At 36.9% G+C, this 576,716-nt stretch overlaps 1 protein-coding gene and 2 pseudogenes across 6 annotated transcripts; 1 reads left to right on the forward strand and 2 right to left on the reverse strand.

The window, feature by feature from the left end:
- Nucleotides 1-11,110: 11,110 nt before the first annotated feature.
- Arhgap24 (Rho GTPase activating protein 24) lies at nucleotides 11,111-471,389 on the reverse strand. Of its 6 annotated transcripts, XM_090343273.1 has the most exons (11): nucleotides 471,070-471,089; nucleotides 422,688-422,868; nucleotides 375,477-375,676; nucleotides 255,383-255,470; nucleotides 78,051-78,173; nucleotides 58,377-58,584; nucleotides 37,633-37,765; nucleotides 34,161-34,234; nucleotides 31,291-31,412; nucleotides 20,518-21,592; nucleotides 11,111-12,157 (listed from the first exon to the last, which is right to left on the reverse strand). In XM_090343273.1, exons 3-11 carry the CDS (start codon nucleotides 375,654-375,656, stop codon nucleotides 11,914-11,916), a joined length of 2,247 nt encoding a protein of 748 aa, XP_090199399.1. In that variant the 5' UTR covers nucleotides 375,657-375,676; nucleotides 422,688-422,868; nucleotides 471,070-471,089; the 3' UTR covers nucleotides 11,111-11,913. The 6 variants fall into 6 exon arrangements, with proteins under 6 accessions (XP_090199399.1, XP_090199400.1, XP_090199398.1 ...); XM_090343274.1 differs by lacking the exon at nucleotides 422,688-422,868 and having other exon boundaries at nucleotides 471,070-471,389; XM_090343272.1 differs by lacking the exons at nucleotides 422,688-422,868; nucleotides 471,070-471,089 and adding an exon at nucleotides 416,119-416,396.
- Nucleotides 471,390-496,817: 25,428 nt separating this feature from the next.
- On the forward strand, nucleotides 496,818-496,927 carry LOC150055490 (small nucleolar RNA U13; annotated as a pseudogene).
- Nucleotides 496,928-519,060: 22,133 nt separating this feature from the next.
- On the reverse strand, nucleotides 519,061-519,782 carry LOC150055491 (peptidyl-prolyl cis-trans isomerase FKBP3 pseudogene; annotated as a pseudogene).
- Between the last annotated feature and the right edge of the window lie 56,934 nt (nucleotides 519,783-576,716).

The raw sequence follows: 576,716 nt of genomic DNA on the forward strand, positions 1-576,716 counted from the left end.
GTACTTAAAGCACACATGCACATGCACATACATGTTCACATACACCTTTACTGTTCAAGATCAGTCCTGGAAGCCAAAATCATGTATTTCCACTTTTTTTTGCAAGGTCTTAGAGTGAAAGTAAGCCTGTTTGATGGATAAAATACAATCTTAGTCAGTGATGGGTAGGATTAAAAATCATTCAAATCATTTCTGTGCTCTTTCTTGCCTTTCAATTCTAATTTTTTTCTCTGTGTTTAACATGTCTGTGGAACAGAGTACAAATTGGAGGAGAATTTTGGCTTCTTTTGATTCTTTGTAGGTGGATACTGAATATATTGTGATTTATGTTTCTCATGAATTATTAAAATTGGAGGAATTCCACTTCCCTTTGCATAAAACCAAATCAAAACCCAGCTTGTTGGACTTTGCCTGTTGACAATGTTTATTGTGCTCGTTGCCTTGGGTCCCATGTACAACCAGTCCCTCTAAACAGTCTCTTGTGATTTCATGTGACCCTGGTAAAAGAAACTTGTAGAATGGTCAGATGATGGAGGAGAATAAATAAGAAATAAGGGATGGTGTACTTTCTCACTATGGGTTATGAGGGTACAAACTACATGACCAAGTAGAATGTTATCTTGTCATTTGAGACTAGCATTTTCCAAAATTACCATTGTTCTGTCTCTGAATGCTAGCTGCCTAATTATAATTTGTTGATTTTGCTTTAAACAAAAGACAAGAAAGTTTCTGGAAGCATCAGGTAAGTAAAATAGGGATTAATTTCTTAAGAAACGATCCAAATTACTGATCCTTTAAATTATTATCCAAGATATTTACTAATTTTTGTAGTACTTTGCTTTGAACTGAAGACTCCATGCTTGCTGAAACTAGACCTCTTGGTCTGTTTTAGTTCTTGTTTTTTTTTATTTATTTAAAAAATAGCTTCTAGCTAGTCTAGCCAGAATTGGGATCCTCCTATTTTTACTTCCTTCCATAGCAGGATAACAGGTATGTGCTACCATTTATAGCATTTTCTGTTGAGCTGAACTGCCTTCATATTTCCTCTAAGTTTTTACCCACACCACCTCTCATTTTTTCTTTCCTCTACTCCTCTCCCCTCTCTTTTATTTTCTTGTGCTGATGCTGGGGCTTGAACTCAGGGCTTTACAGTCTCACTGACTTTTTCTCACTCATACTCTACCAGTTGAACTACACTTCAACTTCTAGCTATTTGCTGGTTAACTGCAGATATGAATCTCATGGGCTTTCCTGGTCAGGCTAGCTTTCAACTAAGATCCCCAGATCTTAACTTCTTGCACAGTTAGGGTAATAGGCGTAAGCTACCTTCCACAAGCTACCATTTGCCTTTTCTTCAGAGCCTTGCAGAGCATACCTGGAAGAAGCATGCAAGGAGTGGGACACACTGAAAGTCAGCCTTCTCCATGTTGGGAGCTAGGAGTCATGTAAATCTGTCTCTACTCCAGACTGAATTCTTCCTGCTCAATCATTTAGAACAGTATGTTCAGTTGAAGTCTTGGAATATTTGTTATCAAATTTATATTCCTTAGACACAGGAAATATGAAACATGTAGAAATGAGCCCAACACCATTTTGAAAGGTTGGACTCCCAAAGACTCTCAAAGACTGTGTGCCTTTCTATAAATATATTCTTTGCTGATATCAAATCCAGCAAAAAATAAGTTCAAAAGAGAGGATTCAAATAATTTTAACAACTTAGAGGATTCAAGTTTAAGTCTATGAAGTGAAGACTTCCATTTCATGATTTCTGAGCTTGTGGTATTGCCCTATATTTGACTTTGGAATCTTTCTGTTTACTCATTAACCCACATTGTTTTCAATGCAAAAGTAGGTACGCATTGTTTTTCATCATACAAACCTTTTACTCTCTGCCTAGGAGACTGTCACATATTAATTGCCTTCCAATAACACATTTACACTCACATGTGTAAAAATATTGTCTACAAAAATTCTACAAAAATAAATTTTTATAATGCAAATCATATTTTACATAGGCTATAAGAACCAGTAATATGAAAGGATTTCTTTCATAGAAGGAAGATATTTAAAAAGCATATTCCCTTTTTTATGTGAATGTATTGTAAACTTACATGGACACAAATTAAGTGCTACGGTTACTCTGAATATCTAATTTAATTGCTGAGCTGCATTTGAAGATACTTTACCAATTTATCCCAAAAGCAAGTACCCAACAACTCTGTATGGGGAAACAAATATCTTTATCTTCAAAAATTCTGACTTCATAAATCCATAAGTGGTTAAGACAAAGCATCTTTATTCTTTTAGTTTATTCTTTAGCAGTAACAATGTGCTCATTAGGGCTGTGACATAAACAAATCCATATTTGTTATTTGCTTAAAACAATGAAAATAATCAACTACTTTCAATGTTCTTGCTTTGTCAGTATATAGGCGCAGTTATTGAAATAGACTAAAAAAATTGGCTATTTGCTATTACATTATGGGACATGAAGTCATTCTTATAAGTTAAAAAAAAATCCCAGCATTGTGAAATGTTTGCTTTGATCCATGCTTCCTCTGGTAGTTATTGGGCTCGGCTACTGAGCTGGAGGATCCTATTGCTGCATCACAGTCTCCACATCAGCAAACAAAATCCCAGCAGTACAGGATCTCCCTTCAGTGACATTTAACAAGAAGCCAAATTTTTCTGAAATTTGTCTATTATACAGTTGATTGTTGGAATTTAAAGATTTATTATTTCAGAACATCGATGCACATCTGAAGTGGCAACTTGCCACTAGACCTCACACATTCATTCCTTGATATATGGCCCAGATATTTATTGAGCACTTCAGTTCTCTGAGTTCTAAGTACACATGACTGTGATTAATCCACACACTTCCTGAGTCATGCAGTCTACATATAATAGTAGGGGTTAGTGTAGTAAGAACTAAGAGCACTATGCAGTTTAAAATGATAGGTATGAAAAATTGAGACAAGGTGGCCAGAGTAAGCCTCTTTGTAGAAGTGGGACCTGTGCAGAGGCCTTGATGCGGTGAGGGGATACATAAGTATCTGAGGTAGGGTAATGAAGAGTAAGGAGGAAAAGCCCCAGAGAAAGAGCTTGCTAGTAAGCATACACAAAGAATAGCAAAGTGTCTTGTAGACATAAATGGAAGACACAAGGACATGTGTTACAGAAAACAAAGCTGAAATCATAGGAAAAAGTCAAAGCATAGCAAGGTCTTGAAATACTGCTCTAAATGTAAGAAGATGGTGGTTAGATTAGAGCAAGGAAATAATATAACCTAAATTTTCTTTTGGAACTGATTCTACTAGCTCCTGAGTATGATTATATTTTGGGGAAGAAAGACACAATGAGGCTTAAAGTAGAAAGTGGAGGATCTGTGAGTGCTTTGGTTAAGATATATTGTGAAGACAATATAAATTGATACTGTGTTATATGGATAAAAGGGATCACATCCATCTAGATTCTTTAAAAATGTAAGCTAAAAGGATATACACTTGATTGGGGTGGTGACGATGAACAATGAGAAACTTATTAAGGAAAAAAATAATATGTGAACTGGAGATGTTTCTTAGCTATTTAGCTAGAGTAGCAGGATTTTGTACCACACTGGAGATAAAGGAAGAAATCAATATGAAACTGGATGTAACTAACTTAAAATTGTATTAAGAACTATGAATCTGTATAAAACCATGGAGAAACTGAGTATTGCTAACGAAGAGGAGATTGAGGTGGAGATGTTTCCAACACAGGATCATTGGAAGACAGTGTGGTATTTCCAGGGCTGTCCAACGTTGCAAAAGAGCAAACCTAGCTCAGTGATATGGAAAGGATGGGTAGGACTGAGTCTGGAAATTGACTGCTAGGAACTTGGTTTTTGAGAAGTAGTGTGGTTCTCTGGGTTACGTAGGCTTCTAGACCCGTTAACTTTTCTGTAAACAAAGTAAAGATGATAATTCAAAAATGAGGTGATGAGCAACCAACTCAATAATGCAAAGAGGCTGAATAAGAGTGGGTCAGAAGATTGACCACTGATCCTGATTTTGAGAAGGTGATGAATGACTTTCTTGAGATAAGATTCTGTGGAGAAATGAGCAAGAAATATTAACTCAAATATGTTCAAGAAAACAGTGGAAGTGAAGAAGTAGCAACAGGCACACAAAAATTCAAAAAAAAAAGAAGCAGAAAAATGTTGAAGGTGGAGATAAAGGTGGAATTAAAAGAGGATTTTCACCACCAAAAGAACAAATTTGAGCATGTGAAAGAGAAAGTATATACTTGAAAGATTTGAAGGCTGGGCTCTGGAAAACAGGCAGAATTGCTCTGTTCAGAGCAGACAACTTGAAATGGGAAGCAAGAGGATGTGCACAGGACAGATGCACTGGTGTGTGAACTCATCATATATATACATATATACATATATATACATAAACACACATTTATATATTTTAATTTATATATTTAACCAGAATTGGGTTGTTAGGGTTTCTTCTTTTTATTAGTGTTGGGAGAGAAGTTAAAGGAAGTAGAGAAGGAAACAATAAAATAAGTACAAAAGGAATCATAGAAGCTAGGCTGTTTGAGGAGGGAAGCAATGACTTGAAGGACTATTAATATGTACTCATCAAGGTCAAATGCTTGGAGAAAATCTGGGGGAGTGTCTCACGTTGAAGTAATGTTTCTAAGGAAAAGATGATCAAAGTGGGATGGCAACTTGGGTGAGGGCAGAGTTATTGGTGACACAGCATATGATATAACCATAAATATGAGTATCTCAGGGAGAGGAGAGCAAATTTGTTTCAGAAGTACACAAGTTCTAGACATAACAGAAAAAGTGGGTGGCAGCCAGGTGCCGTTCATTGGCTTATGCCTATAATCCTCGCTTCCCAGGACACCGCGATATGATAATTATAGTCCAAAGCCAGTTCACAGGAAAGTCCATAAGACTCTTATCTCCAATGAATGATTTAAAATGGTGATGGAAACCAGTTAGTTGTGTCCTAAAAATATTCAGTGAATATACTAGAAGTATCAACTAAAAGCAAAGTTTAATTCTGCTTGGGATTCTCCAGCCCTGGAATCAGCACCTTACAGGTAAAGGACAAGGTGTCCAGAGGTGGTATCTTCAGGTGGTACCATAATTAGGGAAATCAACAGAAGTTGTGAGATCTAGACATATACCAGAAAGTGTCAAAGAATTAAGAGTGAATCAGAATTTGGAGCAAACATGAAGAAGAAGAAAAAAAAATGACTCAGGAGCTTGGACAACAATTGGCAGCAGGAAATCAAGAAGGAGAACATGAATGTATAATTGTGGTATCTTTAGTCCCCTTTTTGTTGCTGTAACAGAATATCTCAAACAGTAATTTGTAAAGGAAAAGGTTTATTTATGATCTTGGTTCTGACGACTTGAATCCAAGATTGGGCAGCTCATGTGGTAAGGGCTTTGTGCTGCTTCATAAAGCGGGGTAGAAGAAAGAGGCAAGTGGCAGGTGTGGAAGTGGAACACAGCCTCTCACGGTAACCAGTTCAATGCCTTGATAGGGAAACCTCTCCACACTGAGAATAAAGGCATCAGTCTTTCTTTGAAGTCTCACCTTCCTATACTGCCAATGCCAATCAAATTGTTTTTCTTTGTGGAGGGGTGGGACTAGAATCAAATCTACTCAAATCATGGCACCTGTAGAGATGATTACAAAAGTCTTGGTTGAATGTCAGAGTCAGGGAAAAGAGGCTTGGGATAGAAATGATATTTTTGCAAGCAGGTGAGATGCCCAGGGCTTTCCCACCAGGTAAGTCACTATTTTATTCAACGACAGAGGTAGTCATTTACCTCCCCATCCAAATAATTCAAGATTATCTGGACATTAATCTTAATGAATAAAGGTGACCTTGATGCATGGGCTGGTATCTGGGCTTCACCCTTGAGGGAGCGTACAGGTAGTCACTATACATCCTGTTAAGAATAGGAATATCGCAGGGTACTGTTGGCTTACTTCTATAATCCTAGCTACTCAGTCTGAGGATTGGGACTCAAAAGTCAGTCCAGGCAGAAAAGTCCTCTTATCTTCAATTAACCACTCAAAAACCAAAGTGGAGCTGTGGCTCAAAGTGGTAGAACACTAGCATTGAACAAAAGAGCTCAGGGACAGTGTCCAGGCAAGAGTTCAAGCCCTATGACAAAAAAGGGTATCAGAAATTCAGTTTTGAACCTGAACGATGAATGGTGCTATACAAAAATATACTCTGGAAAGTGGTGCTGTGGCTCAAAGAGGTAGAGTGCTAGCCTTGAGCTGAAGAACTCAGGGACAGTGCCCAGACCCAGAGTTTAAGCCCCATGGACAAAAACCAATACAAAACAAAACATGGCCTTTCGTCTACTGCTCTTTCTTATGCCAGTATGTTCTGTGGGTTTGGGCTGCCTAGGGAATTGTAAATTTTTTCATTCCCCTCATGCATAAGAGGAATATGAAGAGATTCGTGAAACAGACCTTTGAGAGCCACTCTTCCAACCTTCTTTACTGTAGTTTGTAAATTGAAACATGGCAAAATCTTCCCAGCTAAGTTGCTTTTTTTGAATAACAGGAACAAAGCCACCTGGATTGTAAGACTGTTAGTGGAACCTGTCATCTTAGCTACTCAGAAAGATGAGATTTGATGATTGTTGGTTCAAAGCCAACCTGGGCAGGAAAGTCTGTGAGACTTTCATTTCTAATTAACCACCAAAAAAGTTGGAAATGGGGCTGTGGTTTGTGCAGTGGAGATTCATTCTTAAACTCAAAAGCTCAGAGACAGGGGTTAGGTCCAGAGGACACAAAAAGACTTTCTAGATCTTATGGTGTGCTGATAAGCTGCCAGCTTGATCACACAGATTCAAAAGGCCATTTTATTTCATTGAAAGGCTGCCATTTATCTTTCAGGATCCACAGCAATGTCTTTCCATGTTCCACATTTGGGATTGCTTAAGTAAGCAATCTTTCATAATCCATAATCGAATGTACTTATTAATTACAGGCTAGGTATCCCAGCTCATCTGAGCCACAACCAGTTCACTGGTACCTTTAACACTCAGTGACATACCCAGAAGGACAGGACAGCAGTAAATTTCCTTCCATAGTATTCTTAAATGAACTGTATCATCCCAGAAAGGATATTATTTGGGTACAGATGAAATTAGGCCTCAGGAGCAGGATATGATTATACCCATTGGTGAGTATAGTACTCGCTGAATGTTCCAGTACTGAGGCCAGAACCCACATATAATGCTGGAACACCTTTTATATTAGGAGTGTTGAGGCACTAAGTATGTGAAGGCATTTAACTTACAAAAATTACCTAGCCTTCCTAATTGTCATACAGTTACAAAGTGTAGAGCTGGGATTAGAACCCATGTCTGTGGAACTGCTTGAATCAGGAAGCAACTAGGAAGCGCTGAGCACTGGGGCTGGTGTCACTCATAAATTCCACAACCACATGACTATCTCTGTAATACACACTTCCTTGTGAATGGTTAACTTCTTTGAAGGAGGCCCAATATAGTGAGTAAATAACTAAGAGTGACTTTATTTTAAATTCTTGTTGAAGTTTTTAGGACTTTCATAATACATATACAAAATCTTTTCTCATTTCCTTGATGTCATAGGCAATTCTGTTTTTAGTGCTCTCCAAAGCAAGTGTAATGAGATAGTTTGATGTCAGAGCTAAGTAAAACCAGTTCCTGGAAGAAAAATTCAATCATAAGCTTTCAAACTTATGGTTTAGAAATACTTTAATTAGCTACATGTCTCTGAAAAAGTGCAAACAGGATGTAGCACATAAATTCTTAACAGGTCATACTATGAATTCTTGCTCATTTCCAATGTCAAATTATGAGTGATATGTTATAGCCTGTTAGTTGAACTAATAGTTATGGAATCCATCAGCTAGAGATCATTGTGTTTTATTTTAATAACCAAAATTAACAACAGTAGCCCTCCTAAATTAGACTTTGATAGCAGGAAGATGATTAACTCTGTGTTTGTCATAAAATGTGAATGGGGGAGAGATTTAAGGTCAAGAAGATACAATCGTGGTCCCTTTACAAACTTCTAGTTATCAAAATACCTATCAGAAGAGCTAAGTGGATAGGTCATGAGATGGTCAGTGCATTCTTTTGGTAAACAGAACAGTCTCTGTGATTTGGGAGTTATTTCAAATTTTTTCGTGTAAGAATACAGGTTCAGAATTGTGACTTGTCCTTTGTAAGGCATGTCAGCTTGGCCCTTAGTTTCCTGCTATTCCAATTCCACCATGCTTCCTCCCCAACTGTTTCTTATTTGGTAAGAAAATAAAAAGATGTAGGAAAGAGATACATGCAGATTGGGAATGCGATAGTCAATTTGGCTGGGCACCAAGGGCTTATACCTTTAATTATAGTTACACCAGATCTGATGATTCCCATTTGAAATCAGCTCAGGCAGTAAGTAACTCTTATCTCTAGTTAATCACCAAAAAGCCAGAGGTGGAGCTGTGGCTCAAGCGGTAATACCATACCCTTTAATGTAAAAACTAAGTGACAGTGCTCAGTCTCAGTACTGGCACATACACTAAAAGCAATTTCCTTTGCTTTGAGATTGAAGCATCATGAAAAACTAATAGTACTGTACCAGGTTTCATTAATTTGTGTATAAAGTATTTGGATCATATTTTCTGCTCCCCTTACTCTCTCCAAAGTGGGGAATAGGATAAAAAAGAGTAATAAGGGGGTTCCTGGGTACCTGTAATCTTAGCTACTCAGGAGGTGGAATCTGAAGCTTACAGTTCAAAGTCAGCTCAGGAAGGAAAGTCTATGAGATTATTATCTCCAATTAAACATTGAAAAAAATGACCAAAGTGGAGCTGTGGCTCAAGGGGTAGTGTACTAGTCTTGAGCCAGAAAGCTCTGGGACAATTCCTAGACCCTGAGTTCAAGAACCAGCACACACAAAAAAATCAGCAAAACAGAAAAAGAGGCAGTGAATTTGATCAAAGTACCTTCTATTCATGTATGGAAATGCCAAAATGACACCCATTTGTGTAATTAATATACACTAACTTAAAGATAAACTATTGTTGGGCTGGTAGTCTTGCCTAGTGGTAGAGTGCTTGCCTAGCATGCATGAAGACCTAGGTTTGATACCTTGGTCCCACATACATAGAAAAAAGCCAGAAGTGGTGCCAAGGCTCAAGTGGTAAAGCTCTAGCCTTGAGAAAGCCCAAGGACAGTGCTCAGGCCCTGAGCTCAAGCCCAGGACTTACAAAAAAAATAAACAATTGTTTATCTTTAAAATAAAATTGCATCTTTTAAAATAAAAAAAGATGGAAAGTGCCAGACAGAAGAAAACAGAAAAGAAAGTCATATTGGTAGTAAGTGGGGTGCTCCCAAGACATGACAAGCCTGGCAGGTGTTATGGGAAGGGCAGAGGAGAGTGAAAGCACAGGTGGGAGCCTTTCACACAAGGTGAAAGACTTTGTCCTCAAAAGTTTCTCACAAGGACAACACATACCCAGATGGGTGATTTAGGAAAAGAAGCTGGTAGGTAATGAGAAATAGAAAACATCAGAGTGGAAGTTTCTCAGTAGAATCTTTTAATTTGGAAAAGAAATGATGAAGGAAAGCAGATTAAAAATGCAAAGACCAGTGGAAGAGACAACCTGCTGAGTGAATTGAAAGCAAACAGAGGAAGAAAAGTGAGTTGTCAGTTTTAGAACCCTTCCTCTATTCTAGTGGCTGGGTCCAGCCAAATGCACACCATCTCATGAGAAAGTCTGTGGTGTAAAATTTTTGTTATTCTAACTTCACATAAGGAAAGAATTGTGCATGGATGGCTAACTAATAGCTGGCAAAAGGTAGGAAATGTGAGCCTGGGTATCTGGACTGAGTTAGTTTATTAGATGAGCTTGAGGTTTTTTTAAAAATAATTTTTATTATTTAAGGTAAAAATGGGAGAAAGATACAAAAATAAAGAGGAAGAGTCATTAAGATCGACTCATCCTGGCCCAGGGGTTTGGCCTAGTGGTAGAGTGCTTGCCTAGTTTGCACGAAGACCCAGGTTCGATTCCTTGGCACTACATATACACAAAAAAGCCAAGAGTGGTGCTGTGTCTCAAGTGGTAGGGCTCTATCCTTGAGAAAGTCCAAGGACAGTGTTCAGGCCCTGAGCCTAAGCCCAGGACTGGCAAAAAAAAAAGAGGATCAACTCATCCTATTTTAAGTTTAAGTTAGCTACAGAATATTTAGGTGAAAGTATTTGGTTATATAACTGGAAAGAAAGATAAAAGGAAACTGTAAATAAGCCAGTTATTGCTACTAGTTGAAAGCAAAGGGCCATATAAGATTGCTCAGCAGGGAGAGAAAATCAGAAGCATGGCAGTGATTAGGGAGTGTTGTACAGACCACTAGCCTTGAAAATAAGTGAACATGCACAAACACACTATTTCCAAAAGCACAGATCTGATAAACACAAGTAATCTTTATTTCTGATTTTGTCTTTTATGACTTTGTTTTGGTGTGAGAATTTCTATCCTGGCTTCTCAAAATCACTGCCTTATTAAAATGTGCTTCACCAAAACAATAGCTCTAGAGAACCCCAGGGTTTCTAGTAAGCTAAAGTTACTAATGTTCACATATTTGTCAAAAATCTTCACATATTCATGTTTTGACTTCCTATGGGTGAGTATGTTTGCAGCTGAGAATATGGTAATGCCAAAATTAGAAGTAAAATGGGTTGCTTATTCCAAGCTTTGCTCTTATTCTTCTTGGTCCCCTTCCATTATCTTGCTGCAGCCTGATTTTGCCAGCTGTGGAAAGAAAATCCAAGCTAACAGCCTGGGTAAGATAAAGCTGTCACTGTATATGACATACTATGGTGGATTCACTAGAGGGGCGTGATGATACCATGGCACTGCTGGCATTGAAAGTACCATTATTGAGGTGGACAGGAGTGGTCTCAGTGAGGAAAGAGGTGCCAATGAAGAGCATGGATTAGCAAGTATTCTTTCCCAACTTACAAACAGTGGAAAGAATTCCTTCAGCAATAGTCAACACAGAGAGTCATTCCCAAGAACAGAGAAATACAAGGCCTGGATGGTTCAATCCCTTTATCACATTCACCCATATATGGTGCATCCTGCCTGGGAGATAACCCATCTGGGGATCTGGCAAGGTACACATGGTCTTGAAAAGGAGAATTTCTTACACAGCCCCAACATTCCTATATCATCTCTTCTCACAAAGCAAAACCAAGAAGTGCCCAAGGAAGAGCTCAAAGACCAGTAAGTAACGTACAGATACAGGTGATTCTGTTATAATTTATAAAACATTTTACATTTCTCTTTTTGGTCATGGTAAGGTCTATTGGCACAAACAGCACAACCACAAAGTATTCTTTCAATTTTAATAGCTCATTTTTATATATTTATATATATCTTTATATTTTTCTTTTCTTCATTTCATCAGCAAAAAAGGGAAATAAAAAATATTGATCTATAAAATAAGCAGATGATAACACAATGCCAAAAATAGCTTATGTTAAGTGCAAGGGTGAAGCCTGAAAGCAAGCTGAATTGCAACAACATATCGATTTAACATTTAAATACAAGACTTGCAATAAAATAATTCTTGAGATATGCTTCTTACTTTTAGTTTACTTTTTCAAAACTACTCTATATACACATATCCAGTTGTAACACTTGACAGTAGCATTATGGGGGTGATATAACTTTGGTACACACTGCAGGTATGGATAGTTAATGTTTATAAATGATACTTCTTGACCAGTTGGCACTCTGTACAGCCAGGTGACCAGCCACCTGGTCCCATGTGGGTGCCCATAAAAATCCCCAAAGTCTTTCCTAGCGCTGTCAGGGATGGCAGAGATAGTGGGCTCACTGGATCCATATTGTGTTTCCTCTGTCGGTTCTCCTAGGTTCCACTGTCAGCTCTCCAAATGTGGAGAAAAACTGCTCCATTTCCTTCTGGAGCATGTCATTCCTCTTCTCTGCATCTTCTTTTGCTCGCTCAGCATTTCGCATTTTGATTTCCACCATGGTGAACTTTTTCCTTTCTTGATCCAGTTCGTCGTGGAGGCTCATCATTTCTGTTTCCAAAGTCAAATTTCGCTGTTCTAAGCTGCAAAAGATGGGAGTGGATACAAGATGAAATGATGTATTTTTCTCGAAATCTGAAAGGTACACTCATATTCTAATATCTGCAAGACTTAAGAATCTAGACTGAACTGTTTCAAAGCAGTGAAACACAACCTAATAACCAAATGGTTTTTCTTTTGTAATATGAACTTATTACTTGTGAACACCACTTACTGGCATTTTACATAAAAGCCTCTAAAATATTTCTTGTGTTTAGTTGATAATAGAGTATGAATTCAGCAGAGAGATGCAGAGACTCCAGTCATGCCACACAGTAGGGGCAGAAACTTGCCCAGCCTGGAAAGCTTCTAGGATGTTAAATGTAAAATTAGCTTAACCAAATGACGGGGAAGAGTGGATAAAGTTCAAAGAAAAGGATGACAGTCCCACTTGCCTCCTATCAAAGGAAAAATCCTAAAAGCAACAATGCCATTGTTAGATTTAGTCTACTTCGAAAAATGGATTTTCCTGGAGCAGATAATAGTGTCTCATTTTATGTAAAAGTACCAACAGTAGCTGGCTTAAATAAGCAAGAGAAATACAGGATGAAGGTGTTATATAAGCACTGCACGTAAGCATATAAACATGAGTTCATCCCAGGAACCTGCCAGTACCAATTCTCACTGCTTTCCAAACTATCCATATTTCTTTAGGATGTCAAGATTATATAACTACATAATTTGAGAAATAAATTATTTTGGGCAACTGCAGGATTTGAGAAAACTTTAAGGAAAAGAATTTGTTTTTTTTTCTTCGTAACTACTAAGGTCTAAGATATATATAAACTTACACACACATACACACACATACAGAATATAGTCCTTATAATGTCTATTATAAGAGATGTGCTTTTGTAATAGCTGACAGTTCCAATTTCTTCTTGGAACCTATGCTCATTCAAGTTTATTAGACTACTGGAATTTGAAAGACTAATATTTTGGAAAAATGGAAATATATCATTTGTACATTTCATGCAGATAATAACAGTGCCTAAAATGATTCTGAGGGCTGGGATTTTAGCCTAGTGGTAGAATGCTTGCCTAGCATGCACAAAGACTAGGGTTCAATTCCTTGGTGCCACATACATAGAAAAAAGCCAGAAGTGGTGCTGTAGCTCAAGTGGTAGAGCTCTAGCCTTGAGAAAACCCAAGGACAGTGCTCAACCCCTGAGCCCAAGCCCAGGACTGGTAAAAAATTCTGATTCTACTCTTCTCTGTAAGCAATTAGAATTGAAATAAATAATGCTTCCTGTTCTGTTATTAGGCTTTCTCTAGGCTAGCACTCTACCACTTGAGCCACAGAACACTTCTGGCTTTTTCTGTATATGTGTTACCAAGGAATCAAACCCAGGGCTTTATACGTGCTAGGGAAGCACTCCACCACTCGGGTACACTCCTGGTCCCTGCTGAGATTATTTTAAGTACCTGGTCACAGTGACAGATAAGAATTTGTTATGCTTTTGGTTGGTGCTCAGAATTATCCAACTCATTGCTCTCTAAAGCAATGTGTAAAAGTAAAAGTGATGTAAAAGTAAAAGTGATGGAAGTAAAAGTGATGGAAGGAACCCAATGTCAAACATGAAAAAAATCTAACACAACAATGCATTAACACAGCTGTGTGAACTTCTACTTCAACTCTGGGAATCTAAAAACCTTAGTTGAAAAACAGAAGTAACATCCAAGAGACCCATCTCAGAGTCAAAGATAAAAACAAACACCAAGTGAAGAGACAGAAAAAGATCTTCCATACAAATGCACCCTACAAGAAGGCTGGAGTAGTCCTACTGCTGTCTGATAAGAGAGATGTTTCATAAGTATCAGTAGGAAGAGACAAAAAAGGTCATTATATAGCAATAAAGGGAAAGACTCATTAAGAGGAAATTCTAGTGGTCAATATCTATGCACCAAACAATGGCACACCTAAAAGTCTTAAATATTTGCAGACATAAAGAATAAGATAGACCTAAGCACAATCATAGTTGGAGATTTTAATACTCCACTCTCATGATAGGACAGATCAACCAAACAAAAGATAAACAAAGAAGCTTCTGAATTAAATGACACTATAAATCAAATGGACTACACAGACATCTACAGAGTATTCCACCCAATAACGACTCACTCATATTCTTCTCAGCAGCTCATGGAACAGTCTCCAAAATAGATCATATCATAGTTTACGCAAAGAACCTAGTTAATACAAGAGGACTGGCATAATTCCTTGCATCCTATCTAATCACAGCAAAATCAACAAAACATACTAAAGAAATCATTTGAATAGATGGAGATTAAGCAACATGCTACTGAGTAACACCTGGGTCACAGAAGAAATTAAGGAAGAAATTAGGAAGTTTTAGAAATTCAATGAAAATGAAAACATATCACAATTCAACCTCTAGTATATAGCTAAAGCATTTCTAAAGGGGAAAACTCACAGCCCTAAGTGCACATATAAAGTAAACAAAGCTCAAGTAAACAACTTCATGATGCAATTAAAACTGCTTAAAAATGGAAAGAAATAAAAAAAAGAAAGAAATCAGGAATCCAGATGCAGGAACCCCACACAGACAGGGCACAAAAGCAGTGGTGGCCGGTGCCAAGGCCAGGAAGCCCAGAACTCGAGCAAGCAGGGAATCCAGACTCAGGAACCCACACAGACCAGCACAGGCAGCACAGACAGCAGAAGAGACCAGAGGAGAGGTGAACGACCCTCCAGAACCTTGGAGCAGCTCACATCAAATCCCAAGGAGTAAGTAGTCCAGCGAGTTCCCCCAAACCCACTGGGAAAGCAGAGCTGGTGGCAAGCTACAGAACTTAACCCAGACCCCTCCCACCCCACCCAAGAAAGACTGACAAGTGCAGTGGGCAAGGAATTCACAATCTTGTCCTTTCCCCCTACAGCCCCCTTTCCCAGGCCATTGACTGGAGACTGGCAGTCGGGCAGGCGCTAAGACCCAGCACCCCACCAAAGGGGGCAGAGATGTCCCTGCTCCTACCTGCCCAACAGCCTCCTCTCCCAGGCCACTGAAACTGGAGACTGAGGGGCATTGAGACCCTGCCTTCCGACAGCATTTGGGGGTGTGTGTGAGTCTGCGAGGCAGAGGCAGTGTCTGACTGAACCAAACCTAAGCTGGGGAAGCCCTCCTGCTGGGAGTCTCCAGTAAGACAACACCAAGGGATCCCCCACAGAGTCACATAAAGACTCTCAGCCAAAGCAGCTGAAACATAGCAGGAATCTGAAGGGCAGACCAGCAGGGGCCAAGCTTGTACTGGGAGAACCAGAAATGTGAGATACACACACACACACACACACACACACACACACACACACACACACAATGGAATTCTACACAGCCAACAGACAAGATAAAATAATGGCATTTTCAGGGAAGTGGATGAATCTAGAGCAAATCATGTTAAGTGTGACAAGTCAAGACCAAAGGAACAAAAGGCGCATGGTATCCTTAATATGTCACTATTAGATCCAAACAGTACAAGAGCGAGGACTCAATAGTTGCATACCCAATGCTATGGTACTAGAACTATAAACACAACTACTTAGACATAAAAACTTATGACTCGACTTAACGTTTTATTGCATAGATTAATATGTATATATGAAATACAAACCCTCAGCCTAAATTTAATTATGTTCTAAAATCTAAGTTCCAATGATTGTATATAGAGATTCCCTTCTTAAATACTTGTTTGTTAAATACATCATTTGAAACATGATGTAAAAATCAATGTTAATAAGTTCTTAAAAAAAAGAATAAAGGGCATCAAAATTAAAAAAAAAATAGAAAGAAATCAAGTCTAAAACTACTAGCCAGAGAGAAATAGCAAAGTTTAGGGCAGAAATTAATGAACTAGAAACAAATAAAGCCTATGCATAAAATCAAAAAGCTGAGTTTCTGTTTGTTTTTAAGCTGAGTTATTTTTAACCAAACTAAAAATTATAGGATAAGTGCCAGGAGTTTAGCCTACTGGTAGAATGCTTGCCTAGCTTTCATGAAGACCCGGGTTTGATTCCTCCGTACCTACATAGGAAAAAAAAAAGCCAGAAATGGTGCTGTGATTGGTGTTCTTAATGTACTACGTTATTTCTCTTCTCTTTTTTTGCCCTTTGGTTAATCTTATATTGTTACTTGACTTTGATACCTGGTATATTGTACATACATTTATCTGAAATAGGAAAGGGAAGGGGGGAAAACAAGATGATTGGAAGGGAGTGGGGGAGGGAAATAGGGACAGAAACATAAGAAGGGGTATCAATGTGTGAGAAGTAATGCACCTACTACCTAGAGAATGTAACTGTAACCCCTCTGTACATTACTCTGACAATAAAAAATAAAAATAAATTAAAAAGGAAAAACAGCCGATAAATAAATAAGTAAGTAAATAAATAAATAAATTTACAGACCACTTGTAAGATTAACAAAAAAGAAGAGAGGAAATTCAAATCAATAAGTTCAGAGATGCAACAGGAAACATTGCAACAAACTTCTAAGTAATCCAAATGATTTTAAAGGACTGCTTTTAAAACCTATACTCACTATAAAAGGGAAACCTAGCAGAAATGGATGAATTTTCAGAAACATACAAACTGCCAAACTGAACCAAGAAGATATTACACAGCTAAACAAGCCAATAACTTGCAACAAGATAGAGGAGGTAATCAGAAGTCTTCCAACAAGGAAAAATTCAGGCCCAGATGGATTCACCTCCTAATTCTGTAAGAATTTTAAAGATGAGCTAATATCAGTACTCAAGTTTTTCCATGACTTAGAAGCAGAGGGAGCAATTTCAAACTAGTTCTATGAAGCTAAAATGACACTCATTTCAAAAGCAAGTAAGGGTCTAGCAAAAAATTATAGACCAATTTCTCTGATGACCATAGATAAAAGCTTCTCAATAAAATATTAGCCAACATAATTCAGAAATAAGAAATACGTTATGCCCAAGTAGGCTTCATCCCACAGATGCAAGGGTGATTTAATATAAGCAAATCAACAGATGTAATTAACCATGTCAATAGAGTCAAGAATGATCATGCCAATAGTTGTAGAAAATGCCTTCAACAAAATAACGCATTAAAAGCTTTGGGGAAACTAGGAATAGAAGGAACATTTCTTAAAATAATAAAAGCTATATATGATAGATCAACAGCCAACATGATATTAAATGTGGAAAACAAAAACATTTCCTTTAAAATCAGGAACAAGGAAAGAATGCTCACTTTCTCCAATCTTCTTCAAGATACTTCTGGAATTCTTAGCCAGAGCAATAGGCAAGTAAAGGACATCAAAGGGATTTGGTTAAGGAAAGAAATTAAACTTTCTGTATTTGTAAATGCCATGATCTTATACCTAAAGGACACACAAAAATCTCTTAGCTCTAAGAGCTAATTTACCACTGGCAACATATCGGGATAAAAAATTAACCCACAAAAATCAGTAGACTTTCTGTATGCCAGCCATGTGCAAGCAAAAAGGGAAATCGTGAAAGCAACACTGTTTGAAAAAGCCTTAAAGAATCTAGGAATTAACCTAATCACAGATGTAAAAGATCCTTATAGTGAAACATATAAAAATCTGGGACACCAGGAAATGGAAAGACCATCCATGTTCATGAATAGGTAGAATTAATATTGTGAAAATAGTCATATTGCAAAAAAGATATATAAATTCAATATGTAGTCTCCATTAAAATCCCAATGACTTTCTTTACTGGGATTCAGAAAATAATCTAAAAATTCATATGAAGCAACCAAAGACCTAAACAGTCAAAGCAATTCTAGGCAAACAAAAACAAAAACAAGAAACCATTGAAGCTGTTATCACACTACAGACTTCAAATAATAATACAGAGCCACAACAACAAGGCAGCTTGATGTTGGTATAAAAATAAACCTGAAGATCAGGAACAGATTGAAAGACCCAGATAAAAATGCATATATATTATCATCTAATATTAGACAAAGGAGCCAAAACATACAGTGAAAAAATCATAGCCTCTTCCACAACTGGTGTTGGAAAAACTGTTCAGCCATATGCGGAAAACTATAATGGATCCCTGCTTATCACCATATAACAACATCAATTCGAAGTAGATCACAGATCTCAGTGTCAGATCTAAACTATTGCAAGAGAGAGTAGGAGAAACATAATTTACAGATATAGGCAGGAACTTCCTGAATAGAGTCCCAGAAGCACAACAGCACTACATTAAAAATTTCCAGTTTCTATACAGCTAAGGACATAATTACTAAACTAGAAAGAGCCAATCAGTTGGGAAAAGATTTTTTTTTACCAGAAATCCATCCAACAAAGGCCTAACACCCAATGTATATAAGGAGCTCAAGAAACTAACCCCCTCTCCCAAACTTAATATACTAATTATTAAATAGGCAAGGAAATTAAGGAGAAACTTCTCAGAAGAAGAGAAAATAGGAAAGAAACACATGAGGAAATGCTCACCATGCTTGGTCATAATGGAAATGGAGATCAAAACAACCCTGAGATGCCATCTCACCCCAATTAGTCTGGCCAACAGCTCAAAATAATAACAAATGCTGGCAGGGATATGTGGGAGGGGTGGTAAGGAACCTTATTGCATCGCTGGTGGGAATGTAAACTAGTACAACCACTCTGGAAGGCAGTCTGGAGGTTCCTCAAAAAACTAAACAGATCTTCCCTAAGACCCAGCCATACCACTCCTGGGCATCTACCTCGAGCATCAGGAGTGAGGACGTGTTCATCACTGCACTGTTCACAATAGCCAAGTGATGAAAACAACCCAGATGCCCCACAATAGATGAAGAGATCCCCCAAATGCAACAGAATTTTACACATCCATTAGAAAGAATAAAATAATGTCATCTGCAGGGAAATTGATGGAACTAGAACAAGTCATGTTAAGTGAGATGAACCATGATCAGAGAGACAAAACAGTGCATATTCTTCCTGATATGTGGATGGTAAACTTAAAATGCACTAGGATATGACAAATCACACAGAATTCTAGATACTCATGTACAGTAAGAGCCAAAGAGGATAATTCTAGGAGAGAATTAAGGTGCAATACCCAAGCACCTCTTCATATGTATACAAAATATATGTTCTGAAATGAGCTCTGAAGATATGGACACAAAGGTCTTTTGGATTTCATTTGTTTGTTTGTTTTTGATGACTATATTCTTCACTTTATACATAGGGTATTTATATGCTCATCTGTGGGAGGGTTTGGGGAGGACACCAAACTCAAAGAAAACCAGAGAAAGTATAGCAGTGGAGCATCCTGGCTGCACCGTCATTGATGAAAATAAACAACTCATGGGTAGAAGAAATTGAGAAAGACAACTCATGGGTGGAAGAAACACTATGTGAAAGGAAATGTACTTAATACCTGTAGTATGAAAAGATAACACCTCTAGAATAGCATTGAAGTAAACTGGGAAAAAAAGAAATCCAAAAACAATTATTAAAAAATGACCCCATATGGCCCAGTGTCACCTTAAACCTGTCCCCTCTATGAGTCCTTTGGGCCTGAAACAGCCCAAGAGAAGACATTCTGTCAAAACTTAGTGACTGAAAGGACAATAATTTAAAATGAAATGTGTTCACTTCTTTTAACCTTATTTATTTTTTTACCCTTTGTCTTTGCTGTTGAAAATTAGCAGACTCCTTATTTTCTAATTATCTCCTCACACCTCCTCTCCTTTCAGCTCTTTAACGAAAACCCACATATTAAATAGTAATTGATGATAGTGTGTGTGTGTGTGTGTGTGTGTACATACATATGCATGCACACATGCGTGTGTGCCAGTACTGGGGCTTGAACTCAGGGTCTTTCATTCTTGTTTAGCTTTTTCTCTCAAGTTAATCCTCTATTACTGAAGCTACAGCTCCACTTCTGGATTTTTGATTAACTGGAGATAGTCTCATGGACTTTTCTGTCTAGGCAGGCTTAAAATCAGGATCCTCAGATCTCAGCCTCCAGGATAGCAAGGATTGTAGGTGTGAGCCACCAGAGCCCAGCTGGTAATAAGATTTTTGAGCACCTATCCTGTGACAAGGACAAGGTCCAATGACATTTTATATACTTTTAAGCTAAGTGCAACTTGTATTAAATTAAATTCCTTCCCCTTAGGAAGAACCAAGGCTCGCAGATATTATGCTAGCTTTAAAGCCCAAAGGCTCACAAATAGTAAACTGAATCCTTGAGGTCCCTCAGCTCTCTCTGACCTTGAACTAGGCATGTTTAATCCCTCCGTGGGATTCTGTCCTACTTGAGGAGGCTGCTGCCTGTTCTCTGGAAGATCAGAGCCCAAGATTTTCCTCACCTCTTTATCCTGGACTCGTACTCTATCTTCTGTTTGGTCATTTCCTGTTTCAGGCTGGAAACTAAACTGTGCAACGCGCTATGATTGCTGGTGTTGTTAGCCACAAAGGTCTCACTGTTGTCACTGCTACTGGTGGCACGACTGCTTCGACCTCCCACACTCCTATGGTCGCTTTTGTTTTCATAGTCCCCGGGGTGAGAAAGGTCATCCAGGACAGGCCCATCCAGCACAGGATCTTCAAAATTCCCACCGTAAAAGTCTTGCTCTGGGCAGGTGGTGGTGGAGGAGCGACAGGAGTTGGAGTTCTCAGGGAGGGAGATTTCACAGGAGGACGTGGACCAGGTAGCACTGTCCACACTCTGTTTGTCCTCCAGATTCATCATGGAGAATTGCTGGTGAACGTTGTCGTAGGTGGAGAGCCGATGGGGCTGGCTCGACTCCCCACCTTGCTCCTTCTGCTTATTTTCCCGCAAGGTGACATAGCCATTGGGCAGCCAGCTCATGGTACGGCCATTCACAGGGTTTCCGAGGGCGTCAGCGTTCAAAATACCCATGCGCACCGTTCCATTCTGCACACTGTGGGTGCCCATTTTGGTTCCAGATCCTTTCAGCGAAGAGGTTCTTCTGGCTTGTAAGCTCCCATTTGGGGTGGTCTGTGCTTTCTCGAGACCTTCTGCGTTACTGCTGCTGAACGAGCCATTGGTGACGATTCCGCTGCCCTTATTGAAGGCTGGGTTCTTTTTCACCATAAGAGGGGGGCTCCTGGAAACATCTAGCTTGTGGACACTATTCCTTGGGCTGTTGGTTTTGCTGCCTGACAAAGCTGTGGGGGATCCGTCGTCCAGGCTGCTGCGCTGGGGGGACTCAGACTTGTCCCAAGAGCACTGTCTGCCTGGACTCTCCTTATTGTTATTGTTCTCCTTGTTCTGCATCTGACTCATGGTGGCCTTCTTTTGACTTTCATTGTTGTTACTTATTCCATCCTGGGGCTTGCCTTGAATCTCTGTATCCTTGGGGAAGAGATGGTCATGTTTACTAATCATCATCGACATCAGTTGTTGGACCACCACAGTACCTGGAATGACAAAGAAAATAAAGTAGTATGAGTGAGATGGCTTTGATTGTTTCTGTTTTTGAATGCCACTCGTAGGGAATATATTTTGGAGAAATTCACCACTACTATGAAGAGTGCCAAACTATATTCTTATTAATTCTAATAGTAATAGCTTAATTTTCTTGAGCATTGACTCTATTCATAAATTCTTCCAAGAGTTGTAGTTGTGTAGTCTTAGTTGGATTTTTAAAAGGAATACATGAATATATGCTGCTATTATCACCATATTTTACAGGCTATGTAACTTGGCTAAGGCATTCAAGTTATTAAGGACTGGATTTGGGGCTTAAACTCAGACAAATCAAGTTTTAAAGATTGGGTTTTTAATCATAATACCATTTTTTTCTTGCAAGTTTAACATTTGATTATGGGAAAACTTTCTTGATCTCATGCAACAATTGTCTCAAGGCATCACTGTACTACAGCTATATCTTCAAACAAGACCTTATGTAGTCACTGTGGATATGTGGCATGTCTTTCTAGTTAAAGTCATTCTAAAGCCTTGGAACATTTTAAGTGCCATGAACTGAAATAGTATCAAACATGGATCTCCAAAAATCTAGAATCAAAACCTTCAGAATCAAATCAGAAAAAAAAAACTTTTAGAGTTCTGGAAATGAAATGAAACAATTGATGCAATCTGGGGAATATTTACCCAAGAAAGTAGGCTGATTCATACTAAGAAACATACACTTGGTGGTATTCAAAATTGCTGGATACATTCATTTCCCTCCATCTTTATGGCTTGAATGATAACATCCTACAGACACAGTGGAACTGGCTGTATGACAGGCACTGCAATAGGTAGAGTGGGAATGGAGACTTTCAAAGCCTCCATTATTTCACCTCTCCGGTGGTTCCTTGCAAATCTTCACTTATCGGCTAATCTTTATTCGGTCTGATTAGGAATTTACCATGAGGGAACAAAAAGTTTTCTGGGGTCATTGGGAAAAACAGCAAAGGACGTTTTCTTGAATATCTCAGCTACTTGACCAAGGGATCATGGTTGAGACAAACAAATGAACAAAAAGCTTAAAAAGAAAATCTTGTGAATGGTCTTTCCATAGGGGATTAAAGGATGTCTACAAGCCTCATGCACACTTGGATGATAAGGATACTCAGGAAAAAATTTGAAAAGTTTTGAAATTGAAAATTTAAAAAAGCTTGAAAATTGAAAGAGATTTTCAACTCAGGCTGACTTTAAATGTTGATAATAAGTTACAAACTGACTAGCTAAATCTTAACTTGCCTCATCATGCACATAGAACCCTGTGGTAGATTGAGAGAAACTTATTCATCCTAGGAATTTAACAAAATTTCCATTCCATCATCAGCTTCCAAGTAAGCAAACTAAGCAAAGATGTCAATGGCCATACATAACTAAAATGTAGACTTCACAGAATTAGACATTAAGCAATTAAACAGCAACACATAGAAATAATAGTTTACCTCATTTGTAATAATACCAATGATAGCAAAAATTGATATCCAGTGATTCCACATATTATTAAAAAGCTCAATTTTCAACAAAAAATTAGGAGACATGCAAAGGATAAAGCATGACTCACACAGGACATTGGAAAAAAGAACTAGCCCTAAGGAACTCCAGACATGGTATTCGATGGATAAAGAATTGTAATAAGCTATTTAATGTGCATAGGTGACTAAAGAAAACAAAACCTAGGGAGAATAAAAGAAAGTGAGAATAATATTTTTCCAAATAGGAAATCTAAAATGTAAAAATAGAAAGCATAAATAATAACTAAATATATGGTATAGAGCTGAAATCACAATAACTGATATGAAAAAAAATAGTTAATAGAAGACATCAAGAAGCAAGAATCAGGATACCTTAGAAATGCCAGTTAATATTCGCCAATCTGGAAACAGAAGAAGAAGATGAAGAAGGAGGAGGGAAGGAGGAGGAGGAGGAGGAGGAGGAGAAAAATGAATTGTACCTCAGAAACCTGTGAAACACAGATGTAAAAACACAGGTATAAAACTCTCTCTCTATATATATATTTAATCGTGCCCCCAAGGAGAAGAGAAAGAGCAAGAAACAATAACTGAAATTTTCTTAATTTGATTAAAAATAAACAAAAAACCAAAACATGTGCATACATATGCAAGCAAAAAATTCAATGAATTTCAGACACAGTAAACCTGAAGACTATATCTTAGAAATAATAGTTAAATTGTATTAGGAGGAAAGAATCTCTTGACAGAATCAGGAGAAAATAACTCCTATATAAGAGACCCTCATTAACATGAGCAGCTGATACTTCCATACTTCTGATGGCATCATTGGAAATCATTGAGACTAGAAAGCAATGCAAAGGAATTTTCAAAATTTCAAGTAGAAAGAGAAATGAAGGCAATTATCAGATACACACACACACACACACACACACACACACACACCCATACCCAAAGAATTTTCACTGCCAAGACTGTTCTGTAAGCACTATGAAAGTTTCAGAAAATTTTGTAATGAAAGAAAAGTCCTTTAAGAAAGAAAACAAGAATTTTCTTAAACAGAAGATAATACCATGATTCAAGTTGATCTTTATACTTCTCACTATATAATAATATTAAGTGAAGTAAGTCAGACCCAAAGGAGCATAGGCTCCTTGGTTCCCCTCATTTGTAATAACTAGTATGCATCTAGGATTTTCCTAGCAGAGAAATGTAATAGCTCAAAAGCTATGTGTATATGGCCATATAGGAAGAGCCTAAGTAAAATGAACTCCAAGATAGGGAAACAAGAGGTTTGTCTTTGTGTTTGCTATTTTCAATGTACAATGTAAACTTATTTCTTTACCCTTGTTTTTTTCTGTTGTTGTTATTTTTTCCGTCTTATGGTTTATCCCCTGTTGTGGCATCTGATTTTGGTACCTGGTATATACATTTATTTGTTAATTTGAATCAGGGAAGGGGAGGGGACAAACAAAGTGATGGAATAAAAGATGAACCAGTGTAACAGGACAATAAGTTGGAAATGAACTTTACAACTTGGGAGGGGATAGAGGAAGGGAAAGCAGGAGACAAACATGGGAAGGGGTAACAGTGTTCAAGAAGTAATGTACTCATTACTTTATGAATGTAACTGTAACCCTCTATACATCATCCTGACAATAAAATAAAAAAATTTAAAGGGCTGTCTTAATTAGGTACAACAAATATAATTTAGGAAAAGTTGATTTTCTTTTTTTTGTTGGTCATGGGGCTTGAACTCTGGGCCTGTGTGTCGTCCCTGAGCTCTTCAGCTTAAGGCTACCACCCTCCACCTGAGCCACAGCACCACTTCCAAAAATCAATGCTTTATTAAGAACAATAATTTAAAAAATCAGTTGTTTCTTTGGGTTCTATGGTACATCAGCTGAAATTACAAATCTACACAGGTTCCTCTTTCTTGTAGCACCTGGGCTCCACCTCCTAAGGCTAGGTAGGACAATTCAGCTTCTAGACTAGTTTCCTATGTTGGGGTCCTGAACCCTCTAAAGCTCTTGGCATTGATTTTTTTTTTGTAGGTCATGGGGCTTGAACTTTGGGCCTGGGCGCTGTACCTGAGCTCTTTAGCTCAAGGCTACGGGGCCATACCCTTTGAGCCAGAGCTCCACTTCCTGTTTTCTAATGATTAACTGGAGATAAGAGTCTCACCATCTTTATTGCCTGGGCTGGCTTTGAACCTCGATCCTCAGATCTCAGCCTCCTGAGTAGCTAGGATTACAGGTGTGAGTCACCATAGTCCAGCCTCTTAGCATTGATTTTAATCACACATTCACAATAAAGCAGAGTGGCAAACTGCACACATCCCATGTTGATTTACCTTGAAGTAAATTAGTTTGGTGTAAGTGTATTCATATAATGTTGATTAGAACTCTTAAGTGCACTCTCTGATACACAGACACAGGAAAATGGCTTAAATGTTAGTTAGTGAATATGGTTTCTATATAACACACTTGAAATATGAGGTTTGGTGAAGAACATAACAAAAGGCATTCCTGACAGTGCAAGTGCCCAGCTGCTGGGGCCGTCACACCTGTAGCCTGACCTGGGGTAAAGCAATACTTCTGTGTGAGAGTTCAAATAGTGAGTAGGAAAAATACGGAACTCATCTATCTCTTACATGAGCTTGCTGTGTTGAGTATCTCAGTGTGCCAAAGCTGCTCATAGACCAATGCTGTTCAAATTTAAATGATCATATGAATTACCTGAGAGTTTGTTACAAGGCAAATTTCAATTCAGTCCCCAATAAATAGGACATGAGATTCTGTGTTTCTGCCCAGCCTCAATATTGGTAATATCCATAATAATCTAGAAACACTGGCACCACCCGAGGGCATCAAAATTTCAGCCCCTGCCTTCAGACCTTCAGGTCAGAATTTGCAATTTCACAAAATCTCCAGGTAATTCCTATGCCTTGGTTGAAAGATGCTGTGGTAGACAGGAGTATTTCATATGTATAGTTCCAAATTAAGTTTCTTAAATGTTTCTGAGGTAGGGTATAACACTTTTAGATGAGAAAATTGAAGTTCAGAAAGGTTAAACTGTTTGCTCATGGTCATAAATGGATAAGTAATCAAGGTAAAGTTTAATACTCAGCATTTTTATTACAAATGATGCATTTTCCTTCTGTTTTCTAGCTTTTAGCATTTTCATCTATACCACCAATAAGTGGGCTCAAGGCCATTCTAAATAGGACCTAAATAAAAATCACCAACTGTCATACGTAGAGAGGAAAAAAAAACTGAATGAAATTAATTGCATTATAGACCCATCTTTCCCATCGGTAATATCTGAATTTTTTGTAGTATTTTCTATAGAGTGAATCCGATAGAAAAATTTTAGAGCTGTTAAAATGGTCATCTACACTGTTCTCAATGAAAGGCAGTCTTTGTTCATTTAACAGACACTTCCAGGGATCTGAAGCTTCCATTAAATATGAGTCTGTCCAGTATTTAGGAAAAATGAGCCTTCTTCCCATCCATCCTGGAAAATCAACATTTACTGCTTTCCTTCACAGCTATTAACTCTGTAAAGCAGTTAAGTAATTGAACAAAGACATTTCCAAAGTCTTCTTGATGAGTTTGTGAACAGCCTAAGTATATCTGCCACAATTATGGAGTGAGTGTCAAGGCCAACAGAGTTAGAACTCTCTTGTCTGTTGGGAAACTTCACCTCCATCTAGTCTCTGGGGTGACAAATGGCAGCAGTGGGATTTTATGGTCATTAAGGACAGACTAGGTGGGTATGAATAATGATGTGTGTGTACCACAATGTGCACTAACCCCGTTTCCTCTTTTCTCTCTGTCATTTTCTCTCTTAGACTGCTAATGGGGACCATTAAACTCAAATAATGAGGTCAGTAGGGCTGTAATGACAAGCCCATTATGTAGAGGCTAAGCAGATTCTGGCACCCTGGTAGGCTACATAATCCAGAAATCCCCTCTTGGCTCATGTCCTGTTATACAGGTTGAATTAAAATATCATAGGCACTGTTCTTTATGAGCATTGGCTAAGAGTTTTGTTTGCTTTAAAAGATAACTATATGCTATTATATAGTGGCAATATTATATGAATTATATCTAATAATAAATGGACAATATCTCTAATGAGTTTTTGCAAGTATATCTACTCTGGAAAGCTACCCAGTAAGGAAGCCAGGGTTGCTTTGTAGTTAACTTCTTCCTCATGAAATCAACTAATGTGATTTCTTTAACTATAATTTGCCTTTTCTAGAAATTAACATAAAAATGGTTATGTGGTGAGGTGTGGTCTTTTGTGCCTAGGCATTTTTCACTTATCATAACACTGGGTGTTTATCCAGATTGTTTTTTCATATGTTTTTATTGTAATTAATAGATGGGTTACAGTTATATTTACCAGATAGAAGGAGCACTATTTCACACACATTATACTCCTCATGTTTTTGTCTCCATTTTCCTCTCCCGCCCCATCCATATTGTTATATCTATCACTAATTCATCTTTTTAATTGCTTTTTGTTTCATTATTTTACACAGTGTTTCACTGTACAGATGTGCTAAAGATTTTTATTTATATGACACTTAAAGCATGTCTCTAGACTGTCATTTAAAATTTTTTTTTTTTTTGCCAGTCATGGGGCTTGAACTCACAGAGCCTGAACACTAACTATCCTTGGGCTTTCTCAAAGCTAGTGCTCTACTACTAGAGCCAGGGAACCACTTCCCAGTTTTTTTTCTATGTATGTGGTACCAAGGAATCAAATCCCGGTCTTCCTGCATGCTAGGCAAGCCCTCTACCACTAGGCCAAACTCCTGGCCCCCTCTAGACTGTTTTATTTTTACTATTATTTGACTACAATCTCACTTTTTTCCTGAACCATAGTCCTCCTATTTATGTTACCTCAGTCGCTGGGATAACACATGTCCACTATTGCATAGCTTTTGATTGATTGAAATGAAGCTTAACAAACTTCCCCGGGCTGGCCTTGAACCTCAGTCTTCTCAATCTCTACTTCCTGTGTAACTATGGGTGTGAGGGACTGTCTCCATTCTGGTATGAACATTTGATTATAAATCGTTATTAAACATATGTTCCTTTCTTCTCTTCGTAAATATTGTTCTGATGGAAATTATCATATATTTCATAAGAATTGTTTAGCTCTTTTTTTTTGTCAGTCCTGGGCTTGAGCTCAGGGCCTGAGCACTGCCTTTGAACTTTCTCAAAGCTAGAGCTCTACCACTTGAGCCTCAGAACCAATTCCAGCTTTTTTCTATGTATGTGGTACCAAGGAATCGAACCTGGGTCTTTGTGCATGCTAGGCAAGCGCTCTACCACTAGGCCAAACTCCCAGCCCCAATTTGTTTAGATTTTTAAAGGTCTTCAACATTTTCTTTTTCTACCAGGTAAACTTGATGCTTCAATTATAAATTTGTAGCAATATTCCATGTGTTATTTTCAATCATGCCTCGAATGACGTGTCTATTACAAAAACTTTATCCATTTATTCATTAGTCTGATGACTTTATGTAATATACACATTGGTATTATGATATTATGTTATATATACTTGAACGAAGTTCTTTAATAAAACATGTGCCTTACAAATGCATTCCCCATATCTGTGACCCATTCTTTTGCTTATAAGAATATCTTGAAAAAAGTTTCAACATAATGAAATTGAAATTATCAAACCTTTCCTAAATATTTAGGACTTTCTAAAGAGCAAATTTAATAAGTAAGACATTTAAATAATCATTAAATCAAAATTTCCATGTTTTGCAATAGAATTCACAGAAGTTGACTATAAACAGCAGAGAAGCCAAGAATGAGGAAATGATTCATTTTAGAAATCTACCAAAATGAGGGGCCGGGAGTTTGGCCTAGTGGTTAAAGTGATAGAAAAAAGCTGGAAGTGGTGCTAAGGCTCAAGTGGTAGAGCTCTAGCCCTGAGAAAGTCCAAGGACAGTGCTCAGGCCCTGAGCTCAAGCCCAAGACTGGCAAAAAAAAAAAAGAAATCTACCAAAATAAGAAAAAATACTATGAATTCATAAATACTTAAGTTTTATTTACCCTCGTGTGAAGTTTTTACTTAAGCTTGTTGAAATTACAATGAAAACATGTTGTCATTAAACGCTTCACACATACTAATCTTACTCTTAAACTAATGTGGTGTGGCATATTAGCATTGTGTGGCAAGTTATTTTAGCTCTCAGAATAGTTTACTTTGATTATAAAGCCTTATACATCAAATAGGACTAAATTATTAGTCAGTGTGCATATAAATACAAATCTAATCTTGGAACTTAAAGCAAGTTAACTAATGTCTACTGTCAATCTGATTCTTACTTGGTTTCCCAAGCTTTGCCAGATTTTCCAGTGTTATATTTCTATCAGAAAAACTATTATAACACTTTCTAGGTAGTATTGATCAAATATTCTTACATGTAGAATGGTTAGTAGGACTTTAAGAATAATGTGAGGTCTTTCTGATATTTTTCCACTTATCTTCTTCATATGCTCTGATACCATTGGCCAAATGTCTTCCACACACTGTGGTTAATCTTATTGTTAAATGTTTATGCTTCCCTCAAATTCATATGCTGAATGAGCATAATCCTGAATACAGTGCTAGTTAGAAGCAGGGAGAAGGTTACGTCATGAGGATGGAATGTTCACTATGAAATCTGAGCCCTTCTGAAGGATGCTTCTGTGAACCCCATTACTCTTATCATATGAGCATACAAGGAGAAGACAGTTGCCATTTAAACAAAAAACTGGATTCTCAGAAGATACCCAAAGTGTCTTCAGACTGGTTCTTCCAGCCTGGCAAAGTTTGAGAAATAACTTTCTGCTATTTGTAAGAAAAGCAGTCTACAGAATTCGTTACGTGTCCCTAATACACTAGCATATGCTTCTGCTTATCTGTGCCCTGACAGACTGGTTCTTTCAATGTACTTTCAACCACAAAGGTTTCTATGACTTCTAGGGAAAAAATAAACAAATAAACCTTCACACCCGTCTTTTTGTTGTCATAGACTTTGACACATCATGTATATAACACTTTTTTTTTTGGTCAGTCATGGGGCTTGAACTCTGGGCACTGTCCCTAAGCTCTTCAGCTCAAGGCTACTTACTATTTTACCATTTGAGCCACAGTCTCACTTCTAGTTTTCTAGAGGTTAATTGGATATAAGGATCTCATGGACTTTTTAGTGCCCAGGCTGCCTTTGAACACGGATCCTCAGATCTCAGCTTCCTGAGTAGCTAGGATTACAGGTGTGAACCACCACACCCAGCTATAACACTTTTAATGCTATATTATAATTAAATGTGTATATATTAAAGACTCCAACTAGACTGTAAGTTTCTTTCTACCTTAGTCTTTCTTATTTATTTATTTTTAAGTTCATTTTTTGAATTATCTTTAAGTAGTGGTACAAAGGGACTTTGTCTTGATCAATATCACCTCTTTCATAAGCCTCTCACATCTCCCTCAGCTCTAATTTTCTTTTTCTTTTTTGCTAGTCCTGGGGCTTGAACTCAGGGCCTAGGCACTGTTCTAGGCTTTCTCAAGGTGGCACTCTACCACTGGAGCCACAGCACCACTTCCAGTCTTTTCTGTGTATGTGGTACCAAGGAATCGAACCCAGAGCTTCGTTTATGCTAGACAAGCACTCCAGGCCCCAACACCTCTAATTTTCTTAAAGGCAAAATTCTTAATTAATGTTTTGTATTTCTAGGCTCATAGTAGAACAAGGAGTTATGTGCTCAGTGAATATTTATTAAGTGAATTGACATTTTAAAAGTTTGTGTTAAAAATTAAATTCTGCTATCACCACCTGATATAGCTACCCATAGGATCAAGGGAATTTCTGATGTCTTAATTAGAAAAAATAAATAGCTTCAAAGTTTGAAATATGAGCATTTAAAAGATCCACTTGTTTTTCTATGGATAGTAGGGAATCAGTTTATGAATTTATGCTCAATAACTAAAAAGAAAATGACTTTCAAAAGGTAAGATTTAGAGAATAAGTGAAATCAATAAATGGAGGAAAAACCCTGAATCTACTTGTTTTTTTAATTCACTTAGATGAGGATAGAGTCTAGCCAGATAAGAGACAGTTGTTTCCTTAGTCGATGCGGGTAAAAGGTTGTCTGTCATTCACTTACCCTCCATGATGGTCAATGGATCTTCCACCTTGGGGCGTAAGATATTAGGACCGAAGACAGTTGCCAGGTTCTGTGCACTCATTTTGTTAATGCTTGAGTAGGACTGTACTTCATCCAAGAACCTATTGATTGTAACAATACGATGGAACACAGTGAGATTCAACTTCTAAATGGAAGAAAATAGATCATTGGGAAATACAAACGGAATAGCCTTGAATATAAGACCATTCTGGAACTCAGACATCTCTGTTTTACATGCGAAGATATTATGTTTTAAATCATGAAGATTCAAAATGTAAGTACCCTATAGTCTGGTTCTGGCCTGGTTTACAGAGTCTGTACTCTTATCTGCAGAACTGTGACTTTATAAAGGGGCCTATTTTCACAGGTGTAGCCTAATGCAAAAACTAAAGTTCAAAGTTCAAACCATCACTTCTTATTTGAAATACATTAACATAGAAAATGTGCTTCCATATTTTAAGAGAAGTATTTTTATTGTGGAGATGAAAATCTCCACATTCAGACATCTCTGTTTTTAAATGCAAAGAAATTACATTTAAGGATCATATTAGATATCTATTTTGGTTGGGCTTGGCTCCCTCTGCCATTAAAGGAACATATCTGTTTGATTAATGCTACAGTGCACCAGATAGTCCCATTATACATTCACTTGGCTATAGATTAAGAAACATGGGTTAAAAGTTTTGTGTAACTGGAAGTGACGTTGTGTCTCAAGTGGTAGAGCACTAGCCTTGAGCTGAAGAGATCAGGGATGACACTTAGGCCCAGAGTTCAAGCCCCATGACAGACAAAAAAATTGATGTAATTATTAGAATGTGATAGAACCTTCCATAAGTGGAATCTTGTGGGAGAATTTGTTTATTCATTCAATGGAGTGATGTCCTTGAGAGATCTGGGCTGGCATCTTTCATGACAGCCATGATATAAATGGTTTTGCTATGTGGCCCCGCCATGATGCATAGCCTCACCACAGACTCAAAATGACAGGGTCATTCAATTATGAGACACAGAAACTCATCCAAAATGAACCTTTCCTCTCTTCATGTTGATTTTCACAGGTATTTAATTACAGGATTAGAAAGTGAATTTGCATAGTTTCCAATCCCTTAACAAAATATTATTATATTAATGTTTTATTAGTGAACCATAAGAATTATTAATTTTTGGTGGGACTAGGTGCTATCCATTTTTTAAATAGTTGAGGCATGACTTGTCCTTTTTCTGTGCTTATTTTTGAGTTACACCTTTGTTACTCAGGCAGGACTAGACTTTAGTGCTCCTATTTATGCTCCTGCATTAGTTGGGATTACAGGGACGTACCAGTAAACACAGCTTTCTGTATTGTGTCATTTTGTTAACTTCCTGTCTTGTGTGGCTTCAACCCCACTCCCTTACCAATCTCAGCTAAGTAACTGGGATTAAAGGCATGAACCATGGTATCTGGCTCTCAAACCTTATTGTAAAGAGCAGGATTCAGCCTCTTTGTGGAGGAATTTAGGAGACTCAAATTTATAGTCTATTAAAATATAGATCAAGCATTGTGGAAATGAAAAACCATGAGCCTTACTGATAAAAAAATTTGTGAGCACAAATTATTTCAATTTATTAGGTGCTAAAGAATATAACACATGAAATCACTCTTATCCCAGATAGTAGGTAAGACTGTTGCATTCTTTTGACATTTTTGTATCTCCCATCTGCTCTTCATTTCTACAAAAACTCTTTCATGGTTTACTGATATACTGATGAAATAAGATAGAAAATAATAAAAAATAAGTTTACATAGCACTCTTTTGATTCAGTCATGGTGCTAACCTTATTGAATTCTCAAAATGTGTGTCTGAAGCATATTATTACCCTCCATTTCATCAAGGAGAGACATGCAGTCAAGATGTTCAAAGATGTAGACCGTGTAAATGGCAGAGTTGGGATGTGAAACCAGGTAGTGTGACAACAGAGTCTATACTCTTATCTATAGAATTGTGATCTTATAAAGGGGCCTATCTTCACAGGTTTAGCCTAATGCAAAAACTAAAGGTAGTAATTCAAACCATCACTTTTTATTTGAAATAGTTCAACGTAAAAAAGTCTGCTTCAATATTTCAGAGGTATTTTTTATTTTACAGATTAAAATCTTTCAATAATGTTCTCAAGCAAGATTTTTTTCATTTTGATTTCTTTTAAGAAAGTGTAACCTTTTTCTTCTCACTACCATAGCTTGAATTGGGTCCTCAATCTTAAAATGGAAGCCTGACATAAGTATCTGCATCAGTGATATTATTTTTTTATTTTCTAAAGTGTGAAACCTAAGGTTTTATTTTCTTTTAAACATAATAGTCATTAGAAAAAGTTACAGTGGAAAGTTTTAGAATTCCTATATAATGACATGAACGACGAAGCCCACAGTGTCTGTTTCTCAAATACTCAGCTTTGTGAACTGTTTTCACTAGCTCTTTGTCCATTAGGACCCTGAAATTCTGAACTGCCAAGGAGAGGCCCAGGGCAGTCAATAGTAAATGCATGCTACACAGACATTTTTTATGCCAATGCAAACATGTGTTCCCGTTCTTGGCAATAAATCCTAATGGTTTATTGTCTGACAAGGTACAAATAACTTTGATGGGAATTCAAAGCAATACATCTTTAATATGTGGAGGCAAGGGAAATTTCAAAGATATCAAATAACAAACCAAGCTAATCTCTTTGAGATTAGCCTGTCAAACCTCTGAGTTTTGCAGAAAACACAAACCCAGAGAAGTTCAATAAGTTTATTCATCGTTAGGCATAAATTGCTGTCAAGTATAATATAGTCACGTCTTTCTGAATCTTGTTTTTAAGAAAGTTCTTACCTGCAAATATACTTGAGAAGGTTGTAATTAACCAGTGGCAAACTCTTCACCTGTTTTGCTAATTCCATCACACCCTGAGTATGAAGAAGAGGAGAGTAAATCTAACCATTCTGTGCATTAACCTTGGAAATAAGTAAATGGGAAATAGGCAAATGGGCTTTTGTTTTCCCATTTTTTCAATTTTACCTGTCAGCAGTAAAAGATATTATCCTGCAATTGTTCCATTGTCACATTATGTGTTGTATAAATATTTCTCAAAGATGTACAGGTATTTTAACTAAGTGTAGTGACACATTGCACCATAGTGTTCTATGACTGGCAGACAACATTTACAACAGTCATGGGTTCTATTATTTATTAGTGATGTTATCCCGGCTTGTATAGCATTCCTTTCTATCTCTGCACAATGATTGAACTGTAACATTTCTGCCTTCACTTTTCAGAGCATATGCCCTCTGGGATACAGCAGTGATGTACTAGTGCTGTTGTACTAGATTTAAGTGAAGCTCTTTTTACCATTTTTCCCCAACTGAGTGAAATTAAAGACATTCTCCTTCACTGTAGTGAGAATCCTTCCCATTTTTAGCATGTCCCAAATTGACAGATGCCATTGGCAAGTTCCTCTGGACAGGCCATGTCTATGAAATATATCATATGGGATTGGAACATAATCAGAAAAGCAGATATTCTTGGAAATTTCACAAGGGATTGACTTCTTTGGCTCTTCTCACTATAAATCTCTAACATGTAAGTGGTCACAGGAAAGTTAATGGATAAGGTATTCTTCTTGGTTTAAAGTAAATATTTTAGGCTTTCCAGGACATATGGTATCTGTCACAACTATTCAGCTATTCATCAGCCACTGACAATATTATATAACAGCAGAAAAATTGCATTTGTAAAAATATGCAGCAGTTTTTTTTATATGAATGCCAAGAATTTCCAACAAATGATGTTGAGACAACTGGATATCCACATGAAGAAAAATGAAGTTGGCTCCTTCCTCACACTGTAAACAAGAATGAACCAGAAAAGGATCATTGATCATGTGAGAGATAGTGCTATAAATATTTTAGGATTTTATATGAATCAAACTTTAGTTCTTGAATTAAAGTGTTTTTAGGCATGACACCAAATGTTCAAGCAATTATAAATAGGTAAATTAGACTTCATCAAATGAAAATCTTTTGGTAAAATGTTTCAATTGTGGGGTGCTGATGGCTCATGCCTGGAATCCTAGCTACTATAGAGGTTGAGATCTGAAGCTAGACCAGACATGAAAATCCCTGTGAGACTCTTAATCTATATTTAACCACTCAAAAACCAGAAGTGGTACTGTGGCTCAAAGTGATAGAGCACTAGCCTTGAGCACAAAGAGCTCAAGAACAGTGTCCAGGCCCTGAGTTCAGGACCTACAACCACCACCACCACCACCAAGGAAAGTTTCAAATAAAGAAGTTTTGCTAAATAAAGCCTGTGTATGACAAACCTACAGCTAGCATTATACTTAATGGTGAAAAACTAAAGCCATTTCCTATAAAATCAGGAATGAGACAAGGATGTCCACTCTCTCTACTCCTCTTTAATATACTATTAGAATTCCTAGCCAGAGCAATAAGGCAAGAAGCAAGCATAAAGGGGATCCAAATAGGGAAAGAGGAAGTGAAACTTTCCCTCTTTGTAACTGAAATGATTTTGTATTTAAAGAAGCGTAAAGACTCTACTCCCAAGTTGCTTGAGCTGATTTGAAACTTTGACAAAGTAGCAAGGTATAAAATTAACCATCAAAAGTCAACTGCTGGGGCTGGGAGTTTGGCCTAATGGTAGAGTGCTTGCTTAGCATGCACAAAGACCCAGGTTTGATTCCTTGGTACCACATACATAGCAAAAAGAAAAATCCAAAAGTGGTGCTGAGGGTTATGTGGTAGAGCTCTAGTCTTGAGAAAAAAAAACCAATGACAGTGCTCAGGCCCTGAGCTCAAGCCCAGGACTGGCCAAAAAAAAAAAGTCAACTGCTTTCCTCTATGCCAACAACGAGAGGATTGAGGCAAAAATGAGGAAAGCAAGTCTTTTTACAATAGCCTTAAAGAAAATTAAATAGGAATTAGCTTAACTAAGAATGTAGAGGACCTTTATGATGAAAACTTTAAAAACTTGAAAAAGGAAATCAAAGTAGAACTAAGGAAGTGGAAAAACCCCCATGCTCCTGGATTGGAAGAACTAACATCGTGAAAATGCCAAGGGCTATCTACAAATTCAAAGCAATACCCATCAATATCCCAATGTCATTATTTAGTGAAATTGAGGAAGCAATCCAAAAATTCATATGGAATATTAAAAGCCCCCATGTAGCAAAAACAATCCTTAGCAGAAAGAACAGTCTGACGGAAAATCAATTTGAAATTTTAGACTCTATTACAGAGCTATAGTTATCAAAACAGCTTGGTACTGGCACAAGAACAGGCCTGAGGACCAATGGAATAGAACTGAAGACCCAGAAATCAACCCACAGACCTATGGCCACCTCATCTTTGACAAAAAAATAGAATGGAAGAAAGACAACCTCTTTAACAAATGGTGCTGGCAGAATTGGTTACCTTGACACCTGTACATATTGCTGGCAGGCATGTGAAATCACAGTAAATCTTCAGAAAACAGTTCTACACAACCAGCAATTCAGAGAAAGAAAAGCATATGCCTATGAAAAGTTTAGTACATAGATGTTCATAGTAGTAGTTGATTAATAATGGAAATAAAACCCATGTTTTACTGGTGAAGGCACAAAAATGGAATCTAATTTGAGATGAATGGAAGAAAACACTGATATGTGATAGAACACAAATGGACCTTAATAAACTTGAGTGATGATAGTCATAAAAATAATACAATGAACAATTCTGCTTAAATCAGTGGCTGGGATTTTGCAAGAACGGGAGAAAGAAAAACATGTGTGGAAGATATGGGGATTGTTTTAGTAAATAAAAGAGCAGTTAATATTAACCAATTAAACTCTAGTGATGGATACATTGTATTAAATGCTATACATTTTCAATGGCTAAATGTATAGCATATAAATAAAACCTCAATGAAACTTCTCGTAACAAAACAGGTAGCAGATAGGGATTTGTTCACATTATGTCACTATATGAGGTAATTTGGAAGCACATAGGAGAAATGATTATGTAGCAAGATACTAACATTTTCCATGGAACATGTGTCCCACCGTAGAACTACAAACATCTTGGGGACTAGGAGTCAAGAAGGACATATTTTACTTGTTTAGCCAATTTTTTTGTGTGTGAACAGAGGAAAAAAATCTTATGCACAAGAAGTCCTTATATGTGTAATGTAAGTGCACAGAATAGTGGAAAACTGTCCAAAAATCAGGCAAAGGAAATTTGCAAAGTAAGACTAAAACCACTGACAAATACCCTAAATAAAAACTTGTTTGGAAATAAATGCATTCACTTACAGCTTCTTCTTCTTTGCTGAGCAGTTTGGCACATGACAGAAAGTCTTCATACTTGGCATAAGGAATAACTGGTTCTGGGAGTTCTCGGAGATAGAGTTTCAGAAGGGAAGCCACGGTGTGTACGTCAGTGTTGCTGCAGAGACAAAAGGTGAAGATATTCCTTGAAGTCAGGGGTATATCGTTTCATTCTTATTTTTCACCTACTATATGTCTAAGATTTAGAATCTGGATTCATATCAAGGTAATTGAGCCAGTCCATTGAATTTTCAGGGATCACACATTTCCATAACGCTTATTAGAGGTAACAACAGGTGGGAAGAAAAGACATATTAATATGTGCTCATTCCAACACTCTTCTTAGGTATAAAGTTGATGGTAAGAAAAATTGGAAGCACTCATTCACAATAATTAGTAGGCCTGGAGAATTTTTCTAGCAGAGGGGCACAATAGCTCAAAAGCTACATGCGTATGGCCATAGAGGAAGAGGCTGAGCTTTGGCCCAGGGGTTGTTGTTTTCAATGTACTACATAAAGGTATTATTTTACTCTTTTTTTCTTTTTCTTCTTTTCTTTCCCTTATGGTTTATCCTCTGTTGTTGCCGTATCTTCCTTTGGTACCTGGTGTATTGTATATACACTTATTTGTTTATTTGAATCAGTGAAGGGAAGGGGATAAACAAGATGATGAGGACCGGGAGCATGGCCTAGTGGTAGTGTACTTGCCTATCATGCATGAAACCCTGGGTTCAATTCCTTGGTATCACATACTCAGTAAAAGCCAGAAGTGATCTGGCTCAAGTGGTGGAAAGCTAGCCTTGTGCAGAAAGGGTCCAAGGACAGTGCCCTGGCCCTGAGTTCAAACCCCATACTGGCAAAAGAAAGAAAAAGATAAGAAAACAAAGGATGAACCAGCCATTTTCACAAGACAATATGTTGGAAATGAACTCTACTACTTGGAAGGGGGTAGAAGGAGGGAAAGTGGGGGAAAGAGATGGGAAGGTGATAACAATGTTCAAGAAGTAGTATAACTATAACCCCTGATATAAGAAAACAAATAAAAAAGAAAAATTGTGAAGCATCAAGAATGTATCAGATGTCTAAAATACCATATACAAAAAGTAGAATCTGTGTCTGTGTGAATATTCAATTTCAGAGTTAACTACTTCTGAAACACCACTGCATCTCAAAACATTAAATTCATTTTGAGTATACTTTGGAGACTGGTTACAGATACTTGAAGCATAGCATGACACATTATAACTTTAAGCATAGCTTATTTTGAAAATAATTGACTCTCAGCATGATTGCTTGGCTAATATTCTGAAATGGTGGGAAACAATTTTAACAGTCTGCTAGAAAGAGATGAGAAAAGCTATGAAAATAAACAATGAAAATTTAACATAACCTTTACCTAAATTGCATAATTTTTTATGAGTGGCAAGATAATTTATCAAAATATAAAATGTATCTTTTTCATATATTTTTATTGTAATTAATAGAATTGTAATTAATATTTGCCAGATAGAAGGTACATTAATTCATGTGTATTGATACCCTTTCTCATGTCTTGGTCCCCATATCCCTCCCCCCACCCCCACCCCTCATCTTGTTTTCCCCCCTTCCCTATACAATTTCAAATAACCAAATACAAATATATCCAATATATCAGATAACAAAGTAAGATACTGTAAAAATATGAGATAATCAAGGGATAGCAAAAGAGATAAGAGATAACATAGCAAGTTAAGGACAACAATCACTCATTATACGGCTTTTGTTTCTCTGTATTTCCTTTACCCTGCTAATTCATAAGGAAAGATAGCAGTAAAGACAGACAGTGGTTTTTGTTTGGAACTGGGGCTGGGGGCATTACGTATGTAGTCTGAGGGGAGAAGAAGGAACTTGAAATTAATTCCCAGGAGTCAGGAGCCAGGAGCAGGGGAGTGAGCACATGCAAGAACCTGGTGAGAAATGAGAACTTGCACCTCATTCCTGGGCTGGGCTACAGGAGTAGAACATTCCGCAGAAACTCTGCTCTGAGAAGTTGGAATAGAGGCACTGAAATGCCCTGCCAAGGATGGCTTCCTTTTTTTTCTTTTTTTTTTTTTTTTTTTGCCAGTCCTGGGCTTGAGCTCAGGGCCTGAGCACTGTCCTTAGACTTTCTCAAGGCTAGAGCTCTACCACTTGAGTCTCAGTACCACTTCTAATTTTCTTGTGTTTGCTGGTCCTGGAGCTTGAACACAGGGTCTCTCATTCTCCCTTGGCTTTTTCACTTAAGGCTGGCTTTCTACCACTTGAGATGCAGTTTCACTTTGCACATTAGCATCTGACTGGCTCTTTTTAACACATTTTTTATTTTTTTATTTTATTTTTTAAATATTTTTTTATTGTAATTAATAGAAGGGTTACATTATACTCACCAGATAGAAGGTGCATAACTTCACAAACATTGATACCCTTTCTCATGACATGGTCCCCATTTTCCTTCCCCCCCCCCCCCCTCCCCCCCCCCGCTTATCTTGATTTCCCCCCTTCCCTATCCAGTTTCAAATAACCAATTAAGCACATAAAATATATCAAATAATAAGGTGAAAAATTGTAACAATATGAGATAACCAAGGGATGGCAAAAGAGATGAGTGATAACATAGAACATTAAGGACAACAATCACTCATTATATGGCTTTTATTTCCTTATCCTGGAGGTCCTTACATTTAGCGTCATACTGTTTGGCCTAATGTCTCTAGATTTTGTTCTATTGTAAATCTCTGCTAGGAAAGCCAAAGGTTTCTACTGATTATGACAAATGAGGGAGACTATCGGGCCTATGTTCCTTTGAGTCTGGCTTACTTCACTTAGTATGATTTTTTTCTAAGTCTTTCCATTTCCTAACAAATGAGGCAATGTCATTCTTTCTGACAGCAGCATAGAATTCCATTGTGTATAAATACCACATCTTGTTGATCCACTCATCAATTGAGTGGCATCTGGGTTGGTTCCATATCTTTGCTATGGTAAAGAGTGCTGCAATGAATATCATTAACACATTTTTTATTATAAAGATGATACACAGTGGGGTGAGAGTCACATAAGTTAAGAAATGGGTACATTTCATTTTGAACAATTACACCCCCTCCCTTATTTTTTCCTTTTCCCTTCCTGACTCTCCTTCCCTGCACATTACATTGTTCATTTCTAACATAGTATCTAATGAATATCACTGCCGTATTTGTTGATTTATAATGATAAGACAAGCAAAGTTGCGATTACTGAAAGAGCACCATCTTGCCAATATCTAGACCCTCTCCGTTCCTCTCTCATGTAGTAAACCTCTGACCACTGAAGATGAGATCAGTCACCATCACAAAACCGTAACTTGCATGGTGGGGAGAATGACGTGCAGTGTATACACATTTTCTCTTATTAGCAATTTCTACTCTTTGATTCCACTGGAACCCAAGCTACCATCATGAGCGGCCTGAAGCAGTGTTGCCTTCTAGGGTAATGACAATTTTGTTAACGGTTCCAAGAAAACTCTGAAAACAAAACATGCATACATCTACATATACTTATATAAAATAGAGGTTAGCAAGCGTTTATAGGTAATTGAAGGGGCAGTAATGATATGGTTGAAACCTATAGTGAATGTTTTGGAACTTCATTGAAGATCGATTGCTAACTTGGAATGTTCCCTGAACACATTGTTTATAAGCTAGGTTTCTGGTGAATCATTTTGTGATCTGCTGTATTGAGAATATTGGAACACTAGGTGGCGCAATTGTGAAACTGGATTTCGGATTGGATGTGAAGGTCGTGAAAGATGAAAGGCTGCAGGCTCATTCTTCCCCTACCAGCAATTTCCTTAGCACCAAAGCTGCAGTGATATTCCAAGAACAGAAATATTAGAGCTATGAATCAAGGTAAGAGAGGTGGAGTGGGATTGCTGTTTTATTCCCGTCCTGAAGAGAGACGTTTGCTTTCTAGCATGATTGTGTACAAGCACACAGTACGTTATATCCAAATGATAAACGAAAAGAATGACTACATCTATTTCTTACTCCCTTTTTCTCAGTTAACAATGGTTATTTAACCTTTTCCTAAAGATAACTTAGAATGTCACTGTTTTCTATTTTAGGATTCATGAAATGCAGGCCACTTTGTAGGAATAGAGAATTCTGTACATTTGGGGTATTTTCATTCTTTCCCATGGAAGGGACCAAGCACTTCTAGACAGACTGCAGCCTTCTAAATCTAGTCTCCACTCCAATCTCCGATATCAAAAAGCTACCACTTTGCCTAATTGACATTCATTTACTATATGAAAGCAATTAATTAGATATGTCTTGAATGTTCCATGTTCACCAAAGAATGGATCCTTTTTTTATTTATTGCCTCAGAGAAACATACTTTAGTCCTAACCAAATGTAGCTAACCAAAATGTAGTAACTTATCGTGATAAAGAGCTGTGTGCAACACAACACACCCCAGACTCTCACTGCTGTTGCGTGAGTCCATTCTGGTCACGAAGCCCTATTGGTGATGTCTTTGATCAGGTTATGGCATTGATAGAAATTCCTTGAGATACAGAGGTAATTTTTCACAAGCTTTTCTGGTAGGTGTTGTTAACATATAACTTCTGCAGACTCAAGTTTCTTTCTCTCACCTGGTAGTAGAATCTGTTCAGAAATTAAGATACATATTCATGCACATTCTATGCAATGGTAGCCAAAATGCAGCTAGAGATAGGCTCAAAGATCCTTGGCAAAAAGCTATTAGATTAGGAGTGCAAATAATCCATCACTGATCAGAATATGCACTACATTTTTATCTTTATTGGATTTGGACTTCACTTCCAAATCTGTTTCCTCCTCCTTCTTCTTTTTTTCTTTAATGTCGATCATGGGGCTTCAACTCTAGACCTGGGTGATGTCCCTGAGCTCTTCAGCCCTTCTACTCCTGGAACCACAGCACCATTTCTGGTTTTCTAGTGGTTAATTGGATATGAGAGTCTCATAGACTTTAATGTCCAGGCTGGTTTTGAACCGTGATCTTCAGATATCAGCCTCCTCAGTAGCTAGGATTACAGGCATGAGCCACCATGCTCAGCCAAATCTGTTTCCTTCTATTTAGCACATTTATTTTTTGTCAAACTTAGCAGAAGGGTATTATTGTGGTTAACCAAATGATATATTCTCCTAGGTCACATTTGATCATTCTAGGATGCCTCACAGAATATGTCCTGAATATGTACGCTGTACACACCTCATGCTATTTGCTAGGCAAAGCAGTAACTACCAACATACATGTTTGTCTTAGACTTATGTCTAGTTGGGGTTCCACATCTTCCATATCTGACTGGCCATTAATTGATTTATGTATCAGATCACATTTTCCCTCTGTTTCTATATATTCTAATTGCTAAATGCTTGCTCGAATGTGATGTGATTTTAAAGAACATTCTCTGACCTTGGAAATTACCTGCACTACGTTTAATCCATGTACAATATAAGCCTCTTAGTAATCTAAGGATAAAGAATTCATCCTTGTCTATCCTCTAGCCCCACTCCCCCTCCCCTAATAAGCATGTCTACCCACACTGATACATCCAAATGCCACCATAATTACAAGTATAATACAATACAGACAAAACCTTTGCAATGTTTAGGCCTCAAAATTAGACACGGGGATTTTTCACTTGGGCTGCTTGGTACAGAAAGCAATAAAATCAATCCCTTACTTTAACAGAACAGAATGGCTTCCCAATGTTTACATACAGGAAGTCATTAAAGGTATTGTGAATGTCTGCAACCAACAAAATAAGAGGAGATAAAAGTTTCATTTGAATTAAGAAAATAATGGCATTATATCCACAAGACTCCAGGGATATCGCAGTAAGACCCAACACATTCTAAGACAGCACCAAAAACCAAATTGCCCCAAACTGTCTCCCTTTAGCAGCACTGTGCTCTGACACTGAGTTCATTCTCCAAGCATAAAAAATCCCATCTAAAGGTACATGCAGCTCCAAACTAAGCTAAACATTTGCTTCTAAAAAATCTGCTCTTGTATAAACTTACTTTTTTTTTCTTTGTCTGTCTAAACAGTCTCACTCTTTGGCAGTGAAGTTTGAGTCTGCTTCAAATGGCTCAGCTTATTGTACAGTTACGTAAGTGTTACTTGTGAATTATATACACAATCAAAAGACTTTCATCTCCAGACAAAGTGCTGAATTAGACTGAATTCGTGCTCATCCACTTCAGCTCTCCTGGTTTTAATGTTCCGATGGCAAAGTACTGTGTCAGGATCTCTGTCATAGACTGAACCTTGGTCTGCCACCCTACACCCCCTGACCCACACATGAAAACCCTAACTCCCTAATGTGGTATTTACAGATGGGGCCATTGGGAGGGAATTAGGGCTCAAAGAGATCAGTGCCTAGGTTAAAAAGAGACATGAGAGAGCTTGATGTCTCTCTCCCTGTTTCCTTGCACATCCTTGTCTTTTCCTTCTCTGGGTCTTAGTTTTCACTGTCATCTCCCAAGTATCAGTTCCTCTGGCTGGCCTTTAGTGCTCTTCTCCTGAACTCCGTGCATATCCCAGTATAAGTCTACGAGTTCAAATCTCACTTTTCTCCAAAGAGTACTATGTGCATAGTTCCACACCACCCCTTTCCATGGCACTGAAATGTTCTGTATGCACTTGAACTTCACATACACAAAATTGACTGAGAACAAGAAGAAATTCTCCTTTTTCAATAAAGAGCTCCGCCTGTAGCATTATTCCATGATTGATGGCACCATTCTTCACATAAACTATCAATACACCTACAAGTGAGTTCTATCATTCCTGCGAGGCTTCATCAAATTGTGATTAGTGATTCTCAGATTGAAATGTGTGTTGGCATTGCTTAAAAAGTTTAAAATCAAAATCCCAATGTCTATGGAATACATATTCTGACATTTTCCTTATGAATATATAAACTCTTTAGTCAATCTCACAGACTTTGCTGAGGTTTTTTTTATATTACTCCTATTAAAAATGCTCCTACTAAAAAACCAAGTCCTTATGCTACAAGTTTGTCCTTTAAAACCCAAATACAAACAAAATTCAAATAGGTGATCTAGTAACAAATAAATACAAATAATAAATAACATAGCTATCATGTACTACATTTAGCTATTACTTTAATATATATAGATCAATATATATTACACAGAAGAACATGCACAGCTACTTCACAGATTAGTTTTTAAAATTCTTATTCAATTTGACTTGCTATGTATGAGACGTTGACTCATTTTAAGTTTTCCAATTGTCTAAACAAGGTTTAGCTAAAAAATGAAATTGGACTCTGACTTCTTTTCTATCATAGCACCCAGCTTCTTTAATGAAAGAGGAAAGCCTAAAAAGATGAAGGTAATTATAAAGCTTGGCATAGACGATTTAGAAAAGTTTCCTCCACAGAACATTCAATTTTAAACAGGCTAACTTGGGCACACACATAAATTCAATTAAGACAATAGCAAAACATAATTGGAACTTTCAGACCTGAAATTCTGAAATAGGAGAAATCATAGAGAAAACACCTTGGTGCAGGAAGGATTCTCAGGATAGAACACCAAAATTATAAAAAACAAAAGTACAATTTGACACATGGGAAACAACATACGGAAATGGGAGAAAATACTTGCAAACTATGTATCACACATGAGATCAGTCTTCAGAATATATAAAAAAGCAAAAACTAAGCAACCCACTTAAAAAGGAGCAAATGACCTGAATAAATATTTCTTAAATAGTTATCAAGTATAGGAAATAAAAAAAATTGGCTATCATTTACATGGACATGCTAGTTAGTTAAAACTACAATAACATAGTTCCCTTTAGTTAGAATGCCAGTTACAAGGAAAATAAATAATATGCCTGTGAGGATGTAGAAAGAAATTCTTAGGCATTTTTGGTGGGAATGTAAATTAGTAACATCAACATGGGAAACAAAAATGGTAGTGCTACCATATCCTACTAGCCCACTGCCAGGCAGATATCCAAGGACACACAGTCACTGTACCAGAGCTACTTGCACATGCACGTATACTATAGCACAGTTCAGAACAGCTGTGGACTCATCTGAGCTGTTGTCCTCTGATGGGTAGGTAGACACCAGCTTAGATACTCAATGAAATATTCTGCTATTCAACCATAAAGAATGTTATTGTGTCACTAGGGCAGATTCGAAGGAGCTAGTTAGTCAAATAATCTAGACACAGAAGGACACTTATGGCATGTGCTTTTTCCCATGAGGAAATTGAGAAAAGTTAACCTCAACATAGAACTCGATGTTGGGAAGGGGTTGAGATGGCAGTGAAACAGTAGAGAAGAAGGTTTGCTGTATGTATGTGCTGAATAGCATACCAACATCACACTAAATTCCATTAATATGCACACTTAATATATGTCCATCAAAATGGAAGGATTTTTAAAATAAAAATAGTGAAGTGTTACATTCTTGCAATTATGAGGTTGTATTCAGAGAGCTATTGGAGACAATGCTGACACATGAGGTGTGTGGCTCCCACACAACTTCCTGCATTCACCAATTTTAACGTATATGCCAAGGAACGCAAAAATGATGGAGGATATTAGCACATTATGATCGATGTAGGTCACTTGTTTTCAGATTATATAAAGAAATTACACAAAGCAAGATACAAGAGAAATTTATTTATAAAAATGTTAAGGTCACACTTAGCACATAGCCCCTCATGTTTAATGGATATGGGACTGCAGTTTGAGAGAGGTGAATAAAATTCTAGTTCCTGTTTTGCTTCATATTTTCCCCAGGCATGTCTCAGAAACAAAGGTAATGTGAAAGATGATATAAAACCTCCTAGCGTAATATAATTGCACAATTAGCTAGATTATGTGAAGGATGAGCACTTATTTCTTCCTCCCTCTTGGTGTACAATGAAGGCATTCTTGCATACAGTTTACTTGACTCTAACAATTTTCAGGTCTCCACCCTGATAAAGATGAGTGCTGGAACTTCAACGCAGCCCTCACACTTCAATTGTATCCAGGATTTGAGGTTGTGATTTTAGGTCTTCAAAATTTGGCAAAAAATAATGAATTTGGTTTAATCAAAAGAGAGAGTACTATCTTTATATAGTTACAAGTTTGTTTTGCCTGCTAACATTGCTTTTCCCTTCAGTGAGCTTTGCATAAGCTTCAAGGGACAAAGGAAATTCAACCACATGAGAAATTCAGCACCTGGATGCTGCTGGCTCAATCCTGTAATCATAGCTACTCTAGAAGCTGAGATCTGAGGATCATGGTTTGAAAGCAGCCTGGGTACAAAGTCTGTGGGACTCTTAACTACAATGAGTTACCAATAAAATCCAGAAGTAGAGCAATGGCTTAAATGGTAGAGCAGTAGACTTCAGGAGAAAAGCTCAGGAATACCACCCACCCGGTCCCCCAAGGTGGAGCACCAAAAGCAGACAAACAGAAAGTGTTCATTAGTCTGTTTTATTCTAAGAGACTTCAGATTATATAATCAAGAATTTCACTGATTTTCTGGTAATGAAGTCTATTTATATTTAAGAAAGTATTTTAAAATTCCTAAATATTTAAAACATATATACATAATTTAAGCTAAATATTTTCACATAAAAGGAAACAATGGGTAAATATCACTACCAAATTTTATAGCTAGCAAGACTAAAGCACCTAGTTTCATACATATATATATATAATACATATATATCTCACATCTATTGGTGTGTATATAATATATTTGCATATTTTTTTCTTATTAATATATCCACAACACTAATGGCCTGTGGCCTATTTTCTTCCATACACAGTCTGGTAAATTTTAATAGTCTGATTCTGGAATAACAATAAAGGATGCGAAACATTTTTCAGAAAATTAATTTTCATCCAATAAAATCAACAAGGATAGAAATAAAGCTGTGGGCCTTACCACAGGAGGGGTAAGAATAAAAAACTCATTTTCCTTTGTCAAATCTCTAACTCATTGTGTTGGAAGAAGCTAAAATAAGATTTTCTGCTCTCTATATATGAGTCAACAAGTTGACACCAGAATCATGCAAGTCTCTATAAAACCTGCCCTTTCTGTCAATAAATAGTTCAATAGACTTTTACTACAGCATTAAAAAATTTCTCAATATGGGACCTAAATGATAGCATCTAGTTTAGTAATGTAACTATATAAATTGGAGGGGGAAATGAAAAGCTACAAAAAAAATCTCACTTGCTTTTCTGTTTCTTTTCTTCTTCTTTTTTTTTTTCTTTTTGCGGGTCCTGGGGACTGAACTCAGGGCTTGAGCATTATCTTTGGGCTTTCTCAAGGCTAGAACTCTACCACTTGAACCACAGCACCACTTCTGGCTTTTTCTATGTGTGTGGTACTGAGGAATTGAACCTGGGTCTTCATGCATGCTAGGCAAGCACTCTACCACTAGGCCAAACACCTGGTCTTCTCTCATTTTCTTGTTAGATGTGATTCTTTGTCACCATGCATAGAGATTGTTTTTTTTTGTCAGTCGTGGGGGTCTGGGCACTGTACCTGAGCTCTTCAGCTCAAGGCTACTGCCCTACCCCTTGAGCCACAATACCACTTCCAGTTTTCTGGTGGTTAATTGGAGATAAGAGTATCATGGACTTTGTGCCCAGGATGGCTTTGAACTGTGATCCTTAGATCCCAGCTTCCTGAGTAGCTTGGATTACAGGCTTGAGCCACTGCCTCCTGGATAGAGATTTTTCTTTTTTCTTTTTGCCTGTCTTGGGGCTTGGATTAGGGCCTGGACACTGTCCTTGGACACTTTTTGCTCAAGCTTAGTGCTCTGCCACTTGAGCTACAGCACCACTTCTGGCTTTTTTTTTTTTTTGCCAGTCCTGGGGCTTGAACTTAGGACCTGAGCACTGTCCTTGGGCTAGAACTCTACCAGTTGAGCCACAGCACCACTTCCAGCCCTTTCTATGTATGTGGTCCTGAGGAATCAAACCCACATCTTCATGCATACTAGGCAAGCCCTCTTCCACTAGGCCAAACTTCCAATCCTGAGATTTTTTTTTATGCTGATGTTTCCTACTTAGGACATTTTAAATTGTTTTAAAGTAGTTGTACAAAGGAGTTCCAATTCAACATGTTAGTTTATAAGTACAATTGTTCAAGTACGATGCATCTTCATCAATGTCACAGACACTTCCATCTTTTCCTACCATGTCTCTGAACTCTACCCTTTCCCTCACTTTTCCTACATTCATTTTCATTTGACCATTGAGTGTATTTTCCCCCTCTTCCTTTTTTTCATTTACTTACCACTTACCTTGATTTCCTTAACTTACCCCTGACAGCCAAGTTCCAACTATTTGAACACCCAACAGACCAGATGGAATAACTCATATATTTAAGAAAAGGTTACAGTAGAGGAAAGAGCAATGAAACAGATTAGATTGAGTTTGTGTGTTGTTTTACTTTGTGTTTTATTTTGCAGGGTTACTTGGTTATAAATCAAAATCTAGTTAACTTTGGTAGTCATGCCAGCTTTCAGGAGTAGGAACCAAACAAAGATACTGGACTTAAATTAGAGCAGTGGCATTCTAAAAATAGGAAATCCATTCAGAAGGCTATGGCTTTGTATACTGGCTTAGGCAGGAGTTTTGTTTTTGTTAATAAAAGTGATATTCTAATAAATTTTTTGAAGGTAAGTTGAAATACGATTTTTCAAGTTTTCTAAATTCTAATCTGTCAAAATGAATACAAAAATTTTCTGCTTTTTGAGATAGCAAAAATATTGACATTCTTTTATTCAACAAATGTACTTATAATACATTCCCTGTTCCATGTATGTATTTATTCAGGAAAACATTTACTGAGTATCTGCACTGCCAGGTATTACTTTAGTTGATACTAATGAAAGTTAGCAGAATTCACAAAATTCTCTCCTCCTCTGGTTTCCTATTCTAACTTATATGTAGGATATATATATATGTATGTGTGTGTATATATATATACTGTAAACTGATATTTAGAATATTGTTAATTCTTAAAGATTTTTATAATCATTTCTTTACTGAGAATGATTTAAAACAATCCAAAAAATAAATAATCAAACATTTTGAAACCAATGCCTTCTAAAAAGAATTTATGAATAGCTCCAATATCATATGAAAAGGTATTCACATCAGTAGTCATTAGGGAAATGAACCTTAAAAAATGAGACATCATTTCACAGGCACTAAAAATGCCAGAATAAAAAAGTGAGCCATTCAAACAGAGCTGATGGAGATATAAAGTAGTATGACATTTTGGGAAGTGGTGTATCCATACATCCATTGGTAGGTTATTTATGCTGTTTTCCATTTGGGGATTCTATGAAAACTATCTTTGTGAACATTCAGGTGCCAGCATGTGGGCATGTTTTCATTCCTCTCAGGTTTAGAACTAAATATGGATCTACAAGATCATATCTGTTCACTAGTTGAGAAATGATACAGCACTTCCCCAAATTGTATTTAATACAAATCTACTCATCAATAAAACATATACAGAATTCTATAGCATTGTGCTATCAAAAAAGCTAAATAGCAGTAAATACTGAATAATTATAGCTACATGAAATGTCCAGAAAAGGGGAAATCCACACAGAGAGAAGATAGCTAAATTGTTGCTTTTGGGAGGAAGGATAAAAGCATAATGGCAAATTGAAATAGGGGCTCTTTGGGGGGTAATGAAACTGAAACTGATGTGTGCCAATGTAAACTTGTTAAAACAAGCATCATTGAATTATACCCTTGAGACAGAGGTGAATCATAGGAAAGAAAATGTGACTTAAACATTTATTTCAAGAACATATAACTTCAAGGAAGTCACTTTTGTACAACAAAAATTTACAATCCGAATTATAAAACACAAAAACACACACTTCCTGGGCATAAAACTTTATAGGTATCTTATTTCCTTCAGTAGGAATTGCCATGGAGATTTCAAAACAGAAGTGAAGGCTTCCTGAATTTTAAAACATTGGAGAGTTTATGGCTAAGCATTAGTTTCTGTCTCACATAGATTGGGTTTTTATGACTTTTCCTTATCACATAGAATGTCAATCTTAGTTATCATTATCATCAACATGATTATACTTAGGATGGAAATAAACAGATCTCAACCATAATGCCAAGGAAAAGTACTTTCTCCATGCCAGAGCCAGTGCTAACATGACATCATTTACCTACTTCTATTACTTCTCTTTTCTCTTGGTGTGTGTGAGGGTGGGGGGATTGAGCCCAGTGACTCCAGCATGCTGGGAAAACACTCTAGCACTCAGGATATGTGTCAACCCCTTTTGTGTGTCTTTTGGTTCTGAGTTAGGCATTTGCCAAAGATGGCTTTGAACTGGAGCTCCTCATTCTTCTCTTGTGCCCCCATGCCTGACACTGTGTTTTGTCTTTCAAGTGAGTAGATGGATAATCCTGCAGGGTTTATTTCATTTCATGTGGGGAAAATAGACTATGGGAAGTAGCTAGTGTCAAATCATTAACGTGGATGGTATGTAATGGGCAGAGAATTTAGTACCATATCATTCTGTTATCAGAGCCTGGACTCTTTACTGCTGCATTTTGCCCTTGTGAATGAACAGATCAACTCCCACGGTATATATGCCAAATACTGAGAAACTTCTTGAGTATTCAATTTAACTCATAACTTTGTTGGATCCTAGTGGACGTGAGCCCAAATTCTACAGACATGAACCAAAAAAAATGAGGTCTTACCCAGATGTCCCTCAGTTGATGAGTGAATCAGCAAGATGTGGTACTTATACACAGTGGAATTCTATGCTGCTATCAGAAAGAATGACATTGCCCCATTTGTAAGGAAATGGAAAGACTTAGAAAAAAATCATACTAAGTGAAGTAAGCCAGACTCAAAGGAACATAGGCTCAATAGTCTCCCTCATTTGTCATAATCAGTAGAAACCTTGGGCTCTACTAGCAGAGATTTACAATAGAACAAAATCTAGAGACATAAGGTCATCTAGTATGACACTAAATGTAAAGACCTCCAGGATAAGGAAACAAAAGCCACATAATGAGTGATTGTTGTCCTTAATGTTCTATGTTATCTCTCATCTCTTTTGCTGTCCCTTGGTTACCTCATATTGTTACAATATTTCACCTTGTTATCTGATATATTTTATATGTGCTTAATTGGTTATTTGAAATTGGATAGGGAAGGGGGGAGATCAAGATGAGCGGGGGGGGGAGGGGGAGAGGTAAATGGGGACCATGTCATGAGAAAGGGTATCCATGTTTGTGAAGTAATGCATCTTCTATCTGGTAAATATAATGTAACCCTTCTATTAATTACAATTTAAAAAAAAGAAAAATGAGGGTCTTATTCCCAGATTCAGATGACCAGGTTTTTAGATGCATGAGCGAAAATTACAAAGAAACATGAGCCATATCTCAGTTACAAACCTATGACATATAAAGTATTTAGTACAGAATGATTCCTGTGGGTATTTTGCACGTAGATGGTAGTTTCTCTTAAGAGACATTAGTTTTTCAAAAGTAACTATGTGTATTAAATGATTTCATGGAATCCTTCTGAGGCACAACCACTGATCCAATTTGATAGGAAGCCAAGAGCTGGAGCAGATGAGGTTTGCCAGATTTACCAGTGATCTGACTGTATTTCCCACACCTGAGCCACTGCAAGTACTAACGTGTTGCATAAATAAGACATTCAAATCACACATAGAATTCTCTCCCTCCTACTAAAGAACTACCAGTCATTTAGAACAGATGTAGTAAGGTAATATCAATACGAGCCAGTCTCCATTTTCATCAAATAAACAGACAGCCTTAGGGAAAGCGCCTTGAAATCAATGGTATTCAAGGACATAACTGGATGTTTATTTTTATTTTGGAAGTACTAGAGTTTAAAACTGAGGACTCAAATGTTAGGCAGGAGACAGGTGCTCTACCACTTGAGTCTAGCCCTACTCTAGTCCCTTTTGCTTCAGTTCATTTTCAGATAGGGTCTCATATTTTAGCCTGGGGCCCACAGACCCCAACCTTCCTCTTGATTTCCCACAAAGATGACATTACAGTGGTCTATCTCACCAGGTTAGTTCTTTGAGATAATGTATTAGTAACTTCTTGCCTGGACTGGACTGAGCTGGCTACAGGTGGCTCATGCCTGTAATCCTAGCTACTCAGGAGGCTGAGATCTGACATTCACTGTTGAAAGCCAGTCCGGATATAGAAGTCCATGAGACACTTCTCTTCAGTTAGCCACCAGAAAACCAGAAGCAGCTCTGGAGAGCTGATCTTGTTCTGGACTGTAGAGAATTGCTTTCGGTGCTAAAAATAGGCATCCAATTTTCTATCCAGGCCTTCAGGGCACTTGGCTTTCCCAATCTTTTTGGATATCACTTATAAGCCTTCAAGGTATCACTTGCTTTCTTTTTATCTCCTACTCACTGGAAGATATACAGTCTCTCTCACTCCCTAGTTTGCTAATGAACTCTCTAGCACTAGAGTTTTTGTGTGGATTAAGGTACCCTGATGTACCTCACAAGCTCTCCCGTAGCTTTAGCAGATGGGAGGTTTGTATGTTACAAATCAGTTCTATTTTCTAGAAAAATAACTGATCTTTCACAGCAGTGTAAGACCACTAACCTAGTTAATATTGCAAGCAAATGAGCTGTGAGGTTATTTTCTAAGGTGTAGCATAAACTTCTATCAGTATTTCCTAGGTGAGGATTTTAGGAGCACACCTGTGAGAATAATCCTAGATTTGTTTACTACACAGATTTCTAAGCAATTCCAACCTTTTCATTAGAAAGACAGTGAATAGTGTTTGGACAACTGGAAAACCCAAAGATACTATTATAAATTGGTCTTATAGAAAATAATATTTGATCATTTTTCCTATTGAAGGTCACTTTTGATAACTCACATCAGTTAAGCCCAGAGCTATATTGCTTTCCAGGAGACTCAATTAAAATACATCTGGCTTTTCAGTCTCCTAATATGTGAGATGTTTTGATTATTTTTTTGTCCGTCATGGAGCTTGAACTCAGGGCCTGGGTGTTGTACTTGAGTTCTTCAGCTCAAGGCTTCCGCCCTATCCCTTGAGCCACAGCACCACTTCTAATGTTTTGATGTTTTATCTATTGATTGGTGGGGGAGGGGTTGGCATTTAAAAGATGTAAGTACATTATGTAATGGATTGTGAGGTACTACAGACAGCAACTGTTTTAAGGGATTCCTGGACAGAAGATGTAAAATTGTGGGCTTCAAGGAGCCGCTCCTCTTGCTCTTCAGCTGCACTGGAGGTACATTGCTGTTCTACTGTGGGGCCATTGATGGTGATGGTGGCACTCATGCAGCCACTCGTGACCCCACGTCCCCAGTGCTCCTAAAATGTATCTATAACTGGAGATGAAACAGTACTCGGTTTGCAACTTGACTTTACACTTCCTTATTTTGGTAGCTATAAAAAGATGGTTTTGGGTGCCAGTGGCTCAAACCTGGAATCTTAGCTACTTAGGAGGCTAAGATCTGATGATCACAATTCAAAGCCAGCCGAGGCACTGAGCTGAAAAGCTCAGGGACAACACCCACACCTAGAGTTCAAGCCCCACAACCAACCAACAACAAAAAAAAAACAACATGATGATAAACAGACAATTGAGATATTTTGTTTTCTCTCCTAAGCATAATGATTAAAGGCAAGAATGGCTGGGAAATAAAACTTCTTTTTCCATGCGTCATGGGGCTTGAACTCTGCCTGAGTTCTTCAGCTCAAGGCTACTGCTCTACCCTTGAGCCAAGCCCCACTTCCCATTTTCTAGAGGTTAATTGGAGATAAGAGTCTCAGGTCCTTTTGTGCCCGGCTGTTTTGAACCTTGATCCTCAGATCTCGGCCTCCTGAGTAGCTAGGATTACAGGTGTGAGCCACCCTGCCCAGCTGAAAATAAAACTTTAAAAATTTTGTTTTGTTTTTAATAGTTGACAGGAACTGATAAAATACCAATTCTTCCAGGTGAGTGAAAGCACCCTTTCTTAGGGAATTTACTTTTATCAATGAGTATTTAGGAATGTCACAGCTGTAGAAATAAAAGCCATGTATACAAAGAAGTCTCATACTTTAGCTTCAAAACTGGGAAAATGCCATCTGATATCATTAACCAAGAATAAAAGTGCTGTTTTAATGAAAATTGGTGCACATACTTGTAATCTTAAATGCAAAGAGTGCATATTCAAAATGTTTTTATAACCATCTTTCCTTTTTGCTTCCTGTAGAACAAAATACTTATTCTCGCTCAATATGAAATAACTTCCAAACTCCAAATGGATGTATAGCTTCAAAAAGCACAAGCAAATGAATGAACATGGGTTCTCTTGAGCAGAGGCATGATGGATGTAAAACAGTGAGAACAGAAAGTTAGCCTAACAAACCAATGTCCTTATATGATGAGAGTAGACTTATGAAAACTATTACTTAGTGACAGAGGAAGTGTCTATGGTATGACCTTAGGGATTATTGGCAAACTGCAAAACTTAAACGATTCCATCATTTTTAAAATACATACACATCTGTATTCTAAGATTCCTGTATTTCCTAGTCTCTGCACATTAACTGTAACTTATATACTATTTACAACAAGAGATCCCTAGATTATTGATTGTAAAATATTCATTTCTCCCTGTCTTTTTCTTCCATATTCTCAATTTTATACAATGTGTTAAAGGCTGAAATGTAATTTTAATGACATTTAAGTGTGGTGAAAAATTTCACCACACACACATTAGTTATAATTGAAAAATCTATACATGCTAATTATTATTAGAAAACTATCACCTTAAAACACCTAATTTCAGAGCAAAGGACTAGAGATTATCTTTGAAGAACAATAGGAAACTTATTTCTAAATTTCAATAAATACATTTTAACTAATAAAAATGAAAGCTTGAATCTATTTGGTTAGTATCAATAGATCCTCACTATTAGTAAAAATTACCTTTAATAAGGGGTTTCCTTTTGATCTGTTTATGTATGCATATCATATATCTTGATACGGTGCATCCCCTTACTTCCTCCCCAAATTAATTTCTACAAGCTCTTTTGTTCCGCCCATTCCCCTTCTCTATCCCCCTACCTGTACCTTGGGCGGAATTTGTTTTACATTCTTACCCCTTGCTTTCTGTAAGTGTACGTGCTAATTGTTCAAAGGGGTTTAACCATGATGTTTCACACAGTGTGTATTGTGAGCTTTATACTGACCCTCTTGCTTACTCTACCTTTCCCCACCCCACCTACCCAACAGTCAATGGCTTTCAGTGAGCTTCATTTTGTCATCTTTATACTTTACCTTCTAACATACTCTTTTCCTCTTTCACCTTCTTGTAGTACCCTCAACAAGTACCATGATTAGCATTATGTTCTATACTTCTATACATACATACAATATATATACATATATATATATATACACATCCATATGCTATACACATGTATTGTGTTTATCTTTTGGGTCATTTTTTAGCATGCCTAACAATGAAGGTTTTTGTAGTTTTCCTAATAGTCTAATGTCTATTGAAAGTATTATGCAAAATCTATTATAAACATAAGCACACACTAGCATTTGTGAAACTCACATTGGTGAAACTATTTTGAATTTAGCAATATTCCAAGCAGTTGTACTCACATAAGAAAGCTAAAATCCCATTGTGGCTTTACCATATGAAATATCAAACTCAGACAATTAACTGAAAACGGGGGTTTGGCAGAACACTGCTTGGAAAAGTTTCTCAAAATAACCTCATCATCCCTTGAGCAATTTTTCTTTTCCAACAGTATAGTTCACAATTATATTACCCCAAATATTTACTTTCTTCTTTTTATTTCACTGCTCATGGATTGAGGTATAACTTCCATCCCTAAAAAAAAATCAGCAGGAAAAAGAAATGTGCATATCTGAAAAATTAGTATCATAATGCTCTTTGGAATTATTCGTACATTCACCACTTATTAGTTATCTGTTTCCCATTACTAATGCAATCCCAGAAGAAGAGAGACATAATCTTTCTCTCTCACAAGAACAGTATCTAGGACACACACACATTCACACACACACACTACAGTTACTTGTTGAATGCATGAACAAGAAAATTCCAGAAATGACAGATACATGCCACTATTTCTATCAAGGAGTACAGTCACTTTTCGGCCCACTGTAATCTAAGTTAGCCTGTGGCATGCTTTTGCCAATAATATGCAGTGGACATGGCGCTGTGTCAGTCCCAGCCTAGTCCTTCATTGACTTCATAGCTTCTACTCTGGATGAGCTTTTTCTAATAAAAGTCACAACATATCCATTTATTTTTCTTTTCCAGTACTAGGTCTTGAACTCAAGGCCTTGCAGTTGCATGCCCTCTTGTTGACTGCTGGTACTCTATCAGTTTAGTCACAACTCCAATCTGGCATTTTGCTGGCTAATTGAGATGCTATCCCTCTAATTTAGCTTTAAATGGACAATCTTAAAGTCTCAGCTCCCTGAGCTGAGAATTACAGGTGTGAACTGCTGCTGCCCATGTATATCTTTAATAATATTATCTTAAAATAATTGTGTACAGGGGTTTTAAGTTAACATATATTTATATATACAATACCTCTTGGTCAGAATCAACCTTTCCATCATTCTTCCCTAATATATCCATATTTAGTGGCATAAATGTAGTTAAAATTCAATAAAAATATTACATTAAAAATTAATTTAAAATTACATTTTAACTCCATATTTTATATACAATTTGAAATATGGACTAACAGCATGAAAAATGAGTATTTCAAAATTTAGTAATCTAGAGGTCTCTTGCCATTAAATAGCATGCAAATTCAGTGGATTTAGAGGGACTAGGAAATAGAGCCTCAGCTGTCATGAAAACAGCCCTAATATTTGTCTGAAAGGCATGGGTGCAGGTCTGTGAAGAGAGAGTGAGAGGCTCAGCCAGACATCAGCAATTCAGGCCAGTGCATCCTCAATACTGCTGGAAGCTCTTCTGCACACCAGAGCTGCTCTGACTCACAAACAACCCAAACTAAGTGGTTTAGAGACCGAGTAAGCAGACTGGGTATTGTCAGAAAGCAAAATCTGAAAAAGTTGTTGTTTTAACCTAGAATGTTCTGAGGGTTTGCTGTAGCTTCCTGGAACAGTCATTAGTACCAGACATTGGCATCTTGGAAACAAATACCTAAAATAGAAGGTATTGATGTTTGAAGCAGGCAGTCTGGGCAGACGGGGGAAACTATCAGTGAGGGTTGGAGGATCCCTGGCCACTTCCCATTCCAGGTAGAGTTTATCCAACAGTGATGGAGAAATTAGCAAGAATAACAATTAGAGTAACTTGAAGTATAGAAAAACAACCAGTGGTATAATACATTAAAATTTATGATGAAAGAAAGAAATAAGAAATATTAAAGGTGCAGGAAAAAAAGCACATAAAGTGCGACATTTTTATCCTTAAAATAGTAACGTAATAATCACCAATGATGATGAATATTATCCGGTTACTTATAAAATTATTCTAAACTTGTGGTTAAATAACTCATCTTCTAAACAGCTACCAGATCCTTTATTTAAGCTCACTGCTTTCCTTCAGTGCAGCCTGAGTTTCTGAATAAAGGATGGCCAGTAGAACCCTGCCGTATACCTGTCAAATGATGGCTTCTCTCCACAGTCAAAGGCATCTTGGAGTTCCTTGACAAGATTAGCCTGGCCTGGAAGTCGAAAGAGACCTTCTTCTTTCAGGCCCCTCTGTCGGATGAAGTCCACACACTGCTCCACCAACATGGGGGCCAGGCGGTTCCCATATCTCTTCTCATAACGAACAGTGTCTTCTAGTTTCTGCCCAAATATGCCTGGAATAAAAATGGGGAATCACAATAAGTGTGAGAAATTTAGCTCTTCATATTCTATTTTATGTTTCTTTTGAAACTCAATGTCAAGGAAAACCAAAATTGAATCCAGTTCGGTATGTGGAATTCTTCAAGAGGAAGGGTCTACCTTGTGATGAGAGCCTCTCCTATTGTCTATATTTACCTCAAAAACAAATAGAGACACTGAATTTGAGAGATCTACTTCGAAGTAAACATCACTGTTGTAAATGTAACTGAAATTTTGACTTTCCTTCTTTTTCTTTTAGAAAAGAAAGTAGTTTAAAACCTAAATGTAGTCATATCCTGAAGACAATAGTCAAACTTTACCTCTGTTACACTTTTACATTTATGGCCAGCTTGTATTTTGTTCAAATTCTGTTCATTTCTCTTTTCTCCTTTTGTTTTCAATAATGTTGCTTCTGCCTGATATGGATATACTTTAGAAGCACTGTATTTACCCATGGATAGAGTGACAGCAGTATTTATTTCAGGGCATACATGCCCGTGATTCTGTGAACTAAGTTCGTGTGTACTTGAATATTGATTGTAGGTGACTGGACTGATTTCCTAAAGTGAATACATAAATTCCATTAGTGCCAGATTTGATACCAAGTATAGAATTATTTGTTTGTTATTATTGTTTACCTTAGCTAAAGATACTCTCTTTGACAGCAGATTTGTCTATTTGCTTTTTTTCCTTCTGTGTGAATACTGACTGGTCTTGAATTCTGGGCCTTGGCATTGCCCTTCAGCTTTTACATACCAGGCTAGGGCTCCACCACTGAAACATAGCTCCATTTACAGCTTTTCGGTGATTAATGAGAAATAAAAATCACACCGACTTTCTAGCGTGAGCTGGCTTTAAACTGCAGTCCTCAGATCTGAGCCTCCTAAACAGCTAGGATGTAGGTATGAGCCACCAATGCTCAGAAAGCAGAAGGTTTCTTACATGGAATGTGATGGTTTTGAATTACCAAATCCAAGAAGGGAAGTAAAACATCTGTCATTAGGATCATTTTTTTGATCAATGGCTGCTAAACAATTCCCCAGACATTTTAGATTCTTCCACAATTTTAGCATTTAACATTTCTCTTGCTTTGCCCTTTATAAAATTCATTACATCATTAAAGCCATTTATTTCCTTTCCTGAACTAGCTTTGAACTGCAGTGCTCAGATCTCAGCCTCCTGAGCAGCTAGGATTACAGGCATCAACCACCACACCTGGCCTACATTTGTTTTTAAACATTTGTTTTACCCCAGCCCTAATTTTCTCCTGTTGCCCTTTCTTTCCCATTTACCCAAACTGGATCCAATTCAGTATGTGGAGTTCTTCAAGAAGAAGTTTCTACCTTGTGGTGAGGGTCTCTCCTCCTCCTTATTCCTCTCCTTACCAAGTTGTAAGTTTCATAACCAACATAGTGTCAAGTGAATATCAATGTCACATTAATTTATCCTATTCCTGCTGTTTCTGTGATTCCCTTTCCCATCCATAGATCAAATAACCTTATGTGCAAGATACAAGGTGCAGAAAAGTAAGAAAAATGAAAAAAGGAATAAACCCTACATACAGGACATAATAACATAACATCTTTCCATGTATTGGAGTTCATGTTGATATGCTTCATTATACATGGTCCTGTTTACTAAACAATTGTGTGATAGAGATTCTCTGTTGAGAATAACATAGACATATTCTAGTTCTAACAAATGAGGGAAGCCACATAACCTATTTTTCTTTAAATCTGGCTTACTACACTTAAGATAGTTTTTTTCCAGGTCTTTCCATTTCCTTATGCACCACAGCCATCTTCATTGCAGCACTATTTACCAAGCTAATATATGGAACCAGCCCAGATGCTCCTCAGTACATGAATGGATCAAGAAGATGTAGATAGGAAAGAATGAAAACAGCATTTTTCTTCAGGCAATAAGGTTCATAGCAGTGTTAGGTATGGTTAGTTCAGTTTGTAGATTTCAAAGCAAGCAATGAGTGGGTAATGAGGTGGCAAACATTATTCATGATATCTACAGCCGTTTCACTCTTGCTATCTCTACTTTAGAAGCTGGAAAATTAAACACTTCCTCTTTTTTCTTGAAGCCAAGTGGCCAAAGGCCAAAGTGCTGACCAAATAACCCTATGAGGCTTTTTTTTTGCTTTTGTAAAAGGAAAGATAGCTGGGTTTTCCGATCACTCCTTTTTCCTTGATTTAAGAAAAATATAAGGAAGTGGTGCTGTGGCTCAAATGGTAGAGCTAAGGCCCACAACCACCAGAAAAAAATATGAGAGTGAAGAAATCACATCCATGGGGGGGAGAAGTCAAGTTGTAGCTATCAAGGGAAAGATTGTGGTGGCATTCACAATGGAATCTCCTCTTATCAGTGGCACTTGCTTGTCTTATAAAAGCAGGTGTTGTCCAGAGTGACTTTTAGCAATGCGGGAATTGGATCTTCTTGCTTTCCCAAGGCCAGAATCATCACTTGAATGTTTGTTTTTAAGTTAAATTCTATTTGATTAAAAAACTGTACGTATCAATGTGGTCCCAAGTCATGTTTTCAATAGATGTGTACATCTGTATGTAAACTTTACTCAAAATTAAATGTATTGATTCCATTCATTATCATTTCTTTATGAAAAATCCCTTCATTTAGATTTTTTAAATACATAGTATATTAGTGTTATCATCAACAGCTACTCAGGAGCATATCAGAACTTCTTGTTCTCATGAAACCATAAATGAGCATGCACTGATCAGTTTTCCTCCATCCCTCTTCCTCTTCCATCCCCCAAAGTCTGCTATCTACCTTTGCACACTTGTACAAAATTAATCTTTTTCAATTTACAAAATGGACAAGATAATGTGGTATTCATTTTCTTCCCCAATTAACACAAGGATCTCTAAGGCTATCCATGTGGGGCAAAGGACGGGATTCCACTTTTTTTATGGCTGAATAATATTCCATTTTTTATATGTACCACATTTTCTCCATTTATTCATTGGATACAAGGCAGTTAGTTCTTAGTTTGTATCATTAATTTTGTTTTTGTTGTTTAATTAAAAAAGAGCCCTAAACACTAAAGCTTTGCTAGGTTGTTAATGAAACATTTTTTTAAAAAGACATTCTTGATTGTTTCTCAAATTTTCTGCTTTCAGTATTACCGAGGGTTCTGTCCTTTTCTGTCTATAAATTATCTTCTCTGTATAGAGAGGATTAATTTACACTTTCTCTGATGACAGAAGCTTAGCTAGCAGGCTAAATCCTGTTGCTATCAAATTATCAATATTTTCAATGATCATTCACTCTAAGTAAATGGACAAGTCAAAATTAAAGACATCCATTTTAATGCAGAACTGCGAAACAAAGCCAGCTTCAGTGTGTCACCAGTTAAGTGTCCAAAAAATGAAAAATAAACCCTAAAATAAGTAGAAAACCTTCCCTATTGTAAACTGGGACTCAGCGATGCTCAATGATGTGTTCAAGATCAGTTGTTACACAACATCAAGACAGGAATGGAAGTCCTTGTCCAATCTTACTGTTGAAAACCTTTGCACATTCCTGAACATAAGTCTTCTTTCTTTTTAATTTTCACAATTGTTATGAGTCCTAGTTTTTACCACAGCAATCTAAAATATTAGTAAATTCTAAATGTTCATGTAACTTGTATGCTTTAAAAAGTGATAATAGCCAAGCTGCACTTGTGTATTCCAGATGTGTCAGGATCAGTTAATCTGTATGGTTCTCATTTAAAGCTCAATCACCTGTCAGGTAAGTACCATTTAGACTTGGATTTTTGTGGAAGAGAATCTCAAATCATACCCCAAAGTAATACCCTGTGGAGTATACGCAGTTGTACCACTTCACAGTCTGTGTATTCCATCAGAACACTGTGCACTTGGCACCTTGGCAGAAAGCAACACAATGGCTAAATTAGAACCTTGCCACCCACTAGTTCTTGACCTCACTTTCTCTTGCCTCTCATTGCCTGGAGGTGGGCAAGGCTATGTGGAAGACAAGCACATTAGAGGAAAAGTCAAAACAAAAAAAGGAAGGAAAAAAATCCTCTGGCATTTAAGTGAGCATGCTGCCCAAAGAAGCAATTTCCTTTATGTAAGCCAATGCCAATGCAGAAATGTAATGCAGGAGAGAGACGATGCAGTCAGGCTCCTGGGCGTCATGCCCATAATCCTAGCTATTTACAGACTGAACACTGATGAGCAAGATTGGAAGCCAGTTCAGACTGATCAGCTGGGGAGACTGTTATCTCCAATTAAATACTTAAAAAACAAAACAAAACAAAAAAGACAGAAATGGAGCTGTGACTCAAGTGGTTAAGTGCTAGCTTTGCCCAGTTAAGCTCAGGGATAGTCCTAGCACCAGCACGCATACACATGCATATGTGCACGTGCACACACACACACACACACACACTCAAGAATTAAACATATAAACGACACACAAAGATATATATGTATATATGTTTGTATATATGCATGTATATGTGTATGCATATATATGAATATATATGAATGTATATTAGGAACTTCTGTGGTATAATGATGTTTTTGTACTATAGAACTGGTCTTACTAAGAATTCATAAAGAATAAAAACAAAAACATAAACCTTACAATAGGTGTATACTACTGTTCTGTGGAAATAGAATATACTGAACATCTCTTCCTTTTAATGGTATTAGCCCTCTGCATGAGAATTTGTTTGTGGGAAATAGTTTAAAAAATAATTTTAAGACATTTTCCTTGGAGGCACCAGTAAAATTTCAAATTTTAAAAGTAACAAAAATGTACAAACAACTTTGACCCTTACCTAGCAGCCTTAGGCATGAACAGACTTGTTAGTAGATCTGACCAACCCCTGATATGTCCACTTAAGTTCCCAATGAGTTTCCATACAGCCTGATAACAAGGCCTTTTGGGGTGCCATGATGTATCATGCATACTCCTCCTGGAAGAACAGGGGTGGGGAGCTTCTCCAGAAGGTGACTTTCCCTAGGCTCTGAAAGCAAGTCAAACAGGTGCATCGCTCAGCCCTGCAGATGCTGTTTCAGCTGGACTGAGTGATGAGCTCTCCACAGCCTCGCCAGTATGTGAGTGCTAGTTTCCCACTGATAGATCCCACAGCTAGAGGCAGCCTGTCAAGCCAGGGAATGTGATCACAGGAAGGTTTTCAAATTGCACCCTTGCCACAAAACAACATAGGTACAAAGCCATGCCCTCTAGGACTTTCTCTGCTGGGTACCTGCTTACTCCGTTTGCCTTATTCAGTCACTCTATATCCACTTACAAAGTACTGACCTTGTAGTCCACTAAAATGATATTTTCTTACAGTCATTAACAACTTCATAGTTGCCAAATCATTGAGAGTCATATTTGCATTTGTGTATTACGTTATGCCTGTCTCACTCCTTTTAACCGTCTCAACAACAACAATGACAACAACATGAGTCTCAAAGCTTCTTTCTAACCTTGGCTATTTATGTGATTCTTGCCTCTGTCTGTTTCATGAAGAGGTGACCTACTAAGCCTGCTATTTTCCTAGTTTAATGGTTTTCTTTAGTCTTCTTCAGCTCTATTTTTACTTATCTTGATCTATTTTCTCTGTTGGACTCCAACTAATCTCACAGCATGTCAATTATTCCAGGATTTGCATCTCAGTTTGGGCTATTGTTACCATCCCAGCATTACATGCACCTATTAGATTTCAAAGTGGATTATCTCAAAATATTCTTAAAACCCTAATTTTTAAATTTTAATTTATTTAATGCGCTTATTTAGTTTGAGCAATACTGAGGTTTGAACTTAGACTTCCTGCTTCTACTATGCTGATAGCTTCTGCTCTGGTTATTTTTTTAAGATAAAATTCTGCTTTTTGCCCAGAGAGTTCTTCTAATTATGCTTCTACCAAAACTGAGATGGCAGGCACATATGACCATACCCATTTTTTTTTCAGTGAAATAGGGTCTTGCAAAATCTGCAACCCCCAACAAGCTTGCCTCAAACCATGATCTTCCCAAATTCTACCTCCTAAGAAGCTAAGACTATGGGTACAAGTCACAAGAGCCCAGTGTCAATAAAGCGAGATACATCATTTTTTTTTAAACCCTTTCTTGAAATCTTACCATTGGCGTGACATCTGGGCATCAGCCTAGATCCTTCCTTTTTCCAAAACTCCACTTAGCCACTACTTTGATCATCTTCACACTCCCTCTCTCTGTATGAGACAAGATATTTGAAGTTTCTTGCAGAGTTTTTTGAACAGGAGAGTTTTCAACCTGGATACACACTGCCATAGCATTCTTTGTTGTTGTTTTCAATTGCTCATGTCACCCTACAGCTTCATATCTCACAGTGGTGCCCTCCAACTTGTGTGCAACCAAATAACTTTCTACACAATTATAGGTCCTCAATCTGATCTCTACCTCTTTGTAAACCATTCAATAAAACAAATATAGAGGTAGCAACATGCCTGATCCACTCTCATTTCTGCTGCTTCCTCACAATCAACAGGGTTTTAGACTATACTAACACCAGGTTGTTTGTTAAACAGAGCCTGCCTTATCATGTCTTTGTATTTCTTACAATTGATATGTGCTGTGTTCTAAAGAGTGCTGAATCTTATCTTGCAAGGTTCAACTCAGATCTGGGTTAAGTCTGATGTTTTTTCCTTCCACTTTGTTTTGTAATTGTTCATGTAGCTGCTGATCTCTGCTGGAATTGTTCATTAGTCACTGAAAAAGAATTGCACTTTCCTCATTATACTAAGAATTATATTTATCATGATTGCCATAAAGAATATTAGATGCCAGTATTCTCTATGTGTATGTATGAGCTTCAGAGAGGTTGTGGTAAAATTCTCCCTGAGGTGCCACAGACACCAACTTTAACAAGAATTTGTTCCAGGTCTAAAAAGACTCAGGCTCACAGAGGTTAAATATCCTTTATCTGAAAGGTTGAAGGGTTTCTGGTTTTTGGAGTTTTTCATCTTTTGGCATATTTGGATGTAATGAGGTATCTTCATGGTGGCTCTCAAGTCTAAAAGCAGAATCTATGTTGTACACATAAGCTGTAGGTAATTTAATACAATAATTTTAATAATTTTGTACAAGAAACAAAAGTTCAAGGGCTGGAATTCTCTACTTCATGCCATCACGTCAAGTTTTGGATGGTCAGATTAGTAGTGTTTAATCTGTGCTCTACTCCACCAAAGGGAAATTGTACAGGGGCTTGTATTACATGAATGCAAAAAAAATAAGCAAGACCAAAATATTCTGTAAACATGTGTGGGATAAAAGCATGCATGGAGGCAAAATACTTCACCTCCCCAATTAGAGAAATGAGTAATTGCACTACAATATTCAACTCCTTTGTAGTTTTTAGGTTGTGTCATTGATTTAAATAAAAATATAACCACTAAAACATCTTTAATTTGCTAATATAAAAGAAAAAAATTTTAAAATGAACACATTCTTGGCGGTTGCTCTATTTTTCTTCTATCAGTATCACAGAGATTCCTGTCCCTTCTTGTCTATAAATCCTATGCTCAGCAAAGTAGGGCTTTGCTTTACTTTTCCTCTGCTGATGGAAGTTCTGACTGCAGGCTGAATCCTGTTGCCACCAAGATTATAAATATCTTCAGTGAACATTCACTCTTCGTAAATGGGCCAGTCCAAATTAGAGACATACAGCTTAGTACAGAACTGAGGAATACAGCCAGTCTCACCTCAGTTTGTCACCAGCTTTCTAAATTCAACAACAATGACAACCAAAAAACAACCCACCTTTTATCTAAGAGGTTAGGAGTAAGAGTAATCCTGGAAAGGTGAGTAGGAAGGACATTGATTCTTTTCATAGTCAGAATGGGGAAGGAAAGGGGGGGGAAATAGCAGCCTGAGAAAATGAAGTGCTCTAATGTGAACTGAGTGGCGTAGGTCTTAGACCAGTTGAATATTTATGGAATAACTTCAACCCATGAAACTTACCTATGTTTCCTTATTTGACATTCATAGACTTTCTTGTCTGCAAACGGAATAACAGACTTAAAGATACTGGGTAACCATTACAAGGCCACACATCTATGAAATAGCAGATGTGACTTATAGATACAAGTATTTCTGATGCTAAATTTCTTCCTCTTTCCATTAAGTTATGTTCATTTGATTTAGATGTCTTTTTTGTAGATGGTGTCTTAGGCTCATCTAGGAGAATATCTGATCTCATTGAATTTAGACAAATCAGTGACTTCCAGATGAACTTGTCAGGAGAATCCCATTCAAAGGCATCTAGAGCTTCATAAATTTTTTTCATATATTTTTATTGTAATTAATAGAAGGGTTACATGATATTTGCCAGATAGAAGGTGCATTAATTCCCATACATTGATACCCTTTCACATGTCTTGGTCCCCATTTCCCTCGTCCCCATCCCTACCCCTCATCTTGTTTTCCCCCCTTCCCTATCCAATTTCAAATAACCAAATACAAATATATCCGATATATCAGGTAACAAAGTGAGATACTGTAACAATATGAGATAACCAAGGGACAACAAAAGAGATGAAAGATAACATAGTACCTTAAGAACAACAATCATTCATTATATGGCTTTTGTTTCTATATCCTAGAGGTCCTTTCATTTAGCGTATACTAAAACTTTTATATAGTTTATTACAGCCTTTTATTACTTACTAATGTGTCTTTACTTCCAAGTTTGTAAATCCATACAACCTGTTGTGGCAAGCTGTTTTGTTTACCTTCTTATCTCAGCATCAAAGAGATTCCATAAAATGTTGGTTTATGCACCAATGAGCAACTTTTTATGATCCGATTAAAATTATATGAGGTATGAACTGCGGTAGCATGTTGTTGATTAACTGTATTATCATAAGTATAATTATAAGATAAACAACATCCAATCAATATGACCGAGAATACTGACTTTAACTATTACCATTATTGAACCATTCTATTTGAATTTTTCATTGTCTATGGATTAGCAGTAAAAGATAAAGAGTTACGCCATACTTCACCAATCTTGAATGAATGATTAAATAGACCTCTTTATACTACAAGTGTGTGTGTATGTGTGTGTGTGTGTGTGTGTGTGTGTGTGTGATATCTAGTGCAAGGTTATTGTAAAGATGGAGTGTGCAAGATACAATGTGCATTCAACCTGAAGTTTACAGAGCAATGAGCAGTATCAGTGAGCAGAGACTGCTTGGTGAAAAAATTGGGGGCCCACAATGACTTATACAGGGATAGCACAGAAGAAAGCTTCCTAGCCCAGGGAACCCTGATAGTGGGAACAGAGCCTGAGGTGTACTGAGGGTAATGTGGATGAGTGAGGGGAACGGGGCCAGGTTTTTTTCTCTTATCAGAGTTGGAATTGGTCTGCAGGCACTGATAATTATAGCACAGTAGGGGTTACTCCTATGCGTAAAAGGGAGTCGTACAGATTTTGAGCTGTGGAATGTTGCTTAGCAGTATACTGAGGGGATGCAGCTTGAGCAAAGACTTACTCAGTGAACTGTGTGTTGTCAGAGTTTGGGAAGGAAGTTGGTGGTGAACAGAGGTGAGGGTGAGGATGGTTGTCATATTGAGTGGGTGCTACTTAGGTTAATGTAAGTTGTAGGTAAGTTGCCATTAAGGCTATAGAAATGGAAAAATAAATAGGCTCCAAATAGATAAGAAAGGACAAAGCAGTGTGGGGGACCAATAAGTAGAGAGAGTATATGAAAAGTCACAAAGGAACTGAAAATTGTTTATCTACAACTCTAGGGGAGCATAAGATAAAGCCACAATTTAAAACTAGTTTTCTGGGAATCAAAGTCTTACAGAGGTGATGAAAGCTTTATTTTCCAGGTCAACAAGGTAAAAATATACTATAATCTTTCTCACCAGAACACAAATCCAAAATAACCATACCCCCCACCTCCACCACCAGCTCTCTGCCTAAAAAGTGTGTCTCAGTTCCTAGGTTTTATAAATCACTTGGCAAACATTTTCAGGGACCTTAATTAGTAGCGCACAAAGGAAGGAAGAGGAAACAGCCAGACAAGGACAGAAGAGTCTAGAAGAAAGGCCCTCTGAGAAGTGTGTCTCCGCATGCACTATGCCTCTGCCTAGATATCTGCAAACTTCTCCGCAACTACATCCTTTATTTGTGATAATCATTTCCAAAACTACTAGAAACATGCCTGATCTTTTCTTTCATTGGCCTAACCCTGACAACAGCCCATACATACATACCTACGTGTGTGTGAGTGTGTGTGTGTGTGTGTGTGTGTGTGTGGTGGGTCAAGAAAAACAGCTATGTCAGTATTTTTTCCTTCTGAATAAATTTAAGCTGATGTAGGAGTTTCTCAGAAAGCCTTAGGAAACACTTGGACGTAAGGAGATTTAGAAAGGCCAAAGAAACAGTTTTCCCAAGGTGATAGATATGCACTGGAATAAACATTCATTTTTTTTTTTCACCTCAAACCTTCAACAAACTGCAAGAATCCTGCCCTCCTTGCTGCCTGCTGCTGTAGCCATGACACATGACAGCAGCACAGAAGAGCTGGCAGCCACTGTCGCTGCCGCAGCAGCTAAACACCTTCCTTCTCAAGCCTGGGACTACACAAGGGTGGCCATATAGCTGAAACACCAGACAGACAAGAAGCTGCCTGCGTCCCTTTTCTCGTTTGCAAAGAAAGCCTAACAAGGCTTTGTAAAGAAAATATTGCTTAATTATCCTTGACTCCAAAACTAAGCAGTTTCCCAACTATAAAAGAGAGCTCTTCCACAGCTCCCAGAAGATGGTAGGTGGGAACTCTTTCCTAGCCTTCTCTGCACCTGCCAGCTTATGGGGTTTTTCTTCTGAGGTACTGGCTTCCCCTCATAATATTTAAGAGGAAAAAAAGAGGTCAGAAGAGCAGCCTATTTCTGGACATTTCTGCATGTCTATGAATATTTCCTTTTGGAGGAGGAAAAGTCTGAAAGGTTTAAAAAATGCCCCTTCTCTGGCCTCCAAAGAAATAGTAATAACTCCCTAAAATACTTTATTATTGCTAATAGGTAGAGAAAAGGGTGGGACAAAAGGGGAGGGGAATGTCTTTTAAGCAGTTAGTCCTTATGCTTCTTTCAATTTCTGTCACTATTCATTTCCCTATCAATGATGTAATCTGACAGTATCTATAATATCACCATAGAACTATAAATTATGAAATACAAAATTATGTACCTTTCACTTAATTTTCCTTGGGGTAGAGATAGAATATAAGATAATATTTAAATTCTGTGCTGCTAATATGTCACAACTGTCTTAGCTTACACTTTATTGACTCAAAGTACAATTAGTAAAGGATTTATTTTCTAAATTCGCACATATTTGTGCATTTGATTTTTCTTATCTTCTTTTGTTAGTCCAAAGTAAGAAAGGCTAACGAAGATGTGACAGATCAAGTAAAACAGAGACAGGTATGATCCTACCTACCATTCAGCTCAGCTCCTAACTAAATTATTGGCTCACTCAATGGAAGATTATGATTTAGTTTCTACTTAAACAGCCATTCCACTTGCTTATCCTTAAAGTATTAGTATACAAAAAGTATTTAAAAGTATTCCTCTACATAAACTTTTCTACCTTTCATTTTCCTTATGATGCACTCTTTAGCTTCCCCCAGAGAAGTCAAATTCAGAAATGTCTTCAGTTTCTTTTACTGAACATACATATATTTTTCTACTCCCTGTTCTTTGGAGTATACATCTTTGTACTTCCTTAAAGCCCCAATATGGTTTAGTTTTCAGTCAAGACGATTGCTGTTCTTAGTCAACATTAATAAGTAGAGCTGATATACTCCTGAGAAGGAGTCACTACAGATAATCTGATTATTAAAACATTTTCTCAGAGGCACTGTTTAAGAGCCAGAAGCAAATACAAAGTGATGGGACACAGAGCAGGGGTTTGTCAGGGAGCTTTGTCAAAGAATCAGAACACAGATAACTGGATTTGGGTCTGAGAAGGACCCAAAAGAGGTTGGCTCCTCCTTACTGAGTGGTCAACCTAGTTTGCCTAGCTCCCTTTCAGTCCTGCATGGTCTTCCAGTAACCCAGTGCTCATCTGACACCACTGTTCCTACTCATTGCCAGACACTAATAAACAGGTCAATAAACAGCGTAAAAATTCAGTATGTACAGAGACATACCCGAGTCACTAGTGAACAGCTTCCACCTCCGGCTTTCCAAACTCCCATTTAATCCAGCAGAAACAGAGTTAAATATATGTAGGTAGGCAGATATGTACACACCTACCTACATACATATATGTCTACATGCATATATGTTTATGAAAAGGATATTGGCATATCATCTACCTACCTTTCCGAAAACTAAAGCACCTTTTGATTCTTCTGTATGTAGTTTTAGGAATGAAAGGAGTTGATGCTAAGGCACCTGAGGGGCGTCCCCCAGAATTTCGATCTTCAGGCATCATACAGGCCCCAAGTTCTGACCCCAGTACAGTTCAGGGCTTCTTTAAATCCTGCCTCTGTGCAGAACTCCAGGAACACTCCTTCACATGTTTGTTTATTTGTGAGAATTGAAGTGCTGATTAGTACAACTCCAAGGTTTTAATTATCCAGGTCCTGGCTCAAGGGTAAGTTACCAATTCTCATTTTACTCCTTTCTGGGGGAAAAGAAGTTCACCTTCTTTTACTTTTCTCTAATCCACCGAGTCTTTTTTTTTAGTTATTCCTTTTTTTAAAGGTTTTTGCAGACATTTCAGAATGTCACAGAACAGTACTGCAGCAAGCAAGCTTCACCTCTCATTCGATCAGCAGGAATTGTTTAGTTTGGTTTTGTTTTATTAAGAACTATCTTCTCAGCTGGACTGAGATTCCTTTGGGGAAGTCAGCAAATAGCCCTATGCCAGGGGAGAGAGAACAATGACCAAAAGGCCCCTCTGGAAACACCTCAGGACCGTCCTTGATGGCTTCTTTCATCTGAGCAAAAGGGGAGGAAAATCTTGGCACCGTCTCTGGAAAGCATGATAGATTCCTTGCAAAAGGACTCTCCTGGCTCCTTTGACAGCAACCCTCAGCCTTTGATGGTCTCTGCGGACTTTTTTGTGCCTTCTATCTTCCAACTCCCCAGGGAATCACGTCAGAATAGTCCAGCGCCTTTTACTCCCAGGAGGTTGTGCAGGGAGGAGGCTGTGGGGTTTGCAGAGAGCCTCTCCTCCCCCTCCTCCCACGTCAGCTCTCCTTTTCTCAATGAGAGCTGGGAAGGCTGGAGCTGGCCTCACAGCTGTGGCTGCTGCTGCTGTTCTGCTGCTGCTGCTACTGCTGCTGCTGCTGCTGCTGCTGCCACCTTCCGTGTCCGCTGCTCACAAGCAGCAGGTGCAGTCACAACATAAGAGCAGGAGGGAAAGCCAGGCTGCACTGTGAGCTCCTTTCCTCTTCCATTGACTTTGCATTGACCTTGGAGCTCTAGGCTCATGCAGCACCTTTACAGTTGGCTGGCTCAGCCCTCTCCTGCCCTGCTCCCTGCCCTGAAATGACACAACATCAAACTGCTTGGGGGGGGGGGGGACTTTTCAACCTCCCCTCCATCCTCATACTTTCTCTCTTCCTACAGGAGACTGACTTTTTATTTTCTGAATATTGTGCAAATGACTCAATCCACAGTATATGCCATTTCCATGTACCTGTCCTTAAAAACACTGATATCTTGCAATATATAGGTATATATGTGTCTATAAAATAAAAAAGAAAATACATAAGAGTTTGCAGACACCATTGCAAATAAATCCATTTATGCATGTATGTATGGTTATAAATACATGTTTATTTCACTGGCCATTGTCTAATAGTCTGACATTGAGCATTTTCCCCATATTTCTTCATGCAGCTTCTCTACTACAGGTCTTCTCCCACACCCCCCTCCCCACCTCCAACCCTTTCAATCTCTCACTGAATAATTTACTCACTGGGTTAATCATTCATCCAGCAGGCTGTTCCACAGCAGATTTAGAATGCTAGATTTTTAACCCTAACTGACCTCTAAGGCCTCTCACTGTGAGGAGTGCTAAGGAGGTCCTTCCTTTCACAGCATCCTGCTCTGACCAGCAGCTAGTCACTGAATGTATCGTGGTGAGTTGTTTGTGCTCTAAGGTGCAGATATTGCCTTTCCCTGTGGTATGGCAGCTTGCTGTTAGGAAGAGGAAGTCACCAACTCTAAGCTGGCACCAACAAGACAGAGGAGATTCTCACAGAGCAGCCCACGAGCTAACTGGAAATTCACTGACCTTTATGCTTATCTGGAGGGGAGAAGGCGCACCACTGGATTTTAGAGCTGGGAAGTAAAAGCAATCTTGCCTAGTTCTCGTACCTTGTAAGAAAACTAAATGCGAGGGAAGGAAAATCATACATGCATGATCATATAGGTAGCCTGAATCGGAGGCAAAAACTAAAATCACATTGCCTCTGTGTCAAACTTGGCTTGCAGGCCAATAGTATTCATTGTGAATAGAATTTGTTATTGTCTTGCTATATCTCTGACTGGATTCTTCTCATGAAGAGAATAGAATTTTCAGAAGGAGGCTGAACATTTGTAACTATGTACTCATAGCTAATGAACAAACAATAGATTCCCACTCTTCTCAACCTGTTCTAGGTACCTCCATGAAAATTTCCTCAAAAGCAATCGGAAAGGCCAGTGAACACAATCAAATGAACAGAAGGATGAAAAAAAAATGAATCTAAGTTTCAGCAAAACTAAAAATACAAATGGTTCACATACCCAAATTTCACATTTTCTTTCTTTTCCTCTCTTTTTGTGCCACTGCTGGGCCTTGAACTCTGGCCTAGGCACTGGCCCTGAGTTTCTTTTGCTCAAGGCTAGTAGCACTTCACCACTTGAGTAAAAGCTCTGTATCTGTTGTGTGTGTGTGTGTTCAATTGGAGATAAGTGTCTCATAGCCTTTTCTACTGGGGCTGGCTTTGAACCAGAATCCTCAGATCTCAGCTTCAGAGATGTGAGGATTACAGGCTTGACAGGCACTCAGTTTCACATTTAAAAAAATTTTTCAGGTGTGTGTGTGTGTGTGTGTGTGTGTGTGTGTGTGTGTGTGTGTGTGTGTGTGTGTGTATGTCTGGAGGCCCTCAGTTTCACATTTTTTTTGTCAGTCTTGGGGCTTGAGCTCAGGGCTTGAGCCCTGTCCTTGAGCTTTCTCAAGGCTAGAGCTCTACCACTTGAGCCGCAGCACTTTTTTTCTATGTATGTGGTACTGAGGAATTGAACCCGGGTCTTTGTGCATGTTAGGCAGGCACTCTACCACTAGGCCAAACACTCAGCCCTCACATTTTTTTTAAATTTTAATTTTTGTGTTGGTCACGGGACTTGAATTTTGGGCCTGGACATTGTCCCTGAGATCTTCAGCTCAAGGCTACCAGCTACCCCTTGAGCCACTTTCCGTTTTCTGGTGGTTAATTGGAGATAAGAGTCTCACACAGACTTTAGTGCCCACTTTGGCTTTGAACCATGATCCTCAGATCTCAACATCCTGGGTAGCTAGGATTACAGGCACGAAACCACCATGTCTAGCTACACATTTTATTTTATTATTTTTTATTATTTTTATTTTTCCAGAGCTGAGGACCGAACTCAGGGCCTTGCATTTGCCAGGCAAGGGCTCTTCCACTGAGCTAAATCCCCAACAGCCCCCCCCCCCATTTTGTTTTTACAGAGACAGTGTACCTCTCAGCCTCATTCACAGGGAAATACCTGTCTACGGATATTTTTACACCAATCACAAGGTTGAGGTATATATACATCATTATAAAAGTTTGTTTTCAGACTGAATTGTTGAAAGGCAATGTCACAGTTTTACACTTCCATTGAATTTCTTACCCTATCTGAATAATTTGTTGTAAATATTTGTTGTTTTGGTAAAAAGAAAAATTGTATGTTTTATAATTTTCCCCATTACATAGTTGCTAATTTCTAGGCAGGTGAAATGCTAGGCTATTGCAATGTTCAAGGGGGGGGCATTTAACAGATATATGCAAGCTAAATGAATATGAACTTAAATGCCTACAAATTTAAGTTTATAAAAACACAAATTATACAACACCCATAGAACCTATAAGCTATGTAATAGATTTCAAATGTATCTAAATGTGGAATACTGTGCAGTTTGGAGAGGTAGGTCAGCCTCTCCTCCAAACACCTTAACAGATGCTCTTTAATCAGTAACTGAAGTCAGCTTTGAGTGGTAGGAAGGAGGATGAAAATCAAAACATTTTGGTTTGAGAATGATGTGTTCTGGGGCCCATAACTAATCCAGGAAGGGAAATATGTTATCAAATGAGAGACAATGGTGTCAGTCTGGGTACTGTAACAGTTTTATTGACATATTCATATGCCCCCAAATCCACTCATTTAAAGTATATCATTCAGTGTTTCTTAGAATAGTCACTCCGTACACAAGGAACTAGTTTTAGAACATTTCTGTCCTCTCAAAACACAATTATATATCTTTTGGCTTTCTCCTGTATTCGAATCCTGATGTTTGGAGAAGTTAATCAATTTTGTTCATTTTTTTCCCCTTGATTAAATAACAGGCAGGAGAGGTAGAAAGAGGAAAAGAAATAACATACTTGATGGAAGTAATTGCTTGACAAAAATACTTAGATCAGCAGATAGTAAGTTTCCTCCTGAACTCAGGAGGCCCAGGAATTTGATGACTAGGGGGTAGAGGGAAAGGTGAAGAAAATGAAGCTGTTTTAACAGGAAGTTTGAAAACTCACATTCTCATGTCTTTGGTGCTGAAGGTGGCTCATTCAAACTGTTCACTTTGAATAGTTCAGTAATGGCAGGGCAATCTCATGCGAAGGCACTGAAGTGGGCCTTCAGCTTGCTAGGCTTTTCAAATGTTTCACATAGTCATTTGCCATTTTTTGTTTTCAAAATAAAATGGGCATACAAATTAAAACATTGTGAGAATACAATTTACTCTTTTAGTAATTCGCCTGGTATAATACTGTACACCGGACTGTTACTCAGCCAGCTGGGATGGTTACCTTTCTCTAATTGAAGACGTTGCTCAAAAGAAGACAATTCATTAACCTAGTAAAATAGCAAAATATCTTTAATGAATGTTTATTACTTTAGTAATAAGCTAAGCTTATTTAAGATTCTTTTTTTAAAAAAAATTATTACTTTTTCTGAATTTTTGTGCTGGCACTGGTGGTTGAACTCAGGGCTTGCATGCTGTCTTTGAGCATTTTTGCTCAAGGGTAGCATTCTACCACTTGAGTCACAGCTCCATATCTACTTTTTGGTGGTTAATTGGGGATAAGAATCTCATGAACTTTCCTGTCTGGACTAGAGCCTCGAACTACAATCCTCAGATCTCAACCTCCTGAGTAGTTAGGATTATAAATATGAACCACTGGGACCTGAAACCTGGTTTTACATTTCTTTTTAAAACTTTTATTTTTGGAGGTGCTGGGGAATTCAGTATAGGATCTTACACATGTTAAGCATGTGTTCTCATGAGCTACATCATCAGCCCAATATTTATTTTTATTTTTTATTATCAGGGTAATGTATAGAGGGGTTACAGTTCCATTTGTTAGATAGTAGGTGCGTTACTTCTCACACACTGATACCCCTTCTCATGTTTTTGTCCCCATTCCCTCCCTCACCCCTCCCAATCATCTTGTTTTCCTTCCTCCCTTTCCTATTTCAAATAAACAAATATACAATATACCAGGTAACAACGTCAGATTCAGTAAAAATATGAGATTAACCACAAAAAGGGCATAAAAAGAGAAGAGAAATAATATAGTACATTGAGAACAACAACAACTCAAGATAAAGCTCTTGTTTCCATATCAATACTTTTGAAAATTTCTTATTTATTTATTCTGTGTGTGTGTGTGTGTGTGTGTGTGTGTGTGTGTGTGTGTGTGTGTTTGCTAGCACCGGGACTTAAACTAAGGGCCTGGGAGCTACCAACTTGAACTTCACTTTGTAAAGTCTGCCTAAAGGAAACTCCACACAGTTCAGGAGAAGAGGGTTTATTGCATGAGGAAAGAGCAGACTCCTGACACCCAAGATGGAGTCGGGCGAGCAAGAGAGCTTAGGGCGGGAAGTGAGAGATTATATAGGGGGAGGGGTATAGACACAGAGGAAACAGATGTGATCTCAAAGGATGGAGAAATACCTCAGTGGGGACCTCCCACTGCCCCCAGGCATGCCAGTTGCCAGGGTTACAGGTGGTGGGCAGGGATTTCCAGGGTGCAGGGGGAGAGAGCCAAGGGAAGAAGTCATTTCTTCCAGTCAGACCTAACATACTTCTAGTTTTTTGGTGATAAATTGGTAATAAGAGTCTCATGGAATTTTTTGGCTTGGAAATATGTTTCTTGGATGTCAGCCTCCCGAGTAGCCAGAATTAAAGACTTCAGCCCCTGTCACCCTGCTTCCAATATTTATTATTTTAACAATAGGAGCTTGTAATGTTTAAGTGTTCAAAATAATTCTAATATTTATTTATTTTTATTTTTATTATGAAGTTGCTATACACAGAGATTACAGTTAGGTAAGTTAGGTAAAGAGTACATTTTGGACAATGCCAATGACTTTTGCTCTCTCTGTTTTTCCCTTCTGACTACCTGCAAGTTTTATCGTTCATTTTTATGATAGTGTATAGTTTGTACCATTGTTGCATTCATTCACTTTTTGTCCCTCTATTTCAAATGATTCTGGTCAATTAGCCTGAGAATATCTGATATGTTTAAGAGCAAAAAATTCACTATGTGAATTTGAAGTATGGACAGTACACACAGAAAAAGAATATAAACAGGAGAATTCTGATTTATTAAATGTGAATGCATTTAACAGAAAAAGAATATAAACATGAGAATTCTAACTGATTTATTAAATGTGAGTGCATTTAACACAGTTTATGGTCTAATGCAGTTTATTTTGATTCAATAAAATTAGACTTCACATTCTTGCAAATACATGGTGGTTGTAGATAAATATTTGTATCCTTATTTTGAAGTTCCAGTCATTGAATTTCTAAAGTAATTTTTCTGTTTCTATTATTATATTTTATACATTTTGTTTTGTTTTATTTTACTACTCATCTTAGTTTTAGAGTATTGTTTGCTGATTTTTCAAATAGTGTACTCTTGATACTATTAGTAAGGACAATTTGTACAAGTAAATTCCAGTAAACACCAGATTCCCATTGAAAGTGGTAGTGTTATTTTTCATGTGAGCATCCGGGGTTTGGATGCCAAATCCACTAGCGGATGTTACAAATTAACACCTAGATATAGATATTATTTACTGTTTTAACAATCAGTTCTCTCAATATAGTGAGGCTAATAATAACATCAGCTTAAAGAAGGAGATGTGCTTTTCTATGATTTAAAAAACCTGCTTACCTCCTCCAAATGGTCCCCATATGACTCTGCGGATGGACTTCACCCAGTCTTCCATGTCATTCTGGGTGCTTGCCATGAGGAGGTAGCTCTCATGATTTGCTGTCATCCGATCCCGATCGCCTCCTGTAAAGCCACATTAGCACATTCAGCTGAAGGTTCATCCAGACATTCCTTATCACAGGTATCCTAGGGAATCCAAGAAACCCAGGTTGGGCCTAAGACATTCAATACTAACCAATGAATTGGAAATATGACCATAGTTTTCAAATGGGATGAGGGGAGACTGCTTCAAAATGAAAGGAGAAAGTTGGAATGCAAAGAGCATTCCACAAACAAAGCCTATTTTTCTTTTTTCCTTTCCTAGCAACAACCCAAAGAACTGAATGAACTCATAATCCAGCCTATTCACACAGAGCTGCTGACTAGGGAGGAACAGCAGAGACAAAAGGAAAGAGAGAGAAGATGGAATAGTGGTCCATGCAGCGTGGCTTTTCATTTGAAGCAAGTGCTGAACACTGTGTAGTGGCCAAACAGCCAGACATCAGGCTGTCATGAGCAAGCATGTGTATGTATGTATTCAAATAAGGGAAGATATCCACATGTACACTTGGTGTACAGTGCTATTCAGATGAAGGACGGCATCTGGGTTCCCAGATCATAGTTTCAGGAGGCATATGATAGATGGAAGGGAAAAGGAGAATGCTGACAGTACTGAAACTCTGACAATGCTTCCCTATCAAAAGTTCATGGTTTATTTAACCCTCCTCCCCCACTCAACAACCCATCTATATATATAAAATCTTCATGGTCCATAATACAAGTTTAAAGTACTAGATGTCTAAAGCAGATAATTTAATTTTATGGAATTATTTTATAGTGCTCTTAAGTTTTTCTAATAACTTAATATTCTCAAAGGGGGGAAAAAAGAAAAGAAAGAGAAAAAGGACAACCATATATTCAGATCTGAAGGGATCATGGAAGTCCTTACCCTCCTTTTGCATTTAAGTAAGTATTTCTGAACACATGTTATCAGTGACTACATGGCTTTTCAGAGTCTGAAAATGTTGCTCATGGAATGATGAAAGGAATAGAATGTTAAGTATTTTAGCAAATTCTGATGATGTATTAATATTGCTCTTTATTTTCAAGTACTCAAATGTCGATCAACATTTAATTTTCCTTCAGGGCAATAAACTTGCAGTGCTGGGTTCAAGTAATCAGTATCCACGTGTTTGGTTTAGTTAAAATATTGGAAATGGGCCAGAATACTTTTATGAGGCGTTTATAGCTTCATGGACACCAACAGCTGTCTACTTCCTTATATCTAACCATATTCCCACATGCCTCTGAAAGGTAAAGACTTGATTTTGAGAATGAAATCCCCAAAGTTCTTCTCAACAGTGTCCTTAGGTTGAAAAGCAAGTGTTCTTGCACTGATGTACATTTGTAAAATATCCAAAGGTCAAGGGATTGCAACAAATTGAAGTCATCAACTTGAGCATCTAGAATTAGTGCTTCATATTGTATAACTGCGTGTGATGAAGAGGTGCCATTAAATCAACCTTCAAATGCTGAACAAATTATTAAAAAAAAACAAAACCAGCCTTTCTACATTGTACAGAATATGCCACAATGATTATTTTATATCCCTAGCCAACCATCACTTTAAACAGCTTGAATCAGAAAAAGGCATAGATTTAGCAATAGGAGAAAACCCAGTATCAATAGCTCTATCACAAACTATGTGTTTGACTTCTTAGAAATCATTTAACTCCAGAAAATGATTCAATATCTTGAATCACATTGTGTTCTCTCCCCCTCCTCTTCCTTTTTGCCTGTCCTGGGGCTTGAACTCATGGCTTAGGTGCTATTCTTGAACTTCTTTTGCCTTAAGGTTAGAGTTCTACCACTTGAGCCACAACTCCATTTCTGGTTCATTTTTTTTCGGTGGGAAGAGTAATTTATTGGAGATAAAAGTGTCAGAGGCTTTCTTGCTTGGGCTGGAACCATGATCCTTAGATATCAGTTTCCTGACCAGCACCTGGATAATAATACTTTTCTGTATGATTAAAGTCACTTTATGGTGAGCAGTGAATGAAAATCAGTAAAAGACTAGCACTGTGTCAGACTATAATCAAAATTCTATAAGCACAATTTGCATATTATTTAGCTGTCTCCTCTTAACCAACATAAAAAAGGACATATTATATAAACTGACCTCATCAGTACTCCATGTAATACATGCTAGAGCACAGTCAATAATAACAGACATTCTTAAATGTTATTTTTTCTTAATACAATACACATAAATTGCTCTTTAAAATTATACATTTCCCAGGTATGAAAGTACACCACACATGAACATACACACGTGACTGCTGACATACCAGTGGCAGATAACGAAGTGCCCAAATGAAAAGATGTTTCTCCTGGCATAGTTTAGCTATAAGAATGTATTCTGTATTCTGATCCACGCACACCACTGAGCCAAAAAAAATACCATTTTGAAATCAGAATATTTTAATTATTGTCTTTGCCTGAAGGATGCTTAGCAATTCAGACAGCAATATCCTGCAGTGTCACTCCCAGCCCAGCAGAAACAGCCATGGTAATGAGCATGAGTGACAGCCGCTGGAGATGGTCCTGCTGAAAGCAGAGGAAAAAGAGGATGATAAGCCCAACTGCCCATTATCCCCTGACTGTTCATCTCATTCTTCATCTTTGCCAAGGGTGCTGTGTGTCTGACCCAGAATCTCATTTGAACTGCCAATCACAGATATGAAATCCCATCTGTGAACTTCACCCATGGGTAGATCTTGATTCCTCAGTGTATTAGCAAGAAAATAGATTTAGGAAAATGTTCTCAATGGGTCGCTGGAAATATGGGCTTATTAGTAAGAAGGAAATTGATACAATTATATAGGTTTAAATGATAGTATCCACAGGTTCCCTCAGGTTTTAATTATTCATGGCCAACTGAGGTATGAAATATTACAGGGAAACTACAGAAAAGAACAATTCATGTATCTTCAATAAAATTGTTCTGATAGCTATGTCCTTTGCCATACAGAAGCTTTGCAGTTTAATGCAATTCCATTTGTCTAATTTTCCTTTAATTTGTTGTGTTTCTGGGCCTTTATTAAGAAAGTTTCAACCTGTGCCAAGGAGACGTAGTGTATCTTCTATTCCTTCCTGTAAAGTTCTCAGGGCATCTGCTTTTACCTCAAGGTCTTTGATCCATTTGGAATTAATTCTGGTGCAGGGTGACATAGAAGGATCCAACTTTAGTTTTCTGCAGGTGCTTAAACAATTCTGCCAGCACCATTTGTTAAAGAGGCTGTCTTTCTTCCATCCTATTTTTGACTTCTTTATTTAAAATTAGGTAGCCACAGGTCGGTGGGTTGATTTCTGGGTTTTCAGGCCTATTCTTGTGCCAATATCAAGCTGCTTTAATTACTATAGCTCTGTAATAGAGGCTGAGGTTTGGTACTGGTATTCCTTCAACACTGTTCTTTCTGCTAAGGATTGTTTTTGCTACTAGCCATATAATAGAGAAGGGCCTCATATCTAAAGTATACCTATGGCTCAAAAAATTGGGTCTCTCCAAAACAAATATTCAAAGAAAGAACCATCCCATTAAAAGGTGGGCTAAAGACTTCAGAGAGAGACTTCTCTGAGGAGGAAATAAAAATGGTCTATAGACACATGAAGGAATGCTTGACATCTCTGACCATACAAGAAATACAAATCAAAACAACTTTGAGATTCTATCTCACTCCAGTTAAAACGGCCAGGATCAAGAAATCTAATAACAACAGATGCTGGAAGGGATGTGGCCAGGAGGGATCACTACTACACTGTTGGTGGGAGTGTAAACTTGTTCCACCATTCTGGAAAGCAATATGGCAATTCCTCAAAGACTAAACATGGAGCTCCCCTATGATCCAGCATTTACCCAAATGTCCAGAAACAAAGGCATACTAAACCTACCAGGACAATGATGTTCATTGTAAGATTATTTACCATAGATAAGATATGGAACTAACCCAGAGTAAGATGAATGGGTCAAAAGATGTGGTACTTAAATGCAATGGAATTCTATGCTGCCATCAGAACAAAATCACCTCATTTGTAAGGAAATGGAAAGACTTGGAAAAAAATTACAGTAAGTGAAGTAAGCCAGAGCCAAAGAAACTAGGCTGCATGGTTTCCCTCATTTGTAATAATTAGTACACATCCAGGATTCCCCTCGCAGAAGATCACAATAGTTCAAAAACTATGTTCATATGGTTATACAGGGTGAGACTACATGGACTAAACTCTAGGATATGGAAACAAGAACTTTATCTTTGTGATTGTTGTTTTTAATGTACTATGTGAAGTTATTTCTTTTCTCTTTTTTCCCCTTATGATTAATCTCATGTGGTTACTGTATCTGACTTTGTTACCTTGTATATTGTATATACATTTGTTTATTTGAAATAGGGAAGGGAAGGGGAAAACAAGATGATTGAGAGGAGATGGGGAGGGAAAGGGGGACAAAAACATGAGAAAGGGCATCAAAGTTTGAGAAGTAATGCACTCATTACCTGATAAATGTAACTGTAATCCCTCTATATATTATCCTGACAATAAAATACAATAAAAATTGTCTGGATAGTATATCATTACAAAAGTATTTGTTAGTATTATGAATATCTTCTGTGCCTAAGTTATAATTTTTTTTGCCAGTCCTGGGATTGAGGTCAGGGCCTGAGCACTGTCCTTGGTCTTTCTCAAAGCTAGAACTCTCCCAGTTGAGCCACAGCAACACTTCTGGCCTTTTTTTCTATGTATGTGGTACCGAGGAATCAAACCTGGGTCCTTGTGCATGCTAGGCAAGTACTCTACCAGTAGGCTAAATACCCAGCCCCTAAATTATAAAAAAAAATTGACAGGTACAAATAATATAATATTATATATTATATGATAGATGTGGAATAGAGAGAGACAGAATGACAGAGAGAGAAAGAGAGAGAGAGAGAGACTTTAGAGTATCATCTGAGGATAATGGCGGCACCTTGCTCTTATTGTTATAAACACCATAAAATACTTTGAATAGTACATAGGAACTAAGTTATCTGCCTTCTACATTAGATTTTATGGTGGGTATTTTTGATATGCTAAATATGTACTTATTTCATTGAATCCTTAAAAATGCAGGAAGGTAGCTTTTGGAGAAAAATTTCAAATACCAAGAAAAGTATTTTAATAAGAAAGCAACTAATCATTTATTTTCTCAAATAAATGTTAATTTTTGTATTGGTCAAAGTACAATTGTGATACATTTATTTCCATTAGCATAATTGTGTATGTGTGACAGAGAGACAAAGAGAGAGAGACAGAGAGGAAGTATATTCATTTTTTAAATGTATTTTTGTTGTAATTGATAGAAGGGTTACATTATATTCACCAGATAGATGGTGCATTACTTCACATACATTGATACCCTTTTTCGTGTCTTGGTCTCCATTTCCCTCCCCCCACCCCAGCCCCTCATCTTGTTTTCCTCCCTTCCCTATCCGACTTCAAATAACCAAATGGAAGTATATTCATTTTGAGATAGAGTATCTCTATGTAGGCCTTGAATTTGTGAATTTAAATACTGGAATCGCAGGCCAATATATTTGCATTTAAATGATTAAGTCAACTTAAATATTTAAATATAGTTTTTTAAAAATGAACTATATAATTTGTGGGTAGGCATGGAAGGGAGAAAATGGGGGAATATGAAGAAAGGGGTAAAAATGACCAAGAACATTTTACATATGACCTGACATGAATTTGTAACCACTTTTTACAACTCCTTAAAAATAATAATAAAAAGCAGAATTACTCTGCTAAGCACATTAGTGATAAAAACATTGTATTTTAGTATGTATTGAGTATTTGTTTCCCTTATTGCAAAGGGCCAGTGGTTTTGTAATGTAAGTCTAATATATTTTAATTTTTTATCATAGATTGATAGATTTTTACTTTTATCATAGATTCATCATCTAGGCTCTTCCTTCTAAAGTGTCCAATTAAAATTCTCCTGACTGAAACCTTTGAGAAATAAACAGCAGATCATTTTCTTGGCAGAGCTAAAGTGTAAGTTATAGATTTAGCTTAGTTAAAATTGGGAGTCCAGTGAATTCAAAATACATTCTGGGTACAAGAGCAACACAGGTAGAATAGATGTCATTTATATTCTAATCAGTGTGGCTTCAAATATTATGGAACAGAGAGAGTTTCAAGCAAAGTTGGTCCAGGGGCAGTAGCCTAAGTAGTAGTAGTTCAAGTTCAAGGCCAGTCTGGCTTCCACAGAGACACTCTATCTCCAAAATAAATACACCTCCTCTCACACATAAGAATATGCAAGTCCCTTAATATACAATGGATAAATATGAAAGTGGTGTAAAGTATTGAGGAGCAGAAGAGTTTCTAATGGACCAACAAGTTTAAATAGGAAAGTGCAAAGAATTCGTTGTAGGAACAGAAGATCTCTCATGTGGGAAGAGAAGTATTCTGGATATTACTGTGAACATTACACAGTGAACATTTTACTCCCTATACACATGGCGATAGACCCTCTGGAGCAGATTTCTCAGTGTGATGAAAACAGTAGCATACATATCCAGAATAGGAAATAGCCTCAGCAGTACCCAGGTTTTTCTTTCTTTCTTTCTTTCTTTCTTTCTTTCTTTCTTTCTTTCTTTCTTTCTTTCTTTCTTTCTTTTTTTTTTTTTTGTCTGTCATGGGGCATAAACTCTGGGCCTGGGCTGCTCTACCACTTGAGCCACAGCATCACTTCTGGTTTTCTGGTGATTAATATTAGAGATAGGAGTCTCACGAACATTTTGTGCTCAGGCTGGCTTTGAACAGGAGATCCTCAGATCTCAGCCTCCTGAGTACCTTGGATTATAGGCATGAGCCACTGGTGCCCAACAGTACCCAGGTTCTTGTTAAAAATCAGAATTGTTGGGCCCCATACTTCAGACCAAATAAATCAGTACCCAGCAATCTCTGGGATTTCTGCTAAGTGATTGTGGTGTATTATAAAGTGTGAGGACCATTTACTCTTGTGAGAGAATTTGCTGTGGTGGGTGCAGGCTATCCATGTTTGGATTTATGTATTTTAACTATGTTAGCCTGTATCCATGTCTTACTCTTTCAGTCATTTTCAGTCAGAAAGTCCTGAGCTTGAAAGTTGTGGATCATGTAACTTATCTAATTGCTTATTTGCATTGTAAATGATTAACACTGTAACTAGTTATTCAAGGACATGCTGTCCAAGTTAATATTAGTGAGCATGGCAAATTTGTAAGCTTCATGCATTAAAGATACCTTGTTTAAAACAAAAAATGAGAACAAACAGTAAGGCATTTCTTCTTGCATTTGATATAGTTTCATTATTCTTCTTTCCTTGATGTTTGAATCAGAAGAATGGTGAACTAAACAAAACACTGAATGTAGACAGACATGCCACATTTGAAGGTCTAAATTAAAATACTAAAATCCATTTTTTAAGACTCCCTACTCTTTTTATTGTTCTTTACTATGAATCTGAAAATCTAGAAATACAATCAGCTGGCTAGTACAGGATGATTTATAGTTTGTAAGTACTCTACATATCCCAAGATCTGCATAGTTATTACAATAACTCTGGGAGTTGAGACAAACATTCATCTACCAAATACATTTTATTTATGGAACACCTGTTGTTCCGCCCAACATTCTAGGTTCTGAGAACAGCCAGTGAAACAAAGTCTGGATCTCAGGAGCATGGTATCAACTTACCTGGATGTTGTGCGCAGGGAAGACCATATCTAAAATAAAGAATGTTTCACATACTGAGAGATATAGGAAAGGCTGAGTCTCAAATGTTACTGAGAGATGAAATATGACGAGGACTTCATATAGACCACTATATCAGGGCAAACAGGAATCAGTGGGTGAAACTGATATAGGCAGGCCTTGCAGAGATTATTGACAAACTTAAAAGATCTGCTTCCATCTACCAGTCCAGCACAAATAAATTGCTCTGTTTATAAAACCATGTTCCCAAAATCATAGATGGGAGAAAGCCATCTAGGCATCTGTGTTATAACAAAGCACAAAAAGAAGATAACGAAATTTGGAATAAGTTGGTTACAAGGATGCAAAATGAAAAATATTACAGAATATATGTTCATATCAAACATATAAAGGGGTGAAATTGATCATATAGCTGAGAAGGAACATTAAGACCCATGAATATTTATTTAAAGGTACAATGCTCAAAAATTTTATGTCCTCAGAACTTTTAATAAAGGTTGACCATCAATAGAATGTGTTTTTCCTCAAACGTTTGTTACTTCAAATACTATAAAACATCTAGAAGAAAATCATTGAAAGAAACAACAAACATCATTGCCCAGCTATTTCTTCATGCTTCTATGAACAAAATTAAAAAAGGGAAGGGATTAGACTTACAAGTCATTTTAAACACATCTTTTGATATTTGTCAATTTGGTTTAATTAAAACAATTTTTATTATGGACTATGCTCTTAGTTTTAATTGCCATAGATACTAATTATCCAATTTAACATAGGAACTGTTTTACAGAATATGTTTGAGCATATGTAAAATAGCTGGCAATTTAAAACAAAATATGGTTAAGTGTCACAAAATTTAATGAGTCTTATACTATGAAATATTTCTAGATCCACTATTACCAAAATAACAATGCATCATTAAAGTCTTCTTTATTTATAAAAATGACTTTTCTCAATGTTTTTTTTTTTGTTTTGCTTTGTTTTTCCGGTTCTGAGGATTGAACTTTGGGCCTGGACACTATCCTGTTTCACAAAGCTAGCATTCTACCATTTGAGGGTCTTGCTGTGATTACTTGGAAGTAAGTCTTAAGGACTTTTCCTACATGGGCTTGCTTCAAACTGGGCCTTCTGAGAGTTAGGATTAGAGGCATGAGCTACCTGCACCCTACTAACTCCTCTCAATGAATAACCAGTACTGATGTCAATAACCTACAATTAGGAAAAACCTTTGATTTCAGTTTGGTTTTTGTACTCTTATGCACCTAAAATTTTGCTTAGCAACAGAATAGCTTAGCTATTCACTATACTTTGTCTCTCCCTTTTGATTTTGTTTATCTTTCTGTCTTCTATATATCTGTCTATCTGTACTTACAGCTATCTATCTTATCTGAAAGCAAGATGTAAAATTTACAGCTTGTCTTGGATTTTGATTGGGCCATTTAAGTCAAAGTATATCACTTGGATCTAACATGGATAAGAACAGTGGGGTTTAGATCTGTCATTTCTGCTAGTCAAGACATCTAGGGTTATTTTAAAAATAATTCTTTTGATATAAACATACTATAAGATGACTATAGATTCCTGAAATGTAAGCTACTCTTACCCTAAGAAAAGTTGAAAAAGTAGCAGTGTTCAATCTGTCAAATTATTCCAATTTTTCCGTTGGAAAAATTGATACTAAATGATACAAATGCTACTAAAATCTTTCAAAAGAAGGGAAGTGGAATGGTCACTTATTTCCAGATGGACTGTAGACACATAAAAATAAAGAAGATTAATTTCTGTCTCCTGAGTCTGAAAGCTTATGAAAACTTCCTCAATATCAATAAATAAAAATGGATGGAAATCTGATATCATTCTTTAGGCCTGAGAATACCCACAGTTAGTAACTATTTTCAGGCAGTGAGACATGATCATAGTTTCTAACAAATGAAAATTAAGCAGAGAATCACCATCATAAAGCTAAACGATTTTAGGAATTCTTTCCCACATCTAAATAGTCTCAACTCATTCCAAACCCAGAGTATTTACTAACATCAAGGTTTTCAATATTTATATAAGTATCCACTTATTAACAAATATGGAAAAGCTTTTCTTTTTATTTCCTTTTGGTCTGTCCTGAGGCTTGAACTCAAGATCTGAGTGCTTTCTCTAAGCTTTTATGCTCAAGGCTAGTGCTCTATTACCTGAACCACTTTTTGCTGGCTAACACTTGAGCTGGCTTTTTTGGTGGTTAAGTGGAGATAAAAGTGTTATAGACTTTCCCTCCCTGGGCTGTCTTTGAACCATGTTTTCAGATATTAGCCCTCTGAGTAGCTAATATTATAGGTGTGAGCTATCAATATCTGACACAACAATCTTTAAAAAAAAATCATATTAAGTGAAGTAAGCCAGACCCAAAGGAACATAGGCCCAATAGTTTCCCTCATTTGTAATAATTAGTATACATCTAGGACTCTCCTAGCAGGGAATTACAATAGCTCAAAACCGAGGTACATAATAAGGTCGGATAGGATGAGACTAAATGAAATGAACTCTAGGATATGGAAACAAGAGCTTTATCTTGTGTGATTGTTGTACTTAATGTACTACGTTACTCTTCTCCTTTGTTGCCCTTTGGTTAATCTCATATTCTTACTGTATCTGACCTTGTTAGCTGGTATATTGCACATACATTTATTTGTTTATTTGAAATAGGAAAGGGAAAGGGGAAAACAAGATGATTGGGAGGGGGTTGGAGGAGAGATAGGTACAAAAATATGAGAAGGGACCTACTACCTGACAAATGTAACTGTAACCCCCCTATACATTATCCTGACAATAAAAAAAATGTCTTCAGGGTGGGGTGAGATCAAGAGAAAATGGCAGAACAATGAAGAGAAGAAGATGAGAATGTAGTCAATAATTCAATGGAAACAAGAGCTTTATAATGAGTGATTGTTGTTCTTAATGGACTGTTTTTTCTCATCTCTTTTGTTGTCCCTTGGTTATTCTCACATTGTTACAGTATCTTACCTTGTAATCTGGCATATTGTATATATTTGTTTTTTTTTAAATAGGAAAAGGAAGGGAGGAAAGCAAGATGAGGGGAGGGGTGGGGAGAGGGAATGGGGACAAAAACATGAGAAGGGGTATCAGTGTGTGTGAAGTAATGCTCCTTCTATCTGGTGAATATAACTGTAACCCTCTATTAATTACAATAAAAATATGAAAGAAAAAAGAATTCAATATACATGCTACAAAATTAATAAGAATGAGGGAGGGAGTAGGTAGAGGATGGCTGAACGAGAATGTTGAAAGAGGTAACACTGATCAAAATGCATTGTACTCAAGCTGCTTTGCCAAATGGTAACTCCTTTCTATAAGTACTTAAAGACAATAAGAAAACATACCATCCAGTTCTTATTTGAATACTGACTACCAGAATCCAAATAAGAACTACTAAACATTAAATAGAAACAAAGGCAAGACAAAAGCCCTGGGTAATGGTCCTGGAATTTCACATTGCATTCTTTTTTTTGCCACAGGTTACTGCTCCTATCCAGTACAAATAGGTATTTCTCTGAACTCCTAAAGCTCTACAAGTTTTCACACACCCACAATAAATTAGAATATGATTGTTTCTGTTGATAGATTAATTCTGTGCACCTCATAATTTTTAACTGATGAATAATCATTCAGATAAAATAAAATAAAATCCAGCATATAATTGTTAATTAACATTTGATAGATACCCATGGATATACATAGTAGAACTGAAAGATATAAGCCAGTTTGGGGTGGCTCACTGAATTTATAGGTAGTTATCAACTTAAATCTAGGTACTCTTGGAATAAAGAAAGCATTATTAAGTTAAAGAAAAGAATCTATAAAAATACTCAGATTTAGAGTATCTTCATAAATACAATCGGAGGTGACTGCTATATGTGAGCTTTTTTGATCTTTTGGAGGGAAGGTTGTGTCAATATGTTCATTTATAGTCACACAGCTCAAAAGTCATAATTTTGGTTATTAACATTGACAAAATCCAGGTCATTGAATTGCTCATCAGAAATTTCCATAAAAACATTGAAATTCGAAAACAGTAATTTAAATGACAAAAAAGTGGAACACATTCAAAGAAAATCTAAAGAAAACAGCCTATAAACATTTAACTTCAACCACAATGTAGATGTATAGTTGGATATGTCGATATTTATTTAAGATATTTCTTGAATAAATGAACAGAGAATTGGAGGATGCTGGGATCCATTGTTAAAAGTCATTTTCTTTTAAATTGTTCTATAATGAGTTACCAAATTAGACATAAAATACACTGAATAACACATGGCGAAGCCTTCTCAATGGTTGACAGCATACTGAACGTTAAAATCAGGTTATATTTCTCAAGGTCATTTATTTTTGCTTTTTATTGTTGTTAACTCAGAGGGCTTTTATTAGCCAAACACTCCTCACACTGCCTGTATTTAGCTCTCTGGTTCTCCCCTGTGTGGTCTGTAGCTGACTCAGTATATTTTTTACTTTTTCTTCTTGTTCCAAGTACTGAGGCTCATACTCAAGATTCTGGATATTATTCTTTAACTCTTTTGCACAAGGCTGAAGCTCTACCATTTGAACCACATTTCCACTCCACCTTCTTGATAATTAATTAGAGATAAGAAAGAGATTGACTGAAGGCAAGATTTTCCCATTTCCCTGCCTTTCTGTCTTAGATCTATGATCCTCAGATGCAAGCAAATTCAAGAAAGAACATAATTTACAATGATCACAGCTCATTTAATGATATATTTATGTATCTTTTACATACTTTAAGAATTTCCTGATTCTTTCTATGCATTAGGCCATTGTGATGTTATTAAAGAGTTTGTAAAGCAGGAAATGATAAAGAATGAACTAAACACAGAATCACTTAGAATACAAAGAATAAATAATATTCTTGTTAAAGAAGAAATATCACATAGTATCTCACAAAAGTGTACCATTTTATGTTTTTACTTTTATATATGTGTGTGGGGATGGTTCCTGGAATTTGAACTCAAGGCCTGGGCACTGTACCTGAACTACTTTGCTTAGGGCTAGCGCCCTTCTCCTTGAGCCACAGCTCCACTTTTGGATTTTTTTTTAGTGGTTAATTCCAGCTTTTTCTTTTTTTTTCTTTTCCAGTCCTGGGCTTGGGCTCAAGGCCTGTCCTTGGACTTTTCTCAAGGCTAAAACTCCCTTGAGCCTCAGCACCACTCCTGGCATTTTTCTACGTACGCGGTACTGAGGAATCGAACCTCTGGGTCTTTGTGCATGTTAGGCAAGCACTCTACCACTATGCCAAACTCCCAGCCTTTAGTGGTTAATTCGATATTGCATCTCATAGACTTTCCTGCCCAGCTGGCTTTTACCCATAATCCCCAGATCTCAGACTCCAGAATAACTAGGATTATAGACTTGACCCATGGTTGTCCAGCAAAATTATTTTAAAAAATCATATTGTTTTACTTTAAGACAATACTTTAAAAAAATCATATCAGGACCCTCCAGATAGCATGAAGATCCTCTGAAAGAAAGAAAGATTCAAAAGTGTTCTGGTAAATGGTCTTAAAGCCAAGATGATATCTAGGCACATGCAAGTATTTATTTATCTATCTATTTATTTATTTATTGGTGGGTCAAGGGGCTAGAACCCTGGGCCTGGGCGCAATCCCTGAGCTCTTCAGCTCAAGGCTACCATCCTACCCCTGAGCCTCAGCCCCATTACCTGTTTTCTAGTGATTAACTGGAAATAAGAGTCTCAGAGACTTAAAATAATAATAATAATAATAACAACAACAACAAGAGTCTCAGGAACTTTAGTGCCTGGACTGGCTCTGAACTGTGATTCTCAGATCTCAGCCTCCTGAGTAACTAGGATTACAGGCCTGAACCATGGGCGCCTGGCTCAAATGCGGGATTTGTGTCCCTAAAGAGTTGGCCATGTCTCCTCTGCACTATAGCTAGCTCACACTTGAGTTGGTTCCCATCTGCTTTGGATTTCTGTAAGCTCATGTCCAAATTCTAAGAGGTGTTCCCTCTGTATTTCTCCCTAAGCATTCTCTTTTGTTCCCTAACCTTCAGTTTCCCTTTGCTCTTCCTGTGCCTGGCCACTTTTCCTTAGGCTTAGTGTTCGCAAATAACTGACTCATTATTAGAGGATGCTTATACAGAGAGGGCAGCAATGAACTTCACTCTTGAGTTTGTCTTCAGCAACACCACAGGAGTCTCTTTCTCCACAGGGGATATCTTACATGGTGAACAGTCCCAAACCCTATAAACACAGTGTATATAATATCTACTATATCCATAATAAACCTCCACATTTTCCTTAGAAGGAACAATGTGTAGTTTCTCCTTAACATATCCCAATAACAGGCATTATTATTCCTGCACTTAATGGGTCAGTTAGTAAGCACAGTAGAGTTACGTGAACACAAGTGGCTGATAACTTTGGTGGCTACTAAGGGATTAACATGCAGCTATGCAGCTCCTGGAGAGAATGGAAGAGATCTAAAGTGAAACTACAGGTAAGAAGAGACCCTGTACATAGACGAAATAAATGAATAAAAAGCTCATGGTATATCCTTTGGGACATGATTATTGTTCAAAAACACTGCTGTCCAATAGCAGAATTAATAAGCAAATATATGAATCTTTAAGTCTTACCCCAATAAGATCAAGACATTCAGGGAAATACAAGGGTCATACACACAAACCCACACACACATGCACATCTTTCCTAGTAATGATATTTCAGATAGAAATTTATTTGCAAATGACCTTATCAAAAAGAGAAAATGTTGAAACCATTCAAGAAATCAACTTCAAAAAGAGAATAAATTATATGAATAAATAACAAGATAATGTTTCTTTTTTCTAGTTATGTCTACTTAGATTTTATATAGCGATTCAGGTGGGAGAAAATCACTGAAAGTTTAAATAAATGTAATGCCTCAAAAAAGATAAACTAGATTTGTGTTTTTATAGTTGATACCTATGGGGATTCTGAATGATTATGTGGCCCCAGTGAGGCTTTTCATTTTTCTTGAAATCTAGGAGCACAATAACAATAGGAACATATCAAAACGTAGTGAACTGAAAACCCAATATACTAGCTCAGAGTTCAGTCAGTTGGAATCGTTATTGTATAGCTAAGTATCCAAGAGAGCAAAATTTCATAAAAGTCAGATTTAATATTCTCCTAGTTTTGATTTTGGTAAGTATGACAAGAATCTGTTAGTCCTGTGAATAGTCACTCTACATTTTTACTTACATGTACTCTCTTGTAGGAACTTTACAGGAGAGTGTTCTTCCTTCTTTAAAATAAAAATAATTTTAAGAATTCACTGATTATAAAGAGTAGGATGAAATTAATGGGTGAGGGAATCTACTTAGATATGTAGTGTTTGTTTTTAACTACAGACAACCTCAATTCTTTTGTTCCAGAAAGGAAGGATAAACCTTCTTTTTATGAATTAGTTTTTATTGTTGCCTCCAATGATGCTGATAATTATAACTCCTAGTTTTACCAATTAAAAAGCATCACAAAAGTTCCTACTGAAGTGCTGGAGATGTGGTTCAGGCTGCAGAGGGCTTGTCTGGCAAACATGAGGCTCTAAGTTTAAATGCCATCAACACCAAATAAAAGGAAAAGTATATCTCAGGGGTAGGACACTTGCCTTTGTATATGCAGAGCTCTGGATTTAGCTCACACCAGGTACAAGATGACACCACACACTCACTCACACACACACACACACACACACACACACACACACATACACACTTAGTAATGATGGTCAGAATGATAACTATAGTTTCACTATGAGTTTTGTAGATCTTTTGGATTTTCATCATATTTCAGTTTGTAGAGCTAAGGCAAGTATGGATGGTACCAAATTTTAGAAGCATCAAAAACACTTATTCAGAAAATAAAAAAAATAATGATATGATTTAAAGATTTAACATAGAAAATCTGTGATGTACAAAATAGGAAGATAAAGAGAATCACTATTACTGATTTTTTTCCCCAACATCACTATTAAGGACCTATTAACCTAAATGTTATCTAACCCCATGAGTACTTTCTTCCTGAACTCAATTTCTGACAAATGAGCTCACTATCTCCTGCCAGATGACATGGCTGTCACCATTTATCTGACTGTAAGAAACCAGAGAGTGCTGGAAGTATCTTCCTTACATAAATGTTGGGTTCTATTATGCTTGGGAGGGAAAATCTATAATGAATCATTTGTATTCTATAGTAGTTGCCATGATTCTAAATTATTTGTAAGAGGATTTTGCTATCTTCTGCAAGGTGAATAAAATCAAAATGGAAGGCTTTGTAATTTCATCTCATTGTAAGTTTCTTGCATATAATACAGCTACTCCTCAACTCTCCTCCATGCGTTTGGCCTCTAGCAGCCGGTTAAATACAGCTTAGCAGTGATGTGGATGCCAGAATGAAATGAGCTGGTGACTTTCCTTCAGCACGTTCTTGGCAGATTTTCAAGGTCCTAATTGGCTCTCAGGTAACAGCAACATGAAACCAACCAAGGTGAACCAAAGTGACCTGTATATGTACACAATTTCACATCATCTACCCTAAGTCAGACATGTGAAGTTCTCCTATGTATTACTTTAGTAAATGAAGAGAGAAGCTGATTGATTCTCACCATCTTGATATAATTATTATTTTTCAAGAAATAATGTCTTTGTATGTGTTTAGCCAGAAAGTTGCAACCATCAACAAATGTACACTCGAGTTTTTGAAGGAGCAGATTTATGGTTAATGTAAACCAAAGTAATCCTTTTTGCACAAGAATTAATGAAAGTATAGCTCTTTATTTCCATTTTCAACCAGACTTACTGAGTGAACTGCACAGTGATATTTTTCTAAAAGGAAAGAAAGAGTAAGAACAAGAGAGGGAAGGGCAGACACAGGACAGATAGAGAAACAATGATGTAGATTCACTTTTACATAGGTTTCTACCATGTTATCTGTAGCTATCATTTATATTTCTCTTATGTGATCTCTTACATATTATAGAGTTTTAAAAAGTAATTACAACAACAAATCATATTTTGTGGGTATGTGAGGATCTGAAGAAATTCTCTTCTATTTAAATGATATATTTTTTGCTGTGTACCCACGCTCCCAACTGCCCTTTAGGACACAGAGACATTCAAACCAACACACCATTTTCCCTCCTTTTAGAAGAGGATCTTTGCTTTTCTTCCTTGAAAATACTTCCCAAAGCCATGAAACTGTTTTCTAAAGAATTAAGGTCCTGTTAGTCTTCATCCTAAGAGCTACTAATTTTCCTAATGAAAGAAAAATGCCAATTAGCTGTAATTCAAACCAGTTTGAATCTATTAAATTAAATGAAAAATCAAGGCACTCATTTTATGAAGTCTTCTGTCTGCTGAGCATAATTTTAGGTTTGTATATATAATCAAAGGCATCAGTTGAGCATTTATAATATGGTTTTTAGAAGCTGGAAAGTTATGGGAACTACAGTGTTGTGTCAATGTACTACAATAAAATGTGGACATATGAAGAACTTGGGTGAACTACATGTGAACATTTGGAAACAAAACTCTCCAAGAAAGGAAATATCCTAAATGAGACAGACCAGTGGATGACATTTGTTATCACTCTCCATGTACAGTCTGGGCATTACAGAGCTTTTAGACTTCCTTAGGGGGTCTCTGCCACGATGAAAGTATCGGATAATAATTCTGTCCTGAGAAAAAAATGTTCCATTTATGATTTGGTAGACAGATTATCAACTATATTACATATCTTTTGATTACTGAAGCTACAGTGAATATTTATTTTCTTTTTTAAAATTGTTTTTGAGTAATTGATATACAGAGGGGTTACAGTTACATAAATCAGATACAGTTAGGACAATTCCTTTTGAACCATTTTTATCCTTCTATCACTATTTCCCATGGTTTTTTCCCCATTTCCCTCCTCTATTCCCTCCCAATTATCTTGTTTCCCCCCCATTCCCTTTCCTATTTCAAATAAACAAATAAATGTATATACCATATACCAGGTAACAAAGTCAGATACAGTAACAATATGAGATTCTGTTTCTATGTAAGAAAGACAATATAAAAACAAACAAACAAAGAAACAAAAAAGAAATGTGATCTCTGCAACTGTGTGGAGGAGGCAAATTCTTGGAGCCTGAAGGAGACTCCTGAATATTGCTGCAGCCTAACCAAAGTCCCTTACTTACTAACTGACCTTGTCCCAAGGACAAGGAAGGTAAGTTTCTATTCTGCTTCTCAATGTGGTGATGTTTTTTCTCTTTGCATTCTATAAATACATTTAAATCCATCTCTGTACTGTAGATAATTCTATTTCCCCCACCCCAATTTTTTATTTACAAAGTAAGGCTTTTCAAAAGGTAAATAAAGAGAAGTTGGGCTTCACAAAGCTTACCAATGAGCTTATGCTTTAAACTTCTCCGAAGAGTTATCTAGCTAATTATTTATTCTCTTTTTTCTTGCAATTTTTTTTATTTTAAAAGTGATGTACAGAGGGGTTATAGTTATAAGTCAGGTAATGAGTACATTTCTTTTTTTTTCTTTTGTTTTGTCAGTCATGGGGCTTGAACTCTGGGCCTGGGTGCTATCCTTGAGTTCTTCAGCTCAGGGCTAGCACTCATAGTGTGACTTCTGGTTTTTTGGTGGTTAATTGGAGATAAGAATCTCATGCCTGGGCTGGCTTTGAACTGCAATCCTCAGATCTCAGACTCCTGTGTAACTAGGCTTACAGACATGAGCCACCAATGTCCAGCTATACGTACATTTTTTTGAACATTATTACCCTCTTCCTTGTTTTTTTTTCCTGTTTTTTCCTTCCCAAACCTCCTCCCACACAATTTGCAGAGTTCATTTTCAACACAGTAGCTATTGAATATCACTGCTGAATAAGTTCACCTTTTTTATGGGTCTTGGGTCTTGAACTCTGGGCCTGGGTATTATCCCTGAGCTCTTCAGCTCAAGGATACCACCCTAACCCTGAGCCACAGCCCCACTTCCCATTCTCTAGCAATTAATTTGAGATGAGTCTAATAGGCTTTAGTGCCCAGGCTGGCTTTGAACTGTGATCCTCAGATCTCAGCTTCCTGAATAGCTAGGATTATAGGCATGAATCACCTTGCCTGGCTGTAGTTCACCCTTTTATCCCATTATGTATCTGCTCTTCCTTACCCTCTCCAAATCAAATAAACTTACATACATGGCAAAAGTTACAGAAATTAAAAAAAAACAGTGACAAAGGAGAAAAAGAACAAAACAAAAAACATAACATACACACACACACACACACACACACAGACACACAAACCTTGTTTTCATTTCTTGGAGTTCATTTTGATAAGTATCATTTTATATGGCCATATGCACATAGATGTTGAGCCTTTATGATCTTAAGAATATCCTTATGTGTGAATGTTTGGAGGCTTGTTTGGAGATAAACATGCAAAGAACTGAATTCAGATTCTTATCCTTAATAGAATCAATTCCAAATGGATCAAAGACCTCAAGATAAGGCCAGAAGACAGGAAAATTTTACAGAAGGGATAAGGGAAATACTGGGGCTCCTAAGCACAGATCAAAACTACCTAAGTAAAGATCCAGAATCAAAACAAATCAAAGAAAGGATGAATAAATGGAATTACATCAAACAAGTGAGTTTCTGCCTGGAAAAGGACACAGATAACAAGATAAATAGAAAGCTCACAGAATGGCAGAAGATTTTTATTAGCTATATATCAGACAAAAGCTTCATATCTAAAATACACTTAGAGCTCAAAAAATTAAAGCACCCACAAGAAATCCCTGAAAGGAACAACAACCTAATTAAGAAATAGGCTGAAGACTTAGAGACTTCTCAGAAGAAATAAGAATGGCCAACAGACACATGAAGAAATGTTTAACATCTTTGGCCATGTAAGAAATGCCAATGAAAACAACTTTGAGATTCTACCTCACCCCAGTTAGAATGGCCACTCTCAAGAATACTTTTATTAACAGATGTTGACAGGGATGTGGCAAGAAAGGAATGATACTATACTGTTGTTCAACCACTCAGGAAAGCAGTATGAAGGTTCCTTAAAAGACTAAGCATACAGGGCTGGAAGCATGGCCTAATGATATAGTGCTTGCTTAGCATGCATGAAGCCCTGGGTTCAATTCATCAGTAACACTTGCATAGAAAAAGCCAGAAGTTGTTCTTTGGCTCAAGTGGAAGAAAACTAGCAAAAGGCAGTGCACTGCCTCAACTAAAGCCACAGTACTGGAAAAAGAAAACAAAAAGCAAAATGAAAACAACTAAACATAGATCTTCCCTATGACCCATTAATTCCACTCCTGGGCATTTGTCCAATGGACCACAAACAAGTGCACACTAAAGCTACAAGTATAGCCATATTCATTGCAGCATTAGCATTACCATAGCTAAGATATGGAACCAATCCACATGCCCCCTCTGTGGAAGAATGGATCAAGAAAATGTGAGACACACACACACACACACACACACACACACACACACACAGACACACACTGGAATTCTACACTTCCATAGAAAGAATGGTATGGCAGGATTTGGAAGAAAATAGGAAGTCTTGGAAAATATTACATTAAGCAAAGTAAGCCAGACACAAAGAAACATAGATTGCAAAGTTTGACTCATTTTCAGTAATTAGAATGTATCTATAAATGTACAAGTAAACACGATAGATGGCAAAAGGAAGGAATTATACTTGGTTAATTATTTTTAAATGTAGGATTCATCACAGTTACATGTTACATCTTTTAGTATGATTAAATACACACATAGTAAATCTCTCCACTTAGATTCGAAGAAATAATATATTTGTAGATGTTTGAATTTTCTTAGGGGAAATGGGTGCCAACAACATTCTAACTTTGCCAGCTGTTTAGCTACCCTGGTTAACTTTTGTCACATTGTGGGGTGCTGTGGCTTATGCCTGTAATCCTAGCTACACAGGAGGCTGAGATCTGAGAATCATGGTTCAAAGCCAGCCTGGGCACTAAAGTCCATGAGACTCTTATCTTCAATTAACCACTAGAAAAATGGAAGTGGCGCTGTAGTTCAAGGGGAAGGGCTACTGCCTTGAGCTGAAGAGCTCAGGGAGAGGGCCCAGGCCCAAAGTCCAAGCCCCATGACCGACAAAAAGAAAATAAGAAAATAGCCTGACATTTTTTATGTGATTTGCTGAATGCATTTTTCTTTTGTCCTTTAAACGAAGTATATACTAGACTAATTCTGTTCAGAATGGGCATCTCATCAGTTCCAGCCTTAGGCAGTCATCATAGTCTTTAACCAAGGAAGTGTGTGGTCACTTGGAAATACCTATCTGACAGTGTATGCACTCACATATGAGTAAAAGGCAGAGGAAGAAAATACTGTGGTCAAGCCAAGCAAATCAGGGCAAAGTGTCATCAGACAGTTTTGTTCCCAGTAGTCTCAGATCACATGGAAGTTGCTGAAACTGCTTAGAGCCTGCCTAGAGGTGTTTGTGCTGTTTCCCCAGGCCAGGTGGGGATAGCTCTTGTTTCTCTACTCAGACAACAGTGAAACTTGCCTTACTAATAACAAAAATAATAGTAAGTAATAAGAGCTTTCAAGGGATATAGAAGTAATTGAATTTTTGACACAGTTCATTTAGAGATCTTCTATAACTTATTTTAAAGTAGCTAACCAAAAAAAAAAAAGAAAAGAAAAAGGAAATGTAAGAAATGTATCATGTCCTTGTTCCGTCTTTGGATAGACTGATTCATTTCTCCAGTGGCACATGGATATAAAAATACATCATACTCCAAGCCCCATATAACACACATCACAAAACACCCACCACCCACTATACTTTCTACTCCAGACAGCACAAACCACACAACAAACAACACTCAGCAACAATCTGCAACACACAGCATATCCATATACCACACAACTTTCTCTTCTTATCTTGAGCACTCTTGTCTCTCTACCACATTTCTCAATTGGACTACTCACCACATTGAAAAATGAAAGATGTCAGAAAAGCAAGAAAGAAGCATTATGAAATGGGAAAACATCATAAATAAAGGGAAAGGACAATATAAAATGGAGTGGAGGATAAGAAATAAAATAGTGACTCAGTAGGGTAACATCTACAGAGAAAGTTGAGATAACTAAACTTTTCAATACTCTGAACTCTTTCTGTGTTCTCTCTTTACTCTCTTCCCAATTTCCTCTCTTTTTCCTAGTAGAGCTAGAAATGGAACTCACGACTGATATAGGTTAGGAAAGTGAGCTATACTGAGCTATACCCACAGCCTATCTCCTTTTCTTCTAGTACTTACGTTTGCCTGACTTGTGCTGAAATGGCAGTTGCTTCTTTTATTAGAGTATATGAGAGGAATTTCATGGCTACACACACACACACACACACACACACACACACACACACACACACACACACTCAGAGGTCTTCTCTGAACACGTTAGCATCCTTTAACACGAGAAACTAGTTTTGGCAAATGCAAATTTGCACAGATGGTGCCCTAAACTCTTCAGTATGAAATTCCCTATTGTGAGTTGAGGTGGCAGTAATCAGTTAATCCCTCTATATTTTGGATCCTTTGCTAGTTCTCTGATTTGTCTCTTGCTGGTTGAATGTTTTTCATATTATGTGGAGCTTGATCATCAGTATAAATTCCTAAGTGCTGTAAATTAACCCTAACTTGAAAAAGAAAAATTCCATTATTAATCAGGTACACTAGGATTGATCTATTTTTATCTTTTAAGATGCATCTGAGTCATTCTAGAGGAGAAGAGAAATACAAGCCATTTTTTCTTGGGTTCTTCTTTACTTGCTGACTAATTTTATTCTTCATTCTTTTCTTCTGGTCCGTCTTCCTCTATCTTCCCTATAAGCAATGGCCTGGTCTTGTGTAATCCTTGGTCTGAGATTCTCCAGAAAGCTTGGGCTGTTGTTTTTGGTGTCTTGGTTCTAATTTTGACATCTTGATCCACTCATCCTTCTATTAAGATGTTCAAATGTAGACTACCTCAGATAAAGATGATTTTGCTTTACCCCTGTACTCAGTTTGTCTTGCGTTTGCTAGGTTTTAATAGTTGCTCAAATATTAGTATCTTGCTCTTTAATTAACCTCTTTAACAAATTATCCCTTGTAACTAATAAGTCACTTTGCCCTGTCAGTATTATGTGCAAAATCTGTTTCTACTTTGTACCGCTTAGGAAATGATTGCAAACTGTCTTAATTCCTTTCTTGCCTGGATTACTACAGCTGTCTTTCTTTGGAGTAATTAAGATCTACTGTCTTCCTTCAACAAAGCCACTGTGGCTCCACTGGTCTATGCAGTGTGTGACATACATACCATGTAAGTAAGGATTTATTGATCCCTACTCTGCTTTATTACTAGTAAATGAATCAAAGTCTCTGTCTCAGTGATTTTATGTACTATTGGCCATGATTAAGTTTAATAACCTATCTGTTTAAAAAATGTGATAGCAATTTGTCTTTGGAGGAAAGCATCACCAGTTCTAGATGTAAAGAATCTTGACCTCACCCAGACAGTCTAGATATTATTCTTATGTTCTCTTCAGTATCTTTGCAAAGTTTTCATTGAGTCTCTAAAATCTAACTTGAAAAATCTCACCTTTTTGTGAAGTTTATCTTTTCTTCTTTCTCCTCTTTTTCTTCCTTCTCCACCTCCTCCTGCCTCCTTCCCACTTCTCCTCCTCCTCCTCCTCTTCCTCCTCTTCCTCCTCCTTCTCCTCTTCCTCCTCCTCCTCCCCCTCCTTCTCCTCTTCCTTTTTCTTTTGGTGCTAGTCCTGGGGATAGAACTCAGGGTATGGATGCTCTCATTGAGCTTTCTTGCTCGTCTACCACTCTACAGCTTGATCCACAGCTCTACTTTTGGCTTTTGGAGGTAATTAATTAGGATGATTCTCAAGGCCTAATGGACTTTCCTGCCTAGGCTGGCTTTGATCCATGATCCTCAGATCTCAGCCTCCTGCTTAGCTAGGATTATGGGCCATGGGCCATTGGTGCCTGCCTGTGAAGTTTTTCTTTATTATCCTGGTTTGACTTTGTTGATTCTTCCTGTATGGCTATTTTTGTTCATAGCCCTACCATTTCTCATACTCAAAGAATATTACAATTCTTTCCTCTCACATTTGTCTCCCCTAACAAGCTCTGAGCTCCTTACATGCAGAAAAAACAATGTTGTTGTCTTTAGCTACTGAGCTCTTCTCAAACCTTCTGCCACAATAACACTCAAAAGGAGCTTTGTAATGACTGAGGCAAAAACAAAATTAAAACAACAGAGAGGAAAGTAAAGAAAAAGACCACAAAGTCATCAGCTGCAAAGTTTGAGGTATGGAAGTGCTGGCAATAAAATAGTTAATGATCTTTATTCTACCCACAATACATGCTAAGGATTAGGTATCATTGTTTACTGACAGCTAAGAGGAAACACTCTGACTGTCCCCAACGGAGCGCACATCAGTCTGGTGATTTATTTGCTGGGGCTGGCTTTTCCTAATAGGGAATCTTTGCTTTCCTACAACCTTGACAACATGATAGAGAAGAAACTATACATACATCATTCCTTGAAAATGAAAATCCTAACCCTCCTTTGAAGCTCATAGATTTAGAAATAAAAAAAGAAGAAGGAAGAGGCAATAAAAAACAGAACAAAATGGCAATAAAAGTCTTGAAGGGTCAAGACAAGATTTTACCAGGGCACAGATGATTTATGATAGATAAGGCATTTAGGGAAGGAGTCAAAAAATGTTGTGCTGTGGCTGCTCTTGCAGCCTGTCTGCTGTAATGGATGGAAGAGCTAGGAAGGATGACATTATTTATAGAAAAGGCCATTTCAATTGCTGTGTAAACTTCAGGAAGATTCATGTGCAGGGATTTGACCAATGAGATCCTTGGGATTTTTCTCTGCATCCATTATGCTTTGTATAGATTAGCCAACAAGCAGGTAAATAGTCATAGAAAGAACATGTATGCCTGACCTACTATGTTACTAAGTCTCATGACTGGAGAATGAAAGGGATTTTGCTTTCATTAATGATGTCTTATATTTAGAAGCAAATAAAGGCACTTCTTGCTTATTAACACTTTCCTCAATATGTGCTACTTATGTAATATATATATGTATATATATATATAACAATGTGAATTGTACTTTCACTATTTGTTGAGGTTTAAACAGCTATCATTACTGCACCTAATGAGCAGATAAGAGTAAGTAAGTTCTACCTTCTCCATCTTGCACATTACCATCAATGTAAGCAAACTTTCTCAGTGGAAATGGAAATTTAAGAGCATTAGAGCATTGTAGGATGAATATGCATATTTTATACTATTTAATTAATACTCTGGCATTTTTTCAGAATGAAAAAAACTATAGGGTATTTGTCCTCTTGAAAAATACTACTCAGTAAGTTTAAACACAGATTTTTGTGTTTGACTGGTATTAATATCTGCCCAGAGCAATTCACTTCATGCAATCAAAGCACACTGGAAACTATAAAGTTTACTTTATAGATAGAACTTAAGTCAAAAAGCAAGTAAAATACAGGAAAGAAATTCAAATGAAGCCCTCAGAAGTAAAAGACCACAAAATATAAACTTAATTTCATTATATTTAAGAGAATAATTTAAAAACAAGCATCCTATATATCAGATTTTAAACTGGGCATTGAATGAGTAACTTATCAAAAATATATGAAATATTAGCTGACCTTGTGCACATATAAAAAGAAGAGGTAATGGATAGGGGAAATAGTATGTAATAGAGGAAAGAACAGAGGAAGAATAGTTCGTTTGCATGAGAAAAATATCTGGGCTCCTCTCTGGGTCCAGCATATAATTGAATAGTACAAGACTGCAGAGAAATGAAAATACATCGACAAATAAAGCATTTTTCAAATGTTTCAGGCTACATAAAACAAGGATTTACATCTGACACACATACAACAATGAGATATTATCTCATTGCAAATCACTAGCTTACAGATTCTCTACTTCTTTCTTTGGCAAAATGTAGCTAGTTAGAAAAAAGTTCAATTGCAAATAATTATTTTTAAGAATTTATACTGTATATCACAAATGACTTCATTTTTGAAAGAGAAGCACATCTCTTATTTAAGTATCTGCTTTGGAAACTAGAAATAACACTTGACAGAGGAAAAGAATACATTTATTGAAAAAATGTTTTTACATTGCTGAAGTTTAGTATCTTTATGGTCAGTGTTAAGGGGAGCAGGGAGTGTCAAGGGGAGCAGGAACTGGCGCCATAATGCCTAAGAGTTCCCCACCCCACTGTGGAAGGTCGACAATGGTACAGCCCAGCCACCTTTGCCCTTCTTGGGAGGAGCAACCTTGACCTTCTCCCCACCCCCATGAGGAGGGATATCCACTTGGGTGAAGAGGGGGCCGGCTTTGTGTGGAGACCTTCCCAATTTGCACACCAACTCCAACTACGGTGATAGGAAAATTCAAACACTGGGCTGTAACCCTATTGGCTACCTGGATGTGGCCGGAGCTGACTATGGTCCCTCTGTGTATGTGACTATCCCATTGGCCACCTGTGCAGCCAGGTTCGACTGCATGGGTTTTGCCCTTAAAAACTCAGCGTGAGAGCCGCTCAGGGTCACAGTGTCAGCTCCTGAGTCTGCACTGTGTCCCTGGCCGGTCAGTTCACCATCTACTTCCTCAATAAATTCACCTTTTTATATGAGACTGTCTCTGTGTGGTGGACTCTGGTGGGACGTGGAATCCCCACCTGGAGGGATGTGGAATCCCCTCCTCTTGACCCCGTAACAATCAGGGTTGTAAAACTTGAATTTTTTTAAATATCTATAACACTAGGGTAAAGGTTATATTGCTGTGTCAAATAAGATATTAGTGGCATCTCTTTCTAATCTCATTGTGTGTGTGTGTGTGTGTGTGTGTGTGTGTGTGTATGTGTGTGTGTGTGTGTTGGTACTGGGACTTCAATTCAGAGCCTTGGTGCTGTCCCTCAGCATTTTATTTTTTTGTTTTTGCTCAAGGTTGGTACTCTACCACTTGAGCCACCTCTACTTCTGGCTTTTTCTTGTCAATCGAAGAAGAGACTCACAAATTCCTATTTAGACTGGCTTTGAACCATGATCCTCAGGGTTTTCTCCAGTTACTTCAAAAATTTTACTCATCAAATCACATCAAGTTACTTACATAAATCCATTATTAGCACTAATACCAATTATATGGTGAAATTAAAATGACTTTTATTTGTTTACAGCGATGATGGCCTCTGAAATGACCATTCATAAACTCTACACAAAGCTTGAACATCCTCAAAGTATGGCTCACTTTGGATCTCTTATATTTAAACACACACAGGCTCTTGTCATCATGTCTATACGAAGGTAGGAACAGATGCAGGTTACGTTATTTATAAATATATTTGGAAGAGATTGGAGGTGGACTAGCCTCACCGTTTTGGTTTTTTATGACGTAACTTTGATGAATAATGGGCTCATTTATTCAAAAGCAAACTTTTTCACCAATAACATCAAAGCATCAAGCCTTAAACTATGGCTTCATTTTAGAGTGCCATTAAGGAAATAAATATCAATCTGTTTAGGTGCCTAAACTCCAGACTATTCTAGTAGTGACTCCAACAACAACTTAGAATCTGATCTACATGACAGCTGCACAATTGTTCATTTACAAGCATTCACTTCTACACCATTGGAATATTCCTCTGGAATCAGGATGAAAACAAAATGCAAGCTCTCCCATGGTCAAGTTCACTGTACAAGGACCAGGTAAGACATCTAGTTTGCAATTCCTATTTCACTTGATAAGATGCTATAGGATTACATTGTGTAGTGTATCTCATTACTGTAAATTTATTTACATTGCAGTCCATAAATTTTGCTGTCAGATAATGGGTATTGGCAATCATTACAAACATGGTTTGTTAAAAGTTATCTAGGGCCTTAGGAAAATGAGTTAATTTTGAGTTCAGCTACTGCTAAATTAAACAGAGCCTATAAAAGTGTTTTGAAATTGTTTTTTTTTGTGATTTAACATTCTTTACAGTACTCAAGTAGTGATTTGAGTTGGTACTGTTGATCTTTAATTTACTGGACAAGTGAAATGAAATTAAGACTACCCTATATTTCAAGTACCACATAATTTAGTCTTCAATTTTATTTCTGAGTCTGAAAGATAATCCACAAAATTACACCTAACATACTAACTACAACTCTAGCTTTAAATAATTATAAGGTTCATATTAAAGGAAATGACCTTTGCTAGCTGTAATAAATTTAGATTTCTGTATTCTTTTACACAACAGATATTACTAGATATTTAAAAGAATTTAGAACACTAAGAAAAGCTATTAATCACTCTACTGACCAAAGATAAGTAAAAAGATACAAATAAACATTTAAAATGTATATTATTGGTAATTATTTTATAATCACATCTATGTGGCATGTAGTTCAATAATGCCTTGATGATACTTCAAATTCTAAAATTTCAGGCAATGAATAATCATTCAAAGATAGAACTTTGAAGATGTTAATGTACATTGGTGCATTCTCTTTTTGTGCTTTTTTAAAAAAATTTATTGTGAGGGTGATCTACAGAGAGGTTACAGTTACATATGTAAGGTAGTGAGTACATTAATTCCTGAACATTGTTTTTCTCTTCCACATTTTTCTCCCACTTTCCCTTCCTCCAAGCCCCCAGGTTGTAAAGTTCAATAGAAAAATATATTCTTATTTAGATTATTAGAAAAGAAACTGTTCCTATTTGTAAGGCACAATTTAAAAAGAGTACAATAAAACATATACTTAAAAAATCTAAAGATGATTGGGATGGGTTAAGGGGGAGGGAAAGGGGGACAAAAACATGAGAAGGGGTATCAAGGTTCGAGAAGTAATGTACTCATTACGTGACAAATGTAACTGTAACCCCTCTATATGTCTTCCTGACAATAAAAAAATAAATCTGTAGATGAATATCAAGATTCCAGAAGCAAAACTGTCTGTGCAGATCTGTCTATGCAGATCGCAAAACTAAAAGTAATCTTACAATTACCAAATCTTATAAAGAAATCAAATTCTAAAATATCCTAAAATGTTTTAGCTAAGAATAAATAAATCAGAACACTGAAGAAAGGCATTTGCATAAAATTAAAAGAACTCAGGAACCCTCTTTGCTTTCTACATAAATACTTCAGATCACTCGAGCTTCTTTCTGATTCCTAACAGACACATAAAACCCAAACAGCATAAAAAAGAAAAAAAAAACATCCTTCATACCTGTGTAGAAAGTAGAAAATGCTTTAGATTATATTTATGACCACCATTTGTGGATGTCCCAGATAGTAAATTGCCAGAAGAGACTAAAGCTACGCATGTGGCTCATGCAAATATTTCTTTGAACACTCAAAAGCCCTCTCATTTCAAATTCCTTTATCAGAATGGCCCCAACATTTATACAAATAAGGGGAAAATCAGAATGGCTTTACCTTTCATATTTTTTTTAGAAGGAAGTCAAATTCCCCACCAGCTGAGTGCCCCACGTGCAATCTTCTTTTATCATAGGTGGATGTAGAAAGCAGAGAAGGCCTGGCTGGCTGTCAGCTTATGGACCCTCAGAGGAAGTTTACCACACTTCTCTACTTTATGCTTTCAGCCATCTAGCCTTTATCAGAAGGTGTGAGACCACTAACCACACATAATACTTCCCTAACCAGCCCTTAACAAATGTTTAGAAAGCTAGTCTTGACAGAAACTGATTACTGGGATAAGAATCACACGGACTTGTCCCCTCACAACAAAGGGCCTAACAATGAGAAGATTAAAAGATAAGCTTTGAAGTGCTTTACTGTCCCAGCAGTCTTTCAAGTCAAAGCAAGCAACCAACTTTTCTTTTCTTTTCTTTTTTTCCCCTTCTTCTTCTTGTCCCCTTCATTAACTTTTCAGCATCTTTTTGTTTAAGTGGATTAGAATCTTCTAAGATCAGATGGAATCTAGAAGGAATTTGCTTGAGCAAAATTTCTTTGAAAGATAGGTTATATAAAATAGATTAGAATTTGCTACTTCACTAACCAATGATTGCTGCAGGTTGAGAAATAATACTGTTTTATGTTACTAATTATCAATTACAATTTAACCTAAATGTTCTTAAACAAAATACTAGTGTTACTATTGTGTGTGTGTGTGTGTGTGTGTGTGCAAGAACAGATATTACAGATAATTTTTACCTACTTGTCTTGTAAATACCGAATCTACAAAACATTATCAAAATTCTCTCCTCCTCCCAACTCTTATAAATCTTTTCTACCAGATTTGGATTTTCTGTCTTTGGTAATTTATTTTGCAAATTTATAATAAACCTTACCAAATTATCCTTTATATACAGACTTCTAGCATTCCTCAATTCTAACAGCATGGGGGTAGCCCCCCCCGCCCCCCACTGTCCTGTCTTTTAGTATCTTTCTTTGTCCTAATGGTCTCTGCCCATCTACTTGCTAAGTATGCAGATACAGGACAGAGACTTTTGAATAACTTCCATCAGGTCTTTCTTCCCTGGCCAGAGACAGACCAGGAAATTCTCCATGCCACTGGATGGCTGCCCACAATAGGGAACATGCACTTGCTGGTCCTGAGTTGTGTTTTGTCTAACATTTAGAGTTTTACTCTACTGTGAGAAAATCTGGCTTTATTTTCTGTTTAGTTCCTGATAGAGATTCATTTTGCTACGGACCTCAGCCAAATTACTGTTAATTGGTTAGTCTCATCCTGTGCCAGGGCTTTATATTCTCTATTATTACATTCTACATATCCATGAACAATTCTTTAAATGTTTCCTGGTTCTCTGGGGCATGTGCATTCTGTACCTTGATAGACTCACTAGGCTTGTGGGCTACTATTCTAGGCCAGTTTATCTGGGCTGTGTCACTTTAATAGTGCCAGGAATTTTGCTTGCTTTCTGTTCACACGACCCTGGTGTGTTTCAGCTGCTAGATACGCCAGCCATCAAGCTTAGACCCTAACATGGACAACATCTATACAGAAAGCGCAAACCCTTTCTGTAGCATATCACAAATCTCTCATGCCAAGTTAAAATATTAAGCACACTGCTTAATCTTTCCTATGTAAGGAATCTTCCTTTAAATTTTTGGGAACCCTCACAGCTTTCAATAGAAAAGTAGGATACAGAAGAACTCTAAAGATGATTGTGTGCATGCTTCTCCAATCACAAACCATATCTAGAGAACAAGAAAGCTTAATGAACTTTCCAATGTCTTGTAGCAGGTTACCAGTACAGCTGGAAATTATACCTACTAACTTAATTATCAGGAGGGTTGAATGATAAACATAAAGTTGACAGAGCTGTAGAATGTGTGTATGTCTTTGTATATGTGTGTGTGAGAGAGAGAGAAAGAGAGAGAGAGAGAGAGAGAGACAGACAGACAGAGAGAGAGAGACAGAGAGAGAGAGAGGAGAGAACAGGAGGAAGGAAGGAAGAAAGGAAGGAAGGAAGGAAGGAAGGAAGGAAGGAAGGAAGGAAGGAAGGAAGGAAGGAAGGGAAGAGAGGGAGAGAGGGAGACATACCAAGCTCCTGGGGCAGTAGTAGAATTTGAATTTAGTTCATGTTTTCTAGGTTCTCCTCAAGTCATTTTTGCTTTAGTTGAATTTTCAGGTAGGGTGTCAGGATTTTGCCTGGGGCTAGCCTCAGACCACAATCTTCCTACTGATGACCTCCTTCAAGGCTAGAGTAGGCTAGAGTAAGCAATGCCAGTTTAAGATGGGATTTTGTACTCCTTCCCCCATCTGACTTGGAAATATGATCTTTCTGATATCTATCTTGAGCATCTGGGATTACAGGGATAAGCCAATGCTTCTGGAAAATACCTACTATTGATTACGCATTATATGTTATATCACCTGATTCTCAGAAGCACTGTATGTTACTGAGAATATTTGCACATTATAACAAGGGGAAGCTGAGGATCAGCAGACAAATAGGTCCGCTACCTAGCAAGTAGACACAGACTGATTTGCCCCGCAGATCTGTCTAGCTGCTACAGCTGGTGTTTTTCCATCCCTAGTCAAAGGAAAGAAAATCTAGTAGAAAGAATTCTCCAGCTAAATCCAAATTACAGATACAATTCCTAGAGCAGTCTCTTTTCATTTTTAATCCCTCCCATCACATTTCTAAAATTAAAATACTCCTAAGAGCATTTCTCTTTGCTAAGGCCTGAATATAGCTCAGGAATATGAAAGGCCAACAAACACAACACACACATAACCTCCGCAGATGAGCCACTGGCTTTGCTTATCCTTCTTCAGGAAGAGCACATGCTTTATTTTACTCATAGCACTGGTGCAAATTTGTTTTAAGCATTAATTAATTTTCTGTTCTCTCATCAGTCTGTAAATTCCACTAGAGAGGGGGCCAAAGGTAGCAAATGAGCTGGTGCCTAGAATTGGGTTCTGTTTGTACCAACAGCACCTCAATCACTGGCTATTGCTTCCTGGGGAAATGTGAATCAGAGCTGCAAGCAGCCCAGGATGCTCAACAGATCAAGACTATGGGCTTTTCTGTCAGGCAGCAGCTAATACATGTACGCTGGTAGTACAAAACCAGACAAGGACTCCAAAGAATGTGTGTGTGTGTGTGTGTGTGTGTGTGTGTGTGTGTGTGTGTGTGTGTTTGCTTGCTTGCACTAGAATTAAGCATGAACTCTTGTTCTTTCTTGGCTTATTTGTCCCAGGGAGATGTTCTGTGACTGGACCTGGAGCCACACCTCCACTTCTTTGCTGGTTAATTGGAGATGAATATCTTATGAACTACCTTGCCTGGGCTGGCATTGAGCTGTTATCCTCAGATCTCAGCCTTTTGAGTAGCTAGGATTACAGACATGAGCCATTTGCCCCTGGATAGCTTTTGAAAATTATGATCTGTCTGTAAAATAAAGTAAAATTGAGAAACGCTTTCCCAGAAAGTAAATCATGTAAAACACACTGGGAAAATTTATTTTCTCCCTCTCCTATGATTTCATCTATTTTTCTTTTAGTGCCATAAATAACATGATAATGTTATTCTTATAAAATAAATAAAAACTGTTAAAGAAAAGCCACTGTCCCAACAAGCCATTTAATTATTCATGCTCTTTTTGATTTTGATTAATTTCTAACATAAATACTATTTAATGTTATTTTTAAATAACTTCTACAAAAGTGAAAATAAATTCTTTTGGCCAGTCCTGGGGCTTTGACTCAGGGCCTGCGCATTGTCCTTGAGCTTTCTCGAGGCTAGTACTCTACCCTTGAGCCACGGCACCATTCTGGCTTTTTCTGTGTATATGATACCAAAGACTAGAATTCAGGGCTTTGGGCATGCTAGGCAAGTACTCTACCTTTAGGGCCACACTTTCTGCCCAGACGTAAATTTTATATTTTAAAATGTTAATTTTATTTTCCTGACTCACAGTTCACAAGATGCGAAGCCTAATTTCACATGCAGAATGACAGGACATTATTAAGAGAATAGAAATAATGGTTGTACTGGAAATTCATATTTTTAACTCAAGATCAGAAATATTTGTTAATTTCCTAATTTGGTCTATAATGTAATATTTTGATGGCTAGATGTCACTTGTATTTATATAAACAACAATGTACTTGTTATAAATCTCTAGGATACACAATAAAAATTAAAAAAAATCAATCTCTAGGATATATCATAGTAGACAATATGTTGTATGGAAGTAAATTGAATCTTAATTTAATGGAAATAAAGCCCAAAGAATAATTTGCACTGTTCACATAATAAAACTGATATGTTCATGGAACATGACATTACTGATTATATTGTCTTGAATGTATAGACTAAGAGCACAATATTAGAATTCCATCTAGAAGAGCCAGATAGGAAAGATTCAGTTCCTTTATACTTTTGCACATTTCTACAATCCCATGTGGCTCAGACTCATGGAAACTCACTGCCATTTCAGTTTTTCATCCCACATTTTTATCTAACTCCTTGATGCCTCTGCAGTTGTGACATCTTCAATCATACAGCTTGGCCAAAGGAGAGAATTTCAAGGTTGTAGAGAAAGTAGACACAATGTGATAGAAATATTAACAGAGAGGGAAGCAGCTGAAAAGTGCTGTTTTTATTAACCTCTTGAGGGATATAAGTGGGAGGGCTTCAAGAATAGTGAGTTGCTCAGTAATAAATACTTGGGACTTTTCCAGTTAACAAATGGGCTATGTAATATCAGAAACAAGACTGCATGCTATTTTCTTGCTAAGAGGCTACAAATAGGCTATCAGATGATTTTTATGTGTAGAGTTTAATGCCACTTGAAGATTGGCTAAAAATGTTATCTGAGTATGAATCAACTTTATTTATTAGTAAACAGTAATTATTATTAGGTCTTTTTAATTTTTTTAAAATTTTTATTGTAGAGGTGATATACAGGGGGTTTACAGTTACATAAGTAAGGTCATAAGTTTCTTTTTTCAACAACGGGACCTCTTTCCTTCAGTTTCTCCCACTTTCAAAAAGTTTTTCTCCTGTGTCTTTTGTTTTCTTCTTCAGTACATTGGATTTGAATTTAGCACATTGCTGGTGCTAGGCAGAAAAAGTTCTACCACTTTCCCTGGTCTTCAATGTTGTGTGCATTCCTTAGTTTCTCTCTCTCTCTCTCTCTCTCTCTCTCTCTCTCTCTCTCTCTCTCTCTCTCTCTCTCTCTCTCTCTCTCTCTCTCTCTCTCTCTCTCTCTCTCTCTCTCTCTCTCTCTCTCTCTCTCTCTCTCTCTCTCTCTCTCTCTCTCTCTCTCTCTCTCTCTCTCTCTCTCTCTCTCTCTCTCTCTCTCTCTCTCTCTTTGTGGGTCATGGGGTTTGAACTCCGCCTGGGCTTTATCCCTGAGCTCTTCAGCTCAAGGCTACCAGTGTTCCCTTGAGCCATGCCCCACTTCCCATTTTCTAGAGGTTATAAAGTCTCAGGTCCTTTTGTGCCCAGGCTGGATTTGAACCTTAATCCTCAGATCTCAGCCTCCTCAGTAGCCAGGATTACAGGCATGAGCCACTGTGCCTGGCTTGTGCATTCCTTATTTTCAAGGTAGGGTTGTGTAATAGCACCTGTAATTGGCCTCAGGTTGCAAACCTTTTTTCTTCACCTTCCATGTAGTTTGGTACACAATCATGCCAAGCTTGTATATTGAGGTGAGGTGTTACTAACTGGGCTGGCCTCAAACCAAACCATGATTCCCTTGATCTTCACCTTCTGAGAGTCAGAATAGCTGGGATTTGGGGCATGAGACATGGTGCCTGGCAGTTTTCTTCATTTTCCAAAGGATGGAACTATTATCTAATTGTAACTTTGAAAAATCAGCTAACTATGCCTTATATCATGTAAAATATATGATGTACAACTATTGTGACTATAATTATTATTGATATAGTCTTCCAGAAATCTTTATTGAAAAAATGTTTATTCCATTTAAGTACATACTGTACTCAACTCTCAACACAAAATGAGTCAAATTATTCTTTTCAAACTATCAGAACTACACATTCACATCTATCTCTAAATATGCACAACTGAAAATTAAAGAAAATAATCTCGAGTACAACAAGCACTTGAAATAACAGACATTAGATATATGGATAATTCCAGTAGATTCTTTTCTTTCATTATGAAAACATTCTCTCTCTCTCTCTCTCTTTTTTTATTGGTCACAGGGTTTGAACTCTGGGCCTGGGCACTGTCCCTGAGCTCTTCAGCTCAAGACTGCCACCCTACCCTTGAACCATCGCCTCACTTCCGGTTTTCTAGAGGTTAATTGGAGATAAGAGTGTCTCGGTATTTAGTGTCTGGCTTTGAACACTGATCCTCAGCTCTTAGCCTCCTGAGTAACTAGGATTACAGGTGTGAGCCACCATGCCCAGTGAAAACATTCCCTCTTCTACTTTAACTAAAAATAAAAAAATAGTTATTTCTTAAACCATTTGGACATTAAATTGTGGGTATAAAACCCTGAAGTATGAACTAAGTTGCCTTTTGACATTTGATATTGCAGTTATCACTTTTTGGAATTGCATATCCTACTTGTTTTCATGATTGTGTGTGTGTGTGTGTGTGTGTGTGTGTGTGTGAATTCCAGAGCTTGAATTCAGGAACCTGGACAGCTCTTTTCTTAAGTAGAACCACAAGTACATCATGCCACAGGCTTGCTATGATGTGTCAATCTAATCACAATCACAAGGCCCTACCTGAAGGAGGTAGTCTGGTCACTGTGCTGTGTGTCCCATGTACCCCATCACCTTGGGTGAGCTTCTGAACGCTGCCAATGTCCTTGAAGTTTAACTGCTCATATTTACATAGATTGTTATCATTCCTAATGTGCCACAACTTCCCATTGTTCTATTTTAGGGGGGTGATTTCAATTGTGAAAATGTAAGCCTTTGCATTTTTCTTAAGCAAGTCTATAAAATACAGTTTTTCAGGAAGTTATATGTAGTATAGTAGAAGACTTATCCATTGGTCTTAAATGGTTTTATTTTTCATAGCAATACATGATACATTAATAAAGTTACTAAACCCATACACAATTAATTATATTTACACTAGGTTGCCTGGTTCATCAACTCTTATTTTTCATCAAGTAGGAGCCTGACTGAAAATGTTGTGAAGTCATTGATCTGATGATCCTGCATACGGGTTGAAGTACAGGAGTGGGGAGACAAACCCAGATACCTCCTCATTATGGAAAATGCAAGTGGTAGAACTCACAGCAGCTCAGGTAACAGCAACAGAAGATGAATACACCGAAATAGAAATGTTGAAGTGCTGTCACCTAAAATGGGACTCTTGAAGATCAAAAGCAACAAAATAGACTTCAGTCACGTAGCATGTAAGAATGGATGGCTCAGCTCATTCTGAACATTCTGAACTCTCCCTGGCTTGTTACACTCTTGCTTATTGTTTCTGGCCTGTATCTCTATACAAGCTGCAGGGATGGAGCTCTTGGGATAGAGCACTGTGGCCTTCGTCAGTTTTCCCTACTTGGCCACTGTCCTGGTACATAGGAGATGATTCCAAGTATTTGTCAAATGTAGGACGTGATTTATGAGTGAAAATATGTGCTTCACTGGGAAGGAAATAGGAAGGAAAGCATAGAAGTGACTTGACATTTTTTTCAGGCCTCCATAATATGTTAGTAGTTAAATATCTTTTTTAGCTTTAGTTGTTTTTGTAATGTAGAATTTGAGCTATTCACTTGAAATGGACACCACTAGCAATATTCTGAGCAGAATTTGAAATGTATTGCTACCTGGGAATCTATATTACAAACCTGTTAATCTACTAGTGAGTAGTAAGGTATGTGTTGAGAGAAACTACATCTTGGAAGCTTTTTTTTTTTTTGATGAACAACAACAGTGTTAGCCATGGGACATTTTGAAGTTCAGAAAAATCAGTAGCTTCCCAATGTTGGGAGAAAAGTCAAACACTTATTATTTACTCCTTTTCTTTTCATTTCATTCTAGTACATTTCTTTTGTTTGGTTTATGTTTTAAGGATTAGAGTGATTTCTGTATTAATGTGTTGAATGATTCTGTCTCTAATATAACATATGAGATTTATGAAATTCAACTGTACTTGCTGAAGGTGAAAAGTTTTGTCAAGTTCAAGGTCAGTAGTCTCTAATCAAAACATAGTATGTTAGATATAATCAAACACTCATTCAACCTGTCTAAAGTATGAGAATAAATTATTCACAAGTTATTTCACAATTCTTCCTGCGGATACACTAGTAATTTGAACTGAATATATCCTACACACCCGACTTAGGTTAAATATTTAGTTTAAAGAGAAAATAAACATTACAAATATTGCCTCTGGTCATTATTTTTTCAATGACAACAATTTCATCCTGCCTTTAGCTTAGTAAAGTCACCCCCGTGAAGAGTCATCGAAGAGGGAATCTGGATAACATAATGTTGCTTTAGGTGTGAGGCAGGGCCAACATGCCATTATTGCTTCGGCCCTCAGAAAGGCAATAACTTTCAGTTACGTGGGCCTTTCAGTTACATGGGCTCTATCAACGTGCTCATGGGATTCCATATTTTAGTCACAGCGTATGAAATGTCTTTTTCACCTTTCAATTCACTTTCCAATAGGCTTTTCCTTTGGCACAGGTAAAAAGGATATTATAAGGATATTATACTGTGAACATATTTAGCTGTGACTTAGTGGAAATGTATGTGACTTCAGAACAGATTGAATTGGTTTTGTATTCCTTTTGTAGAAAGTGCTATTATAAAACAATAGTCAAATAAAAGAGACAAAGAGTACGCAATCCATTAAGGAAAGAAAAAAATATGGATGGCATTTTGTAGATAACAATCATTTGCATTCTCTGGATGTTTTGTTTTAGTGAGTATTCACAAATTTAAAATTTATTAAAAATTCTTTTGAATTTTTAGCTGATATTTATTCATAATCTTATGCTTTCTCCTTAACAAGATTCTCAAGAATATATAATCCATAGACTCTTTAGAAATCTCTTACCCATGGAACATAACATGAAACATTTGTAGGGGTTAAAACCCCAGTTCTGTGAAGGATTTGTACACATTCTCCCAGGTAGGAACTGTCCAATAAATCTTTATTCAAAATATAGAACAAATGGAAATAACAGTTGTAATATGATATTTACTTGATAATTCCTCCTCTTCTTTCAACCTTAACCTAGCTAGTAGGTAGAAGTATAATTGTACCACTTAGCAAAGACTATTCAGTACAAGGAAATGTCAAGTAAATTTGTGAGACAATAAATAAGCAGAGAACTGTGCCGCCTTTGCAACAATGTAGGTATTATTTCCTCCTTGCCTACTCCTGATACATCTGAAAAACATTGCCTGTGTACTTAACTACTATCAACAGAAAGTACACAAGTCCCACATTAAATGATTAAATAGTAAGTATGAATTAAATATTTAGTAATTGAGTGTATCAGTGTGTGTGTGTGTGTGTGTGTGTGTGTGTGTGTGTGTGTGTGTGTGTGTGTGTGTGCCAGTACTGGGGCTTGAAATCAGGGCCCGGGTACTTTCCTTTGAAATTTTTGCTTAAGGTATGTGCCCTACACTTAAGCCACAGCTTCACTTCTGGCTTTCTTTTAGTGGTTTAGTTAAAGATAAGAGTCTCATAAACTTTGTTGCCTCAGCTGGCTTTGAACTGTGAAATGGATTACAGGCATTCACCACAAGCACCTAGCAAAAGTAGTATTCTCAGAACACTAAGAAGACGTATAGACATCTGTCCTCACAAATGAAACTCAACAACCACTAAGCATTCATTATGTCATCAGCAAACAGGCATATTAATAGAAAAGTATGAATTAGCAAACTTTAAGGCTGAAGTCGTAGACCCATAATTTTGAGATAATATAAAAACTACCATACACAGGTAGGTACTCAAAATGAGAATCTTCATCATCATGTTAGCAAAGTCTGCTGAGTTTACATTTCTATCTAGAAAGTACAATTTCTAATTTAGGCCAGAATACTTTATAGCCATACCTAATGGATGAGTTCTACGACTTGCATTTCATCTGTGAAAGAAAATACAGATGGAACACAGGAAGAAAGCATTAACTACATAGGCAGGAAGTGGTTTCCTATTTCTAGACAATTGGCTGACAGCACTTAAGATTAGAGACAGAACAAAAAGATAAAGTATGTACAGTCTAGTCGATGGGCCAAGTGTACTGTACTGCTCCCCTGTACTACAGACTTAGTGATACGAATAGCTGACATTTACTAAGTACTTAATGTGAGTCCACATTTTCGTAAGAGCTGTGCATGCGCTGGTTTGATCCATACTAGCCAAGGAAGCTAGCGTGTTCATCCCCATTTTTTACAGGTGATGAAACGAAGCCACAGAAATGTGGAGACATTAGTCAAAGGAACATATGGTTGTCATTGCTCATTGTCCTCTTCAAAGCTGCAGCAATTCCATCGTACTTTATTTTGGGGCAGGGGGATTAGAAGTGTCTTCAAGATGCTTAGCTGATTATCATGGGCTGCTGCGTCATTGCAGTCTACTTATTTCTAGGCGGGCTACTTGTCAGGTCACAAATAGTATAACAGGGACTTTCTAAGCAGTGTGATCAAGTGATCTACTATTTGTGGGAAGATCTAGTACTGATATACTGGTGGGGTCAATTCTGTGTGTAAATCCTCACCTACAGGGACATAGGTACTGATTGGTATCCAAATGAGAACATTTATCCCTGTGCAGCGCTGAGAAGAGCAATGGAAATGAGAAGTTGCTGTCTCTGTTAAAGTGGCAGAATCACATCTGATCTGAATCTGAATGGGTTCAGATTTGTAGAGAAATTGTAAAATTGCTAGTTCTCTGCCTACAACTTGTCTCTCCTATTATATGAGCACTGGAGTAAGTTGGCACATTGGTTGTAAATAATGTCATAGATATTAACTGAAGTCCATATTTTATTCAGATTTCTTTAACATTTTCCTAGTTCTCTTTTAGGATCCTGGTGAAGCCACTGCAGGACACAGAGTCCTTTTGTCTCCTTTGGCCCCCTGGCCTGTGACAGTTTTTCAGACTTGCCTTGTTTTTGATGACAGGCTTTTGTTTGTTTGTTTGTTTGGCCAGTCCTGGCCTGCACTTGGGGCCTGAGCACTGTTCTTGGGTTTTTTCGAGGCTAAAGATCTATCACCTGGGGGCTGGGAGTTTGGCCTAGTGGTAGAGTGTTTGCCTAGCATGCACGAAGACCCAGGTTCAATTCCTCGGTACTCCACATACATAGCAAAAAGCCGGAAGTGGTGCTGAGGCTCAAGTGGTAGAGTGCTAAGCCTTGAGAAAATCCAAGGACAGTGCTCAGGCCCTGAGCTCAAGGCCAGGACTGGCAAAAAAAAAAAAAGATCTATCACTTGAGCAACAACACCACTTCTGGCTTTTTCTAATTATGTGATCCTGAAGAATCTAACCCCAGTCTTAGAGCAGCAGCTTAGGCATGCACTCTACCACTAGGCCAAGCTCTCGGCCACTCAGTAACAGTTTTGAGATGTGCTTAGTCAGATATCTTCTAGAATGTCTCTCAGGGAAGACTTTTCCAATACTTGTGTCACATTTAGTCTGGAATTGCAGGGATGGGAGAAGGCCACAGAAGGATGTGCCCTTCTTGTCAAGGTCTCTGTCACTATGGATGTTAACTTTGACCTCCTTAGTGAGGTGGGGTTTCTTTCCTCTGAGTATATTCAAAGTTCTTGGATAAAGGTTATTACAGCTACAGGATTGTCGCTTACTTATAGGCATTGTCTCTACCCTAGTTATGAGGAATTCTTATTTATATAAGCATTTACTTCTAATAGTGATTATTTATTGACAGTGGTATACAATTGAGATTAAAATATCACTTTTGTTTACATTGTTACAATCTCATCTCTTAGGAGACCATTCAGCTGGTTCTTTGATCTTTTATTTGATGGTTCTAGGATTTTAACTCAGGACCTCAGGCTTTCTTGGCAGGCCCTCTATCACCTGAGCCACATCCTAGCCAAGCCTGCTTTAGTTATGTTTTAGATAGAGTAGGGAATTTTTATCTATAGCCACCCTCAGATTTCAATATAAATGACTCAGCTAGTTGAGTCTCACTTTTTCCTGGCTGGTCTCAAACCATTAACTCTTGCTCTCTCTCTCTGTGTCCCAAGGGACTAGGATTGCAATATTATCCAGTCTTCACTCTTTTTTTTAAATAACACTGCCTAATGTTCCACAATGTGTTAATACTACATTGTACTGCAGGCTCATCTCAGTGATTTTCCTGTCCCAAGCCTAGAATCCACCAATTCTCCTAGAAGCTCTTTTTATTTCACTGAAGAGATGCTACAGGGATCAAAAATGTATGTCTTGGTTGTGGCTGACTTAAGAAGAGTCTAATTTTTTTAACCTTTCTTTTAAATGCATGTACCATTTCAACTTCGCATAATTCACATTCCTTTTCTATAAGATTCCTTTTCCTCCTCTAATATCTTAGTTTTAGTCCATCATCAAATAACAAATGCGTTATTTCCTTCTCATAATTACCAGAGAAGATATAGCTGCTTCTATGGCCTAGGTTTTCCAATGGCATGAATATTAAGATTTAGAAAAAAATCACAACAGAAAAATACATGTTTATCACCATTTCCAAGCCTGTGCAAACCTGCACGCATCCACATCAAATAAGACCTCTGGAGAGAGGCTGTTTGCTACCATATACCATTCTTTCTGGGTCTCTGTTAAGTCTGTGTGTGCGTGTGTGTGTGTGTGTGTGTGTGTGTGTGTGTGTGTGTATAAAGGATTTAATTATAGGGCTTTTAAATCATGATTGCCTGCTAATAGTAATGTGAATTAAGTGTTATATATAAAAATATGATTCTAAAAATGAATGGGAGATGAAACTTCTAGGCATGATTCTATTTTTCTTTCTCTCAAAAATAGCACTGACTAATTTGTTGAGCAAGCTAAATGGTCTCTGCTATTTTGAGGAAAAGAGGATGTCCCAGTAAAAAATAAAAAGAAAGAAAGTCCTAAATTTAGTATTGCTTATTTGCACACTCATTGCAGTACTGTCATCATCTTTTACCTCTGGATGGCTGGAAACCCAAATATTTATAACATTAGCAATCTGGCTACTAAATGCAATTCTGATCATTTCTTTAATCTGTCAATAAGCACACATTCAAGCGAATCGTGACACTGAGGTCAGGTCACATGTTAAGGAAAGAACACACAGCATTAAGTGGCCTGGCATTTGACATTTGAGAAGGAAAACAGTGCCCTTCAATCAGCACTAGCATTTTTTTTTTGTCAGTCCTTGAGCTCAGGGCCTGAGCACTGTCCTTGGATTTTCTCAAGGCTAGAGTTCTACTACTTGAGCCTCAGCACCATTTCTGGATTTTTTCTGTGTATGTGGTACTGAGGAATTGAATCTGAGTCTTCATGCATGCTAGGCAAGCACTCTACCACTAGGCCAAACTCCCGGCCCAGCACTAGCATTTTTATATGGAAAAAAAATAATTTCTAAGTGTTAGGTGCTTTATATAAATATAAATGACTCCATTTAGTCTTTCTGGATCTAGTGCTTTAGATTTCCTTTGAAAAATAAAGCTAAGTGATCGGTTGAAAGAATTATGAGTAGTATGAAGAAAGTCCATATTTAGAGATTTTTTTTTTGTTACTGTTGTTTCTCCAAGGCAGTAGCATTACTATGCTGTGTACATTAGGATCCCATTAGGTATGGGACAGTGGAAATTCCATCATCTTTCATGGAAGGCTTATGAGAGTAATCATAAAGGCCTGGGCTGGCAGTGATAAAGGGATAGAGGGTCAGAACCCTCATGATGCAGCCAGCTCTGGTGATGCAGTCTTCCTTCCCTCTTACCATGAGGATCCAAAGGAAAGACATTTGGCCCTCTACCTGATGCCTTGGCTAGGTTCTTATGTCAGAGTCTTTCAGAAGGCATGAGTAGGAGTAGAGGAGACATGAGAGTGGTCCTGAAACGTCTCCTGCCCTCCCACAGCAGAGAGTACAAAGGCCATGGTAAACAATACAGGAAAGGCATATAGAATAGCTCAGTCCACACTGAAGGTTTTCCATTTATTTGAGCAGAAAAGCAATATATAAATTTGCTAATCGTCTACTCTCTTGAAAATAGACTGGAAAACTAGCAGCAAAAGGTCTTGGCACTGAATCTTTTCTAGATGTGTAAGAATCAAAGATGAGTTTGTTCATGGGGAAAATAGCATCATGTACCAAACTGACAAAGTCATGTAGAGCTCTTGTTCTTGACAGACAGAGTAAGCCAAGGCAATGCTTGTAGTGCTTAAGGTGGGTGCGTGTGTGCGCGGGTAAATGTGCGCACTGTGTGTGTGTGTGTGTGTGTGTGTGTGTGTGTGTGTGTACACATATATATATTTCCAAGTCAGAAGTCTCAGATGAAGAAATACTTTTGGGGCAGAAGACACTATTTCAGATTTCTGAAGACTGAGTTGTGGCTCTGAGCTGAAGAGATGGATGTATTCATACAAATGACTGAATTGCTCTGTGCTGCACTTACCTTTTCTAACTCATTCACAAAACCATACGCTTAATGTTGTGTATGCATTTATTAAAGCAATAATAAATATAATTAATGGCTAATGAACCTGGATATAAGGCAAGAAAGGATTCACACTGATGCCCACAGACATGAAGAGTGAGTAAAGATATTACGTTATAAAGTACACTTTACCAAACATCTCTTTCGGGCCAGGGGTTTGGCCTAGTGGTAGAGTGCTTGCCTAGAATGTAGAAAGACCAGGGTTCAATTCTTTGGTACCACATACATAGAAAAAAGCTGGAAGTGGTTCTGAGGCTCAAGTGGTAGAGCTCTGGCCTTGAGAAAGTCCAAGGACAGTACTCAGGCCCTGAGCTCAAGCCCAGGACTGGCAAAAAAAAAAACCCCAAAACCAAAACCAAACATCTCTTTCCAACAACGTATCCATTATAACTGACTCATTGCTTTTCTCTTGACCACTTTATGGTCCAGTATAATGTCTAACACCTTTAGAGATGTGTTAAAAATATTTCGTAGATTCGTAGGGATATAAATATTTAAGCTTAAGAAGCATTCAGTCATTTGCTATCTAAAAAGGATGCAACTGGAAATTATTTTCAATATAAATAATCTTTAAAGGAATAATCTCTTTTACTCTATATACTTGGATTTCAGTATTCCGGGCTTACTTTTAAATTAATCAGATAATTATTTCCAAAACCCACAAGTAAGATGCTACAAACGTAGAACCATAACTAGTGATTTATGAAAAATGAAAAGTTGGTTTAATCTCAGTTGTCAACTCTTGAGATCTTAAGACTTACCCAGTAACTTGGAAAATCTAGGATTAGCTAAAAGAGCTTTGTATTCATAAAATAAAGTAGGATGATATTGTAAACAGATTCAATAATAAGCATTCTTCTGAAATGTACTTCAAGAGAAAAACCAATAAGAGAAGGCTGGAGGAACCAACAAAGGCCATCAAGTGTTTTAACAGCTACAAGGTACTGTAGCTGGTTGGTTGAGTGTGAGTACTGGGTGGTTAGCTATGAGTACTGGATGGTTAACTAGGGTTATTTATTCAGAGGACACCACTTCATACAAAGAAGAGGGTGGACCTAACATATGAAACTTATTCTCTCGTAGTAACAACTTTCTCATCTCCAGTGTATTCATATTCTCAACATGTAATTGCAAACTATTTATTTTGAAGGCATTTTAGAGGAAACACTCAGCGAGAGCTCTTCTGTTCCTAACACATGAAAAGGAAAATTAAACAAAGAAAATTAAGTCCCCTCTCTTTAACTCATGTGTGATTCTGGATCCTTTTTGCTTCTCTTATTCATAGAGCCATCTCTGAAAGTAAATTTCTTCTTCCTCCTATCATTTATATTTTTATCTTGGCTCCTCTCCAAAGATATATTCTGTATGGGTTCATCAGAAACAGTTTGTTTTCCTTCAGGGTCAGATAACTGCCTGGCCATCAAGATCAAGGTCAGGACATTAAGGCTTGGCCTTGAAATCTGCACAGATATCTTTGCCAAACCAGAAGAGAGTAATTTTGATTTTCTTAAAATACCCCCAATTCAACATAAATCTGTCCCAAATTCTACATGGTGAATTCAATCATCTTACATAACCATATTGTTTTCCCTGGCAGGGCTTTACTAAACTCATAGCCAGAATTCCCAGCCGTTATTCAGATTTTATTCCAGGAGTAATAAGCTATTTCCCAACCCAGATTTCCACTTCCTCCAAGCTCATTCTATAATCTTATTTTTGACAAGGCAAGATTCCCTTCTTGTTGATACTGGAATTTAGTGTCATGCTTCTTAGTCCATTTTACATTATTTATTTTTGGAATTAACTCCAATATTTTAGTCCAGGGACACTCACAATCCTATTTATATTCCTTGCATAGCTGGGAAGAAAGGTATACACAACAACATGCATCTTTGAGATTCTAACTTTTTTCCAGGCTAGTCTTAAACTCCAATTATTCTTATCTCCAGGTTTCATGAGGCTGGGATTTCAGGTGTGAGGCAATAAAAAAAGATCCTTCTGTTAAGAGCAATAACAAAATTAGTACCGAAACCCAGGTATGTGTGAAGTACTTTTCTATCACAAGAAAAAAGAAAAATATTATGAAACAAATTTACCATGACAAATCTCCAGTTCTAAAAAGTTGAGGATCTTAAATTAGTCTTCATTCATTTAATTAACACTGAACAGCTAAGTGCTAGAACTACAAAGATAAATAAGCATTCCCTACTTTGACTTCATTGGGCTTATGTTCTGTGCTAGTAACACATGATTTCCCTTTCTATAAAGATATTATGCAAGAGAGGAGATTGTCAAATAACTAGACTTTGTAGTAAATGTCATGAGGAAAACAAATGGAACCTGTTTGATTTAGTCATTAATAAAGACCAACATGACCAACGTGGTTGGAATTTATATGTCATGGGGAAAGTTGTTTGAGATTGGGTGAGATATTTTATGCTGTATCTTTTATTACATGGCCGTAAGAGTGGACAATTCCAAGCAGACATGGCTTCTTAATGGAAAAATCTGTTTCACCAAGGAGAGGAATTTTAGGAAATGATTGTAATTCTCTAAGTGATGTCGGGTTTTTAAACAACACTATTAAGCAATAAGCATGAAACATGAAAAGATCTGAGATATATTTGGAGAGCAAAACTGATCGGACCTGTGAATTAAATGTTATATGGATGGTGATACGCCCTGAGACAGGACAGGAAGCTAAGGAGATCAGTCATAACAAAGGAGTGCATAGACAATGGACCTTTAGATGATTAACCTTGAGGTGGACATTGAACAAGAATGGCATATCTGAATCCACATATCAGGGCAGAGACTGGTCAGGAACTCAGAAGAAGAGGTACGTTCAGAAAGAGAAATGAAGACTCTAGCTGATTGTTCAAGGAAGATTATGATAGAGAGAACTAGAATGGAGGAGGAAGGTAGCAAAATAATTAGCAACATTATGGAATAAGCAAGAGTTGGCCTAGGTCTAATGGGGATTTATTGTAAGGATGTATTAAGAAACAATATTAAAGAAATAAGTTAGGTCTAACTTGAGAGATTTTAGCTTTTGCTTTGGAGGTGAGTTCAAATTTAAGAAACCACCAATAGTATCTAAGCAGAAGTATGAGATGGGAAGTGTTGTATTATAATAGAGATGTATTGTATACCATGACTGTACATACCCAATTGCAGTGGGGATATTTTAAGTAATAAGGGAATTCTTAGGACTTGGGGTATGAAGGAGAAAAATAGGCTAAAGAGAAGAAAGAATATAGTAATAATAAAAAAATATTTACTATGAAGGCAAAAGGAAATACTTCATAACTCTTGATTCCCTAACTATGTACATAGGCAATGTACCTAATCTGTGAGCCCCCACCTATGTTTTGCTTCATGCTTTATTTCCTTTGGAATGACAGACAGTAATCTACAAAGCAGTAACAGTAGCCAGCAGAGGAAAAACTTAGTGATTTCCAGGCCAAGAAGTTCCAGCATAGAAATAAGGAATGTTGAAGAATAAGATAAAAATCTTCAAAGTCTGTGGTGCTTCAAGCAAGAAGTTTGCACAATGTGTTGCACAGTGCTATACAATGTGTTATGGCCTAGAACTTAATCTTTTCGCCGTTCTATCTCATGTTAGGTGTTCTCTCATAAGGGAAAAGGATAATCACTAATCTTCAAGTAGAAAAGCACAATAAATACAGAAGACATGGGAAAAGCATAATCACTGGCAAGAGCTAGATGAAGAAAACAGCAGATTAGGGGACAGTTTATACTTCATTTGAATATTTTTGTTCTTGTCATGCTATTAAAATTGTATCTGGCCTTAGGCAATCCTTTCTCTTCTGTGCCTTGGTTTTAAAATCCAGAAAATGAAATCAATAATCAAGTTAGGCAAAAGAATAGAATGTCTGACTGGGTGGGCCTGCATGTGTGTACACATAATAATAATTAATATTCTAAAAGTGACACAGATATTAATGTGGATAAAAATGAACCAAAGAGCAAGGCACATTGCACAAACCAAGATGGAGGGTTACAAAGTTAAGAACTACATAGTACATTCCATGTGAGCTATATAGTAATATGTACAATCTCGCCTCAAAATACAAAAAGAGAAAACCAATATGATATAGAATGCTGTCTTCCCAATATGTTTTATTCTCAGTATCCATAACAAATAATATAACACTATTAATAAACATTCTTCTCACCAAATATGAACAAGTAAGGAGTCATAATTCATTTTAGTAACTAATGAATAGATGGATATACTCACCATAATATCTACCTTTCTATTACTAGTGGCTGACAAGTTAGTTTATGTTGAAACCAACGGTATCATATTGAATCTACTCCTAATCATTCATCACTTTAAGGTTGTCCTGCCTTCAGAAACCTAGGCTATTTTTAGTGCCTACTTTTTTTCAGAAATTAGTGTCTTATGCAAAGTGAAGTCCTGTGAGGTTTCAAAGAGCGGCAGGCAGTAAATAGTTGTAGTCCTTCTCGACTGCTAGGATGGTGATTTGACATTACTGAATCCCACAATAATACACTGAAGGGTTTTCTCTGATGGAGAGGGCTGATAGGTTTCTTATTAAATTATAATGAAAAGATGTCACAAAAATACCATATGTATTTAATATCTGGACTTTGGAGAGGCTGTCTGTAAATTGTGGCTCCATTGTGGCATCTTTCGTGTATGCCTTTGGATATACGTCCCCTCGTGTGTTTCTTTGTTCAGCAAGTCACCCTGTATCTCCCACCTCTTTACATACTTGTCTTTTACATTCTGCATAAATAGAGCATTGCCCTGTAATTTGTTTTATATTCCCAATCCACTCCAAATTTAAGCTTCTTGGCCCTGCTTCTTCAGGGTCATAGGAAAACACTTCTCATGGCAAGCTCAAGTTTAAAAAAGAATATCAATTGTTCTGATTCCTTGGGCATGAGCTTCTGAGTGCTTTCATAATTTATAGTTGACTTTCAGGTCAATACCTGTGTGATATTGGTATTAAATATTAAAGGCTGCTGAGGGCCCCATCCTTATCAAAAAGATTTGCCTAGTTAATCTCAGGGAGAATGATATCCTTCTTCCCTGGAGAACACTTGACCTAAAAAAATCATTCTTTTTTTCATATATTTTTTATTGTAATTAATAGAAGGGTTACATTATATTCACCAGATAGAAGATGCATTAATTCACATACATTGATACCCTTTCTCATGTCTTGGTCCCCATTTCCCACCCCGCACCCCCAACCCTCATCTTGTTTTCCCCCCTTCCCTATCCATCCAATTTCAAATAACCAAATACAAATATATCCAATATATCAGATAACAAAGTGAGACACTGTAACAATATGAGATAACCAAGGGACAGCAAAAGAGATGAGAGATAACATGGTACATTAAGGACAGCAATCACTCATTATATGGCTTTTGTTTCTATAGCCTAGAGGTCCTTTCATTTAGCGTCATACTATATGGCCTTATGTACCTAGGTTTTGCTTTATTGCAAATCTCTGCTAAAAGAGCCCAAGGTTTCTACTGATTCTGACAAATGAGGGAAACCATTGAGCCTAAGTTCCTTTGAGCCTGGCTTACTTCACTTAATATGAATTTTTATAAGTCTTTCCATTTCCTAACAAATAGGGCAATGTCATTCTTTTTGACAGCAGCATAGAATTCCATTGTGTACAAATACCACATCTTGTTGATCCACTCATCAACTGAGGGATGTCTGGGTTGGTTCCATATCTTTGCTATGGTAAATAGTGCTGCAATGAACATTGTTGTGCTAGTGGATTTAGTATGTCCTTGTTTCTGGATGATTGGGTAAATGCCAAGTAGTGGAATTGCTGGGTCATAGGGGAGCTCTATGTTTAGCCTTTTGAGGAACTGCCATACTGCTTTCCATAGTGGTTGAACAAGTTTGCACTCCCACCAACAGTGTAGTAGTGATCCCTCCTGGCCACATCCCCTCCAGCATCTGTTGTTATTAGTTTTCTTGATCCTGGCCATTCTAACTGGAGTGAGGTGGGATCTTAGAGTTGTTTTGATTTGCATTTCTTTTATGACCACAGATGTTGAGCATTTCTTCATGTGTCTATAGGCCATTCTTGTTTCTTCTTCAGAGAAGACTGTCTTTAAGTCTTTGGCCCATCTTTTGATGGGATGGTTGTTTCTTTGGAGATTAGTTTTGGAGTGATTCAATTTTTTGAGTTGTTGATATATTTCAGATATGAGGCCTTTTTCCATTGTATGGTTGGTAAAGGTCTTCTCCCATTCTGTAGGCTTCTTGATTAATTTACTAGCTATGTCCTTTGCCCTACAAAAGCTCTACAGTTTAATGCAGTCCCACTTATCCAGCCTTTCTCTGATTTGTTGTGATTCTTGGTTCTTATTAAGAAAGTTTCGACCTGTGCCAAGGAGGCCTAGTGTATCTCCTATTCCATCTTGTAAAGTTTTCAGTGTGTCGGCTTTTACTTCGAGGTCTTTGATCCATTTGGAGTTAATTCTAGTGCAGGGTGACAGAGAAGGATCCAACTTTAGTTTTCTGCAGGTGCTTAACCAGCTCTGCCAGCACCATTGTTGAAGAGACTGTCTTTCTTCCATTCTATTTTTTTGGCTCCCTTGTGAAAGATTAGGTGGCCATAGGTCTGTGGGTTAAATATGGGTCCTCAGTTCTATTCCATTGGACTTCAGGCCTGTTCTTGTGCCAGTACCAAGCTGTTTTGATTATTATAGCTCTGTAATAGAGTCTAAAGTTTGGTATTGAAATTCCTCCTGTGCTGTTCTTTCTGCTAAGAAGTATTTTTGCTATACGGGGTCTTAAGAATATAAAGGACCTTTTGGATGAAAACTTTAAAGCCCTGAAAAAGGAAATCAAAGTAGAACTAAGGAAGCGGAAAAACCTCCCATGCTCCTGGATTGGAAGAATCAACATCGTGAAAAAAATCAATCTTGCCAGGGGCAATCTACAAATTCAACTCAATACCCATCAATATCCCAATGTCATTCTAAGAGGCAATCCAAAATTTCATATGAAAAAAACATAATTCTTAAAACTTGGGGTTGTCACATTAAAGTGATGATGAAGAATGAAACAGCAGGGGGAAACTCAAACATGACTAGGGTTGCTCAAACACAAAGTTTGAGTCTTATTTATCTCTTTTTTTGGATCCTGAAAACTGCATCAATAAAGGGTATAGTCCTTAAAAGGAACTGGGAGTACTTTCATTCTGCCCTCCTCAGTCTTGAAACATGAAGGAAGTTTGTGGTTCTTCACTGCCCTGTGGTCATAGGTTGCTAAGGAATAGTAATTTGACTCTGAAAACTCCTGTATCCTCTGTACCTATCATGCCTATGCACATTGGGCTAGTTTTTGAACAGCAAGCAACTTACAGTTTAATCATTACTACTTAATTAAATAATGTACGTAAAATGTTTTCAAAATGGAGAGTTCTGCATCAACTATTACCTGCATGCTTCAGGAGTGATAGGGGTGAATAGAGTTGACTGCCGGTCCCATACAGTAGGTAATATTTTTCTTCTTTCCTTTCCTTTCCTTTCCTTTCCTTTCCTTTCCTTTCCTTTCCTTTCCTTTCCTTTCCTTTGTCTTCTTCCTTCCATTCTTTCTTTTCTTTGTTTGTTGTGGGGCTTGAACTCAGGGTTTAGACACTGTCCTTGAACTTTTTTGCTCAAGACTAGAACTCTTCCACTTTGAACTATAGCTCTACTTCTGGTTTGGGGGACTAGTTATTGGAGATGAAAGTCTCAAGGACCTGTCTGCCAGGGCTGGCTTCAAGCTGCTTCCTGAGTGGCTAGTACTACATGAGTGAGCCACCAGTGCCTGGCTGGTACAACTTTCATAAAAACCAAACAAAGTTCACATAGATCCAAAACCCATAAATAGCCTGTCAGTCTTAGAACAACTTCAGAATATTACTTACCAAGTGTTATTAACTTCCCTTGGAAATGCTGTCTGTAAGGTGTCATAACGAGCCTAGTTGCATGTCTATTTCCTATATTGTGAAGTCATCTCTGAAAATACCATTGCAAGTGGGAGTACTCCAGGGATTAAGAGTACACAAGATGGCTGAGCTCATTCATTGCCTCCAACAGAGTGCCAGCTCTACTTCAGATCTGGCTTAATGTGAGAAACATAGTCATCAAGCCAGGAGGTTTGTGGGATTTCCATACTAAAGAAAGACATTGAAAGGTATAAAAAATAGCATGGATATATGAAATTGTAGAACTATCCAAAAGAAGCTTCTAAATTTAGACATAATGTTTAGTAACACTATAGGAAAGGGAAAGGCTGAACAAATACAGCAGTAGTACTCACTGGACGTTATGCTGAAAATGAACCACAGCTGGGTGCTGGTGGTTCACACCTGTAATCTTAGCTACTCAGGAGGCTGAGATCTGAGTATCACGTTTCAAAGCCTGCCTGGGCATGAATGTGAAACTCTTATCTCCAACTAACCACTGAAAATCTGGGGCAGCACTGTGGCTCAAAGTGGTAGAGTGCTAGCCTTGAGCTGAAGAGCCCAGATCCAGAGTTCAAGCCCCACAACTGTCAGAGAGATGGGGGGAGGGAGAGGGAGAGAGGAAAATGAACTATACAACTTGTAGGAGAGAGGTGGGGGAGAAAATGAACTATACAACTTGTGGGTGAGGATGGGAGGGGAAAAGCGGGGAAAGAGTGAAGGAAGGTGAATTACTGTCCAAAAAGAAAAGTACTTGTCTTTCCTTTTGTAAGGCGATGTCGTTCTTTCTGACAGCAGCATAGAATTCCATTGTACATAAATACCACATTTTCTTGATCCATTCATTACTGTGGGGCATCTGGCTTTGTTCCACATCTTAGCTATAGTAAATAGTGCTGCAGTGAACATGTGTTGGTATCTGCAGTGTGGCCTTGTTTGGAGTCATTTGGGTAAATGCCCAGGAGTGGGATTGCTGGATCATAGGGAAGCTCTTTGTTTAGTCTTTTGAGGAACTTTCATACCTGCTTTCCAGAATGGTTGGGCCAGTTTGCATTCTCACTCCAAAGAACCAGACTCCATGTTTACCCTTATTTCTAATAATTAGTATGTATCTAAGATAGGCCTACAAGAGGTTCACAATAGCTCAATAGCTATGTACACATGATTATATAAAATGATGCCAAGATATGGAAATGAACTTCAAGATATGGAAACAAGAGGAAAAGTTTTGTCGCTGATGTTGTTGCTTTGAATGTACTGTATGAAGTTCTTTCTTTCTTTTTTCCCTTTAGTTTATCCACTATTGTCCCTGCTTTTGATTTTGGGACCCTTTGTTGTGTGTGTGTGTGTGTGTGTGTGTGTGTGTGTTTATCTGATTTGGAAGAAGGGAAAGTGAATAACAAAATGAAGAAACAGGAAGGGCAAAGGGTGAAGCAATGCAACAGTGATGCTCACATTGGGTTGGAAATGAACTTTACAGCTTGAGAAGAGGGGGATAGTGGGATAAAAATGAGGTACCCCTCCTTGGCTGTGTCATCTTCCCAAACCCACCTTTCCCTACCCACTGATCTTCAATTCTGGGACAGCTTACTATGCATTTGGCCAATGAAGATTATATAAGCACCTTAATTTTGACCTGACCTGCTCCTTGCTCTAACTTTGGCTGAATCCCAGCCAAAAGGATATCATCACACTTATTCAGATGCCAGGAGAATTCCAGTATCTGAACCTTTACATCCACCACGTCCTTTTTCTGGAAAGCATTCCACGGTGGCTTCCTTAAGTCTTAGGCCATCCTACATAGAATGGAGTGGATTTTTGTTAAATGAATATAAAAAAATCAAGTAAATTTTGTATGGATTAACAAACCAGTGACACTTCAGATTGTCTTATGAAAAATCCCTCATGTATTGTTTTAAATAGTAAAACCTAAATATTGAAGAAATATAAAACTTGAATATTTTGTACCTACTCTGGAAATTATTAGTAGAAAGCTGATGTTCATTGCTTCTAAATACAGCCTAGAAAGTTCTACACCCACAAAAGTTCTCTCTTTTGCCTCTGGAAATGGCTGGCACCCAGATCTCTCTGAATGCATAAAGTCAGAATGCATGAATGAATTTTGTAACAGAATGAATTAGATGAATGAATAGAATAGAATGAGTTTCATTCTAACTGGTGTAAGAGTTTAAACATAAGCTGGCAATAAATTTGTTCTAACTTACTTTAATAATTACTATTATTAAAGGTGATCCCACAACTTAAGAGTAGCATGTTATTTAAACAAATTTTGGAAAACCAAATATGCCAATTCATTTTCTGTTGCATCTCCTAATTAAAAGGCTGAAAATAAATAATTTGTTTCTCAGATATCTATGGCATGATGGTGACAGCAGTATTGAAATCAAAGATGGCCAGGGTGCAGTAAAATGGTTATTATCCATCATGCAATATCTGAGAATTACCACACCACTAGTAGGTGAACATTAATTGACCATTTTATAGTTATTTAACTATAAATAGAAAAAACACTTTCTTAACCCTATTGATTGATAGCATGTAATTTATTTTGCACTACTTGATTTATTTTTACATCAGAAATAGGTAAGATTCTAAAATAGTTCCTCTCAACAAAAAGCATCATTAATGAAAAATCCTGACTTAGGAAGGTAACATAATAAATTTCTCCACTTCTTACTTCACTGAAGACAAAGCATATGAATCAAGGTATCTGTGAGAAGCGAAACTTTCATCTCTTAGCTATACCAATAAGTTACATCCCTCTAAAATGAAATAGAAGATTTCAGGATAATGTGATAAGGCAGTCTTCCTTAGTTTAAAAAGTATAAATACTAGTAAATTTTGACATGCTCTTAATAGTGAAATCATATTCTCTCCTTTCTTTCTATGTCTCTGTGTCTCTCTGTTTCTGTCTCTGTCTCTGCCTCTGTCTCTCTGTCTGTCTCTCTGTCTCTGTCTCTCTCTGTCTCTGCCCCTCTCTCTCTGTCTCTCTCTGTCTCTCTCTGTCTCCTTGTCTCTCTCTCTCTCTCTCTCTCTTTCTCTCTCTCTCTCTCTCTCTCTCTCTCTCTCTCTCTCTCTCTCTCTCTCTCTCTCTCTCTCTCTCTCTCTCTCTCTCTCTCTCTCTCTCTCTCTCTCTGTTTTGTGCTGCTCCTGGGGCTTGAACTCAGGGCGTGGGTACTATCCCTGAGCTCTGTGCTCAATTCAGCACACTTCCAGTTGTGCTATACCTCTATTTTAGGCATTTTGGTGGCTAATTGGAGACGAGGCTCTTGAGCTTTCTTGCCCAGGCTGGCCACAAATGACTATGCTCAGATCTCAGCCTCCTTAATAGCTAGGATTGTAGGTATGAGCCGCCAGTGCTCACATTTCTTTTTTTTCGGTATCAACTTTGGAAGTTTGCTATTTGTGGAATAATGAGTCCTAGGCTAGTCTTGAAACTATCCACTACTTGTAGCGTTTACTCTTTTACTTAAAGTGTTTTAATTCTAACATAGAACCAATCAGAATTCATTATCTGCACTGTTGCAGTTGTTACCAAAGGAGGCACTCATTACGAATATGGCTTTAGTGGACTAGGATTGTAAGCAACAGATATTGAATGAGCAAGGAAACTAGGATCACACCTGCAGTCTCAGCTACTCAGGAGGCTAAGATCTAGAGGATCCAATTTGAGATTCAACTGGGAGAAAAGTCCACTAGACTCCATTTCCAAATGAACCAGCAAAAACTAGGACTGGAGGCATACTCAAGTGGTATAATGCCAAACTCACAAGCACAAATGGAAGTCCCTCAATTCAATCCCAGTAATGTAAAAAAAGAAAGAATATAAAAGAAAATACTCAAGAAGCAAATTCATATATGTCACTTAAATTCCAAATATCTATTTAGATACATGCTGAAGTATTAAATGAATGCAGACATTGGTGTGTCTATCATTTGGAGAAAGACTACATGAGCATGCTGCTAAATCCCCATCGGTTCCAATTTTCTCTTCTTTTCCTTTTCTTTTTTAATTTTTGTGTTAGTACTAGGGCTTGAACTCTGAGTCTTTTTTTTTTTTGCCAGTCCTGGTACTTGAACTCAGTGCCTGGGCACTGTCCTTAAATTTGCTCAAAGCTAGCGCTCTACTAACTGAGCCACAGCACCATTTCTGGCCTTTTCCATGTATGTGGTACCAAGAAATCAAACCTAGGGCTTCGTGCATGCTAAGCAAGTACTCTACCACTAGGCCACACTCCAGGCCCAAACTCTGAGTCTTAAGCTTAGCTTTCTTGCTGAAGGCTAGTGGTCTACACTTGAGCTGTAGCTCCACTTCTGACATTTTGGAGGTTAATTGTAGATGTGCATACCGTGGACATTCTCATCAAACCTCTTGAGTAGCTAGAATTACAAGCATAAGCAATCAGTGTTTGTCTCAGGCTCAGTTTACTAACTTTAAAATAATAACTTATTGTTGTACATAAACTCCTTTATACACATACATCACAAAGTTAGGTTCTAATAAAAAATATATATAACAAAGTTAGTTCCTAATAACATGCATACAATATGTATAGATATAAAATCTCATAATTCTAATAACATTTTTATTTTACCCATTTGGGCAGTAATGGGAGAAAATTGACCTGGATGATAAATATAAATTATCTTAAAAAATATCTAAAAAATATTGCTTCCTTTATTGTCCGTACACTGTTCAAATCATTTGGCATGCGAAATGAGGACCAAACATTGTTCATCATGACATCTTCTTTTCCCTTGTTTCAAGGTTAAAGGAGGAATGATGAATTCATAAAGTACTAAGTAATCTAGGTAGAACTGACACCTGACTTGGATCTTGCAACCTCTTAGCCAATGCCATGCCTTGTGAAGGAGGTGTTGCCATGACAACAGGGTGGGTGAAGCGGTGCTTCATGGCCATTGGTTTCACTAGCCTTCTATCAAGCTATATTTCCCGTCCTTCATGTCAGCAATCCATTCACCTCCATAAACATCACCATAGTCACTATCATTTCTACACTTTGTACTTGAACCAAAAATGAAATTAAAAAAATAGAATGATGAAGTACATAAACTATCTGATTGTGCCAACAAAAAATATCCTAGACTGAAGCCACCAAATAAGTGGTGGTAAAAGAAAATATACCTGCTTTCAGAGACTAATATTTAAATACTCCTTTAGACAAATAAAAACTTCACATTAAGCTAGGTGCCAATGACTCACATCTGTAATCCTAGCTACTCCGGAGGCTGAGATCTGAGGATGGAGGTTCAAAGCCAGCCCCAGCATGAAAATCTGTTAGACTCTTATCTCCAATTAACCATCAGAAAAGCAGAAGTGGTGCTGTGCCTTAAGTGATAGAGCGCTAGTCTACCACACAGGGCCAAGGCCCAGAGTTCATGTCCCACAACCAACAAAACAAAAACAATAAAAAACTTCACATTATAACTTAGTAAATATTGGAATTATGGTACCTGCATTTATACAGCATTTAACTGTCAATACTATAGAACAGGAGTATTTGAAATGCTTTATTTTATTATTGTCAGGGTAATGTATAAAGGGGTTACAGTTACATTCTCCAGGTAGTAGGTGCATTATTTCTAGCACAGATACCCCTTCTCATGATTGTGTCCCCATTTCTCTCCTCACACCCCTCCCAATCATCTTCCCCTCCCTTTCCTATTTCAAATAAACAAATAAACATATATACAATACATCAGGTTAACAGTCAGATACAGTAACCACATGAGATTTACCAAAGGGCAAAACAAGAGAAATAACATAGTACATTAAGAATAACATAAGGTCATATAGGATGAGGCTAAAGGAAAGGATCTCTAGGATATGGAAATAAGAGCTTTCTTTCCTTTCTTTCTTTCTTTCTTTCTTTCTTTCTTTCTTTCTTTCTTTCTTTCTTTCTTTCTTTCTTTCTTTCTTTCCTTCTTCCTTTCTCTCTTTCTTGCCAGTCCTGCGCTTGAGCTCAGGGCCTGAGCACTGTCCTTGGATTTTCTCAAAGCTAGAGCTCTACCATTTGAGCCTCAGCACCACTTCCAGCGTTTTTCTATATATGTGGTACTGAGGAATCAAACCCAGGTCTTTGTGCATGCTAGGCAAGCAGTCTACCACTAGGCTAAACTCCCACCCCAACAAGAGCTTTACTTTGTGTGATTATTGTTCTTAATGAAATGCTTTTTAATATTACAAATTCTCCTAAAAATTGGCCTAAATTAATTTTATTTCATGGAAGAAGTTTCATATATTTGCTCCATAATTATTTATGAATGGCTTCTAGTACTCTGAGCACAGGGATGTGTGCTGAGGATGCTATGCTGAATGATTCGGAAGCAGCTGGCTTTCTACCGTCACACTCTGTCAGAGAGTCTATATTCTCTCAATATCTTGTACTAGGTTTTTCCTCTTAAGTCTTTTCCTCATATACTTCTAAATATGGCTAGCAAAATGTCCCTGTTATGTCATGATGCATAATAATAGTTAAATACTACCAGGATTAATGATAGTGATGCCAAATAAGCCAGTGGATAATTTTAGGTGAGAGCTATATACTTTATGTTTATGTACTTTGTGTTATTTCATTAAATCTGTGTGTGTGTGTGTGTGTGTGTGTGTGTGTGTGTGTTGTGTGTGGTTCTGGGGATCAAAGCAGGGACTCATTTATAGCATGTAAATCCTCTCCCACTAATCTACTATCCATAGCCTTATTGTTTTCCTGAGCAAAGTAAGCCATTGGAATGCACTTTTACACTTTCATAACTAACGGAAAAGAAAAGTCATGAGTAACTACATGTTTCTGAATTATCCATTTTCATTAGTCCATAATCATTGAAAATGCATCTAAGTGATAAAATTTTATACAGTTAGTGGTAAATTAACAAATTCTAATTTTTTGTTTATTTTTCATATGCAAGTATATGCCACAGATATTTGTTTTTATGAAATTATATTTTCACTACTTTATAATAAATGCATCTTAAGTTGATTTTACTGACTTAATTGTCATCACAAATACTATAAACTACATACATTCAGATATTTCTGAAAAGAAAAGTTACATTAAAAACACAATCTGCCTTCCAATATTCAATAAATGTGTTCAAAGATTTAAATTATAAAATTATGATTTTTCTATCATAGTTTTCTTATCTTGAGTTCCGTTTGTTTTTTATATTATTTGCATCCTGAGTTTGGGCATTAGTCCTTCATTACCTTTTAAATCACACTTAATGAAAGAACTTGGAACTGGAATGCCTGCCTCTCAACTATGATCTCATTTTTAATTCTATTAATTTATTTATGTTATTAGAAAAGGAGAGATAATAAAAGAACTGACTAATGATGTAGCATTTTAATAGCAGCATTAACCCAAATAGAAAATACTAATGTACCATCAATATAATCTTAAAAGTGTAAAGTAACCATAAAAATTCAAATGGTAACTAGCAGAGTCTACAAATAATCTCCCTATTGTGACATTTATCACTTTCCATAAGTTCAAAAAATGAATTTGTATAGTTCTATTGCAATAAATTTTAATTTTTCTTGTTTTTTATTTTTGTGGGTCATGGGACTTGAACTCGGCCTGGGCGCTGTCCCTGAGCTCTTCAGCTCAAGGCTACCCCCCTACCCTCTAGCCAAGCTCCATTTCCCATTATCTAGAGGTTAATTGGAGATAAGAGTCTCAGGTCCTTTTGTGCCTGGGCTGGCTTTGAAACCTTGTTTCTCAGATCTCAGCCTCCTGAGTAGCTAGGATTACAAGTGTGAGCCACTGCCCCAGCTAATTTTTCCATACTTCTAAAGCTTTTTATTTAACTAGATAATCTTCTCCCCTCATGTAATTTTTCTTCCTATCATCACCTTCGTAATAAGGAAGATCTATAGAAATCTTTAATGGGACAAATTAAAAATGGAAGTGTGAAACAGAAAATGTTTGGAGGTAAATTTTTCCAGGCGAAAAGGCCAGAGGCCACTTATAACTAGGATGTGTTGATTACAGAAATTTTAATTGTCTTTGCGTAAAATGGGATTATTTTTTATGTTGAGGGTTTTAGTTTGTTTGTTTTAAAAAGTTAACTCCAGCTGGTCAGAGATATCTGGAGAATTATCACTAGAGGCAGTCAATGGTACAGCCCACTGACTTTGGAGACAGAATCCTCCAGTCCTTGTGGGTTCTTGCCTGGCCATTTGAGCTCCCTTAGCCTCAGTCCTCAGTCCTCAGTCCTCAGACTGAGGGTCTGATACCACCAGCCATCAAGTGGGGAGGATCACAGGAGCAAACTTTCCTGACATGCTTGGCACATTGTAACATTTGTCAACATGAGATCCCTTCCTCTTGCCCCGATGCCAGCTGGCTGGCAGACCTCACCAGACAATAAAAGGAAGCTGTGTTCCTTTCCCAGACAGCTGGTGACCTAGACATCACAGGCATTGGACAAACAATGTTGACTAATTTTTGCCACAGCTGACATCTTTCAATGCGCCCTGCCAGGTCTTCCAACAGGCTGAATTTACTATGATAGATGCTTAGGGTTGTTTCCTTTATTGCCCTGCTTTTATGAGACCAGATTGAGGTTAAGTGGCAGTTTTATAGTGCCTTGTGCATTTCTTAGATCAGAAGGACTTCCTTACCTTCCTATAATAGCAATAATAAAAGATGTTTTGCAAGGTTCAGTCCTCGTCACAGAACGATAGCATATAAAATACCCATCCATTCAATCTGTAGATGGAGTCACTGAGAAACACAGGCTAAGCTATCTGATTATGCAGTATCACCATAGAATGTGGCAGAATCTGGATTTGAATCCAATTCTAGAGCCTATACTACAGTATCAAGGACATGAGAAAGGGAAAGAGGGAGGGTGGGAGGGAGGGAGGGAGAGAGAGAAGGGGGGGAGTGTGTATTGGGGGCCACTGAATATATACATATATTTTTTTTCCAGTCCTGGGCTTGAGCTCAGGGCCTGAGCACTGTCCTTGGGCTTTCCTCAAGGCTAGTGTTTTACCCTGAGCCACTGCACCACTTCTGGCTTTTTCTGTGTATGCGGTACCGAGGAAGCGAACGTGGGTCTTCGTGTATGCTAGGCAGGCACTCTACCACTAGGTCAAACTCCCGGCCCATATATTTTGTTTCAAAAGAAAAACTGAAATTTCCCCGTGGAGTGGTACACATGCATCCCTTTCTATCGACTATGTGCAGGAAATATAAGGATAAAAGTCTAGCATGCAATGCTTTTTTGTTATATTTAAAACATTCTTCCTGGGTGTTAGTGGCTCATGACCATAATCCTTGCTGCTAAAAGGCTGAGATCCAAGGACCTCAGTTCAAAATCAGTCCAAGTAGATAAATCCAAGAGCCTCATTAATAAACTAGTAAAAACAAAGACAACAAAAAAGCACCCCAAACCCTGCAGTAGAGAGGTGGCTCAAGTGAGAGTGCACAAATCTTGAGTGAACAAGCCAAGCAAGAGAATAAGATTCTGAGTTCATACCTCACTACTGGCATCAGAATAAAATTATTAAGATTATAAATAAATATACTATTCAAACATATACCTAGCTCAGTTTGGTCTCTTTTACCTAAGGGGAACAGACTGACAGGCTGTGATTGATTAGAACAGCGACTCTTTCAGTGGAAGCACTACGTTATTGATTATTGATATTGTTTCAATCTACAAGACTATTTGTGTTGCCTGTTAGATAACCTGCTAAAAAGCTTGATCAAACTAAAGCGCGTCAATTCTACTGAACGAAACATGCTTATGAATGTGTTTTGAATGAGATAAAATTAAATGAGGCGAAGAGAGGAGTTTCATCATTGCCTCTGCCAGATAAAATTCAGTTTTATCTGCTTTATATACATTGGATTTCTTTGTCCAATTTCATTTGAAGAAAACTTTCTACTAAAAATAAGTGAAAGGAAACAAAACACACTACTGATACAATAATGTCTAATACATGAATAGAGATTATATAAGACAAGTGCTATCTGAAGTAATTCTCACTTTTATCCCACATGGAAAATCTGATTTCCATTACAATTTTATAAATGGAGAAACTTAAATGACTTATCTAAGAACCCAGTAAATAGCAGAGCTAGAACTAGCAACAAGGTTGCTTGGCCCCTGAATCAGGGCTCTAAAGCATTATGTTATGCAGCTTCCACATAGTAAAAAAAAAAACAATTTTCTATGTAAAATGTATTTTTCCACCCTGCTCCTTAATATTGAAACACAAAATAAATTCATGTATTCTTACGTAACAATACGACCCAAAAGTCATATGCTTTAATGATTATGTAAGTAAATAAAATACAAACATACTAAGGGATTCAGAAAAAAGTATAACTATAACTGTTAAAAGCAAGTAGTCTTGCCACATTGGGACTTGATCCCACTGAGCTTTCCCATGCTTACTAAGTAAAGCTGGATTAAAGAAAGTCTCACTCAGCCTGGTTCTAAAAGGACTGAGTTGTAAGAGACTGAATATATTTGGTCTTTTATAAAGTAGTGACCTCAAATAAAAGGCTCTTTTTCCATCTGATCTTTGACCATAGCTTACATAGATAACTGCCAAAAAGTGTTAAAAATTCAAAGGTTTTAAAAGATGTTTACATCATGAAACATGCCAAGTTTTTCATAGATATATTTTACTGAACTCACAGAACTAGATTCTACTGAATAGCAATAGTCCGCTGGATCTGATTTATAACAAAAAGTGGCAAGTCTAAAGTCGAACAAAAGTAAATCTTTTATGGTTTCTCTATCATGTAGTTTCATTGCTACTTTGATGTTTCCATTTACCTGGACCAAAGTCAACATGAAGAGAATAAATGAGACACCTGAAATGATCAGCAGTTTTCAGTTAGCTAAATTGACAAGTGCTGTCTAATTGCATAACTGGCACATCTTTTCATCTGTTTGAACCCTTTATCCGTGGAATTTTGGAAAGTGGCTGCTCGGCTAACAAGAGGACAAGATTATGACAACTTAGAAGCCACAATCAATAAGCTGTATGACAATACCAAATACAATTAATTGAATTTTGAGTTATGACATCTGTGTTTCAGGGATGTTAGTTCATCACCAGTAAAGTCTTTGTCTGAAGGATTTATGATTTCTGCTCCTTGGAAGATGTGACAAGCTTCTTTTTAATACAGAGACCAAACTATGAAACTTAATAACAGATCTGGGGAGCGTGACCAGTCACGCCATGAGACAAGCTCATCAGACCTCTCTAGTCTTCTGGGCCATGTTCTCTCCCAAACACAGCTTTTCTCCATGGCTTTTATTTACACAAGCTCTGGGCTTGAGGGCAGAATTTGGAATACAACTCAGGCAAAATAATTCTTTTGTCACTTGATGAATTATGAACTCAAGAGAAGTAATTCATTTTGTCATTTGGTGAATTATGAACTCGGCACCAGTTTTCTTAAGTCACTCTTTATTCAGGTTTACTTAGGTTTATTCTGTCATGTAAATTTATTGCTGTTGGTGGTGGTGTTGTTATTCTGGTTGTTGCTCTAGTCTCTCCAACCAAACATAGGTCACTGAGTTCCTATAGAAATAGAAACTTGCCAAACTGACAAGTGTTGTCTAATTACATAATCCACACTAATTAAAATACAGTTGACTATGCTTCTATGGCACCTGCTCTGTTAACAGCATGAAACTGGGTTAATTTCAAAAGTCATAGAACTCTGGGAAGACCTACGGAAGTTTAATGTTTTATCCTCAATGGTAAGAAGTTCTGTGTGAACAAATACACTATTAACTAGGGATTTAATCTTAGATAAGCAGTGATAAAAGATTCAAAACATGTAATATTAGAAAGTTTTGGATCCTTTGATAGCAAAATTCAAATCAAAGTATATACTTGCCTCTGAAACTGTAATTAAGGTAATTTTTGCAATTACTTTTATTGCGTCATTGTTATTTTAGTTTTCAAAAGCAATTGGAGCAGCTACCACTTTTAGCTCTTTGTCTTTTATGTGTCACCATCCCTCTGGAATTAATCAGGTGCCAAGCACTTATGGGATTTCATTTAAGAAAATTAATTATTATTATTATTTTTGTGAGTCCTGGGCTTGAGCTCAGGACCTGAACACTGTCCTTGGACTTTCTCAAGGCTAAAGCTCTACCATTTGAGCCTTAGCACCACTTCCGGCTTTTTTCTATGCATGTGGCTTGCTAGGCAAGCACTCTACCACTAGGCCCAACTCTCGGCCCCAAAATTAATTATTAAAGAACATTTCGTGGACACTATCAGGTGTTGGCAAGTGACATTCAATCTTTGTAAACCAGAATAACAATAAATAATGATTGTTATTTGGCACCCAGCAGAGCAGGAGCTAGAAGCTAGGAGAAGAAGAGAAACGCTTCTAAAAGGGAAGAAGAATCATAAGGTCAGCCGGTACTTGGCTGAACTAGCAGTGGTGTGAGTTCTCAAGCAGGGGCCTTGTAAGTAGTTGACTTGGTTCATATCTGAAAGAAAATATATCGCGTATACATCACCCAAAGAAGAATATAGTTCCAGAAAAAAAATGGTTGAAATAATATCTGCAGAAATCCTTGTGCAATGAAAGAGATTTTTAAGCTCATATTTTAAAGCAGCTATTTGGACCTTTTAAAGACCTCTTGGAATGATTACATGTGTCCAGAGGGGCCAGTATCCATAATGGTGGTGTATGTAGGCTCTGGAATCAAATCCGGTGCTGCCAAGAATTGGGATTGGAATGTATTTAGTCTCTGTCTCAACTTTGTCAACTATCATTTCCTCATCACTCATTTATTGCTGCCTTGTATAGATTAAGATTGTCCAAGTCTGTGAAATATAGGAGAATAACTGGCACATTGTTATAACAAATTCCTTTCTCTCTCTCTCTCTCTCTCTCTCTCTCTCTCTCTCTCTCTCTCTCTCTCTCTCTCTCTCTCTCTCTTCCTTTCTTTCTTTTTGTTATTTGCACCCAAGCCACAGGATAAAACTCATCAAGCTTCAATCCCATGTAAGGTAATCCACATATGATATTATTCACAGCAAGGCAGTGTTACTGGGGTAAGAACGTGGCTATGTTGTGTACTTCATAAATATCCTGGATTTAAAGGGAACAGACACCAGAACATAATTTAGTTCCATGATTTTTGTGGTTAATCATGTGTCCAGCATCTCATCCCATAAGCACCATGACCTTTGTCTTCCTCTTGGGAAGCTGCATTTGTCCCTTGCTATTATAAGCATTCGCCAAAGATAACTCCAGGATAAAGTTTAACCTGGTCTCTTTTTATTTTAAACTTTTGTCATCCCTCTTGCCTTCACATAACATTGACTTTATGTCCGTAACTTCCAGTTGAATTATATTTTTAGAGGAGCTTAAGATCACAGGACAGGAGAGACAGAGTGAAGCAAGAGTTCACCACGTGTTTTCAATCTCTTAGCAGATAGTATTATAAACTAAATGCCATCTTTCCCCACTGCTGGGGAATATTTTCCCCCATTTCAGGGTTTGATTGTATGACTCAGCCAGTTGGATAGACAAAATAGCATATAAAATAAAGTAAGCTTGGGAAAATGAATTTAAGGTTCTCTGTAGATGATAGTTTTCTGGGTTCCTTACTCCAAAATGATGCAAAGAATGGGAATGAATAGCCATTAAAATTTAATTCCTAAAAATACCTCCAGAGATCATCATTGCCTTTATAAAGATACACGTAATAGTTTTGGTAAAATACTGGCCCAAATTTGCTATGGACATGTAGTTATGTGTTACTTGTTGATGGATTTCTCTTTTGTTCTTTATGACACCTCGGAGGGAGTGTCTCACCTCAGTGAGAATAGGTCTTCTTAAATTTCCATGTACAAAGGAAACACCTATGGATACAGTAAATAAATGCGCACATTATTCTGAGTCCATAGTCTAGTATGGAGCTTGAGGCTCTGCATTTCTAACTACCTGTGAGGTCATACAGACACTGTTGAACCATGGCCCACACTTTGAATAGCATGAGGTCTTCCTCTTTTACTTTCTCTTCCTACTTTTCCTGAGTCACATTATGGGTCAAATTGTACTCCCTTAAACAAAGATACGATAACTGGTGTCAGTGGCTCATGCTTGTAATCCTAGATACTCAGGAGGTTGGGATCTGAGGACTATGGTTCAAAGCCAACCCAAGCAGAAAGGCCTCTGAGATTCTTATTTCAAATTAACATCAAAAGCCCAGAGAAGGACTTGTGGCTCAAACATCAGCCTTAAGGACAAAAGCTTCAGGACAACACCCAGGCCCTGAGTAAAAGTCCCAGGAATGACAGAAATAAAAAAAATACAAAGCTCTAACATTAGCTCAGAATGAAAGCTTATGGAAAAATCTGGCTTTTATAGAAGTGGTTAAGGTAAAATGAAGCCAAAAGGCTAAAAGTATTGGTTTCCTTATAAATGGGGAAAAGATGGACAGAGACAGATATGTACAGAGGAAACATGGTAAATCAGGCAGATAGAAGATAGCCATCAGAAAGCAAAGAAATTCCCAAGATTTCCTGATGCTGAAACAAAACAAAAACAAATAAAAACCCTAAAGTAGACACTTCATTAGTGTCCTTGGAGAGAGAGCTTGATTTCAGACTTCTGGCTTTTATAATTATGAAGCAGCCAATTTCTGGCTCTAAACCACACGGTTGTGGAACTTTGTAACCTCAGTCTTGGGAAAGAAATAGATGATGATCCTAATGGCTTTTCTCTGACACCTTTTTTTATGCCTCTGACACACATAGACCTTTTTGGTACAATGATAAACTTAGTGCAATGTGAAGAATGTGAAGACAACATCTCACACTCATGTAAGATAACCACATAAACTGGTAAATCATTTCTCAGGTATGCCTAAGACTAAAGTTGGTTCTACTGAGGTCCTACTTAAGATCAACTGTCATTGGTCCATTCCTGTCAACGTAACATTTTCCCCATTGTCAGCAGAGTCTAATTTAAATTCCTTAATTATTTGTTCAACAAACCTCCACTTACATCTCTTTCCCATATCTTTGTAACTCTGCATGCTATTAGTAGACGTACCAATAGCTTTTTTTTTTTTTTGTCAGTCCCTGGGCCTTGAACTCAAGGTCTGGGCACTATCCTTCAGCTTTCTCAAGGCAAGAGCTCTACCACTTGAGCCACACCACCATTCCTGGCTTTTTGCTATGTATGTGGTACCGAGGAATCGAACCCCAGGTCTTCGTGCATGCTAGGCAAGCACTCTACTACTAGGCTAAACTCCCGGCCCCCAACTACTTTTCTTTTCAGAGACATTTTCTATACAAGAAGGGCTTATATTTTGAAGATCACATTGTGAGCGTTATTAAGTTTGTAATAAAGACAAGTAGAGAAAACAAATCCCCAGAGATTTGTTTATTAGGATGTTGGCAAGAATGAGGTAAAATAGGGCCGGGAGTTTGGCCTACTGGTAGAGTGCTTACCTAGCATGAATGAAGACCAGGGTTCGATTCCTCAGTGCCACATACATAGAAAAAAAAAGTCGGAAGTGGTGCTGAGGCTCAACTGGTAGAGCTCTAGTCTTGAGAAATTCCAAGGACGGTGCTCAGGCCCTGAGCCCAAGCCCAGGAATGGCAAAAAAAAAAAAAAGAATGAGGTAAAATAATCCCACTATAAAGTACCTAGGAATTAGCTTAACTAAGAATGTAAAGGACCTTTTTGACGAAAACTTTAAAACCCTAAAAAAGGAAATTAAAGCAGAACTAAGGAAATGGAAAAACCTCCCATGCTCCTGGATTGGAAGAATCAACATTGTGAAAATGACAATCTTGCCAAGAGCTATCTACAAATTCAATGCAATACCCATCAACATCCCAATGTCATTCTTTAAAGAAATAGAAGAGGCAATCCAAAATTTCATATGGAATAATAAAAGACCCCATATAGCAAAAACACTTCTTAGCAGAAAGAACAGCGCTGGAGGAATTTCAATTCCAAACTTTAGACTCTATTACAGAGCTATAATTATCAAAACAGCTTGGTACTGGCACAGGAACAGGCCTGAAAACCAATGGAATAGAACTGAGGACCCAGATATTAAACCACAGACCTATGGCCACCTAATCTTTGACAAGGGAGCCAAAAAAATAGAATGGAAGAAAGACAGTCTCTTCAACAATGGTGCTGGCAGAGCTGGTTAAGCACCTGCAGAAAACTAAAGTTGGATCCTTCTTTGTCACCTTGCACTAGAATTAACTCCAAATGGATCAAAGACCTGGAGGTAAAAGCTGACACACTGAAAACTCTACAGGAAGGAATAGGAGATACACTAGGCCTCCTTGGCACAGGTCGAAACTTTCTTAATAAGGACCAAGAATCACAACAAATCAGAGAAAGGCTGGATAAGTGGGACTGCATTAAACTGCAGAGCTTTTGTATGGCAAAGGACATAGCTAGTAAACTAATCAGGAAGCCTACAGAGTGGGAGAAGATCTTCACCAACCAAACAACGGACAAAGGCCTCATATCTAAAATATATCAACAACTCAAAAAATTGAATCACTCCAAAACTAACCTCCAAAGTAACAACCATCCCATTAAAAAATGGGCCAAAGACTTAAAGAGTCTTCTCTGAAGAAGAAACAAAAATGGCCTATAGACACATGAAGAAATGCTCAACATCTCTGGTCACAAAAGAAATGCAAATCAAAACAACTCTAAGATTCCACCTCACTCCAGTTAGAATGGCCAGGATCAGGAAAACGAATAACAACAGATGCTGGAGGGGATGTGGCCAGGAGGGATCACTACTACACTGTTGGTGGGAGTGCAAACTCATTCAACCACTATGGAAAGCAGTATGGCAGTGCCTCAAAAGGCTAAACATAGAACTCCCCTATGATCCAGCAATTCCACTACTTGGCATTTACCCAACCATCCAGAAACAAGGACATACTAAATTGACTAGCACAACAATGTTCATTGCAGCAGTATTCACCATAGCAAAGATATGGAACCAAACTACATATCCCTCAGTTGATGAGTGGATCAACAAGTTGTGGTATTTGTACACAATGGAATTCTATGCTGCTGTCAGAAAGAATGACATTGCCCCATTTGTTAGGAAATGGAAAGACTTAGAAAAAATCATATTAAGTGAAGTAAGCCAGACTCAAAGGAACTTAGGCTCAAAGGTTTCCCTCATTCGTCATAATCAGTAGAAACCTTGAGCTCTACTAGCAGAGATCTGCAATAGAGCAAAATCTTGATACATAAGGCCATATAATGTGAAGCTAATTGAAAGGACCTCCAGGATATTGAAACAAAAGCCATATAATGAATGATTGTTGTCCTTAATGTACTATGTTGTCTCTCATCTCCTTTGCTGTCCCTTGGTTATCTCATATTGGTATAGTATCTCACTTTGTTATCTGATATATTGAATTTATTTGTATTTGGATATTTGAAATTTGATAGGGAAGGGGGAAAACCAAGACGGGTGGGGGGTGGGGGGGAGGGAAATGGGTACCAAGACATGTGAAAGGGTATCAATGTATGTGAATTAATGCACCTTCTTTCTGGCAAATATCATGTAACCCTTTTACTAATTACAATAAAAAAATTAAAAAAAAAGAAATTAGACAGGGACCAGATGAACCTTAAAAAAAAATCTCACTAGCTAATTGATAGGTCCCTTCAAATCAGACTTATAGCAAGCATGATTCAAGCACACTCATAAAAAAAGACAAATTACTTACAACTATTACAGACCTATGCTTATACTTTAAAAGGATAAAAACACACATAAAATCCATGAATGTCAAAGTGTGAAGTTATTAGTTCTAATATTTGGCCATTAGATTTCACAACATAGTTCACACATTTTAAAAAAATATGTCAGTAGTTCTCACTTGGGGATTAGAATACTTTCTAGAGGTGTCTTGAAAGTATGGAAAAGGTTTTGATTTTTCATATAAACAGAAGAGTTATTAGGATTTAATGAGTAAGGGCTATAGAGCCAAAATATTCTTCAAAGTAATCTGAACTATGAATTTACAATCTTGCATAAAATTTTTTCTCATGAAATCTTCTGTTTTCTTTCACCATAATGGTTATTATCTCATTCTTTCCTTTATCTATCTATTCGCCAAATATAAACAATTATTTTGTGTGTATGTGCCAGTGAATTCAAGGCCAAAATGTTGTCCTTGACCATTTTTTTCTTTTTGCTCAAAGCTGGTGCTCTACCACCTGAGTCACAGATCCCCCATTTCGGGCTTCTTGCTGGTTTACTGGAAACAAGAATCTCACAGACTTTTCTGATTGGGTTGATATTGAACCATGATCCTCAAATCTCAGAGCCACCAGCACACAGTTAAACAATGACTTATTCAGCAAGCTATTAACTTGGGTCACAGCTATTAACAGGGTATCTATTTTTTATTTTATTTTATTTATTTGTATTTTTGTATTGTCGGGGTAATGTATAAAGGGGTTACAGTTACATTTGCCAGGTAGTAGGTGCATTACTTCTCACACATTAATAGGGTATCTATTTTTTTCACAATCGGATTCACCTGTTTTATCTGTTACTAATTCTTTTCCCTTAATCTCTAATAACTTTTCCCCAACTTTATCTTTCTACCTGGCCTAGAATCACTCCTTCACAAAGTTATAGTGATTCAACTTGATAAAACAGTTCCATCCACAAATTAGCTTTTTGGTAACTTCCTCTATTATAAATCTCTCTCTCTATATTATATATATATATATATCCAGTTACAACACAATTGATACTAATAGTGCAGGTTTGAACAGAGTTATAGAAAGTCTAAATAACTTTCTCATTGTCCAACAACTCATTCAAGCATTTCACAACAGGCCTGTTTCTAATACCTTTGTAATCAAAGAATATAAAATATTTCTGACAGCTAAAATCACCCTCTTGTGACTTCTCGTGAACTTTAGAAACAATCTCCTCCAAAATTTTTACATACACAGATTTCGCCTTCATGAATAAAACTTTGCCTAAATTTCTATTAATAATAAATAAAATGTTAAGCATTTCTGGACTTTTGTAGCTAAAAGCCAATCAATAAAGCAGTAACTCCTAATATAACTAGGAAGTCCTCTGTGGTTTTCCTGTGCCTGCGGGGCTTTTGAAGTACTATGGATTTGCCTTAATCTGTTGCTAGGAACATTGCACATTGTTCCAAACAGCCTGCCAGTCGGAGAATTCTGGCGTGAATGACATAAGTGTTGCCTTTATCCAGGTCAGAGGATGGTGTGGAGTGGTGTGGGAGGTCATGGGAGGAAACTGGAAGTGAAAAAGAAACAGGCTATGCAAGTACTAATAAGAAAAGTGCAAAGCAAAGCTCTTTCCCAGCGAAGCCGTTCTGCTCTCCACAATGCACATACCCCTGCACTCAGGACAAGTTCAGTCTAAGCCTGATGAATGCAGGCCCCATTGTCCAGCTCTGGCTTCTTCTTCATCATCACACCAGTGGGCATTACTGGTCAGAAACTGAACATGCTAGAGACGATAATGTCACTATGAAACTTCACCCACATGTCAGACTTAGAAATGAGGAAAGTTAAGAAAAAGAAATCAACTACCTCTGTTTTTCTTCTAACATGCATCTGGTCTAAACATAATACATAGACATAGGCTTGAAATTAAGAGAGGGAATCTGAAGCCCAGAGCTGGTAGTTCATGCTTATAATTCTTTTTTTTTTTTTTTTTGCCAGTCCTGGACTTGAGCTCAGGGCCTGAGCACTGTCCTCGGATTTTCTCAAGGCTAGAGCTCTACCACTTGAGCCTCAGCACCATTTCTGGCTTTTTTCTATGTATGTGGTACCGAGGAATCAAACCCGGGTCTTCATGCATGCTAGGCAAGCACTTTAACCACTAGGCCAAACTCCCGGCCCCTCATGCTTATAATTCTATCCATGAGGGACAAGGAAAGAATTAACTAGCAAAAAGCTGGGAAATGGAAGTATGGTTCAAGTGGTGGAGTGCCTGTCTGAAGTAAATAAAGTAATAACATAAGGCCCTGAGTTCAAGCTTCAGTGCAGACACACATATCCACACAGAAGACTAAAAGAAAGTAACCTGTAATTTACAATTATTCTAACTTTGTTTGGAGCTTGGGAACCTGGAAAGGGTAGGGAGTGGACAGTATGTGGAAAGGCCCATGATTTACCCCTTCCTTCTGCTATGGTAACTGCTATAACTGTTACCAAGCCCACCGAGCTACCTTTCTCCATCCAAGTTGCTGCTGACATAGGTATAGCATGTAGTGGGTATATGGCATGTATGGGGTATATGACATGTACTGGGTATATGACATGTACTGGGAATATGGCACTACTGCATATATCACATGTACTGGGTATATAGCATGTACTATAGATAAGTGAGCACCTGAATGCCTTCTTCAGCCATACAATCAATTTGCTATTTCACAACTTCAACTCTCTGAAATTTATTTATTTATTTACTTATTTTTGCCAGTCTTGGGCTTGAGCTCAGGGCCTGAGCACTGTCCTTGGACTTTCTCAAGGCTAGAGCTCTACCACTTGAGCCTCAGCACCACTTCTGGCTTTTTTTCTATGTATGTGGTACCGAGGAATTGAACCCAGGTCTTTGTGCATGCTAGGCAAGCACTCTACCACTAGGCCAAACTCCCGGCCCCTCTAAAATTTATTTTGATAGAAGGAATATTTTATTTTTTTTAATTGTACCAAACTTCACTACTTTTATTAACTCATTCACCCTCCTCCCATGGTTTTGAAGTTCCACATTTTTACATATTAAGTCCCTGAGGGAAATTCCAGTAACTGGAATGGAAAAACTGAACAGAATAAAAAATTCCATTTCCAAGCAAGGCACTGATGGTTTATGCCTATAATCTTAGCTATTCAGAAGACTGAGTCCAGGAAGATCATGGCTCCTAGGCAGTGCAGGCAGAAAGATCTGCAACTCTATCTCCAATTAACCATTAAAATGATGAACTTGAGGTGTGGCTTAAGTGGTAGAGTGTCATCTGTAAGCAAAAAGCCAAGCAGAAGTATAAAGTCCTCAGTTCAATCCCTAGTACAGGCACATGTGCATGCGTGTGCACACACCCACAGAAGCACACAAAATTTTATTTCCATTGAGACGCCTATATATAGTTTCTTCTCTTTAAAGTGTTTGATGAATTAAAAGAAGAAATACAGGAGAAAATCATGTTTTTCAAGGTTATCTTTGCTTAATTATATCTCTGCTTTAATTATAATTAATTCTATTCTATTGCAGTAGTTCCTTAATACATTTGGACATTTTTCATTAGTTGAGAAATGACAGTTTTACCAGTTGCACTGAAAAATGAATCACATATGTATGTCCCTTGACATATTTTATGATTGCTAGAAAGTGCATGACTGGTCCTAAATGCTTCTAAGTGATAGGAGAGTCAGCTTTTTCTTGGAGAATAGAATTCATTTAATTTCATTCTTTTGCATTTTTATGTAAATTACATTGAATGTAACAAGATATCCTTAGGGAGTCTGTAGAAAATGCTGCCAATAAGTGGCTAGTTTATTCATTTACTTGTTTAAGTAACAGTTGTTTATTAATTATTTGCCAAATGATAATTCAAGTCAAAAATGAAAGGGGAGCCTCCAAAGACATATTCCTTTAATAATTCCAGCATAATATAATGGACCATGAGAGTACTAACTTGGAAGTATTTATTGTTGGACTCAAATTAACAAATTGCAGTACAGGACAATAATAGGAAAGTTTATTTACTGAGAGTACAATTCTTTCGAGCCATTTTGTGAGTCTATAGTATTGAACGTAAAAATCAGAAATGAATGAAAAATGCTCTGGAATTTGCTCAGAAAGGTGCCTGATAGAGCACAGCCATCTAGATTATTGATGGCATGAACTTTGCAGCTGGCCAGAAGACACCACTTAGTTTGTTCTTGTTTCTGTGTGTCAGTCTGTATTAATCATACCTTTTCATTATCTTTATTTCTGATGCTTTGACAGGGTTTTGTGACTCTAGGAAATCTGTTCTTTCCAGGGTTAGTTGCTTTCTGGAAGTCATAAAAGGAAAGCTCACCTGGCAGCCTTCCTTTCAATTCAAATTGATCAGCTCTGAAGACATATTCCAACCATTAGGCTCACACTCAGCAAGCCACCATTCAACTACTTGAATGAGAATCATCCAAGCTGAGAACAACCACAGTTTCAAGTAGTAGAGACAGGTGGAAATCACAAATCCTGAGACATTTACCCTGCTAGCTTTGTTACTTTAGATGCTGTAAAAGGCTCTTACTTCAGTTTGCCTATTCTATTTGCCCCTGGCTCCTGACTCCTGATTGACCTTTTGCTTTTCTTTTGGACCCCTTCTCAAACCTTTCTGTATGAGGACTTGAGAACTATAGACTACCACTTCAAGTTTCACCATACTTGTATAACAGTATAACCTGCATTTGAAATCAGTTCTGGAATGAATTCAGGAAGAAAATGAGACACTATGAAATGAGCCATATATTGGCATGGTTCAATAAATTAAGTCAAATAACACCATTCCACAAGATAATAAGAGCTCATGGATTATCAGTATTTCAAACAAAATTGCTTATGGTAAGAGGTGAATATTTTTGAACCTTGCCTTGGTGCAAACAACTCTGAGATTTAAAAAAAACCCACAGGGGGCCAGAAGCATGGCCAAATGGTAGAGTGCTTGCCTAGCAAACACACAAAGCCCCAGGTTCAAATCCTCGGTACCACATGCACAGAAAAAAGCTGGAAATGTTGGTGTGGCTCAAGTGGTAGAGCTCTAGCCCTGAGAAAAAACCAAGGACAGTGTGTAGGCCCTGAGATCAAACCTCAGGACTGGCAAAAGAAAAGCCCAAAAAACAAAAAAAAAAAACTGATTTGGGGTTGGGAGTTTTGGCCAAGTGATAGAGCACTTGCCTAGCATGCACTAAGACCGGGTTCGAATCCTCAGTACCATATACATAGAAAAAGCCAGAAGTGGTGCTGTGGCTCAAGTGATAGAGCTCCAGCTTTGAGAAAGCCCAAGGATAGTGCCCAGGCCCTGAGTTCACGCCCTAGGACTGGCAAAAAACAAAAACAAAACAAAAAATCAACCCATAGGAATTTCACTGATAATATTTCCTAAACAGGAATTGTATTGATTATAATGCAGGATGAGTATCCTTAATCCCCAAACTCAAACTCCACATTCTCTATAACATTTTCTGAGTCTGAGATGACACCATAATGGAAAACATCATCCCTGACCTCATGTGACAGAGCAGTCAAAAACAGGTACACTAAGATTGTGTGAAATTATCTTCAGGACAGATATATAAAGTACATGTGAAACAAATAAATTTGGCTTTCAGTCTGGGTTACATTCCAAAGATATCTCACTATATTCATGTAAATATTACCAGATTTAACATATCTGAAACCTAAAACATTTTGGATGCATGAAATCTAATATATTGCTGAGATAACTATTCCTTTGTGCATATATGTGGTGGCCAAGGATAACAGGTTACCCTTCGAGGTGACCTGTTTTTTTTCGATTTTCCCAGAACATCCTTAGATTGAAGACAAATGAGGCAGAACTCTTGAGTAGACAGACAGGAAACATTTAACAATCTTTGCCTCTGATAGGGAATCAATCACCTGCCACATTGGGCTTCTACTCATTTCTAATACTTATAGACCAGGGTTCTGCTAAGAAAGTCTACAATTGTTAGGACACTGAAGCCTCACAGAGGCATGGCTGACTTTTATACACCAGAGAAACAGTTTAAAAAGAGGAACGATTCATTTTGGTTCCCAATTTCAGTCCAAGGTCTGCTATTACTGTGGGCCTTGCAGCAAGATATGCCAGTGACAGGATTGTGTGGTGGATGTTACTGGCCTGATGGTCACCAGGAAGCAGAAAGGATGGGCCAAGTCACTCTTCAAAGGCATACCTCCAGTAGCTTCATTTTCTCTCACTAGGCCATGTCTCCTAAGGTTCCACCAAGGCTCCTAATAGCACAGCCATCTTCAATACATGAGCCTAAGGGGAATATTTCATATTCAAGGCAGAGCCGATATCTATCTAATAACTTCTCAGCTATTATAGCCTACACCTTGCCCTCCATATTTCTTCTCTATAAACAATCTGGGCCTTCTAAAAGAAACTACAAGTAATCATTAAAATTTGTGAGTCCTCATTTTGTTATCTCAATCTATTTCTTTGGAAGGAGTTAGTGGGCAGAGTAGAATTTTGTTGCTAAAGAGATGAAAAGTATTGAGAGTAGTATAATCTACCCTCACAGAGTAAAAATTGCATTCCACCCCTGGTTACTGAAAGTCTGTGAAAAGAAAACTGTTAGCACATGGAAATAATTACTGTAGATTTCTAAGCCTAAGTTAGACTAGATGGATATAAAACAAGACTAGCAGAAAGGCTGGCACAATATCTACAGGCATGGCCTGTACAACAGCCAGTCTTTCCCACGAGTCACCCGCCTCCCTCAAGCAGTGGATACTCAGAGGAGGTAGGTTTTTCTTCAGTCTCAAGAAATAATGTATAACTGCTTTCGTGCTCAAAGTATAAATTGCCTAAAGAGATCGACTATAGGTGGAAAGAAAGAACATAGAGAAAATTAAGTGCTTGGTAAATGGAAAGTCTAAAATTATGTGTTAGGAAGAGAGGGTGAAAGAACCCTATATGTTAAGATGTTTAAACATTTTCTAACATTAGAAATGCTTCACAAACATGTAAGTGAGGGTTAATCTTTTCCCTTAATGAAAGGAGCTTAATTGCATAGAAGCAAAAAATCTGAACAATTTTTTGCGTCAGCATTTATAATCTATAACCCTTCTAAACCTCTTTGCCTGTGCAAGTAAGCTAGTTATCTAAAGAATAAATGCAGGCACTATCCAAGATGCTCTTGGCTGTTTACTGTATGGTTCACGCAATTCACTTAGCGTGGAGATGACACCCTCCACGAGGGCACCCTCGTGTTTACAGGACGGTGGTAAGAGGACCTCCCGCATATCCTTGTAGTTATATTAAATATTTGTTAAAAGAGTCAACTCTTAGTTTATGGTAGCACAAAAGTCAGCGTAATACAAGTTCCAATATGAAAGCAAATAGTCAATGCTTTGTATTTTTCAATTTCTGTATCTGTGAAATGAAATAGTATTTTTCTAAACTCAAGTAGAAGCCACATTCAGAGTCAGATGTTCTCTGTTAACCAGTCTGCATTGTTCTGGTAGCATCTGAAAGCAAGAAGCCTTGAGGTAAGTACCCAAGAAAATTTCAGTCTACGATATACATGTATATAGAAATAGCTGGCATTGTGGACACTCTAGAGTACTGAAACATTCTTGATCAACTGACACAATTCAAAAATAGGATTAACCATATTTGGTATTATATGTTTGTTTATTGTTTTAAATAATTTTCATATGGTTTCATACAATTATTAGTTTTCAAAGTCTATCTAAATGGATATCTACATATAGGTATTTATATATTTATATCGATATTATATATTTATAGATAAATAGATATTTATATATATTTATATATATTTGTGTGCATATGTGTGTATGCTGATAAATCAATGCCTCAAGCACTCAGCATTTTTGTATACTTCTGGTGCTCTACCACTTGAAGCATTCCTCTCTAGTATGGCTTGGCTGAAGATGGAATCTCATAGATTTTTCTGCCATGTGGGCTTTAAACTACTCATTTCTCCAAGTTTCAGTCTCCTAAGTATTCAGGATTACAGGCATGAGCTGTCAGCCCCCAGTTTAAAATTTTTTAAAAAATTAATGCAGTGTTATAGTTTTATTAATCCTGGTAAAAGAATTCAACTTAATTAAGACAGACAAGTACATTCCCACACTGATGGCATGTTTTATTAAGAATTTTTGTTCTTGGCTTCATTTCTGCTGACTCTGAATTTCTTTAAGTATGTTATTGTTCTTTCATTATACAAAAATTTTGTGGAGTTGGAGTATTTTTAGTCTTTCCTTATATTTATTTTTAATAAAAAATAATTGTTTTGCTTTTAAAAATTTTAATGGCTTTTCTAACTTTTTTGCTAGCTATAAAATAGTAGATTCCTATACTTTCCAATATAGGAATATATTCCATGAATGCAAATATTCTGTATCTGCTCAGTCACCCAAAACCGATCTCCCTTCTCTCTCTATTATATAATTTGCTTCAGTGGCTTATAAAACTGGCACCAGTAAGGTCCATATGTGAGCATGCTTTTCATTCCTATTGTATATACTTACGATGTGATCATACTGTATTTTCTCATGTGTTTTAATGAGTTCACATTGCAGCTGTATTGTCTGTCTGCATGGAATTTGAAGTACACAATTCAAATATACTGGTAATAAAAACTATGGGTTGGTTAAAGTAATTATAAGTTCATCACAGCATATTATTTCAATGTTTAGTATTATTTATAATTGTCTCCAACAGTTGTTTTAAAAGATCTCTCTCTCTCTCACACACACACACACACACACACGCACACACGCACACACACACACAGGCATGAATGACCACGTGGAAACTTTTCTTTAGACAAACAATCACACAGTATAACTTTTATCATCAGACCAGAGACTCCAAGCCATCGTATTCTCATGAAATTTACAACTATTAACAAGTTGATCAAGCAGACTACAATACGGCAAGTACTAAAAAGAAATTCAGAAAGAAAGAAAAGAAGAAGCAGCATTCTAGATTTATAGCTCAAACCATTTTCATATGCCTTCTAATTAGCACTGGGATTCTGTATATGAACAACTATACCACTTGACCTTATTAATGAAAGAAAGAATCCAAGAAAATGGCACTGACAAGATCAAATTTCAGTGCAGAAAAATCTCCTGTTGCCACAGTTTGGACTCCTCGGAGAGCCGAATGGATCATGATAGAACAGATCCTGAATTTGAACTGTTAGCCCCAAATTATCAAACACAATCAACAGCCATACCTGGCAATTTGTCTTCAAATAAAGGAAAAAGCCCCCGGCTCTCACCTTGCACAAACATACACTTCAGTGGTCAGTGAGAAATGCAGGCTGGGAGACAGCAGCTGCTCTGTCCTGAGCGGCTTAAAGCACATTTGAGCCGGGCTCAGGTCCTATTCTCTGTGCTGCCTGCAGTTCCTTCCATGACTCCATCGCCCAGGAATGGAAACCTCGGCGCTCTCCCTGTGCTAGTGGGTTTCCCAGAGCTTAGCTCAGGTGAAAATGCTGAGTCCTGCAAGGTCACCACAAGGTGAATGCACCCGAAAAGTGTGCATGGAGAAGAGGAGCAGCTGTCTGTCGAGGGAAAACCTTAAACTCCAGGCATGGACACCTTGCCTTTCAGGAGATTCTAAGCACCACAAATCAGAGCTGGGACAATGGGAGGTCAAAGAACAGTAAATCCAAGAATCTCTGATGGCACTGAGCCAAGCATCCGACTTAAGGACATTCTTTAAGCAGTAACCTCTTTTTTCTAGGCGGGCTCACACATGCACGCGTGCACTCTCTCTCTCTCTCTCTCTCTCTCTCTCTCTCTCTCTCTCTCTCTCTCTCTCTCTCTCTCTCTCTCTCACACACACACACACACATGCACGCACACACAATGACAGATGCTAGTGTAGCCATACTAATTGACCAGCCATTTTTCTCAACTCAAAAGGATTTTGCTTACATTTTCCAGGTAACAAGCTTAAACAAAAAGGATCATATAATATTATTATCATTTTCCCAAATCAAAATAATTCTAAGTGAAAAACAATTTCTGCTTCATACACTAACTCCTCTTAAATCTTTTTGAGTCATACAATCTAGTGTTTTGTGTGTATGTTAGAATTATGCAAACAACTCCTGTGTTAAGAAAATTAGCAGTCTTTTCAGAGCAGACAAGATGGATTGAAATCTTTCCTAAAAGTCTCACCATCCTTATGGCTGTTTTAACTTATGTATACAGAACTTACTTTATAGGGTTTTAAAAGGGAATTTCTTGCATAAAATGCAATCTGTCTATATTGCTTAAACAGGTACACATGTGTTTATAAGTGTTTTCCCTTTAGAATGAGTCTTTAAGTTTTTTTTTAATGAGTCTTTAAGTTTTTTACTTCTTAGATTTTGATATTCAACTCATAGGTGATGAAGCAACATTTAAAGCTTGCAACTACTTGTGAAATAGTGTTAGTTGCATATTTTTACTACTTGTCAAGTGATTATTTACAGAACCATAGGATTATCTGAATGAGAAGTTATTCTCACCCCTTAGCTAGTTTCCTTTCCTTCACATCCAACACCACTGTTCACTAGCAATTCATTTCACTGCCCCCGCACCTGTTTTACCATATACATAAGCCATAGTCTGCTCTGTCCATTTTCCTGGGTTGGGCTGGTGAGCATGAAGAAGAGCAATGAGTAGAACAACATGCTCTGTAAATATTGTAGAGCTAGAACGCGGGAGGAAATGCCCTTACTACATTTTTCTCCCTCTAACTGCCCTAATTATTTCTGGGGCCAATGAATTACCTTCTGTATTCTTTAGGAGGTCTGGGATCCACAAGAGATTGCTTGTATCAAGGGGACTATAAATAGATTTGAAGATTTTACTGAACTGCTGTCTTCTTTGTGGCACATTGTCATACATCCAGAGTTAGTTAATTATGAGCCACACAAATTCAGTCTAGGCTTTGAGGCAGAACCACACCAGTGGAAACTGAGCAGTGTTCATGTGCTGTGACCAAGTTCATAACCTAGAGTGCTGATGGAGGGGAGGGGAGAAAGGGAGAAGGGAGGGTTTGGAGAAGAGGATTAATGAAGGGGAAAGGTTGGAGATGGAATGCCAAGTTCACCACTGAGTTAATTCAGTAACAAATGCATCAGGGCATTCATGCTAATATTCCTACAATTACTGATGCATTATTTAATGGTGAGGTTGTGGGAGTGTGGAGAGCAGGGGAGGGAGACAGGTGGAGATGAGTGGAGAATCTTGCAGTGTGACTATGCTTGTGTGTTTTATGAGACATCCAGGGCTGGAATATTCAGGAATATCATTTCAGTTAATTCTCATAGTGATCCTATGAGGTAGCTGTTATTATTCTTATTTCAGAATTAAGGATAATTAGTCTGCACACTGTTAACTAGTGAGTGATGGCTTGAATTACAATTAAGGCCTACATGCCTTGAGTTTCATTTTCTGAGTAAATTAGTTACTTATAACTTCTTCAGAAAAAGAAAGAAAATAATATTTGCTTTATATAGAGAAGGCAAGAATGCAAATTAGCAACAATAATAAAATAGAAACTGTGGCAATGGCTTTTCACAAAAGAAAATGTAGGGGCAGAAGTTTGGCCTAGTGGTAGAGTGCTTGCCTTACATGCACAAAGACCTGGGTTTGATTCTTCAGTACCACATACATAGAGAAAGCTGGAGGTGGTGCTGTGGCTCTAGCCTTAAGAAAGCCCAAGGACAGTGCTCAAGCCCTTAGTTCAAGCCCTAGGACTGACAAAAAAAAAGAAAAAAAATACAGTCAAACTTTCAATTATTTCTCAATTCAAAACATACTAAAATTGGAAACAGACTTTTGAGCACTTTCTTCAAATTCTTACATTGGCCCACTAAGGTATTTTGTTTGTTAAATACTACAGCTAGTAATAGGCTAAGTATAATAGCCACAGTAGGAGACAATTGTGTATTGCTTCTTTCCTTTCTTTTTCCTAGAGCCTTCATTTGTCTCCCTTGCATGTTGAGATACTGATGTCAGAATCAAAATTCAAAAAGGAATTTGCACTGATGTTTAAAAGAATGAAGAAGCTGGGAGACTAACTGAAGATAACAATCTCCAATTAACTCCCTAAGTGCAGGAAGTGGAACTGTGCCTCAGGTGGTAGCCTTGAAAACTCAGAAATAACGACCAGGCCTTGAGTTCAAGCCCCAGGATCAGCACGCACACACAGACCTCACACATTATGAAGAAAAAAGCATTTAGAAGCATGGAGAAAGCAGTCATCTTTGAAGAGAACAAAGATGTTTTGGTTTCCTGGTTGGGTCCTTGCTGCCCCTCCTTCCTGAGTCTCCTAAAGGAGACGTCTAACTTCACAAACATACTCAAGGACATCTGGATGGAATTGCTTAGACCCTTCCCACCTAATAAACAACTACATTCAAAGCAGGATGCAATTGTTTCTCCTGAGGAAATTAATGAAAACATAAAATAAAATCAGCTGGGTACCGGTGGCTCCTACTTTTAATCCTAGCTACTCAGGAGTTTGAGATCAGAGGATCATGGTTTGAAGCCAGCATGGGCAAGAAAGTTTGTAAGACCCTTATCTCTTAACTATTCAGAAAAAAGCTGGAAGTGGCACTCTGGTTCAAGTGGTAGAGCTCTCCCCTGAGCATAAAGAGGCTCAGAGACAGCACCCAGGCCCTGAGCTGAAACCTCATGACCAGCAAAATAAAAAAGGATAGTAAAAATAAGAATAATTTTATATCACATAAAATAAAATCAGATGAGCTCTTTAGCTTTTGTCCACTCTTGTGGTCATCACATACTAGTTTCTTGTCTTCTCACATGACTTTTAGAATCAAATGGTTCCTGGGCAAGAAACAAAAAGCAAAATTGTCCCACTCTCCCAGAGAAATTGGTAACAAGTCTGGCACAACTCCTAGAGGAGACACTGGGGCAGAACCCGGTTGAGTTTGTAAGGAATTACACAAAACACCCACATATTTATGCTCTATGATGAGTCAATTTTGCTGAAAATGTCAACACTGCCCACAGACAGTTGGGCATTTTAAATTGAATTTTCTTTAGTTACCTTTAGGAATGATCTCAGTAGCAAATAAGTGAAATGTTTCGAGAAAAAGGAAAATAGAACCAACAAAAACAACAAAGTGTTAGCTGATAAGCAAATGAGTCATTTTGATGATAAAACTAATCATTCCCTGATATGGTCTTGAATATTTCTGTCCTGATTTACGTAGTCCCAAATTAGGCTAACATAGACAAGGAAAAATGGAAAGAATGTATGTCTTATCAGAAGTTTATGGTTTTTCTGACTCTTCATCACTTTTCCATTGGAACACAATTACCAGTAATAGAGCAATGACTTACTGAGTATAATTCGTTTTATTCTACAGCCACAGAAGTATGGCTTAAGGAAATTCAATGTCACTCTGTTGTAATATAAGTATTACCTAGTAAGTCTTTAGTGTTGTAACATCTTTTGCAGTCAAAACTAAAGGGGAACAGAACCTTGGATTCTGAAAGCTAGGATGGTGGAAACATCAGGTGAAGATCATGCTAAGCATACAAAGTTCGACAAAACAAAGCACCAGCTATCTGAAAGAGACCCTTACACAGGACTCAGGATTTGGGTTAAAGAGCCTACATTTTGAACCCCTAAGAAATACTGTATTATGAAAGGATTACTGTACTATTTATATTTAGTTTTTTAAAAAAATTTTTATTTTATTTATTTATTTATTATTTTTGCCAGTCCTGGGGCTTGAACTCAGGGTCCTGGATACTGTCCTTGGACATTTTTTGCTCAAGGTAGCACTCTGCCACTTGAGCCAAAGAGCCACTTCCCGTTTTTTTTCTGTGTATGTGGTTCTAGGGAATCGAACCCAGGGCTTCTTGCATGCTAAGTGAGCACGCTATCACTAGGCCATGTTCTCAGCCCTGTATCCAACTACTAATCCTGATAAAATTAATTTTATGGAAAACTTCCATTCTTCACTTGTTACTAATCTAATAAGTAATTCAATAGTTTTATAAATTTGATGTCCTCTTTTATTATAGAACATATTTCTTATTGAAGGATACTAGTAGGCAGAGAACACTGCAAAGCCACATGAAGAAAAATGAAATTATTCTCTCTCCTTACACCACATACAAAAATTAATTAAAATAAACTAAAGACTTAAAAAGCAATATCTGAAATTATAAAACACAGAAAAGCACAGGGAAAATCTTCTAGACATCAGTCTTGGAAATGATTTTGTACCCTAAAATATAGATAACAGAAGCAAAATAGACCAATGTAAAGATTAAATTCAAGAAAGAACTCCTTAGCAGAGGCAAAACATATATACTGTAAGAAAATATTTGCAAGGTGTATACCTGAGAAGACATTGATATGCAAATATGTTAGAAATTTGAATGACAGGAAGTCTTGTCAATTCTTGCTAAAATGTAAACTGGTATAACTAATACAGAAAATAATATGTACTTTCTTCCAAAAGCTGAAAATAGAAATATTATAACATTCAAAATTCCCAGTTCTGAGGATGTGTCTAAAGGATTATAAATTAGTATTTCATATAGATAGCGGCACTCTCATGTTCAGTGCAGCACTATTCAGTGTTGCCAAGACATGGACTCAACCTAAGTGCCCCCATCTATAACTGAATATAATATATAATCATATAGCCTCCACACAACGGTATATGTATATATTTTATATCATAATATTTAAATAAGAAAATACTCATTTTTTAAGAAGGAAAAAATGTCATTTATGACAACATGAATGAACCTGGAAGACCTTATGCTAAAGCACAGAATGATACTGCATGATGTCCCTTACCTATTCTGACTAATAATGCGATGCTCATGGGGCCAGGAAGAAAAAGGAAAAAAAATGAACGGTGTAGTAATTAGGGTTAATAATACTCTATGGAACACTTTTTGTTTGCTAAGAACTTAATTACACTTACTTGGGTTGGTGTATATATATATATATATATATATATATGAGTTTACTTAAATATATTTACATATACATGAGTTTACTTATATCAAAATAACAGTCCACTTCTATACTATATATATATATATATCATCAACTATTCCTTAATAAAACTGGTGAGAGAAAAAAATGGAAAATGGAAGTATTTCTTTACAACTCACCACCACCACAACAAAATCAAGGCATACCTTTCTTTGTACAGATATTTAAAATAAAATAATATTTTTAACATCTAACAAAAGCATCTAATAAACCCTCTGTCAAATTAGCATTATATTTATTCAGTTTCTCTTTAAAGAACTACAACATAACTCAGAGATATGAAAAAAACCATAGGAATTTTATAATTGAGTACACTTACATCCTCAGGCAAAATGTTCCTGAACCAGATCAAAATAATGTTCTGTATGTGAGTCAGGCTTGAGAAACAAAGTAAGATCTTGTGTTTAGCTGTTCTCATGCTGACTTCCAAAGTTTTGTCTTATGATTCATATGCAGGTAGCTGGCTCTTTTCCCCACCATCATTGCTCTAACTAATCAAGACAAAGAAATACTTGGAGAAGGAGCTGCCTCATTGCTGCATACCTCCTAAGTGAAAGTCAGGGACATGAGTTGTGCTGAAGACTTACGATTTAGTCTGCACCCGTCTATTTCCAATAATCATACTCTTCATGCAGCCTTTAAAAATTAGTTCCTACATCCTGGAATGAGCTACTTTCTTTATAATGAATATAAAACCAGAATAACTTTCTAGAAGTGTGGGGGGTATGGAGGGAACTATTTGGTAGATTTTAGACTTGAGTATAGGCTTTGAGGCCCGTGGAAGTCTTAGAAGAGTCTGTGACATGGCAGGCTTCGGTCACAGAAAGGGGGAGAAGAGCCTGTCAGGTGACTTAAGAGGTCATCCTAGGATCAGGTGGTACATTGTACCGGGATGATTCAGTTGTTTATTGTGAACCTTGAGGCATTTTGTAAGGATCCAGCCTTGTATCAGGTATTTCATTGGCTAAAATTGGAAAAGTTGTAGTGGTAAATTAGGAAAATGAGGCCCTGTCATGGTGTGGTGACGGCAAGTGTCTAATGTGAACAGATCTCTGGAAGAAAAGAATATTTCCCAGGAACTGAAGGAAGGACAGCTGGGTTTCTAGGTCTTCGTGGGAGACTGTCGAGTAACCTCCTGCATTATCTGCATTTTATATGGGAGTAGTCAACTTAAAGCTTTTTTTTTCATTTATAATACCTAAGTACTTACACAAATAACTCGCCATTTAATAATAGTTTATGATTACAAATATCTTGATCAATGTCATCCCTTTCAACATTTTCACAATAACTTCCCTAGCCACCTTTTTTTTTTTTGCTCATTCATCTTAATTTTGTCAGATATACATGGGATTTTGGCTGCATTCTTCTCTCTTCTCCTCTTCATTTGGCTACCCCTTCCCCTTTTCAATTTCACCCTATCTCTTTCAGGTATCCACTTCCTGCTTTTCTTTTCTTTCTGAATTTTTGACTTTGTCTTTCTAAGGAATTAAACTGCCTTGAATCTATGATAATTCAGTTAATATATTTGTATCCATTTGCATACCATAGAAAAATTCAGTTTGGGGTTCTAAATAGAGTATTAAATTAATCTAGATTCTGAAAAGAGTGTGAATTAGTTTCATGCTTTACTTGTAAATTAATGAATGACACAAAAACAGTTCTAGATCCAACACACTGCTCTTAGTAACTAAAATACTCATAAAGCTAGGTTTGAGAGGTATCCTAAAAGCTACAAGATTAGTTTTAATTAGCTTGGATAATTTGATAATCACATTATAAAGAAAGTACTGATAATTTTCAGAAGACATGTTTATGATCAAGGTAGAAAATACCAGTGACATCACCAGCTTTTATTTCCCCACAAATTCCCAAGGCCATGTAGAGTTGTAAAACATCTGCTAACTAGGGAAATTTTAAAATTTGCAGTGTGTAAAAGTTAATATTAAATATTGTGTAGCATGTAACATTTAACATGTTGAGACAAAGGATTGTTTTGGTTTTGTGTAGTTTGTTACTGGAGTTTAAACTCGGTCTAGCGCTGTCCCTTAGCTTTTTTGCTACATCTACCAGCTCTACCTCTGCTGTTTGTCTGGTTAATTGGAGATGACTCTCATGACTTTCTTGCTCCAGCTAGCTTTGAACCACAATCCTCAGATCTCAGCCTCTTGAGTAATGGGGATTATAGGTGTGAGCCATTGGTACCAGGAAAAGGTCAAGCTTGTTTTGGCCTGAATCTGTTGCATCTTTACAGACCATTTGAAATGCTTCCATTTTTAATACACATTAAACTGCTGAATTGATGCAGAAATGTCATAAACTCTCCATAGTAGATGCCAGTAATCATGTAGATCAAATCACTTAGTTTAGTGCTAAAAATATTGATTGGATGATTCTCCCTTGAAACTACAGTAAAGCACTACTATTGAAATAAATCTTCTAACCAGTCAGGAACATAGAAATATTTGCATAGCTACAATACGTAGCTATTTAGCCCTAATATGTAGTTATGTAGCCCTTAAACTTGTTCTGAAAAACAAAACTAATTCAACCAAGTGAAGACTGAGGATATTATGAATACATTGCTTTCATGTCATCCCCTCTGTGACAACATCCCACGTTTCTAGAAACAGTTTTAACAATATTTTTTTCATATATTTTCTATGGCAATTAATATTTGCGAGATAGAAGGTGCATTATTTCACATACATTGATACCCTTTCTCATGTCTTGGTCCCCATCCCCCCATCTTGTTTTCCCCCCTTCCCTATCCAATTTCAAATAACCAAATACAAATATATCCAATATATGAGATAATAAAGTGAGATACTGTAACAATATGAGATAACCAAGGGACAGCAAAAGAGATGAGAGATAACATAGTACATTAAGGACAACAATCACTCATTATATGGCTTTTGTTTCTATATCCTAGAGGTCCTTTCATTTAGCGTCATACTTTATGTCCTGATATATCTAGGTTTTGCTCTATTGCAAATCTCTGCTAGGAGAGCCCAAGGTTTCTACTGATTCTAACAAATGAGGGAAACCATAATTACTAAAATTTGATCATAAAATTGTGTATTTCACTGGAAAATAGAGCATCACTAAAACAGATAGGGGCAACAGAAGTTCAGTATAACAGATTTCCTTTGTACAACCCTTGGAAAGCTAAAGGATGCAACAAGTTTCCAGAAAGTCAAGGAATTAGACATAAAACAAATGACTTGCCCAAGACCCAGTTACAGCAAGTAGATTAACTGTGATTATTAAGCAGGCTGACTGGACAAAGAATCCACACTCTGATAATTCTACTATGCCATATTATGATGCCTATCAATGTGATGCTGTACTTTGTTTTAATTATGATCAAGAAGAAAACAGAGAAATAGAGGCATGATCACGTGACAGAGAACCTGCAGTTCCAAAACTGAGGTTGTGAATTTTGAGGTCCTGAGTTCATGACCCCTTCCCATCACTCACAAAAAGACACAAAATAGATAGCATTCCACTAGAATTATAGTCTTGTAGAACTCTGTTATTACTCTGGATACTATCCCTATTATTTCACATGGGAAAAATGGATTCATATAAAGGTTAAGAGCATTTTTCAAGTCATGCAGCTACTTGTGACTGAGAACTAAAGATAAATAAAATACAGTCTAAAGGAGGCTAGTAATTTAGGTTGAGTATTTAGCTTAGTGGTAAAGAACTTGGCTAGTATGGACAAGACCCTAGGTTTAATCCCCAGCATGGTTAAATAAAGAGAAAACAGTAACTCACTTATCTGAAGGATAAATTTAAAAAGTTTGAAAGGAAGCCTTAGTAAGATCTGTGATTTATTATTAGTTACAGTCCAAGAACTTTCAGTAAATTTTCATTATCTTCCCAACATTCCTGATTTTATGATTATAAAATAAAATGTTACAGATAAGAAAATTGAGCTCATATTTTTAATAGTCTCTCAGAATTACACAAAGGGCAGGTATAAATAAGGATTTGCTTCAAAAGACCAAGTGCTTTCAAATATACTTCTGGGAAGCTAATCTGAGCCTATATTCCATTTTTGCTGTATGAATAGTATGTCCTTCTGTCCTAAACCTGTGGACTGTAAAGGTGATATCTATGTTAAATTTTACTAAAATGAGAGCGAGAGAGAGAGAGAGAGAGAGAGAGAGAGAGAGAGAGAGAGAGAGAGAGAGAGAGAGGAAAGAAAGAAGGAAGAAAGAAAGAAAAAGTAGAAACTTCCTTCAATCCTGGACTTACAAAGTTCACTCTCCTTCTACATAACTTCTTTCAATCAATCTTTCTTTTGTCTTATGGCTTTTAGAAATGTAATATTATGACTCAGATGAAGAAGGATTGAAGAAAGATAGGACGTTCCTTTTACATGGTCCGGAAATTTAGCTCTTAGAGCATCCTTTCCCTGGAGAGGCTAAGGAACAGTAGACAGCTCTATTATATCTTACCTGAAGAAGCTCAAACAAAGCAGTTCTTCCTGAGATAGCAGAAGGAGATCAGAGAGAATTACACTGAGTGATTCATCTTGAATCAGAAAGGGCTAAAGGAATGGAGGAGTTAGCTGAAAGGAAGATAACTTGCAATGCTGTGCTACTGGAAGTTGAAAAGTTGGCACCTGTCCAGATACTAAGTTAGAACAACAAAGTCTGAAAATACCCATTTATCACTTTAGGATCTATCCTTGAGAATCTGGCTGACTTTATTCTGATGCTTGCTACCCAGTTTTCTCAAAAGGATCACAATGAATAAAAAAGCCTACTTTTGGACTTGGGAGAAAAACAAAAGGAATGTTGGAACATCTGGTCTCTTCCATCACTACAAGAAGCAAACAATAATGTAAAACTGTCAGAACAAGAGCATAAAAGTCCTTGTTAGTGTGCATTGGTAAGGAAAACTCATTCCCTCTCAGAAAAAATAGGTCAACATTGTATTTATCTTTATAAACACACAGGGTTACAGGGGTGGAGAGCAAGAACAGATATAAAGAGAAATATTTAGAGAGGTCAAGAGCAATGTGATTGAACTCACTCTGCCTAAGAAAATACATTCTCCATGACCAGGAAATCATGGAGGCCTAACATGATGGTACTTAAAGTCCCAAGGGAAATTACAGGACCAGGAGGAAAATTAAGTCATGTCCACAGCTGAAGCCATCCTTGAGCCCACAGCATTGAAGAGGAAAAGATGTAATTGACCAAAAGATCCCCAAAGAATGGTTAGAACAGTTGAAAGGAAGACAATTTACAGTACTGCTGGGATTTGCAAGTTTACAGCCACCCAGATACTGCGTTAGAGTGACAAGACCTGAAAATACGCAAGTGTAGGTTCAGATGAATGAGCTCTATGGCCAGGACAAGGGTCCAAAACTAGGCATGTAGGCAGGGGAGCAAGAGATATTCAGGATATTCATCAGGATGTTTTATGGCTCAGGCACATTGATCTCAGCTTAGTGCAGATTCAGCATTCTTGCTACTTGAATTTCAGAATTTACTTTTAGTAATAGGACTGTTTAGCCATGGATCGGTCACTGAGTAAAAAATTGTTATAAATGAACACATTTAGAACTACTCAAAAGCTGCCCACAAGGTGCTAGCACTAGTTGAAAACATCTTTTTTTTCCAGTCCCAGGGCTCCTATGCTCCTATGCTTTTTCTACTACCTGAAAGATGCCAGGCTTTATTTAGATTGATGTGACCATGCTTAGGACTGGGAAAATGCCATATGTGAAAAACAATGCATATTTGGGAATAGTTATGAGCTTTGTCTTAATTCACTAATATATGAATTTATATTTGTATTCTCATTTTGCAAATGGAAAATTTAAGCTAGAAATTTTCAAGTGACTTTGCGAAAGTAGTCATTTTACAAGAAATTTTGTGAAAATATCTCTTTGAACTCTTAATCTCTTAATTCCCATTTGGGATTCCCAATATAGCCCCTGACTAAAATTTAAAAACACAAAAGTCCCTGTCAGTGGGAACAACTGTTACCTGTGTAAGTATGGTGTATTAGATCTGTTCCCTAAAATCACTCTGTCTCTCAAATGCCCTCAAAAGTAGACTGTAGAATCTTTGTCCATGTAATTTATGATTGTCAAACACTATTGCTGGAACAATATATTTTCAAGGATGGCTTTTTATGCATATTGTTCTCTAGTAAACTTCAACTTCATTGACAGAAAGCATGGAGAGTCCGCAACATGTAGCTTCTCGCAGAATCCATCTCAAGTTCCTCATGCTTATACCTCAGTTACATTAGAGGAAGCCAAGACTTGCAACCTATCTAATTTATCATTCCTTCAGTGTGTAGTAAAACCACTTACCTAGAACCATTAGATTGAACAAAATTGGAATAAGGTTAAACATGAACTCCCAAGTTCACGCTTAAAATTCAAAATTTTGATTAAATAAATCATTTGAATGAGGTAAGTGGGTAAAATAAAAATGATGTAATGCTGCATATACAAAAAGACAGAAGAGAACATTTCTGAAGAAGGGATACTTAATCTATGACCCATGCCTTATCATGAGCAGCTTTGAGAGACAAGAAAGCCTCAAAATCAGGTCAAAATGAAATTGTTCTGTATCTAAGTGTACAAGTTGATTTTTCAAGTGAGACAACCCTGACTTTGCATTAATTTTTCAGATCTGTTCATTAAGAATAATCATCAAGGTTTAGAGCCTTCTATCTTCTAACTGACCTCTTCTTCTTGAAGTTCAAAACTGATCAACATAATTCTTTGTTGAGCATGAAAAGTTAATGAGTGCTAATGGGACATTAACAAAAGGCCAAAGGAAGAATCCAAAGCTCAGGAAATTTACATTTTATTGCTGTGGCCCAGTTGAGCAAAGTATTTCAAATCATAAAGCCTTGGCTCCTAATAAAGGACCCTACAACAGCAGGGGGATTATTTCTGATCAAGACAAATTTTAATAAGATCCCTAATCAGCACAGCTGAGGAGCAAAATTTACAGCTTCCTATTCCAGATGGTGCCATTTTATCAAAGTTTCGCTTCTTGGTATGTTCAGTTAATTAAAGTCCTTGTTGATTGTTAATGGCAGATTTGTGCAGTAAAAGAGACACTGGAACAGATGTCGGTAAATTTCTCGAAGCAACTGGATAATCATCCTGACTGTCCTCTGAAGGGCTATTCCATTCCCCACCCCCCACCCCCCCACACACCTTACAGGACCTGAATGCCTCATTCACCTTAACAACAAAGTAAGGCAAGAGGTACTGTGGACAGAAACAGAAAGAGAACACAGCGAATTCTTGATCCAAGTTATCTTCTTAGAAAGGGATCATCATTATGGAAGACTTTGCATTAACAATTTCAAATGCAGAAATTATCAAGATTGTGTGTGTGTGTGTGTGTGTGTGTGTGTGTGTGTGTGTGTGTGTGTGACGGCACTGCTCTTGGAGTTTGAACTCCCTGGGCTTTTGCGCTCAAGGCAGGTGCTCTCCCATCTGACTCAGCTCCACTTCTCCTTTTTGGTACTCAGGAACTTTTCCTGCCTGGGCTGGCTTTGAACTGCAATTCTTAGACCTTAGCTTTCTAAGTAGGATCGTGGGAATGAGCCACTGGCTCTAGACAACATGATATATTTTGAGTCTCCCTGTAAATCTCACCAAAACTATAATCAACTGCAATGCATGTTTGCTATCAACCTATAGCTCAGAATGACTTTGACCTCATACTTTGACCTCAGATTTTCTTAATATACATCTACAACTAAAGTAACAGCTTAGTACAAGCAGAGATTAAAAGGAAGAAAAATGATGAGAAATCATTTATCATCATCATCAACAAAAAAAAAAGCCAATTAATGCTATGGTGGCAACTTGTCTTACTTCCTAAGCTCCATGGATCTTTGAACTAAAAATTAAAGGAGGAATTTTGTGTGTAGTTGAATACTGTCTGATTTTTGACAATTACCTTGTAAGTAACTAAAGTGTGCAAGAGGAGAAAATAATCAGGAAAAATTTAGAAGACTTTCATTAGAATAAATTCTCTAGAATAAAATAAATAATTGATTATGTTAATTAAGTAAAATACTTTGAAAAACAAAGAACTGTGGCATTGTTCTTAAATAATTAATATCTTTTGGAAATTAGCTTATGATATGATATACAATATACTATACATTTTATAAAAAACAGAAGGGTCTCAAACATTAGAAAAACTTCAAAGAAAAGTAAACCCCAAGCGCAGGACAGCATGAGAATATAGATGCAAATACAGTGAGTTTAAAAAGAACTTAAAGCAAAATGAGCATGGTAAAGGAGATAAACATTCTTTTCGAAGTGTCTGAAAGTGTCATTCTGCCCATTATCTCCTCACTCAAACAATGGGTAGAATGCTCAGTAACTTGAGGCACTTTCATCTGCTAAGCATGTTAAAGGATGAACTATAAATTTACAGAACAACCATAAGGATAGACTAATGGAGTACCTGCAATGCTCTTTACTCAGGTTTTCTAGTGTTGGTATGTCCCTGAGTCTTGATGTAATTATCAGAACAAAGGGATTTCAAGGTTATTTTTCCTCAGGCTGTTATTATTTGAGAGGAGAATCCTATGCAAGCATACTGATGTTCCAGGTTAATTGGAGATAACCATCTTTCAAAATGATCTGATCCTGCTGGCCTTGAACTATGATTCTCATGGTTGCATTTTTAAAATGTCATTGCAATATTTTTGAGTTACAATATTTTTAGAATTTATCTAGAAATACAATATTAAAAACAATTTTAGAAATACAACATTTGGAGTTACACTAATTTTTAGAATGGTACAAGTACTAACTTTACTTTTATTTATATCTAAGCTAAGTATTGAAATTATTTTTATCTAAACTAATCATTGACAATTACTTTCACTCACTATGAGAAAATAAAAGCACTAAGAAGAAAAGGCTTTTAGTTTCCTAATCCTTTGCCACAAATCCCTATTAATTTGTTTTTCTTAAACTAATATTTTGGCCAACTTTTCTTTGAAGTAATTTTACTCTTGTATACAAGGTACAAAATCAGTATAAATAGTTCTTATTCACCTTTATTCAGCTCTCCATAAGGATAACATGTTTGAAATCCACAGTAAAGGCAATAAAAACTAGGAAATTAGTATTTTCAAAATCCACAAATTGCATGCCGATTGGGGATTTTGCTAATATATATATATATATACTAATTTGTACTTTGTACAAATTATATACTATTAATATGTACTGTTGCGAGGAAGATAAATGTACAGTGTTGTGAAATTTTATTTTATTGTATTGACTTATATAACCAACAGAAGAATCAGGATATAGAAATATTAAATTACCCCTACATAAACAATTTCATACTACCTCATTATAGCTTCTTACCAACTCAGAAAAGATTTTCATTCTTCAATTCTTCCATTTCAAAAATGTTACATAGTTAAAAATCCTGCAACTTCCAGGATATGGAAACAAGAGGTTTTTCTTTGTGATTGTTATTCTTAATGTACTATGTGAAGCTATATATATTTTTTCTTTTCCCCTTATGGTTTATCTCATGTTGTTACTGTATCCGAATGTGGTGCCTGGTATATTGTATATACATTTATTTGTTTATTTGAAAAAGGGAAGATAAGGGATAAACAAGATAAGTGGGAGGGTTTGGGGGAGGGAAAGTGGGACAAAAACATGGGAAGGGGTAACAATGTTCAAGAAGTAATGTACCCACTACCTGATCAATGTAATTGTAGCCCCTCTGTACATCACTCCAACAACAGCAACATAGTCTCGCACCTTGAGACATGCGTTTCATTCAGCATAATGCCTTTGCTCTCCATCCAGAGCTGTAGACCCATAGGTTAATCCTTCATGTTGCTGAGTTGTATTAGAAAACATAGGGGCTATTACTAGTAAGCAAAAATGGCTGTTATACAAATAGGGCTTCTCATTATTGAAAAAATTACATTAATAACTGTTTTAATAGAAATCCTGGTTCAAAACAAGTCCTTAAAAATAAGTTTCTCTGTTCCTCTGACTCTGTGTGTGCCTCTGCCTCTCTCTCTCTCTCTGTGTCTCTCTCTCTTTCTGTCTCTTTGTCTCTCTGTCTCTCTGTCTGTCTGTCTCTCTGTCTGTCTGTCTCTCTGTCTGTCTCTGTCTGTCTCTGTCTCTCTCTGTCTCTCTGTCTCTCTGTCTCTCTGTCTCTCTCTCTCTCTTTCTCTCTCTCTCCCCCCTCTCTCTTCCTCCCTTTTCTCCCCCTTTCCCTCTTCTCACCCATTTTGCTTGGTCTCACCCATGTTTGCTTAGCCAGTACAACGCTGCTGAGCCATGCACCCAGCTTTGGCTAATTTTTAGAACAGGATCATGTTTCCTACCCATGCGTGTAGGAGCCATGATCTCCTTATTTTAGATCCCATCATTGCTGAGGTCACAGGCATACCATCATATCCAGCTTCTCTTCCAAGGAGAAAGTATCCTGTGAAATTGTCTATCTGGTCTGGCCTGGCACAGCAGTCCTCTTAATCTGGGCCTTCCATGCAGCTCAGAATGACAGATACACACCACTGTCAGCTTGTTTTTAGTAGCTAAAGCATTCAATTAAATTCATCTTTAACTTTACCTCAAGATCTAGGACCTTGTGAAAAGGATTTTAAAATTAAAGCTCAAATAGCTGGACGGGACAATTGTAGGATACATAACATATATGTCAGTGTTGCTAATTCTACATAATTTGGCCTGCTAAAAAGCTCACTTTGATAAGACCACACTGATGGAAGGAAGAATATAAGTGTAGTATGTCAAATGAGGTAAAAGTAAACTCTTATCCCTCAGCAGAGCAATCACTGCTTTTGGGGATGTCAAGTGGCACAAGCCAGGATAATGAGAATCAATAAGACTGGATTCTCAGGTCATTGCTAACAATTGCCATGAAGAGAAATTCTCTTCTGCTACTGAACTTCATGAAAACAAAACATGGAGACAATCAGCCTTGAAAGATGCCACTTGAGAAGAAAGGAATTCTGAGAAGGGGAGGGAAGGCAAATCTTACTACACAACTCATTAGATCTGGTCACCTTTGTTTTAGATGCTCTGTAAAAACAAGCATGGTCCCTTTAAAAATATTCCCTTTTCTATTCCCAACACCATATTCAACTCCTCAACACAGGGTGAAGAAAATGGGGCCTTTCTGCTTTGTCTTGCTGTCTACTGATTTTGCTGGCTTCTGGACTACAAGCAGCTTCTCCAGTATCAGGACTCTTCTGCACAGGCACGCAGCCGGCTTCCTGCAGCACTGACCATCTGCAAGGGCAGAGCAGCTAGAATATCCCAGGAAGAGCAGCTGCCTCCCAGACCCCTGCACATCAGCTCCATTGGCACTTTTTTTTTTAACCAGTCCTGGGCTTGAGCTCAGGGCCTGAGCACTATCCTTGGACTTTCTGAAGGCTAGAGCTCTACCACTTAAGGCTCAGCATCACTTCCAGCTTTTTTCCTATGTATGTGGTACTGAGGAATCGAACCCAGGTATTTGTGCATGCTAGGCAAATGCTCTACCACTAGGCCAAACTCGTGGCCCCTCCATTGGCACTTTTGTAGCAAAGAACTACATGAATATTCCTGGCTTCTTAAGGACCTCATTTTAGGGAAGTTGCAGGAGGACTTCCAGAAAGTTCTGTGGGCAGAGTACAGATTTTGAGCTATCCGGTAATGCAAGGTGAAGCCTTCTCCACAAAGGCTTGGATCTCTGACTTGTGGCTGGGCCCTTGGTTGGGTATTCTCTCTCTCTGCCACAGAGCTATGGCTTCTCCTCTTAGTTATTTCTGTGTTCTTTCCACTTCCCATGAGCCAACCCCCTGATACTCTAATTCTGTGCTAGAGTTAACAATTTCTGATATTAACTCACCCTTTCCAAATTATTCAATGGTTTAATTTCTCCTGATTGGACCTAGATTGAGAGATACACCATGCCTAAGGGTTGAGCTTCCCTTGGACTTCTGTATTTTATAATCTAATAAATTCCTAATTCTGCTGATGTAGGCTACAGTTAGGTTTCTGGAACTGAAACAAGAAATGTTTTGATAAAACTAAGATCTATAAAATTAATTTGGGGTTACGATACAGAAAAAGTTCTTAGAAAGCCCTATAAATATTTTTTTAAAAGGCACTTGAGATTCAAACTCTATCAACACAAATTTGAACCTTAGCAAACTTTCCCTCACCTATAGAGGTTATAGTGATAACTTAGAATATGCCCTACACATACAAAGACACACACACACACACACACACACACACACACACACACACACACACACACACTAAACAGCTATGAACAAGTTTGATGACACTGATTCAAGACTATATCATAAAACTTTTATGATATAGTTCATGAATTATAGCTTACTACACACAGAAAAAGACTTTATTCCATAGAACTGGCACTGATCATTTTCTCATGGTGAATCAATATAATCATGTTATCATCAAGCCACTAAAAAGCACCTACATTGATCCGGAGATTATCAAAACTGAACTTAGGTAAATAGGTGAAGGCATATTTAATGCAAGATGCTTAAAACAAAGAAATAACAACTATTTTTAGTTTGGTTTATAGGATTTTATTATTTTATGAGTCCCAAAAGTTGATTCTGGCTTTTTATTTACTGACTAAAAATATTTCTCCTCATTTAGGAATATAGAAAAATTGTATAAATTAGAAATGAAAAACAATGAAATCTGGAATATGTACATGTTCTAAGTGAGGAACTAGGAACAATAGCAAAGACCACATATGTCGATACACATATATATTTATTTATAATTTTGCTTAACTACATATTTCCAACTAACTAAGATGACAACAAGCAGAAGTATAGAAAGAAAAAGCTGTTGACTAAAACCCACATTAGTAGTACTAACAATTAGTTCATAGAATCTGCCACCATGGTATTTATGATAATCCAGTTTTCCCTTCAGAGACAGAAAAGGGTAGTCTACTTTTTGCTGTTAAAACACGAATCTGATGTCACCAGGGTCTAGGGGTTTGCATCCAAACCTGTTTCTATAATTGCTAGAAATGGTAGAAGGCCATAATTTATGGACTAGTTAGTAACCCTCCACTTTCTTTTCCCATCTGTGATCTCTGTCAAATAGTCCACAGAATTCTAAATAGTAGATTAAAGGCCTTGTCATTGAAGCTTGAGGTAGTAATGTAGTGGATTGGAGTGTGACAGATATTTGATGCCTTTCTTCACTAAGTGTTCATTTTAAGAGGTGACCTAACTGATATCAACCACTGATTGCTGCATTTCCTAGGTATTTGGAAGGAATCTATGCATTCTTATCTTACAAACTATTTGTAATTTTTAAATTTTATATATTTATTTATTGGGGCTTGAACTTAGGGCCTGATCACCGTTCTTGGGTTTTTCTCAAGGATATAGCTCTACCACTTGAGGTACAGCACCACTTCCAACTTTTTCTATGTATATGGTACCAAGGAATCAAATCCAGGGCTTTGTGCATGTTAGGGAAGCACTCTTACCAGCAGGCAAAACTCTCAGCCCTATTTGTAATGTTTTTAATGAAAGATAAAATTGATCCTTATACTAAAATGTAGTATGTTAAAAGCTTGATCTTTATTAGAAACAGAAGAATTGTATAGTTTACTTCTTTTTTTTATTTTATTTTATTTTTGGTTGCTAGTCTTGGGCTTAGGCTCAGGACCTGAGCACTGTCCTTGGATTTTTCTCAAGGCTAGAGCTCTACCACTTGAGCCTCAGCACCACTTCTGGCTTTTTCTTTTCTTTTTTTTTTGCCAGTCCTGGGCTTGAGCTCAGGGCCTGAGCACTGTCCTTGGACTTTCTCAAGGCTAGAGCTCTACCACTTGAGCCTCAGCACCATTTCTGGCTTTTTTCTATGTATGTGGTACCAAGGAATCGAACCCGGGTCTTCATGCATGCTAGGCAAGCACTTTAACCACTAGGCCACACTCCCGGCCCTATAGTTTACTTCTTTCAGTTGGAAATATATTAACAGTGTCATATGGATAGTGATACATGGAAGAAGGATCTTTATTTTTGTTTTGTTTTTCATTGAGGTCCACTTAATCTACCAGCAATGAAATGGAAGTTTTTGAGAGTGTAAAAGAAAAAAAAAAAGGAAGTCCAGAAGGAGAACCATGTGAGACTTGTGGTCACCTAGAACATTTGGAAAGGAATCCATTTCATTTACTAGAAATGGTACACATGTTATTTCATTAGATTACACAATAGCCTTGCAACAGTGACATTATTGTTCTACGGAAAAAATAAAAACAACTTTGGGCTAAAATATTTCATGATTAGGAACCTAGCTCAAATCTTAATGTTCTTTCTAATGAGGGACATTACCTTTCAGCGTGAAAGAAAGGAAAGAAAAGGATTAAAAAAAAAGTCATTGGTTTATTGCTATATTTTCTTGTCTCTGGGTTAACAACTTTTATATGAACTTTGTATTAATTTCTACAAATACATTATTTATTCATTTATTTTCCATAGTTTTATTAGCATCACTTTTGTACTTCTGGGGAGTGTCAGGCTGACATACTGTGTATGTATGAACGCAAGGTACTTTGAGGAGACTCCCTCCATTACTCTCTCTCCTCTCCTTTCTCCTTCCTAAACCAATGTCAACCTGCTGCATGGTTTCATTTCCATACATGTATCCCCAGAACATGTTCCTCATTCCTTTCATTCATTTTTCATATTTATACTAATAGTTCAGATGCTTTTTTAGTGTGGTGTTCTACACAGGCATATATGGTACTTATAACCAACTTGACTCATTCTCACTATTACCTATTATTCAACAGCTCTCAGTAGATTTCATTTTTCTTTTCCTTCTTTTTTTGGTCAGTCATGGGGCTTGAACTCAGGGCCTGGAAGTTGTTCCTCAGCTCTTCAGCTCAAGGCTACTACCCTACCCCTGAAGTCACAACGCTACTTCTGGTTTTCTAGTGGTTGATTGGAAATAAGAGTCTGTGATCCTCAGATCTCAGCTTCAGCCTCCTGAGTAGCTGAGATTATAGGCATGATCCAGTGTGCGTGGCCGAGTGTCATTTTTCTCTCGTGTGTGTGTGTGTGTGTGTGTGTGTGTGTGTGTGTGTGTGTGTGTGTGCTGGTTCTGGGGCTTGAATTTAGGGTCTGGGTACTGTCCTTTAGCATTTTTGCTCAAGGTTGGTGCTCTTCCTCCACTTTCAGCTTTTTGCTGGTGAATGAGAGAGAAGAATCCCAGTTTGATCTGCCCAGGCCGGCAATCCTTGGATCTCAGCCTCCTGAGATCCTGTAGCTAGAATTGCAGGTGTGATGCTGTGATGCCTGTGATGCCTGGCTTGTATTTTTACATTGTCCCTCCTCTAGCAGTCTTCTTCCTCCTTCCCACCACTTCCCTCACACAGTCCCATGTTCACACATCTGAACACATCAACTCTGAGCTAGATTCTAATTTTGAAAATATTGAAGAATGTGGCTGGAGGAAATGTGATAATGAACATTCTTCTGTGTACCTAGTATGCATCCTTGTGTGTGTGGGGGTATTACCTTCCACCCTAAAAATTGACCTGTGGCACACTAAGCATTGTTCCTTTTTCATCATTGTCCACCCTAGGGTGCTGTTTGAAGGAGTTAACCCAAGACTTTTATTTTTATCCCTTGCACAGATCCTAAGTACCTCAGATGAAATAGATAGCCATGGTGATATAAGCTCCGTGTTATATGAAAGAGTATACAATTTAAATTTCTGAAGAACTGTACTAATACTTTGTAGATGCAATATATTTCAAGTATCATTTGTTACAATCATAATAGGACTGTTTTTTTCTTCCTTTAAATTTTATTGATTGACCACCAGTTTTACAATATTTCAAAAAAATGAAAGCACTAAAAACAGAGCCTGGGTGTTTGGCCTAGTGGTAGAGTGCTTGCCTAGTATGCATGAAGACCCCAGTTTGATTCCTCAGTATCATATATATAGAAAAAGCCAGAAGTGGTGCTGTGACTTGAGTTCTAGAATTCTAACCTTAAGAAAACCCAAGGACTGTGCTTAGGACTTTAGTTCAAGCCCCATGACTGGCACAAAACAAATCACCGACATGATCTTCAGTGTTATTTGGTATTTGTTTTTATTATTTTACCACTTTATTATTTCAGTGGAATTTAGATATCTTCCTGACAGATGTAAATCATATTGTAAAGGATTTAAACAGCTGTCTTCAGTAATCTCAAACACTTCTTTATTTTGTTCAGTACTGGAGGTTGAACTCGGGGTTTTATGTTGTAAAGCAGGGACTCTACCACTTGGATCTCATCCTTTTTGTGTGGGTTACTTTTTAGACAGTCTCACTTCAAGACCAGAAAAAACAAGATTATCATTCTCTTTCTTATTTGTTTGTTTATTTATTTATTTAGTGGGTCATGGGGCTTGACCTCTGGGCCTTGACGCTGTCCCTGAGCTCTTCAGCTCAAGGCTACCACTCTACCCTTGAGCCAAGCCCCACTTTCTGTTTTCTAGAGCTTAATTGGAGATAAGACTCTTATGGACTTTGGTGCCCATTCTGGCTTTGAACTGCGATCCTCAGATCTCAGCCACTTGGTGGCTAGGACTACAGGTGTGAGCCACAGCACCTGGCTTCATTCTATTTATGTGATGTGCTCAACCACTGAGTAAGATGGTGTCTCTTTAATTTGCATTCCTGAGCTTACCTTGAATCCCAATCTCCTCATCTATGCCACCCAAGAATCTAGGATTACAGACTTAAGCCACTGCACCTGAAATCAGATAACTCTTAAGAGCAATAGAAATTTTGTTGAAAACCAAACCAGAAAGGGTTGTTTCCTTCAAAATTCCCAAATATATATGGTTTTTATCTCTCTCCTCTCCCTGCTGATGTCCATTGAGTGTGGTTTAGCTATTGAACATTATTTTCATCAGGAGCATGGAAAATATTCTTTAACAAAAAGGGTATAAGATGTATGATAGAATTTCTTAGTGCCTACATCGTAGCATGAATTAAATCATGAAGGTGAAGCTTTCTCAGGTGAGGCCTCAATAAATTCTCCTTGAAATCATCTTATTTATCCCCCACCATTTCACAATTCCTTGTTCTTACAATATATATGTTTAGGATAAATTTTCACAAAAGTTTTATGTGTATGTTCCAGGCATCATTTCTGTTCCAGTGAATGGTAGGCTGCTGTCATAGAAAACACACTTAGGACTATTCATATTTCTTTTGAATATATACCCAAGTATTCTATTTTTGCAACAGGTATTATCCTAATCAAATGCCTCCTATATTTTATGTGAGATGAAAATCAAATATACAAATAAAGGATAACCATATTAAAGCTTTTAAGGACATTTAAAATGAAAATGTTTTTGAAGAATTTTCTAGACTTTACAAATATAACTAAAAGAGGTAGGGTTCTTATCCCATGAATATACTGTGGGAAAGAAAGACTTAAAATATCCACTAATCCTATTTTTATGTTTTCTCTGGGCTATGTTTTGAAGTCTTAGTAACCTTTTAGTCCTGATATTTTACCACAACTAGAAATCAAAACATGTATCTGTAGGAAAATATTTTTAGCCTCTAGAGAGAAGTTATCTACCTATCTATCTATCTATCTATCTATCTATCTATCTATCTATCTTTCTATCTATCTATCCAGTGCTGTTTGCTCAAGGATTTTTTATCACAAAAATTTACCAGGATCATTCCTGGTAACAATTTGAATTATTGCTGCAAATTTGTTTTCATCGTGGTTTTGGGCTTGGTGCTGGGGGTTGAAATCATATTCACAGCTTGCACTCTATAACAGGAGCCATGTCTCCAGTTCTGGCTTCCTACTGGTTAATGAGAGATTGGATCTCACTGAATTGTTTGCCCAGAGTTGCTGTGGACTTCTATACCCAGATTTCAGCCTGCTTGATAGTTAAGATTATAGTACATGGCACTGTAAGTTGTTGTTTTTTGTTTGTTTGGTTGGTTTTTGAAATACACATTTCAAGGATATTTTAGACTTCACTATATACATTAACTTTACTACGGATGCAAATTTAAAGCTAATAAAATCTGTACCACATCATGTTTCCACAAGCGGGAGGGTAGAGGATGCTGAATGCTGCAACATTTATGACATAGGACTAACATAGTTTCATTCCTTAAGAACTTATTAGTGGTATGTAACTGGTAGCTAATCGTGCTTCTTTCACATCTGTCAGCTCACTGTCTTCCTGTCTTTAACTTAAGATACTAAAAAAAAACATTCTTCTGTTTCAACAAGAATTATTTCAATACAAAACCAAATAATGAATGTCTTGTATTCTGTGATTTTTTTTTTGAGCTGAATTAAATAATGACAGGGAGTTTAAACAGATCCAACATTATTTGATAGGTTCAATTTGTTGATGTGCCTCACTGGTGTATGATAATGAGGTCAGATAGCTTCCAGTTTGTCATTCAAGATAAATTTGATGAGACCATGGCTTTCTAAACCAGGAACCAGACCAGCTCTTTGAAATATGACATTTTATAAGAAAATGATCTGGAGAGGAAAGACAGAAATACTTCCTAATGGATAACATTATAGAAATTTCCCAGAAATGGTTCTGAAAGCTCTCAAGGTATTATTGAAGTGCCTGCTCCATGGAGGCTATGTCAAGGAATATGGCTAATACTTTGATTTGTTTTCAATATCCGCATCATGAGGAAACAGCAACTTTCTTTCTTTCTAGTGTTCTATCACTTTGAGACACAGTGCTGCTTCCAGGTTTCTGGTGGTTAATTGGAAATAAGAGTCTCATGGATTTTAGTGCCTCAGCTAGCTTTGAGCCAGGATCTCAGCTTCCTGAGTAGCTAGGATTACAAGTGTGAGCCACCAGCACCGACTAACATTATTTTTTAAAAAATTGGTTGTTTAACATCTATTTGTTTATTTTTAAATTTGATGTTACTGTCAAGATGATGTACAGAGGGATTACAGTTGCATAGGTATTGTTATGAGTACATTTCTGGTAGAACAGAACAGTTACCCCTCCCTTGACTGTCTCCTTTTCCCTCCCCACCAGCTCTGCCCTCCCAAGTTGCACACAGGTCCTGTTGCAACAAAGACTTCTAGTTTTGACTATACCAAAAGCTGTTGAATAATAGGGAGAAAAAGGCTAGAAAGTTAAAGTAAGGAAGGGAGTCAATCTGATTAAACTACTGTATATGCCTGTGTGGAGTGATTAACATAAACTTTTTTCCCAGTCCTGGCCTTGAGCTCAGGGCCTGAGCACTGTCCTTGGACTTTCTCAAGGCCAGGGCTCTACCACTTGAGCCTCAGCACCACTTCCATCTTTTTTTTTCTTTGTATGGAATCAAACCTGGGTCTTCATGCATGCTAGGCAAACACTCTACCACTAGGCCAAACTCCTAACATAAACTTTTAAGGAAATGAATGATAGAAATATGGGAAACAATTCAAGTTTAAGATAAGAAATGAAAGAATTCTAAGTTATTGAAGTAAAATAATAATTAGAAGATACTTAGTCTTCAAAAGAGACCATTGGATTTTAAAAATAATTAAAGTTCCTGGGCCCTATTTCTTTAAGACAGTATATGATGTGGGTAGATCAAGTGTCACTGATTTATACAAATAACATTGTGAAATATACCATTTATACAGATAACATTATAAAATAATACTCCATTTTCTTTTCATGTCTTTCATTTTAGTATGTTCCTTCTATAGGCAAGGATATGCAAATATTCATATTTGTCTTTTATCAAGATACAGCTTTAAAAACTGTCAAAATTGGGCTGAGAGTTTGACCTATAGTAGAATGCTTGCCTAGCATGCACAAAGACCCGGGTTTGATTCCTTGGTCCCACATACATAGAAAAAGCCAGAAATGGTGCTGTGGATCAAGTGACAGAGAGCTTGCCTTGAGGATAAAGCCCAAGGACAGTGCTCAGGCCCTGAATTCAAGTCCCAGTACTGGCAAAAAAAAGCAAAGAACTGTTGAAATTGTCAGTTTCTTTAAATTGGAGTATGCTGGTACATCTAGGTTTTGCAAGTTTGTATTCTTATTTATAAAATTCTTTTAAATTCATTTAAAAATGTTGAAATCATTAAAGGCAAAAGAAGAGCCATCTCATTCACTCTCATTCCCTGTTTTCAGATGTGTACTATGTAAAGGAGTTTTACTCTTTATATGTAAAGGAACACCAAGTTTTCAGTATCCTTTTGTAATGCCTTTTCATTCAAGCCTAATTTCACAATGAAACTAACATGGGCAATGGTTTTCACTGGACTGACTTTGATGTTCTATCAAGTGATGTATAATGTACAATTGTACCTTAATGGTAATTCTGTGCTTACTATCTAGAAGTCAGACATACCACATCTGTCCATTTTTCATTTTCAGAGCAAGTAATGTGACCATGAGTAACTTTAAAGGCACAGGGAAATATGCTTGGAGAGGAGAACACTGAAAATACTTAATGGAGATGGTGACTATCACAGTAGTTAACATATATCATTTCTTTTCTGCAATCATTTCTCAAATCCTAATCACTTAACAGAGAGCAATATTTTATCTCAGAAGCTCCTATCCTTAGCCTTAAATGTGTCTTCCTGCTCTTACCTGAGCATGTCAGGGAAGTATAATTTCCAACAGTGAACAACCTGATGATAAGTCAGGCCCTGATTTAAAAAAAAATTGAGAGAACTCCACAGATTTTCCAAATATGGATGTTTACTTGTAAGCCTACCTTCCTTGCCAGATAATTGCCCTTCTGTATTACTTCAGACTTTCTTCCTTTCTCTGATCTGTTATTCTTCTGATGGGTTACACGCAATAGAATTTTGACCAGCACTGAATTCTAGATCTACCTACAAACTTGCTATGTGCTTCTTCCAGGCTGTAATAACACCCAATGTTTACTGGTTAATGGTTAAAAGCCTGGTATATTTATTTTTAGGCCAGGTTTTCATTTTTTCCAATGTGGCTCAAGAAGAGCAAACTCATATGTGAAATAGTCACATTATACTTGGCTGGAAACAAAAAGCTCTGACTACAGTGCCTGGAAGAATGCTTATTCACTATTCCCCAGGCTAACATTTTTCTCAGTAGAGACAAGAGTGTATACTGTAGCCATGGAAAAATCTGGAGAACGGGAGTGCTTGAAAATACCATTTCCACTACATCAAAATCAAGCCTACTCGAGCAATGTAAATCTATTCCATATGTGATGGTGTCTGCTCTCAGCTCTGCTTCCAGTTCTGAAAGAGACACCGTAAATAGCCCAAATGCTGCTTTACAACTTCAAACCAGAATCTGCAGCTGTCTTGATGCTCGAAGTTGAAAGAACTCATAAACTAGAAGGAGCAATATTTCACTTTTGGAAAGAGCGAAAAGGGTAAAAATCTTGCTCTTCAGGTCTAGATTCAAACGGTTTTTATATCTCAGAAGGGCTCTAAGTTTCAATAAAAATAAAATGCCCTTAAAATTGCAGTTACAATAAAAGTAAAGACAGCCAAGCATAACCAATTTTGAATTCTGAATTGAATCTTCAAAATCTCAATGTTCTGACAGAAGACATAGTTATAGAAACCATTTTTTTATTGCCCCCAAATCATGATATATAGTATGGAAAAGAATGATTGTGCCACTACATGAGGTAGAAGAGGTCCTCTGAAAGTAAGACCATGAACTGTCTTTAGATGTCTTCAAGAAGGGTATCTCCAAGTGTGGATCACATACTACCCAAATCATGATCACCTAGAGTTTTAGTTAAAATGCAGATTCTGGGTCCCTATGTTAGATTGACAGAATCAGATGGCTTTGGCATCAGGTCAGAAATCCACATTTTAAGTGACTACATATGAATATATGTGTGTGTGTGTGTGTGTGTGTGTGTGTGTGTGTGTGTGTGTGTCTGTGAACACGTGCCAATACCAGGGTTTGAACTTAAGGCCTGGATACTGTACCTAAACAGTTTTTGCTCAAGGCTAGAGCTCTACTGCTTGAGCAACAGCTCCACTTCTGGCTTTTTAATGGCTAATTGGAGATAAGAGTATCAAAGACGTCCCTTCTTGGGTTAGTGCTGAAATGTGATTCTCAGATCTCAGCCTATTGTGTAGCTAGGATTATAGGTCTGAGCATCAGGCACCTGGCATTAGTATAGATTTATTTAAAGAGGACAGGTGAAAAAAGATTTTCAAAACAGACCGGAAGCTTAGGCAATGAAAGAAAGAATACTTAACTAGATCTTACAGCAAGAACATGCACAAATCTAGCAGTCTTGGAAGAACATATTCTATTCTTATGGTCAAATTAGATTTCTCAGGGAAATTTTTTTATGTTCTTAACATTGCTCCTTAAGCAGAGGGCAACCATAATCTCTAGCAGCAATTTGCACAGGAAAGCATTGATAAAGCTGATACTAACTCCTCTATTCTCTTAAGGCTTCTATTAGCCTACCATGGATAACACAAGCCCCTAACACAACTAGCCCAGCTAATCACCTGATGTTCTCTGACTACCAACCAGTGCCTATCATCTGTTTCTCTCTACTAATTTCAGTTCTAATTCAACTTCCTATCTGTGCTCGAGGGACTCAGCTTTTGGGTCCTAGTATTGTAAGCTGAGTTTTAGGGTTTTACTGTCTTCATTCCTTGCTGGTAATCAATGTCCAGCATGCTTCTGGCTCACCAATATGCTTTTAAAAGTAATATCCTTGCACTTAGGCCAGTTTGCTGACTGATTATCCAGAAGACTCAACTTGTTACTTCAAACCTTTCTTGGGATCTTGCAGAGCTTCTAGAAGCCACATCAGATGATGCACATGGAAGCACCTAGAAGTATCCCCCAAAGGCTGAGAACTCTCTAAACCTCTTCTGTTTGAGGCTTAGATTAATGTTCTATTGATAGGAGTGACTGATCTCCTTAGAGGCCATTAGTGATGAACTCAATCTCAGATCCTACTCACCTTGTATTCATGACAAGATGCTGGAAGTCCCAGCTCTCACATCATGTGTTGATTCTTCTGGAGACAAGACCCATCCTGATGCTACATGGGGCTTCTCTCTACTGACATCTTATTAGCATACAAAACATACTCTTTTTTATTGCCAGTCCTGGGGCTTGAACTCAGGTCCTGAGCACTGTCCTTAGGCTTTTGTTCTCAAGGCTACCACTTGAGCCACGGCATCACTTCTGGCTTTTTTTTGTGTGTGTATGTGGTATCAAGAAATTGAACCTGGGTCTTTGGGCATGCTAGGCAAGCATTCTACCACTACACCACACTCCCAGCCCCAAAACATACTCTTATTCCAAAGATCTCCAGAGTTTTAAAAGTTGTTTGCCAAGAACCATGAGCAGAACTCAATTGCATTATGCCATAGGAAACCAGATGTGAGTTGTTTTGCCATGCTATTCTTGAGGTAGATGTTGCTTTTTAAGCAATTTAGTTTTAAAAAATTAGATTGAAATCATTCATCACCAATATAGGCTCTCTTTATAAAGAATTTTCAGCCAAGCCATCCAATTTTAATGCATTCTTGTATTACTTAAAATGTCAGGGAAAGAGAAAGATAACATGATAGATGTTTATGACCCAGAAAGAGCAGATTTTGGAGGAAATAAAAATAAAAATTTGAAGCACTATTAAGCTATCTAAAGTAAAGATTCTCTTATAAAGTTAGCTTTCTTTTCTTTTTTTCTTTTTAAAGCTACTTGGGAGGCTAATATTGAGAGAATTGAGATTTGAAGTCAGCCTGGAAGTTTGTATACTTCCTTCTCAACCAAGAGCAGGGCTTGGCAAGTGTCCACCTGTTACACTAGCAACAAAGGAACACGTGACATAGGCACCCAAGTATATTCCTGTGAAGGATTTGAGACCCACTCTGACAGCAACCAGCAAAAACCAAGGCTGGATGGATGGCTCAGTGGTAGATGCATTTGCCTGACACGTATGAGGCCCTGAGTTCAAATCCTAGTGCCGTAAAAAAGAAAACTTATTATAACCTACTATTTTGACAGCATTATTTTCTATAGTAAACTAGACTGCTAAACACAGTTGCTTACATATGAACTGGTACTATGTTAAAGGGATAGATGTAGTTCTACAAAACTAAGTACATTAAATTTGAGGTCCTTCTTCTTTTACACTGTCAGCTGACTGAAACTGTAGCTAGGGTCCCCAGTTGCATAGGCAGCACCTGAAGTAAAAAAAACATTCAGGGATCTGTGTTCTGACAGGGTGTCTGGATCAGGATCTTTATCCTGGAAACATAGGGGCATTTCTGAGTGGGTGACTTCCTTGTCTCTATCTAATCCTGGCTTATGTCTACAGATCCTGGGGCTTGGACCTCCCTGTCCTGATGTCTGGGCCCCTCTACGTCTGGCTTTCTCCCCATCCCTTCCTCTACCCTCGGGTGCTGCACTAATTGCACAGACATAGCCTGCATGGCAGTTATGAATGTGTCTGCTTAGTTTGAGTGTTGCAACCTCTCTGTCCTCTGAACCAGAAGTGATTCACAGGTCCCTTTGCTTTTTTTTAGATTGGTTTTCAGCTCTGGATCCCATGAATGTCACATAGGAAGAAAGTAGACCAAGGGATGACAGAACACTGGAGCTTTTTAGCAGAACCACTCCGCTCCTACACATGACATTAACATCTTTTCTTTTTGTTTTTTAAAGTCTTTCCCTTTGTTCTTTAAATCAATATCTGCTTTTGAGAATGTGGTAAAGAACAGTTTTATATTATTGTTATTATTGTAATTATTATCATTGTTGTTATCATTTGAACTTCCAGCCTCAAGGGCAAGGAGGTTAGTTTTTGGAGACTCTGAAGCTATTGCAAACAAAAATATCCAAAGCTCTAAAGCTGTAAACAAAATTATACAGAACTATTTTCTGAGTGATCCCTTTTCTTAAACATCAGAAAGTGAATGAGATTTGAGTGAAGTCAAGTGTAATTGGACAAATATGACTTAACAACTCAAGATTGTCTTGAAACATCAACATTGAGTTTAAGTCTTCATCATGTGGGAACAGCTGAAGTTTTGGCAAATGAGGATTCTAAGAGGATTTTCCTGCTACCTGAGTTTGAACTCTGGGCCTTTAACGTACTCAAGTTGATTGCTCTTGAGTCACACACTTAACCTTGTTTGTGGCTAGTGAATGTACCCAGGCTGGTTTTAAACCACAATCCTCTAATCTTAGCCTATTAAGTAAATAAGATTATAGGCAGAGCCACTGGACCCTGGCTATGATAAGCAACATATGTAAAAAATTAGAAGGAAAAAATACTTGACAGGTTACATATTTTATTAAGAAAACTTCAGGATATCTAATCTAAGGGAAAAAAAAACAAGCTTATGCACTTTTGATGATAACTTTCAACTTACTGAATTTTAATTGACTAACCAAGACATATCACATGAAGTTGGTTGCATCTTGATCGTGTCTTCAGGTAAAACCACCTCACATTTGATCTGGGCCCATTTAGTATTTAGCAAGACCAGAGAGATATTAGACCTCAACATTTGGGATTCATGTGCCAGCCACTTGGGCTTAGACTTTCCACACACAGATAATATATAAATCTCCTGTACTGAAAAAACTGAGCGAAGACAGTGGATGAGCCAGTCGGTGGTTGAAGCAAAGGAATGAAAATCACAGTGGATGCTCTGTGAAAGCCAAGGGAGGGAACTGGGTTATGCTGGGTGTCTCAGAGATGTAACAATTTCCAAGAGCAATCATTTAAATTAAGACAGAGATCAACAGAAGGCAGAGAGACCTAAGAGAGTAATGGGTATATGTGTTGGAGAAGGGTATGCTATGATTAAAGCACATTATTTATGTGTGTGATATGTCACAATATAATTCATTTTTATATACTAAATAGTAAAAAACAGGAGGCAAATGATAGATTTTAAAAAAGAAGGCTTTTCACATGAGAGAACATTTCCTATGAATGAAAAAGAGGATGGATTTCCAAGATACTGAATTTTAACTATTCTTGATGACACTCACCAAAAGATGAGTGGAAAAGAAAGAGAAAGCTCACATTTCTCACTGTTGTGAATTTAGGACTACGTGATTCTAATTCCAAGAAGTTTCCAGTATGAACACTGGGCTCTAAAACAGGAAACATACTGGAAACTTACTTCCGCCAGGACAGCTTTGGTTAGTTGAAATAAGTTGTCTTAATTAATGCTCTATTTTATCCCCATCTTATTATGCAAATTGCCTTGGGAGCAATTAATAAGCTGATTGAGAAAAAAGACACAAGACTCTCTCTCTTTCTCTCCGCACTTTTTTTCTTAGAATGAAAACCCCAAGGCTTCTAACAGCAGTAGTAGTAGTCTCTGGGAGAAAGTTCTAGAGAGACAATAACAGTAGCTTTCAAAAACTCATATGTGTACAAGGACAAGTTTCCCCCTCGTGAAAGACAGGTGTCATTTCAAAAAAATTCAATTAACTATAACTCCAGGATAATACAGTGCAGCAAGGTTCCTGGTATGTATCTGAAAACTTTTATTACTTTGAATTTGACTTTCAACTTAAATTTGACCATGTTACATGAACTTACAAACTCAAAGGAATAGAAGGACACAGTCCTTTGAATTTATAAATCCATGCAGTATCTACTGTTTAAAATCCTAGGACAGACTACCGCTGTCCTACTTGTTTGTTTTGTGATTAAGATTAAATCATAAAGATTTGGCAAAGAAACTTGCATGCAGCTAGCTAGCAGTGGTTTATACAATCGTAGCCACTCAAGAGAAGACTCAAAGGTGTCTGGTCTGGTGTCTGGCTAGCTAGTCAGACTCTATCTTCAGCAAAAAGCTAGGATGGAAACATGGGTCAAGTGGAAGAGTACCAGGTAAGGAAGCAAGCCAAGCAAGCGTCAGGATCTGGGTTCAAACCCCAGAACTACCAAAACACAGAGAACCTCATATTGAACAACCTCATATTGAATTGAACCTCATATTCAATTTGTATCTTGTAGTTGGTAGGAGTTAAAAAGAAGAAATACTCAGTTTTACTCTTTTTGCTCCTCTTCCTTATAAAACGATTAGTATGTGGGGAGAAGACAGATGCCGTTGTCTGGAAATAGCACATACTCTTTTAATTGTGGAAAGAACAAATTCATGAGAGGTACACTGAGTAGCATAACCATCATGTAAGCCACTATTGTTTTAGGTTAGAAAACAAGCTCAGAAAGATTCACTAACTCACATAGGACAGTGTAAATATACCACAGCTGTGCCTCAATCTTGAAATTCAATTCAACAGCCTTTCTTCTTGTACATGTTCTAAGAATTCAATGATATCTGTGTGTCTGTCTGTCTCTTTGTATCTGTCTGTCATCTGGTCTTTAAACTGACAAATCTGTGGGAGATGAGAGGAATGGAAAAGTTAGGGGGAGGAGATTAAGAAGCTCAGAAGAAATGAATTCTGAGCAAGCTGATAGCCATGTGAATGAAGATGAAAAAAGTCAAGAATATAGTCTGTATGGAAGGATCTCTAGGATATGGAAACAAGAGCTTTATCTTATATGATTGTTGTTCTTAATGTACTATGTTATTTCTCTTCTCTTTTTTTGTCCTTTGGTAAATCTCATATTGTTACTGTATCTGACTTTGTTACTTGGCATGTTGTATCTATGCTTACTTGTTTATTTGAAATAGGAACGGGATGGGGGAACAAGATGACTGGGAGGGGGTGGGGGGAAGGAAATGGGGACAAAAGTATATATATGAAGGGGTATCAGTGTATGAGAAGTAATGCACCTACTATCTGGAAAATGTAACTCTAACACCTCTATAGATTATCTCGACTCAAAAAAAAAAAAAAAGAATATCGTCTCTAAGCTTCTTTGGTACCTGGAGTGCAACAGGGAGGAAGGAGATACAGGGTGAAGGGCTGGATCCACAGTGCACAGATGTGTGAGCTTGTGAAGCAATTGACTTGAGGTTCTGCAGGCCCAGTGGGGCTGACCTCTAGCCCAGTTCCCTGCCTGGCTGGAGAGCCTGGGAGGAGATAAAGGTGTGCCTTCTAGGAAAACAAGGAGACTGTTCAGGACAGTCCAGCCAGGAAAGGCCAGGAGATTCCAATTAACCAGCTGAAAGTAAAGCCAGCTCATGTGGTGGAGGAAAAGAGCTAAGGGCCAGTGACCAGGCCTTGACTTCAAGTCCCAGTATTAACACAAAAGAAAACATTTGAAAAAGAAGATAGGACAGATGCAGAGACTTGAAGAAGGTGGGAAGGACGCAGGAACTCTGTAAAGGGAAGGAAGCTGTACCTACAGCAGACATCTAGGTCCCTTTATAAGACAAATTTCTCTGGAGAAAAGTGTGACAATGAATAGTATGAATGGACAAACACAGATGATGAAGTACAAGTTGTTGACTTGACCATCGATAGCAATCTTCCTGTGATATTACTGGTACTGCTGGGGGGAAAAAAGGACTCTAAGCTGCACAAGAGCATGGAGTCAGAAGAGGTGAGGAGCAGAGATAGAACATGGGATTTTTTTCTTGGCACCCGGAAGAGAACAATGTTGAGTGTTGGCTTGTTTAGCCAAGGCCTAAACATCAGTGGTGCCATGAAGAAAAACAAAGGTACATGTAAGAAGACATCATTCATGAAACAAATCCAGGATCTATCTTTATAAACATTTTGGTTAAAAGTTGCATAAACACCAGTGGCCCAGGAAATGCTTTAGCAAATATTCATTAACAACATGACAGCTATTTAAAAATGTTCTCATGGCTATTATGTGTTTATCAGTCCTTGGGTAGGAAGGGCTTCTGGCATGGAATCTTGCCTTCTCTCTCTAGTATGAGAACTCTTCAGTTCCCTGGGGATTTTCAGGGAACAGGGGACATGATTGACCTCTTACTCAGATACAGGAAACTATGCTATCACTTCCTGCCCAGAATGAATTTCTCACCCAGCCATTACTTCTTTGAAAGGAATATAGATATTAGACTGAAAGCTCGGAAGTCTAGTTTTTAAATGACTAATATTTTTAACTTCTCAATAAAAACTCTATGTAGTCCAGAGGTTTTTCATTTCCATCCCAACAGCTTTGAAATAAACAGAACAGGAAAGAAAGTAATGGTGTGTAGAATACTTATCCTAGTTTTACCCACAAAAGAAAAAAACAAAACTCTAAAACAATGGAGGTCCCAGCAATGGGAAAGCTGTCCCATTATGTACAGGACAGCTACAGAATAGAATAACACACAACTCTTTTTTTTTGTACTTTGAGGTGCTGCCAATTGTACAGAAAAAAATGTTATAAAATAAATGAAATTTATTTGCCTCACTACCCCTTCACTAATAGGTTTTCCACTAGTAACTCTTATTATTACATTGCCAGATATTTTTTTACCCAGCAACAAACCTGTGATGCTTTCAACAAAAAAAGCAAACAAGTGTATAAGAAAGTAGTATTCACTTCACTGTCCTCCAACTGTACACTCCACTTTTTCAGTTATGGCTATAGATTTCTGATCCCCTCCCTTTTTTTCTCAGAAATTCAGATTTTTCAGATCACTGGTTGCTAATACCACTTTTATAATTTATTAACTAGGAATGTTTTGGTATGGTTCTCATAATAAGCTAAGTAATAAATACTGCCATAGTAAAATATAAAACATAGTAGTTTGGGCACCAAGCTATTTACTAATGCCCTTAAGGTTTGACCCTTAGATTCAGTTAACGAATTAGGTTCTAGAAAATGAATCTTGGAAGCTCTAAATTAGTACCTGACAGCAGGAGAAATATATTTGGACATATACAGGTCAAATCCGGGCATCTTTTCTGAGAGATGATCATTAAAAGTGAACTAAATGTGGACTTTTATGAAGCATTGAATTGCTTCAGAAATTTCCAAAGTGCCTCTGCTCTAGGCATGTTCTCCACTGGTAATGAACCTGGGCTGCTGCAGGAACATCTGGGTCATTGAGTTCTGCAAGGTGCTGAGATCTGAGCTCCAGCCACAGTACTAGTTCTAAACTGTTACCTTAAGGAACTGTGCAAGGCAATATCATTGGGTATCAACACGCTTTCATTTATTTAACTGGCTAATTCCTTTTCCGTTGTTCAAAAGTATCTTTTTACATTGAAGTCTTTCTAAGGATGTACTCATAATGGTTTTGAATTTTCAAGATATCAAAGTTTTGGGTGTTTGGCACTCCATATATATCATTCTCAAATTTCTTATTTAACTTTAAATCTGAAAATAAAACATTGATAAATACAAAAAACTCACTCAAGAGAAAAAAGGCTTTCTAACAGTGACTTAAAACAGTATATTTGGTATTTCGAGGATGTATGTTTCAATTGAAATAATGTTTTATTTTAAAACAAGTTATTCCTCTCAACTGAAAGATGTAGGGAGCCAAAATCCACAAAGTTTCTAGACAGTTTCATAGATAAAGCTTCCAAATATATCCAGTCTTCAGAGTCTGGGTCATGGCTGAAGACAAAATTGTTACAGTGTTTAATTCATTGTTCAATAGAGCATTGTGTTTTACATACCACAAGATGCTTTAACACTCAAGAAAATGTTCTATAGTGAATATGTAGAATTTTCATTAAAAATTAGGGGTCAGGAAAGCAGTGCTGTGGCTCAATCTGGTAGAGCAGTAGCCTTGAGCTGAAGAGCTCAGAGATAGTGCCCAGGCCCAGATTTCATGCCCCATGACTGAAAAGAAAAAAAAAAAAAACAAAGAAACCACCACCAACAAAAAAGTTAGGGGTCAGATACCAGGGCTCACATCTATAATTTTAGCTACTCAAAGGGCTGAGATACAGAGTAATAAGGTTCAAGATAAAGTAGTCAGAAAGTCTTCTAGACTCCAACAATAATCAGGTGGGATGGAGGCATGGCTCAAGTTTTAGATCACTAGCAGATAAGTGAGCAAACAAGTTCAAACTTCAGCATACGCAAGAAAAAAAATTGGAGAGGTTCTAACTCACTATTTTCAATGAAGTTGTATGATCAGCAAAGAATTCTCATCAACACTGGATTCTAGTTAAAATTGTCCTAGACTCAGTTTGTAGCTTTATGTCTCAAACTAACATATCCACTTTATTGTGTCAAGTAAGTTCATACAATTCACTCCCACCATTATCAAGACCATGGAGAATCCAGTGGGTTGTTTTTCCTCTGAAAAGCTCAATATAAATACTGTAAGATAAGAAAACACATATTGTCATATATTGTACTAAATCAGTTAAAATAAGTGAAAACTGCTTTGTAAGTATTTTTTCAAAGAATTGCAAGTAAGTTAGAACACTTTTCAAAAAAAAATCATTGAGGAGATAAGTCTTGATGCATTCATTGTATTTCCTTAATGCAGGATCTCCACTTAGAAGAATTTCAAAAATGAAGAACATGTCTTACCTTTTCCTTCTGTCCTACAATGCTTTATTATGCTACTTTCCAACTGTACATTCATATGAACAGCATGTATATGAAAGGAAGTAAAATGAAGCTTCATTAATACCAGATCCTCCTCTGGGGACTCAGCTAATCACTGATTCCTGGACACACACCTCCAGGAACTTCACCAAGAGAAAGAGGAACAAACAGCACTTTCTGTATCTGTTGCAGACACATGTTACATATTCCTCAGCCACTTCCATGGCAACCTCTACCACAGAACACAACTAAGGGCTTGGGCACAAGCCAAAAATCTCCTGAGCGCCCAAAATAGATGTGCTGTGTCTATGCCCTTTTCTCATAAGAGATTCTGTTGGGCCTCAGATAAAGCCAGTGCCTCTGACTCCATCTTTACTTCTCTATAAACTTGGGGTCCCATCCCTAGTTTTAATGCTTAGAACACAAAATAAATAATGGTTTTACCATGAGTGTCTGGGACTCATTAAAGGAATGCAAACTGTGAACTTACTCATTTCTGTGATGGAGGAGAAACAAAGAAAAGAAGAAAAAAGCCCTATAAAATATGAATTAAAAAATACAGTGGTTATGTGATCTGTGAATGCAATTACTAATAGCCTCCCACACTAAAAGATGGACCCCAGACTCATCATCTCATTATAGACAAATACTATGTACAATCTGCATCAATGATCATGTCCAACAATTCAGAAAACACAAAATCACTTCCATAGAGGAATCTAAATATGTAGCAGCACTATGAAAGATGATTATCCAAAACTTGTTAAATTCTTCCAAAATCTTTGGGTATTTTCAGTGGCAAAACATACAAACTTTGCCTCCCAGGAGGATCACATATCCAGAAGATCTTAACTCCATTGCTTGTTAATAGACTCAATCTCCAATATTATATATTAGTGAGCCAGGCCCCTGGGAAAGGTCGACACCTCAATATGTTCCACAGGGTCTTCTGTCCCCTATAAGTTTAGTTAAGACTGTCTCTCATCCTTTGCTCTGGAAGCCCTTCCAGAGCTCCATGACTGGAAATCTGATTACAGATGTTATCCTTCTTAGCAATGCTTCCACTCTAAAGTGGATGAGTATAAACAAAATGTTTCTTTGCTTTGCCTCAGGAGCAAAGACAGGGTTAGAGTCTAACAATTAAACATAGATGCAAATCCCAGGGTAAAACTCTAATTAAAAAATATTTCCAGGTCATCTAAATTAAAAATAAAAATTCCAGGACATCTAAAACTACCCAGCCACAAAATGGTTACTGAGTGAGGAGTGAATCAGTGAACCTGCACAGGCTTGCTCTCTCCTGATCTTCCTCTTATCTGATTGGCTCTATATTAAGTCTATACTTCCAGTCAAAGATGCATTTGTCCCCCTCTCTCAGTTGAGAACACTGCACACCCTGTAATGTTTAAGCAGATCTCTGTTTATCCAACACAAACAATAGAAGATGCAAACTACTCAGGACAAGATGCAACAAAGCCATAAAAATCTGAACGGCAGGGCTTTAAAATCAACCAAAAAACAATTATCTAGTTCCTGATAACAAAACAAAACAATCCACATTGCTTTGATGGTCAGCCACCAAACCACACAGCTACAAAGCTAGAACGTTTTAAAAGAGTTCCTCTCAAAGTGGGCTAAGAGAAAAAAGCCAGTCAAATGTCCACAGATTTGTCCCCCCAAAACAAAGCAACCCTAAAGATTTCAATTTGTAAAAAAAAAAAAACAGTACCTTATAAGTAACTTGTCTTGTCTACTCCCAGCTGTTCTCAGTGGCGACTCTTGCTTAACTGTCTACAGCCTTCAGTTTAAAGTTAATTCTGTTGGCAAAAAAGTACAGAGCTTGTCTGGAAAATACTGTTTGGACATAAACCATTCCTTTCAAAGCAGTGGTAGCTATATTTAAGTTTTCTTGTAGACAGGGATATAAACTCTTCCTGTAGCTAATTTTCTTCCTCCTTCTTCCCCTCAGACTTAGTCAGTATCCTCCTATCCCATATATTGAAAAAGACAGAGAAGGGGAGGAAAAGCCTACAAGGAAATATACCTTAAATAACGTAGTATTTGAGCATTTAGAAAAAAATGCAATAAGAAAAATATAAAGATATCACAAAGCTCAGCAAGAGCTTCACTGCAAAAGTCCAATAGTCTTTACAGATAAAGAAACTGAAGCTCAGAAAATCTAGGATTTGTAGAAGTTCACTCACATTCCTTGTTAGTGCATCAGTTAAAAGACATCTGGCTTCACCATTCCAGGCTCTCTATGTTATGCTATCTTACCTGAGAGGAAATGATGTATCTTTTTCCTTTGGATTCTTGTATAGTACTCAAAGGAGCTGGCAGAGAGCAGTAAAATGATTGAGGCATGAGAATCATCCATCTTAAAGCAAACTCAATCCTTGGCTAAAAACTCTTAATGTTAGATGGGTGCAGTGGCACACACCTGTAATCCTAGCTATTCAGGAGACTGAGATCTGAGGGTAGAGGTTCAAAGCCAGACTGGGCACTAAAGAATGTGAGACTCTTGTCTCCAATTAATCACTAGAAAATGGAAAGTAGGGCTCTGGCTCAAGGGTTAGGGTGGTAGCCTGAAGCTGAAGATCCTGTCAGGGACAGCATCCAGGCCCAGAGTTCAAGTCCCATGACCCTCTACACACACACACACACACACACACACACACACACCCTTAAATACTGAAAAATTTCAATCTTCTTTTGCTCATCTTGCAGAATATTTTGTAGGATTCAGGAGTTGCCATTCAGTTAACTGCTGCTAGCCCTTACAGGGGACTACTTTACTGAGAGGGTGCTATGTCAAGTGTTGAGAAATCTGGTATTTCTACCTAGAAGCCTGGAGAGATAGGGATGTGGCTCTTGAACTAGGAACACATCTCAGTTTGCTAAAATGTCTTCTTCTTTACCACACACACAAGCTTATTTAGTATTATAATTCTTACTATGTTTTGTGATGCTAGAGAATGTGCCAGGGGCTTGCATATCATAGACAAGTGAGCAATATTAATAGCCCCTATTTTTAATAAATGTTTTAAATAGGTTACAAAGTAGAGTAGCACCATAGTAATTTTACGGTCTTTTATAGAATATTTCCTACCTATATATGAAGAAATTTTTTTCCTTTATCTAAAGGAGTAATATCATTAGCATAGTAATGTAATTGTTTTCATTTCTGAAATGTGCCCAAAAGTAAACTCATTAATATGATTAATATTTCTTGAATATAGGCAAAATGTATCTTACACTTCCCATATTAAATAGTAGCTAATGAGCAATAGTGTCTTTAGAATAGTGGGCAGTTTTCAAAAAAATTCAAAGGGCTTTGATAAGAAGTAAAGCTAATTCTCTACATAATTATTTTTATATTCATTCCACACTCGAAACACATGCCTCAAGTTTTTTGCAAACCATCCGCTCAGTGCCCTAATGTCAACATGTTCTGCCCAGATCAGAGCAGCCAGAATATAAAGTGGCCTAGATTGAAATCACTCTGGTCATATTAATCTTCCTATTTGATCTGGCTCCTTCAAGATTAAAGCAACATTCATTTGACCTCTAATTCAAAGACATAATGAGCAAATACTCAGATCACTCAAGACCCATTTTCAAACTGTTACTCAGTATTGATCTCTGAAACTCATTCTGGCTTTAGTATTTCTCATTTACGTTGGAGGAATCTGTTCTTTTATTGGTTTTAGGCAGAAAGTAATATACTTATGAAAAATAACTATAAAAAGCATAATACTTACAATGATTATTTAGTTTCTTGGAGTAGTTTTCCAAATAAGCAATGAAGGTACAAGACATCAATTTTCCAACCTTGACACAAAACCAACCGAATTGTTTTTAAAAGAAACTGATATTGAGAAGGAAATATTGGGAAAATATAACATGCTTTTAAACACAAGGATGAGATCCTACTTTCCATTCTCCAAACACAAGGATGTTTGATAAGCTCCATGTAAATGGAAATCTCCAAGATATTAACATAACTTTATAGTGCACACTAAAAAAATGCCTTGGACATATTACTGCATATTACTAGGACTTACTAACAAACTATCTCTCATTTTCTTTTCCTTCCTTAAGCTTCATTTTTGATGTTGGCTGTTTGACCTTGTATCTGACAGAAGGATCAGGAAGGAAGCATGAGTAAATTCTTGAAAGAAAAGTAATCTGTGAGGAGAGACTCCAAGATTTAGATCAAGTGAGTCAAGCTGACACAGGGTGATTCAGTGGCCTCGGGAAGGAAGGGATAAAGATAATCACATACAAGGAGGTGGGGAAGGGGCGGGGGAGACAAGAACAGGGAGGGTCTCAGACATAGATAATGGATTATGGGCATAGAATTCAAGAACCAATGTCTGTTAAAATAGGTTAAGTGAGACCGCCATCTAGTAATTTTGGCGACTGTAAGCAGCAGGAAGTTGTCTCTTAATAATCGGTGGCATGCTTCAGGTCCACCATTGGAAGAGAAACATGTGATATCAGTATGTAAATTCCACATAATCTCAAATAGCTCAGTGTTTCACAATGGACTTAAAAAAATCTATCTCCTAATTCTGATGCTCCATAGATACTTTGCAGTTTTCCCTATTTCTGGAAAGCTCTGGATTTCAAAATCCTAGAGTAGCTTAGATGGTAATAGTTCCTGTGTTTCAAAGGCTGGCCATGTGGTATTAACTTTCACTGATGCATGAAGAACTTGCAGCAGAGGTGAACTACAGGGCAGGCTATATTAATAGAGGAAAGCAATCAGAATTCTGTAACTCTTGATCTCTTCCTCTCAGCTTTCAGGTTTACAGTAACACTAGAAGGCATGGATGATGGAATTCCTGAGAACTCTTTGGTGATAGCAGAGAAAACCAATGACTGCATGAAGTGTAGCTGGATTGCAAAATTCAGGACATGATTTCATACATGGAAGCTTTCAATGCTCTCAAGTGATACACACAGAAATCCCAAGCATCAGTTATCATAAATCAATACACACATATACATGCCTGCCTACCTCCTCTCACAATCTGCTATTCTCACCCAGACCAAAGCATTCATTCTCTCCCTCTCCATGTCCTCTAATGCTTTTCTGTGTTTTTCCTGCTTCATATTCTCCAGTTTTTCCCCAATATTACTCCCAGGCTTTTTAATGTCCATGTTATATAATGACAGCCTGCCATTTTTTTCTGCTTCACCTCTATCATGGAACCCCACTGCCCTCAGTGTAAAGTGACATGCCTAACCATATCTTCTCAACACCCCAGGACTTAGTGCAGCTTACCATAAGTTTCTACTGAGTTTCCCAACTTACTCTGCATGTGCCTAGCATGTTCCTTGCTCTTATTTTCACAGGACTAACTCTTCTCATTACTCAGGATTCATCTCAAATGCTAGTTCATCAGCAAAAAAAAAAAAAGAGCTTTCTTGACTATTATGGCTGATTTGCCTTCTCTTCACCTTCTCAATCTCATTTTTTCCCATCTTAATTTTTCTGCCAAATCATTCACTCTAAAATTGTATTCTGTGGGTTTATTGTGACTTTCATATTCTAGTTGAAATATGCTTATTATTCAGGAATATATCAAAATAAAAATAGAAACATAATATTTAGCTTTCTAAGATCATATGATTATCTACATTGAGAAAAAATAGGTAGTTGATAACATATATAATCATATACATAGGATTTTAATGGCTTTAGTTTCTGAATTATGTTCTACACTTCAGTGAATGAATTTCTAATTTGAGTCTATAAGTAAAGAGTAGTCTAGATCCACAACACACTTCAAATTCTCCTGTAGTCAACATCTTGTAGTCACAAGAAATAAGGAAAAATGCTCCAGCTAGGCTTTGGTTAGTTGTAGCTACCAAAACCATAACATCAAGTTCTTGAATTTTATTAATGTAAGAGTAAGATAATGTTCTTGGTTTGTCAGAATATATTCTACAGATATGCAGTAGGTACTTGATTCAATATACAAGATTGCATTTTCTAGAAGGTATTCAAAGCTTATGGATATTTTCTTCTTTTCCTGCACTCATGATTACATTAAAAAATTGAAATAAAAGGTACACTGAGCAGCTCTATCCAGCACAAGTGGTGTCACCTGCTGACTTCATAAGAGCAAAAACTAAATCTTGGTGTTTTTAACATATATTTTTAAAGCAAACATGGGGGATACCAAGCAATTTTGGAGAGATGAGCTCACAGATCAATTTATTTCTGAGCTCAGCTTGGCTCCTCACTGATTTAGAGCTCACCAATGAGCTGCAAATTAAATTTCCTCTCCTGTACTGTGTCCTACTGCTTCCTAATGACTTGTTGTTGAGAGCATTTTTTTTCTAGGTTTTGGGACCCAGGCATCTTGGGAGATATGACAGACTCAGCATAGTCCAGATCCAGAGACAGCAATAAGATGGCTATTCTCTGGCAGTGCAGAGAGAATGTAAGCCTTTCTTAGGATGAGCATGACTTGCATGGTAGCAGCAGAATACATAGCACTCTGCTCAGGAACCCAAGGAAAAGAAGCTGCTAACCTTCTAAGTAAGGGAAGGGTCACCTTAAGTAGTTCCAGAGATCTAGAATATAGAATAAGAGACAAAAATCTAGATGAAATTCATGAGGGGCATTATAAGGAAAATCCCCTAAGTGTTACTATTCTTTTCAGGATGAAATTCAGCTTCTGAGTTTCAGTTCCATACAGCAGAGTTTTAAGAGGTTCTATCCATAAACAGAAGGATCCATGTTGCCTAGGAATCACCATGTTCAGATTTGAGTTCAGCTCACAAAACAACTGTATTTGCTTAGTTTCTATGGAACTCTTGTTTAGTTAGTCTGCAAAGCACAAATCCTCCATCAAATTCCTTTTTGTAATCTAATTATCTTTAAGCCTAGAAGACTTATTCACACACTATATTAGGACAGCTAGTGCAAACCAGAAAGAAAGTGAAGTTGGCAGGTAGCCTAGTTCCATCAAGTCAAATGTTGAGTCTTGAGTTACATAGAGTTTGAAGTGTAATTCCATTTCAGTGAATCTAGGAAGGCAAGAGGTAAAACCCTAAGACACAGAAAAGAGAAAGGCTTAGGCATCACTAAGTCAGGACAAAATTCTGTGACATAACATAAACTTGGAGTTGCAATATTCTTTCTCCAGCATATTTTGTACTCCTTATTGGCAGGATAATAATATACTATTCAATTGTTGACTCTCACAGGAAATGGACATACTCTTTTTCAACTTTAATGGGTTGTCTTCAGATAAAAATTAGGATGGAGAAGGAGGATAATGGAATTGGAAATACACTTCAAGGAATCATCTCAGAGAACTTACCAAATATCCAGAAGCATAATCCCATCCAAATACAAGAAGCTTTTAGAACCCCAACAGACCTGACCAGAAAAGGACATCCCACTGCAGCATTATAATCTGTATAGGATCAATAGAGATCAAGGAAAAGACCCTTAAAGTGGCCAGGGAGAAGAAAACAATCACCAATTAAAGGAAAACCAATTAGAATAACCACAGATTTCTCAGCAGAGACCATGCAAGGAAGAAGATCATGGAAGGATATATGTCATGCACTAAAGACAAATAACTACCAACCAAGAATACTGTACCCAGCTATGTTCTCATTCATAGATGAGGGAACAATAAAAATCTTCCATAACAAGGAAAAATTGAAACAGTATGTAGCAAGCAAATCAGCATTACAGAAAATTCTCAAAGATGTTCTACACATGGAAAATCAACACAAACATGTTATTGACAGAGAAATGTCACCTAAAAATCATACCAGCTAATTACAGCAAGAATCGATAAATCACAGTTTCTAACTAAATAGAAAAAATGGCAGGTCAATCCTAGACCTCAATATCAATGGATTTAACTTTCCAATGGAGTAGACTGTCTAGTTGGACCAAAAAGCAAGATCCATCATTCTGCTGTCTTCAAGAGACACATCTTGCCCCCCCCCACAATAAACGTATTTTGAGAGTGAGAGGCTAGAATAAAATCTACCAGGCCAATGATCCCCATAAACCGGTTGGAGTTGCCATGTTCATATCAGATAAAATAGACTTTAAACTAAAATTAGTGAGAAGAGACAAAGAAGGTTATTACATGCTAATAAAAGGATCTCTCCTCCAAGAGGATATAACCATCCTAAATAGCTACACACCTAATGCCAGAGCACTCAACTTCATCAAGCAAATTTTATTTACACTAAAAACACACATACATACAAACACAGTGATTGTTGGTGACTTTAACATACCACTGTCTACTTTGGATAGATCAACCAGGCAAAAACTCAACAGAGAAAAATTAATTGAACAATTGCATAGACCAACGAGACCTAACAGACATCTGCAGATTATTCCACCCAGAAATACCAGAATATGCATTTTTTTCCAGCAGCAGAGGGTACATTTTTAAAAATAGACCACATATTAGGGCATAAAGAAAACCTGTGCAGATTCAGAAACACTGAAATTATTCCCTGCATTCTCTCAGACCACAAGGGCATCAAATTGGAACTGAACATCAATCTCCACAAAGGAAAACCCTGTAACTCATGGAGATTGAACAACACATTGTTGAACCATCAGTGGATCATTAAGGAGATCAGAACAGAAATTCGACAGTTTATGAAATTTAACAGAAAGGAGCACACAAAATATCAGCTCCTATGGGACACAGCAAAAGCAGTACTTAAAGGAAAATTTATAGCTCTGAGTGCCTACATTAACAAATTGGAAAAAATCTCAAACCAACCATTTAATGGTGCACCCTAAGCTCTGGGAAAAAGAGCAAGAAGCAAATCCCAATTCGGTTAGAAAGAAACAAATTATTAAAGACAAAGCAGAATTAAATGAATTAGAGTCCAAAATAAGCATAGAAAGAATTAACAAAACAATGAGTTGGTTCTTCGAAACAAATTAACAAAATTGACAGCAACTCTTACCTAAAAAAGAAGGGAGCACACCCAAATAAACAAAATCATGGATGAGAATGGAAATAACATGACAGAAATTACCAAGATCTAGAGCATCATAAGGGAATACTTTTCAAACTTTTATGTCAACAAATTTGAGAATGTAGAAGAAGAGATAGATGAATTTTCAACCAATATTAACATACTCAAATGGAACCAAAAAGACATAAACCAACTAAACAGACCTATTTAAAGTATTAAAATAGAATATGGCAGCAAAAGACCTCCCATCCAAGAAAAGCCCAGGACCTGATGGATTCACAGCTGAATTCTATAAGGCCTTTAAAGCAGATCTCACACCAATACTCCTCAAGCTCTTCAACAAAATTAAAAGGGAAGATTCTTTGCCAAACTCATTCTACGAAGCCACCATAACCCTCATCCCAAAACCAGACAGAGACTAATCAAAGAAAGAGAACTGTAGACCCATTTCTTTGATGAATATTGATGCAAAACTTCTCAACAAAATGCTGGCCAACCATCTTCAAGAACTCATCAAAAAAGTATACACAATAATTAAACAGGATTCATCATATCAACAGGAGCAAGGACAAGAATCACATGATTTTCCCAATAGATGCAGAAAAGGCATTTGACAAGATCCAACACCCCTTTATGCTAAGAGCGCTGGAGAAACTAGAAATCCATGGGACATTCCTCAGTCTAATAAAGGCTGTGTAAGACAAACCCACAGCTAGCATTATACTTAATGGTGAAAAGCTAAAGCCATTTCTTCTAAAATCAGGAATGAGACAAGGATGCCCCTCTCTCCACTCCTCTTTAACACAGTATTAGAATTCCTAGCCAGAGCAACAAGGAAAGAAGCAAGCATAATGGAGATCCAAATAGGGAAAGAGGAAATGAAACTTTCCCTCTTTATTTAAAGAGCCCTATAGACTCCACTTGAGCTGATTTGAAACTTTGGTAAAGTAGCAGGGTATCAAATTAACCCTCAAAAATCAACTGCTATCCTGTTGGCCAACAACGAGAAGAGCAAGGCAAAAACTAGGAAAGCAACTGCTTTTGCAATGGCCTCCAAGAAAATAAAGTACTTAGGAATTAACTAAGAATGTACAGGACCTTTATGATGAAAACTTTAAAAACCTGAAAAAAAGAAATTAAAGCAGAACTGACTTTGTGCAACTCCTTAAAGCCAATAAAATAATAGTATTAAAAGCAGGACTTTATAGACAAATTAGGACATCCATCATACTATTCAGGAAATAGGCATTAAAAATGCTGGCCTTCAGATAATGATAGTATCAAGAATAAGGCTTTAGAATAACTAGCTACTAAAGTAATGTGTACATTCTTCCTTCCCAGGTCAGACAGGCAGAAGATGGGAAAGATGGGAAAGCAAATGACCCCAGATACAGGTGGTATATCAATTAAAATTAATTAGCTTTTTAGCCTTGGCTCAGTTAGGAGTTAGCTGTGTGTCTATGGACAAAACACCATACTTTGTTGAAGCTCAGTTCTCTCTTATATAAAGCAAAGGATTTAGGAAGATTACTGTGAAGGCTCTCAAATGAGAATTTTGATTATTCGCAGAAATAATTATCTCGCACACGTATACATTTGCCTAAGGTTTGTCTTGGAAGAAGGAGAGGATATGTCTTGTGTCATAAAAATTAAAACATCCAGTTATTGAAAAAAAACCATAATGATAACAATGATAATGATTTTTTTAATGCTCCCAAAAAAACAAACATGAGGGGTAGGGAGAAAATTCTTCCTTTCTATTTTATTTAGATATGAAATAGGACTATTATTATTTTCTTAAGGGAAAAAGCATCAGTCTTAAAATGGAAAAGTGGATGGTGCTTCACAATCCTTAAATCTTAAGCTTATTTAGCTCCCCAAAGGCACTGAGGATGAAGAATTCCCGAATTCATATAGAAGAAAGATTTCTCCCAGAAGTGTGACAGTGCTTCCTAGGCTTCCACTTTTCACAATGAAAAGTTGGATCGACATTTATAAGACAAAAATTTTGGAAAGGAGAATAGGAGGCATCTCTCTCATCAGTGACTCTGGACATGTTTGTCTGTGATGCATGACAAACATTGTTCAGAACAGAATGAAAACATATTGACTGGTACTGAGTTGCTAAACCAGTCATAGGACTCAAAACACGAATACTAGACTTGTACTACAGATAATTTTGTTATCTTAGTAAAGAACTAATTTACAGACGTACATGAGCATCTAAGAATTTAAAATTCAAAATTCTTCTCTTTTGAACCTCTCCAAGTTCATAAGCACTAGAAATACACAGCAGACAGTTGTGCATCCAAATTGCTTTGTCTCTCTGTCTCTCTCTCTTGATCTGTCATTTATCACTGTATCTATGTACCTACCTATCCGATTATCCAATTGTTATCTCTGTTCACATTGCATATACTTAATACTTATGCAAATATGTATAGGCAGAAATGTTTTAGTAAAAGAAGGACATACATTCTATTCTCCAGGTTTTTGCTGACATGATTATTAAATTTGTAGGATTGTAACAATAAATAAACAGCAAAGCACTAAATGTGTCTTCCTTCCCCACCACAAACTTTCTTTCCCTCATCTTTAACTCACTGAACTTATCTGTAGAGCTTATCAGCTGGCTGTGAGAAATTAATGTAATATTTGACTAGGAGTCAAGATGCTCAGCAAAAAGGATTACGTGATGAATATTTGATAACTTAAATCAATGAATGAGTCTCATGAGCTGCCCTCATTTCATCAAATGGGAGAAGCAACCAGGAAATACATGCATGTGAGCTATTTCCCACACATCCATTCCCCCCTTTTCTTGTTATCAAGGGTTGAAGAATTGAGTCTTTGAAAGTGATTTCATCGTTGATTTTGTCTGCTTCCCACAGTGCCTGCCCATCCTTATCAAATGAATGCTAATAATTTAAAAAAAGACATACACACTTTCTTCCTTCATCATAAATAAAAACTGGAGCCTGGAGTGACTATTTTAATCGAGGCATTGTGGGGGGTCTGTTAATCCCAATATCTACTGAATTTACAGTAGCTGAGATTAAGGGGCATTAATCTGTTTATTTTAAATTTAGTCCTTAGGCTCAGCAGGATATTGAAAGACAAATAGAATTCTCTTCCTCTCCTATACCAATGAGCTCAACTTTGGTTCTGTCTTTCTTTGTTTACTTGCATTTATCTGATAAACGTATTAAGGTCTTTTACAGCTTCCAATTAGTCTGCTCAACTCAGTTGTTTTCTATCCTGCTATCATTTTTATCATTGACTTGGAGCTTATATCTACTGAAATTCATGTCCCTTTAGTTCTTACATAAGGAACAGCAGTGAGTACCCTTTAGATTTTTAGATTTATACAGTTTTTTTTTCTCAGTCTTAGGTTTTGATTAAATCTCTCTTTATTAAGCCACTCTTCTTTGTTCACATCTTTCTTTCTTGTATTTTTTAAATTAAGTTGGCTTTTTTGGAGTTATATTGCTATAGGATATTTGCAAATTGACATGTCAGTTCATTTCACTTTGCTTGTGGTCAACACTGAATCCACACCTGAGACATTTATTTTCCCTTTGACCATACGGAAAAAAAATTCTTGACATTTGCCCTACCTTGAGAGAACGCCCTTTATCATTTCAGCAGAGTATAAAGGATTCTTTGTGAGTTTATTGATTATTTTCCTCAAGAAACAAAGTCATAAACAAGATTAATAATGCAAACATTGTGGTCTTCTATCAGCAATACGTGCACTGTATTTTCCAGTCTACTTATCACAAGATCATTTGTCAGATGAAATCAAGATAACATACTGTCATGATGCTAAGAGTCTCTCTCCATCTTCAAGATCATATTTCACACTTGTTAGTATCAATCAGAAAAGATTTCCCGACCTTGCCAATCTATGTGACAGGTAGATATATTTTCTTCTTCATTTCTCCCAGGTACTCAGGTTCATTGGTACAGTTGAAACTGGGACTCTTTGCTCTTTGTAGCCACTAACAGGCAAAATTTTTCATCTTTCCAGAAATCCAGTATGTCAGAGTTTTCAGGAATGTGGATTTCAGGTATGTGTTGAAAAAATAAGCACTCCCAGGTGAATCATGTGTGAGAAATGTGTGTGCATGTGTGTTAAGATGCTTGACAAATAGTGTATATTAAAGATATATGTTTGAGTCTGAAATGGTGGTACATTTCTGTAATGCCAGCATTTGAGAGTCTGAAGTAAAAAGAACTGCCAATTAGAGTTGATCCTGGACTAGAGATGGGATCCTGCCCCATTCCTAAAATGGAAATATTCACCTACCAGTGGCCAGTTGGAAAGAGCACAATCTTGAGAAATACTTAACACCAAAACATTAAATATTGTTACCTGAAGACTTGCATAAATGAAGTAAGGTACACATTAACAACTATTTGTTAACTGTTAAAACAGTGAGGAAGTTTTTGTCTGGAAAGCAGAAAAAAGCAAGTGGACCCAGGACTTTTCTATGTTCTCAAGTGAGAGTTAATGAATGACCTGAGAATTTTTTTTTTCACTAGGGGAAAGCAGTTACCCATGGAGAATTCTGTATTTCTTCTTACTTAACTTTCCTTCCAGAAGATCTTTTTCTATTCTATTACCTGCTATGTTGTATTGCTTACTCTTTTGTCTCCAAGGAACTAGTGTGCCTCCTACCAATGATAATGAGGCCACATTACCCTTAAAATAAATATGCAATTGCACATTTACTTCCTCTTTTTTTTTTTTTTTTTGCTAGTCTCAGAGCTTAACCTCTGGGCCTGAGCAGTCTTTGGACTTTCTCAAAGCTAGAGCCCTACCACTTGAGCCACAGCACCACTTCTGGCCTTTTTCTATATATATGGTACCAAGGAATCAGATCCCAGTCTTTGTACATGCTAGGCAAGCACTCTACCACTAGGCCATACTCCCAGCATAGATTTACTTCAAAATGAAGATTTTGATCATGACCCAGAGTGGAAAGGAGATTTGAGAACCTAAACTTCCCATGCTTTATTGCAGCTCAAAGGGCTATAATTTGAATAGCAATGAATGATCTAGTCACTACTGACTTTTAAAACAAAGGTTCAATTTTAAGCACCTAGAAGTATTAGATGGGTAAGGTGTGAGGAACTGTGTGTGCATGTTAGAATAATCCAAAAATTTTGTCAAATACTTTTATTGTTTTTCTCCACATATAATTATAGCCAAATCATAATATTCATGAGTAGAACATGAGTACATTATTTCAATGACTGCCTTTCCAGGGCTTTAACTGTTTTGATTTGATTTTTGTCTTACCTGGTTGAGGTAATTTTAGGCTGAAAACAGATAGTGAGTTACAAGGACATGACTCAAGGTGAAGGGCAATGGGTAAACATTTTCAGAGTTTTCACATTGTGATTCAGAAGAATGGAAATAAAATAAATTCATGCTGACAATTCCCCCACACACACAAATTTATAAGACTAATTTGAATCTCTTCTTTTCTGCATTCAAGTTTTTATTACCAAAGAACTATTATGTATATGGCATTTTGTGTTTGAAATGGCTATCACTAAGTTATGGAAAATAAACTTTGCATCTGAAAAGCTGATCTCTAGACTTATAATTTTATTTTTGGTTTCATGACCAGCCCTTTCCATTTATTCTTGCTATCTGTTCCTACTGATTTTCCTAGTTATTTTGTTTCCTTTGTTCATCTGAAACTACAAATAAGTACTCATTTGATTTGTTTCATTATATTCTTTCTTAATATATCAGAGAAGCTTGCTAACAAAGGACACTATATGCCAAGAGGTCTTTATTTAAACTACCATTCTGCTTGGAGGCATAAGGTAATGTGTAAACATTTGCTATACTTAAAGACACTTTTATCAGCCCCAAGAAATCACTTTATATCTTACTAAATATTTCCACTCATTTTTCTAGTGTTTGTTGCCAAACATTAATTATTTATTCAGAATCCATAAAAAGAGTACTAATATTCTCTAAACTTAATGTAAAAATGAATCAAAACAAAGACCATCATTGTCTTCATTCTCCATTGAGTTCACATATCACGTATGCACAAAACAAATTCTTCCGAAGTAGAGTTCACCAAATTAAGATAAAAAGCACAGAATGAAAGCAATAGCTACCATTCCTAACTCTTATTTTTCTAGCACACATAGTATATTTAACTTGAGAATTAACTTTCATTTAAACATTACCTTTCAAAAATTAAGATTTAATTTCCTGACAAGGAAAATTCTCCTGTCAAGTACTTTATTTTAAAAGTTAAACAAATGTTTGGTTTCTATTGTATGGCAGCAGACAGAGATAAATCTTCTAACTTGTGATAAGATACTTGGGTCAACAGAGAAGATCTTTGGGTCTTCTCTTTGATAATATAATACTTTCTCAGGGCAACAGATACGTGTACTGACTTGTTTAAACAGGAAAACACACAGATATAAGCATTCTCAATTGGAAGAGACTCGTGATGAATTGTATGATGAGTGATCTTTGACAACTAAAACAGCTAAGCATATAAAATGTCTGTCTCTATCCTTGAGACAAATCAAGATCCTTTCTTGCTTTCTCCTCTGAGTTCACTGATGGTTAAAATAGAAAGGAGAGGGCCAGGAGTTTGGCCTAGCAGTAGAGTGCTTGCCTAGCATGCACAAAGACCGGGGTTCAATTCCTCGGTTACCACATACTTGGAAAAACGCTGGAAATGGTGTTGAGGCTCAAGTGGTAGAACGCTAGCCTTGAGAAAGTCCAAAGAGTGCTCAGGCCCTGAGCTGAAGCCCAGGACTGGCAAAAAGGAGACAAAAGGGAGAACAGGAGAAGAGGAAAGAAGAAGATGAGAAGGGAGGGAATGGGGATTGCAGGAAGGAATTGAAAGAGGAAGGGAGGGAGGAGGAGAAGGGAAAGGAAGAGAAGGGAAGGGGGGAGAGAGGAAGGAAGGAAGGAAGGAAGGAAGGAAGGAAGGAAGGAAGAAAGGAAGGAGAGCAAGGTAGGAAAAGAAAACTAAAATGAGAAAATGAGAGGAACACACCCCCTATTTCTGGAAACAGCTCAAGGCTAACAGAACCTCAGACCTTGCTTCTCAATGACATGAGTAAAAGTTATTGCTACAAAGAATGACAAGGTCACTAATCAAATTGCAGTGACGCTACCACATTATTAATACTTGTGACGTGCTCATTGAGTGCCACAGTTTTTCTGGTAGACTGTCATCCTCTCAATGCATTGACTGTCATGGGAGATGGGCAATGAGATTTTGCCACCCCAAAATCCTGCACCATGCTCCTTAGAGAAGTAGATTCTATGTGCATCTTTTGATAATGAACTGACAATAGTAACCTGAAATAAAAGCTGAGGGAAAATGGAAGAAAGAATTTTATTTATTTTTAGACATGGGTCTGTCTCTTCAGAAGAATATCTCCTGGCATAATTCAGGTCTTCCAAATATTGGGTGCTATGGACAATGAGTGTGAAAGAGAATGAGAGAGGAAGAAGCAATAATCAGGGAAAGGCTTCATGTTGCATGATTGGAAAGAAGAGTTTCACACTGTGGTTGATTGCAAGAAAATCTCCACCAGCCCAGCCAGGAACTTCAGTGCAAATATTCCCACCAAGCACTTGAAAGATGAGTAGAAATGGAAGCTAGCTTAGTCCTTGCCATATAGTAACTTGAATCATAGTTCCCAACTTGAATCAGAAAGGAGGATTAAAAGGTGTTAGCACTCCTTAATACCTTTCTCTAATGATAGAAATGTTCTATTTATACTCTATCCTGTATGGCAGCCACAAACTACAGGCAGCCGTTAACAACTGGAACTGAAATTAGTGAGACTGAGAAGGTGGATTCTTTTCCATTTAATTAAAACTAAGTAATTTTAATGGTTAAAAAGTTTCCTCCTAGACTTCAAGTTTATAAAAAGAGACAGATTTAATATTTAAAAAATCAAGTGTCATATGACTTTGGAATTTCATGTAAATATCAATCTTATACATTGCTTCATTTGCATCTTGTAAAGACATTTAATGTGGCAGACTCCAGATCTCTTATGCGCAGTAAAAAGCCTAAATTTGTGACTGCTCAGATGGTACTTTATTAAGTACATTACAGATTTGTGAAAATTTAAAAATGGTCTTTCTAGTTTTTCAGGGAGATGAAGAAGTATGTAAAACTTATTCACCGTTTAAAATAAAGGCATGATGCATGCAGTATTAAGAGTCTTTCCACTGGGTCTTTTCTTTTCTGTTTGTTTGTTTTTTGTTTTTTTATTTTTATTTTTTCATATATTTTTATTGTAATTAATAGAAGGGTTACATGACATTTGCCAGATAGATGGTGCATTATATTCCCATACATTGATACCCTTTCACATGTCTTGGTCCCCATTTCCCTCCCCCCACCCCCACCCCTCATCTTGTTTTCCCCCATTCCCTATCCAATTTCAAATAACCAAATACAAATATATCAGGTAACGAAGTGAGATACTGTAACAATATGAGATAACCAAGGGACAGCAAAAGAGATGAGAGATAACATAGTACCTTAAGGACAACAATCATTCATTATATGGCTTTTGTTTCAGTATCCTAGAGGTCCTTTCAATTAGCTTCATACTATATGGCATTATGTATTAAGGTTTTGCTCTATTGCAAATCTCTGCTAGGAGAGCCCAAGGTTTCTACTGATTATGACAAATGAGGGAAACCATTTAGCCTAAGTTCCTTTGAGTGTGGCTTACTTCACTTAATATGATCTTTTCTAAGTCTTTCCATTTCCTAACAAATGGGGCAATGTCATTCTTTCTGACAGCAGCATAGAATTCCATTGTGTCCACTGGGTCTTTTCTTTAACCTCCACTCTCTCTCCATTCTCTTGTGTGGATGCCTGGGTGGGTGGGAGAAGCTCCCTGCCCTCGGGACCACAGCTACCCCAGTGGCAGTGAGTGGCTCTAATGTCTTCTCTGTGAGGCAAACTAACAGGCTTGATCACCTGGAAAATGCATGAAATAGCTATTTCTGTATGTGCCCCAGGCATCCTAGTTAATCATTCTTGCAAATAATACTAAATGGGATAGAAGGCTGGTTTGCTGCATTCAGTTCTTTGCCTAATATAAGACAATACTGTTAGACATCGTAGCAAATAGCCATGATTTATCACAGATGCATGCTATTTCATGTGCTTTCTCAGTTAAATAATGGCAGTCACTCATTGCACTTGGAACATTAACTTCCTGCAACTATAAAATGCAAGAATTTGGCAGGGCATATGCATTTAAAATATAGATACTGTGTTTGGAAAATGCAAAAATGGTACTTTAAAATGGTTTGCAGTATTAATAGGGAAGTTAGTGGTCCAAAAACGACAAAAAAACCTTAAGCTATTATATCATTAAATTTTAAACATGTAACTCAGAAAAAGAAAATAAAGATATTTGAAATTTTGTAACCAAGCATCTTGGATTTTGTGTTCCAGACACCAATGATTCAGGCTCAGACTCCGAGGTAGGTAGGAGGTGAACAAGAGAGAATTCTGCTTTGAGACCACAGATCATAATACGATATTAGGGCATATGCCTGCCATCCCTATCTACCTGGGACAATGGGAAGATCAAAGTGCCCTGCCAGCATGAAGAAGAGAAGTCTGCATGATCTCATCGTTACTTAGGAAGTTGGATGTGATGGTATATACCTGCAATCCTAGTAATGGCAGGAACCTAAGTAAAGTAGATGGGTCCTGGTTCATGTGTGTATCCAGGTAGGAAGAAAGATCCTATCCTAAAAATAACCAGTGAAAACAGGGCCAGGGACATGGCTCTGTGGTGTGGCAGCAGCTTAACCAGTGCTAGGCTGAATTCAAACCCCAATGCCACCAAAAAGAAAAGAAAAGAAGCATTGGTGAAGTTACTTGTTTTCACAATTATACTTGTTGAATGAATAGTACTAAGTACTTCTCTTTGTTTTAGATATGTGAAGAATCCTTACATAGTTGTAATAGAAAATTGCTTAGCTCTCTGAAGAAGACATAGGTTGTTTTTTGTTGTTGTTTTGTTTTGTTTAATTTTGTGGGTCACGGGGTTTGAAGTAGGCCTGGGTGCTGTCCCTGAGCTCTTCAGCTCAAGGCTACTACCCTACCTTTGAGCTAAGCCCCACTTCCAATTTTCTAGAGGTAATTAGAGATGAGTCTCAGGTCCTTTTGTGCCTGGGCTGGCTTTGAAACTTGATCCTCAGATCTCAGCCTCCTGAGTAGCTAGGATGATAGGCATGAGCCACTGTACCAGGCTAACGTAGTTTTGTTTTGTTTTAAATGTATTATCTTTAAGTAGTTTTACAAAGGGATTTCAATTTAGCATGTCAATATGTAGCGATGCTATATCTTTATCAATGCCATAGTTCTATTAATACTATTTGCCAATTTGTGTTCATTAGTTTTCAAAAGGAGACTGAGAAATTTTAGAAAGTTGTAAGTTGGGCCAGGAGTTTGGCCTAGTGGCAGAGTGCTCGCCTAGCATGCACAAAGACCTGGATTCAATTCCTCGGTACCACATACATAGAAAAAAGCTGGAAGTGGTGCTGAGGCTCAGGTGGTAGAGCTCTAGCCTTGAGAAAGCCCAAGGACTGGCAAAAAAAAAAAAGAAAGTTGTAAGTTGTTGATGTATTTTTTCTCATTTAGGTCCTTCTGATTTTCTTTTCTTTGTGTTATCACAGCAAAAACACTGTATGATTATTTTTGGACATGAAATAAATGCTCAAACACTTAAACAATGAGACTACTATAGTTTTTTTCATAAAAGTACAGTGAAATGGGGCAGGTCTAGGGGGAGGGGAATGGAGACCAAGACATGAGAAAGGGTATCAATGTTTGTGAAGTGATGTACCTTCTATCTGGTGAGTATAATATAACCCTTCTATTAATTACAATAAAAATATATGAAAAAAGTACAGTGAAATTTCTTAATGATTCCAATCATCATTCTGCATGATAGCCAAACATTTGGAGCCTATTTAGAGCAACTGATTTTTGTTAAACTGTGTTCTTTCTTCACACATAACCGTAGGACACTTCAATGGAAAGCTGAGATGAAGCAGAATGCCAAAAGATGTGTCCACTAACAGGACATGTTTATACTTACTGGCTGTGCAATTGTACTGTGGACACTGGCCAATTGGCTCTGTTCTTGAAAAGACAATATAAAAGTTGTGAGACATAAACAGGAACTTTGGGGAAGAAACCAAATAGTACTTGTTGATCATAATACAGGCGTAACTATGCACTCTGTCTTCCTTCGCTCTGCAAACACCTTAAAACCAATTGTTGGAATAACAAAAAAGTTATGTTCTTTCCAGGAAAAGAATAGCCAGCTCCAGAAAGTTAAAGTCTCAACAACTTGATGTTTGCTTTTTTAAAGAAATGTTGTAACCAAGCATATTGGATTTTGTGTTCTAGACACCAATGAGTCAGGCTCATACTCTTAGTTAGGTAGGAGGTGAACAAAAGAGAATTCTGCTCTGAGACCACAGACCATAATTTGGTGTTGTGGTATGTGCCTGCCATCCCTATCTACCTGGGACAAAGGGAGGATCATTGTACCCTGCCAGCCTGAAGAAGAAAAGTTTTTTATGCTTAGGATGACTATAATTCACAATAATGTATTGGATATTCCAAAATAATTATGAGGATTTTGTACACTCTTACATCAAAGAAATGTAAATGTTTAAGATAATCCATAAGCAAATAACCCAGACTTGCTCAATACCTTCATCTACACATATCAAAGCATTGTGCTATAGCATGATGCATAAGGACAATTATTTTGTCCCCAAAATAAAATAAAGTAAAAAAAATCTACCCCAAAACTATCAGTCTATTTAGATTTCCAAGCATGCCTTCCTTTGCTTTCTCTTCTATCCCCATATCTGTTTTATCTTTCCTCTTCTCTTGATTTTAACTTCTAGCTTGGAGGAACAACAGAAGTCATTGGAGCAAAAATCACTATGTGTTCTCAGCGCTGGGGGCTCACATCTCTAATCCTGGATACTCAGGATACTGAGAACCAAGAATTTCAATTTGCAGTCAGCCTGGACTGGAAAGTTGGTAAGACATGTCCAATTAACGATCAAAAGCAGGCTTGGTCTCAAATGGTAGAGCACCAGCCTTGAGTGAAGAAAATGTCAGAGACAGTGCCAGACCCTAAGTTCAAGTCCTAAGATCAGCACATAAACAAACAAAAGAATGGGACTCTTAGGAAGATGAGATATGAAATTGGGAGATGTGATCATTTGGGGTACACTTATAAGGGCTCAAAAAGAGTCATGACTAGATTTGAGGAGATTATTTCTAGATTATTTCTTGGCTGTGTTGTTAAAATTTGAATTCCTATCTCTTTAATTTTGATATAAGATACAGTAACAGGAGATACTTAAATTAGGAAGAACGACAGGTTTCTCCAAGGTATTTATGATTTGAAACATCATTTGGAGAAGTAACTGCAGCTTATATACTACCACAAAAGAAGAATAATATGTCCTTTCCATAACAATCAGAGCAATATTTTCCTCATTACCATATCTTCATTTTTCCTGTTGGCAATGTAAGGCCTGCAGAGGTCTCATTACTGTTGTTTTCCACATTTTCATTTTAAATTATTGATAAGCTCTAGGAAGGCTGTTCCATCACTGAACACAGACAGGTAACTAAGAATCATTTTTCCAGAGAGCAATTAGAATATAATTATATACATCTATTAGAATTTGAAAGCAGAAAACGTGCATGACACTGGGTTGAACTACTGCATTTGGGAGCTCTGTGGGACAAGTCAGATCACTGGTGAATCCAATGTATAAGAATGGCTAATGGGTAGGACTTGATCTTTTCCAATCTGTCATTCATAGCTCTGGGGCCTTCTCTGTGTACCTCATTATGACAACAGTTACTGTCCAAACATCATCATCTGGCCATGATTTAATTAGCTTCAAGTCTTGCTCTAGTCCTATCCCCCTACCTTTACCTTTGGAAGCACATTACTCAAACAGCAGAAATAAAGTGTCATTTCTGTTGCCATAAGGAAATTTCAGTGCTACAGTTAAAGAAAAACCCAAGTAGAAATTCAAATTTTTAAATCTGGAATGTAAAGTTCCATTGTAGTTAAAAACAGAAAAAAAGAATGGTATTTCAGGTCATTGAAAGGTTTACAAACACGTGATACAAAGTAAAACCCCATAATTGTATCCATTATAAATATTTTCAAACATCAATAATAATGTCACTCAGATCTCAGGACTATTAGCATACAGTGAGCTTGGACTGAGATTTTAGCATTCTTAAAGACTATCAAAATAATACAGACTAGAAGCAGTTAAACTTGACTTCATTTCAGTTTGTACAACTTTTTAAGTTTGGTTTCTTTTATTATTTGGTATTTAGACCAGATGTCTCTTCACTGGCTTAACACTCTGACATTTAATTTGCAACTATATGACAATATTTAAGTATTTAAATGATTAAATATGACAATATGTAATTCAGAAATCCAAATATTTGAGAAGAAACAGTTATTTTAAGGAAAGATTTGTTTTAATTGTGCTTTTGAAGCCAAAACCCTAAAAGCTATCTATAACTTATTGGGTTCTCAGCTAGCAAGACACATTGTGTCTTGTTCTAACACTATCTTTTAGTGGTCTTGAAAATAGAAATGGATTGTCCTTGACCCCATCCCTAGGGATTTAGAGCTATATGCTCAATGATTTTGAAAATAATACTTTCTCCTCATTCTAAGATTTGCTGAAGTATACTTAAAGAGTTTACATATATGTTTCCTCAGACCTGAGAAATTTCACCTGCCTCCTAACATGATTTGTCTCAAGGCTCAGTCCCAGTGCCACAACTGAGAACTTTGAACAACTTCCAGTTTTTAAGTACCATTCTGATCATAGGGTACTGTTCAGACATTTGCCAAATTGACCACAGAATACATGTCAACTCCTTCACATTCTGCATGATGGGTCCTACTTCTGTGTTAATCAGCTTCCTTTTACTGTAATAAGATTCCTGAAAAGATCAACTCAAAGAGAAGAAAGAATCATTTTGGCTCACAGTTTTGGAGGTTTTAACACATGATCAATTGGCTCTATTGCTTTGGAGCCTGTGGTGAAACAGCAAGCACCTCGTGGAAGAAAGCTGCTCGCTCATGGTAGCCAGGAATCAGGGTTAGAAAGGGAATAGATTCTTATGTTCCCATTGAGGGCCTTTCTCCCACTAGCTCCACACCTCTTAAAGGTTGGAACAGCTTCTGATAGCATGGTGGACTGGGCACCAAGCTGTTCACAATGAACTTTTAGCAATTTCCAATTCACAAACCATATGAGGTCCACAAAATCATTTGGTATTTAATGAGACAGAAATGGATGCTTCTCATCAGTGCCCTCCGCCCTTACCTATACGGATAATATAGCATGGCTCATAGTAATACAATAATTGTAATGGCATTGGAAAATACAAAGATTCCCTACCCCAGGAATAATAACAGCCTCTTTGCAAGTAGTCTAGTAATCTGTCTCTCTTCACATTAATGAGTTATTGATTAATGTTCTGTTCCCTTTCACTGGAATGTTATACCCATAAATTTCCTTGCAAAAATCCTATTTACGTTTTGAAAACCAGTCTACATGCCATTTTCTCCATTTAAATCTTTCTTGGTTCTTCTGTCAGAAAATAAATTTACCTTTCTTAATCCTCCCCTAGCATTTTCCTTATCATTTTCTTAGAGTCCTTATTCATTCCCCCCCTAAACTTATTAGTATGTAATTTTACCCTGTGTGATTCTAAAACACTTTATCAAATGACAAGAAGACAAAGTCCGAGACTGAGATTCATTCTTTTCCAGCAGCAATTGGGTTAAGCGCAAAATTCCTATAATGGTATGTCACATTTATTCTCCTTGAGTATTTGATGCTGAAATCTGGAGATTAGGTTACATTTTTTTCCCCCTTACTTGGTTGCACAGTTCATTCTGTCCTATGGATTATACCAAGGAGGTATGCTAATAAGGAAAAAGGTAATAAAATAATCCTCACGTTCAAGTCTCATGAGCAAAACTACCATGTCTTCTAAGCCTCTTTTCTGGGGGAATTTCAGGGCTCTTCAGAAGCAGCTTTTCATTGTCTTCTCTTTCTCTGGCTGCTACTGTTCACTGTGTTATGTAGTATGTGACAATTTTTCTTTTGTTCCAGCTTGTTCTTGTCACCTTCATGAAGTTATTCCTCAAACATCTCTCTCTTGTGTGCTGGCTCACTTTCTCTTATGGAGAGTCAGGGGTTAAGATCCACCTTCACAGCATCAAATAGTAAACAAGAAGTTTGCAAAACCTGGCCCAGATTTCCTTAGGAGATCATATTGGAAGACAATGTAAGTTATTCTCTCATCCTACCACATATACCTTTCGTGCCAGTGGGTAATCAGACAGACTTCATCTTAAGTCTTCACCTTTTTTCCTGCCCACTTCAATTTTCTCTTGTCAAAATTACTTAGAGGCTTGAGCTTTTTAGCAGAGCACACCAGAGGAGAGCTTGCTGAAATACCCTGACTTGCTTTCATTACACAATTATCAGTAAGGAAGAGTAAGGGATAGATTCCTTGATATAAACAAACTGCCTTCATTTCAGCAGTGAGTTGATACTTGATGTCCAACTGAATTCTTAAACTGTACACCTTCATAGATTACTGAAGTCATGCTATTTTAAACAGAATGAACAGCGAATGTACTTCTTTTAAACCATTAAGCTTTCTTGTCAAGGCTCATAGAGAGTCAAAAGTAGTTCCTTTGTCTTCTTGCTGCCCTCTAGTGAGCATCTGGTATATCCCCCAGGACTCCAATCAGTATGAAGGGAAACCAGGAGAAAGTCTTAGGTTGTTGGGCGAATTAGCAATTGAGGATTCATATAAGCTCCACTGGTCAGGGAAAAACAAAACACAAATCACAACTTTGAAGGAAAAATACCATCATCTGTAGAAACTAAAAAGGTTGATCTCATAGAAGTGGTGGAGAATGTGTTACTAGGGGCTAGGAAAGGAAAGGGCAGGTAGAGGGAAGTTGGTTAATGGTTCCAGAATGCAATCAGGAGGGAATGGGCTTGATTGTCCCACAGCACAGAAGGGTGACTGTAGCTTACATGTCTTTCATATATATTTAAAATTACTATAACTGGGAAGTTGGAGATACCCAACAGAAAGAAATGGCATTTGAAGAAATGGAATGAAAATATCCCGATTTGGTCATTTCACATTGTATTTCACGTATTGAATTACCACATCATACTTCCTATTATGTTCGATACAAAAAAGGAATTGAGATAAAAGATAACTCTGTGGGCTGGGAGTTTGGCCTAGTGGTAGAGTGCTTGCCTAGAATGCATGAAGACACGGGTTCGATTCCTCAGCATAAAAACAAAAACTGGAAGTGGTGCTATGGCTCAAGGGTAGTGCTCTAGCCTTGGGAAAAGTCCAAGGACAGTGCTCAGGCCCTGAGTTCAAGTCCCACAACTGGCAAAAAAGGAAATAACTCTGCAATAATGTTAAGATTAGCTTGCAACTCAGAATCATGCTGAAGTGAATTTATTTTTTGCCATGAGCGCGGAATCATAACCAGTTTAGCACCTGAAAACTTCCTTTAATCACACTCATTCATAACCTCTTAATCAACAGTAGGTTTTGGAATTATATTATTGTTTAGAAAATAGCTCCTGGTCAGCTAATGTCAGCCTAGACCAGAGCTAAATTCACTTGTCAGAGCAAGCAAAGGAACAAACACAAGGTCACAAAGGTATTGGCAATGTTTTATGCGTCATTTATGAGAACATCTGGCCCTTAAGCCATATAAAGCCTACAAAATCATTTAGTACATGACAAGACATGTTCACATGATTCTCATATGCTTCATGTCAGTTGCCTGAGGCCAACTTCCTGTAGTCAAAATTTTGTATGGTCCACAAATTAGACTACAAATACCCAAATAGCTCTTGTCCCAACCTCAAAAGACTTCGTGAACTCAAAAGCAGAAGTTATGGAAAACTGTCCAGTTATTGAGAAAAGATCCTAAGAAAAAGAGCTAGAAATAATTTCTCCAATCCTCTAAGTTTTTATAATGAAACAATCTTACAATTTTTAGAAATGAAGAACAGGATCCTCAAATTCTTCTCTCAATAAATGTACTGCTTATTAACTAAAAAGAGATGGAAAATTTGCTAATGAGTTAAAGTTTACACAGTGATTTATGTATCAATCATAACATTTACTTGCATAAAGTGTGTCTTTCTTAACAAAATATGCAAAACAGCTTGTATGCTACTGGTTCTTTTGCATGTGTTCGGGGTTTCAATTCTATCAAGTATTGTTAACTATTGGAAGATGGTGTCACAGGTGTGGATACACTGTCTCACCTGTTGGCTAATAGAATCTAAACACTCTTACATTGCTGGAGTCTTGCTGGAAGGAACAGTACTCAGTGAACAGTACTTAGCTTTGTGTCGCAAATCACAACTCATGTCAAATAAAAAAGTCACACTTGCTATCAAATCAAGAAAGCTTATTAGAGAACTAAATTTTGCAAACCCTATCTGTCAGTGGCTGCAGTACTAATGACTCATGAAGGAGGAAAGAGAATATGCTGCATTGTTGTTGCTGTGGAAGAAATGCTCCTCTGTGGTTATTAATGGGTCAAATGACATGCATTCCCGTACTGGTGCATTCTGTTTTGCTTTCATTTTGGCAGTACTGGGATTTGAACTTAAGGCCTTCTACTTGTTCAGCTTTGCTTGGTTGGTTGAAATTCTTCCATATGAGCCATGCTTCCAGCCCCATGGACTAACTTTGAAAGCTCACAATTGATAATAAAATCAGTTCATAGGAAGAGAAAATTTCAGCCAGGTGCCGTGGCTCATGTCTGTAATCCTAGCTACTCAAGAGGCTGAGATCTGAGGATCAAGGTTCAAAGCCAGCCTGGGCACAAAAGGACCTGAGTTTCATCTCCATTTAACCTCTGGAAAACTGGGAGTGGAAATGGGGCTTGGCTCAAGGATAGGGCAGTAGCCTTGAGTCGAAGAGCTCAGGGACAATGCCCAGGCCGAGTTCAAGCCCCAAGTCCCCAAAAGAGAAAGAGGGGGGGGAGGGAGAGGCAAGGAAAGGAGGGAGAGAGGGAGAGAGAGAGAGAGAGAGAGAGAGAGAGAGAGAGAGAGAGAGAGAGAGAGAGAGAGAGAGAGAGAGAGAGAGAGAGACAGAGAGAGAGAGACAGAGAGAGAGAGAGACAGAGAGAGACAGAGAGAGGTGGAGAGAGAGAGAGAGAATTTCCCACATAAGTATGTGGGGAGGGCAATTTTTTAAAAAGTAACTGTATCTTATGACCCTTTGAAAAATGTCAAGAAAACAGCGTCACAGAAAATTGCAGAGGCATAATTGTCTTTCCTGTGCTTTTTTCTGACCAAATTTAGGCAACATATCCATTCATTTACTTGTTCAGTATCTGAATACTGTTTGTGACTTAAAGACACAATCACCAGAATAGTGCCTTGTAAACTGTACCTGGCACCATCCCCTCTAATTTTTTGCCTGTAGTTAGGCTTGAAATCAGGGCCTGAGCACTGTCCTTGGGCTTTCTCAAGGCTGAAGCTCTACTACTTGAGCCACTGCACCACTTCCAGCTTTTATTTTTTTCTGTGTATGTGGTTACTGAGGAATTGAACCTGTGTCTTAGTGCATGCTAGGCAAGTACTCTACCACTAGACCAAACTTCTGTCCCCAACCTGCATCCCCGATTCTTAAACAGTCAACCCAGTTTCACAGACTTGTCAACATAGGAAGCAAAACATTCAGTGTCCTGCTCAGTGTCTCGTGAAACCAACATTCAGCCAGGGCTAAGTTCATTTCTTCTGATCTAATTCTTGCTCTTTTCACTATGTCTGTGGCTGCTTGCATGTGGAAGATGTTAAATCCTGCTCTGCTATCTTTGTACTCGTAAATAGTCAAGAGTCCAATTAGACATTATTTACTCATTCTTCCCTATGAACTACTGAATTCTTCATGAAGTCACAGAAGTTTTGAGTGAGAATTCACAGTATCTTTTTTTTTCTGTTTGTACTGAAGTTTGTACTCAGTGGCCTTGTGCCTGCTGGACATGCATTCTACCCTTGAACCACAACCCCAGCTCTCACATAATTGTAAAATTTTGTTGCCTGCTATATATTTTTTTCTTTCCTATGAGGGTTATTTCAACCTGTACCTTTAAGGGGACCATGCAGAGAGCTAATTATCACTAAAGTTATTTTAATCAACACAATGCAGAAGGAAATCTGCTCAGTAGGGTGAGGAAAGGTTATAATTTGACAAAGTTAAAAATAAAGAAGTACTTAATGAAAAAAGATACTGCTGAATAAACATCTTTCTAGAAAAAAAAAAAGTTACTGCTTAGAACCGAAGAACGACTGTTGAAATGAAACTAAGCCAGAAAGGGGAACATATCTCTCTTCATGACCAATTTAACAGACAAATATTTGAGAAGCCATCAGGTAGTGCATAAAGGCTCATATGTGAGGCTCATAAATTGCTCGATTGAAATGTTGGCTTCCAACCATTAATCTAAAACAGGTGTCTATTCAAAGAATAAGATGATAGGCTGGAAACAGAATAAGTACTTGTTAGCAACTGAAGTACAGGCAGGCCTTATTAGTTTGATTAGCTTACTATCTAAGAACTCTAAATATGTAATCCTTCTTAGGTTTATATCCTATGCAAAGTAGGAACATTTCTAACGACTGAGATAAAAAAGAGAAAATGAAATGCTACAATGATCAAAACAAGTTCTCACAATTAGGACATCTTTATACAACTTGAATCAACAAGGTTTGGATTTTGTTATAGGATTTCCAACTGGAATTATGATTGCAGTGTCAAAAAGACACATTATTCTCTGTAGACACTATGTTGAAAATGAACTGTCCAACTGGTGGGCAAAATTGGAGGAAAAAAACTAGAGGGGAGTGAAGGAAGACATGACAGTGTCCAAAAAGATCCCATATACATCAATTTATGAAACCCTTCTTTGCATTACCTTTATCATTTAATAATCAAAAAAATGAAAAGACATTTTTCCTCATTTACTCCAGTAAAAAGAAAGAAGTATAACATATTTCTAGAGATGAGAACAGAGAGACATTGTGCTTGTGTGATTTGGAGTCATGGAGAAACTCCATAGAAATTGGGAAGACGTGGGGCTGTGAAAGTGATGCTGCATCTCGTCTCTAGAAATATGTTATACTTTGTTATTTAATGCCAATAGATTAACCTTTAATATGAGGTCAGTCCAAATCTGACATATTATTTGAGTGTGTTAATTTAACAAGGGAATGACTCTCAAAGTGGCTCAACATATACAAATGACACTGATTAAGAAACATGCCTTTATAAAGTTGGAGCTTCTTTACAGTAATTTGCTCTGATGGTGACATTGCAAAGAAAGAGTGATCCTTCTGGGTAGAGAATGGTAAGTTGATGGCAGCAAGGAGCATCTGGACAGGTTGTAATTACTCATGGGGCCAACAATAATAGCATAGCCTAATTGGGCCTGAATTTAGGTTGTTAACAGCTATTGGATAACAGTGGTATCTCAGTGCCACTGCAGGAGAGAAATGGTCTCCAAATGCATGCTAATGCATTACAAGACTATATAGCCAAGAGAAGCATGTTCATCCCTGCCATATTTCTAGGGTTTGAAGACAGAGAGTATAGAAGGGAGGGAAGTGAAAGTAGGAAAGGCAAATGCTTTGATTTACTTATGAAAGAATGTAGTGGCAAATACTATGTCAGTGCCAGAGACATGATCTCATTTTAGACTATTTTTATTAGCATACATTAATAGTACAAGAGATAGTTTCAGACATGCATTCAAAGGCATGCTTTGAACAAGTTCATCCCTTTATTATCTCATCCCTCTTGCCTCCTTTTCAAATAATGTTTAGTGGATTTCATTATGGTTAAGGTAGCTATATTTGTGTTCTTTAGTCTAATCAAGCCAAAGAAGTTAGTCCTCTACTAGCAGAGATCTGCAATAGAGCAAAATCTTGATACATAAGGCCATATAGTATGAAGCTAATTGAAAGGACCTCCAGGATATTGAAACAAAAGCCATATAATGAATGATTGTTGTCCTTAATGTACTATGTTGTCTCTCATCTCCTTTGCTGTCCCTTGGTTATCTCATATTGTTATAGTACCTCACTTTGTTATCTGATATATTGAATTTATTTGTATTTGGTTATTTGAAATTTGATAGGGAAGGGGGGAAAACCAAGACAGGTGGGGGGTGTGGGGGGGAGGGTAATGGGTACCAAGACATGTGAAAGGGTGTCAATGTATGTGAATTAATGCACCTTCTATCTGCCAAATATCATGTAACCCTTTTACTAATTACAATAAAAAAAAGAAGTTAGTACTTTAACCAACATCATTCCAGAACTGGTCTGGAGTCCAGGTTCATATTTTCTCTTCCTTTCTGCTCTCCAATCTCATTGCTACAGTGATAAATTGGTGTCAGAAGAGTGGGGAGGGGAGGGCAGCTTCCTGGGAACATTCCTGAATGGAAGTATGAGTAGTTAATTTTTCAGTGACAGCCCCCACCACAGTTTTCTCATTTTTATCCCACAGAGCTTAGCATCCATGATATTTCCTGTCTATTTCAACTGTTGTTAGAGATTTAAAACAAACACAATCGGGCTGAGAGGCTTGGAGAGGAATTTAACATTATGTATTAGAATAAACTACCCAGAAGCAGCACCAAATGTTTTAGACTATGAACCCAAGAATTGCTTATGGGCATCTTAACATATAAACTTAATATTCAAGAACCCACATTTAATATTTGAGATAGTGTGTCAAAATTCTTTGACAAGAAGTACACTTTTGCAAGACTTAGGAGATGAAAGTAGGATTGTGAATTTGAGGCCAGCCAACACTAAGGAATAAGAGTGTCTCAAAACTATGTATGTATGTATGTATGTATGTATGTATGTATGTATGTATGTAGCTATCTATGTATCTATGTATCTATCTATCTACCTATCATATAGCTCACATTTACTGACTTGCTTGCAGTAGCACAGATTGCAAATAATCCAAATACCTAATATGAGCTTGATGAAAATTATAATTACTTTGTATTCATATTGTGGAATATTCAGAAATAATAAAAAACAATGAAGAAGCTGGGTGTTGGTAGCTCACATCTGTAATTCTAGTACTCAGGAGGCTGAGATCTGAGGATCATGGTTCAAAGCCAGACCAGGCACAAAAGTCCATGAGATGCTTATCTCCAGTTAATCACAGAAAAAGCCAAAAGTTGTGCTGTGGCTCAAGTGGTAGAACATCAGTCTTGAGTCCTTGCCTCCAGGACAGTGCCCAGGCCCAGAGTTCAAGCCCCAGAACCGGCAAAAAAATTAAACAGCACAAGATAAAGAAAACAAAAAATATATCCCTCAAATTCACAAATGAATATGTACATGTGAGTCCTATTATTTGCATAATAACCACATAAATATATTGTTAGTTGAATTTCCATATGTGTTCATAAATCAAAGCAGAGATATGAATATCTGAAGTCAATAACTCAGTTTAAAAAGGCCCTATTGTTATGAACTTTTGTAACATTTGAATTTCTTCTATTGCTTCTGCAGTATTTTTAAAAATTCTTATAAAATGTTCAGGAAAGACCTACTGAAAGCCAGAATAAATCACTTCAGCAAGGATTGAGGGGCTGGAAACTTCTGCCTCCAAAAAGGGAACATCAGTGAATGTGGAAGACTCAGCACAGGAAGGAATCAAAGGGGCCAAGATCTGCCCTGTGCTCCAGAAAGAGGACTGGCAAGAACCACTGAGGGACTGCCTCTCCCACAGGGCAAGGTGACATGTTATCCCCACCCTCAACAATCTCCCGCTTCAATAGTGCTTCCTGCACGTCTCCTTATCCTGGCTGCTGAGGTATTTGGGAGTCTCTGATCTCACTGCCCAAAGAAAGGGTGTTCCACACACACTCTCCTGATTGATTGTGTTTTATTTGTTTACTTATTCCTGCTCTAGAAACTTCAGCTATTAGCTTAAAAAAATCTCTTTAGTTCCTCTGTATGAGTGAAGGGGTGATGATGTCTGCTGAGCGGTGGGTGGCTGTATCTAGCCACACTGAGCAAGGGACAGTGAGCTGGACAAGAGAGAGCAGTGATTTATTTTGCTTGGATGATTAAGGATAAGACACTGTGAGAGTCTGAAGTCCTTGTTTATCCTTAGTAATAGGCAATAATGATAGTTTTTTTTCCCTGAGGTCTGAGAAATGACCTTAAATTCTTAAAAAATGTTAGCCCATTTTTATATTTATGCTTATCAGCACTACATTTTTTCTGATACCAGAGCCTCACACTTAATGCTGATAGTGCTCTAGCATTTGGGCCATATTTTCAGCTCTATTTTAAACCAATTATTCAGGAGATGTATCTTTTTTGTCTAGGCTCGGCCTCAGACAACAATCTTCTATATTTTAGCCTCTTGGGTGGCTGCCATGGAGTCTGGCAATTCTGTTACTTATAAATAATGATGCTAATAGTTGAGTTCACTATTGTCTGACAAAGGTAAATTTACACAAGTACCTATCTCCTAAAATTGCAATACAATAACAGCAAATGCTTATGTGGCATTTATATTGGTTCTATTTAGTTTTCACAGTGAAGATACACAGTGTTACTACATGTCCACACTTACACACACACAAGACATTGAACAGCCTTCTGACCTCACTTGGTGAAACAAGAAATACTGTTTTGCTGTCTTGTATTTGGAAGAAAGCCATTTCTTTCTCTAATTACTTTTATCTTCATGAAAATATCTTTCGCAAATTTTACATACATCATATGACTATTACTATCTCTCAAATGCATCTATGACTAAAAAAAAATACATTTTATGCAAGCACCCGCCCAAATATTTTGTCCATTATTCTAGTCAGGATCTCTACTCTTTGGTTTTTATTACCAGGCACAACTGAGTTTACTATCTTTTCTTTATGACACATAAAAAGGCATGACTTTTAAAGCCACACCTCTTTCTTTCAATTGTAAACAATTCCTCAGGTTTTATATATCAAGCTACCTCTCTGGAATATCAAGATGATGTCTTAATCCCAACATTAGTATGCATGAGAAAAGGATAAACATCTTTTAAGAACTCTCAGCATCATGCACTCACAGAACAAAGAGGATGTGAGACTCCTTTGCAGTGCACAGGAGTCATTGCATGTGGAGGTCAGGGTGGCGCAGGTTGTCTACTGGTATGACAGCTCTCATAGCTAAAACTCTCAATGTCTTCCACCTCAGACCAGAGCCCATGCCAAAACAGCCATTTACAGCTTGAAGGCAGGTGACTACCTCATTGGCAGCCTGTAGAGGGCAGTATTGCTGAGCATTTTGTCCACAGGAGTTAAGAAACTTTCTACACAGAGGAGTAAACCAGTCTCATTGTTTTGCTGCTCTTGTTTTTTCAGGGATACTTGGTTTGTTTCTCTTCATTTAAAGTCAAAAGATCCACTTTCCCTCCTCTAACATTTTTCTTCATTTATTCACAGCATATTTTTATGGATTACTTTATCCTAATATTTCATAAGTTAAAAATTATTGTTTTAGACACCAAAAATTGAGTAACAGATGTTAAGTTTTGCTCTTTGAATGTCATGCTGTATTCGGCTTAGTTTTTTTTTACTTTTGTTTTACATTTGGTTCTTCTTTTGCTCACTACAACCACACACACACACACACACACACACACACACACACACACACACACACACCTGTTAATATTGGCTTTCAATAGATATATGTAGCATTTCTACATCCTGTATTAGATCATTTTATTTATGGGAACATTGAATATTTTGCTTCTTTTTTTTGCCAGTCCTGGGGCTTGAACTCAGGGCCTGGGCACTGCCCTCTGCTACTTGAAACAGTGCCACTTCTGGCTTTTTCTATATATGTGGTACTAGGAATTGAACCCAAGGCTTCATGCATGCTAGGCGAGCACTCTACTACTAGGCCAAACTCCCAGCCAAATATTTTACCTTTTAAAAAATAATTGAGGGCCAGGAGTTTGGCCTAGTGGTAGAGTGCTTGCCTAACATGCTCGAAGACCCAGGTTCGATTCCTTGGTACCACATAGGTAGAAAAAAGCTAGAAATGGTTCTGAGGCTCACGTGGTAGAGCTCTAGCCTTGAAAAGTCCAAGGACAGTGCTCAGACTCTGAGCTCAAGCCCAAGACTGGCAAAAAATATATATATATAAAAATAAAAACACATAATTGAACCTGAAACAGATGGTGAAAGATAAAATAAATGCAAAAAGAAAAAAAAACAACTTATATTAAAAAGGAGGCCTATTCATATAGCTCTAGGAACTTTCTTAAAAGCAGAAAACATTTTTTTTTTTGCCAGTCAGGGGCTTGAACTCAGGGACCGAGCACCGTTCTTGGACTTCTTCTCAAGGCCAGAGCTCTACCACTTGAGTCACAGCACCACTTCCAGCTTTTTTTCTATGTATGGTTACCAAGGAATCGAACTCAGGCCTTTGGGCACGCTAGGCAAGCACTCTACCACTAGGCCAAACTCCTAGCCCAAGCCGAAAATATTTCTACGGCTTCTCATAATGGTTTTAACACAAGGAAACACATGACTGCTCTCATGTGTATGTGGACTAACTGGTAATGAGTTGGGTAACGCACAAATAAGAACCCTGAAGACCTATATTCTTGTTTTCTCATCAAAATAAGGCAATCGATTTTCTCCCATCTAGAATTGCCATTTCTGACACATAGAGACATAAAATATAGTCCTGTTCCTAAGGAATTCATACTCTTCTTAGAAAGTTAGAATAAAAATTTTAAATTCTCAAAAAAATGTAAATTCTCCATATGAAAAATAATAATCAAATGAAAATGTTGTCCCGGGGGAAAATGCATGTCTTCACATTGGTGGTTCAGGAGATGAGCAGTGGGCATAAATGTTGGCTCTGACTATGGAGAAGTAGAAAACGAGGCAGGCAACCCACTCACTAAGAGTTGGTGCTTTACCACTGGGGAAGGCCTGCTGAGTGTGAATTTAATACATGGATCACAAAATTGGCAATTCATAAGAAAGCAATCAATTTCCAGCTTAGCCCTTGCATTTCCAAAAAATGGGATGATTGTTTTGTTGCCATTGCTGTGTCTTGTTCTTGCTGTGTTTTTGTTTTGCTTTGTTTTGTTGTTGTTGTTGTTTTTTCTGCTCAAGGCTGGTACTCTACTCCTTTAAATTTTTTTCCTTCCTACTTGATGATAAGAATGTTACAGATTTGTCTTAATGGGCTGGCTTTGAACTGTGGTCCTCATATCTTAGACTCTAGAGAAGATAGGATTATAGGCAGGAACCACCAGAACCCAGCCATGACTCACTTTTTATCTTTCATGCCAAGTAGTATGCAAGAACATGAATAGAAATACTTGAATTTTTAAATTTCTCCCCTTTCCCTCTTTCGTGAGCATGATCTATTCACAGCTGAAAAAGATAATAATTTTAGATAAGAGCATCTTGGTTTAAACTCATATCTACATTTTAATGCATTTAGCGGAGATTGCTGAGAAGAGATTAAGGACCAGGAGCTTAGGAAAATGGAGGATATATTTCAACCTGTCTACTTGTGCAAGGGAGCTAGTCAGATGATATTCTGTACCTCATGGCTAATTCCTACTCATCCATTAAGAATTCTCACAATAGCACAGCCTAGGAAAGAAACATTATAAAACCAACAGCATTATGGTTGGAAATATTTTCAAACCAATATGAAATATGATGTAGCTGATCCATGCTCCTGTGCTTTACAAGTTGTTTCAAGGTCATTTCAGTTAGATATGGCAAAGCTGTAAGCAACTTGTAGTTTATCTTTAACTGCATATGAAGGGCGGAAGGTTTACAAGAAGTTTTAATTAGTCTGCTTCTCAGCCTCAAGAGTTCTCTCTCTCTCTCTCTCTCTCTCTCTCTCTCTCTCTCTCTCTCTCTCTCTCAAGCAGTCTCAATATTAGAATAACGTACAACAATTACTATGCTAATGACATTCCCATTCACTTATGCTCTGAGAGTATTACATATTTTTGCCTTGCTCTGCTTGATGAGTTAGCTTTTTATCTTTATGTATTTTTTAACAGCAATTAGTTCAACATGGGTGTTGCATTTTGATATGTGCACCTAATGCACTCAGTATTATCTGATTATACCCATTTCTCCATCATTTTATTAACTTTCAGTTTCCTCTTTTCTTGCACATAGAGAGAAGGATATTACTGAGATTAAAAATGAGATTGTAAAAATTCATAGATTCAGGGGCCATGGGATTCAACATAACACAAATAACCATACCAGGAAACATAAGACTCTCTGCCTCTCTAGAATTGAAGCTTACTGCCAAATACGTTTGAGTTGTACCATTATAAGTAAAGGACTCTGGGGTCTTACAAGATAAAAAGCATTTTTCAAGAAAAATGTGACTTCTATATTTCTGTGAATATTTGCATAATGCTGAATTCACATATGATAATAAAAACATAACAGAGCCATTGAAAAAGATGTATCTACAAATGAATTCATTCCTTATAGCTTGTGAGGGCTGTTGTTTAGACAATTGTGCATGAAAATTGCCTACAAAGCCACAAAGTAATAATAGTTCTTAAGATAAATGAGCAGTAAATCTTGAGACTTGAAAGCTGACAAAGCACCTAGCAGTTAAATAGTCACGTAGCTCTCAACCTTGATGTCTACTCCTGTTTTTCTATCTCGCTTGCAATTTAGTGGCTATTTCATGAAAATGAAACTGATGACATTTCTAAGAGATTTATTTTTGATCAATTTGATTTAAAGTTAGCTTTATTCGAGTTTTGGGGATGTTTTTATTAATGAGGACCAGAGAAATAAATGTGAGTCACGGTACTCTTATGTTCACTTTGTTAGTCTCAGCTAAGCTGTGTAACTTTGGTGGCATTGGGGAAACAAAAGAGCAGGGTCACTTCAGGGCAACAGTAATGCTTCTCTTCTCCACCATCTTCTTTCTTTCACCTTTTCCAAACACATACATTGAATACCTTTAGTCTTTCTTCTTAATGACAGTGCTGGTTTGGGCAGCCATTGAAGTGACAAACTGTACCTCATCTTATCTTCCTTTTGTTTCCTCTTGCTTGTCAATGAATTCAAATTTCAAGAACATTCATCAGTGCACACAGATTCAGAATGCCTCTTGTGAACTTGGCTAGGCTCTCTGATCACACAGAGTAATTTATAAAAACAATAATCATTCAGGATTTTATTCCCTAGTCTTCAAGTACAAGGTGAAGCTTACAACATCGGAAATAATGTAAATGTTCCATGTGAAACATCAATTGCATTTGACCACAAAAGGTTACATTTTATTAAATTAAAACAACACAACATAGATCACAGAAGTGATTATTTGTGGCTTATAAATGTTGCACAAAATGGCCATGAGTTAAAGTAAAACTTAAAGCATTGGATTTGCTCCTAAGATATAAACAAGCTAGCTAGTGATATAAAAACCATCCAAACCTAATAACAACAGATGCTGGCGGGGATGTGGCCAGGAGGGATCACTACTACACTGTTGGTGGGAGTGCAAACTCGTTCAACCACTATGGAGAGCAGTATGGCAGTTCTTCAAAACACTAAACATAGAGCTCCCCTATGATCCAGCAATTCCACTACTTGGCATTTACCCAATTGTCCAGAAACAAGGGCATACTAAATCCACTAACACAATGATATTCATTGCAGCAATATTTACCATAGCAAAAATATGAACCAGTCCAGATGCCCCTCAGTTGATGAGTGGATCAACAAGATGAGGTATTTGTACACAATGGAATTCTATGCAGCTGTCAGAAAGAATGACATCGCCCCATTTGTAAGGAAATGGAAAGACAGAAAAAAATCATATTTAGTGAAGTAAGCCAGACTCAAAGGAACATAGGCTCAATGCTTTCCCTCATTTGTCCTAATCAGTAGAAACCTTGGGCTCTCCTAGCAGAGATTTGCAATAGAACAAAATCTAGATACATGAGGCCATATAGCATGATGCTAAATGAAAGGACCTCTAGGATATAGAAACAAAAGCCATATAATGAGTGATTGTTGTCCTTAATATACTATGTTATCGCTCATCTCTTTTGCTATCTCTTGGTTATCTCATATTGTTACAGTATTTTACCTTGTTATCTGATATATTGTATATATGTTTATTTGGTTACTTGAAGTCGGATAGGGAAGAGAGGAAAACAACTTGCAGAAGGGGAGGGAAATGGGAATCAAGACATGAGAAAGGGTATCAATGTTTGTGAAGTAATGCACCTTCTATCTGGTGAATATAATGTAACCCTTCTATTAATTACAATAAAAATATATGAAAAAAACATTCAACAGAGAAGCACTAAAGTTTTTATTTTGAGGTCATGTAAGTCAAGGACTGAGCCTGGCCAAACCTCAGTTTCCATATCTATAAATTGAATTGGATTTTTAAAAATACCCCCAAAGCTTTACTGTGAAGAATTTAACTAGCACTTCTTTGCCTCTTTTAGATACTTAACAAGTAAGTGCAATATGCATGTACATCTATTATTTATCGATACTACATATGTATAGACAAATACATTTTTGATTCTCTGTGTGTTTATAGTAATTATCAATCTGGTTATTCTGCTTATTCAATTCAGAGATACAGGTTGAGAACTAAACTCATTCATTCAATGAGCTAAATCAATCACAAGCTTAGCTAGATAGACAGGCTAAATTGTTCAGTGTTCTCTTTCATTATTTTTCTTCTTCTAAACTTTTCTATCCTCCCTCATTTTTTTATTTCCAGGTTACATCATGAGAGAGAGAAAGAGGGAGGGAGGAAGGCAGGGAGAAAGGAAGAGAGAGAGAGAGAGAGAGAGAGAGAGAGAGAGAGAGAGAGAGAGAGAGAGAGAGAGAGAGAGAGAGAGAGAGAGAGAGAGAGAGACAGACAGACAGGCAGACAGACAGACAGAGACAGAGAGAAGGAATAAATATCTCAGATCAGTGGTTATCTATCTCTTTGAGAAAAATCAGACTTTTGGGTCAGCTGCCAGACACTGCATCCAAGCTTGAGGACAATTGCTCACTCAGTGCCCTAGTGACAAAGTCTTGCCAAGTGGTGACAGATGGTGTCTTCCCCACAGACCTCTACATGTCACAAGGCAATCAGCCTGAGTGAATCTTCTGAGCTCCTCCTGAATCGTCCATCCCCGTTCATCAGACTTTTCCATTCCCTTCCGCAGTTTGGAAAACAGAACATAAACTTTTGTTCACTGCCACTGTTTACAGGATGGTGTCATTGGGAGAAAGAAAATTTTAAAGACTAGGTCTTTCATTTGTGTTAAATTCTGAGCTGCTGAATCAGACTCTATGCGGTGGTTACAGCTGCCTTGGTGACACATAGACCATATCAAATATGCTAGGAAACCTGTGCCTGCAAAAGAAACAATTTCCTCCCAAATCCTTTCATTCTCCTATCCTCACTGAGCTGTACTTTGGTTAAAAAAAATGATCTACTGTTGTATCAGTAGACACTGAAACACATTTATTTTCCCTCTCACTTTGAAAGCAGGTTTGCCAAGGTTGTCCTGTCTATAATTCCATACAAAGAAAAAGGGCCACACCTGAGTAACTGAGGCATGCTCTCTGCCTATCACAGTCTTAACAGTGCACTGCTACATGATGGTCATGCTCATCTTTGGTAAACACATGCACATGGAGCCAAACCCAATGTAAATAATAAAAGTATAGTCACTGTTGTCAGACAGCAAGACAGTTTACACACTTAATGGTGTCCCTCTCAAATTAATGACATATAGATCTCTCCTCAAATGAAAACAAAAGTCTGAGTGTAGACAGATTCTATGCATCAGGCCATCTGCATCATCACCATCACCATGCAATTCTATTTATTTGCTTATTTTATAAAAAGCTTTTCTCTTTACTTCTGAATTATTTAATAAGATCCAGCACAGATGTTCTCCAAGATATTGTACCATTCTTCAAACAACAGCCTGCAGCAATATTTTCAGCATTATCTCCATATTGGTTTTTGTCATCTTTTTAAAAATTTTTGTTTGCATGTATTGAGACATTAATATCTAACTTTATGATGCTGAAAGGTGTGAAATATACTGATGGCATTATCTTCAGCTCACTCTGGAACAACAGCAAAACAGCCTGTGAAAGACATTCAGCCTTTTCCAATCTAATTAGTGGGTAATCTAGGGCAGGTTATCATCTGTAGAAGCATTAAGGAGTTTTTAAATGAATATATAATCTCCTATCTTATAGTATTATTAAAATTAAGAATTAAAGCATAATAGAAGATATGTTCATATATTTGCTGTGAACATTACTCATTTGTGCATAAAGAATCTGTGATTTGGGTATTGTTTAGGACTCCTGAACATTGGAAAATGTTCTATGAATTGAGAATTAGAAGGTTGGTAAACTGAGGCCTAGTCTCAAGATAAATGATAACACGGTTTAAATAAGATGCAAATAAATTCATTCTCTTTCACCTACATGATTTAGGAGAGAACAAAGAATGATATCACAAAATTCTTGCCACATTTGATTATTTTTGTTCTGTTCCTTTTTTTGCTAGTCCTGGGGTTCACACTCAGGGCCTGGCACTGTCCTTGGTCTCTACCTCTTGACCCACAGTACCACTTCTGGCTTTTTCTGTGTATGTGGTACCGAGGAATTCAATCCAGGGCATTATGCATTCTAGGCAAGCACTCTACTGCTAGGCCAAACTCCCAGCCCATTGCTTATTTTTTTTTCTTGAATATTGACTATGGGATTCCACAAGAAATGTAAATGAAATAGGTCTTAAAAGCAACTAAGTTAAATTTAGACACAAAGTTCTGTGATAGATATAAATAAGATGACTATTACAGAACATCAGACTTGAGGTCATGTTTTTTTTTCCAGTAAGATAATAGGAAAAGGCCATGGTGGAGGAAAGTAGGTCAAGGAGGAAGTTGAACATGCCAAAGACTTTCTATGCATCTGATATCACTCGAGCATTCATGATCTCTGGGACAAACCAAAGTGGCTACAAAAGAGTAGAGCAGCAGCAAAAAGCTTGGATGGCATGTTAATTATGAAGATCAGTCATTGGGTTTATACAGCCAGTGGCTTGGCTTAGTTTGATTTAGAATGATGATTCTGGAGTTTTTGTGAAAAATGAATTGCAAGAGGGCAAAGAAGAAATGCAGGAAAGAGGTGTGTGGCCCCAATGAGAATGGAGGAACAGATGATGGAGAGATGATAGAGTTTAAGCATGTTTTCAAAGACAAATCAGTATCACGGCTTGATGGATTGGATGTCAGGTGTGAGAAAGAGAGAGTATATAAAGATGGTAACATGTTCTGACAAGTCCTGAGCTTTTTATTAGATTAAAAACATACTGATCACCCCGAGGAGAAAGTAAATTAGAAGAGGACTTCAGTTACTCGAGTTATCTAGGCGGGGAATTATAAAGAGGCAGGAGAGGGGGAGAAGCAAGAGGAGAGCAAATTCTGGTGGGTACACACGCAGGCCTTCCAGCCAAAGGCAAGGGCCACCTTAAGAACACCAGTTAACAGAGCAAGTTGGTACAGAATGGCCTCCAAACACTCTGTATTTTCAAGATTTTTCAAAATAACATCAAAAGGCAATTCCTGGTGTTCCCAGCACAGAGCTTGGGTGTCTTCCCTGGGGCTAAAGTAGACAGCAAAGGCAGACAAAAGAATTATTGAAACTTAAAGAATGAGGCTTTCTGAAAACATGTCTTGTCTTGTGCTATCTGCAGATGACTCAACCAGAGTCATAACTTAGAAAATGAAGACAGTTGCAAGAAAATCAAAGGAGAACAGACATGACAATGGAATAACTGAATCACATGGAAAGGAATAAATTCTCTTTCTTTTAACACGCTCAAACACACACACACACACACACACACACACACACACACGATTCCAAATATATTCTACACTTAAATTTTAGAGCTAAACCATGAAACTCTTACAAAAATAAAACAGGGTGGTGATGGTTGAATAACTCTCTCAACACACTAAAAACAAAATTGAGCTCCATAGTGCAAATTGATCAATTGTATGTTATACCATAAATGATAATGAAGTTGTTAAAAATAAAAACAAAACTTTCTCTGATACAACAGGGGAAGAGAAGTTAATTTTTGGTATGCTTGCCCCTACGATAGTTTATAGAAAATAATACATTGACTTCTAAGCTGGGTACTCTGTCTCTATCTTAAAGTAAATATTCAAGAAACATACTCCACCATATTTCTCCAATAATAAATTAATAACAAATTGTTGGTGTAAGAAGTTGGCCCCAAATCATGCTGTTGGATAATTATGATCTCTTCCTCTTCTCTCCATGAAAGATTTTAACTTCTTTTTATTCATTTCTAGCCGTAGTTTTCCATTATGCTATTTACTGTCTTTTTTATAGTATTTTTATGTAATCTTAACGAACTGTCATAATCTTTTGCTCCAAACCGTGAATCCTGTCTACACACCAACATTGAATCACACTATGGAATCCATGGGCTAGATAAGGTAGGACAAACTTCTACCTGCCTTTGGACACAGCTATCGTCACTGCAGCATGGCTCAGTCAACAGGTGTATACACACAAGGTCCAAATATATCACACAACGTAAGTAGGAGAAGTAGGAGAGAAGATGTGGTATTTATACACAATGGAATTCTATGCTGCCACCAGAAAGAATGACATTGCCCCATTTGTAAGAAAACAGAAAGACTTGGGAAAAATTATATTAAGTGAAGTAAGTCAGATTCGAAGGAACATAGGCTCAATGGTTTCCCTCATTTGTAATAATTAGTACCAACCTTGGACTCTCCTAGCAGAGGATTACAATAGCTCAAAACCTAGATACATAAGGCCATATAGGATGAGACTAAAAGAAAGATCTCCAGGATATGGGAACAAGAGCTTTATAATGTGTGATTGTTGTTCTTAATGTACTATGTTATTTCTGTTATCCTTCGTTGCCCTTTGGTTAATCTCATATTGTTACTGTATCTGACTTTGTTACCTGGTATATTGTATATACATTTATTTGTTTATATGACATAGGTAGGAAAGGGAAGGGGGAAACAAGATGATTGGGGGGAGAGAAATGGGGACAAAAACGTAAGAAGAGTTATCAATGTATGAGAAGTAATGCTCCTATTACCTGGACAATGTAATTGTAACCCCTTATAGATTACTTGATAATAAAAAACAAACTAAGAACAAAAAGAACTAAGTAGAGGAGAATAACAGACAAGCCAATTTAAATACTATTGTTTTTGTGTCTGTTCAAAACAGCAAAAGATCAAAACTCAAAATTGTAAGTACAAGCCAGGCACAGTGGCTCACACCTGTAATCCTAGCTACTCAGTAGGCTGAGATCTGAGGATCGCAGTTCAAAGCCAGCATGGGTACTAAAGAACAAGAAACCCTTATCCCCAACTAACCACTAGAAAACTGGAAGTGGCTCTGTGGCTCAAAGTGTAGGGTGGAAGCCTTGAGCTTAAGAGCTTAGGGACAGCACCCAGACCCAGAATTCAGGCTCCATTACTGACAAAATAAATAAATTAATAAATAATAAATGAATGAATAAATAAATAAATGTATATATATAGATAGATTACAACAAATTCATATGCATTTTATATCATGGTGAACTTGCAAAATTGTAAAGCAGAAGCATTGCAATTTGGGGCCCAACTGTAAAAACATTGAACATATATTTATCAAGAAGAAAATTTCTTATGTCAAGGAGAAAAATAGATTCTTATAAATTCATGCTTAAATTTATATCAACAATTAACTACAGATATCATGTTCCAGAGGTATAATGAGACCTCACTCATGTTTTTGCTACAAAAGAATTTAACTTTAAGTTAACTTTGTTTTCTGATGATTTTCTAACTTTCATCCTAAACTTCATTCGAGACTTAAGATATTTGAGTGTGAGCTCCATGGCACATATTTAATATCTGCATGATCATAGAATACTCTTTAAAACTTTGAATCTCACTTCATCATATGAAAACAGTTAACTCACAAGAGTTCTGAAAATTAAACAAAAGGACCTAATATTGTATTCATTACATAAAGCACAGAATTGCATCTATTCGTATAATTATTAAATTGTTATTATTAAGCTGAGTGCCCATGTCTCATGTCCATTATCCTACTTACACAAGACACTGAGATCTAAGGATGGTGGTTTAAAGCCAGCCCAGACAGAAAGGTCTGACACTCTTCCCTCCAATTAACTACCAAAAACTAGATGGCTCAAATAGTAGAGCACCAGTCTTGAGTGAAAAAGCTAAGGAACAGAGACTAAGCTCTGAGTTAAAGCTCTACTACTGGCATACACACACACACACACACACACACACACACACACACACACACAAATTATTGCCACAAGTAGTCTATGGCAATAGTAGTCTTCACTTATTAACAGAAAACAAACAGAAATTGTGATACTAATATAATCATAGAAAATATGCTCAATTGGGAGTTTGGGAAATTATATGTTGAGCATGCAATCTTTGTTGAATTCAAATTCTTCCAAAATTATCTTTGGGGTTCTTTAAAAATTCCACATAATCAGGAGGAGGGACCTATTAATTTTTTCTCTATTTTATGATGTCTCTATAATCAAACTGATTTTCTGAAAGGTCATTTTTGATATAGCACTGTAGAGACATTAGAAAATCACAAAAATTTTGGTGAATATAATCTTTTAGTAGATTTTAAGCTGTGACCTAGTGAAAATAAAAGAAGCAAAAACTATCTCTGTCTCAGTTATAAGAAAAATTCAGTGCGGTACAGGCTGGAATTTGCATGGCCAAACCTCTCAAAGCCTTGAAAAGAGGGCTTGCCTAATTTTATCTGATGCAGATTCCAGATTAATAAAAATAATATGTAAGTTCTCCAATCACAGTTTTAGCCATATCTAAAATATATTCATCATTGTCGAGCAGTTGGTATTTATCATATTTGCAATATATTTGGTTCTAGATGATATATGTGACAAGTAGCAGGAAATACTAGGGCATGTCTAATTTTTAAGAGAATCAATTGTAAGTTGGTACGTATTTTGGGTTCCGTCTTTCAGAAATGAAAAATATATTGTTTATATTGTAAGTAAAACATTTATTTTCTAACAAATTATAAATTAATTGTTTTCAGCTAAAGATAAACTCTGGCTTGTATTAGGTGAATCTCAAGATCCCATTTAAAAGTAATTTTTGTTATTTATCTGGCCAAGAAATCCTAGAGTTTCACTTTGCCAAAAGGTCTGACTCTCCTAGTTAATTGCTTCAGAGATGCATTGGGGCTGCTGGAGCCCAGCTTGGCAGACAGGTTATCCACAAGGGATCAGCCTGTTACCTAATGGTAACCAAGCTGTTGAGTGCAAGCCTTCTTCCTATCACTGTAGAACCCTTTCCAGTGACCCTTTCGGTACAATTTTGTTATATTATTAGTGGGTGCCAAGATTCTTAGCTCTTCCATATTTTCAGTAAGTTACCTAAAGAATGGTATGTATGAGTCTGCAAATGCTATGAAAGTAAGAGCCTGTAAAAGCTCTGAAAAGATGCATATTATAATTCCTTGCTGCTCCTAATTATTTCCAGGGGGTAGTATTTTCAGCCACAATTCCCATACTGTGCCTGGATCTTTGTGTGTAATTAACTCACTGGCCATTAGATTGAGTGTACAATCAGTTTGCTGCCTGTGGCTTCCCAGGCGTAATTAGTTCCATCAGTAGTAGTTTCCTCAGTGATACCCTTGAGGCTTTGTGGTCCAGACGACTAATGAAATGGCACTGCTGACTGCCATAAAGTGCAGAAAGAGCCATGCGACTCACAAAGAAGCAGCAAGCTTGCTCACTAGAATCCACTGGTTAGCAGTAGGCTGAGAAAGACAGGTGATTTAATTCCGAAGGTCAGTTCACAGTGATGGAGAGCAGTGTGGTTATAGTCATTTAGTCCTCATGGTTGTACAGCCAGCATTTAGAGAAAGAATAAACAGTCATAGAGAAACTGTTTTCTGTATGCCTGTCTTGGGGTTTAACTTGGGGCCTAGACATAGTCCCCGAGACTTCTCTCTCTCTCTCTCTCTCTCTCTCTCTCTCTCTCTCTCTCTCTCTCTCTCTCTCTCTCTCTCTCTCTCTCTCTCTCTCTCTCTCTCTTTTTGCTCAAGGTTAGCACCCTACCACTAAAGCCACAGCTCAAGTTAGCTTTTTGGTTGTTAATTGAAGATAGCAATGTCATGGAATTTCAAACCATTGGACCTCAAATTTCAGACTCCTGAGTAGCTAGGGTGCAGGCACAATGCACTCACACCAGTTGAGGAATCCGTTTTTAAAAACATCAATATTTAGATCATCTCATCCCTTTTTATCACTGAGTGCTTTCACATGATTGATTTCCACATATAAACCAAGAAGAAATGATGGAGAAAGATATTGGACTAGATTTCAATTCATTAGAAATAATGAGGGAACCTTTAAAGAGAAGTGAGCTAAGACGCATGCTAGAGCACCAGTTTAGCTAAGTAACTAATTTTTCCAGATCATCATCTTCATTTTGGTGACATTACCCTATCAATATCTATCTGTGCTGTCTAATATGATATTTCCATGGAATGATGTTTGCTGTTAATGAAACAGATGCCACAATAATTAGAAAATTTGCCTAAATGATGCCACAGAAGCAAAACTCCGTTCTCTTCTTTTTGCTATCCTGTAAGTTGCCAGACTGCTCCAAAAATTGACTTAATTAATATTTCCCAGAATGGTCAGTGGAATTCTTCTAAATGATATCCATTAGGATGTTGAACAATAGCTTTTCAAGGGCAAGTACTTTGCACCTGATGTCCAACTCAGAAAATTCTTTACTACATATTTGATTGAAATCATGCTTTGAGTTTGCATTGAATAACTATAGCACTCAAACCTCGTAATGAACTATCGCATGTGAGGTAGCTTGCTCTACAAGGAAAAAACAGGATGAGGAAAACTTCATTCTAGCTGTCATGGAACTTATATTCTTGTCAGTAGACATCATTTCCATATGAGAAAAAGACAAGAACTATCGATCATTGATCTCCAAAGTGAATTGACACACATTGGAAAGGAGAATCAAATACATCATGCCCCTAGAGGAGTAACTAGTGAGGTGCTATTTAACAGTTGGAGTTATTTTATAAAATGGAAAATGATGATGGAAAAGCAACTTTAAAATGAGGAAACGGCATATGAGAAGGTTTGTTGATAGAGTATAGCACATTACTTCTGAAAAACTAAAAGGCTTAGTGTGGTTGGAATTCTGAAAGCTAGGAGAAGAATAAACACACCAGATCTTCCGTCTGTGGTATTTTTTTTTAATAGGAGGCAACTTGATCAAATCTGAATATCAAAAATACTACTGTATATATGTTCTGTAACCTAAAGCTTGTGTTAAAAGTTGATGTCATTTAAAAATATCAGTCTTGTGGCTGGGAGTTAGGCCTAGTGATAGAGTACTTGCCTAGCATGCACAAAGATTTGGTTCGATTCCTCCATACCACATCCACAGAAAAAGATGAAACTGGTGCTGTGGCTCAAGTAATAGAGTTGTAGCCTCGGGAAAGCCCAAGGACAGTGCTCAGGCCCTGAGTTCAAGCCCCAGGATTGGAAAAACAAAAAACGGCAGTCTCTCTGATGTAGCAGCTCACACCTGTAAACTCAATTCTAAGACTTGGATGCAGGGAGATTATGAGTTTAAGGCTAACTCATCGTGGCTACAGTGCTACTCTGTCTCAGAAACAGAGACAGAAGTTCAAATGGGTTGGCTGGACCACAGTGAGAACTATTAAGACAAACTAGGATATTTCAGTATTTCAGGACAAAGAAGAACAGGTAGTGAGCTCAACAGCCTTCCACCATGCAGAGGTCAAGAGAAAGAACAGAAACAAGCAGTGATGATAGAGATACTTGGACAATGAAGATCAGGAGAAAGAAAAAAAATGAGGTATGACATCCTTGACAGCAAAAAGAATGCATACTAAAGAAGAGGAAAGTGATCAATTGTGTCAAATGATTCCAACGGAGCCATTGTTATGATAATTTAATTACTGATATAGAAGAATTAGCTCTTATTGATGATACTAATAAAATATTTTGATAGGGTTTTATAATAGATCAGTTCAAAGATATGATTCAAAAAGAGCAAAGAACAATTTAAAGGAGACAGATTTCAAAAAGAAAACAACCAAACAACAACAAAAAACACACACAAAAATCTAAAATTTGAGGTGGAGTAAGAGAAGTGCGAATAAGGGAAGAGAACATTGGTTAATCCTTTCATCATACACATAAAACTATGCTTGAATGCTAGAAATAAATCTACTCTTTCAATAAAATACCAGTTCTCATGCTATATCAATAAGCCCATGAGGATAGAACAATGTGGAAATGAAAGCTATATGATGAGATAAGACAGAGCAACAATAGATTATGGATCCTGAAAACAGAAGTGAGTAGAGTTCAAATAAACAGAAGCAAGACTGAATTTAAGAAAGAAAATGAAACAAAGGGGGATATTTATAGGAGTGGATCACAAAGGCCCAATAGCTATGTTCATATGATCCTATAAAATAATATTTTTTTCAGAATGAACTCCAAGAATAGTGGAAAAGAGGGTCACATAAAAAAATACAAGAAACTTTGTATTTTTTCTCTCAGGAAATGGGAGAAATATCTGTAAAGTTATGCTAACAGTAAGGTTGTCTGGAGACTAAAATCTGATCCAAAATAAAATAACAAAACAAATAAACTAGCCAAATAATAATTGATTGGTGTTGGTTATACCCATGGTGAACTATGTTATTTATCTTTCAATCAAAGAACCCATTCTGACAAATCACAGCCCATAGATTAGACTCAATAAGCCACAAGCAGGATTTAGTTATTGTGTCTGCTAAGATTCCCGCCAACAAGTGACAAATCAGGAATAATGAGTCATGAGAAGACCATGTGATTGGTGCTGAAGAAATGAACCCTACCTCATCTATGGGCCCTGTATTAATTGTTTTCCAAAAGTCTTAATTGCCTGCCCTGATACTCCTTGCTCCTAAATGCTCTGAAAGACAAGTTGGTAATTCACCCTGGAGGGCTTGGACCTCCAGATAAGACTTATCAAAAGTCCTCTTTGTCCTTTTGTCCCTGATTAGACTGATCACTAGTAGTATTCAATGCATTTGTGTGCCACTTTAAGAAGGAGTTTTTCCCAGATAAAATTAGCCTTCACTTCAAAGAAAGAAATTTGAAGGAAAAAAAAAGCCAAAGCTAGATGTCTAGTCTACTTCCTTTAGGCTAATTTTTTTTTTTTTTAGAAAAAACAAAAACAACTAAATAAAAACCTTCTGAATAGATTTAAGGGGAATTTTAAATCCAAAGTCAATATGCAGGAAAAAGCAAGTAGACATAAATATGTGGTCTTCTAGAAGCTCCGTTTTTATTTCACACGTGCTTAGCTCATTTTCTGCTTAATTATTTAGTCTTTTCTGTCATAGATCTGAAATTCTGATGTGACTCAAGCCTGATGGAACATTTACTCTTACAAATGAGAAACTTCTAGAAGTTAGGCGTTGGCTGATTTATGTCTCTGCAAAATATGTATATTGAACTTTGAGCCCTTAGTTCCTAAGTCCTTACAACCTTAATTACCGAGTATTTAGTACCTAAGTACTTAGAAATTCTGAATTCTTAATTGTGGCGATATAAAGAGGCTCTTAGATTAAAATGAGGTCTCTAGGGTGAACCCTAACCCAATATAATTAGTGCACTCCAAAGAAGAAATTAGGACATGAGAGGTCTCTAAAGGTCTGTGAAGACACTGAGAGAATGATGCCAAATCTTGATTATGTACTTCCAGCCACCCACGTTCTAAGAAAATAAATTTCAGTGTCAGTTTGTAGTACTTGATCATGACAGCTTTAAAAACATAAGTAACACTCTGGACACTCTTTCTGCCCATTCCTTGGTTTTGTCATAGATGCAAAACATTGTTTTGAAAATAGTGCTGACCAAGTAGGAATTCACAAGGAAAGCGGAGTGGAAGCCAAGCATCCTGAAGTCATTGGTGACTGAGGACCGTCCTATAATATTGGTGAGGCACACTGGACTGATAGCTGATTGATACAATTTATATGTACTAAAGATACTGGAATTTCACATGGTTGTTCTTATGTTTAAAATACAAGCCTTTTGTTGGCATTTCATTGTGCATGTTCACAAAGTTAGCTGAGTGATGCCTACCCTTTGCAAAGATACCTAAGAATCAAGAAACGTCCCCACCCCACAAGTGGCCCTGCAAGAAGAGTAGCAAACAGACACCTCTCCTAAGACTAGGGACACACGGAGGAGTCCTCTTTTGCGTTCTTGATGCAAAGGTCCACATGTACACATTTGGTCTTATACCATGCCTTTTCTAATGTTTTCTCACCTGATTTTTTTAAATTTAATTTTATTTTGGAGATAATGTACAGAGGGGTTAGAGTTCATCAGGTAGTGGGTGCATTACTTCTTGAACATTGTTACCCCCTTCACATTTTTCTCCCACTTTCCCTCACCCACCCCTCCCACTCATCTTATTTTTCCCTTACCTTCCCATTTTCAAATACACAAATAGATGTATATACAACATACCGGGTACCAAAGTCAGATAACAGTAACAACATGATATAAACCATAAGGGGAAAAGAAGAAAAAAATAGCTTCCCATAGTACATTAAGAACAACAATCACAGAGATAGATGGGAGTTCATTTTGCTCAGCCTCATCCTATATGGATAAATGTACACAGCTTTTGAGCTATTATGATCCTCTGTTAGTAGAATCCTAAATGCATTCTAATTGTTACAAATGAGGGGAATCATGGATTGGCCTGAAATTTTTAACAGCATAGCTATCTAATCCAACTCTTGTAGTTCTTTAAATTCTAAATGTGTATTTCCTGCTTCAAATAACACTTTCTGATTGTTCCAGTCCACAGTGACCTATTTTCTTCCTCCTAAATTTCTGCTGCATTTAGAATCCCATCTAAGACCACTCAGCCTCAAGCCAGCAGTTATTTATATATGGTACATCATAGCCAATGTCTCCAAAATGTTATTTTTCAGTCAGTTAAGTAGAATGCTTGGTACTCCTCAAACTCTTCCCTCTTCCCTTCAATCTTTTGAGGGAAAGATTTTTACTTCATATTTAGCAAGAGAAAATAGTGGCAAACAGCTAACTCTAGGGAAAGCACTGGAGTTTCATCATTCCTGTCAGCCCTCTCTCCTGTTCCTACACTGCCCTGTGAGCGCCTGGAAGGCATTCCATACCTGGGGTCCTAGAAATCAAAGACAGACATGTAACAGTTTTCAGTGGTTGCCTAAAATTGTTTGCCTGTATTGACAATTTTGTACAGCCTGAAGTGATGTTCATATCTGAATGGTCCTTTACCACCCATTCGTAGATGTCTGCCTCCAAGATCAGCTTTATTGCTGCTCTTTCTCCACTTTCATTTAATTAGTGCAAACGGTTTGATATTCAGCAATGTATCTGAAACATATTCCATGGTTTTAAATCCTTGGTGGTTTTACCCTCAGTGGCCAGTTTTCTTATTTAGGTACAGGGATTTTAGTAAAAAGGAGCCAGTATCACTTGGTTCTCTGAGTTTAAACAGCTGGTGCCAGGCTTACTCTTGTTGCAAGTTAATTGCTTACCCTTACTTGTCAACAGCTATTCTATACATTTTCTTTCTTCTGATAGATTCCGTTTTGTTGTGAAGTATTGACACTATCTAGGGGTCTTGAGTCCTTTCTTTTTCTCTACAATGAAGAATTATGAAGCAAGAAATATGGGAGCATAGATTATTTGAAAGTGAGAGGAAAGTGCCAGGAAAACATTTTAGCCTGTCAAGTTGAAATAAATCCCCAGCCAAAACTCCCAGCTGAGAAGAACACCTTATGACATATGAGATCTTGTCTACTTTCTTCCTAGATAAGTAAGGAAGGAGAGAAGAATAAACTCCTTGGAGTAGAAGAGCAAGAAGGGGCTCCAGAAACTGGCAGCTTGATGGAGGCGCGTGTGGTCCACATTTAATACCCCCTTCGGCAAATCTCATTTGTTTGGCATCTGGGTGCTTCCCTGTTCACCTCCCCCCAGGGGAGGGGAGCCTGTCTGCTCCACATTCAGCCAGGACTTTGCTTCCCAGGGGCTTTTCTAGGTTGTCCAGGCTCTTTAGACAGAGGAAGGGGGTATTGCTTTTACTAGCCACTGTTTCATTATCTGCCTAGTCTTTTCCTTTTCTTTCACTAGAATGTCCTCTTTTCACTGCCACATCATTCCTAATGTACTGGTTATGCTCCCCACTGGATATAAACCTAAACACATTGTTTTTCTTAAGTCATAGCCCCAACAAACCCCTCTGCAGAAAAAAAGAACCATCTGGAGAAACTCCATTTACAATTACAGCGGCTGACATTTGTTTAGTATTTTACTGTCTTATTTCCTTAGCCTGATTCAATGGCAAAGCCTTTTTCAATATTGGGTGAAAGAGCAGGTAAACAGAAAGGCTGAGAATGCATAATTAAAATCAGGCCACAAAGAAGAATGAGGGTAGAAAATTCAATTGTTATGGCAAATAACTTGTTAATAAATAGCTTCTGTCACTGAGTTAGTAAAACACAGGTTTGGTTTTAGGATTAATGAAGGAACAAAGGTTGATGGACTGAAAGCTGCATTTTCAAGAAGGTATGAGAATTTGTTAATGAACTGCTCCAGTCTCCAGTCTCTTAACACACTGGGGAAAAACGCTGATTCAGTTAAACAATTCAGAGCCAGAATGTTTTATCTAATTTTTACTCATCCAATGCTGTCCATCATCCCACAGAGAAAAAAAATAGAATTCTTGATTACCCATAAATTCAACAAATAGCAGTAAGGAAATACTAGAGGACAGTGCTTGACTAGGTATTAGAGACAGAAAATGTCATTTCTACTTTAGGATTGTCTAAGAATACAAACCATATGAAGAATGTGTTATATTGTAGCCTCTTTTAATTTTTTGGCCAAAATTATTTCTATTACTTCTTGAATATTTAGTCTATGTGGGATCTACATGCCAAATCTATGTGTAATCTTACCACTGTAAGGGAGTTGTGGTATTGTAGGCTTAGGTGTGTACAAAGCCTGGTTTTAGCTTTTATTAGGAATGTAAATGGATACCACTGATTGTAACTACAATTAGCCATGTGAAATAAGACTTTTATATAGTGTGGTATATACTTAATGTCTCAAGGGACATTGAGAATAAATATTAAGGAGGTGTTTAACATACCAATATCAAAGGAAAACAAATGGGTTTGAGGGGAAGATGTTAATAAATGAATGACAGAGAAAAATTAACTGTCTCACTGAGATGAAGTTTGTTAATTCTGTTTGCTTTACTTACAAAACATTTCTATTTTCTGTAACATATTTACCAGTGTAAAAAAAAATGAGAGTTCAGAAGATACTTCAAGCTTATTTGATTATGCAAGCGATGCTTCTAGTTCAGAATGCTCCAAATAGTTTCTTGAACTCATGGGGACTGAAATAAGTATGGAAAAATGCTTTTCATGTATGGGCACTCAGTCTTCTATTAATGGCATGAATCATTTCAAAAGTCACATAAAAAAATTCAGCTCCTTTCAGAATGTGGTCTTCTTAATGAAGGTAAGATAGGCCATAACAGATTCTTTCAGTTTGATCACTACCATATTTTAAATTCTGATGTGCTTTTTTTTTAAGAAGAAGATATTATTTAGAGATATTTTTCCTAAACAAAAATGGCAAATCATTTTTGCATTCTGACTTTGAGACAGTGTGGCGCCCTGGAGGAGGAAGACAAGGTTGTGTCAGAGATCTAATTCTGGCTCTGGTGGCACCAGTAGGGATTAGTGAGTTTTATTAGTATCTTCAGGCTGCTTTTCATAGATTTGTTTTTTTCTTAATCTCAAGTAGAGGTCAACAATCAATCTGGCCCACTGTCTATATGGTCTTCATTTTTAAGAGGCTGAAAGAAAAAAGAGAAATGATAGTTCTTGCTATTTTGGCGAAGATAACATTTTAATCACAAATGAAATTTGATTGGAACACAGCCATACTTATTTGTTTATGTCACCAGAGCAAATCTGAATAATTATCATGAAGATATTACAACCTAAGAAGCCTATAATTTTTACTCTCTGGTCCTCTTGAGTTCTGGGAGTGTGGATAGAGGGCTTGCCTGGGTTCCATTCTGGTACTATATACACAGAAAAATCTGGAAGTGGTGCTGTAGCTCAAAATGGTGGAGTGCTAGATTTGAGAAAACTCAAGGACAGTGCCCAGGACCTGAGTTGAGCCCCAGGACTAGATAAAACAAGATGAAAAAAGATAATGTTCACTTATTTATTCCTTATCTTACATACAAGAGAACATATCACACAGATTTATCATAAGTAACCATGTGATGACACACTCAACCAGTTCATAAAAGCCTTGTATGTTTATTGGTTAAAATGGCATCCAGAATTTCAAAAGATTTAAAACATTTAAAAATGTTAAGGGGAGCAGGGACTAGTGCCATCCCAAATTTCTAAGAGTTCCCCACTCCACTGTGGAAGGTCAACAATGATAAAGCAGCCCAGCCACCTTTGCCCTTCTAGGGAGGGGCAACCTTGCTTGGGTGGAGCAGGGATATCCGCTTGGGTGGAGGGGGCCCTGCTTTGTGTGGAGACCTGCCCAATTTGCATGCCAACTCCAACTAAGGTGGTAAGTAAATTCAAACACTAGGCTATTGGCTACCTGTGTGTGGCTGGATCTGGCTATATGGCCCTTCTGTGTATGTAACAATTCCATCAGCCACCTATATCCGGCCAGGCTTGACGGCATGGCTTTTGCCCTTAAAAACCCAGTATGCGATCCGCTTGGGGTCACAGTATCAGCTCCCAAGTCTGCACTGTGTCCTTGGACGGTCAGATCAACATCTACTTCCCCAATAAATTCACCTTTTTATATGAGACTGTCTCCGTGTGGTGGACTCTGGTGGGACGTGGAATCCCCACCTGGAGGGATGTGGAATCCCCTCCTTCTGACCCCATAACAAAAATACACATTTTACCATGGTAATAGTCTCTTTCAAAGGTGTACTTTAAGGTGTTTTAAGTAGAAAGGCAACTTGGAATTGAAATCTACAGTGTTTAAAATAAAAGAATGCACAGTAGTTAAAAAATGTGTTGATTTCCACCACTGTATTTACTTCATGATTAGAAGTACTTGTGGACATTGACTATGTTTTCCTTCCATGAAGAACTCCTACTCACATTCTCTAGATCAGAACATAGGAAAACTAAGCAAAGACAAAACAAAACAACACAAAAAAACTCCAGCACTGCCTACAGTCCTAGGCAGACAAAAAAGAGATTGTCACAGTTGCTTTTAGATGACAAATATAATGGCATGGATTTTAACTTACAGTATTAACATAAAGGGAGAGGGGTAAAATCCCTAAAATAAAGGGACTATTGTAAAATTGATGCCTTAGCAGCATAATTTGCCAGTGAAATGGAAAATGACCATTTTTTTTTTGCTAAGCCACTATTAAAACTATCCCTACATTTTCATATAAAATAGATGCCAAATGCTAACTTACATTTAACATTTTTTAACATACAGTTTTAAATGACAAGTTAATGTATCCAAAAACCTTATTTGTTGAACCAGGAAGTTATAAATTCAGACATACATGGCAAACTTTTCTCTCTGATGGTACATAATTTTTTTTCAAAAACTCGAAAATTGGCCAAGCAGTTTACTTTCCCACGGACACCCATGATTATCTGTCAAAACTATTTATTTCTTTGTTGGCTTATTACATAACACAGCTGTATTGACCATCTAAGTAGGTTCATGTTTTGGCACTTAAAAATTTTTATAGCCTTCAGACACATGAATCGTTTTATTCAGGGAACATTCCTTTGTAAATACAAGGAATCTATCTACAGAGTTACATAGTCATGAGACTAAGTGAACAATTGGAACAGAGAGATGAAATTCTAACACTGACTGGTATGCTAGACAATTCCAAACCACAGAGAAAACATATGTATATATGCACGGACATAGATGAAATAAATACATTCACCCCAACACACATTTAAATATCTAAATGTCCACATAGATAGTTATATGCCTACAAACTCACTAATTGGTATTGTTAGTGTTAGCTTTTGATCAAGTAACTTTTGTTTATTTTCTTCTTTTCCTGTGGAATGGAGACACAACATCCCAAGGTAGAGTGAGGATTAAGTGAAGCAGCATACCAGAGCCCAAGGAGCAGAAATCCTGACACATCTCCAGATACTACAACAGACACTGGGTGTCTATTGTAATAGTGGCTAGACACTAGTGTTTTAGCTGTCAAAAGCAAGGAGCTCTCAAGCAAACTAATCTCTATTGAGCAGAAAATTGCTTTGCCTGAGCCTATCTGTTCTCTTTCCTCCCAGTCAAGGGCACCTTATACAAGGAAGCATAGGCTAGGCCATGTGGACTGGAGAAACACTATGAGACATTCTGACCTCAGAGATCCCTGTAGGATTTGCAATGTCCTCAACTGTGATCGGGTGGCAACCCAGCCGTGTCTTCCTAAGTGCTTTCCATACTCTCATTCATATGCTCTCTCTTCAGAATATGGACTCTAGTTAAGCGGCCTAACATAACTCCATCAAAATAAGTTTCCTGAGAACACAATTAAAAATTATACGTAGAAAATACATTTAGAATTTTTTGAATTATATTGGAATTGCTAACAAGACCCACATTCAAAGGAAAAAGTACCACAATCTCCATTGAAAAGAAAAATGGAAGTTGGGAAGTTGCTGGCTTAATGAAAGAAAGAACGGAGAAAGACCAAAAAAGAGTCAGGGGAATACATGCACACTGATTATTGCAAATTGTGAATCGTGCCATGACAACCATCCCATCAACTTGCTTTAAATGAGAGACTGCTAGTGGCCTGTGAAGCTTGACAAGCCACTGAACATGCTAAGGACTGCAGTTGATGATCCATAGCAAAAAAAGACAAGATAGAGAACACAGCACCATGGAGACACACTTTGTGTTTCCCAAATGTGGCAAGCCAGGGAACATGAATATTCGGGTAGCTGAATAAGCCCAAAGAAAGCAGCTGGCTTCAAAGCCATTTGTTGAGCTCCAACTAACTGGACCATATCCAAGGTGTAGATTGCCAATTCTAGGGATGTAGAAAAACCCACAAATATTCTCCATGAAATTGTTAGCATTATCAGAGCAATGACAAGTTGGTGTTGAAGAGCTGTATACTACTGCAACAGTGTGCGAAGATTTGCTACTTTCTTCCATTCTTCTCTTAAGTCTCATCATCACAGCGGATGATATATAGAAGAGCAAAGGCTGTGGGGAGTTCCCCAAGTCTTCACCTATAAGAGCCACAAATATTTCTTGGGAATGTCAGAGAAGGAAAGATCCTACACAACAGGAAAAAGGAAGTTCAACATAGCAAAGAAGTTTTTGTTTTATAAAATTTAGTTTTCTCTATAAACATAGCAAGTATTGCTTGACCCATGTTATGTTTTACTGGATATTTGGGATCTAGTAATAAGAAAATAGATCATGTTCTTAATTAGATGGGCTACATACATCTTTTTGTATTTTTTGCATGTCTATCTCTAATTCACTTTATCTCTGAGAGATTATTCTCTGAAGAACATTAAAGTATCATTGATTCATTTATTATTGTTTATTTTATATGTAGACAATAAAAACTTCACAAGGAAAACTCAACCAGGAGTGTTATAAAAGAGAGACCAACTGCATTTTCTTTCAAGGACTGTACATAAATGATCTACCAACATTCCTTTCTTAACCACATTTCCCCAAAGCTTAGTATTTGGCCACAAAAGTTCACTTATCTAAACTTTGGCATGCATAGCAACAGCCTTCAAATTTGCCAAATTGGCTGACATTTTTTTGAATGACAAGGAGGGAAATTGGAAAAATATTGCAGTGAAATGCTATAAATCACAGCATTATTCCAAGAGATAGTTCAGGGGATACTAAATCTGCGGGAAATTAACCCTACATTGTTATGGATTGTTTTCCCAACAGGTTTTCTCAAACAATTAAAAACATTGTGGACATAAATAAATGTAAATAAATAATATACAAAGACCCAAGATATCCAATTCTATTGAAAATACTTGACTTTTTATTATTTGTTTATGGTAAGTCCTGGATGTTTCAGAGTCAGAGGAAAACAAAACAAAAAATATCCCTATACATATGGTCAAAATATAAAGAAATAGTATACATGTAATAAAATGTACACTTAAACACAAATGCATATGCATGCATACAACACTAGAATAAACAACAGCTTCTGAATGCTTCAATTTTGTTGGAAATTGTTGTAGGACAATGAAATTAAAGGACTTAATTCTCTCCTATTCTTTCATACATCTTGAATACATTTGTCCAAAAAGAGAAGGCAAACTGAGTCTGTAAGTGTGTGTGTTAGAAGAGGTTTTTAGAAGTATCAATTGAGAAGATTCTTCACAGAAAGCCAGTACAAACTAAAGGTCTGTTATATCAGTAATCCCACAGATGCTTTATGTAAGGAAAATAATCACACTTGTGCAATCTTTCCTACCTTTTGTAAGTTCTGGCAAATCAAAAGACTGCTGTAACTCCGGAGATTACCACATTAAACTACCACACATTACACACTTAGAAAATTTTGAAAATATTACCCTGCCATTCTCATTTGCAAAGATCAATCAAATTCTAATTCTAAATAATCTTGATATTTGCAAAATCTGATAAAAAGCACACCGAGAGATCCCAATATTTTTAAACAAGTATTAAAGGTCTTGCCTGGAAATGACAACTTGATGTCAAGGTCACACCAATAAAGAACCACTGACAGAGTAATAACACAGACACTGGGGTTTTGAGTCTTTTCTTCTAAGAAGCATTTGGCACAATTCTCTTCACACTCTGTTATATGATTCAGAATTCTAAAACCCAAGTTATAAGTTACTACATATGGTATTAATTACAAAAACATAATTCTCAATGAGCTAAATTGCCTCTGTAATTACAGCATCTAGCCTGAATATCCAAAACATCTTTATGAAAGGACAACATTCAGATTCCTGTTACCTAGTATTAAACTTCTTAAACTTGATTCATCAAAAGCTATTATGTCATACACACTGTACGTGAAACACACAGGCTGGAGAGAAAGTGTTATCAATGATTTCTTGGGCTTGAAAGTATCATTCTCTCTAAAATGATTTGACAATGTCAATCTACATATTGCATAAGAACTTCACTCAAATATGAAATTTCTGTCCAGAGAGCAGACCAAAATGAGGAAGTATATCTCTAGTATTACTGGAGAGAAAATGTCAGAGCCATCAAATTAAATACCATGTGAGTTTAAAAGCCAACAGGAACTAATGTTTGAGGACAAAGAGGGAGAGAAGTTTCCTCTAATGATACTTCAAAGACTGTGCAACATCTGGAATGTGGTTCCATATGGGTATTCTACTAAGAAGTAAGAATAAAAGGATTTTAATAGGGAAAACAAGATTCAGGTTTCTTACAATACGTTCTCCCTGGAGGGAAACAAATAACACAATGCATCTGACTAACCTTTCTGCACTTCAGCTGCATTAATTAACATTTAGTCATGGATTCCACTGAGAGCCAGATGAACTCAGCATTACAGCTGTTTGCATTGGGAGGCAGAGGAGGATTCTCCTTTCAATTGCAGATTTCTAGCATTTATATATCAGCAATATTGATAAGAGTTGTATATTGTGCACCCACCTGTGATGTAAACAATATCAATATCAGGAAAATTAGTAAGTCAGAGCCATAACACACGATTGACTCCATTTTTCTTTTATCAGTGAAAGCCTGAAACACTTTGGAGGAAGTTTTGTTGTATTATTCACAGATTTAAGTGTGGATCAAGTACATTATGAGAGATGTGTGCAGATGACTAGGGAAAATGAACAGATGTTACGGAAATTTAATAGCAAAATATGATGACTTGGCAGAGATGTCCTCAATTCTCCAAGCCAAACATGTGGAAATGGTTGATTGGGAACAAAGTTGAGATGGAGAATGGCAATACTTGGTCCATCACTGAGAAGAGTTTCTTGATTTGTTTTTCATTTGTATAGCAAAGAATCACTTCAGTTGCAACTTAGTAAGGAAACATATCATTGAATCAGACAGGAAATATATTTTACCCATAACACCTTATCAAATTTATATCACGAGATCACTGCAAAAATCACAATTATTTCCAACTCTCCTTTATCAGTGCCATGTCATAACTTCCTGTCCATCTACTCTGGAGTCTCCTGGATAGATAGCAATTTACTGTCATGCGACCATGAGTCTGTGAGTGTATGCACATTCATTTGTACAACTGTACAAACCTAAAGCCATTCGGGGGCCGATAGAAAAACCAATTTTAATATGTGCCTTCTCAAATTAATATTTTCAGTTACAATTCAAGATGACTGAAACCTGTTTGACACGACATCACCTTTTCTGACATATAATCACAATAACTTGGTTAAACAACAAAAAAAATCTTACCTGGAACTACTTCAAAGAGGAATTTTCCTGGGCTCTCCTCATTGCAGGGATGCTCAAGGACTTTATTTCCAGGTAGAAAAATAGTACCCTGAAAACACAAATGTCACAGACATTAACATGGTAGCAGGTATCGCATGGCCTCAGCTTAGACTCCTTGATAGTCCTGATAATTAAATCCCATCCGTTCAATACCAAATAGGTATTTTTAAGTATCTATTTTGTATAAGATACCTTGTTGGTTTCTAGGTTCATCTGAAGTATCATTGTATTAGATGTGCTCGATATTTTACTCAGGATTCTAACAATGGTGTATTTTTATTAGAGTTTAATTGTTGGAGTAATTTTTATGAGGTATGTACTAGTTCCCCTATTTTACAGTTTTGAAGCCAAGAAGGTGGCATGAAATATCCTAGACAAAGGTGTCATTAGTATTTTCTTGGACTGTGATTGGTTATTTGTGACATTCTCCCTAGCTGGTAATTCAGACTTGACACCACTCTGTTAGGAGGGCAGCCTCATGAGAAGTAGTTAGGTTATGGTGGAATAATGGTCATTGTGAAAAGTTAGAATCTCTTGCTTTCTCTAGCCCTCTCTCTTTTCCTTTCTACCATGGCATGGCATAGTAAGGGGGTTCTTGCTAGATGCTCTTTCTTTGAACTTGAACTCCCCAACTTCTAGAACTCTAAGACAATAAATTTCTGTTTCTGTAAATTATCTTGTCATCATATCTCAAAATGGACTAAGAAAGTGCTGGGAGTTTAGTCTAGTGGTAAAGTGCTCGCCTAGCATGCACAAAGACTCAGGTTCGATTCCTCAGTACCACATACATAGAAAAAACCAGAAGTAGTGCCGTGGCTCAAGTGGTAGAGCTCTAGCCTTGAGAAAGCCCAAGGACAGTGCTCAAACCCTGACCTCAAGCCAAGGACTAGCAAAAAAAAAAATGGACTAAGACATGTTAATGATCCCTTCTCTTTTCTATCATTTTTTTTCTTTTCAGTAGATCATTCCCATGAATGCTGAGAAATATGTACACATTTCTCTAATCTATTAAATTACATAGACTCCACCTCCTCCAACTAGCATCTTATCCCCTTGTCTGACAAATATGTATCTAAATCAAACCTGTTTCTCTAAATGTATCCAATGCTGTTTGGTGTGTGAATCCCAAATTTCATGTACATGACCCTCACAAGCTGCCATTTTCAGTGTTCTTTCCTCAATCTACATTAATTCCCTGAAAACACTTGGGTACTGGCTATTAGTACTTTAAGAACTTTCATTTTTTGTTTTTGGTTTGTTGATTTTTTTTCTAGATGATTCTCTGACCTTTTTGTTGGTATAGCCTCTTTGGCTGACTGTAATTGGCCTAAAGATATTAGAGTTTTACAAAGATTTATCCAATGATTCTTTCTCTTCTATTCTTCCTCAAGCTATCCTGCCCATGCTTATAACTCAATAACCAGTTATAAACCAGCAGAATAGTAGATTACAGCATTCTATAGAACTCGCTAACATTCCGATCTTTGCATTCAGGAGCTTATTTGATATATCTACTTATTTATCTTAAAGACGTTTTAAGCTAGACAGTTAAAATATAAGTAAAAATAGTTCTCATGGTGTATTTCCTGGCTTAGTTACTGCTATTGTGCTTAATCTATATAGTCTCTGTTTGACTTTCCTCTTAGCATTCACTTGTTACTGTAACCATTATTCTCAGGTGAAATGTTTCCTATATCCTTTTATTTGGATTACACATAATCCTCTAACATTTTTAGGCTGAGTTTCTTTTAATGCTGGGGCAACTATCTTCAGATATAAAATTTGAAGCTTTCCTGCTTAAAAGTCTTTTCAATAACTTTTAGTTGTTCTAGGATAAAAGTCTCTAGGTGGTTTCATTCCCCTTACTTCTTGAAGCTAATTTTTCTACAGTTAAGCTTTCACTGCTTTTTCTGGCTTCCTGTGATACACACAACTGCTTTTCTATAAATACTATCACACACCCATCTATGTTAAAATTACATTGTTTCTCTGATTATTTGAGAGTCATGATTCAAGTTAACTCAGTCTAAACTATACTTGTATTGGTTCCCATTTTACCACCAGTGCCTGGCACTTTGCTTAGTAGATGGTTGTTGAATGAATACATTAGTATAATAAAGCATTATTCCAAACCCAGGGTGTTGGACTCAAAAGCCCATATTCTTATTCACTATGTTTTTCTCAGCCTGAAGCAATATTTAGCTCAAGTAGTATTCTCAAGTAGTGTTGATTCTTATCCTAGCTAGAAAATTACAGTCAGTGATAATTGCCCTTCTTCTGAGTTTAGGATGATAAAGCATAGTGCTCTTTCATTGAAACCTGAAGTATAGGTTAAATAAATTCCCTTTCCTTTTTCTTTTTGCTTCTAGGAACAATTTTTCTGTTTTCATTATAATTTGTTTCTGCTGACCTGTGGGTCTCAGTTTATTTACAGGCATTTAAAAATAACATAAAAAGTACTAACTTCTAGCTGGGCACCAGTTGCTTACACCAGTAATTCTAGCTATTCTGTAGGGTGAGATCTGAGGATCCAAGTTCAAAGCCAGCCCTTGCATGAAAGACTGTGAGACTCTTATCTCTAATTAAGTACTAGAAAACTGAAAGTGGCACTGTGGCTCAAAGTGGTAAAACCCTAGCCTTGAGCTGAAGAACTCAGGGACAGTTCTGAGGCCCAAAGTTCAAGCCCCATGACAAACATTTTTTTTTCACTAAGTCTGTAACTTTGAACCAATATAATCCCTTTCTCTTGGTAACTTGATATCTAAAGTACCTGCTAAGTAATGGAAAGATGACTGCCACAGTCCACTCAGGCTTTTATGACTTCTGGCATGTGGTTGGATTGGAGAGATCACAACTAACTGAAGATAGGAAAACTATGAGACAGGTAGAGATAACCTTAGTTTGCTTCCCTCTAAATCAGGCAAAAGTTTTGCCCTAGTTGCATTGGGCCACGTCTTCATCCACCAATTCCAAAGTCACAGGCTTTTTCTACCTCTAGTAGTAGGAAATGTAGTAGTGAGTTTTCACTTTGTGCTGTTATTGGCCCTCAGCTGTTTTCAATATTCATTGTTTTGTTTTGCTTATATGCCAGTAATGATTCTTGAACTCAGAGCCTCTTGCTTTTGCATAGCTTTTCCTCAAGGCTGACATTCGAACACTTAAACCATACCTCCAGTTCCGATATTCACTTGTTTTCATGAAACCTTACAATAATTTCTAAATTATTTAGTTACCACTCACTTTTTATTATGCCCTTTGATATGAAGTTACCAGTTTTCTACTGAGATCTTGAGTTACAAAACAACCACAGTAAAATCCCATGAGTTTTATAAGTAAGGACATATTCTTCCATGATGCTGTCATCACTATAAATTTGGGTGACCAGAGAGAAGAGGCTCAAATATAAAAAACAGGTGTGAGGCCTGGAGTTTGGCCTAGTGATTAAAGTGCGTGCCTAGCATGCACGAAGACCCGGGTTCGATTCCTCGGTACCACATACATACAAAAAAGCCGGAAGTGGTGCTGAGGCTCAAGTGGTAGAGCTCTAGCCTTGAGAAAGTCCAAGGACAGTGCTCAGGCCCTGAGCTCAAGCCCAGGACTGGCAAAAAAAAAAAAAAAAAAAAAAAAACGGGTGTGATCATTTTTTTTGTAGCTCTATAGCTCAGCACCGATGGTGGCAAGTGCATGGCAGCAATTCACCACAGGATGAGGGAATTACACTTATTCAGATGGGAATTATACCTATTTTTATCCCTCATAAGGGCTATTCCTTTAATAGAATAGACTTTAAAATGTCCAAGTGGGATAAAATGATAAATAAAATAGTTTATGGCAGTTCAGACTTGACCAAAGTAACATGGTTAATAACTCTACTGGTAGTTGGTTTCCAGATGAAATATTTTTAAGGCAAATCTCATCTCTAGTTAATATTAGATCACTTGGCCAAAACCACAACAGATTTGGGTAAGGTTAGATGCTGGTGAAAATACACAAAGGGACCTTATTTTGGAATTTGGATTGGAAAAATACATGCCTGGGAAATAAGTAAATGCATGCTTTGACAGGTTCATAGACACAAAAGATGAGATTTGTTTTTCCTTTGTTTTTAAACAGCATGAGCAATGATCATGAACATTATAAGAAAATAAGCCCTTTCTTGAGAATATATTTATATTTTTGATGAAGCTAAAGCTTAAAAAATTTAAAATATAATCAAGGTAAAATAAATATTATTTGATAGTTTTTATTACAGTATTATAAATTGGATTTATTTTTCTCTTTATAGCAATTAATTTCAGTAAATATACTTAATATATACTAGGGTCCATTTCAAACACAGAGAATATAATAATGACAGCCAAGGAGGTCTTTGTATTCCAGTGTCTCAGAATTATGCAAGAAGACAGTAAATTGAAAACTAGTATAGGAAAGACTGGAAATTCCATTTACAAGTGCTCTGGCTACATAATAATGCATTCATAACTAGGAGTTTCGTAGTTTAATACATGTATTTTGGAGCTCAATTGCCTAGGTTGAGTCTCTACCACAAATTAGTCTTTTTCCTCCTGTTTCTCAGCTGTTTTATCCATAGAACCTACTTCGTAACAACTCTGTGAGCTAACATGTGACAAGGTTTGTAGAAGAGCAAATAGAATTTTTAATAGGATATAATTTTCTTTTTAAAAAATCCTATTTTGGGGCTCATTTTTTGCTAATCCCCAAATAATGAATTCACTAATGTAAAGGTTTAATTTACAGTGAAGGACATATCTTGTAGTGTTATTTCCTGATTAAATAAACAAATATAGTTATAGAAAAATTGAAAGTAAGATTTTTAAATGTTCTCAAGAATAAACTAATCAAGACATGTAGACCTCTAATTAGTAAAAATAATAACAAAAGCTGGGAATTTATTTTACCAATGATGATTGCTAATATATCTTGATATTACTTAACTAAACGCATTGCGTAATATTTACATTTTCATATACCCTATGATTCTGATGCAGATATTTTTCATTATACACATGGAGAAAAAATTCCAGAAATACCAGTAAAATTGGCTCATGAAACCCTCTGTTGGTATGTTTTAAACAAAACAAACAAAGAAAAACTGAAGACATGAATGCAAGCTTCTCCCACCCCCACCTCCAATCCTGGGACTGAAATTTCAGGCCTGGCTTTTGTTCCTGAGCTTCTTTTGCTCAAGGTAAGAACTCTACCACTTGAACCACAGTGCCATTTCTGGCTTTTTTGAATCATTTATTGGAGATAACTGTCTCACAGACTTTCCTGCCCTGGCTAGGCTGGCTTTGAACCAGGATCCTCAGATCTCAGTCTCCTGAATAGCTAGGATTACAGGTGTGAGCCACCAGTGCCTAGTAAATGCAAGTTTTTAAGGATTTACTTTTCGTTAGTAATTGGGTTTATTCCTATTTCTAATCAATAACTGCTATCAAAGCAATTTGAAGATGTTTTAGAAACAGTTTTCTAGTGACTTCTCTTAGATTCTCTGCACAGATTCCTGGTAGCTACCAGGAAGATTGAAGAAGAGGAAATATTTGTAAATGGGTTCCATTTTGGACTCTATCCAAAGAATTTTGCTGTGCAAACTCTGGTGAACACTGGTTGATATAAGCATTGTTACAGATCATCTTATAGAAAAAGAGCATTGCAGGATGTGGTGGGTCATGCCGATAATCCTAGTTACGCAGGAGGCTGAGATCTGAGGATCGTGGTTCAAAGCCAGCATGGCACTAAAGTACGAGAGCCTCTTATTTCTAATTAACTGCCAGAAAGCTGGAAGTGGCGCTGTGGCTCAAGGGGTAGGGCGGTAACCTTGAGATGAAGAGCTCTGGGACAATACCTAGGCCCAAGGGAAGGGTGGTTGCCTTGAGCTGGAGGTCAAGGACAGAGCCCAGGCCTTGAGTTCACACCCCACGATGTACAAAAAAAAAAGAAAGAAAGAAAAGAAAAAGAAAAAGAACATCATAATACTAGTAACACAGTACATATTTTATATGTATAGAATATGTCCTCCACTAATAAAATGCACAAAGCAATATTTTATATCCATTATTTAACAGTTACAAACTTGATGGCAAGTCTTTTATATGTACTCATAAAAACCGTTCTTCATATACAGATGTCTCATCTTGCTGTTTTATGCTGTGAACTGAATATCTAACTCTTGAGAAGTATTGTCTTTCTGGGTTCATTTTCATTTTAAAATAGCATTTACATAATGTTATTACAGCACCAACATCCTAGGAAACTAACACAATAGCACTATGATAGAGAAAAGAGCATGCAGTGCTTTGACACAATTTATTTAAAAGCTTTTAAAACATCTTTTTAGGCACAAGGATCCTTTAACCCAAATTAACTCCCCTCTGGACAGAATAGATAATCTTGAACTTCTTCCCTCTTGGAATCCTGTGTGAAAGTTTTCCTAGAGAGGTGACATATCACCTTTCTAGTCATGGGAGTCACTTATGTTTATCAACATGTTTAGATGGGTAGAGCTAAAAAGGACATGGAGGCAAGAAGGATATGGAGGTAAGAAGGAAATGGGTAGGGGTAAGAAGGATAAGAAATGAAGCAAAAAGCTAGCATGATTCTAAACCCAAAACCTCATAATCATATACTCAAAATCAGTAGAGACTGTGTGTGTGATCCTCATTGATTTTTTTTTTTTTTTGCCAGTCCTGGGCTTGAGCTCAGGGCCTGAGCACTGTCCTTGGACTTTCTCAAGGCTAGTGCTCTACCACTTGCACCTCAGCACCACTTCCGGCTTTTTTTTTATATATGTGGTACCAAGGAATCAAACCCAGGTCTTTGTGCATGCTAGGCAAGCACTTTAACCACTAGGCCAAACTCCCGGCTCCTCATTGATTCTTAACAGTTAACATCTAGAGAAGCTTATGGTGTGCCAGTCCTGCCTATGGCACAGGTGGAAACAATTAGAGTAACATTTCTCAGGTAATCTGCACAGATTCAATTTGATGCAAAGAGTTTGAGACTCATCTCTTTAATCAGACAATAGACAACTGCTCTGTGAATTATTGATTCATTCACTTACCTATGCATCTACCAAACATGTCACATATGTCACAATATGCAGAGGATGTCAAAATGTTTACAATTGAAAATGCAGTATATATTTGGATATACTTGGTTATATTTGGATAGACAGGTTATGGATGGTTTCATTTTGTTAAGTTTTTCATTTAAGTTTTTAAAAATAGGGAACATGTATTACTAAAATGCTAAAAATGTATTTGTACATTTTCTTACATTTTCTTAAAAATACATTTTCTTAAAAAGTGACAGGAGAGGGCTGGGAGTTTAACAGGAGAGGACTGGGAGTTTGGCCTAGTGGTAGAGTGCTTGCCTAGTGTTCACAAAGACCCGGGTTCAATTTCTAGGCACCACATATATAGGAAAAGCCAGAAGTGGTGATGTGGCTCAAGTGGTAGAGCTCAAGCCTTGAGAAAGCCCAAGGACAGTGTTCAGGCCCTGAGTTCAGTATCCAGGACTGGAAAAAAATAAAGTGACAGGAGAGAAGGTAGGGTTAGAAGGGCACATTTTGGAAGCTTTATCCCCTTGCAGAAAATCCTATGGACAGTATCTATATCTAACAGAGACTCTGTTTCATGGCCATGTTAAGAAAGCTACTCCAAATCCTTGGAACCAGGAAATGTTGCTTTATCAGGGAAAAATGACTCTTTAGGCTAATAGATTACCTAGATTACTGGATGTGCCCTAAATCTAATTATATGTATTCTTAAAATAGAGGGAAAAGGAGATGAGATACCCACAGAGGAGAAGGCCATGTAGACACAGAGACAGGCAATGGAAGGGCAGAGCCCCAAAGCCAAACATAGGTGACAGCCATCAGAAATTAGAAGTCTGGCCATTCCTATCTTGACTGCAGACTTCACTCTAGAACTCTCAAGGAACACATTTACTGGACTTGAAAACTAGACTCGTTTTGAACTTCAACTGTTTGTAGACTTCCAACTTTGGGATCATTGAAAGGTTCATTTAGAAGATTTTTAGGTTCTATTAGCTTTTCTTGGTTACTGTAACAAATTATAAACTTGATAACTCAAGACAAAAGAAATTCAGAAAGACTGAGTATTAACTTTGGAAGAAACTAATAGATATATCTAGAGGATCAACATAATTGAAGATGTTGGATACAATAATCTTGCAAGTTTTTAAATAATGAAGTAAAGTTATTTTGTAGTCAACTAAATAACTTTCCATATGTTTGAACCTTTAAGGTGGAAAATGTAAGTAGGAGGAAAACTTCCTCAGCAGGAACAACAAAATTATTTCTGATGATACACTTTTAAAAACATCAATTTAATTCAAAATTTTAATGTCATTTTCACTTTGAGCTGGGTGCTAGTGGCTCAAGCCTGTAATCCTAGTTACTCATGAGGCTGAGATGTAAGGATTGCAGTTTGAAGCCAGCTCAGGGAGGAACAGGAAAAGTCGATGAGACAAAAAGCTTGAAGTGGAGCTATGGCTAAAGTAGTAGAGCACTGTTCTGGAGCACAAAAACTCCCATAAAGAGTGCCTAGGCCCAGAGTTCAAGCACCAGGAATGCAAAAAAAAAATTCACCTTGAAACCATATTTATATTTTATCTACTCATCAATATAGCTGAAAAATTGTAAAATGATTTAATACTTGCAGCTACATAGTCAAAATTCTTTAACACAGTTCGATGTTCTTTAACTATTTTCTCCAGAATTCTTATGTAGCAAGAATATTGGTTTCTTTAAAAAAGACAAAAGGAACCCTTTTGTGAAAAGCAGTTTCAATTTAATTTATATCCAATTATTTCATATCCAAGTTGCTTTGAGAAAAGAAATTGTGCATATATTTTTGAGAATAGTTTTCATTTAATTTTGGAAAGCAGCTACTCATTCAGCTGAGAAAATTTATGCTAAGGGGAAATACCAGTAACTAAAGCTTTGGATAGAGCACTTTAATATTTTTTGTCTCAGAAACACCATTGATTTCCATGATTATTCTCACACAATATCATAGGGTATGTTTGTATCTGGCTCCAGCCCCAAGCTACTCAAATACTATTGATTTCTCTTGCCTATTCTGAACATATTGTATTGACTGGGGTGATGAAGAAGCAAAGTGCTGCGCTTTCAAATTTTCATTTCTACCAAGTCTGTTGAAGGTCAGCTAGAGATAATGTGACAATCTAATTAAAGCCTACTTTCATTTAGCTGTTATTAAAATAAATATTGTAGTCCACCCGCTTCTCATATATGCTGAGTAGGAAATCTCACTTGTCTGTGTTTTGATGGCTGTTTTCACAGGTATTGATTTCCTATAGTAATGTTGCATCATGCAGCATGAATTTTCACACACTCCTCAAAGTCAGGCAGTGTTCTGAGTGATGGAGAGGCAGCAGCAGAGAGCATTAACAAGCCCCTGCTCTCATGATGCTTCCGTTTTAATTAGGGAAGAAGGGCAAACATCCATAAGGGAAAAGAAATACTGAATAATAAGAAGTAGTATACAACCCATTCAAAGAAGGTAATAACATCCATTATGTCCTACTGCCTCTATTCAAGGAAATTCTCTCTGAGCCAGTATCAATTTAACTAAAACCAAAATGCTGAGGTAAGTCCATGCAGATGAGGTAAGAACAGATAAAGATGATTCCAATGTCTGAGAGGAAACCTGGGGTATCGGCTTTAGGCATACGAGAATTATGTATACTGAGAAGCTCTGATGGGTTTTGCTCACAGTATCACATGGTTTTTATTTTAAAAGAATACTCTGGCTATTGAGTAGAAAATGGGTATGAGCTATGAGAGATCTGGGGAAGAAGGCAGGATCTCAAAGTTCAACATAAACAAGATCAGTGGCCATTAAGACAGGGAAAAAAGGGCTACATTATTTGGAACATGCTTTTGTAGGCAGCCAGGAATTGGATAAGTATTGGGTGTGAGAAAGTAAGCACAATGTCTACAATCTGAGCCCTGAAGCACATTCCACGATGGAGAAAACAGAGGGGAAGAAACAAGATTTCAGGAAAATGAAGAAGTGTGTTTAATGTAATTTAATTGATTGAGATAGTCTCCTCTCTGAAGAATGTGTAGACTCTTGTTTAAGGTAAGAGACCCAAGCACACTCTCTAAGCCATGCTTACATTTCAGAGGAACTATAGCAGAGAGGGATGGAGGCAGAAGGTAAGAAGAATGGGAAAATTAGGAAAGGTAGGCACAGTACCCTCAAGGCTACCATTAAAAGCAGCTTTAAAAGAAGTGGCAGCCGGGAGTTTGGCCTAGTGGTTAAAGTGCTTGCCTAGCATGCACGAAGACCTGGGTTCGATTCCTCGGTACCACATACATAGGAAAAAGCCGGAAATGGTGCTGAGGGTCAAGTAGTAGAGCATTAGCCTTGAGAAAAGCCCAAGGACAGAGCCCAGGCCCTGCCCCAAGATTGGCAAAAAAGAAAAAGAAAAGGCTCAGTCAAGGCTGCATGGTCAAATGAAGGCAAAATCAGAGAGTTCACAAACAGGTTTAGCCAAAAGGAAGCAATAGGAGAACTTGGAAAAAACAGTCTCAGAGCAGTGACTGACAGCCCAAGCCATCTAGGAGGCGGCAGCAGGCGACATCTTGGATGGGTAAGTGGAGACCGATTCTAGATACACCACAAAACTTGGGTGGGAAAGGGGTCAGATAAATGACCCCTGAAGGAGAACGCAGGGATCAGGGCTTTGTGTTTCCTTTTGTCTGTTTTAGGAAATGATACAAAAGAAAAGAGTATACTTGTTTTCTGTTGAGAATTATTTAGTAGAAAGGAGACACAAAATAGTACCCAAATCATTCATTGAATAGTCTATTTTTCCCAGTAGATCTTTCTGTTATCAGCCCTGCTATTACCTTACATTTTTATGAATGCCAGAATCCATTCCTAAGTTATACTGGTCTACATATCTACTCTTTTAAACATTATTTATCATTTTTAAGCTCTAGTAATGTGCTATCTATAGCATGATCAAATGTTGAATATCTGCTTATCTATTCTTTCACCAATATGGCACTGTATTAATTTTTTCTTGAGGTCTTTCACGGACTATGGGCTCAAATTCCTTCAGTAACATTGTTCTCTTGCCTTTCTTACTAATGAATTGGCATCCACAAAAAAAACCCCAAAGAAACCCAACACTACCTCATTCCTACTCATGACATGACATTGGAGTTTCCTGAATGTTTCAAGGCACTCCTAAAACTATGTTCTCCATGATATTGCCCCATTTGTAAGGAAATGGAAAGACTTAGAGAAAAAATCATATTAAGTGAAATAAGCCAGACTCAAAGGAACATAGGCTCACTGGTTTCCCTCATTTGTCATAATCAGTAGAAACCTTGGGCTCTCCTAGCAGAGATTTACAATAGAACAAAATCTAGATACATAAGGCCATACAGTATGATGCTAAATGTAAGGACCTCCAGGATATAGAAACAAAAGCCATATAATGAGTGATTGTTGCCCTTAATGTACTGTGTTATCTCTCATCTCTTTTGCTATCCCTTGGCTATCTCATATTGTTACAATATTTCACCTTGTTATCTGATATATTTTATATATGCTTAATTGGCTATTTGAAATAGGATAGGGAAGGGGGGGAATCAAGATGAGCGGGGGGGAGGGAGGGAGGGAAATGGGGACCATGACATGAGAAAGGGTATCAATATTTGTCAAGTAATGTACCTTCTATCCGGTGAATATAATGTAACCCTTCTATTAATTACAATAAAAATATATGAAAAAAATATTTCTTGCAAAGAGACTATTGTATAATTCTCAGAAGACTACGTCCACAAAAACAGGTCATGCAAGAAAGCTGAAAAAGCGAGGCCCCAGTGGCTCACAGCTATAATCCAAGCTACTAAAACCAAAAACCAAAACCAAAAACAACAACAACAACAAAATTATGTTTTCCAAGTGTATATAGGAGGAATAATTCTGGAATATAAAATACACACACATACATACATACACACATCAATGAATTCACCTAATTTTCCAGTCAATTTCATTATCTGTAAAGCAGGAGAAATCATAAAACATGCATAATTGAACTAACACAGAAGATAGATTTGGAGACTAAAATTTAATGAAGGATATGGAATTTTTAAACTGTAAAACATGGTAGAAAAGATTATTTTGTTTTCTAGTCTCTGAAGAAAATCGCTTTATTCAACTATAGTACTGAAAGGTTATATTGGATTTCTTAATTGAACTGAATTCTCATTTGCCAGATAAATTAAAAAATGATCTAGAAAGCCACTTGGAAAAGTTGTTATGAAGGAAGTTCCAACATGTGTCCTTTGACTTCCTTATCTTTAGCTTCCTTTCTACCTTAAAGGCAAAGCAATGGAAAACAGCAGAAAAGTCAGTAAAATAGTGTTCATAATAGTATGTTTAAGAAGCAGAGACAGTAAAGAGAGCAAGTGCATAGACTGGAAATTCTGATGAACTTGTTTTAAATCCTAACTTCTACCCCCTAGCTATGACTTTAGAAAGTGTTTATAGATATCATACCACAAATTCTCCATTAGTAAGAGATTTTTCAACCACAAAGCAAAAAGAGCCTCCTGTAGCAGTTTATTTTGAGGATTTGTTTTGGGGATCACTCTAGTGGAATGAAATTATCTTGCTAGGCAACTGCTTTACCACTTGAGCCAGATTCTGAGCCTTATTTAATACATTTAGGTTGCTTTTAAGTTATTTTTCAGATAAACTTTCATAATTTTTGCATGGGCTAACCTAGATCCACAATCCTCCTGACCTCTGCTTCCCAAGTAACTGAGATTTATCAATGTGAGCCAATTCACCTAGCTCTGATGAGATCTAAATACAATAATACTTCTTGAATATTTGGTGAAATATCTGATACATGATTAGGGATTAGTAAGCAGCAGTAATTATTGACAACTGTTTTCTTCTAAATCTAGCTTGGTCATTCATTCAGTATGGATCACACTTTTATTTCTCTATAAACAAATGTATTATTATTTATTATTATTACTTCTGCTCTTAGTCAAAAATTTCCATCCATATGGAAAGTGATTCCAAATATAGATATGTAACTGACTCAAAGTAACCTATGCTGAAGAATATATGAGGTCCAAGCACGATGTGTTTGGTGTGACCGTCTTTTCAGTCATCTTGTAAGGACTCTTCGCTTGGAAAATTAGGAAATTAAAAACAGCATGCCTCCCACCTAGACCGCGTTCATAATGGCAGCCTGGAGTTCAAAACAGCATCCTCGAGTTCAGAACACCAGCCTCGAGTTCAGAACAGCAGCTTCAAGTTCAGAACAGCAGCCTGGAGTTCAGAACCACAGGCTCTTCAGTCCACTCTGCTCATTATGCCATATCCACTAACCTCAAGCAGGTGGGAAGGAGGATGAAAGAAGTCAATTACTCTGTTTCCTGTCGAATAAAGAAATATAACACAACCAAATAATTTATGAAAGCAATTAGGCTTTGTGAGTACTCAGAAAACAGGATGTATAAGTTATGCTGGTTTGTTTATTCCAGGATATGAAAATCAACTTTTATTCTTGAGCCAGAATTGTCAAAGGCCTCAATTTTGGATGGGATATTAAAATTATTCTACTTTAGTCAGGTTTATTCCTTTTTTTTTCAAGGAAAATAAATTGCATCTTTCATGTTTGTCCAAGAGGTAGAAACTTTTGAATGATTATTATGTCTCATGAAAAATATAAAGCCCATTTATAGTGGTTCAAATACCAGTTTTGTTATTAATTATGTGTTTTTAAGGACTTTGTATATATATATATATGTGTGTGTGTACATATATATATATATATATCTGGTAATCATCCATTTATCAGTGTTCTACATTTATGATCAGAATCACTTTCTAACAGCACCCTTTCTTAATACCATTATTTAGGAGTTAAGATCTCAAGATTGTGGGGAGAACATTCACACAATAGAAGTGGGGCTGCCCACAGCTCAACCAAGCTGAAATAGCACTTCATTCTGTCCTGGACATTTAACAAGTTTGAGACCTCAAGGGAGCTGGAGTTTTACTTAAAATAGGTAACGTTTTTACCACTGTCCTTTCACAGTCATGTACCAGAAGTGTATGGGACTGTGAGAAGGAGAGATTCAATACACAAATATAAAACCCAAAGTCACATTAAAATAAGCAGCTGCCTACATTTTCATAATGGCAAAACCTGAGGTTCCATGTTAAAATGATACATAAATTAAACACAGATGATGTTATGAATTAAACACACATTTCAGCTTCATAGTCTAGTCATATACTGTGCAAACATCCTAATTACAGTAAATCAAACTCCTAACCCCCTCAGGCAACCAAACCAAACCACACAAACCCACACAAAACATTTCTATTTGAATGAATCATTGACAAATTGAATTACAAAAAAAATTGAAAAATGACTGATTTTTATTGCTATGAAAAACCTTTCTTAAAGTCTATAAAACAGCAATTTTATGTTAAATGAGATTGAAAGAGGTTGGTTAAAATTTATTTAAGAAATATATTTCATAAAAATAGGCGCTGATTCATTAGTAAGGGAGTGACATCTGTTTGCTATGAAGATGAGAAGAAAGTTGACACCCTTGTTTGAGGTTTAGGGTATACTAATTTTATAAAGCTAAATCTGTGCAAATAGAGCAGACATCTGTGTTTTTAGTTGAAAAAAGATAAAGATTAAAAAAAGCTTTTTCACTTCCCCATTTCTACCTTTTTACAAAAATAGATCAGAAGTTTCTCTTTTCCCTTCCTTTTAACTATACACTTGCATATAATAGTGTCATAAGAAATTTTATTACTTATGTGTATTTATTGTCTACATATGTGTTACAGCCAGAGAAATAGAACAAAAGATAAACATACACAGAGAGAGGCTAACTGGAATGGAACAGAGATGGAATAATCTTTTAGAAGGAGAACTATGTACCCTGGGATTGATGGACATTCTGGATGATTTTATTTAGGCTAAGAAACTGAGTTCAGATCTCTGATGATTTTGTTTTTTTCAGACAAGACATGAAGGAAATGTGTTCCATACACCTAACAGATGGTTTATATGCTCAGTATTCAAACAACACTTTTATTAAATCCATTTACCATATGTTTTTATTCAGCTGAAGACTCTGTACATACCTACAGTGCACACATGTCTACGTAGGTATTTGAAGTTCCTCTACAGTTTGTCAGAGTGTACTAAGTTCCTGAACATCTGTTAGGATCACACAAACAATTCTCAAGCTTATAAAAAACAAATTGCAATCAACTGAAATCTGACCAGTGAAACTATGAAATACAAGGCTAAACTTACTTTCATGACAGCTGTTCCAAATTCTTGATTTACGGATGTTACTGATTTCATAATAGGATGTAACCATGCAAGGGATAAATCTTTTTGATAGGCTCAACAAAAGCAATAGAAAGCAGCTAATGGCTATGAGGTGATGACTACTAAGAAGTGATTGCATTCAGTCTGGTGTGGTTGGGGAAAATGTATGGAAGTATCTGAGAGGGCAGGGATAACAGGAAATGATCATTATTGTAGCTTCTATAAAAGTGTTTTTTTTTTCTTACATTCTGTGATCACAATGATAGGCCAGTAAGGTTATTCATTTAATTTCTTGTAATGAATCATTTCTTCCTATTCAAGATTAAATTATTTTCCAGGGGGAAATACTCAAAGAATAGATACAAATTATTTCTGTGTTGAAAAAGTTTTGAATAATGAAGAAGAGTATTTTATCTTTGGCTTCCAAGAAGAAAGTTTTACAAAGGAAAAAAAAATTCATACCAGGTTCTTCTCAAAACAGTCAGGAGCATCTTAAAACTGGTACCATTATCTCAAATCCAGAATGACACAAGTTAACAGATGCGATATAAATTCCCATTTTCAGCTCAGATTTCTATCCTCACGTTGTCATTCACATATACTATTTCATCTGAAAATTGTCTAATAGACATGACAACTTGAAAGTGAGCACAGCAGAGGTTAATTATCTTACCTCTACCCAGTTCTATACTATTTCCTTTTCTCCCTTTAGTTCTGTTTGTCTCAGAAGATGGCATTTCTTTTTTTCATATATTTTTGATTATAATTAATAGAATGGTTACATTATATTCATCAGATAGAAGGGACATTACTTGACAAATATTGATACCATTTCTCATGTCCTGTTTCCCATTTCCCTCCCGTTCTCTCCCCTCACAACTTGATTTCCCCCCTTCCCTCTCCTATTTCAAACAAACAATTAAGCATATATAAAATTTTTTCTTTATAGAATGCAGCCAAAATCCTGATGTTAATGGTAATGGTATGAAATTGGTTGATCAAGATGTGGCTCTTTAAAAGAAGTTTAATAGATACCTGCCAGTTTGATTCTCTTCTACAGAACAAGAAAGTACTTAGAATGAAATTGTATATCTTCCTATCATCTCTGATTCAAATAATTCCCCTACCCCCTCAAAGGAACTTGCAAGAAAGGAAACAAGGAATGAATGAGATGAGGTGATCAAGAAAAATTCACTTCAAGTGAATGTGTTCCTGACAAAACCATATATTAAATTTTAGCAACTTCTGTAGTAGTTTTTGGATATAGATTTGTTAGGAAGTAGTTATTGATGAAGTCAGGAGGGTAGGGAGCTCATGACAAGAATAGTGTTCTAATACTAAAGACAACAGGACTTTCCCACAGAGCAGGAGAAAAGCCTCTTCCATTCATCTACTGAGGGGCATTTGGGTTGGTTTCCTATCTTAGCTATGGTAAATAATTTTGCAATGAACATCATTGTGCTTGTACCTTTAGTGTGGCCCTTTGGTAATCATTTGGGTAAATGTCTAGGAGTAGGATTGCTGGGTTATAGGGGAGCTCTATGTTTAGTCTTTTGAGGAACCTCTATAATGCTTTCCAGAATGGTTGAACCAGTTTACACTCCCACCAACCATGTATGAGCATTTTCCTTTGGCCACATCACTGCTAAGCATCTGTTATTATTTGTTTTCTTAATAATGGCCATTCTAACTGGGGCGAGGTGGAATCACAATGAAGTTTTGATTTGCATTTCTTGTATGGACAAAGATGTTGTATGTTTCTACATATATCTATAGAGTGCTCTTATTTTGTCTTCAGAGAAGTATCTTTTTAATTCTTTAGCCCACTTCTTAATGGGCTGATTGCTTCTTTGAGTATTTGTTTTGGGGTGATTTAATTTTTTAGCACTAAATATACCCTTGTTTGTTGTATAGTTAGTAGAAAGATTTGGAAAAAAAATCACATTAAGTGATGTAAGCCACACACAAAGAAGCAAGCTCCATGGTTTCCCTCACTTGTAATAATTAGTATATGTCTAGGACAGTCCTAGCAGAGGATCACAATATCTCAATAGCTATGTATACATGACCATATAAAATGATGCTGATCGAAATGAACTATAAGGTATGGTAAGAGAAGGGTTTTAATATATATATATATATATATATATATTGTCGATAGTGGGGCTTGAACTCTGGGCCTGAGCACTATCCCTGAGCTCTTCAGCTCAAGGCTACTGCCCTACCCCTTGAGCCACAGCAATACTTGTGATTTTCTCGTGATTAATTGGAGATAAGAGCCTCATGGACTTTAGTGCCTGGGCTGGCTCTGAACTACGATCCTCAGATCTCAGGCTCCAGAGTAGGTAGGATTACAGGCATGAATCACCGTGCCCAGCTAATATATTAAAATTTTTGTATAGTTTTTTATTGTTGGAGTGATGTATAGAGGGGTTATAGTTACATTTGTCAGGTAATAGGTACATTACTTCTTGAACACTGATATCCCTTTCCAAGTTTCTCTAATGTACTATGTAAAGTTATTTCTTTCTTTAAAAAAATTTTCTTTTAGTTTATCTCATTCTGTCACTGCTTTTGATTCTGGTACCCTGTGTCCTGTATATGTTTATCTGATTTGGGGGAGGAAGGAGAATAACAAAATGGAGATAAAAAGACAAAGGGTGAACCAGTGCAACAATGATTCTCACCAGGCACTAGTTTGGAAATGAACTTTACAGCTCAGGGAAGATAGATGTCTGGGGGGAGAGGGAAAGTGGGACAAAATGAGGGAGTTTGTAACAATATTCGGCAAGATATCTTGTGTTGTTACTCCATCTGACCTTGTTATCTCACGTATTGTATATATGTTTATTTGTTTATTTGAAATAGGGAAGTGAAGGGGGAAAACAAGATGATTGGGAGGGGATGGAGGAGGGAAACCGGGACAAAAACCTAAGAAGGAATATCAGTGTGTGTGAGAAGTCATGTACCCATGATGAATGTAACTGTAACCCCTCTATACATTATCCAAAGTAAAATAAAAAAATAAGACATGTACTCATTACCTTACTTACATAGCTGTAGCCTGTCTGTTGTAACCTTTACAATAAAATAAAATACTTGACAAAAAGGTGGAAAATATAAAGAAAAGAGGAAAAATAGAGCTTTACATCCTGACCTTGACTGTCCAGATGCTGAGAAATAAATTTTTGTTGCTTAAGCCTGTCAGTGTCAGGTATCTTCTAAAGACTTTAGAAGTAAACTGAGAGATCATTGGAGTCTTAAGTGTTGAAATATGAAAAATATGATCTATGCATCCGGGAAAGATATTTCATGGAGAAGTGTCAGGTTCAACTCACAAATGTTAAGATTAATCTCATTAAATCTTTCTCATCTGCACTCTGAAATACTTCCAGAATCTATCTAGTGTTTATTTTTAACTTTTTATATGTCTATATTTTATAGTTATCCTATTACAATAGCCTCACACTTAGTCTTCTAACTGCCTCCCTAGTTTCCTTTGGCTACTAGTCTCAGAAACCTAAGCAGTGTCTGTGTCCATCAGCTCAAATGACTGAGAATAAGACATTAATCTAAGCTCCACACTGACAGCAATACTGAAATGTTTGTCTGCTTGAAGTAATCCAACTTCCTCCCAAGTTGTACAGCTTTGTTGAGTAACTGAAAAGGCAGTTGACACTGCCCAGTTCTTCATCCCACATGTCCCTCTTAACACATACACCTCTTGTTTTATAAGTCAAATAAGAAGTAAAATAAAATACAGAAAGTTGAAAAATAAACTTGAAAAATGTACTCATCATTCCTATCAAACTTTTGTATCCTTTAACACAATATCTCCCCAGGTTGTTGAATATGTACTAAGCCTTGAGCTCAAAAGATCACTTGACTTTTGTTTTTTGCTCAAGGATGGTGCTTAACTAATTGAGCCTCACCTCCACTTCTAGTCTCCCCCACCCACCAATTCTAGCTTTATGCTGGTTAATTGGAGAGAAAAATTTCATTGACTTTCCTGTCAAGGCTGGTTTCATACCACAATCCTCCAATGTAGCTTTTTGAGTAGCTAGGTTTATAAGAATGAATCACAAGTGCTCAGCTCAGCTCATTTTAGGTATTTTCTAGCACCTCCCACCTCCTCTGGGCAAGGCACCCTTCTGACCACCTTTCATTCTTGACTCTACCCTTTACTCAACTTGAATGCATGCTATACTACCTTATGCTTCAGAAAGTTTATGCAATTTTTTTTTGTTTTTTGCTCTTTACTATTCCCTCCCTCAGAAATTGAGCTAGTTAATTCTTACTTTCTTTAATTTGTTAATTGATCTAAGAGACCATGTTTGCATATTTATATTACAATACATATATTACATATATGTATATATACACACACAAATGAGTTCATTGCCATAGTACTGTGTTGTTATTCAAGGTAATGTCCTCTGATTGTACACTTGCATGTGTTCTATACTGAACTATATGAGTTCCTTGAGTACATAAAATGGGTTATAGGATTTTCTGTAATTTCTTTAGAATTTCATATAACGTGAAGGACAAGCATTTACTTCTCTACAAATAATAGTGTAGGAAAATGTTGCTGCTAGGATAAAAGCATGTCAGTTGACATCATTAATGGGAAATGACATAAATCTGAGAGCTTTTCTTCACTTGCTGACCTCTAATCCAAGGATTCCTTGCAATGGAAGAATTTCTCCCCCATTTTCATTTGTAGCACACTCAGTGTGCTACTATGCTTTCTGCTGGTTACATTGGAGGTGGAACTTGTTGATTTTTCTGGGGCAGGCCTCAAACGGCCATCCTCCAAGTCTTAGTCTCTTGAATAAGAAGGATTACAGGCAAGAGCTTCCAGCATGATTGCATATTTTCTAACATGCATCTACCTTTTCCTTATGCTGATAGCAAGAATGTATTTCTGTCTTCTTATTTAAGGTATCAAATTGAATATCTCAATAGAGTTTAGTAAAAGCTCATCTTGCTGTAGGAAGAAATGAATATATGATATGCATGTGCTTTAAGAAAAAAATTGTGAGGTGTTTTAGAACTCATGTTAAAAAAGGAATAACTATTAATCTCTAAATTAAATTCATGATTGATAGTTTCATGTCCTAAAAGTATAATCATCCTAACATTTGTAAAAGTTATCATCAAAAACTTTACTATCTTTTTCTCTTCAAGATTAAACATAGATGCACAGGAATCAACCTATCCTCTTTTGCCTTAAAACAATTTGTAGCATTGTTAATATATTTACTGTAGAAGTATAAATTAAATTACACAACATAAGCCTGCTCCTTCTTTGGAATTCCATTTGCTTTTGGAGACATGTTAATGTTCAGGTGGAAGAGAGAGTATGGCAAACTGCATAACATATTATATCTATTAATTTCCTTTCATTCAAAACTAACTAGTTCAAAGAAATTTAAATGGTTTATTTTTATGCATATTAACTAACAGTCAATTTGAAAATAGTCATCTCTAATTTATTTGATTTTCTGTTGTTACAACTTATCCAATAGCACATGTGATTTATGTAGCTTCAAAATTTTAATATATTAATGTCCATAGTTCTGAGTCAGTGACAATCAAACCTAATACAATGACTTTGTTAAATACATTTGTTTTGAAAATTCACTGTTCAGATTGAAACAAAAGTGTGTCAGTTTGTACACTTCATATAGCACAAGAATTTGATTTTTTTCTATCTGTGCAATTGGGCATTCTGATCATCTTAAGCAAGTTTCCAATAACTCCTTCCAAGTGCATTGATCAATAAGGAAGAAGCTAGCCCTCAGCACACACGTATTATGGACACACACTTTAGACTGTCATTACTGGGCATACTACAGAGAAGTAGGTACATCATTTTACCTTCATTTTTGTTGCTTTTTTCCTGAGATAACCACTGGTTATTTTGGATAATTCGTATGAAACTACATCATTCAGTATATATCATGTGGAGTTAAAACTTCTTAAGGAGGTATATAATATTGAGAATATACTTCTAAAGTGTGTGTGTGTGTTTATAACCTGAAAGAAATGCAATTCTGATGTGCATACACACATATAATGTATATTAACATACAACAAACACAAAAGAGACGGTGAGCCTGGCACTGGTGCCTGTCTACTATAATTCTAGCTACTCAGGAGGCTGAGATCTGAGACTCGTGGTTCAAAACCAGTCTGGTTTTTGCTAAACTCATTCTACAAAGCCACTATAACCCTCATCCTAAAACCAGACAGAGATTCATCAAAGAAAGAGAACTATAGACCCATTTTTTTGATGAATATTGATGCAAAACTTCTCAACAAAATACTGGCCAACCGTCTTCAGCAACCCATCAAAAAAAATTATACACCATGATCAAACAGGATTCATCACAGAGAGGCAAAGCTGGTTCAACATATGCAAATCAATTAATATAATTTAACACATCAACAGGAGCAAGGACAAAAATAACATGATTGTCTCAATAGATGCAGAAAAGGCATTTGACAAGATCCAAAACCCCTTTATGCTAAAAGCTCTGGAGAAACTAGGAATCCATGGAACATTCCTAAGTATAATAAAGGCTGTGTGTGACAAGCCCACATCTAGCATTAAACTTAATGGTGAAAAGCTAAAGACATTCCCTCTAAATTAGGAATGAGACAAGGATGCCCACTCTCTCCACTCCTCTTTAACAGTATTAGAATTCCTAGCCAGATCAATAAGGCAAGTAGCAAGCATAAAGGGGATCCAAGTAGGGGAAGAGGAAGTGAAACCTTCCCTCTTTGCAGATGACATGATTCTGTATATAAAGAACCCTAGACTCTACTCCTTAGCTACTTGAGCTGATTCAAAACTTTGGCAAGGTAGCAGGCTATAAAATTAACCCTCAAAAATCAACTGCCTTCCTCAATGCCAACAGTGAGAGGAACGAGGCAACAACTACTTTTGCAATAGCCTCAAAAAAAATTAAGTACCTAGGAATTAACTTAACTAAGAAAGTAAAGGACCTTATTGATGAAAACTTTAAACCCCTGAAAAAGAAAATTAAAGCAGAACTGAGGAAATGGAAAAACCTCCAATGATCCTGGACTTGAAGAATTAACATCATGAAAATGGCAATCTTGCCAAGTGCTATCTACAAATCCAACGCAATACTCATCAATATCTCAATGTAATTATTTAAAGAAATAGAAGACACAATCCAAAATTTTATATGGAATAATAAAAGACCCCAAATAGTAAAAACAATCCTTGGCAGAACGAACAGCGCAGGAAAAATTTCAATACCAAACTTTAGATTTTCTTACAGAGCTATAGTGACCAAAACACCTTGGTACTGGCAAAAGAACAGGCCTGAAGACCAATGGAATAGAACTGAGGGCCCAGATATTAACCCACAGACATATGGCCACCTAATCTTTGATAAAGGAGCAAAAAAAAATAGAATGGAAGAAAGACAGCCTCTTCAACAAGCAGTGCTGGCAGAACTGGTTAAGCATCTGCGGAAAACTAAAGTTGTATCCTTCTATGTCACCCTGCACCAGGATTAACTGCAAATGCATCAAAGACATTGAGGTAAAAGCAGATAAACTGAAAACTTTACAAGAAGGAAATGGAGATACACTAGGTCTCCTAGGCACGTTTGAAACTTTCTTAATAAGACCAAGAAACACAACAAATCAGAGAAAGGCTGGATAAGTGGGACTGCATTAAACTGCAGAGCTTCTGTAGGGCAAAGGACATAGCTAGTAAACTAATCAGGAAGCCTACAGAGTGGGAGACGGTCTTCACTAACCATACAATGGACAAAGGCCTCATATCTAAAATATATCAACAACTCAAAAAATTGAATCACTCCAAAACTAATCTCCAAAGAAACAACCACCCTATTAAAAGATGGGCCAAGGACTTAAAGTGAGTCTTCTCTGAAGAAGAAACAAAAATGGCCTATAGACACATGAAGAAATGCTCCACATCTCTGGTCATAAAAGAAATGCAAATCAAAACAACTCAAAGATTCCACCTCACTCCAGTTAGAATGGCCAGGATCAAGAAAACTAATAACAAGGGATGCTGGAGGGGATGTGGCCAGGAGGGATCACTACTACACAGTTGGTGGAAGTGCAAACTCATTCAACCACTATGGAAAGCAGTATGGCATTGCCTCAAAAGGCTAAACATAGAGCTCCCCTATGATCCAGCAATTCCACTGTGTGGCATTTACCCAATCATCCAGAAACAAGGGCATACTAAATACACTAGCACAACAATGTCCATTGCAGCACTATTTACCATAGCAAAGATATGGAACCAACCTAGATGTCCCTCAGTTGATGAATGGATCAACAAGATGTGATATTTGTACACAATGGAATTCTATGCTGCGTCAGAAAGAAGGACATCGCCCCATTTGTTAGGAAATGGAAAAACTTAGAAAAAATCATATTAAGTGAAGTAAGCCAGACTCAAAGGAACTTAGGCTCAATGATTTCCCTCATTTGTCATAATCAGTAGAAACCTTGGGCTGTCCTAGCAGAGATATGCAATATAGCAAAACCTTGATACATAAGGCCATATAGTATGAAGCTAATTGAAAAGACCTCTAGGATATTGAAACAAAAGCCATATAATGAATGATTGTTGTCCTTAATGTACTATGTTATCTCTCACCTCTTTTGCTGTCCCTTGGTTACCTCATATTGTTACATTATTTCACTTTGTTATCTGATATATTGGATAAATGTCTATTTGGTTATTTGAAATTGGATAGGGAAGGGGGGGAAAACAAGATGAGGGGTGGGTGTGAGGGGGAGGGAAACGGGGACCAAGACATGTGAAAGGGTATCAATGTATGTGAATTAATGCACCTTCTATCTGGCAAATATCATGTAACCCTTCTATTAATTACAATAAAAATATATGAAAAAATCATATTAAGTGATATAAGCCAGACTCAAAGGAACATAGGCTCAGTGGTTTCCTTTATTTGTCATAATCAGTAGAAACCTTGGGCTCTCCTGCAGAGATTTACAATAGAACAAAACCTAGATACATAAGACCATATAGGATGACGCTAAATGAAAGGACTTCCAGGATATAGAAACAAAAGCCATATAATGAGTGATTGTTGTCCTTAATATACTGTTATCTCTTATCTCTTTTGCTGTCCCTTGGTTATCTGATATTGTTTACAGTATTTCACGTGGTTATCTGATATATAGTATATATGCATATTTGACTATTTGAAGTCGGATAGGGAAGGGAGAAAAACCAGATGAGGGGTGAGGGTGGGAGGAGAGAAATGGGGACCAAGACTTGAGAAAGGGTATCAATATATGTGAAGTAATGCACCTTTTATTTGGTGAATATAATGTAACCCTTCTATTAATTACAACAAAAATATATGAAAAAAATAAACAAAACCAGCCTGACTACAAAAGTCTGTGAGACTCTTTTTTTATTATTATGCTTGTATTTCATTTTTGGGGTAACATGTAAAGTGTTACCGTTACATTCATCAGGTAATGGGCACATTACTTCTTGAACACTGATTCCCCTTTTCAAGTCTGGGACAGCCCTAAGCCTAGAGATCAAGTCTCATAACTAACACACAAAAATAAGAGAAGGAATACAGGTACAATTTCTTTAGGCAAAGAGATCTTTTCAGCATGTATGAATATTCCTTTAAAGACTATCAAAATATTATTGGTATATTATTAATCTTCAATAACAGTATGAAGGTTGCATTTTATTTTCATTGAAAAGTTAGGTATCTGTAACACCACAGTAAGATAGACATGCAGATATTTAGGTAGTTTCTTACCTGCACTGCTATGAAACTGGTAGCCAATTTTCATTTCACCCAGCACCACCTAGTTGATTTCCAATCCCTGCACCCCGTGTACCAATATACAGTACAGTTTTTTTTTCCTTTGGGCAATCCTAAATTTACTTCCAGATTAAAGAACACCAAAAGCTATGCATAAACAAAAATAAATCAAGTACCATCTCAAAGGAATCTGTCCCAAATGAAATATCTTCTACAAAATATTGATACTCACTTCCTACTGAGTTCTTTAAGCAAAATGTAAATGCATTCAAATGTGTCTGTTATGTGTCTAACTACCTATCACCTTATTAGAGTTTCAGGAAAATTTCTAGCATTGATCCACTCCCAGTCCAGCAGTTCCCCATATAATATTTCCAAGGAAAGGCCAAAAAAGAAGTTAATGGAAAGATTTCTGCTCAAGGAAGAGCTCTTTCATCTACTTCATAGAAGAAACTTACAGGAAAATACAGTACTGACCATATTTGTTGGGCGAATTGTTATAGGGAAGATAAATTGACAAATATGGTACAATAATTGTGTTTACAATTCTTATATGTTCATTTTAAGTTACTTTTTTCTCTAGTAAAACCTATACTAGGAAGATATTGTTAAAAATTCTGAGAAAATATAGTGGAGGCAAAACTTGCTGAATCTAACAAGAAGCTTATTTTTAATTCCTATTTTCCCCAGACAATAAAGGATCACAGAGTGTGAAATTGTCTCAAGGCATATAGCATACCTACAACGCTGTCAAGTAGTAAATATTGCCTAAGTGCAACTGCAAGATATTTTTTTGAAACCTCAGAAAGATTTTATGTGATGTCTAGTAGGATTTCTAAAAATCCTAAAGGCATGATTCGAGCTTGTCTTCCAGTGAGGAGAGGTAATCTACAGGACTTCCCTTGCAGATTCAATCAGCTAGAAAAGACTTACGTACCTTAAAGATATTTCTCCACAGCGCCCTGACTCTCAAAGGCACTCATTTCTCACAGAGAGAAATGTGCACAGGGATTTTTAGAGGTGTACATTGTAATATTATATACTGAAGACAGAGAAATTAAATCAGGAAGAGTGACAACACAGAATACAATGAGATGTGAGATTCTCAGTCTTCTGCCTCACAAGAGTCCTGGCTTGTTGCTAGCACAGCCATATCTCATTTCAGTTTGAATGATTCACTAAGAGCAGTGGGAAGAGACTATATGGAATTTGTTCTTTACATAAATTTCAACAAGGCTGAAAACTTAACTTCAATCATGAAGGTAATGTATATCCAAAACACAATAGGATATCATACCATAACTCTTAGGATGGATATTAACACATATAGAGAAAATGACCCCCAGTACAATCAACAGTGTTGTTAAGAAATTGGAGCCTTCATGCACTGGTTATATGGTAATGTAATATAGTGAAGCTTATACAGAAAGAGTCTGGAGGTTCCTCATAAGCTAAAAACTGAACTATCGTATGATCCAGTGTTCCTACTTCTGGAGTTAGATGTATCTATCTATATCTATGATCTATCTATCTATCTATCTATCTATCTATCTATCTATCTATCTATCTATCTATGTATATATATCAACTGAATTCAGAATCTCAGATAGAAATTGGCATTGCTGGCTGGGAGTTTGGCCTAGTGGTAGAGTGCTTGCCTAGCATGCACGAAGACCCGGGTTTGATTCCTCGGTACCACATACATAGAAAAAAGCCAGAAATGGTTCTGAGGCTCAAGTGGTAGAGTTCTAGCCTTGAGAAAGTCCAAGGACAGTGCTCAGGCCCTGAGCTCAAGCCCAAGATTGGCAAAAAAAAAAGAAAGAAATTGGCAGTGCTGTATTTATTGCAGTACTATTCACAATAGCCAAAATATCCACTATATATTAGTGAATATAACAGGACATCTTCAACCTTTGAAGATAAGGCAATCCTGTTACAATATGAGTAAACCTAGACGTGGCTAAGTAAACTGAGCCATAGACAAAGAAAACATTCCGATACTAAGGTAGTCAAGGAAGCAGAAAGTAGAATGATAAAGTATGGGGAATGTGTGGTGTGTTTATAAGGAATGAGGAGTTGCTGCTCAATGGATAGATGAAGTATACAGATTGATATACATGGCTAGAAATATTTACATATCAGATATGCAACAACATATATATATAGTAAGTAATATATGACAGATTAGTATACATGGTTACAATTTTTGTAACAACATACATGTAGTTAATATTAAAGCATGCATTTACAATTTGTTCAGAGGGCAGATCTGTGTTACATGTTTTATGACAATTATATACATAATGTAGGATTTAAAATAAAAGAGGTAGCAACTTCAAATTTCATTATATAGAAATATTTTTAAATCATCCAAAGTACTTCTGTAAAGAAGCCATATTGTCACAAAATAGTTTAGATACTTTTCTAATAGGTAGGTTAATTAAGATCAGGATCTTATTTTCATTTATAAAGTAGTATATTTAAGAACATCTTTCAATAATCTTCTTGAACAAAAAGAAAATTTCCTTCAACAGCATTTGAAGTATGTTAACAGTTGGGAAGACTTCTAATGATATAATATATTATGTTTCTTGCTATGCTCCTCAAATGCAGAGACATTTCTACAGAAACTGCTTCTTTTTATTTCATCACCAAGATTTTTAATTATCACTATACAATGAGTCACCCAGGAATAATTAACATCCCTTTGCCTGATTCTCTGTCTGTCTCTCTTTCTGTCTCCCTCTCTCTCACACACAATTAAAGGAAGTAAAAATTGGGGGAAGTTGAGAGAAGAGCAATTGACTCAGTCCAGCTTAATTTAAGGATCAACACAGATATGATAGCCTGTCATTCCTTCTGATTTCTGGAATGGTCCAAATAGAGTAGTGAGAATAACCTTTTTTTTTGCAATAGAAGTCATGAGTATATATATATATATATATATATATATATATATATATATATATTACCTGTCTTTGAAAGTGTATAGTACATTGGATAAGTGTGGGGTGTACTGCTGTCTTGGTGAAAGAGAGGAATAATTTCATGGAAGTTCTCTCTATGGGATCTCCTTTACTAAAGTCCCATTCCAGGCTAGAGGCATGGTTCAGTGGTATAGTGCCTACCTTGAAAATAGAAGACCCCTGACTCTAACCCTAAGACTAGTAAATAATTGAATAAATTCAAAGAAAGAAAGAAAACGTAAAAGAAGAAAATGTAATGGTGCTATGTGGAAGTAAATATGCTCTGAAGCAAGGTCAAAGGAATCACATAAAGAGGCAGGAATATATTCTCTCAGGTTTTCAACTCTAAGCCTGTTTTTCTTCAACCCTGAATTTTCTCTCAGTGTAGCTTTTGAGGCCACAATGGTTCTTCTGCAGTTCTATAGCATCTCTTCTTGCTAGCACCAAGTTGTTGCTGTTTGTTGTGCATTGTGGCTGTAGAAGAAGGCACTAGAACTAGAAGAGTCTGGATGGTTGCTTTTACTTTCTCTCAGGTAATTCTACAGTTCTGCTTGACAAAGCCTGTTAGATTCAAGTACACCATCAAAGACAGTCCCAGCCAAAAACATTGTCCATTTTCATCTTTTCTGGTAATATGAAAACTAGCATGCTTTTTTCTAAGGAGAGTCCTCTGTTGTCATAATTATATGAACAGACAATAGAAATAATCAGGAATGCTTTCCAATCTATGTTGTCCTATTTTGAGTTCTCTAACTTTTTGTTTTTATTTTAGCTGCTATGAACTCCAGGTACTAGAGTTTGAAGGGCAAGTCCAGGTGGAATCCATCACTGTCTCCTGAGAAGATGTCCTTTTAGAGATGTGTATAATGCAATGTTTAAAAGCTCAGACTTACATCTGATTGATTCCCAACCTTGGACATATATTACACAGTGTGCAGGTTTCCTCTAGAATATAATGAGGTGGATAGCAGTACCTATTTTCTAAAAGTATTTTAAGGATATAAATTATCCTAAAGAGAATCCAACACAATTAGTACTCCATAAATCATAGCTGTGATACTTTAACCCAGTCTTTGAAAAAAAATTCTTAAATCCAAGGCATGAATAGTTGATTTAGAGGAACAGAGCTGGTTTAGAAGCTTCCCAACTTGGACAATTTCCTGATGGACATGACCTGCTCTTGATGAGCTTAGAAAATCTGAATACATTGATTCTCCTGAATCATAGCAACCCAAGTTCCATACATTTAAATGATTTGGCCTCTTTCTTTAAAAAAACTGAACACTGCTCTAGGATGGCTGGTGATTTTCCAGAAACATTTAGAGAATTGGATGTAGCTGTTATCTTCTCCTGACCAGTCAGACCTGGCTTCAACCTTACACACAGAAGGTGCCTCAGGAAGGAAAGTGCACAACGGAATGTCACATGAGTTAGCAAAGGCTTTCTAGAACTTACATCATGTTTAATTGTATCCAGGGCTGTTCATTATGTGGTTAGGTTTGTGGTGCTTCTTGGAGGAAGGAACAAGGAGAAAAATGAATGGCATCTGAAACAGAACCAGAAATGTCTGTTCATCTGGGACCTCAAATTAGACTTGAGTCATAGGATTGCTAAATTGCTCATGTTGGAGTCAGCTGGGTTGGTTGGCCTCTTATAGCATAATACACATATTCTTGCTGACTCTTACTGTCTCAGAAAAAAAGGATCAGGAAAGACAATCTCAGAAAGCTGGACTTAGCAAGAATTAAAACATGATTTTAGTTTCAAGCATCAAGATTATACTAGGGCTTTTGGTAGCAAAAACTGTTGGTTGAATAATTTTATGAAATCATTGGCATCTTCATAAAAGGAATACTCAAGATTTTTCTCTGAGCATTCCTCTCTAACAGTATTTCTCTGTCTCTGTCTCTGTCTCTCTCTGTGTCTCTTTCTGTCTCTCTCTCTGTCTCTCTCTGTCTGTCTCTGTCTGTCTGTCTGTCTCTCTCTCTCTCTCTCTCTCTCTCTCTCTCTCTCTCTCTCTCTCTCTCTCTCTCTCTCTCTCTCTCTCTCTCTCTCTCTCTTTCCTCCCACCCCCAAGTCCCAGGGTTTGACCTTAGGACCTGGTTGCTGTCCTTGAGTCTCTTTGTGCTCAAGGCTAGTTCTCTACTACATGAGCCACAACACAGCTTCCAGCTTTTTCTTCATAGTTTACTGGGAGAAAGGTGTCTCACCGGCTTTCCTGCTCAGGCTTTGAACTGTGATCCTCAGGTCTCAGTTTCCTGACTAGCTAGGATTACAGGTATAAGCCACTGGCACCTGGTAGTATTTGTCTCTGAGAAAATTGTCAAAGATGAAGGCTCATTACTGAGATGTTTTATACTTATTAAGATCTATGGGAAGCACACAAAACTCAAAATTTGCCTTCCTTTGTGATCTCTGTGGTACTACTGTGTGTGTCAAATCAGGAATCATGAACAGAAATCTATGAACACAGTCGTTACTTCTGGACATCCGTTTTCAACTCACCACTTTCATGTGATTACCCAGAAGACCCTGGGACAATCACTTAATCCATCTGAGTATCAATTTTACCCTGAAAAGTACGAACAAAAGTTTTCCTCTATTACATTGAGGAATGTTCCATGGATTCCTAGTTTCTCCAGAGCTTTTAACATACAGGGGTGTTGGATCTTGTCAAATGCCTTTTCCGCGTCTATTGAGACAATCATGTGATTTTTGTCCTTGCTCCTGTTGATGTGTTGAATTATATTAATTGATTTGCCTATGTTGAACCAGCTTTGCCTTCCTGTGATGAATCCAGTTTGATCATAGCGTATAATTTTTTTGATGAGTTGTTGGAGACGGTTGGCCAGTATTTTGTTGAGAAGTTTTGCATCGATGTTCATCAAAGATATAGGTCTATAGTTCTCTTTCTTTGATGAATCTCTATCTGGTTTGGGGATGAGGGTTATACTGGCTTCATAGAATGAGTTTGGTAAGGAACCTTCATTTTCAATTTCGTTGAAGAGCTTGAGGAGTATTGGTGTGAGCTCTGCTTTGAAGACCTTATAGAATTCAGCTGTGAATCCATCTGGCCCTGGGCTTTTCTTAGGTGGAAGTTCTCTAATTGCCATTTCTATTTCAGAGCTTGAAATAGGCCTGTTGAGTTGGCTTAGTTCTTCTTGGTTCAGTGTGGGTATGTTAATATTGGCTAGGAATTCATCCATTTCATCTAGATTCTCAAATTTGTTGGCATAAAGGTTTGAGAAGTATTCCCTCATGATATTCTGGATCTTGGTAATTTCTGTCATGATAGTACCATTTTCATCTGCGATTTTGTTTATTTCGATATGCTCTCTTCTTTTTTTGGTAAGATTTGCTAAGGGTTTGTCAATTTTGTTAATTCTTTCAAAGAACCAACTCCTTGTTTTGTTGATTCTTTCTATAGTTTTTTTGGATTCCAAATCATTTAATTCTGCTTTGATTTTAATTATTTGCTTTCTTCTACTGGGATTAGGGTTGGTTTGTTGCTCTTTTTCCAGGAGCTTAAGGTGAGACATTAACTTGTTGGTTTGCAATTTTTCCAACTTGTTGTTGTAGGCACTCAGCGCTATAAATTTTCCTCTGAGTACTGCCTTTGCTGTGTCCCAAAGGAGTTGGTAGTTTGTGTGCTCCTTACTGTTAAATTTCATAAACTGTTGGATTTCTGTTCTGATCTCTTCGATGACCCATTGGTGATTCAACAATGTGTTGTTCAGTCTCCATGAGTTACAGGGTTTTCGTTGGTGGAGATGTGTGTTCAGTTCCAGTTTGATGCCTTTGTGGTCTGAGAGTGTACATGGAATAATTTCTGTGTTTCTGAATCTGTCCAGGTTTGTTTTATGGCCTAAGATGTGATCTATTTTGGAAAACGTTCCATGTTGCTGCTGAGAAAAACGTATATTGTGTTGTTGCTGGGTGGAATATTCTGCAGATGTCTGTTAGATCTAGTTGGTCTATATAGTTGTTCAGTTCTAAGGTTTCTCTGTTGAGTTTTTGCCTTGTTGATCTGTCCATAGGTGAAAGTGGTGTGTTAAAGTCACCGACAATCACTGTATTTCGATCTCACTCGGCCACACTCCCTGTACCATGAAGGCAGGGATTTGTGTGCATATGTGTACATGTGTATGCCAGTTCTAGGGTTTGATCTCAGATCCTGAGCACTGTCCTTGGGCTTTCTCTACCACTTGAGCCTCAGCACCACCTCTGGCTTTTTTCTATGTATGTGGTACCAAGGAATCGAACCCGGGTCTTCGAGTATGTTAGGTAAGCACTCTACCACTAAGCCAAACTCCTGACCATAGACAGGGGTTTTTATACACTTTTTTCTGCTTTTCCATTTGAGCTGAATTAGATGAGTTTTCTTCTAAAAATGAGAGTTGTGAGGGGACTGTTTAAACTGATTGAGATGCCCAGTACTGGAGATTATTGTTAGTAGATATTAGAGGTGTTGATGGTGCATTTTACTTGAGCTTCTTTATTGTTTTATAACTATGCCACACTTTAGCCCTAGAAGATCACATTCATCTCCTTGAGGAGTATAAAACTTTACAATTGTACAAAAGTTCCAGAGCTTCAGATCAAGAATATGACAGTTCAAATAAACAGAACCAATATACTTCCTTGAATCTATATTTCCATTTCTCAGATTGAAAACAACCTAAACTTTGAACTGTGGTAAGGAAGGATAATTGAAGAGGAACAATAGAGGTAAACATCTCTGAGTATCTTAGAGAATGCCTCTGTGTTTAGCCCCCTCAAGTGAGTCTGTCAGTAAAGCATGTGGTATAGATTTTAATCCTCTCCCAGTATGATACAGTGCTCAGAGAGCAAGAGTCCAGGAAATAAAGAAGGAATAGTTACATCTCCACATACTGCAGGAGTCTCTAGAGGTAACCCAGAGCAGAGATAGTTTGATAGTTTAATATAATACAATAGAAAATTAATAGACTGAGGGTTTATAGACCAATAAATACAGATACATTATTGTAACTGGTACAGGTGTGCCAAGATGAGTGAATGAATGAATGACTTACATTGTACTGGTTGCTCACATGGATGGGATACTCGTGCAGATGCTATGTTGCCTTGCACTTCAAAGCTAACACCAAGCCAAGAACTGGTGGCTCATACCTGTAATCCTAGCTACTCAGGAGGCTGAGATCTGAGGACTGCAGTTCAAAGCCAGCCCAGGCACAAAAGACCTGTGAGACTCTTATCTCTAATTAACCACTAGAAACCAGAAGTGGCACTGTGGCTCAAGGGGTAGAGCAGTAGCCTTGAGCTGAATCGCTCAGGGACTATGCCCAGGCCTAACATTCAAGCCCAATGACTGACAGAAAAAAAAGGTAACACCAGTGTATGGTGACTTAGAGAATGAGAAGATCCTGTCCCTGTGAATTGAGATGGCTGGCAAAGCTTTGATTGGCATTTAGGCTGTCAGTCAGAATACAAATTTGAAATTCAGATCAACGTATAATACAGTTTCACTTAGCTTCACACTGCATTTATAGTCTGAGCAATGGATACCGACTATTGCTCTGTCAATCTTGAATGTTCAGAATGACAATCTGACAAGTTTCTTGGTATTAATTGTTCTCCAGGTGTCTTTGCTTTGTCTTATTTCATTGTTCATTTGTACGTGTCTTTCATTTTTAAAATCAGCTTTGAAAGTATGATAAGTAAAAACGAATTTGGGGGCACTAAACACATAACACTTACTGATGAAATTGAACCTTTATTTTGCTTTTTACATGGAAATAGCCCCTTTAAAACATTTTAACAAAGCATAAGCTACAAAATTGAAAGTTAATTCAAAATACCAGCATAGCCTCAGTTCAGGTTTATTTGTTGGCCTATAATGTTAGGTGCACTCCTGATTTAATCAGAAAAACAAATTGCCATGGCATCATGTGTTTTGGGCCAGAAGATCTGGACTTTATATCTCTTATGGGATCAATATTACAAGAAGCAGAACTAGCAAAGGGATTTCACTACTGAAATATTATTAGAGAATTCCTAATAGCTGTGGCTTAAAAACAACTTCCCTATCAATCGCATCGGCGGCAGCAGGGATGACTTCATGCTTAGTGACCATTAGGTATAAAGGCTATGTGAAAATGCATTCTGCATGAGAAATAGGCTCATTAAGCCTGGCTGTCACTCTGAGGGGCTGTGGGAGGACCAGGTTGTGCGTGTGTGTGTGTGTGTGTGTGTGTGTGTGTGTGTAACTGGGATGGGAAGAAAACCTGCATCCTTCCCACCCTTGGAATTTGCACATAAAATGTGAGCTGTCTGCCAAGGTCACCATGGTGACAAGATAAATCTCAGTACACAAACATGCTAACACATGAATGGAAGATTCAAAGCTCATTACAATGTTTGGAGGAGGATGAAAAGAGCAGAGCAGAAGGAAAAGCACTGCTTTCCACCTGTGTCTAATAACTTTTATCTAATGTAATCTTCTGGATTCACAGTCAGGTCTGCCATGTTGTTGAGGAGCAAGGCTGCTTGTTATAGAAAAAAATGTGCACAAAATCCCTTATGCTTCTTTCATGTGCCATTACTTTTCATGTCCTGTTGGCATCTATGTCTTTTAATGACACTGAAATAGGAAATATGGCAATTCTTTCCTTAACACGCTATTGCCATACTTTAGAACAACTGCTTTTGACAGACATAAAGGGCAATTCATTTAGGAGATGACATCGCTTGTTTGTCTGGGTAAGACTTTTTAAAGATGAAAAGGCCTGACCTGGCCCTTTCTGGATCTACAGTGATCTTCAAATAGCTGTCCTGGTTCACCCCAACTCCAGCTTCTGGGTATACACTCTGAGTTCCAATAATGGACCCTCAAGTGACCAAAAACCTACCAGGTAAAAGTAGGAGGAGGAACAAAACACACACTTAAGTTTCTGGACCCCTGTGTTTACTACTACTACCCTACTTCACTACATTTCATAACTCTTTGTAAGTTCTGTCCATTACTGAGGATTGAACTCAAGGTTTAGCCACCATCCTTGGGCTTTTTCACTTAAGGCTGACACTCACCTACTTGAGCCACAGCTCTACTTCTGCCTTTTTGATGGTTAATTGGAGATAAGGGTCTTATGGACTTTCTGCCCTGGCTGGCTTCTAACTGTGATGGTCAGGTCTCAACCTTTTGAGTAGCTAGGATTACAAGCATAAGCCATTGTCATCTAACTCCCAACTTCAGGTAACTCCATTCCCTAGCACCAAACTCCCAAGGGAGCTGCAGATATAAATGCACACTGTGGAGAAGCTAAGTTGCTGCAGAGTTCTAAAGAGAAAATCAGAGTTGCTCTGCTTAGAGGATTTTGTAAAATGACCTCTCAAAGTCCCTAGAACATCAATGGTAACAGCAAAGCAAAATGTCAGCATTAATTTGATGTGGCTTTTTGCTGAATGCAGAACAGTTCATTAAAACCTTAAACAGGTGGCAGGTTTGGCAGCCCACTGTGTATAGACTATGGACAGATTTATTATGCCTCTCATTTTAAAATATTTATGCAGAAACAGACTCAGTGAGATAAATTATCTTGTTCACAAGAGCATTCTGTTCACGGCTGCTATGATAACTGCCATATCAATCAAGTTAGGTAATGCAAACTTACCATCAATTCAACAATCATCATCAATTATTTATAACTTAGGAAACTTTGTTACTTCTTCCTTTTAATTTTGGAGTTTTCCGGATATCTTTTGTCTCTCGGTGGTAGACAGTGGGGCAACATGGAAACTGGCAGGATGCCACAGCACTTTCAAAAGCTCAGAGTAGGTGACCAATGTAAATACCACGGCCGGCACAATTAGTGATAAATAGCATGACCTCTCATCATGCTTCAGGATATCTTCCAGTAGAGATGAGTGTGTAAATATTTAAATATGTTCAAATATTGGGAGAGCTGTGTTTTGCCACCTGAGGTGAGCTAAAATCCCAGAGACTCTCAGTATAATGTCACGTGAAGCACAGTGAGCACTGAATTCTTCCAGACTTGCAAAGACTATGGGCTTACTTCATCACCTAGCTAGGAGCTGGAACTGATTTTCTAATGGTGGATCCAATCATGTCATGAATGTTACCTATGACAAGAAGTCTTTCACTAAAAGTGATACAAGGTAGTAGCAAAACATTCAATCCAGGAATTTCAGCCTATAGAGATTGCACATAGTAGGACAAGCTGACAAACCAAAATCTGACAGACAACCACCAATGGCTGCAGAAACCTTTTCAAAATGAGGAAATTAGGAAGATAAAAAATGAGGAAATAAGAACAGGCACTGAATCTGTGACATTACGATCTTACAGAAAACAGAAAGGGGACCCACCAATCAGAAGAAAGTCATCTTCAACTCCAATTCTAACTATTCTATTTAACCCAAGGTGAATTTCCATAACAAAGATGATGGCTGAGATGTGTTGCTATCTTTCCATGACATGTCTATGCTATCTGCAATCTTTCTTTGCCATATTTCTTTTTTAAATTTTATTTTATTGTCAGAGTGATATTTAGAGGGATTACAGTTACATTCATAAGATAGTGAGTATATTACTTCTTGAACAGTGTCACCCATTCCCATGTTTTTCTTTGACTTTCCCTCTCATGCACCTTCCCAAGTTTTAAAGTTCATTTCCAACATAGTGTCTTGTGAATATTGCTGTTACACTTGTTTACCCTTTGTCCTTTATCTCATCATCTTGTTTTTCCCCTTCCCTTCCCTGATTCAAATAAATGAATATACAATATACCAGACACCAAAGTCAGATACAGCAGCAATGGGGATAAACCATAAAGGGGGTGGGGAGGACATAAGAGTAGAGAAATAAGTTCTCATAGTACATTTAAAACAACAACCACAAAGATAAATCTCTTATTTCCCTATCCTGGAGTTCATTTCACTTAGCCTCACCCTATATGGCCATATGCACATAGCTTTTGAGCTATTTCTTTTTAAATAAACTTTCTATCACCTTTATTCATGTTCATATTTTACCTAATTTTTTTCTTGCCAGACATAACTTAGCACCCTAAATTTCTGGTGCCTCGGCTGGAAAATGGAGCATTTAATACATCCCTCCCCCCGATTTAGAATCATCAAAAGTTTACAGAAGGTTTTCCAGTAATGAGTACCCAACAACCCAGCTTCTTGCAGAACTTTCCTGTAATTTTTGAAAAAAAATATTTTTTGCAGAAGCTGAGGTTTAACACTCGTTAACCAGTGCAACATTCTGCCAGCCACTTCCATGCACATCCGGCCTGCTAATGCTACTTCCCACAGTTCAAGGATATGTGCACTATCTTTACTTGTCTAGAGAAAACACCCAGGAAGGTCTACAAAGGGCACATGCTACATCTTGTGTTTCATGTTTTGAGGTGCATCTGACTTGAGCTAGGGAAACCCTGATTACACCCAGTAGTGTTTTAGCTAAGTGTTTACCTCAGGGACACAGGCGCCTGGTTTTTTTGTCTGTCTAGATTCTTACACTAGGCTGTTGTCTTGCTTCCTTGCAAGCATTTGCTCTCCACTCCTGCTAAGGGGGAGGCATGCCAATCTCACTTCTTTTTTGTCTTCACTTCTCTTTCCTCTTCTGTTGTTGACAACATTGCTTATCTTTCTCTAAAATATTGCTCAAGGATAAACTTCATGAACATGAATCAGCCTCTTTCATTACAAATTGTTATAGCTGTCCTCTCAGTAACTATGGACAGATCTGTATAATGTTAATGAAGTGATTATGTGGGGCTTTGTGTTTGTCCCTGTTATCCATGAGAAATTCTCAAGAATTCTGTATCAGGTAAGACTTTCAGGTCAATTCAAGGTAGGTAGAAGAGTCATGGAATATGACAATTTAGTTCAAGGTTGAAAGGACTAATCCTAATATGACCTAACTAGCAGTGTTATGCATAGCAGGCCATATGCACATGACAATGAAACTATAATGAAGTGAATGATCCTAATATACAAAGAATATGGAGTCTGAGAGAACATCTTGTTTTTCCATTTTGTTTTGTTTTGGACTAAGATAGGTCTCACTAGTACTCCAGATTGCTTTGCCTTTGTGATCCTCCTCTCTCAGACTCTTAAGCGCTGGAATTATAAGCATGTGTCCCTACGCTCGGTGAGGATGATTGAGTTGTAATAATTAATGTTTCTCTCTGCTGACAAGTTGTGTGATTTATGTCACTTTTAATCTTAGAAGTGGTTTATGCTCTTTGCCAAAAAACAAAAACAAAAACAAAACCCCAGAAGGTATTAAGTAACATCCATACTAGCTCACTTTCTACTCAGGCTTCCTGGGAGATGGCATCACATGGGAATGAAAATAAAGGAAGGAGCTAGGCTCACTTGCTAAGTGAATAGTCTACTTCTATGTGATCTAACTCACTCCCAAGTTGTCCCTTCTGAGATTTGTGCCCCCATAACCTAACAACCTCTGGAAGTTCCAACAGAACTCAGCATACTGACACTGCAGAATTCCAGTGCACACAAACCATATTCAAATTAGAGCAATACATATGCACTTATTTAGTAAAGTGTAAAAAGCATATTGTGCTATTACTGTTGCTACTATATATTAAAGAGACTTCATTATTCTGAGATAGATGATAAAATGGATCAATTTATGTAATCTTAAAATCTTTCACTTCGACAGTGGAAGATTAAGTAGTCTGGGTTTATTAATAAGAGACGGTTAAGTCAGAGAGGCCAAATGTGCCTGCTTAGTTCCTTTGAATTAGGCTGACAGGAAGATAAATAAACTCTATGACAATTGTTCTTATAAGTGTGTTCAGCTGTATGTGGCTGTTCTAGCAGAATCTAGAATAGGTGTTAGAAATACATATCATGGAATCAGCTCTGCAGATGATTTTGAGAGGTGCTGAAGATTGGGCCGCACTGTTTGATTCATTGACAGAGCTCAGTACCTTGTTGACTAGGCCCAGAGGTCCTGCTGGGATAAAATCATGAGATTCTATGCATGCTCAGCAACAACCAATTCTCTCAGATTCAACATCAATATGGATTTCTTGTGTACTTATTACTTGGATTAAATATGAGCTATGTGACACAGTGTAACTTTGGAAACTTTTGAAAACCTTGGTAAATTTTGGTCTTTATTCAATAAGAATAATTTCTCATGTGTCAAAAATGTGCTTTGCAGAAAGGCAACAGTGACTCATGCCTGTACTTTTAGCTACTCCTCAGGATGAGACCTGAGGATTCAGGTTCAATGCCAGTCTGGGAAGAAAACAATGTGAGATTCTTACCTCCAGTTAACCAGCAAAAATTCTGAAGTGAAGATGTGGCTGCAGTAGTAGAGTGCCAGCCTTGTGCAAAAAAGCAAAGGGAGAGCATGAGGCTCAGACCTGATTCAAGCCCCAGTACAAGGAAGGAAGGAAGGAAGGAAGGAAGGAAGGAAGGAAGGAAGGAAGGAAGGAAGGAAGAGAGAAAGGGAGAAAGAAAGGAAGGAAGGAAAGAAAAACAGTGCTTTTAAAACTGTAAATACAGAGTGTATAGTTAGAGGAAAAAACATCTGGGTTCAAATGACAAGGGCAGTAAAAAACTTCAGGAGTTCTAGCTCAGTGCACGATGTCATGTCATGGTGAGAGAAGATACTTGTTCTAGAATGTATCTAACCTGCATTCTTACTGTCAGGGATTGAGTCAACTCCTTCTTATTTCTCTGTCACTCATCTTCTTCTTACATATCCCATTCTTGGAATAGAAGGCAGAGAAGACTGATGGAGGAATAGAGGGAAAAGCTCAAGTACCCAGGGAAATTATGCTTTCCACCATGAAGGACTAGAAATAAAGTGAGAAAAAAAACTCAAATTCACCTGTGAAATGTGTCAGTATTAGTATCAGCCATGAAGAATTATATAAAAACCTGTATTCATCTTTGAGTATGTATGTATGTGGGATGTATGTGTGTGTGTGTGTGTGTGTGTGTGTGTGTGTGTGTGTGTGTGTGTGTGTGTGTGTGCTGGTACTGGAGGTTGAAGTCGGGTTCTGAATATCTAGTTCTTAGCTTTTGTCCTTACGGTATGCTCTAACACTTTTACTACAGCTCTTCTTCCAGCTTTCTGATGGTAAATTGAAGATAAGATTCTCAAAGACTTTTCTGTCCAGTCTGGCTTGGAGTGATGATCCTCAGATCTCAGCCTCCTGAGTACCCAGGATTATAGCCATATGCCACAGATGCTCAGCTTAGATTCAACTTTAAAAAAAGAAAAGAGTGGCCTAGTAGTAGAGTGCTTGCCTAGCAAGCATGAAGCTCCGGATTCGATTCCTCAATACCACATACACAAAGAAAGCCAGAAGTGGTACCGTAACTCAAGTGGTAGAGCTCTAGCCTTGAAAAAGCCCAAGGACAGTGTACAGGCCCTGAGTTCAAGCTCCAAAACTGGCAAAAAATAGTAGTGCATGTAGGTGATGTGATGTCTCAAGGACTTTGGGTACATTGTGAGTGGAGATGATGTAAGGACAGTAGAGTAAGGGCAGCAAAGACTCTGATCTGCAAGAGGCAGCCTGGAGCCTAGACTTTAGACTGGTACAATTTGAATTGTAGGAAGAAGAGGATAACCTAAAGATAGACTGAATATCTTCATGAAGATCTTGCTTATTCTGTTAAAAGAAACAAGTTGAAAGTACCACCTTTTCAGGGCCAGGAGCATGGCCTACTTATAGAACACCTGCTTAGCATGCATAAAACCCTGGGTTTGATTCTTCAGTAGGTCATACACAGAAAAAGCCAGAAGTGATGCTGTGGCTCAAGTGATAGAGCACTAGCCTTGAAAAAGCTCAAAGGATAGTGCCCAGGCCCTGAAATCAAGCCTGAGGACTGGCAAAATAAAAATAGTCTTTTCTCCATCATGACCTGTCAACATTTTGTCACATGAAGTGAAGAACAAGCTTGTGAATGAGAAGTTACAGTTCCCCAAATCTACAAAGGAGAATGAAGTCAAAAGTCCACAGAAAATTTCATCAGCATCAGAGAAAGGAAGACATAAACTAGGGTCTTATCAAACATCATGTGCTATCATGCTATTTTAGTTGCAGAACATGGAATGAATAGCCATGAAGGAAAAAAAGGACTCAGCAAGAGAGATGTTTAAGTATAAGAAATACGGATAGTCTTTCAAATATGGGAATTCAAGTACTTTTCCATTTTCTCCTTTCAAGGGACTTTTCTTAATATATACAAATTAATATATATATATGTATAATTTTACAGCACAATAGATTGTGTCTCTCCCTAATCTACACAACCTCATTGGATCAACAACGTCAAATGTTTCCTGCCCACGGAGAAATGACCAGGGTCAGCTTCTCTCTAGACTATGAGCTTCTCTCAAAACCTTGGAGCTAAAAGGATAGAACACATTGAAGGTTAGTTAACTCAGCTATGCAGTTAGGATACAATCACCAACTTACTTCAGACTCTGGATCCTTTGAGGTTTTTCAGTGCCTATTGTTAAATATCTATCTGCATTTCTTCAGTGCTCTGTTTGTGATGCATACTCTAAGTGCAGGCATTATTAGGTATCCTTTTAACACACATGCCCCCATTTTCAACTGTAATTTCCTAACCTCAGATTTCAGCACAAGGAAAGTTCCATAGAAAATTCTATTCTCAACCACATAAATACACTAGGCATGTAAAAATGTTTTTGGAGCCTGTAGAGGAAAAAGATGTGATTTTTTAAATAGAAATAAAAGCCTTGTGCTCACAGCTCTAACATAAAAGGCTCAGCAAAGGCACTTTTGGATACAACTCCTGGGTTTCTCACCCAAACGCTTAGATGAATGACATCTATTCACTCACATATTACTTACTGATATCTCCATTCCAAGATTACTTATTTCACTGTCTACTTTGAACAAAATTATTGGACTATGAAAATGGAAATCAGAATATTAGTTTCATAGATAGAAGGATGCTGTAAATATAATTTCTGTATTATACCTATGAACAAAATGTAGAGAAAGTATCCCAATAAAACCAATGTAACTCTTCCTATATATTTTTGTTTGTTTGTTTGAGTGGCTTGAACTCAGGGACTCCACGCTAGCTCAAGGTTACTGCTCAATCATTCTGAGCCCCAGCTCCACTTCTGGTTTTTGAGTGGTTAATTAGAGATTAAGAGTCTCACTGGGACTTTACTTCTCAGGTTGCCTTTGAACCGTGACCCTCAGATATCAGCCTCCTGAGTATCTAGGATTACAGGTGTGAGCCACCAGCATGTGGCTCCATGTAAGTCTTGATAGGAAATGAAGAAAGGCTTAAAGAAAAAAAAACTAATAATACAGGTAGTCTATTCTTCCATGACCAGGTGTTGGTTGGAAAAAGGACTCTAGTATGCCTGTGTTGGCCTTGAACTTGAATACTCATGATCTCAGCCTCCAAAGTGGAAAGTATTACAGGCATAGGGCATCAACGCCTTGCCCAAACAATACTTTTTTACAATATGCATGATACATGTCATTCTTTCAAAATTTCATTAGGCTCAGAGGGAGCAGTGAATGATGCTATGAACTGGAAAGTCATAACCAGCATGACACTGATGAGGCCTGTTTGTGAATAAGATGAAGGAAATTTTATAAGTGATAATAGTAGAATCAGGCCAGTTACTGGTGGTTCATGTCTCTAATCCTAGATGCTCAGATTTGAGAGATGTGAGGATCCTGTTTCAAAGCCAGCCTGGGAAGCTAAAGTCTGAGACTCATCTCCAATTAACCACCAGAAATGGCACATGGAACTGTGGTTCAAAGTGGTAGTAAACTAGCCTTGAGCAAAAGAGCTCAAAGAACAGTGCCCAGGTCTGAGTTCGAGTATCAGTCACACAGAAGGGGGAATAAAGTAGAATCCATGATTTAAGAGGAAATACAAACTTTCAGGCAAGACCAGACAACATCTGATGGAACTACATGGTATAAAACTGGGACAGATTCTGAGAAACAATGGCAATTTAGTTCACCAAATATTGGTGGCTGAAAACTGGACCTTTGCATTCTTTTCTGATTTGGTAATACCATTTTCTAAGAAAAGTGACTTTGGGAGAAGAGAAATGAGAAAAGAAAGTGAGTTCATGCCCTCATCAGTTTACTTGATTAGGTTCTGAATATAAATTATGTAAAAGATGGAGCTGGTATTCATTTAATATGCCCCAAAGCTTTTCCCTCTGTCGTATTGGTAATATGGGACTGGTTTTATTTGATTTGGCTAATAAAGTACTTTTAGTTCTAAATGTCATGGGCAAATTCCCACAAAGTATATGAAGTAAATGGCGACTGGAAATCATTCCATCTTCCCTGGGAAGATTCATAGAAGGCAGTGACGGAGAATGTCTCCACTTCTCAACCTTCTTCCTTTTCTGATGGTGTTGTCCAGCCTGCCACCCATGTTCTACTTTGTAATGAAGCCCCAACAAATTCTGATATTTATTGGATAGAAACGCAGCTGCTTACACAATAATGTACTCAAGTCGGGAAAGTTGCTCTTGGTGGAGCTTCAAAGATGAAGCCATCTCATCCCAGCCCCTACATGAATTCCTTTCCAAAGCTCACACTTCTCTCCTGGAAACTTGTACCCAAAACCTCTAAGCTGGGTGCTAACATATTTTCCTATGCATCCCCTCTACATTTGCCTAGAGGTCAGTTGGGCTCAGCATCACGTTACTTTTGTTTTCCAAAATCACAGTAAATATTGCAGGGTTTATCATGATTTTCCTTGGTAACATTTTTAGGCACAGAAGTACGTAATTTTTTTTGTATAACCATCACCTCAGGATAGATTAATCTACCAATATGAACTTCTTGTGTTTCATATTAAAGTCTACGTAATTTGAAGTTCAGAGGCAATACACTCTACCTTTTTACCTTTATATTTAATTTTTTAATTGATAGCTTCCTTCTTCTTTCTCATCTTGTCTTTCTCCTCCTACTCCTTTATCCCCTCCTCCAACTTCTCCTCCCCCTCCTCTTTTTGTTCTGATGCTGGGTCATGAATTTAAGTCTCTGTGCTTTTAGTTTTTCTATTCAACACTGGAGCTCTACCACTTGAGCCATGCCTTCAATTCCAATATTTCTCTGACTAATGAGAGACAAAAAACTTGAGAATTTGCCTGGCCAGGCTGGTTTTGAACTTTGATCACCAAATCTCAGCCTCTTGAATATCTAGCATTATAGTCTTAAGCCACTGGCACCTGGCTAATGCTTTTTTATTTTTAACAGTATTTCAGATTGTCAAACTAATTCTCACATCTTTTAAGTTCCTCTTCCTCTTCCTTTTACTATGTCTAGTAAAGTAGAGTTTGTGATTGCTTGCCCAAAAAGGTTAGAATGGATCTATTTACCTGCTGACATGCCATTATCCATATAATGTGTGCTATACATTTCTAGTTAGATATGTTGCCACAATGTTGGAAATGTGATTCTGAAATTTAAACAGACATATGGAGTATTGCAAAATCAGATTTGTGTTAGATCTCTTCAATTAAATGAAGTCATGTTGTCTCACTAGACCTGCTGTCTTTTACCTCAAAGGTGAAGACCAAATTTTTTATTCCATTTTATCCTTTATACCTTTGTAGAGGTATGTTGTGAAAGCTGAGAATTTCTGGATTCTATCCCCTGAACCACGAACAGGAAGCATATTTACTGAGCTAGAAATGGTTCCTACCCACCCCCAAGCATCCTGCAACATTTCCTGTTTCTTAGTAATAAGAATTACAAGAAGGAAATAAACTAGAGATGACAGAAATTCTGCCACCTTGGCCTACAACCCATATCTCTCCAGCTTGTGTGTTCATCTTGCTTCTGATCCTTACTTTGATCTTTCCTATTTTTGTCTCTAAGTCTGGAGCCACAGTAATCCTCTAAATGTTTATCTATCACTTTACAGTTTAAAACTCTTCCATGATCCTCCTATTATTCTGGACAAGTTGTTTGAGATATACTGGGTCACAACGTTCACCATGAAGATCTACTTTCTTTTAACCTAGCAACTTACCTCCTGAACTTTCCTCTCAAACTCAGACTCAGCAAGATAATGACAATCTTGCTCTTTGCAAGGACTGTACCTCTTCATTCTAACTCCCTGCCATCTTTTGATCTCAGATTAGAGGCTATTCCTTCAATAAAGTTCACACTAGTACCTCCTACAAGGTACTATAATAACCTGTACTTGTGTGTTTTATTGATAGCCTTGTGAAAGTGTGTTGTAGTTGTGTGGCACCTTCCTTTTCCTTTTCACATTTCCTATCAGCCCCTCCTCATATAGTTTATTTCTAACTTTCAGTTAGCCCTTGTCATGTTCACAATCTCAGTACTTAGAAAAGTCTCAAGATCTAGTTGATGAATACATTGGAATACTTTTACCTACTATTTTCTGGTACATTTTCATAGTCTTTCCTTCTAATACAATGTCAGAGAAAATGACAAGCAATAAAGGAAAAGTAAACACTTTCAATATTTGGATAAATTAACATGAGAGGAAGGTGATGCAAGCAGTTTAGGAAATTCATTAGTTTGATTTTTGTTTATTTTGTTTATCAGGCTATCAGAATGCAAAATGAATATTTTGTCATTATCAAGAGATAATTCTAGATAGGTTTTAAATAAGCTTTGAGATGTGTAACTTTTACATGTATAAAAGGTCTTTGGACTTACATTATTCAATCAATTAAGAGAAACTCTGTGTTCATTTATTTATCCTTGTTGTAGGTAATTTTTCGGTGGTACCAGACCCCTTAACACCAACCTAAATGTATTCCCTCTTTGTTTCTTAAAGTTGAGAAAAACAGCAATTAAGCAATTGAAACCATCAAGACAAACCAGTGGATATTTAAAAAATCCCTTCCTGTCTAAAAGATTTTTGTTTAACTTTCATGATCAGCTTTAATTTTTCTTTTGATGCTGGACACAGAAGAACAAAATACTGTTTTAGCTTACTGATAAAATTCTGTAAAATTATTTATAGGTATTACAGAAAAGATAAAGAAGAAATAACTAAGTTAAACAGAATTTCTATTTATTTTTGGTAAATTTAACCAAAATTTTATGCACCTTGATGCTTTTAAATATTTGCACGTGTAGAAAATCACAACAGTGGCAAACCATACGATGAGTTAACAAAATAAACACTCTGCAATGGATTGGCTTCTATAATCTATTTCCTTCTCATCACCCAAGGGAAAAGAGAAACCACAATAATATTGGAAATTGGGCTGCTCCGCTCCATTCAGGGATGTTTAGACAGATTGATTTTCCAATTACTCAACAGAGCAAACTTCTCTGTGTGCTGATTGTTAAGAAGTCATTCTCGGTATTTGGTTCTTCGGGCAGTTTTCCGTCACTAAATTCATTTGTAAAAGAAGGTACTCACATATGAAGTTATAATCTAAGTATATTCTTAATGAGTTCTCTAGGGTTTTAATGTATGTCAATTATTCTTAAGATGTTTATGATCAAATGGCAGAATTTAGGTGTCTAAGGGACAAACAAGAAAACAAAGGCCATAGGTATTGTAAAATTTGAGTATGTCTTTCTATGTCTGAAGTTGCCCAATTGAAAGTCATAACTAAAACTTAAATTCCAAATAGAGTAGAAATTTAAATTCTAAACATAACAGAAGCCTATGTCTGCCAACAGCTTTCTAAAGAATGTTCATCTAAGATAGGCACTGGTAGCTTACTCCTGTCATTCAGGTGACTAAAGATCTGAGTATGTGGTTTGAAGTCACCTAGGTAGGAAAATTCTAACTCCAATTAGCCACCAAAAAGCTGAAAGTGGAGCTGTGTCTCAAGTGCTAATATGCCAAACTTGAGGGGAAAAGTTAAAAGACAGTGTCTAGGCCTTGAGTCCAAGCACCAATATCAGCACACACACACACACACACACACACACACACACACACACACACTCATCTAGGCTTTTTCTCGTACATAATTCAGCCCAGTTCCCTTCCCTCTTTGTGTCTCCCTATTGACAACATCTCTGAAAATCTTACTCTGGGTTATTTGAAACTAGAGGCTGTAAATTAATTATTCAGACAATTTTGTTATATTTACACCAAAGATGCACTTTAAAGCTAATTAGCCAACGTGTAAAAAGCACTTCAATCAAGTCCCTCATGAACACTGAGCAAGACTAAGGTGTGGATTGGCTCACTTCCTCCTCTAGAGATGAAATGCATGCAGAGAGGTAATGAACGGAACAGTCACAGTTTAACCGCACTAAGAAACTCAATTGAGGACTCCAAAATGTAAAGTGAAAGATTTAAAATCTTAGGTTAACCACTTTCCATTTTCTCAGGCAATTCACCAGCATGGTTGAAAAGGAATAAGACCTGGAAGATGCTTGCCCAGTTGCAAGCATCCCAGAATTTAAAAGCACATAGTTAAAAAGAAAGGTGTTATTTTTAGGGATGGATTCATGAGGCCCTGCTAAGCTATCAAAAATATTTCTTAGAATAGCATGAAGTCCTAGTCTTCTATCCCCAAAAGGGGAAGCCTCTAAAATAATTCTCCTTTATTAAATTACTCTATCCTTTTTCTAGCATGAAACATTTCCACTTCAGCTGTCAGTCTTCTCTCCAGATATCACCAAATGTTCTCTGTACAGACAAACAAGGCCCACCTACAAACACAAGCCTCAGAATCCAAATAGACAGGATCGTCTCTCAGAGCTCAAACAAATCTATCAACAAATTGCCTGGCTCTTCCTCAGACCACACAGAACAGTCACCATCCTCCAAATCCCGCATGTCAGCAATTCAGAATGGCTCTGTCCCTTGGCTTCTACGCTTGGCCAACTATTCCCTACACTAGCCAGGTATATCCTTTAAATGTTCCAAATATCTCTGCATAGTAACTTCCAGAGGCTTCTATCTCACAAAGAATAAAAGCCAAAGTGCTTCTAGCAGCTTTTAGAGATGCTTGTGATGATCTCTCATTTTACTGTGGCCACGCAGGACACCTTGACCTTCTTGTCTTGGGGTGGGAGGAGTTTGTGTCTGTTATGTCTACTGCCTGGAAAGTTCATTCCCTTAAGTCTGGGCTCAAATATCATCCTTTCAGGCCATCACTGACAACTGCATTTGAAGTGACATTTTCTAGTACTCCCGTTCTCTGGTCCCTTTTCATAGCTTTATTTTTTTTTCTCCAAAGTACTTACCATCTATCTCCTTGTCTCCTTTACTTACTGTATTCATCATCCTGTCTTTCCCTGTAAGTCATATGCTTGTGAATGTAGCACTTTCTGCCTATATATTTTCCTATTCTCAGAGCCAACAATAGTTCTTAGATCATTATATGGATATTCTCAATAAAAATGTTGTATAATTGGCATCTTTTGGATTTATTATTAGAGGTTCTCAATGGGACTTCTCTGGGTTTATTTATTTATTTATATTTGCTATTAATTTGGGGAAATAAAAAATATTTTGCTGTGATAAGTATATTTTTAAATTTTGAAAAGTTTGCATTTTCTTATTAATTTATTTAAAAAATTGACAAAAACACTAAGTCAAAACTAAGTCTTAAGTTGTTTACTTTACTTAGATGTGCAAGTTGCTTCTTATTCAACTTAAATCAATTTCTTTTGTTTTGTTTAGTGCCAGCTCTGGGGCTTGAATTCAGGTCCTGAGACTTGTCCTTGAGTTTTTGTGCTCTATTACTTTGAGCCATAGCTTCACTTCTGGCTTTTTATTTGCTGGTTAATTGGAGATAAGAGCCTCAATGACTTTCCTGCCTAGACTGACCTCTAATTTCTATCCTCAAAACTCAGCCTCCTGAATATCTATGATTACAGGTATGAGCCAGAGGCACCTGGCTTAAATCAGTTTTTAAACATGTGTAGAAAGTCATGCTTGATTGAAATAATTATCATAGTTTGAGGAAATCCTACTTTTTGTCCCTAAGAAATTCTTGAACCTACCATATTTTTGATAACTTCAACTACTGGAACTTATATGTGTTGAGATATTTGACCCCTTGTGGTTAAGGTTATTTTTTTAACTCACTCCATTTCTTGAAGATTGAAAACACTTGAGAACAGTTATTTCTCCTTTGGCTTATTTGGGAGAGAATACATTTTTAATTCATCCTGCTGTTCCTTTCTTTTTTCAAAGTGTTGAGTCTAAGAGGCTGCAGGGCTTGAATTTCTATGCTTACTTCATTGGGAGGGTGAGGCTGTCTTTCCCATGCAAAGTTGCCAACACCACACCCACACAGGCTGTTAAAAGAGCTTGAGACTTAGCCAACCATGAAGAAAAAATGGTTCCAATGATTAACCATGGTCCATCATAATGACTATACTGTGTGAGAACATGCTAATACTTTGAAGATGGTCCTGGGAATGTTAGTGTGACTGTTACAGTTGCTGGATTCATTCAGTCTCATATAACAAGATACTTTTAGTCTCAGACAATCAACAGAAAGCAAATCCGTTTTGTGAGTACCTGGTAGATTGGTTGGGTAGCCTGAGAAGAACTGTAACAGAAGAATTTACGGTTGAAGTACCATTATGAAACTCTTTTCATCCATTTTGTTATACCTCAAACAGCCAGTTGATCACAGCAATTGTCACAACAGCAATTTCCTAGTGAAGGGTTTAAAACAAGTTTCTGAGATGCTGTTTGATTTGGTTTCGCTGGCAAGAACACTTTGAACACAACATTTTATCTCTAGGCTTCAAGTGATAAATTTCAAAGAAAAGATTCGCAACCTGTTCCTCTATATCTTATGAATTGTTTTGCTTTCTGAGGGAAAAAAAGATAGGAGATCCCAGAGCCAATGTGATTTGGTTCTTTTATTTATTTATTTGTTGCCAGTTCTGGGGCTTGAACTCAGGGTGTGGGCACTGTCCTTGAGCTTTCTTAAGGCTAGCACTCTACCACATGAGCCATAGACCCAATTTCAGCTTTTTTTTTATGTATGTGGGATTGAGGAATCGAACCCAGAGTTTCATGCATCTTAGGTAAGCACTCTACCACTAGGCTGTGATCCTGGTCCCTCAGTTTTTTTTAATTATTGAAAATACATTTTATACTCACTTTGCATGGAGGCAAGAAGAGCTTTCCTTCTTTTGATAGAAACTAAAAAATAAGAAAGAAGAACTCTAGGCAAACTGCCCAATAAATATAATTTTACATGAAGAATAATTGGAACTGTGGCATTTTACAAATTTCTATTTCACAGTTATCATCTACCTCTGAAGTATTTGTACTTTCTAAAATCACATGAGAATATTATTCCTTGTGGAAGTGCCTAAAGGATAAAGTCATTAATTTGCTGTGGCCCCTCCTGAGAGAGCAGGCTGACATTAAGTTTTCCTAAAAATTGTTCTGTTTGGGCCATTACTCTCTACATTTTTCCTTTAAAAATCTAGTAAAAGTTTCCTTGCTAAGTAGATTCTAAAGATCGTCTGTTAATTTTAGCACACAAATTCTGAGAAGGATTAAGAGGTTAACAGTTTTTAACCTTTCCTTGAGAAAAACTTATCCTTCTCAAAACTTATGAAACTTACAAAGGAAGACCAGAATGCATCATCTTGCAAAGTTTTCAGTGGGCTAAGAGCATCTTATTGAGAAACAACTGTGAATTAGTGGTATGAAATTTTATACAGTTATATAGCCATAAATTCAAATATTCTCATGTTTAACAATACTGAGAACAAAGAAAATTGAATTCAAACCTCTTTGTACAAGTACTTACAAATAAAGAAGAAAAACAGCATACCTTTTTATACTCAAGAGAAAACTCTTCTGAGAAGCTATTGAAATGTGACATTTATTCACATGTGTTTTTAAAATTTTTTACTCTATTTGCACTTTTCTAACATAACTTTTCATGTGCTATTTTATATTTTTAACCAAACAGCACTTCAGTTAAATGTTCAGTGAATAGTGAAAGGAGAAAGATTTTTTTAAACTCCAGTACGATTGGCAAAGCCACTACTGTGGCGTTAAATATGGACACATGCCACTATTATCATCCCCACAAAAACCTGATTACTTAACATTAGGCTGTAATAGACAGATGTCATTGGTTCATAACTGTACTCCTATTCAGAGGAAGCTGAAATCTAAGAATCATAGTTCAAAACCAGCTTGAGCAGGAAAGTCTGCTCACATGATCATCAAAAAGCCAAAAATTGATCAGTAGCTCAAGAGGCAAACCTTTAGACTTGTTTTTTCTTGAATAGGCTTGAAGACCAATGGAATAGAACTGAAGACCCAGAAATCAACTCACAGACCTATGGCCACCTAATCTTTGATAAGGGAGCCAAAAAAATAGAATGGATCAAAGACCTCGAGGTAAAAGCAGATACCTTGAGGTCTTTGATCCATTTGGAGTTAATCCTGGTGCAGGGTAACATAGAAAAATCCAACTTTAGTTTTTTGCAGGTGCTTAACCAGTTCTGCCAGAACCATTTGTTGTCTTTCTTCCATTATATTATTTTTTTGCTCCCTTGTCAAAGATTAGGTGGCCATATGTCTGTGGGTTGATTTCTGGATCTTCAGTTCTATTCCACTGGTCCTCAGGCCTTTTCTTGTCCCAGTACCAAGCTGCTTTGGTTTCTGTAGGTCTGTATTAGAGTCTAAAGTTTGGTATTAATATTCCTCCAGTGCTGTTCTTTCTGCCAAGGATTGCTTTTGCTATATGGGGTCTTTTATTATTCCATATGAAATTTTAGATTGCTTCTTCATTTTCTTAATGAATGACATTGGGATACTGATGGGATTGCATTGAATTTGTAGATAGCCCTTAGCAGGATTTCCATTTTCATGATGTTAATTCTTCCAATCCAGGAGCATGGTAGGTTTTTCCACTTCCTCAATTCTGTTTTTATTTCCTCTTTCAGGTTTTTAAAGTTTTCATCAGAAAGGTCCTTTTACATTCTTAGTTAAGTTAATTATTAAGTATTTTTTTGAGGCTCTTGCCAAAGGAGTTGCTTTCCTAGTTTCTGCCTCAATCCTTTAGTTGTTGGCATAGAGAAAAGCAGTTGATTTTTGAGGGTTAATTTTATACCATTACCTTGCCAGTTTCGAATCAGCTCAGGCAGTTTGGGAGAGGCGTCTATAGGGTTCTTTAAATACAGAATCATGTCATCTGCAAAGAAGGATAGTTTTACTTCCTCTTTCCCTATTTGGATCCCCTTTATGCTTGCTTCTTGCCTCTTTGCTCTGGCTAGGAATTGCAATCAAAGAGGATATTTTTAGGAGGAAATCACATATTATCATATAAAATGATGTTTATCAAAAGGAACTACAAGAAATAGAGACAAGATGTTTTATATTTTACTTTTTGTGATTTTGTTTTCCTTCTTTTGTTACTGCTTTTGAGTTCTGTTCATTTTGTGTGTACATTTATCTGTTTGGGGAGGGGTAGGGGAAGAACAGAAATGAACGGACAAATGGTGAACTAATTCAGCAGTGACATTCATTAAACACTATGTTGAAAGTGTACTATACAAGTGGAAAGGAAGGTTTCCATAGGGAAACATTAGGAGCAAATGAGGAAAGTGGTGACACTGTTTAAAAAGAAATATGCTCATTATCTGGGATTGTAACTTTACAATAAAATAAATTAAAAAATAAATCTACAAGTAAACGCACTGGGTAGTAAAGGATACAAAAGTATACTCCAACATGAGAAGTTACTCAGGTGTCTACACATTCACATAGTGAGACCAATGAAGAGTATTCTTATGAGGGGATCACAAAGGCTCAACAGCTATGAGCATAAGATCATATACAATGATAAGTATCAAAATAAACCCAAAGAAATGGGGAGAATAGTTTGTTTGTTTTCCTTTTGTTGCTCTTCTTGTTTTCTGTACCTTTTGTCTTGTTTGTAAGTTTATCTGCTTGGGGGAGGGCAAGGAGAGCACACAAATGGTGAAACAGAGTGAACAAATGCAGCAGCGATACAATACACTATGTTGGAAATGAACTATAGAACTTATGGGGTGGGGGACAGGAGAAAAAAAATGAGAAAGAAGCAAAACTATTCAAAAAGTAATGCACACATTACCTGAATTATGCAACTGTAGCCCTTCTGAACATCACCTTTATAATAACAAAATAAGTAAATAAATGAATACATAGCTAAAGAAGGAAAAACAAAAACATTATGGGAAAAAATTTCCAAAATATAAAAGAAATGCCTTAGGGATAAACATGTTAAATGAACAAAGTCCATCATAAAATTTTGGCTGGTATCATCAAACAAGGCACGTTTCACTACTAAAAGATAACTTTTAGTTAGGATAATATCTGAAGAGCACCATTTGAAACCAGCTTGGGTAAGAAAATTTATAAGACATCTCCAATTGGCCACAAAAAGCCAGAAGTGTAGCTGTGGCAAAAGTGGGAAAGTACTAGCCTGGAGCATAAAAGCTCAGTGACAGTGCCTAGATCCTGAGTTCAAGCCACAGGATGGGTAGAAATAAACACTAAAAAAAAGATAATTTTAAGACTAAATGTCAATAACAAACTCCATGGATCAGACACTTTGACAAAATATTGACTAAGCCAAAGGCTTTTGAGTGGTGACTTGAGGCAGTCTTGTTTTCCCAGTGGTAACACTTTATAATATGTTATATTTCGGGAAGAACATTGTTGTCATTAAAGTAGAGAACTATGGAATGAGTAAGAATGCCTGCCTTAGAGTTCTAGTTTTGCTCCTTATAGATGTGACAATTTAACCTTTATACTGAATGTCCTTAACATTGTTTCTTGCTGCTACTAGATATAATAATATTGAAAATACAGTCCACACAGGACTAGGATATATATGAAATAAAATAATGCAGTAAGACATCATGGCTGGTTAAATCTTGTAAAATGAGGAACTGGAAGTATAGTTCAAATGGTTGAGTGCCTGAGTCAGTGAAAGTGAAAGGCCCTAAATTCAAGCCCTACACATGTGCACTTATGTGCAGATGCTCTCCCCCATCCCACATATATACATCTGAAATATGAGGCAGTCAAAAATGAGGAGGAGGTTACTTAACAGAAGTATTCTGTAATTGTTAGATCATTCTCATAGTACATAGCATATAAATCATGGATTAAATAATAAATACTATAAAATTAAATCCCATTACATGGGAAAGATTTCCTATGATTCCAGCCAAACAATTCAACTATCTCATTCATATCTAATTCTGACACTTTGCTTCTGAAGTGGGGAGGCTGGGTCTAGCTGGTGCCATCTTGGCTATGTGGCGGATAGGGAATTTGGTTTAACTGGTGCCATCTTGTCTTTATGGTGAAGGAAGGGGAATACCCATCTCCCAGATGAAGGACATGCTTGAATTCCTGGAGGCAGGGGAAGGGACTTGGACAAAAGGTACTAGATCTACCAATCTCGAGTCAGGAAATCTCAAGTTCCCTGTGACCCCAGCCCCTGACCTGACCCTACTTAGGTACGGATCAGCTCAGGTACCATTATGCTATGCCTCGTGTCTATTGTGTCTTCTGTCTCCTGTCTCTCCTCGTCACATATATGCCACTTCAGCTCTCCACTGGAGTTGATCTTGTTTGCTGGTATTACTTTTCTCCTTTTCCTGTTTACTGCTCTCATGACTCAGTTTTCTGACAGTGTTGGTTATATTCAAGGGACTGTGGGTCTTGCTGGCAAAAATCTACCTGCATTAGCTGGCTTTCCAATTTGACCTGTCAAAACATGGCTTCTCTGTTATTCAGGACTGAGTTACCTTACAACACTTTCAGAACTAGAGTGTGTATACACACTCACACATATGCAACACAAACACACACATACACACTATAGATGGCTTAGCCTGGTGTTCTAAAGCACAAGTAGTTCTAAACTTCTTTTAGGAAATTACTTCTCAATGGCAATTTTTAAAAGAAGAAAAATGATGCATTCTATTTTAGGACTTTTATCTAGGAGCACTGCTGTTTACATGAGATAATTGAACAGCAGGCATCAGGAAGCTCCCCAAGGACATAGTAATTATGTTCCAGGAGACAAGGGTGAGTACATTTCCAGAAAAAAATAATAAAGAAATATTTTGAAGCAATTAATAATAATAAAGCAGTACAAATTTCACACGCTAAGACATATTTTTCTGTTTTCTACATAAATCATAAGCTATCTCTTGACAGAAAAAATCTTTCTTTTAGAAACTCAGAGGCAATAACAGTTTTCTCTAATGTGGTTTTGTTATGTACAAGAAGGAACGGAAAATTTGAATGTTTAACTTTAGAATGACCTGTTTGTTGGTAAAACCCTGAAGTACAACGTATGTCTAAAGATCTCAGTCATTTGTGTTATCAAAGAATATACATTACAATGATTTCTCTCTCCATAAATCTTTTCACTTTTTCCTTAACTGATTTTAAGTTAATGTTCCTTTGTGCCTCCAAGTCAGTGCAAAATATATTAAACTAATTATATAAGTATAATTGAATTCTGAAGAATGACACATACATTATGTTATGATTTCAGAATATCCAAGAGGCAAAGGTTCCAGATTTCATATCTCTGGTTGGATTTTGGTAAGGCATAGTAGAAGAAAATTATCTAGCTCTCCTCATGCATTTCTGCCTTTACAGTAACTAGGGTAAGATTTTGCTTCTGGCAGTAATCTATAAATGCATAACTGTTGCTTATAAGAAGTATGAATTAGTCAGTACATGAATTGACTTACCTAGAAGTATTTATTTACTCAATGACAATCAGTTTTCTAATAATTGATGATATTATGGAATGAATTAAGTAGGAAAAAAAAACTTCCTTCACAAAGTTTGCATTGTACTTGGGAAACAAAAGGTATACAATTAAAATGTCTCACTTAATAGATGGTGACAGGTTCTATAGACGAGGAGTATAGTTGCAGTAAGAGGTTCCAATTTTTTAAAAGTTGGTCTGGTTGGGGGCCGGGGGTTTGGCCTAGTGGTTGAGTGCTTGCCTAGAATGCACGAAGACCCAGGTTTGATTCCTCGGTACCACATATATAGAAAAAAAGCCGGAACTGGTGCTGAGGCTCAAGTGGTAGAGCTCTAGCCTTGAGAAAGTCCAAGGACAGTGCTCACGCCCTGAGCTCAAGCTCAGGACTGGCAAAAAAAAAAAAAGAAAAAAGTTGGTCTGGCCAAGTGCCAGTGGCTCACACCTGTAATCCTAGCTACTCAGGAGGCTGAGATCTGAGGATGGCAGTTCAAAGCCAGCCCTGGCAGTAAAGTCCATGAGACTCTTATCTCCAATTAAGAACTAGAAAACCAGAAGTGGCACTTGTGCTTGTGGCACATGGGATAGAGCTCTTGCCTTGAGCTGAAGAATTCAGGGACAGAGCCAAGGCCCAGAGTTCAATCTCCATGCCCATCATCACCAGCAACAAAAAAGTTGGTCTGATAAAGTTGCTTGTAAAGTCAGCATTTGAGCAATGATGGCTGAATTTTTCCATTGGAGTGTTCCGTGCATCACCAGTATGGCTGCCATGGTGGATAGCATCTTCACTGTAAGTTGATACAGAGTTATTGGGGTGAAAATTCAATGCTACAGCCATGATTGGATTTTATTCTTTGAAATGAGGTTAATATGTTTGCACAGTGAAATGTAAGAATTTAAAAAATTTCTTCAATATCACTGACCAACAAGCAGAGTTAAAATTCAGGCCTGGTCAATGGGCTCCCAAAATTTAAGGCTAACTAATATAGTGTGATAAGTGTGATAATAAGAAGCATGAGTCACCACAGGCAAACGTCTCATGATATGAGCATATTCTATGTCAACATAAGTGGAAGGAAGGACACCAAAACAAAAGGCAGAGTAATGACATATAATTTTTCCCAAATGGATATTTAGCTATGATCCTCATAGGGAAAGGAAGGGAAAATGATTTAGGATTAAATTCCATTTCCAAAACTGATGTACTTAATTCTGGAAGTTTTAATAATTAAATTAAAATAGCTAAATAAAATCTGCTGATAACCGAAACATTAAATAATGGGTTCTGTAGGAACTTTGGACAGAAATTTGTTTTAAATGATGAACTTATTATCTAGAATTATTCTCCTTGGAATTTTTATCTTAAACTCAAGTCACAAGAAAATAAACACTTGAGTATTAAAATAAACAAATATCCTCTGTTCATAACTGCAATGAAGCCAAGAGAAAATTATTTGAATATCATTAACCAAACACTTCTTCTTATGTCAGTTCTTTTAAAGTAACAAAGTATATTCACGAGAACCGATCTACAGAAAATACGTAAGAACTGAATTGTTTACCCTCTTGCTTTGTCTGTAGTTTAAGCACATGAGCTCTTATGTATGTCTTGGAACCTTGACAATTCAATAAGATTTGACCTGGTCTTTCACCATCCAAATGTACTTGTCATATAACTAAAAATAAATACTATAAACAAGCTTGAAGTATATCTTCAAAGAAAAGTAAACTCAGAAAAAGCAAGAATGTATTTTATTTTAAAGCTTAAGTTGGTCATCTATGAGACGCCATACACATGTGTCATTGTCATCAATTAGCATTCCTTCAAGCTCCACTTTATCTTTGTAATCCCAGCAATTATTTTAATATCAAATGAGGATTAATGTAAGTACAAGTGATGTCAGTGTAGTCATCTCTACTATGTCTAGAAAATAAATGAAACAAAAATTATTTCCAGCTGAAGAACTTATGCATTTAATAAATGACCCTTTAAGGAAACATGTCATGCTCATCCTTATCAAGAATTACAGGCTTTTGAGTACAAGAGGTCTTAGATGTAATTTGGTATTACATTTTGTTCCCTAATATAAGCCAAGTCATTAAATTACTTGCTTAATTTCAAGTAGCTCATCAGCAAAGAAGCCACGTTTGAATCTAAATCTTAAACCTGATATGATATTCTTTTCATTAAAGAAAGCTAAAGCCTCAAAGTTCTTACCATACTAATATCTCCTCATTATCAAGCTGTTCACTCCCTCTTCACATGCCCCATAAGTGGCTCTCATTTTTGCTATTTTATAGATAAGGAAACAAACACACCAAAGTTTAGGGTTTATGGCCTATCTTATATTTTTCTAGTATGAGACACAGAGCTATTTTCTTCCCAGGGACAAGGGCTTCAGAGAACTTGCTCTGAACCATTCTCTACTATTGCTGTGCTTTATAAATCAGCACCATTCTCCATTCTCCTCATGCCATAAGAGAAAAGTTTTACCAAAGGCGAGGTCACACTCATTGTCATTAACTTACACCAATTTTTATCTATTCCCTTCATGCACTGTGATCTGGTCTCAGAGGTTTTCTTTTTTTTTATTTTATTTTATTGTAAAAGTGATGTCATAAATAAGGTAAAGAGTACATTTCTTTTCCAAAAGTGTTACTTCCTTCCTCTTTTTTTCCCCGCTTTCCCTCCCCTGGCTCCTTTCTCCCTCCAAGTTGTAAAGTTCATTTCCAACATAATGTCGAGTGAGTATTGCTGTTTCATTGGTTCAGCCTTTTTCTCACCATTTCTGTTATTCCCCTTCCCTATCACAAATCAGATAAACTTATATACAAGGCAAAGCATATCAAAAGCAGAAATAGTGACCACAGGGAATAAACCAGTGGAGCAAAAAATGAAAGACAAAAGAAATAACATCTAAAGAAAAATAATAATAAAAATACTAAAAATTTAAAAACCAAAAACTAAAAACCAAAAAAATAAAAACACTAAAGAAAAACAAAAACCTTCTTGTTTCCATATCATGGAGATCATTTTAATTAGCCTCATTTTATATAGTCATATGCACATAGCTATTAGGCTATTGGGAACCTCAAGGATATCCTAGGCATATAGTAATTATTACAAATGAAACCAGGGAGCCTATGTTTTGGGGATCTGGCTTACTACAATTTACTATGATTTTTTTCCAGTCTTTGCATTTCTTTACTAATGAGGTGATGCCATTCTTTGTGATGTATCAAAGAAGTAAGAGCAGATATTCTGAAAATGTTACAGAAAGAGATACGGGAAACACTGTGGCTTCCTGAAATAGTCTGAAATTTCCAAATAAAGATCCAAAAACACAGCAAGTCAAAGAATGCCTGGATAAATGGGATTGCATTAGACTGCAGAGCTTCTGCATGGCAAAGGACACAGCTAGCAAGGTAAATAGAAGCCCACAGACAGAAGAAGGTCTTCACTTGCCATTCAAGAAGCCAGGGCCTCATATCAAAAATACACTTAGAGCTCAAAAAATTAAACAACTAATAACAAATCCTCAAAGAAACAGCCACCCTGTTAATAAGTGGGCTAAAGAATTAAAACAAGACGTCTCAGGAGAGGAAATAAGAATGGCCAATAGACATATGAAGAAATGTACAACATCTCTGGGCCATAGCAGAAATGCAAATCAGAACAACATTGAGATTCCACATTAACCCAATTATAATGATCATTATGAAGAAAACAATAACAGATGTGTGGCAGGGATGTGACCAAAAGAGAATGCTACCACACTCTTGGTGGGAATGTAAACTAGTTCAATCATTCTGGAAAGCAGTATGGAGATTACTCAAAAGACTAAACATAGAGCTTTCCTATGACCCAGAAATCCCACTCTTGGTCAAATACCCAAATGATTACAAACAAGGCCACATTAAAGCTACCAGCACAACTATGCTCATTGCAAAATTATTTACCATAACTATGATATGGAACCAACCCAGATGCCCCCCAGCAGATGAAGGGATCAAGAAAAACTATATATATATACAATGGAATTCTATGTGGCCATCAGAAAGAATCAGTTTTTTTAAATTAATTTACTTTATTGTTATTACTGAGATGGCGTAGAGGGAACATGAATAAGGTTATGAGTATATTTCTTTTTGTACAGTATCTTCTGTTCCCTCACTCTCTCCCAGTCCTTCTTTCTCATCTTTGCCCACGAGTCATATAGTTCACTTTCATCAGTGTCCAGTTAGCTTCACGGCTACACTTCTTCAGCCTTTTTCCCTCAACTTCTGTGCCCTCCCAAAGATATACAAGTGAATATACCATACATAAGATAAAGAAGTCTCTAGTTTTAATTAACTTAAATTAATGACTCCCAAACATGATTTCTAAATACTTACTTCTGGACTTCTAGCTAATCTTTTCTAGGTTTATTTAGGAGAAACAAATCCACAGCTGTCAGTGACAGTGTTTGTTCCTAAGAGAAACTATGTATGGTCATACTAATTAAGTTACTCACTGATCATTTCAAGCAATATCTACTAAGAAACTGCATCTATCTGTTGCATCAGACTAAGATGCCCACTTTCCAACACTTGGTGAGACATCCAGTAAAGAATAAACAATAAAAGTAAATTTATGTTATGATAAAAGGTAATAAGCATTGTGAAGGAAAAAGAAAAGAAAAGTAGCACCAGATTAAGGAGTGTTTGAAGGGTATAGAAGAGGTCAGTAGGCAGTGTTAAACAGAGAGATTCATATAAATGTCAATCTTCTTGAAAAGAGACATTTGAATAATGAAAAAGTGACATTTGAATAAGGAAGGGTATTTTCTTCCGAATGAAAGGCAGCCATGGTGTGATTTGAAGGAAAGGCACTTGAAGGAGATAAGGAGGTACTATGAGGCCCGAGGTATGAAAATGACTGGGAGTTTCTTTCTTGGCTGGAGACTGTGTTTAAGGAAGACAGAAGAAGGATATGCAGTCAGGATCACTGTTCTCTTCTCTGAAGTAGAATTTTGAAAATCCACATACCCTCAGAGGTTCACAAGGAAAACTAAATAAAGAACCAGAAGAAGCATGTAAGGAAATAATCCTGACAATATCTTTTTTCCCTCCTGGTCTGTGAGAAAATTAATTTCTGCTTCTCCTATACAATGACACTTTGTTATGGAATTCTTACCAAACAAATGCCATCTTTGAATTCCTCTGCAGAAGAACGCAGTACCAAAATAAAATGTTTTCCAAAAGCATGAGAGGTAAGTGGGAAGTTTTTTTTTTTTTTTACTTTTTTCTGTTTTAATTTATCAAGTGACGTTTCTATGTGCTTAAATTGTATATTGTTGATTTTTTACAGGAGCAGGATGATTGTAAAACTTAAATCATTATAAATACTTTTTGTATTTTGTATCAACCGTTCAATAGCACTTTCATTAGTCACTAAGTAAGGTAGGCACCTGTAGGGACAAACTCCCCTATTAATGAAACTTCAAAGTGTACTTTCCTGTATTTTCAGCTCATTGTGCTTGAAAATGCAAGCCCAAGCATGTTCACAGGCATCACTGCCCACCATTTTAACATTTCCAACAGATATTCCATGATCTTATGCTAAGTATGATTCTGTCATCTTCATAAATTATGACCATGTAAGCATGATTAGGAATGTTCTTACTTCTAATTTGCTTATTTAGGAATATGTATAGCATCCCAAATAATATCCCTGGGCCTTCTTTGTTTGAGGAGGTGATGGCTTTCACAATAGGTATAGTGTCATACTTACTTGCTGCAGGCAGTACAGCCTTCTTCAATGTTTTGGATATTTTCCTTGATTGTTTTGATTTATCATTGGCTGAGATGTGAACCCATTGTGCCAAGCAATCATATTCTGACTATATCTTTTCAAATAAAAATGCACATGAAGCAGTGACTATAAAAGGATGTAATAATTAATTTCTGGGCCTAATAGTATAAAGCAATCCTTACACTTGTATTTAGTTGAAGACTTCATTAGTCATTAACTATATTACCAGTTCTCTGAGGACAAGGGCTATTACACATATTGATGAACAAACAGTAGTATACCTCTAGCAAAGTCTTAGAAAGTTCTAGGCATCAAAGTATATCATGACATTTCTTAGAGTAAACATTAAAATCGCAAAATTGGGTGTTTTAAAAATTATTTATTATCATTATTGAGAAGAACCACTGATCAAGAGATGAATGATGTTAAAGAGTGAGATAATCACAGATCCCAGGAGAGATGTACTATGCCACAAGAGCTACACAAGGAAGAAAGCCCCAATACTGATCAGCAGGCCAGGATATAGGTAAGACAGAGAGATGGGCAGAAATGAGGACAAGAACTCTTCTGAGTACCATAGGAATGAAAAGAAGAAGCAGTGGGGGGCCAGGAGGTTGGCCAAGTGGTAGAGTGCTTGCCTAGCATGCATGAAGACCGGGGTTCCACTCTTCGGTACCACATATATAGAAAAGCTGGAAGTGGTGCTAGGGCTCAAGTGGTTAGAGCTCTAGCCTTGAGAAAGCCTTGAGAAAGCCCAAGGACAGTGCTCAGGCCCTGAGCTAAAAGCCCAGGACTGGCAAAAAAGGAAGAAGAGAAGAAAAAGAAGAAGAAGGAGAAGAAGAAGAAGAAGAAGAAGAAGAAGAAGAAGAAGAAGAAGAAGAAGAAGAAGAAGAAGAAGAAGAAGAAGAAGAAGAAGAAGAAGAAAGGAAGAGGAAGGAGGAAGGAGGAGGAGGAGGAGGAGGAGGAGGAGGAGGAGGAGGAGGAGGAGGAGGAGGAGGAGGAGGAGGAAAGAAGAAGACACAGTGTAAATGGTTACAGAACTGGCTGAATGGATAATTTTCATAGGTTTGGAGGCTTTGGGGCTGTCAGTAGTTTTGGGGTGCCTGGCTTAGAGTTGATAAGATTGGTGCATGATGGTGTGAGCGTATTAACACTTGGTGAAGAAGGTAGCTGAAGATGCAGACACTAGATGGTTCACTGGCATTTGATTCAATAGGCTACTTTGGAACAAGTCCATTATTTTTGTCTTTAGCAACTGAGTAATAGTGCAGAGCATTCCAATACAGAGAATAAAAGGACTTGCTAAAACCTAGAAATTATTTCATTTTCTAGTACTTTGCCAATTTTCCTACCAGCAAATGAACTGAACAGTGTTTCTGACTCAGTCTCTCTGGTCTTATCTGTCACTGACATTGATACACATGTGTATTACAATCTGCAGGAACCTTAACAAAGACTATCATTTGAGAATCACTTTATGGAAACAATAGCCAGTTTTTCCTTTTTCAGAAATTATTTGTTCCAACAAACAGATGCACATAATTAGTATGGCTTTTTTGTTTTAGATGAAGAACTGCTTTGTTCAAAAAAAAATAAAAACTTAATACAAAACCACAAGAAGTCTTTTTAGACATATCCATATAGTATTGACTCAAAGGCATTGTAAGATTATTTTCCTGGGTGAACATGGAGTCAGCCTAGAGAATTCTTTGTCTCTTTATGCTTCCCAAATACGACACGGTATGAGAGGTTTTCATACCTCTCTACCTGTGTTTTTCTGGGATTCATCTTAGATCCCTTTGCTTCAAAAGATCCTAGATGATTTATTTAAAAAATAAATGATACTCATAGGAATACTAACTCCATGACCAGAATCTCAAAAAATGCACCAAGAGCCGAGAATTTAAGGAAATACTTAACAGTGTGCAGTAGCCAGTCTCCACCAGTGCTACTGAGTGAGAAATAGGTTCTATCTTATTCCTATGGGATATTTCTACAGGATAATAGACACGGGGGGTAGTCAGCTGACTCTCAATGCCACACGTAGCATTCCTCTCTTCAGGGTGACCCTTGGAGCACCTGCGAAATGATAAATGAAAATAGAAACTCCCTGGAATGAGTCCCAAAATACGTGTCCATGACATTAGATATATCTCAGAAGCAGCCATCGCAAAGATGTTTTACCTCTGTTCTTTACCTCCTGGTCCAGGCAGAACCATGAATGGCTTAGTAGGCACTGGTAATTAAATTGTGGCAAAATGACAGTGACAGAATTCAGTGTCTATTGAACCAGCAGTGCTAGGTTCTTGCCTCTGACTTCCAGAGTTTTGAGCAGTCAGTCTCTCCTCAAGAGACTTACAGGTTTACCTTTGAAATTTTATTTGAAGAACATGATTACCATTACTAAATAGTAAATGGGCCCAGAATAGCCCATGTTTTCCCATGATAGTATACTCTACTGATTAAATTTAAGTTTTTGTGGTTGCTGTTGTTCCTTTTAGTTTTTTTTTTTGCTGCATACACTGCACGCATGTAACACACATGCAGACACATATATATCCTCACATATGGAATCAATTTTGTTGATACTACAGAATAGGGGAAAGCAGCAATAAGATAGCTTTGTGTTGTTAAATTGACTTCAGTGGAGTTATTTCAGGTTAAAATTGAACAGCTATCATTTATAGAATTTCTTTTCTCATAATCATAAAAGGATTCAGAGAAGACATATCAGTTGAAGAAGGCATTCCTTTAGCTTTTCAAGTGGTGCCAAAGGTGTTAAGAAAGAGAATACTAAATAGCAGCAAGCTCTTCTCTAAATTCATTGGAACAGCTGAACTAAAACCCCTAAGTCAGGCAGATTCTAATTCAGAAGATGTTGTATCATATAACAGGTACAAGTCCAATAACCATCATTAAATGTGGAATTTGGTACTAAAATAAAGTAACAACCGGCTAGTAAAAATTATTTCTTTAAGTCACCAAAGAAATTCTCCTTAAACCAGGGATAAGCCAGTCATGAACATACAGATCATTATGATGGGTACCACTTTCTTGGTATAGATATAAATTTCAGTGACAGAAGCTAGAATGGAATGGAGGAGTGCTATACAGGAAGCTTCTGTAAAGCAGTAAAAGCATAAAGGATAGAGGCCTGGGGTGAATAGGGATGAAAACCACAGCTCTAGTTTTTAGCCATCATCTCTTACATAAAAGAACAACCCTTTAGGAAAGAAAACTTTGGATATCCCTTTGGTGTAGATCAGTTTTATACCCCCCCCCAATAAAATAGATAGAAGCCACCCCTGTAATTTAATATTGTCTGGTAGCATCATGAAGATGAAAAATGTGATAAGAATTTTAAAGAGTACATTTTTATTTAATCTGGTAGATCCAAAACATTTGCATTTCTGAACTTTCTTTTATTTTAATGGTAGTGGGGTTTGAATTCTGGACCTTGTGCTTCAGTCATGCTCCGAGCCCTTATATTCTCCTTTTAACAAGTAAGTATATACTGAAGTTTTTGCTTCAATATTTCATGGGTTTCTCTGATACAAAAGTTTTGCAAAAATTTAAAACCAAGTATTTTGTAAAAATATTTAAGACCAAGTATATTTTGCATGTAGAATATGTGAGTGCAGACTGGTAATCTTTCAAGCATTCAGTAGTTGTATGGTAACTGAATATCATGTATGCTAAGCACAACACATATCCAACAGTGAATCTGTTCTTGAGGAACTAGTTACAAAATGTGGGGTTGTAGAAATCCAAAAGTTGATGTAAAATTTAAAAAAAAAAAACCAACAAAACTTTTGGCTCAGATCAGCTTCTTCTTTAGTGACTCTGAAATACGATCTAGGCTGTACCTATACTCTTCAGAAAAACGATGCAGAGAATCAGTCCATGTCAGCCACCTCATTAGTACTCATCCCTTAGTCTTATACCCTCAGAACCAAACTCAGAGCACTTGAACTTCTAGGTAACATTGGGCATCCAGGCAGTGCAATCATTTTGTCAATGTAGCTTTCACACTTCCCCTATTAGAGTTGGCTCCATCTAGATCTGTCTACCTATGAAACAAAGGCATCATTTTATCTGTGGAAGTGGCACTTGAAGTTCTTTTAAGGATATACACTTCAAAAGGTTGTTTGTGAAGGGTTTATTATGCCCATAGGTGGCAAGGAACAGAGGGCAAATAGTAGAAGTACAAGTTTTGCCAAGTGGAGCTTACAATTGGATTCCTGGAATAAAGCATTAGTGTTTATAAACAAAACATTGAAGAGAGAGACATTCATTGACCTCGGATTTGTCAGAAGAAGTCTCACTGAAAACCCGAACTAGAAGAATGAAATTGAGCCTCTCAATAGAATCCCAGTGAGTGGTGCTGAGAATAGATTAATTTAATTAGCAATTTGTATCAAATAGTAGTCGTAATTGTAGCAGTAGTAATTTGTATCAAGTAGAAGTAATTGTGATGGCTATCATTGATTATAGCTGTGAGTGCATCTGTGTGATTGTGTGTGTGTCTATGTAATGACAATCCAGCAAGCTTATGAGATAGATACAATTAATTCACCCACTTTATAGATAAGGGGATGGAACACAGACTATGTGAAAGACCTCAAGAATTACAGACAAGGAAGATATATAGTACTTGGAAGCTGGACACTTTGACTTCAATGCAAGAATAGAATATTTGTCAGTGTATTATAGAATTGAAGCTTCCCTATAGGCCAAAATTAGAGATATTATTTGGGGACTGAAGTTTCCATTATTAATTCATTGAAAGCATCTAAAGGCTAGGTGTGGTAGCTCATACCTAGAATCCCAGTAATTTAGGAGGTAGAGATGGAGAGGATCTCAGTTTGAGGCCAACCCCAAGTAACTACTCCATCTCAACCAACAAATGCAGCATTCATGCCTACAAAGAGCTGCATGGGAGAAGTGGTAATGAAGGTCCTTATCTGAAAATAACAGGCCAAACTGGGATATGTGGCTCAAGTGGTAGAGCACCTGTCTAGCTCATGCTTGGGATTCAAGCCCTCGTCCTGCATAACTACATAAGCAAAAAGGTAAAATAAATAAAATAATTGATGGCAGTATGTATATGTCCTAGCACTACTATTGAAGAAAGGTATCTGAGAAGGCAGGGAATAGTTGTATGAAGAAACGAATATAGCTAACACTGATGGAAGCTAAGAAATGTGTGTTAGACAACTAATAGACAGTCACATGAAATGGCTTAGGAAGATCAAGAAGAGGAAAATGTATCTATCGGATCTATATAAGAGGAACTAGAATTCAATGAAATTTAAAGGCAGTTTTCAGTGGGATAGATTAGAAATATAGAAGGCAATGAGAATAGGTTTATGGTATTGGAATCTGGGCCTGGTCCATAGAGTGTAACAACATCTAAAACAGTATCAACACCCTTGAATGTTTCTATTCACAAACATCAGATGATGGATAAGTAGAGGATTTTTCTTTTCTTGTGCATTCACTAACAACACAGTAACAGCAGCTTTATTGAGTATTTCTGTGTCTTTAGCACTGGTTTCTCACCTTGTCAGGTTGGTGTGCATGTAAGTCTTCCAACCTGTTTTTTCTTAAGCTTAGGGGAAATGGGTAGGGGTGGCAGATGTATCAAGCAAATGAAGGTTAACATAGCTTACAGCAGAAATGTATTTTTTAAGCCAGAAAAACCATCAATGAAAAGAACCAGTAAGTATGTTTGATAAATTAAACAAGATGAATGAAGATTGCTTCAAAGAACCCAGGGACAGCCAAGAGTAAAAGAATGCAATGGTTGTAAACAGTGTTATACTGAGCAAGTTTAGTTGCAGTTTGACACTGTGCTTTTGTAGGGGGCTGGGGCTGGGTTGGGGGCATTGTCAGAACCAAGCATTAAACTTAGCCCCCCCCCCCCGCTTTTTCATGGTTTGCTTTCTCACAACTGTTGCTCTACCACTTGAGCCACATCTTTGGCTCAGCTTTTGATTATTAATCACAGGAAGAGTCTTGCAGACTTTCTACCTGAGACCAACTTTGGACAAGTTTTCTGCAGATCTCAGACTATTGAGGAACTAGGATTACAGGCATTGGCCATTGGCTCTCAACTGTGCCCTTTTATTATTTTTTAAATCAGATCAAGGCTTCATGGTTCTATTATTTCCCTGTTTGTTTTTAAAGACAGAGTGCAGAAATTTAAAAACTGGACATTTAGAAGGACTTTATTTATGAAAGAAAAATCATGTATTGCCTGGTTAGCAGGAATAAATAGCCAAAAACCAATGAAGATGTGAAATAGTATTTTTAAACTAAGCACAGATGGGCTTCTCTTCACTATCTGAAGGTGTAAGTCTCTAAGGATTTAGGATGTCTAGCTCGGCCTTCAAAATTAATAAGATATGGGTTGTTGTTTAAAGCGTAAAGAAAGAATAATAAATAAGCATTAATTGTGGGAGAAAAGAGCATTCCAATTAAGAAAACAAGAATCAGAAAGGAAGTAATAAAACTGAGGCTCTCACATTGTGCTTTCCTGATAAATCTGTTCAGCCCAGACACTCAACCTGAGGCCAAAGCAAAGGATGCCAAAAGAACCTCTAAGGACTAGCAGAACTGGTAGCTGGGTCAAAACATATATTTCAGACTCAGACGTCAAATCTAACATCCCTGCATAGCAGTAGTGAGTGATATTGCTATTTAAGCATGAACAAATCATAAGAAACCTCATGTGCACATGAAAAACAGTAATGCAGAAGATACCATAAAGAAAGGCATTTACATATTATTTAAAAAAGAAATCGATAGGTTGTATTTGGTAGTGAAGGGGCCACCAGTGATTGCGTATGTTTGAAAATGCCAAAGATATTGAAAGTCAAGGGAAAGCTGAACCAGAGAAATTCTATATTTGCTACTATCAGAATCTTAATGGGCCTCCAGGCTGAAACTAAAACTGTAATAAATAAAAATCCCAGTGAAAATTAGAAGTGGAACAAACCTATTAAATGGATAACTTTGGAATATAAAAAGCAAATTATAAAAAGCTAATGAATTCATGAAGCGAATCTGTTAATACTGAAAGAAGGTATCTTTAAAATGGTTGTGCCCAAACTATGTATATTTATCAACATATAATTGACTAAAAGGAAATCAAACTAAGAGATGTTTTCATCCTTTGGTCATATGGCATTCCTAATAGATACATGAAAGCATCAGTCTTGTGTTACATGCAAATCCAATGTCAAGTGAATTAGAAAAAATAGCAAAAGCCACTGTCAGTAGCTACAGAAAGGACCATGTTACCACAAAATGTGTCTGGGGATATAAGTAAGGTCCTATCTTTTCTAGAAGCCAAAGAAATATTTACTTGGACAAAGAAAAGTATGCAAATTCACTGAGTTTATATCCAATGCATCCTGGTGTACTTTCTGAAAGTCATATCTTCATTGTAAAGAGCAGAAAGTACCCTCCCCAAACACCTTACAAAACACTTAAGAATGACACTACTATTAAAGCAATTTTCTGATTATAGTTTAACTGTTAGTTAAAATGGAAATCTTAATTAAAACTATTTTCTATTTATTGCTTACATCTAATGAGTGGGAAAAAACATGAGACACTAAGATAAAATGCCCAAGGATTGTTTATTGCATTCTATTACAACTTCTTTTAATTTTATTCCCGTATTGTGGCTTGAACTCTGGGCCTGTGCTCTTACTTAACTTTGTTGTTCAAGGCACTCTATTACTTTAGCCACATGCTCACTTCTGGCTTATTACTGATTATTTAGAAATAGAGTCTCAGATTTGTCCGCCCAGTCTGGCTTTTAACTGCAATCCTCAGATTTGTCTCCTGGGTAGCTAGGCTTATAGGAGTGAGCCATCAGCACCCAATTTAGAAGTTCTTACTACAAGATTGTAAAATTAAATTATAGTAAAAATAAAGAGGTCAGTTCAAAGAGTGATCTTCATCAAAATTTTAGGAATTATTTTGCAGATGAGTACAGAGTTATAAAAACTTTCCTAATTTAAATACACAGTAGCCCATATATTCAATTTAATTTAATTTTATTGTCAAGGTGATATACAGCTGGGTTACAGTTACATACATGAGGTCATGATAGCCCATTTTTATACTAATAGCAAACAATAGGAGATAACATTCTAATTAGTCTAAATCATTTATATTGGTTCACTTTCTAACCATTCCAATATAATCCAAGAAAGTATAGAACAGCCACACAAAGGATACCCCTGTCCTATGTGTAATTTATAATTGGTTGGTGGATAATAAAAAATGTGTACATTGAGAGGAAATGAGAGTTAGGAAGTTGGGAAACGGTAAAATATGAGAAGTGCAAAGGAAACACAGATGGCAACTGAGATGAGCTGGAAACAAGAGAGGACCAAGATTTCCATTTGGGCAACGAGTGGCGTGACAGGCCTAAGATGCTCAGCATTTCCATAGCCTGGTATTACTAGAAGCTGGAAATGGTAGGCAACAATGAGCTCATTATTTTCCCCTGTATATTTTAAAAGGAAAAATATTAGCCATTGGCACAAATCCAAAAAGAAAAATGTTCTCATGAGCCTCATATAGTCTAGGTAAATGACATTGCTCCTAGAGTGATCAGCCTCTGAGAACATCTGTTATCTCACTAAGGAAAGTAGAATTAAGTTTTGACTCCGGCTACGCTAAAACAGTTAAAAATGTGCACATGATACCCTCATATCACAAAGAAACTAAGTTAAATGGAGCTTGGAGAGGCAAGCATTTTATGAGACAGTGCCATTAGCTATTAATTTGCTATTAATTTGTATTAATTAATACAGATGTTCAGCTAAACTTATAAACCAAAAATCAAACTAAATCCCGAGAGAGAGAGAGAGAGAGAGAGAGAGAGAGAGACAGAGACAGAGAGAGAGAGAGAGAGAGAGAGAGAGAGAGAGAGAGAGAGAGAGAGAGTTTGACAGTTTCACAGGTCTTATAACATTGATTAAGATGCACTGGACTCACAACTTGACCTCATTGTACCTCTACTTAATTTTAAAAAAATCTTAATAATACATACACACAGAGGTACCAAAGCTGTTTCCTTTTAGATCCTTTAGAGATGTATCTAACTTCAGCTGATATTATACAGAATTCAGAAAAATGGAGTTCTGAGGACCGACTACAACGAGAGCATGGCTCCTGCCTCATGTATGTCTCTTTATTCTTTTATCTACTTCTTGTAACACATGTTTTCAGTTCCCCAGTTCTATGACACATAGCTTGTTAGTTGTCTGGTATTATGCATTTTTCTCTTTCTTCTATATACAAGACAAATCTTAATATACATGTAAGGCAATAAAAGATCAGAGATGATATTAGAGAACATGAAGAATAGGGAAAACAAATATGAAGAATTAAGAAAAACACACATTGGATTAAATCAGAAAAACAGAACAAAAGTTACATTGGATACACTATGTTAGAACTACCATTAAAGTAGAAATAACCAGTAGACAGCAAAAGTCGAAATTTAAAACTTCTTAAGAAATTATTTAATGCAACTATGAGAACAGACCTTACATGGATTAAGTGATTGAAAATCTAGATGATGTATGAAGGATAGAAATCAGAAAACACTCAAGATATAGAGAAAACAGAAGACAGTTCACATCGTTGATGCAAGGAATTCTGCCAATCCTTTCATGGAACATGTCTACCAAGGTCTAGGATGAAGCCAGACATTCGTATTTCAAATAATTCTTTATAGAAGTGGGTCATGTAGGTGGCTACTTTGCCACCTAGAAGAAATTTGTCCCTGTCAATAGATACTTTTTATTGTACTGGTAGTGGGGCAGTTTGATACTAGCATATAAGTAAAGGCCAGCAATATCAGTGAGATCCTACAACACACAAAACATTCTTCCCATTAGCAATCCTATGATGTTAATTATTTTGAAGCTCGGATCTTACTGATTTTCCTGGTCTCTTGATTATAATGTGAGTGGGGCTGAGCAGGAACTGCGAAACTCTTCCTCTAACAGTTCAATGGATATCTTTTTATCTGTTTCATATAGCATATAGTCTGACTTGCACATTCTCCCACATTTATATTTATACCCCTCTAAAAATACATAAGCCATCATTAGATCTTGTGCCTCATTAACAAATTTTTACACTAAAGAATAAGAATAAGGCCAGGAGTTTGGCCTAGTGGTAGAGTGCTTGCCTAACATGCACGAAGACCCGGGTTCAATTTCTTGGTACCACATACATAGAAAAAGCCAGAAGTGGTGCTGAGGCTCAGGTGGTAGAGCTCTAGCCTTGTGAAAGTCCAAGGACAGTGCTCAGGCCCTGAGCTCAAGCCCAGGACTGGCAAAAAAAAAAAGAAAGAAAGAAAGAATAAGAATAAAAATTGGTCATAGAATAAAATTTCATATAACTCAAGTTCTTCACAGGTGAAAAAATAAATTTCAGTCTTTACTAATCTTCAAAATAAATAATCAGCTCGAGGAGCTTAGGAGTAGACTCTATAGGATTCTTTAAATACAGAATCATGTCATCTGCAAAGAGGGATAGTTTTACTTCCTCTTTCCCTACTTGGATCCCCTTTATGCTTTCTTCTTGCCTTATTGCATTGGCTAGGAATTCTAATACTATGTTAAAGAGGAGTGGAGAGAGTGGGCATCCTTGTCTCGTTCCTGATTTTAGAGGGAATGGCTTTAGCTTTTCGCCATTAAGTATAATACTAGCTGTGGGTTTGTCATACACAGCCTTTATTATATTGAGGAATGTTCTTTGGATTCCTAGTTTCTCCAGAGCTTTTAACATAAAGGGGTGTTGGATCTTGTCAAATGCCTTTTCTGCATCTATTGAGACAATCATGTGATTTTTGTCCTTGCTCCTGTTGATGTGTTGAATTATATTAATTGATTTGCGTATGTTAAACCAGCTTTGCCTCCCTGTGATGAATCCTGTTTGATCATAGTGTATAATTTTTTTTGATGAGTTGTTGTAGACGGTTGGCCAGTATTTTGTTGAGAAGTTTTGCATTGATGTTCATCAAAGAAATAGGTCTATAGTTCTCTTTCTTTGATGAATCTCTGCCTGGTTTGGGGATGAGGGTTATACTGGCTTCATACAACGAGTTTGGTAAAGAACCTTCATTTTCAATTTCGTTGAAGAGCTTGAGGAGTATTGTTGTGAGTTCTGCTTTGAAGACCTTATAGAATTCAGCAGTGAATCCATCTGGCCCTGGACTTTTCTTAGGTGGAAGGTCTCTTCTTGCCATTTCTATTTCAGTGCTTGAAATAGGCCTGTTTAGTTGTGTCAGTTCTTCTTGGTTCAGTGTGGGTATGCTAATATTGGCTAGGAATTCATCCATTTCTTCTAGATTCTCAAATTTGTTGGCATAAAGGTTTGAGAAGTATTCACTCATGATACTCTGGATCTTGGTAATTTCCGTCGTGATATTACCATTTTCGTCTGCGATTTTGTTTTTTTCGGTATGCTCTCTTCTTTTTTTGGTAAGGTTTGCTAAGGGTTTGTCAATTTTGTTAATTCTTTCAAAGAACCAACTCCTTGTTTTGTTGATTCTTTCTATAGTTTTTTTGGATTCCAAGTCATTTAATTCTGCGTTGCTTTTAATAATTTGCTTCCTTCTACTGGGATTCGGGTTGGTTTGTTGCTCTTTTTCCAGGAGCTTAAGGTGAAACATTAACTTGTTGGTTTGCGATTTTTCCAACTTGTTGTTGTAGGCACTCAGAGCTATAAATTTTCCTCTGAGTACTGCCTTTGCCGTGTCCCAAAGGAGCTGGTATTTTTGTGTGCTCCTTATTGTTAAATTTCATAAACTGTTGGATTTCTGTTCTGATCTCTTCAATGACCCATTGGTGATTCAACAATGTGTTGTTTAATCTCCATGAGTTACAGGGTTTTCGTTGGTGGAGATGTGTGTTCAGTTCCAATTTGATGCCTTTGTGGTCTGAGAGCGTGCAGAGAATAATTTCAGTGTTTCTGAATCTGTGCAGGCTTGTTTTATGGCCTAAAATGTGGTCTATTTTGGAAAATGTTCCATGTGCTGCTGAAAAAAAACGTATATTGTGTTGTTGTTGGGTGGAATATTCTGCAGATGTCTGTTAGATCTAGTTGGTCTATATCGTTGTTTAATTCTAAGGTTTCTCTATTGAGTTTTTGCCTTGTTGATCTCTCCATAGGAGAGAGTGGTGTGTTAAAGTCACCAACAATCACTGTGTTTCGATCTATGTATGGATTCATTTCCAGTATTTTCTTGTGGCTATCGCTGTTAACATTGGTTCACCCTTTGTCATTTGTCTCTTCTTGTATTTCCACTTCCCTTCCCTAATTTGAATAAACAAATATATATATATATATAGGCAGGTATATATATATATATATGTATGTGCATATATATATATATATACATATATATGAGATCAGTAACAACAGGGGACAAGCCATAGGGGGAAAAAAAGAGAAAAGAAGTAATTTCACATAGTACATTAAAAACAACTACCACAAAGATAAATCTTTTTTTAAAAATTGTATTTTATAAAGATGTATATAATTATATATTCACATTTGATCACATGAGATGTAATCAAAAACTGCAGAAATCTGCTCTGGAACACAAACTTCTATCTTTCCTGGACAGTAGGGTTGTATTTCTGAATTTTTGATTTCTACAACATGGAAAATTTAAATCATATTTTATCAGCTCTTTCTGTATTTTAATCCTGTATACTATTATCATTAAATGTGTCATATATATAAAAAAATAAATAATCATTTCCAGGGAATATTAATATTAGACACAAAGGAGGATATGTTTGTAATCATTTTTATTTCATACTTCCTTCATGAAAGGAGCACTAATCTTCAAAAGCCATTAAACGGAAGTAAAATGGAAAGCAGCCAAATGATTAACATGTGTATTTCTTGTCTGGGGTACACACATAAACTAAATTCACCAACAAACAAGGCCATAAAACTGATTTCTACAAGTGAAAACACAGGTAGAAGTGAGAGAAGCTAAATCCAAGTGTGTCTAATAAAATCACTCCATGTAAGCCTGGCTCATTTTCCATTACCTACTGGCTGGATAGAAAACATCAAGTGGAGAAGTCTGAAGCCTGCAACAATAGTTACTGACCAAATGAGCCCATTACCTGTTGCTATAAATTATGTTTTATAACACACAACCATGACTATTCATGTACATGTCATCCATGATTGCTTTCAAGTTATAACAATAGTTTAGTAGTAGTAATAAAGACTACCTGGTTGGCATATCTTAAACTATCTGGCCATGTATAGAAAAATTGTTTGACTACCCATATTCTCAAAATGACAGAAATAAAGGAAGTTTTTAACACTTAATTATTTCTTGATTAGAGGCACCTTATACATAATGAATCAAACTATATTTTGCAATAAAATTATTTATTATTATTATTGTTACATTGGTGATACTGGAGTTTGAACTCAGGGCCCTGTGTTTGCTAAGAGCATTCACTTAAGCCCCTTCTCCAGCCCTTTTATCATTCATTATTTTTTTAAATATTATTTAATTGTCAGGGTGATGTATAGGGGGGGTAACAATTACATTTGTAAGGTAGTGAGTGCATTACTTCTTGAACATTGTTGCCCCTTCCCATGTTTGTCTTCCACTTTCCCTTCCCCATTCCCTCCCAACTCATAAAATTCATTTCCAACATATTGTCTTGTAAAAAGGATAGGATCTCTCTTATTAACCTGGCCAGTCTGGAGAGTAATCCTTCTATCTACAATTTCTACATAGCTGGGATAATATGTACATGCCCCTATGCCCAGATTTTATTGGTTTAGATAGAATCTCAAAAGCTAACTTTTTCATGAAAAAGTACTACCAAGCTTCCATAAATTCCTTCAAAAGGTTAATAAGGATACATATTCTATTATTTCTACCAATCCTGGAGCTTGAACTCAGGGCCTGGGCATTGTCTTTGAGCTTTCTCTAGGCTAGTACTCTACCACTTGAGCCACAGCATCACCTCTGACTTTTTCTGTGTATGTGGTACTGAGGAATCAAAACTAGGCCTTCGTGCATGCTAGGCAAGCATTCTACCACTATATTTACAAGGTCTCCATTCCCTGATACCAGACTCAGACAAAAACATTGTAAGAACAGAAAAATATGGGCTGGTATCCTTGAATAACGGTATTAAAGTCTCAATAGGCCAGGAGTTTGGCCTAGTGGTTAAAGTGCTTGCCCAGCATGCATGAAGACCCGGGTTTGATTCCTCGGTACCACATACATAGAAAAAAGCCGGAAGTGGTGCTCAGGCTCAAGTGGTAGAGCTCTAGCCTTGAGAAAGTCCAAGTACAGTGCTCAGGCCCTGAGCTCAAGCCCAGGACTGGCAAAAAAAAAAAAAAAGATCTCAACTGAAATCAGCAGCACATTAAAATAATTACACACCATGATCAAGAGATGTTTAACTCATTGCAATGGCAGTTCACAATATGCAAATTAGTAAATGTAATACATAAATAACTTAAAGGATAAAAATCTTATAATTATATCCAAAGATATACAAAATGCATTTGACAAAATCTTTGTGTGATAAAGACTCAAAAAAATATTTACAGAATGAACCATAACATTATAAAGTCTGTTCATGTCAAATGCATAGGTAACATCATATTTAATAATGAAAAGCTAAAAACAAATCAAGAAAAGAAAATCTCATTTACAATATCTTCAAACATTAGTTAGAAACAAATTTTATCAAAAAAAGGAGAAATCTGCATGCTGGGAAAACTATAAACACTGACCAAAAGAAGAAGAAAAGATAACCATGTTTATGAATTAGAAGAAATATTGTTGAAAAATTCCATAATTCTCAAGCAATCTACATAATCAAAGCTATCACTAGTAAACCTTTCAGTGGCACAAGATTTTTAATGACATATTTGCACAGAAATTTAAAAAAATCTCAAAAGAGATTAAACATTTCAAAGTCAAAGAACCAAAGTTAGTCTTTAAAAGAACCACTACTGAAAGAAAACATAAGAGAAAGACCCTGTGGCATTGGTGTGCATAAAGATTTTAAATATATTACCCTGTAGCATAGGCAGCAGAAATAAAAATGGATAAATTTAATTATTTAACCTAAATAGACACATGAAAAATTACTTGTCTTTTTATTTTACAATTCACTGATTTTGTAAATAAATAAATGTTTTTATTTCTCATAATCAGAGATTTCAAAAAAAGAAGAAAAAAGTTGCAATTAATAGCTCACTTGCATCTTATACAGTTAAGGATAATGAAGGAAGCAATGGGTTGGGAGGGTAGGTGAGAATGTTGACGGGGGTGACATTGATCAAGACACATTTTACTCATAAACTGCCTTGCTAAATGGTAACTCCATTGTACAACTACTTAAAAATTTTAAAAATAACGAAGATACCACTTCAAAACATAGCCAAAATATAAGCAGACAACTAATCTTTCCAAAACTTGGAATAATATACACACACGATGTAAATTATAACTTCTTTAATAACTTTTCCTAGGCCATGTAAATTGATGTAAAATAATGACTAACAAGAAAATATGTAAATTATTATAAAGGAAATAAGTCATAAAATTATTATAAATTCTTAAGATTCATATTTTCTCTCAATGTTCAGACATTGCACACAAATTAGTAAATCTAAATTAGACAAGTTCTTTACAATAAAATTGGCATGACTCCCTGTCAGCCACGCAAAATACAGTATTAATTACTTGGAAATTCCAGGAAGCTATTGCTAAAGTAATTTCCAATACATTATTTTTACATATGTCTTTCAGCAGCTGGATTGATACAGTTGCATGTTGGGTTTTCAGACTAAAAGAAACGAGATGAAGAAATCAACAAGACAGAAAAAGCATAAAGGTTTCTCTTGTTATAAAGTGACCTGGTCATGGTTATTAGAATTTACTTCTGTCTGAATCAGGCTGGCTTTGAGGCACATAATTAAAATATATATCCTCACAATACCAGAGGAGAACAAATACAAAAACAAGCTAGGCTCTGTTTAAAACTATCAAAAGATCCTGCCTTCAACCATATATGACAAAATTTAGTTTTTCCACACTCAGTTATATAAACAGTATACTCAACTACCACATACCTTGGTGAGGTTTGATATTCAACCTTCAATGTTTACCAAAGTTCCATATACTTATTGATTCATACAAAAAGATTCTTAAGGCTAAGTCTTTCACCAATTCCTTATGAAAAGGATTAATAATTAATACTAGAGACTGTCATCATTGGCTTGCTCTTTATGAGTTTTTAATTGCTAACTTCATAATTACAGCATAATTCTGTATCATTGGTTTAGATATCATCAATTAATATTTTGTTGTAAAAATTAACATCCAGTAGTGCTGGAGGATAGCTTTGTGTGATTTTTTTAACATACAGATGGACATAGGGTCAATTCCTAGCATTGAAAAAAAATCTAGTAATTTTAAAGATAGATAATAACCAAGATACATGTCCTAAATCAGGTGAGAAGTGTGGGAAAAATTCTGGCTTATATGATGTGCATACCAAGCAACCATTATAAAATAGTACTCTGCTGAAGATGTTTACTCAAGAAAGTTGAATAATTTACTTTCTTTTCTTAAAATTTTATTGTCAGGGTGATGTATGAAGGGGTTACAGTTACATTCATTGAACATTGTAACTTTTATCATAGATGAATATCAAGGAAGTATCTTAGTGATTATTATATCAGTAATCACTCATAACATTAAATTTTTATTAGGAAATGTTTAAAATATGATCTATATATAAATATAGCAAAATAAATGAAGGTAATAAAGCTGAGGTGGAGTAAAAACTAAGGGTAGATAATGTTTTATTGTATAGATTAATATGTATCTATGACATACAAACCGTCACTTAATTTTAATTATGTTCTAAAATCTAAGTGTCAGTGAGTATATAGATTCTCTTCTTGAATACTTGTCTGTTAAACATGACATTTGTAATAATGATGTAAAAATCAATGTTGATAAACCTAAAAAAAGATAAAAGAGTAAAAAAACTAAAACCAAGGGTAGAAAAAACAAAGCAGATTTGAAAAGTGCTTACTACTCAAATTATATATGATCAAACTATATGATCTAAAAATTCCATTTGCTCAACCATAATTAAGCAACAGAGGATTTGAAAACTGTTTGTAAAGCAAAAAAAAATATGTGTGATATCACAGGAAAATATCCATGTTTTTGCCAGTCTTGGGGCTTGAATGAGGACCTGGGCATTATCCCTGAACTTCTTTTGCTCAAGGCTAGCACCCTACCACTTGAGCCACAACAACACTTCCAACTTTTTCTGTTTATGTGGCACGGAGGAATCAAAACCAGGGCTTCATGCATGCTAGGCAAGCACTCTACCACTACACCATATTCCCAGCCCCAAAATTTCCACTTTTAAGCAATAATATTGCAGAGAAATGCTGTGGGTTATCTTTACAAAAGTGTTGCATACATCACTAAACCGAGTGACAAGCTGATTTCTACAGGTCTTTGTCTTTTATTTCAATAGTGGCACAAGGAACTAAGTCCAATTACATTTCAATGAAACCATTACTATGATGAGAAAGGAGGAAATCTATTAATAAATATTTCAGTGCTTTGAGCAGTTTAGTTTAGTCATAGGATGTAGGAGCAATTTTTAATGGTAGGATTATACAAAATGATTAATTTTCTAATAGATGATGCTATCAAACTAAGTGTGATATCTAAATGCTTTCAAAGCATTGAAAATTTACCCTGTGACATTATGGAACATAGAGACATTAACTCAAGGTCCAACTCATTCTGTGAATGGTGTTGAAATCAAAATCAGTATTCAAGCATTCTGCCTCCTAGCTGACCCACACTGGGTGGCACTTAGAAAAATAGAATTATTCTGAAAAATTAAAATAAACTTCATCAACACTGACTCCAGTTTTGCGTTGCTGTTTTTTTATTTTTTTGCCAGTCTTGGGGCTTGAACTCAGGGCGTGAGCACTGTCTTTGAACTTTCTCAAGGCTAGAGCTCTACCACTTGAGCCTCAGCACCACTTCTGGTTTTTCTATGTATGTGGTACCTAGGAATTGAACCCCGGTCTTTGTGCATGCTAGGCAAGCACTCTACCACTAGACCAAACTCCTTCCCCCAACACTGACTACAGTTTTAAGGGAATATGGATACAGATTTTTTTCAACTAGAATATTACTTAGACTTAAAAGTTCCCAGGTTAGCTTGTCATCTGGGTATTTAACTTCTTTTACAAGATGGTTCACTCTATGCCCCATCCCAGAATACACACTTTTGAAAAGAGAAACAAATAGCAGGAAGTACATTAAGCTGATTTGATTCTTCAGCCTGTTAAGATATTTCTTTCTTTCTTTTTCCTTTTTGGTTAGCCGTGGGGCTTGAATTCTTGGCCTGGTTGCTCTCACTGAGCTCTTCAGTTCAAGGCTAGCACTCTTCCATTTTGAGCCACAGCACAACTTCTGGTTTTCTGGTTGTTAATTGGAGACGAGACTCATGGACTTTAGTGTCCGAGATGGCTTTGAACAATGATCCTCAGACCTCAGCCTCCTGAGTAGCTAGGATTACAAGCGTGATCCACCAGTGACTGGCCTGTTAAGATATTTCTGCCTTTGCAAAATAAATAGATGTACTAAAAGCAGAAACAAGACATTCCTTTAATGCCTCCCTAACAGAACATTTTTTCTTTATTCCTCAAGTATACGGGACTCTATTGATTTCTTCATCTCTAACATAGTAGTACACCATAAACAGATTGCCTTGAACTTTCTCACTAGTTTCATCTCAAAATTTCTGTTTAACAAGCAATGTTTCTATCTTTCATAGAATTTGCTATGATTACATGACATTTTTCCCCATGCCAGTTCTGGAACTTTGACTTTAAGGGCTTGCCACGTTGGGGATGGTGGTTAATTGGAGAGACGAGTCATGGAGTTCCTGCCATAGCTGATTTCAAACTGCAGTTCTCAAGTCTCAGCCTTCTGAGGAGTTAGGATTACAGGCAAGAGCCACCAGTTTCTGCTTCCGACTACATTTTTTGCCTCTTCACAAAATTTAAGTAAGGAATGTATAAATATGTGCATACATATTCATATAATATCTACATATAATGTATAATATATAAGTGTGTATTTTCAAAATATATAGACTAGTTACTAAATTTTCAGAAGCTCTTAGTCTCAGTGTTTCTGCCATTTTCTCAAGAAAGTACATGGTGCTTGGTGAGATTGCAGGCCAGGCAGTTGGAGCCAGTGTTCATGCAGGTTTGCCTCTGGCTATATTATTTCTGGGGCTGCAGTTATTCAATGAAGGTACAGAGGATACCAGAAGACAGGGGAGGGAAAGCTAAAGTGAGAATTTTTAGTTTCTAAAGATTTCTTCTACTTAAAGCTCTTTCTCCTCAACAATAGATTCTACAGTGGTATGGAAAATGAGTGAGCAGAAAGTATAACATTATGGCAGATGCTCAAAATATTAATTGGATTAGAGAAAAGAGGAAAGGAGAATGAAAGATGATAATAGAGCAAGGATGGAAGGAGACTGTTGTGATATGTAACAGGTTGAGACATGAATATAATGTGTTTTATATGGAATTCTTAAGAAGGCTAATTATCTGCTGGGTCCTAATTTTGTCAGTAGAGATAACAAGTGGAGTATTGTAATTAGCACTACTGGCCAAAGTTATGTGATATCATTCATTTCTTTGTGTCCCACAATGATTTCAAATACACAGCTTAGTCTCCATGAGAACTTACTGTGCTTATTATTTATAAATAAATGCTGAAAGTCATAATGTACAACTCTCTGGCTTTAAGTATAATGTAGCCACCATATTAATTAATAGTACTTAACACATTTCCAGATAATTGTTATCTAATATAAAGTAAGCATACTTACAGTTGTTGATGCTGCTGTTTGTTAGGTTGGGGAAAATGTGTGAAGGTTGACTGATTATATAATTCAGTGTGTAAGTGAACGTTTGTACTATAAAACCTTCGCCTTACCGTATGCAACCAGTTCAATGTAGAGACGTGGTTAAAAGAAAAGAAAGGTTTCAAATAAAACATTGTCAAGTTGCCTGAGCACAGATGGCTCACATCTATGGTCCTAGTTACCCAGGAGGCTGAAATCTAGAGGACCGTAGTTTGAGTCAACCTAGGAAGACCAGGAGTCTCCATCTCCAATTACTCAGCAAATAGCCAGATTGGAGGTGTGACTCAACTGATAGGGCTCCTGCCTAGCAAGTAAGCTGAGCAACCTCAGGAACAACTCAAAATCCGTAATCAACAACAACAACAAAATTGAGTGCGTAAACTGACATATATGGGGAATGGGTCATGTTTACATAGTGTCAGGTAAATGATAATCACTGAATGATAATAAAAAACACATATTTCTACTGGGTCCTGAGATAATTTTTCAACCTGTAGGAAAATGATGGCCTCAAAAATGTCACTATTTGGAACATTTTAAAAATTGTGTTTGGCTGCTGCTCTTTGAATGATTTAAAATCACGGCAAATCTGGATTCATTAGTCAGTGAGAGAAATATTAGTAGCTCATCCCTAAGCTATTCCTTCATCCTGTCATCTCCAGCACCCCAGACTTTTTGTCTGTGACCTGATTTCTTCCTACACAGTGTATCCTCCAAAAATAATTTGGGCACATGTTCCTCTCTGAAACACAGTTCCATTGAAAATACAGATGATCTTTTGAGTCATTGGCAAATATCTGATGAAAATATGCACTGCCTGTTTGTTGAGACTTGATGGGATAAGCAGGAAAAATGTGAATATGACTTATTTTCCAACTCTTGCTGCGATTTATGTGGCAAACACATTTCTTTCTTCATTCATGCATGTAATATAGTCCTCTACTTGACCTGTAGTGCCCTTCAGGTTTAGTAATGGTACCAGTAGGTGTGTTGAAATTAATGATATGCACTGGCAAGGAATCCTTTAAAAAAAAAACTGATGCAAATAATTACGATTATATATCTTCTTTGGTGTCCAGTCAAGTAAGTATATGGATAAATTGGAGATTAACCCCCCACACACACACACACTCATACAAATGCACATGCATACTTCAGGCTGATGCATTACAAAATACAGAAATGCATGTTATTTTTTTATTGTTATTTTTTTCGGTTTTGGGACTTGAACTCTGGGCCTGGGCACTGTCCCTGAGCTCTTCAGCTCAAGGCTAGCATTCTACCGCTTTGAGCCACAGCACCACTTTCAGTTTTGTGGAGGTTAATTGGAGATAAGAGTCTCACAGATTTTTGTGCCCCATTTGGCTTTGAACCATGATCCTCAGATCTCAGCATCTCCAATAGCTAGGATTACAGGAATAAGCCACCAGCACCCAGTTGACATGCATGTTTTTAAAATTTCTTTCCACTTAGTATTATTTTTCTTTTAATTATGAAATGTTTCAAAACTTGAGAAAAAAAATTTGAAGAGATACCCTTGTGTCTACCACCTAATTTAACAGAAGTAATGTCCTGTCATAATTTTTCACACAGGATTTTTGCAAAGAAAACGAATATGAGATCCAACTAAAGTACCCTGTTTTTGTTCTTTCCTCCTACTTTCATGTAAGCATTAACTGATAATACATCTTAAAATATATGTTTTTTTGTTCATGTGTGTATATATTCTCACATTTTTTACACATCTACATGACAGATATTTCCATATACATGGTTTGACTTTTGCACCTATGTTATAGTTTAATTTCATGATTTTTTTCTGTAAAAACAATTTTTCCTACTCTAGAGAGCATGTTTAATCAAGAGAAATCTTAGTGTGTGTGTGTGTGTGTGTGTGTGTGTGTGTGTGTGTGTGTAATACATACAGAATTAAACGTGAATGGGGCATACGGTCAGTATACAGTGGTTTACCATGGCTGTCTTCTTGAAAGCAAGAGGTTTTTCCATGTAAAGTCTTTTAAAGCTTATATTGGATAGCATTGAAAGGTTTTAAGTGTGTGTGTTGTGTGTGTATATGTGTGTGTGTGTGTGTGTGTGTGTGTGTGTGTGTGTGCCTCGATAGTCTTTAAGAGTCTCACAGAATTTTCTGCCTGGGTTGGCTTCAAACCATGATCCTTAGATGTCAGACTTCTGACTAACTAATATTACAGTTGAGAGCCACCTGTGCCTGGCTTTCAATTATTTCCTAAAGGAAGCTATGAGGAAAGCATGATTGGCCATGTTTTCTACCACAATTAGGCTACATCAAGTTAACTCATGAACCTAACCTAAAAATATGCATTTTTATAAGCAATGATCAGTTGGAATTATTTCAGGATATATATATATATATATTTCACGAAAAATTAAGTTTCATTTTGTTGGTCATGGGCCTCAAACACTGGACCTGGGCGTTGCCCCTGAGCTCCCTCCCCTGTCTTCTGGTATCCTCTGTACCTTCATTGAATAACTGCAGCCCCAGAGATAATATAGCCAGAGGCAAACCTGCATGAACACTGGCTCCAACTGCCTGGCCTGCAATCTGCACCAAGCACCATGTACTTTCTTGCTTCATCTCCCTTGAGCCATGCCAACACTAGGGAAAACATACTGAACCCCAAGAATCTGACAGTGTACCTGTGTACCACACTGAGGCTGAGTAAGAATCAAAAATAATCTGAAAATCTTCAGGACCTGGATAAAGAGTTGAGAGACTCAATTTTGTGACACAAAGAGGCAGCTAGAGTTTCAGAGAGCACAGTGATCTTAGGTCATGGTCACTGAAGTTCTGAACTGTCAACATCAAGATGTAACTGAAGAGTTCCACGAGAGTGATCATGGGCAGAATCTGTAAGGATCTATGTCTATAAAAGGCAGTGGAAATATTAGAAAGGTAAAAGGAAGTGGGGAAGCTGAAGGAGAGTGGCAAGATTATGTGGACCACAGTTGTTGTGTGACATTTTGTAACCACATTAAGTGACTCTTGGTTACCTCATATTGGTATAGTATCTCACTTTGTTATCTGATATATTGAATTTATTTGTATTTGGTTATTTGAAATTTGATAGGGAAGGGGGGAAAACCAAGACAGGTGGGGGGTGTGGGGGGGAGGGAAATGGGTACCAAGACATGTGAAAGGGTATCAATGTATGTGAATTAATGCACCTTCTATCTGGCAAATATCATGTAACCCTTTTACTAATTGCAATAAAAAAATTTAATAAAAAAAGATATTGTCTCTTTTATTTTTGCCAATTCTTTGTTTTCTAAAGAACGTTTACAACTAAAATAAAAGGGTCTTAAAGGGCTTTTGAAGGGGAACATATAGCTCACTATAGGGAATGCTGTAATCTATATTTCATGAGCTCTATTTAGGAAGACTGGAAATCGTTTGACCATTGTGCCCCTGAGAAAGAGACTCCATTCTCACTGAATTTATAATGTCTACCCCATCTCCAAAGAGAGTAGATCCTCCCATAGAAGCAAATGAAGGCAGGCTCTCTCATTCATGGTAAGTATCCACCCTGGACTTATATCTATCTCCTTAGCATAATAGGCATTACTATATGCATATAATATTAGTCTCACTTGATTAGAGTAACTGTTTTGTTTACTGGGTTTTCCCAGGGCTTACAAGGATACCTGTCGGGGGTTCCCCACTTGCATTTAGTATTAGTTGAATGACTGAAAAATTAGTAAAGCAGTAAACATAAGGGCTCAGAAGAATATGAGTTGTTCAATTTATACAACTAATTAGTGGTTACAGACTACAACTTTTATCTTAGAATTTTTTTTGTCTAATCCTCCTATAGGAATCTTAAAAGTCTTCATGAGGTCTAGGGTCCCAAAATGTCAGATGTGGCACCGAAATCTGAGTAGAGGATAATACCACCCACCACACCAAATGTTATGATTTACCACCTGAAAGGAGCCGGGAGATACAGACAGCTCCCAAGGAGGCACCAAGAATTAGAAAAGGTCAGTTACTGAGACTATACAATGAGTCTTAAAGGAATCTATTACAATCCCCATAAATTTGCAATGACATCTAATCATTTTCCAGTTTTTTGAACATTCTTAAAAGGTGAGGTTATGGGCCTGGAGTTTGGTCTAATGGTAGAGTGCTTGACTAGCATGCATGAAGACCCATGTACAATTCCTAGTCACCACGTATATAGAAAAGCCAGAACTGCAGTGGCTCCAGTGGTGAAATGCTAGCCTTGAGAAAAGCCCAAGGCCAGTGCTCAGGCCCTGAGGTCAAGTCCCAAGACTGGCAAAAAAATAATTATAAAAATAAAAAATAAAAGATGAGGTTAAATAACAACACAGCTTTTGCACAAATACAAGGTAATTTTTGCTGTTTCTCATGTTTGTGTATGTTTTATGGTTCGTGATTTCTTACACATAATGAAACCATGGAAATAATATTGGAAAAAACTATCTACAAACTTGTCTTTATTTGTTAGAATAATTCTCCTCTCTTGAGAGGTTAGAAGCATTCACATATCAAGGTGTTGAGGCCTGTAGTAGACCTTCCATCTAGAAGGATTCAAATTAGATTAAACTTTCTTTCATTATGCATATCCCTGAATATGCTAATATATTATGATTAAAGTATATGTTTTGAAACTAGGTAGGTGAAAAATATCTTACTTTCTATTTATTTTTATTTTTTTCTCAACTGTGGGCCTTCAACATTGAGTCTGGGTGCTGTCCCTGGGCTCTTCAGCTTAAGGCTAGCACTCTGCCATTTGAGCCACAGTGCCACTTCTGGTTTTCTGATGGTTAATTAAAAATAAGAGACTCACAGATTTTCTTGCCTGGGCTGAGTTTGAGCTGCGATCCTCAGATTTCAGCCTCCTGATTAGATATAATTACAGGTGTGAGATACAAGTGGCTGGCTAAACATCTTACTTTCAAAATTGTTATTATTTTTCAAGCAATATGTGTTCACTGCATAAAATGTAAGAAAATATGGATATGAAAAATAATAAAATTGAAGTCAATCATATTCTACTATATACAAACAAGCACTGTTAAACACTTCTTTGTTATGTCTATGTATTAATGTCCAAAACACTATATAGAAATATGACTTAAATTTTAATGCCAGAGCATAGATACACTTTGAACTAAACATAGCAGAGACACATTCTCCATCTTATTATTTGTACACCAAAGCATAGACTGCTTGGTATTTCGTTGTACACTTTCTCTTCTCAAATCTCCTATTGCTGGATATGAAGGTTAGTTTCAACCACATAGAGTTTATTCAACGCCAGTAAAAGGATTTCTTTGTTTTCTTTTTTTGCCAGTCCTGAGCTTGAACTCAGGGCCTGAGTACCATCCTTGGACTTTCTCAAGGCTAGAGCTCTACCACTTGAGCCTCAGCACCACTTCTGGCTTTTTTCAATGTATGTGGTACTGAGGAATTGAACCCAGGTCTTCGTGCATGCTAGGCAAGCACTCTATCACTAGGCCAAACTCCCTGCTCAGGACTTTTTTCATATAGTTATGGATAATTCTTCAGTGGACTTTAGTAGTTTTTCTCATCTGGATCCATATTTTTAAGACAGACAGACAGTTTTCTTCCAGTACTGGATAGCAAGAGTTCCCTGTGGCAGGCAGGATAAACAAGAGACCAAGAGCATGCATCTTGCTTTGCATGCAAAGGGACATCACTCTAGTCACTTTCATTCAAAGCATTTCATTCAGGCCTAATGAGTCATATAAGTCTGTTACTGGAAAACAGGAAATTGCAAGTTCCAGCCCAGTTTTGACATCATCAACTTTTGTAGTCTAGAATAACATCTTGTTCTACAGATTGCCTTCTTCCCCAGGAGACATGTTTACTGACAACCCTAACCAATACTCGCACTGGTACATGCCAGATCACACTTCAGCATATTATCCTCAAGCTATACTGTGAATCCATTGGAAACTTCCACTTCAACAATAAAACCTTATATAGATACTTTACTGATCCACAGAGCCGAGTCTATCAAGTTACCTCACTAATAGGCTACAATAAACAAACAAAAAACTGGTTCTTCTGTGATGTTCTGATTCTAAAAACAAAGGACCACTAGTAGTTTGATCTGGTAACAAGGATTGCCACTCCCACCACACTCTCGTTGGTAATCTTGTGTTGAATCCATCCTTAAGGACTATTGACTTTTATTCTTTTGTTTTTTCTTCAAAACAAACCTTTCTGCTTTTTTTTTAGTGTTCTTTTTTTAATTTAATTTTTATTTTTTTCATATATTTTTATTGTAATTAATAGAAGGGTTACATGATATTTGCCAGATAGAAGGTGCATTAATTCACGTACATTGATACCCTTTCACATGCCTTGGTCCCCATTTCCCTCCCCCCACCCCCACCCCTCATCTTGTTTCCCCCCCGTTCCCTATCCAATTTCAAATAACCCAAATCAAATATATCTGATATATCAGGTAACAAACTGAGATACTGTAACAATATGAGATAACCAAGGGACAGCAAAAGAGATGAGAGATAACATAGTACCTTAAGAACAACAATCATTCATTATATGGCTATGTTTCTATATCCTAGAGATCCTTTCATTTAGCGTACTACTATGTGGTCGAAACTTTCTTAATAAGGACCAAGAATCACAACAAATCAGAGAAAGGCTGGATAAGTGGGACTGCATTAAACTGCAGAGCTTATGTATGGCAAAGGACATAGCTAGTAAACTAATCAGGAAGCCTACAGAGTGGGAGAAGATCTTCACCAATCATACAACAGACACAGGCCTCATATCTAAAATATATCCACAGCTCAAAAAATTGAATCAATCCAAAACTAATCTCCAAAGTAACAACCATCCCATTAAAAAATGGGCCAAAGACTTAAAGAGAGTCTTCTCTGAAGAAGAAACAAAAATGGCCTATAAAAAGAAATGCTCAACATCTCTGATCATAAAAATGCAAATCAAAACAACACTAAGATTCCACCTCCAGTTAGAATGGCCAGGATCAAGAAAACTAATAACAACAAATGCTGGAGGGGATGTGGCCAGGAGGGATCACTACTACACAGTTGGTGGGAGTGCAAACTCGTTCAACCACTATGGAAACCAGTATGGCAATTCCTCAAAGACTAAACATAGAGCTCCCCTACGACCAAGAAATTCCACTACTTGGCATTTACCCAATCATCCAAAAACAAGGACATACTAAATCCACCAGCACAACAATGTTCATTGCAGCACTATTTGCCATAGCAAAGATATGGAACCAACCTAGATGTCCCTCAGTTGATGAGTGGATCAACAAGATGTGGTATTTGTACACAATGGAATTCTATGCTGCTGTCAGAAAGAAGGACATTGCCGCATTTGTTAGGAAATGGAAAGACTTAGAAAAGATCATATTAAGTGAAGTAAGCCAGATTCAAAGGAACATAGGCTCAATGGTTTCCCTCATTTGTCATAATCAGTAGAAACCTTGGGCTCTCATAGCAGAGATTTGCAATAGAGCAAATCCTTTCTGCTTTTAATTGGTTTGTGTGAGATATTTTGTCACAATGATGAGAAACTGATCTTCATAAACAACTGGTTTTATTAGGCCGTTGTTGAAGTGATAACTATTCTTTACTTGGTCTACAGCCACCACCATCACCCAATCTACCACCACAATTTTTTGTTGTTGTTGATGGGGCTTGAACTCTGGACCTGGATGCTGTCCATGAGTTCTTTAGCTCAAGGCTAGCACTCTATTACTTTGAGCCATAACACTACTTCCAGTTTTTTAGTGGCTAACTGAAGATGAGTCTGGTGGACTTTCATGGGCTGGCTGTCTTTGAACCTCGATCCTCAGATCTCACCCTCCTGACTACCTAGGATGACAGTTGTGAGCTACCAGCTCCAGGCACTTTTTTTTTCAATCTTTATTGTGCCACTTTGGTTTTATTCACTTCCAACATTTCTGAAATCTTCCCAGACATTTTCCGAGCCTCTGTACAAGCCCTTTTACAGACGGGGTGACCTGGTAAATTTATAAACCCTTGATTTGTCATGAGAACTTCTCATTTATACTGTAATCACCAACTTTTTAAATATGGGTTCTTTGTACATTGCCCTCCAACTTATCCCATATTGTTTTCTTCCTTGTCCTGCTTCTGCTATTCCAGCCTGCTTTTAGTAAATCTTTCTATAAAGTCTTCTCACATATTGTTTTCCATTCGACGATAGTCCTAACCACCAATCCTTTGCAACCCCATCTTCTCCAAGTTATATCCATGAAGTTATAACCATCAAAGTTTTATTCTTTATAGACCTGAACTCATACATATTTCATTAGTGCTCACATCCTTCACTCTTCAGTTGAGGTCAGATTCCTCTATTAAATATTCTCTCAGATCTGGGCAATCCTTTTCCTAATTTTGCCACAATTTTACATGCATTTACTTATTTCAGTCTCTGAAACAAAATTATGAACACTGTTAATGTATGAATATTAATGCATCATTAGCATAATCTCACAAATGTATCACAGCACTGGTACCCTGCCAGAGACATAGGAAGAAAGCCAGGTCTAAGCATTAAATGAAAGAAAGAATAAATAAGTTCTGCCTATCTTTATTTTCTCCAAACTTACTAGCATATATCACCCACTGTGCACTAATGATAATGACTGTTTTGATTTAAAATTGACCATTGCCTGAGAAATGAAAAGATGGAGAGCATTCCGATGTTCTTCAAAATCTTATTTATTTTTTCTACTCAGATGCATACACACTATCTCTGTATTACACATATACTCAATGCCAGGTGCTGATGGCTCATGCCTGTAATCCTAACTCCTCAGAAGGCTGAGATCTGAGGATCACAGTTTAATACCAACCTGGGCAATGAAGTCTATGACATTTTTATCTACAAATGACCACTAAAAAAAGCTAAAAGTGGACCCTTGAGCAAATAGCTGGGGGACAATGCTCAGGTCCCAAGTTCAAGCCCCAGGACCAACATATACACCAAATAGATATAGCGATTTTATCTATATAGATCTGTCTATATAGATAAAATATCAGTAATATCTATATAATACATATAAAAATATACATCTCTATATAATAGTATATATAAAATCCGGCTATATCGATCAATAAGATCTTGTATTATCTTTATAAGAAGCTTTGAAAACCATAAGGAGATATGTTGAGGCCTCCTCTTTAGTAAAGGATCAGGTTAATACGTGAGGAGAGGCATGGAGGATCATAAATGAGTCTTAGCTAAGCCATCGGTGTTAGCAGCAGATGGGCGCCGGCAGGACAGAAGTTTCCACAGAAGAATTTCCAAGATGGCCAACCAGCTACTACCACATGCTCTTCATACTCAGCGCTTCAAATAAGAACTTTTGCTAGAAGTGACTATGTGGCTTTTTGATTTTCCAAGTTGAGAGGGCAAAAAGCTCTTTTTTAAATAAACTGCTCTCAGCTCCATTGGAGAACAGAAAATATTCGTTTGCTTAAAAGGATTAAGCAGCTTATAAATGGGCAGGTACATTTAAGAGAACAGTGTCTTCACTCCCAAATGTTACTAAAAAGATGAGCTTTTATTAGCTGAGAATATAAATGTATCCTAACCTATTTGATATTAACACAGAGCAGGCTGGTGCAAGCATATAATTAACTGGAGGTATTTTTCTCAATGTCATCACTAAATGCACATTTTTATATTCCTCTTTAAAATCTAGGTTTGAGATATAAGATAAAAGCCCTTTCGTGAAGAACAGAAGAATTTAGAACGGAAGTTCAAGAAAGAACTCATATAAAGGTTCTATGACAGGTAGAGAGAAGCCATATTTGACTCCTCAACTCCACTGAATGTAATCCACTGAGAATTAAGAAGACAGGACATTGCATAATTCTCAGTTCCTCATCATCAGTGATCTGTTTCTTTTAACTGTAAATCTCTTATGTTTGGATCAGTTTAATAAAATAATATGAACATAAACCTAGATCAGTAAAATCATGTGACTATGGAGGTGGAAACTCCTGAGAAAAAGGTTGGTATGGTAAGGAGTGGAGGACAGGCAAAATAGTAAAATGTTGTGTAAAAATTCCAGCAAGATATCTATTGCTTTCTCCTAAAGTAGGACTATGCTTTCTTGATTTATCTAATTATCACACTTGTCTAAGTACAGCAAAATTGTTGGTGCATGTGTGATTATTCACACTGACAGCTTTGACGCCACCATCTCTCTACAGCCACTCAAATCTTTTAGAATCTTTGTGTTTTCTTCAGAAATTTCTTTACAAACTGTTGGTGTGTTCATTTTCTTTGATTATCACATCTTCCGGGGAAATTATGTGAGACATGATGCATTTTTCCTTCAAGTGCTATTTTCTTTTTCATGTTCCACACAGAACTTTATCTCTACCGTGGTTTCCTTTGATCAAACAAAACTCTGGATGTAGCAATACAAACATCCCACCGCAAGCTTTATCACACACAATGCTTTTATACAACTTCCTGATTGCTGAGAAAGTGTGCTCATTGTACATTTGCTAGTACAGTACTGTTCTCTCTCCTTTTTCCCATGCAAATAATAGTTCCTTTTATCGGCTGTCACTTTTTATGTTCTCATCTCGAGATACTGGATTTTTATGTTAATATTTTACTGACCAGAAAGAAGACTCACACTAAAAGGGTGCATTTTTGTTCATTTCTACACATTCACCTCCAAAGGACTTGTAAAATAGCTTTTACAAACAGACAAAAGATTGCAAATAACTTTTCTGGCAGATGATTTCCATTTGTTTACTTTCTTGATTATATACACTATATGAATATTTTGATTAATTAATTAAATTATTTAAGGAGAGCATTCAACAAAGAAGCAGGCTAAACTTCAGTATTCAATGTCACAAAAATAACTCTTTTCCAATATTTCTAGTTGCATAATTCCTTAGTAGCTCTTAGTTGGAGGCATCTGGAGAAATATTTGCTTTTCACAACAACGCCTTACATAATATCTAGTGGATAGGGGCAAGAGAGGTGGCCACACATTTTATAATGCACAGGTTATACTTAAAAAAGCACTAGTCTTGTCCTAATGCCTATTATGCTGAGGTTAAAATAAAATAATCTAAAAGAAGAGTCCAGAAGAATGAATGGATTGCTGCTCATAATATCAGACATAGTTTTCTACTAAAAGGTTTAAATATGTTTAGGACTATCAAATTTTATTTCCAAGTTTTCATCTACTTGAAAATACCAATTGTGTGCCAAGTGCTGTAATAAGCTGTTTATTATTATAAGAAGAGATACAACTTGGAGAGAACAGATATAATTTCAATTCTATGGGAACTACATTTCAGTTAGAAAATGAGGAACAATGAAATCAACTGACAAATTGGCAAAAGAAAGAAAAACAGCCAACACTCTTAAAAGTTGAGAATTGGTCAAATAAGAATATTGTAACATAAATAAAAATGATCAATGGTCTATAATACTACTGCACAGTTTAGAAAAGCTGAGAATATTATTTTGCGCTAGGAAATATACCCCAAGTGATCATTCAAATCTTATTCACCACTTAGCCATGATCTTGCGAAGAAAGTCAGCTCTGAGCATCCATTTCTGAGCATCAGAATGTAAATTAAAATAAGTCTCTAAGGCATGCATCAATTTGAATATATGACAAGCATTTGGATGAGAATCACACCAAGAAAGGGTAGCAGCACAAATGAGTGCTGCACATGGAGATGGTTCGATGCTTGACCTACAATCATGTGTGATGTGAAATAGTAATGTTTAATAAGGTTTTACAGCCTTGTAAGGGAAGGTAAGTAATTCATTTAAGGCACTCTAATATGACGCTCATTTTGCAGCAAAATTTATGGTCTGTTACTCATAGATATTTTTTCCTCAGAGAAATAAAGACTAGATCCTTTATTCTACCTACGGTATACAATAATCTTCCAGGATCCCCTCTCTCATTCTCTCCTGGAATCCATTCTTTATGTAGTAGCCACAGTAAACTTATTTAGACATTAATCAGATCCTATCACTCTAGTTCTTCCATATATTTATTCTTTCCCTGAATTCTAGGCCTCCCCCCCAAAAAAACCCCTTAACAGAGACCTATAATACCTGATCTCTGACTAAATCTTCCCCTTCTGAATTCACTCCATATGATTTAGCCAAAAGGTGTATGTTTGCAATGCATTATACTCTTTTCCATGGCAGGGCCTTTCTGCCTGCAGTCCCTTCCTCCTACCCTGGACCTCTCTCCCTCATCACCCCAATCTCTAAATTCTGTATTTCAGCATGCCATACAAGACTTAGTATGTTTATTACTACAAAATCTTTATGTAGTTTTTCACCGCTTGTGTTCCCAAAATATAAATCCACTGATTCTGAAACTGTGATACCTTACCCTTCTGTGTGAATACCAGAATCCATAAGGGAAAATAGCTAGAAATTTCCTAATAAAAATTAGACAGAATTTGAGTATGGCTCAATACCTCTAGTATTACAAATAATAATTAAACATTTAAAAAGTACATCAACTTAATCTGGCACTGGTGGCTCACATTTGTAATTCTAGCTACTCAAGATGCTGAGATCTGAAGATCATAGTTCAAAGCCATCCCAGGCAGGAAAGTACCTGAGAGTCTTATCTCCAATTAACCACCAGAAAACTGGAAGCAGCTCTGTAGCTCAGGTGGTAGAGAGCTAGACTTGAGCCGAAGTGCTCAGGGACAGTGCCCAAGCCCAGAGTTCAAGCCCCATGACCCACAAAATAAGTATATCAACTGAAAAGAACATTAAAATGGTGTGTGTGAGTGTGTGTGTGTGTGTGTGTGTGTGTGCACATGAGCTTGCTGGTCATAGGTCTTGACCTCATGGCCTGAATGCTATACCTGAGAGTGTTTGTTTACTTTTGTAGTTATTGAAAGTTGAGAGTCTCATGGGCTTTCCTGCCCTTTCTGGCTTCAAATCACAATCCTTAATTCTCAGTATCCTCAGTAGCTAGGAATACAAATGAGAGCCACTATCACCTGACTCTTGTTTTTAAAATCAGTGTTACACAATATGGAAACCAGTTACTATTTCTATAATAATAGGGTATGTTAAACTCATATTAAAAATACCACACATTAAAAGTAGTTATTTTCAGTGGTGCTTTAATTTATATTTAGGAATTATGCTATGTATAATATTAAACTAAAATTTTGCCAGTTAATTTTTATAACAATTCACACTTATCTCACAGGAAAACATTTCCTGTCAGTAAAATCACAGGTGTCACACTACTACATCAGTGTCACCAACAGATGGGCCTTAAACTCAGTACCCCCACTAATAAAGTTCAGCTGAATAAACAAATCAAATTGAACTTTCCTTCCAATAACTCTGCTCCCATTGGGGAAGGAGCCTTCTGCTTTATGAGTCTTTTAGGCACAAGACAATCCTTTTAGAATTATTTACTGATTTCTCACGTCCAGAGAAGATACACAGTAAGTGTCGTGGAAAATAGACTCAATGTAAAATAAATTGAACTCTTCAGCTCAGCCACTTCTATAGTTCTGAGCTATCTGACAAGTTACTCGGGACTTTTAGGGCCCAATGATCTCATCTGAAAAGTGGGTTGTTGGATTCTCATATAGTTAAATAACCTGTATTCTTTCTTCTGCTGCACAGCTCCTCACAGACCTCCTCATAATCACTTCTCCCTCCCTGATGGAGACATGGAAGACCACTTCATCCTGTGTTTTCTACATGAGTGGCCACTGCATACTTAATACATGGCACTTTGAAGTGTAATATGTGGCTCGTTGAAGAGTAAAATGAAGATAGCAGAGAAAATGTTAACTATCTTACATTTGTATTAGCAACACATTGGAGTGAAAATATTTTGGACATTGGATTAAGAACTGTTCTAAGTAACTACTTCGGTTGATAACAGCTTGGACTATACGCACCATGGTATCATAGGTGACATCTCAGTGACATCCTGGACATCTTTCTACAAGCACTCTATGATATTTGCACATTGTAAAATTGCGCATTCTCAGAATGTGTTCCTATCATCAGAAAACCCATGGGTCTATGTTCATAAGATTGATTTCACCTGTACATTTATTCATTTTAATTAAACTCTTAGGAACTTTAAAAAAATCCTACAAATTTCTTTCAGGCTTTGATATACATGTTCCTATAATTCTATAATCCCATAAGCAACCAAGTGCAGTTATTAAAAGCCATCGATAATATGCTGAGATATCCAGCACTACTAATCAACACTCTAACAACATTGTTCATCTTATTCTTTATAAAAAGTAGTTGGAAGGGTTAGAAATCTCAGGAAATCATCATACATTAGTTTAATGATGACTACTGTGAAAGATTAAATTATAATTTTGCAAGGAAAAAATTACATACATATACACACAAAAACACAACATATAGCTCTACATAAGACATTCATTCATTTGTAAAGAAGCTATAACACTTCTATAAAGTATTCTAGGGGTAATTAATTACAAAATGCTATGAATCTGATATGTACAAACATAAATAATTAGAATAGGATATAACGTAGAATACGTGAAAAGCTTCACAATTTGGACTTAAGGTATTTAGCTTTTTTTCAATATCTTCACAACTTTTACTAAACTTACTAATTATACAAAATATAGATAGAATTGTATCTTATTTTCAATAAAAGGAAAAAAATAGTTTCCAAAGTTAAAAGATGAATTATACCACATTAATCTTTTTAGAAGTCATGAAATATTCCTGTCTTGTGCTATATAATGTGGCTGTAGGATTAAGGATCCTTTGATCTACTAAACTTGCATATTCATCCCTTAGGATACTAAGAAATCATTCTTCAGGTTAAAATGAAGGAAGAAAGATGCAGTTGTTGATCTTGTGAGTTGCTGAATTGCTACAATAACCATGCCTGGCATAATGACAGATTTGGTGTTCAGATTTGCATTTGCATCTTGAGATACCTTCACTAGTATCTGAACTGGTAAATTTTCTCCCTTTATTTCATCTGTTACATTGAGCTTTCTGTAGACCCCATCCGTCAACTGTATATTTTGAAAGTTAATTGAAGATATTCCTGAAGAATCTCTGTTTTCCTACTTGTTAAGGCAGCCATTCCAAAGGAAAATCAATATTTTCCTATAGTAATTATAAGAAAAATACAAACTCTTGGCATGTTTATGCTCTCATTATGCAAACATTTATTTGCTACCCCCCATATGCCAGTTCCTGCACAGGGAAAAGACATAGGCACTCTTTTTATTACTAGAGCTTTATAGCAGAGTTTGAAGTTTGGTATTGATATTCCTAAAGTGCTGTTCTTTCTGCTAAGTATTGCTTTAGCTATTCGGGTCTTTTATTATTCCACATGAATTTTTGGATCATTTCCTCTGTTTCATTAAAGAATGATATTGGGATATTGATGGGTATTGCAATGAATTTGTAGATAGCCTTTGGCAATGTTGCCATTATCATAGTGTTAATTCTACCAATCCAGGAGCATGGAAGCTTATTCTACTTCTTTAGATCTGTTTTGATTTCCTTTCTCTGGTTTTTAAAGTTTTCATCATAGAGGTTCTTTACTTCCTTGGTTAATTCCTAAGTATTTTATTTTATTTTCTTGCCAAAGAAGTTGCTTTTCTGATTTCAGGTTCACTCTTTTTTGTTGTTGACATACAGAAGATATGGATATATCCATAATGGAAGTTGGTGTTGCCAACAGAAAGAATGACATGGCTCCATTTGTAAGGAAATGGAAAGATTTGGGAAAAATCATATTAATTGAAGTAAGGCAGACACAAAGGAACATAGGCTCCATGGTTTCCCTCATTTGTAGCAATTAGTACACATCTAGGATGCTCCCAGCAGAGGATTACAATAGCTCAAAAGCTATGTACATATGTCCATATAGGATGAGACTAAACAAAATGAACTTCAGGATATGGAAACAAGAGGTTTATATTTGTATTGTTCTTAATGCACAATGTGAAGGTGTTTCTTTTCTCTTTTTCTCCCTTATGGATTATCTCACGTTGTTAATGTATCTGACTTGGTTACCTTGTATGTTGTATACCCATTTATTTGTTTATTTGAAAGAGGGAAGGGAAGGGAAAAACAAGATGAGTGGAAGGGTAGGGGGAAAGGGGAAGAAAAAAATGGGAAGGGGTATCAATGTTCAAGAAGTAATGTACCCACTACCTGATGAATGGAACTGTAAACTTTCTATTTATCACCACGACAATAAAAAAAATTTTTAAGGCATAGGTGATGTCTTTATGGAGCACAAAATAGATATTTTCAAAGAGATCCCATGTAGAGTAGTCCTTTCTGGTATCCATATAATTAAAATAAAACAAACAGAGAACAAAACATAGAGAAAATGGGAGAACAGTGGTATTTTTCTTTGCACACTAATGAGAGCTTACTATTCTGAAGTACTCTAGGAAGATACTTGTAAGCCTTCAGGAACAGTAGGATGTTGGTTGATATTTAGTAGAAAGTATTTTTTCTAATTTCTTTTAAGTATAATGACAAAAGAAAAATGCACACAATATTTGATGTCTCTGAAGAACAGTTCATAGCCTTATATGTTTTATTTGGCAAAGGAATGTTTCCTGAGCATGAATTCCCACATGTAATTTCTTCCTGAAAATAACACAGAAAACATATGTTCTAATAGTAAAGGTGATGACAAAAGATGAGATCTTTGCTTTTAAATAAAACAATCATTTTCTATTACCAGCTGAGAACATTACACAGCATAAGTATGTCTTCTAACCATTTTTCCTCAATGTGGACTATATTTTAAAAACAAGTAATGACTATATATCTTAAAGTAATATATTTGTATTTTCCAGGATACTTTGATTCAAAACTATTAAAAACAGATCAAAATATGGATAGTTTGAATCCTTTTGCAAACAGTAACAGTAAACTTTAAATTAGATCCTTATTCCTGATTGTAGTTGAAGAATAATCTAGATATCAAATGATATTACAAACTCTTATGTTTCTTCAGAACACCTATGGCCAAGTGTTTAAATGGTTAAATGCATTTAACAATTCCATCTGTATGTGAGAAGGATATTTAGGATTTCATTCTCTTTGGGTTAGTCTTTTGCTATTTTAGAAAAGTTGGTTTTGATTTTGAGATAACAAGTAAGATAAAAACAAGTAAGTAAAATGAATGCAGAATTCTAGCTCCTTCCCTTCTTATCACAGGCATCCTAGCTAAACCACAGGACAATTTTTTGGAACCCTGAAAAGTCTTCATCTTTTTTTCTCACCTCTTACCTCATCTAGGTTTTAGCCAACCATCCCTGGGCCAAAAATATTTTCTGTATAAGACAAAGTAAAATCTGGGAAATGCCCACACAAGCAGCTGCTTTCACACAACAGCTTTATTATATGGTGAAGAACCTTGACTACTGATCTCTTTGGCTGCTCACACCACCCTTGATTCATGACCTTCAAAATCTGGCTCCATTCCCCACTTACAAAACACTACAGAGAAGGAAGGAACTCGAATCCTTGAGCTAACACTAGACTTACAAGGGACCATCATGATTTCCTTCAAAGAAAACCAAACACATTCCTGGCCACTATTGGTTCCTGTTGGTTGTGTTCTATCCCACCTATTCTCAAATGCTTTGTAAGGCCAATAATAATGACACAAGATAGACTTTTTTAAGCTGTATAAATGCATTCATTTTCCTGTATAGCAGGTACATACAGAGCCATATTTGCCAAGGTTTAAATAACCTTTAAAAATATAATCTTTTTTTAACACAGATCTTTTAATGTACATATGAAATGCTTTACTAGTGATGTATATTTCGTGACATATCATATAACATCACATGACAGAAGATAGAATTTTTTTTGCCAGTCCTCGGCTTCAGCTCAGGGCCTGAGCACGGTCCTTGGACTTTCTCAAGGCTACAGCTCTACCACTTGAGCCTCCAGCACCACCTCCAGCTTTTTTCTATGTATGTGGTACAGAGGAATCAAACCTGGGTCTTCGTGCATGCAAGGAAAGCACTCTACCAGTAGGCCAAACTCCAGGCCCAGAAGATAGATTTTTTTTAAGGCAAGTTTTCATATGCAAAATGATAGCGACTTTTAAGTTAATAGGAAAATGCCTTTAGCTCTCTGCTTGAAGGTAGTTAGCTACTTGTAGGGACTTGCCTACAGGAAGTTGCAGAAGATTCACACAGTTCTTTCTTAGGATAAATGAGACAAAAGCATCTTTTGTGTTACCTTTCTTCACTACCAAGTCAAGGCTAGAATTCTGCTAGAATTAGTTTCGTATGCCCAATGAAACTGAGCCAGTCATACTGTGATATATATGTCTAGCAATTCTTGTTAGGCTTCTTAGAAAAGGAACACCATTTTTACAATTCAGACCATTATACATTCCTTGGTCTCTCCAGGTTTTCTCCAGAACTATCCTGTGAGGCCTTTGTTTTCATCTAACCCCATCCCTGTCTCATTTTATTCTTCTTTTTTAATTTTTTTTTTGTCAATCCTGGGGCTTGATCTCAGGGCCTGAACACTGTCCTTTGACTTTCTCAAGGCTAGAGCTCTACCACTTGAGCCTCAGCACCACTTCCAGCTTTTTTCTATGTATGTAGTACCAGGGAATTGAACCCGGGTCTTCATGCATGCAAAGCAAGCACTCTACCATCAGGCCAAACTCCTGGCCCTTATTCTTCTTTTTAAACGCTCATTTTATTACTCTGCCCATCCTGATTATTTAACATCCACTTTCTATTTTACCCCCTAAAGGCACTTTCCCGAGTCCACAGAGGAAAAAGATGTACTGATTCTGTTTCAGCAGAGATATTTTACATTTATAAGCAAATGTTATTCAGAAAGAAAATTAAGCCATGAATCCCAAGCTAGGCAAGCTTGGCTTGCTTCTTTAAAGGAAATGTATTATTTTGCCTCATGTCTACCAGATAACTGGCTATAAATACCACCAGATTTGTGTACAGCTGAATGCTTTCTATTATCACTTTCTAGGTACAAAATGAACTGGACACAAAGCAAACAGAATGTACCCATGGTCTGCCAAGAGATGCTCTATTGCAGTGCAATCTTCAACTGTGGATCTCTGAATAGGAAGGAGTTTGTTAGGGCCTCAAATGCCCTGTCACCCGAAGAAATGAGTTATTCTTTTGTGTTTCCATCATTAGCTCAATATTTACAGGGCTATTTAATTAGAAGGAAATTTCCATGTCTCCAAATTCTTTCTATTTACATGTCACATTATTTTCCAAGCCTGGGAAGAAAGGAGGTGGGGGTTGTGGTGAGCTGGAATGTGGATGGCAGATGATGGGAGAGGGAAGAAACTAGAGGAGACTGTTGTAAAGAAGCAAAGAGGGCTGTAATATACATCACAACTTCTACTTGAATGTGCTTTTCTAAATACTTATCCAAAATCGAGTTTTCAATTTATTTGTATGAAGCCAAGTCATACATTTGGGATTCTACCTTGTTCCACCATTTTTAAATCTCATGTATTATTGAGTGAATTTTAAACAATCTTGTAATTTGCTATTGTGCTGGTACTGTTCTTGAACTCAGAGCCCTTTGCTCTTCCATGGCTTTCCAGCTCATGATCGATGCTCTACCACCCAAGCCTTGCCTCCAGCCTTACATATTGTTAAATGGAGTGGAGTCTTGCCGATTTTTCTGTCTCAGCTGGCCTCACACCTCCTGAGTAGTTAATATTCACAGATATGAGTTACAAAGGACTGGATCACTACTTTTTTTTTAGTTGTTTCTAAACTTAAGGGTGCTGGTGAATGAACTGGCAAAAGAACATGGGTACGTTTTGTGGGCATACAGAAGACTATAAGACCACACAAAGGGAATGAAGTACTATTGCTTTCTGATGCACTCTTGGGGCTTTTATTATCAGATTAAGAAATGCAAAGTAAGCCAGGTACTGTGGCTCACATCTGTAATCCTAGCTACTCAGGAGGCTGAGATCTTAGGATCAAGGTTAAAAGCCACCCCGGGCAATACAAAGCTGTGAGACTATTAATCACTAGAAAATGGGAAATGGGGCTATGGCTCAAGGATAAGGTAATAGCCTTGAGCTGAAGAGCTCAGGGACAGCATCCCGGCCAGTGTTTAAATCCCATGATCCCTCCTGCAAAAAGATTCAAGTAAATGAGATTTCCCTATACACTGCAGGACCCGTTGAATGGCTATTGAATCTAAGACTAGATTAGACTAGACTTTTTCTGCAAACTCCAACCCTTTTTTATTTTTGTTTTTGTGATTGCCTGCAATGTCATGGCGACAAACATTTATTAATCATTTCCTGCCAACTGGGAAGGAAGACTGAGAGGGAAGGGGCAAACGTGCCTGAGGAAAGAAAGAAGAGCAACCATATCTGAAAAATCCAATATAAGATCAAGAGTAAGATTATAGGTTAGATCTGTGGCTTTCATACTTGTTTTTTTTTCTTCTGCCATTCCACACATAATTGGTAGTAAGATTAATCGTAACAAAAGTTTTTGTTGCTGTTGGTAGTAGTAGTGGTGTGGTTGCAGTGTGGTAGCACACTTTACACATTTACTGAGTGTTGTTTCTCTGCTACTGAGTTTCTTTCATACATAATGCCACTACATTTAATACTTACCAGAACCATTTAACACAGCAATGCTTTGACTTGTAGTCAATTTTCACATCTCTATCTGAAAGCCCATCACTTTTCATTTCAATGAAGAAAATTTCAGCGTGCAATGAGTGTTAGAGACAGGTTTGGCCATAGTGAAAAGTACAATTTAAACAGGCTCTCAGGTTTAGAGTCATGACTTAGGGCTTTTGTATGACTAGTGTCTGAAATCTCATAAAATGGTATTTACTTTGCTTATAACTATATACCTTCTCTCATATATTAAATCTCTTCTAGATTACTAATAATTCCTAATAACTTCAATGGTGATACAATGTAATAATTGCTATGTTTCACTGTTCAGAGAATAATTATGGGAATCATGCTCGGCTCAAATAGAGCCATATTTAAAGCTATAGAAGTACACAGGGACACCTACATAAGGTTTTAGATCAGAGAGAGGTCAATTGACTGTGCATGCAGAATCTGAAGTTAGAGCTGACTGTGGGAGTTTTGTAGAAGACAAATATGGCAGACAATAGGATGAGGCTAAATGAAAGAAGCTCCAGGATATGGAAACAAGAGCTTTATCTTGTGTGATTGTTGTTCTTAATGTACTATGTTATTTCTCTTTTCCTTTGTTGCCCTTTGGTTAATCTCATACTGTTTCTGACTTTGTTACCTGGTATACTGTATATATGTTTCTTTGTTCATTTGAAATAGGAGAGGGAAGGGGGGAAAACAAGATGATTGGGAGGGTTGGAGAAAGGGAAATGGAGACAAAATCATGAGAAGGGGTATCAATGTGTGAGAAGTAATGTACCTACTGTCTGGTGAATATAACTGTAACCCTGCTATACATTATAATTTAAAAAAAACAAAAGAAGAAAGAAAGGAAAGGATAATGGGAATGAAGAAGGGGAAGAAGAAAGAAAGGAAGAAAAAGGAGGAAAGAAAGAGAGAAACAAGTTTTTTATCCTAAAATATTAAAATCTCATTTACATTAATGATTTTCTAGACATTAGCATTTACCTACTACAATCCACTATAATGTGATTATACATTAAGTGTGTTTTTAAATTTTTATTGTACTGCAAAGGTCCTGTACAGAGGGTGATATAGTTGCATAAGTACCCATTCCCTAGTTTTCTCCAACTATCCCTCCCACCCAAATTGTAAAGTTCACTTCCAACATAGAGTCTTTGAGTATCACTGTTGCATTGGTTCACCTTTTGTTCTTTTTCTCACCATTTCTGTGATTCTCCTTCCCTTCTCCAAATCATATAAATATAATTAAAAATTGTATTTGTAAAGATTATATACAGAGGGTTACAGTTATGTAAGTCAGGAATTTAGTACATTTCTTTTTGAATGGTGTCATCTCTTCCTTTGTTTTCTCCCAGATTTTTCCTCCCAACCCCCTACCAGCGTTGTATAATTCATTTTCAACATAATGTCCAGTGAATATCACTGCTGAATTATGTTTACCCTTTGTCCCACCATTTCTGTACTCATCACTTGCCCCCCTCTTAAAACAGATAAACTTATTCACAGAAAGAATGATATTGTACCATAGGAAGTAGATCGACTTGAAAAAAAATTACATTAAGCAAAGTAAGCCAGATTCAAAGAAAGATAGGTTGCATGACTTTCCTCATTTGTTGCAATCAGTATGTGCCTATAAATCTACAAATAAGCACACTGGATGGCAAAAGACAAAAATATACTTAGATATGATAAATCATACAGGACTCTACATACAGTGAGAGCAAAGGAAGATATTCTTAGGAGAGAATCACAAAGCCTCAAAACTATGAACATGTGATCATATATAATGACGTTTATCAAAATGAGTTCCAATTAATGTGTAAAATTCTTTATGAGTGATTTCTCTTTCTCTTCTATAAAGAAGAGATAATTAAATTAACACACAATGGTGCATTATGGCAATTGGTCAATCAAAATTGTGTCGTGGTATGAAAATTGGCAACAACATCTCTGAAAACATTTGCACCTAATTTGAACACCTACAACTAAAAGGAAAACATATGGAAAATAAAAAACCGCATACCATTTTTAAAAATCTTACATCTACTTTGAAGACACCTTTAACATATAGGCATGTATATATACATATTCTTCAGTGTTCAGCTAACAGGTATCTCACGAGATCCAGAAAAGATACAAAAAATGTACAACACAAAATTTTATCTCAGAACGCATACTCTCTCCTTTTCATTGTGTTGAAAAGGGCAAAGTTACTTTGTGATATATTTAACAAAGAAAACACATGGAGTTGGCTTTCCTAAGGCACAACCAGCCTGCGTTCTCACTAACTTGAGGCTCTAGCCAAAGCTAACTCACTAGCTATAATCCCCACAGGTTATCAGTCTCCAAAGAGAGGATCAATAAACAGCTTAATATAGAAAACTAAGGGAATTGAAGGTTTATTTTGAGTCAGAAGAATAGGATATATTAAGAGAAACCTGATTCTTTGTCTTGTAAGGTGTCAAATATAATCCCTAACTGATTGTTACAGTGATTACATAGAATGAAGAACTTATTCAAACAATAAATATATAGATATATATTTAAATCAATTATCTCCCCAGTTTAACTTTCTAGTGCCACTATGTCTTACCTTTTGGCTTTGCTTGCCTGAGTTTTTACAGTAAAAGGCTAAAATAGAGTGCATGGAGTAGTAATGAAATGTATATGTCATGACTTAGCAAAATTTTACACTAGAAGAAATGAGCTGTTGTCCAGGGCCATTACCTGCTCATCTTTTAAGTGACAGACTGAAGAATGAAAGTCTTTGCTGGGATTCTGACCTCTATTCAATCACAATTTCATTCATCATCCACTAAGAGTCACCTAGGAACAAATGATCACAAAAGCTTCACTTTGTGGAGATAAAAGAGATGGTTGTAGCCAGGTTTACGAGCATATTCCTTGCTACTCAAGACAGCTGAGAACTGAAGAACTGCAGTTAAAAGCTAGTACAAGCAGGAAAAAAATATCATGAGATTCAATTTCCAATTAACCACCAAAATACTGAAGTTATGGCTCAAGTGATAGAGTACCACGTGAGCAAGCAAGCCAAACAAGTGAGAGGCCATGAGTCCAAATCCTGTTGTCAGCTCCCTCCCATATAAAAAGTCGTACAATTGCAGAATCGCTATTCCTTGTAAGCCAATGTATTCCTAACCTCCTGTAATGACTTTCATAAAGTTTTCACCCTCCCCTCCCTTCAGGCTTCATGATATAGCTCATTTACCTCTGAGAATATCTCCTAATGGTCTTTAGAGGAGGCAATTTCTCACATATCTCTATTTTGAGCATATTAGAAATTATGGATCAGAAGTAGTTTAAAATGATGACTACAAACTGAGCACACATTATACTATGTGAGACTTGAATCAAGGTCACCATTAAACAAGAAAGATAATAGCAATTTTAGAAGGCAAATGCTGTCAAATTCATTTACAGGATTCAATGGGAATCATAGAAGGATACTATTCATTCCCACTCTGTTTTCCAGGCTAGGCATGGAAGGAAAAAGAGTATTATGGAAGGGCAGAGAGACATGCAACATGATTATATTTTTTTCTTGAAGAAAGGAAAACCATTTGAAAGGATATGGTTTGTATGAAAAGATAGCACAAGGCATTTCACCAGCAGAAAGCATCATCAGTATAGGATTCAAAAGCAATAGGAGGCCTTTGTGGAATGTTCAATCAGGTGCATGGCCAGCATTAAATGACTGGCTAATAGAAGAAAGCAACTGTGCCTGTTGGCTGAGCTGACAATGTGTTTAAGATAATGAGAAATCTGAGTGAGAAATCACCAGTAATATAGTGGCCTACACACAGACCCGTGTTCCCTGTGGATTTTATTCTTTCAGCCCAGAATGTCTTTCCTTCTCCTTCCTCCTGTCTGTATCTAAGTGTACTCTTTTGTTCCATTTATCTAAATATCTTCTCCCTACAACCACCACATCATCATCTATTTTCTTCATAGTTTCTTATTCTTGTCTTATAAGGCTGCCTCTTTATTACAACTGAGCTTCTCAAAAGCACACAAGCAGTGACATATTTTATACCAAGAACAATATCTGGCAAAGATCAGCATGCAAAAATCCACTCATGAATAAGCACGGGGAAAAGAGAGGCTGGAATAGAGATGGGGAAGAATTTGTCAAGTGTAAAGTGTTGAAGCGTTTATGTATTAAAATGCCACTTGATTAGATGGTTGACTAATTTATCTAAAATGCACTTATATAAGAGAAAAAATCCCATTTGTCTTTAAACAAACTTTTATATAGTCTATTTCACATCAGCATAAAATTCAGACTAACTTTTGACCCTATGTTGAACAAACTAAGAACTAATAAAAATTAAACTATAAACATTCATGATGTTTAATAATCACTTGAATATGAATTAGTTTCTTATTCAGTAGCACAGAAGATTCTGGTGCCAGAGTTTGTCAGTCACTTGTCTTTATTCCAAATACTAGAAACTTCTGTTCAAACAGCACTGCGTGGTGACATCATTGGGCTTTTACTTAGGAGTCTGAAATATTTTCTGAATTTAAGGAATCTTTTTTCTTCTCAAGGACAATTAAGTAATACTACTTGGGGCCAATGCATTTATACAGGCAAATTAAAAATGGCTGTAGAAATACGCAGTGTCTTGTATTGTATTTTAATAGTTTATAGTATAATAAAGTATTTTTACAAAGTTATTTGGAACATTTTAAAAAATTCTAACAGATAATGGAATCAATTCTCCATACTGGGAAACAAAAATGTCCTAGATTATAAAATATCTTCTGTCTACAGTGATTTCAAAATATACTTTAATTTGACACTCTGCTAAAAAACCTGAGTGACCCTTAGCTATTAGGAAACGCTAAGAAATTTCAACTTTATTAAGTATGAAATCTTTGTGTATAAATCTGTAGTCTACATTCATCAGCCACTCTTTTACTAAATGACAGATGTATATTGATAACTAAGAGTTTATAGCTCAGACAGAGCTATAGGAATTGGCATGCTTGTGAGACAGTACTCCAGTGGTATTTGGCAGACTGTAGAAATGTCTGACTCATTCAAACAGGCACCTTCCAACATGAAACTACACACAAAGGTAGTAAAACAAGACCTCCAACACTTGATTATTGATTCAGACTTTGGCCAAAGGCCTGCATAGATCTCTGTAAAGATAGTAATTACATAATAAGTATTCTATTTGGCTGTAATTCCTCATCCCTATAAGTAAGCTCAAGGAGTGAAAGTAAGAACAGGAGAGAGAGACAGAGTCAGAGACAGACAGAGAGATTCAAAATTTGGCTATTCTTATCAGTTACTGCTATAATAAATAAAGGGGATAAAAATAGAAAAGATGTAACCATACCCTCTCTCTCACCAAATCCTTAAAACTCAAAGGGATTCAGGATGTCAGAAACGTTCTGTCCAATAAGGAATAAGGGCTATCTCTTATATATTGGGACTAGAGCATACTAGAGCAAATGATAAAGAGGTAATTGACACTACTTGGTAGAGGCGGAAGAAGAATAGTAGACTCTGGAGAGCTAAAGGAAATAGGAAGAAATTTATGTTTAGACTAGATCATAATTCATAACCCACCACCAAAGGAAACAGAAATGTACAATATTCATTTATTGATACCATAAAATTACAATCATTATACCCCTTGCCATAAATCAATCTCCAATACTGTTGTATCAGAGGGAAGTTATTCAAGTCTCATAGACTTTTGTCTTCTATTCATAACATGATATCTGAATAACAGTTAAAAAGAATAGCTTTGCCATAATCATTCAATTTTGGCTCTAGTACTTGACCATCAGAAGTATATTCCATATGCATTCACAAAAATGAATGAAAGCGTGCATTTGGACACAATAGCTAACAGACAGGCTTTCCTTCTCAGTTATCTGTCATATGTCCAAGAAAACATGTGACACATTCTTCCTGATTATCCTTGTCCAGTTTAAGTCAAACTCATCATTACTGTTCTGTGTGGCTTTTGTATTATGTTAGGAACAGATGTAGTACATTTGCTTTTAGCCATGGATGCTCTTCATTGCATGAGTCTGTAAATAACCAGACACAAACCTGGGGCTTATATGAGGTGGCGTTGATGGATTGGAATGGTGTAATGTGAAACAACTGCAAGTGAGAATCACCTGCAAATGTCTACAGAGCTACCACAATTCACTGCATGACTCTTCCACAAATGAGAAATAATAATAGTAATAGTAATAAAAATAATTTCTAAAATCCAAAAATGGCTCTCAACTGGGTTTATTATTTTAAGAATATAGGCTTTTTCAAAAACGTCTTTGTCCAGGCTATAGTCCTCTTTGTTCTGCACCATTTCCTTTTTTCTTCATTATTTGATGAAAGATTCTATTCAGAATCACCTTGACAACAGATTAATTCTGTCTCTAAATATCAGAGTTTTCCTTCTTGACTTTCTTTTCTTTTCTTTAATGTTTTTTGCTATTATACCTGATTTTTGCAAATCACTATCCTTAACTATATAGGGTTTTTTAACCCTTTTAAAATACAGTCTTCATCTATTTGAAAAATATATTCATAAAGTAGCATTATGAGAATTAATGAAATAAAAAGGTAACAGGAACTGGTGGCTGACATCTGTAATCCAGGCTATTCAGGAGACTGAGATTTGAGGATCGTGGTTAAAAGGAGCCCAGGCAGAAAAGTGTGTGTGGCTCTTCAATAAACTACTAAAAAAGCCAGAAGTGGAGCTGTGGATCAAGTAGTAGAGCACTAGCCTTGAGCAAACAGAAGCTCAAGAAGAGAGTCCATGCCCTGAGTTCAAACCCTAGGACTTTCACAAAAATAAAATTAAATAAAGAAATAAAATACATCACAAAAATATTATAGTTCCATAAAAAACTTACTCTCTCTTACCTTCCTTGAAAACCCCAATAAAGTGAGAGATTACCTCTGAAAATGTATTTTCAATGTTTATTAGCTAGAACTCTTTTTAATTGTCACTGTAAAAAATGTTTGAAACTGAAAAATTGTTTCAGTCCATTCCAAAATAAGTAGAAATAATATTATTTTAGTTCCTGATACTTTCATAAGAATTGTTAATACATTTCACAAGAAAAAAGTCTGAAATTTTTCAGAGACATCAAAACAGAAAAAAAATAAGCTGTATGGAATGTCACAGAACCAAAACCCTAGAGGTAGCATTGTATAATTCCTATTTCTTAATCTACAATATTAAAGGAAAGAACAGGTCAAGAAGAAAAACTCATTATTTTTGCAAAGCTGGGCCTTGCATAAATGAATTTCTATTCAATTTCTATTTCTATTGAAGTGACTGATCATAGAGTCGTTAACAAAAAAGACAGACATGTTGATTATACATATTATTATTTCTGAGCTCAAACTAAATGGCCCTAAATGATGTGAACATTTTTAAATTCAAACAATTTCTCAAGATCTATTAATATTCTAAAGATTATTTTTGTCTCAGTCTTACTAACAAATATAATACTAAAAGCTGAAAGAGCTAGGCACCACTGACTAACATCTATATTCCTAGTTACTCAGGAGGCTGAGATCTGAGGACTGTGGTTTAAAACCTTACTTGAATCCATAAGATTCTAATCACCAATTAATCAGCAAAACGCTCAAGTAGAGCTGTGGCACAGCCTTTAGCAAAACAGACAAACAAGGAAGAGCGTGAGGCACTGAATTCAAGCCCCAGTACAGGTTCACCCCCCCCCCCAGACATAGCTAAAAGATTAATACTATATTTAAATCCACACTACCATAAAAATTTGAAATAGTGACAAGTACTGATAGAATTTCAAGCAATAAACAGGAGTCTAATGTTTTCAAATCCCATCTAAGATTTTTTCGTATGTATTTAACATCTCATAATTTTGAATGGAAAGGGGTTCAGAGGTATAGTTTTATTCACAATATCTTAGAACTATTCAACAACAGTTTTGAAGAATAAAGAAAACCATACTTTAAATAAACACATTTTCTGTCACAACTGAATGTAAAATGATGATATTCTGAAAAGGACATTAACATGAACTCAGCAAGCCTGTTGCAATTTCTGTTAATAGCTAAAACTGCCTTCACAAAAGATTTTTGCTCAGTCAAAATGTAGTCTGAGTTGAACACAATATTGCTGCTCATTTTACACCCCTCCTCCCATGAACACTCTAAAGAAAAGGTAAAGTGTCTCACTTGCAAATATCTGTGGGATATTTACAGTGTAACTTTTAGAAGAAAAGGCAGTGATAGGAAGGTAATTAAAAGAATTACTCACTGGAAGAGTATGAAATGACACTGAAATGATAATTTCATTTTTAAAAAGAAAGAACATCAATGGGGCTAAGGAAAACCATTAGAAACCAGAATAGAAAATTCTAATGCCACCAGTTTCATGCTTTCATTAACAGAGAAGCATGGGAGTGGGGGGTCATGAGTAATACAAGGTAATAACTATCTCTAATCAAAGCATAAAGTCCATAATGGAGGAGCCTCCTTGGCTGCTATAGAATTACAGGTATTATTTAAATTAACAAATCCATCAATTCATGTCTTTACAGAAGACATGTAAACATCTTATATACGGAGTGTAAGTATTACATTTTGGCATTAGAAAACAATTTAGAAAAAAGCATCTCACTATAGATGTAGAAATTTAGCCCTGGAAAAGTATATGAAAAATGCACTAGGATCTTACTTGCTGCCATCTTCTGCTGTCCCTGAAGGAGGTTATGAGTGTTAAATACCACAGTTACAGCTATGTTGATTAATTCAAATATCTAACGCTTGCCTCAAGCAAGGTCAGGTTTGCAGCCTGCTGAGCCAGTATCTAACAGAATAAGTGCATGTTTACAGGTTCAATTCCTATTTTTTATCATCCACATTATAGTTTTCCAAGACTGGGCACAAGCCAAACCAAGTAGAGGTAAGTGTCTAGCTGCATTAAATTTTTAATAATAAAAGAGACATATATATGCTGAATTAGAAATCTAGATTCTTAGAAATGAACCAAAGACAATATTGAAAGAATTGATTCAGATTATCTCATTAAATGCCTATAACACAAACAGGAAAAATAAGTAGAAGGTAGGAAATTATCATAAATCCCATTATATGTCCTATATTATGTATTTAATACCTCATATTTTCAAATATTAAAAATAATCTTCATGCATATGGCAACATGTATAGATCATAAATGAGAATAACTGTTTCAAGTTAATGATCATAAACCAGACACATGATAGATTTTGACAAACTCTAGATTAGGTAAGGAGAGAATTTTTCCCCACTTATCCAGGAGACGAAAATTCATGGAAAATTGATTTATGAAGTCATAAGGTAAAAATGTAAATTTATATAAAATTACATAAAACTGTTCTAATATAATATTGAGTATGAATTATCCTTTGGTAGAGGACTGGTTTCTGGAATCGAAAAGCAGGAACAAAATGGGATCAAGTGTTTCCTCTTCTAAGATATAAGAGAATGGAATCAAGCTCAATCAAATGTCAACATTGCAATCAGCATTAGCATGATAGCTTGTCCTACCTTCTTCCTAGTGCAAAAAAAATCTGGAGAACAAGCCATAACCCCTCAACCTTTCAAGTCAAAAGAAAAAACTAAAAGTCTCTAGCAACTGGGAAAATTAGCAACTTAATCATGTGCTTAAGATGCTGGTATGTGCACCTGAACAGATAATAATTAGAGATGAATGGCAAGATAGATAAAGTTGTCTGGCAAGGTGGAAAAGCTACAGCTCCATATTTTATATGGCAATTGAATGTACCGGCTGTGGACTTCCATTGAGTTTAAGTAAAACTTGAATTGTAGGTCCCTTCTTAATGTGGTTCTGGAAGGGAGTGTAATCCACAGAACTAAAATGTAAAAGTAGAGGGCAACATACAGCCTTCTTTCCAACATCAGAACCCACACACTCAACGTGGTGATCAAGGGCTAGTAATCAGACAGGAAGGCACATTTTTCACGTGACCACAGCCATGGGTGTTATGGAGAGATAGAAGTATTCTTATTCTCCTCTTTCTCCCTGACAGCCCTCAGAGGATGAACTTCAAAGAGAACAAGACATTATCCAGCCCTTTGGGACACCATCTCCATTTCCCTTTCCCTGTCTTCTTTTTCTCTTCTCTACCCCCCTCCATTTCTGTCTCTTCCTCTCATGTCTGTGACTGTTTCAGTGCCTCCATCTGTCTCAGTCTTTCTGTGCCTGTCTCTCTGTCTGTCTCTATCTGTAAATATATTTCTCTGTCTCTCATATACATACACACAGGCGCGCGCACACACACACACACACACACACACACACACACACACACACACACTATTAGGCATTGGCGAGCAAGGAAGATGAGTGTACAGGGTGCAGGTGTCTCCAGCCTACTGAAGTCTTGCTGGGGTAGGTGTTACAGGGTATAGATGAAATTTAAACTGAATTTCAGACTTGAGTTTAAAATTAGGTTGAAACTGAATAATTAATACTAACTGGCATGATTCATCAGATTAAACATAGTCAATAAAAGACCTTGCAATTCTATATCCTACCATGTACTCAAGAGAAATAAAAACATGTCCAAACAAAAATGTGTACATGGAGTTGGGAATGTAGCCTAGTGGTAGATTGCTTGCATAGTATGCAGGAAGCCCTGGGTTCCATTCCTTGGTACCACACACGCAGTAAAAGTTGGAAGTGGTGCTGTGGCTCAAGTGGTAGAGTACTAGCCTTAAGAAAGCTGAAGAGTAGTGCCCAGGCCCTGACTCTAGCCACAGAGCTGGCAAAAGTAACCCAAAAAACTTGTGCCCAAGTACTCACAACAGCATTACACATAATAGTCAATTATGAAGAACTCACATTCTTAAGAGCTGCAAAACAAATAATGAACATGTCACATAGGAATATATCATTGTTTGTGCATTGTGTGGTGTGTTATTTGGCAATAATGAGAAGGGTGTGCCACTATGTTGGTGAGCATTGAGAACAGCACACAAAGGAGAAGAAGACCAATCCTCCAAGTATAATTTAAATAGCTTGCACTGATTAGTAGCATATGGCAATATCTTCAGAAAAATGGAGAATAGCTAGATCCAGGTGGGATAAAACTAAGGACAACTGCCTAAGAGAAATGTTAAAGACAATGGGTAATAACTGGCTGTCAAATATTTCCTTTGTCAGGAAAAAATGTATCCCTTTAAGACATTGTTATAAAATGTAAATGTTCAAATTACATTTCTGCCTACTTCTATTACCCCTGAATTTCTCTCTGCTATTACTTGGCATAATGGAAAATGACCAACTCTCTGCTAATGAGAGTATACAAATATGTACTATCTGGTTCATATGTTGAAATGCATCACAAACAAAAGAATTTATCACTAGAGGTTAAAATTAAAAGCCATGCTCAAGGGATTCAGTTCCAGTACTTTCTCTACCAAATTGGTGTTGATAAATGTTACAGTGGAAACAAAAGTTGAATGGCTCTAATCTTCCCAAAAAGATTCCCCTAAGTCTCATTAGCTGTCATCATAACTATGTTTATCATCTCTGAAAGAGCTCCAAAAATAATTTAAGCCAAAGGGAAAGACATTGCAAGAGTGAACACTGGTGTTTCAGGGATATTTTCCATATGATTTTTATGTTTGATGGCACAGATGGACACAGGGAATTGAGTTATCCTCTGCTCTAATGTTAGTGTTATCAGTAGCCAAAACAGCAAAATTAAACCAAACTCTTCAGTCTTAACTTGGTGGATTATTATTTCTTTCATCATGAAATTAGTAAGATGCAGGTTATATCTCCAAACTTGTGAACTACTGACATAGTGAATACTTATGGTCAGGGTGGTAAGTGGACTAATGGCTAATCTACACTAAGTGCTTCCTGTGATGCAGTTGGCACAAGTCATGTACTGCTAATAACTGTGAAGTACATATTGTTATTGATTTAATTTTCCACATGAGAATAAGATAGTATGAAGTTTAGTATCTTACTCAAGGCAAGTAACTAGTGGTGGACTCTAGAGTACTATTATGTTTCCTAGAATCTAGGGATTACCTCAACAGGTATGTTAGAAATTTAAAACATATGTATTATATGTTAATAACAGATAAAATGAGTAGTATAAATAGATATCTTAAGATAAATTAGATAACATAATAAAATAGGTAATATTTGTTTCATGCCTTCTAGTGCCATTGCTTTCTAAGGCTATCTACACAAATTCTCTATTTATTCATTATACTAATGTTATGGGGTTTTCATTGTTTGGGTGTTATTATACAGACAAGTTCCTTAAGACTGAAAATCAGTTACACCACTTGCTAAATGTATCATGGTTAGTAAAAAGATGAGCCAAGATTCGACCCAGCTTAACTCAAAATCCTTTATTCTCAAATAAATAAATGGTATGCCTGCATGCTATGGAGAGAGAACTAGCCAGAAATCATCCAATCGACTGCAGAATAGAATACTTTATATTAATATTATGTTTTGTCTCTCCTTTTCTTTTGCCCATCCCGGGCTTGAATTCAGGGCCTGAGCACTGTCCTTGGGCTTTCTCAAAGCTAAGCTCTACCACTTGAGCCACAGTATCACTTCCAGATTTTTCTATGTATGTGGTACTGAGGAATTGAACCCAGGGCTTAATCCATAATAGGCAAGCACTCTACTACTAGGCCATGTTCTGGGCCAATTTTTATATATCTCTTAAATATGAAAGGACCAAGCTGCTACAGAGCAGTTTGCTTTAGATATGAGGATAAAATTCAAGTTCCATCATTTTTAGTATTATTTTCAGCACATCAATTGGGGCTCAGGCTCATGTTTTATAAAAGAAAACACGAATTGCCTTACATACTTCTAGATTTCATTTTATTAAGTATGCAGAATGAGGCATTATCCTTTAAAAAATCAATCCATTGTTATATATTTTGAGGCTTGCTTTTGCATAATTACTCAAAATTCTTTAGTCTTCTAGGTTCCATTTTGATCTAATAGACTGCCATAGTCATCATGTCCAGAAAAAACATTCTTGCACAATTGGATCAATATTTGTTGTAGAAAGTCTAAACTAGATTAATTGGGTTAGTATGGGTTTGGATTTTAGCCATTTTATCAGGTGTCTCAGATTGGCTTCTAAAAATCGATGTGTCCTACTGTCACTTTCAAGCTTGAGAGTGTGTCAGAGATATTCACCGACTTAGTCCAAGGCAAAAGGTAGCTTTTTGCTTAAGTGACCACACATTTGTGATAGAAGTAAAACAGACAGGTCCAAAGAGAATGCAGAATTGATCATTGGGTCAATTAAACCTGCACAAGTTATTTATTTTAAGGAAACTATAATATTCATTCTTTATTTCTGTTACAATATCTTCATTCATTCATTTTATTAGTGAAAAAATGGACAGTAGGACAATAATAAAACACGAATAATATTTTCATGAATTTCAAAACTGGTTCAACAGTTTTTAGAAAGTTTCTGTCACAGTCACAGGTTATACAGTAAAAAGATAAGATAGTTTTATAATTTTTTCATAAGTGTGTACACCAATCCTAGGGCTGGGCCTGGCTGAGGTCTCTGAGCGTTACGCTTTACCACCTCACCCACAGCTCTACTTCCTTCATCTCTTTTCTGGTCAACTGGAGATAAGAGTCTTAAAAACTTTCCTGTGCAGACTGGCTTTGAACCAGAATCCTCAGATATTATCCTCCTGAGCAGTTAGAATTACAGGTGTGAGCCACTCGATTATGGTTCACAATTCTATTTATAACTTTTCTTTTTATGCTATGTCTGTACTGTAAGATTAAAAATATCAAGTAGGAAGTATTAACCAAAACACTTGGGAAAATATAGCTATACAAGGTCTCCACAGTAGACACTTCGGGGTGACAAAAATTGTATATTTTCACAATTTGACTAGACCCAGCAGAAACAATCCAAATCAACATTAGTATGTAAATGCGTTGGAACTATGTCTCTCTGTAAGCGTACGTGTGAATAGCAAATTGGTTAATGGAAAAGTTTTATTTAGGATACGCTAAACTTGCAGGTGGGCTCCATTTTTGTAATGATTACAGTATACTAAAACATTTTTATTTATTTTAAATCAAAAAGTGCTATATTTTGAGGAGAACTGTAAATATATGGTTAGAACTGGAAAGTCATTTTCACAAGTATCTTCCTAAAAGAAAAGAACTATGGTCACTTTTGCCTTTTGCTCAAAATGAAAATACAAGAGAGAAGGCAATTACAGCTTGCAGTCCTCAAACACAGGCAGGTGTTTGAATATTTGAAAGGCTGTGGTGCTGAGGCTCAAGTAGTAGAGTTCTATCCTTGAGAAAGCCCAAGGACAGTACTCAGGCCCTGGGTTTATGCCCCAGTACTGGCAAAAGAATAAAATTTAAAAAAGAATCAAGGATTAATGGAAGGACAGGGGGAAAGTTGAAGGTGACTGCAAGCAAACCAAGGAGCTTTCATAGCTAATTCCTTATTGATCATTAAGTAACAATAGCATATTGGCTATTACACACAGGCATATGAAAGGAGGTATGTTTTCCCACTTTCACCAATTTTCATGATGTTCTTTATGTACATGTTTATTTCTCTAAAATTTATTTGACATGACTGTTGAATTATACAATGTGGATTATACCTAATAATATTAATTTTTGGTATGTGGACCAGAGCCTGGCCTCTGGCATGTCTCCATGTGGGTACAGAAAGGTATGTAGTAACCAAGGAAATGTAGTCCATTTCTTGGGAATGAGAGCGTTTTTTAACATTACCATGGATCTATGACTTAGAAATTATTTTTTACTGGACTTTTCTTCACAATACAGGTCTACATATTTGTGTACAATATTGAAATTGAAAAGCACTGTGTCAAAATTTCCAGAGAATGAATTCTTATGAAAGGTATTTAAAAAAGAACCCAAAGTGATGTGTCCAAAATTTTTACTGACTTAACTGTAAATTAAGATTAGGACAACTTCCTTGGGAGAACATCAATGGTTTATGTTTGAGTCAGAAAAGAATTTGTACTTTTGTCAATACAGCTTCATTTTATTAATTTTAGTTAAGTTTATAAACACAGTAATATCAAAACACATTTCCTAGAAATATTATAAATTAAAATCATTATCATTCTGAAGCAGAATTTCATTAATCAGAAGACTTTTGCATTTTTTCATTTGTATTTCCATTTTCTATGAAAATATCCACATAGTACTAAAAATGATATGGTTGAATCTTCTCTTAGTAATTTAGGATAGGATTCCTAAAGTTGGGGTCCATGTGCACTTAATTTGATATCTGCAATTTCTCACATTTGAGGAATGCTGACCTTAGGCTAAGTCAAATAAATCTTGCCTTCATTATTGCAAAACACTGAGCTCCAAGAGGACCCTCTTTATTAATTTTATCTGTTTCTCCCAAAACATCTGTTGGGTCCTTTAATGACCTATTTACGTCCTGGATTGTGCCTAAGAAATCAATTTATATCAATGTTGATCACAACTCTTTTTGCTTTATAGTACAGAGGAGTTGTCCATGATTTCTAATACTGAATCTTATTAATTAATCATACTCAATATATTAATCCATGACTAAATCTCCTTATTACATTGCCTATGTTCTACTCTTTCTATTCGTTTACCTGATCCTTTTCATTGAATTTTTTTTATCCACTATCTTTTTTTTTTTGGATTTTTTTTATTGTAATTAGTAAAAGGGTTACATGATATTTGCCAGATAGAAGGTGCATTAATTCACATACATTGATACCCTTTCACATGTCTTGGTACCCATTACCCTCCCCCAAAATAACTTTATATTTGAAATAATTCCTTAATGTGAACATTAAGGTATATAATGAGAAAGGAACCAAGAGAGTGAAGAAAAGGAACAACTTCATTACTTTGCCTCTGACATTTAATATGATCATGTTGCATTGTTTCGTGTTCTAAGCCATAACTTGCTCATCTGATATAATAACCCCCCACATTTCAAAAGCTTTGATATGACAGGTTAAATAAGAAACACAGAAGTGTGATATATCTGTGGTATCTGTGAAAGATAAAGGATAAAGGGGCCGGGAGTTTGGCCTAGTGGTTAAAGTGCTTGCCTAGCATGCATGAAGGCCCGGGTTCGATTCCTCGGTACCACATACATAGAAAAAAGCCGGAAGTGGTGCGGAGGCTCAAGTGGTAGAGCTCTAGCCTTGAGAAAGTCCAAGGACAGTGCTCAGGCCCTGAGCTCAAGCCCAGGACTGGCAAAAAAAAAAAAAAAAAAAAAAAAAAAAAGAAAGATAAAGGATAAAAAAAAAGAAGGGGTGACACTGAGAAAACTGAAATGTATTCATAAACTGACATGTTGACTTAAAACCCCCTTGTACAACTACTTAAAATTAGTTTAAAAAATTAAGAATTTACTATGTGGTCTTTGGCTGTGTCCATATCAACTTGGAGATATCTAAGGTGCAATCACAGCACCATTATTTCACTTTGGGGAACTTGAGCACTACTGAACCTTAGATGCTTCAAGTAAAAATGAGACAAATTGTACTCATAGGATTACTTTAAATATTTCATAAGACAATATATGCACATTCTTAGCCCTGTTAAATGCTTAAAAATAGTAGGCATTTCAGAAATTGACAGGAGTTGAGAGTATGTACTCTTACTGCTATTGGTAATAAACAATAGAAATGACAGGATAAAGGACAGCTCTAAAACCTCAGGAACTCTCAGGGTGAGTCCCAGTCCAAATTCCCAGTGAAGTTCTTGAAATTCAGCAGGAGAAGAAACAACCTCAAGAACATGCTATTATGGGATGTTTATAGGAAAGCTGGGAAAGCTTGTTGCAGCTTTGAAAATGCAGATGGAGATCTCTCTCATTCTCTCTCTCTCATTACAGTCTTGAGATTTGTGGCTAGAAAATAAAGGACCTCTACAGAACCACAAATAATCAGAAACTTTCCCCAGAAGAGCATCTTATGCACGGTGGTTGAACATATCAGCACCATATCCATATTTTATGTGAGTGAAGACAGAAAGGAAGCCTCAGGCTCGCACTAAAGATGCTGCAGAAATTACTGAAAGTTCTGTTTATAACTTCCCTTCAAATCTGCGCTTTCAACCCATTCTGGAGAAAAAGCAAAGATGTTTTGATTATGAGCTACATCTCTTAATAAATGCCCATTCATATTTTCTCATGAAGTCAGTTAGCCTGGGGGACTCAGACATTCTGTTCCAGCTTACTAAAACTTGAAATGAACTATACACAAATATAGTTTGCCTCTTGGCCTCAATTAGCCAGTTCATCATTCCCAAATCAAAGCAAATAGTAGTAAAAAAAAAAAAAAAAAAACCATGAGACACCCATAAGTTGAGAGCAACAAGAGAGCTAGAATAGGCCTCAGTTTCCATTGGTTTCCAGCCATTCTGTCTCTGCTTCTTGCATCACATAACCCCATGATGTTTTTTATGCTCTCCTACTTACCAAGGGCTTGGTTTCATCTTCATCTTTGAAATAATAGAGCTGATCTCCTTTAAGCACAAACCAACGGGCATGCCAAGTCTTGACAAAGCCTCCTTGCTTTCTCAGCCACCCACACTTGATGGCATTCTGCCGCCCTTGGCCTTGCTGGGGCTTCTCCATGGAATCATTGTTCTCCTCCATTATCAAGCAGATGGATATTCCTATTTAGAAGACAAGATGAAATGGAAAGAATAAAATACCCCATCATAGTTCATTGTCTCCTATACACATCACATTCTTTTTTCTTTTTCTCTCAATGCTGGCACTCCACAACCTGAGCTACAACTCCACTTCTGCCTTTTTGCTGGTTAACTGGAGATAAGAATCTCACACTTCTCTGTCCAGCCTGTTTTGAACTAATATCCTCAAATTCCAGCCTCTTGAGTAGATAATATTATATACTTGAGCAACCAGTAATTCTATTCTTAAAGAAAAAAAAAAGAACAAGCAAGGGGAAAGGTTAGAAAATGTTTGCCAACTCATTAGCCAATGTTCTGGAAACAAACCACAGATCTGCCAATAACATACCCAGATAAAATTTGGAGAAAGCTTGTGCTTTCTGACTTTCTTAAATGATTTAGCATCAAGGGAATGAGAACTTTTTTTTTCCTCTGTAGAATTAAAGAAATCCGGTGTACATCTGCTGCACATAGACAAGTCTGACTACCAGAACAAACACTAGCCCTACATATGTTTCAAGTTTAAAGGACTATTTTAAAATGTTTAATGGAAGACATTTGGTTTGCAAATGTGAAATTTTCTCAAAATGGAGCTACCCTCCTTCTTTCAGAGTATCTCCTTGCAAGTTTCTCTAGCTCATCAGAGGTTAGTACAGCTGAAAAACATGTAAAAGAAAACAAAAAGCCTATGTGGCTGAGCTGAAATTCCTTCTCACCATTCATCATCAAACTTCAAGAAAAAGTGGTCTCTCCAGGGTATAGAAACAAAAGCCATATAATGAGTGATTGTTGTCCTTAATGTACTATATTAACTCTCATCTCTTTTGCTGTCCCTTGGTTATCTCATATTGTTACAGTATTTCACCTGGTTCTCTGACATATTGTATATATGCTTATTTGGTTATTTGAAGTCAGATAGGGAAGGGAGGAAAAAAAGATGAGGGGCTGTGGTGAGGGGAGGGAAATGGGGACCAAGATATGAAAAAGGGTATCAATTTCTGTGAAGTAATGCACCTTCTATCTGGTGAATATAATGTAACCCTTCTATTAATTACAATAAAATACATGAAAAAAAGAAAAAGTGGTCTCATAGCTCAGGATAGGATATATGTGAAACAGTTCAAGTCCACATACCCTACACATACTAAGAACATGAGCTCATTGTAGAGAAAATAGTCATTAATAGTTGGAAAGCTCAGTGATTGCAGTAGGAACACAAGATACAGGCTTTCTGGGAGAACTAAAACTATGTGTTTAGAATGAAGGGGGGCAATCACTGGTGGCTCACACTTGTAAGCCTTGATGCTCAGGAGGCTGAGATCTGTGGATTATAGTTTGAAGCCAACTGCTGAAAAAAATGTCTGTGATATATATATATCTCCAAGTAGCCATCAAAAAGCCAAAAGTAAAGCTGTTGCTCGAGTGTCAGCCTTGTGTAAAGAATTGCTAAAGGACAGTATATGGATACTAAGTACATTTAATATGCATGCATTTGTACTGAGAAAGTAAAAGTGCCTGGTTATCTTTCTGCCTTTGATGAAGGTTTAGAGATTAAGTCATGAAACAAAAAAAATTTCCCTTAGATATAATAGTACATAAAGCCCCTATTTTATTGTTCTATAGGCAACTCCAGAATTCAATGTATCTTTTTGACTGGATTTTTATTTTCAGCAATCTTTGTTTCTACCCAACTTCTTTGTTTCCACTTCTCTGAAATTTTGATTGTGAGACCTTATTTACATTAGAAGTATGAGGTTTATCCTTTCATTACTAACCATGGTCCAGTTCCTTGAATACCATTGTGACATTATAGGCAGAGTGATGAAGCTTTGGTTTTAATTGCATTGTATTTTAATCATTTCAACCTCCTTTCCTGTGAGTTGCCTCCTCCCCTGGAATATATTTCCATCTCTCTAGCACTGCTTTGATCTTCTCTTGAAAGTGCTTTTCAACTTCAAATAGGTCACTTGACTACTACTTAACTCATTTAATATCTACTTTTGATCTTTTTATGTTTTAATGCTGTTCTGCTTGATACCCTTTCACACCTCTGCAGCTCATCTTAAAACTTTGCTTTAGAGGTATTCAAATGGCCATTGTCTCTGTCTGCTTTCTGCTCCTATGTGCTCATGTATAGGTGCAGATTTGGTCATGTCTAGCATGTCTAGTGTTTTAAGTCTGTTATACCCCGCAGCAGGCACTTTCAATCATTTTCACAGAACTTGACCTAGTGTGAAATGGCAAATAAAAGCCCCCACTAGGAGCCAGGAGTTTGGCTTAGTGGTAGAGTGCTTGCCTAGCACACATGAAGACCCAAGTTCAATTCCTCGGTACCACATACATAGAAAAAGCCAGAAATGGTCTATGGTTCAAGTGATAGAGCTCTAGCCTTGAGAAAACCCAAGGACAGTGCTCAGGCCCTGAGCCTAAGCCCAGGGTTGGCCAAAAAAAAAAGCCACCCTAAATAAGCATTAAATATTGTAATACAATTTAAATAACAAATATGCTTATTTAGACCAAACAAAAATATTCTCTTTCTTTGTCTTTTGGCATTTAAATTGTTCAACTTATTTTATCATGTTTATTTATCCTTTGACCAAACATTTTAATATATAAAGTAAAATACGATCATAAAACAAGCATATCAACACATACAAACACCCCCTCCCCCCACACACACCATTAGAATACATTACAGCAAAACAATTCTTGTGGATAATCTTTCTTTCTTCTGAGGCTCATGCTTTTAATTGAGTATAAAAATACCCCTCTAAAAAATATGCTCCCCCCCAAAAAAATCCCTCTAAATTCAATCCAAATAATTAGTAACCATCAATAATATAGAAATACAAGTGAGTAGCTCCCCCTATTTTCTCTACTATTAATACCTTAGTGAAAAAGAATGTTCATACATTAGAAAATGGTTCATAATTTTTACCTTTGTTTATGTCTTACTGAAACCAAGAAAAGCACTACATACTAAACTCTTGGTTAACTAATTATATGCTCATGATTTCAGAATAGTTCAAAAAGTATTTTAATGTAATACTAATTATCACAATTCACTAAAACAAATTCAAGTATGTTGATCATAACCAAGAAGGATATAATGATTTTCTACTAAACAGTTACATATTTTTAGACACATTTAATGCTTCAAATTCTGATTTGTTCATTAAAATAAGGATTCTGGATTAGTTTATTCTAAACTATAGTTCTTTCTAATGCTTTGAAATCTTTCATTTTTAATCCTATAATTGTAGGAACACCAGATGTCCTCAATATGTCATTACAGTGTCTGGTATGTGAGAAAGCTCAATTAGTGTTTGGTTAATTATTCAGTTTTGTGATTGGCTGAACACTAAACATCTAAAGTGCACAGGATAACCTGTAAAACCAATTCTGCTCTAAACTTGTTCTTAGTAAATGATATAATCATAGATTCATTTTAAATGATTTACTATTTATTCCCTCTCATCAACATATCAAATCAATCAACTGAAAAGATAACACATACAAAATATGTAAAAATCAATCTAATTGGATTCCTCTCCATTATTGGGTCTGAAGGAAACCCTACCCTGTGGTCCTGGCCATCTTCTGAAGGAGAGAATTCTAGTAGCTTTCCAACTGGTGTTTCTGTGTTCTATATTTACTCACAAATGAAAACAGACAAGTATATACACTTATATTATTCCTCAAATTGCTTCCAAAGTGAACTTTTAAGAAGACAATGATACTGTGTCTGGAAATTTTATGGGCTTCCCACTGTACTTATTTCAAAACACAAAGACTTTCCAAACCTGATAGTCTCTGAACTATCAGGCACTCATTTATCTTTCTAATATCCTGCCACTTCCTGCCCATCTCCACCCTCCAATCCACACATACTCACTCCTTTAGGTTTGGTGCTTTAATATTTGCTAATCTGTCTCTAGAATTACCTGACTCCATCTCTTTGCATAGCCTATACTTTCTCATCAAAGACTCAACCTAAAACCTGTTCATTTTCTCTGTGTCTCTACATTTAAATTTCTGATTTTTTGTTACCCATAAACAGATCTTAAACTTCATGAAGCTCAAGAATGTGGTTTTCCTCCCTACAACCTCCACAATGCCTCCCCGATGCTCAGCAAGTAACTGCTAAATCTATAAATGAAGCTACGTAACAACGATGATAGAATTCCTACAAATAATATTTTGAGAGTCCTGTGAGGTCTGGTCCTGGGCTTTAATGCAGGGCCTAAGCACTGTTGCTGAGCTTTAGTACTTAAAGATAATACTCCACCATATAAACCACAGATCTTCTTTCAGCTTTTTGGTAGTTCATTGGCTTAGCTGGCTTTGAAAAGAGATCCTCAGGTTCCAGACTCCTGAGTAACTAGGATTACAGGCATGAGCCACCAGCACCCTGCTTCAGGGCTCTTTTTAATTATAGTTAATACCTTACAGAAGAATGTATAATTAAAAATCTTAAAAAAGGTTTACCTCTGATGTAGGAGATTTCACTTGGTATGTAAACTGTTCTTAAATACAAAATTAACACACTTGAATAAGTCCCAAACTGCTCTTGATGGAAACATAACCTTGAAAATGTTTACTTTTTAGTCTGTATAGTAACTATGTGAACCCAGTTGTGGTTGAGCACCAAGAAAAGCAATTTATTGGTTTCAAGTTCCCAGAGACTGAATTCACCGCTGTCCCCTGGGAAAATAATTTTTCTTAAAATCAGAAAGTCTCAGTTGAGTTGTTCATGAGATTACAAAGTAAATCACTGATATTGTCATAAAATCAATAGCAATGAAAATATACAAATGTTGTAAATACATGATTATGCTATATTGAAGCCAAAACAGAATTCAGAAATTAACTTGTATCTTTCTACCACTCAGGAAAAAATCCTTTATGATGGCTAAAATACCATGGTAACACAAGGAAACCTAACAGATAAAAACTATGGCTGCAGAATTGGCAGAAGATGGTGCCGAGACAATAGGGATGCTGCCTAGCTCTCTCTCACAAAAAGAGAGAACCAGGGAGTCCCACGAGCCAACTACCTTAAGAAATCCACAACAACAAACTCAAAAAGCAACGGAGAAGGACTCAAACCGGAAAAGAAATCCAGATAAAGCTCACATCCAACTTTCTCAAAGAACTCAGAACACGAGGACCCCTCCCCACCCCTCGCCGCCAGCTCTGAGCCACGAAAAGCCACATCAGAGGGCGCTGGGCCGGGCAGCCCCGACCTCCGCAGAAACCAGCATAGGACAGGGCCAGCAAGCCCCGCAGAAGCATCGGAACCCAAACATGGAACCAGAACAGCAAGCAACGGAACCCAGACACGGACCACAGGCAGCGGAGGAGACCTGAGGGGAGTGAAAGACCCAAAACCACCGTGGAACACCCACAGATAAACACAGAGGCGTGAGTAGCGCAGCGGGTCCCCAAACCCATCGGGAAAGCAGAGATGGTGGCAAGCAATAAAACTTAACTCAGACCCATCCACCCCTCCCGAGAAAGACCAGCAGGAGCAGGGGGGCAAGGAATTTAGAATCCTGTCCCTTCCCTCAACAGCCCCCTCCCCCAGGCCATTGACTGGAGACTGACAGGCGGGCGCTAAGACCCAGCACCCCACCAAGGGAGGCGGAGGTGTCCCAGCCCCCACCCGCGCACCAGGTTCCTCTCCCAGGCCACTGGGTCTGGAGAGTGGGGAGCGCTGAGACCCTGCCTTACAACAGCGGGTGGGGTGTGTGGGAAAATAGAAGCCAGCATCTGTCCCCCTCAAATCTTGAGTCGGGCATCCTCCAGCTGGGAATCCTGGAAAAGATAGCACCGAGGGGTCCCCCACAGTCACAGACTCTCTGACAAAGCAGCAGGGAACTGAAGGGCCAACCAGCAGCCAGGCTCCCCTTCTGAGAATCAGAAAGGTCCTCAGCTGGGCCCTACCCCTGGTAACAGAGCAGACACCTGCTGGCCCTGCTGAGAGCCCCTGGAAACTCCCAAACTCCAGACCCTTGGCCAGGGCCCGCCCCTAGAAGCAGCACAGGAAAACCAGTGACCCCCCCCCCAGTACACTGAGACTGAAGCTTGCAGATCCATCCCACGGCCCACTGTGAGGCCACTGGTTGGGCTGAGAGCTAGTCATACAGCAGCACACAGCCTCTGGGAACTGACAAAACACTTGCAAAAACTGCAAACTCTGACCTAGTCAGCAGAGGAATCAATTTGGCCAAGAACCACAGGTATTCGCATATTCCCAAAACCACTGGTCCCAATCCAAGTAAAGACCGCTACCTACTGACCACAGAGCAAACTACAACAACAGTTCTCGATGCCAAGGAGAGCGCAAAGACGAATTACGACATACATAAATAATCAAAGTCCCACACAAAGCCCAAAAGGAAACAAGAGCGAAGGGATGAGAGAGATGTCACCATTCCAAGAAATGACACCTGAAGAGACACGAAACATGACCCTATTCAAGGAGATGATTGTGGACATGACTAAAGACATTAAAACAGAATTCCAAAAACAATTCCAGGAAATCTCCAAAGAGCTCCTCGAATTCAAAAGAGAAATGGAAGAAAAGATAAATACCCTCAGAGCAGACATGATCGGCTCAGTGTCCACACTTCAAGCAAAAAAATAGGCATTAAGCAGCAGATTGACGGAGATGGAGAATAGAACATCAGAGACAAAAGATAAAACACAAGAGCTGGAAGAGAGAATCGCCACCTTGGAAAAATCAGTCAGAATCTACCAGAGAGAGCTCCAGGAACTGGCAGATGCAGCAAACAAGTCTAATCTTCGTATAATAGGGATTGAGGAGGGGGCCGAATTTCAGGACAAAGGTATGCAACCTTTATTCACCAAAATCATAGCAGAGAACTTCCCCAACCTCAAAAGGGAAAATATTCACATATTGAAGGTTTCAGGACCCCAAACAGGCAAGATCCTAGAAGGAACTCATCTAGACATGTCATAGTAAAGACACTAGACCCGAATACCAAGGAATTGATCTTAAATGCTGCAAAAACAAAGAAGGAGCTATACTAAAATGGGAAGAAAATTCGAATTACAGCAGATCTCTCCATGCAAACCCTAAATGCAAGAAAAGCTTGGAAAAACATCATTGATGTCCTGAAGACCAACAACTGCCAACAACAGACTGATACATCCAGCAAAATCAGCATTTACATTTGAGGGAGAAACAAGAATATTTCACTCCAAAGAGAAGCTTTATGAATACGTGCACACTAAACCAGCGTTACAAAGAATACTAATTAATCGAGAACAAATTCTAGAACATCAAGAACCCCCATCAAGAAGCAAACATCTATAATTCACTAAACACAAAAGGGGAAAAAAGAGAAAGAAACTTAGAAGTAAAAATAAATAACAACAATGGACACTGACCACTTCTCCATAATCTCCCTAAATATGAACGGGCTGAAAAATCCAATCAAAAGACACAGAGCAGCAGACTGGATTAAGAAACACCACCCATCCATACGTTGCCTCCAAGAGACCCACCTCACTGCAAAAGACAGAAACAAATTCCAAGTGAAAGGCTGGAAACGAATTTTCCACTCCAACGCACCAAGCAAAAAAGCAGGAGTAGCAATCTTAATCTCCGACAAAATTAACTTCTCAGTAAAATCAGTACATATAGAGACGGCAATTATATATTAGTAAAGGGTACAATCCATGCCCATAATATTACAGTCATAAACATTTACTCCCCCAACACGGGAGCACCCAAATTCGTCAAACAAACTCTCTTAGAATTACAGAACAAGACAGACTCAAACACAATCATAGTGGGGGACCTCAGTACACACACTCTCAACAAATGACAGGTCAACTCAACAAAAATAAAGCAAAGACACCATCGACTTAAATGACACCATAGCCCAGCTGGGCTTAACAGATATACACAGAGTCTTCCATCCAACGGTGAAACTTTTTACATTTTTCTCAGCAGCACATGGAACACACTCCAAAATAGATCATACAATAGTTCATACAGAAAACTTAAGCAAATACAAGAAGACTGACATAATCCCATGCATCCTATCAGACAGTAGAGTCAGACTAATTCTGAACAATGCAGTCAAAGTCAAAATCATTCAATCACTTGGAAACTGAGCAACACACTTCTGAATAACTCCTGGGTAACAGATCAGATCAGAAATGAAATTAAAAACTTCCTTGAATGTAATGACAATCAAGAAACATCACAAAGGAACTTATGGGACACAGCAAAGGCAGTTCTAAGAGGCAAACTTATTGCACTAGGAGCACATAATAAAAAGACAGAAGAAAGACCCAACAAAAAAAGAAAACTACAGACCTATCTCTCTAATGAACACAGATGCAAAACTCCTCAATAAAATATTAGCCAACAGAATCCAGAAACAAATTTAAAAAATCATACACTATGATCAAGTGGGCTTCATCCCACAAATGCAAGGTTGGTTTAACATTCGCAAATCAATCAATGTAACACATCATATCAATAGAGTTAAGGATAAGAATCATATGATAATTTCTCTGGACACGGAGAAGGCATTTGACAAAATACAACATCCATTCATGTTGAAAGCAATAGAAAAAATAGGTATAAGAGGTCCATTCCTCAAAATAGTGAAAGCCATATATGAAAAACCTACAGCCAGTATTATACTAAATGGTGAAAGACTGGAACCATTCACCTTAAAATCAGGAACTAGACAGGGATGCCCACTCTCTCCACTTCTCTTCAATATAGTGCTGGAACTCTTAGCCAGAGCAATAAGGCAAGAAAAGGACATCAAAGGGATCCACATAGGGAAAGAAGAAATTAAACTATCCCTATTCGCAGACGACATGATCCTCTACTTGAGTGACTTCACTCCCAAACTTCTAGAATTAATAAACCACTTTAGCAAAGAGGCAGGATACAAAATCAATCTTCAGGAGTGAGTAGCCTTCTTGTACACCAACAATACACAAACAGAAGTCCAAATCAAGAAAATGATCCCATTCGCAATAAACCCCAAAAGAATAAAATACTTAGGAATATACTTAATCAAAGATGTAAAGGAATTATTCAATGAAAACTATAAAAGCCTAATGAAAGAAATTAAAGAGGACACCAGGAAATGGAAAGACATCCCATGCTCATGGCTAGGGAGAACCAACATAGTGAAAATCGCTATACTGCCAAAATTGATACACAAATTCAATGTAATCCCCATCAATATCCCAAAGACATTCCTTACAGAAATAGAAAATATAATCCAAAGATTCATATGGAACAAGAAAAGACCTACAATAGCCAAAACAATTCGAGGCAAAAAGAGCAATTCTGGTGGTATTACAATATCAGACTTCAAACTCTACTATAGAGCCATAATAACAAAAACTGCTTAGTATTGGCACAAAAACAGACCAGAAGATCAGTGGAACAGAATAGAAGACCCAGAAACAGAACCACATACCGATAGGCAACTTGTATTTGACAAAGGAGCCAAAGATATACAGTGGAACAAACACAGTCTATTCAATTACTGGTGCTGGCAAAACTGGGCAGCCACATGCAGAAAACTAAAAATTGACCCTAGCCTTTCGCCATGCACAAGCATTAATTCAAAGTGGATCAAAGACCTCAACGTCAGACCGGAAACCGTGAAACTGCTACATGATAAAGTAGGAGAGACACTGGAACTCATAGGCACAGGCAACAGATTCCTGAACAGAATCCCAGGGTCACAACAGATTGGAGAGAGACTCGCTAAATGGGACTACCTAAAAATAAAAAGTTTCTGTACAGATAAAAACATAGTTGCAAAAGTAGAGAGACAGCCAGCCAACTGGGAAAAGATATTCACCAACAATACATCTGACAAATGCTTAATATCTAGTATTTACAGAGAACTCAAGAAACTAATCCCCCGAAAACCCAATAAACTATTCACTAAATGGGCAAGGGAACTAAAGAGAGACCTATCAGAAGAAGAGATTAAAATGGTAGAAAAGCATATGAGAAAATGTTCATAAATGGTCATAAAGGAAATGAAAATAAAAACAACTCTAAGATACCACCTTACCCCAACAAGAATGGCCAAGATTTTGAACTCAGACAATGACAGTTGCTGGCGGGGTTGTGGAGAAAAAGGAACCCTACTGCACTTCTGGTGGGAATGTAGACTAGTTCAGCCACTCTTTAAAGCAGTATGGAGGTTCCTTAAAGAACTGAAAATAGACCTTTCCTATGATCCCGCCATACCACTTCTGGGCATCTATCCTGAACAGCATGACCCAGGATATTATAAAGACACCTGCTCAGCTATGTTCATCTCTGCACTATTCACAATAGCCAGGCGATGGAAACAATTCAGATGCCCTACTGCAGATGCATAGATATAGAAAATGTGGTATATATACACAATGGAATTCTACACAGCCAACAGACAAGATAAAATAATGGCATTCGCAGGGAAGTGGATGAATCTAGAGCGAATCATGTTGAGTGAGACAAGTCAAGACCTAAGGAACAAAAGGCACATGGTATCCTTAATATGTGGCTATTAAATCCAAAGAGTACAAGAGCGAGGACTCAATAACTACATACCCAAAGTCATGGACATGGTAAAGGAAATACAAACATAACTATATAGACATAAAAACCTATGACTCTATAGACATAATGTTTTATTTCATAAATTAATATGTTTCTATGACATACAAACCCTTAGCCCAATTTTGATTAAGTTATAAATACTAAGTCCCAGTGATTGTAATTAGAGATTCCCTCCTTGAACACTTGTTTGTTAAACTTGTCATTTAAAATATGATGTAAACATAAGCCATATAATGAATGATGTTGTTCTTAATGTACTATGTTATCTCTCATCACTTTTGCTGCCCCTTGGTTATCTCATATTATTACACTATCTCACTTTGTTACTTGACATATCAGATATATTTGTATTTGGATATCTGAAATTGGATAGGCAACGGGGGAAAACAAGATGGGGGGGGTGGGGTGAGGAAATGGGGACCAAGACATGTGAAAGGGTATCAATGTATGGGAATTAATGCACCATCTATCTGGCAAATATCATGTAACCCTTCTATTAATTACAATAAAAATATATGAAAAAAACTATGGCTGCAGTGATAATAAAAATTATATTATGGCATATGAATCTTAGTTAAACTACTTGTGATATACATAAGGATCCTATTGATCTGTAGTTTGAAGCTAGACTAGCTCAATGGCATATGTCTGTTCTCCCAATTATCGCAGGAGTAAATAGACAAATTTCAGTTCAGGCTAGTCTGAGAAAAAAATAGCAAGACTTTAACTCAAAAATAGCCAGAGGAAAAAAAGAGATGAGACATGAAGTAGAAGAGTGCTTGCTTCGCAAGTAAGACACCAATATTTTTTAAAAAATTAAATTTTCCCCTCTTGTTGTGTTATCTGATTTTGGCACCTGGTATATGTATACAGTTATTTGTTCATTTTAATCAGGCAAGGGAAGGGGAAAAATGATGATAAGACAAAGGACAAAGGGTGAACCAATGTAACAGAGATACTCATAAGATAATATTTTGGAAATGAATGTTATAAGTCTAGATATGGTGGGGGAAGAGAAGGTGGGGAAGTAATATACTTACTACCTTATGAATGTAACTGTAGCTCCTCTACATAACTCCCTGACAATAAAATAAAAAATACAAGTTTGAGGCACTCTGAAAGAAGTTACTCAGGATCAAGAATGTGGCCTAGAGATAGAGTGCTTGCTTAGCATACAGGAAGCCTTGGGTTTGACTCCTTGGTACCACATGCACAGAAAAATTCGGAAGTGGTGCTGTGGCTCAAGTGGTAAAGCACTACCCTTAAGGAGGCTCAAAGACAGTGCCTAGGCCCTGATTTCTAGCCCTGGGACTGACAACCAAGCAACCAACCAAACAAACAAAAAGTCACTCATTCCCTAAATTGTGCATTTACTCTCAAGTGTACTTTTAATTTTCACTTTGGTTTGCATTACCTAAAGACTTCTACCAAGTCCTTCTGTGTCCACCTTCAGTTCTTTCTCAGATGAGACCAAGAACATTCTGGCAATTGACCCTGTAACCTGAGTCCTGTAACAATATATGGCACAGGAATTTCCCATCATTCAATTGATTTTCACCTAAAGAAACGGTTTCACACCTTTATGATTCTACTCAGGAACTAGCAGCACAATAATACTGTAAAGTATGATCAGAATGAAGTTGATTCTCATGACAGTTTTTCTCAACTTTAAGAGTACACACATAGCTCTTTATATTAGTGACTCGATTGTAACAAAAATACATACAGGTATGTATAAATAGGATTGTGGATGCCATAGAGTTGAAATGGATTTGAACTTTGCTTATTTATACTCAACTGTATACACTTAGCAAGCACATGAACAGAAGCTAGTAGAACACTGACATAAAAGAGGAGAGTAAAATTCCACCACATGTCTCCATTCCATGCACCGAGTGTCTACTCCCAAATCATGTAAGATATACAGCTTCTGTGTGTATCAGACTCCTTTGCCCCTGGAGAATGGATATATTGCTGTGTAAATGTGATCACAGTGTGTGTGTGCCTTATGGATCTTAAAAACAAATAAATTGCTCCAATGGTCCAAACAAAGTGATCTGTTACAGTGCTAAGAAAAACAGCACACTGGACAATATTGCCATTTATGAAAGAATTATGATGCTTTCAAGAGTCATAGTCACCCTTTATGCTGCCACTAGGACCAAATTTCTTTGTAAGATATGATTCTAATGTGCATTAAATAGCTACAAATAGCCAATACTTACGGCATAATTTTTCCTTTTTTTCTTTAAATAGCAGTTTTGCTCTACAGCTGTTTATGAAACGCTAGTTTATCAGGCAGTAGGATGTTTTATTGGTTGCATGTCTAAGTACTAACAGGAAGCCTCTCTTCAAAATAGTTCACAATATAAAAATGTGCATAAAACCTATGCACCAGAGTCTTGAACCTATAATTCTAGATAATCAAAAGGCTGTGATCTAGAGAATCATGGTTCAAAGGTAGCCCAGAAAGAAAGTCCATGACTCAACAAAAAGCCAGGAAGGAGGCATGGCTCAAGTGGTAAATTGCCAGTCCAACTTTACCAAGTTGAATAAGTGTCAGGCCCTGAGTTCAAACCTCAGAAACACCAAAAGAAACGCTTCACATAAAGACTGGTGCATGTACATGTATATATATGTTCGTACATGTGTGCATGAGTATGTGCAGCTAGTGGTTGAGTGGGTACACACACATTGTTCATCTCTTCTTTCTGAAGAATAAATTTCCTTAAAAGAAAAGTATTTATTGTTCTCTTTTCTAATTTTGTCTTTCTGGTAGTCCTGGAACTCTAATTCAGGGTCTGGACACTGTCATTAGGCTTTCTCAAAGGCTAGTACTCTACCTCTCAAGCCACAGGACTACTTCCAGCCTTTTTCTGTGGTACTGAGGAATCAAACCCAGGACTTTGTGCATGCTAGGCTATGTGTGAGCACTCTACCATTAGGCCACACTCCTGGCCCCTCTTTTCTAATTTTTTTTTTATCAGTAAGGGCTTACTTACATGCTTGCTATGTGGGTTCTCTACTGCTTAAACCATGCCTCTATCCCTTTGTGCTCTGGTTATTTTTAAAATAAGCTCTTGATTTTTTGCCTGAGCCAGTTTGAACCATAATGCTCCTATTTATATTTCCTAATATTACTCTTTTCTTTTTCTCATATATTTTTTATCGTAATTAATAGAAGGGTTACATGATATTTGCCAAAATAGAAGGGTTACATGATATTTACCAAAATCAAATACGGTGACTGACAGCATGGAATAAACCATAGGGGAAAGAATGAAAGAAAAAATAAAAATCTTTACATAGTATATTAAAAACAAGCATAAAGAAAAGCCTATTGTTTCCATATCCTGGAATTCATTTTACTTAGCATCACCTTATTTGGTCATATATACATAGCTATTATGCTACTGTGATCTTCTGCTAGGAAAATCCTAGACACATACTAATTATTATAAATGAGGGAAATCATATGTCCTTAAAAATATGGCAATGTCATTTTTTTCTGATGGCAGCATGGAATTCCATTTTGTATATACAACACATTTTCTTGATCCATTCATCTATTGAGGGCTATCTGGGTTGGTTCCACATCTTAGCTATGGTAAATAATACTGCAAAGAACATGGTTGTTCTGGTAGCTTTAGTATGGCCTTGTTTCTGGACATTTAGGTAAATGCCCACAATTGGAATTGCTAGGTCATAGGTGAGCTCTATGTTTAGTCTTTTGTGGAACCTCCACACTACTTTTAGAGTAGTTGAACACATTTACCTTCCCACCAACAGTGCAGTAGCATTCTGTACTGGGCATCCCTGGCAGCATCTAGGAAATATATTTAACAGAATCTAGGAGAGAACTTCCCAAATATACAATGGAATTCTATTTCTCCATCAGAAAGAACAATATTGCACCATTTGTAAGGAAATCCAAAGACTGAAAAAATTATATTTAGAGAAGTAAGCCAGTTCCAAAGAATCATATGTTGATGGCTTCCCTCATGTGCGGTAATTAGAATGTAAATCTATCATACACTGGAGTATGATAAATTCTACAGGTTTCTACGCATTCACATGGAGAGAGAGACGAAAGGAGGATATTCTTAGAAGAAGGTCACATTGGCACAACAGCATGTGTAGGTCATCATATAAAATAATAATTTTTGAAATGAACTCTAGGAAATTAAAACAAGCAGGTGGTTTTCTTTGTTGTTTTTGTTTTATTTTCTTCTTTTCTTGTTTGCTCATTTATCTGTCCTTGGGAGGGTAAGAGGAGGCAGAAATAAAAACAAATAGTGAAAAATGGAGCAGTGGTAATCACTATACCCTATACTGAAAATGAATTGTCCAACTTTTAGATGGAGACTAGAGGGGAAAAACTGGGAGAGAGTGAAGGAAGGGGGGACATTGTTCAAAAGACATGTACTTTTTGTCTAAATTACGTAACTAACTCTTCTGTATATCACATTTATAATAATAATAAATAATATTTTTGCCAGTCCTGGGGCTTGAACTCAGGGCCTGAACACAGTCCTTGGGCTTTCCTCAAGGCTAGTGCTCTACCAGTTGTGCCACAGCACCACTTTTGGCTTTTTTCTACATATGTGTTACCCTTGAAATAAGGTCTTCGTGCATGATAGGCAAGCATTGTACCACTAGGCCAAACTCCCGTCCCCATAAATAATCTTTCTTAAAAAAGAACATGAGAGTTTCACTACACAGAGATCACTAAAGGACCTGGTTCTGCTATTATTACAGTTAATCTATGAAGTTTTGTATTTATATTTATAATTTTTAGAGCAGTTCTTTATAATTAACCACACATGTGAGGCAGAACTTAATATTCTTTTAAGACTGTGAGCTTTAAATAACTTCAAGCTAAATAATATAAGCACATTTTCATGAGAGTAAATCATAATTTAAAATGCTCAGCCTTCTACTTCAGCTTAGTGTGAATACTTCTCCATCCTCTCACTCCAGCTGGATTTTCTCTGCTTGTTCACATTGTTCAGTGTATCTCTTCGGACTCTACTTGTAGTGGAAGTTGGTTCTCCACATGGAACTCTCTGACTTGCTGCTACTGACTGAATGTTTCTGCTAAAAGTTAATTATGATAAAATCTTAATCTCCAGCATTACAGTATTTGAGAAGAAGACTTCGGGGGAGATAATTAGGGTTAGCTGAAGTCAAGAGCATGGACCTTTATCTGATGGGATGAGTACGCTTGTAAAAATACACATCGGAAAACTTGTTCATTCTGTTTCTTTCTGGGCCTACATAAAGATCTGGAGTGATCACATTAACAAGGTGCCAGCCGATGAGCTAAGGGAAGAGTTTTTAGACAGAATCTATCTTGTCAGCATATATCTCCAGACTAAGAGAATTTTACTATTTAAACTACCCAGTCTACCATATTTCATTATGGTAGCTTGAGAAGAGTAAGATGCCTACCAATTTATCAGCCTTACCACAAAGTCTAAACATGAGCTTGTTACACTCATAGCTATTCTTGTTCCTGAAGCACTGGCTTCACTAAAAGAAGTCTTCTGTGAGATTCTTCCTCTCCCCACTCCTCGCCAATCCTTAGTAAATGATTAATGTTTTCCATCCTGGGAAGGGAATAAATGGACTCTTCTAAAGAACTCATTTTAGAACATAGAGCTTCCACACTGAATTAGTTAAATGTAATTTACACTGAGGTTTATCTCCTTGTCCTACATGCTCACCATGCTTACTTCTCTTTTCTTCTTCTGAGTACTACAATATTTCCAGGGCCCTCAAAGATTTGGAGTTAGAGATGCCTCAGCTCTGATATTTTTGCTTCCTTTCCCAATCTTGCTTATGATAGCAGGAAAACAATAACTCCGTTGTAACTCTCTTGCCATTCTTGATAAAGCTTACTATTGTCTTAAAAATGTCTGCACTCTCACCATCTAGCCAGACAAGCCACCCCCATGCTCAGCTTCTCAGAACTAAGGAGGTCAGGAGTAGAATAGAGTTGTCCACATAATCTATTACTTTATGGAAGGTTAACTGAAAGTTTAAGTGTGGAGAAAGATGCTACAAGTAAATTTGAGTTTGAATAGGAGGAAATCAAATTGAATATGGAAGGTGTCGGTTGAAAGAATGGGTAAAAACTGTTCTATGCATTGTCAATATTTTGTTCTTAATGTACTATGCTATTTCTCTTCTCTTTTTTGCCCTTATGGTTAATCTCATGTTGTTACTGTATCTGACTGTTAACTGGTATAATGTATATTTGTATATTTGTTTATTTGAAATAGGAAGGGAAGGGAGAAAACAAGATGATTGGGAGGGAGTGGGGGAGGGAAACAGGGACAAAAACATGAGACAATGTGACAGATATAATGCACCTACTACCTGAAAAATGTAACTGTAATCCCTATATACATTATCCCAACAATAAAAGAAAACAAAAAAAAATAAATAAACTGGGTGTGCCATGGTTTCTGTATGACATGCTTGTGTCCCCTAGAGGCTCATGTGCTGAAAATATGGTCCCATATGCATGCTGGGAGGTGTTAGAACCTTTAAAAATCAGGTTTTAGTAGCATGTAGTTAGCTCATTGGGATTGTTACCTGCAGATAAAATGATGTAGCTCTCTAGAAACCCCAGTTACTTCTCATGAAAGTGTTTATTCTAAAAAGTGAGCCAGGCCCCTGACATCTCTCCAGCTACCTGACCAGCCACCTCATCACTTCTGCACAGATTCCCTCCAGTGTGTTGCTTTCTGCCACAAGAGTCTCACCAAAGGGTAACACATGGTGCTGTACAATCCTGGACATTCTGCCTCCAACATTGTGTTAAATACTGAGACTTGGGAGTTTTCTATATAAGGAGAAAACCACCTAACACACAATGCGGCTATGTAGTTCAACCTGGAATAAAATCACCAAATCATCTCCATCTCTTTATATTTCTCTCTCTCTCTCTCTCTCTCTCTCTCTCTCTCTCTCTCTCTCTCTCTCTCTCCCTCTCTCCCTCTCTCTCTCTCTCGCACACACAAACACACACACATTATAGTCACATGGAGATATGTATTATGAGACATAGCAATACTTTGAATTTATGGAATACATATTCTTGACAAGATACTATACAAATCCAGGCCTATCATCTTTTTCTTTCTGGGTTACTATACTAACTTTATATGTGCTCGTTAAGTACATTCTTACCACAAGGACATTATACATTCTTCCTATAATGGCAGAATTTCCTTTCAGAAAGCAAATCAGGTCATGTTACCATGATGCTATAAGCTCTTCAATATAATCCATGTATATGTAGCATTTAATCCAATGCATTTATTATGGCTTCAAAGGCCCATTATTATTATGTCCCAAAATTCTGCCCTCATATCTTTGAATGGTTAGGTCTTCCTGACTCTCTGCTTCATTATTTAAATGTTAGTTTATCATGTAAGATCACTTTGAATGCCTTGCTAGTTCCACCATCATTTCTTATCTTACTCTATCATATTGTCTTATTTTACCCTTTCCCCTAACCACAAGACACTCTTTCTTATCTTCTGGTCTGTTGTAGTGTTGATCTGTGTCTCCCTCTCACGTATGAACACCATTAGGTTGATGTCACAGATAGCAGAGGTGGCACAGAGTGCCCATTGCCTAAACTGCTGTATGTTGAATGCATGAACATACTCTAAAACATAAAACTACACAAAGCCTAAGTACTATACAATGGCAAAACAGTTCACCTAACTGAAAAATGATACAAAATCTTGAGTGAGTAGAAGCATTGCACATCTGAATATTTACAAAAAGGTACATGATAAGAAAATACTTTAACATTAGATCATAAGTATGTAGAAGAAGAAAAAAAGAACTACTACTAACTAAAGGGATCTAGATAGAGAAAATGGTTTCTTTTCTTGTTCTTACTATTATATCACCTGTTGACAAGAAAAATTGTAAACAGTGGTGCCTACAAGGGAATCAGCACTCTACATCCAGTACTGTGAACGACATAATCGAGATTGTTTAAGCCCTAAGATAAATTCCAAGAGACTAAATCTGCTGTCAGGAAGCAATTGCATTTCTTCCTGTAACTTGATAGAACCTTGGATTTTACTTGTGGACTCTACATGGCCTGCAGTTTGTGGTTAATTTCTAGTATTCTTTAGGGTCTTCCATCAAGGCTTCTTCACCCTTCCTCCCCTAGTTTAGAGGTTGTCTTCTGAAGTTCTACATTTGGCCTCTTCTGGACAAGATCTTGATGATCCAATGTTTATTACATCATTCCTTGCCGAAATACTCCTTGCAACATACATCAATCAGTATATAATGAATAAGCAAAGATTTGTTTATTAAATGACAAATTACTAAATCAATAAATGAAAGATTCAGATTGACCAGAATTGTTTCCAGAGTCCCCAAGGATCCTGAGAAACATGCAGAAAAAACAAAGAATTTCCTATGCCCTAAGTTATGACTATCACATCAGATTCTCCCATCTGAATTGAACTCAAATGTAGTGGCTCGATGTAAGGTGAACTTCAGAAACTATTAAGGAAAAAAAGATAATTGCTGTTTGTCTCACTGGGTATTTCTTTTTATACTGATATAATTTCAAAATAAAGAAGCATTTCTTTTTTAAAAATCATGAGAATTTGTTGGAAGAATCTGGGAACTGAATGAAGTACAATAGTTACACATATAAATTTTTAAATGAACATCCAAAGGATATACCTAGGGGTACTTTAACTATCTTGTAAATAACTCTTTTTCCTGGGAAAATACTAAAGATTCTGTTATATGAGTCACTTAAAATTAAACTGTCCAAAATATCAGACAATAGAGAACAATAAATAATTACAAATATGTCAGGATGGATAGGTAACATCAATGCGCATTTTGTATTTTATTCATTAACATTTCCATAAATATTTAGTAAGAAGCCAAAATGACTTAGTAGAACAAACCACAAAAAATCTCCAATGTATTCACTGTGCTCTTGCTTTATATTTAATATCTCATATTTTTCTGAACAAACGATCTTCCCTTCAGAAGACTGTGGTTCAACAAAGAACAGAAGTACTCCAATACACTCTCTAAATTGTGCAAAACACACCTATATTTGAGAGAAAAGGGAAACAAATAAACATTAGGATTCCCATGAGAAGCAAAATGCCAGTCAGGCACCAATGACTTATGCCTTTAATCCTAGCTACTCAGGAAGCTGAGATCTGAGGATCACAGTTCAAAGCCCAAGCAAAGAAGTGGAACCGTTATCTCCATGTAAGCACCAAAATAGACAGAAGTAGAATTGTGGCACATGTGGTAGTGCTAGCCTTAAGCAAAAAGGCAGAGGAACTACACCCAGGCCCTCTCCCTTGAGTTAAAGCCCTAGGACTGGCATATTCTTCCTCCCACCCCTCTCTCTCTTTGCTCATGGGAGATATCACTAATGAAAACACTCCCAGATGTCCCTAGGTTCTAGGCAGTCATAACCAAAAAAACATTTATAGGAGAGGGAGGACTCAGTCTTTTTGAATCTCCAAACTATACAAGAACTGAAAATTTGCTTATATACTAATCTGGAAACTCTGGTGTTGCCCAGAGAAGAATGCTACTTGAAATGAGGAAAGAAAACGTCAAATCGGTTTAGCCATAAAAAGAGTTTTACAAAAATTCAAAGATGAGAAATATCACTGCATTCATGTGTCACAAGAAAATAGAAAAAAGAATTCAAAACAGGAAAAGGAAAAAGGAACTGATATTTGTCATCTTGTATTAAGACACTTCAAAATCGTATCAGAAATTTAGTTATATAAACATCTCAATTTTAAGCTTTTCTATGCCCCTTGATTTTCCTATTTGCAATAAACTTTTAATTGAACACAATGCTGTCACTAAGAAAAGAGGATTTCCACATCTAACTTTGAAAAGCAATGGAATTATGTTATTCAAAGGAAGGAAAAGATAGGCAGCAAGAACAAAGAGCTTTTGCACATAGAGTAGAAAGAGTGGAGAGAGGAGAGCTGAGGCTGGGGGGTTCTGGAAAGAATCACCTCAGCTGAGTCCTCTCATACCAGGAAACAACCTTTGTGCCTATCATTCATGGAGTCCCTCCAGGACTGTCGCCCTGCTGCTCATATGTTAAGCTAGATGAAAGCTTTTCAGAAACACTACTTTTAATGCCAGACTTTTCCACAGAGTCTAACCTAGAGAAATCACTTGTTGTCAATTGCATTATCATTTCAAGCCTCTCTGCGGGACCCGTCTTTTATTTCACCACACTTCAAAGACATAGAAGTGAAAAACTTTTGGCCAGATAGTTATTTGTCTACAGTGAACTTTCAGACATTTCTCTTTCACATGAAAGTTCCAGGTCCTTAATGATTTCTGATAAGAATGCTTCCTCTCTGTCAATTAATCCTGTAGGATGAACAGCACCAGATTTAGTTTGGAAGCCCAAGAAAATTATTAGTTTCCCTAAATATATCAATCATGTCCTAATGACTGAACCTCATCTAATTTTCCCGTGATTCATTATATTGAGGTGCTAATAATATTTTTTTCATTAGAACTTGTAAAAGGCTGGAGAGACAATGTTGAAGTAGAAAAATAAAAGGATATGTTTGCTATTCCATTTGCGCATTTTCTTCAGTGTTGTTCATATTATTACATACTGATTTGTCAGAGTCTGATCTTTGATGAAGTATCAATATCACATGATTTGAACAAATTTAAAAATAAAAAAAATAAAATAAAAAAAATAATTAATTGACACCTTATTTTTAGACAGCATAAGTGTATACATTTATTATATCTCTATGCATCATTAATTCTCTACTTTCCCATTACTGTTCTTCCCTTTGGAGTATTAATGAAGAAAATGAGCAAATGGAATAGCTTGGGCTCTGTCCCTGAGCTTTTATGCTCAAGGTCAGTGTTTTATCACTTTAAGCACTACTTCTGATTTTTTTGGTGGTTAATTGGAGATGAGTGCCATAGACTTTCCTGCCTGTGCTGACTTTGAACTACGATCCTCAGATCTCAGCCTCCTGAGTAGTTCAGATTACAAGCAGATGTCACTAGCATCCAGCTATTTGGCTTTGTTGTTTTTGTTCTTGCTGTTGTTTGTTTTAAACTTTATTGTCAGGGAAATGTATAGAAGGTTTACAATTACATTGGTCAGGTAGTGGGTACATTACTTCTCAAACAATGATACCCCTTCTCATGGCTTTGTTTTTGATTAGCAATTTGGAAAAATAGCTTCTGTATTTCACATTGGACAAATAATCATATATAGCAAATGTAATGAGAAGCTAGTTCTTTTCACAATTGGAAATTGGAATGTCATGTGGTTTGATTTTTGGGGAGGAAATTGGAGACTTCAGTATGAACTCATGGTGTTTAGAAGATATAGAAATACAGACATAGCTTGTCACTGAGAAGACCTAGAAAAATGAGGCCCTACTAGACATGAGTCCACCAAGAGTCCAGAAATAGACTTCTAAATGCCATTTAGTTCTAAGTCCATTCAGTTCTAAGTGGAATCAGAGATGCTTAGATAGAGAGCTGGGCAAAGAATTATCCCAAAAATGTGCCAGAAAATGAAACAATACTCAAGTCATAAAAATATTAAAAAGACAGAGGAATAGCCTGGCTTTTACTGTTTAAATGGGGGAGGAGAATGACAGCATCTGAATAAATGACAGTAATGGATTATACCTGTAGAATGAAACTTCACACACACACACACACACACACACACACACACACACACACACACATATACACTGTGCCATCTTACATAACAGACATGACTATCCTCAGATTTAAGGGTTGCTATATGTACATACTTTCATACTTGTGTATAGACACATTTTTCATACTAAAATGTGAGCTGAGATATGAACTCTTTTATTTCTATTTTACCAAGGAACCAAAAGTTGAGTACAGCAATGTGCCTATGGCCCAACTGATAATGACTATTTCACAATAAGCAGGTATCTGATTCTAGGCAAGGAGGAAAAAGATACTATGTTCTTAACAAATGTTCTACCATTATCTCTCAAATATTCACATAAGTAAACTACTATAGAATAATTCTATACATTCTGATATTTCATGAGAAAGGGCAAAATGAATCATAAACTAATTTTACCAAAATCTAGCACCTAGGTTTTGATCTGTATTTGCACATATACATATCTGTGTGAGCAGTCACATAGTTTGAATCTATCAGTGGTATTTGTCATGATATTTACACATATCTATTACAAACATGCATTTCATTTTTATATTTTAGTATTAAATTTCTAAGAGTTGGTAGACTCCTCCTTGTTAAATAGTTCTATCACTGACTGCTCTATTACTTTTGGCAGTGGTCAGGTGACAGAGATGTTGAGTGTTTTTCCTTTTGTTTTGTATTTTTTTTTTTGGTGAGGGATGTGGTGTGGGATTTTCTATCACCTCTTTTTCTAGTACTGCATACTAAAAAGTCCATAGAATCCCATGGACTTCTATGCCCCGTTTGGCATTGAGCTGTAATCCTTTGGATCTCAGCCTCCCTAGTAGCTAAGATATGAGCCACCAAGTGGCTACTTCTTGGCCTAGCCGTTGCAGAAGCCAGTAAATAACACATTCATGGTGCAACACCCATGAAATCACAGTCCAGCAGGAAAGAACGATGGTCCTCAAATATCCTTTATGGACAGGAAATTAGTAGTGAGGGGGACAAGTTCCTGTTCCCTCAAAGAAAGAAGGAAATAGGTGAAGGAAGGAAGGTGATGAAGGGAGAAAAGGAGGTAGGGAGGGAGACAAAGAAGGAAGGAGGAATGGTAAAGAAGAAAAAAGAAAGAAAGGAGTGTGTGTGCGAGAAAGATATATATATACATATATATATGAAAGAGAGAGAAAGAGAGAGAGAGAGAGAGAGAGAGAGAGAGAGAGAGACAGAGAGAGAGAGAGAGAGAGAGAGAGAGAGAGAGAGAGAGAGAGAGAGAGAGAGAGAGAGAGAGAGAGAGAGACCATAGAAGCTCTATGGCCTATGGCACTTCACCTTGTAAAGTACTAAGACCCCATCCTAGGACTTTATTTTAGTGTGACTAACATGTCCACTTACTTTCCTTGCCAATGACTGCGGTCACCTTTCCAGCTCAGTAGGGTTCCTGAGACACTAGTAAACACCAAACTCAACTTTCCTGGATTGAGGGAAATCAAGGGGGCTCTTAAATATCAATGGAATTACCTGAAAAAGATAGGAAATTCTAACAGCAAGAATTAGAGTCAGGGTCAAGAGTCAGTGTGGCCTTGTGGTAATATTTGCCTAGCATGCACAAGGGTCTGGGTTTGATTCTTCAGTACCGCATATACATAAAAAGATGGAAGTGGTGCTATGGCTGAAGTGATCGAGTGCTTGTGCCCAGGCCCTGATTTTAAGCCCCAAGACTTACAAAATACAAAAAAAGAATTAGTGCCAACTCCCTTTTCCCAAGTTTGTGACACTGTCTTGCTGGAATAATCACTAATCCTATCCTCACCATGACTTCTCACTACTCTGTGTACTCTGGTCCAGCCTTTATAGAAGTAGGGCTGCCATCACTCCTGTATAGTAGATCCAAGACACTAAAGTGACTCATTCAAGTTATGAGTTTATCTGAGAAGGAATGTGAATGTCCTTTTGATTGTGGAACCTGAAAATTACCTTTTTTTCCTAATAAACTTCTCTGCTTCAGAGTTAACACAGGCCACTACCTTACACTTCATAGGGTTTCCCATCAAGAAAGAAATGATGGAATAGAGATTGGAAGCTGAATATTTATTCTGTGAGAGTTTCATATAGTTATTAAAATGTATTCAGTGAAACAGACCATTGAAGGAATACTCTCACAGTATTGACTTCATAGAACCGCTTTGAACTTTCAATAATTTAAGCATAAAATCGTGTCATTAAATAAATAGTCATTTGCAAAGAGTCAAATATTAGCAAAACTTCTGTGAAATGGAAATAACAGAAAACCATTTTATTCTACATTCCTAAGTAAAATCTTGCCTGTGCGTGTTGATTTGCTGTGTGGATAAAACAAATACTTTTCCTTTTTATCTATAGACTATCAGATTCTTTATTCAAAGATAATCATGTTCTCATTTTGTAAATGAACACATAGTTTTTATGTATTTTCTATTTATATATTTCCCTCAAATTGTCTACAAACTCAGTGATTACAACAATTATATACTCCTTGAAATTAATACATAAAAAGTGGAAGCAAAAATCTCAAAAACCATTGGAACTCAAAGCACATTGGATCACCAATATGAATAATAGTAGTTCTCAATCAATATATAGTAAAGTCAACTTTCTATTATTGGTCAAGAAGCTATCAAAAACCCATAGAAATCTTTATTTGTAAGAAACAGGTATTTCTACAACTGTAATGGTTCATATAAGCCAGTACTGATAGCCTGTTTCTAAAGAATTTATTAAGTTATAATAGCTATATCCTCAAATTTAAAGTCATAAAACAAGATAATTCACAGAGTTTATTTAGGTTTCCTATTTTGGGGGTGGATTGCTAATGTCCAAAAGTTATAATATAGCTCAAAATATTTTTACACTGCTGATTCAATTATGAATAAATTGAATGCATTGAGTTACAACTCTACCAGCCAAGGAGATTTATGCATGGGGCTTTACTATCCTCTGTCTTAGGCACCATTGTGTACCATAAGGATAATTGTCTCCTCTAAGTTGCCTTGTAGTTAGGCTGAACCACACCACATTACAAATATCTGAGAGATTTTAACCGAAAATGGCAATAACATATGACTTTATCCAATATAAAATCAAACCCTGAAGATAGCAATTACATATTATTTAACTCAATATAAAATGAAAAGTAACATCATTTAACCCAATACAAAACAAAAATAGTAGCTCAAAGATGCCAAGATAGAATACATTGTATTCACATTACATTTTTCGTCTAAGTTTTTTGACAGGCTTATTTACTCAAAGGATATAGAAATTTTCTACTTCTTTTCATGAGTCCTGATAATGCTTGAATAATTACTTCAGGCCTGAGTGCTTAACTTACCTAGGTTTCATTTTGCAACTCAGTCTTAGAAAGGAGAGACCTTTGACAGCTTTATTAGTAATTACTAGAGTGAAACATAGTAATAAATGATTGCTGCATTTATTTCCCAGATACATATCTTCTCTAAACTATCTAATTACCAAATGTGATAATTTTATTCATGCCTTTAAAGAAGTATTTGTCCATTCGAATTAGTGGTGGAAAACAACTGACACCAAAATACTAATGAGTGTAATAAATGGCTGATACACACCAATTTCTGTTTTCCTTGAATGCTATTTATAACCACACAACTTCTAAAAAGCTTATCAGTCTTCCAGGGAAAATCTTTAATAATGAAACTATTTTCTCTCAATGATATGCTGTCTACTACTGGCTTGCAGTTTTTAGCAAAGCATACTTACCCGGGACAATACATTAATTACAATCCCTAAGGAAATTTTCTCTATGTGTACATGCCAACAGGAAACACAATGACAAAAGAGAATTTGAAAAACCCGAAATAAGCAGCACTTTCTCTAGATGTCAGAAGCCAGAAGAAATATTTTGAAAATTTGGCAGAAAGAACATTGTTCTGTTTGGTTTTATTTTTTGTTCCCCTTATAGGACTCTCTGCTCTATATGAATATAGTCAAATTGCTTTTGATTTCACATTATTTCATATAACAGTCTATATTTCTATTGCTTAAAATAAAGACCTTTTACCTAAGATCTGAGACAATATCCAAAAGAGAAAGGAAGAATGTTGAGTTATATATGTAATGACACAAAAATAAGGACAAACTCTAATCAATAATTGATGTGTTTTTATCTGATTGTGTCTTAGGCCTCAGCCTTATCTTATCAACCAGCTGTAAAAGTTCTCAAGGTTAAGAGTCATGTCTTATAATCCCAATCATGCACAACTCATGTCTGAACATAAGCTCTTTGAAAGTGATTACCATGTCTTTTCATAAAGTCGGAGTAACAGATGAGGTTACATCAATGTTAACAGTGCCTAATACACAATAGCAAAACCAGCAGTCAAATTTTTTGAAGAAATGGAACAGAGGTGGAAGGTGAAGACTAGGGATAATTACTAGAGATGTAAACTAATTCTTGACTCACCTATCACAAGTAATATCATGAGATCTGGGCAATCAGCAGTGGAAAAAAGTCCAAAAGAGCCTTTAGGTTTCAACATACAAGAGGAAAATAGTGGGGACGTGCAGGGAAGAAATGGACGAGCAGCCAGATTGCAAGGCAGGACAGTGATGTGCCAAGGGGAAAAGGGCTGCAAGAAGGCGGAGTGTACAGAGTTCAGAAAGGTTGTGCCAACTGAGGATGAGTCCTCCAAATTTAAGATTGGCAGTACATTAGTTGGTTTGGGTAGAAACAGCATCAAAGTGACAGAGTGAATTGACTGGCAAATGTAAAATACAGGGCCAGTGGATAAAGTGTTGCAAGTCTGCTCTTCCATAGAAAGCACGTCATTTGGAAATAGATAAAGCCATAGCTTAAGAATTAAGGATTTTTCATATTAAGTGAAGTAAGCCAGACTCAAAGGAACTTAGGCTCAATGGTTTCCCTCATTCGTCATAATCAGTAGAAACCTTGGGCTCTACTAGCAGAGATCTGCAATAGAGTAAAATCTTGATACATAAGGCCATATAGTATGAAGCTAATTGAAAGGACCTCCAGGATATTGAAACAAAATGATTGTTGTCCGTAATGCACTATGTTGTCTCTCATCTCCTTTGCTGTCCCTTGGTTATCTCATATTGTTACAGTATCTCACTTTGCTATCTGATATATTGAATTTATTTGTATTTGGATATTTGAAATTTGATAGGGAAGGGGGGAAAACCAAGACGGGTAGGGGGTGTGGGGGGGAGAGAAATGGGTACGAAGACATGTGAAAGGGTATCAATGTATGTGAATTAATGCACCTTCTATCTGGCAAATATCATGTAACCCTTTTACTAATTACAATTAAAAAATACATTTTTATTGTCTTTAAAATAAAAAAAGAATTAAGGATTTTTAAACCATCTGAAAGAGATAAAGTCCTAAATCATAAGCATGCATGTGCATAGTAAAATACTGTAGATGCTTTCTGCAATAGCCTCTTTACCTTGTTTTTGAGGTTATAATAGGAAAAGGTGATTGTGAGGAATGTCGTGGACAGTTGGAAGGGCTATGCAAATGAGAGGTGACAAAATTTTGCTTTGAAACTGATTATTCACCATAATTAAGTCACATTACTTCTGAAATCTTTATGGGTTCCTTAGATTTAATTTAAAAAATTAAATGATCTAATAGCTTATTTCTATTTCTACATTTGCCAAAATCCTTTCTAATTTCCATTCAAATGTTTATGCTATCAAAAACAGAGTAATGGAGGAGGTAACAATTTTCAACAAGAAATACACTCTCTTCCTTACATAAGTAACTGTAACCCCTCTGTACATAACCCTGACAATAAAATTAAATTAAATTTAAAAAGTATTTCTCTAGTCCTGGGCACTGTCCTTGGGCTTTCTCAAGGCTAGAACTCTACCACTTGAGCCATAGCACCATTTCTGGCTTTTTTCTATGTATGTGTTATCAAGGAATCGAACCCAGGTCTTCATGCATGCTAGGCAAGCAATCTACCACTAAGCTAAACTTCTGGCCCTTAAAAATATTTTTAAAAAGAACACAGCAATGGTCAATTTCAACATTAGCAAATATTTACAATATGGTATAGTTTGGACCTTCTATGTCACCCAAACAACCATATACTAAAGGTTTGAACACCAGCCTGTTGGCACTATTGGAAAATGGTAGAAACTTTAGGAGGTGGAGCCTATGGAAAGGGGATACTCTAAGTGGACATTGGAATCTCAGTCCCTTTATCTATGTACTATATATTGAAAAACATTTTTAAATGAATGTGCAAAACTTTCATCTCTACATGCATCACTGTGCTTCTGAAAAGCAATGTTGTATATATACACAATGGAAGTCTATGCTTCTGTCAGAAAGTATTATAATGTACCATTCATAAGGAAATGGAAAGACTTGGAAAAATTGACACTAAGTAAGCCAGAATCAAAGAAACACGGGTTTCATTGTTTCTCTCATTGGTTGTAACTAGAATATGCCTATAAATCTACACACAGACAGACTGGATGGTAAAAGACAAATATATATATATACTTGGACATGAAAAAAATATATAGGACTCTAAATATTCACGCAGTGAAACCAAAATAGGATAGTCAGGAGAGGATCACAAACACTCAATAGCTATGGACATAGGACATATAAAATGATGTTTATTGAAATGAACTCCAGGATATGGAAACAATAGGCTTTTTAATTTTGTTGTGTTTTACTTTTCTCCTTTGTTGCTTTTTTTTATTTCCAGTATCCTTTGTCTTGTGTATGAGTTTATCTGTTTGGGGGAGTGTAGGGGAGAACACAGAAATGATGAGATACTGGGGGAACAAATACATGTACAACAGTGGTACTCATTAGAGAAAATGCTGAAAATGAACTACACAAATGTGGGGGAAAGGAGGGAATACAGAGAAAATGATGTATGAGGTGACCCTGTTCAAAAAGAAATGTACTCACTACCTGACTTACATAGCTATAATACCACCGTACATCCCATTTACAATAAGTTTTTTTTAAAGCAATGGAAAATCAATTAGCACATAAAATTGGGCCATTTCATAATTACATTTGCAAAGAAATAAAATATTTGGGGTTTGCATTGAATTGTACATGATCTACATACTTTAACTTGTTCTTGGGAGAGACATTCAGACACAATTAAACAAATACAAGCTTTAGGGGGATTACTCTCTTTGATTTAGAAATGTAGTCAAGAGAAATCCAACAGATCCTAGCCAGAGGTGTTGGCGCTGGAGCAGAAACGTTTTCCTTGTTAGTAGCTTTCACTACTGCTCTGAGGCCCCTACTAGGGCCTTTGATTACACTGGAGAAGCACAATGAATGACACTTCCATGCTGTATACAACTGAAACTGGTAAAGGGAGACTTGGTGCAGTAATCTTATCCATAGGAAGAATTAGGACAAGGTGGGAGAATAGCTGATATAGTCTTTCACTTCAGCGATCTTGGTTCTAAACTTCTTCACTATGTTTGCCTTACCATACTTTCAAACCACACATATTTCCACCCCACTTAGTCTTCTCCAACTGCCATTTTTTTTCTGACCAACAGACCAGACTATAACCAGATAAACCTGTAATCACATGAGCTTCTATGCTATATACAGGCACATTCCTTCCTCTAAATAGGGTGTGCAAAGGACCAACTTGGTGGTCCTAACATCTTCCCTCAGACTCTTTGACATTACCTGACATCCTTCAGTTAGTAAAATCAAACATGCCCATTATTGTGAAATTTATATAAATAGAGCATTAAGTGCCAAATGAATAGAAGACAATCAATATTCCTACCTTTTTTTTTCCTCTGGTATTTTTATTAAGTCAAATATATGTTTATTTTCTGGTAATCCTTCAGTTCTGTATCTAAATATATTTTTATATCTAATCTGTATCTATACAGATATAGCTATAAACCAATTCTATATCTATTGCTATGTAAATATAAATATCTATATAGCTATATATATATATCTAATTTGATATAGCTATATCAAATCCATATCAATATCTATGTAGATAGATCTCTTCTCCTATAACATATATCCTAGTTTTTCTCATCTACATTAGATCGCTTCTTCACTCATTGTGTACACATTCCTAATTTCTAACACATTTCTACTTTCCTACATTGAATACAAGGTATTGGTGTTGTGAAACTCAATAATGTATTAGGAAAAAGTGTCTATAATGTCGCTATAATCTTTCTCTCTTCTCTTAAAAGACTCTTACTGAGAGTTTTGTAATTTGTGACTATCATAGTGTATTCTAGCATGTTTAGTAGAGTCTTATTGCACATAATTATGTACTGATTATATACTGTATTACAATCGTAGCCTAAATGACACAAAATTTGATGCTGCTTTTCTACCCTCTTTTATGGTATTTGAGACCGAATTTCAGAGATGTAATTGAGATTGCATAAACCGTACACTAGAGGAAGCAGTCTCCTGATACTATCGTATAAGCCATGCGGAGTTCGTTAGTCTGTGAAGGTAATGAAGTACTCACAGCTATGTTCCACAAAGGTTGGATACATGAAAGCATTCATTTTAGAGAACATTTTTGTTCATGTTTCAATTTCTGAATGCATATCAAATGAAATAAACTTAACACAATAAAGTTGATGGATAGAATTATATAAATTTTGAAGTCCAAAGTAAATGTAATTATAAATAAAGTGCAGGAAAAAACATTGGCTGCATGATACCAAAATATATTATCCTAAATTGAAAGTGATGCTTTAGTTTAGTTTAGTTTTGTTCTGGGCTTGAGCTCAGCCTCACATGTTTGCTCATTTATTTGACTCAAGGCTACTTCTCTACTACTTGAGCCATGCTTCCAGTTATGGCTTTTTTGCTGGTAAGTTATATATGAGTCCCTCAGACTTTTTTGCCGATGCTGATTTAGAACTATGCTCTTCAGTTTAAGCCTTTTGAGTAGCTAAGATAATGTGACCCACCAGGGCCTGCAAGAAAATTTTCCAAGGGATAAAGTTAGTAAGAGCAAGACAAAACTGTACTTTCCTTTAAGGTAGTCTCTTAAAGATTGAATGGCAATGTGAATTAATAGGAGCAATATCACTAGAAATTGTAGGTTCGCACTACAAGCCTCTCCAGTTGAGCCATGTAAGTTTCTTGTCTTCTTAAACTCACTAAACATTCTCATGTATGTCATCTCAGAACAGCTGCGCAAATACTGTTCTTAGGTACTTACAACTCTGATAGGTTAAAAGCAAAAAAGGCATGTCCTCAAAGGTGACATTGTTCCAGGTATCAGTCCACAGTTTTTCACAGTGAGGTTTTCTCTCCCAAGTCAGCACACTTTCTAGATAGAATTGGCCTTGCCTATCAGGAGTTGTCACTGATCAATGAATAGAATGAGCTCAGGAACAAAAAGGCTCTCCATCACTGACAAAAGGCAGTGGGTAGAATAAAAAATAGCTTTATACACTAAGTATAAGTTGAGGCCTCAGAGCAGCAGGGTTAGAATGGTCATAGCAGTTTGTTTTCATGAAGTAAGATCATGAAATGGCACAGTGCTCATGAAAACACAAAGGTGATAGAAATAAATGTCAGATGCCAACTCACACTCACATGTTCAAGGGATGATCACAGCTTTTATTTCCTTTTTTTTCAGAGATAACAAAACTAACTATAGTTGGCAATATGTGTTATATTGTCTCACAAGATTAGGTTAGATTTTAGAGGGCCAAATTGTGGACAAAGAATGGTGGCTTTAGAATATCATATTCACTCTCCTTATCAGAAAAGAATTTATATAATTTCAGACATGAACAGAGCTACTGTTCCAAAATCAATTATACAATCTTCAGTACACCTTATTTGTATTAATTATTCTCCAATTGCTATCCACTGCTCTTACTTCCATAAGACAATTCTCTGTCTTTCTCTGCCCTGATAAGTAATTCATCCCTGAACAGTTCTTTTGCGACATTGAAGGCACTGTCTATTTTTACTTTAGAACTATAGGTGAAATACTGTCAATCACAAACAGACAGTATAGGAGCCAAGGAAAAGTCCTGCCTTTCAGAAGTGATTGATTAGACCAATGTTTATTTCATATTATGACTGTAAAACAAATTCCTATGGCTAACAATGTTCAAGAAGTAATGTACTTACTACCTTACAAATGTAACTGTATACTAATCTGATAATAAAAATTAAAAATTAAAAATAAAAGCAAAAATGCCATAGTTACTTTGGGATATATAAAAAAATGAGTTTATCTGATTTGAGGGAGGGCAATCCCAGAAATGGTGGGACAAAATAAGAACTAATTCAACAGCTCTACTCACTAGGCTCTATGTTGGAAATGAACTTTACAACTTGGGGGGGAGAGGGAGTCAAGGGTAAGGAAAGTAGGAGGAAACAAAGGACAAAGGACGGGGAAACACTGAAAAGTGCTGTGGTCATTACCTTACTTATACAACTATAACACCTCAGTACATCACTTGTACAATAAAATTAAACTCAAACAATCTCAAAAAAAACCCCTAACTTCTCAGAACAATGACTGCTTTTATTTCCATGATCACCATGAAAGACTGAATTGCTACTACTATTTGAAGAACATTCTATTATATACAGTAAATAGTATAGGTACAGCATATATAAGTATATACTATATGTAGTATACACACTATACTATATAGATTTAAAGTACTTGTACAAAAAAGTTTCAATTCAGCAAGTTAGATTATGAGTACATAAGTGCATTTTGATCAATGTCACTCCTTTCATTGTTCTCCCTAATTTTCCCCAATCTATTCTCTCAAGTTATATGGTTCCATTGTCACATACATGCATTGAATATAATGCCCACCTTTCCTCTTTCCATTCACCTACTCCCTTTCCTTGGCTCTTTCTCAGCCATAAGACGTATTTCAGCTAACTGGTATACATTTTGTTAAACTGTTCATTAGTTCTTTGGAAGACTTATACCACTGGAACTTCTACTATTCATCAGTTTCACCTAGCCTTCAGTTTTACTGGATAGCCAAAAAAATATATGAACTAGACAGATGATAGATGCTAAATACAAAGATAAACATGGACAGTTGAGACAAGAGAATTAGTTACTGAGAGGACAAATGTGGGAAACAGCATATTTGAAATGAGAAGCCCCAGCAGTGGTGCAAATTAGCTTGAATGAGTGACTGTACATATAATTCCAATCACTTAGCTTTTACTTCTTCACTTGTTAATGTCAATCCAAATCAGAAAATTGTTATGGAAACATAAATAAACTGAGAATGAGAATTTTATAAAAATACAATCATAAAAAAATACAATCATAACTGCTATTATCTGACTTAAAGCTAAAACTGTTGACATGCTGATATTAATGAGATAAATGACATGATATTAGGTCCTAAGATGCTTCTCCCAGCCTCCCACTGATCAGCCTAACATCATGGTGATTTGAAGCTGACAATTAAGATTATCTCTGAAAAGTCTCTTGTAAGTAGGAAAAAATTCTTTGTCCTTCCAACACACTCAACAATAATGAAGTCCTGTGCTTAGAGAATTCGCATCCTTCTATGGCAATATTCTGCTCATTCTCTAAACAAATACTCATTTGGGTTCTCAAGGAACTGTTTTAAGTGTTGAAGAGAGAGGTATGCACAAAATCCATCCATCATCCATTTGTCTTAGCAACAATAATGTCCTCTCCCACTATTTTGTGTATATATATTTTATTTTGCTTGTTTTATTTTATAATCTTCATTTCATCCTTTTCTCTTGGTCCTATAATTTTCTATGTCAGGATAGAGGCTACATTCATGCACTCTGCCTAAAAAGTTTTCTAACAGGGTGGGGAAATATGGTAGATTGCTGACAGTTATGATTGAGTGTCTCTGAAGATCAACAGGAGGTACAGGACCTGAACAGACCACCAGCTTAGGTGAGGAATCTAGGCAAAGAATAAGCAGTCAGAGTCTAGTAGAAAGTAAACATGGAATTTTACCTCTAAAATGGGGCATGGGAAGAAGACTCAATTTAAAACAAAACAAAACAAAACCTTATTCAACTGGAACCTGGAGCCTTTCCAAACAACCCCCTCATTTCTTTCTATTTTTCCTCATTTAAAAATATTTTTCTGGAAGAACCTGCAAATCTATGTGAGTCCTCAATAATATCAAAAGGCATGAGAGAAATTCTTGCCTTATATGATTTTTTTATTAAAAATAATTCCTGGGTTCAGGAGTTTGGCCTAGTAGTAGAGTGCTTGCCTAGCATGCACAAAGACCCCGGTTTGATTCCTCAGTACCACATACATAGAAAAAAGTCAGAAGTGGTGCTGAAGCTCAAGTGGTAGAGCTCTAGCCTTGAAAAAGTCCAAGGACAGTGCTCAGACCCTGACCTCAAGCCAAGGACTCACAAAAAAATTCCTTCACATTGCACAGATTTAAATTCATTCAACTATTGTTTTTTGGACAAAACGAGGTAAGTGCCCACTCTGTCTCAGCTTTTACAATACATTTTCTGTGGGTTCTCTCACATTTAAATACAATTGTTCAGAAAGTGAATCAAGATTTTTCAAGTTACTCTTGCTTACCCTTTTCTCAAACTACAGAATATTTAAAATTGTGAGACAGAATTTCTGACTGTTCAATACCTACAAACTCCTTTGGGAATCTGATATACCATCTATGAGATGATTTAATAAAACAAGGATTGAATAGATCAGCATTGTACTTTTATCAATAAAGTATACTTTGGGAGTTTATTGGAAAATCTCTGCCCATAAATGTATTTTAAATATCTGTGTCCTTAAAACTAAGGATTCTAAAAGTATATGGAGGAGGTCAGGTGCAGTTAGCTCACAACTGTAATCCTGGCTAAATAAGAGGTTCAGATTCAAAGAATAGTACTTCAAAACCATCCTGGGCCAAAAAGGTCATGGAATTTTATTTCAAACTAATCAGCAAAAAGCAACTCAAGGCAAGGTCCAAGTGTAATGATATAGCCAAGGAAACCGAACAAGCATGCGACCTTGAGTTCAAAACCCCTTTTTTTTAAAAAAAAGAATATAGGAGAAGCAATTAAATATTGTGCTTTTTGAGACCTCCAAAATGATATGCCATCTCAACTAGTGAAGAAAGTATTCTTATAACTGTGAATATCACAATTAAACTTCCTAGAAAATTATGATGTAAATCATCAGTTTGTTGTGATTCTGCCTTTTATTATAAAATGAATCATGCACTTGTGAACTTAATAGGCTTTGTATCTAATATCCTTAATTAATTTTGTTTGCTAGTCTTGGGGCTTGAACTCAGGACCTAAGCACTGTCCTTGTGCTTTTCTCAAGGCTAGTGCTCTACCCCTTGAACCTCAGCACCACTTCTGGCTTTGTTCTATATATGTGGTACTGAGGAATCAAACCCAGGTCTTCATAAATGCTAGGCAAGAACTCTACCACTAGGCCAAACTCTCGGCCCTCCTTAATTAACTTTAAACCTTCTAGTTCTCCTCTACTTTTGTAAGGGTAAAAGTACTCTGAAAATGTTTACTTGCTGACTAGGCTTCAGGAAGCATATGGCATTTTTCTTTCAGAGCAGATTTGCTAGAGACTGAGGTCCATTTATTTTTATGCCCATGTATTCAATAAACACTAACTGAATGCTATCCTAGTACTTGATATTATATCTATAATAAGAATTAGTTGATGCTAACCAACTCTCAACAAAAGGGATTTATTGTAGCAAAAAATTCCTATGATTGAATGTAGAAATATAAAATTAGCTTCAGAGTCAATCAGATAACACAGTAAGTTTTATTTTGTAGGAAAATTCTAAATGGTATAACTAAGCCAGGTGATGGTGGCTCATGCCTATAATCTTAGCTAGTCAGGAGACTGAGGTCTGAGGATTTAGTCTCATAGTCATGAGACTTTATCTCCAATTAGCCAACAAAAGTATGGGTTGGAGGCATGGTTTATGCAGTAGAGCTTCAGCTATGAGAAACCCAACCAAGTGAGAACCTGACTCCTGAGTTCAAGCTCCAGTAACAGTAAAACATTAGGAAAATATGAAATACCTATAACAATAAGAAGTCAATAGAATAATTTAGCATAACTTTCTTGTCTGGAAGTTAGTGAAAGAACTGAGATTTCTGAGATGAACCATGAGAGATATACTTTTAGATGCATGATGCAGGAAAATTTCATCTTTTCACTGTGTATTAGCCTTAATAAAGAACAGTAATTCTCAATTTGGATGAATTGACCACTATTCCCCTCCCCAAGGGAACATTAGCCGTATCAGGAGATACTTTGGGATATCATTCGGGGGGGATTTCACTGGCAACTAATAAATAGAGACCAGAAATTCTACTAAACATCCTCAATGCCCAAGTCAGCCCACACAACAAAGAATTATCTGACCAAAATTATAAATAATGTTGAGGATCAGAAACCCTGATTCTGACTATCTAAAGGGTTAATGAAATCTACATGAAAAACAAAGAAAACTGGCCCAAAGAGTTACAGGCCAGTTGAGCTTCAGTAGATCCTTTGAAAGATTTCACCAGTATTTTATTCTCTATCAGTAAAAAATAATTCCCTTAAGATGAGATTAGACCCAGTGAGAACAAGTCACTTTTAGTCCAAAATGAAGCAAAATTCAATTATAAATAGATGTTTTCTTTAACCGACTTAGGACTAGTATTTTACAAAATGATGCTTTTTAATATATCTACTGACAGCTGTGACTTGATTAATAACTAGTGTAATTAGAACAGTGTAACTCATTATCTATTCCTTGGAAGAAACTTGAACTCCAATAGAATCCTTGATAAAACAACAAAATAGTGTGTTATATGTACATAACCTTTAAAATATTTATGCTTCAGTTTTCCAATAGAGACATGCTAAGTATAGGAAGGGTTTTGACACCAGAAAATGTAATCAGCTAAAGAATAATTGAAGGAATTATGTTTTTAATTTAGAAAGTAAGGCTCATCTCTATGATAGACAAGTATCAAGCAGTATCATAATAATAATAAAAAGAACAGTTCTTTGTTAATACCTACGCAGAGTATGTTATACTGAGACCATGTCAAATTGCAAAAATTTTGACTCAAACACCAAACAGATTCAAACAACATTCATTTTTAAATTCTATTTAACATATTCAAAGTGCTTACTAATGCAAGATATGGCTAAAAAGAGCTTTGAAAGATATTTATGTTTTTATACTCCTGTCAGTCTGATAGGTTTGGTGATACTAAAACCATAATATTTATAGATACGGAAATGATTGAAGAAAGATTAATTTTCATTCTCATGATATCAGGGCTTAATTATGCCTTGTCTGTATTGTTTTACAATTATCATTTGATCTCTCATCCATCTAACTCACATAGTCTTTCCATATTTCAATATAGAAATCTATCTATATTCCAATATATACTCTAAATCAATGCAACACTATTTTTTCTGTAATATATTGCAATCAATGATTAAATAGCCACTAATTTATTTTTATACTTTTTTAATATTTTATTTTATTTATTTTTAATTTAATTTTATTGTAAAGGTAATGTACAGAGAGCTTAAAGTTACATACCTAGGGTAATGGGGACATTTGTTTTATTTAAATTTGCTAGAATGATGTACAAGGGGGTTACAGTTACATTCATAAGGTAGTGAGTACATTACTTCCTGAACGTTGTTACTCTTTCCATCTTCTTTTTCCACGTTCCCTACTCCATGCCCTCCCAAGTTGTAAAGTTCATTTCCAAAATATTATTTTGTGAATATCACTGTTACACTGGTTCATCCTTTGCCCTTTGTCTCATCGTCTTGTTTTTTTTTCCTTTCCTTCCCTGATTTGAATAAACAAATAAATGTGTATACAATATAACAGGTACCACAGTCAGATACAGCAGCAACAGAAGATAAATAGTAAGAGAGAAAAATAAAAGACAAAGGGAAAGAAAAGAATAAAGAAATAAATTCACATGGTACATTAAAAAACAATAACCACAAGAATAAATCTCTTGTTGTCCTGATCCTGGAGTTCATTTCACTTAGCCTCATCATTTATAGCCATCTGTACATAGCTTTTGAGTTATTACACTCCTCTGAAATCCACTTGAGCCACAGCATCACTTTCTGCATTTTCTGTGTATGTGTTATAGAGGAATTGAACCCAGGGCTTCATGCATGCTAGTCAAGTACTTTACCACTAAGCCACGCTCATGGTACATTAATTTCTTCTTTTAAAAATCAGATGGTTTCTCAATTTCATGATTGTGATTAAAAATAACCAACAGTATTTTAGCATTAATAATTGACTTTTATTGCCTTCTATGTATAAATTAGCCCTGAATTAAACACTGTATATGTGTTATCTTGCTTGGTACGGGTTTTAGGATCTGCCGCAATATAATCCAAATTCATGATTTTCCCATGCTTCCTTGTCTTTTGGGACTAGTTACTTTCTTGACTGACTTTTTGTCACTTTCTAGTGCAATTCTACTTAATATCATTGTTCAGGCAGTCACTGATGCTTTAAGAGCACAATATTTAGCGGGAGTCTCTTTTCTAGGCAAGAGGGCATATACATTCCACACCAGCCATATTATAACATCCAAGCCCTCGCCCAGATCGACTGTGCTAATTAAATTTAATAAGCTAGACAGATGCAAGGACGATAGGTGACACACAGGGGATATGCAATATTGCTTGTTTAAAAACATCCTTGGCTCAAGTAGCAGATCATTCTGATGATGGAACTATAATTTTACGACTGAGAAATTGATGGCTTTCATAATTCACTTTTTAAAAGGAAATATACCAGAATCATATCCGCTGAACTTTAAAAATGTATAAAGGTTAAAATTCTCTTGGCTTTATAAAATGAGTCCTAATGGATAAAACAAAGCAGAAAAGAAGCTTGCATTTCATGCAGTACCATTTGTATAGATGAACTATGCAGAGTGTGAAAAAAGGTAAATACACAAAGCTACTACAGACTGTAGGCAAAAAAAATCCCTCTTGTTCTTATAAGACAGAGGTATGTGAGACTATTAGCAAAAATATTGCTATCAGGGAAAAGTCTGATTATGTTTTGAATATTTTATGAACATTAATGTAGTTTGGATCAAAGATGTAGTTTGAGTATTAATAAAACAGTGGATACAACAGAGATATAGATGAAACCAAGTCAAATTATGCTGGAGCCTAGCTAAAAGGTTAGGCATCCACCATCACTCTAATTCCTCAACACAGAAGATGAGTGTAAAGCCACTCCATCTCATAAGAACCCCAAAGGCAGCTCAAATAAATCAATGGAGTCAAGCAACCAAGTGTTGTCTCCTAACTTTCTTCTCATTCAATCGCTCCTTCATTTACTGGAATTTAACCTGTTCCAGATTTTGTAAAATTTTGTCTGTGTTATACCGCCTTAGAACCTGTCTGCTAAAGTATCACCTAGGCCATCCCTATAGAAATATAGGTTGCTTAGGCTGATATCCTTGAGCTGAAGAGCTCACAGGCAATGCCCAGGCCTAGGGGTAGAGCAGTAGCCTTCAGTTAAAGAGCTCAGGGACATCAGCCAGGCCCAGAGTTCAAGCCCCACAACCAACAAAAAAAGAAAAAAGAAAGAAATACAGGTTGCTGAGCTTATAGAAAAGAATAAGAACAAGATCAGTGGAAGATGGCGTGGTTCAGTGTGAGTCTTTCTGAGCTCTCACCAAGATACCAGTTCTAGCATTGTAGGGGAAAGTTCATACCCAAAGATCCAACCTAAGTAAGCTTTAGCACCACAGACATCTCATCAGAGAGGCAAAAGGCAGAAAACTGGGGCAAGAATGGAACAGCATGGAACAGCGCCAGCCACTCGGAGCCTCCGCGGAGACAAAGCCTCCATCCAGAACCTGAGCAGACAGCCGCTTCTCGGCAGCACAGAGCTGCCAACTCCAGACAGAGCCACACAGAGCCTGCGCGAGCCCAGAGCCATCACCCAGCCTTGCACGGACCTGCCAGCTTCACTGAACTAGAAAACCCAGCAATTTGTGAGTACCTCCATGGAGAAGTTTCCAATTCTGCTCGTGGAACAACATTGGGAAGGAATCCTTCCCCTGACCAGCTAAGAGCAGCGCCATCTTGACTGCTGGCTAAGACCCTGCCAAACCAACTGGAGCTTGAGAAGTGGTGCTGGCAGCGCCATCATTCACTAGGACAAAGGTTTTCCCAGAGGCAGCTTAGCCAGACATCCGCCCTTGGTCTAGCGGAAGTTCCTCCTCCTGGGCGGGGCTGCAGTCCTGGTAAACAAAGCTGCTCTTGACTCCACCAGCTTTTTTTTTTCTGCCCAATCAAGCAAACTGATCAGAAAAACCACAAAGACAAACAGCCGGCGAAAAAGACTTTTTGAAGAGTTTGGATCCTGAATTTAGTAGAGAAACAAGTTTCATATCCTGTCCCTCCCCCGCAAAAAAAAAAAAAAAAGAATACCTCCCTTTTTCTTCCTCTATCTTTTTTCATTTGCAGTTTTATGTGTTCTTTTTTTTTTTGCCATTGTACCTCCATCCTTCTTTTAAATGTTATGATTCTTTCCATTTATTTTTCCAGCTATCCTTCTGTCATTGAGATCATTCCTAGAAACATAGTGACATCACTAGGTACTGACTGGATAAAATTATATTTTTATTGATATAGTCATCTGCTTTTTAATCTGTTGATCCTTAACCCTAGTATTTCTTATTTAAGAACTCAAAATTTTGTGGGATCTCTCCCCACTGTGTTTTCTTCTTTTTCGTTTTTTTTTAATTTTTACTTTTCTTAAATTTTTATCATTGATCTCTCCTATATATACCTTCCTCTTTTCTTAATATATTCTTCTTATTACTCTTCTTATTTTCCTAAGTTTTATCTTATTTTTTCTAAATTTTGTACTCAACTATTTTAAGTTTCTATCACCTTAGGTCATTTATCTTTACACTATCCCTTTCCTTCATTACTATATTAATCTTACACTCCCACATTACTCCTTTCTTACCTCCCCTTGTGTCTTTAATATTATTTTTCTATCTCTGGTCCTCTGTTCATCCTTCAACTTTTATAATGCATGGTTCTACAGTTGATGGTTGTTGAGCAACACTGTATATCTAGGAGTTCAATTATACTGTAGGTCCAGAGGGATATAAATGCAATAGAGATTGGATTATGGGGGGTCATTTCAGTCATAAAACGGTGGTGGTATTAGATTTGCTTAAGTGCACAAAAAGAGAGAGAGTGATAATACCAATCTGAAATTGTGAATATCTATTGTCTGGCCAGCTAAAGAGCTCCAGGTTGGTTATATCTTCAAAATTGTAATTTTGTGCAGTATTAATCTTGCTCCCATTTCCAAATGGGCAGAAGAAGAAACTCAAGAAAAATGGCAAATCAAGGAATAGCATCTCCCACCCAATATGGATGCAATGGAGCAGGCAATGGCAAAACTAGAGGAGAGTCCTCTAAATGCTATACAAATGCAACTGATAAACATGATTAATGAAAAGTTTGAAAACATACAGAAAGAGATATGTGAGGAAGCCTTATCTAAATAAGATGAAACTATAAAGAAGGTGATACGTGAACGTGAGAAAGCCATAAAGGAGCACATAATGAAGGATTTCCATGAACATGAGGAAGCTAGACAAAGAAAAATGGATGAATTCATAGAATCCACAAACAAAAAGCTAACCGAACTCCAACAAATGTTCAATGAGAGTAAAGCTGCTGAGATAAATACTCAAATGGAAATCAAGGAGTTAAAGAAGTACAAACAAGATCTAAAACAAGAGATACAAGGCATCAAAAATGAGCAATTGGATGGAAGGGACATGAAAAGAGAACGTATTGATAGAAGATTAGACAATGCAGAAGACAGAATATCTGGGGTTGAGGATAATCTAATTGGTATAGAGAAAGAACACAAAATGAGTCAATTCAAATCTAGGAAATATGAGAAAACACTACAGAAGGTCCAAGATACAATTAGAAAGCCTAATTTAAGGCTAATTGGTACTGAGGAGGGCCTACAGAAAGAGGTCAATGGTATTGGAAATATACTTCAGGGAATCATCTCAGAGAACTAAATATCCAGAAGGGTGGGGCCATCCAGATACAAGAAGCTTTTAGAACTCCAAACAGACCTGACCAGGAAAGGACATCCCACCACCACATTATAATCTGTACAGGATTAATAAAGACCAAAGATAGGATCCTAAAAGCAACCAGGGAGAAGAGAGCAATCACCTACAAAGGAAAACCAATCAGAATAACCACAGATTTCTCAGCAGAGATCATGCAAGCAAGAAGAGATTGGAAGGATATATGTCATGCCCTTAAGACAAATGACTACCAACAAAGAATACTGTACCCAGCTAAGCTCTCATTCATAACTGAGGGAACAATAAAAACATTCCATTCCAAGGAAAAGTTGTAACAATATGTAGCAACAAAACCAGCATTACAGAAAATTCTCAGAGATGTTCTACACATTGAAAACCAACACAAACATGGAAAAAGAAATGGCATGTAAAAATCATACCAGCTGGGGCCGGGAGTTTGGCCTAGTGGTAGAGTGCTTGCCTAGCATGCATGAAGACCCAGGTTCGATTCCTCGGTACCACATACATAGCAAAAAGCCGGAAATGGTGCTGAGGCTCAAGTGGTAGAGTGTGCTAGCCTTGAGAAAATCCAAGGACAGTGCTCAAGCCCTGAGCCCAAGCCCAGGACTGGCAAAAAAAAAAATCATACCAGCTAAGTACCGCAAGAACTGTCAAGCCACAGTCCCTAATGAAAGCTTTTAAAAATGGAAGGAACTAGTAAATATTTTTCAATCCTAACCCTCCATATCAATAGACTTAACTCTCCAATTACATGGCATAGACTCTCTAGTTGGATCAAAAAGCAAGATCCATCATTCTGCTCTCTTCAACAGACACATCTTGCCCAAAAAAACAAATATTTTTTGAAAGTGAGAGGTTGGAATAAAGTTTATCAAGCTAACGGCCCCCATAAATAGGCTGGAGTTGTCATCATCATATAAGATAATAGACTTCAAACTAAAATTAGTGAGAAAAGACAAAGAATGTTATGACATACTAATAAAAGGATCACTCCTCCAGGAGGACATAACCATCCTAAATATCTACATACCTAATCCCAGAGCACTGAACTTCATCAAGCAAACATTACTTTCACTGAAACCACACACAGATGGAAACACAGTGTTTGTGGTGACTTTAACACATCACTTTCACCTATGGACACATCAACTAGGCAAAAACTCAACAGAGAAACCTCAGACTTGAACAACTGTATAGACCAACTAGATCTCACAACATCTGCAGATTATTCCACCCAGCAACATCACAAAATATGTTTTTTCAGCAGCACATGGAACATTTTCGAAATTAGACAAAGTATTAGGACATAAAACAAACCTGTGCAGATTTAGAAACCCTAAAATTATTCCCTGCATTCTCTCAGACCACAAGGGCAACAAATTGGAACTAAACAACTATCTCCACCAACGAAAACTCTGTTACTCATAGAGATTGAACAACACATTGCTGAATCACCAATGTGTCATTGAGGAGATCAGAAGAGAAATTCAACAGTTTATGAAATTTAACAAAAAGGAGCACACAAAATACCAGCTCCTTTGGACACAGCAAAGGCAGTATTCAGAGGAAAATTTATAGCTCTGAGTGTCTACATTAACAAACTGGAAAACACTCAAACCAAAAATTTAAAGTCGCAACTTAAGCTCTTGGAAAAAGAGCAACAAACCAACCCTAAATCCAGTAGAAGGAAGCAACTTATTAAAATCAAAGGAGAATTAAATGATTTGGAGGCCAAAACAACTATACAAAGAATCAACAAAACAAGGAATTGTTTCTATGAAAAAATTAACAAAATTGACAGACCCTTAACAAATCTTAAAAAAATAGAAGATAGCACACCCAAATAAACAAAATCACAGATGAGAATGGTAATATCATGAGAGAAATGACCAAGATCCAAAGCATCTTAAAGGAATACTAGCCAATATTAACATACCCACACTGAACAAAGAAGACCTAATCCAACTAAATAGACTTATTTCGAACACTGAAATAGAAATGGCAATAAGAGACCTCCCATCCAAAAAAAGCCCAGGGCCAGATGGATTCATAGCTGAATTCTATAAGGTCTTCGAAGGAGAGCTCAACCAATACTCTTCAAGCTCCAATGAAATTGAAAATGGAGACTCTTTGCCAAAGTCATTCTAGGAGGCCACCATAACCCTCATCGCAAAACCAGACAAAGATTCATCAAAGAAAGAGGGCTATAGACCCATTTCTTGGTGAACACTGATACAAAATACTGGCCAACCATCTTCAGCAACTCATCAAAAAAATTATACACTATGATCAAACAGGATTCATGACAGCGAGGCAAAGCTGGTTGAACATACACAAGTTAATTAATATAATCAGCACATCAACAGGAGCAAGGATAAGGATCACAATATTGTCTCAATAGATGCAGAAAAGGTATTTGACTAGATCCAACACCCCTTTATGCTAAAAGCTCTGGAGAAATTAGGAATCCATGGAACTTTACTCAATATAATAAAGGCTGTATATGACGAGTCCACAGCTAGCATTACACTTAATAGCAAAAAGCTATAGCCATTTCCACTAAAATCAGGAATGAAACAAGGATGCCCTCTCCCTCCACTTCTCTTTAGCATAGTATTAGAATTCCTAGCCAGAGCAATAAGGCAAGAAGCAAGCAGAAAGGGGATCCAAATAGGGAAAAAGAAAGTGAAACGTTCCCTCCTTGTAGATGACATGATTCTATATTTAAAGAACCCTATAGACTCCATTCCTAAGCTGCTTGAGCTGATTCAAAACTTTGGCAAGGTAGCAGGGTATAAAAGTAACCCTCAAAAATCAACTGCCTTCCTATATGCCAACAATGAGAGGAACGAGGCAACAATCAGGAAAGCAACTTCTTTTGCAATAGCCTCAAAGAAAATAAAGTACCTTGGAATTAATTTAACTAAAAATGTAAAGGACCTTTGTGATAAAAACTTTAAAACCCTGAAAAAGGAAATTAAAGCAGAACTCAGGTAATGGAAAAAACCTCCCATGTTCTTGGATTGGTAGAGATAACATTGTGAAAATGGCAATCTTTCCAAGGGCTGTCTACAAATTCAATGCAATACCTATCAATATCCCAATGACATTCTTTAAAGAAATAGAAGAGGCAATCCAAAATTTCATATGGAATAATAAAAGACCCTGTGCAGCAATTCTTAGCAGAAAGAAAAGTGCAGGAGGAATTTCAATACCAAACTTGAGACTCTATTACAGAGCTATAGTGACTAAAATATCTTGGTACTGGCACAAGCATAGGCCTGAAGACCAATGGAATAAAACTGAGGACCCAGACATTAAACCACAGACCTATGGCCACCTAATCTTTGATTAGGGAACCAAAAAATAGAATGGGAGAAAGACAGCCTCTTCAACAAGTGGTGCTGGCAGAACTGGCTAAACACCTGCAGAAAACTAAAGTTGGATTCTTGTTTGTCACTCTGCACCAGGATTAACTCCAAATGGATCAAAGAGGCAAAAGCAGATACACTAAAAACTTTACAAGAAGGAATAGGAGATACACTAGGTCTCCTTGGCACAGTTCGAAACTTTCTTAATAAGGACCAAGAAGCACAACAAATCAGAGAAAGGCTGGATAAGTGGGACTGCATTAAACTGCAGAGCTTCTGTATGTCAGAGGACATAGCTACTTTCCTCTTTTTTTGTCTCCCAAAATATACTCTGGATATAATATCATTCAGAAGAGCTATTGTGAAAAATAAATGTAAAAAAGTAATGTCCATAGATTTTCATGTTACGTTTTATATGTGAATGCTATTATTATTACTATTATTAACTTCCGAGATAAGTAACAGAAACTTTAAATTTTTATACACTGAATGTTAAAAAAATTGTAGAGAATCTTTAATGTTTACTAACTGTAGACAAATAGTACAATAAAGTATTAAAATAATAAAACAAGGTTAATAAGTATTGGATGTTTAAGAGCACCTGGGAAATGCAGTAAAAACTATAGCCCCAGCTGGGCATCGGTGGTTCATGCCTGTAATCCTAGCTACTCAAGAGGCTGAGATCTGAGGATCAAGGTTCAAAGCCAGCCCAGGCAATACAAAGCTGAGTCTCTGATCTCCAGTTAATCACTAGAAAATGGGAAGTGTGGGCTGAGGCTCATGGGTAGGATGGTAGCCTTGAGCTGAAGTACTCAGGAATAGCATCCAGGCCAGAGTTCAAGCCCCAGGACTGACAAAACAAAAAACAAACAGACAAACCTACGATAGACCCTTCCTAAAATTCAGAACCAATGTTCCAGAATGGTGGCAGGGGAGAATTCTGTAGAATTTTCCAAGTATCCTTGATAAAGGTAAATCACACATTGCAAAATCTTGCTTATGTAGAAAATATGGCTATCTTCAAATGAGTTTTTAATTACTAATTCTCCAACCTCTAAATGACTGGCTCTGTGTGCAGAAGTAATTGAGATGTCCATACTCACCTCTGTAGAAGGTGACAGGCGGTGAAATCAAGTCAAGAACACAAGGTCAAGGTTTAAAGTTGTCGACAGACGTCTTTATAGATAGGCTTGATTCCTATAAAATTTCAATTCTGATCTAAAGGATTCAATAGAACCATTCCTTTTAATATTTTATCTCATGTTTTTGGCATGCAACTGCTTTCTGTTGGGTGAAAAAATAACGTTGCTTCATACATTCATTGAGAAGGCATTTGTTTTTCTATAAGCTAGGTGGCTCTTCTGATAACTACTTTTATATATTAAAGATGAAATTCCACTTTGAAATTTAATATGCTCCTTTAAACCTACTAATGACCTGCCAAATAACATTTTCAACTTCATACCTTTAACTTGCTTTAAATTACACAATTACCTTTGGCTAAGTGTAACATTTCAATAATTATGATTTTTTTCACCATTTACTTTTAAGTTGAGGGCAAAAAGGACTCTTTAATTATACTGTATAAAACCACTTAGAAATCTTTTGGTTTTTATTGTTGTTATTGTTGTAGTTGATGTTGTTGTAACTGTTGCTGGTCCTGGGGCTTGCACTAAGTGCTGTCCCTGAGCTTTTTGGCTCAGGGCTAGCACTCTACCACTTGAGCCACAGTTCCACTTCTGTTTTGGGGGGAGTAGTTAATTGGAAGAATCTCACAGATTTTCCTGTCAGGACTGGTTTTGAACCTTGAACCTCAGATCTCAGCTTCTTGAATAGCTAGGTTTACAAGCCTGAACCACCAGTGTCCAGTCTGCTTAAAAGATGAGAGTAGGATATCTTAGAGGAGTTGATAATGAGTGATAATTTCGGCTTAGTTTGCAAATATTACCTCTCCAAAAAGTAAATCATGAGGGGGTAGGATGAATGAAAAAGGCAGAGGAATATAGTCATAATATTCAATGCATATCCTCCAAAGTAAGAAAATTGAGGGCAGGAGTAGGAACAGAGAAATGGAGGAAAATGATGAAAGGATTGACACTGATCAAAATTTGTTGTATTCATAAACTGATATGTTGAGTGATAACACTTTGTGAAACTAGTTAAATATAATGAAAACATGTAAGTTTTTTAAAGTAAATAGTGTTATCAGCATTTACCCATAGTCTTTGCACAAAATCCCAAATCTGAAAGGTACTAAGCTAACATATCATGTTTGCTGGCAGCCAGTGGCTCATGCCTGTAATCCTGAGACTGCAGGTTGAAGGCAGTCTAATCACAAACTCTGAGACTCTTATCTGCGATTAACCACCATGACAGAAGTGGAGATTGAACAGAAGTGTTAAACTGGTTTTAGTAAAAAAATTTAGTCAGCTGCTAGGACCTCATTCAAGCCACAGCACCAGCATCAGAACAGGTATGCGTACACACACACACACACACACACACACACACACACACACACACACACATCCTATACACACAATTACTATTTAGTTCCTATCTCTATTATTAAATTGTATCACAGTGAGGGAAATACCACATTGCCAATGAGCTGACAGTGATTCCTACAAAGATATTTACTGAGCCCAACTGCCCAGCATATTGCATAACCATTAGTTTTTCTAGAACCAGTTACTGGCTTCCAACATGGCCTGTAATCTGAGGAAACTCTTAATACTACTTACAATGGCTGCAGAGAGATTAATATATTATGAGGTAAGAGTAGAAGAGTAATAGTTGAGATTTAACATTATTAGGTGTCATTATGCTGATGAGGCTGGCGATAGTGCAAGTAATAAACATTTTTATTTGTTTAAGAATATTTTTTATCCTGCAGAATTTCTATCTAAATCACACTTTGAGCCATGCCTAAAATTGCCTTAAAACTTGTAGAGACATTTCAGTGGCTGCCAGTGTAAAAGTGCCCTGAGGACTGTAGAGGTAGGTATGAACTATAACTACAATTTACTTTGGCAGACAATGAATCCAAGAATCACACTCTATTCTCAATTATGTACTTCAATTCTTCATGGAAGCAAATGTAAGTTTTATTTATTGTAATGTATAGAAGGGTTACACTTACATTCGCCAGATAGTAGGCGAATTACTGCTCACATATTGAAACCTTCTCATGGTTTTCTCCCCATTTTCCTTTCCGTACCACCTCCCATCATCTTGTTTTCCCCCCTTCCATTTCCTATTTCAAATAAACAAATAAATGTATATGCAATATACCAGGTAACAAAGCCAGATACAGTAACAATATGAGATTAACCAAAGGGCAACAAAAGAGAAGAGAAATAACATAGTACATTAAGAACAACATATCCATATCCTGGAGATCATCTTATACATATAACCTTATGTATCTAGGTTTTGTGTTATGGTAATCCTCTGCTAGAAGAGTTCTAGAGAACTCTTCAATGAGGGAAACCATTGAGCCTATGTTCCTTTGGGTCTGGCTTTAGATGCTGGCGGCGATGTGGCCAGGAGTGATCACTATTACACTGTTGGTGGGAGTGTAAACTCATTCAACCACTATGGAAAGCAGTATGAAAAGCAGATTCCTCAAAAGACTAAATATAGAGATTCCCTATGACCCATCAATTTCACTCCTTGGCATTTACCCAAATGTCCAAAAACAAAGACATATTAAAGCCACTAGCACAACAATGTTCACTGCAGCACTATTTACCATAGCAAAGATATGGAAACAACCCAGATGTCCCTCAGCTGATGAGTAAATCAAGAATATGTGGTACATATACCCAATGGAATTCTGTGCTGCCATCAGAAATAATGATGTCGCCCCATTTTTAAGGAAATGAGTTGCAAATGTAAGTGTTTAAATGTGTTTTTCCCTACTACTATTAGAGTGAAATGACACGACAGAGGAGAAAGCACTAGGCATGTACTGAAGATGCAGGGGCCTTCCTTACTATCTGAGAAAAAAAATGTGGTGTTTCCATTTCTGGATGGGCCTTTGTTCTTACAAGGGAATGGCTAATATTATCTGAATGCATCAGATACCATTCCACCACGTGAGGACTGGCAGAGTCACCTGGAGGCATGTCAGCCACCACAGGGCCAATGACCAGCCTATCTGGCATGTAGCCATGTGACTGACTAACAGGCTATTTACAAATACATGTCAGATAGAAAGGACTTTGAAACAGCCAACTGCTTAAATAAGAAAGGGGGGAAGCAACATATTGTAAAATAAGGAATTATGAATCTACCAAATGAACTTGGCTCCAAGGTGGTGGGGGAGATCCATCATTGTATGGTATAATTAAATTAGTATAAAACATGTGACTAAACAGAGACAGCACCCAGACCACTAATGAAACAACTGTCAAACCAGAGATTTGAGTTTGAATCCTGTCTCAACCAGCTACAAGCTATAGGGCTTCAAAGATATTAGCGAACTTTGAGTATATCTCCATTTTGGAAAATTGAGATAGCCTTGTTAACCTTGTGAGACTACAGACTATTTTAGAGATAATGCTGATGTTGTACTCAGAAAAGTACCTGACCAGGTCAGATGCTAACTACCAATGGCAATATGAAGAATAGGATAAGAAATGATAACATATTGCTATGTCTGTGTGCTAGTAAGACAGCCACTACTGTCAACATCAGTTTCCATAGTCAACATACAGATGGTGTGTTTTGAAGATCATTTATAGAAAGATTTATAGTTGCTGTTTTGATGTTTTATTAGCATGCACAAAGACCCAGGTTCGATTCCTTGGTACCATGTACTAGAAAAAAGCCAGGAGTGGTGCTGAGGCTCAATTGGTAGAGCTCTAGCCTTGAGAAAGTCCAAGGACAGTGCTCAGCCCTGAGCACAAGCCCAGGACTGGCAAAAACAAAAAACAACAACAACAACAAAAAACCTCTTTGATTGTGGTTTGCTCTTCTGTACTTGGGAGTTTCAGTCTATATGGATATGCTTTTTGAAAGAATAATACATCTTCAGAAACATTGCAAACAAATCAAAATTAAGTTGAGCATCTATTTTCCTTTGAAGGGTTAGTTTACACTTAGGAGGTAGTGAAATGGAGGTTCTAGTGTTTTTCTACTGAGAAGAAGTTTCAAGAGAATGCCAGGAAAGTTCACATAGTGCTTTCTTTTTTAGACTCTAAACAGAAACTCATTTGAATGTAAACACTATGGCGCTAGTGCAGGTGGCTCATGCCTGTAACCCTAGCTACTCAGGAGATTGGGATCTGAGGACTACAATTCCAGGCCAGCAGGCAGCAGGCCTGTGTGGGTCTTATCTCCAGCTATCCACTAAAAAGCCAGAAGTGGAGATGTGTTCCAGTGATACAGTGCTAGTCTTGAGTGACAAAGCTACTCAAAGCCCTGATTTCAAGCCCCAGTTCTGATGTAAAAAATATAGGAGAGGAGGGGGATGTGTACTTTAATAACGTGATACCATTAGCTTTTCCACTGCTATTTGCTTGGTGCTCTTGATTTCCTTTAGTGAACAGTAACTACACTGGCCTGATAGGGGGAGAACAACCTCTAATGAGGATGATCTTAGGAAGATTCCTATGAGACTCAAGAAGGGATACTGTAAACAGGGGACAGCTAATTAAAATGAACATACATAGTAGATGTAATTAACTAAATGACCAGTGCACTAGGACCAGCTCTAGCAGAGATTCTGAAAGAGGAAAGTGAATCAAAGATTAGAACTGTCAGATTAGAAGTGTATTTGGTCCTGGAATGATGTGTGATGAAGATGATGAAGTGCTATGGCAGAGCTTCCAGTGAGTGGATGAAGGAACGAAGATAGGACAATGTAAGGTAGAGGATGGTAGTGTGAAAAGGTGCATCCAGCTGGATGGAGGTGGTACAAAAGCAGAGAACATAGATTATGTGTGCATAATATATGCATGCCAAATATATCCAAATGTTATCATTGCAAGGTCAAAAGTCAAAAGTTAAAAGTTAGAATTGGAGTTAGATTGATAAGCAGATCATTGGCCCATAAAATTAAATAATAGTACTGTTGCTTATGAGTGAAGCTAAGTGTCATTCTGAGAATCAGTGTTTTGAGGTCATTGTTGAAGAGCATGGTAAAAAGACCATTAACTTCTAATGAGGTTCATTGACTCTCCCTTCTGAAAACTCATTTGCATAATTTGTCATGAGCTACTTTGTTAAAGTAAAGCTGAGTTTATATCACCACTCTGTCTGAAAAGTTTAGTGACCTTCCTGCTGCAAATAAAATAGCTTTTAAACTATAAATGTGATACCGTTTTTCTTGGTTCCTCTGCTTTCATATCTCTCCCTAATAATCTCTTTCCCTGCTCATCTCTCTCAGTGTTTCCAAGGTACGATGCACATTCTCTCTAATATCACTGGTCAAGCCATTAATTTTTACTAAGCTTTTTCCCTTTTAAGGATTTACCATCAAAATCCAATAAATGCTAAATTATGTGTGCATCCTCAAATTTCCTCCACCATGCATTAAGTGTGCTCATCTGAGCTGAAAAAAAATCATAGCCTGCTCTTAATGGATAGTAGGCAAAAGGAAAGAAAAAGCCTACTTGTAGCACAAATTAGAAGTTCGAATATGGAGAATATTAGAAGATGGAGAGAGTTATTGCATCACTGTCAATTTCACAAATGTTTATTATTGACTAAGTACCTGCTAAGTTCTAATGACTACATGAAGGATTTTTGACAGATGTGTAACAGAAGTAGTTTTCATAGGAACTATGTCCTATGTCTATGCCCCCACATTAAGATACAGAACATTTAATTCAGTCTGAGCATTTGAAATGTTCCCTCCAACAACTGACTTGTATCCTGAGAATTCCATTTGTGTCTACTACTTGAACACTCAAAGGAATAAACATTTTCAGCAGTCCCTCTTCATCTTTGCATCTTTTGCCTCTCAAATCTATACAAATCTTGTATATGTTCCTACCCTGGATGAGGAAATTCAAATCTTTTTCACATGCATTTTGTATAGCTTCTGTACAGTGAAAAGGTCATGAAAAGATGTTTTTGAAGCAACAATTTCTCAGTTTCAACTCACCAAGCAAGTATGTCTTTAAGCCATCATCAACATGAAAAATGGAAGAAAAGCAATGATAGAATAAATAGAACAAGTATAAAACTTGCAAAAAATCATCACAGCTCCAAAAGCATTTTTACAAGATAGAATGTGAAAAGTTGTCCAGGTGCCAGTGATTTGTGCCTGTAAACCCAGGCCAAGTTCAAGACCCAGTGATAGCACGCACATGCACGTGTGTGTGTGTGTGCGCGCGTGCGCGCACACACACACACGAATGCAAAATTGCATGACAGAAAATAAGACAACCAAGTCACAGAAGAGAAGGATTTCGAAGAGAGGTGAGGGGACTTTCTCTCCAGTTTCCTTTTTATAATCAACAACACTAAATGGCGTTCAGTTCCAGGGACCAATTCAGTAATGACAGAGGTTGAACCATTTTTTTTTTTGCCAGTCCTGGGCCTGATCTCAGGGCCTAAGCACTGTCTTGGACTTTCTCAAGGCTAGAGCTCCACCACTTGAACCACAGTACCACTTCTGGCCTTTTTCTATGTATATGGTACTGAGGAATCAAACCCGGGTCTTCATGCATGCTAGGGAAGCACTTTACCACTAGGCCAAACTCCTGGCCCTGAACCATTTTTAATACATGACATGAACACTGATCACAGACTCAAGTAATACAGATTGCATTTCCTCTAGAAACAACACATTCAGACCCTAGAATAGCCACATGGATTGCTTTTTTGTAAGGAATTCTGAGATTACTCACTAATTTAAGAAAAGAAAAAAATTTTAATTTATTTGGGATGTCATTTCATGTATATAAAACATGGCTGTTGGACCAGGAGTTTGGCCTAATGGTATAGTGCTTGCCTAGCATGCACAAAGTCCAGGTTCAATTCCGTGGTACCACACACATAGAAAAAGCTGGAAGTGGTGCTGTGGTAGAGCTCTAGCCTTGAGAAAGCCCAAAGACAGTGTTCGGAACCTGAGTCCAATCCCAAGGACTGGCAAAAACAAAAACAAAAAACATGACTGTCCCATAAAATTACCACCTAACTCACCCACTTCCAAATTTACATTACTATGTTCTTTATAATTTTTATGTGGTGACAGATATCAAGACTTTGAGCTACAGGAGAGAGCCAGAGTGCCTCAGGTTCAGAATTAACCTAAAAGGAGTTTCCCTTCTTTGGGCTTCTCATCTCTCCCTTTGACAGAGATAAGAAAGTGAGTCAAAAGCAAATGCATTGTCAGTCACCAGTGGCTCTCAGCTGCAATTCTTACTAAGGAGGTTGAGATTTGAAGCTCAAAATTCAAAGCCATCCCAGAAAGGTAAACCTATGAGGCTCTTATTTCCAACTAACCAACAAAAGCCAAGTACAGGTGTGACTCAGGCAAAAAAAAGTAAAGGAACAGTAACCAGTCCCTGAGCTCAACTTCCACTATCAACACACACACACACACACACACACACACACACACACACACACACACACACACACACGAATATATGGGGCAAAGCAACTTGGCAAGCACAGCACCCAGGCCCTGAGTTCAAATCCTACAACAGACACGAAATAAATACAAATTGAAAGAATTTTCAGGTCATAGGAACAGGTGAATCTCTGCACCTACTGTGGCAGAATATTCTGGAGGATGAAGTCCTAGCTAAGCTCCCGTTCCATGTCTAAGGATGGTCCTACAGCATTCCAGGACTCTCACACGCACGCTGCCGCAACGGGTCGAAGCAGTCACCTGTCTCCTATTCCTCATTGGCTTTCAATCTTTCCCTGCCTGGCTTCTTCACTTGTCACCATGCTTCTTTGAAACACTACTCGCTCAGATATTGCTTCGTACACTTTTTTCTGAATTTTAAATGTATTGTCAGGATGATGTATAGAGGGGCTATGGATACATATGCAAGGTAATAAGAACGTTTCTTGTGTAACATTGTTACTCCTGTCCTCATTTTTCTCCCACTTCCCCTCCCCTTGTCTCTCCCCCAGATGTCAAATACTTATCTGATTTTGCTAGCTGGTATATTATATATATGTTTATTTGAAATAGGGAAGGGAAAAGGAGAAACAAGATGATTGGGAAGGGGTAGGGATAGGGAAAATGGGAGAAAAACGAGGGAAGGGGTATCAATGTTCAAGAAGTAAGGGCCGGGAATCTGGCCTATTGGTAAGAGTGCTTGCCTAGCATGCATGAAGACCCGGGTTTGATTCCTCTGTACCACATATATAGAAAAAAGCTGGAAGTGTTACTATGGCTCAAGTGGTAGAGTTCTAGCCTTGAGAAAGCCCAAAGACAGTGCTCAGGCCCTGGGATCAGTCCCTACGACTGGCAAAATAAAAGAAGCAATGTACCCACTAGCTAATGAATATAACTGTAACCCCTCCATTGTTTTACTCATGGAAAGATGGCACCTGATTCAGTGGGCCCAGTGGGACTAGGGTAAATTTGTGGTGGACAGTTGATGGGACAAGAATTCTCAACAAGTTTAATGAGGGGGCTTTGCGGGAAGTGAGAATCAATATTGCTATCCCTCCATGAACAATTCCATTCTCTCTGCCACTCCTAACTTATTAGTCAGTGTGCAAGTAAGTGGAAGATGAACATACTCCAGTGGGATCTATTCTTTTATAAGAAATGGATTATCTAGCTGAACATTGGTGTTTCACACTTGTAATCCTTGCTACAGAAGCCTGAGATCTAAGGATTGTGGTTTGAAGCCAGCCTGGGCAGGGAGGTCCATAAGACGCCATCTTCAATTAACCAGTAAAAAGCTGAAAGTGGGGCTATAATTCAACTGGTGGAGCACTAGCCTTGGGCAAAAAAGCTCAGGAACAGATTTCAAAACCCAGGACCAGAACAGAATGAAAAGGAAAGAATAAATGCATTGTTTATAATATGATTATGCACTAAATGTAGAAAAAGTGAGTAAGGTGACAAGAAATGAACCCAAGGAAAGATCAGTCACAATTTGTACAGCACTATACTAAAAGGAAAAAAAATGTTTTCTTTTAGAATAAAAGTTTGAAGAACTCTAGTTAAGTGAGTCATCCACTTAAATGAGGTGGACTTTAAATAAGATGGATGAGTAGGTAACTTGCAGAGGCAGAAAATCAGGAATAAATAAGAAACATCTGCAGAAAAAATCAGCACACACACACACACACACACACACACACACACACACACACACACACACATACTGGAATGCCTGCCTTGACAGATCATAAGTGGATCAAGTGAAAGATATAAGAACTGTGACTTCGATCAAAGCTTGGAGACAAACATCAAATGCTAGACAGACCATGCCAGAAAAACTTGAACAGTGGAAAAGAAGACTCATCACATGGGGGAAACAATAAAAACAACAGAATGTATAGAATCATTCATATTGTTAATATATATTGGGCATTTAATATTGAACCACTATTTTAATGTCCAAAATCTCCTTTAGACATGTAGCTCTGGAATCAGCTAAATACTTTGATAGAACCCAACTCAACATGAGTATTGAGAATTTTAACAATGAGAAAATCCCCAATTCTCTTCCTTCCTGATGTTAGCCACACACAGGCTAAGCTTTTCTCAGAGTTTCTCATTGGAATGAATAAATCCTCTTGGTAAAACTATTTAAAATGTGTTTTCTGTCTTTAGTGGTTCAGTAATCCCTAAATAAGGGACCAAATATACATAAATAATCAAGTCATAGAAACACAAGGATATTTAAAAAGAAAGAATATTAACTATAAATGAAGAATGATAGACAGCTGGATATAGACCAACTGCATCCACACTAAAAGAAAATGCTTTTCGGCTGGGAATGTGCTCTAGTGATAGAATGCTCGCCTAGCATGTACGAAGCCCTGGGTTCGATTCCTTGGTACCAAATTCATAGAAAAAGCCAGAAATGGTTCTGTGGCTCAAGTGGTAGAGCTCTAGCCTTGAGAAAGCTCAAGGGCAGCAGTGTTCAGGGCCTGAGTTCAAGCCCCAGGACTGGCAAAAAAAAAAAAGTAAAATATTTCTCTTGCATGTAGATGTGCATTTTCATAATCATTTGCATTTTCATATGAACCATGGCAATGAGCTAGGTGATGGAGGATTAGTGCCCCGAGGGCTAAGAAGCAGGATGCCCATGGGTTGAACATGATTGTAAAGGGGAGAGATGTGAGCCTGATGTCAGAAGTCACATCCAGGCACTCTGAATTCCTTCTTTTCTCTTCATTCCTGTGCCTATTGAAAGTCTTGTCATTCACGTTTTACTGACAAAAGTTGTCTTCTCAACTCTCTTTTTCCAGTAGATAGCAAACTTCCTAAGGAATTATTTACTGGTTGAAGTGTTCCTGTGGACATTCTTCTGTGAAAAGGGACAATGACAGCCAGACCTCAGAGAAGATCTGAGGTCCACACAGCACACAGCTGCATTTCAGTTGGCCTAAGGAGCACATGTGCCTTCTCTGCTCAAGCACATTTATTAAAATGAGCTATGCACTTATCTGGAAAACATATTCAATGCATTCAAAGATTGGAAAAACTGAAAAATTGATGAGAATACTAAATTACCTTTATTTCTTGTGACAAAAGAAAATTATTTAATCTCTCTACCTCCATTTCTCCTATACCAGAGAATGGTTCACTAATATCCCACAATAGTTAAGATTCCTAATGTTGTAATTTTACATGTAAAATAAACTTTTAAATGTTTCGTGTGTGTGTGTGTGTGTGTGTGTGTGTGTGTGTGTGTGTGTGTGTGTGCCAGTTCTGGGTTTCAACTCAGGACAGGACACTGTTCCTGAGCTTTTGTGCTCAAGGCTAACACTTCATCACTCGAACCACAGCCCATATCCAGCTATATTTTGTTGTTAATTATAGTTTCACAGATTGTCCTGCCCCTGAATGGCACTGGATCATGATTCTCAGATCTCAGCCTTCGAAGAGCTACCAGCACATGGTTTTAAATGCTTTTTGTGAAAAGTCATGGAGCTAAGCCATCAGTATTCAGGCTCCCCCAAATTTTAACTCAACTCATTATACATGACCCCTTCACATTAAGCTACCCTATTTGGGAAACACTAACTTTCAAAACATTCCCAAAGACTCGATAAATTAAATTCCCCTTACATACAACTTAGCATAAATTCATCAACATATTTAAAACTACAATACCAACTACAATGGGACAGATATAAAGATAGGCTGTCTCTAGCTACAGAAGCACTACAAATAAAATATAAATATCAACTACCCAACGTATGAAAGGTCTTTGTAACTTCTTCTACACTAGTCTTTTTGCTAAGCATTACTTCGTTTAATCTTCACAGCATTATGAGTCAAGATATACATGATAGCTGAGGCTAAGTGAATCTAAGTAATTTGCCAGTGGTCAAATGATTGCATGATAGTGGACTTGAATTCATTATAGGTTGAAATGTGTTACCTCAGAGAGGATGCTCTGAAGTCTAAACTTATGCTGCCTCACAGCATGATCTTATTTGGGAATAAATTTGTCCTTTAATTAAGTAAGATGAGTCTGTAATGGGAAAAATAATTTCTAATCCAGTGTAACTAATGTCCTTGTAAGAAGAAAGAAACATGATACTAAAGATACGCAGAAAGAATGCCCAGTATCACCAGAGTCAGAGACTGGTGCTCGATGGCCTATGCAGCTATAGACACACAGGAACATCAAAGATAGCCAGGAAGTCACCAGCAGCCTGCAGGAGGCCAGGAAAGGACACCTTCAGGTTTAAGAGGAAGATGATTCTCCTACCTAACAGTTTTACTTCAGACTTACAGCCTGCAACCTGAGACCATCCATTCCTATTGTTTTACATTACCCAGTTCATATTACTTGGGTTACAGCAAACTAATACAGAGACTGACATCGAATGCCTGCAGAATGGAGGGTTTGAAGTCTTAACCTCATGTTAGCTTGCAGTTTTCCTCAGATGATTAAGAACAAATTCGATAGTCGGGTGCCACTGATTCTTATCTGTAATCCCAACTACTCACAGTTCAAAGCCAACTCAGGCAGAAAAGTCTGGAAAATTCTAGCTACAAGTAACTTGCACAATCCTGTACTGAATGTGTAGCTTAAGGGGTAGAACTCCAGTGCAGCAAGCAAGATTAGTGTGAGGCCTACACCCACAAAGGACAGAAAAGAACAAAAACAAAAAGAGAGAAATAATAAACAGACATTTGATTACATGTAAAATAGAACTTTTCAATTTATTAAATCCCAGTTATATGAGATCATGAAAGACAGATTTTTAGCTATGCTAACCATTTTGTTATTTAAAACAAAAAATAGCCTACCTCTACCCCTTAAACTTACAGGAACATATAGATTGACTTAAAGCAATTTTTATCTTCTAAAAGAATTCTTTGTAGTTGTGGTAAAAGAAAAAAACACTAAGGATTCTATAGTATATACAGGAATGAAACTACATGGATTAAGCTCTTTGAACAATTTACAGATAATTTAACAAAAATGAGTATTAGAAGCCTAAAATAAAGTTTGAATGTGGGAAGGAGGTTAGTAGAAGCAATGTGGGTGAATGGAAAGGGGAACAAGGAAAAGGCAGTCAATGTACTCATTGTACATATAGACAACAAAAGAGGTAGATAGCACACGAATCCCAGGAAAGGGATGGACAGGATGGAAGAGAATAATGAAAAGGTTGGCTCTGATTTAGAATCAATGGACCCATAGTGACCATATAACATTGTAATCACTTTGTACAATGATTTGAAGATTTAATTTGGAAAAAGAACCTCAAAGGAGGCAATCAAAACACAATATATAAATATACATATAGACATATGTGTGTGGAAATGTCACAGTGAAACTCATTAATTTATGCAACTAATATGCATCAATAATCACAATAAATGAATAAACTATAGGAAACAAACTATATGACAGTGTGATGGAGCTCAGTTAAAACATTCAACACTATACAAATATATTATTATTTGCCAGCCAAATAACATGCTGTTTGAAACCAATTAAAAGTAAATATCTTTTGAGATTAAGACAAAAAAATCAAAGCACAAAGGAGGAAAAGAGTATTCAACAACTTTTTCTTTCCATCCTGGCAATATCTCTTTTGTTTCTGAAATACAAGAGCAGTGGGTATTCCTATCACTTTATTTTGAAGTCTTTCCTATGAGCTGAACTATCACATGCAAAATATTATCACCAGGAAAACCTAAGTGCCAGAGCCATGTGTGCTGTGGTTTGATCTATGAGAAATATTTGTGGTTAGTAAAGATCAAAGGACATAAACATGGTGGCACATCTTGTTAGCACTGTCTTTGTGCTGTTAGAATATTATATTTATGGGCTGGAAATGCAGCTCAAATTGTCAAGTTGTCTAGGATGTGCACGGTTTAGGGTTTTATGCCCCCCGAAAAATGTCTTATTTATCAAAAATAAACTTTCCTACTAATACATACAATTACTCCTTGTAATACAAAAGCAAACTTTTTCATGTGATATTCTTAATTATTAATACATAATCATAATTTAAATGTCTAGTATTCATTACCATTATACATAGATAATTAAACAACACAGAAAAGCTCCCTTAAACATAAACAACCAAAAAAGGCACCATGTAAAAGCAAAATAAAAGTCAACAGCACGAAACAAACAAACCCCAAATCAGATCTCCATTTTACTTTGAGAATAAATATGACACAAGGTTAAATCAGATGAGAACTTCAAAATTTATGAGGAAAAATAAGAGTTCTTCAGAGCTAAAAGTGGTTTTATTCAAATTTTGGAGACAAGAAATATTTATGTAGTTAATACCTTGAGTATTTTCTTTCTGTAATGTATCACATGTATATCTCCTTAGTGTGTGGACTCCTTTCTAGAATCTAGTTATTTCCTTTCACAGCAAGAAATATAGCAACCTAAAATCTCAAAACATTAAAATAGTTTAAGATTTACTAAGTTCAATTAAGACATTTCTAGTTAGGACAGATGTACAAGAATTAATACAACTAGGCTTCCACTGATAATGGTTCAATTCAAGATTTTGGCGGGGGGAGTTATGAGGGTATCAAAGTAATCCATGTAGAATATTTGTTGGCTTTTAATCTTTTACCAAGCTCTGGAAGTATGGTACCATGCTCTGTGATGAAATCACTCAAGGAGCCCTGAGATGTTCATTAGGTTAAATGTATTTTTGACTTACAATATTTTCAATTTATGGTGGATTTGTCAAGTCAAAGAGTGCTTGTACACCAGGTAACAATGTCTCATGTCTGTATTCTAAGCTATTCAGGAGGCTGAGATATGAGGATGGCAATTGCAAGACAGACAGGAAAGTCCATTCGACTCTTATCTACAACTCATCCCTAAAAAAGCTAGAAGTAGAGGTGAGGCTCAAGTGATAATGTTCAATATACTAGCTATACAAATATTTCCTGGCTTCAAAACTTGAATGATAGTACAAACCATTTTTTCTCTCAAGAACTCTTATTCTTCACACACTTTGAAGTTCTCATCTGATCAAATCTGGTGTCATCTTTACTGGCTGGGGAATTAAAAAAAACTAAGGAACAGTGCCCAAGCCTTGAGATCAAGTCCAGTACAAGCACACACACACACACACACACACACACACACACACACACACACACACAGAAGCTAAGCATTTGAACCGGAAAGTGGAGTTTTATAAATGGTAAATACATTAGAAAGCTAGGGAGTCCTCTAAAATTTGACACCATGAAGTGATGGCTTTTGCAGGGCAAAGTGGAAGAAGACTTCCAGGATGTTTAGGACCACAGCCAGGCCTGAAAATAGAGACAGGGACAGAAGAGAAATGACTATGGAGGGCAAACCTAAACATGGGAGAAACAGGGATAGAGGAGGAAGAAGTGGTAAGGACAGGCTTCCTGTGTCCGCTGTGACAATGGGCCTGCCACACAGCCATAGGGATACCAATTTACATTCATGAGAAAAGGAGAATTTGGAGTGAAAGTAGTGGTTTATTAAGACTGACCCAGATACATTTATATGTAAGACAATGTACAAGATAAAGGGTACAGAAATAAAAACCCACAAACAGTACAATAGTCTCTTGTTGCCATTTCTTGGAGTTCATTTTTATAAGCATTTTATGTGAGCATATGAACATAGCAAATGAGTCCTTGTGATCCTAAAAACATCCTCCTCTATTCTCACTGTATGAATGTTTAGAATACTGTTTTATTATCCAGGTATAATTATTTGTCTTTTACTATCCATTAGATTTACTTTTAGATTTATAAGCACATTCTAATTACAAGTGAGGAAAACTATGCAATCCATGTTTCTTTGGGTCTTACTTAATATAATCTTTCAAAGTCTTTCCATTTCCTTATGAATGGGGCAATGAAATTCTTTTTGATAGAAGTATATACACTACATTTTCTTGATCCGTTTATTCACAGAAGGGCATCTGGTTTGGGGAGGGGAAGGGGAAACAGAAATGGTGGGACAAAGGGTAAACCAATTCAGCAGTCACACTCACTAGACACCAAGTTCCACATGAACTTTACAACTTGCAGGAGATTGGTGTGGGGAGGGGAAAAGCTGGAAGAGAAAGAGGGAAAAGTTGACATTGTTCAAAAAGAAATGTACTTATTACCTGACTTATGTAACTGGAACCCTTTTCTTTATCACATTTACAATTTTTTTTTTTATGGAGGGGTCATGGGCCTTGAACTCGGCCTAACCACTGTCCCTGAGCTCTTCATCTCAAGGCTACTGCCCTATCCTTGAGCCAAGCCCCACTTTCCGTTTTCTAGAGGTTAATTGGAGAAAAGAGTCTCAGGTCCTTTGGTACCCAGGCGGCTTTGAACATTGATCCTTGGACCTCAGCCTCGGATTACAGACGTGAGCCACCATGCCCGGCCAAAAAATTTTTTTAAAGAAAAATAAAACTAAGAAGACTGATCCAGGACAATATGACAGTTGTAATAGCAGTGCACTAAGTCCAAATACAGGTAGACAATACTCTTTCCAAACCACAGGACGCTATACATGAAGTGAGGAGGAACTACAGAAGGCTGAGCTGTAGGAAAACAAGGAAGGAATATTACAGAAACATTCTCTGTGCCTAAAAAACAGGATGCTGCAGTTTTATCTTTGGGATCTACACTCCATTTCTCTTTGGGCTGAGGTCAAATGTTTAGATAGAAAATAGAGAAACATTTTGAAATGTACGATTTAGGATTGAAAGATGACTTCTCTAACCTTCAAAATAAATCACTCCATTCTGCACATTTCTTACCTAAGGCAGTGTTTCTTTTTTATAATGTTAGCATTTTTAATGTACTACTTTCTCTAATGGCAACCTTGCTGTTTTTTATCCAAATTATTTCCTTTGGGTATTTTTAAATCAGAATTTTAAATTTTACTTTTTGTCTGCCTTTTTTGTCCGTCAAGTTAGAGATGATAAGTTTGCAAAGTGTATTTTGATTGAAATACCCCATTTTCACTTTCTAGCAAGACAGGAGAAATGGTAATATGAAAACAATATATTTGAATTCCAAAATTCTGAATCATACTAATTACCTAAGTATAAGATAGATGAACAAGAAATGGAAAGATGATAGATAGATATCAACTTTACTCATAAGATTCTGAACGTTTAATCATATTTTAGATATTTTCTAATAAAAATGGATCTATATATATCCAGGAAGAGAAACATATCAATAGATGAATGTGAACATTGACCTAAGTAAACACTTGAATTTACATAATATGCCATCATTCATCATTCAAATATTTCTGCCAAGCCTGTGAGACATTAGGAATAATTTTCATGGCTCGGTGCTAGTGGCTCACACCTGTAATTCTTGCTATTCAGGAGGCTGAGATCTGAGGACTGTGGTCCAAAGTTAATCCAGATTAAAAAACAAAAGTCAATCAGATTCTTATCTCCAATTAACCAGCAAAAAGCTAAAAAGTAGAGCTGTGATTTAAGTGATAGAGCACTAACCTTCAACAACAACAAAAACTGGAGATAGCAAGAACTCAGACACACAGTTTAAGCCCTAGGACCAGCACAGGAAGGAAGGAAAGAAGGAAGGAAGGAAGGAAAGAAGGAAGGAAGGAAGGAAGGAAGGAAGGAAGGAAGGAAGGAAGGAAGGAAGGACCTACTGCTAGTCATATCATTTGAGGTGACAACATCACCATCTCGGTGATTAGTTTCTATCTTCTAATGACAGTGTTGCCAGTTATTCATTTAGCTTTTGATTACAATACTTAACAAGTGAGACACTAAAGACTTAGGATTTTTAAAATGAAATAGGAATCATTGTTTTCAAGGAATCAACATCCTGGAGAGTGGAGACATGAGTAAGCAGAGAAAAGTGATCCAAGGCCCAACAGAAGGCCCCGAGATTCTATGCAGACCTTGGAGAATGCCATTCCTAATGTCATTCCCCTATTTCACTGTAGATCATGGAAATGTCAATTTATAAGAAGATATTACTCAATTTATATGCGCAATGAGATATAATTAGAATATGTTTTGCTTACCTAATTTTGGACTAAGATAAATTTTATTAAAAGGTATGAAAGAGCTATCCTAGCTATTTTGGCTTGATATCTACTAGGAAAGCATTAATCCCATCTAGTTAATAAATCTGTATTGTTAATAATAGTGAAATTCTGTCCCATGGTCACAAATTACCTACTATTTTCAGGAGAATAATATATAATTAGCTCCAATTAGAACTACATAAAAATGAACACTAGAATTTAGGTTTTCAATACTATGAAAATCTAGGGTTGTCACACACATTTGAACTAGTGCTGTTCTACTAGAATATAATGGAGCAACATTTAAAATTTTCCAGTAGTCTATTAATGAGAATTACATTACATGAGAATAGAAACACCTGAAATGTATTTTAATAAAGTGTTCAAATTATTATACACAAGAGGTCCCCACAGATAACATTTTAACATATAAACAGTATTTTAAGACATCAAGATAGTACCTAGCACTTCTTTTTCATATTGTACTAAAGAATCCAGAGAATATTTTTATTTGCTTATTTATTTACTTATATTTATTTATTGCCATCCTAGGGCTTGAACTCATAACTTGGGCTCTGTCCCTGAGCTGCTTTTGCACAAGGCAAACACTGTACCACTTGAGCCACAGCGCCACTTCCGGCTTTTTCTTAGGAGTTTTTATTGGTAATATGAGTCTCACAGACTTTTCTGCTCTAGATGGATTCAAACTGTAATCCTCAGATCTCAGCCTTCTGAGTAGCTAGGATTACAAGCAGGCATGAGTCACACCCAATTACAAATCTACATTTATCACTTGATTTACTCTTCTATGGCAAGTGAAAATATTGTAGATCAATAAAATAAGGGAAAAAGTCTAGGAATATAAACAGATGGAAATAACATCAGCATTTTAGATTTTATACAGATACTATATTTTCTACAATATTTTTTCTTTATTCCTTTTTTATTTTTACTAAAGAATTTATTAACATTGATTTTTACATCATTTTTCAAATTACATGTTTAATAAACAAGTATTCAAGAAAGGAATCTCTATATACACTCACTGGCACTTAGACTTTAGAACCTAATTAAAATTAGGATGAGGTTTTGTATGTCATAGATACATATTAATCTATGTAATAAAAACACTTATACTTATAGCATATCTCAGTTTAGATGATATATTTTGACATATCACCTGTCATTGATGGCCCTTCTAAACAAGGAAACTATTAGAAGGGTATACACTGATTTTTTTAAATACTGCCATAACCAAATTGCTGCTGACACACTCTTGCAAACAGTGGCACATATTCTTACCATAAAACAATAGATCTGGGGAAGTTAGCAGTCATTCTGAGCAAGTTCTAGCAAGTGACTAACAGTGTATTGGTAAGAACAGCCAGGCAAACCACATCAGCTGGTTATCAACAATAAGCAGTAAACAAGGATGAGGGGTTAAGTGCAAGGTTTCATCTCTGGTAAACAGCAAAAAAATTGTGGCAAATGCATTGAAGATATAATTTGTCTGAAGTAAGTGAAAAACAAAATAAATATATGACAATATTTGAAAACATTCTCCTGAAGGTAATTTTTCCTTTCATTTTCTTGGCAATGGAAATAAGTCCTTATTAGTCATTTAGAGCTATTTTCATTTTTAATAAAAGGCTCACAGCAACACTGTGAAGTTTTTGGTAAATATTCTTGGACTTTACTGTTCAAAAGACTCACTTGAGAAATGTGTTGGAAGGTAGAGTCCAGGGATCTATTCCCAAATATTCTTAATCCTCTCTAGATTTTAAGGGAAAGAAATACCTTTTATTCTTGGTACTGCATTATGTTCAAGATGGTGTAATGGAACTGTGAGTTTCTCTCTCTGGTGCAGGAGCTCTCACTCTAAAAGATTCACCATGAACCCAGAATCATCACCCAGAGTCCAGTTGTTTAGGGGAAATTTTGCACTGGTATAATTAAATCACTTTGGTGATTAAGATTCATTGTATTCATACAGGGACATTTTGAATTAGTCTCATTGTACAGTGACTTAAAGATAATTTGAAAATTAAAAGAAAATAACTGAGTGTACTGATATGAAAGTAAGCAAGTCACAGAGACAACAACCACAAAAGCCAGTAGGCCACTTTCTGTGTATTCTTGCATTAAAAGAACAAGATCAAGAGATGTCAGCAAGCTGTGGTTTATGAACAGGGTAGAAGCCACATGTTGACTCTGAACTAAGAGCCAACCCAGCTATAAAGATAGTCAAACTTTTACCATGCCCTTCGCTCCTCTGTAGTAGAGGTCTCAAGATCTTGCAGGCTTTTGACACATTAACACTGATTCTTTGTGAGCAAGTACTTTTTTCCTCCCCCAAATCTCCTTGTTTCTGTCACCAAAGGAGAGAAAAAGAACTACCAGCCTGCCTCATGGTTTACAAATTCATTTTACTTGAATAAAAGAGTCAAGTTAAGAGAAAAAGGAATCTAACCATAATGGCTCCCATTCCTTTAGATCAGAAATTAATGTGATGGAGAAGATGATTAGGTGCTAGAGGAGATCCAATTCAGGTAACACAGTAGTGGGTTCTAATACAGTTATGACAGCCTAGAAAAATTAGGGATGCAGTATTGCATTTCTTAATATAGCCCACAGAAGCTGATATTGGGTTTTATGGTGGTAATCAGTAATTCTAGGGAGCAAAATGACAATTCATTTGGCATTGATAGAGTATTTCCAAGTGATTGCTCTCCACCATTAATATTTGAAAAATCTCTAAGAACTACTCTTATCCACATGTTGAACTTAACCTACACAGATATATTTTACCAAGTTCTACAGATGACTTTGACATGAGACATGAAACCATAGTTTTAGGCTTCACCACAATATGACATTTTATGTCCTGACTGGGCTAGTCAAGCATGGATGGGGCATGAGGAGACTTAGTCACCAACATCTGTGACGTGACTAATGAACTCAGTTGGTTAGGGTCTTTCCAGCTTTCTACCTCCTTCTGTAATTAGTCACTAACTTGAATCATATTAACTCTCACATTTCTTGTTCCATTCTGTTCTTTCATCACCAGCATTGTCCAGATTCATACTACACTCCTGGCCATTTACCAAGTATCTCATAATCCTGTTTCTTGACACTTGATTTGTGTCAAGAAATGATTTCTGTCTGGAATAGTTTCCTCTCTTCCTGCTCTCTTGTAAACTTTGCAAAGTCCATCCATAAATTACAATTCCTTAGTGCTTTATAGTGGGAGAAAAGGAAACATTCACCAAAAGGAAAGCTTTCACAGAATGATATTTGAGCAGTATTAACTTCCTGGAAGGTTTTTGGGCTGTCACCAAAGTATGACTGATAGTTCCCATAGCTTGATATCTGTAAAACTCACATGAAAATGTGGTCTGAACCATATGCCATAGAGAACTAAAGATTTTGTTTTTAATTTCTAAAATTGAATATATGCTAGTCTTTTAATGTTGCAAGGTTATTTTAATTAACATAACTTATTAGATTTCTTCTCGTGATTAAAACCTACCAAATATGACATCATATATACACTTGTGGTCAAAGTTAATGAGCAAAGCATACCAAAAAATAAAAGTCTTCTTAAAATTCAGAGAAGTAAGACATTTTTCCTTGGAAAGAGTATATTTACTCTTAGTTATAAAAAGTAGAAAAACAATACTCCCACCATCCCAAGGATTCCTGAGTGTTACTCAGTAGTAACAGCAATGGCACTATTACTGCCACTGAGAGTCCTAGTACATGACAAAACTCAGAAAGCCCTATGTGATCAAAGGCTTTGCAGCATTTTTTAGGCCAAAGGTGATAATACCAGCCCTATTAAAAACCTCTGTAAATATGCCCCCAATTTATCCTCCCTTCCTCAGTTTTGAGTTAGTCTAAAGAAGCAAGAAGTACAAAAATGCTGGCATTCAATTAACAGAATGTAGAACTTTGTAACCAACAAGTATGACTAACATTGAATAATAGTCACCAAAAGTTCACTTTTGTGTTTAAGAAAAATTATTAAACTCTCACAAGAATAACAGCAAATTACTTAAGTTATCAAGGAATTGGAAGCTACCAAGTCAATATGAGACTCAAAGTTATGTATTATTAGTGCTAACATTATAAGATTAAAGCTTTGAAGATCTATGAAAGGTAATGCAAATTTTCTCAGATTAGAGCTGAAGAATGTCTTCTGAACAATGAATCTCTATTATACCTTTATGTGCCTCTCGTTATGCAATGGAAAATGTTTTTGACATTTATTAGGTTGTTGTAGAGTATGATATCCTATGATATCCTGACCCATGAGTAAAAGTAGTCATACTAACAAAATTCAATTTCTTCTCCTATCTAAAAAAATCTAGTTTTTTTCTGTACTTAACTATATTTAACTATTAACTGACCTTGCCCCCCCCCCTTTTTATTCGGTCTCACATGGTACTTAAACTCTGGGCCTAGGCTCTGTCCCTGAGCTCTTTAACTCAAGGCTACTGCCCTACCCCTTGAGACACAGCACCATGTCCATTTTTCTGGTGGTTAATTGGAGATAAGTGTCTCAGGTTCATTAGTGCCTGGGCTGGCTTTGAACCATGATTCTCATATCTCAGCCACCTGAGTAGCTAGGATTATAGGTGTGAGCCACCACAACCGGCTTACCTTTGCGCGCTCTCTCTCCCTCCCTCCCTCTCTCTCTCTCTCTCTCTCTCTCTCTCTCTCTCTCTCTCTCTCTCTCTCTCTCTCTCTCTCTCTCTCACACACACACACACACACACACACTTATTCACTCTCACTCTCTTGCTCCTCTTTATCTCTACTGCTCATCATTGAATCTCAGGAATAAAACAGAGAGGATAGGAGGTGGTAAGAAAGTGTTTATAAGCTGTGGTATAAAGGTGATTTCTTCAAAAAAACAAAATGTACTATGTGAAGTTCTTTTTTCTTTTTTTCCCCTTATGGTTTATCTCCTTTTGTCACTGTATCAGATTTTTGTTCTTGGTGCAATATAAATATATATATATATACATATATATGTGTGTATATATATACATACATATTTGAATTAGGGAAGGGAAGAGAAACATCAAAATGGTGAGACAAAGGATGAATCCATGAAATAGCAATACTCACAAGACAACATATTGGGAATGAAATTCACAATTTGCTGGAAGGGGTTGGGAGGATGGAAAGTGAGAGAAAAACGTGGGAGGGGTAACAATGTTTGACAAGAAATTTATTCACTACCTTATGTATGTAACTACAATCTTACTGTACAACATCATGACCATAAAATTAAATTTAAAAAGGACAAAATAGTTTGCCATGTTGGAGAGGTTTGAGGGTTTTTTGGCAGAGATAACTAATGTCTTGGAAATTTTGTAACGTTTTATTATGTATTCATTCACAGAAATTTAAAAGAAGGATGTTTTCAGTTATTTACCATATGCCAAGATTTAAATATGTATTAAGGGTGCTGAGAGAATAAAAATACATAATAATGTACTCTTACTTTTTAAGACATAGTTTCTCTTTGATTTCAATCTCACCTAAGGCATTAAAAATACCAGTCTTACTTTTGTGTAAATCTAGACTAACTATTCCTACATTTATTAGGGATATGCATCCCATGTATATGAGTATATGTGTGATATATATGTATATATCAACATATATATACATATATTTAATCATCTAGAAAATGTAGCAACAGTAATCAGATCCAAAGTAAAGCAGGAACCATAAGTAACAACAGTATTTCAGGTGTCCTTGTTCAATGTCAGAGATCCTCTAAATACCATCTTCTGTTTTGTTAAACTGTAAAATAAACAAGTAATTTTTCCATTCTTAATTTGTAAAAGGAAGAACAGAGATGAAGAGAGATTCATTTGACTAAATGTCACATAGTGGATAAAGATTAGAATTTCAATAAATAACCTAGAGCTTTTATACTCTGAGAAAATTTAGTACACAGCTCCCAATGGAAGAGAAACTTGAAAATGTCTTACATTAAGAAAGTAGAAAATTGATTCTTTGAAAAATTAACAAAATTAACAGACCCTTAGCAAACTTGACCAAAACAGAAAAGGACACAGCCTAATAAATAAAATTAGAGATGAAAATGTCAACATCATGACAGAAAAAAGCAAGATTCAGAACATTGTAAGGAAATATTTTGGAAACCTTTTTACTCACAAGTTGGAGAATCTGGAAGAAGTGGAAGAATGCTTAGAGAATAATAATATACCTAAACCATAAAGAAGATTTAAACCAACTAAGTAGAAATGTCTAAATAAATCTCCCATCCTCCCACCAAAAAAAAAATCCCAGGAGAACTCACTCCCATACACCTCAAACTCTTCTATAAAATAGGAAGGGAATCATCACTACCAAACTCATTCTATGAAGCTAGCATAACACTTAATACCAAAATTAGACAGGGAGTCATCAAAGAGAAAGAACTATAGACCAATCTCTTTGATGAATAGTAATGCAAAACTTCTCAATAAAATTTGGTCATTGGATTCAACAACTAACCAAAAAAATTGTACACTGTGATAGAACAGAATTCATTTTAGGAATGCAAAGTTGATTCAATTTATGCAAGTCAATTGATATAATTCAACACATCAACAGAAGCAAGGACAAGAACTACACCATTATCTCCAAAACTGCAGAGAAAGCATTTGACAAGACCCAACACCCCTTTTGCTAAAAGCTCTGGAGAAGCTAAGAATCCATGAACATTCCTCAGTCTAATAAAGATTACATATGACAACCTACAGCTAACGTTATACTTACTGGTGAAACCTTAAAACCATTTCTTCTAAAATCAGGAAAGAGAAAAGGATGTTTACTCTCTCCACTTCTCTTCAATACAGTACTCGATTTCCTAGCCAGAGCTGTAAAGCAAGAGACAAACATAAATGGAATCTAAATTGGGGGAAAAAAGTAAAATTCTCCCTTTACAAATGGCATGATCCTGTAATTTAAAGAACCCTACAGATTCTGCTCCCAAGTTACTTAGCTGATTTGAAATTTGGGGAAAGTAGCTGGGCATAAAATTAACCCCCAAATCAGTAGGTTTTCTGTATACCAACAATGAGAATAGAGTGAAATCAGGAAAGCAGCCAGCTCCATTTGTAATATCCTCAAAAACTAAAACTAAAACTAAACAATGACATCATCAACAACAACAAAACCTAGGAATTAAATTAACCAAAGATGTGAAGGACCTCTTTGTTGAAGACTAAAAATCTGAAAAAAACTAATATTGTGTGAATGGCAACACTGTCCAAAGTTATCTATAAATTCAATGCAAAACCCTTCAAAAATCCCAACAACACAAAGTCATAGTAATAAAAACAGCTTGGTACTGGCACAAAAATAGACCTGAGGAACAATGAATAGAATTGAAAACCCATTAATGAACCCACCAACATATAACCACCTAATATTTGATAAAGGAGCCAAAAAGACAAAATGGAAGAAGATAGCCTCTTCAACAAATGGTGCTGGCAGAATTGGCTATACACATGTAGAAAACTGAAGCTAGATCCTTATATATCACCCTGCACCCAAATCAATTCCAAATTGATCAAAGACCTCGGTGTAGACCAAGACACCTTGAAAGTACTATAGGAAGAGCTAGGGGAAACACTAGAGCTCTGAGCAGAGGAAGGATTTCTTGGAGAGGAAGTTGCTAATAACAAGTCTTAACTAGCACCTTAACCATAAATGACTTAGTGCCCTGAACTAAGTACTTATTTTGTTTTATTGTTGTCCTTAGAGTTTGCTTATTTGTCTATATTATTTTTCTATCAGATAAGTATGAAACATATATGTGTGTGTATGTGCGTGCATGTGTGTGTGTGTGTGTAAAACAAAAAAGTATTATGACAGAAATAAATTATTTTACAATTTCTCTTATCCAGAATTAGTTAAGAAAAATCATAATATTTTAGTAACATCAAAAATGTGGAGTAACCAGGAACCAGTGACTCACTCTAGTAATCCTAGCTTCTTAGAAGATTGAGACCCAGATGATCAAGGTTTAAAACCAGCCTGAGCAGGAAAACCTGTGATACCTGTGATCACCAAATTCTAGGTTGGATGTGTAGGTTAAATAGTAGAACATTAACCATGAGCAAGGAAACCAAGATGATGAGTTCAAGCTCTGGTGTGGGCACAGAATGAAGACACTGAAAATGAGCAACTAAAATTATACATAATTTCTGTCCTTGCAATCTGAGGTTGCTTTAGTGTTCAGTCTAGATTTTAAAGGCTAAAACCAGGGATAGGAGTGGAAAAAGCAAATACAAAAACAACATTGAGCAGGAGAGATAGAGGTTTGAGAGAAATTAACAAAAATAGGCAATTAGGTATATTAATTCTTAAGGTATTTTTGGCCAATTTTTCCTTTTAAAAAGCACTTTTTCTAGGGGCCAGGAGTTTGGACTAGTGGTAGAGTGCTTGCCTAGCAAGCATGAAGACCTGGATTTGATTCCTTGGTATCATATACATAGAAAAGGTTGGAAATGGTGCTGTGGTTAAAGTGGTAGAGCTCTTGCCTTGAGAAAGCCCAAGGACAGGGCTCAGGCCCTTTGTTCAAGCTCCAGGACTGGCAAAAAAATAGTAGAATGATATGCAGTTTCTATCGTATTTACATGTTCCAAATTGTACACAACATTCTTGCTCGAAATTCTTCAGTAGCCACCACATGTATGAGAAATACATAAGCTGGAAAAACCAGTCTACTAAAAAAATATTTCCCTAATTTGTAGTTGACTTAAGTAATCAAATATTCAGGTCAAGATATTACCCCTATAATCTTCCTTATAGGCCAAAGCATTGAACTTTTCCATGCTGAGGACAAACAGAACTTTACCTTTAGAAATAAAGTATTTTCTAACTATACCCTCAGAGTCAAAGAAATACATAACTAAAAAATAAGGTATTCTGGCTCTAGTAGCCGTGGGGAATGACTGATCCTAGAGCTGTAGGTTGGCTATATCATTTGGTATATGATTAGGGGATATGATTGGCCTATCAAGAGCTGCAGTTCTATGTATGTTATTTTTGGATGGCCTTGGAATAATGTTATAAACATCCAAATGATCATGATGCAAAAACCCAAACAAACCATTCTCTCTCCTTTGGAGGATCTGTAGCTGAATATTCTACTTCAGTGAGTGTTGCACAGCAATATGCATTAGCAGTTCTAAAAGCACTTTGTGTATGTTGAAGATTTGACCTTTGTGGATAAAGGTAGACACTCCATTTTGTAAATAACTATGTCTAACACTCAGGATTTGGTTTCTAAACATTGCTCTTTATTGAAAGAAAACATTTTGAGCAATAAAATGAATACTTGTTTTAACAGCTTATGGATCATAGCAGATTATGTAATTGGTTGGATGACAAAACAAAACCCATGAATTTATAATGATACGCTAACAACTGGATAAGTAAATAAGTTGTGAAGAAAAGTAAACTCTTAGGGAAGAATTTGAACTAACAAATGTATTTAGAATGGCAAAATTAAAAATTATCATGTGAGGAGCTCTGAGTATGGCCTAGTGGTAGAGTGCTTGATGAAGCCCTGGATTCAATTCCTTGGTATCACATACACAGAAAAAGCTGCAACTGGTGCTGTGGCTCAAGTGGTAAAGTGCTAGTCTTGAGAAAGCTCAAGGACAATGCTCAGGCCCTGATTTCAAGCCCCAGACTGGCAAAAAAAATCCCATTTGACAAATATTGACGTGACAATGGTTTTGGCCAAGAATGAAGAAACATAAAATGTGTGATTGAAAGTTTGATGAGAAACTGATCATTTATGCAAACTCTAGGTAACCCTCCTCATGACGCTTACTTATTGCCAAAAGGAAATAAGCTGACTTCATAGAAATTGGGCAGACCTCAATAGAGGAACTGAAGACCACACTTCTGGAATTATACAAATTGACTCTCATGCTTCCTAATACAATGCACTGAAGGTCATAGTAGTTGTGATATGGTACTCTTGTCATGATATGACCATTGTGAACTTAACCAGGAGAAAACAGTAGAAAGCCCAAAGTGAAAGACATTCATCAAAATAACTACTCATTGCCTTTCAAGATGTCAAGATCTTATAAAACCAAGGAACCATCTCAGACTGGAAGAAAGTAAACGCAACAACAAAAGCCCTGCTTATGATTCTTGTTTGTAACTAAGACTAGAAAATAAGAACATTGATGGGAAAAGTGACAACATTTGGAAGGCAAATATAAATTATCCAATATTAATCTCCTGATTGTAATAACATTAAGGTGCTAACAATTTTAATGTTCCTTTTATCTCTCTTAATTTTCTTCCTTTGCTTTATTTTTTTGTTTATGTGGTACGGAGGAATCAAACCTAGGGCCTCCTGTATGCTAAGCAAGCACTCTAACACTAAGTCATATTCCCAGCTTCAGGTACTAATATTTTTTGAAGTCCACAAAGGACATAAATTGTAGACATTTTTACAACTCAAATTATTTTAATAAACTGCTAAAAGGTAAAATATCATCTTAAAAGGCTCTATCATAATAACCTCGACAATAAATCTCAGGGACAATAACTTACTTTTGCACTATGAAATGTTTGGTGCTACTTGTAAATTTAAGTGAATGGCAGAGCAGAAACAACTTTCAAATGCAGAAATTTCTGAATCTATAACAGATGGGTTTATTTTCCAAAGCAGCCTCTTCTCTAGTTTGACATTGTTGAAAGAGCTTTAGAAGGATAGAAAGAGAAGGAAGGAGGTAATAACAATATCCGATAGGTCAAGCAATTTAAGTGAAATATATAATGTATAATATATAAGTATAACACATAAAGTAGAATGCTTATAGTACATAAAGCATAATATTTAACAGCTTTGGAGGGCCTGTAGGACCAAAGCTAATGAATAGCCTTTTCAGTAGATCCAGAAAATGTGTAACTGGATAAGAAAAAGGACCACTGAGGCCAACAATAATGAGAAGAAAGACACAGAGGAAGAAAAAGATTACATGAATGTTTGGTACTTAGAGGAGACTTATACGATAATGTGTATAATAAAGGTAAAAGGAAGTATCTAAGGTAGTAATAAAGGTAAAATGAAGGGGGAAAGGAAAGAAAAAGTGGTTAGAGGAAGGATAGAAACAAGACACTGAAATTTAAAGAGTAGAGGCCTAATATTGGCATTAGAGCAGAAATGAGTGAGCAAGTGGTGGATGTGGGATCTGCCTCACAGCTGTCACCTACCTACTCAGTATCACAACATGAAGCAGCTTAACCTTCTGGGGGAACTTGAGGCTAGTATGTTAAGACAGCAAGGCTGAAATCCAGAGTCAGTAGAGGTTCTCATTAAAAGGGAGTTGGACTTCTGCTTGGTAGTATGTACTGATCAGACAACCTTCCTTGGGCCAAGGTAGAAGTTGAGAAGCAGGACAAAAGTCTAGATGAAAAATATCAATTCTAGGCCCCACTAGGCATCCAGCCCCCTCCAAAGCTCTCTTAGGACTGTATTCTGCATCATCTTTCCCTTCAGTTTGGTTTCCACATGGCAATGCGTGTGTGAATAGCTCCCTCCTGGATTTCTAGGTAGTATCTGTTGTGAAACAGAGTCTAGCTGATTTGTTAATAAAAATGAGTTAATAGGTCATAGAAAAGTAAGTGGCAATTAATAGCAGAAGAAGGTACTTTCCATACCTTACTTTTGTCATCAGACTTTCTGAAACGAATATTTAAAGTCAAACAAAAATTAGCAGAGAAAATAAGAGAGAACACTATTTGGTCAGAGCTTATTTATTATTTTTTTTGCCAGTCCTGGCGCTTGAAGTCCGGGCCTGGGCACTGTCCTTGGACACTTTTGCTCAAAGCTCTGCCACGTGAGTTACAGCACCACTTCCGGCTTTTTCTGAGTATATTGTATCAGGCAATAGAACCTAGGGCTTCATGCATGCTAGGCAAGCACTCTGCCAACTAGGCTAAGCTCCCGGTCCCTCTCAGAGCTTATTTTAAATGGAAGATTTTACCACACTTTGCATCAAAGAGCTAAAAAGTACATACTTTAAAGGCCAGTCATCAGTTATGAAAAACATATTACTTTGAAGTTTATTTATGAAAACATTAATTTTATATGACAGATTGCAAGACATTTAATATCATGCCTGACTTAGTCAAAACTCTCAAGGATGAAGCATAGAAGCATAATTCTAAAATAATTGATCATCCTGAAACGTTGAAGGATTTTTGTTGTTTTTGTTGGTTTTTATTTATTTATTTTTTATTTTGGCCAGTCTTGGGGCTTGAACTCAGGGCTTGGAAACTGTCCTGGGACTCATATTCCTCAGGGCTAGTGTTCTGCCACTTGAACCACAGTACCACTTCTGGCTCTTTCTGTGTATGTGGTACTGAGCAATCGAACCCAAGACCTCATGCTTGCTACACAAATACTACTAGGCTATGCTCCCAGCCCCAACACTAAGGTTTTTACTAACCTGTATAAACACAAGTCACAAGGAAAAAAATAAAAGAAAATCTTGTTTGCATAAACATATTGATTAACAAAAGGCACTTGAGTTGGTCTAGACACATAAAGATTTAAAAATTTGAGATTTTTTAAATTGTATTGGTTGGTCACTTCGCAGAAAAATTTCATTGATGACTGATAAAAATTATTGGGCCAGTAGCAGAGATTTACAATAGAATGAAACCTAGATATATAAGGCCATATAGAATGAAAGGACCTCCAGGATACAGAAACAAAAGCCATATAACAAGTGATGGTTGTCCTTAATGTACTATGTTATCTCTCATATCTTTTGCTGTCTTGGTTATCTCATATAGTTACTGTATTTCACCTGGTTATCTGACATATTGTATATATGTTTATTTGGTTATTTGAAGTCGTATAGGGAAGGAAGGAAAACAAGATGAGGGGATGGGGTGGGGAGAGGGAAATGGGGACCAAGACATGAGAAAGGGTATCAATGTATGTGAAGTAATGCACCTTCTATCTGGTGAATATAATGTAACTCTTCTATTAATTACATTAAAATATATAAAAAAGAAAGGACTATAAAAAATTATTGGGTCAGGAGTTTAGCCTAGAGGTAGAGTGCTTGCCTAGCATGCACCAAGACCTAGGTTCAATTCCTTGATATCCCATGCATGGAAAAAAGCCAGAAATGATGCTGTGTCTCAAGTGGTAGAGCTCTCACCTTGAAAAAAAGCCCAAGGACAGTGCTCAGGCCCTGAGTTCATGGACCAGGACTGGCAAAAAATAAATTATTAAGACATAATGAAATACAATATCTGGGGTTGTTTCTTTGCTTTGAGGAAAGAGAAAACTGTTTAAAGTAAGGTATTAGGTTTGAATGGACACCTATCACAAACAAAAAAAAATGCCACATGTTCTTTTATTGTTTGTTCTAATGGAACCAAGGCATTAAATTAACACCAAACTCTCTAATGCTTCCAAATATTGTTTTACAGTTTCACTGCTGACATATAGTTCTTAAACATAAAAACCTCATGATGCTTCCATAATTTGTTTTAGAATAGAAACACACAGTATTTAAGTTGCTCTTATTATCTTCAAGTAATTGTACACAGCAGAATCAATTCAACATACCATTTTATGTGTATAGATAATATATCTTGATTAATGTCACTCCTCTCAATCATTCTCCCCCAGTATCTTCCAACCCTACCCATTCCCTCTAATGTTCCTAGTTCCATTTTCATATATGCCTTGGATATTCTGACTACCTTCACTTACCCTTTTTCTCTATTACATAATTCTTAGCAAAATCAGTCACAGCATAAAATCCATTCTCTCAGAAAGGATACACATATGCTTGTTCATGACCATATTTTAAAGTGAATGACTTGGGACTTTAATAAGGTAAAGATATACCAGCTCAAAAAAGGAAAGAAAGAACTAAAACACCATTATTTCAGATCAGAGCCCAGAACCTGATTCTTTGGGATCAATTTCTCAGAAACCTTCCCTGTCTGCTAGCAAGTCTGTAAACCCAGTCTGCTATAATTTATGAGTCAACGTTAGTATCAGGAATCAATCTTCAATTTCTCAAGCAGTCACAGAATCTACACCCTGACAATCTTGACAAATAGCATCACCAACCATAATTCAGTACATCGAGACTAATTTGAACTATCACCAATAATGTCATCACCTTCTACCTGAATGTATCCATACATACTTCTCTCACTTCTCTCCAGCTCCCACTCCTCCAGATCCATAGCACTATAAACTTTACATGTCACTTGTTCTTTCTGAACTATTTCAATATTTTGCATTAATAATACAGCTCACGAAGATTATCTTACACTTAATCATATGCTAGTTGCTTGACATTTTCACAAAACAGTGCCATCTAATTTTATTTTCCTAGTAGCTATTTCTAAGAGAGTAAGAAAATCTGTATACATCAAATTAGTAAAAATCCAGCTGTAAGAATTAAATAGCCTTATGATTGCTATCTATTTGGGTCAGCGTGTTATTTGCCAAACACTTAACACTAACAACTCTTAGGATCCACTAGGGTCCCATTCACGTTTGAAAATCTACCTCAGAAGCCAAGTGCCAGATGTAGCACCCCTCAGCCATGAGCAAATATCTGAGTATCTGAGGCAGTCTCTCCAACCTCATCCCACACATTTCTAAGCTGTCTGCCCAGCTATATGGAACAGCTTTCTTTGGAACCTCTACCCCCCCACCCCTCCATCCCACCCCCGCCCCACCGCAGTGCCCTGACCCAGGCTCAGCTGACAAAGGGCTCACCTGACTCTGGAGGACTTCTGTCTCCATGCCTCTGGGCCCTGTGCTGCACAGCTAACTTGATGTGTTTCTCCTGCCCTGTATCCAAAAGGAGTTCTCCTGAGATTTCAAGCCCTAATCCCGGCACTGTGTCAGGGAAATTGAGGAGACTCCCTGAAATGTTGCTAAATTAAACAGCTGAGACCACAAACAGAGAGACAATAAAAGCACTTCACAGAAAGAGCTCTTGCTGTTTCTCAGATTTACCCAGCAGCCACCAGGAGCAGAATCCTCTTCTTCCCTCCTCCATCCTTTCATGGGCCTCTCATGATTATTTGAGTTCAAGGAAGTGCTTTTTTTGGCTTTTACATTTTCCATGAAAGTTCTCAAGTGTTAACATCAAAATTACTGCTTTTTATTTTTACAGGCTATGAAGTCAAAAGAAAAGATGGGGAGAACAGTGTATAACTGTGTATTGAATTGAATGACATTCTACAGTGCATTGAGGACTATTAACTTAGATTAAATAGATTCAACATCATTGATATTATTGCAAGGCATGTTAAAGGTATTAGCTTTAAAAAGTAACCCAAAGCCAGATGCTGCTAGTTCACCCTTGTGATCCTAGCTACTCAAGAGTTTGAGATCTGAGGATGGAAGTTCAAAGCCAGCCCAAGCAGGAAAGATCATGAGGCTCTTATCTCCAATTAATCATCAAAGAGCCAGAAGTGGTACTGTGGCTCAAAGTGGTAGAGTACTAACCTTAAGCTGAAGACCTCAGGGACAGCGCCCAGGCCCAGAATTCAAGCCCCAAGACTAACAACAAAATAACTCAAACTACAAAATAACTAAATTGAATCTTGATATTAACAGCATATTTGAAGATATTAACAGAGTTTAATACTTGCTTTCTTTTGGTAGGTGATAAATTTTATTTTTATTATAAAAGTTAAATATGAATATAGTAAAGATTTTCTTGCTTTGTTATAAATTATACTTTTGGGGATGCAGTGTGGCTCAAGTAGTAGAACACTTGTTTCACAAGTGCAAGGAGCTGAGTTAAGTCTCCAGTACTATGAAAAGTGATATATCATAGCCTGTAATACATGTATTCTACATGTATACTATGTAATGTGTGTGTGTGTGTGTGTGTGTGTGTGTGTGTGTGTGTGTACTCCAACAATGATTTTCAGCCAAGGGTTAGTGGCTATCACATATAATCCTAGCTACTCAGTTCTAAGACCTGGAGTACAGTGGTTCAAAGACAGCTCAAGCAGAAAAGTTCATGGGACAACAGCACCAATTAACTAGGAAAAAGTTGATGTGATGGCATGACTCAAAAAGCAGAGTGCCAGTTGTAAGCAAGAAAGCTCAGCCAGAGTTATAGGCCCTGACTTCATGTCCTGTGCTAGCACATCCAAACAAAATAGTTTTTTAAAAGTAATTATTGGTCAGGACTTTGGCCTAGTGGTAGAGTGCTTGCATAGCATGCACAAAGGCCTGAGTTCGATTCCTCAGTACCACATACACAGAAAAAGACAGAAAATGGTACTGTGGCCCAAGTAGTAGAGCCCTAGCCTTGAGCCAATGAACTCAGGGAAAGTTCCAGGACTGGTAAAAAAAAATGTAATTATCATTAGAAATATAAAATAAGTAGATTTTGAATAAATTCTTTATAATCAGATATATTCTTCCCACAAAATAAATTGTTTTGAAACTATTTTATAGTCAGTAATCACTTCTATTATGTGACTTATGAATTGAGGATGACATTTAGTCTTCCTTTCAGATAATAAGCTACGTACAAAGTTTATACTTATATTCACCAACTATTTATAAAAATATTCCTACATATAGTGAAACAATTTCCCATCCTGCAAAAATTAAATACATGCTAAAGTATCAAAATTTTAAGGTCTAGTTTATGTTTTTTTCATATATTTTTATTGTAATTAATAGAAGGGTTACATTATATTTGCCAGATATAAGGTGCATTGCTTCACATACATTGATAGCCTTTCTCATGTCTTGGTCCCCATTTCCCTCCCCCCACCCCCACCCCTCATCTTGTTTTCCCCCCTTCCCTATCCAATTTCGAATAACCAAATACAAGTATATCCAATATATCAGATAACAAAGTGAGATACTGTAACAATATGAGATAACCAAGGGACAGCAAAAAAGATGAGAGATAACATAATGTTCTAGTTTATATTTTTAAATTGCCTGCCACCAGTAGCTTATGCCTGTAACACTAACTATTCACAAGGCTGAGACCTGAGGATCACAGTTCAAAGCCAGCCCAAGCAGGAGGAAAAAGTTTGTGAGATTTTTATCTTTAATAATAAAAAGAGAGTGCTAAAGCTGTGGCTCAAGTGACAGAAGATTAACATTGAACAAAAAGGTCAAGGAAAGCACCCATGCCTTGAGTTCAAGCCCAGGGAAGGGCACACACATCAAAAAAATAAAACAAAACAAAAAACTCACAAACTGAGTAACACAAAAGTTTAAAGATTTAATCAAAGATTTAATCCAAAGTGTACATAGATTAAATAAGTCCTGACATAAAAAATGAAAAGTTGACACCAGTATACTCCTTGAATATTGTTAAGAAAAATAATGCATAGTTATTTTATTTAATAGTAAAGTATTTTAGATTTGATCAAAAAGTCAAAATGAAAAAAGTCTGAATTCAGTATGATAAAGACTGTAGAAAGAGCAATGTATTTTTCAAAAAGAAACATTATAAAGTTAGCTACTATTGGACTGATTGCCCTCAGAGAATAGCAGATGTCCTGTTTCTTGTTAAGAAAAAAATGTGGGATTTATTTAATAAGAAAAAAGAGGGAAAAGGTGATACCCCAAACCGATGGGGTTAGATGACAAAGTCAAAGCCAATTTTTTCAACGTTCTATCGAACTCCTAGATAGATTATAAAATATCAAGGAACACAGAAAATCATATAAGTGATTCTTCACAGTCTTGTCACAAATAGTAATTAATAGGAACTCTTTTAGGTTCCCAATGGAGGAGCTGATTTATAATAAGCACCAGGATGTGCTTAGAAGACTGCATTTAGGTTAGTTCTCTCAGAAGACTCCAAGCAAGAGAAGTCGTAAAATACATGCCAGAAGCCTTTCCTAGGACTCACCTTCCCTATTGAGAGATCTGTGGTGAGATGGACATAGCTTTTTTTCTCCTAAACAGAGTTTGATTCTGAAATCCATACATTCAATATTTAGGGAAATATGACATATAACTTTAATATGGAGCTATCGTGTAGACTTCAAATGGACAATGGACATGAAGATTATCCAAAGGTCCATATTTTTAAATCTGTAATTTCAATCTAATTGGATCTAAATGTTTACTAAACTCATAAGAAAAAATGATACAATTCCATCATACTTCCCTTCCCTGAGGAGATTTGGAGACTAGATAACAGTCCCCAAATAAAAAACAGCCATACAGAAATGAGTTCTAGTGGTTCACAAGCTGCTCAGGAGGCTGAGATGTAAGGACCATCTCAACTCCCTCTCCTTCCACGTACCAATTTTCTAGTATTCATTTTGTTGACTGTGAGTTACTTGTTCTGAGGAATTGTATCATTTGAGTACTTAAGTCAATATATACATAGGTTAAAACATTTGTTCCCATGTGCATATAATCCTGTATATGTTTGCTTGTACATTTATGAATTCATTCTAGCTTATATATGTAAAAGAAGACATCCATAAGATTCTTCTCTCCAATTAACTAGCAAAATCCAGAAGAGATGTGGCACAAGTGATAGAGTGCCAGCTTTGAACAAAACACAAAAGCAAACCAGAGCTCCTGATCCCAAATTCAAACCCCAATATTGGCACACATATGCAAATACACACACACACACACACACACACACACACACACACACACACAGCATGCACGTGAATGCTGCAACATTCCTGGAAAATGTCCAGTTGGGGTTCTGTTTACTGGATCCTGGCTTTAATTTTATAAAACCTTTTTTTTTTATTCTCAGTGTCTGAAAGCTGCATAGAATCACTAACAGTCTAAGAATTCATATGCCAGTAAACCAAATGCAAGAAATAAGACAGAAGAGAAAAATGAGCTTGAAGAAAATTATATGATTTAAGTGATTCTAAAGCAAAATGCACTTCAGATTTACAAAAGGTCTTGAATAGGTCCTCACTGAGTCACTGGACACCTGCTGAATGGTTGCTATCCTTAGCCTGTCTGACCCAGACTGCTTAGAGCAAAAGGAGGCCAAAAGAGAGGAAGGGAAGTACTCGTATTACTGAGAATTTTGCAAAGAGCTGTTACACACATGGCTTTTCTCATCACTGACACGAGAATCTATGTATTTATGCTTTCCCCATAACATCTAATTGCACATACAGGAAGTCTAGTTATATCAGATGTAAATTTCAGTAATATTCAAAATATTTCTTTCATCAAGAAACCAGTAACTTTTTGAAGAAATTCTTCTTGTGATGTCTTCAGGTTATATTTGCTCCCTGGACTAACAGGGCAAGTTTTTCCACTACTTTTCTCACTGCATACTTCACATATAGTGGAGATTGCTAGGGAGGCAGCCCTCTCAGGCATTGTGAACAGCAGGTGTCATCCAAGAATAGATATTGTTTGCATTTTGGTTACAGAAATTTCAGGAAATGCATGCCTTCATTGCCAGTTTTTCAGATGGTTTTTATGAAGTTAAAATTCAATCTTTTAACTTAGTTAACCAATTTTCTTCATGAGATGCTCTTAGGGGAGGAAGGAAATTCTTTGTAGTGCAGAATCACCACACCACCCATTGCAAGGCGTATGATATTTTTGATCCCTACATCTGAAATGTCAGTGAAGAGCAGAAATACACAAGGTTTTTTTTCAGATTCCTTCCTGTGAGTGGCAACATTCAGCCCTCTAATCCTACAGCTGATGAAAACCAGTCCATGAATACATGAATTATGCCAAAGGAAGGTCACACTAAATTTTACTCTTTCACATATACAACTTCCAGATCATTACTCTTTTATTTTAAAAAGTATTCATTTTTTTCAGAACCCTGGTTAAATGCATACACATAGCTACACTCTGATCAAAATTACTCAACAAGAGCATATTACTATTTGGCAACAGAGTTTTTCACTAATGAAACAACCTTAGAAAATAGTTATTCTGACCCCTTTCCATTATGGATAAGAAAACTAAAATCTAGAATAGTCCACTGATTTGTCTGAATTGACAGATGCCACGAGAAATATTAGCATGCATGTCCTTCAAGCCCTTTTCTGGAACCCTTCTCACCTTTCCAACCACAAAATACAAATTAAGGAGGAACTTCGGGACATCTCTGAAGTGACTATTTAAGATGAAATTTTATTTCTGATGAGCCGTAAATTAGACACCCATATACCTGAAATGCATTTTTTTTTTTGCCAGTCCTGGGCTTGAGTGAGTTCAGGGCCTGAGCACTGTCCTTGGATTTTCTCAAGGCTAGTGCTCTACCACTTGAGCCTCAGCACCACTCCGGCTTTTTTCTATGTATGTGGTACCAAGGAATCGAACCCCGGCCTTTGTGCATGCTAGGCAAGCCCTCTACCACTAGGCCAAACTCCCGGTCTGAAATGCATTTCTATTCATTCTTTCATCCTTAAAAATATGTCATCTACCTCTAAGACCTAACTTTTAGAGGTATTAATATATGCCTAATTTCTGTTTTTAAAAAATACAAAGTAATTTTTAATTAAAAAATAAAACTGGGGCTGGGAGTGTGGTCTAGTGTTAGAGTGCTTACCTAACATGCATTAAACCCTGGGGCCAATTCCTAAGTACCACATGCACAGAAAAAGCCAGAAGTGGCATTGTGGTGCAAGTAGTAAAGGAAAAGCTCAAGGACAGTATCCAGGGCCTGAGTTCAAAAAATATATAAAATAAATAAAGCCTTCTAAACCTGTCTAGATAATCTAGAAGCTGTATTTTCAAACTGGATTCTTTAAGTGTTAAATGAAATGTATCTGCAAACTATAGACCAAATAAAACAAAAAAGGACACAACATGCAACAAAGAAGGACCAGATGTCATATGCCCTCTTTAAAATAAAAACACATCTCAGTGCTATCTTAAATATATTCATTATTTTCATTGAATGGAAAAACTCTCAATACAAAAATTTACATCAGGGGCCAGGAGTTTGGCTGAGTGGTAGAGTGCTTGCCTAGCATGAACAAAGGTCTGAGTTCGATTCATTGGCACCACGTACACAGAATAAAAGATGGAAGTGGTACTGTGGCTCAAATGGTAGAGCTTTTCCTTGAGAAAGCCCAAGTCTAAGAACATACTCATTATCACATACATATAACTGACATTAAAATATATGAAATAGTGTTCCTTCTTTTTCACACATAATGAATTTTAATTACTTTCTGTGTTACCCCATCTCATCTTATTTTATTTCTTTTCTTTCAAAAAGAAATGTTGGCCAGGAATACTAATTTGATTTTATGACTGTTGGTAAATCGATCCTTATAATGAAGGAAAATACTCTCTGTTCAGGACTCTCTGTTCAGCAATGAATTTACAATGCACTAATTGACAGTTAATTTGTATTGACTTTTATTGCTGTTCACCAGACATAAATTTGGTTCCATGCATGTCTCACTTCATAAATTAACGTTATAATAACAATATGAAGTAGCCATTGATAAATGTCTGTGTGTACAGAGAGGAAAGCAACAACTCGAATGAGTGAGTACAACTTGCCCAAAGTCCAAAGGCATCCGTATTTACACGAGAGCCAATTTTGAATATTGACATCATTCCACAGACAACAGCAAAGTTGCTTCCTAGAACAAGCCTCAGAGTAACAATGTGATGACAGTAATTTGTGAGAAGTTACTAAGCCTCTGTGAGTTCGTCTTCCCATCTATAAAACACACATGAAAATGGGCCCAACGGAGTCCCAGAGATCAAAAAGGAGACAATCTTAGGCAAGTACTGAGCATAACATGCACATAGTAGGATCTCAATAATTGATGCCTATCAATAGCTAGTGACTGAATTTTTTTGCTTTGTTCTTTTTTAATCTTTGATGCCTTAACTCATTAAGCACAATTAACTAAAGATAAGTAATTCAGCCCTGTTTTTCACCAGATATTATTAGGATAGGCTCTTGCTTCCTATTCAACGGTGGGCCTGAGCTATGATCTTCCTTTGGACTTTCTATTGTTAGTGGGATCACAGGCACATGTCACTACGCCCAGTTCCTCTTGTGTGGAGACAGTCTTACACAGCCTTTTTCTTCAGGCTCATCTGGAACCAGATTCTCCCAGTCTCAGCCTCCCAGGTAGGGATTGTGGATGAATACAGCTGTGCTTGGTAGTTAGCATCACTGCATCTGGCCCTTGCAGACTCTTTTCCCCACATCCCTTTGGTGCTATGGGATTAAGTGACAGGTTTAAATCACTGGATCTTCATGAAATAGAACTTGTATATTTATGTCTCACAAAAAAATATGATATTTAAGGACTGGGAGTTTGGCCTAGTAGTAGAGTACTTGCCTAGCATGCACGAAGACCTGGGTTCCATTCCTCAGTATCACATGCATAGGAAAAGAGCTCAAGTGGTAGAGCTCTACCCTTGAGAAAGCTGAGGGACAGTGCTCAGGCCCTGAGTTCAAGCCTCAGGATTGGTAAAAAAAAAATAATACAACATTTAGTTAGCTTGATCACTAAAGATGGACTCAGTTACTAGTCTAACGAATGAAGCTTTTCACAAGAGCATTTGATGATGGCAATTTGACGATTCAACAACAGAGTCCTAGCTCAGCACCACAAGAATTCTGACACCTAAAGGAATTGAAAGAGCTCTCCAGACTAATTCATAATGATCCCAGAGAGGCCAGGACCCGTATTATTTGCCAAGCCATTGAAATAGAAAGATGATGCTTGTAATATTCATATTTGAAAAGCTCTGGGTAGATCAGCACATGGCCAGGCTTTAGATTCATGCAGATATGATCTATCATCTCAAGCACTGATAGCGCTCACTCACTAGGTTAGGCTGAATGACATTTTTATCTCTTTGGCCTAGAACATTGTCATACAATAAAAATGACTCTTGAATCATATATAATATGAATTAATTTTAGATTTATTAATGACGTCTATAAATAGGGCTAATCTATATGGAGTGTTTCATATTTGGTATATGTTCATTGGAGTACTCATGCTTATCAGAGTCTGTGAGACTTGAAGAGTGAGTTACTTTTTATTTTTATTTTATATTACTTATTTATTTATTGCCAATCTTGGGGCTTGAACTCAGGGCTTGGGCACTGTCCTTGGACCCTTTTTCCTGAAGGCTAGCCCTCTGCCACATGAGCCACAGTGCCACTTCTGGCTTTTTCTACATATGTGGTTCCAGGGAATCAAACCCGGGGCTTTGTGCATTCTAAGTGAGCACTCTACCATTAGGCCATGTTCCCGGCCCTGTAATTTATTTTTAAGGAAAATATTTTCTCTCCAATTTATCAGCAACATCTTCTTGTATGCATTTGTTAAATATAGAATTACAAGAACTCACATGTTCAGCCTAATTCTACTTTCATGGTTTGAAGTGAGGGAAAAAATTCCATGAGACTCCATTCACAACATAAAGCAAAAATCTGGGCTGGAGGCATGACTCAATTGGTAGAGCATGGGCTAGGTAAGTCAAGAGAACAGAAGATCCTGATTTTAAACCCCCATATGAAATATTAAACTATGTAACAAAGTGCTAAAATGTTTTATGTGTAGCCCATCTCTTTTATATTGACTCTCAATCTAAAAGATAGAGTCTTACGTTAAAGTATATACTACAATGAAGTTATTTTAGCAAAAAGGTTTGTAATTAGAACAGACCAAACAAATTTCTGGCTAAATAATTTCATACAGATAGAGAGCCTGGAAACCTTAGAGAAGTTAGTGGCTGGGCTATCACACTTCAATATTACTGTTTATTCTTCCAGGAGTAATCTGACTTTCACTTCCCTGGCTAGCACCTGAAACACAAGTGTTATGCATTCTTGATTGAAATATTAGCCACACACTAAAAAGCAGATAGGCAAGTGACAAAAGTAACATTGCTCTGAAAAAGAAACAAGCCCATTTGTATTTTGGATCAAGTAGAATGCAACCCCCTTTGCAAATGTTAGACAGCAGAAATAATGATAAACAAAGGAGAAGGTTAACAGGAAGAAACTGAATTTTCTTAGAACTCAGAGGCAATAAAAAGAAAATCAAAGCCAGGTCTGGTGGCTCATGCCTGTAATCCTAGCTATTCAGGTGGTTGCAATCTGAGGATTGCAGTTCAAAGCTAGCCCAGGCACTAAAGACCATAAGACACCTACCTTCAATTAACCACTCAAGGGATAGGGGGTAGCTTTGAGCTGAAGAGCTCAGGGAAAACGCCCAGACCCAGAGATCAAGTCCCACGACCACCAATAAAAAAAAAAGGAAAGAAAAAAAGAAAATCAATATAACAAAGAAACATGAAAGATGTCCCACTGAATATCTTCATATCTGCCTCTACTTTTTTACATAATTATCTGCAGTGCCCCAGATAATTATGAAATAGACAAAATTAGTGACTTAATTTTGTTTAATTCATTAAGACTATGCCCTATTCCATGGGTATCCTGCCCACATTCAGCCTCACTACTAGCATTCACAGCTAAATCCAGAACCTCCCACTAGGATTTGATAGAACACAGATTTTATACATATTAAAAAATACCTGTTTAAATCGGGAATGAGACAAGGATGCCCACTCTCTCCACTACTCTTTAACATAGTACTAGAATTCCTAGCCAGTGCAATAAGGCAAGAAGCAAGCATAAAGGGGATCCAAGTAGGGAAAGAGGAAATAAAACTATCCCTCTTTGCAGATGACATGATTCTGTATTTAAAGAATCCTATAGACTCTACTCCCAAGCTTCTTGAGCTGATTCAAAGCTTTGGAAGAGTAGCAGGCTATAAAAATCAACCCTCAAAAATCAACTGCCTTCCTTTATGCCAACAGTGAGAGGAACGAGGCAATAATCAGGAAAGAAACTCCTTTCACAATAGCCTCAAAGAAAATAAAGTACCTAGGAATTAGCTTAACTAAGAATGTAAAGGACCTTTTTGACGAAAACTTCAAAACCCTAAAAAAGGAAATTAAAGCAGAACTAAGGAAATGGAAAAACCTCCCATGCTCCTGGATTGGAAGAATCAACATTGTGAAAAATGACAGTCTTGCCAAGAGCTATCTACAAATTTAATGCAATACCCATCAACATCCCAATGTCATTCTTTAAAGAAATAGAAGAGGCAATCCAAAATTTCATATAGAATAATAAAAGACCCCGTATAGCAAAAACACTTCTTAGCAGAAAGAACAGCGCTGGAGGAATTTCAATTCCAAACTTTAGACTCTATTACAGAGCTATAATTCTCAAAACAGCTTGGTACTGGCACAGGAACAGGCCTGAAGACCAATGGAATAGAACTGAGGACGCAGATATTAAACCACAGACCTATGGCCACCTAATCTTTGACAAGGGAGCCAAAACAATAGAATGGAAGAAAGACAGCCTCTTCAACAAGTTGTGCTGGCAGAACTGGTTAAGCACCTGCAGAAAACTAAAGCTGGATCCTTCTTTGTCACCTTGCACTAGAATTAACTCCAAATGGATCAAAGACCTGGAGGTAAAAGCTGACACACTGAAAACTCTACAGGAAGGAATAGGAGATACACTAGGCCTCCTTGGCACAGGTTGAAACTTTCTTAATAAGGACCAAGAATCACAACAAATCAGAGAAAGGCTGGATAAGTGGGACTGCATTAAACTGCAGAGCTTTTGTATGGCAAAGGACTTAGCTAGTAAACTAATCAGGAAGCCTACAGAGTGGGAGAAGATCTTCACCAACCAAACAACGGACAAAGGCCTCATATCTAAAATATATCAACAACTCAAAAAATTGAATCACTCCAAAACTAACCTCCAAAGTAACAATCATCCCATTAAAAAATGGGCCAAAGACTTAAAGAGAGTCTTCTCTGAAGAAGAAACAAAAATGGCCTATAGACACATGAAGAAATGCTCAACATCTCTGGTCATAAAAGAAATGCAAATCAAAACAACTCTAAGATTCCACCTCACTCCAGCTAGAATGGCCAGGATCAGGAAAACGAATGACAACAGATGCTGGAGGGGATGTGGCCAGGAGGGATCACTACTACACTGTTGGTGGGAGTGCAAACTCCTTCAACCACTATGGAAAGCAGTGTGGCAGTGCCTCAAAAGGCTAAACATAGAACTCCCCTATGACCCAGCAATTCCACTACTTGGCATTTACCCAACCATCCAGAAACAAGGACATACTAAACCCACTAGCACAACCATGTTCATTGCAGCACTATTCACCATAGCAAAGATATGGAACCAACCTAGGTGTCCCTCAGTTGATGAGTGGATCAACAAGTTGTGGTATTTGTACACAATGGAATTCTATGCTGCTGTCAGAAAGAACGACATCGCCCCATTTGTTAAGAAATGGAAAGACTTAGAAAAAATCATATTAAGTGAAGTAAGCCAGACTCAAAGGAACTTAGGCTCAATGGTTTCCCTCATTCGTCATAATCAGTAGAAACCTTGGGCTCTACTAGCAGAGATTTGCAATAGAGCAAAATCTTGATACATAAGGACATATAATGTGAAGCTAATTGAAAGGACCTCCAGGATAGTGAAACAAAAGCCATATAATGAATGATTGTTGTCCTTAATGTACTATGTTGTCTCTCATCTCCTTTGCTGTCCCTTGTTATCTCATATTGGTATAGTATCTCACTTTGTTATCTGATATATTGAATTTATTTGTATTTGGATATTTGAAATTTGATAGGGAAGGGGGGAAAACCAAGACGGGTGGGGGGTGTGGGGGGGGGAGGGAAACGGGTACCAAGACATGTGAAAGGATATCAATGTATGTGAATTAATGCACCTTCTATCTGGCAAATATCATGTAACCCTTTTACTAATTACAATAAAAAAGAGTTAAAAAAATACCTGTTTATTATCTTTAAAAGATGTTTTTAAAATAGTTTTTGTTTTGCGAAAGCCTGTATTTCTTCTATTATGGGAATTAAATGAGCATGTGTGAGCCGATCTAGATGGTGATTTTTTTTATTTTTGTTACAAAGGTGATGAAGAGAAGGATTACAGTTTCATAAGTTAGGTATCAAATACATTTCTTTTTTGGATAATATCACCCCTTCCTTCGTTCTCTCCCAGATTTTTCCTCCCTTCCCAAACCACAAGTTGGATAACTCATTTTCAACAGTGTTAAATATATGTTGGATAACTCATTTCAACATTCCTGCATTTGTTTGTCCTTTTCCCTCCATTTATGTGCTCCCCTTATTACCCTTCCAAAGATAAATGAAATAACAAGCAAGACAAAAAGAAAGAAAAGAACAACAACAACTAAAAAAGAAAAAACTTCTTACTCCCATTTCCTGGAGTTCTTCTCAATAAATATTATTTTATATGATCAGAGGCTCACAGGCACTGGGCCTTTGTGTTCTGCCCCTAAGGGTGTCCTATTTTGGTCTCAATAGTTGTAATGTTACATTTGGAAAGTAGACTGTGAGAACAAACAGACATATTGTAAATGTACCCTTGGGATATGGCTATTGATATAAATTGGAGTCTCACAATACTCATTTCATTTATGGTGAGCTATTAAGGAAATATTATCTATTATGTTTCAAACACTGGATTGCCCAGTTGAATGCATATGGTTATCTTATCACCAATGTACCCACTGAAGAAATCAACATCATTGGAAGTAAGGAAGGAGAAGCTTATCAAATTATAGTCATATGCCATGAAATATTTTTGTCCACAGTGAAGCACACATACAGCAGTAGTCTAAAAGAATATAATAGATCACAGGTCATAAAATGTCCTATTATCAAGGTTTGTGTAAGTTCACCACTCTGAAAGTTACCATAATGATGAAATCTCAAGATTAAACATTTCTCAGAATATGTCTTCATTGATAAATGATACATGATTGCAATTATTCAAAAGTATGGACATGGGCCGGGAGTTTGGCCTAGTGGTAGAGTGCTTGCCTAGCATACACAAAGACCCGGGTTCAATTCCTCAGTACCACATATATATAGAAAAAGTCATAAATGGTGCTGTGGCTCAAGTGGTAGAGCTCTAGCCTTGAGAAAGCCCAAGGAAAAACTCAGGCCCTGAGTTCAAGGACCAGAGCTGTCAAAAAATGTCTGAGCAATATATGGATTAAGACAAGATGGAATCATTCATTCTTCCTGCATGGAATTGGCAAACTTCTCCAAGGAGTTCCAATTGAAATGGGACTATAAGAACCGACAGGGCTTCCATTAACACTGACTATGTAAAAAAGAGACTAGAAGTAAAGAGAGAGGAAGTTAGATGCTACTTAAAAGGACCCAAGTATATAATAATTTCACAAAGCTGGACCTTTTCTGATTCTTCCTCACAATCCTTCCCTTTCCAAATGTGCGTTGACTTAACTGGCCTCAACTAGCAGAATTATGTAAAGTTCAAGTTCAAAGAGCAGACAGATGTGCAATAACTGTGAGATTCAATGAGAACAGGCTCTTTGGCTCTTTGCATCGACCATTTACAATTTTATTTTTAAGTATCTTTCTCCATCTGGGAAAAAATCTTAATCCTTTAGCCATGGCTTTAAATATAAACAGGCAGCTTTTCATTGAAAAATCTCTTCTGCTTTCTTCTGCAGTACAATGTGATCAGTGTAGAATTGAGGCCTGAGGTTGTGGTCATCATCACTGTCCTCTACATCCATGCGTGACCAATTGTATGATTACCCTTCTTATTGCACTCTAGGCTGGGGCTTCACTTAGTTTTCCAAACCATTTACCTTTACTGCGACATATCTGAATGAAAGAATCAGCATAACATAAGCTCCATTTGTGGGAGATTCATTTTTTCACCACCAACCCAAAAATACCAGAAGGAATAATTGCTGGTAACTAAGAACAGCAACTAAATACCTCTCCTGAAAAATAGAATAGCTATGCCAGGGGCATTCAGCCCTGGAAAGCCAACCCAGACACTAACAGAGCCAGAAAGAAAACACTCTTCAGTGGGCCACTAGGTCATGACAGTACTCTTAAGGACACTGTTGGTAAATATTGCATAGGCTTTGACAAAGAAGACATAGTAATCAGACTCAAACCACTGCTCAAATCCACTGCTTACTGCCACCTGCTGCACATTCCTCACTCTGCCCCCCCTCCACACACACACATTTGGGAGGGTCTAAAATCACACAGGAAATATAGCCTTGATCATGGAAGCTCTCAGAGCTCTGGCCATTACTATCAATAGCAAAAAGCTGAGGAATTCAGCCAAGATTTTTATGATCCATGAAAAGAAGCATTGCTATTTAAGTACATTCATTTTGTTTCCTTCACTTACTATTGGGTTTATATTTTCAAGGTAGTTTAGGTCCACAGCATGTACATTACAAAGAAAATGTAAAACCAAGTGTGGCAATACAGTAGAAAGTCAAGGACATTCTGAATCTCACGTGCAGAAACAGTAACCTCTTCTTCCTAGTAGCATGCTAGCTGTATGCTCTTACCTTATATCTAAGTCTGAAACATCAGTTCAGTCCTTATTCCCACTTACAAGCCTTCCTCTAAGAATACACCCCCACTGCAGGGTGGAGGATGGTATTTATTTTAGAATTTTGTCTCACCTTGGTGTGCTAAGATACCTAAGGAGAAAGTGCTAAGAGCTTAGTAATGGTTCTAGGAAGGATAGATTTCCTGGTTTGTATCTGAAAGTTGGGCAGTCAGACAAGAGATAAAAGGGACTTTCTCTAGTGTTCTTTCTAGAAGTTGAAATATCCCTACAGAAGAGAAGTACTTCAAACTTTGAAAAGAGGAATGAAATCTTAACAAGTCTAATGTAGCTTTACACCAGCTTTTTGGCCTTTACTAAGATTAATGCTGTGTGTCTTATATTTTATGATACCCAGTTAATACCATCATGTCTTTTTGCCCTCAAGGGCTAGTTTTGAGTTCTAATTGGAACTAGAAAACTGATTGTATTGACTCTGTCTTTTCTGTGATTCAAAAATGCACTTAAACTCTACACTGTCTCCAGATTTCATGCATTTCTTTTATTTAACAGACACAGCAACATAAATGCTTTTACTTACAAAAACACAAATTCTTTACAACTTTTCTGTTTCGAACACATAGTATAGTTTGTTTCTTTCCTCCTTTTAGAGTGAGAAAAATGGTAACCTGGAAGAGTATAAGAAATACTAACATAAAATCTATGGAAATTGTAGTTGCTTGGAGATATTTAATTTGAAGGAAGTAGGGGTAAACTAGGAGAAGCCCTGGGATTCTTATCACCAGTTGATATTAAAAACCAAGTATCTCTAAGGAATTCAGAGTAACATAACCTCTCTTCTATTTAAGGACTTGGAAAAGAAATGCAATCTGAAGTATTTTTTTAAATGAGAACCTAATTCATGTTTATCCTTAAGAATGGATACTTCCTTAAAAAAAAAAATACCTTTTTTTGTAAAATCCAGACAAAGCTTTTGGAGAGGCTTCAGATTCACCAAAGATTTCCTAATAGCTCATGTTTATACAAAATTGTAGGCGTTGATATCTGGGGAACTGGCAAGACCGTGGCAGAAACAGAAGCAAGAAAAAGGGAGAGGGTAGTTGTAGCAGTAGTAGTAGTAGTGAGAGGAAAATGAATTTCACAAAGGGTGGTGATTAAATCCCATCTATTTTGTAAGCCAGAAACACAGGACGCCGGCCTGCTCCGTCTCTAACGTGCTCGCACACATACACATACACATGTGCACACACACACACACACACACACACACACACACACACGCACGCACACTGCACCAGCTGGCACCCCAGCGCCCCCTCCCGAAGGCCCCCCGCGTCACCTACCTGTCTGGGGACGCAGGACAGAGGCGGGGGGTGGCTGCTCTGAGGGACTGGGCGCCCCAAAACTGGCAGAAAGAAAAGGGGAGTCGGCTGTGTCCTTCACTTCCCACCCAGAGGGGAAGTGCGGCGCCCCCCGCCCACTCGCCCGCCCCACGACCGCGGCTTCCAGCAGCCAGGGGCTGAGGCCGAAGCCAGATGCTACTGCGCTGTGGAAAGTTGGCGGGGGGGCAGGTTCCCGGGGTGCGCGGGTGCCTGGGTCCTCCGCACCCCGGTCACCGCTGCAGCCTGGGCAGCTCCGAGAGCCGCCGAGACCCTGCCTTGCCCCGCCGAGGGTCCCCGGAGCTGGGCTGGGTTGCCACAGGCACTTGAGCAATCCAAGCAGTTGCGCAAAGAAGAGTCTCAGAAGTTGGACGGAGTGATTGTGTGCGGGTGTGTAAATATATTGGAGAGGCTGCAACAACTGAGCGCGCCCAGCCCTCCCACAGCCCCGGGTTTCAGATTTCACTTGGCAGCTGGCAGCTACTGAAGACCCGGCCCGCACCACGGGGGAGGCGGACCGAGTCCGGGGAGCCCCGCCCTCCGGCGCACCGGCGAGCTCCTGCCCCGGCCACAGCGCCCCGCGGGCCCCCGAGCCCCCTGGGCCTGCGGGGATCTGCACCACTGCACAGGACCTGGCGGGGCCTCTCCTGCAGGAGTCCCTCATTTCAGTTCCTATGCAGGCTAGATGCGTGTTGGACACCGATCAGAAGCTGTGTGTGTGTCACAGGCAAAAGGAACCTGTGCCTTGTGCCTTTCAGACAGCTCCCCATTACTCTCCCAACCCCCCACACCGGTCGTACTTGTTTCCAGCAACTGGATCCCTGTAAACATCTGAGCTCTCCCATCAAAACCTTTATTCCTAAAAATTCATGTTTAGGTAAATGTCCTCATTCTAGATCCTTAGAAGAAATCCAATTATTGCCCCATGGTGGGTTTAAGGGTTCTCAGAATGTCTCGTTGTGAGCTGGGGACCTGTGGCTCATGCCTGCCTGTAACCCTAGCTACTCAGGATGTTAAGATCTGAGGAAGGCAGTTCCAAGCCAGACAGGGCAGGAAAGTCTCTGAGACTTATCTCCCATTACTCTCCAAAAAGCTGGAAGTGGTAGCACACCATCCTTAAGCAAAATCCTAAGCGAAGCAACCAGGCCCCTGAGTTCAGTAGTGGAATTCACACATGCACACACACACACACACTCATCATCATCACCATCCTCATCCTCATCCTCATCACCATCATCATCGTCACAATAAGAAAGGAGATAGAACGGTAAGCATTTTCCTGATACTGACCCCACCTTTTCTCACCATATGAAAAGAACTGAAATTTTACAGTTCTGGTCATTAGCATATTAAATCAAATTGCTTCCAACATTTCTTAAAGGTCTGCATTTTCGTTTATTTGAGAGACATCTCAAAATGACACAAATTAAACACCAATGAGAGCATTCTTATGAGGATTTCCAGGCACAGGAAAGGAAACCTGTGCTCAGACTGAGAAGTTCCAAAAGCAAAACTATGCTTTTCCTCTTTTTCTGGTTTCTTGGGAGGAAAAATGAAATCTTTCTCATGCCAGGCTGAGGCCTTACTAGAAAATTGATTTTTCTGGCAGGAAAATTTTCAGCCTGTTAACGAATCAAATTAAGTTCTTTGGGGGGCGGGGGGAGGATAAAGCCTATTTGTGGCATTTCCTATGTATTCACATCTTCTATGAGGACCCTGTCAGGTGAAAGCTGATCAAAGCAAGGAAACAATGAAATTTACCAAAATGAAATCTGCTCACACTTACTGTTCAGGAAAGCCTGAGGAAGACAAGTGTCAATAAGACTGATTCAAGATTGTGACATTTAAAGAGGACAGGTTAACGTATTTCATGGTCTAACAGCAATTTAGATTCAAGGCAACACAAAATTGAACTCAGGGTGGTTCTTGAATAGCCTCTGGTCTGGAAAATTAAGACACATCTCTAAGAATCCTATGTCCAAAGCCTTTTTCCTTCCACACCTCTGGCTGTGTTTCCACCTTTGCCACTTGAACACCACTTCATAGAGAAGTGTGAGGTAGCTGGTTCTCTTAAACTAGAAAATACACAGGAGAGGAAGGTTGTCATGGAGATTAGGCAGATGGAATGGAGACTAGGTACCATCCATCAGTGTGACACACACACACACACACACACACACACACACACACAAGCACAGATTTTTCTAACAAAAGTGAAGGACCACTGTGTTCCTCTCTAATGAGTTTTAGAAGTTAGCAAAGAATCGATGACAACAGAATATCACCTGTATTAGTGGTTCTCTGGGACAGGGAAGAGACAAACCTCTCATAGGTATCATAGCAACTTGAAAGCAAAGAGTAAGACTGAACCAGAAGCTTCGCATTTTATTCTCACCAGAGGAGACATCAGGGAACTAGCATCTGTCATTCATCTCCCAAGGAGGGGCTTTGCTGAGAGTATACCCAAGAGACAATTAGAAACTGAGTTTCCAAGTCCATTTCAATGCTAAGTATAAGACATGTTTCCAACAAACCCTACAAAATCCAGTAACAACTCAAAGGTGAGGAATTTCTACCTATTCTATACCTAGATACCTTCAAAGAAAGGCCTAGGAAAGAAAGAAATCTGTAAAAGACTGGGGTTTTGAGAGCACACAGAGGTTGTACAAGTTCTCCAGAGCCAGAGACACTCCAGAAACCCAAAATCAAAAAGAAGCAGGAGGAAAGAAAGAGGATAATGACCTCACTCCATCTGAAAAGCTTAAGTGTCACATAGTATAACCTTCTAAACACTTGGTCCCCAGGATTCTGTGCCTATTCTGGCAATTAATTTAGTTAAGGGCAATCTAACATGCAATTGTACAATCACTTTGTCTAATATTTCAAATATATGGGTCAAATGTTACTATTAAAACAGTAGGGAATAAGAAAGTCTCTCAAAGTGTTGACTAACTCAAAAGTTTGCAAAATTTTTTAGTAGATTCCTTTCTAGATTCTTAGAAGCCCTCAACATAAAATTATTCATTGTTACTTCACCCAATTGTTCATTAATGTCAGATACTGGGACTCTTTAATGATGTTTACTTTTAAGAAAACATAAATTCCTAAGAGGGCAAAACACACAGTAACAAAACACAATAGTAAGGAATTGCCAAAATCCTAACATTTCCTACAGGCTTTCAGCAACAATGCAGAATTTGTGTGGGTCTTGCAATATGCCAAGATCTGATTTCAGGATTAAGATAGAAGGCCATATTTAAAGAATGTCTGTTTCTAAATGTCTGTTTTTGTTTTGTCTTTTTATTTCTCATTGGAAGTTTCTTTTCAACAAAGTCCAGCTTTGTCTTCTCTCAGTAAAATAGAGAAAGATTGAGGGAATTCTGTGCCTGCCCTTCTAGACTGGATCATGTGATTAGAGAAAGGGGATGCTCTATTGTGGTAACCAGGGCGGGTCAAAAATTAATGTAGCAAAATCACTACAAGAGAGACAGGAAGGAAGAGAAGAAACAAATGAGTATAGAAGATTCTCCTGTGGCTATGGATTCCTTCTGGTTTCCTAATACTACCACAGATTCCTTCTCATGCAGTAGCCTTAAAAATCAGGCATATTGTCTAAGTAGCCCCTAAGAAGACCACGTATCAGCCATCATTACATTGTTTTTGTTTTTAATTGAGAAATTCCTGGTGCCAGAATAAATCATAATCTATAATACCCCTATCGCCAGAGTAATACATGATTATTTATGATTAAATTGGTGTTCAAATTGTGTTTGTTGAGTTTTATATAGTCACAAAATTAGCTAGCTCAATCCATTGACATTGGAAAATACAGAAAAAGGAATTAAAAGTTCCCCAGGACTTTACTATTTATAGGTAACTGTTGTTGACATCATTTCAAATAATTTCTTTTCTTTTGAATTTTAAACTTCTGTGTATCCTATCTTGTAGAATGATTCAGATGATATTGTCCACTGAAGTAAGATCTTTTTTGTTTTGGCCTCAAGTTCAGTTTCCAATTAAAATAGATCCCTTGGATGCAGTTTAAACCTAAATTTTGGAGCTTCCTGGCTTCCATTAAAAAAACCTGTGCCTTCCAAGATAAACACATTTTCCTTGATGGGGGTCCCACATTTAGTCTTTGCCTTATACCTGCATGCTATTTCTAAATACCTCATTATTCTAGAATTTATTTGTGCTTTCTGACTCAGAAATTTGTTATTTTTTACTGAACATTAATTGTTCAGTAGCTTCTTTGTAATATTGACAAACATGTCTATAATTTGATCAAACTCGTCATCTCTATTACTCTTCCTGATACTCTCTCCATTAAAAGACAATGTTAATTGGCTTCATGATCCTATTTTCATACATTCATGAGAAGTACTTTAATTACATTCTCACTCCCCCCACACACACTACCTACCAACTCTCCAATTCTATTTATTTTTATATTCTTGTTATCCAAGACAGCTTTTATTTCCTCATTATTCATATTTGAGACTCACATACTTCTGTTTTTTTCCTTCCCATGTGTAAAAGTTTGCATAAGCACACACACAAAACCCACATGCATTCATCTCACACATGTATATCTAAAAATATATAATTTTGTGGATGTTAAGATCATTCTCTTACTGGAATCTTCTCACTCAGTTTTATTTAAAAGATGCTTCCATGGAGACAAAAGCATTTTTCTCCTAAGAATTGTTTACTCATATTCCACCGAGATTTCATGTGTCTTTTTAAAGTTTCCTATTGCCTTTAACTAAGTAGGTAGGAATTAAAGTAGCAATTAGTTCTTATTTTTATTTATTTTTTCTGGGTCATGGGCTTTAACTTGGCCTGGGCACTGTCCCTGAGCTCTTCAGCTCAAGGCTACCACCCTACCCCTGAGCCAAGCCCCACTTCCCACTTTCAACGCAACTGTGAAAGAGAAAATGTTGAAGAATGTAGACATAGCCATATATACATATATATACACACACAATATAGAGATAGAGATAGATAGCCAGGTATAGAGACAGAAAGAAAGGAAGAAAGGAAAAAAGAAAGAAAGAAAGAAAGAAAGAAAGAAAGAAAGAAAGAAAGGAAGAAAGGAAGGAAGAAAGAAAATATTTTTAGACAGAGTCTTACTATTAATTCCCTGCATAGTCCATCAGGGCCTCTAACACATGATTCTTCTGTGTCATCAATATCTAGTGATAGAATACAAGTATACACCAACATGTACAATAATTTCTTTTCTTTATTTTACCTCCTCCTCTTCCTCCTCCTCCTCCTCCTCCTCCTCCTCCTCTTCCTCCTCCTCCTCCTCTTCCTCCTCCTCCTTCTCTTCCTCCTTTTTCTTCTTCTTATTGCTTTAGGTCGGAGACCAGGATTCAAACTAAGTACCTGACACTATTTTTTGTGGGTCATGGGGCTTGAACTGGGCCTGGGCACTGTCCCTGTGCTCTTCAGCTCAAGGCTACTACCTATCCCTGGGCCTGGGCGCTGTCCCTGAGCTCTTCAGCTCAAGGCTGCCACCCTACCATTGAGCCAAGCCCTACTTCCCATTTTCCAGAGGTTAATTGGAGATAAGAGTCTCAGGTCCTTTTGTACCCAGGCTGGCTTTACAAGCATGAGCCACCTCACTCAGCTGTACCTGACACTTTTATACATTAGCTAGTGCTCTGCCAACTGAGCCCCACCCCAAAGGGGGTTTCCAATCCACTTTCTTATTTTTAGAATCTCTTTCCATATGTAATATTTTCTGATTGAAGCAACTCTTTAGAACTCTAGCATAATTTACATTTTACAAAAGAGAATAAAGGGAAATATTATGTTAGAGAAGGTTGGAGCTAAGAATTGAACCCCAGTTATTAGAGTACAAGTTTGGGATTTTTTTAAATTAATTTGTCACTGATGTCATATCTCTCTGCAAATGATAATATAATTACCCCTTTCTGTATTATTCTGTATTATTTACCCTGTCCCAATGTGTGACAATAATTTTTAGGAGCTTTTTTTTTGTACTTCATTTTTTATTGTCGGGACAAAGTATTGAGGGTTTACAGTTATATTCGTCAGGTAGTGGGTACATTACTTCTCACCATTTTTTATATTTTGTCCCCATTTCCCACTCCCACCCCTTCCCAATCATCTTGTTTCCCCCCTTCCCTTTCCTATTTCAAATGAACAAATAAACATATCTACAATATACCAGGAAGCAAAGTCAGATACAGCGACAATATGAGATTTAACCATCAGGGCAAAAAAAGAGAAGAGAAATAACATAGTACATTAAGAACAACAATCATACAAGATAAAGCTTTTGTTTTTAAGGAGCTTTTGTAAGGACACATGTGCCATCTTTATAAACATCAATTCTAAATCCCATTAAGGTATTAATTTGGTGTCTTCCTTCCAAGGCTTTGATTCATTAGTTCTACATATAATAAATCAACTGGTTTCTTAGTTTATTTCTGTGTTTTCCATATGTTAGCGGTGTTAATGAGTAATTGAAAAGCACATGGAAATATCATGTGATTTAGAAGAGTGATTTAGATAATTCACTAGCTCTTAAAAAATTATAGTCAAAATCTTATAATAAACATCTGCAAGTGAACCTAGTGGAAAAGACTGCAATCATTAAATTATTTTTAAGACACAGAAAAGGAAAAACAGCGATTATATAAAGAATAGACTTGGGGGTTATTAGTTTCTCAATATTTAAAAAATAATTATCCAGCACAAACTTTCATAGATTTCAAAATAAAGTAGGAAGATATTCCACAAAGATAATAACAAAAGGTACAAAAAAAGTCTTAACAAAATTACAAAAAGATTTTAACAAAAAATGGTAGCAAGCAAGCTTTGTAAAGGTTTATTTTGCAAGAATGGAGAGGTTAATCTGGGAGTGTGGTAAACATCAGCTGTGCGTCAGATCGAGGAGGACAAAGAACACCCTTTACAAATGCCGAGCAACCTATCCTAAATGTCTTCAGAGGAAGACTTTCTCTCCTGTACTACTATGTGGGGCATGTCACATCAGGGAAATGGAAGCCTATGCTGTACAAGGAGGCCTAACTCGTGGCCCAGTGCTCATTCCCTGGTCTTAGGACAGCACCTGGCTGAGATGGTTCCTGCCAGTTGGAAGGCGTGGCTGTGGTTTGTAAGGCCACCTCTGAGATTGAACCCTTGAGCCCTTTCCGAGAGCACATGCATCCTACTTCCTCAATGAGAGAACCTTCCCCACCCTGCCCACCTTTGTGCTGATAGGCTCCTGCATCCTATATTAGCTGAATGGACTTCCTTAATAAACAAGTTCCTGCCTGGACGGGTCCCTGATGCCTCTGGGTGGAGGCGGTCAGTCGGCCTCTCTTTTCTCAGCTTGTACTGGTCAGGGCATGTTCTCCCTATCCCTCCTGCAGGTGGGAGGGACAGAGGACTAAAAACCCCGACAATACTATTATTCATGGAGAGATCTGTGAGACATCAAAGTGACACTGATGAAGGTTAGTCCCAAGGGATGGAAACTGAGGCAGCAGGATGTCAGTCTGAAACATTTTCAAGACTAAAGATGCTGTTGAATGGGGCAATAGATGATGTTATCCAAATCAAAGTCATTCAAACTTGTGGGAAATAAGTCCAAGTGTAACCAAGAAAGAGAATGGTAGAAAGAAACAAAATCAAGGTGAGCATGGTAAGATGATGTGAAAATAGATCCACAGCAAATCTCTTCTACGTTAGGTGGGGCTGTGAAGACGCTAATGTATGTAACTGCAATCTGCAGTGTCAGCAAGATAGAACCCTACTTGCTCTTCTAGATAAAACTCTGGGGCAAAATAAAGTCACCAAGGCTTTTTATTTGTTTATTTATTCATTCATTAATTTATTCATTTATTTTGTGGGTCATGAGGCTTTAACTCAGCCTGGGCCCTGTCCATGAGCTCTTCAGCTCACTTCCCATTTTCCAGAGGTTAATTTGAGATAAGTCTCAGGTCCTTTTGTGCCTGGGTTGGCTTTGAACCTTGATCCTAAGATCTCAGCCTCCTGAGTAGCTAGGATTACAGGCATGAGCCACCATGTCCAGCTTCACTAAGGCCTTTGATAGCAAAATTTTAGTGAGTCCCAAAGAGAGGACATAAGTTCAAAACCACAGGTGGAATAAATAAGAGACTTTGTAGAGGTAGAGACTCCAATTGATCCTACAGGCTACAGAAATTCAGGTTAAATCTGACATCTGAAACTTAAGAGTTTAAATAATAAAAAGCATTCCTGATTCTTGCAATAATTTAAATGGCACCTATATCCCTAAATTTCTTTAAAGCACTGTGGATACTCAAGTGCTACCACATGGAACTTAAGAGTACAGAGAAAGAGATCTCTCAAGTCCAATAGTGGTAATTTCATGAAAATTACATAGGGAAAGCCTGTCTCAAACACACACACACACACACACACACACACACACACACACACACACACACACACACACACACACCGTGATTTCCAAAAGTTTAAAGAAGCCAAAGTCGTGAAAAATGACTGTGGATTTCTGTCTTAGGTCTTCACATCTCCATTAGAGGTATCATTGGGCTGTGAAGGTGGAGGGTGACCTTGGGTGACATCTACTGATTATAATTCTTTTCCAACAGCATGCACAGCATCGAGTCATTACAAAGTTCACTGCTGAGCCATCAGAGTCACAGCAATTTCTACAACTTACCGTCTAAATAGCTTGCTAGTATGCTTTTACCAACAGAACATGAGAGAAAGGTGGCTAATAGATTCCTAATTTTTTTAAAAAAAGAACTGTTGAGCTTGTCTTTAAAATAGTTTAATCATTATTGCTACCAATAATGGAACACATTAACATAGATGTTATGAGTCTATGTAGATTGTTCCACTCTAATTCAATTTTAATTAACTTGATCATTATTTTTAACAATGCTAATGAACAAGAAATGTTATGACCTTATTTCTAACCATGCCTTTTTTGCCACAGAATTTAGAAATTTAAACCGTCAATTTTCTGCTTTTCAAAACACTACTTTTTTGTTGTTGTTGTTGTTGTTGTTGTTGTTGTTGTTGTTGTTTTCCTTTGTATTTTGCCAGTCAGGGGCCTGAGCACTATCCTTGGGCATTCTAAAGAGTAGAGCTATAGCACTTGAGCCACAGCACCACTTCCATCTTTTTCATTGTACCTGGTACTGAGGAATTGAACCTAAGCCTTCATGCATGCTAGACCAAAATCCTGGCACCTAAAAAATTGGCTTTAGCTGGGTTCTGGTGGCTCATGCCTGTAATCCTACCTACTCAGAAGGCTGAGATCTGAGGATCACGGTTCAAAGCCAGCCTTGGCACAATTACCCACCAGAAAACTGGAAGTGGCACTGTGATTCAGCATGGTAGAGTGCTAGGCTTGAGCTGAAAAGCTTAGGGACAGGGCCTAGACCCAGAGTTCAAGCCCAATGACCAACAACAAAAATTGTTTTAATGATTCGGTTTAAATTACATTACTTAACTCCAACAATCCCTGTTTTCTTGAAGTTCTTTATGTGTGTGTGTGTGTGTGTGTGTGTGTGAGTGAGAGAGAGAAAGAGAGAGACAGAGACAGAGACAGAGACAGAGACAGAGACAGAGACAGAGACAGAGAGAAAACTGGCATTGGGGTTTGAACTCAGGGTCTCATGACTGTTTGATTTATTTGGATGACACTCAAGCAGTATATAGCTGGAATAATTCAATACTTTCATGTCTAATGAGGATTTCAACCTATTTCCTGCCAAATTAGGCATGAATTGTGTATCCCCTGGCATTTACATATTATAAGTAGAGACATTCACATGTTTATAATGTAGTCACAGATTCAGATTCCACGTACGATATATGATGCAGTCAGGATATTACCGTAGACAGTATAAGAACCAAAAATTATACATACCAGAATCTCCATAGTTGCCACAGAGTTTAGATAAAGAGTATAGCCAAGAAGTGAGCATGAAACTCTATAGCACTAGGCAATACTGGCTAGGTTTATACAAGTATACTCTGGGATGCTCACACATGAACCGGATCACCTAATCTCTCACAATATATAAAAGAATAAAATGACTTCTGAAAGAAGTTACACAGGGCCAGGAGTGTGACCTAGTGGTAGAGTGCTTGTCTAGCAGGCATGAAGCCCTGAGTTTGATTCCTCAGTATCATATACACAGAAAAACCAGAAATAGTGGTGTGGCTTAAGTGTTAAAGAACTAAACTTGAGAAAGCTCATTGACAGTGCCCAGGCTCTGAGTTCAAGCCCCAGGAATGGCAAAAAAATGACTATATACACATGCATATATATACATATATATTCTATTTTATACATAGTTTTAGAGCAGCAGCCAGTGTAGTCCTGATTATGATGATGGAAATGCAGAGTACATTTCCTCATATAAATTTTATCACATAGTAAATAGATCCTGCAGTAGTTTTGCATGATATTAGGCTCATGTGACAAGAGGCATTTCTGTCTTCTCTGTTTCTCCAATTTATGACTTCATTTGCCTCAGAACAGGGGTTGCACCAATGGCACAAGATCAACATTGAAGACACCAGCAAGGTGATAGGTTCAAATCCCTTTGACTCAGAGTAATAGAAATACTAGCATAAAGAAGCAAAAGAATTAAGGAGAATCATAATTTAGAAATGCATTTTAACCCAATTCTGGAATGTATCTTTTTTCTTTTTCTTTTTGTTGGTCTGGGTGCTGTCCCTGAGCTCTTTTGACTCAAGGCTAATGCTCTACCACTTTGAGCCATAGCACCACTTCTGGTTTTCTGGTGGTTAATAGGAGCTTAGAGTCTCATGGTCTTTCTTGCTTGGGCTGACTTTGAACTGCCATCTTCAGCCTCCTGAGTAGCTAGGATGATAGGCATGAGCCACCAGTACCCCACTAAGAACAGATTTCTCAATGTGAAGGAAAAGGGTAAATAAAGAAGATGAGAGGCAAAGGTGTGATACATAGAGCAACTCACAGACTCGATCTGTCTATTTCCTCCCTTTGAAATCCACTAGAGATCTTCTTTTACCGGTACCTTCACCATCTACCCATTCAGCAAAAATATGTGCCCAGTAGTTCAAGACTCAGTTTTTTATATGACCATGTTACCTTCTACACAGGAAATCTTCCTTTAACCTGTAAACTTAAAACAATGGTTACCCATTTGTAAGGAAATGGAAAGACTTGGAAAAAAAAACACATTAGATGAAGTAAGCCATACCCAAAGAAACATAGGTTCAATGTTTTCCCTCATTTTTATTTATTTTTATTTTTATTTTGCCAGTCCTGGGCTTGGCTCAGGGTTTGAGCACTGTCCTTGGACTTTCTCAAGGCTAGCACTCCACCACTTGAGTCTCAGCACCACTTCCGGCTTTTTTCTATGCATGTGGTACCAAGGAATTGAACCCGGGTCTTCATGCATGCTAGGCAAGCACTCTACCAGTAGGCCAATCTCCCAGCCCATCCCTCATTTTTAACAATTAGTGTACATCTAGAATTCTTCTAGCAAAGGATCATGATAGCTCAAAAGCTATATACATATGGCCATATCAGATGAGGCTAGGCAAAATGAACTCCAGGAGAGGGAAACAAGGTTTATCTTAGTGATTGTTGTTTTTAATGTACTATAGGAAGTTATTTCTTTTCTCTTTTATTTCCCCTTATGGTTTTTCTTATGTTGTTATGTACTGTATCTGACTTTGATACCTGGCGTATTATACAAACATTTATTTCTTTATTTGAATAGGGAAGATGAATGGGAGAAGATGGGGAAGGACAAGTGGGAGAACAACATGGGAAGGGGTAACAATGTTCAAAAAGTAATATACCCACTACCTGATAAATGTAACTGCACCACTCTATATATCACCCCGACAATATAAAAGATATAATCATTAAAAAAAGAAATAAAAATATAATCTCTCTCCAAAATAAATGGCGGTAAAAGTAGCAGGAAAAGGCAAGAGTGTTATTCTAGAAATCTAAATATGTGTTACAGGTAGGAGGAAATATCCTCTACCCACCACCATAATTCAGGTATCCTTAATAGGAAAAACATGTTGTACCCTGATAAAGAGGTGTACCCTCATTTAGTGAGTCTTTTCCTTGAACTGTTGGATAGCATGAAGTAACAGGGTTGGTGTACAAAACCAAGGCAGCAGTATATAGAATACGGGATTGGATGCATAGACCACGTTGGTCTAAGCACTATGCTAGAGCTTGGCATATTGTCTCATTTGATCCTTTTGTCAACAATATGAAGTTTGGAAGAAGTAAATTTAGATATATTGAGTGACATGTCTGTCCAAAGTTTCCAAGGGGATAAGCAATAGTAATCTATGTCTATCTAACACTTACTAGAGTGCTTTTTCTTTTGATCAACATTGTCTTCACAATTTTTCCAAAGCTAATTTACAAATAGCCACTAACATACAACCTTTTACCAAATTAAGAGTCTGGTTGTCATGGACTCCAGTTACATTCCACGCAATGCCTATAGAAATCCTGCAAACTACTATGCTTATTACATGTATTGACCCAATCAATCATCAATGAAACCTTGAATGATGATTACTTTTGCTTTCATATCAAAATGAAAAACATTTTTTCACTATCTGTGAAGTAGACATATGAAGACTAAAATTCACATTAGAGAATTTTATGAGTCACCATAGAAAAGCACAATAGCTATGGCCACAGGAGATGAATGGATCTGGCAAAGATATGCTTTCAGAGGACATTCATTTCAAGCAGGCTATTATGACATCATCACTTGAAAAGCAATGTGCCCTCTATACTTGTAAAAGAAAGTAGACTGAAAAGTACAGATTTAGGGACAAAAAGCAGTCTGTGTATGAACAAGAAAAGTGGGCATATATGTGTGAGTCTGAATCCAGGTAGGCAAATATGCAAAAGCAGAAAGTGATAAGAGGGTCAAAGTCCATGCAAGCAAGAAAGAAAAGAAAAAAGGAGGAAGAAGAGATGTTTTTAATGCAGCTGCAAGGGCTGGGAGTTTGGCCTAGGGATAGAGTGCTTGCCTAGCATGTAGGAAGACCCAGGTTCAATTCTTTAGTACCACATACATAGAAAAAAGCTGGAAGTGGTGTTGTGGCTCAAATGGTAAAGCTCTGGCCTTGAGTAAAGCCCAAGGACAGTGCTCAGGCCCTGAGTTCAGTCCCCAGGACTGGCAAAAAAATGCAGCCACAAAACTATTCCTTTTTTTTTTTTTTTTGTTAGTCCTGGGGCTTGAACTCTGGGACTGGGCTAGCTCAAGGATACTTTCCTACCCTTTGAACCACGGACTTTTGTGCCTGGGCTGGTTTTGAACCTTTATCCTCAGATCTCAGCCTCCTGAATAACTAGGATTACAGGAGTGAGCCACCACGCCTAGCACAAATCCATTCTAGACTAAAACTTCGGTGGCAAAGATTACTCTAAGATGTGGATCTCCTAATTCAGATTCTGTCTTTTATTCTCTTTCTAATATTGTTTGTATTTAAATTTTTTTGCTTTTCTCCCCTAAGGCTCAGAAGAACCAAAGAAAGAATTGCCCTTTAGCAAGGAAAAGTCATTCATGACTAACAAGCCCTTGTGTATTTGCTGTGTAAGTCTTTGACCTTTCCTCCTGTTATAGAAAACTTTATGAAGGGACTGGGAGCGTGGCCTAGTGGTAGAGTGTTCACCTAGCATGCACATGAGTTCGATTTCCTGGAATCACATCCACAGAAAAAGCCTGAAAAGGCACTGTGACTCAAGGGGCAGAGTGCTAACCTTGAGCAAAAAGTGGTCCAAGGACAGTGCCCAGGCACTCAGTTCAAGCCACAGGGCTAGCCAAAGCAAAATTTTTTAAAAAAAAGATAATAAAAAATAAACTATGTAATAAGATATTGGAATTTATTGTTGCTTTATTAATTATTTATTTTTCCTACTATTAAATAGCACATTTTGAGGCTCAAAGCCTATCTCAACTTGCTGAATTAAATACAAGAGAAAATGGTGACCTAACACAAAATAAAGTGATAGATGCAATATACAAGAAACAACCTCAGGTAATAAAATGGTCAGTCTTAATAAACTGCAATACCTCCACTGGAATTTCTCTTGGAAGATATTTCTTTCTTCACACACTTTTGTTTTTCCAGGACAGTCTGCTCACATAAACCCAAGTTTTGCTTCAACAGTGCTATAGTAGGCTTGTTCAAACCAACCACACTAAAATATTTTATCTGTAATTCACCAGATTCTATCACAATCCACATTTATGATTATACAGTTATATCACTGACTCTCTAATATTAATTTGGTGATCAGTGACAAGCATAAATATAGTCTAACTAAATGCTGGTGTAATTTTGGTACTCTTTTTAAAAATATATTTACTTTTTTATTATTGGGGTGGTGTACAGAGAGGGGTTATGGTTACACTCATCAAGTAGTGGGTACATTACTTCTTGAACATTGTGACACCTTCCCATGTTTTTCTCCTACTTTTCTTCCCCTATCCAGCCCACTCATCTTGTTTTTCCCTTACCTTACCATTTTCAAATAAACAAATAAATATATATACAACATACCAGGTACAAAGTCAGATACAGAAACAGCATTAGACAAATCTTAAGGGGAAAAGAAGAGAAAAGAAATAGTTTCACATAGTACATCAAGAACACCCAATCACAAAGATAAACCTCTTGTTTCCATATCTTGGATTTCATTTCACTTAGTAATTTTTGGCATTCTTAAACATAAAGTTACGCATGCTGTTGTGATCAAAAGAAGGTGGCTGCTATAGTGACCAAAATAGAGCAGCTCAAAATCAAAACAGGAGTATTATTGTTTTAGATTTTGACCCTTCAAAAGGACTAGGGATGAATGTTTATTCTCTTCCTGGGAATTTTGAAAATGTCTTTCCTTCCTGGGAAGAACCATTTGGAAGAGGGGAAGACTCAGAGCTCAGAAATACTGGGCCAAGAAGTCAAATGATGGTAAAGCCAGTGGTGTGTGAGCCAAAAGTGCAGAATTCCCAAGACAGGACAGCCACAGTTGGTCTGAGTAACAATGAAGCAGGTCAGACCATTGGAAATATTGTGAAGCCAAGTACCAAAGTTGACTAATGAGAAATAGAATATAGTCTAAAGTCAATTGGGAGGAAACAATGCCTCTGGACAGAGTGAAGCAATTAATAACCTTGTGAGATCTTAATTGATTCCAAAGTTGGTAGAGAATTACATTTTTTTTGCCCATCCTGGCGACTGAACTCAGGGCCTACTCACTGTCCTTGGGCTTTCCTTAAGGCTAGAGCTCTACCACTTGAGCCACAGCACCACTTCTGGCTTTTCCATGTATGTGGTACCGAGAAATCGACCTGGGTCTTCATGCATGCTAGGCAAGCACTCTTCTTACACAAGGCCCAACTCCCGGCCTGAGAATTACACTTTTGAAATAGAAAACAAATGCTTTTCCTAGTCTGTAAGATGGTAGTAGTTTCCCAGAGAGCACTTTCTCGTTAGTTTTTGATAGTTGCCTACACGCTTTTCCAGTTAAGGAGAGAAAACCTTTGTCTAGTCTCTGGCCATAAAAAAAAAAAATCAAAACAACTCTGAGATTCTACCTCACTCCACTTAGAATGGCCATGATCAAGAAAACTAATAACAGATGCTGGAGGGGATGTGGCCAGGAGGGATCATTACTACACTGTTGGTGGGAGTGCAAACTCGTTTAACCACTCTGGAAAGCAGTATGGTGATTCCTCAAAAGACTAAACATAGAGCTCCCCTATGACCCAGCAATTCCACTTGTTGGCATTTGCCCAAATGTCCAGAAACAAGGACATATTAAAGCCACTAGCACAACGATGTTCAATGAAGCATTATTCACCATAGTAAAGATATAGAACCAACCCAGATTCCCCTCAGTTGATGAATGGATCAAGAAGATGTGGTATTTATACACAATGAAATTCTGTGCTGCCATCAGAAATAATGACATTGCCCCATTCATAAAGAACTGGAAAGACTTAGGCTCAATGGTTTCCCTCATGTGTAATAATTAGTACACATCTAGGACTCTCCTAGCAAAGGATTACAATAGCTCCAAACATAAGGTCATACAGGTTGAAACTAAATGAAAGGAATTATAGGATATGGAAACAAGAGCTTTATCTTGTGTGATTGTTATTCTTAGTGTACTATGTTATTTCTCTTCTCCTTTGTTCCCCTTATGGCTAATCTCATATTGTTACTGTGTCTGACTTTATTACCTGGTATATTGTATATAAGTTTGTTTATTTGGAATAGGAAAGGGAAGGGAAAAAACAAGATGATTGGCAGGGGATGGAGGGAAGGAAATGAGGACAAAAACCGAAAAGGAATATCAATGTGTGAGAAGTAATGCACCTGATGAATGTAACTAACCCCTTTTTATATTATCCCAACACTAAAATAAATAAATAAAAAAGAATGAGGATAGAAAGGAAATTAAACATAAAAAAGAAGAAAATCTTTGTCTATTTTCTAATCTATACTTCCCTGGTATGTTTGTTCTTCCTTTACCAACATTATTTTCAGTGAATCTAACCATTTTTACGTCAAAAATATAGAATAATAAGTTCTTCAATGTGATAAGGTTTTTTTTCCCGAAGTTAGGATTATGAACCGCTTTATTGTTAGTTTTTGCCATGACTAGGAGTTCAAGTAGTCTGAATGCTTTAAATATAATTACTTGACATACTTCTCTCTCTGTATCCATGGAAGATTCCAAACTTCCCAATGGACAGGCACCAAACCTTAAATATACCGTGTTTTTCCTGGACATACAAACCTTCAGAAAATCTTCATGCATAAATTAGGCATAGTCAAAGACTAAAAATAATAATGAATTTTGATATAGAAAGATATAAAAATGCTATAATGAATTTGTCAGGGTCACTACTCTTACATTTCAAGACCATTATTAAGTAAAATGAAAGTCATCTAAACACAGGCCATGCAACATCATGACAAAAGGTTTGATCGGTGAGAAAGCTACTAGCTGACCAGCAAGTAGGATGTGGATTCACATCCCTGGGGGACTGGATAACTGGCATAAGACTTCATCTTGTTACTTGAAAGGTACTTGATTGAAAACTTGTGAGTTTCTGGAATTTTCCACTTAATATTTTCAGCCTGAAGTTGATTATGCATAACTTAAATAATGGAAAGCAAAATTAGGTAAGAGGGGAGACTTGAATATGTTGCATGTATTTGAAGCTAGTTAATGTAGGTAAGATCATTTTCTAAACCAAATCTATGGTACATGAGTAGAATGATGGAGAGTCATGCTTTATAATATGATTTTTTAAATTAATCAAGTAAAAGATATTACTATTTATGAAACTGGTCACATTAAAACAAAACACAACCAAGTTACAAAACATAGTAATAACAAATTAGGTTGAGAAAATATATCCAAGATATAATAAGTAAATATTAAACATAAAAAATTTCACATAAAATTAGTAAAGGGAACTTTAGATAATTCATAATCCTCATCCCATATGCTACCCATTAACATGAAAGTTATTACATGAGGAATGAAGACTATTGAAAGGGATGACTGTCAGAAAAACTAGTACCAAAATCAATGCAACATTCTGTTTCTCTATTGTTATTCAAATGTTATCTGTACCACACTTTCATTGTGAAATGCATGCATGTAATGTACTTTGATCAAACATATACCCTTGGTTAGGCTACTTGGTCATTTCTCTCCTCATTTTGTAAAACAAGTTTATTCTATTTTTATACATGGCTCTAAAATACTTCGATCATATTAAATCCCATTCACCCTTCTCCCTTGAAATTAATATGTTGCTATCAGAGCAGAAAAGAAAATTTGTACTCAGAGGGGGAAGAAATGTGTGTCTTAGAGTCAGTTGTCTGTGTCGATTGGGATGCAAAGAGCCAGAATAGCTCTGTGAATTCTCTGACTGTCTTGTTGCTATTTTGAACTCTTGGAAATTCTACTAGAAATCAATAGGATAGGATCCACTGGATTTCACATTGCTTAAAAACACCATCTACAAGGCCAAATAAATAAACAAATCAAGTGCTCCTTTCTAAAGTTAAAAAGTTAGTATGTGAAAAGGATCATGGGATACATTCATGCTTGTTCATTCTATTTGGGGAACCTTGACATTTAGAAAGATTCATGCTCCATTGCTCATGAAGAGTCGTCAGCCCAGGGATGCTTCTGCTCTATCAATCATTCTCCAACATTTCTATTAACTTTCTCTACAAAGAGAAGGCCTAGGCAGGTTTCATCCTAGATAAAATACTTCTTTCTCCTCTGTGATCAAGGGCATACAACCTGGGAACACTCTTTAGGATATAGTACTTAAACAAGTAGATCCTGTTCTTTCTGTTTTAAATAGAGCCATGTACTGCACTAAGGAAAACCACAGAACAAAAGATAAAGGAAGGTATGCTTTTCCTTCATTTGTTTTGTTTTTGTTTGTTTTGCAGGTCCTGGGCTTGAACTCAGGGCCTGAGCACTGTCCTTGGGCTTTTCCCAAGGCGAGAGCTCCACCACTTGAGTTTCAGCACCACTTCTGGCTTTTTCTATGTATGTGGTACCGAGGAATCGAACTGCAGTCTTGGTGCATGCTAGGCAAGCACTCTACCACTAGGCCAAAGTCCCGGCCCCAAGAAAGGTATGTTTTAAAGAGGAGGATTTCAGGTTTGCCACACACCTTATATGCTGGCATATTAGTATTTAGGAGAATGAATTGGAAATTCATGGACAATGGACTGTGCTGCAGCTGACTCTCTGCTTTCCTGGCCCAGATCTGCTCAGGTGAGGAAAGCATTCCACTCCACACTTTCTTGCAAGTTTGAGATTGTGTCCAGATTTCAAAAGAACAAAAAAGGGCTACCACCACACAAGAGCTTACATTGTGTTTCTAATCACCCACTGAGCGCCCTGACAAATATTACTTAACACAGAATATTTGCATGAGTATTTCTTCACCGGCAGGCGATTAGCACTGGCAAGCTAAAGGTGTGAGGGAAAAGAGAGGGGAGGAGGAGGAAATGCTTAGAGAAAATTTGGAAAAACCTATTTGAAGAAGATACAAAGAAAAACTATATCTTAGGGCCTTATTTTATGACTAATTAAAAATAAACAACACAGACACATATATGTGTATATATGTACACTATTACATCCATATATTAATATACTATATATACTATATGTAGTATCTATGCATATATATGCAATTAGTATATACATATATGTAGTATGTGTTTGTATGCAGTATATACATATAATTATATACAATAGTATTAATGTAGTATAACAGTAATAATCACTGTTTTTAATATTATAAACATCAGACATAAAAATAGTGTTGTCCCTCAAGAAGTTAGAAAATTTCCATGAAAAAATGGGTTCATACACTTAACAGAAGATTACAGAATAAATGGATCATCATTAAACACCCGTGAACAATCTTTAGTGCTCAACCCTGTTTTCCATAAGCCTGGAAAAGACAACCTCATTCTAGAATGATAGAATTACATTACTCAAGTGTCCTTTGTTACCAAAACTTTTTAATGGGATAATTTCACTTCTGTTATCCAGTTTCACTGTAAAGTTATTTTTAAATGCATTGCAACTCTGAGCTGAACAGGTGAAGTTTTTGTGTATCCTGGTCTAAGGCTCTATCTCTGTGGCAGATTTCTGACCATGTCTATCAACTAAAATGTTCAGGAAGCTCTTTATCTACCATTAAATAGTTGTCTACAAGTAAACCCCAAAGACATATGCAACATTATCCAAGAAAGGGGCAATAAGAAAAGTCTTTATATAAGCTACAAGTATTAAAGGATGAGACAGCAAAAAGCCAAAGCTATTTCCAAAGAAAATAAAAACACTAGGTATTCTGTGGAACAGTCTTGGTTCTAAGCTGTTTCTGCTAAAGAATCCAGGAACCACTGTAGTTCCAGCTACTTGGGAGACTTAACATATGAAGACTGTGGTTCAAAGTCAGAACAGAAAAGTCTGTGTGATTGGAGGCATGGATCAAGTGGTAAAGCACCAGTCTTGAATGAAAAAGACAAGAGAGAATTGTGAAGCCGAGTTCAAGCCTCATCACTGTTCCTCCCTCCAAAAAAGAATTTAGGGATGGTTAGTTCTCTAATTCTTGGCAATAATAGAGTTTTGTTGCCAAACCACATATACCAAAGTTACTGAAAATTTCTGTGACTCCCCCAAAGTGACCGAAAGTTAGTATGAAGGATGAAGCCCTGCATCAATAAAAAAGGTTAGAATGTAAGTAAATAGCCTTGGATGGTATGTATGTGTACATAAATATGTTAGTTAAATACAGTAAATTTAGGGCTGATCTCAATTCAATTCCTTAAAAAGGAAAAATCATAATTCAACAAAATAAACACCAGGAAATAGGTACTGGAGAGAGATGGGATAGGGGAGGTGTTAGGTAAGTGAAAAGAGGAAGGCTGAGAGAACGCAGTCAAATAGTCAATGTATAGCCTACAAATTTTCAGAAAAGTGAGGTAAGGTGTGGGTTGGGAAGATTAGGTCAGAATGATAAAAGAGATGACATGGATGAAGACCCATTTTATTCATAAATTGCTTTGTTGAGTGGCAACTCTTTTGTACAACTACATAAAAATAATAAAATAATAATAACCAGGTGCCAGTGGCTCACACTTGATACCCTAATGACTCAAAAGTCTGAGATCTGAGGTTCATGGTTCAAAGCCAGCCTGGGAAGGAAAGTCTATCAGACCCTTATCTCCAATAAATTACTCAAAAAAGCCAGAAATGGCACTGTGGCTCAAATGGTAGAGTACTAGGCTTAAGCAAAAGAAGCTCAGGGACAGCTCCCAGGACCATGGTTCAAGCCCCAGGACTGGCGAAAAAGTAAAATAAAATTTAAAAAAATCAAAACAAAAATATCGCCCAAGAATTATTTCAAATGTCAGTAGAGCACAATAAGACGAGAAAATTATGACTAATTCCATGAAATAGTATAATTTATAATTATGAAGGACATAAATTGGGTTTGAATGAAAGGCATGTGTTTTGGCAGCCAAAAAATTAGAGCTTCTATCATAGAGAACTTTAGTTGGCAAGAGAAAATAGAAACAAAAGTCAGGAAATTTTCAACAGGGTTAAATAATCTGATGTACACAGTCCAAGAAAGTAGAAGAGAAAGGAAAATTACATAACTGAATGGACACAGCCTTGCATTTCACCATGAAGACTTTGAGGGAGGGATAGGTGCGGATGATAACAAGAGAGCTGGCAAAGAAAACTTGAGAAAAATGTGCATGAAGGCCATTCCTAGAGAGCTATCATATTTTTAAATGATGAAGATAGACTTGTTTGTAGGAAAGTAGTTATGAAAAGATCCTTAAAGCAGTTGTTCTTTACAAGGATATTCCAGAAGAGAGACCACAGACCCTTTTGACTAATCCTGAACATTTGTTATTGTTGCTACATGACAAAAAGTTGCCCTGGAAGACATTATGATATTTCAGCTCTATCCCCAAGTCATTCTGAAATCAATTGGCTATCTAAACAGCTATTCACCCAGCTCTTCTTTTTAGATACAGAAACGGGATGGTGTATAGATGTAGAAGGTAGTAGGACTGGTTAGGAACAGGTGTGAGAGAAATACTGGGGTCTCTGCCTAAATGTGCTGGTCAGAGCATCGCAGGAGCATCGCCCCTGCCTGTGAACCCAAAGGACACATGGGATGTCAATGGTAAAAGATGTTTTACTCCCCAGAACAGAATCATGCCAACACATTGGTAGTCTTTTCTATTTCCCCTTTCTAGATGGGGTTGTCACAGCTCCCAGACTGCTTATTTGTGCAGTGAATAGTGGTGAATTGTATAGTGGAATGATGGTGTCACCATTAAGAAATGCTAATACATTGATCGCAAACACTTCACAGCTTTTACTGTGATGGATGGTAAAATAAAAACAACCATCTAGCAAGAAAGCAAATATATTTTGAGAAGGGGGAAAATTGCAACCTCGAGTGATTTCGACTGCAGGAATAAACATTTCAAGCATAATACAATTTTAATATGGTAATGGTGACAGTTAAAAGAATGCTGCAGAACCCAAGATAATTAAGTTATAAGAATGCCATCGGGCTCATATTTCAGAATCCCCAGACTATTTGCTCAACTGTCTACCTCAACTGTCCAATGGGTAGCCATTCAACTATTCATCAAAGTTCATCCTGAGAAGACACAGGGAAAATAATCCATACATAGGGTTTTGTGAAATACTCTAGCTTTTAGGTACATTGTGAAGTAGAATAGTTATGTGCTGCATATGTGCATTCTTGGGAACTGTAATAATATCTCTTTGATTCTAAAGATCACGTTGGCTGGTTTTAAATTTTATCTAACAAGAAACCAAATTTTCTATTCAAATTTTTTGTGTGTCAGTACTGGGGCTTAAACTAAAGACCTTCTATTCTTGCCTGGCATTTTTTGCTCAAAACTAGTACTGTACCACCTGAGCCACACCTCTGCTCCCAACTTTTTGCTGGTTAATTGGAAATAATAGTCTCATATTTGTCTACCCAGGCTTGCTTCCAACCAGAATCTTCTAGTTGCAACCTCTGAATATCTAGTATTTTTAGATATAAGCCACCAGCATCCAGCTATATTCTAAAATATGTTAGCCATTTGTTTGGGTCCATAGACTCAGAGATTCACAAATACTAATGCTCCACGCGAGTCCATAGATTTTTTAATGTCTTTCTGTGACTTTCTGTCCTGATCAAAAACCATCTCCTCTTGAATCATGGCCAGAGACTTAGTCTAATTAATTCAACAAAGTACCATAATGTCATTAGAGGCCCTCTCCTGCAAACTTGCCACCTCTTTTTACACAAACACAAGTTCTGCACTGCGTTCCTCTGGATATTGTCCTGTTAAAATTATATCTTTCAGGAAAATGGATACAGCAGAAGCAGCCTTCATCACACTGGACACATTGAGCCATAACCTACAGCCCTAAGCATACAATACTGATGTCAGTCTCAAGCTGGACCTTCTGAACTTCTGTGTATGAATGATGTAGCATCAAGTGTATCACTACCTGAAGGCTAGGCCTCAATGAAACCAAGCTATCATCACGTTTTGAAGGGGCTGGCCAATAAAGAACTGTTGGTATCTTCTAAAATGTTGCCTCTAAAGACTGCCTAAAATTCAATTTAACAGGCTTATCTTACATTACATGTAAACAGAAAGTTCAATCGCCTGAGTCCCCTTTTCTCCCATTGACAAATATATAATGAATAGAGCACACCAAATAGCTGGTTAAATATTTTCCAAGATTTTGTTATGCTACCATCATGACAACACTGAATTATAGTTTTACTGTTAATTTTTACTACTGTGCAGTTCAAGAAGAACAAATAGGTTTGATGTGCTCAGCAACTTTCCCCATATTGAAGTTGTTCATTGTAGATGTCAAAATTCTGAAATAGAAGATGAATTCACCCCAAATCTTAACTTCTGAACTCAACCACTCAACCAACGTGCGTGTGTGTGTGTGTGTGTGTGTGTGTGTGTGTGTGTGTCAAAAGCTTAGGTGTCAGCTGGATGCTTTTGAGATTTGAACAGATCACAGTGGCTTTCATCTTAGCAACTGATTAATCCATTGGAGGAACGAACTCAGAGCTGAATGGTGTATTAGGAGCACAGATTGGGTAAAAGGAATAAGTTGTAATAGCATGTCTTTGAAAGGTGTGTGTGTGTGTGTGTGTGTGTGTGTGTGTGTGTGTGTGTGTGTGTGTGTGTTCTGGCACTGGAACTTGAACTCAGGGCATGGGTCTCTGAGCTTTCTTGCTCAAAGCTCATACTTCACTACTTGAGCCATAGCTCCATTTTTGGGTTGTTAACTGGAGATGAGTGTGTCACTACTTTTCCTGTTTGAGCTAGTTTATATCACAATCCTCAGATCTCAGCCACCAGAGGCCACTTTTGATGGGTATTATCTTCTCCATGCAGTCTTCTTCCATGTCTGTCTCCACCATAAGTGGAACTGTTTGCTCCACACACTCTCCCCACCCTGATGCTCAGCCTCACCATGCACATTCTCAGAAATAAGGAGCCAAGAGACTAGAACTAAAGATTCCAAAATCATGAGTCAAAATAGATCCTTTCTCTCTTTGGTATGGTTCTCGACATTTTTAATTGCTAAGGTTGTATTCTGTAACTATCTTATTGTAGCTTTTCAGGATTATGCACAGAATTTTTAGAGCTAAGAAGATAAACCTGAGCCCCTGCTCTGATGTGTCCAAACCACATGTAATGTGCTTGAAAATGCTAGGTTTTGCCAGATAGCTTCTTGGTCTAACACAATGTTGGGCCCTTAGTCAAGTCACTTAACGGGTTTCTGTCTGCAAAATGAGATTATTGCCTAGCTATCCAAGTATTGAAAGAATTAGAGATAATTTATGCAAAATGCTTGACCTTTGTGCCTGACACAGAGCCTGTTGTCACAAAATTGATTTTCCTTACATTTTCTTTCAGGATCTGCATATGAGAGAAGGTTACCATAACAAACCACGAAGGTACAATTAGTTCATCATGATAGATGACAGACTAAGTTAAATTATGTTTAGATTTTAAAATTTTTTAATCCAGTGTCATGATATTGAAGTCAAAATTGGAAAAAATGCATATTCTTCTAGCCCTCTAAATTCTTGGGAACTCTGACTTTAGTTTCTACATGAAGGCCATAATATTTATTATTTTTAATTTCTGCCAGTCCTGGGCCTTGAACGTGGGGCCTAAGCACTGTCTTTGGATTTTCTCAAGGCTAGAGCTCTACTACTTGAGCCACAGCACCATTTTCAGCATTTTTCTATATAAATGGTACTGAAGAATCGAACCTGGGTCTTCATGAATGCAAGCCAAGCACTCTTACCACTAGGCCAAACTCCTGACCTCGAAGGCCATAATATTTATAGCATATATATCTTGTATTTCTGAATTCAAGTTGTATTAACTAACTTACTAAATGTCAATTTAAAAGCACGTGACATGCACATGTGCTAACATTATGAATGAGAAACATGGCAATACTCAAATTGTTGAGGGGGCCATACGGGAGATAATTGTATTCAGACAGCTGTAAGACAGTGGGGAAAAGAACCAAAATTAGTGAGTATTTCTGTTCTTGCAAATTTTGATCTTTCTAAAACAACAACAACAAAAAGATAGCAACGCTAGTATTTACAGATATAGACCAATGTTCGTTATTGGTAAAGGGACAGTGACAAGAGGAAGGTGGGCCTTTGGAAGGACTCTGATGAGATCCAGCCACTGGGATTCCATATGATGGATCTGTATGGAAGGGAAGTGTGTAGACCTCAACTCACACCTGCAGTTTATTTCCTGTGACCCTGGCAGAATGTCCCAACATGATTTAATGAAATCATACTTGTGCCAGAAGAATGTGTTGCAAGGCTGATGAAAATCTGATGGGCATTCTGCCTGAGAAGATTGGAAGGAAAACAAATGTTTTCCACTGTGATTACCCAAGTTCTAATTTGGGGTAAGAAGAAGGAATCCACTGAATCACAATTGGCCATTTGTAGCCCATTGCATTAAATTAATCATCTTTCAAGATAAATGTCTCAGAATAACATAGACTTTGTGAAAATTAAAATAATAAATAAAGGCTAGCCTTTGCACGTGCTTGCATGACTTGTGTCTCCCTCAGATCTTGTTATGATGTGGGCACATTACCTATCTGATGTTAAAAATAAAATTGAGGGGCTGGGAGTTTGGCCAAGTGGTAGAGTGCTTGCCTGGCATGCACAAAGACCCCGGTTTGATTCCTCAGTACCACATACATAGAAAAAAGCTGGAAGTGGTGCTGTGGTTAAAGTGGTTGAGCACTAGCCTTGAGAAAACACAAGGACAGTGCTCAGGCCCCAAGTTCAAGGCCCAGGACTGGCTAAATAAATAAATAAAATTGAGATTATCATGGAAGACAGAGGATGGTCACTATCATTGTGTCATATCAACATCTTTTTTTTTTGCCAGTCCTGAGCCTGAACTCAGGATTTGAACACTGTCCTTGGGCTTTCTGAAGGCCAGAGCTCTACCACTTGAGCCACAGCACCCCTTCTGGCTTTTTTTTCTATGTATGTGGCACTGAGGAATCAAACCTGGGTCTTCGTGCATGCTAGGCAAGCACTCTACCACTAGGCCAAACTCCCAGCCCCCATACCAACATCTTTTTAATATGAATTTCGGTTTTTATTGAAATCCAAATCAAATCCCTGAATTTTTTTCTATTTTCCTTAGCTTTGAGTTTAGGAAGAAAGGACCCATTCTGTTCAGAGTTCTTCCTTGTCATAATTTCATTTTCTAGTGCTATTAATTGAAGTGTTCAACATAGATTCCCTGACTTATTGTTCACAGAGAAAACAAAATATAGTAACATTTGGTGTATGTCCTCAAAGTGTTTACAGAATTTTCTTCTTTGAATTTACTGATTTTCAGTCCCCATCTTAGATATATTTTGCTCTTAACCTATCAACTTTTTACATCTTAAAGTGCCCCTTTAGTCTCCAGGGGAGATATTGGTAAAGGATAATGGTACATCATCACATCACATTCTAAGTGACTATTGAATACCAGTAGGTTCTCATTAAATATTTATTTTATCTCACAGATAGCTAATATCCTCAAGTGTGACACATTCAGTGGTATTTTCCATCTTATCCAAAGAAATAAAATTATTATCATGAAATAGCAAAGGGTGAGAATACTGATTTGAGCAAGAGTCAATAGCTTCTGAATTAATAGCTATTGGTACTATTCTCAAGCCCTTTGTGCCAGCCAGTATATCTCTTCTCCTAAGTCTGGAAGCAGTGCCTCCCAGATGTCTCTTATTTTCTAGGGATCAGCCCTCAACTGAAACTGTTGACTGTTAACAGGGTGCAAAAACCCAGCCCTTTTAACTCAAAGAGGGACAAATTCTGGGTTGTTATTTATGCTTACAAATTTCTTGTGACATCAGACTGAAGCCAAGTAACTCTGATATTCTATTCTTATTGGGCATCATCTTCCCATCATGTTTCTCGCTTTGTCCTTCAAGACTCCCTTGATAAATTTCATGCATCAGAATCCTTTCATCTAGCTCTGTTTCTAGAACATATAATCTGACACATAAAATGCTGTCCAAGCCTACAGGTCTGTAGCGAATGTGCACTCTTTTTGCTTACCAATTAATGAAAATAAACAAAATAACTGGGTGTCAGTGGTTCACAATTATAATCCTAGCTAGTCAGGAAGCTGAGATCTGAGGATCACGGTTCAAATACAGCCCAGGCAGAAAAGTACCGATGAGAATCTTATCTCCAATCAACCACTCACAAACTGGAAGTGGTGCTGTGGCTAAAGCGATAGACCTTTAGTTCTTGAGTACAAAGAAACTCAAGGACATTACTCTGAATTTAAGCCCCACATATGACAAAAAATGTAATCTTTGAATAAAGTATAAGATTATTTAACTGATCCAAAACATTTACTATTTTTAAATTATTTACATAATAATAAAAATGTCAATTGTTTATAAAGAACTTTTTCTTTTGCCAGTCTTCAGGCTTGAACTCAGAGCCTGGGCACTGTCTTTGGGCTTTCTCAAGGCTAGTGCTCTACCACTTGAGCCACAGCACAACTTCTGGCTTTTTCTTTGTATGTGGTACCAATGAATCGACCAAGGTTATGTGCATGCTAGGCAAGTACTCTACCACCAGACCATGCTTCCGGCTAGAACCTTTTTTATATTAGCAATATTAAAAAAGTTATTTCTATCTTTATCTTATAATAAATGAACCCAGGGCAGTTTCACAAAAAAAGTGAAGTAACAAAACATGAATGATGAACAAAATAAACTTTTGTCATATGGTGTGTTTATGTATGTAGATGACAGAAGGAATCTCATTCAAAGCTGTTGTACATTACTAAGGTGTAGATAGGATACAGAGACAACAATATGACTACAGTATAACAATATGCACCTGTGAAACACCATAGTAAATCCTTTCTGTAAAATTTATATATATATATATATTAATAATGATGAAAAATGTATTAGAGGGAGGTTGAACAGCCCTGTTTTTTTGGGGGGTGGTGATATTAGAAGGGAGAGCCAACAGGGTAAACGAGGGTGAATGTGGCCATAATTTATGTGTGTGAATAGTCAACAGAACAATGCAACCGGCTAAATCTGCTTGAAGAGGGGATGAGGATATGAGGAAGAGTGAGTGCATGTGTGTTTTATGGGATACATTGTCTGCAAGCATGAAAATACCACAATGTAAACTCTTGCACAAGAAGTAGATACTAATAAAGTCTATTACAAAATAAAATCTATTATAAAATAAATCTTTGCTGTTTGGATCATATGAAATACTTATATTCTAAAACTGAAATACAGGCAATATTTACCAATGGCTGAGGTCTTCTGTCATGTTTTCTATTCATCTTACATTTGTAGTACTTAAATGTTATGTAGATTATCTCCATTGCTTTTCATATTAATCCTAAGATACCAAAAATCTGAATGCTATTTTCTCACGTGTAGGGATATTAAAACTCCCCAAATTCTATCAACTCAAATTGTCCATTAGAACCATCAAGGAAAGTTTTTGAAAAATATGGAAGTCCTAATTTCATGTCTATTTAATCTCAAGCATGGGGGAAGAGAGAACCTGGGTAATCAAGTTTTAAAGCTTCTGGATATTTTGGGGCCAGAGTTTGGCCTTGTGGTAGAATGCCTGCCTAGCATGCATGAAGACCCAGCTTCAATTCCTCGGTACCACATACATAGAAAAAAGCTGGAAGTGGTGATGTGATTCAACTGGTAGAGCACTAGCCTTGGGGAAAACCCAAGGACAGTGCTCAGGCCCTGAGATCAAGCCCCAGGACTGGTTTAAAAAAAAAAAGGAAAAAAAGCCTTCTGGATATTTCTAATGTGTCACCAGTGGTTGAGAAACACCAGTTTAAAGAATGTGACCAAATCTCTCCAAATGCTGATTCCCACAGCTGCATCTGAGCCTGGCTTCAGATTTAAAGTTTAACTGGTATTCAGAATGGGGAGAAAAATATGAAGTCCAACCTGGGCTCTACCAGAAGCCAAATGATAGAAAAATATATATATTCAAGCATCTAGGACTTTGAATGAGTTTTCACAATAGCAACAAACACATAAGTGAAATTTCTTTTTGAAGCATACATGGACTTATATATGATAAACTGCTCAACAAAAGTCTGGGTTCTCTCTGCATAATATTTGAGTTTACCTAATGTATATGAGTTTATCTACCTAACGTATATCCCCCAGCAATACATCCATACGAACAGCATTACATTCTCAGAAGAGACACTTGATAATTTTTCCTCTAGAATAATATTTTGTTAATATGTTTATATTAAACACATTTACTAGGACATTTTTCTGAATCATATTGTATCCCATGTGAGACACTCAATGTGAAAATGCTTTAATGTTTGGGTTGAAATTGAGTTTGACCTCCCAGCCTCAAAAATATTTATGTTGTGAATTTAGTAAAAGAATTTAACAAGAATAGTTAGTAAAAGACGTTTGTTAAGATGCCATTCAAGAGAAGCACCGTGCAGTTGAGCATCCAAGGAAAACTGCTGTTATGTAGATATGAAGTTACAGCAGGCTTTTATGGGATAAATTTAGATTTTCCTGGTTAGTTGTCTTGTCTCATCATGGGACTTGCTGATTGCTTGTTCCTTTCTTTTCTGACTGATTGCCTCCTTTTACCATAGAACTTGCTAATTGGCTGTTTCTTGGATAATGGTTGAATATTTGAATATTCCCCATCCTTAGCCCCTACTCCTCGTTTCAGAATATCACCCAGCTCAGATCCTCATCCTACTGGGCTACTGATATTTTGTTCCTGTTATATTTCCTTAAAAGGGTGAGAGGAAGGCATCTGTGAACGCCATTATACCACCAACCGCTGACACTGCCCAAGCCAAAAAGAATGGTTAATTGCTTCCGGGAGACACAGTGTCTCCTCTTAGTATTCCATGGACCAAATTGTGCTCTGGATGATAGATGGATTTGAATTTTTAAAAAAATCCTAATATCTCTGTCTACTAACTGGGGCCCTCTTGCAAAAGCACCTTTTTTCTTGGTAGTTATTAGACCATGCCAGACTCCCACTGGCTACAGAGTGGTTCTTAGGCCTTATCTCAAGAGCACTGAAGTACAAGCATGGATTGTGGAGGGTTGTGGACCAGGGCAAAGTGTGCCTCACCTAACTTGGGAGGCTACCCACCTTTCCAACATTCAAGACACTATCCACAATATCAGGCTAGCAGAAGTGAGTGATGACTTGGTTCTTGCAATACCATCTCGCCATGTTGGCCTGAGAAAATCATTGTGGATATAGAGTTTTTGTTTACGAGATAGCCTGGTAATGGCTCCTGGCCTTGTACTCTCATCTGTGTCAGCAATGAACTCTCCTATGCACTGACTCCTGATCAGAAGGCAGAGCAGGGAATCTGAAGCACTCGAATAGGTCAGTAGGCCAACACCTTTATGGCTGGCTGACATGCTGAAGAAAAAACCAAGTATCAAATCTGTGAGTTGGTCACAGTCACACACACACTACGCCATTTTTAGCACGACCTGGCTGGAAAGCCAAGCTGCTGGAAAGCAAGAGGGCAGCTGGCCCCGCAAAGCAAGTGCCCTAGAAACAACACCTTCCCGTATGTTTGCAACTAGGATTCTCTGATGCCTTCCCATGAGGGAAGGCTGTGAGATTCTTAAAAGTGGTAGTAAAAACAAACAACAAAACCAGGATTTTTAAAGTGCCTTAAAACTCATTATCCACGAACTTTTAAAGGACTGAGTACGCAATCATGTCTCAAATTTGACTGTCTTTAATGGGTGCCATTTAAAAAATATAAAATGCTTTTCGTTTTTGTTTTTGTTTGTTGGTTTGTTTTTTAAAAAGGGTGAGAGAAGGCTTCCCTCCATGGATGTTGATTAACAAGAATGAAAAGATTTCACTTTGAACTCTGGATGGCTGGCTTGTGAAAACCCTGAACTTTCACATCCTATGCCTCCTCCAGAGCTAGTTTCCTGCTACAGTAAAACCAGCATTCATCTTGTCCCTGCTAGTAGAGTGCTGAGCCCCAGCCAGTATTACTATTCTCACATGTTCAAGATCAGTGTTCCTTAAATATTGTGTGGCAGATACCTGAGTTATGTGGACAAGCCTGTGGACATATTTTCAGATATTTGGAGATGGTAGGATTATGCAAGAAATCTCTATATTAACAAAATAGTTGTACCTCATGGCTCTTACTATGAAAACTTCCCCATAAAATATAGTCATGGCTTCCATTGCATTGACAATAATACAATCTAGACATTCTTTCTTAGAATGTTTAGATTTTCTAAATTCATTATGTGAACAACTGTATACTATCTCCAAGGAAGAAAGAGACTCCTTGTTGGATCAAATGTTTGTCATTCCCCTTTCCAAGTTCGGGTATCCTTTCCCTTATTATACCAGAGAATTCTGTCCCCACTGCTAGGAATCATGTGACAGGATGAAGTTGGCTATAGATGGTTTATGATAAAAGCAGGCCAGGGTTATGCTGTGATTTGCATCCCAATAGAATGGTCAGCTAAAGGCTTGTTTCTTTCATAAGTGCTGGCTATATGAATGATTTGTAAGAGAATGCCTAGGGTGACTCTTAGACAAATAGTATTTGATTTAACACAGAACTTAGCATTTTATGTTTCTTTTCCCTTAGGATACAATATTATTATTTCAGTGACTTGCATCACTATCACAGTCATAATTCAACTAATGTAGGCAGAAAAACCAACACTGGCTATAGATTTAGACTGTGAGGTTCCCTAAGGCTTATTTATGTGAACACATACATTTACATAAAACAGTGCATTTTCTATTTTATTATGCATTTTGCTCCTAAATTTTTCTCAGTAATTCTTGGAAATCATGAAGCAAAATTCGTGAGGCATTTTGAAAAATAGTGACAAGAAGAAAAGTTTTTTATTATGTATGCTATGGATAGTAAATATATATAATATATTATGATATATGTAATAATTTTAGCATGTATTACATATGATATGTAATTATGAAATTATAATACATAATAATTTATTATGTATAATATCTTCCTTTCTACCTTAGCAGTATATATTACCTATTAATATAGTAATAGATATCTATTATTAAAGCAGAAAATGTGATTTTTCTCTCTGGAGTTCACAAAGCAATTCACAGTCACTATTGTTGACAATTTCTGTACTTGTACTATGTTCTCAATTATTTATCAAAATTCTTACTGAGAAATGCTTTTTGCTAAAGTCTAAAATTGTCACCATCATCTAGAAAAAGATGTTTGATCTGTGAAATGTTTAAGAAAGCATCTCTTTGGATTATTTGCCCTTTTAGTAACTGTCTATAAGTTTCCCCTAGGAAATGTTAGGTTAAAATTACCAGAATAGCTGGCAAAATTGGCTATATACATGTAGAAAACCAAAGTTAGATCCTTATATATCACCCTATACCAGAATCAACTCCAAATGAATCAAAAACTTCTAGGTAAGAGCAGATTCCCTGAAAATATGACAGGAAGTGATAGGGGATACACCAGGGTTCCTTGACAAATACAGGCTAAAACCTTCCTCTGGATCTTTATATAGGAGTTGCGATTAATAGAAGGGTTACATTATATTCGCCAGATAGAAGGTACATTTCTTAACAATCATTGCTACCCCTTCCCATGTTTTTGTCCCCATTTCCCTCCCTCATCCCCTCCCTTCATCTTGGTTTCCCCCTTCCCAAATCTATTTCAAATGAACAAACATATATACAATATATCAGATAACAAGGTAAGATGAGAAATAACATAGTACATTAAGAACATCAGTCACGCCTTATTTTACTCTTGTTTCTATATCATCTTGGAGGTCCTTTCATTTAGTCTCATCCTATATGGCCTCATGAAAGAGAACAGGACTACACTGCTGGTGAGAATGTAAGCTGGTTCAACTACTCTGGAAAGCAGTATGGAGGTTCCTCAAAAGACTAAACATAGAACTTTCCTATGATCCTGCAATCCCACTCCAGGGCATTTATCCAAATGATCATAAACAAGACCACACTAAAGCCACCAGACCAGCTATGTTCATTGCAATGTTGTTAACCATAGCTAAGTTATGGAACCCAGATGCCCCTCAGTAGATGAATGGATCAAGAAAATATTATATATATGTATATATACACATATATGTGCAGACACACACACACACACACACACACACACACAGGAATTCTATGCTTCCATTAGAAAGAATAGCATCACTCCATTTGTAAGGAAATGGAAAAACCTGGAAAAACATCATATTAAGTGAAGTAAAGACACATAGATACCATGGTTTTCCTCATTTGTAATAATTAGTATGTGTCTAGGGTAGTCCTAGCAGAGGATCACAATACCTCAGTTGCTTATGTACATTTGACCATATAAAATCATGATAATTGAAATGAATTCCAAGATATGGAAACAAGAAGTTTTCTTTGTGGTTGTTTTTTTGTAATATGCCGTGTGAAGTTATTTTTTTTTCTTTCATTTATTTCCTTTGGTTTGTTCCCTGTTGTCATTGTTTTTTTATTTTGGTACATTGTATATACATTTATCTGATTTGGGGAAGGGAAGGGAAACAACATAAAGATGAGTCAAAGAACAAAGGGTGAACCAGCAACATCAATACAAGACAAGATGTTGAAAATGAACCTTACAAGTTGGGGTGAAGAGAGCCACAGGAGAGGGAAAGTAGAAGATAAATTAGTGAGAAAGTAACATATTTGACAAGAAATGTACTCATTATCATATATATATATTACTGCAATCCCACTGTACATCACCTTTACTAAATTAAATTTAAAAGAATAATACCATTAGCATTTGCCTTAGACTAAATAATATGAAAGTAACATTTTCTATAATGAGGCCATAGGATTATAAAATAATTTCTTCTCATAGTGCTTTGGAGATTACCTTTATTCATATGAAAAAAATTAGGCAGTTAAAACAAAATAAAATAACCATTTTACCTGTGTTAATATATATTAAAGTTATCTTAAATGACTTATTTCGCATACAGTTTCTTCCACTTTGTAATTTCTCTTCTGGGAAGCAGGCCAAATTTACTAGCCATAACTTGACTTGACATTGAAATAAGTTTGAAATGCTGTAACAAAGACAATTCAAATGCCATAGTTCAAATAAGAATGTTGTTTAGAATTTTTTCAATGAGTCCCTCTAATGCAGGAATGAAGCAATTCCACGTGTTAAATAGAAAATTACTCTGCTCTCCTTAATCCACAGCTTCCTCCTCTGGTGTGACAGTCACAGGAACCAGAGGAAAGGCAGAGAAGTGCCTTGAAAGAGGCTCTCTGATTCCTCCTCACAGCTCATTGGTAGACACATTGTCACATGCTGACTCTGATCCACATAAGGTGCTAATGATTCAGAGGATGAAAAAAGACTGAAGAGGCAACTATCCACTTACCACCAGCTGAATCTGCATTTCTACTTACATTTTCTGTTTTCAATTTGCACAAAGATGCCAAAGTAGCCTTTATAAAATACAGATGGCACCCTGCTTATTATATTTTTTTTGACTTAACGGTGATTCAAAAGCTGTATGCACTCAGTAGAAGCGTTTCAATGTTGGGATTTTGATCTTTATCCAGGACAAAGATAATTGATACAATACTTCCTTCTGGTGCTGGTTAGTGGCAGAGAGCTGAAGCTCCCAGCTAGCGATATCTTCTCTTAGTAAGGATCCATACTCCACAGTGTCTGAGGTCTCAAAGCTCTGATGTTATGTAGCTTAAGTGAAATAAATGCATTTTTATTTTCAACAGGTTCGTAGAGAATACCAGGAGTATCTGTCTTGTAGCTCATTCTGCCAGTAAGTTGTCATAACTTTTCTATTTTATTGGGTTTAAGTTTAGTGAAAATTGTATGCAAATAATGTCTTAAATGTTTAGACCTTGAAAAATGTCTTCTGATTTGATGAAGTATAGGGAGAAGCATCCTGATTTTGATTGTTGATGCATTTATTTGATATTAATCAGTTTCATTGTAGCAAGGCCACTGATAGATACAGTGCTTCTGGAATATAATCACCTTTCTTTTTTATTGTATTTTATTGGCCGGTTAATGTATAGAGGGTTTAAAATTACATTCATCACAAAATGGGTACATTACATCTCAAAACCTTCTCATGTTTTTGTCCCCTTTCCCTCCACCACCCCTTCCAGTCATGTAGTTTTTCCCCTTCCCTTCCTTATTTCAAATAAACAAATAAGTGTATATGCAGTATACCAGATAACAAAGTCAGATACAATGACTGCATGAGATTAACTGTAAATGAAAAAAGGAGAAAAGAAATAACTTTACATAGTATATTAAGAACAACAATTATAAAGATAAACCTCTTGTTTCCATAACCTAGAGTTCATTTTGTTTAGTCTCATCCTATATGACCATATGTTCATAGATTTTAAGGTATGGTGATCCTCTGCTCGGAGAGTCCTAGATGTGTACTAATTATTACAAATGAGGGATGCCATGGAGCCTATGCTCCTTTTGGTCTGGCTTACTTCACTTAATATGATTTTTCCAAATCTTTCCATTTCCTTATGAATGGTACATTGTCATTCTTTCTGATAACAGCATAGAATTCCATTGTGTGTAAATACCACATCTTGATCCATTCATCTACTGAGGGAAATTAGGGTTGGTTTCCTATCTTCGTTATGGTAAATAGTGCTACAATTAACATCATTGTGCTAGTAGCTTTAATATTCCTTTGTTTCTTGACATTTGGGTAAATGCCAAGGAGCAGGATTGCTAGGTTATAGGGGAGCTCTATGTTTAGAATTTTTTTTTGTTGGTCATGGGGCTTGAACTCTGGGCCTGGGTGCTGTCCCTGAGCTCTTCAGCTCAAGGCTACTGCCCTACCCCTTGAGCCACAGCCCTGCTTCCCTTTTTCTAGTGGTTCACTGAGATAAGAGTCATGTTTTTTAGTGACTGGGCTGGCTTTGAAGCATGGTCCTCAGATCTCAGCCTCCTGAGGATCTAGGATTAAAGGCTTGAGCCACAGTGCCCAACTTATGTTTAGTTTTTTGAGGAACTGCCATACTGCTTTCCATAGTGGTTGAATAAGTATAGTAGTGATCCCTCCTAGCCACATCCCCTCCAGCATCTGTTATTAGATTTCTTGATTATTGCCATTCTACCTGGAGTGAGGTAGAATCTTAGAGTTGTTTTGATTTGCATTTCTTGTATGGCCACAGATGTCAAGCATTTCTTCATGTGTCTATAGGCCATTTTTATTTCTCTTCAGAGAGAATCCTCTCTTTAAGTCTTTAGCCCACCTTTTAATGGGATAGCTGTTTCTTTGAAGATTTGTTCTCGAGAGATTCAATTTTTTGAGCTGTTGATATATTTTAGATATGAGGCCTTTGTCCATTATACAGTCAGTGAAGATCTTGCCCCATTCTGTGGGCTTTGTATTTAACTTGCTAGCTATGTCCTTTGCCATACAGAAGTTCTGTAGTTTAATGCAGTCCCATTAATCCAAATTTTTTAATTTTTTTTGTGTTTCTGGACTTGGTTAAGGAAGTTTCAACCTGTGCCAAAGAGTCCTAGTGTATCTTATTCCTTCCTGCAAAGTTTTGAGGGTATCTGCTTTTACCTCAAGGTCTTTGATCTATTTGGAATTAATTTTGGTGCAGGGTGACATACAAGGATTTGGCTCAGGTTCACGGATGGGTTTTCATGCCCTGGAACCTGAGCCAAAGCCCCGGGGACTAGCATTGAGCAGTATCTGAAAATTTCGGGTATCACCTTTCTTTTTTTTTAAAGAATTTTTTTTGTCAGAGTGGGGTTACAGTTATATTCATAAGGTGAGGAGTATATTATTTCTTGAATATTGTTATTCTTCGCATATTTTTCTCCTACTCTCCCCCCTCCTACCCACTCGTGAGGTATAAAGTTCATTTCCAGTATATTGGCTTCTGAATATTGCTGTTACATTGGCTCCCCCTTGCTCCTTTGTTTTGTCATCTTGCTGTTCCCCTTCCCTTCCCTAATCCAAATAAACAAACATATATACAATACACCAGGTATGAAAGTCAGATACAGTAACAACAGGGGATAAACCACAAAGGGGAAAAAAGAAAAAAAGAGAGAGAAAAAATAACTTTACATAGCACATTAGAAACAACAACCACAAAGATAAATCCCTTCCTTCTATCCCCTTTGCAATTCAGTCTCAAGTGTCTTTGTGTTTTTATTTAAACTTGTAGAGAAAGTATTTTAACTATATTCACTCATCCCTTTTCTCCATTTGTCTGTCCCTCCTACTAATGCCTATACTACTGATAAGACAGGTCTCAGTTTCCCAGTCCTTTTTTATGGTTAAAAGTCATGCACGTGTGTCTGTGTGTGTGTGCATGCATGTGTGTGTGTGTGTGTGTGTGCATGCCACATTTTAGTCAGATGTACATATACACACAACCCAATATGTCCTTAGGTTTCCGTTCTAGTTGACATGTTTAATGACTATTTAGAATCACGTGTGAATATGTTTTAAATTAAAAAATATACTAATTACCACCATCTAGGAAGTGTTTGTATTCTAGAGTTTGGCTCATATTTTCCACATGTGACTGGTCTGGAACAACAGAAGTTGTCTATGAATTCAAAGAAGAATTTATTCTTGATGGATAGCTGCTAAGTAATCCATTGATTTCTCCTCAGTATAGTAAGGCCTTTGAATACATAGTATTCTATTTTTAAACATTAAATCTTGGCTTCCAGGCAACTTGGCAGTCTTAAAATTTTTAAGTGTTACTTCAATTTTAGTAAAATGGGAGAAACCAAAAAGAATCCTCAATGTCTTGTTAATTTCAAGTAGATACTGGAGTAAAATCTCATGCCATGAAAGAATTTTTATTTTGGCTTCCACAAATCTATTTTCTCTGGGGCATACCAAGGATGCAATGTTTTTCCAGTTTGTAATGTATGATATTTCTCTAATTAAATATGAAAACTTCGTAGAAACCATGGTTTTGCCAGTCACACTTTGGGTTTTTTTAAAAATTTTTGGTGTTTTTGTTTGAGAAACTCAAAAATCAATCATTTCTAAGAGAAATTCTAGGAAACACCCCAGAAATATAGAATATTTCTGTAACTCTTTCCATCTAAATCTGTTTTCATGTTTCAGCTTGCTTATAGAATGGAACTAAACTTGCATGTTTCAACCATTTCCACAAAATTATATAAAACTTTGTTTGACCTTTAGTTACAAATATTTTCCCCAGAGACTGAACAAACTTGATATGAAGGTATTCAGCTTGAACTGCAGTTCATGGTCAATTAGTCAGTGTGCTTATTAGTCTGAGTGAAAACAGCTTTGATGTTTATTAATTTATTTTGCAAAGGCTCAGAAAGTATGCCCCTTGCTTTAAGTTGCCTTAGGGCACATATACACATAAAACCTCACTAATTAAAATAGTAAACTACCTAAGCCATAAATAAAGGGCTGATAGTTAAATAGTTCATAAAATATAGGCAACACAGAAATCAACACTTCTAGAAGGACTCTGTTAGTCAAGAAGGAAGTAACATTTTAAAAAATTGTTAAACCCTCCTCAAAGTAAAAGCTTGAAAGAATATGAAAATGGAAGGAGAAATAAGAAGTGAAAAGCCTTTCCATATGAAATCTATGAAGGCCAACTAGAATTTTATAGCCATAGATGGATGCTTCTCGTTGAGTTCAAAACCTACTTATCCCTCCATTGCTAACATTTCTGAATAAAATGTGATCTATCAGTTTGAAGACTGATAAAAGGTTCTGAGCTGGTCTAAGATCTATCAGATATATGCAGTATGTGGGACTGAGTAAGACCTTCTACAAGGACAACAGAGGGCAGATGAACCTTTAAAACTAGAGAGAAAAAAAAGGAAAATAAAGTAGACAGTCATCAAAATTATCACTGTGGGAAGTCAAATGATGTCTGTTTTAAATAAACTCTAAAATTCAGATTCTCTAAAGTGACCTACTTGTTTTTTTATTTTTCTAATGATGGTATTTCAAAACAATTTGTGGTTTAAGTGAATGTAACTATTCTTCAGGTCAGTTAGAATGCACTGATGACCATGCAAGCATTCACAGCAGGCAAAAGCCCTGCAAAGATTAAGAAATATCTTCTGTTTTTGCTCTAAATGAATACACTAATTGCTTAATTTATTTGCCTCTTAGACTGCTTCTGGAAGCTAGCAGAACCAATGTGCATTATGTATATTTTTGTATTTAACAAATAAGCTTGAATTCCATCAGCCTCATTTCTCACTTCAGAGATCCAAATTTAAGCACTGCTCCCATGTTAATAACTACCATTTAGTGGTTTGAATCAAAGCACAAAGAAAAATAAAGAATGAATTCTTGAATGCCTATTATTTTTACTATTTTGTATATCATTATTGTACATTGAAATGTGTCTGGAAAACATTGGTGATGGATTTTTTTTCTTAATATAGCTTGGACACCTTTCCCTGCTCATTTCTTTCTCTTTAGTCTCCTCTTGGCATTTAGTGCCTCACCTTTAGAGTGTAGAAATGTTTTAGTCCTTTTCCTCCTTTTCACCCCCACTGCTGCTACTTTATTTTCCAATGCAGTCTGTTTAAATTGATGCACAATTCACAAAAAATAAATTACTTGGATATTAGGTGTACCTTTGGGGAGTTTTGATAGGCACTATTACATCTATCAAAGGCCTTTGTTTTGGACCCAGTCACACTATTGAACATTCCCATCATGCTAGGGGCTTCTCTCCCACCCTTCCAGCTAATTTCACACTCAGGATTCTTCTTGGGGCAATATTCTTCAGATTTTTCTTATCATAATTAGATCTTCTATCTCAAAAAATGGAACCATATAGCATTTATTTTCCATGTCTGGTGTATTTCAGTTGACAACATTTTTGAGGCCCATTCACATTCTGCTTGTATTGAAAACTGATTCCTTATGTCACAAAGTCTCAAAGTAGAACCATCTGTTTACTGATGGACACTTCCCCTTTTGTTTGTTTGGATCTGTGATATATGAGCCTGCTCTCCATGTTTTAGTAAGCATGTGCCTTTTCTTATCTTCAGCAAACATCTCTGTAGCAATTATAGAAAATCTTTGCAACTAGTAATGTGGAATAGTGAAACATCTTACCAGTGTCCTCCAAACAGTTCATGTTCCATTCCTAAACTTCAGAAACTGGAAATGGCAAAATAAAAGTGGATCGAGGCAGGAGTCTTTGAAGATTTGTGTAAATTTAGATATTGATACAAGCATAACCTTGGGTTAGTCAAATGAATGCAAAGTAATCATAAAGGCCCCTAAAAGTATGAAGTGTGTATAGGGAGAGAGAGAGAGAGAGAGATCTCTGGAAGAGACCAAGAATCAAGTCTCTCCACATGGAACACAACTCAAACAAGACTTCATTTTAGGACTTCTGTTTTCCAGAAATGCAAAGTAATAAATTTATAGTTTATTTAACCAGCAAATTGTGTAATCATTTATTATAATAGTAATAGGAAACTAATTTACACTCCCTAAGCCTTTCCAATTCATCCTCTCTGCCATCAAAATGATCATTTTTAACTTGCAAATTGGATTTTCCTTTTGCCTCATTTTAAATGTTTTCTACAGAGCTAAATCAAAACCCTGTCACATGATATAACTTTCAGCCTCCACCTGCCTAACCACACTTGATCACCATTGTCCCATAAAACCTAGCATTCAGTATACTACCCTCCATTCCCTAAGTTCTTCTATCTTTCCAAAATCTGGGCCCTGGTCACTTGTCCCTCTATTTATTACTCAGTGGGAAAAATGTCTATTTTTTAAGTATTAGAGCTATCATTTTCTATTTTATAAAGCTTTCCTGAGTCTTTCTCTTTCTTCTTTTCTACCCTTGCTTCTCTTGGTAGTAGTGAGGTTTGAACTCAGGGCCTTATGCAATAAGGCAGGTGATTTACCACTTGAACATGCCCTCAGCCCTCTTTGGCTTTTAGGTTACTTTTCAGATAAGGTCTCTTGTTTATGCTCAAACCAGCTTTAGAAGTGACCCTCCTATCTATGCTTCCCACATAGATGAGATCAAAACATGTGCCGCCATGTTTAGTTTACTGGCTCAGATGGAATCTCACTGTTCCCCATGGATGGCCTGGAATTTTAATCATCCTAATATTTGCCTACCAAATAGCTGAGATTGCAAGCATGTATCACCAAGCCAAGCCTGAATACTTCCCTGAAATTTTCTTTCTTCTTTCTTTCTTTCTCTTTCTTTCTTTCTTTCTCTTTCTTTCTTTCTTTCTTTCTTTCTTTCTTTCTTTCTTTCTTTCTTTCTTCTCTTTTCTTTCTTTCTTTCTTTTTGATGCAATCATAGGGCTTGATCTCAGAACCTAGGAGCATGTCCCTGAGCATTTCTTAAATTATTTTATTGTTGTTTTAGAGATGATATACTGTGGAGTTACCTTTACACACATCAAATAATAAGTACATTTCTGTCCTTTTGCGTAGTATCATCTGTTCCCTCATCTTCTCATTCCCTCCCTCCCATCTCCGCCCATGAGTTGCTTGGTTCACTTTCATCAATGTCTAGTGAATCCAGTGAGCCCCATTACTGCACATTTTTGCTCATTTTCCAATGATTCTGTGCCTCCCTCAACCTCCCCTCAGATGTGTATGTGCATATATCATATATGAAGTAAAAAACACACTCATCAAAAAAAAGTAAGACAAATTATGAGAAGATCCTTTGTTGCCTTATTTTGGAGTTTGTTTCAGTATGTATATTATTTTATATACTTATGAAGAGGTGCTCGGGTATTATAATTTGGTGTTTTTTTCCTAAGACTATCCTCTTTTGGGCTCACTATGTATGGGTGTCTAGAATCCTGTATACCATGTCAATATACTGTTTTAAATCTAACATCCATCTGTCAGAGAGAATGCATGCTCTTTGTGTCTCTGATCTTGGCTTACCTCACTCAACATGATTCATTCAAGTTCCATTCATTTCCCTGCCTTTATATTATCCTTTCTAATGGCTGTGTAAAATTCCCTTGTATATAGGTACCACATTTGTTGGATCTATTGATCTATTGTGGGGCATCTGGATTGTTTGCATATCTTATCTCTTGTGAACAGTGCATGTAGCAATGAACATGACTGTGTAGCTGTCCTGGTCAAATCCTGGGCCATGAGGGTAGATGCTAAGGAGTGGTATGGTTGGGTCCTAGGGAAGCTCTATGTTTGGTTTTTTGAAGAACCTCTGGACTGCTTTCCAGAGTACTTGTATTAGTTAAAATTTCCACCAGCAGTACAGTGGGGTTCCTTTTTCTCCATATACCCACCAGTACTTGTTGATGTCTGAATTCAGAAGATTGGTCAGTCTAACTGGGGTCAAATGGTATCTCAAGAATGTTTTGATTGGCATTCCCTTTACAGTCAGGGATGATGAACATTTCCTCATGTGTTTCTTTGCCATTTTTACCTGTCCTTTGGCAAGAGTAAGTTGTCAAAATCTCTCATTATTATTGCATTTGTGTCTATCTTGTTTCATAAGTCCCAGCCAGAGGCCAGAGTATTTGTTTAATGTATTTAGGTGCTCCATTTTTCGGTGTGGTGCATAGATCCTCTCCAAGGATCATTCCCTTTGTTCATGTGGAATGGCCTTTCTCATCTTTTTGTGCTGATTTTGATGAGAAATCTATTTTATCAGATATCAATATGGGCACTTCTGCCTTGTTGCAGGGCATATTTGCATAAAAGATATTTTTTCATCCCTTCACTCAGAGTTTGTTTTGTTTTTTTTTTGCCAGTCCTGGGCTTGAGCTCAGGGCTTGAGCACTGTCCTTGGACCCAGGCCCCATTTCAAATAAACGAATAAACATATATACAATATACTAGGTAACAAAGTCAGATACAGTAACCACATAAGATTAACATAAGTGGAAAAAAAGAGAAAAGAAATAACTTCACATAGTATATTAAGAACAACAATCACAAAGATAAACCTCTGTTTCCACATCCTAGAGTTCATTTTGTTTAGTCTCATCCTGTATGGCATTTTATAAAAAACATTTTAATAATGTAACTACCTTTTATTAACTTTTTTGCCAGTCCTGGGCACTGTCCTTGGGCTTTCCTCAAGGCTAGAGCTCTACCCTGAGCCACTGCACCACTTCTGGCTTTTTCTATGTATGTGGTACCAAGGAATTGAACCCAGGTCTTCGTGCATGCTAGGCAGGCACTCTACCACTAGGCCAAACTCCCGGCCCCTTTTATTAATTTTTAAGCAAAATCTTCCCATATTATCCAGGCTTGCCTCAAACTCCTAGACTAAAACGACCCTCCTATCTGAGCCTCCAGAGTAGCTGGGATGACAGATTTGCCCTACTTCTTCCAGCTTATTATGACTTCCATTTTGAAATTCATCAAACAATACAACTATTTTAAGGCAGCAAGTTCTTTTTAAAGTCTAGTGATCTGTTATTAATAGGTATACTTGGAAGATATTTAGCAAGTAAGCTATCAATGTATAAATCCAAAAATGACATATGGTTTATAAATTTTAATCAGCATCCAAATGAGCATCTGTTTGCTGCTGATAGTCTGCCAACTCTCCTACCTATTCCAGGCCATGCCTGGCATGGCAAATAAGTCCAGATATCTTAATAGCAGAAAGTATTGGCAGCTTTACTTTCTTCTCAATCTCAACAGCAGTCCCTTGAAACCACAGCACAGCACACAGCACAAATGGACTCCTTCACTGATAAACTGCTTTACCTACAGGCAGTTTAATGAATACTACAGGGTGAAGATGATAATGATTAAAATTTATTAAACAAATACAGAAATTATTCAGAGCTCCAACACTGACTGAGTATCCCACAAGCCTGGAGCTGGTTAAAGCATCTCAGAACACAGCAAGGCTACTGTTCCAGTTCCACATGGATTGTCCTGACAATTATGAAATCATGACACATGCCTCCTTTCCAGTTCCACAGTCCAGGGTCTAATGGTATTCCTATAATAAAACTATCATGTTTGCTTGAGCCCACTGGGGGATTGCAATAAAGGACTTCCAGTATAAAAAGCAAAGAAGCAGCAACAACAAAACAGTTCTTCAATCAGGTAGAATTTTCCAGGTCTATGTTCCTACTCAAATGATCCCAGCCCATAAAGCTTTTGAGTAGTACACTCCAATGCTAATGCACTTGCCAAATTTTACTTCTCTTAGATGGCCACAATTCTGTGAGAGTCTCAGATCCTGATCTTCTCACTGTTTCTGATCCAGCAGGTACATTTCCCCTGAGTCATCTTTCTATCACTTCATCCACTGCTTCTCTGGTAAATTCTTGTATATAAAAGCATGTGAGTACACACAAATATAATACCAATATATAATACACATACACTTACACAAACACATACACATACCCTCCAAAAGACTGACTTCTCCTATTTTTAAAGCCTTAGCTTCTTAATGTCACCTCTTAGAGAACCATATGGGAGACAGAATAATGGCTTCCCAAAGATTTCTATATTCATCATATGTATTCATCAAATCTTCATTGAGCAGGTGTCAGGGCCTGTTCTTGTTTCTGGAGATACTCACTGAAAAAAATACATAGAAATCCCTTTTCACCTTTTACTTTCTAGCTCACATATAAGACTCTCATTAGATTTCTTTTCATTATAATCCTCATAATTTTGGAGGGAGTGTTTACCATATGTTGCTTACGATTTGGCCTACTGGCTAAACTCTGTCTTACTGTTTTAGAGATGCCTTGTGTCTGTGCAGTTTATCTTTGTGTAAATGCAATACAGGGTCTGTCAGGTTGAAAATGACCTATTTTACATAAGTAAATGTATTAAATGCAGTGCTTGTTTGATACTCAGCTGGTAGTAGTATTTTTGTGGGTCTGGCTGGAGGAGGTATATCATTGGAGATATACCTTCTCCCCAATTCCTTCCTCTTTTTTTGTTCAGTAGAAACTGAGCGATGGTATAATTTAGATTACAAGTACGTATGAAGTTTCATATTTAAAACTTGGTTCCCCTATTCAGATTGAGCACCTTGACTTGCTACATTTAACAAGATTTTCTAGGAAAGTAAGTAGATAGTTGTATAGAAGTGCCTACTCTTTGGTTTTGGAAGCAAGGTTAATTCAAGTATTTATTGAACAATTAATTCACAGTTCTTTTTACTGTTTGGTTGGTTGGTTTTGCTTTTTTTTATTGTAATTAGTAAAAGGGTTACATGATATTTGCCAGATAGAAGGTGCATTAATTCACATACATTGATACCCTTTCACATGTCTTGGTATCCGTTTCCCTCCCCCCTCCACACCCCCCACCCGTCTTGGTTTTCCCCCTTCCCTATCAAATTTCAAATATCCAAATACAAATAAATTCAATATATCAGATAACAAAGTGAGATACTATACCAATATGAGATAACCAAGGGACAGCAGAGGAGATGAGAGACAACATAGTACATTAAGGACAACAATCATTCATTATATGGCTTTTGTTTCAGTATCCTGGAGGTCCTTTCAATTAGCTTCACATTATATGTCCTTATGTATCAAGATTTTGCTCTATTGCAAATCTCTGCTAGTAGAGCCCAAGGTTTCTACTGATTATGACGAATGAGGGAAACCATTGAGCCTAAGTTCCTTTGAGTCTGGCTTACTTCACTTAATATGATTTTTTCTAAGTCTTTCCATTTCCTAACAAATGGGGCGATGTCATTCTTTCTGACAGCAGCATAGAATTCCATTGTGTACAAATACCACAACTTGTTGATCCACTCATCAACTGAGGGACATCTAGGTTGGTTCCATATCTTTGCTATGGTGAATAGTGCTGCAATGAACATTGTTGTGCTAGTGGGTTTAGTATGTCCTTATTTCTGGGTGGTTGGGTAAATGCCAAGTAGTGGAATTGCTGGGTCATAGGGGAGTTCTATGTTTAGCCTTTTGAGGCACTGCCACACTGCTTTCCATAGTGGTTGAACGAGTTTGCACTCCCACCAACACTGTAGTAGTGATCCCTCCTGGCCACATCCCCTCCAGCATTTGTTGTCATTCGTTTTCCTGATCCTGGCCATTCTAGCTGGAGTGAGGTGGAATCTTAGAGTTGTTTTGATTTGCATTTCTTTTATGACCAGAGATGTTGAGCATTTCTTCATGTGTCTATAGGCCATTTTTGTTTCTTCTTCAGAGAGGACTCTCTTTAAGTCTTTGGCCCATTTTTTAATGGGATGATTGTTACTTTGGAGGTTAGTTTTGGAGTGATTCAATTTTTTGAGTTGTTGATATATTTTAGATTGAGGCCTTTGTCCGTTGTTTGGTTGGTGAAGATCTTCTCCTACTCTGTAGACTTCCTAATTAGTTTACTAGCTATGTTCTTTGCCATACAAAAGCTCTGCAGTTTAATGCAGTCCCACTTATCCAGCCTTTCTCTGATTTGTTGTGATTCTTGGTCCTTATTAAGAAAGTTTCGACCTGTGCCAAGGAGGCCTAGTGTATCTCCTATTCCTTCCTGTAGAGTTTTCAGTGTGTCAGCTTTTACCTCCAGGTCTTTGATCCATTTGGAGTTAATTCTAGTGCAAGGTGACAAAGAAGGATCCAGCTTTAGTTTTCTGCAGGTGCTTAACCAGTTCTGCCAGCACAACTGGTTTTGCTTTTGTTTTGCTTTGTTTTGTTTTTTGTGGAACTGAAGAATGAACCCAGGGCCTTGTACTTGTCAGGAAAATGCTCTTCCACTGAGCTAAATCTTCAGCCCCTCACAGCTCTTTTGAAAAGTGGTCTATCTCCTTTCATCTACGAAAATGCTACCTACGAAGTTGATTTCCTACCTAGGCCGATTTCAGTTTTCCCTATAAATACTTCAACCCAGGGACAAGTAGGCAGCAAGAGAGACTAAGGGAAAAATCATATGGAAGGTGGCAGGCAGAGGACCAAAACCAATAGCATAGAGAAGGCATCAGGAAAAGATTAAGATGTGGTATATTTTTGTATTGTCTGTAACTTTAAATGTTATTCAAATGCTAAGTGTTGGTGGCTCATACACCTGTAACCCTAGCTACTTAGTAGGCTGAAATGTGAAGATTGCAAAGCTAACTGGGGCATACAAGCAATACCATAAAACTCTTATCTCCAGTTAAATACAAAAAGACAGAAGTGGATGTATGGCTCAAGTGGTAGAGCACAAATGTTCAGGGAGATTATTCAGGCCAAGCTTAAGTCCCAACACACACACACACACACACACACACACACACACACACACACACACAGCTCCCAAAGTGATCAAAAGTGGATTTTAGGTACCCATATCTTTAGCAATAAATGCATATCATATCTTTTCTTCACTTGAGCTACTCAGATCTAAGAGAGGTATATTGAAATCACCAGAATGTGGTTTGTACCAATTAATCTTTTGCTTTATATATTTTGGAATTATGTTGTTTGATCCATAAAGTTACATTTTCGTAGATTCAAACATTCATTTTATTTAAGACAGTTGGTAACTTTTTATTGAGCCTTTTAGATTACAATGTGAAGTAAAAGGAAAAAGTACTCCTCAACCAGTATTTTACACAGCTATACCAAAATAGTTTAGATACATGGGATTGCATTTCCCAAAAACTGGTATCAAGTATAAACAGGTCTTAACTCCTTGGGTTTTCCAGTTGACTATTCCAACCTAAATTTTAAGGCCAAGTCTCATCATTGCTTGATTTCTTCAGATCTGAAGCACTGTTTTTTAATCGATGTCCACTAATTCCACTTCAAAAATGAGTTTAGCATTTGGTGGAATTTTGGCATCGGGCTGTCCTTTCTTTCCATACGCCCATTCTGGTTCAATCTCCAGTCGAGCCTTTTCTCCTTTACTCACAGTCAAAGGGGCTTCATCTGATAACTTTACCTACTCCAACCTTAAAACTTAACGGCTTGGCACTTTTTTTTTCTTTGAACTTGTTTGAATATTAGTATCAAAAACAGTTCCATCCTGTAGTGTTCCTGTGTACCAGCAGTGAACAACATCTCCCTTTTTCGGAAAGTTCGTTTTAGCTCCCTTTTTTAGAACAGATTTTGTATATTTTGGTGGACCCTCATCCAGAGTCTCTTCAGACTTGGTTTTTTTGGGTTTATCTTCATTAAGCTTCACATTTTTCACTTGCTCAGACACTTATACTTTCAGTACCTCTGAAACGCTTACTTTCAAAAAGATAGTTATAGGTTGTAACCAAATGGTCCTTATTAGCTGTCTTGGCAACATTTTTGATGTTTCCTAATAATTTATGCTCTGCCAGAAACGAATCTGAACCGTTATTCTGCAGAAACTTGATAATGTCCTTCTTGGGCAGCGGCTTGCTGCGTAGCTGCTCCATGGTCCACGCCCGCTGTGGCACAGCGGCCACCATCTTCCCCCGCAGGCGCTTAGCACAAACATTCATTTTGATAGATTTCTTTTTTATGAGTAAACATCCAAGAAATAATGTTTGGAGATGAGAAAATTTTTCATTTGGAAGACCTGCTTAATCTTTTGTAACCCTTTACACCTTTGCTGTTTTATAAAAGCTAAACCAATAAAAACATAATTGTAAAGGAAATTGAGTATTTAGTAGGATATTATTTCTCTTTATTAAGCTGCCTCACTTTATTGCTACTCTATGTAGAGTGCTATGTCCCTAACTTCAACTCCCCTCCTTCTGGGTCCACCGACACCTTCAACTTGTAACACGTTTTCTGTCTCTTTTAGAAAACACTTAAACCATCTAATTACTATAAAATCATGAAGTCTGAAATTTCCTTCAGACTTGTTGATCCCAGCTGTTGAATTTTCACATTACAACTTAATGATAATGCCTAGTTAGGTTGAAAAAAAATACCACACTTCAAAATGCCTAACAAAAACAAGTAAAATTTAAGAAGCAAAGGAAACTTAATTTTCCCAAGTGTACCGATAACTTCTTATCTCTTGATATTGTGATTCATATTATGGATTCAAGAATCATGACTTTTGTATAGCTGACATTGTGTTGCTTTTAGTCAATGGCATTTAATATTTAATATTATTAATATAATATTTAATATTATTAATATTATATTTAATATTAATGCCTGGAGCTATTTTTAGAAGAGTGAACTATTAAGAAGGAGATCCATTGTTTTCTCTTACTTCATTTAAGCTCTTGAGTCTCAATATACTTTGTGGCAATACTTTGGAGATAAATTTAGCTTCACATTTTTCTGTGAAGTAAAATCTGTCCCTGCTAAATAGTGAAGCATGGCAGGCATAGATGGCGCTCACATGAGTGAATGACAGAGTTCCTGGTCAAGGAGGACAGAGAAATCCTCCTCACCTAGTTACAAACATGACAGAACTTCCTCTATAAAAGCACATTTCTAGCCAGGCACAGTGGCTCATGCCTATAATCATAACTACTCAGGGGGCTGAGGCCTGAGGATTGAGGTTCAAAGCCAGCCCAGGTACTAAAGTCCATGAGACTCGTATCTCCAATTAATCACCAGAAAACCGGAAGTGGCACTATGGCTAAAGGGGTAGATCAGTAGCCTTGAGTTGAAGAGCCCCGGACAGTGCCCAAGCCCAGAGGTCAAGTCCCATGACCACCGCCACCAACAATAAAATTCCTAAGAATACTGTTGTTTTACTGAATATTACTGAATAAACATGCTTCTACAAGAAAATATATAACATACTAAATTGTACTTTATACACAATGCAGTATGTGTAGTAATACTATATTTTTTGTATTTTATTGAATTTTCAGAATACGATTCTCAATAAGGATTACTAAAATCTGGGCGCGAATGGTTCTATAATTCAAAGACATGCTACAGAGAATGAGTTCATAGACAAGGGCTCGGTTGTCTATAAGGTGGCATTAAAAAGGGCAAGGTCATTGGCCCTATGGAATCATTTAGTGTCACACAGAGGAGGTTGCTCATGAAGGAATCTTAAGGAGTCCTGAAGTTGAAAGATCACTGGTGGTCACAAATAAGACACTGTAAACATTTTAATGAATTCTTAATTAGAGGCAATTCAAATGCATTATTGAAAATCAGTAGCATCATTTGTAATGCTATGCAAAGGAAACGAAGCCTATATATTATATAAACAAGAGAATCCAGTTTATTATATGAGCCAGTAATAAGTATAAGAACAAAATTCTTAGAATATGATATTTAATCCAAAACAAGACAATGACTGCTTAGTTACCAGTGGGCAAGTTAGTTGTCTTCTCTCTCTCCATGTAATACTTCCTACATGCACATGCGCACGCGCACACACACACACACACACACACACACACACACACACACACAGAATTATTATGAGGTCTAATGTTGCTTTGATGAAAACATGTGGTACAGAGAGCTACTTAGTTAAAGCATCATTATTTTTATGGCTTACTTTCTACCAGTAATTGCAGTCCCGCTGTGCCCTTGAGAAGGAACTTTTGAATCACTCTTTCTTTGCCATAACCAGAGAACCCAATTCAGTCCAACTCAATGAGTGTTAATTATGTTCTTATTCAAGTAAGTGCGTTGTCATACACAGAGGTCATGCAAATAGATAGGACAGATAGCTATTTGATGCCATTCCCGGGGAGCTCAGTTCAAACTAAAAAGAAAAAAGATTCACAGATGGTAACAATGTCTCATCTTTAAAAAAATTAATATTTATTTATGATTAGGGATCAGTGGTAAAGTTGATAGTCATCTTTTTTGGTAATACCCTGGACCTAATGAAAACAATTCTGCAAACTGAATTCAACAGAAAACATGCTTCTTTCATTATTAATTATGAAAATTCATTTTGGGTGCTTCTCTGTATATAGCTGTCACTTTGCAATACCATTTGCTCAGTAAGTGCATGCCACAGGCATGTGACTTCATACCAGCCTGTAATGCTGATTGGTTTTCCTGTAAAGATCATAGTCATTTATTCACCACTTCGTTATTTTAGACGTACTTAACTTTTTTCTATTAATGAAGTTTCTTCAAAGTTGTGAACAATGATTACATTCATCTGGGTGGGCATCTTGTAAGTCCATGATAATCTGTTTTCCCATGAAAATAACAATATGAAGTCCAATCCAGCTACAATTTGCTGGTACCAGATATCTATGTACAGGAAGTTTACAACCTGGCAACTCGAATAGGCTTCCATTGCAAATAAATTCAGAAGTGTTATTTGATGGAGTACCCCACTTCCTGTGGCTTAAAGAGATTCTCAGGAAGAAGAGTCACCTGCTCAGCAGTCCCTCCATGGCTGGTGTTTTGTGGTTTTTTTGTTTGTTTTGTTTTCTGTTGTTTTTGTTTTTGTTTTGTTTTGTTTTTTTACAATGTCCTCTTCTTTCATCCCCTAAGGGCACGCTGAAATAACTGGGAATGTGAGGTAACTTCCTCCTCAGAAGTGTTTTAAGATTATTTGTTATTGAAGCAAGCATCTACAAATCTTTATATTGGCTTCTCTTCACAAACGACACAGTTAACAGGTACATTATGGAAGAAAGAAAAGAATCAAAACATTTGCACTGACCTTGCTGCTTTACTATTTCTCATCTTAAACAGTATAAATGCTGCTTACATTAACAAATGTATAACAATAAATCAACTAGTAGTTAGTCATGTGATTTATGCCTCTCTGGTAGCATTTCTACCATTTTGTGTTCTCTGAAACAAAAAAAATTATTATATATATGATCTTTGTTATTGTCATCTATAGCTATAATTGCTAAGTTAATTCAACAACTTGTGAATTAAAACATAATGTCATTAGTTGTATGTTTTTTTAAAAATATTTTGTACAAAGAACTTGCCATTCAACAAAGCAGTTTATGAATACAGTTCATCTTGATCCATGTCTCACCTTCTAACAATCTCATCCCCATTTTTGCACACCCCTTCCCATATTTTTCTCGATTCTGTAGTATATATTCTTGCCTCAATGGATGAATGAATCAAGTATGAAATTCTATTCATCCATCAGAAAGAATAATATTATACCACTCATAAGGAAATGGAAAGACTCATATCAAATGAAGTTGAAGTAATCCAGATCCAGAGAAACACAGACTGCATGGTTTCCCTTGCTTATGGTAGTTAGTCTTAAGTGGATGAACTGAAACGTAATAGTCTCTATGGAGAGCTTAAATAACATAATTCTTTAGAAGATTAAATCAAAGACCAACAGAATAAGTACCAGGAAATAGATGATTGCAAGTGAGGTGAGATGGAGCCAAGGAGAGAAAGTGGTAGAAGAATGAAGCTGGAAAGGTGAGAGAAGGAAGGCATGTTGTTGGTCTTACGTTCTTTCATTCCAAAATAACTGTAAGACAAGTTCACAAACCTAAATACAGGACAGACAGGCAGGTATTTACCCTGAAAGAACTGAATCTGCTCAGATATCCTTCTATTCTCAACAGAAATCCAAATTATGGATTAATTTGCTGAGAATACATCAAATAAGCTTATCTTTAGGAGTAAAAACTATTGTAATGTCTGATGAAAGAGGTGATGTTGATCAAGATTCATTGTACTCATCTACTTGCTTATTGAGTGGCAACTCCCTTCTACAACTATTAAAAGATTAAAATAATTCAAAGAAAAAGCTACTACATTCTGGATAATCTAACTTCAATATATTATTGCATAATGAAATAAGCAGAAAAATTGTTATGAAATCTAAAACTGCAAAACCTAACCACTGCTATTTTTATTTTTATTTATTTATTTTTGGCCAGTCCTGGGCTTGGGCTCAGGGCTTGAGCACTGTCCTTGGACTTTCTAAAGGCTAGCACTCTACCACTTGAGCCTCAGCACCACTTTCAGCTTTTTGCTATGTATGTGGGGTACCGAGGAATTGAACCCGGGTCTTTGTGCATGCTAGGCAAGCACTCTACCACTAGGCCAAACTCCCGGCCCCCTAACCACTGCTATTTTTAATCTTTGTCTTTTTTCTATCATTCAGAGATAGTCTATAGTTCAATTACCTTGTTTTTACAATGTGTATTCTAATTTTTAAAATTCAGAGTTCCATTATAAGAATCTGGACTTGATCTCAAAAGAGAAAACAAGATCAGTTTATTTTAATGGATAAAGCTATAAATTATTTTTTTCTAAGATTTAATTGTCAGGGTGATGTACAAAGGGTTACAGTTACATACATTAAGATAGTGAGTACATTTCTTATTGGACATTGTTTCACCACTCCATGTTTTTGCCCATATTTTCACCCTTCACCTCTCCCCACAAGTTTTAGAATTCCTTTCCAACATAATTGTCTGGTGTGTAATGCTGTTACATTGGTTTACCCTTTGCCATTTGTCTCACCATGTTGTTGTTAATGTGAAAAATAATCATACATACATACATATATACATACATACATACATACATACATACATACATACATACATGTGTATACATATCATAATGGTTTGAATATGAGGCACCGCCCCTAAAAGGATTATGTATTGATAACTTGGTCCCAGTTGGAGGTAATTTAGAGAGGCAATTAGGACATGTAAAGTTAGAGCCAAGAAAAATGTGGCTACTGAAAAGGTCAGCCACCAAAAAGAAGCTACATGCACAGGGCATCATAAGATTCTTAAGGTCAGCTCAAGAATTGACTGCACCTTATCTGGACCTCATTTTTGGCAGGATCTAGGACATAAAAACAGAAACTTGGTTTTTGGAAAGATTTTGCTTTCAGAAGAGATCTCTGGGGATCCTGCTCACATAAGGCTACCAAGAAAAATGCTTCTTGGTGTTCAGACATCAAGACACTCAGAGGTTGCTGCCTCCATGGTTAAAGCAGACCTGGAGAATGCTCTGGCTGACTGCAGACCTTGGCATTGTCCACATGATACAATTTATAGACGTGTAGAATGTAAGAATTTTAGACTCATGGAAGCTTTTTTGAGACTTCAAAGGAACACCTGGAGAGTCAGACAATACGTAGTGATGTTCGAATCTCTACAGGTATTGCATGAGACAGTGATATATTAAGAGTATCAATCAAGCTGGAGCTATAAAGGATATCTCAACTTAGAAATCTAAGGAACATGGGAACATCTACCCAGAGAAGCCACAAGAAACAAATAGAGTAAACCAAGGGAGTCTTTTGAAACTCAGGCCACACCATCGTGTGCTCCTGATATAGGACCGAAAGCTATACAATTCCATGTTTTTTTCTTGTTTGATTTGGTCTTGCTTTGGTTTTATTCCTTATTGTTTTTCTATTCATTCCTTTTGAAATGAGAGTTGGTACCCTGTCCCACCACTGTATGTTGCAAATCATATACTTTTCTCTTTTGTTTTGATAGCATTTCACAACTAAATGTGCCTTCAGTCTCAGAGGAAACTTTGACAGACTATTTTTGTGTGTGTCAATCCAGGTCTTGAACCTGGGGCCTAGATGCTCTCCCTGAGCACTTGGCTCAAAGCTAATGCTTCACCACTAGAGTCAGAGATCCACTTCCAGATTTCTAGGACAAAAGAGTATCAGGAGCTTTCCAGGCTGGCTTTGAATTACTACTCATAGATCTCAGCCCCTGAGTAGCTAAGATTACAGGTGTAAGCCCTAGAACTATGGATACTTTGGAAACTTTTCAAAACGGTCTAAAAGAATTTTTCATTAAGAACTAGGCATAAGCCTTTGAGAACTAGGAATAGATTGTTATGATTTGACATTGATGGCTTGGCCCATCAATGGAACATGAGGATACAGATTTCATGAATGGATTGCATTTTGATGAGTTCATAGCAGAATGAGCAGGTAACTCTGATCATATCTTTGAATGGTCCCCAGCTTTTCCTCCCTCTGTCTTTGGTTTCCAGATAATATGAGGTAAACAACGTTCCTCTACCATGTTCTTCCTTCATCTCATGATCTCCTATAACACAAACCCCCCAAAAGAAAGACAAATGACTGTGGAATAAAATCTCCAAAACTATGAATCAACATAGATCTTTACTCCTTTAAAAGTGTTTCCTCAGGTATTTTGTCAAAGTAACAGAAAATAACTAATATACAATAGCTCAAAACCTAGATACATAAGGCCATATAAGATTAGGCTAAATCAGACTCAAAGGAACTTAGGCTCAATGGTTTCCCTCATTCGTCATAATCAGTAGAAACCTTGGGCTCTACTAGCAGAGATCTGCAATAAAGCAAAATCTTGATATATAAAGCCATATAATGTGAAGCTAATTGAAAGGACCTCCAGGATATTGTAACAAAAGCCATATAATGAATGATTGTTGTCCTTAATGTACTATGTTGTCTCTCATCTCCTTTGCTGTCCCTTGGTTATCTCATATTGGTATAGTATCTCACTTTGTTATCTGATATATTGAATTTATTTGTATTTGGATATTTGAAATTTGATAGGGAAGGGGGGAAAACCAAGACAGATGGGGGGTGTGGGGGGGGAAGGAAATGGGTACCAAGACATGTGAAAGGGTATCAATGTATGTGAATTAATGCACCTTCTATCTGGCAAATATCATGTAACCCTTTTACTAATTACAATAAAAAAAATTAAAAAAGATAATACATATGGAATAAAAACTGGAAGTAAAATTAAAAGAAAAAGATTAGGCTAAATGAAAGAACCTCTAGGATATGGAAACAAAAGCTTTATAATGTGTGATTATTGTTCTTAATACACTATGTTATTTCTCCTCTCTTTTGTTGTCCCTTGGTTAATCTCATATTGTTACACTATCTGACTTTGTTACCTGGTATATTGTATATACATTTATTTGTTTATTTGAGATAGCAAAGGGAAGGGGGAAAAACAAGATGAGGGGAGTGGGGAGAGAAGGGAAATGGAGAGAAAAACATGAGAAGGGGTATCAATGTGTTAGGAGTAATGCACCTTCTATCTGGCGAATACAACCTTAACCCCTCTATTAATCACAATAAAAAAACAAAAATAATTAACATATGCATATGTATTTATATAACATATCATGTACATTTAAAATATACATTATATCATATAATTAAACTATATATATGATCTATTAATAATATAATAGTGTATTAACATATGTGCATTAATATATAATGTTATATTTTATACATGTATACTTATGATATGTATAATCCAGCTCACATAATATATGATAATATAGTATATATCGTATGTCATATAATATATATTTATGTATTACAAAATTATATACAAAATGTGTTTTCCTTATCAAAACGATGTATATTTTTTCTTATAGTAGAGGCTAGATTTAATCTATAAATACACAACTATACACTTAAGGATAGTTTATCTACGTCTACAGAAGTGTATGAACCAAATTGTGGTAAATTTTATAGGAGAATTTCTTAGAAAAGTTAACTTAAAGCCCAACAAAATAAACACCACAAATCAGATACTCAAAAGTGGGGGTGGGGCCAGGAGTTTAACCTAGTGATAGAATGATTGCCTAGCATGCACAAAGACCCAGGTTTGATTCCTAGGTACTACATACATAGAAAAAGCTGGAAATTTGTTAGAATCAGTAGAAACCTTGGGCTCTCCTAGCAGAGATTTACAATAGAACAAAATATAGACACATTAGGACAAATAGTATGACACAAAATGTAAGGACTTCCAGGATAAGGAAACAGAGTGACTGTTGTCCTTAATGTACTATGTTATCTCTCATCTCTTTTGCCATCCCTTGGTTATCTCATATTGTTACAATATTTCACCTTGTTATCTGATATATTTTATATGTGCTTAATTGGCTATTTGAAATTGGATAGGGAAGGGGGAAATCAAGACAAGCGGGGGGAGGGTGGGAGAGAAATGGGGATCATGTCATAAGAAAGGGTATCAATGTTTGTGAAGTTATGCACTTTCTATCTGGTGAATATAATGTAACCCTTCTATTAATCACAATAAAAAATAAAGAGTAAAAACAAAAAAAAATAAGCTGAGATTATGGCTAAAGCAGGAAGAATCCAAAGACATAAGTAATACATCCCCCCCAAAAATAAACATTAAGGACATAGGATTCTATATAAAATATACTGAAAAGGATATAAGCATAATATTATGATCAGAAATGAATGAAGCACAAAGCAAAGAATACAGTATAAAAGTTGAATCAAGCTGAAAACTTTTTTTTTATTAATAACTTAAAAGGTACAAGCAAGACTGGGTACAAAACAATGAAGATACAGACATTGTGAACCTACTCTAGAGAAAGGTGAATTTTCAAGAAAGGTATGGCAAAACTAAGCCCCACACCTCCAATAATTGATTATGATTTACTGACGATTAGGATTGAGGACTGACTCCTCCGTCCTTCAGATGCACTGAATCTGTTGAAAGGCCAGCTTGATAAATCCTACATAAAACATTTTGATTTTATGTATTTCCCTTTTGCTTTTCTAAAAATTTATGTATTAATGACTGTGCGTTTGACAATTTATCAGTTCTTCCTCAAATAATGTAGACTTCATAATGTTAGAGGCTGATGTCTTTTCTAACTGCTATGTTCTCAATGCTTGGTCCATTGAAAATAAATCAATAAATATTTACAAAATAATGCTAAAAAAAAGCTGGAAATTGTGCTGTGGGGGTGGGATCAAGGGGAATGGAATAGACAAATTAAGAGAGGTAGCGGGGAAACACAGTTACAAAATTCAATGTCTACGCTACAAAATTAAGGAAATTGAGACACCGGGTGCAGTGGCTCAAACCTGTAATCCTAGCTGTCTGATATTTGTTCAGTCTAAGGAAAGTTAATTTGTAGTTTGTTTTCCTCTTAATAGTCCTGTAAAACAGCAACGAGGTTGTTCACCACATTGGGTCCCACTATTGGCCTAGTTTTAGCTATCACTTTCTGTTCTCTTATTATTCTGCTCCTGCTTTTGAGTTCTTGGTTCTTGTTCCCACAATCATCTTTGCTTCATTCCATTCTACTTTTTTTTTTTGCCAATTGGGGGACTTGAACACTGGACCTGGACTCTATCCCTGAGCTTTATTTGTTCTAGGCTATTGCTCTATCACTTGAGCCACAGTGCTGTGCCCAGGCTTTTTGCTGAGTAGTTTATTGGAGATAGGGTTCTCACAGACTCTCCTTCCTGAGCTGGCTTCCAATAGTAATCCTTAGATATCAGCCTCCTGAGTAGCTAGTATTACTGGTGTGACTTACTGATGTGATTTCCCTTCTACTTTTCTTTATGCCTATACATTGATTTCAGTCACTCAAGTTTTCTTTAGGGTTGTGAAAGAATCTTCGAAATCCTCTAGTCATAGGCACTGATTTTTTCCATATATTTTTTATTGCAATTAATAGAAGGGTTACGTTATATTCACCAGATACAAGGTGCATTACTTCACAAACATTGATACACTTTTTCTGGTCATGGTCCCCATTTCCCTTGCCCCTTCCCCCGCTCATCTTGATTTCCCCCTTCCCTATCCAATTTCAAATAACCAATTAAGCATATATAAAATTGATTTTACAATGAGAAAACTGAGGTACAGAGAGACTAGGGCTCTTCCACTTGAACCAAGTGATAGTTTTCTATTACACTAACAAGAGAGCCTGTTTACTGGCAGGTGATCTTGCCCAGGTTTGAACATGAAGTGAGCCTGGGTGATTTCTGCTAGCTCAAAATCAGAATCAAATGAAAACCTGTCACCATAAATTCATTCCCACAGATTGTCTTTTTCCCAGGACGCCTGTACAGTTTATGTCTGATTTCAAAGACATTCTCTTCTCTCTTCTCTAGCCATACAACAGACAAAGGCCTCATATCTAAAATATATCTACAGCTAAAAGAAATTTATTATCTCCAAAACAAATCTTCAAAGAAACAACCATCCCATTAAAAGATGGGCTAAAAATTTAAAGAGAGACTTCTCTGAAGAGGAAGTAAGAAAGGTCTATAGACATGCTCAAGATCTCTGGCCATAAAAGAAATGCCAAACAAAACAACTTTGAGATTTCACCTCACTCTAGTTAGAATGACCATTATCAAGAAATCTAATAACAACAGATTACTACACTGTTGGGGGGAGTGTAAACTCGTTCAACCACTCTGGAAAGCAGGATGGCAATTCCTCAAAAGACTAAATATAGAGCTCCCCTATGACCCAGCAATTCCACTCCTTGGTATTTACCCAAACGTCTAGAAACAAGGACATACTAAATCCACTAGCACAATGAAGGTTATTGCTTCACTATTTATCATAGCAAAGATATGGAACCAACACAGATGCCCCTCAGTAGATGTTTGGATAAAGAAGATGTGGTACTTAAATGCAATGGATTCTATGTTGCCATCAGAAAGAATGGCATTGCCCCATTTGTAAGGAAATGGAAAGATTTGGAAAAAATTATATTAAGCCAGATCCAAAGGAACATAGGCTCAATGGTTTCCCTCATTTGTAGTAATTAGTACATATCTAGGACTCTCCTAGCAAAGGATTCAAATAGCTCAAAAGCAGGAACTAAAGTTCATTTAGGATGAAACTAAATGAAAGGATCTCTAGGATATGGAAAGAAGAGCTTCTTTTTTTTTTTTTTTTTTTTGCCAGTCCTGGGCTTGGACTCAGGGCCTGAACACTGTCCTTGGGTTTTCTCAAGGCCAGCACTCTACCACTTAAGCCATAGCACCACTACTGGCTTTTTCTATGTATGTGGTACCGAGGAATCGAACCCGGGTCCTCATGCATGCTAGGCAAGCACTCTACCACTAGGCCAAACTCCCGGCCCCCTGGAAACAAGAGCTTTATCTTGAGTGACTGTTGTTCTTAATGTGCTATTATTTCTCTTCTCTTTTTTTGTCCTTTGGTTAATCTTATATTGTTACTGTATCTGATTTTGTTACCTGGTATATTGTTGTATACGTTTATTTGTTTGTTTGAAATAGGAAAGGAAAGGGTGAAACAAGATGATTGGGAGGGGGTAGGGGAAAGGAAATGGGGACAAACACATGAGAAGGGGGTATGTGTGAGAAGTAATGCACCACCTACTACCTGGTGAATGTAACTGTAACACCTCTGTACACTACTCCAACCATAAAAATTTTAAAAAGACATTCTCTTCTCTTGGCACGAGTATCGATCCTGCCTAGATTGCTGTGAAGTATAAGGAATTGAAACCTAGTGAAAAAATTAGTTGAGCAGATACAGAGACAAGCCCAGTCCAGGCATCTCAGGAGTACAAAGTATCTTGAAGTGGGGAAAGCTCCCCATTTCCCAACATGCTTCATAGCTGGATAGACTATATCCTTGAAGATTTCAAATCATTGGTTTTTCTGTTGTTGCCAGGTTTCTTGCTTGCTTGCTTTTTACTCTAAGAAACTGGCCAGGCCAGGCCTTCTAAAATAAAAATCAGAGTGGAAAATATTTCCCAAATTTGTTTCCACTACATGGCATTGCATTATTTTTCTGCCTTTAATAAATAAAGGGAATAATAATGAAAGTCCCAAAATATCATAGGCTTATATTCTGAGTCACTGTGCTCAATCTTACATGGATTATCTTATTTATCCTCAGAAATTCCATAAATTAGGTTTCATTATTAGCCACACACTTCAGATCAAACAAAAAGCTGTTCATAGAAGCTTCCAAGCATACCGGGGCATCCAGGAGGCTTCAGACCTCCAGGCACTTCAATAGGGAGTGGATTCAGCCCTGCTGCTGTTTCCAATTCAGCTCACCCCTTGCAACTGAGAATTTGTATTTTGAAACACTTTGAGTCTTGAGGCTGCAGGGAAGTAGTGTCTCCCTTTTCTACCATCCCAGCATGCTCTTTCAGTCTAGCAATGCCTTCACAAAACAACAACAAAGGATTATCATTGCTTCTGTTAGCATTATACCCCTGATCCTGTAGTGGTCCAGTGCATGTTCCCTAAATCTGTTTAGCCATTCTTGGAAAAGCCATTTTAATTTGCACTTCATCTTTTAAATAAGCCATTTGTAACTTATCCTCGTCAAACAGATTACATTTATCTGGTTTCATACAAATGCATATATTGCTTTTAAAATCTCCAAAATGTAACATTTTTTAAGAATTTATTAACGTTGATTTTTACATCATATTTTAAATGACAGGTTTAACAAATGAGTGTTCAAGAAGGGAATCTCTATTTACAATCACTGGGACTTGGTATTTAGAACTTAATCAGGCTAAGGGTTTGTATGTTTCTATGACATACAAACCCAAAATGTAACATTTTTTCAACATGTCCTCATCCAATACCAGGAGCCTTTCCATAGATGGGTAATTTTCATATTTTCATGCATCAGAATATTCAAACTAAAACATGAACTCATAAACCAGCTTTTGCATTTTCAAATACATACTAACTCCTTTTGCAAATCAGTAATGTTTTCTTTCCGAAAGAAAATCTTATTTGGAATTAGACTCTTAAAACAAAAAATGCCAGACATGAAAAGGCCTGAGGACCAATGGAATAGAATTGAAAACCCAGAAATGATCTCACGGACCTTTGACAATATAATCTTTGACAAGAGAACTAAAATTATCAGATGGAAGAAAGACAGTCTCTACAACAAATGATACTAGCAGAATTGGCTATACACATGTAGAAAACTGAAGTTGCATTTTTAGGTATCACCCTGCACAAGAATCAACTCCAAATGGACAAAGAGTTCAAGGTAAGAGTAGAAACACTGCAAATATTACACTAGGACTCCTTGACACAGGTCAAAACTTTCTAAATAAAGATCTAGAAAGACAACAAATCAAAGAAAGGCTGGATAAATGTGATTGTATTAAACTGCAGCACTTCTGAATGACAAAGGACATAGCTAGCAAGATAAATAAAAAGCCCACAGACTAGGTCTTCCCTAGCCATACAACAAACAAGGGCCCTATATCAAAAATATACCTAGAGCTCAAAAAATAAAACCCCCATAACAAATCCTCAAAGAAACAACTACACTATTAATAAGTGGGTGAAAGAATTAAAAATAGACTTCACTGAACAGGAAATAAGAACAGACAATAGTCACAGGAAGAATTGTTAACATTTCTTGTCATAAAAGAGGTGTAATTAAAAACCACATTGAGATTCCACCAGACCCTAGGTAGAATGGCCATTATCAAGAAATCTAATTAAAGATGCTGGTGAGGATGTGGTCAGAAGGGAATAATACTGCATTGTTGGAGGAAATGTAAATGTATTCAACCACTCTGGAAAGCAGTATGGAGGTTCCTCAAAAGACTACATAGAGCACCACTAAGACCCAGTAATCCTATTCCTGGGTATTTACCCAAATGACAACAATAAAGGACACACTAAAGCCACCAGCACAACTATGTTCATTGCAGCATTATTTAAAATATATCTAAGATATGGAACCAACACAGATGTCCCTCAGTAGATGAATGGTTTAAAAAAATGTGGTATATATGGACAAGAGAATTATATGCTTTCATCAGAAGGAATGATATCCCAACAGTAGGAAATGGAAAGACTTGGTAAAAATCATATTAAGTGAAATAAGCCAGACCCAAAGAAACATGTCTAGGATAGTCCTAGCAGATGATCACAATCACTCCATACCCCTGAACATGTGACCATATAAAATGGTGCTAGTCAAAATGAAGTCCAAGATATGAAAATGAGAGTTTTTTTCATATATTTTTATTGTAATTAATAGAAGGGTTACATGATATTTGCCAAATAGAAGGTGCATTAATTCACGTACATTGATAACCTTTCACCTGTCTTGGTCCCCATTTCCCTCCCCCCTACCCTTACCCCTCATCTTGTTTTCCCCCCTTCCCTATGCAATTTCAAATAACCAAATACAAATATATCCAATATAGTTTTGTTTTAATGTACCGTATAAAGTTATTTTTTTCTTTAATTTTCCCCCCTTTGGTTTATCTCCTGTTGTCATACCCTGTCTCTTGTATTTATCTCCTGTGATCACTGTTTTCATTCTGTTTCTTGTATTTATCTGATTTGAGGTAGGGAAATGGAGTAACAAAATGGTGAGGCAAAGGTCAAAGGATGAACCAGTACAACAGCAATACTCACAAGACACTGTGTTGGAAATGAAGTTTACAACTTGAGGGGATGGGAGGAGAGAAATTGGGAGCAAATAAAGGAAGGGTTAACACTGTTTGACAAGAAATGTACTTATTACCTTACTTATGTAACTGTAACCCCTCTGTACATCAACTTTACAATAAAATAAAATAATGCCAGGTTTCAAAACAAATGTAAATAAATTAAAAAACAAGAAAATAGGGCCAGGAGTTTGGCCTAGTGCAGGAATGCCTGCCTACCATGCACCAAGACCTGGGTTTGATTCCTTGGTACCACATACATATAAAAAGCCAGAAATGGTGCTGTGGCTCAAGCAGTAGAGCTCTAGCCTTGAGAAAGTCCAAGGACAGCACTCAAGCCCTGAGCAATAAGCCCTGGGGTTGGCCAAAACAAAAAACAAAACAAAACAAAAAAACCAAGAAGACAGCAGGTGCTGATGGCTGATAGCAAATAGTCTTTAATTGTGAGTAGTAAGATCAGAAGATTCTTTCTTTCTTTCTTTCTTTCTTTCTTTCTTTCTTTCTTTCTTCCTTCCTTCCTTCCTTTCTTTCTTTCTTTCTTCCTGTTTGTGAGTCATGGGGCTTGAACTCAGCCTGAGCACTCTCTCTGAGCTCTTCAGCTCAAGGCTACCACCCTACCCTTGAGTGAAGCCCCATTTCCCGTTTTCTAGAGGTTAATTGGAGATAAGAGTCTCAGGTCCTTTTGTGCCAGGGCTGGCTTTGAACCTTGATCCTTAGATATCAGCCTCCTGAGTAGCTGGGATTACAGATGAGAGCCATTGCACCCAACTGAGATCAGAATATATCAGCTAAAACTCAAGCCATTTTAAAGCAGGAAGAAAGGAAGGAAGGAGGGAGGGAGGTAAATAATTTTATAATTAAAAGAAGAATGAATACAGTGCATTTTGGGGAATAAAAAAGAACCATAGTCAAGTAAGATATTGATTTGGAAGATACTTGAATAGGTGAAGGAGTCAACTATCAAAGGTAAAGTAAAATAAATACCCAGTTGTAAGCTTGCCTTTGCAAAAGTAGTATTTCTGTTCTTTCTTTATCAGAACAAAAGCTATCAGTGAAGAAAAATAAAAAGTAAGATATGTCAGAAATTAATGCAGAATCCAGAAATAAGTTTCACATACACTCAGAAAGGGTTTGAGAGACTCTCAAGAAACAAATATGGGAAAGTTGAAGATAATTTGAAGAGAAACAGAATTTCTCTTAACGAAATTTGGGTTGACTTATATACAACCCCGAAAAGAAACATTTTTGCTGAAGTCACTACCTTACTTCTTAACACCTTGAAGTCTAAATTACCTTGCTTAGATAAAGGAAATATCCCATAACTGGTTATATTCAAGAGGAGAAACGAGAATCCCTTCACTTTGTATTAGAAGAACAGGAGGAATGCAAGCACAGTTGACCTTTTGCTTCAGCTTGGCTGTCCACTCTGGCTGCTGTTCAGTAGAAAGGAGGGTATGTTCTGTCTTACTTGTTGAGTGGAGGGTATGTTTTGCTATTTAGATAACTCCAGAGGCCACAACTTCTTAGGTTTGGTCCTAGAAGCAAGAGTAGCAGTTCTTGAATCCAAAAGTAATGGATTGTGTGTCTCCAGGCATAGAGAGATAACTCATAGCAGATCTCCAACAGCAATAGGAAGTGAAAAAGAGAATTATTTTAGTATTATATGGGAAAGTGTCCTTGGAGAACATCAATTATATTTGGAAAGAAGTTTGCTGGTGTGGAATATTAGCAAGGGAAATTTTTTATTCAGCTTGCATCATCACAAACTGGTATAGCCAGTACATTTTCACATTGTATAGCAAGGGGTAGTAACCTCATTGTAAGTAATACTGAACAAAAATCACTAAGGCCATTTCTGAAACCAAGAGTAAATATTCATGTTGCAGCTTTGCCAACAGAATAACTGTCAAAAAACATCACCTGTGTCTTCACACAGAAAAGCAATAATTGAATAACAACAACAGAATGACCCATGAGATGGATGATATTTGTTATTCATTAAGGACACATTGTCATATGCAGCATTGAAAGAAGAGCTTCTGCTCTTCTTTCTAGACTTCAGAGGCTCATTAATATCTCCTGACCTACCTAAGTCAAATTCTTCTGAGAATAAGCAGCACAGAAGATGATGAAAGTGAAAATTTTTCTAAACTGTACTTGAGAGAGTTGGAAATAATCAATTGTCTCAATCCAGTTTTCTGGGTATGTTCAGAAAGTTTTTAAAAGGTTAGTATTGATTAATCATGAAACATATTTATCTCAAAACAAACTTAATTTCCCAGTTCCTTTAAAGTATCCATTTTAGAGTTAGTCTTTCACTTAATGAGAAAGTATTAAGCCCTCTGCTCCCTCAGGCACTCCAGACATCACACTAAATGTTGGTATGGATAAAAATAGGGGAGTGGTATTCTTTGAGAATCTAAAATTTGACTGAGAAAACAAATTATATAAGACAAGCTAATTACAATTTTTCAGATTCTTGTTTTACCCTTTTGGTGGAAGATCGCTATAAGCCAATAAACATTAATTTCATACACTGTAATGCAAATGAGTACTCTTAAATTATTTTATATACATAAAACATGAAAGGGACAAGCAGTAGCACTGATAGAAGATGAATCATTTTTAGACAAATGCATCAAAGTTTGCCAGTCTTTGTACTTCCTCTTCAATGCTGTGCCCAGCATCGTTTGGAAGATCAACACATCATGTAAAAAAAGATGGTAGTTTCCTTGTTTAAAATGCAGTCATATCCAGGAGTAGAAACTGAAATAATATTTACTAAAACAAAACTGATATCCTTTTAAGGTCTTCAGTCTTTATTTATATTCACTGAGAACTGGGGAATAACAGACATGGTATTGAAGCATAGCCAGTTACTGAGTTAATAAATAAAATGAGCTTTTCCAAAATAATTAGCTTTTCAAAACATCATAAAGTAGTAGATGTTTTGGACTATAGGGAAATTTAAATAATTTACTTTGAATATCTTCTAAAAATCAGAGTTTCTATGAATTGCATCCCCCCTTGATAGCAAATACGCTAGACCAAGGATGCAGGTGAATGCTCCATCCTAACTGCCATGCATTGGCATGGCTTCTGCTGATCAGAATGTCACTGTCAATCTCAGGTCTCCCAGACATCAGTGATGTGCCAGAGCACCATTCAGTATTGGAGACAATTTCATTCATTATAAGTGGTCATTCATCTCAACACTATTGCTAGAGATGCTGCTGAAAGACAGGCTAGTTTCTTTCCATTTCATCTTTACTATGTGACATCAAACAGAATTTGAGCATAACAGAAATTTCTTTAAATGTGAACTCGATACTGCCATGACAATAAAAATATTATATCACATACACCTGTCATTCAGTCTATATCTGACAATAATTAATGGATGATTGTGCACTGAGAACACAGACCTTAGCATCCATTCTAATTATTGCTTTTATGGTTCATTTTCACTCCATTTTGATTTTTTTAGTTTTAAATTGAGATGTAGTTTACATATGGATCTTAAGGGTTCAATAACTTGAGAAAGAATATGATGAAGAACATGGCTGTATATCTTAACTTTTGCAGGGGAGGCACACAGGATTTGCATACAATGGCTTTGCACTTGCTTTCAATACTTCGAAAATCTTAATAATCTTCAGGTAAGTAGCCTCATATTTTTAGTTTGCACCAAAAACTACAAATTATATAGCAGATCTTGTGTATAACTCACACCTCTAGATACAGAACATGTAATCACATCAGAAGTTTTCTTCCTTCCCTTTCCTCACATATCACTTTCACACATCTAGAATTTCTAAAATAAGTTTTGCATGTGTTTATTGCAAAGGGCTTTTCTTATACAGAGTTAAGTAGCAAACCCAACCTAGAAATATAGTTTCTCCATTATAGGTTAATTACCAATGTTTTTTAAAGCGTTGTCCCACTTGGAACATAATAAGAGCTTAGTAATTTACATAGCAAAGTCAATTAATAATATCTCATGTTTTCCTGAATTCCAACACTTACTACTCCAAGGTCAATGCTTTGATTGTTTTCTCTGGAACCTGAGTCTGAAATTTTCTTCTATTAAGGATAAGAAAATTAGAAAAAAAATACATGTGCTTATAATTTGTCTCTACCTGTTTAGAATTACCATAAATAAAATCAAGGCAACCTTTGAAACTTTGACAATTACATTTTTTAGAAGAACAATTACCAGTAGATTTTATTTTAATGGGGCCCATAGTATTATTTCATCTATGGAAGCTACCTGGCCACATTTGCTTAATTCTAGAGGTGATTTATTTATTTATTAATTCTAGGAGAGAAGTTATCATGTAAATTAACAAAAATGGCAAAAATAAAATAAATTAACAGCTAATATTTATCAAATATATATTACCAAGCAATATGCCACAGGCTTACTTGTGGGTGTGTGTGAGGCCTGAGCAGGGACTCAGCATTTTCATTTGGTAACTACAACAATACGTGTAATTTCACTGCATTTATTGTTATAATCATTGAAGTAAGTTCCATAAAATCCTTGGCATAGTATAGATACAATAGAAGCCTTCAGTGAGCATTAACTTCTGTTATGATTAGGTTATGAGCTAATCAAAAAACCACCACTTTATAGTTTTACTATCTTTAAGTAGCTGTACAAAACAGTTGCCATTTAACAAAGCAGCTTGTAAACACTGTGCATCTTGACCAATGTCATGTCATACACTTTAAAATATGAAGCAAGCATACCTTTCAGAAACCAGGGAACTCTCCCTGTGCAGGCTACTCTCAAGGGACAGGACTAACTCAACTCTTTTAGACTCATTATTACATTTACTCCAAATGACTGCTTTTCTAGACTATTAAAATAATGTATTTCACATATCAAAACATGAACCATAGTTACATACTATTTCTTTAAACAGAGCAGGAAACTGTTCTTTACCGACATATTTACCTATGCCTCAAGTTTCATTCTTGTGCTTGTGTCTTCGAGTACCACAATTTTCTCTGCAAGTCCAGTCAAGTGACTTTTTGCATAGTTTTTTGGCAACAGTAAACAATCCATAGCAATATTTTCCTAACAATTGTTGAGCAATACTCAGTGAAATATCTTGCAACCGATTTGGCTGATTATGAGTACAAAGTTAGGTGAAGTCTTTATTTGAGTCAATTCTGCCTGGAGCAGTTGTTTCTGAGTTATATTATACATCACTGCAAAAGACAAAGATCACTGCACTGATATGTCAAAATGTTTGTTTTTTGGGGTCCAGGTGAGATCTCTAGGCTTACCATTTTAGATTTAATGCAAGTCTCACAGATTCTTTCTCTTTAAGAAGTTGCAACTTGAGATTGTACAATTTCATGCTGAATTTTGTCTCTATTCCCTCACAGTTATTGTTTTCTTCCCAGTCCTGATTTGATGGTGACTAGGACCTGTACTAGGAGTTAGCTCATATTGGAATCAAGTCAAAGCAACAGCAAGGTCAACAGAGTGTGTTAGGCCTTGGGATAGTTTTTAGCACTGAGGAAGGGAGGACTTATTCCCTTCTGTCCTTTCTTGGTCACCATGTGTTGACTGCATCTTTCTCCCAGAAGCTGCCACTTTATGTACAGCTCTATCTCTATGGTTTTAGTACCCTCAAAGTAGTCATGATTTTCCGGTATCGCTGCTCAGGTATTTCACACTCTTCTATCCCTTTATCTTAGTCAAATCCTCCTATTAGTCCCTTTATTAAAATCTGTTGACAGTACCTATCTCTGATTAGTGTAGATGACTCCACATTGACTGTCCTGGTAGATGATTCTGAGACCAAAATGAAAAAGGTTCCGGAGTCAAATTTATTTCATAAATTGGGGTAAGCAAAATTAAGTGGTTCCTTCATTTTAAGTACATTTTGGAGGTGTAGTTATTCACTAATAATTCCAAGATAAAAATAATGGAAAAACCATTTCATAAATTTTATTACTTCTCTAAAGTAGCTTCTTAAACTATCAGGACAGAAACAAGGCAGGGCATTAGAAGAGGAAAGAAGAAAGTGGTTTTGCAGGACTTGGAACAAAGTAGAGTAAGCTGCTGGAGACCAGAATGCCTTATGTGGATTGCCTAAATAAAACCTGGGAAGGTGTCACAGGACGCTGAGTTGTGCTTGCCAACTCAGTAATGATCACTGGCTGCTGAATTCTGCTAATTGGTATTTCTCTTGCCTCCTCCCTAGTGGGAATTTCTGTTACTGCCGTCACTTCTCATCACAGTCTTGCACATGTATTCATTACTTTCCATCTATTCTTCTGGCTTCGTGGCACTAGCCAGTTGTCTCTCTGAAATGAACTGCTATACAGATATTTCAAAATATTCTTTCATTAATCTTTTTACTCTACACCCTATCATTTCTCCAGGGCCTCTGGGCTTTCTGACTCAATGAGAACTGAGGCAATGAGACAATGTTTTTCCTTTCAACGAGGAAATGATCTCAAATTTGCTATGAACTATTTTTATTTTTTGGATTAATAGGCTCCCCCTCTTGTTTTCATGCTCCAAATTGTTTGGAAAATGAATAGTGCCAGACATCTGAAAGTCAGCTCACCGCCCAGCTGATGTGCTATTTTTATTTCCCTTATTCTGTTTGACTCAATTCAGTTCATTTCACTAATATGCAGCTCTCTTTCAAAATATGTTGACATTCTAATTAGTTTTGAATAGCACTAAACACTCTCAGCAGGCATTAGTTTATATTTCTGTTTGTACATAGATACATCTATTTACATGGGACATACACATTTTCAGCTTGAAATCTACACAAAGTAATTATTCACTGACTCTCTGTCCCAGAAGCCTTAATTCTCATTGTTAGCAAGATTGAAACCTTTAAAAAATGATTCCTTTGAGCCCTATAAATAGAGCCAGGTTAGGCTAAAATGTGTGAAATCAGATGTTTGCCCCTAATTTTATATTAACCCCAAAGAAGGGTGGAAAGTTCACTCTTGCCTTGATCTTTCGGAAAGGATACTTTCCTCTGCCTCTCACTGCAATGTCTAAACCTCAGCTTACAAAGGCAGGTATATCATAGCACCATCTTAGAGACATGTACTAAGGAACAGGAACAGAAAGGCTTCGATGCCTCTGCTCCCTATACTGCTAGGTGCACCTGCTAGAGTTTGCTCATTTGTCTAATAGAGCACTAATCTCATATGGTTACAGTATTTCACCTTGTTATCTGATATATTGTATATATGCGTATTTGGTTATTTGAAGTCTGATAGGGAAGGGAGGAAAACAAGATGAGGGGCAGGGGTTTGGGGGGATGGAAATGGGGACCAAGACATGAGAAAGGGTATCAATGTATGTGAAGTAATGCGCCTTCTGTCTGGTGAATATAATGTAACCCTTCTATTAATTACAATAAAAATATATGAAAAAACTTCTACCATTATTAATAGAGTTAAGAGAATCATTAAGGAATTTAGATGCACCTAAACAGTCACAATCATGGTTATTAATTTCTCTCCTGTCTTGATATTCTGGAATCCAGTGAGAACTGGAGCTATAAAGGACAGACTGTCTCATGGAGCTTGATCTACTTTTACAAAGGGAGGGGTTATTGCCAGAAATATGACCTAAGTCCCCTCCCTTCAGTCTTGCTGGTGCCTTTTCATGGAGCCTCCTGGCAAGGAATTATGGGCAAAGAAGTTCATAGGACAGGCTCAGAGCAGATAGTTGAAAGAAGTTCAAAAATGACTCCCTTCCAGACTAAGCAGAAAACAACCAGAAAGATAGTCCTTATGGACTTTTCTTCCAGTTCAATTCCTTAAATTACATCTGTCATATTTTCCGATGCCCAGCTGCCTTCTGGACTCAGCTGTTCTCCTAGAACTCGGCCTAGGGCCAGGTTCTAACCATCCTGGACAGGCTTTACTTGGATTGATCCTTGGTTTGACTTTCATACCTCTGTTTTGATGGCAAACTTCTTCATAATTTGTTCCTCTTATGACTGTTATTTTTGTAAACTTTAATGAATAATTTCTTCATAAATGAACAGGTTAACAGCAAATCTTGTCCATGCTGAACATTAAGCCTTATTGAAGTAATAAATTAGACAGTTGTTTTTCTGTTGGCCCATAAGTGTAATATGATGAAATGGCAGGGGTACTAGAATGGGAAAAAATGGAAAAAAAGAAAATTTTGCAAGTTAATTCTGAGTTTTTTACTACAGATTTGCACATCTAAAGCAAAAGCATGAATTTCTCTTTATTCAGACTATAAATGAGCCTTGGGAAATAATGGTAGTGTTATTACCCAAAGTGAATTGTGGCTTTGGGTACTGAACATTATAAATGGGCCCTCTGCCTAAGTTCATCCTGCTTTACAATAACTCAATTCACTATGTATGCGATATTTAGTTCTCTACACCTCAACTCATGGGATTTAAAATCCTTGAAATGACATAGAAATGCTGATTATCGGTATTGGCCATGATAGATGGTGGAATAAACTTAGTAAGAAGCCATGCTATCTCTATCATAGAACTTTCATTTTTCACAACATACTGTGAACTGCAAATATTTGTTCATTCAGAATTCATATACTCAAACTCTCATTCTAAATATAATGGCATTTTTAGATGGGACTTTGGGAGATGATTAAGTTAAGATAATAGTACCCTAGTGACATCCCATGGTTACAGTTTGGTGAAAACTTATGCTTCAGTACAGACTTATCAGGAGGTAGGATCTAATGAGTGATATTTAGCTCAAGAATGGCTTACTCCTGATTATTAAAGGACTTGAGGCTAGGGGATCCATCTTTGGTTCACTCTCTCACCTTCTCTTTTCCTTTCTGACAAGACTGGATCAAGAAAATGTGGTGTATACACAAAATAGAATTTTACTCATCCATTTAGAAGAATAATATCAAATAATTTGCAAAGAAATGGATAGACCTGAAAAATTAATTCTGTTATGTGAAGTAAGTGAGGCCCCTTTTAAACAAAGGACCCATGTTGTAAAAGTTAGATCTAATTTATAAATATATGAGTAAATATCTCTCTATATATAGATATAGCTTCATATGCATACAAACACAAATATATTAAATGAAGTATCATCCATGCAGGAGAGATTTCAAATGTAATGCCTTAAAACACATAACTCACAGTCCAGCAAGGTAAATACCAGTAAGTTGATACTTGAGACCAAATGGGAGGGAGTATAGGCTAATGAAGAGAAAGAACTCTCTCATAATACTCAATGTATGTCCTATAGAACTAGGAGATTGAGAGGATGGTTGGGGTTAGAAGGGACAGGAGAAAATAAGAATGATCAAGATGCACTGCACTTATAAACTGACACGCTGACACGCTGAATTGTTATCCATTTGCACAACCAGCTAAAGATAATAAAAAGGTGACTTTAAAAGATATACTGACTAAAATCAATATGCTGGTAGCTCATGCCTGTAATCTTAGCTACTCAAGAGGCTGAGACCTGAGGATCATTGTTCAAAGCCAGTTCAAGCAGAAAAGTCTATGAGACTCTTTTCCCTATGGAACCACCAAAAGCTGAAAATGGAGCTTTGGCTCAAGTGATAAAGCATTAGCCTTGAGTAAAAAAAATAAGGAATGGTATCTAAGACCTGGATTCTGTCACTAGCTGATGTCTTGAGTAGATGTATCATTGCATTTTTCACTATTCAGCCTCCTGCACTGATAAATTCCTGTGCTTTATGAAACCTAGTCTGTTGTATTCTGATAGAGCAATATGAAATATACTATAAGGGGATGAGGAGGCCAAGCTCTTTCTCTTTCTACCATATAAAAAGTATAACAAGAACTTGTCCTTCTTTAAATCAGTCATGAAGAAAGTCCCCAGGAAAAAATAAATAAGTTGGAACCTTAATCTTGAACTTCCAGCTTTCAAAATGCTAAGAAATGCCTAAAAAGCTAGAACTAAGACAGCACCATTGAAACTATGGCTACTTAAGTGTGGAAATAAGGTTTTAAAAAATCTACATTATCGGGGCCAGGAGTTTGGCCTAGTGGTATAGTGCTTGTCTAGAATGCACAAAGACCCAGGTTCTATTCCTTGGTACCACATACATAAGAAAAAGCCAGAGATGGTACTGTGGCTCAAGTGGTAGAGCTTTAGCTTTGAGAAAACCCAAGGATAGTGCTCAGACCCTGAGCCCAAGCCCAGGACTAGCAAAAATCCACATTATCTGTAATTTGTGAAAGGAGTTTGGACTTAGTTTAATAACATAGAATTCTATAGATAATGGCTGATGTTTAGGCCACTATATTTTTTAAAGGATTGTTGGCTGTTTCCAGCTTTTAGTCAGTTCACATTCTGACAGATTCAAAAAATAACATATTAAGGGATTGTACAAAAGAGTTACAACTCAACAAATCAGTTTATAAGTACAATGCATTCTGATGCATGATCCCACTTTAATCATTCTTCCTCATATCTACAGGGTTTTATAAGCCCTTATAAAACTTGGAGATCATTTTATTTCTGAGCTAACACATCAGCTGTAGCCATTATACCGTTTCCAGTAGATCTAGAAAAAGACGATGCTAACACACACACACACACACACACACACACACACACGCACACACACCTAATCTGTAAGATCACATTATATCTTGTAATTACTTGTCAAGGAAACTCAATCTATTAAACATGCCTGTAGAATGCATTGTATATATGGAAATACCATAATGAGAAACCTCTGCACAATTAGGATAGGCTAGTATAAAAAAAGAAGGAAAAACTTGGTTTGTGGTATAACTCAGTGATTGAGAGCTTGTATAGCATGCATAAGGCTCTGAGTTTGATCTCCAGCACAATAAATACTAAATAAATTATTAAATAAACCTGTACACCTCCCAATATATTCCCTATTCTCTAGGGAATATATGTTGTTACTTCACCAGGTAACATCCCTTGAAGCCTAAATTTTCTTCTTTTTGATAAAATAATGTATAAGTTTCCCATCTAATTGTTTCTTTAAATTTTAGTTCTTTATGAACTTTCACATGGTATATATTATAAAATCTGTGGCTTTCCTCCTAAAAGCAAAAGAAAGAAAGGAAGAAAGAAAGAACAAAAGAAAGAAAGAAAAAGGAAGATAAAAAGAAAGAGAATGGTAGCCTCAAAAATTAGTAGTGAGGGGGGAAAACCAAGATGGGTGGGAGGGTGGGGGGGAGGGTAATGGGTACCAAGACATGTGAAAAGGTATCAATGTATGTGAATTAATGCACCTTCTATCTGGCAAATATCATGTAACCCTTTTATTAATTACAATAAAAAATAAAAATAAAAAAGAAAGAAAGAAAAAAGAAAAAAAATTAAAAAAAGAAAAAATATTAGTAGTGAATGTGACATTTCTCTCAGCAAAATGACCCTAGTTGTCAGGTGCTTTTCTAGGATACATAAGGTGTAAATATCATATTGATGTAAAGAATGTTCTTCTGATCCAGAACTCAAATTTCCTTCCTAGAGTGATTCTTCTGGCTCACATCACTTCAGCAGCCCTTGGAACAGAAACTCATTCTCTGACCTCTTAAGAAATATTTATGCGAGATGGCCTTCTGGATTTGGCACAACTAGATTTGGCAACTATCCAATTTTGCTGTTGCAATAATGGCTTGTGTGAGTGTAGTCAAAAAGGCTCATAGTTTCAGCTTTTCTAACAAGCCCATTCCCCTATAGTGACCTCCATAGGAAAAGAGTTAGTCAAGTGTTTCAGGCAAAATATTGCTTCCCCGACCCACAATCTTAGCCAACACTATATAGTTCACTTTGTATAGGCAATGCATACCCTCAATCTTCTTTCAACAAAATTGTCCTAAATATTTACAAGACTGAAGAAAAATAGTCTAATAACATGATACATGTGAGTGTACTAATGAAGAAAATAAAGTCAGGTACTGAAGACTTAATAGTCATTGAAATCAAAATGGTCCATTCCTTCTCACTGTGCTTAAAGATGACTTAACCAAAAAAGAAGTAAAGTATGATTTATAAACACAAAGCTCAGTTTTTCTTTAAATCTGGTGTTACCAAAGCAAGTTTCCCATCTTACCTTCCCACTTTTCAGTTGTGTGATAATAACCAAGATAATTTCTGTGAGATCTAGTTTCTTAATCCATAAAAAAGAGAAAGTTCTGGGGGAAAGTGAAGAAATATGTGAGATTGTTCAAATTAATGGACTCATTACCTGACTTACGAATTGGTAGCCTTTCCAAACCTTAATACTAACAGTAAAACTACTTTTTGAAAGGGAAAGTTTCCAGGAGTATCTACTACAATGCAGTATTTAAAAACAAAAAATCTTCTGGAAAATCAGCTGATGTCATCATTATAATTATTTGTTGTTATTATTATTATTACTGACTCCTATGCTACATTATCCATTTCCCCAATTAAATCTAGCTAAAGTAACATGACTGACCATAAAAACAGGTTCTTTACATTTAGATGTGAATTTTTAGCCAAAAGAAAGTAACCAAGCAACAGGTAAGTCTTTTCTTATGTGTTTACAAATGTGGGACAGAGAAGAGAATATGCATGCACCTTGACAAAGCATCTTCAATATGCCTTTGCGTTAATTTTAAAATAGTTTTAGCATTTCTAGTATGACAAAAATTATGTTGGAGATTCAGTCTACAGAACGTAAGGAGGAGTTTGTTATCCACAATGCAAGAGTAAAGTAGATTAAAAACAGCAACTTAGCGAATACATATAAGACTTCATATTAGAAATTCCTTATTTCTGCTGTCTTTATAAGACATGTGAGCATTACATTTATCTGTGTTGTTTTCTTCTTTTGCACAAATTACTAATCCAAATTACCTACTCAAGTATAAGGAAAGTTTACATATTTCTTGGATCCAAAGTTATGCATCCTTTCCAAATAGAAAGGTAACCACCAAGCCAGATCCTCCTGGAAAATTCTCCTGAATATCTCCACCTGTCTCACCTGTCTATTGTGTTGCAATTCCTCTTTCACCCAAGCCTAAAGGGTTATGAAGACCATCAGTCTAGATGTGGGAAATGGAGGATGACTTGTAAGCTCTACTTTTCCAATTGATTCACAAGCTGTCAGCCAGTTAGTGTTCTGCTGAGGGTTTCTCAGGATAAAAGTTTGTTCTTCCTCAGATAGCTGTTAGTACTCATGAAGCAGATGTCTTTAAGGCAGTGCCCATGAGCTCACACACAAATAGGAAATTAGACACTCATAAAGCCAATCCACAGATTCCTCTGATGTGCTGCAACACATTCCTCTGACTTTCAGGGCTAATTCATGGATTATTGCTTTGTTTTGTGGGGTTTTTTGGTTGTTGTTTGGAGTGTGTGTGGTGGAGAGATTGCTATTTCTGGGGCCTGAAATCAGGGCCTATGCATTGTTTCTTAGCTTTTTCACTGAAGTCTGCTACTATACTATTCAAACCACAGCTCTACTTCCAGCCATTTGGTGTTTAATTGGAAATAAGAATCTCATGGCCTTTCCTACAGATCCTTGCTCTCAGCCTCTAGAACAGCTAGGGTTATGTGCACGAGCCATGGATACTCAGCTCTAATTCTTGTTTTAATATATTTCTAGTGACCTTCAGATCAGCCTTTCAGCCAAACCCTGGGTGCTAATGTTGGACCAGCATTCTACTAATTGCAAAGACAAAGCAAAATGCTAGGAGATAGACCAAAAAATATCCTTTAAGTTACATAAAGAAGCAAATATTCCCTCCAGGAAATTAATACTTTTAATTCTAAACTTACTAGCTGCGAAAGTTTTGAAAAGCTTTGTTTCTTTCCTGAAATTAAAAATTAGGTTGGCTTCATTTCATTTTTCCCATTCAGAACATATGGGAATATTCCCCAAACATCAGAACAGCTGCTCTTTCTGAAATCAAAAAAAAAAAAGAAAAGAAAAGAAAAAGAATCTGATGCTAGTAGAACTACAGGAAAAGAATCCTCACTGCTGGCAAAACAGCTGTTGTGATTTCTAAAGGGTATGGTAATGGCTAAAGTAACACATTTTCCTGCTTAAATGACAGTTTTGGAAAGGAGAGAGATCAATCATTGTTTACAAATTGAGTTGTAATAACATCAGTCTCCTGCTTTCAAGTCAGAGCATTTAAAATGTTTCCAAACATTGAGAAAACTATCACATAGCCCAACAGATCCCATTTTGACTTTCTCAGTTTACATTTATTTAAATAGTTGAGATCTTCTGGGAGTTAACTTATTCTGCATTTTCTTTTGAGATACATTGTTGTACCTGAAAGTCACCAGTAAAGGTGAATAAGGAAGGAAATGTCTATTAAATCAAAAAGATGTCATTAGAGTTTAAATTGTACCTTAAATCATTCAGGAACAGGCTAGAATTTAATGTTCTTATCTAGGATACTTTGTCCAATGGACAAACAACCTTATCAAATATCAAATATTCTCTTAAAAATTCTTAGCTTTCCTGAGCAAAACTGAAAATTTCCCTGAGCAAAAGTGACAAAATTTCCTACAATGTCTACAGTTTGAAATTTAATCTATAAAACTAGTTCTCTATTCTTTCTATTTTAATAAATCTATAAACTCTAAAGGTTGTAAAGATTAAGAGGAAATTTTTCCTGGATTCAAAATGATGATTTCTAACTAAAAGCTTGACAGATTATTTGGTCAAGAAAGTATTTGAAAATTAACTTTAAAAAATTGATGTAGTAAGTCCCCATCTGCACATCTGGACACGCAGCTGGCAAAAATGCAGCATTATATGTCCCATCTAAACTGGCTATCTCATTGAAACCACTTTCATGGAGTCAAATGCTCGCTACTGATGGACAAATGGTTTGGCAACAAAATGGAGGCTGCTTTCTTTGTTAAGCTCTTAATTCACGACACCTGGCAGTGATTTTCACTGACATGAATTAAGCTCCTGCTATGAGCCATAAGAAATGGAGCTCAAAGATTTATGCATGTGATTCACCTTAGTCCTTGCATTATATACACAGCCTTGGTGAAATTACTCCATTTGAGTGAACCTAGAAATTTCTAACATTATCCCTCATTTATTTTTACACTCCTTCAGAATGGGCAGTGTGACTCTGTTTTACCAAATTCCTTGGAGTGGTCAGTAACCTCAGAAATACACCATGGAGAAAAAAGACACCAGACAGAACTACTCAGAATTTTGAAAGAGTAATCACATTGTGCAATCCAGAAACAGATTCTCTGAATTTTCCATTTGTCTTTAGTTCTGAGCCAAACCAGAGACTTCATGAGTTAGAATGTTGTGGGGTGTGTGCATTAATAACAAAAAATCAAGTTGTTTGAGGGACAACTCACAAGACCATCAGTTATCTGATGTGCCCGTATAGTTTGAACATGACTTTCTGTAGACAGTCTGGCTTTGAAACTATTTGATTGTTCAGTGGATAACAGACAAGGGAGGAGGTCAAAGGCGAGATCTTCTTCCAAGATGATCACATACCTGACACCACCAGAACTTTCCAGATAAGGACCTTGGTATGACAAGGCCTTATAGCTCCTCATCTATTCTCCATGACATGGTATCTATATTAGTTTTCTAGAGCTCCCTTAACAAACTACCACAGGTGGTGTAGCTTAGTCAACAGAAAGTTATTTTCTCCTAGCTCCACACACAAGGAGTAAGAAGGCATTTGTTCTCCGGGGGCCTCTCACCTTGGCTTGCACATGGATCCTTTGCACCCCGTCCTTTCCTGTGTTACATGATCTATCCTTTGGGCACAATCAATCCTGGGGACTTCCTATACCCTCTTATCCTTATTTCATATGCATACTGTAGATTAAAATCAGGGCTCACCAGAATGGAATCATTCCAACCCAAGGCCCCCATTTCCAAAGAGCTCCACATTTTGAGGTAGTGACTTTAGGCTTCACTATATAAATTTGGGGAGGACAATTTACTTCATTGAAAGCTTCTCATCAATTCTAATTGCAGGACATTTGTTCACTTATGCTTCTTCACTGGCAGTTTTGTTCCCTTGGTTTAAGTCCTCAAATTCAAACCCTACCTGGAAGGCCAGTCTCCACACAACCTTCCTTTCTATCTCACACATCCACATGTTCTCCATATCACTGCCCTGCTCACTATTTTTGACTATAACTCTTTTCCTAAGAAACTACACTATGTACAGTTGGATTTATGAAATAAATGATTAAATTTTTCATTGATATTTTTCATATGCTAATTTGATAGTTGGCTTAATTAGATGATGGCATCATCACCTTAATTTCATGATAGCCCCTAAAACTAAGAACCACTCCAAAAACCTCAAGGTAGGTCCCTAGAAAAGATATAAAATCACTTCTAAGAATGCACCAAGATGATACAAGGAAAACTTTACAAGAAGGAATAGGAGATAGACTAGATCTCCTTGGCACAGGTCCAAAATTTCTTAATAAAGACCCATAAACACAACAAATCAAGCAGAGTTTCTTTATGGCAAAGGACATAGCTAGTAAGCTAAATAGAAAGCCTCCAGAGTGGGAGAAGATCTCCACTAACCATACAACAGACAAAGGCCTCATATCTAAAATATATCAACAGCCAAAACTAATCTTCAAAGAAAGAAGCATCCCAATAAAAGATGGGCTAAAGGCTTAAAGAGAGACAGACTTCTCTGAAGAAGAAATAAGAATGGCCAATAGACACATGAAGAAATGCCACATCTCTGGCCATAAAAGAAATGCAAATCAAGCCAACTCTGAGATTCCACCTCACCCCAGTTAGAATGGCCATGATCAAGAACAACAGTGCTGGCAGGGATGTGGCCAGGAGGGAATCATTACTACACCGTTGGTGGGAGTGCAAACTCGTTCAACCATTATGGAAAGCAGTATGGCTGTTCCTCAAAAGACTAAATATATAGCTCCCCTATGACCCAGCAATTTCACTACTTGGCATTTACCCAATCATCCAGAAACAAGGACATACTAAATCCACTAGCACAATGATGTTCAATGCAGCACTATTTAACATAGCAAAGATGTGGAACCAACCTAGATGTCCCTCAGTAGATGATTGGATCAACAAGATGTGGTACTTACACATAATGGATTTTTATGTTGCCATCAGAAAGAATGACATCACCCCATTTGTAAGGAAATGGAAAGACATGGAAAAAATCATATTAAGTGAAGTAAGCCAGACCCAAAGGAACATAGGCTCAATGGTTTCCCTCATTTGTAATAATTAGTCCACACCTAGGACTCTCCTAGCAGGGGATTACAATAGCTCAAAACCTAAGGCCATATAGGATGAGGCTAAATGAAAGGACCTCTAGGATATGGAAACAAAAGCTATATAATGTGTGATTGTTGTTCCTAATGTACTATATTATTTCTCATCTCTTTTGTTGTCCTTTGGTTATTCTCATGTTGTTACAGTACCTTACCTTGTTACCTGGTATATTACATATGAATTTATTTGTTTATTTGAAATAGGAAAGGGAAGGGGGAAACAAGGTGAGGGGAGGGGAAGGAAGGGAAATGGGGAGAAAAACATGAGAAGGGTTATCAATGTGTGTGAAGTAATGCACCTTCTATCTTGCAAATACAGCTGTAACCCTTCTGTTAATGACAATAAAAAAGTAAAAAAGAAAGAAAAAAGAAATTATTGAATAGATAATTCCAGAAAAAAAGAATGCACCAAGAGATGGGCAAAACTAAATTTTCAGAATTAGGGATCACTTATCTCTTCTCACAGAAAGCTTAGGATTCACATGCAGTTTGGTGAATGTGTCCCCCAACTCTTAAGATACAGAAGAGGTGTGTGTGGCTCTCAGTCAAAAGGTATAACAGGGTTTTCTGAAGTTTAGGAAGATAACATACTACGAATTGCTAAAATTGGATCAGCCTTAGGCGAGTGTGTGTGTGTGTGTGTGTGTGTGTGTGTGTGTGTGTGTGTGTGTGTATGAGAAAGAGGGCATGAGGTGATCAGGAGAAGAAAGAAAGTAGAGGGCAGGAGAAAGAAGAGAGACACAAGGAATGGGAGGGAGGGAAGAAGGAGGAAGGAGGAGGGGAATAGCAGGAGGAGGCAAAAAGGGGGGTAGGAGGAAGGGAAGTGGGAGACTATTTCCCTGGTCATGGCCTGCATATTCATTTAAGGAGATGAAGGCAAATATTCACATTGTCCACCTGGCCTGGAGACTTTCTAAAAGAGTCTCCATCTGAAAGGACTAAACAAAGCCCTGTTGGTTCTTGGGTTTGAACTCAGAGCTTTGTAGTTATAGGCAGATAGTTGACCACAAAACCATGCCCTCAACCCTTCTGGCTTTGGCTCTTGTTAGTTTTCGTTTCTTTCTGTGTGTGTGTGTGTGTGTGTGTGTGTGTGTGTGTGTGTGTGTGTGTGTGTGTGTGTGTGTGTGTATGCATGTACTCATGCATGCCATGTGCTTATTTTGAGACTTGAACTCAGGATCGTACTTTCTGAGAAGTTTGGTTTCTGTTCTGTTTTTCCCTGTGTATTGTTTTGTTTGCCCAACACGAGTGCTATATAACTTCAGCCACAGTTCACTTCCTTTTTTGATAGTCAGTAAAGATAAGAGCCACAAGGACTTTCTGGCCCAGGCTGGCTTTGAATCATGACCCACATATCGCAGCTCCAGAATAGCTAGGATTATAGGCATAATTCTGTAATCTGGCAAGCTTTTGCTAGGAGAAGGTTGATTTTTTTTGTTTGGATTGGCCTGAACTGTGATCTTCCTGTTTGTAATTCCCACATGTAAAGATGACAAGTACACACCACTCATGCTTTTGGTCCCCATTTCCCTCTCCCAACCCCTCCCAATTATCTTGTTTCCCCCCTTCCCTTTCCTATTTCAAATAAACACATATACAATACACCAGGTAACAAAGTCTGATACAGAAACCACATGAGATTAACCATAAGGGGAAAAAAGAGAAAAGAAATAACATTGTACATTAAGAACAATAATCACAAAGATAAACCTCTTGTTTCCATATCCTAGCATTTTGTTTAGTCTCATCCTATATGACAATATGTACATAGCTTTTGGCTATTGTGATCATCTGCTAGGACAGTCCTAGATGTGTACTAATTATTACAAATGAGAGAAACCATGAAGCCTATTTTTTTTTTTGCTCAGACTGGCCTTAAATAGCAAGGCTACTAATCTTAGCTTCTCAAGCAGTTAGAATTACAGGTGTTAACCTTTGTGCATTGCTGAGGCTATAGATTTTCCTACTTCCTACTTACTACATTATGTTCTAAGAAATATTTGTCCATTATGGAATTAAGGTATATTGTGAAAGATATGTTGTTAGGGAGTGAATTTTGTACATTTTATGTGAACTTTAAAATTTATATTGCTATAATAATGAAGCAACTATTCAGAATAAAGAAATGATTTTAAGAAAAATGTATAGATCTAGGACATCTTTAAACCAGTCATTTCATAATTCACAAACTACTGAAATAAAATAAAATCTAGTAACATTTAGGATTGTGTAAAAGTCTTCATATAATTCATTTTTAAAATGCCTTTAAAATTATAAATATAACTTACAACACTTTAGTAATGACATAAGGAATGAGCAAGAGAATTTGTGTCATAGTCCAGAAATGTACCAAATTTTGCATCAGATATTAAAGAACTGTTGAATTAAGAGTGAGTGCCATATGTGAGGGAAGGTGGAGAGAAGCAATGGAAAACAGGTAAAAAATGCAGCAGTGGTGCACAGTGGCTGCAATGGCTACTGATGAAAATGAATCATACAATACAAGGACAGAGCTGGGAGGGAGGGGATGGGAGAGAATGAGGGAACAGATGATATTATGCAAAATGAAGGAAATGTACTTATTACCTGTTGTATGTAAAGGTAACCCCTCTGTATATCACCTCCAAAACAACAATAACTTTTCTAAATGCAGATAAGAATCCAATGTGTATCCTACAACATTAAGAATGAAGGAAGGGGTGGGCAGGGAAGGGATGGGTGAGAATGTTGAAAGGTGACATCAATCAAGATATATTGTATTCATAACCTGCTTGGTTAAATGATAACACCTTTGTATAACAACTTAACAATAGTGTTAAAAAGGAAAATTAATTAGTGACAACCATTCAAATTCTGCCCTCTGAGGGTCCATATGTATTTTTCAGTGTCACAATGCCCAATGTCATCCACAGTCATTCCATAGACAGAGGGAGTCTCATCAGCAGTGCTCAGCTGTGGGGGCAGAGATTCTCATGTCAAAATTCATTGGATTCTCATTGCTCAACCAATGCACCTGAAGCAAGTCCCCTTGGTGTCCACAACCTTGGATTCTGTGCCATAGGGCTTATGGCACAGAGCTCATCTTAGAAGACATAGAACAGGTTCCACCTGTGTTCCCCAGCTTCAGAGCTGGAGCTACTGGTGTCATATTCATCTCAAGGGAGTTGTGTGTGGAATCCTCATCAAGTCCCAGAATCATCCACTCGTGTCCTAGCATTGTCACCACTGGACTTGGAATAGTCTCTACATCCCATTGCACTAGGACCAAGATTGCTGCCAGCAAAGCCCAAGTAGCATTGTTCAAGGACATGCAGCTCTGCAAGCCAGTGTCCATGGGTTGACTCCAAACTATATTCAAGTGCTGTGGAAGTCAAAAATTACAGAGGGCTTGCAAAAATTCTGCTCACCTGTTACAGATGGCCTGAGACTAGGACTCAAACTTGGTACCTGATGCTTTCACTCATTGGCTGGCATTCTACTAATTGAGCCATAATTAATCCCATAAAATTCTTGAAAGAAACAAAGAGAACTACCATATAATCCTGCTGGATCCCATTACTTGCTACATACAAAAAGAAATCAAGCTATTGAAGTGATGTAATATCTACAATCCCATGTTCATTAGAAGACTATTCGCAAACAAACACCATAATATAAAGCCAGTCAAGGTGTCCAGAAACTGTTGAGTTGGATAGTGAAAATTGTTCTATGTGTACACAATTTTTTCTATGTATCCACTCATGAAAAGAATAAAGTCCTATTTTATTTTCCCCAGTTCCCTATTTCAAATAAACATAACGATTGGAAGGTGGTGGAGGAAGGGGAACAGGGACAAAAACATGAGAAAGGGTATCAATGTGGAAGGAGTATTACACCTACTATCTGATGAGTATAACTGTAACCCCTCTATACATTATCCAACAATAAAATTTAAAAAAAGAAGGAAGTCCTAACTGGATGTTAGTAGCTCACCCCTGTAATCCTAGCTACAGAGAAAGCTGAGGTTTGGGATGACTGGGAAATCAACACTCAAAGCCTTGAAAGACACCCATGAGACTCCTATCTCCAATTAATCAGCAAAAATCAGGATGTTGCAGTGTGGCTTAAGTGGAAGGCTTAAGCTTTGAGCAAAAATGCTAAGGACCAGTACTAAATTCAATCCCTAGGAAAAAGAATGAATTCCTGTCACTTGCAGTAGTATATTGTATTAATGCAATAATAATGAAAGTACCTAGATGGCACATAGTCCCACTCATGCGTGGAAACTTAAAATTCAATATCATAGGTAGTGGATGAATGGCTATTAGAAACTAAAAAGGCAAAGGGAGGAGGGCCAAACAAATTTAGTAGAGAGGCAGTGAACACAAGGGAAAAATTAGTTCTGGTTTTCTATAGCACAGTACGTTAACCATAAGTTTAAATAATTTATGGCATACACCAAAATAACGGGAAGAGAATATGAAGGTTTACAACACATAGACTGTTTACTGTTTGAGGAGATGAAGGAGCTTGTTGATCTAATTTGTTCATCCTATACTGTACTCATTGTCAATCCTTAATGCATAAAAATATTTGTACATAAGCATGCATAAATATGCCTCATTAATGCTTTAAATGGTAAAAGATTTTTCCACTCAATGTGAACGTGAAGTTTTAATACTAAATGATAAAGAAATTACATTGTAAAGTGATAAGAAAAGTGTTCCAGATGACTGCTTTTGAGTTCTCCCTTGCATTTACCATATTTTGGTTAATAGAGTTATGTATATTTTGATATATAAGTATATTACATACACTTTTTTCCTCTGGGCTTGACTTCATGTGATTTTTTTCAGATCCTTCCATTTCTTTGCAAATGACGCAATATTATCCTTCCTAATGTATGACTAACAAATCATTGTGTATATGTTCCATATTTTTATCCATTCGTCCACTAAGGGTCATCTGGACTGATTCCATAACCCCGTCTATGGTCAAGGCTAAATCACAGTCCAACAAAATAAACACCAGAAAGTGGGGATTCAAAATGAGCAGTGTGATCATTGAGAGAAGGTAGACAAATGAAAACAGGAAGTGGAGAAAATTTCACGCAATTCCACACATAACTCCACAAAAATCAAGAAACCTGAGGGAATGGGAAGGAGGAAAATGATGAAAGGCTTGACACTGACTAAGATTCGTTATATTCATACACTACTTAGTCGAATAGAAACTTCTTTATACAACTACTTAAGGATAAAAATATGTTTAATGACTTAAATGTTTCTATTGTTTGGTTTAAATTAAGTTAGGCCGATGAAAAGAGACTGTCAGGTGGTATTCTGGCAGGACAGAAAAAGACTTTATTTCAAACCGTGCCCCACCAGGCATGATGGAGACACATGGCTGCTTGGCGCCCAGTGATGTGGGGAAGTGGCAAGGAGCAAGTGTGACTATGAGAGGCGAGGTGTGGCCACACTGTATGTGGAAGTGACCTTAGGGCCCAGGACCCTTCCACGGGCTCATGGGACTCTGAAGTCCCAGGATGTGACCTCAGGAAAGGGGGATGCATCCTGAATTGCCTTCTTGGGGCAGACCTTCTATCTATTATCTACATAAGAAGATTGAGGCGTCAGCCCCCCAGTGCCCAGCTTTGTATCGGGTTATCTTTGTGATGGAACTTTTTTATACACTACAGAAATTTAGCACAAGTATCAAAATAAAGTGGAACAATTTTTCAAATCTTTGAATAAAAACCTATAAGTCAGAGTTAAAACTAATGAGATATCTGATCACATTACTCTCACAAAACTTCTTTTATATTATTGAGAGAACAGATCTCATTCCTGATTGCATTTATAAACCATGCACAGTGTCTCATGCTTATTACTTTCAGCCACTTGAGAGAAAAGGTCAAGAAAATTGCAGTTCTAGAGTAGCCCAGGTAAAATACCAGCTATTCCTGATCACAACCAATAAAACTGCTCTTACTGCCATACACCTATCATCCCAGCTACTCTACAGGAATGAAATAGGAGGATCATGACCCAGCATTGGGGGAAAATGTTGAATCTTATTTTAAAAGTACTGATTCTTAAGTGGTAGAGTGCCCGCCTAGCAGGTATAAGATCTTGAGTCCAAATCCCATGAGAGAAAAAGAAAGAAAGAAAAAAGAAATCTCAAAGAAAAAGTAGCATTTATAGTTAATTAGATTTGAGTTTCTTATATTTGAGCTTCCCTCTGTGTGTATGTTTTAGATTACATCTACTACTTAAAATGCACGTTTGGCCCTTATACCCAAATATTTCACACTTATGCTTGTAATCATGGATCTGAAGGCTCATATCTGTTCAAAGGGCTGCTAGCCCATGGCCTCTTCTAGGGGCATCCAAACTGTTAGTCTAATTTTCCTCCATCATGGTTTGCCAGCCTCTCATTCATTATGAGCTCTTCTATAAGGACATGCACAAAACCCAAAAAAGTTTATTTTTATGCACAGATGATACATTTGGTCTTGATTCTTAATATTCTATTAAATAGTTAAACCAATTTAATTCTTTTTTTAAAAAAAGGTAAAGCACAGTTATAAAAGTAAATTCTTCAAAATACGACATAAATACTTGAAACATCTGAGGATAGAGGCCACATGAGTTTACAACCAAACACCTATTTTGGAGGTCAATAGTAGATTCTAATGTGTGTCTGGAACACGGGTTAAAACTGGAATGGTCTTGGAGAAGCCTTCCTATGAGCCAATTCAACTCCACAGTCACACACAAAATTTCTTAAGGATGCTCTGCCAGAACTCAAGTTCAGGCTGTATGCTTTAGCATTGCATAATCTTGTTCTATACAGTGAACACTTCTGTGTCTCAGTCCTATGAAATGAAAACAGTGCCAACAGTTGAGAGACTGTTGAAATTTCAGGACTTAATTCACATAAAACACACAGACCGATGTTTGGTTTCCTGAAGACTCAACAAATATTTTCTGGTTGTAAAAACATAATGCCCACTTAAATGTAGACACAATGAATACCACACCCCTAGCATTCCACTCCAGATGAGCTGTAGTATGTGGAGCTGTGGAGATGTGCAAATTGCTGCTTTCTCCCTAAGTGGCTAAAAACAAGGGGCTGTGACAATGTGTGCCTGTTGCTTCTAATATCGCATAACCATCAAAGTGCCTAACAATAATAAGGTCATTTGAAAAAAGATATTTTATTTCTCATCTCTAAAGGTCTTGGTAAAGATTTTATACTGAAAACTAGAGAACAAACACTCTGACATAGAGTATGTACCTTTGAAAAGTGCTCAGTGAATATTTGTTGAATTGAATCAATAGGAGAAAACCTCAATGAGTCACATTCAAATATTTATTAAACACTTTTTTAGGCACTGTGAGTAGAACAATAAAAACAAAAAATTGTCTTCATGGAACTTACATTCCACTTAGAATCAAAGACAACAATAAAGATGAATAAGTTAAAAAAAAAGGATATTGCAGGAAGGTTAAAGGGGTGAATAAAGTAGACTGTTCACAATTACTACAATGAAATAGTAAAAATAGGATACAGAAAAAAAGAATAAATAAGGGGCCTTTTTTATAGATAGATTAAGATATGGTGAGAATATATGCTGGTTTTCTTGGGAAAAAAATCAAAGTTTGTGTTCATTATTCCAGCATAATTATTAATAGTTCATCTTTTATGCTCAAAAGTGACAAAATGTGAGTATGTCATGAGCATTCTGAAATCATTGTGATGATTTTCCTTGTACCCTGAAAGTGGATGATGTTTTTGTGACTTTACTGAAAATAGATTGGGACAAGTTCAGACACGAGAAGGCCAGGGAGGACACAATGGCTGCCATCCATCTGTGAAACAGGTTATAATGTAACAGATTTTAGTGCTGTGAATAAACTGTTACTAAGTAGTCAAATATTTGTTTAAATATATATGCACGTGTTTGTGTGCAAGGTTGAGCTACTAGAATTTGCTGCTGGATCAGCAAATTAGAGGAAAGAAAGAATAGAATCAAGATTAGCTACAATGGCTTTGGTTGGGAATCATGGACAATCAAAATTGGCACTTGCTCAGATGTGGAAAGCTCTGAGAAGAGTGGATTTGAGATAATTTTGTGACCCATGACATCAGAAAGACTTGATGGAATTCCAAATGGTGATGTAAAACAGTCATTGCAGATCTAAGTATTCAGTTCCTCTCAGGTTTTCCAGCTTAACTTGTATGTCTGAAAGACAGCAACATCCAAAATTATTTAAGATAAAAAGGCTAAATGAGTATCTAAACACAGAAAGCATAGACAAAATAAAAGCAAACCTATGACTGCTTCCTAAAATATCCCCACTAAGCAAGAGTTTGAGAAGGAGAGGAAATCACAAAACCCTTGAGAAAAATTGCTTCAAAATGAAAACTAGGAATCAGTAGCATCCAGAATGTGAAAATATTACTTCCAGGTCATTAACAGGTCAAGGAAGATGATGAGGGCTAGGAATTACAAATAGTTATGGTAGGAATTGTGTTAGAGAGAATGGCAGTACACCAAGGTTCCAAATGAAGAGGAATCAAGAAGATGGTAATTAATCATGGGTGAAATGAATCGTGATGAGTAGAGTCTCTCTTTGGAAGTTGAAAATTTAAACAAGAACATTAAGAACTATTTGGCTCACTAAAATTCAAGAAAACCAGTTAATTCAGCTCTTTACAGAGCATTAAATATGATGTGTACCAAAGGAGTTCTAGGGGTTGAAATGCCTTTTATTCTCTCCTTGGTATGATTTCTGCTCATTTATATTTAATGACTAGCAATTAATTGCAATGTTTTATTACTGGCCAATGTGTATGATGTTAGCTACCCTTGGTTTTCATTTTTTTGAGATTCTGTAAATCCTTTCTTGTAGTACAACAGACCAATGGAATAGGTATTACTATCCTTCAAAAAATCAGTCAGTAGTTTATAAAATTTAGACAGTGACTGACATATCTGGTTTTATTCTTGCCAGCTATTATAGCAAAGGTCATAAAAGAACCATAAGTCAGTTGGAACTTCAAATGGGCTTACATGTGCCTTTTTGAAACAAATGAGATCTCATGGTCGCCAGGAATGTGCAGAACAGAAATCAAAGTGATGTCTTTGGCTGAGTTACACAGATAGACAAAAGGGAATTTTAAGTAGACTCAAATGTCATATTTAGAAAGATTTTTAAGTAAATCACATCTAAATCCCGGAACAGACCTTAAAATCATTACCCTAATTCATATCTAGCATTTCTAAAAAAGATTGTAGGATACCAAGACAACAGAAAAAACTCAAGAGCCTCTGTTTTCACTGATGAAATCATTATTTAACAAAAGAGGAATGATGTGTCAAAGCAACATTCTACACTCCTAGAACAATTAATTTTCATTCCCATCATTGGGTATGAAGAATTAGAAAGTACATGAAGCAGCGAGAATAGTAAAAATGAAGAAGCAGTTTGATAGTATTACTATTAACACTCACTGACCATAAGAAGTAGGTGGGGCAACATGAGAACAGTGTGAACAGCCAACAGTTCTGACAGCTGCCATGGAGAACAGGAACCCTGACGTGTCAGCAGGAATACTACATGTCAGTCGAAATTAAATAGCCATTTAAATTCCAGTGAATATTGAGGAATGCTTGGTTACACAATTTCACTACTTCTACTGCCTAACACAAAGCAAACTCAGCAGTTGTTTGATTGATTGTGTGCCTGTTAAGGTTATCTTTACTTTGATTCATGAAGCCTGCATTTTATGGGTTCCAAGAGGAACATGGTTCATAATCTCCAAATTTAAAAACCAGTTCACTGCTTACTCTCCCCAGCCCCATCCTGGTCAAATGACTGAATAACATTTCTTTTATTGAAAGAAGAGGAAGAAAAGAGATGTATAAATGTTTATATGTGAAGAAATTTAAAAATGTATCCTTATTAAACTCCTATTCCTTATATTCATATGAATTTCCCATGTATGCTGTGCCATGTTGATTGGCTTTTTGTTTCCTCTGGAAAGTCAAGAATTATCATTTAAGTTACCATTTAAATTTGTACTACTAGTTTTATGCAACATAGTTTCAGCAACAGTTTAAATGGTAAAGCATAACTTAAATTGCTTATCCAGGTAACATCAAAATAAAGGGTATTATAAATAATGAAAATTTGGTATTTAAACATAGCTATAGATAGCACTCACCATCTTACCCAAGGGAGAGAAGAGAGAAATGGTATATGTTTAGGATTCCTTTCTAGAATTCCAGACAAAAACAGGGATTTCCTAATGTGTAATTTTATGGGCAGTTATGTAATTGTCAAGTAGGAAGGAAAGACTTCTTTCTTTCATCTGTGTTACCTTTTTCCCCAAAACTACCATGTTTCAAACAATATATTGCTATATAACACCCCCGCAACATAATATAGACCAGTATGCCACTTTTAAACAGAGAACAAGTGCAAATGAAAGCCCTCCAATCATTATATTCTTCTCCATCTATAAGATATTAGTTTTTGATGGATAATCCTAATAATATTTTCTGCTTTATCTCTCTTAGTTCTTAAAATGTAGTTACGCAACTTGATTACTGGCTAAAGCAACATTCTAAGAAGGCCCTATATTATTCTTCTAAGTATCCACCCACTAAGAGTAAGTTTGCTTAGGTTCCACTCACATTACCTCCAAAATTACTTTGGCAGAGGTCTGTTATGAGTTGGATGCAGAATTGTCCCCAAAGGTTCCTGTGTTGAACCAGTTTGGTTCCAGATGGTAGTTTCATGAAGCTGTGACCGAAAGGGAGTCTCAGGAATTGAGCCTAATCAGGCTCTTAAAGGAGAGATCTTGTGCAGGGAGACTCCTTTCCTCCCCATCCTCCCCTCCTCCTCTCCCTTCTCCTCCCACTCCTCTTTACTTCCCACCTTCCCCTCCCCCTCCTCCTCTTTCCCCTCCTACTTCTTTCCTCCACTTCTCTTCTCCTTGTTCTCCCAGTCCTACTCCTCCTCCTACCTCTCCTAATCCTCCCCATTCTCCCCCTCCTCCTACCTTCCTCCTCCCCTTCCTTTCCACATCCTTCCCCTCCATTTTCCCCTTCCTCTCCCTATCCCTCTTTCGCTCCCTCCTTCATGTTGGTGTGTGATATCTCTCCCACACAATATTGCTGCAATTATCCAACTCACTTCTGCCCCAAATAACAATATATTAGCAGCATTGACTGAGAAAAAAATCTTCCTTTCTCCTTTTTTATAAGCTACTTATCGCAGACATTTTGTCAATTGTGAAAATTGATTAACACAAGGTCTAGTTATAAAGCATTTGCCTATATTTGTTTCCATAATATTTAAGCCCGTTCAGTGCCTGTCTAGATAAAATAATCATTGCCCATACCCAGGGTCCTAGTTTGTGTATTGTATGTATATCAGGTTCAAAGTTATATAGATTCAGTTTCCATGCTGATCATAGGCAAATGATGGCATTTTAGGTGGCTTTACTAATGTAAAAACTAGCCCAAATTTAAATTAACCTTGTTTCCAGTAAAGTTGAAATACTATGTCAACATAGGTGATATAAAGTGGCTCCAGGGAAAGCAATTGAATATAAGTAAATAGTATGAAGAAAATCACTCCAAACAAATTCTCTCATTGAGATAATTTATTCTACACCATCACAATTGGCTAAAATGAATTGCTTGTTGTTGGCAGGGGAGGAAAATAGAGAGGAATTCAAACACTGCCTGCCAGAAAGTTTGTCTAGTCCACCAGTAAACTCTCATGATGACACAAATAATAAGTTTTGTAACTTCATGAAATTTTTTCAGGGCATATTGCTATTTTTTCATCTCATTTCAGTTTCACTAGAACCTTATAATAGGTACTCTACCTACATTTGATAGAAGAAATTGAGACCAAGATTAGTCTAGACTCTTAGCTTTGATTTAAGGATTAGGGTCAGATCATTCTTCTAACACGTACTAGGTCAGTATCAATTTAATATTCCAGGGGAGAACTCTGAAACTCTCAAGCTCAGTGCTGTGGGCATTTTGAGCAATATAATTTTTTGCTAGGGGGAGGGGGTCTTATGTATTATGTACTGTTTAAAAGAATTTCTGCCATCTATCTACTAGGTAGGGGATAGCAACCAAAAGAGTTTCCTGATATTGTCAAACAACCCTAGAGAGCAACATTACCCCCAACATGAGAAACACTGATCAAGGACATTTTCTTGTTCTCAGTACCTAGGAAAGCTGACTGGCTGGAAGACATTTTGCATCTAGCATGTATATAAGATGGTATATAACCTGCCCAGATGGATAATTTTTTTATGGCCTGTGTTACAAATATCCAAACATCCCTTGCCAGAAAAAAATACTCTACCTCTGAAGCATAAGAAAAGTCCACCACAATGGCAGAAGGAAAGGTAGGGAGCAAAAAAAAAAAAAGGAAAGAATCATAACATTAAAAAAAGAAGGTGGAGATAAAATGGCAAAAAATAAGAATACATAAAAATGCAAATAAAAATGATAGAAAAACAAAGGGAAAAAAAGAAAAAAGAAAGAAAAAAGAAAAAAAAGGGTATCCTTCAGTTTGTTTTTTTTGGGGGGGGGGTTGGACAGGATAGGAAACTTGTGTCTCCACTAAATCCAGGATCCAAACTCTTCAAAATGTCTTTTTCTCTTGCAATTTGGCTTTGCAGTTTTTCTGATCAGTTTGCTTGATTGGGCAGGAAAAAAAAAAAGTAGTGTCACAAGCGGCTTTGTTTACCAGGGGCGCAGCCCCGTCCAGGAGGAGGAACTTCCGCTAGTACCGGGGTGGACTTCCGGCTAAGCTGCCTCTGGGAAAACCTTTGCCCTTTTGAAGAATGGCGCTGCCAGCACCACTTCTCAGGCTCCAGTTGGTTTGGCAGGGTCTTTGCCAGCAGTCAAGATGGCGCTGCTCTCGCCTGGTCAGGGAGAGGATTCCTTCCCAATGCCGTTCTGCGAGTAAAAGTGGAAACTTCTCCTCAGAGGTACTCACAAATTGCTGGATTTTTCTGGTTCCGTGAAGCTGGCAGGTCCATGCACGGCCGGGTGTCTGCTCTGGGCTCGCACAGGCTCTGTGTGGCTCTGTCTGCAGCTGCCAGGTCTGCGAGGACAGAAGTGCTGTCTGCTCAGTTTCAGGAGGGAGGCTTTGTCTGAGTGGCTGGTGCCACTCCATGCTCTCTTCTTGAACCAGTTTTCTGCCTTTTGCCTCTCTGACGAGATGTCTGTGGTGCTAAAGCTTACTTAGGTTGGATCTTTGGGTATGAACTTTCCCCCACAATGCCAATAACTGGTATCTTGGTGAGAGCTTAGAAAGACTCACACTGAACTGCCATCATCTTCCGCTGATCTCCTGCATTGCCCCATTTTTAAGGAGATGGAAAGGCTTGGAAAAAAATCATATAAGCTAGACCCAAAGAAACATAGGCTCCGTGGTTTCCCTCATTTGTAACAAGTAGTATATGCCTAGGATTCTTCTAACAGAGCTCAAAAGCTAAGTACATGAGGTTAAGCAAAATGAACTCCAGAATAGGGAAATAAGAGATTTATCTTTTTGATTATTGTTCTTATTGTACTATGTGAAGCTGTTTTTTCTCTCTTTTATTGTATTGTCAGGATAACATATAGAGGAGTTACAGTTACATTTGTCAGGTAATGGTTATATTATTTCTCAAGCCTTGATACACTTTCTCATGTTTTTGTCCACTTTCCTTCCCTCACCCCCTCCCAGTCATCTTTTTTTCCCCTTCCCTTCCCTATGTCAAATAAATAGTGTATATACAGTATACCAGGTCCAAAAGTCAGATACAGTAACCACATGAGATTAACCATGAGTGCAGAAAAAAAGAGAAATGAAATAACTTCACATGCTACATTAAGACGAACAATCCCAAAGATAAAGGAGCATAGGCTCCATGGTGTCCCTCATTTGTAATAATTAGTACATACCTGGGATTCTCCTAGCATAGGATAACAATTCCTCAAAACCTATGACATGGTCATGTTTTCCCCCCTTTCCTTTCCTATTTCAAATAAACAAATAAATGGATTCACAATATCAGGTAACAAAGTCATATACAGAGATTAACCATAAGAGGGAAAAAAAGAGAAGAGAAATAACGTAGTATGTGAAGAACAACAATTACAAAGATAAATCTCTTATTTCCATATCCTAGGATTCATTTTGTTTAGTCTCATCCGATATGACCATATGTAGATAGCTTTTGAGCTATTGTGATCCTCTGCTGGGAGAGTCCTAGATGTGTACTAATTACTATAAATGAGTGATACCATGTAACCCTTGTATTAATCACAATAAAAATTTTTTAAAAAAATGAGTGATACCTCAGAACCTATTTTCCTTTGGGTCTGGCTTACTTCACTTAATATGATTTTTCCAAGTTTTTCCATTTCCTTAGGAATTGGGAGATGTCATTCTTTCTGATGGCAGCATAGAATTCCATTGTGTATAAATACCACATCTTCTTGATCCAATCATCTACTGAGGGCATGCATCTGAGTTGGTTCTAGATCTTTGCTATGGTAAATAGAGCTGCAATGAACATCTTTGTGTATTAGCTTTAGTATGTCCTTGTTTCTGGATGGTTGGGCAAATGCCAATTAGTGTAATTGCCGGGTCATAGGGGAGCTCTGTGTTTAGTCTTTTGAGGAACTCCCATACTGCTTTCCAGAGTGGTTGAATGAGTTTATACTCCTATCAACAGTGTAGTAGTGATCCCTCCTGGCCACATCCCCTCTAGCATCTGTTGTTATTAGATTTCTTGATAATGGCCATTTTAACTTGAGTGAAATGGAATCTCAAAGTTGTTTTTATTTGCATTATTTTTATGACCAGAGATGTGGAGCATTTCTTCATGTGTCTATAGGCCATTCTTATTTCTTCTTCAGAGAAGTCTCTCTTTAAGTCTTTAGCCCACCTTTTAATGGGATGGTTGTTTCTTTGAGGATTTGTTTTTGAGAGATTCAATTTTTTGAGCTGTGTGTACATTTTAGATATGAGGCCCTTGTCCATTGACATTCTTTAATAAAATTGAGGCAGCAATCCAACACTTCATATGGACTAATAAAAGACCGTATATAGCAAAAACAGTCCTTAGCTGCAGAAAAGCACTGGAGGAATATCAATACCAATGTCAAACTTATTACAAAGCTGTAGTAATAAAAATAACTTGGTATAAGAACAGGCCTGAGGACCAAAGAAATAGAACTTAAGACCCAGAAATGAACCTGCAGACCTATGGCCACCTAATCTTCAATAAAGAAGCCAACAAAATTCGATGGAGGAAAGGACTTCTCTTCAAGAAATGGTGCTTTCAGAATTAGGCAAACACCTGTAGGAAACTAAAGTTGAATTCTTGTCACCTTCACCAGAAACAACTCCATCAATCAAAGACCTAGAGGTAAAAACAGATACTCTAAAAATTTTACAGGAAAGAATAGGAGATACACTAGGGATCCATGGCACAGATCAAAATTTTCTTAATAAAGGCCCAGAAACACAACAAATCAAAGAAAGGCTGGACAAATGGGACTACATTAAACTGCAGAGCTTCTGTATGGCAAAAGTACATATCCAGAAAGATAAATAATCCACAGAGTTGGAGAAGATTTTCACTATCCATACAACAGACAAGGGCCTCATATCTAAAATACACTGACAGTATAAAAAACAAATCTCTCAAAAACAAATTCACAGAGCAACAACCATCCCATTAAATGGTGGGCTAAAGACTTAAAGAAAGATTTCTCTAAAGAGGAATAAGAATGGCCAATAGACACATAAAGAAATGTTCAACATCTATAACAATAAAAAGAATGTAAATCAAACTTCTTTGAGATTCTACCTCACCATAGTTGGAATGACCATTATCAAGAAATCTAATAACAGATGCTGGAGGGGATATGGCGAGAAGGGAACCCTATTACACGTTGGTGGGAATATAACTTGTTAAATCACTCTGGAAAGCAGTATGGAGGGTCCTCAAAAGACTAAACATAGAGCTTCCCTACAATCCAGCAATCCCACTCCTGAGAATTTACCCAAATATCCACAGACAAGGCCATACTAAAGCTACCAGCATAACCATGTTCATTGCAGCATTATTCGCCATAGCTAAGATATGAAACCAACCCAGATGCCACTCAGTAGATGAATGGATCAAGAAGATATGGTATGCATACACAATGGAATTCTGTGCTGTCATCAGAAAGGATAACATCGCCCCATTTTTAAGGAGATGGAAAGACTTGGTAAACATTATATTAAGTGAAATATGCCAGACCCAAAGGAACCTAGGTTCCATGGTTTCCCTCATTTGTAATAATTAGTATGCATCTAAGATCTGCCTAGTGGAGGCGTACAACAGCTCAAATTTTATATGAATATGCCGTATAGGGTGAGCTTGTGAGAAATGAACTCCAGGATAGGAAAATGAGAGATTCATCCATGTGATTGTTGTTCTTAATATACTATGTGAACTTATTTCTTTACTCTTTCTATTCCTATTCTTTTGGGGTTTTTTTCCTCTTATAGTTTATCCTCTGTTGTTGTATCTAACTTTTGTACCTTTTACTGTATATACATTAATTTGTTTATTTGAATCAGGGAAGAGAGGGGGAAAAACAAGATGATGAGACAAAAGATAAAAGATGAACTAGAGATATTCACAAGAGAATACGTTGAAAATGAACTTATCAACTGGGCAGTGGATGGAGGGAGGGAAAGTGGGAGAAAAACATGGAAAGGGCTAACAATGTTCAAGAGGTAATGTATTCACTATCTTACGAATGTAACTGTAACCCTTTTATACATATCCCTGACAATAAAATAAAAAAAAAACAAACCTGGAAATGGAGCTCAACGTGGTAGAGTGCTAGCCTTGAGCAAAAGATCTCAAGAACAGCACCCAGTACAAGCCCCACAATGAAAAAAAAGTGAGTATGTAAACATGTCTGCTTTTGTTTCATCCTAAGAAACTTATTTTTCTTTTTATTCTTAAGTATAATTACTCAAAAATGTTTAAGTACTTATGGGCTTTTTATTTGTCACTGAAAGGGCATATGTTCCCTACAGGAATTTGAGTAAATCATTTGACAGTGTTTACTTTTTTTTCAGAATTTGAAAAGTTATATATGACACAATCACTGAATATGTTATTGTTTTTCTTCCCCAGAGCTGAGGACCGAACTCAGGGCATTGTATTTGCCAGGCAAGTCCTTGTCCACTGAGCTAAATTCCCAAGCCCAATCACAGAATTTTTGAAAAATAATAATCCTCCAGATTAAAACTATGAACCAGGCCTAACCTTAGGTTATAAATTATAAGTTCCCTAAAAATAATCTTTATGTTTTAGGTCCATATATTTCATTCAATGCTGTAGGTAGAAAATCCAGATATTTTTACACGTGGCCAATTTTCTTTCCACTGAGCTTTCATAATCAACAATAAGAAAATATGAGCTCCCAGAAGATACATATTTTCTATTTTTTAATGAGCCATGGCCTTAGTAACCACCTGACAGCCAAGCTCAGTTCCTAAGCAACTCCAGCTGCTGTCTAATTCCCTGTAATTCTTCCGTGTGAAGAAATACTTAACAACTTGACTACAAACCTAAGTATTTTATTCACCTGGCCCTTTTCCTACTAGCCTATTTTCAGTGTATTTGCCATAGAAGTGGGCAAATAAATAGGTTTCAAACATGGGTAACAGTTTCTAGAAATTATAAAGATTCAAGTCAAGAATATTTGCATTTATACTGCCTTTGGCCTAGTCACAGTTTTATACAAAGATATCAAGTAACCTGAATAAAAAGGCCTGAAGGGTCCAATCATTGGCTTCGGAGTATCAAGGAAAGATTAGTGTCTGTTTCAGATCCCAAGCAGTAGATTAGGCTGTAAATGTCCCTCTTCTCATTCAAGGCTCCCAAATGACTCTTTTCCTAGTTCTTCATAAGAACATTTACCGAACCATTTACTTATCTGTTCATTTGTCCTTATCTGGGAAAATGAGGGTCTGCCACTTGCCTACTACATTCTTTTCTTTTTTCCTTCCTTCCTTTTCTTTCTTCCCACCTCCCTACCTTCTTCCATAGAAAGAAAATTACAACCTCATTTCAAGTATCTGGAAATGTCAACTGAAAAATCTTCAGGTCCCAGCATCCCCTGTGTTCAGGATGACCAAGTGGCTTGGTTCTGGCCACTGATAAAACATTATTGTTAGTGGATAACACTTCCAGAAGGGAAGGTACTTTAAGACATGACAGGAAGATCCTAGTTGGTTGCTATTTTTCAAAGCTTCATTTGTGACCTTAGACAGCCACAGACCTTGAAGATATAAGATAGTATCAAGGTGAGAAGGCCAGACACAAAGTAAATTCAGGGTGTCTAAAAACTTTAGAGTCATTGCAGTCCTTAACTTCTAACATTTTATACATATTTACACAAGGACAATTATGGGTTTTCTCTTATGTGCAACTAAACCTAATCATTTCTGATCTCAAGGTAAGATAGGGAAAATAAATATCATTAAAGTGATTGTGATTATGGTTGAAATACACCTACAATTCTCCAGAGAGGTTAAGAGGAATCAAAAGGATGAGATCGAGAAACAATTATACTTTCAGTAAACTAAGGAGACACAGCAGTGAAGTCATGTGGAATCCTGATTATATCTAGGACAGAAAAGTAGTTAAACCGGCAAAATTAAAGAAAGTTTATACTATTGCATTGATATCATTGTCTTACTTTTGGTGAATGAGCAATGACTATGTAATATGGTAACAATGGAGAAGTTAAGTGAAGGGTATATGAGATCTCTTTTTGCTATCTTTGAAGCTTTGGCATACATTTATAATTATTCAAAAATAAGGAGATTTTAAACCTTACATAATTATAGTGAACTCTCAATGACAAGAAACAAGTAAACAGATTAATAGGTCAAACATAGGTAAAAGCTTTATCTTGTGTGATTGTTGTTCTTAATGTACTGTGATATTTTTCTTGTTTTGTTACCCTTTGGTTAACCTTATATTGTCATATTATCTGACTTTGTTACCTGGCATATTGTATATATAGTTCATTTGTTTATTTGAAATAGGAAAGGGAAAGGGGGAAAACAAGATGATTGGGAGGGAGTGGAGGGAGGGAAATGGGAATATAAACATGTAAAGGGGTATCAATGTGTGAGAAGTAATGTACCTACTATCTGGAGAATATAACTGAAACCCCTCTATACATTACAATAAAAATAATTAATTAGGGGCTGGGAGTTTGGCCTAGTGGTTAAAGTGCTTGCCTAGCATGCATGAAGACCCGGGTTCGATTCCTCGGTACCACATACACAGAAAAAAGCCAGAAGTGGTGCTGAGGCTCAAGTGGTAGAGCTCTAGCCTTGAGAAAGTCCAAGGACAGTGCTCAGGCCCTGAGCTCAAGCCCAGGACTGGCAAAAAAAAAATTAATTAGTTAATTAATTTTTAACAAAAAAGAATATGTGTTTCCTCTTCTCAAGAACCTGGAGAGGTGAATAAGCTTCAGCTCTATGAATCAACTTGGTTATTTAATCAAGTATATGGTTTCTTTCACTGTTTTAAGCCATTTGAGGAAAGTATAATTAAGTATTCATTTTTGCAGCTTTTCTTTATTCTGATATATAATCAGCATGTAATTTCTATTTAGCAAAATAAATTCATAAATGAAAGAATAACATGCTTTCTTTTACATGAAGGGAAGCAATCCAAAGGAAATTCTATGAATTTGTAGGGTTCTGACATTTTTCCTCTCTATTTATACCAAACTTAATTTTATCATTACCCTAGGTCTCTCTATACCGATCCTCTTCTAGGTGTTTTTACTTCAAAAAATTCAAACTCTGGAATTACCTAGTGATTTTATTTCTCTACTTCTTTTCTATGTTTCTAAGCACCAGTCAGACCAGTGTGAGTGAAACATGATCTCAACCTGTTTTTACAGCATCAACAAAACAGTTCCCTCATTTACTCACTGCATTCCATCTCTAGTCATTGGATTTACTTCACATTACCACGTAGGTTGATTGAGCAATTTTTGTCCAGTTTTTGTCTAGTTTTTTTTGGCCTTAGCAACCATTGTAAATCTCTTCTGCCGAAGTCCAACAAGCTTGAACATCAGGTTAGATATCTTGCCTCTGGATTTATTAAAGAATCTATTAATACTTTGCACACTGTTGTTTAATGGAGAGATTTTCACTTCTGACTCCCGTAACACAATACACACCTCTTAAAGACAATGACAACCACAATGCCTATATAATATAAATTGTAAGATATTAAAAACAAATAACGAAGACAAAAGACATTATGAAGACATCTAGTAACCTATTTAGTGATAAATCCTTCTTTTAGATAATCCCAAATATACTTCCTACTGTCTTCATGGCTATCAAATATCCTGTCTTATACCTCCCTTCTTGTCACATACCATGATTATAGTCTTAGTTTCTCTCCTCTTATATGTTTCAAAGAATTCTTTGCTGAGGGGTGTATATATAGATGCAATATACAAAGTCATAAAACCTAGAAGCACCATATTCTGTTTCTAACATCTGTAGTCAAGACACCAGTTTTATTTGACTCTTCTCTGACATTTTGGACGTCATAAGTACAGGCAACAACTATTATGCTCAAGTGTGTTTTCCTGTTTCACACAATTTCCCAGATCCTCTGGTAAAAAGAACTCTAGACAACTAGTTCATCAGTTCTTACAAACTATAACATGCTTATTTTCAAGCTTTAGGCTCTTGCTCCACTGTTTAGATTAGCCAACACTTGAAAAAAGTTCTGCTTGGTGAATAAGTACTTTAAATTTTTTTTGGTTGGACTGTACATTATTTTTTTATATTTCATTTAATTTTATTGTTAAGGTTATATACAGAGGGGTTACAGTTACATAAGGTAATGATTACATCTCTTTTCAAACATTGTTACTTCATCCATCATTTTTCTCCCACTTTTCTTTCATCTATTTTTATTGTAATTAATAGAAGGGTTACATTGTATTCTCCAGATAGAAGGTGCATTAATTCACATACATGGATAGCCTTTCTCATGTCTTGGTCCCCACTTCTTGTTGTTGGCTTTTGTTTCTATATACTACAGGTACTTTCATTTAGCATCATACTGTATGGCCTTATGTATCTAGGTTTTGCTGTATTGAAAATCTCTGCTATGAGAGCCCAAGGTTTCTACTGATTATGACAAATGAGGGAAACCATTGAGCCTATGTTCCTTTGAGTCTGGCTTACTTCACTTAATACGATTTTTTCTGAGTCTTTCCATTTCCTAACAAATGGGGCAATGTCATTATTTCTGACGGCAGCATAGAATTCCATTGTGTACAAATACCACATCTTGTTGATACACTCAAAAACTGAGGGACATCTGGGTTGGTTCCATATCTTTGCTATGGTAAATAATGCCCCAATGAAACATCGTTGTACTGGTGGATTTAATATGTCCTTGTTTCTGGACAATTAGGTAAATGCCAAGTAGTGGAATTGCTTGGTCATAGGGAAGCTCTATGTTTAGTCTTTTGAGGCACTGCCATACTGCTTTCCATAGTGGTTGAACGAGTTTGCACTCCCACCAGCAGTGTAGTAGTGATCCCTCCTGGCCACATCCCCTCCAGCATCTGTTGTTATTAGTTTTCTTGATCATGGCCATTCTAACTGGAGTGAGGTGGAATCTTAGCGTTGTTTTGATTAGCATTTCTTTTATGGCCAGAGATGTTGAGCATTTCTTCATGTGTCTATAGGCCATTTTTGTTTCTTCTTCAGAGAAGACTCTCTTTAAGTCTTTGGCCCATCTTTTAATGGGATGGTTGTTACTTTGGAGATTAGTTTTGGAGTGATTCAATTTTTTGAGTTGTTGTTGTATTTTAGATATGAAGCCTTTGTCCATTGTATGGTTGGTGAAGATCTTCTCCCATTCTGTAGGCTTCCTAACTAATTTACTAGCTATGTCCTTTGCCATACAGAAGTTCTGCAGTTTAATGCAGTCCCACTTATCCAGCCTTTCTCTGATTTGTTGTGATTCTTCGTCCTTATTAAGAAAGTTTCTACCTGTGCCAAGGAGGACTAGTGTATCTCCTATTCCTTCTTGTAAAGTTTTCAGTGTGTCAGCTTTTACCTCGAGGTCTTTGTCCATTTGAGTTAATTCTTGTGCAGGGTGACAAAGAAGGACCCATTGGTGATTCAACAATGTGTTGTTCAATCTCTATGAGTTACAGGTTTTTGTTAGTGGTGATGTGTGTTCAGGTCCAATTTGATGCCCTTGTGCTTGGAATAATTTCAGTGTTTCTGAATCTGCACAGGTTTGTTTCATGCCCTAAAATGTGGTCTATTTTGGAAAATGTTCCATGTGCTGCTGAAAAAAAAATATATTGTGTTGTTGCTGGGTGGAATAATCTGCAGATGTCTGTTAGATCTAGTTGGTCTATACAGTTGTTCAATTCTAAGGTTTCTCTGTTGAGTTTTTGCCGGGTTGATCTGTCCATAGGTGGAGTGGTGTGTTAAAGTCACCAACAATCACTGTGTTTCGATCTATGTATGGGTTCAGTGAAAGTAAAGTTTGCTTGATGAAGTTTGGTGCTCCGGGATTAGGTGTGTAGATATTTAGGATGGTTATGTCCTCCTGGAGGACAGATCCCTTTAGTAGTATGTAATAACTTTCTGCCAGCAGTCAAGATGGCGCTGCTCTCAGCTTGTGGGGGAGGGAGCGAGCAGAAGTGGGAACTTCTCCTCACAAATTGCTGGATTCTCCATTTCCGTGAAGCTGGCAGTCTGTGTATGGCCGGGTGTTGGCACTGGGCTTGCGCAGGCTCTGTGTGGCTCTGTCTTCAGCCGGTAGGTCTGTGTCGCCGTGAAGCGCTGTTGCTCCACGGCTGGCGGGGCTCCACACTGTTGTCTTGCGCCAGTATTCTGCCTTTTTCCTCTCTGACTGAGATCTCTGTGGCGCTAAAGCTTGGTATCAATTTTTCTTTAAGAACTGTCCCCTACGCTGCCAGAACTTGTATCTTGGTGGGAGCTCACAAGGACTCACACTGAACCGCTGCCATCTTCCGCCAATCTCCAGTACTTTAAATTTTTATATCAGAGTAAAAGTAAAAATCCAGAACCTTCAAATTCCTATAATACAACTCTCATTAGAGTATTAAAAAGTTCATTATTAGCTTGTATGCATGAAGAAGGGATATAAACACAATACAAACAAAATAATTACTTTAGCCATTGTTCAATTAATAGTTGTCATGCCATAGAAAATTTAACTTTAATCACAAAGGAAACTAAATTTTGTTTTGCTATTATTCATATCTCTATATTTACTTTAAGTTGAGCTTAAAATGATGGTGGAAGATATTCTATAAATAATTACAATAAATAATTAGAACAGAGTTTAGAAACCATGATTAGAGAAAAGGAACTAGAAGTCATTACAGTGTTTATAATTGAGTAAAAAGAATTGCTTGCAAAAAACAAGGAAGCAAGGCTATGGTAAACATTAGCTGTTGACAACAACAACAAAAATCTAGAAAAAGAATTCACCATTGATAAGAAGTTTGTCACTGGGTTAAAAACATGAAAATTATGACTTTAGATAAATGAAATGTTGATGCCAATTTTGTACCTTAATTGTTCATTTTTTTCTGTCTATGGTTGTTAAATAAACTAGTTGGCTACTAAATTATATAGTTATAGTGGAAATTATTGAGTGGTATAAATGAAGTAAAATTGGTCTAAAAAAAGAAAACAAAGAAAACTATGAATTTTATACCTGGTATTATTTTTTGTGTATGATCTTTTTTATTGTAAAGGTGACGATATCGAAGGGTTAGTTATATAGGTAAGGTAATGAGTACATTTCTTTTTGAACAGTGTTACCCCTTCCTTTGATTTCTGATATTCTTGTTGCCTGTCATAGTATTTTATAAACAGTGTGTATGTGTGTACATGTCTGTGTGTGAAGGATGAGAAGGGTAAAGTCTTTGTAAATATATGATATTTTAACTGAATCACATTCTAATTTTATTTTGCTAACCAAAGACAAAAGTCAATTTTAAAATTAGCGTGTTTAATCTGTAATCATTTTCACCCATTCATGTGAAATCCCACATATGTATTCCTGATTAGCTTCTACTAAGATTGATATAGAAATTTAATCTCTTTTTATCCAATGGCTTTCCCATCTGACACCTGGCTCCTTTATCCAAAGCATGGCTTTCAAGATGGTGTATCCTGTGTCTGTGTTCATCAAGCTACCAAAATGAAAAGTACAAAATTCATTCTTCCTCATGTTCCACTGGTGCGAACTAATTTATTTGGATCCAGATATATAAAAGAGGAGCTAGATGGGAATTTCTATAGTGTAACTACATTATAAAGAAACACATAACTTTTGATTACATGATAATTATCTCTAAAAGTAAGTTTGGGCTTTTTTCTGCTTATTTTGTTTGTACAGTATCTCAAATTAAAATAATTACATTGGTTTAGAATGTTGTTAGAAGAGATGAAAGAAGAGATGCTACAGATTTGAATGAACACTTTAAAAAGAAATACATTCTGAGACATGTCATACCAATGAAATGGCATAATACCAGACAATTTTTTTCTTCTCTTAATGAATTACTGAAGTAAAAATTTTTAAGTTTTTAATACCAGTGGTATTAATTTTTTAAAAAGGAGTTCATCATTTAAAGTAGAATGTTCAATTCTTTAAGGCTATTAACATGCTAAAGTAATTATTTTCCAGTCTAATTAGATAGGAATGTTTACCCCAGGGAGGAGGTCAATTATCAACATATAATTAAAACATTTTTATGTTGAGATAGAATGATGTTGCAGAATACAGAGTACTATAATAAAGGGCACAGGACTACTATTTTTTTTTGAAGAGGAAGA

Source organism: Megascapheus bottae, chromosome 13 (assembly GCF_031878675.1).
Source record: "Megascapheus bottae isolate mThoBot1 chromosome 13, mThoBot2.hap1, whole genome shotgun sequence".
Classification (NCBI taxonomy): Eukaryota; Metazoa; Chordata; class Mammalia; order Rodentia; family Geomyidae; genus Megascapheus; species Megascapheus bottae.

Coding starts and splice junctions, on each gene's coding strand:
- Arhgap24 (XM_090343272.1), bottom strand. CDS start 416,200: ATGGCGCTGCTCTTAGCTGGTCAGGGGAAGGATTCCTTCCCAATGTTG. Junction 31,413..34,160: donor CTTCTCAAGTATATTTGCAG/GTAAGAACTTTC, acceptor TACAATCAATAG/GTTCTTGGATGAAGTACAGT. Junction 12,158..20,517: donor TACGAGTCCAGGATAAAGAG/GTGAGGAAAATC, acceptor CATCTTTTGCAG/CTTAGAACAGCGAAATTTGA.